General features: G+C 39.8%; 6 protein-coding genes and 3 long non-coding RNA genes across 33 annotated transcripts; 4 read left to right on the forward strand and 5 right to left on the reverse strand.

Annotated features, from left to right (window-relative positions):
* Positions 1 to 24,906: 24,906 nt before the first annotated feature.
* Positions 24,907 to 55,836, reverse strand: LOC112679100 (uncharacterized). The gene is made up of 4 exons (XR_003148110.3): positions 55,720 to 55,836; positions 26,811 to 27,026; positions 25,386 to 25,568; positions 24,907 to 25,170 (listed from the first exon to the last, which is right to left on the reverse strand). It is a non-coding gene; the product is annotated as an uncharacterized LOC112679100 (long non-coding RNA).
* LOC118354990 (uncharacterized) lies at positions 53,051 to 87,964 on the forward strand. Its single transcript, XR_004816559.2, has 4 exons — positions 53,051 to 53,144; positions 56,074 to 56,156; positions 82,600 to 82,727; positions 87,880 to 87,964. It is a non-coding gene; the product is annotated as an uncharacterized LOC118354990 (long non-coding RNA).
* Positions 84,911 to 108,483, reverse strand: VCAM1 (vascular cell adhesion molecule 1). Of its 3 annotated transcripts, none has more exons than XM_035717659.2 (9): positions 108,465 to 108,483; positions 102,073 to 102,348; positions 99,350 to 99,670; positions 97,816 to 98,082; positions 94,177 to 94,452; positions 91,945 to 92,265; positions 90,756 to 91,022; positions 89,039 to 89,305; positions 84,911 to 85,847 (listed from the first exon to the last, which is right to left on the reverse strand). In XM_035717659.2, the coding sequence occupies exons 2-9, from the start codon at positions 102,332 to 102,334 to the stop codon at positions 85,687 to 85,689; spliced, it is 2,142 nt and encodes a 713-aa protein (XP_035573552.1). In that variant the 5' UTR covers positions 102,335 to 102,348; positions 108,465 to 108,483; the 3' UTR covers positions 84,911 to 85,686. The 3 variants fall into 3 exon arrangements, with proteins under 3 accessions (XP_035573552.1, XP_025273269.1, XP_025273272.1); XM_025417484.3 differs by lacking the exon at positions 108,465 to 108,483 and adding an exon at positions 102,866 to 103,125; XM_025417487.3 differs by lacking the exons at positions 89,039 to 89,305; positions 108,465 to 108,483 and adding an exon at positions 102,866 to 103,079.
* LOC125755305 (uncharacterized) lies at positions 104,965 to 112,175 on the forward strand. The gene is made up of 2 exons (XR_007411412.1): positions 104,965 to 107,171; positions 111,936 to 112,175. It is a non-coding gene; the product is annotated as an uncharacterized LOC125755305 (long non-coding RNA).
* Positions 112,176 to 130,139: 17,964 nt separating this feature from the next.
* CDC14A (cell division cycle 14A) lies at positions 130,140 to 422,851 on the reverse strand. 12 transcript variants are annotated; one of them, XR_007411414.1, is made up of 18 exons: positions 416,828 to 417,074; positions 414,984 to 415,074; positions 393,639 to 393,714; positions 379,558 to 379,650; positions 350,785 to 350,864; positions 331,787 to 331,853; positions 328,522 to 328,584; positions 315,064 to 315,151; positions 306,134 to 306,364; positions 297,753 to 297,891; positions 275,458 to 275,617; positions 264,410 to 264,528; positions 262,577 to 262,624; positions 259,916 to 260,038; positions 258,877 to 259,210; positions 172,940 to 173,090; positions 170,317 to 170,443; positions 130,140 to 131,349 (listed from the first exon to the last, which is right to left on the reverse strand). XR_007411414.1 is itself a non-coding variant. In XM_025417493.3 (16 exons), the coding sequence occupies exons 1-16, from the start codon at positions 417,057 to 417,059 to the stop codon at positions 222,245 to 222,247; spliced, it is 1,959 nt and encodes a 652-aa protein (XP_025273278.3). In that variant the 5' UTR covers positions 417,060 to 417,074; the 3' UTR covers positions 221,650 to 222,244. The 12 variants fall into 12 exon arrangements, 9 of the variants coding, with proteins under 9 accessions (XP_025273278.3, XP_025273277.3, XP_035573554.2 ...); XR_007411413.1 differs by lacking the exon at positions 170,317 to 170,443; XR_007411415.1 differs by lacking the exons at positions 130,140 to 131,349; positions 170,317 to 170,443; positions 172,940 to 173,090 and adding exons at positions 221,648 to 222,259; positions 223,781 to 223,959.
* Positions 216,734 to 220,675, reverse strand: GPR88 (G protein-coupled receptor 88). The gene has a single exon (XM_049111624.1). It carries the CDS (start codon positions 220,101 to 220,103, stop codon positions 218,949 to 218,951), a length of 1,155 nt encoding a protein of 384 aa, XP_048967581.1. The 5' UTR covers positions 220,104 to 220,675; the 3' UTR covers positions 216,734 to 218,948.
* An 11,241-nt stretch (positions 422,852 to 434,092) lies between the features above and the next one.
* Positions 434,093 to 434,716, forward strand: LOC112679101 (cofilin-1-like). Its single transcript, XM_035717662.2, has one exon. It carries the CDS (start codon positions 434,189 to 434,191, stop codon positions 434,615 to 434,617), a length of 429 nt encoding a protein of 142 aa, XP_035573555.1. The 5' UTR covers positions 434,093 to 434,188; the 3' UTR covers positions 434,618 to 434,716.
* Positions 434,717 to 449,693: 14,977 nt separating this feature from the next.
* Positions 449,694 to 504,360, reverse strand: RTCA (RNA 3'-terminal phosphate cyclase). 6 transcript variants are annotated; one of them, XR_007411418.1, is made up of 15 exons: positions 504,190 to 504,360; positions 501,170 to 501,210; positions 491,673 to 491,801; positions 490,501 to 490,601; positions 488,376 to 488,519; positions 485,071 to 485,194; positions 481,805 to 481,863; positions 480,205 to 480,346; positions 479,479 to 479,603; positions 477,241 to 477,299; positions 469,410 to 469,504; positions 467,337 to 467,441; positions 457,076 to 457,184; positions 456,373 to 456,514; positions 449,694 to 450,003 (listed from the first exon to the last, which is right to left on the reverse strand). XR_007411418.1 is itself a non-coding variant. In XM_025417502.3 (11 exons), exons 1-11 carry the CDS (start codon positions 490,745 to 490,747, stop codon positions 462,998 to 463,000), a joined length of 1,101 nt encoding a protein of 366 aa, XP_025273287.1. In that variant the 5' UTR covers positions 490,748 to 490,891; the 3' UTR covers positions 462,678 to 462,997. The 6 variants fall into 6 exon arrangements, 2 of the variants coding, with proteins under 2 accessions (XP_025273287.1, XP_048967582.1); XR_007411417.1 differs by lacking the exons at positions 491,673 to 491,801; positions 501,170 to 501,210; positions 504,190 to 504,360 and adding an exon at positions 490,703 to 490,892 and having other exon boundaries at positions 449,694 to 449,913; XR_007411416.1 differs by lacking the exons at positions 491,673 to 491,801; positions 501,170 to 501,210; positions 504,190 to 504,360 and adding an exon at positions 490,703 to 490,892.
* On the forward strand, positions 497,615 to 551,476 carry DBT (dihydrolipoamide branched chain transacylase E2). Of its 7 annotated transcripts, none has more exons than XM_049111626.1 (11): positions 497,615 to 497,764; positions 503,698 to 503,821; positions 507,143 to 507,218; positions 521,299 to 521,504; positions 532,058 to 532,179; positions 537,477 to 537,693; positions 538,810 to 538,976; positions 543,371 to 543,448; positions 544,113 to 544,304; positions 544,478 to 544,549; positions 548,999 to 551,476. In XM_049111626.1, exons 1-11 carry the CDS (start codon positions 497,714 to 497,716, stop codon positions 549,164 to 549,166), a joined length of 1,473 nt encoding a protein of 490 aa, XP_048967583.1. In that variant the 5' UTR covers positions 497,615 to 497,713; the 3' UTR covers positions 549,167 to 551,476. The 7 variants fall into 7 exon arrangements, with proteins under 7 accessions (XP_048967583.1, XP_048967584.1, XP_025273291.1 ...); XM_025417506.3 differs by having other exon boundaries at positions 497,616 to 497,764; positions 521,323 to 521,504; XM_049111628.1 differs by lacking the exon at positions 497,615 to 497,764 and adding an exon at positions 501,538 to 501,624 and having other exon boundaries at positions 521,323 to 521,504.
* The last annotated feature ends 1,969 nt before the right edge of the window (positions 551,477 to 553,445 follow it).

Raw genomic sequence — 553,445 nt, forward strand, 5'->3', positions numbered from 1 at the left:
AGCGTCTACCTTGGGCTCAGGGCATGATCCTGGGGTCCAGGGATCTCCTTCTGCCTATGTCTCTACTTGTCTCTATCTGTCTCATGAATAAATAAATAAAATCTTTTAAAAAATCAAATAAAAAAATTAAGTCTAAATGAAATGATTAGATTCTATTGACATTTATGAAACACTATTTTTATGGAATTTACTGTGTGACCAGCAGATGTCAGTGCAACCTAATTAACATTTTTAGCAACTCAAATACCTGCCAGTATACTAAATGAAAAGTGTCTTAAAATAGCAAAGTTAGAAACCGACAGTCAATGTGTTTGATTGAGAGTATCTTCTTCAGTGGAGCTCTAGAATACTATCTGACCCTCAGAAGTTACTAAGCTAAGTGGGCCCTGGCCTAGGTAAATCATATTACATAAGTTGTAACAAATTGGTATTCTCATCATAATTTATGTGACAATAGCATTTCTCAGTGACCTATAAAAAACATGATTGTAATTTAGTACAAAATGCTAATCTGTGGTAAAGCATAAGAACAGTAGTTTTTAAACTCACACATCGTAGACGCTAGAGCCAAACGAGACTCATTTGTCTCTGTGTGACATATTTACAACCCCTGAAGAAACACATTAATTCCTAATGAATCCTAAAATATCTAGAGTGTGATACCATTTGTTTTGTAGAATGTAGACTTGAGCTTTTAGCAAAAGTTGTTAATCTAATGGCAGTAACAGCAGCACCTATCATGTGAGGAGCACTCACTTCCATTATCCCATGTAGTTTTTGTGACAATCCTACAGTGTAGACACCTGCCTCACCCGCATTTGAGGGTTTAGTAACTGACATTCAGGGAGGGTAGGTAATTTGCCTAATAAATAAAGGTTGCACAGCAAATCAAAGTGACAGACTGCAGCTAATTCCAAGGTTTTACTCTTCTCTTAAAGCAATACTCTTATCTCTAAAAATACTATTTCACAAGCCTCTTTAATACAGGCTCCTCTTTAATACAGGCTCCTCTTTAATACAGGCTCTAAATACACTGCTAAAAATACTGTTTCATGAGCTTGTATTGTTTCATGAGCTTGTATTAAAAAGACTCATGAAATAGCCTTTCATTGTTGCTTTCTCGTCATACTTGGAGTTAAAGCTATATTTTGCACAAAAGGGTTCTACAACAATGATATGGGACACAATTACAATTAGTCTAAAATAGGGATAGAATAAAGAAATATGTGTAAGCTTCTTTTACAAAAGCCAAAGCCAGTTTCTTATAAAGTTAAATATGCACTTACCATGTAAGCTAACAATTCCATGCCTGGGTATTTACCCAAGAGATATGAAAATTTATATCCACACAAAGGCCTGTAGACAAATGTGTACTGCAACTTTATTCATAACCATCAAAGGCAAAAAACAATTTAAATTTCCAACAACTAGTGAAAGAATAAACATAATTTGGTTTATCCATACATTAGAATGCTTTTCAGCAATAAAAAGGAACAGACTTCTGATACATGCAGCAACAAGACTGAATCTCAAAAAAAATAAAAATAAAAATAAAAAAAATAAAAAAATAAAAAAAGACTGAATCTCAAATCAGTTAAACCAAGTAAAAGAAGAGAGACACAAAAGATTCCATGTATATGACATTCTGGAAAAGGCAAAACCGTAGAAAAAAATTGACCAGTGCTTACTGAGGCCTGGGGGTAGGAGGGGGGATTTGACTGTACAAATGGCATGAAGGAAATTTGGGGCCTGATAGGAACATTCTAGATCTTGTGTGTGGTGGTGGTGGTGATGTGACTAAATATATCAAAATTCATTAAATCATACCCTTAAAATTGGTGAGTTTTATTTCATGTAAAGTTTGCCTCAATAAACCAGGCTTTTTTTTTTTTTTTCAAAAAAAGTAAACATTTGACAAAATTGAACATCCATTTATGATAAAAACTCTCAACAAAGTGCATATGTAGGGAGTGTACCTCAGCATGAAAAAGGACATAAATGACAAGGCCACAGCTAACATCATACTCATTGGTGAAAGGTTTATTATTAATTAATTAATTAATTAATTAATTTATTTATTTATTTATTTATTTATGTGAAAGGTTTAAAGCTTTTTCTCCAAGATCAGGAATAAGAAAAGGATGCCCACTCTCCTCACTTTTATTCAACGTAGTATTGGGAAGTCCTAATCACAGCAATTAGCCAAGAAGAAGAAATAAAAGACTCATACAAAATATTAGTAATGTCATTGGCAGTAAAACTTATGAAAAACGGAGTCCAATAATGAGAGATAGAAGAGAAGTTAACCTAAACCCTTGCCCTGGAATATCTTGACTATTCTGGGAATGGAGAACAGAAACAAGGGCTCTAGTATCAAATGGCCAATCCACTAGCATGTGACCTTGAGTGAGGCCTGACTTCTCTCCAAATCTTAGTTAACTCACTGTTAAAGAATTGCATTAAATATTTAAATTCTTTGAACTTCTTGATCTTTTTAAGCTAGATAAACAAAACAAGGACCACATTTACCATTCAGAAAAACCTCCCCCTTGCTGATCATTAAAGGAAAGCCTGAGTCTAATATGTAATTCCTTTGGTAGAGAAACAGAGTTAATTAAAATTAATTAGCTTTCTTACTCACCATTCCTTTGGAGAGAAAAATTATATAATTTGGCCAGCAGGTGTCATGCACTCATCTAGGAAAAACTGACAATTCTTCATATCAAAATGCTTTTCAAGTTAATGTTTCCCTAATATTTTCATCTGTGGTGATTATGAATATTATTTCTCTGTACAAATGCATAGAGGGAAGAAAATATCCTAAATATTCACTTCTTTCCTCAATTTTTGTTCTCAGCGCCGATCAAATATGGTTATCAAATCTATACACCAAGATGCAAATGTCTTTTACTCCATTATGTTTAATGGTCCAAGATTTTTAGAAAACTGAGTTAATGGCTCATGAACATTACTTATCCAGTCTCAGCAAATTCAGCCCTTTAATGGCATTTTCTTTACTTTCAATGTCACCTCCTGCATGAAGTCTTCCCCTGGCAACTCATGTACCATAAACCTCTATATATCCTAATGAAGCAACTTCCACATTGTCTAGTAACTCTTTGTACCTCAGTCTGCCTCTCCTCTTTTTTGACCACTCCCCAAACTATAAATTCCTATAAATTCCTATAAATACCTCTTGGAGGTACCTGCTGCACCCTCAAGTGGTAGCATAGTACCTTGTGCTCAGTAATGTTTGTCAATGGCAAGTGAACAAGTGAACACATACTTGAGCCAATTTTTTTTTAAAAGGTTTTATTAATGAGAGACACACACATAGAGAGGCAGAGACACAGGCAGAGAGAGAAGCAGCCTCCATGCAGGGAGCCCAACGTGGGACTCGATCCCAGGTCTCCAGGATCAGGCCCTGGGCTAAAGGCAGCACTAAACTGCTGAGCCACCCTGGCCGCCCGAACTAATTTTACCTTCTCCAAAACAAGAGGTTTTTTGATGACCAGGTGAAAAGACAAAAGACTGGCAGGTGATCAGATCTACAGAAAAGTGCAGAGAGACACATGGCTATCTTGCCTGGGGGAACATTTGGGATAATTGTAACGTATCAAACAAAATAAGAGCAGCACCACATAGAAACCAAAAGTTGGTGATGACGGAGTCAGTACATGACTACATAATGGACTAGCAGGAAGTCTTAACCTTTTTGTGCCAAAGACCCTTTTAACATCTAGGGAAGCCTAAGGACACCTTCTCAGAATCATGTTTATAAAAAACAAAGTAAAATACGTAAGATTACAAAGAAAACTAATTACATTTAAATACAGTTTTCAAAATATGTTTAAATGGTTTGTTAATGAGATCTAGCAGTAGATTTGATAACTACCATAATTTCATAAAAGTGATGAGTGTAAGTGATATTTTGAGAAATCTGTGACACCCGTAATATGATATGAAAATATGTTTTTGACAGTCACAGGTAGTGCTAATCTTTTGTAGTTTTTGCCTACATTCATAACTGATGAAAATGCTAAATTTCAGGCTAGCGAAATCAAAGTTGTACTTTTTCCTCCTATCTAAATACAGAGACCTCTTAAATTCTATTCATAAACCACCTGAAGCAGCCTATGGACCCAAGGCTAGGAACCCCTGGGTCAAAGGAAGTTAAAATGGCGGAAATTTCAGTTATGAAGTCTGAAGGAGTAAAAAGGTTTTCCTTTGACAGGTAGTCTTCTCTCTTTTCCTTCATGAAGTTCACAGTATTCACTTTTTCAGCTCTCATTTACTCTGCCCCATTACAGTAGGGTTGTACCCCTATTGCTCCATGAAACCATCCTTTCCCAAGTCCTGCCTGATGTCTAGACATTACCCACTCCTTAGGGTATGTCTTGATCCTTACCTCGCTTGATTTCTCTTTGGCTTTTGTACTGTTGACTGCAGGGACATTTCTGTTGACTGCTGTCTTTTCAAACTTCTTTTCTCTTTTGGCTTATCTCTATTTTTCTCATTTCCCTGGCTTTATTTCCAACCTCCAACCCTATCTCCTCTCCTGCCTGGGCTATGTCCTGGGTTCTACCTACCTTCTGCTCCTCTTCTCACTCTGCATACTTAGTCTGGATAGTCTCATTGATCTAGTCTACGTCTTTAGGCCACACCTCTTTCCTGAACCTAAGATCCTATATCCAACTATCTATGACACAACTCTTCTTAAATATACCAGGGATCCCTTGAACACTATGTATCCAAAATTAAAATTCATCCTCATTTCCTCCCTGCTTCATCTCCCTATGTTCCCTATTTGGGTGAATTGACATGGAAATACAAAGCCTCCCCAGTCAAAAGTCTGGAAACTCTTTTCGATTTCATCTTTTCCCTTACTCCCAGACATAAAATTAATTGCCAAAATTTCCAGATTATCTTATCTATCTTAAGATCTCTCAAACTTGTCCATTTTTTTCCAGGTCTACTATAACTGCCTTAGACATTTTAATAGCTACCAACCATTGCTTACCATGTATCAGGTACTATGCCAATTGTTTTACATATGCTGTTTTATTTAATCCTCAAATCACCCCATGGGGTAAAAATTATTATGCCTAAATTAACAAATGGGGAAGTAGAAGCTAAAGAGGGCAAGAACTAGCCCAAGGTCATCGGGCTTTTTTTTTTTTAAGATTTTTAAAAATTTATTTATGATAGAGAGAGAGAGAGAGAGAGGCAGAGACATAGGCAGAGGGAGCAGCAGGCTCCATGCTGGGAGCCCAACTCGGGACTCGATCCCAGGACTCCAGGACCGCGCCCTGGGCCAAAGGCAGGTGCTAAACTGCTGAGACACACAGGGATCCCCTCATTGGGCTTTTAAATAGCAGAGTCAGGATCAAAGCATTGGTCTGTTTGACTCCAAAGCTGTAGGCCTCTTTGTTTCCTTCAGGGTCTCTGGGATTGCCTTCCTGAAACCTATTCATGCTGGTGCCACTGAAGTTCTTTCTCTCACAGGCAAATCTGATCACCTTAGCCTCCCGCCTGTAGTTTTGCAACGTTCCTGAGACCCTTCACCACAGTGCTAAAACTCCTCTATAGGCTTCATGAGTTCACCCTTGCTTATCTCTCCAGCTTCTTCTCTTGCCACCACCCACCTTAGCACTCTACACTCAGCTGCCTTTCATTCCTTCAGCACACTTCCCTCTCCTACCCCACTGTGCTAGTCTGCTCAGGCTGCCTTAACAAACTACCATACACTGGGTGGCTTCAACAACAGAAACTTATTTTCTCACAGTTCCAGAAGCTAGAAGTCTGAGATTCAAGGTGTCAACAGGGTTGCTTCTTCTGAGGCTTCTCTCCTCAGCTTGCAGATGTCCGCCTCCTCTGTGCATCCCTCACATGGTCTCTCCGTGTGTCTAAACTTCTTCCCTATAACACTAGTCAGAGTGGATTCAGGCCACCCTAAAGGCCTCATTTTAACTTAATCACCTCTTCAAAGGCCCTATCTCCAAAATGAGTCACATTCTGAGGTACTGGGGGGTAGGACTTTACCACATGAATTGGGGAGGGGACACAATTCAGCCCCTAACACCTACTCACTCAGCTAACTCCAGCTTACCCCTCTTGACTCACTCATTCATGCCACGCTTACTAGGAAGTGTCTGGCTGCCCCAGGTCTGAGTTAGGGGCCTCTGCCCTCAATACTGTTACAGCCCCCAGGCTTCTCCATTATAGTGCTTACCATTTTGTATTGTTATTACGTTTTCCCTTCTCTGAAGCCTCGACTGGACCAAGCTCCTTGAGGGCAGAAGCCACATCTCATTATTCACGTTTCTAGCTGCAGCTCCAAAACCGGTAGGAAGATCACATACTCAGCCAATTAGCCAACCATTGTGAGTTAATAATTTCCAAAAGCTTATTCTGGACTTTTCAATAATTTGTTGAAAAGGATACAGTTGTGAACGAGACATAAATCCTCTCCTCTCGTGGAGTTGGCATTTTAGCAGGCAGACAATAAGTAAGTAAAAACCAAACAAAAAAATAAAAATAGAGTTTTAGTGCTGAAAAAGAAGATAGAGTAATTGATGGAGAGCAGCTTTAGGGGACTTCTTTGGCTGGGGGTTCAGGGAAAGCTGGAGGGAGACATTTGAGGTGCTGCTTGAATGATGAAATGTAACTTTGCATGATCTGTGGAAAGAGAAGAATTTCAAACAGAGGGAAACATTTGAAGCACAGACCCTGAAATGGGAAGAAGCCTGGCAAGTCTGAGACAGCAAGAATGCCAGAGTGAGTGTAAGGCAGTGACAGATGATGAGAGTAGAAGGAAAGAATGTCAGAAGCTTGAACTGTGCTCTAAGAGCAAAGGACGCCACTGAAATGTTTAAGCTGGGGCTGGAGATGTTATGATTTATGTCCTTAATAAGATCAATCTGGGGTGCAGATTTTAGAAGGGCGATGGTGAAGTGAGGAGACCAATGCAGAGATTGCTGGCAATGATCTAGACCAGTGGTTCTCAGTCGAGAGTGTTTTTGCACCCCTGGCTTCCCCAGGGGACACTTGTCACAGTTGGAAGAGATTTTTGGTTGTTACAACTATGGAGTGGGGCATGTAGTGGCTAGAGGTCAGAGATGCTATTAAAAGACCTACCGTGCACAGCCCCTCATGACAAAGAATTATCTGATCAAAGTGTCACCAGTGCCAAGGTTGAGAAACCCTGATCAAGAGAGAAATGATGGTGGTTTGATCACATGGTAGCAATGGAGGTTGCGAAAAGGTAACTAGCCTTAAGATGCATTTGGAGATTGCCAGTGAGCTGGACAGGGCTTGCGGACAGATTGGATGTGGGCTTCTGGGTTTGGGACCTGAGCAATAACATGGATATTGGCAATATGTACTGTGATGAGTCATTAAAGAACAGGTGATATTTAAAGGTCTGGGGCTGGGAGAAATCATTCAGGGGGATAATGTAACTAGAGAAGGACGGAGGGCCTGCCAGAGCCACGGGTCACAGCAGGATTGGAATCCTGTGAGAGAAGACATAGCCAACATACAAGACAAGAGTGAGGTCCTTGGGAAGACTAGAGAGAATGTGCGCCAAGCTTAGGGGATGGGGAGCCTGAGGAGCAGGGACATTTCTTCTACTGAAAAAGGAAGGAAGGCAAAGTCCATGAACAGGGATGTAGGCAAGTGAGTGGATTTCGTAGTGGGAAGGAGAGCAGTCCTCATCAATTGCCCTGTTGTCTCTATGATCTAAGGTCTGAGTATGAGTACCAGCTGGGTGTGAGTGTGTGTGTGTGTGTGTGTGTGTGAGAGAGAGAGAGAGAGAGAGAGACTAGAGATTTGAGAAGAGAGGATGTTATGAAATAGCTAACTTGGAAGGGGGTAGTGAATTTAGCATTAATTATGAGTTGGAAATGAGTTGGAATGGTCTGATAGTGTTTTAAACCATTTGAGATTTGTGGTCACAAATTTAGAGTACAATCAGTACAACTTCTGGATTAAAAATTAATAACCTCTAATTGAGTGAATAAAATGTCATAGTAACAATAATATTAGCATCTCCCATTTCTTGACCATTTACAATATAGCATGCATCACCTTCTACAGAACATTCTTTATATGTATCTTAATACTCTCAAACAACCCTACAAAATAGGCATTATTATCCTTAATTAACTGATAACGAAGCTAGGAACTCAGATTAAGAAATTTCTTCACACAGTAAAGGGACAACATTCAACGCTGGGTCAGTTGACTCCAAAGCTCATATTCTTAACTAGTGTTTCCTATCCTACTCAGATTCTGGTTAATGAAAAACATCGCCCTGCGTAGGGCTCTGTAATTTCCCTACTCTTTGCAGAAGGCCAAAGATGCCAGTAATTCCCAGAGGAGTCGTGGAAGTAAATGGAGGTAATGCTGGGGAAAAAAATCACCTGAGGTTCATTAAAATGCATATAATTGATTGCTATAATTTGCTCCATTGTAATTTTGCTCTTTCAAGATTCTCCTTGAGGCTTACTTAAACCCATTTAAAAAAAAAAAAAAAGATTTTCTTTTATTTATTTGAGAGAGAGGCAGAGATAGCAAGAGAGAGCCGGAACAGGGAGCAGTGGGAGGAGCAGGCTCCTCGCTGAGCAAGAAGCCTGATGCAGGACTTGATCCCATGACGACGACCTGAGCCAAAGGCAGACGCTTAACCGACTGAGCCACCCAGGTGCCCAAACCCAGTTTTACCTGTGTATCCAGGTGGGTTAGGGAGGACACGTGGAGAGGGACCAAGGTACTGCAAGGGGGGCATTGTACAGCTTGTGATTTGCCCTCAGCCTCCAACCCCCAGTGGGACAGTCTGGAGTTCTGAAAAGGGACGAAATGACTTCTAACAAGGAAACCTTCTACTTCTCCCCCACCCCACCCCACCCCACCCCGCTCTGGTTGCAATGGCGATGCGAGGGTTGAGAAAGAGGTTATTGGAGACGGCAAGACATTATCTGGAGAGAATGCAGATTTTTCTTTGTAATTTGACTCTGACTGTACATTCAGCTCACTACCATTCTGGCAGCAGTGTGGCTCACAACAGGACCGATTTACGGATTAAATGCTCCATTGAGTGTCCTTCATTTATTTTTTTTTAATTTTTATTTATTATTTATTTATTTATTTATTTATTTATTTATGATAGTCACACAGAGAGAGAGAGAGAGAGAGAGAGAGAGAGAGAGAGAGGCAGAGACACAGGCAGAGGGAGAAGCAGGCTCCATGCACCGGGAGCCCGACGTGGGATTCGATCCCGGGTTTCCAGGATCGCGCCCTGGGCCAAAGGCAGGCGCCAAACCGCTGCGCCACCCAGGGATCCCGAGTGTCCTTCATTTAAAATAGCTGTCAGCCATACTCTGGACTCCCCTCTCTCCAACAATTAAAAAAATTTTAGGGCCTGTCGATTTTCTTTCCCCTCCTCCTCTTCTCCTTCTTCTCCTTCTCTTTCTTCTTCCTCTCCTTCTCCTCCTCCTCCTTCTCCTTCTCCTCCTCTTCCTCCTCCTCTCCTCCTCTTCTCCTCCTCCTTCTCCTCCTCCTTCCCCTTCTCCTCCTCCTTCCCCTTCTCCTCCTCCTTCTCCTTCTTCTCCTCCTCCTCCTCTCCTCTTCTCCGCCTCTCCTCCTCCTCCTCCTCCTCCTCCTCCTCCTCCTCCTCCTCCCTCCTTCTTTTTTGCAGGGATACTAGATAGAAGGGAACAAGCACTGGACAATTGCTAGATCTGATAAATATCCATATAGCATTGCATATAACCATATATCATGTGGAAATTGGGGTTTGTTCCGGATCTGTTGCAGTAATATTTAACTACCACTTGCCATGAATCACCCTAATGCCACCCTATTATTAAAAAGCTATTTAAAAAAATAACTTCTAACTTTCTTGATACCTTTGTTTAAATACATATGAAAGACTGAGGCACCTGGGAGGCTCAGTCAGGTAAGATTCTGACTCTTGATTTTTGGCTCTCTCAGGGTCGTGAGATCAAGCCCCATGTAGGACTTTGCACTCAGTGGGGAGTGTGCCTGAAGAAGTTCTCCCTCTGCCCTTTCCCCCACTCACTTGGGATTTCTCTCTCTCTCTAATATAAATAAATAAATCTTTAAAATATACTCATGAAATACCAGTAAATATCAGCATTTTAGAGCCATTTATTTTTTTTCTCTGAGCCTTGTAATGAGTAACTGTATATTTTCACGTCATATTTTCTGTTTCTCAGTCATTATAAAATATGTTGACTAGGACAGACACACTCCACTGGACACTGGGTGAGTTAGGATCTCTCTTTTACATGCAGTAGGTTAAGCCCCTATGTATTTTGCTCTTCTTCCCTAGCAAAGTCTTTGAGCAATCATTTGGCATTCCACAAACATTAGGCCCCTTCTGTCTAGCACTGTGTTAGATGCTCAGGATACAAAAGGGGATAAGAAATGTCCACTGTTCTTAAGGGATGGAAAAAGACAAGAATATCAAGTGTGACAGAGTTCAGAGAGCTCTACCTGAGGGGTAGAATGGAACAAAAAGAAAAAACATACAATCCTTCAGGTGTTCCTAGAAGTCCCTAAATGATCTGGTCTTGCCCTCATTCCCTGACCTCATACTCTACCACTCTCTGCCTCAGTAACCCTGCTTCAGCCACACGGGATCTGGGACCTGTGCTGTTCTTTGAACCCACCAAGCAGACTGCTATCTCCTCCTCCCAGGAAGGCTCTTCTTCCCTTAGATATGAGCATGGCTGACATCCTCCAGGTGCTCAGGGCTCTGCTCACATGATTCCTTACCAGTGAGGCCATCCTCGTCCTGCTGTTCCCTTATTTTGCTTCACGTTTCTGCAAAGGACTCTCTTATCTAATATACCCTATATTTTACCTGTCTCTTTGTCTAGCTCTTGTCTTCCTTCACTAGAAGGTAAGGTAACTTTTGTAACTATTGATTTGCTGGATATACCTGCTTAGATATCTATCAACGATCATTTACAAAAACTAACTACCATCTAGGCCTTGAAGCAAAGGTTGACAAATTTCAAACTGTTTTCAAAATATGTTTACTAGATATAACTTAACTAAATTAAAAGTCAACAATAAATGACCAGCAAAAAAAAATCCTTATATATATACTTGGAAAGGAGAAATTAAGATGTGTATTATAAGTATTTATAACTATAAATAATAAAAATATTCCACATCAAAACATAAAAGACCAATAAAAGTATTTTTTAGAGAAAAAAAATATAGCTTTTAAATGTTCGCATTAAGAAATAACAAATAAAGCCTAAAAAGTTAGAAGAGGAACAGAAGAAAAACAAATATTTTAAGAAAGAATAAAGTCAGGAAAAGAATTAGTGGTTTAGAAAACACAAGATATAATGAATAGGATCTGCGAAGTCAAAAGTTGGATCGTTGAAAAGACTTAAAATAGACAAACCTCTAGAAAGGTTGATAAAGGAAACTAAAGTTGGCACAAATAAATAATGTCAACAATGGAAAAAGAAGACAACTTCATATCCAAGAAAATTTTTAAAAGATAAGAAAATGATACTTCAGTTGATTTATACTAATAAGTTTGAAAATTTAGAAAAATATGTGAACCTTAAGAAATAGTTCAATAACTATTTTTTTTTTTTTTTAGATAGTCACAGAGAGAGAGAGAGGCAGAGACACAGGCAGAGGGAGAAGCAGGCTCCATGCACCGGGAGCCCGACGTGGGATTCGATCCAGGGTCTACCAGGATTGCGCCCTGGGCCAAAGGCAGGCGCCAAACCGCTGCGCCACCCAGGGATCCCTTCAATAACTATTAAAAACACTAACAAAGTAATTGTATGTCTCCCTCAAGAAAACATCAATCTCAGATTATTTTACTGGAATATCATACCAAATTTTCAAGGCAAAGATTATTCTATCTTTTGCAAACTCTTTGAGAAAATAAAAAAAGAAGGAACATTCCATTCCCTACTGTATTGTGAGTTCAATATAACCTTGATAACAACCAGACAAGGATTGTATGAGAAAGGAAAATTACAGGTCAATTTAACTTATGAATGTAGATTTAAGAATTCTATGCAAAATCAGCGAACGAAAACTGGCAATGTACAATGTAAAAAATGATCATGATACATCATGTTCGAGTTAGATTATCTCAAGGATGCAAGGCTGATATAACCTTAGAAAAATTCTAGACTGTAATTCATCAGAAGAATTTATTAAGGTAGGTATATCCTATAAACTCTTTCTTGGAAATTTGAAATAATCCCAAGGAATATTTTGGGGGAAAAATGAATGGTTTGAATTTAAACCCGTGGTTTGCCGGGCTCTGGCTAAATGTTTCTTTATGACCTGGCAAAATGAAGCAGTTAAAAATTAAAGCAAATTAGGTTTTTCATATCCAAATTTTGTCCTTAAAACATCATATTTCTTTTTTTAAAAGATTTTATTTATTTATTCATGAGAGACACACACACACACAGAGAGAGAGAGAGAGAGGCAGAGACATATAGGCAGAGGGAGAAGCAGGCTCCATGCAGGGAGCCCGCCGCGGGACTGGATCCGGGGTCTCCAGGATCAGGTCCTGGGCCAAAGGCAGCGCTAAACCGATGAGCCACCCGGGCTGCCCAAAACATCATATTTTATATCATAAGCCTGCCACTGGATACAGCTTTCTTTTCTTTTATTGTGAGCTTTTTTATTCAAATTCATGCAAACTTTACAAGAAAACCTTTTGAGAGGCATTATTTTTTTTTAAATTTTTTTTTAATTTTTATTTATTTATGATAGTCACAGAGAGAGAGAGAGAGAGGCAGAGACACAGGCAGAGGGAGAAGCAGGCTCCATGCACCGGGAGCCTGACGTGGGATTCGATCCCGGGTCTCCAGGATCGCGCCCTGGGCCAAAGGCAGGCGCTAAACCACTGCGCCACCCAGGGATCCCAGGCATTATTTTTTAAGATTTTTTACATTCATTCATTCATTCATTCATTCACAAGAGACACACAGAGAGAGGCAGAGACATAGGCAGAGGGAGAAGAAGGCTCCTTGCAGAGAGTGTGATGAACGACCAGACCCTGGGATCACGACTTGAGCCAAAGGCAGACGCTCAACCAGCCAGGTGTCCTGAGAGGCATTATTTTATTACTATGTTTGGTAATCAACATCTACTCCATTCTTTTATTTTGCAATTTGTAATTTTAAAGTTTAAAAAGAAATTGTTAATTGTGTAACATGACCTGTGTTTTTAAAAATCACTAGTCTATAATCAAGTTTCTTTTGCTAGCTTAATGTAGGAATTTAGTAAAATATTTATTGAACCTAACATAGGACAGGCATTGGGTAAAGTGCTCTACAAACTGAATTGTACACTCTTAGAAGATTACTCCTGCTTGGAGAATTAAAGAAACTGGCCCACGGTCACTGTTGCCAAAATATCTGACTTTAAAGATTAGCCTTTTTCTGCTAGATCTGGAAAAAGAAGTAGCTCACTGAGACATTTATCTTGATAGTTAAAGAAATTCTCTGCTTCTTTTTGTACACAGAGTTTTGCTTTTCTCAGGTATTTTTGTTAGGGGACCTTAGCCAGACGACTTCTTCAATTTCACTGGACACTCTAATGATATACCAAAGTTTTCATTGAATTTGATGTAAATAAATTCTCATTTTGATAAGCTCACTTAGCATTCTTTACAAATTATAGTAATTTGTGGTAGGCATTTGGTTGGTATCAAGAAGCATTGGTGGTTTTTTTTTTGTGTAAGAGGGAATTTATATGACCTCTATGTTTCAACTGCGGAAAGGATGAAAGGGAAGAGAATTTGTGTTTGATTTCACAGAAACTTCCAGGTCTTTAAGACTACCCCTATTGTATTCTATTACCTCTTGACCTTTTATACTCAGCCTGGATTTTATTGTTAATTGTGTAAATAGTATTATCCTAATAGCTTATGCAACTCTTCTGCCTCTTTGCCAGGGACCCACCCTACCTGAGAAAGCCCCGACGCTGGAAACCCTAAAAAATACTTTTGCTGCTATTCTATCCAGACAGCTAAATTGTAAAGGAAAAAAATTTCCCAATCATACAATTGTCTCCTCTGTAATTTTATTATTTTTTTTAGTTTGCTGGGCCCTCAACACTGTTTACCAAACTATTCCTTATTGGAGCTAAGGTTAGCTATATTTCTCTTAACTTCTTTAGAAACTGTCCAGTAGCTTCATTTTTTTTTTTTCTGCTCAAGCCATTAGTTTATGTCTTCTCTACTCACTAACAGAAAAGAATTTCTCTTTCTCCCTTGTGGAAAATATTGAAGCCATGAGACCATCATTAGAGCAGGGCTTTAAAAGATTTACGCTCTGGGTCACCTGGGTGGCTCAGTCAGTTAGCCATCTGCCTTCAGCTCAGGTCATGATCCTGGGGTCCTGGGATCAAGTCCTGTATGGAGCTGGGCTCCCTGCTCTGTGGGGAGTTTGTTCTCCCTCTTCCATTGCCCCCCTATATCTCTTTCAAATCAATAAATCAATCTTTAAGAACATGAAATAAAAGATGTACTTTCTTATGTTGTTCGTTTCCTTTCTCAGTTAGCTGCTTATATTTGTTGTTTTAAATGACATATCCCAAATACTATATCATCCATAGAAGAAAAGCAGTTACCAAAGATGTTTTCTTTCTTTTTTTAGGAAGCTATACTACTGTTTTTAGTCACCTGGATTATCCTCAGTTCCCAGTGAATCTTCAAAACTCATGTTAAATAGATTAGAAAATATGTACACAAGTCTTGTGCTGGGACCTACACTGGTCTTATTTCATGAACACCATTCAGATGGCCTTAGATAATCACAAAAATGGAATTTGGGGAGGGGATCAGAATAATTACACACACACACACATTTCAAATGTAGACTAAACCAGATAGTTTAATGTATAAGCTGGGGCAGAGAATACATCTTGTGCTTTTCTCTGTGCCTCAGAGAGCATAATGCAGACAAATGGATACGGTAGACACACTGTTCTTGGATGAATGACCAAGAGGGATTGTGGGCATCAGTAATGCACCTTGGACTCTGAAACCAGTTGCTTGAGGTGATAGCCTGGCTCCATTACTTCCTAGCTATGTGATTTGAGCAAATGATGCAAACTTCTGAGCCCCAGGTTCTTGGTCATTAACTGTGCATTGAGAGGCATTATATAGAGGCCTATAATAATTATATCCCCCTCATGGGATTTTTATGAGCATTAAATGAATTCATACATAGAAGTATTCAAAATAGTACCTAACACATAATATGCATTCAATTAGTCTTAGCTCTTATTATTCAGAATAGATATGCTAAAGCCAAGCACTTCCTTCTTAATACTTTGCATATACATATTTCCTAAAACTATTATTGCAGAATGATCTGCACAGAATGGCTGGTCAATGAGATCCTGCCTGCTGTGAGGGTTAGATGAATATTATGACTCTAGTTCAGTTCCGGACCCATAGTAGACATCAATAAATACCAGCTTGCTTTCTCTCTTTTCTCCCCTATCTCTTATGTCCTTTGCTTCATGGTTCTTTCTGATAGCTTCTCTTAGTATTATCATATTGTGAATAACTTTTCGGCATTGATAATGTGGCAACTTTGATCTCAGGATGTGTATTATTCTTTGGATCTTTCATCTTTATTTACAAGAAAACCTTGGCTCCGTAATCAGATAAGCATGAATTTAAATCTTGGCTCTGCCACTGAGTCTCAGTCTTTTTTTTTTTTTTTTGTTCATCTGCAACAAGAGGATAATTTAATCTATTTTACAGGGTTGTTGAGAGGGTTAGGGTGATTACATGTTGTGTTCCTGTTACGAAGCCTGGCATATAGTGGGTGATCAAAATCTAAAATCTAAATCTAAATTCCTTCCCTCCATGAACTGATTTCCCTTATTTTGTATTTTTCTGCATTCATTTATTTCTCTAAAGGAGGAAGATAAAATTCTTAATTGACTTTGACCCATCTTTTTCACAAGCATTTCAAATTTTCATTTTGCAAAAACAACCTTGAGTTTTGGAATAGTTTTGACTCCTCTATCCTCTTTTAAGGAGTGTGCAAGGCCCAAATGAAATACAGAACTTTGTAAAACATCACTTCTTCCTTCAAAATAAACCTGTAATTTATTGGTAGCTGTAATTTTCACTTAAATTATTATTTGGGTGCATTAAGCATCAAATTCCTCCTACATATTGAGTACTGAGTGTGAAGTTTTCAGATCACAAATCTGAGAATTTAAGAAAATAATTTTATTTTCCTGTAACAACTTAGTTTCTATTGCAAAAATCCCCTCAGTAGGACCATCTTAGGCTGCAACTGTCTTCCTCCATTTATACAACCGCCCCTGCTAGATAGCCTGCCAAGAATTTGATGTCTTTATTTTCTGGTTGTGCTGCAACTCCTTCCCCTTGCCTTCTTCCTCGCTCTTCTTTTTGGGGGCAGTGGAACACTCCAATCTAGCAGCCTGGATAGAGGAGATGCAGGGTAAAGGTAATATGAGGGAAAACAATTAATACTCCACAATATGATCCCACTGCATAAGGATTTTATCTAAAGTTTTAAATATTTCAGTCTCCATTGGATTTAGGTTTTCTGCAAACCCAAAACATGTCTGAGACTGCAGTTTACATTGTTGTATTAAAAGATCTTCTACAAGGCTTTGTTTTCTGACAATAAACTTACCTACAACATTTTTGTGTTCAGATAGTGCATACTGGGCAAGTATCCTCAGGGAAGTAACTTAAGCCTCTTCTGTCTTCCACAATCTGATTAAAGTGTAACATCTGATGTTTCTGATTATATGTTGTTTACTCCTAAAGCCTTCTTTAACCCATCAAGAGGGAACGTTGTACTCCCAGAGTTCCAAGTATTACTTCTATGGTGGCATTCTATTTGCCATATCCCTTATTAGAGTATACACTGAAGCCCTGATCAGTGTCTGTTTCACTGTTGCATCCCTAGGGCCTAGCCCAGTGCCTGGCTCATGGGAAGAGTGCAGAAAATGGTTAGATGAATAAATGAACAAATTCACTGGTATTATTTAAACCTTTTCTCACCTACCCTCAATATGCGAGAGGAAGGGAATAAGTATAAAAAGTGTTGTAGAGGTCTTTTAGCTCAATCATCGACTCAAAGTAAAAATCCTATATATAGAATCTCTACAGAGAGTCAGGCTTTTGCTAAAATATTTCCAGAAGAGGGAATATAATTAGCTTTTTCCATTTATGGGTAGTTCACATTTTTAGAAAGTGCTTTTTTTTTTTTTATTGAATCAAAATCTGCCTCTGATTCTATCTGCCCTTTGGAGTTTTGTAGATTTGCAATTCTATAGTTTAATTCTCTAAATTTGTTCAAAAGACACATTATCAAAAAGATTCAAAAGGTGATAAAGACAGCTCATCTTCGATAGAAATCACCATCAGCTGGAAAATCTGCTTTTTTCCTCCGATAGAATATACAGGTCTTGCTTTTGAACTATTTAAAGAAATATCAGAAATGGAAAAGGACAGAAATATTGGTGCACAACTATCTTATTCAGGGAGGGGAAATTACTTTGAATTTTAGCCTTGTCTCACGATGTGAGAGAAGCATTGCTCAGGTGCTTTGTGATAGGTTATATAACGCAAGCTGTGGATTCCTCTCTGGTTGTTGTGTTATCTTAAACTAGAAAATGCTTACAAAAATCTCTCTACATGTCTGTCTTTGATCTGTCTCCAGATTGCTACTGCCTAGCTGTCATTCTCACTGCAAATTCTATGTTAGAAAGCCTAAAATTTCCTTCTCTTTTAACCAGCTACTTCCACCAACTACCACTGGCACCGTCATTTCCCTGGCCTTGTAAGATAGGACTTTAAGTTATCCTGCGTGTCCCCTCATCCTGTCAGCTGCCCAGGGGGCACGTTCCTCCCCTGCAGTGTTTCCCACATCTCCTTCCACCTCTCCAGCGAGACTGACAGGTGGCCCTCATCTTGGGAGTGATTCAACTTCCGCTTCCCTTCCTTACCCCAGCTTCTATCCCATTTTAATCCAAAAACCAGGGCGCAGCCATACTAAATGTTTCTTAAATTCTTTCTTCATCAGTCACCTCATTTAAACTCCACAACGTTTAGAGGTCTACTGCACAGAGGCTAACCTCCTCTGCCTCCATCTCCAAGTTCTCTCCTGTAGCCTTCTAACCCCCGACTCTCCCACTGCACAGCTTTATTTTAGTCACTGCATCTCCCAACCACCCCCGCCCCAGACTCCAGGTCCTCTCTGGTAGGTTCCCTCCCTCTCTGCAACCTACATGCACCCCACCCCCCCATGACCATGCTACACTTGCATTTGTATGATCTGCTCTCTCCTGTGGGCCAGTTCTAAAGCACACCCGAAGTCCTATTCTTCCACAGATTTTTGTCCCAGTGACCCCAGGCTCTATTCATCTCCTTCTCCTTCTCTCCTTTATCATTTTTATTGTGAATTATGAGCAAAAGTAAATAAAACTTATATGTACAGTTTAATAAATGATTGTAAAGAGAACACCCAGGTGACCACCACTGGGATGGGAACTAGACTATTACTGGAGCACTGAGAGCCTGCCCCCTGCTCCCACGTGTCTTTTCTCACCTAAATCGACAGTACTAATAATCTGTACCTCATAATTTAGCACTCATAGTAATTAAGTAGCATCTTGCTTTGCCTTGTGGCTTAAGTGTATTGGTTTAATTCCTCCCACTCAGTTTTAGGCTCTTGATGGGCAGGGCTTATATTGACTATTCTTTAGAATACCCAACCGTGTCTCAAGCAGTGCTAAGCAAATATGAGTATTCAAGAGACACTTGCTCATTGATTATAGACTAAGAAAAAGCAACAGTGAGAACAAACAATATGTATATTTATGTCCAAGAGCTAATATTGTTATATCTTTCAAACTCATGTGAACCTTTAGAAAATGTTCTAAAGTTCTACTTTGCTAGGTTCTTTTCCCTCATGTTATGCTCCCTGGTTTCAATTTGTTTTTTGTTTTTTTCTTGTTTTTTTTTTTTTTTTTTTCTCCTTTAGATAGCATTCAGCTTTCCTGGAGATTCCTCAGGGAATTTCCAGCTTTGTGAAGCCCAGTGTACCAGAATACCTTGCCAATGAATAGAAGTCCATGACAACACTATAAAACACCAGAGATTCTTCTCCTTATTTCAGTAAAAAGCAGAAACAAAAACAAAAATAATCCCTTCTCTAATCACAAAACAGCTTTTCTCCTACACTGCACAATTCTCTCATGAAACAACTTTGCATGGTATCCAAATGTCTTTAAAGTTAAATGCCTTAGCAAATGTTGGTAACATTCCATATGTGGAAGGTTTTATCACACAGGACTTCCAGCAAAGCTTCATGCCAGTAAAAAGAAGAAAAGATAAATGTATAATAAACAAATAAAGAAAATACATATTAACCAAAAAATCTCTGAAGATCTCTCTGTGTAAGCAAAAATGTGACTCTAGGAAATTATGCAGTATAAATTACATAAAAGATGCATAAAGTATGCCAATGATGGCACATCAGAAAATAGTATATATGTATTACAAGACCCTAATAATTCTAAAATTTGGTCACATCTCTGAACCACTGAGCTGTTGGGTTAAATAAGTCTTCTTTCATAAGAGAATCTGAGATTTAGCAGCAGAAGGGAGGAAATCCACATTGTTGTCTTATCCTGGAAACTTCAGTGACTATGGCAAAATTCATTGTACTGAAGAATTATTTCTGGCTTGGGCTAATTATAATGAAACAGCAGAGATAAGCAGGAAGAAAAATCACACTAATAGAAGTAGGTTTATTTACAACAACTTATTTCACACACAGGCCACTGAAACATCTATATTAGGGAGGATAGTAAGCTACTAAAAAGAGCATCTGACAATCGGCATCCAATCAGTTAAACAACTAAACTTAACTGTCAAACTTCAGATAGGAAGAGAAGAATAGAAATGATTCAGAAGAGTCAGATTTTCCTTTGTTCAGCTAACAAATATTTGTTGAATTCCTACCATTTGCCAGGCCCTGTTGTGTCCACTTGTGATATATCAGTGAACAAAACAGATGAATGTCCTTGTTCTCACAGAGCCTACATTCTAGTGAGGCCATGGTGATAGCAATTAGTACAGTGCGATACGTCACTTTTATGAACTTCAAAAACAAAAAATTTTGTGTGAGTGTGTGTGTGTGAACCAAAGAAAGACTACAAGTAAACCCAAGCCTCAAGACAGTAGCTAACTCTATCTAGACAAGAAAGAGACAAGGCAATAGGATCAGGAAAGAAAAAAAGTATCTTCAATGATATTGGTAATATCAAAATCCTGAGGGTGGATAACAGATTAACAGCTGTTTATTTTACTTTATTATTTTTAAAAAATTTTTATTTATTTATTCACGAGAGACAAAGAGAGAGAGAGGCAGAGATACAGACAGAGGGAGAAGCAGGCTCCATGCAGGGATCCCGATGTGGAACTCAATCCCAGGACCACAGGATCACATTCTGAGCCAAAGGCAGATGTTCAACCACTGAGCCACCCAGGCATCCCAATAGTTATTTATATTATTATTTTGCTTTACAATTTAAATACATGTTACGTAGTTTATTTTGTACACGCAAAATATTACATCATAAGTTTTTTTTTAATAAAAGGGTATTTTTTTTTTTTTAAAAGAGCAAGAGGACAGGGTAGGGGACAAGAGGTTAACCCATGTTATTATAAAATGGCTAAGAAAGACTTCTTTGTTACTTTAAATTGATATTTTATGACATATAAGGTATAATTACTTTTTCTACTATTTTTAATAGTTTATTCTACTTAGAAGAGCCAAGATTTATGATATCAAGTGGGTATATCCTAGATAGTGCTGTCTGAAAACAGACCTATATTAGTCATCTCGGGCTGCCATACCGAAATACCATAGACTCGGTGGCCTAAACAACAGAAATTTATTTTCTCACAGTTCTGGAGGCTGGAGATTTGGGATTAGGGTGACAGCACAATTGGGTTCTGGTGAGAGCTTTCTTCCTGGCTTGCAGATGGCTGCCTTCCCACTATGTCTTTTCATAGGGAAAGAGAAGGAAAGAGAGAGAGAGAGAGAGCACCCTTTCTGGTGTCTCACCTTATAAGGACACTAATCCCAGCATGAGGATTCCTCCTTCATGACTGCATCTAGATCTAATTACCTCCCAAAGACCCAATCTCCAGATACCATCACATTGGGGTTAAGCCTTCAACATACGAATTTTGGAAAAACACAAACATTCAGTCCATAACAGATGCTTTTTTGGGTTTTGGGAGGGGTGTTCTTAGGAGATATACTTACAAGTCAGAGAAAAAAATCAAGACTCGGCAGAAGGAAAAATTAACTAGGAATGTGGTTGAGCTGAGGCCTCAGTCAATCTTATGAGGAGCTGTGGAGCTGGGTAGCCCTTCAGAGATGGAGTGGATTAAGGCAAGGAGGTAGTCATTGGTCCTTGGCCACTCCCCGAGGGGAAGAACCCTGGGCGAGACAGTACCCAGAGAAAGAGGCAATTATGAGTGATCAGTAGCTGATTGCTCTAGCAGCTGGAGGATGAGTGTGTAAACCCTGAAGAAATGATCTGGAAAATCATCACCATGTCTCCTAAATTTTTAGAAGCTAGAACATCATGATGGTTAAAATAGACTGCAGTTAATATCTGAGGTCTGGGTGGCCTTAAGAAAGTTAGTTGAAATCTATTAAAAAATTTCTCATCTGTAAAAAAGTGGCTGTAATGATACTAAAACAAGATTAATATTTTTTTTGTGGTTTTCTTTTTTTTTTAACTTTTTATTGGTGTTCAATTTACTAACATCCAGAATAACCCCCAGTGCCCGTCACCCATTCACTCCCACCCCCCACCCTCCTCCCCTTCTACCACCCCTAGTTCTAAAACAAGATTATTATAAAGATTATATAAATTTTAAAATATGTAAAGAAACTTATATAGTGCCTGATCCATAATTTTGATAAATGGGAGCTTTTATTACTACTATATTAATATTTTACATTTTTTCAATGAGATTGGGCATATGCAAATAAAAATCAGTTATCTCTGATATCACATAATTTGAGAAGTTTTTAGTACCTATTGACGCCAGTGCCTAAGAAATATTCTGAGTTGTAGTCACAATTATAAGACAAGTGTCTGAGATAGCAAATGGATTTTATTTAAAGATTTTATTTATTTATTTATTTATGAGAGGCACTCAGAGAGACACAAAAACATACCAGAGGGAGAAGCAGGCTCCTTGTGGGGAGCCTGATGCAGGGACTCAATCCCAGGACCCCCAGATCACTACCTGAGCCAAAGGCAGATGCTCAACCACTGAGCCACCCAGATGCCCCCAATGGCAAATGGATTTAATTTCAAGTTCCAACTAAGAGACTTGGTAGTGCCTGCTGATGAGTGTGGTGTTAGGAAACTTTCTGAGGAGACATTCACTTGCAGTTAGGATGCAACTGGATGTGAAAGAATAAGTTAATAGAAATGATTTAAACCAAGGAAGACAGACAAAAGGGATTTTAGAAAATGAACAAAATATTAGGAATTGTGGTGTAATAGAGATGGTCTAACATACATGCAATTGGAGACCCAGAAGGGGAGAAGAAAGAAAAGGGGACGCACACAAACATGTTTGAACCAAAAGTGGTCTAAGGGGGGGCACCTTGGTGGCTCAGTCGGTCAAGTGCCTGCCTTTGGCTCAGGTCACGATCTCCAAGTCCTGGGATGGAACCCCACATCGGGGTTCCTGCTCAGTGGAGAGTCTACTTCTCACTCTCTCTCTCTCTCTCTGCTCTCCACCTCCTACTCATTCTCTATCTCCCAAATAAATAAATAACATCTTTAAAAAAAAAAAAGAGTGGTCTAAGATTTTTCAAAAACAATGAATTAGGGATCCCTGGGTGGCGCAGGGGTTTAGCTCCTGCCTTTGGCCCAGGGCGCGATCCTGGAGACCCGGGATCGAATCCCATATCGGGCTCCTGGTGCATGGAGCCTGCTTCTCCCTCTGCTTATGTCTCCGCCTCTCTCTCTCTCTCTCTCTGTGTGACTATCATAAATAAATAAAAATTTAAAAAAAAAGTTTAAAAAAAAAAACAATGAATTAATGCATGTTTGTTTTTGGTGTTTGTTATATCAATCTATATTTTTGCTTAATTTTTGAACTTTCAATATTGACAAGATGAATGTTTAAGAGAACAGGTTTTGAAAACAGACTACTTGTGTTTGAGTCTCTGTTCCATAATTATTATTATATTATATTATATTATAATTATATTATTATATTATATAATTATTATTATCTCACCTTAAGTAGGTTTCTGCAGCTGTCTAAGCTTTGCCTCCTCATCTGTAAACTGGATATAAATAATCACATAGATGCCTTGTAGAGAACATCACAGAATAATAAATGTCACATTTTTAGCATAGTTTCTGATGCCTAAAAAGAGCACAATGAATATAAAATTTCTCCTCTTTCTCCTCAACTCCCTCCTCATCTTCCTCCTCAACCTCCTCCTTTCTCTTCCTTCTCTTTCACCATCTAGAAAATTCTCAGCAGTGACCATACCTATGCCCAAAAACCAAATTTATATTTGATACAGAAAACTATTCTTGAGCCACCATAAATCAATGAAAATATGCTTCAAATACATTATAAATTAGGTACCATATAGGCACCATCATCAAGAGAGGGTGAGCCAGCATGTACATGGGAGACTGGAATAATCAGATCTGACCACATCTGAGGATATATCCTCTGGTCAAGCATAAGTCTCTGGTTCTACATACCTGCTGAATGTACCACAAGGTACCAGAATAATGCCAAACAGACCACGACTCCATGACTAAGCTTTTGTTCCAAAGAGAAAGCAAAACAATTCAAGTAGCTTACCAACAACATTACGGTTTCCAACTTCCTTCCTAAGTTTAGCATTGGGTTTGCCTTTCTCATAGAACAGTATGCTAGAATAATACATTGTTCACTGAATCTATACCAACTTTTGTTCCCTCTTTAATGGCCAGTGAACCTTTATGTTTGCAATGTTTTTCTCTGTTGTACTATCTGGCATTTGTCCATATGGAAAAATCGTGCTGATTTTCTTGCATATGCAGCATTAAAACTTTCATATTATTCATTTCCATTGGTTTTCAATTTCTGAGGAAGAGTTACATGTCTTCTGAGAATCCAGAAAATTGCTCTCTGTTCTCTGTTTCCAGATTGCTTCTAAAAATGTTAAGGAGGAACAGTTCCAGTTTTCCCTTGGAGAACCTCTGTATATAGTTGACCCTTGAATAACATGGGTTTGAACTTATACATGAATTTTTTTTACAATACAGTTCTATAAATGTATTTTCTCTTCCTTATTATTTTCTTCATAACTATTTTCTCTAGTTTACTTTCTTGTAAGAATACATTATATAATACATAAAACAGAAAATATGTTAATCAGCTGTCTATGTTATCAGGAAGGCTCTGGTCAAAAGTTGGCTATTAGTAGTTAAGTTTTGGGACAATCAAAAGTTTTGCATGGATTTTTGACTCGACCAGATCAGCATCCCTAACCCCTGCATTGTTCAGGGGTTGACTATATACCCTTTTTAAATTAGGGCATATTTCTGCCTCAAGTTGTGATCTTCAGACCAGTTTATCAATTCACACATTTTAAAGCATTTAGTTAACAAGTATTTATTTATCAGGCAGCTTTCTCAGTGGTGAAGATGCATTAATGAATATATCAAAAACATGGTGAAGATCTTGCCTTTGTTGAACTTACAGATTAATGAGGAAGAAAGACACAGTAAAATATTACCCCTGATAGGAGAATAACAGCCTTACAGCATCCATACGGTCAATTCCTTGTATAAGGTCAAATCCTTATAACAAATGGAAATGTCTATAAAACTTCCTGATGGTTCTCCTCTGATTGAACCCTGACTGATAGAAGAATTGAGCAGGTTTCCATAGGTGTTCCTACCTGAAGTTGGCAGAGAAACAAGGCAGGTAGTGAGAGGCACACAGGGAGAAAGTTTGCTCCTGCGCCGAACTGGCTGAAGCAGACCTTGGACAGGTGGCCATAGAGGTGGCTGGAATGAGAGGTGAGGCTGGAGGATCTGAAATAGTGCACAAAAGATGTCTGATACAGCATTCCATAAATAAGAGTGTTTATTGGATGCTCAGGAAATGCCAATGCAGTTAGGGGAGGAGAAAACAAGGGGGAAAATTTATGATTCTCTATCCCTACAGAACACTGTCCCCAAATAAATGGCATCACTCTTGCTATGGTAATTGTAACATTCCCTTTTTCTCATTAAAGCTTGTTTCTTACCTTGGTCTAGGATGATTTCAGCTTTCAATTGAATATCCACATTTGGTAAGGAGGCTGATGCTTCTGCTGCTGTAAAAAGTGCAACTTGCAGCCATAAAGTCAGAAAGAATTGTGAATGTTCTTCATTGGGTGGTGTGAAGCACTGAAGCCATAAAGTCAACATCATGTGTCCTTTGGGAGTCTCTAAAAATAGGACAGCATCTTCATGTTTGAACAGCTTCCTAGCACTTCTGTCCTAAATGCAAGTCTTGACATTGTTCTTATCTTACAACTTTTACCTCTTTCCCTTTCGTAACTCATCTTTATCAAGAGGAAGAAATTATTGCCACTGTAACAACAATGTGACAAAAAAAAAAAAAAGGTGGCCTAGGCTTAGTACATATTCACACCATATGTGCAATGTTTGCAAATTTCCTGCTACGTGTTGCCTGAATATAAATGTTTACAACATAAATCTATGCCTATTTTAAACAACTATTTTTTGTACTAATTAATAGAAACTAGGCAATTAGGGTTTTCATCAACTAACTTTGTGTCTTTGGATAAATAATGTAAACTCTCTGGGCTTCAGCTTCTTTTTTTTTTTTTTTACACATAAGGCATTCTGGTTAAATAAATTTTCTTCTCTTTAAAAAAGTTCATTCTTTAGGCTTTCATTTTGCAATGAAACTTCCAATCAAGAAAGTAGTTCAAAAAGTGTCAGGAAAAGTAACATTATATCACTATTATTATTACTCAGTTTCAAATTCCATTGATATTAACAGTTTAATTGAATGGCAGTTTGTGAATGGAGTTGTTTATTCTCTTAAAACAGGAAAAAGTAACACCCAAATCCTTATTATACTGGAACAAATTGCTTTTAGATTTTTATCACTTAAAAGTGGCAGAAAAAATTCCCCTTTGGATTGTCTAAATGAAATGAAACAATTCACCTTAATAGTAATAAGTCAACGAAGTGAAGCTTCCACACATCAAATTCCTTAAAGGGTATGTTGAAAGAAAGATCAAAATCTTTTTAAAATCCTTGTAGCCTCAAAAGCTCCCATTTTTCTTGGGAAGTTCCCCTGATTCATGGAATTCAAAAAAATCTAAAGATTCAGATATGATGAAAACTGAAAGAAAACGCCCTGATCTTGTGTTTATCAACATTTTAAAAGAACAAAGTTTAAAATCTTAGTGAGTGAGTTGGTCCGGATATGAGACATTCTGAGACCATCTTCTTTGACCTGATTCTTATCAGATATAAAAATAAATCCAACCTAGCAGCCAGGAAGAGCTACATTTTTCTGCAGAAAAATAAAATGAATCAAACTCCCTGACAATAATGAAACAAAAGAATGAGAAGTAAGGAAGGTAAGGAGGAGGAAAATGAGCTTCTAAATCTTGGAAATAAGAAAAAGAAATTTACTACCCAAGCTATATTACCTGTGACTGTCCGCACCACTGCCACATGGCCATTTCTTGTACGTCAATTCCTGGTGTTCCGATGGCTATTTTACACACATAACACTCTATGTGCGTGAGTGGATAGCTCAGCTTGAAACTAAGAGCATCCACTTATGTAGTGCAGCTGTTCTGAATAGATTCAGGCAAATCTATTTTCATGAAGGTGCTGAAGATCCTCCTGGAAAACAACTTATCCTAAGGAAAGACAGAGCCAGATGTTATGTGCTGAACCCAACACCAGGCTTGGTTATCAAAAACAGGAGAGGGGAGAGATTCTGAGTTTACTCACACCTCAAAAGACTTCTGTGTCACTTAGATTTCTGTCTTGCCCGTGGACCCTTTCTGGGTCAGGGGAGAGAGCCAGGTGAGAGTACAGTAGAGTATGCACAGAAAGAGCATTTCCACTAAAGCTCAGCAAAATGTTGGTAGTCCTCTGTACAGGGTAATGTGAATTGGGAAAAGAGGCATGCCCCTACTTAGCATAATCCAACGAATAGTTTTAGCACATCGAGGGAGAAATGCACAGCAAGTGACAATAGCCCTCTGGTGACATGTAGTAGATGCTTTAGAAGTAGCAGAGGGATCTGTTGGATGTCCCATGATAACTGACTGGATATGTTCATTAGCACTCTTAGAAATTCACTATTACTTCCAGAAAGTTTGTAGGCAAAAAGATGAGAGTATTAGGAGAAGTTAGGTGGTCATACCAAACATGTCATTTCTGCTCACAAGCCAATGGTCAGAGGAAGTTTGATATCCTTGCCTAGATGCAAGTGAACCAGGGAAGATAGAGGAGCAGATGGCACCCCTGCCACCATAAAGAACAGAGGCTGTAAAGAGCAAGCAGGTGGGGGCAAGAGCTAGTGAAATACACTCCTAATTTGACCTCATTCATTCCTACATACCAATGAGACCAAAGAAAGTGGTCTATACACATACTTTTACAAAATTCTCATGATAACCAAAGGAAAATTCAGAGAAGGTAAGTAACATACCAGAAATTACACAGCTGTTCAGTTCTCTTCGACTCTAAATATGTTCTTTTATTATTATTCTCTGTTTGCCACAAAGTGATATGCTTTAAATAACTCTAAACATTTACTGAGTTCTTATTCCATTTATTATCTCATTCAGTTTTTTTTCTCACAACAAACCAGTGAAGTAAGATTGATGTCATTCTCCACGGGCACAGAAAGTCTAAGCAACTTGATCTAAGTCACAAAGCCTGTACGTAGGAGGAAGAGATATGGCTGAGCCGCAACTCTGCCTTCAACTCTAGAGCTATTTCTAGTCACCATTTCAAACAGTTGTGCCCAGAAAGGTTAAGAATTTGCCCAAGGTCACACTAAGAAGCAGCAGACTGGAATTCCAAATCCAACTGCACAACTCCCAGTCTGGTGCTCTTCGCATTACAATGTTTCTCCTAGGGTGCCTGAGTAGCTCAGAGGGTTAGGCATCTGCCTTCTGCTCAAGCCATGATCTCGGGGTCCTGGGATGGAGTCCACATCAGGCTCTCTGCTCAGCAGGGAGTCTACTTCTCTCTCTCTCTCCCTCTCCCTCTGTGTTCTTCCTCTATCTCAAATACATAGATAAAATCTTTAAAACGAACAAACAAAATAAAACAATGTCTCTCCTAAATTGGTGACACACATACTTCAATTATACCCATTATCAATGTCATCAATTGCAAGCTGTATGCTTGGTTCCCTGCAAACCATTGGTTCATACGGTGACTGCTACTCTGGAGAATAATGGCTTCTCTCTAATTTACAACTTTATTTTTCACTTGAACAACTCTTTGAACATCTCTAAAGCATAGACTCCTTTGACCTTCACAAACTGAACACAAATAAGTTTTCAATGAATTGTTTTAGACATGAAGTATGTAGAACAGATGCTTAACTGTAATCCATAAGATGTTTTTAAGATGGAATCTATAAAGAAAAACACAAAAATGTCAATTGACAGAAGCTGAGAAAGAAGGCAGGTGAAAAACCTATCAGGAAAAAAGAGTTTAGGGAAAGTAAATATTGAATAATGGATAAAGATTGAACACAATAATTTTTTCTAATATAAAGGAAAATGTATGTCATGAAAAATGATAGGAAACAGAGCCTATGGTGAGAATTTATTAGGTATTGATAGAATCAAAGCAGGGAAGAGAAAACTAAGAAAGCCCAGAGTCATTTGAATATCAACTAATGTCCAGGTTACTTTTCATAGGCAAAATCTAGCCCATTTGCATATACGGTTTGAGACTTGTTGCAAAAAGATTAAACTTTGCTTATCTGCAAATAGACCGAGTTTCACAGACAGGCTCTATTTTAAAATAACCTTTATAACAGGACATGCTGGTAAGATGGGCCACAGTCTACATCTTCAAATTATTATGAAGAGAAGGCTGTCAGATTGAATTTTTACCATTTCCCCCAAAGGGCAAATGACTGGCTCCAATCACAGAGACCATCAAAATGACTGCCTTTAAATCCGAAGTCGATGCAGGGAGTCTACAGCATCATCTCAGACTCCTCATTAAACTCTGCCTTATGGGCCCACCCACAGTGATTCCAGCTAATTGGAGTAGAGGGATCCAAGCAATGATATTTTTAAAAATTCTTCCCATGTAATATGACATCTGTGGTATAGCTTTCCACGGTCACTCCTGTTCATGTGTACATTTCTTTGAATAATAGGCCAGCCCACTCAAGCAACCCAACAAACATCCTAACTCTTGGGAGATTAGCCTGTCAGGCTTTGGCCAGATGGAGCTATCAGTGTTATTTTTTTGTTTACTTTAGTTATTTAGTGTATTCTTAGCAAATGTGTATCACGAGTGGCTCTGCATCACATTTTTAATATGAGAAACAACGTAAGAAGTTCGTGAAAAGCTTTTGACTTTAATGAACATGGTAAAAGCCTTTCCCACAACTTATTGTTAAATTTAAAACTTTATCCTTAGCAATTCTCTCTGTTCACTTCTGTACCCTTCCTTGCATGTGGTGTGATGCTCAGCGTGTCTTCTGTCTTTGTTCTTATAGTCATCTATTCCTTTGTAATGTGGTAATTAGTTTTAAGTTGAAGCCAATCCCAACTGTGAGAGCTGAGCTATTATTACTGCTGGCTAATGTACCACTAGAAGATGAGGCACAGTAAGAAAAAAAGTTATTCTTATGTGCTTTCATTGGCTTGTTATTACCAATAATTAGGGAAATATTGTGCAAAATTTATCACTTAAGCATAAATGAGAATAGAGCTGGAAAAAAAGCAAAGATAATTAAAATGAGAAACAGTGAGTTTTCAGGGAGTAATCACTAAACCTAAGTCATTTTATGTCCCAGAAGAGCAGAAGTTCATTATCTAAACCCTGATCCACTGGTAGAAGGAGAGTCTCTGGAATTCTGGTTGTCCTCGAAATGACAAGCAAAATTGTGTGCGTGCATGTGTGTGTGTGTGTGTGTAGTTTTCTGGAGACAGATATATATCACTTTTACCAAAGGTTTATGAATGAGGTATCTACAAATTGGTTTGAAGGAGTATTACCTCCTCAAATCTTCTCTTTCTTAGCAGAACCAATACTGATTCTTCTGACTACAGTTGGCCTTTGAACAATACTGGTTTGAACTGTGCAGATCCCATTAAATGCAGATTTTTTTATCTGTTCCTTATGACTTTCTTTAGTAACAGTTTCTTTCTTCTAGCTTATTTTATTGTAAGAATAATAACATACAAAACATGTGTTAATCAACTATGTTATTGATAAGGCTTCTGGTCAACACAGGCTATTAGTAGTTAAGTTTTTGAGGATTCAAAAGCTATATTGATTGATACACAGAGCTTTGACTATGTGGGAGTCAGTGTTCTTAACTCCTACGTGGTTCAAGGGTCAACTAATAGTCTTCTTTTAGGATCTTTGCTGGTACAGGCCATAAGCACTTGATACATTTCTTCAGTGTATCCTTCCAAGGACTCCTAATTAACAGATGTTGGGATCAGGCTGGCTTCTTATGTACGAAGGCCACGAGGGTCGGGATCTTAATTTCCTAAACAATAATAGCCGCAACTTCTCTTCCTTTTCTGCTGATATTGCCTCTGATAATACCTTTTGCATCTTTTTTTCTCTTACTTTGACTTCCATGGCACCATCATCTTCTGATCTCTTCCTTTTCTTTTTTTTTATAAAGATTTTATTTATTTATTCATGAGAGACAGAGACAGAGAGAGAGAGAGAGAGAGGCAGAGACACAGGCAGAGGGAGAAGCAGACTCCTTGCAGGGAGCCCGACATGGGACTGGACCCAAGGTCTCCAGGATCAGGCCCTGGGCTGAAGGTGGCACTCAACCACTGAGCCACCTGGGCTGTCCCCTCTTCCTTTTCTGTTTACACATTTTCATCTTTTTTTTTTTTTATAACTCCTTATCTTCCAAATATCACTAAAATGTTGATCTTTCCTCCACATTTTATGCTGGGTCTCATCTCTCACTACTCCACAGGTAAGGCACACCACAGGTGAGGTAAGGCACCTTGGCTGCCTTACCTCATGTATCACTCCTCTTCCATTCTCTCTTTCTCTGATTATGATGTCTTCTGAGCTCTAGCATTTTGTGATTTTTTGGCATTTCTATTGTAAGTAGCTCGTAAATGCCTTAGACTTGTATTTCTGGAAACATGTTCTTCCTTTGTTTTCTCCACTTTGGTCAATGATACTCTTCTGCACATTTGTGTCTAACTTAGGTATATGAAATTCATTGCTGATTTCATTTTTCTGGCAGTTTCTATGGACGTTTTGTCTTTTCAAAAACAATCATCTTGTTTCCCCTATTTCCATTTGTCCCTCTGCAATAATACTGTAACTTCTTGGTTTGGGTCTTTTTTCCTCCTAAGTAGGCTTTTATCCGGTTACTCTGTCTTTGGCTTTCTCTCCAATCCATCCTTTACATTTCCTTCAGAAATATGTATCTGACCTTATTGTTCTACTGCTTAAAATTCTAGTGTTCTCTAAATGTATAGCATTCCCTTGCTGAACAGTTCTTTGAAGATTCTGTAGAAATGCAAGATGCCTTTTCCAATGTCAAAGTCTAAGGAAAAGGCTGGAACTGAGAAATATGGAAACATTCTTGGTTATTTGGCAAATTACTAAAAGATATCTCTTAAGCTTCATTATGTGCCCACCTATATCCATTTTATCTTAGGATCTGATATAAAAATTACCAAATGTCTCCTTACTTTTTTTTTAAAAAAAGTAATCTCTACACCCAGTGTGGGGCTTGAACTTAGGACCCTGAGGTCAAGAATCGCATGCTCACCTGACTGAGCCAGCCAGGTGCCTCTCCTTACTCTTTTATCCATAAACTATGTCTCCCATCTACCACCAGATTGCAAGCTTGATCTGTCATCAGTCATGATGAGCTACCAGGTGCTAACTTTTCCACTACTATTAATATTGTAATAATAACTCACTAATTTGAACATTCAATAATTTTTAAGTTTGCTTCTTTTTTCAGTGTGTGCCAGCCGCTATAGAAGATAGGAGGTAAAGACCTCATAGTTTTTCTTTCGCAAGTGAATGGCAAATTTTTTTGCCCTTGGAATATTTTCCAGAGACACCTGATAACCTAGTAAAATTCATTTCAGGAACTATGCTATTACTGACCAAAATAAAACATTTAGTTACCCAACATGCTTTACAATATCTAGAAAATCCTTATCTCTATTATCACTAATTGATAGAAAAGAGAAAAATGACTTTGAAGTCTAAGTGATATGAAAAGGTCATAAAGTAGTCTCTCAAGAAATCAAGGGGTTTGCCTTTCATATGAGTGACCTCGCTGATACATTAGTGCCCAACACCATTTCTTTGCTTGAAAAAAATCATGTTTTCTTCAAATATACAAATCCTATACATCTTTTTATGCTCTGTCCCATGCATAGGGAAATTAGAACAGAATCTCAGAGTCTTTGTAAAATAAGAAACTTCTTTTTATGTTGTGATTTTTAAGCTTTTCTATGTTCCTACTTTACTAGAAGAATCTTTTTTTTTTTTTTTTTTTTTTTTTTTTTAAGCTTACAATTCCTCTTCTCATTTCATCCTGTTAGAATCTTCCAGGAGCACTTAGGGATATCCTGACTATCCCACACAAACAGGGAGCCATCAGTACTGAATCGCTGGAATTCCATCAAATCGTACAAAACAACTCAGAAATTATCAGCCTAGAATAGAGCAATGGGTGCTCAGCCTTTTAGTGACAGACTGATTACTGCCTTCACATTTCAGGAATAGATTCACAGCCTATATTCCTACAAATACCCAACAATTTAAATAATTAAGCCTATGAGGGGTTTTTTGGTGAAAGTTTGCCCCATAAGGCCTTTTCATAAGCATCAGCAATCTGTTAAAAATCTATGATTTCTGCTCTTTGCTTTGTTGTTATAGCAACCATCAAACTAGACATATACCAAAAGAAAAAAGACCACCACCTAACCAGTAACATCAAATTGAAATGACAATTTCTATGTTAAATATAAAATGACAAATCAATTTCTAACTGCTGAAGCATAAATTCAAGATAAAACCAGACTTTTTAAATTTCTTTTAGCAAATTTGGTAATGCTGGTATTGGTGGTGGTGTTGGTAGGTGAAGAGATTGGAAAGGGGAGATTAGAAGAGAGAAAACAACATTAGACACTTATGAAACTGAGTTTAATTGTGCAAATATTAAAATTCAATGGTAAACCGACACTGTCCAAACATTGAAATATTGTTAATTGTAAAGTGGCTACATGCAAGTATAAAAGATCTTTGTTTTACTCATGAGCAGGGGAAATTGTATACCGTTCAGAAAAGAGCTCCAAGCATGTAACCAGGCATATTGAAGACAGAAGATCTGACCATGAGGTAATAGTAACAATGGGTCAGAGCTGCTCATCATAGGTTGCATTTTGTCAAACACATTAATTCATAAGATCAAGTGGGCCCAGCAACAATGCACTGTACAATAGAATATCTGGAAGCAGCCATGAAAATGGGCCAGAGGGCACAAATAAGTACATGACTAAGTGTCTCACACCCATATGTCACTAAACACTGTTGCATGGGTCTTAACCTTACCTTTTATCCACAGCCACAGTGGATAGAGAGATAAGATGCTGCCTTAATGGATACTTTGTCTCCAAGTGTGGACATGAGCTAAAAAAGGACTGCTCTAGCCCTACAGTCCTGTTGAGAGGGGGTCCCTAACATTTAGCAGCCAGGGGAAACCCTCCCACTGGGCAGACCTTTGTGGAGTGCACACCTTTCTTTGTGTAGAAGTGGCCCCAAATAAGAACACATATAGATGCGTGGATAATAATGACTAGCTTAGCTGAATACCTAAGGGCCTGGAAAAAGAAATACTTGAAAATGAGGAATAAGAAAGTCTAAAGGAGAGGCATGTGGATGACCTAAGGGAGTGAATATGAAATTTGAAGATCTTTTTATTACATATTAACACCTAACAGAGATCACCTGTCATAGAAGAGGCAGTAAACAACCAAAGAGACAGACCCAGCCAGTGGACATCATCTAGCCCCTGTCAACAGCCACTCCTGGGCTAGCACAGTGGAGTAGACATGTTGAACGGGGAGAAGGCTTATATGTAGGGTTTAGGTGGCTCCCATTCAATAGCTGATCTAGTTAACTGCTGCTGGCAAATATGCAACCTGCCATAGTCAGCCCCGTGCCTTGAAGAGACCAATCAGCCACTTGGAATCAACTTGGAAGCAAAGGCTCAATTGGAAGATCATAAAGTCTCCTTTAGAAACTCATCATAAGATCAAGCTATTACACTGGGTTTATACTTGGAAGTTTTGATTTCCACTTGATAAGCAGATGTTGGAGACATTTATTTTAATCTTCCCTATTAAAAATTAATATTTAGTCTGATAGTCTTCACCAAATAAAATGTTGCTGAGTCCCACTCACTAAAATGGAAACTGTCCAAATTGAAATCAGTCATCAATCAGTCCTCAGCATGACTAACCCATTTTGGTTAGATCTAGGTATTAATGAGACCAAAGTTGGAAGTCATTAACCTTTTTAAAAATTTTATTTTAAGAAGGCATATTTTATTCTTAGAATATCTATGCAGCAGAAGCTATCTGGTACAGGCCATCCATCTGCTGCTTGCCATTCAGTCAAATTGATATAGTAGGTAAAATGCTGTTGTACTTCCCCCTTCTAGTCCTAGGTTTGGTGATCCATATTTCTAATATGACTTCAAACTAGGTCAGTGGCTACTACTCTTAAAAAGGTTAGTTAATGTAATATGACCATGCTATGATAGAGCCATACCTTAGACACATCAAGCATTGAAAAGGTTTTGTTGAATAAATTAATATGAATGAATACTTTTATAAAACATAATTCTTCATTTTATAGGAGCCTCAGAAAATATTTTTATATCATTCATATCCCCTGTCTTCCGCACCCAATCAATTATTCTTTTTTGAGATCCTCTAGTCTCATCCTGTGTCCATCTCTCCAGCAATGGTGTTTCTAGAGTTCTATTATGAACAGTGACCTGGAAAGTGAGGCCAGATGACTTTTCTAGAAGATGAGATAAAGCAGCAGACACATTGCCTTTTCTATCTGTTTAAGGTAGCTTGGGGAGCTAATGGCAACCCTCAGGATGCCATTGTTTTCCAGCTTCACTTCTTCCCATTCCTCCTTGTTCTGAATTCCTTTTTGGCTGGCTTTCGTTAATTCCTTAGAAAGTCTCAAGCCTGTTCCAAATAAAAGGGGCCTTTTTATTTGTTGCTTTTCCTACCTAGAGACATATTGTTCTAAATGCTACTCATCATTTAGTTCTCAGCTTGAATGTCATTTTTTCAGGGAAAACTTCCTTGGACTAGAACAGTTCACTTACCCCCACCATTCCCCATCATAGGCTCTATTCTTCAAACATGGAGTCCAGTTCCTCCCATTAGACCATAAGCTTTGGGGATGCAGGAACAATGTTTGTCTTGTTCACTGAACTATTCCTAGTGCCCAGCTCAGGGCCTGATTCACTCCACCCATGCTTTTTTTTTTTAATATTAAATATCCAATATGTAAACATTACACATTACTGCACAAGCAACAGGACAAATAAACAATCAAAAGGCAAATTAAATATGTCTCAAAACAAGAAAATACAATATTCTAAAATGTAGGGGTTGTAGCAAAAGCAGATGTTAGAGTAAGATATATGCTATAAATGCTTATGTTAAGAAAAAAATTATACCTCCAAGAACTAGAAAAAGGAGAAACTTAGCTGAAATTTAGTAAGAAGGAATTAACAAAGAAAAAAATCAGAAATAAATAAAATCAAGACCGAATAAACAACATAACATTGAAAGTAATGACTAGTTTTTACAAAACAAAAACAAAAACAAAAACAAACCCACAAAAAAAAAAACAAAATTGGCAATGCTTTAACTACATTAACTAAGAAAATAAAAGAGAAGGGGCACCTAGGTGACTCAGTCAGTTAGGCATACAACTCGATTTCAGCTCAGGTCATGACCTTAGGGTCATGAGAGGAAGCCTTGAGTTAGGCTCCATACTTGGTGTGGAGCATGTTTGGGATTCTCTCTCAACCTCTGCCCCTCCCTCCACCACTTGTGCACTCTCTCTCTAAAAAAAAAATATAAGGAAAAAGGAAAAAAAAAAAAAACAAAGATAAAACTCAAAACCAAAATGGGAAATGGAAAACAATACAACAGATAACCATAGAAATACGTACTGTGATAATAGATTACTATAAACAATTGTATGCTAACAAATCAGATAACTTAGAAAAAAAAAAACCCAATAATTCCTAAAAAGCACAAGTTACTATGATTGAGTCACGAATCTTGATTCCAAAAAAATGGAAATCTTTTTAGACCAATAGCAAGAATGAAAGGTGAGTTGGGAATCACAAATCTCCCAACACAGAAAAACCCAAGACCACATGGTTTCATTGGTGAATTCTATCAAACATTCAAAAAAAAAAAATAATGACAATCTTTTTCAAAATCTTACAATGAAATAGAGGAAACACATTCAAAATCATTCCATGAAGTTAGTACTGCTCTGATACCAAAGCAGGATAAAAACAATACAAAAAAGCCTAGTTTGTCTGACATAAGGATTGGTACTCCAACTTTCTTTTGGCAACCATTTGCATGATAAATGTTTCTCCATCTCCTCACTTTCAATCTGCAGATGTCTTTAGGTCTAAAATGGATCATATAGATGGTCTTGTTCTTTTTATCCATTCTGACACCCTATGTCTTTTGATTAGAGTGTTTAGTCCATTTACATTCAAAGTAATGATTGATTGATATGTATTTATTGCCATTTTATTACTTATTTTGTTGTTTCTGGAGATTTTCTCTGATCCTTTCTTTTTGTCACTTTTGGTCTCCCCTCTGCATTCAAAGAATCCTCTTTAATATTTCCTGCAGGGCTGGTTTTGTGGTCACAAACTCCTCTAGTTTTTGTTTTTCTGGGAAATTCTTTATCTTTTCTTCAATCCTGAATGAGTAAAATATTCTTGGCTGCAGATTTTTCCTATTCAGCACTTTGAATCTATCATGCCACTCTGTTCTGGCTTGCCAAATTTCTGTTGAGAAATCTCCAGCTACCCTTATGGGTTTTCCCTTATAAGCTAAGGATTTTTTTTTCTTGCTCCTTTTAAGATTTTTCCTTTATGACTGTATTTTGCAAATTTAATTACAATATGTCTTAGAATTAGCCTGTTTTTGTTGATCTTGATGACAAGATCTCTATGCCTCTGGATTTGGATGCCTTTCCTTCCTCAGATTAAGGAACTTTTCCACTGTTATTTCTTGAAATACATTCTCAGCCCCCTTTTCTTTCTCTTCTTCTTCAGGGCCTCCTGTAATATGAATGTTATTACTTTGGATGGAGTCACTGAGTTGCCTGAGTCTATTCTCATGTTGCATAATTCTTTATTTCTTTTGTTCAGTTTCAATATTTTCCATTATTTTGTTTTCTGGATCACAAATTCATTCCTTTGCTTCTTCCAGCCTGCTCTTCAATGTATCAAGCCTATTTCTAATCTTGTTTATTGTATTCTTCTTCTCTGATTCTTTTTTTTTTATATTTTATTTACTTATTCATGAGAGACACAGAAAGAGAGGCAGAGACAGAGGCAGAGGGAGAAGCAGGCTCCATGCAGGGAGCCTGATGTGGGGCTCGATCCCAGGACCACGGAATCACACCCTGAGCCACAGGCAGATGCTCAACTGCTGAGCCACCCAGGCGTCCCACTCTGATTCTTTCTTAACTCTTATCTCTGTGGTGAAGGTCTCACTGATATCTTCTATTCTTTCCTCAAGCCCAGTGAATAATCTTATGATTGTTACTTCAAATTCTCCATCAGACGTATTACTTAACTTCTGTTTCACTTAGATCTCTGGCTGCAGGCAGGCGTATCTTGTTCCTACATGTGGGATAAATTCCTGTGTGTCTTGGCATTTTATCTGTCTCTGTGCCTTCTTCTGTGTATTAGAAAAGCCAGCTATGTCTCCTGCTCCTGAAAGTAATGGCCTAATAAAGCAGATGTCCTGTAGTGAACTGTGTTGGTCCCTGGCCAGAATGTGGCAAGTTTTAACTCCACAAATAAAGGAGAAAAGAAGCAACATTGAAGAAGGTAAGAAATATGGTGATATGGCTTGGGGGAGAAACCGATCACAGGTGCTGCAAAAAGGAGGGAGCCCTGGTAATGGAGAAAGGCAAGAGAAAGAAAAGCACACAGGGGAACACACAAGGAGAGTGTTTCCCCAAAACAAGAGGGACTGAGTTTCACGAGTTCTCACAGCTAAGGATGCTTAAAGCCTGGAGTTTCATAGGTCAGCGGGCTTGGTTGGGAAAGAGCCAGAGGGCACTGCACTGCTCCTGGAGAGAAGGCAGCCAACAACCTAGGAGGCAGATGGTATGGAAACAGTCACCTGAAAAATGCCTGGGACACACAGGGCAGAGATTATTTGCTGTACTAGGAGTGCTTCCCTGAGAGGCAGTGTTCAGGGAGATACCTCTTCCAGAATAAAGGAGCTGGCAGGCACCATTTCCCAGCCACACTTATTGAATGAATGAGTTGCATTGCAGTTGGAAGAGACTTTATCAATCATGAAATTGCATCACAGGATGATTGCTTGTATTGCTCGTGGTCTTGTAACTAATTAACAGCAATATCAGAACTGGAACACTATAAAGAACACTGATTCTGGACCTAGGGCCCTTTCCAACCACTTCTTCATCAATGGGTCAGGCCAAAGTTGTTATTTCAAGGCCTCAAGCAATTTTTGAAGTTTCATCTTTGTTTTCACTTCCTGCCAGTCTTGGGGTTGTTAATTGTTTTTCTGCTGGTCTGAGGATAGTACTGTCTCCCTCCTTTTCAGAATGACTATTCATTTGGATTTTCTGGTTGACTCCAGAATCTGGATGTGCCCCGCACATGTCCTTTAATGTCTTTTATCATACATTCTGACTCTTGAAATAGTCTGCCTCACTCCTCAGCCCATGCCTAGTTCCAGGTCCTTGCACAGATTCTGCTCCATGTCCTATCATGTAGTGATGTCTTAGTCTTGCTCACTGAATCCTGGTTACATGAGTCTACATTTGAACAATTCTATCCTAGTGCACAGACTTACCGTAGTATTAAAATCCCTAACATCCCACATCCCTAAGTTGGGATGTAACAATGAGTATATACAGGGGTCTTGCTTCCTATGTGCTGAGAATTGTTTTATAGATTTACACATATTAATTCATTTAATCCCCCTATAGCTATATGAAATAGGTGCCACTAGGTAACTTGCCTGAAGTCACTCAGTGCTAAGTGTGGAGTCAGGGCTTGAACCCATGAGTTTTGGCTCCGGAGTTCGTACTCTCAACCACTATGCTATACTGCCTTTAAGTGGAAATGAGCATTCAAATACACTAGTAGAAATTGAGAAAACAGACAAAAAGTGGCCTCTTCATAGGCAGAGAGAAAAGAAGTAGATAAAACAAGAAAGGTTAAGGATAGTGGTAAGAATTCAGGTGCAAACGATGCTGAATAGATTTTTTTAAAGCTACATGCATCTCTTGTGAAGTGGCCTGTGTTCAAATGTGTCCTGTTAATTTAGTAAGTACCACCTCTGCCCCACGGGTAAGGATGGGTACATATCGTGGCTGAGGAAGTTGAGGTATAGTGGTATTTCAGACGTGACAAGGACGTGTTTTGTGAGAGCTGCTGACGTTGAATGGTAGAAAACATTTGTGTTTCAGAGGAAAAGGGCAAGAAGGAAAGAGTGAGGAGAATAGGACAAAAGAACAGAAATAAGAAAGTGAGTGCTGAGGAGAGGTGAGGAGAGACAGGAATGAAGAACAGAATGCTGGGATAAGGCAGCTTTTGTGGAATGGGGTTCGATGCTTGCTCAAAGGAACTTGCTCATAGGTTTTATTAATTTACAATGTGGATACTAGGATTAATGGGTTTTGTCTTCATTAATATTTCTATTGCTGTTTCTAAATACACCACTTTCTAAAAACAGTAGTGACATATTTATATCATCATTGTCACTCTGTCTCCTTTAAATATATTGGTGAAAGTATAATATTTATGAAACTTTTTTTAATATTTATGAAAGGATTAGCTCCTTTTCTCTTAAAGACCCTGCAAGCCTCCTTCTGCTCTATGTTTATGTTGCCCCAACCTGAGGCCTCTTGGGTATCTAGGCCTTTGATACTCTGTGATTGCATAAAGGGTAGGGCTGGGATCATCAAATGATCTCATTACCACTTCTAGAAAACCCAATACTTAGCCCATTATAGACTTTATTTTTGCTTACTGAGGCAGCATGTGCTTATAAAAATGAACACTTATTCGTGATTTTGAGTATAAACTATGAAATGATTAGATTTCTCGATAACTCAATTTGAATAGACTCACACCAGAGAGGGGTGAGATTCTGATTCTAATAGAGAGAATGTAATGTGGCATCCACTAAGAAGTGAGAGAAGAAAGTAATGCTCATGATTAGAGAGTTGGTCCTTGTGTCATATGTAAATTGGGAGTTGTGATGTCTTCTCCTAAATCTCTTCTGCTAATATAGATGCCATGTGCAGTACAGCTGGTGTACTTCACAGAAGAATATTGTAATCCTGTAAAAACATGTTGAGACTGTAGGATGTGAGTCATGACAAAAATCTCAAGGATTATTATCTTTTTACTTCTACCCAGGAGGGTTCAGTTTTTGCATCTCTTCTATAGAAATATATTTTATGAAGAAATAATAAGATGACATAAAACTAAATATTGAAATTTAAAATTATGCATAGACCATAAAATGCTAATTTCTTCATTTAAATTATATTGTTCATTTTTAATAGAATGGGTAAAAGATATAAACTCTTGAAATCAACTTGGCAGCCTCAAAATTTGAATACTTTCTTCTTGGATTCTAAATTTCCTTCATAATGAACTGCATATTTGAAATCTATTTGGTCTATTTTGCCAGTTTATTTTGTATTGTCTTGATTTACTTAGTAGATCATTATTTTTTTGTTTATTTAACTAGTTTTCAATGTTACAAGGCAGGATATCCCCCAAAACAGATTTTGCTACAAATATGGCTTTTGCTTCTGTTTTATACAGAGGCCAGGTTTTTACCAAATTTATTCAATCCATTCATTTAAAAAGTTCATCTAATAAATACCAGTTATTGACATTCTAAACTTATTTATATGTGTAAAAATAGCCTACTCCTATTTTTAGTATGTATTAGTAAGCTTCTATGAGTTGTTTTCTTCATGCCAATTATATGTGGCTTCAATCTTACATATAAGGGTCAAAATTTCTTATTTTTCTATTTAGCTTCTTATTTTTTATTTCTTATTTTCTATTTTTCTGTTTTCTATTTTCCATCACGTAACAATGGTAATTCCTTTCTTAGGCATATTTCCTTCCTTCTGTTTCTTTTCCCTCATTTTATCTTCCTGTGTGGTCTATTTTTAATTGTTTTCTCCTGTTCATTTGAACTTTACAGACCTTGAACTTGGTTATATTTACCTCTCATATATATACTTTCAATTTGGAAAAGGAGTCTAGTTTCTAAAGATTGCATATGTTGGCATCTTTGTTTTCAAGCCTGCTATAAGCATGAGATGATTTTAAACACAAATTAGCTGATTATCACAAGTAACATAATTCTCACTAGTAACTACTTGGTCTTTATGATACTCAGGGGCTAATGTGCTTGTTCAGGAAAAAAAATTAAATCCATAAATAAAAATATGTTTAGATAAAAATACAATCAGACAAAGTAATTCACAAGAAGTGTGTTGTACTAGTTCCTGCATGAGGATCTGTGTCACACAATTATAATGTGAAGGACCAACAAATAGTGAAACTCCATAGCCATTCTGGCTCTGCAGTTTCTTTTGCATCTCCAGCAATTCAGTGGTTATTCAAATCTTCATTAGTTGAAAGGTGGGAGATGGTACAACATCCTTTTCATCTTCAGGAGTTGACCCCAAGATTTGTGCACCTGTCCTGCTATGGCGTCAAGTATGTAAGGATGACCTAGCTTCAAAATCCAGTTCATTTCAGTGCTGTTGATTTGACAACCATATCTTCTAAATTTCAGAACTTCTGCTTCTCTGCCCCATCTGATCATTCTCAATGTGTGTGTGTTAATATTAATTACTTTGTTAGTCCTGACCTTCTTTTTTTTTTTTAAGATTTTATTTATTCATGACAGACACACACAGAGAAAGAGGCAGAGACACAGGTAGAGGGAGAAGCAGGCAGAGGGAGAAGCAGGCTCCATTCAGGGAGCCTGACATGGGACTTGATCCTGGGTCTCCGGGATCAGGCCCTGGGCTGAAGGCAGTGCTAAACCGCTAAGCCACCCAGGCTGCCCTAGTCCTGACCTTCTTAACAATCATTTCCTTTAGTTCTTCCCTTGGGCAACTCATCATCTGAATATTCTGATAACTGTACATTCTCAACTTGCTTGATTCTTTAGGACCTTAAAAATCTGACTTCTATTTCTGAAAAAGCCATGGCTCCGGTTTGATATATTTTTTTTAAACAAATCATGCAGATAGTGTAAGTCATTTGGGAGGGAGAGGTAAAACTGTGCTTTGCTACACATGCCCTTCTTCTGCATCCATCTACCCCCCACATCCCTACTATGACTGGCTTTGCATTGCATCTCTCCTCTGGTCTCCCAGTTGCCAGAGCTAGTTGACCACTTTGAGGCAAAAGAGCTGAGTTTTCGTATTTCTGCACTGAGCAGTTATTGGCTACGGGCTGCTGGGAACTTTTTGTTTTCAGGGGAGCTGGACAAGGGATCCCAGTAGCCTAAGTGTAGCTCTCTGGAGAAGGGTTCATATGCCAGCTTTTAAGAGTAGAGCATGTGGAAACTGGGGGATGGATACCCAAAATTCATACAAGGGATCTGAAGGCATCTGAGTCAAGTAACAGTCACCATTATGCTGTCACAGTAGTTATGCCTGACTTGTCCCTATGTGTTATCTTTTGCATGAAAGAATCTACTCTCCCCTAGAAAACGAAGAAAAAAGTAACTGGCATTTCCTTATGCATTTGAACTTGTTCATTCTTTTTTTTTTTTTTTTTAAGATTTATTTACTTATTTTTACAGAGAGAGAACATGAGCACACAGTGGAGAAGGGCAGAGGGAGAGAGAAGGAGAGACTCTCAAGCAGGCTCCCCATTGAATGAGGAGCCCCACTTAGGGCAGATCTCACAACCCTGAGATGATAACCCAAGCCAAAACCAAGAGTCAGATGCTCAACCACCTGAGCCATCCAGGCACCCTAAATTTGTTCATTCTTTAAAGAGATATTTATGTTGCCTACTATGTGGTATTTATGAAATTTGTTTTCCTTTGAAATTGCCACTCATACATTTGCAGACATGTACTAATTCAGAATATTTAAATTATTTATTCAATAAAATAAGGAAATATTTACTGAAAAAAATTACTCTGTATATTGTAGAAAAGCCAAACTAATGTATATGATTGTCGAATGGTATGGTTGTTAATGATTGCCTGGGGCTGTTGGCCAATTTTGCATCAGTTTAACACCTTCATTTCAGCATTGTTGATTGCTTGTGTATGTGTCCACTCTGAATTCTTCAAACCATGTAACATCTCACTGGTTCTCTCACAAATCAATACAGGTGAATAAAATCTCTAATTTTTCTACAACTTCCCTTATTAATAAAGCAAAGTATATAAAAGAATAAGTTTCCCAAATGGCCCAAATGATTAAAAGTACAAATTTATTCTAATTCTAACCTGAAAAAGAAAACAAATGGCAGGTAAATGTTTGGGCCATAGAAACTTTAATCACGCAACAGTAGCAGCTGAACCACATTTGACTAATTCTTTGGTCTCTGTTATTGGAACAAAACATGCTAACTGCAGCTGATTAGGCTTCATCATAATACATAGTTTGAGGTCAGAACACATATTAAAAATAACCGTAAAATAAGAGGAATGTTTTAAAGTTATATAACAGAATCAAGGCAGACTTTTTTAAAAAGTCCTGAATATCTGATACTTAAATAATATATAATATATTTAAAATCATTATATATAACTTAGTAGCACATTTTGGTGAATTCTCTCTGTGTATGTGGTGACATACTCTTCACTCCCTCCCAACTCATCTGCTTTGCCCCCACCAAATCATGTGCTGTGTTGGTATAAAAAAATAAACAGTAGTGTCTAAGCACAGACATGGGTTTTTTAAAAAATTCACAAACACCACGATGAAAACATTGAACTTTGTCCCCTTTCAAAGGACAAAGGAGTTGCAAAGCATTCCATTCACAAATATTGCAGTTTGATATCACACACACACACACACACACACTCAAGAGTCTATACTGGATTAAGTCACTTTCCTAAATCATTAAAATAATAAAAATAATGAAAATATTATCATAATTCTTTTAAAGCAGTAAAGGTCAGAGGCACTCAGAAAAAGATGTTCATGTGCAAGTATAATATGTTAGTGACACCAAATTATCTTACAAGAAAGTCACCAATACTCAGTAACAAGGGACACTCTCCTGACATTGACTTTGGTTTGGTATGTCTTCACTGGCCCACTTACATTTGAACTGAACTACTGACAAGAGCATAGATATGGGGCAGTTCAGTTGGGCCATCCTCCACCTCCATCCTACACTGAGAATGTTCCTAAGGCCACCAACTCTCTCTACAAATGGCTGTTTCAGAAAATTTTGACAAAACTCTCGAGACTACAGCTAATAGGCATCCCAATGGCAAATATTCTGTTTCTAGTCTGCACTAAGAGAAGAATGGGGAAATATAACCCAATTTCATTGTCTTTACAAAGCTGAGCTGCAAGCACAGAGTTCCCAATTTTGGCATTTCTTCACTTTCTAGTACTTTTTCTAAACACAGTCTTCCTCTTCCTAGTGGAATACCAGCTTGCCTCTATGGTGCTGCCCATTCTCTCATATTTCTGGTACCAATGTGTGTTTTGTTTTACCGCTCAGTTGTTTGGTAGTTCTAAGAGGACCTACTTAAAGAATCTTGATGTTCACAGATTAAGTATTTAGGAATATGAAAAGTGGTGGAAACTATTGATAAGTCAGTGTAGGTGGCAATGGAAGTATTTTGAATTATCAAAGAGGTGGGGGTTTTTAATTTTATTTATTTATTTATTTTAGTGCATCATATTCAGTGAATGCACAGCAGACAGTATTTTATTTCCAGGCTTGTTATCTGAAGAATTGTTCCTCAGGGAGCTATTGGCAATTCTCTGAAACATATCACCTTTAATGGAGCATTAGCAGAGCGTGGCCAAATAGTCCCTGCTCTGCTCATCTAGGTGGCCCTCATTTCCCTCTGACTTACATTCAAAGTCTTTTGGAAATCTGTTCACTTAATCAATGTAAGGAATATATGGAACCATGCAAAGTAGTTTAAGAAACAGATTCTCAGAAGTGGCCAAACTCAGTTGTTCATTATTCCAAGGAAATTGATTCCATTTCAGGTTCAATGATAGTGACAGTCATCAATACTATTTACCAAATATTTCTGCTTTGGCCCCATTCTAAACGCATAGTAAGCTTACACTTCTATATTCTTTTATTAGCAGGTATGAAATCATGTGACCACTTTTACCCAGTGAATTATGACTAAAATGATATGTGTCATTATTAGAACACTTAGTTTCGGGAAGAGGAGGGGCAAGATGGCAGAAGAGTAGGGTCCTCAAATCACCTGTCCCCACCAAATTACCTAGAAAACCTTCAAATTATCCTGAAAATCTATGAATTCGGCCTGAGAATTAAAGAGAGAACACCTGGAATGCTACAGTGAGAAGAGTTTGCGCTTCTACCAAGGTAGGAAGACGGGGAAAAAGAAATAAAGAAACAAAGATCTCCAAGGGGGAGGGGCCCCGCGAGGAGCCGGGCTGAGGCCGGGGCGAGGGTCCCCAGGACAGGAGAGCCCCGTCCCGGAGACGCAGGAGCTGCACCGACCTTCCCGGCGGAAAGGGGCTCCAGGGAGGTGGAGCAGGACCCAGGAGGGCGGGGATGCCCTCGGGCTCCCGGGGACAGTAACAGACACCTGCGCCGCGGGAGATGCGCCGAGCTGCCTAAGGGCTGCAGCGCGCACGGCGGGACCCGGAGCAGCTCGGGGGGGCTCGGGCAGAGGAAGAGGCTCCGCGGAGGGGGCTGCGGGGCGGGAGCAGCTCGGGGGGCTCGGGGGGGGGCTCCGCGGAGGGGGCTGCGGGGCGGGAGCAGCTCGGAGGGGCTCCGGCAGAGGAAGAGGCTCCGTGCGGAGGGGGCTGCGCGGCCGGGAGCAGTTTGGAGGGGCTCGGGCGGCGGCTCCGCCGAGGGGGCTGCGGGGTGGGAGCGCGAATTCAACAGCGCAAGCGCCGGAGCACAGGGCGCCGGGACACAGCCCAGGATCCCGCCTCCCCCGGGACAGGCAGAGGCCGGGAGGGCCCAGGACAGCGAGGACGCTCCTGCCCCAGCTGAGCACATCAGCGGCCCCGCCCCGGAGCCTCCAGGCCCTGCAGACGGAGAGCTCCGGAGTTCCTGTGGGGGCTGACTCCAGGTTTCCAGAGCTGGCCCCGCCACTGGGGCTGTTCCTCCTGGGGCCTCACGGGGTAAACAACCCCCACTGAGCCCTGCACCAGGCGGGGGCAGAGCAGCTCCCCCAACTGCTAACACCTGAAAATCAGCACCACAGGCCCCTCCCCCAGAAGACCAGCTAGACGGACAAGTTCCAGGGGAAGTCAAGGGACTTAAAGTACACAGAATCAGAAGATACTCCCCCGTGGTTCTTTTTTTCTTTCTTTTTCTTTTTTTTTTTTTTTTGTTATTGTTTTGTTTTGCTTTTTGATTTGTTTCCTTCCCCCACCCCCTTTTTTTCCTTTCTTTCTTTTTCTTTCTCTTTTTCTTCTTTTTTTTCGTTTTTTTCTTCCTTTTTTTTTCCTCTTTCTCTTTTCTTTCCTTCTTTCTCTCCTCTCTTTTTCTCCTCTTCCCAATACAACTTGCTTTTGGCCACTCTGCACTGAGCAAAATGACTAGAAGGAAAACCTCACCTCAAAAGAAAGAATCAGAAACAGTCCTCTCTCCCACAGAGTTACAAAATCTGGATTACAATTCAACGTCAGAAAGCCAATTCAGAAGCACTATTATACAGCTACTGGTGGCTCTAGAAAAAAGCATAAAGGACTCAAGAGACTTCATGACTGCAGAATTTAGAGCTAATCAGGCAGAAATTAAAAATCAATTGAATGAGATGCAATCCAAACTAGAAGTGCTAACGACGAGGGTTAACGAGGTGGAAGAACGAGTGAGTGACATAGAAGACAAGTTGATAGCAAAGAGGGAAACTGAGGAAAAAAGAGACAAACAATTAAAAGACCATGAAGATAGATTAAGGGAAATAAACGACAGCCTGAGGAAGAAAAACCAAGTTTAATTGGTGTTCCCGAGGGCGCCGAAAGGGCCAGAGGGCCAGAATATGTATTTGAACAAATTCTAGCTGAAAACTTTCCTAATCTGGGAAGGGAAACAGGCATTCAGATCCAGGAAATAGAGAGATCCCCCCCTAAAATCAATAAAAACCGGTGTTGAACGGTTGCAAATTCCAAAGATAAAGAGAAGATCCTTAAAGCAGCAAGAGACAAGAAATCCCTGACTTTTATGGGGAGGAGTATTAGGGTAACAGCAGACCTCTCCACAGAGACCTGGCAGGCCAGAAAGGGCTGGCAGGATATACTCAGGGTCCTAAATGAGAAGAACATGCAACCAAGAATACTTTATCCAGCAAGGCTCTCATTCAAAATGGAAGGAGAGATAAAGAGCTTCCAAGACAGGCAGCAACTGAAAGAATATGTGACCTCCAAACCAGCTCTGCAAGAAATTTTAAGGGGGACTCTTAAAATTCCCCTTTAAGAAGAAGTTCAGTGGAACAGTCCACAAAAACAAGGACTGAATAGATATCATGATGACACTAAACTCATATCTCTCAATAGTAACTCTGAACATGAACGGGCTTAATGACCCCATCAAAAGGCGCAGGGTTTCAGACTGGATAAAAAAGCAGGACCCATCTATCGGCTGTCTACAAGAGACTCATTTTAGACAGAAGGACACCTCCAGCCTGAAAATAAAAGGTTGGAGAACCATTTACCATTCAAATGGTCCTCAAAAGAAAGCGGGATAGCCATCCTTATATCAGATAAGCTAAAATTTACCCCGAAGACTATAGTGAGAGATGAAGAGGGACACTATATCATACTTAAAGGATCTATCCAACAAGAGGACTTAACAATCCTCAATATATATGCTTCGAATGTGGGAGCTGCCAAATATATAAATCAATTAATAACCAAAGTGAAGAAATACTTAGATAATAATACACTTATACTTGGTGACTTCAATCTAGCTCTTTCTATACTCGATAGGTCTTCTAAACACAACATCTCCAAAGAAACGAGAGCTTTAAATGATACACTGGACCAGATGGATTTCACAGATATCTACAGAACTTTACATCCAAACTCTACTGAATACACATTCTTCTCAAGTTACATGGAACTTTCTCCAGAATAGACCACATACTGGGTCACAAATCGGGTCTGAACCGATACCAAAAGATTGGGATCGTCCCCTGCATATTCTCAGACCATAATGCCTTGAAATTAGAACTAAATCACAAAAAGAAGTTTGGAAGGACCTCAAACACGTGGAGGTTAAGGACCATCCTGCTAAAAGATGAAAGGGTCAACCAGGAAATTAAGGAAGAATTAAAAAGATTCATGGAAACTAATGAGAATGAAGATACAACCATTCAAAATCTTTGGGATGCAGCAAAAGCAGTCCTAAGGGGGAAATACATCGCAATACAAGCATCCATTCAAAAACTGGAAAGAACTCAAATACAAAAGCTAACCTTACACATAAAGGAGCTAGAGAAAAAACAGCAAATAGATCCTACACCCAGGAGAAGAAGAGAGTTAATAAAGATTCGAGCAGAACTCAACGAAATCGAGACCAGAAGAACTGTGGAACAGATCAACAGAACCAGGAGTTGGTTCTTTGAAAGAATTAATAAGATACATAAACCATTAGTGAACCTTATTAAAAAGTAGAGAGAGAAGACTCAAATTAATAAAATCATGAATGAGAAAGGAGAGATCACTACCAACACCAAGGAAATACAAACAATTTTAAAAAAATATTATGAACAGCCATACGCCAATAAATTAGGCAATCTAGAAGAAATGGACGCATTCCTGGAAAGCCACAAAATGCCAAAACTGGAACAGGAAGAAATAGAAAACTTGAACAGGCCAATAACCAGGGAGGAAATTGAAGCAGTCATCAAAAACTTCCCAAGACACAAGAGTCCAGGGCCAGATGGCTTCCCAGGGGAATTCTATCAAAAGTTTAAAGAAGAGACCATACCTATTCTCCTAAAGCTGTTTGGAAAGATAGAAAGAGATGGAGTACTTCCAAATTCGTTCTATGAGGCCAGCATCACCTTAATTCCAAAACCAGACAAAGACCCAACCAAAAAGGAGAATTACAGACCAATATCCCTGATGAACATGGATGCAAAAATTCTCAACAAGGTACTGGCCAATAGAATCCAACAGTACATTAAGAAAATTATTCACCATGACCAAGTAGGATTTATCCCCGGGACACAAGGCTGGTTCAACACCCGTAAAACAATCAATGTGATTCATCATATCAGCAAGAGAAAAACCAAGAACCATATGATCCTCTCATTAGATGCAGAGAAAGCATTTGACAAAATACAGCATGCATTCCTGATCAAAACTCTTCAGAGTGTAGGGATAGAGGGAACATTCCTCAACATCTTAAAAGCCATCTACGAAAAGCCCACAGCAAATATCATTCTCAGTGGGGAAGCACTGGGAGCCTTTCCCCTAAGATCAGGAACAAGACAGGGATGTCCACTCTCACCACTGCTATTCAACATAGTACTGGAAGTCCTAGCCTCAGCAATCAGACAACAAAAAGACATTAAAGGCATTCAAATTGGCAAAGAAGAAGTCAAACTCTCCCTCTTCGCCGATGACATGATACTCTACATAGAAAACCCAAAAGTCTCCACCCCAAGATTGCTAGAACTCATACAGCAATTTGGTAGCGTGGCAGGATACAAAATCAATGCCCAGAAATCAGTGGCATTTCTATACACTAACAATGAGACTGAAGAAAGAGAAATTAAGGAGTCAATCCCATTTACAATTGCACCCAAAAGCATAAGATACCTAGGAATAAACCTAACCAAAGAGGTAAAGGATCTATACCCTCAAAACTATAGAACACTTCTGAAAGAAATTGAGGAAGACACAAAGAGATGGAAAAATATTCCATGCTCATGGATTGGCAGAATTAATATTGTGAAAATGTCAATGTTATCCAGGGCAATATACACATTTAATGCAATCCCTATCAAAATACCATGGACTTTCTTCAGAGAGTTAAAACAAATTATTTTAAGATTTGTGTGGAATCAGAAAAGACCCCGAATAGCCAGGGGAATTTTAAAAAAGAAAACCATATCTGGGGGCATCACAATGCCAGATTTCAGGATGTACTACAAAGCTGTGGTCATCAAGACAGTGTGGTACTGGCACAAAAACAGACACATAGATCAGTGGAACAGAATAGAGAATCCAGAAGTGGACCCTGAACTTTATGGTCAACTAATATTTGATAAAGGAGGAAAGACTATCCATTGGAAGAAAGACAGTCTCTTCAATAAATGGTGCTGGGAAAATTGGGCATCCACATGCAGAAGAATGAAACTAGACCACTCTCTTCACCATACACAAAGATAAACTCAAAATGGATGAAAGATCTAAATGTGAGACAAGATTCCATCAAAATCCTAGAGGAGAACACAGGCAACACCCTTTTTGAACTTGGCCACAGTAACTTCTTGCAAGATACATCCACGAAGGCAAAAGAAACAAAAGCAAAAATGAACTATTGGGACTTCATCAAGATAAGAAGCTTTTGCACAGCAAAGGATACAGTCAACAAAACTAAAAGAAAACCTACAGAATGGGAGAAGATATTTGCAAATGATGTATCAGATAAAGGGCTAGTTTCCAAGATCTATAAAGAACTTATTAAACTCAACACCAAAAAAAAAAAAAAAAAAAAAAAAAAACTCAACACCAAAGAAACAAACAATCCAATCATGAAATGGGCAAAAGACATGAACAGAAATCTCACAGAGGAAGACATAGACATGGCCAACATGCACATGAGAAAATGCTCTGAATCACTTGCCATCAGGGAAATACAAATCAAAATCACAATGAGATCCCACCTCACACCAATGAGAATGGGGAAAATTAACAAGGCAGGAAACCACAAATGTTGGAGAGGATGCGGAGAAAAGGGAACCCTCTTACACTGTTGGTGGGAATGTGAACTGGTGCAGCCACTCTGGAAAACTGTGTGGAGGTTCCTCAAAGAGTTAAAAATAGACCTGCCCTACGACCCAGCAATTGCACTGTTGGGGATTTACCCCAAAGATACAGATGCAATGAAACGCAGGGACACCTGCACCCCGATGTTTCTAGCAGCAATGGCCACGATAGCCAAACTGTGGAAGGAGCCTCGGTGTCCATCGAAAGATGAGTGGATAAAGAAGATGTGGTTTATGTATACAGTGGAATATTACTCAGCCATTAGAAATGACAAATACCCACCATTTGCTTCAACGTGGAAGGAACTGGAGGGTATTATGCTGAGTGAAGTAAGTCAGTCGGAGAAGGACAAACATTATATGTTCTCATTCATTTGGGGAATATAAATAATAGTGAAAGGGAATATAAGGGAAGGGAGAAGAAATGTGTGGGAAATAACAGAAAGGGAGACAGAACATAAAGACTGCTAACTCTGGGAAACGAACTAGGGGTTGTGGAAGGGGAGGAGGGCGGGGGGTGGGAGTGAATGGGTGACAGGCACTGGGGGTTATTCTGTATGTAGGTAAATTGAACACCAATAAAAAATAAATTAAAAATAAATAAAAAAATAAAATAAATGTAAAATGTTTATGAACCAAAAAAAAAAAAAAAAAAAACACTTAGTTTCCATAAGAAGACCCTCAGATCTTTCTTTCCCTGTGCATGACGATGAGTAATTCTAAGATAAAGATAATGGCTGTTCCATCAACCTAAGTCCCCAAATGACTAGGATGAACTGAATCCCGTCACCCTGATCCCACTGTCCCCAGATGGATATGAAACACAAACTAGGAATAAATCTTTGTTATTTTAAGCCACTGAGCTTTTGGGGTTGATTGTTAATCCAAGTCATTCTAATCTACCTTCCCTGATGTCTATACTCACAAAGAAGTAGAGTTATAAATTACTAGTTGGATGTAACAAGAGAAAGAAAACACCTTGGGATGGAGGGCATATCTGACCACAGAGATTGCTGGAGTTCTCTTTCATAATCTTTACTTGGCTTAGACTGGCATTAAGATTCCTTTAATAGTGGCATACCTCAGCACTAAGTGCCACTAATAATGTGCTTTTCAGATAGCTTCCCACTAGGGCTCTATGCAAAAGATAACATAGTAAGGCCCCAAAATAGTGTGGTTAAAATATGTTGATGCCTTGAAGTGAACTCTCTGAAATTCTAAATTTAATTCAGCTCAACACACTCAGCACAGTGGTGGAGAAAAACATCATGTAAGACGTGTCTTTAAATTCAGGAGTTCAAACTTGTAAGTAAAAAACAAAATGCACTTAATTTTTAAGTATACTGTGCTGTAGACTTAAATACCCTTCTCAATGAATCTTTAAAACCTTTTGGGAAAGGCATTGTGATCTTGAACTCATAATGTTGACAATTTACTGTGCTTGTGTGCTTTATATATAATGACTTATTCGTTTACTGCAGCAAGTCCACGAAGAGGAGGCCGAGACTCAGGGGGTTTAAGGAGAATTTCCAAATACACACACTAGTAAGTGGCAGATATGGGATTCATATCTAGGTCTAATTTCAAAGTCTGCAATTGCTCAGCATCGAGGTGGGTGCTATGGAGGGGTTAGCATTAGGAATTTGGCATCTGTGGGGAAGATGACTAACATTTTTTAGTATGAAACTGAGAAAAGCTCCCAGCAAAGCCAAGCACATGTAGCCAGTAAGTTCTTTCTGTGAGAAATTATTCCTCTGAGATTTTCCCCATTGACTTTTTATTCCAACCATAGCATCGATTCAGTGGTCCCTCATGATTGTTGGGGATCTGTGTGATTTGGAACCTGGCTGGAATGTCTTCTCTTTGACTTTTCTATCTAGAAAACTTGTACTTACACTCCAAACTCAGTTCAAATATCAGCTCTCCGGAAAACCCTTTCCTAGCTACCCCAGGTAAGTTCATCAGTCTCTTCATGGGACCAGCAAAGCACGTTGCTCCGACTGATAGCATCAGCTTCGTTGTGTTATAACTTAGCTGTTCTCAGGTTTCTCTTTTCTACTAAACTGGGAGTGGACGCAAAATGTCTTCAGCCTGGTTCCTGGGACTTGCATAGTGCTTGGCACATGGCAAATGCTCCAAGATGTTTGCTGAGTAAAAGGAGAAAGTTTTGCTCCCTTTCACGCATAGATACTGCCGGTCGAAAACGATAACTCAATCATGAGACCCAGGCACAGCAGGCCCATCAGAATGACTTGTGCCTTTGATAACTGAATTTTAGCAAGTGTTCCACAGAAACAAAACAGGCAGTCCTCCAGCAGGATTTTGACACAAATACCTAGGTAAGCAGCGCTTCTATTTTGAGCATCCTGTCATCTCCCACTTGTCTCCAGAGCGATGTAGAATGAGCTCCGTGCTGGCACTGAGGATGATTTAGGAATTTCAGCTCTGGGAGGAACCACTGCTCTTTGCCTCTCTGTCCCTGCGCCCTCAGAGCAGGTCCTCCACACTGTCAGAAGCGTCCTGATTCAGAGCAAATCGAGACAGATGGCAGAGTCCTCATGCCAGATTTTGATAAATAAGCTTCATAGCTCTGGGGTAGCAGGACACTTTTCTCCATTGGTGTATAAATATTCATGAAGAACTCTCTCTCTCTCACGCACACATACACACACACACACAGAGTCTCTGCTCAGAAAAAGAAATATACAGCAAGAATAAGAAAAACACACGCACACATCTACAGTCATTTGCTTTGGACACATTCCTAGAAAATTTTGCTTCCATTTACTACCCTTTTCCCATCCAGAAAGGCCTGATTTATTTATTTGTTTGTTTATTTATTAAGCGTTTATTTATTTATTCATGAGAGACACAGAAAGAGGTGCAGAGACACAGGCAGGGGGAGAACCAGACTCCCTGCGGGGAGCCCCATGTGGGACTTGATCCCAGGACCCTGGGATCACGCCCTGAGCTGAAGGCAGATGCTCAACCACTGAGCCACCCAGGTGCCCCCAGAAAGGCCCAATGCAAAATCTGTCTAGTCCAGAGACCTTCCACTGCTCAACCACAGTTGCAGTATGAGGTAGACTCTGAGTCGCTCTTTCCAGGGGTTCCGTACTTAGCGTTGTCAATATTTTCCCCTGTGATTGCCAATTATGATAACATGACACTGCCAAAACTCATTTATCAGTCATCTGTGAGTTTTCCCCCTTGTAGACAAATCTGTTTATATATGCTCATATTCCAGGAACAGAGAACATATGGATTGTCTCATTCTGCTGTAGCAGTTCAGAATCAACAGTTTGCCTAAACTTAGCTAATTAAACCTTAAAATTAGATAGCTGATTATATTCTCTGAACACATGGCCAGAATATTTGGGAACAAAGTATTATCTCGATCCTAACAGCTATTATGGTTTATTTTTTGTTTATGGTTCTTCATTCCTACACTCGCAGCTTTGGATAGCAAGCATGATTTGGAGGTTATTTACCCAATTCAGCATTAAAAATGTGCCCCCAAACTGTGCTGACTTATCAGCATTTTAATGTTATGACACATATGTACATATTACCACAGCTCAAGTTCCCTCCTAATCCAAATTAGGAGAAGATGATATTTTGCACTTTTGACGAGTTGAGGTTTATATATTTGCAAATATATTTATGTGTTATATTTGTATACATAATGAAAAAGATGAAAGACATGGTTAGTGTCTTGTTGTCTACTAAAAACTCATACTAGATCTTACTATATAGTTTGGATTATCAAAGCTGCATTGCTGAAACAACTTTTATATTAAAAATAAGACAGCAGCAGACTAGGTGTGAATATATATTACGGGTCCAGGGGAATTCGACTGTGAGATTTTGGAAACTTTACCTTTCCAGAATTCTGTCTTCATAGCTTTAAGATGAGAGGATCGAACTCAAAATGCTACTTAAATAACTTCTCTTTTTCCTTCCTCTGCCCTCTTCTTCATTTTGCAGCTGAACCCTGTGAGAGACAGTAAAACTGTACACATCCACATGTAACTGGAGGAACAGAATTCTTCCCAATTCATTTCTGGGGGCATTGCATGTACAGAGCTCCTAAATGCATATTCCTTCAACTCACAGCATGTGAATATGCCTAGATATGTTATTTGGCCCAAAGTGGTAAAATCTGTTAACTGCAGTTCCTGCCAGGTCCTTGATAGGTGGATGGATTTGAAACAGGAGCTCATTTCTTTTTCAGATTCATCCCTGGACACAGCTTGGAAACCAGATGATGGCTAAAATGATGAGCAAATGGGTGTAGCTAACACCTTTGCTCATATGGTAAGGAGTATCCCATTCGTAGGCAGGGGTCTGCATGGATTCTGTTGCATGTAGGGGAAATATTTCTTTTTTAATGTATGGAACTAGTTTACCCTGTTTCCAAGAATAAATACATGTCTTTGGGAAGTTTTTTGCCCCCATACATGTATTTGATTCATTGACTTGGACTGGATGACCAGTGTGGCTTGTTCTTTTCTGGATCTCACACTATGGGGAGATTTCAAAGTGGTTCACACTCTTAGAGCCAAAGCCCCTCTACACCATCTTGTTAAAGCTCCAACAATGGGTTGAGCTACACTGAATAAATTAGTGTTCAGAAATGGCATTGCAGGGGATCTTATATCCCACAAATTGTCTCATAGGGAAAGGAGATGATGAGTTCCAGTACGACTAAATTTCTGTCTCCGAATCTCCATATATTTCTAGTGGCAGACAACTTGATTTTAGTTATTTCTGTATGTCTTCCTTTTCAAATCCCATAATCTCAGTTTTGTGCAGTGCTATCATGCCCACAGAGTATATGGGGGGAGGAGCCTCTGTGGTGTCTGCTTCTTTGTCCTCTCAAGTGATCACTGAGAACCCACCATCCTTTACTGTGTGGTCCCCTCAGATCTAACCTGATTCCGTGTCTCGGTTCCAGGAAATAAAATATTTTGATGAACTGCCACCACTTCCATTTCCTTCAGTGGGATTTGCCACCTTCCCACTGCTCTCTTCTCAGTGCTCTGAGAAACCAGGCCTTAGGTCATCCTGCCCCGGGACACCTAAAGTTCCCTCACTTGGGGTTTCTCTTGCTCCCCTTTTCTCTTTTTCTTTTGCTTGCCTCTCTTTCTCTTCTCTTCTCCCCTTTCTCACTCATCCAGGGGAGTCCGCTGGGATTGAACCGACTAGAACACACTTGATAGCTTCACACAGGAATTTAACAGACATCTCAAACTTCAAACATACAAATCAAGGCTTCTGAGTTCAGTTCCTCAAACTGCTACTTCTTCAATGTTCCCCATCTCAGACAATGACACTTGCTCACATTCAGAAGTAAGAAACTTGGAATCCTCCATGATTCCTTGCTTGTCCTAATTCTCCTCACACCAAGTCTTCACCTGTTTACTCTTAAATCCAATCCTTACCTATCCATTGCTTTGTCTTGTATCATGGATGGACTGACTCCAGAAGGCCGCACTTCCCAGGGTCCCCTAGCAGCCAGCTGTCAGCTGGACTTACCTGAGAGGCATTGTAGTAGATCATAGAACAGGAACAAGGAGAGAAGCCAGGGTCTCTCTCCATTCCCGCTGAGTGCGCTTCAGTAATGGCTGCTCCAGTCTCCCAGTGGAAAGACCCTCTACATTCCAGTCTCTGCTAGATGGCCGTGGCTTCTGGACTATGATAATACTTCATCCTTCCAGCAGAGAGACAATAGTGGCCTTCTGCTATACTAACCTATGGGATGCCTCATCACCCTATATTGGCTTCTTGGCTCTTCCATCCACTTGTGTAAATAACTTTCCTTAAATTTCCTCCCTTGCATCTTACTGGCCAGAGTTTATATCAAACACCCATTGCTTAAACATATTACTGGATAGGGGGATGGAATGGAACAATCTGCTTACATTAGTCCACTTTCATCTTCTGGCACCAGGAAAGCCATGAAACTCTTAGTAATTTCTCAATTTTGCTTATTTATTCCCAGCAGCTCTTTCTACTATTCCTTAATCAAGAGAGGAAAAAGATAAAGATATCCAACTCTATTTATTTCTCTAAATATTTGGAGGTATTAGTAAGTATTCTGAGATTAGAAACAGCTCTGCTTTTGTATTTGCTGAAGAATTTTATCTTCCCTTGGTTGTCATTTCCTGAAATACATTACATTAGGCTATGCCCTTATTTGTTGTGGGTGGAGGAAAAAAGCTATTTTTAAAACTACTTTCCTCATTTTGTTTTTTAAAAAAGATTTTATTTATTTATTTATTTATTTATTTATTTATTTATTTATTTAGAGACAGAGGGAGTAGGGAGAGGGGTAGAGGGGAAGGGAGAGAATTTCAAGCAGACTTCACACTGAGCACACGGAGTCCGATGTGGGGTCAATCTCACCGCCCTGAGATCATGATCTGAGATGAAATCAAGAGTTGGATGCTCAACTGACTGAACCTTTCAGGTACCCTAACTTTTCTCATTTTGTATAGGAAGAAGAAATACCTATGAGGAAATTTCTTTAAAAAAAATTTTTTTTAAAAGATTTTATTTTTTTAAAGTAATCTCTACATACAATGTCAGACTTGAACTCATAACGTGGAGATCAAGAGTTACATGCTCTACCAATTGAGCCAGATCAGCACCCCTCTGTGAAGAAGATTTTATTGACTTAATTCACAAGTGAAGTTATTTTATATAAAATTTAATGAGACACCATTAAACTACATTGCATAGGTAATTGCTTAGAGGTAAAACCATGAGGAAAATCAAGGAGATGGGGGCGCCTGGGTGGTTCAGTAGGTTAAGAATCTGCCTTTGGCTAAGGTCATGATCTCAGGTCTTGAGATCAAGCCCTACATCAGGCTCCCTGCTCAGCGAGGAGTCTGCTTCTCCATTTCCCTCTGCCACTCTCCTTGCTTGTTTTCTCCCTCACTCTCTCTCCCAAATAAATACAGAAACAAAATCAACAATAGCTGCAAACTGTAGAGCCTTGTTACTTAAAAGAAAATCAGATTACACTACTAACATGTTTAATAATCTCCCAATATTTCCAGAAGCAATTAGATTCTGATCCAAATGCCCCACTGTGGATGTCAAGGCTTTACAAAATCTGATGTTCACTCGCCTCTACAACTGCTCCCTTATCGCCCCTTCTTGTCTAAGCCCCACCCACACTAGCCTGAAATTCCTTGAATATGTCAAACACACACCCACCTTAAGGTTTTTGTACTTGCTGTTTTCTCTGCTTAGACTATTCCTTGCCAAGCTCTTCACAAAGCTGGTGCTACCTGAAAGGTCATATTCAGCTCCCGGTTTATCATCGCTCAGATGCCTTCCCTCAATGCCTGACCTACATTAGTACCCCTGCCCTATCATCCACCCCATCCTCTTCCATCACTGCACTCCTTTCCATCACCTTGCTTTGTTTCTTTCAAATATTTGTCACTACATGAAATTATGAAATATATCATCTCCTATACTTTTACTTCTTGAAATTATTTTGTTAATGAGTCTACTTGCCTCTCACCATCACCTACTAGAATAGAAATTCCATAAAAGCAGGAAACATTTCTATCGTGTTCATTGTTTTTAATCTTCACATGAAAAATTGTTCGGCACATATGTGCTTACTTATTGAATATTTGCTGAATACATGATGTTTCACCATAACCATCTCTACCTCTGAATAAAAATGATCTTTTCTTAAGTTGTCTCTCTTCTAGAGTATCACCTTAAAGGATTTAAACCAGGAGGCAAGCAATGCTGATGGGGGCAAGACATACTGACATAAGAGAGAGAAGGACAGTGGGAAGAGCTCTGCAGAAATGGAAAGTATGGGACTTATGTAAGACTATAGCTCTACGAGGTTCTAAGTGATTGTGGCCACATGAAAATAGTAGCCCAGTGTGGCTAGATCATCCAATTTTCAAGAGAAGTCAGAAATTCATATTTCTATGTGAAATATGTCTAGTTATTGAGGCACCTGGGTGGCTCAATGGTTGAGCATCTGCCTTTGGCTTAGGTCATGATCCCGAGGTCCTGGGTTTGAGTCCAACATGAGGCTCCCGGCGAGGAGCCCATTTCTCCCTCCATCTATGTCTCTGCCTCTCTCTGTGTGTCTCTCATGAATAAATAAATAAGATCTTTAAAAAAAAGAAATATGTCTAGTTATTACATGTTACCCCAGGTTTTAAAAAGTCCTATATGAACTCAATAAAATATATCTGTGAACCAAATTTAATTTTGGGGTTTCTGGTTTGAAATTTGGCTTAGGAAGTAAGAAAGAAATTCCCAGTCAAAAACCTCCTCTGGGGCAAAGAATGGAATCTGTTATCAGATTGAACAAAGGTGAAAAAAAAATGAACAAAGGCAAAGAAAAGGGAAAAATAAAGGTTAAAAAAGTCAGATTGGTATCTCAGTATTATCCTGCCACAGGGTTTCTCTGAGTGATAGTCTGTGTGAACCCTTGGCTACATCAAGGTGCTAAGATTGGTTTTAAAAGGAGCTACAATAGGGCAGTTTTGCTTAGGTTTAATGGATAAAATTTTTAAAAAAGGCAACTATGTTTTGAGGAAGAGAGGATAGATGGAAATAGAGGGACTCCTTCCTTATAAAACTCATCATGCTATATTTAAGGTAAAAGGAGCACCATGTGACGAGGAGCAAAAATCCATTAGAGACAATCTATCAAAGCTCTTAAAGCAGATAAGGCAAAGAAGGTAAGAATTGGGTTGACTTGGATGTGTATGCAAACATAGACTAGAGTAGCTATTATGGGAAAATCAGTCAAATAATGAAATCATTAAAGAACAAACTAGTTTTTTCAAACAAATGACTGTTTTGATTACTTAGGGAAGTCATGATGTATACCTTTAGGCACAAACTATGTCTATTTGATAATATCAAATATGATTCTACTTTTGTGTGTCATCAAACAGAACGAAACTAATCATCTGCTGGGGCTGTTGGTTCCCACGGGATGACCAGGCCTATTTCTCAGAACCAGAAGTTTCATAATTCTAAATAATCATCAGATCTTTCAGATGGTGAATGAAGGAAATTCAGCTCTGCCTATGGGACTGGCTCCTCAAATCGCTTTCCAGTTAATAGGAAAATGGTGAAAAATGCCTGCATCACCAAACCTACAATCCAACACAAACCTATGAGATTTGATTTTCGTGAGAGTTCAATCATATAAACACTGACAATAGAATTTGAATATTAGAGGAGGGAATTTATATGAAAAAGAGTGAGGATGATGGTGATGGGGACTTGATGGGTAAGAACCAGAATAAAAACAAGGCATGGAGAGAAAATCAGACAGAGAAGAATGACTTTGGGATAGAGGGCTAGAGAAAGAAGAAAAAGGAAGTTCCAATTTAAAAAACAAAACAAAGAAAAGTAGAGAGGAAGCTGTGGGAAGGGAAGGTAAAAGGCAAGAGAAGCAGGATACGAAGGGTTATAACAGTAACAGGAAAATGTTTGACCTCTGATCTGGGAAGTCTCATAAATTTTGCAATGAGGCATATGGTTGGAGAAACTGGAGGTCACTCTGCAGAATGTATAGTTGGCACAAGATTGTTTTTCTTATGTTCTAATGCTGACTTTCTGAGTTCTGTTTCCTCCTTTACTTTGATTTCTGCACTAGATAATAAACAGGTTGAGTTGGCAGGGGGCTTAGAAGCAATTAGACTTGGGTACCTTAATCCCAATTTCTTAAGTGTAGCTTGGGCAAAGGAGAAGACTTCTGCCAAGGAGGGTCTCCGTCTGTATGGCAAAGGACTCTCTGAGGTGCCTTTGAAACAATTGAAACCTTTCATTTCGGGAACACGGGCTCCCACAGTACTCTGGGGCCCTAAGGTCAACGGGAGCACCACCAACACGCATTAGTTACAATCACAAATGTCCATTTCTTGAAATCTTTTTCATTTTATCCTCTTTCCTAAAGAGCTTTTGAATACATTGCTTGACAGACCCCAGATGGTATTTTACTGCATTTTTTACCTTGCACCGGGCAGAAAGCAGCCCACATAAACGTAGATATACACTAACAATCTGATCAGTGGATAGGGAAAGCTTAAATACAAGGCAAGACATTGCAAAGAAAAATTTAAATACTGCATAAAAATCTTCTGTAAATAAAAAACAAGTTTAAAAAGACGACAAGAAGCTGGGGGAATACATTATTAAATTTACTATATACTTCTGAATTGACAAAGTAATAAATGCGTATTGTTGAAAAACATATTTGTATATATACATATATACAATGTATATATGTGCATATATATATATATATATATACACACACACACACACACAAGCAATGCAGAGATATCTATGGAAAAGTGAGAGTGACTTTCTCTTTGCCACCATGACCCACTTCTGTTAGTTTGCTAACAGTCCTGTGCACATGTAGAGGCTTTCTCTATCTGTATATGAACACACATGCCCCAAGTATCTCCACCAGCCCGCACTGCTCTCCCATCACTAAAAGTGACTTCTCACCAGCGTATGTAGGGAAAAGGGAGATATTCATCTTTTAAAAGATTTTATTTATTTATTTGTGTGTGAGGAAGAGCATAGAGGCAGAGGGAGGGGGAGAAGCAGACTCCCCACTGAGCAGAGGGCCCAATGCAAAGCTCCGTCCCAGGACTCTGGGATCATGACCTGAGCTGAGGCAGATGCTCAACCGACTGAGCCACCCAGGTGCCCCGAAGAGCTACTCATTAGTAAAGCTTTTTCTAGAGAAATATCTAGACAGCAAAATGTCTTAACGCCTGTGCTTCTCCTTGAGTCACATTCACGTTGCCACAGATCACTCTCTGACGCCCTTAAATAACCTTCAGCAGGATGCTACTTGCTTTTATAGGAGCAACAAAAGGACTAACCTGGAGTCTTGGAATCATGAAGTCAGCTGTATTTCCCTTTGCTGCCGCATCTCTTTGTCCTCCAAGGCACCCCCAGGGGGGGTATAGATTTTACTAAAGTGGTTAAGTTAAAAGGAAAGCCGGTGGCTGTGTGCTAAATATAGCTCATCCCAGGTTTAGGGAAAACACACACAAGGAGTTGAAACCTTCAGAGAGACTCTATCCATGGGCAAGACTCAGTGTCCCTTAGCTTCATAGTTTAGATCTCTTGAAAATACCTTCTAACTTCCCAATGGGATTTTTTTTTTGCGGGGGTGGGGGGACATAAACTGATATCCTTATGATTGTTTTATAATTGAGTTCTCCTAGGAGGCCCCAGCAGGACAGTCAGTGATAGGAGTTGACACACAAAGTCCTACACAACAAGCCAGGTAGACACCCTGAATTGAGCCCCTTCAAAATTTTCCCTCCCAATATGTTTATTTTCATGAATGTATACTAAATATCTATTTGGGAAAAATAGAAATATAGCCTTAACTGACTCAAAATTTGTGAGGTAGGGACACCTGGGTGGCTCAGTGGTTGAGCATCTGCCTTTGGCTCAGGGCATGATCCTGGAGTCCCAGGATCGAGTCCCGCATCGGGCTCCCTGCATGGGGCTTGCTTCTTCCCCCGTCTGTCTGTCTGTCTCTCTCTCTCTCTCTCTCTCATGAATAAGTAAATAAAATCTTTAAAAAAAGTTCAGTATTTAAAAAAAAATTGTGAGGTATGTATTTCTCTTTGAAGTTAGTATTTCACATTATTTTGCAGAATAGAGTTAAATTGCTTCTTTTCATTCTTAAGTCTCCCTCATCCTCAAACTCTTTCAAATTGGGCATCTTTGTATCTGTGTGGGAAAAGAAAGAGTTTCATTGAACAACAATGTCCCTGTTAATGGCTATACCCTTAGCTAACCAATTTAAAAATTAATCTGGCTTCTAATAACTCAGTTAAATTCTTTTCTTTCCTTCCTTCCTTTCTTCTTTCCTTCCTTCCTTTTTTTTTTTTTTTCAGAGAGAGAGAGAATGAGAGAAAGAGGAGAGACAGAGGAAGAGAGAGAATTCCAAGCAGGCTCCAAGCCCAGTGTGGAGCTTGAACCTGAGACCTTGACCTAAGCCAAAATCATGAGTCAGATGCTTAACTGACTGAGCCCTAAGGGACCTCTGTAGTTAAATTCTTTTTTTTTTTTTAATTTTTATTTATTTGTGATAGTCACAGAGAGAGAGGCAGAGACATAGGCAGAGGGAGAAGCAGGCTCCATGCACCGGGAGCCCGACGTGGGATTCGATCCCGGCTCTTCAGGATCGCGCCCTCGGCCAAAGGCAGGCGCTAAACCGCTGCGCCACCCAGGGATCCCTGTAGTTAAATTCTTAACTAAGAATTTTGCATATGGGTTGCTCAGGCAGTTAAGCATCTGCTCTGGCTTAGGTCCATGGTCTTAGGAAGGGAGCCCCACTTCTGGCTCCCTGCTCAGAGGAGAGTCTGCTTCTCCCTCTCCTCTGCTCCTCCCAGCCCCTCCCTCACTTGTGCTCTCTCTCTCTCAAATAAATAAATAAAATCTTTCAAAAAGAAGAATTTTGCATTTGAGAAGTATAAAGACTAACTTTATTTTTCGAATAACAACTACACTAATACATAGCGTTCTATTTTACTAAAGGGAGTGATATTGACACAGCCTAAAATTTATTGGGAAATACTTTGTAGAAAAAAAATGTAAAAGTGTTAATATCCTTAATAAAAAGAATTCTTGGGCAGCCTGGGTGGCTCCACGGTTTAGTGCCACATTTGGCCCAGGGCCTGATCCTGGACACCCGGGATGGAGTCCCATGTTGGGTTCCCTGTGTGGAGCCTGCTTCTCCCTCTGCCTGTGTCTCTGCCTCTCTCTCTGTGTGTGTCTCTCATGAATAAATAAATAAAAACTTAAAAAAAGATAAAAATAAAAATAAATAAAAAGAACTCTTATAAAATCCATAAGAAAAAAGTTTGTCATAACTAAATGGGCAAAAAACCAATACCATTTATAAATAATAAGAGTGTTTCTCTCTGTAAATATATAAATCAAAATATAGTTGCAATAAGACATTATTGCTGTCCATAACATTTACCAAAAAAGTATATTGAATGATAGTCTTGATGACAATGTGATGAGATGAGTTCACTCATCTAATCTTTATAAAATTACAATTTAGTAGAGCTTATCTGAAAAACAGTTTGGCAATAAGTATCAAGACATTTTCTCCTAGTACTTCTAATTTATTCATCTCTTTTATTTTTTTTTATTTTTTTTTTAATTTATGATAGTCGCACAGAGAGAGAGAGGTAGAGACACAGGCAGAGGGAGAAGCAGGCACCATGCATCGGGAGCCCGACGTGGGATTCGATCCCGGGTCTCCAGGATCGCGCCCTGGGCCAAAGGCAGGCGCTCAATCACTGCGCCACCCAGGGATCCCTATTAATCTCTTTTAAATAAGTAGGAACTTTTGATGAAAAATTTTATGCATAAATATTTCTTCTGATGTTAAAGTATTTATAATTTAGAAACAACCTAAGTGTCAAACATTAGGGGACAGTACAAGTATATTATGGTACACATATGCCACAGAATATTATATAACCTTTAAAAATGTTTACACAAAATGGGTGAAGAGGAGTGGGAGATACAGACTTCCAGTTATGGAATGAATAAATCACAAGAATAAAAGATACGCACAGGAAATATAGTCAATGATCAGTGATATTGTAATAGTGTTGTATGGTGACAGATAGGAGCTCTACTTGGGGTAAATATAGCATCATGTATAAACTTGTCAAATCACTAAGTCATACACCTGAAACCAATGTAACATCGTGTGTCAACTACACTCAAAAAACCCTTTTTTTTATGTGTATAGAACTTGTTTTTACCAGCAGAGGAAAAGACATATGATATAATGTTTAATGAAAACTCAGGTTGTAAAATTATTTTAACATCAATATGATGCTATATGGATTGATGATTGAATAAATAGTGGCTAATTTTAGTTATTTGGGGGTTGACAATTTAATACATTCTTCATCCTTTGTTATTTTTCCCAATATTTTCCATAATGACTCTTATTAAAAAAAATAACACTTTGTATCTAAAAATCATGAACAGTTAACATGGTAGCTATAGACAACATATCAATGACAGAAAAAAAGGTGGAAGTAGGATCTGACCCAAAGGCTTTCTGACTCAAGCCAGATAGTTTTCAAGACACACTCACATAAGCTTCAAAAGCTGCTGATCCATTGAAATATCCACCCATATTACTTTATAGTTTACTTAGAAAAGAGTATCATTTCCCCCAAATTTACAGTGGATTAGGCACTTATATTTAGAACGATATAACACTCCTACTACAAAAAACAAACAAACAAACAAAAAAACAAAAAACTCTAGTGCTTACCTTTATAATGTTCATTAACACTGACAAAAAGTAACTCACATCTTAGGAAATGTTTAAATTAAATATAAAACTATGTCAATGAAGTAAAATATATCTTTCTGGAAAGAGCCATATAATTATTTAGATTTAGATAAATTGATTACAGGTTACTTTGGGAAATTTTCACATGGAGTGAACTAGATAGCCCTATTTGATAAAATCTAGAAGTCTTGTAATAAATCCCCTGCTTAGGCAGTTAATCTACTAATGCTCAGTGAGCAGACTTCTGGATGAATTCAGCATTTCTGAAAACAGGAAGTCCAGTGTGAACTGAGGAAGCAAAAAATCCCTATATCCTTTCATTTGAAGGGCAAAAAGCCAAATAAGAAGTTCATGGAAGTTCTACTTGACATTAGCATTCTCTACAGTAACAAAAAGTTATTCACATAGTCATTCCTCAGCCTAAATGGGTTGCTTCTTCCAGATGTTTCCCAGTACTGTTTAGCAGTTGAAAATGTAAAATGTAACAAAACCCCATTTGGCAAAAGTGAAGAGAATTGAAAGTTCTTTTATTTTCTCATCTTAATTGTTCACTAGATATTTAAACCAAAAATGAAAGAACTATATTTAATATAGTCACATAATCAACAAATCTTTATTGAGCACTTGTTTTAGGGCCTGGAGATACAGCTGTAACACAAGACTGCACTCCTGTCCTCAAGGAGTGGACGATCTAGTGGCGAACATGTAAGTAAATACACACTGTAATTTCAGGGAGTAGTAAGTGCTGTGAAGAAAAGATAAAACAGGATAAAAGGTAAGAGTCATAGTACATGGTTTTGTGAAGACCCCCTGTGTATAGAGAGCATTGGAAAGGCCTCTTGGAGGGGGTCCAATTTAAGCAGAGTTCAGAAGGAAGTGAGAAAACAAACCACAACATGATCCAAAGGAAGGGTATTCCAGGTAGTGGGAAGAAGTGCAAAGATCCAAGGTGGAAACAAGCTTGACATACTTTAAGATGAGTAAGAATGGGTGAAATAGAGTGATCAGGGCAGGAAGAGATGGGTAAGCCCATATATCTCCCTGACTTCAAATACCATTTTGTGCAAATGACTTGCAGCTTATATTTTGAGCTCTGGTTTCTTTCCTAACTCTGCTCTATATATTCAATTGGGTATTGGATATCTTTATTTACATAATCCCTGTAATTAAATCCTGTTTAATTCCTATTTTAATGACTTGTCCCAATCTTTCCTTTGTCAAGCCCAAATCTGAGAACCTTGAATTTTCCTTTATTTTAACTTTTCTCTCATTTTTCACATTGAATCTATCACTATCTTCTATCAAATCTTCTTTCTAACGTTTCTTATATCCATCCTTCTGGCCCTGATAGGACACTGTACTAACTTCTGAATTTTATACCAAAATAACTTTTTAACTAGAATATCTGCTTTCAATCTTTTCTAAGATTCATCTTACTGATTCACTTATAATACCCTGAATGTGCCATTGAAATAGACATAAATGGAGATCCCTGCTCACGATTCCTTCAGAGACCAGAGACATTTCTCCCGGGAGTTGTGTATTGAATGAAAAGATTCTGCCTCTCTGTTTTAGGAGAGTAGTAAGGGAGGGCTGAATCTGGATTGATTAGGTTCCTTCCTAGGAATTTTCAAACTAACAGTAAAGGAAGACAGTGGGGGATTACTTGGTGGCTCAGAGGTTGGGCATCTGCCTTGGGCACAGGGTGTGATCTTGGAGACCCGGGATCGAGTCCCACGTCGGGCTCCCTGCATGGAGCCTGCTTCTCTCACTGCCTGTGTCTCTGCCTCTCTCTGTGTCTCTCATGAATAAATAAATAAAATCTTAAAAAAAAAAAAAAGGAAGAGAGTGCCTCTCCTCTCGAATCAGAAGACAATAAGCCACTGAGTCCAGAGCTTCCATCAACCAGGCTTCGTATTTTATGGAGAATCTTATCTGAGAGCAGACATTTGGCCCATAAAGAGAAGCAGAGATGAAAGGTGGGGAAAAGAGTCCTGAGCTGGTGGTTCCAATGATTTAGCCCTAACCTTTCCATCCATTTCTTTTAACTTCAACTCCTTCTTGAGGGGCTCCTCCTAGCCTCTTTCATTTGGTAACATTCAGCCATCTTTTAAGACCCAACCTATATCTCACCATCTCTGGGACACTTTCTCTAGAGTCTCTGGTATGCTTTGAGTGACTTAAGAAAAAAGACTCTTTTATTCCTTAACATCACACACAATATGTTTAATACAAGAGGAAATGAATGAATGAGTCTCACACTGCATTTACTTACTTATTATTCACTTTATACTCATCCAAATACTCTCCAAAATCCTTCTGCCGTTAAGTCCATGGATATCTACTCAGATGTGTATCTTCTTGACCAACTTTCCTTCCCTGTTAAGGGAGTGTCTTTTACAGTGCATAAAAATATCCTTCCTTTACTTCCTTTATTATATTCTAATCTTGGATTCCATCTGTCTAAATCTCAATAATGATTTTAGGACTTTATTTACCACCGTGGGTTAAAATGTTCACCTTATTTCCCATGATTTTAATATTAACAGATTAATTCATAGGCCCTGTGCCTTGATTTTAAATAATTGGCCATTTTTCAGTCCTTTATATTACCACTCTATAGCACCTGAAACTGGATCACTCTTGAAAAAATCGCTCTTTCTTTAGCTTCTGTAGGAACTTCTTTTTTTTTCCCTTACCTCTATTGTGGTTGGAACTTGATTGGCTCAGATTCAAGCAGAATTTTTAATTTAACTTTCTCTTTTATTTATTTTTTAATTTATTTATTTATGATAGAGAGAGAGAGGCAGAGACACAGGCAGAGGGAGAAGCAGGCTCCATGCACCGGGAGCCCAACGTGGGATTCGATCCCGGGTCTCCAGGATCGCGCCCTGGGCCAAAGGCAGGCACCAAACCGCTGAGCCACCCAGGGATCCCCTAACTTTCTCTTTTAATACATTTGAATGAAGAAAGAAGCCATGGAAAGAACCAAAGCTTGTGTTTCAGGTGCTCGAGATTTCAGTCGTTAAAGAGTCTCCCTTGGCTCAAGATCAGCTGGAGTGAGTAGTATTCTGGGGTTGATTATTCTCAATCTGCTTTGTCATATCCAAAATAAGGGTAACTATGTCATTATATATCTTTTTATTGATCATGTTGACCCCATACACAGCCAGCTCTGTGATTCAATGAGGCAGTGTGCTTTTAGATTTCCATCTTAAGCTGTTTCTTATATACCCTATTTCCAAACCACCACTTTGTAGTTAAGGCCATCATTACTCCTTTTTTTATTTGTTTTGGAAAAGGCTTAACTAATGTCTCTGCCTCCTTTCTTATAAAACCCTTCTACTCTTTGTAATGTTGAGCAAGAAATAGTCCTAAAGCACTTGCCAGTTCAAATAACTTTGTGTTTCTTTTTGCCTGTAGAATAACATGCATATTCCTTAGGGTGACCTTCCATGGTCAGGTCCTAATTTAGCCTGTCTCCATCATTTTGAATATCTGATTCCAACTCAACTGATCAGGACAAAGTGTCATATGATAACATCTCATGTTTGTTGAGTGTTTACTCTGTGCCAAACACAAGTCATCCTTGTCATGGTGATCACAAGATTTGACCTGAGGTCATCATAGTCCTAACCTGACTCTTGCTCTGTCACTCTATCACCCCACCCAACCACCACCTCCATTATTTTACTTTCCTTCTTCTTCAGTCCTTGTGATTATGACATCCTGATTTTTTGGCTTCTCTAGTTGCCACTTGCCACTTTTTTTTTTTTCCAGTTTTGTCTTCTCATCATCATCATATTTGCCCAGTCTTCCTGTTTGTTAACTAACCCTTTGGCTTGTCCTCTGGATGCCCTCATTAGAATTACCACTACAGGAAACCCTGCTGGCACTGACCCCAGCAATTTAGGCTCTACTCTATTCTTTGGCTTTGATATCAGAGGGGTGGGCCCAGGGTGTTCCGAACCTAGCCCTCCTAATTTATTATAAAATCTTACCTTAGATTTCCTAGAATCTAGGAGGTTTAAAGGAATTCTAAAGTCTTTAAGAGTATGACCCCTATCTGAGTTAAAAAGCCCTATATTCTTTCTATTATTTTGCCACTCTTTATAATAGGATTTCAAATCATTGATAGCAGATTTCATATCCCTAAATTTTTCTAATCTAAACATCTCAGTTCCTTTAGTCACTGTCTCCAGCCTGATTGATTTCCTTTTAATTAGCTGCATTTAGTTACTGCCTTTTTAAAATAAAGGATGATGGACAAAATTTTAAAACAATGTCCTAATTATGTTCTGACCAATTTGGACTAGAACCATGTTTTATATTATTTACAATCAGCTTTTACCTAGCCTTTTCCATGATGCAGATTGTGAATCAATGTACTAGCTACTTCCTGCTTCAATCACCCTGATCTCAGATCTGAGTCATGAACTTGGGATCAGAGTGTTATGCCTCTTACCCTGAGGGCAGCAGCTTTAACTAGTCTCTCTGCCCCAATGTACAGATATACAGCAGATTGTTGGGGGTACATCCAGACATGTTCTTGAGGTTCAAGGGTTCAAGGATTATGCACACTGCTCTCCTGCTAATTTTAATGTTCATTCCTCTCCTGTCTGAGTGCCCATGAATGAGAGAGATTATTCGAGGGGAAACCTCAAATCCATATCAATTTACTTTTCAATCTAGTAGCAAATTCCTTTTCACACATACTGATTAAGATACCCCAGTGTGTCCATCACAGATCAGATTCCCCCAGATATGAAACTTTCTGTAGGTAACTGAACCATTCACCCAGTACATGTTTTCTATAGTCATTCAATCAGTTTTCTCTAACTGTTCCACATCTGCCCCCAAATTTAAAAAAACAAAAACAAAAACAAAAAACTGTCAAACCCTTGCCAAAATTCTGATTTCCTCATATCTATTGCATCCTTATTTAGAAGCTTCATGAAAAATGAAAACTAATTTAGTTTGGCATAGCTTTCTTTCCCCTTTCAAATTCTAATTATTATTGGTCCATTTTTATTTTTAAAGCTTTAGGATCTTACCAACGTCCATGTCAAGCTCCCCATTCAATACTGTTTGACAATCTGCCTCCATTCACTAGAATTAGTCAAGAATTAGTGGCAATTAGTGATTTCGTTCTTTCTGTCTTTTTTTAGTAATTGGGATATGATTCTTTGCTCTATTTATCTTTGCTAACATTCCCCATCCCCAGAGCACATCCTGCCTTTTTTGCACAGCTCCCCGCCACTGCCTTTGCTTATGGGATCCTCTGTCTGAAATATTCTGTTTGGTGCTCTTGTGTAACTTATATGTCTATACGCCTTGGCGCTTCAGCTACAACCAGAGTTCTCTGATGGTGGAGGCCCTTTATTAAACTTCGTAGTGTCTAGTGCAGAAAAGAGTATGTAGCAGAACTTCAGTAAAGACACACTTTCTGAATGGATGAATGAGAATGTGCACAGGCATGTATATATATTGCTTTTTCCACCATGAATACAGTTGCAACAAATATCCAAACACATATGCCCTCATGGACCGATGCTTTTATTTTTGTGATAGCCCCAGAATGAAGTTAAATATTCTACTAAACATATCCTCTGTACTTATGAGTTTCTGTATTTGTATCTATTTCAACAAAATTATTTAATTCCTCTATGATTTTGTTCATTTTTTGTCTATTACAGATGACCAGTTCTGAGAGTGGTATATTCATGTCTTCCACTGTAATTGTATTTTTATCATATTCTCTTTGAATTTCTAATTTCTTCTTTTTAATTATTATATCATATCCCCTCTTGATGTTTTATAATTTTTCATCCCAGTTGATGGTCATTCAGTTTATTTTCAGTGTTTTGTTGCTATGAACACTGCTGCAATAAAAGATCTTTATTCACATGACTATGTATCCAGAGACTTTTATTTCTGTGGAATAGATTCCCAAGAATGGAATTGTTTAATTGAAGAACACATGTTTTTAAAATTTTAATAGATATTTCTAGTTCTCCATCTGAAGAGTTGTATAATATTTTGATCAGCAAAGGAAGAGTGTTTGTGTTGCTCCAACATCCTTTCCAACAATACCTTTATAGCGATTTTCAACCATTACCATCCAGTAGAAATGTTTGCTATCTCACTGTTATTTAATTAGTATTTCTCTGACTACCAGAGTCGGAGCATCTTTTCAAAAATGTTTGTCATCTTGCTTTGCTCTTCTGTAAACTGCCCTTCACATCCCTACCCACTCACCTCTTTGTTTTCTACCTCTTTACATCTCTGTTTTAAATTTGTTTTCTATAAATGGTATATTGCTACATATAGTTCATTTGGCTTAAGCAGTCTGGAACAGGTTAGAGTGATGAAAGATATAACTTTAACCCTTCCCTCTTATTTATGTTTATTTATTTTACAGAGCAATTTTTCATTCATTTTTTTTAATTTTTCCCCTTTTAACCTGGAATTCTATTGCATTTCACTCTTTCGTTAATGTTACATTTCTTTCCCTTATTCCCATTATCAGGCATGTGTTAATTCACAATTTATATGAAAAAAAGATTTCAATTTTTCTACCAAACAAGGATCCTTCTACCAGAGCACTATTTTCTATGTTACCACACTTTCTCCTTACCCATTAGGATGTTGGGATGACCAAGAAAGAGGAAAGCATTGCAGGCAGAGGTCAGAGTGTGAGCAGGCATGGAGGCAGAGTTAGTGGTGTCATAATGGGAAAGAGGGAGGGATAGAAGGTCTTGAGATGCCACTGTGAAGAGCTGGGGCCTTTTATCTATAGATAACATGGATCCAACCAAGTTGGGAAAAAGAACTTTATAAATGTTAGTCTGCTGATAGGTGTGGAGCACACTCCAATTACCCTAGAGGCAGTACGGGCAAGAATCAAGAAAACATTATCTGCAGTCCTTTGAGTATGAGGGATGGGGGTCAGCAGGGCTAGATGGTAAGGAGTAGTGCTCAGAAAGTGAGCAAGGGTGAGTGAGCTTTGGTGGTGGACTAGACAGGAGAGGTGATGCAGATGACTAAGGAGTTTGTAATCTTTTTCCCATTTTCCATTTCCTAAGAATTCTTTGAGTCATATACAGTAATTTCCTACTGGTACTGTACCAAATTATTATAAACTACATGGCTGAAAACTACAGACATTTGTTATTTTGTAGATCTGGAGGTGAGAAGTAGAAAACAGGTTTTACAGGCCTAAAATCAAGGCATCTGCTTGCTTCCAGGAGCTCCAGGGGCGGGGGGAAGTCATGTTCTTACCTTTTACAGCTTCTACAAGCCACCTGCATTCCTCAACTTGTGGCTCTTCCTTCCATGGCCCTCCCGTCTCCCTCTTATAAGGATCCTTATGACTGCATTGGATCCACTTCAGTAATCCAAAGTAATCTCCCTATCTCAAGATCCCTAATTTTATCAGAAAAATGCCTTTTACCACATAAGGTAACATAGTCACAGGTCCCAGGGATTAAGACATGGACATTTTTTGGGAGTGGAGGTGCCATTCTTTAGCCTACCACACAAAAAATTTGAGTCAAGCATCTTCTCCAAAATGATGTCTCAGCTAAACACAGTTTTAACTAAATATTTTTACTATCTGTACCTTACTGCATTTTTTGTCTATTTGGTGCCATATCACCAATTTGGTATCAGGCTGGGTCTCTTTGGGCAGCTTTAATTCTTTCTCTCTTACTCTTACTAGTATAGAACACCATGAAGCTCTCATTTTGCTTTTTTAAAAAACATTATTTTTGCTTTTTCATTTTCTTTCCTGCTACCTTTTTACCTCCTTATTTAAAAGTTTCCAAATTCAAAAAGTACAAATAGACATAAAGATCAAACATGTGCTGTACTTTAGGTCCAAAGCAATTTCCTCAAGAATTTGCTTATGATGGCAGATGGCCGTTTAAACATAGTAACCCATATGTTTCTTTTAAATTCAACAGAAAGAAAGTAACTGTCCAGTGAACAAAGCTGGATATTTAGCATAAGTAATCCAGGATTCTTATGCTCTTCAGACTAACACGCAGTAAAAATTTATCTGGACAATATTATCAGCCCTTCTTCCTTCCCATAACAAAAAAACCAAGGACCTAAGATAAATTTCTCTTTTTGGATTGCTTGCCATGTGTCCTTCAAAGATGTCTAAGCCTATGGAAGTCTATTTTATGTCCATGAATTAAAGGTAGCACAGCACAGAGAGTAACAGCGCAGGTTCTAGAATCAAACTGCAGTCAACCATAGCTTCATCTATTACTGACCTTGGGAAAATTACTTAAATTTTCTAGTTTGGTTCACCTGTTGGTCAGATAACAGTACTTAGCTGGACTATTGTATTAAATAAAATAATTCATGGAAAATACTTAATTCAGGACAGGCATGTAGCAAATTCCCAACAAATATTATCCATCAGTTCTTTTTATAAGTTCCCATTAAAAAATGTCCCATAGACATCAACCAGATTTGTTCTCCTGCTTTGTTCAGCCTGAAAAAGCAGATGTGCCCTGGAGCAATGTAGTGGGATCATTGACCAGGGTCCTTATTCCCTAATGCATTTCAGTAATGTTGGCCTCAACTTCATTTATTGACTAAGAAGAAACAAGTTGGTTTATGCTACCATTATCCTTAGATCCTGAGGATATAGTTCTTTAAAAGGAAACAGTGAAAAAAAACAAAACAAAAAACAAAAACCTAGTCCTTCAGATTTTCTGTTACTATTATTCATGCTTCTTTTTTTCTCTTCCCAGTAAAGCTATAAAAGTGCTTTTTTTTTTTTTTTTTTTTTTTTTTTTTTTAAGACTCCTAAAGTTTCTCTACCTTGTTTGGAAAGCCTGAAAAATTAGAACTACATTTATTCAGATAAATCCTGGGGGAGTTTATGCTCCTTTGCATGCTAGAAAGAAGGGCCAAAAAGCAGACTGTGGTAGCAAGGGTGAACCCAGAAGAGACAAAGGATAATTTTCTTATGTCAGATATATAGATAAAATTCCAGAGCTATTTGGCTGGAAACTTCTAAGCAAATCAACTGAATTAATGACCTAATTGCTCAAACACAGTAATTTAAAATAATGACATGACAGTTTTCCTCTTTTCTCCGGATTTCTGTAAGTCCTTCTTTTTCTGCTTATGCAAACTATCAGATGTCCACAGTAGTAAACTGGGCAAGACTGGGAAGAGCATGAACCAATGATTCTTGAGACAGAGAGGCAACATTTTCAGGAGGCCCCAGTGCTGGGTTGCAGAGCAAATCGTCCCCATACCTGGAGGTTTAAACCTCAATATTTCACTTCAGTATGGCATTTTACCACACAGTCAAGGCCCGGTTCTTCCTGACTCCAGCCCCATGATAGTGTGGAGTGATGGTGTACAGGCTCTTCATGTCATTCTCCCTTCACCCAAGGTCTCAGGGCCTTATTTAGAAATTCCAGAGGCGCTTAGTGGTGAAAGGCTGCTCAAGTACTTTCCTCTCCTTTTATTCTCTTCAGAACAAATATTCACATGCTCAGAAGGCCAAAGCAGCTGCCTCACCCCATGTCTGGATTTCAAAGGCCTGAATATTTATAGGTCTTTAGGAATTCCAAGTCTCAAGTTCAGGTAGAAGGCTATTTTTACTTGGTTGCTGTTTGGAGACTTAATTGCTATGGTTAACACACTAGACAATAACTACTCTGACGATTACTGTGATACCTTCTAATTTGGAAAATGGAGAATGGTACAAACAAGAAAATAAGAACAGCCATCATGCCACTATCCATGCTAGAACTTTCATTTCCTTTCCTCTCTATATGCATATGTGCATAGGAACACATAACGTTCAGGTTTTTATGATGCATCTGAATTTTATATACAATTTTTATTCTGATTTTATTAATCGGTCATTTTATTATTTTGTAATGAACATGATCTTTTATCCTCATGCTGATAAATATTTTTAGAAAATGTCATTTTACTAGCTAAATGATCTTTTTTGAAAATTTTATTTTAATAGCTAAATAATAGTGCGTTGCATGCATGCGTGGCATAAGAAAGGGGGCTCTTCTATTTCTCACTAATGCGGCAGGCCTGGAACTAAATCAGAAAGGAAATTACTACTACAGGCAGGAAGTTGGGAAGATAGTCTCCGGGAATAGTCAGGAGATAAAGGCATAGAGAGAAAATACCAGACAAACATGAGGTGCCAGCTTCCTGATCCCGTTAGTCCCTTTCATCGGCTCCTATCCTTGAACAAAGCTCAAACTCCCAAGTTTAGCATTCAAGGCCTTTCATGATTTATTACACCTCACTTCCCCAACCTTAGTGCTCACTGTACTCTTTTTCCCTCCTCCATACTTCTGCAAAATGGACCAATTTACTCTTCTCTACATGGAAGTCTCAGGCTTTTGCTTTCTCCATACCTATGCTCATTCTTTCTCCTTGAACATCTGCTTCTCCTCATAGCAACTTGTCTACATCTTGTGCAATGATTCATGGCACGGCTCAAATAGCACCATGGGGCCATGCCTGAATCCTTCAGTTTCTCCTGGCCAGAGCTAGTGTTCTCTTCCTCTCAGTTCTCATCTCTACCTATGCATTAAATTAATTTGAATTATGACTATGTGAATATACATATTATCACTCATCTTAGGTGATGGGTCAAAGTTTTTGGAGATTATTGTGTCACAGAATCCTTTTGAGCATCATAATTTCTCTGGGCACACACTAAGGAGTTAATAGTATCCACAGTTATACTATTCACTGTCACATTGCGTGTCCTTGTTAGAATAAAATTTCCCAGACTCATCTCACTCATTTTCCTCATAGAAATGTGGTTTTCTTGCAATAACTAGTCTCCAAAAAGATGGTCCGCAATATTTCCGCTTCACTCTATAGATACATATTCCCACACACATCACAAAATGGATCTCATCTCCAATCTCAGTAGCTGGGCTGGCTGGGCTCGCCCTGTGAATTGGTTTTGACAAATAGAATGCAGTGGAAATAATAGTCTGGGGCTTCCAAGTCCAGGTCATGTTGTGGAAAACCCATACTACAAAGGGAAGACCCAAAGTTCTGTGTTTGACAGTTACAGCTGAGCTTCCAGCTGACAGCGGCACTAACCACTAGCCATGTGGTGAATTAGTTTGAATATTCACATCTAGCTGAGCCCTTAGAAGACTGACCTGCTAGCAGAGGTGTCTCAAGCAGAAAAATCCAAATCCGTGAAACTTACCCAATCAGTCCAAGAATCAGAAGACATAACAAAACCATTATTGTTAAACCATAGAATTTTGCAGTATATTACCTAAAATATACTGAAATATATTCAGGTAATATATTACCTGAAATACTGAAATAAACCTAATAGCAATGTACAAGTTAAACCATATAAATTGCTCATATTGGACAGTTTTTGACTGACAAATTCATATAGTTCAACCTAATACAAATAATGCCTTGATATTACTCTATCCATCTTAGCTCTTACTCTGTGCAAGTTATAAACTTTCCTGTCTCAGGATCCACTCAGCAAAGAATGGTTGGAAGGCATCACCATAATAGTAAGTAATAATAAAAGTAAATAAAAATAAATAAATAAATAGAATATCTATTTATTTGATCAATAAATATTGATCAAAATCTAGTGGTCCAACAGAGAAGTGTGTGTTGTATATATTAGTGTTCCATATATAGTACTAAGGAAAATCATCCCCAAATTCAGTTTTTCCAAGCTAGTTCTTCACATACCATCTGCATGTCTTGTATGAAGATTACATCTTCATATTCAATGTATGATTATCATATTCATTTTAATAAAACATCATATCCCTCTCATAAGTGAAAAGCCACTATGCCTCCCCAAAGTAGAAGGTGAAAATAAGTCATGAACTATTTAAGCTTTTTAGAAATATTTTTTGTGTACCACATCCTGACTACAGACTTTAGAGAACCTAACTCAAGTTTTTAATTTTCTGAGTCCAGATTAGTGTCTGATTCAAGCTTTAATTCCCTATAGCACCTTAAATACAGCAGAATTACATATACAGATTATTAGAACTGATGAGATACTAGCTATTATCAGCAAGAACATATATTCAGGACTCTAACTCAGCACTGTGCACTTTCATCCACTCCACACCTTGTCATTTGCTAGCTATGTGATCTTGAGCAAGTTACTCAACTTATCTGTAAAATGAGAATAATAGTACTTATATAACAGTGTTCTGCTAATTAAATGAAGAAAATGCCTAAAACAGTGCTCAATAAGTGTTAGTTACTATTATTGTAAGGTATTGCTTTATTTTATTCATAGTATTAGCATTGCTAATGAGAAGTCTGAGGTCAGTCTACTGTCCATCTGATTTTTCTTCCCTTTTATAGATAACCTATGTTTTATCTGTGGCAACTCTGAGGATTTTCCCACTCTTGTAATGTCCTAATATTTTATTATAATCCATATAGATTTTTGGTTTTACACTTTTATCCTTATTGGCCTTGGTGTTTCCTTTCACCTTCTACAGCATAATTATAAGCACCCTAAATTATAGATCTTTCTCATAGATTTTTCTTTCAGAGGCCTCCCAAAATTTCCAATCTGCTAATCATTAACCTTCCTGTTTTTGATTGAGACTATGCATACATCTTCAAAAATATCCAGCTGTATGGGTACGGAAAATGTGGTATACACTGCAATATTACTCATATTAAAAATGAAGGAAATCCTTCAATAGGTGATGACATGGATGAGCCTTGACAACATTATACTAAGTGAAATAAGCCAATCACAGGAAAACATACTACATGGCTCCATTTATATGAGATATCTAAAATAGACTCATAGAAGCAGAGAACAGAACAGTTATTCTCGGGGGCAGGAGCAAGGGAAAAATGCTGAGTTGATAACCCATGGGTATAAAATGTGAATAATGAAAAATAAATAAGTTCTAGAGATCTGCTATACAACACTCTGCCTATAGTTAACAATATTGTATTGCGTACTTTACAGTCTGTTAAGAAGGCAGATTTGATGTTAAGAGTTCTTACTACAATAAAATTAAACTTAAAAAAACAGACAAGACACATCAAAAACAAAAGATAGAATGTTGGATTTAAAAGCATATCACTACACATATCACTAACAATAATACAAAGAGTCTCAACATTCCAATTAGAAGGAGATTGCCATGCTGGCAATAAAAGCAGAGCCAACCATATGCAATAAATGGACTCTAAATATAAATACACAAATAGGTTGACAGTAAATGGATAAAAAAATTGATAGAAAAAGTATAACATGCTAATTAATACTAGTTAAAACACACATGGAATAGCTAGGTTCATAGAGACAATTAGATTTCAGAGCAAAAAACTATTACAAGGGGAGAGAGCTTATACATAATAATTAAAAGATCAAGTCACCAAAAGGACATACTAATTCTAAACAATTTTACACCTAATGAGAGAGCTTAAAAGTATATGAAGCAAAATGGGTAGAACTGAGAAAATAAATAGACAAATCCAAAATCATAGTTGGAAATTTCAATACCCCTCTCCCAATAATAGAATAGGAAGACAGAAATATAAAGAACTATAAATGAAGGTGCTCCTGAGATATCACTGAAGATGCCCAATGGACCTCAGGAAACTCATTGTCTTGGAATGTATACTTGAAATCATGACCATATAAACCACAAAAAGGTTGAGGTCACTGGGGGAAAGTATCTAAAATGAGAAGGAAGTCACTATGGAATCCCTAGTACAACAACATGCAAAGGCCATGAGAGAGAAGATTGTGTAGGAAAAAATGCAAAGGGAGAGCCAGAGAAATAGGAGGAAAAGCAATACAATGTGCTGTAATGGAATCCAAAAGGGAGAGAGGCTTAAGAATTTAAAAAATGGTTAACTATCAATGCTGAAAAGAGATTGAATTGTTCTTTGCACTTAGTACTATAAAAAAGCTGAGATTTTCATACTATAATTCCTATGTACAAAAAAAGTTAACTTTATTATCTAATATTGATTTACTTTTGCCCTTGAGTCACCATTTCTGCTGATATCAGAAAAAAAATGTTTAATAATTGAAAGCATTCCCATTTCATTTAAATAGTTTCATATTTACTCAGTCTTATATACTGCTCTTTGTTCTCTTCTCAGAAGTCATATGAAGACAGTAGGAGTCTTGTGGTGCCCAAGCTGTTGGCTGTTGGCTGGTTCTTTCTGGCCAGAGGTCTGCTGGATGCCCTTGTCCTGCTCAGTGTAGTTGGTGTAGCTTGTCCTGTCTGTCTTTTTTAGGCATCATGTTATTAACTACTGAGACCTGTAGATCTGCTGTTGTGTCTGGTCCTAATGACCCCACACCTTATGTTTCCCCCATTCCAGTTCTAGGCCACTTCTGGTTCACTGATCTCCTCAGCCCTCTCTTCCAATGCTAGTCCTCTGCTCACATACCTCATGAGAGATTGCTGAACCCAAGTCTTCTCTGAGAAGCTTCAACCTCTAGGAAAGGGAGCTCATAGCCCTTATGCTTTCCTGGTTCCCCCAACCTATTTGAGTGATTCTGCAGTAGTGACCCTCCTATAATATCTGATCCCAAAGCAGAGAATGGCAAGGACATTCGTGTCTAATATCTCACCATTCCTTTATCTTTCTTGGCTTCTCCTCTCAATTCTATGACAGCTTTCTCCACAACTATATGTCTGGGACTTACCTTACATCCTCTGTCTTCTCCACACTATAACCTCTTGCTGTGTTAGGGGAATTTTTGGAATCCAGGGAAGGGCTTTACTTTCTCTACTTAATCTTCCTTCTAAAACCATGGTCTTCCTTTGGCTTCAGATGCACCTGGCTTGAAATTTGAAACTGAACCATGATTCTTTCTTTCTCACCTAGGTTCTCTCTGCCTTCACAGATAATGAATGAATGAGTGAGGAAGCCTTGAGACAATTAGGAATTAGAGATCATCAGAAATGAAAACATGCTGGTTTTATTTTTCAAAATTATGCCCATTTATATCAGTTAAGAGACTAGTACTGACTTTGATAGGGGCCTATTCAGAAGCTAGATAGGAGTTTGTTGCACAGGGACTGAGAAGCCATAAGCTCTATGATTATCCCTTCTAGAATTCTGCTGTGAAAGGAAAGATGAAATAAGGCTGTAACTACCAGGAAGTGCAGGAATTAAGAAAAAATTTTTGTTAGTTTTTTGGGTTTTGTTTGTTTGTTTGTTTTTTGTTTTTTGTTTTTTTAAGGTAGAAGAGAGTAGACTCTTATAAGAGCTAGTAAAGATAGGAGGCTGAAGACAGGAAAAGTATTTGAATAATAGAAGTTTCCAGAAAAGGTGAGAAGAGATGGTTTCAGACAACAGAAACCCTTCCAAAATTCAAGGCTCAGTCAATGCTTTCTGAGGATGAAAATCTACTGAATAGCTAAATAGTTTTATTGGGAAAATGTTTCCCAAATGCAGACCTAAGAATCACCACGGATATTTATTGAAATTTTAAATTTTTTCAATGAGAGATTCCTAACTATAGGAAACAAACTGAGGGTGGCCGAAGGAGAGGTGGGTGGAGGGATGGGGTAATTGGATGATGGACATTAAGGAGGGCACTTGATGTAATGAGCACTGGGTGTTGTATGCAATTAATGAATCACTAAATTCTAACTCTGAAACTAATAATACAGTATATATTAACTAAATTGAATTTAAATACATTTTTTTTAAATTGGATTTTTCGAGTCCCACCTTAGAGATTTTAGTTCAGTGGGCCTGGGCTAGAGTCCACAACTTTGTATTTTAAGAGTCCTTATGAAATTCCCATGATGAAGAGAGTTTGAGAAATGTGGCCAGGACACTGCCATGGGAAATCCAAGTGTGTAACATTAAGCGTTGACTCTAAGATAGCTAGACCACTTAAATAAGAGGAACTCAAACCAACAAGGAGAAGCAGGCCTTTATGAGATTGTCACAAGGGAAAATGAACTTGTTGGTTCAGTTTTTTGCCTGGGAAAATAATGTGATTTTCATGGCAATGTAGAAAATGTCCATAAACCTTGGCAAAGCACTGACAAAAGCTCCCATAAAAAGCCACTCCTTGAGTCTGCTGCTTTTTAAGTGGGTTTCATGTGACTATTCCTAAATTTCTAAGTAATAAATGTGAATTCCAGCAAATAATATTCATTTTTATTTCTTTTTTTAAATTTAAATTCAATTTGCCAACATGTAGTATAGCACCCAGTGCTCATCCCATCCAGGGGTTCGTTTTTCTAAGTTCTGTATTTAATACTACTTCTTTTGGGTTTTCAGCCTGATAGTATTCAACATCCTGGTAATTGAATAAATTTTAATTGCATGCAAGTTGGACTAAAGAAAGTAATGACATTCTTTTTTTTTTTTTTTAAGATTTTATTTATTCATGAGAGACACAGAGAAAGACATAGAGACCCAGGCAGAGGGAGAAGCAGGCGCCCTGTGATGAGCCTGATGCGGGACTCGATCCCAGGACCCCGGGATCAAGACCCGAGCGGAAGGTAGATGCTCAACCACTGAGCAACCCAGGCGTCCCAGTAATAACATTCTTAATTGCAAACTGATTTTAAACCTCCTTTTCGCAGACTGAAACTTTCATTTAAGAAAGTTGAAATTCTTCACAACGCAACTCAACGTAGGAGTGATTCACCTCCACCTTTTGCCCCCACAAAGTCAGCGTCTTCTGCTCATTCGTTTTCAGTACTGAACCATTGCTTTTTCAATCGCTGAATCAACTCTTTCTTTTCTTCACAAAACCCCCAAGAGTCCCTGCCAAATGACGAAAGAACCAAAAACAATTAACATACTATCTCCAGATAGCATTGTCCTTCACTAAAAACCCAGACATTTGATTCCATTCAATTCATTGTACTTTTCTCAAGTGAGTCTTACAGAGCAATCTTTTGAGAGAAACCATATTCCTCAATTGCAACAAAGCTTGAAAAGCCACTGCATACATTTTTTTTCCAGAAGTGAAATTTTCATCACCATTATGGCTAAAATAAAAGACATTTCAAAAGACATTGTAAATGCCCCTTTCCTCTGCAGGGAAGAGTGGCTATTATGAAATCTTTGCAGAAACTGCTCCCTGATGTTGGCATTAATTTAAACGTTTGATTTTTTGGTCTCCTGTTCTGTTAAAGTTGAGTAAGCAAAAGATAGAAAATCCCTAGGTCTTTGTTTGGCTTAACACAAAAAGCTTCTCTAAAATAAGTGACAAAAATTTATCTATTGCACATGTGTAAATTTTCAAAGAATATTGTGCTTGAGAGCTAAAAAGGACCTCAGAGTTTACCGGTAGAAACTCTTCATTTGTGTGCAAGGAAACTAAAACTCTTTAGTTGCATAAGGTGATTGACCTAACTATTACCTTCCCCAGAAATTCTCACAGTCCCTTTGTAATTTCCCAATACCATTCACCCGGAGTGGGAAAGATGTTGGTATGGTTATAAGATGTGAGACTGTCCAGACTTTTTTTCAACCTGTCAATTAGTCTTGGTTTGACTATCACAGTATCAGAGAGAGATGGCAAACTTACCAGTCTCAGAAATTCAAAAAATGTTCTGATAGCTGAGAACCAATACTACCAAAGATCTGAACCTATTTCTAAGACAATTAGACTACGAAACATTATGAGGGAAATGAAAGTTCACTAACACCCTGCACGTGCTTATGTACCTCCCCAAATCAACTTTTTGCTTCCTTCCCACTGGAATATTAGGCAAATGAGTCAGTTAATTTCATGTTCAGATTTATAGACAATATGAAGGATATCTACTTGAGCGGGGAAAGCCCTGGTAGGTGCCTTCTATGCTTCACCAGTCAGCCAGAAAAAAAGTTGGCAGTGTAGTGTCTAATACAAATCACACTCACTTCAGAGACTAGGAGTCAGGTAAAAATTTCTCTTCTTCCCAAAGATCTGGCACCTACTGTCAAGGTAGAAGACTCTTTCTTAACCTGTCTTCAATCTCATTTCTGTTACTTCCCTTTAAAAGTGCTTAAACAACATCAGGAAGACGAGGTGGGGACCTCTCTGCTTTCTAGGGGAGAATGAATCACTATTTTTCCTCACATCATTATTGAACTGCTGGAGTAAAGAATTCAACGCTTGCTAAAGGAATTTTATAAGTGGCCTGGGCTACTTTGATGAGGTGAGGGCTAAGGCTCAGTGAGGTCGCAGGTCATGGACAGGCATCCTTCTGGAAAATGAAAAAGGTTTACGGACAGCTGTCTATTAATTAGAGGGCCCTTTCTTGGCAGTGATGCAAACAGCTGACTTGACTTCTCTGCAAAGGTGATGAGATGAGTTCTGGTGGGAACAATAATGCTCTGTCTCCAAGTCCTACTGGGTATGTACATAGGTGTTTATTTGTTGCCCTCTGACATGTGCACATTCACCTGCATTCACTCTTTTTTGTGTATTCTATTTTTTTAATTTAATCGCAAAAAATTTAATTGCAGATTCCAAGGACACAAAACAAGATATCTAAATTCAATAGATTAGTATGGCCTAAAAAGTCTGAATTTTTATCAAGTTCTCAGGGTGATTCTGATAAAAGTACTCTGAGGATCGCACTTCAGGTATCTACTTGTTATTTCTATGGGTTTGACCTCTTTACTTTTGGAACTTGGAGTTTCAAACGCTGTGATGAAAGGAGGCAGTTTAAAATAAATAAACACACAATTCTTCTAATTCTGGATATTATCACTTTACTATACAAAAAGAACCCCTAAACATTTACAAAAGAAAATCAAAAGCAGTTGCATTTTAGACCACATTGGAAAAGTTACACAAAAGTCTGATAAACAACATCATAAAACATCTTCGTACCATGTAAGTACCATCCAGAGAAATCCAGTCAACCATTATACCATGGGTTGAAGTATTTAGTACCTGAAGGTGAACCTAGTGCCTTGTTGGTTTATCATTTACCCATAAAAAGATAAACCTTGGTATCTTCATAAAACATGAAATTATTGTCAATGAAATAAATTTTACCAAAATAAAATTTTGTTAAAGAAAACAAAATATTAAGAAGATGACATAGGTTAGCTGCCAGTCAATATTCATGTTAAATTTTCTTAAGATGCATTCCGTTACGACCAACCGAGGCAACACTGTTTAAATATTTTGAAGATCTAACTATAGAGTGCTGTTATTCCAAGTGATCCTCCTATGGCATAAATTTATTTTACATATGTACAGATCATGTTATTGTATATACACATCAAGGAGCTACTCCAGTCAATACATTTCAGTGGCAGTGCCTATTTTTCAGGCAGAAAGTTTTCTTTTAGCCTCTTGCTCACAGCATGGGGCACAGGAAGCCATTTCTTTCCAAGAATTCACTACATTCAGGGAAGTCTGGACTCTTAGTTTGTTTCCCTCATGGAATGATGAGCAGTATTAAGAATTTGGACTGATAAATAGTGTCTCTAGTTGACCATTGCAAACATTAGCTACACTTTTGATTTCTGTGCTTCTACAAGACTGTATGACCCCTTCATGTTGGCTCTTCTGGCAAAGTAAATGATCATCCCAATGGCTGGTATTATCAAGGAAGATGCACAATAAAGCACGAGTAGTTCTGGAGAAAAATAGTCCTTGTTATTTTCTCTTCCTGGAAAACAACAAAATGGATGCAGTCAACATCTATTACCAAAAAAATTTTTTGTAGTAATAGTTACATGTTTTATTTTAATAGTACAACTAGAGTTTCTAAGATTGGAATGAATCAAAGCCGTGATAAGGGCCAGCAGGACCTTAAATGTGTATTTCTCTGAATTATCCAAGTAATCAATTGGCAGTTGCTATGGTCATGATGAGTCTAAAGATGACAGCTGTTGACTTACGCAAAGTTGGATCCAAATGGAATTAGGTTCAATTGTAGAATGGAAGCAAGGGCACAACTTTCTAGAGCTCATTTAAAAAGTGAGAATTAAAGAAGAGTGTTTGCTTTGGAATATATAAAAATCCACTACAGAACTAGGACTCTGATAACTGTGAATTGAAATGACTAATTTATTTTCCAAGAACATCCTTGTGAAGTATAACCATTATGGTCAAATGCCATATATGATAGATATAGGATAATAAGAAAAAGAATTCTTGCTGACAGCTTTTTCAGAGGTACATCGAAAACTTTACATTTTGTATCTCTGAAGTAGGGTTTCTTCCTATGTTATTCCTCTTCAGCATTTATATCATCTCTTGATAAGCTGAAGTTCTTTGGATAGTATCATATTTTATTTAGAATGTTCCTTACTCAAAGGCATTTTCTGACCCACATTTTCCCCAGCTTAAATTAGGAACCCTCATATATTTTCATAACTCACTATACTTTTTCTCGTAGATTTTTCACCACTTGTAATTAAACATTTGTTTGTATGTTTATCTATTAACCTTGGTCTCCTTTTCCAGACTATAAATTACATTAGGCCACCTATCAATTTTCTTTTTGGTTCACCACTGAATAGCCAGTACTTGACTCATTGCTTAGACTAGTTGACACCCAATAAATTTTTTTTTACTACATTCCCTCTAGAATTTTCTAATCACTGGAGATCAACCAAATAGAAAAGGATCATGATGGTCAGATGATGGGAAGTCAATTTTTTCAAATTATTGAAATCAAAAAGCACTTAACCCTAAACATAATAACTGTCTCATTTTTCTACTTCCCCTTGCTAGAGTAGAACTACTCAAAGTATAAACATTATATTTTAATGATATATCCATTGTCATAACTATGGTTAGGCATCAATATTGACAACAAGCTGGACAATGATATTTCTACTCCTATTGTTTTCTTTTCAATTTAATAAATAATAAATCTTTTGCCTTCAGTTTTTCCTTCAGGCATCTGCAGTCAAACACAAATTTGCTGCTGAGTCAGTTACCAGGGCAACCTTCAAATACTATTTTCTATTAGCTGTATAAACAATGAAAATCCAAAAGACTCTCAACCATTCCTATCATTGGAATACATTCAAGCCAAAACAAAGCAAAACAAAATTAGTTTTAAAACTCAGCTAAATAGAAAGGTAAGCTAGTTCAAAATACCAAGGAAAAATGTTAAATTTTTGTCTCCATTCATTCGCAGTTACTTTACACCATAGTTTGGGAGCCTGAATTTCTTAGCTGAGTGTCTAAAATGCTTTGATAGTTCATGTAAGTAATGAGTGAAAAATAGCAAATATGTGTGTTACTTATTTAATAAAGCTATTAGAAGAGACAGTGTGCAAGAGAGAATTTAAAAAGTAAGTAGAGAAGCTTCGATATGTCTTTAAAAGAGAATCATTAACTACAAACTTCTAACTACAGAAATGTTAGAAGTCCAATTTCCTGGGCCTACGCTGAATTAAAAGTGGATTAGAAGCATCAAAGATTAAAAGAAATAGGAATAAATTAATTTCAACCTAGTCATAACTGAGATCTCCATCCAAACAGAATTACCCCCAACTTCATTAGAAGCACTAATTGCACACCCCCTAGTGTCCTTTTGAGTGGCATGATAAAAGGTAAGTGTTCCATTCTTTGGACACAGTAATTTCATTGGCCAGATCAACTCTTTTCAGGAAAATCAGTGCAGGTGGATGACTAAAAGTTTTACATGTAATCATGATACTTTCCCCCTTCTTTTATATTTCTAGGTAGATGTATTGATAATGCCATGTTTCAAGAAGATACTGTGAAGACACAACATATGGTAAGGCTTGCAATGTTGAGAAATTTGGCCAGATGAGTAAAACTTTTACTGGTTTTCTGACCTAAGTTCAAATTTTCTTTACCTGACAGGTGGTTGCAAATTCCAGTGGCCAAGGGCCACAGGTTCCAAGAGTTACATTTGTTTGCAGTCCTGTTTACTCCAAGTGTGACTTCCAACACACAGTGAGAGCTCATTAGCACCCAAGACATGGAGACTGGTTAGCAAAGGCTAACATATTCTGCTTACACCAATAAGATCAACAGATCCTACCGTATATTCACAAGAGGGGTCAGGAAGTTAAAGGGCCCCTGAATTTCTTTGCTGAGGCCACTGCTCACCCCACTCCCTACTCAGAATAGAGTAGGATGGACAAGGGGTTTGGATTTTTAAGAAGGCAATTTTGTAGTCTTATAGATCCTTTTATGTTGGTTGGCATCAAGATTGCCACTCCTAATTATTATCCTGAGAGGAATCAATCCAGAAAATAGGCAGTTATTCCATGTTTAGAGAATAGCATTCTCTTGTGATAGAAGGATAGAACCTTTCTTCTTCCATGTACCAATCCTACTTCTTTTTTTTTTTAATATTTTATTTATTTATTCATGAGAGACACAGAGAGAGACAGAGACACAGGCAGAGGGAGAAGCAGGCTCCACACAGGGAGCCTGATGTGGGACTTGATCCGGGGACTCTAGGATCACACCCTGGGCCAAAGGCAGTGCTAAACCGCTGAGCCATCTGGGCTGCCTGGCCAATCCTACTTCTTTAGTTTCCTTATAACCTCCAGGGAAAGGTTTTGAAAGTATGTTTAAATGCTTAGGAAATGCAAGACTTCAGAGACCAATGATGAATTGTCAATGTTGAAAAAAGCACATGGGAATCCTGAACTCACCAATGATTAATGTCAACTTCCTGGCTAACCTCCATAGGATAGGGCAGCTGTGCACAATTATTTTAGGAAACTTTGAGAAATAACCACAGTCAACGTGGAATTGAGCTCCATGTTGCCAACTTATTCACCTAATTCTAGAAACTCTTTACAATCCACCAAACCTCTGGCTATTGTAAAAATAATCAAAAACAAAACCAGAAAACTAACTAACCTTTAACATCGAGGGTTAAACTTCTTAATTGCAAGCCAGCCTCATTTTTAGATTCACATTCGTACACTCCCGCATCCTCTAACTGGACCTTGTGGATGGTATATGCACCATCTCTGGACTTTAGCACTGTGTCTCCCGTCTCTGCTTTTTTCTTCAGGATTATCCAAGTTTTTGGAACATTTCCACATGTACAGGAGATAATGACAGTGTCTCCTTCCTTGACACTCTCAGAAGGAAAAGCTATAAGCTGTATGTCTTTCGGAGCAACTGTAAAGAGAATTTAAAAGGCACCTCTGATTGGGTGAAATATAAACCAATTCCATATTAATTTAATGACAGCAACAGTCAGCTGTCAGGGAGCTATTTGTGCTTACTGTTTGCATCAAATTTTTACAGGGTTAAATACTGAAATCAAGGTTTGTTGTAAACGATCATGTTTTTAATGAGAGAAGACATGTCTATACTTCTCTCATGTCCCTTAATCTAAGTCTTTATCCAGACTAGCCCCCCAAAATGGTTTTTGACAAACAGCAATAGAATTCAAACATGGAAAAGAAAACATTTCTTTTTGTCGCAATGTTGTGCACAGTGTTTCTTTGAGGTACAAAGTTCTTTGTAGGCTTCTGAGTTTTGAGTTGGATTCCTGGATCAAGTGATGCATAGATGGTTTTCTTACTATTCTTAACAACCACAACTGCCATTGACTAAGTGGCAGGCACTGGGCTAAGTATTTAATGTGCAACATTTCTATTAATGCATAACCCATGAAAAAAAGTATCGTATTGCCATCATTCGTAAGTGAGATTCCCACTAAGTTCATCTATTTTTGTGACTCCATTTGAGATTCTTTCCCCAAACAGAGCTATAGAACCAGGACATCCATCCTAAAGGCTTTCTTTAAAGTCAAGCATTGCCCTTCTGAGGTTGTTTCTATGAAATACAAATTATCACTGAACTGGGGTAACAAGAAAGTCACTAATACCTTAGTGGAAATAATACCAAGGAGGTAAGAGAGGAAATGACAGCTCCAGTGGGAAAAAAAGGAACTTGAACCACCCCCAAAGGGAAGGAGTGGGGAGAAATCCCGACTGATTACTGCAAGCTTTCGCCCAAAACAGTCTGTGAATTCAACCTGTCAACTAGGAATTATTTTGTTCTTGGTCTTGGCTCTCCATCCTGGAGAGAGGGGGTCTGGATCTGATAACCAAAGCCATTTAGTGGTTCTATGGCATCAAGTTGATGACCCAGAGGCATGGTCACTTCTACTTTTAGCCTCAAAATTTACAAAAGGTGAAAGTGTCTTCTTAGGCTTCTAAGCAAATGCTAGCATGTGCCTTGTGAGAGTACCCCTCAGAGCCGGTTCAGCTGGATTAGGGGACTTTAATCCTAACTAATTTCCAGGTACATATATTTCACTTCCTATCCTTATTTCAATACCATAATCTTTGCCTCATAAGTACAACTGGAACTCTGGCACCATTCCTGCAGCTAGCATTCCACTCAAGGCTAAAGGAATTTTAGGATAAGAGACATGGAATGGTTTGTGAGGAAGTACCATTCCAGGAGCTTGCCAAGCATAGGAAATATCATGAGCTCTTCAAAACCCTCAATCGATGTTTTTGGCAAAAATTTTGGTTTCAGAGAGGATTTTGTTCAAAACCAGTAGCGACCAAAATAATACTAACAAATTATAACTCATTAATCACATTTTACTTACCTTGGATAATTAATTCTACTTCTTTTCTGCTTATTCCAGCCTGGTTAATCCCTTCACACACATAAATACCAGAATCTTCCATTTTTGCAGAAGTTAAGGTGAGAATTGGATCCTCAGAAAGAGACTGCAGGCGCCCATTACTTAGCCGCCTGCTCCACAGGATGTTCGGAGCTGGAAGGCCATCGCTAGAGCAGGTCATGTTCACAGGACTACCTTCCTCCACGATGGAGGAGGGGCTGACCACGACGGTTGTATCCCTGGGGGCAACTAAATAGGTAAGGACACTTGTTAGCTTGACCCTTTGTACCCTGAGTTCCAAAAAGTTTTAATAATGTTGCAAAATGGAGCTATGGATTCAATGGATCAGAATAGTTTACTAATGTTGATAACTTTACCAAAGGAAGGGCTTTTGTCCCCATTTACTTTAAGAGCAGATACAGAATGATAGAGAGTAGAGTAGGAATGCATCAAGGATGTTTTCTAATAGGAATAAGCTCCTATTAGCGAAGCATGGATGATTGTTGACCATGCCTATCAGCATTTATGGTATATTAGCTAGCACCAAAAAAGATTTGAATCCCCTATGAGAAGGTGGAGTTTATTTTTCTACCCCTCTCATCTTCGCTGGTCTGGTGACTTGCTTTGACCAGTATAACATGAAAGGAGTAATACTGTGGGACTCCCAAGCTTGAGCCTGCTTTCATTACCACCCCTTCGAAATGCCACACTCCAGTGCTCACTTCGGCAGCAAATACTTGAAGAGCTCCACTCTGGTGACTAAACCTATTCCACTTTCCTTCAAATCATAGCATGTGGAGAAAGAGAGCCTCAGACACTCCAGAGCTCCAGAGAAGGCTCTAGACATATGACTGAGCCCATCTGTGACAGCCATCCCCTACCTACCTGCCAATTGACTGAAAATGCATGAGTGAGTTCATTTGATACCACAGGCAGCAGAGAACTGCCCACCTGACCCCTTCTAGACTTGCCAACTCATACGATCATAACCTAATAAGTGATTATTGTTTCCTGTGTTGGGAGTGGGCTGTTATAATAATTACTTTAAAATTTCTTTCCCAGTTACTTTTTTTCCACAGAGGTTTTCTCTATTAACCCTGTGTTAACTATTGCCTGATAAACGTGAGAAGAAATCCATATTAAATTGTGGCTACATCACACGCGTACTTACCATTAACATAAAGTGTCTGTGTACTCTGCCTTTGTTTGGGTTCAAATTCCATTTCATCAATATGTAACTTAGCCAGACAAACAAGAACTTTTCCAGTATCTTCTGTGGTGGGGATGAAGGTCATTTCCAAACTCTTAGTTTCTAGAGATTTCTTGTCCATGTCCTCCAGAAAGCTTTTACTTTCTATGATAGTCTCCCCCTTAAATAATTCAATCTCCAGTCGGTCAGAAGGATACACATTAGGAACCTCGCAGCTCACAGTGACTGGGTTTCCATCCACTAGTAGACCACTCATCTCAACCTCTGGATCTCTAGGGAATGCTGCAAATATTATGTAAAAATGATGTTTATATGTGAACATCCAAAAGAAAAATGGAACTAATCTCTATTAAATACAAGGGTCTCAAAATGACAATTTTAACTCATTTGGGATAGAATCATCACCAACATATAAATCATGACATTAAGTATACATATTTATGATATTAAGTATAAATATGTATAAGTATAAATAATGTTATAAACAAAAAATACTTAATACATGAATCAATTAAGAAATAAATATACTTCCTACTTTTCTCTTCTTAGTGATGCAATCTTTCTGACAGCCATGGACTGGTCTTTTGAAAGGAACATGAGTTTCCACCATCTTATTTAGTAATTATATATTTTAAATGTTTTAAATATTTCCCCTGATGTATTGAATATTAACTGTCTGTTGGTCTCTTAGTATTCATTATCTCAGTCTTCAAAACAGTCTGATAAAATGGGTATCATTTAACCTAATTTACAAGTAGGAAAACTTATAAAGAACTTACAGTTAGGAAAACTTATAAACCTCATAGAAGCTCAGAGACTCTCCTTAGACATTGTATCTATTAAGCCACTGAGTTGAGATCAGAACCCATATTTCTCTGAGCTCAGAACTCAGGTCTGGTTTTACAGAGCTGTGAAGCCTTTAGGTATCAAAGAAGATCCACAGGGCAGTTCTCAATTTAGACATTTTAATTTCCAGGGGCCGGGTTTAGACAGTAAACTTTAAATATTTCTCAAACAATGCTTGTAGTTGACAAAAAAAAAAACTGTAGGATTTAGATTCTAAATAATTATAGGGTCTTAGGCAAACCAATAAAAATAAGACTAAAATAGATATCAAGAGTAAGAGTAATGCTAAAATTCTTTTTCCTTAGGCAAAATGTTGTTAAAGTGATACATTTTCAAATATTTCCATGTTGCAGTAAGAGTGTACCACTGGTTCTCATTTTTGTTGGGAATGTGCCTCCATCAGCAGATCCTGGACTCTGGGTAATATGATACCACAGTAAAATTTACCCTTATTTTGAGAGATTCAAATCCCTTTACAGACATACTCTAACTCATGCTGAACAAAATCCTGATGGGTAACACAAGTTTGGGCAGGTTTTCTGGTAGAAAATGTTCTATTTTTCTCTTGAGTTCTACTGAACAAAATAAGGCAGAGTAACCCTCTTAAAGGAATCCATTTTCAGGTCACTTTGCATATTTTGTCCTTCATTCATTTTAAACAGGAATTCCACCAATATCAAATTCATAGAGATTCCTAATGATTTTTATTAAGGTGACAGGAACAGCAAGAAAAAAGTGCAGTGGATGTATGCTGTGTATAATCAATTTAAGATCTAGTGCTAATTCCCGGTTCTGCTTTTCACCTGGGCAGCTCCCACTGGCCATCCCCGAGGGCCAATATAACTAGCTGTTTTCAGTTTTGGCTTTCTCCTGCTCCCCACTGCCTCGTTTTTTCCCATTCTGCCAACCAGCTTTCCAAATGTGCCTTCAAAACCATAGGCTCCAGCCTCCCCCGCTGTTCAAATACCTGAGCAGTAGTAACCCCTATCCAGTCACCTGAATGGGCATTGACCCCCACTCCTTTTTCATGACCACTTCTGAGCACCCTCTATGCACAGGGAGGGGATGGGAAGCAGTAAACATGTAATGCGTTCAAGTGCATGATGACAGAAGGATTAATGATCTACAAACCAAGGTCTGTGGACGCTGTGTGCATATGCAATATATACTTCAGACTTGGGCCAATTAAGTTTCATTAAAAATTCTGGTTCAGAGACTTAGGAACAGTTCACAGTGCTAAATTCCCTTTCTAAACACATGGATCTCATTGCATATCAGACCTGCATTCTGTTTCTTTCAATAAAATTGAGGGCACTAAAACAGCAAACAATTCTGAAAACCACTTACAGTAGAGGTCCACCTTAATTCCCTTTTCCAATTTCTTATGTCCACAGGTCACGGTGCACAGATAAGAATGTTCATTCTCCAAATTCACAGGGCTTAGGGTCAGCGTAGACTTGGCCCCTTCAACCTTCACCGTCCCACTCAGAGGACTATCTATCTGGGTTCTCCAAGAGAAAGATGGGGACTCGCAGTCTGTGACACCACATGTTAACACAACTGAATCACCGATCTGAGCGATAATCTGGGGTCCTGGGGAGATCTCAACAGTGAATGGTTTCTCTGGAGGAAAAAGAACAAGACAAAAAGAAGATAAGATTCTTTTCTTCCTTCCACATTCCAAACTGTGGTCTTTTTAGCTAACATTTGTGCCAAGAATAAATAATTCCTTTCCATCTTGGGACCATCCTGAAAGACATTTTTAAAGAATGAACGCACAAGAGTTCATTGTCTCATTCATTTAACAGAATGAACACGGATAAAAACTTGTCATGATAGAAGTTGGCATCTTTTTGTGACAATAAATCAGTCTCTCCTCAGCTGTAGTTTATCAAATCCCTGGTAATAGTGGACAACAGCTCAAATAATGTTAGAGGTTCCAGTGTAGAAGCATTGTGTAAAACACTTTGCATGTATTAATTATCTCATTTAATCCTCATGACTGAATTCTTCTCTTTTACTTTCTCCTGCTTCTTCTCTTTATCTTCCTCTTCCTCTTCCTTCTTCTCCCATCACCCTCCTTGTCCTATTTCTCCTTATGGAAATTTAGGCTCAGGAATACTAAATTAACTTTATCTAGTTTACAAGTAGTAAAATTAGGACTTGAAGCCAGGCAGATCTGATTCGAGATCCCAGCTTTTCAGTTGCTTGAAAAACTAAACCAAGTCATCTTCATGTGGAGATAAAGCAAGATCTAAGAGAGGTTGTGAAAAAAGCTACAAAACTATGTCTTCTGGTTAGATGCAATACCCATAGTGGACCTGCACTTAGAGTTTCTGTGCCAACAATATAAACTTATACCATTGAGAGCACACAGAATCAAATTGAAAGCAAAGTCAAAATCTAAACATGAAAATGATATGCAAGGCACCTTTAAAATTTGTTTGATGTAATACAAACATACTTTCAATTAATTTAAAGGTTGAAAACTGAGATAGGAGGGTAAACTGCTAAGTCTCAATATCCAGAGAAGCTTTTTGGCTGCCAGTGCTATGCCTGCTGGACACACAGGCTGCTTTGGGATGATTCCTGTCTTGAGGAAAAAGGGTATTTCAAATATCCATTCCTCATCCCCTGAAGAAACTGCCAGTGGTTGGGCAGCCCTGAAAGGGACAGATGAGACTCCAGAGAAAATCACTACAACTGTCCCCATAGATAGCATACTGAACAGAGGAAAGAAACCTCAACACCTAAGTAATCCAATTACACCACATTTTGCGGGTTTCTTCTCTGTGCCAGGAGAGGTTATTTTTCTTTTTGGTTTGTCTCGCTGTGACATTGTAGTATCTTCCAGAGAGGGCTTTCCTCAAATTACCTCAATGATCTGATACGCTATTAGACTTTGAAAAAGAGAGAGCATTCAGAACAATAACCAGAGTTTCCCAGTTCCTTATATGCTAGTGTGAGAATGGGGAACTTGAAAACAGACCCACTTCCTGCCTGGGAAGAGCTCTCAGATAATTTTTTCCAGTGGTTGCATATGTTACCAGGCAAATTTTGTGGCCCCTGTGGAGTAATTCTCAGGTAACTGGAGAGTTCTTTCAAGGTTCAATTCTCTCTTTAATACTTAAGGTTGTTAGTGTCCTATGATGCAAAATTCAAAACAGCCCTGCCTAAGCCCAGAGTGCATTTCCTTTTCACACTGAAATAGGATCTAGTCTATTATGGGGTAGACTTATTCCAGGATGGGTGATTAGTTTCCATGATTTTATTAGTCAAATAGTTTCCTGGTCTCTTGAGAATGGTAACCTAACACCCAACAGAGTTAATCTACTAATGCTGAGTTTCAATTTTATTGTTTTAACCAACCAAATTAAAACCGTATGTATTCATATTCTAAAATTTTGCGTTGCTCGTGTTTACAATTTATGCAATCAATAATTACTGGGCACCTATTTTGGGGTAGCACCCAAATATTAAAACACACGCACAATTCCTAACTTTAAGGAGCTTGCAGTTTAATGAAAAGACATATTTAAATAGATATATATATATATATTTTTTGGCTCTTACTAAAGTATATTTAAATTATTTACTTTCATGCTTGTCTTTTCTCCCTATAGGATAAGTTCTTCAAGGGTGGTTGCTAGCCATAGCTTTTTCGTGTCTGCCCCCTAGCACCAGGCACAATTCCTGGATTCTTGGACAAAAGCTCTTAATTAATATGTGTTGAAATAAACAGAAGTACATAAACTTTGGTAAGAAGTGTTGAGTGTAGACAAAGGGAGGAATGACCAGGTTTGCCTAACAACAAGCTGAAATTGGAAGGCTAATATGAGCTTTGTCTTGAAGGATGGCTAAGACTTTGCCTGGTAAAGGAAGGGCACTCCAGGCAGAAGGAACAACAAGGACAGAGGCACAGGGACACCAATGAAGCTACAAAAGTAGTTTCTGACCAGATTATGAAGAGTTTTATTTTAAGAAATGTGAATTTTAATTTACATGCAGTTAGGGTTTGGTTGAAGTAATATATAATGAGCCCCTTTTTTGTTTTAGGTATATACTCTGTTAGCATTACATAGGATTGACTATCTTGGGGACAGAATGATAGCAGGATGGCCATTTGGAGACAATTAGCTATTTATTTGAAAAGTCACAGAGTTTTAGATTAAAATGTGCCTGTGTTAAAGTAATAGTAAGTACCCTGGTGAGCAATTTGACTCAAAGCAAATTATGAACTGTGCTGAACTTGTGTTCTTATTCACTTCATAAGGTAGTGGTAAAGACTAACAAGACAACATATATAAAGTGGAAAGTAGAATTCCCAGCAAATATTAGGTATATTATCAATAGAAGCATTATTAATTTCCATGAGACAATATGCTGTCTTCTGTAAAATGAGTAAAAAATACTCTTATTAGTTTTTTCTTGAAGATTACAGCTAACATATATAAAGTGCCTGACATATAGCTGGTGTTCAGTGAATGCTGTTATCTAAAAACATCTTGCAAGAGTGCAAGTCAGAGATGATAAACTAAGGCAATGGCAAGAGAGATGAAAAACTGAGGACAAATTCTGAGGATCATTGTGAGGAAGAAATGACAGGTTTTGGTGATATGGAATGGGAACATGAATTTGAGAGTAAACAGCATATAGTGACCCAAATACTGGGAGTCCAGAGTGAGCAGAGATGAGAACAGATGTGATAACTTGAGAATGTGAATATTCAGGGGGTGGAAGGAAAAGAGAAGGTCGAAGCATGAGGCGGGGAAGAAATGGTAAGAGATGGCGAAGAGCCATGTGAGCTCTGGGAGGAAAGACTGCTGAGAAGTAGGAGTTAGTTGAATACTCAATTTGCTAAAGGACATGACATCAGATGGGTCATCAATAAAACTCAAGGAAGCCATGTTGGCATTGAAGTTGTTGTGCTATTGGGCAAACCCCACTTATAACACCTTTATCATTCCTTTCTCACAGTCTACTTACCTTGAACGATTAATTCCACCTCTTTTCCATCCTTCCCGACTTCATTGACACCTTCACAGACATATGTTCCAGAATCTTCCAGCCTCATAGCAATTAAAGTGAGAGTTGCATTCCCAGAGAGGAGCTGTAGATTCCCATTATCTAATTTTTTGCTCCAGAAAATCTGTGGAGGTGGTAGGCCTTCACTGGCACATGTCATTGTCACAGAACCGCCTTCTTGCAGCCTCATAGAGGGAGTCACAGAGATAAATGTGTTCCTGGGTGAGACTAAAAAGGCAGGAGAGCACAAGATTAGTAACTACTAGGCATCACCTTGATCCAACAAGGATAACGTAGTTCTCTCACAGGCTATATTCATATGTTTTCACAAATGTGACAAACTTACTCTGTCCAGTTAGGATCAAATCAGCATTGTGGGGTCATAAAACTCAGTCAATCCAATTTCTGACTAATCTGAGTGAGTTACTTTTTTGATGGTTGGTGTTTTCAGATGGCCACAGATACTCCGAAATTAAGAAAGACCCTTAGAATAATGTGGTTCAGTCTCCCAGATAAAGTAGAAGTCTTCTTGGTATCTTTGCCAAGTGCTCATTTAAGTTGGCTTCAACACTTCCGTTGAAGGAATTGCCGCTTTACAAAATAGTCCATTTGATTTGGGGACAGCTCTAATTATTAGAACGATTGAACTGAAACCTTCCTCTTTGTAAATAAATTTCACTCAATGGCCATAGTTCATCCTCTGCTGTTACAGAATAAATCAAATCCCTATTCCACATGCCTGTCTTTCAAATAGTAATGATAGCTCTCTCTTCCAAGTTTTATATTCTCTAGGAAAAATACCCCCTATCTTGACTGTGCTTTTCAAAATATTGATAAAAGCTTTTCCATCTCATTCTCTTTCAGCTAAACACACTATAGTTGGCAATACTCCTTTTAAATGTAGTGTCCAAACCAAAACACAGCGTTTCAGTCTAGAATGGAGTACAGTGAATCTACTCCTACATGATTCTGGGACTACAAGCCTGCCTCAAATCCCTGCCCTTCTCAGGAAATGTGGAGGCAATCAAACATCACCTCCACTTTCCCACCCAATGCACATGTGTACGTGTGAGCACATTCACATGTGTGCACATGCACGCATGCACACACAGAACAAATGCTCACCTTGTAAAATCTCTATAACTTGATATTTCAGGGCACAAGAGTTTGCAAAACACGATTAAAAACATTTTCTAATTTGAGCCTACTTCCTACTACCAAGTCAGTTTGGTATTAGCACTCCCCTCTGATAGGTCGGGAAATAGGGAAATTAAGTGACCAGAGTTCACACGGTTAATGGAGCCAGTAGTCCTCTCAATCCGAATCCAGTACTCTTTTCACTGAATAATGCTGTTGACAAATATTATGTTCTTGAATAAAAACGGAGTAAAAACGATAAACAAGTGCCTTCCTGACTTTAGTTGCTAAGTTTACTGCCGTATTCGTCCAAGACTCGATTACCACAAAGACTAGACTACACCACACAGGTACTTACTGTAGACTTGTAGCTCTTTGGTAGTCTCCCTTTCTTTGGGCTCAAAGTCAATTTCATCCATGTGTAATTGTGCTCGGCAAACAAGACCTTTCCCAATATCCTCATTGGTAGGAGTGAAGGTTACCTCCAAACTCTTGGTCTCCAGGGACTTCTTCTCCATAGGCTCTAGAAAGTCCTTACTCTGTAGGAGATCATTGCCATTCAGCAAATTCATCTCCAGCCTGTCAAATGGGTAAACATCACGGACCAAACACGTGACTGTGACTGGCTTCCCAACTTCTAGGGGGCCACTCAGTTGGATCTCTGGGTCCTTAGGGAAAGCTGCAAAGGTCAAGCAAATACATGTGAGTGGGCTTTCTGTTCATGTAATATAATTCAGTGCAATGCAATGTTTCTGTTATTACAGTCGTAATTCATTATTTGAATAGCCTTTTTGGGATGCCTGAGTTGAGTGTCCGCCTTTGGCTCAAGCTGGCTCCCATGTGGAGCCTACTTCTCCCTCTGCCTATGTCTCTGCCTCTCTCTGTGTGTCCCTCATGAATAAATAAATAAAATCTTTTTAAAAATAAAATAAAAAAGATACATAAATAAATAAATAGCCTTTTATGGGTTTGGGTGGGTTCACAAACCGGAATCAATCACCTTTTAGAGAGTTCTTCAGCACTGATCCCAGATGTACTAAGGGTTGCATATTATTCAAGTAAAGGAAAGGAGAAGAAATGAATGTTTATTGAAAACTTACACGTGCCCACTACTGTGCTATTCATTTAACATTAATAATTTTATTTTAATTCTAAGACATGGAAAACACATTTCACAGATATGAAAACATAGCACATTTACATAACTGGCCAAAGCTCACACAACTAGTAAATGGCAAGTCTGGGATTTCACTCAGGATTTCTATTATTCTGTACTGCTATTGAAGATTTACATTACATCACATTCCCTTATCTTAGGACAGAGATATGACCACTTTACAAATAAGGAAACTGAGGCTCGGAATGTCATTGCAAAGAACAGCTACTGTGCACCATATGCTAAGAAATGAAGAGAGCGATATTAAATAATTGGTTCTGGAAAATGATGCCCCTGATAGGAATTCATCCACCAGGAAGGTACGCCTGTGCAATCTTCAAATTCTAGAAGGGAGATTTGCCTCCTGCAATGCCCAACTCAGCATCCTAACCAGCACTCCACTTGAACCTTCCAGTGCCAAGGTGACAGGGAACATGCTATTTCAATCGCTTCCTTTGCAAGGGCTACCTTTTCATTACAAACTGTCATGAAGGTAACAATTGGCTGGATTCAGGACTCCGTGTAATAAGAACACAAAAGTCCCAGCTCTAAAGAATATTACAATCAAATGTGGAACGGAGACAGGATTGTTAAACATAATGAGAGACAGATATTCTTAAGCAAAAACTTCAGGAAAGACAATTAAAGCCAGAAGTGTCTTTATTCCTCTTTTTTAAATCTTCAACTATTTGATACTTGAGAGCAAAGGCAAGGGAACTGGAAATGCTTTACTCTGTGAAAAAACAGTATTTTTCATTTTTATAGCAATAATTTCTCGCTCTCATATTCTGTAAGAAATGTGCCCATAGTCCACATAGTTTGCTGTCAAGTAATATAAGAACTTGCTACTTTTCCCTGTATTTACATAAGGGGGCCTTTCAAGGCACTCAGGAGGCTGCGCAGACAAACTATGCATGGACAACGGGTATAATTGAAAGCAGCCGGCCAGGCACGGTTTCTTGGTACGCATTAGCAACACATGAGGCTTATTGAAGAATCAATTACAGATGCTGGGCAAAGCAGAGCTCCACCATAGCAGAAGGAAACCAAAATAATTATAATCAAATGAGGTCTTCGTGAAGAGATGGCCATAAAGAATTCCGGGGTTTTTTTTTTTTCAAATTTTAAAATTTAATTTTATTTTGTTTTTCTAAAAAGAAGTCATCAGTAAGCAAAGGCAAGATTTTTATTACAGGTTGGTTCTTTATTCCTCTTGCTAACTTTGTAAGCTTGGATCAAGATGGATTGGCATGCATTTTAGTAGAATGGCAAACTAGGGATGTTTATTAACATTCGTGAGGCAAATCTAATTCATTGGACCAATAACCTTGAGGTTGAGCATTAAGGCTTAATGACACCAAAAACAAAAACAACCTTCCTAAATGTATCTGTGCCGAAGTCAAACGAATGAAATGTTTGCAGATACTTTCCTTATGTCTAAGGAAAAACTCTTGTACAGAGCCCTATTACTAAATTATAGATCCCCTACTTAGGCTGATTTTAAGCACAAAATTGCGTAAGAATAAGTAAGTGGAAAATCCCTGAAGAATGGAATTCATAAATCATTTAGGCGTAGATGACCAAGTAAACATGTAAGGATAGAATCAAATAGAAATGTTTGAAAAAGAAGATTTAAAACTTCAGAAATCTTCATTTTACAGCTAAGGAAAGAAAAGCCCAGAGACATTGAGTCTTACCCTTGGTCACTATGTTTATGGCAGAGTCAGAAGTAAAAGCCAAGGTTTAGATTCCTTTTCTAGTGCTAGACTCAGCGGTCTTAACTTTCTGGGGGCAGTATGTCCTCTAACCAAGAATCTGGACATGAATATCCTTTAATTTTTTTTCCTTTAAAAATACGTTTTCTAAAAAAAACTTATTTTAATGCAAAACTGAAAAACAAATCAAAGAGCCTCTCCAGTACTCACAATAAATCTCCACTTGAATGCCTTTTTCCAGTTTCTTCGATCCACAAGTCGCTGTACACAAGTAAGCATGTTCATTGTTGAAGCTAACAGGGTCCATGGTCAACGTGGAATTGTTCCCCTCATTCTTCACTTTCCCATTCAGTGGACTGTCTATCTGGGTTCTCCAAGAGAAAGATGGGGTCTCACAGCCCGTCGTACTGCAAGTCAGAGAAATGACATCACCAATCTGAGCAGCGACTCTGGGTTCAAGGAAGATCTCCATTTTCGAAGCTTGAGCTGGAGAGGCAAAAAGAAGAGAGAACTTTGTTTAGCATTCCACTCCCTCTGCTCTATTCTAGTGTAATGTCCAAAATACAATCTGGATGATATTTCTTTCCTAAATTTTGAACTAACTGCAAGGCAGCCAAAAAGCACTGGAGTCACTGCCAGAGGTGTGGAATCATGGAGAACTCTGTCCTGACCCTCACGCCCCTTTATGAAAGTTGTTTCAGTATTTGCTCCATTTAAGCTCATTATCAAGTATAAGAAACTGAGGAGATAGACCTCCCTAGAGATAGAATCCAATTCTCTATTTGACACTGAAAAAAGATACCCAAAAAACATCAATTTGCAGCTCCAACTATGACAGCACAATGGTACATAGCAATACTCAATAGCCCATTACATGTTACTTTAAGTTTTCCCACGGCTTAAAAATCCAAGTGCCTGTCTTCACTACCATAGCACAACTGACTGCAGCCAAAATCAGCTGAAATGGAATGTGAGCATTTGGAACAGATCAAAGAGAACTTACAAACAGCAAACACCATCCAAAGTATATTTGAGGCTCCAAAGATCACGACCATCTTCCTAGGCATTTTTAGTTGCTGCCGTGATGAGAACATAGTGGTCCCCAAAACCCTTGTCCCACCTGAAAGTGCCCTGGAACAGGCTTTCGCCTGTAAAGCCAGTGAGGCTCGATGAGGAGTGAAATGGAAAGTCTGCTCTTTATAAAGGGTCTTGTTGCAGAGGCACAGGGCGGAGGGAAATCCCTTCAAGGGGAAACCCGGAGCAGAGCCAGAAAAAAAGCTTAACTGACACCCAGCCAAGTCCAGGATTAACCCCTTCATTTGCTCTCAGGACTCAAACTACTCTCTCTGCCCTGGAAAATGAAACACTTCTAAGGGATAAAAAGTTTTTCCTGATTTTAACTCCAAAAGGATATCTTTGCAAGAAAAAGTACAAGGTAATTCTCCTTTCAGAATAATGTTTATTTCAGGATAAATGAAAAGCGAGAGAGAGGGGAGAAAGAGACAAAGATAGAAAGGGGAAAGAGAGAGAGTGTGTGTGAGAGAATAATAAATTACACTCTGGATTTTGAAATGGCTAAATAGCCACTATGTAATATGAACTGGTTTTTCTCCATTAAGGCATATTTGCGAATTCTAAAATGGGGTCAAATTATTCACTTACAAAAAAAGAAAAGTTTTTATCTCTTGATGAGTTATTTTTTAAAAGGGAGATCATATAACTTCTTAGTTTTATTTTCTCTATTCATAAAGATACTAATAAAAATAACTCTTTTGACAACAAACATCAACTTGCTGAAATGATTTCTGGAGTGGAAAGTAAAAGGGTGTTAGTAAAACAAGAGAAATAATTTTTCCCTTTTGTTTCAGAAAAGTTACCAATCTTTTGGTTCAATTGCTTGGTAACTGAAAGTCTTTCGCAAACTTAAATATAAATGTATGGAATTCATCTGAAATGGTAAATCTCTTGGACTGGACCATAGACACAGCTGAAATATGAAAAATACTTTGGTATTGTTATATGAGAGGTGATGATAACCAATTTGATGCTGTTCCCACCCACCCTGCCAAGTGAAAGTATTTTTTTAAAGCTGTTTTAAAAATGACTGGTGTAGCCTTGCACACACAGAACTCAAGTCTTTGTAAAATGCTTGCTAATCAGAAAGAAACCAAATAGCCACTTCCTTGTATTATACACGTGCTGATCTACTTCCTTCATTGGATCATCAGGTTTTTTTTTTTTTTAACGACTGGACCAGTTCTTGTACATCATTGTATCTACCTCTGCCTTCCCAGTACCTAATGTATGGTTTTACACTTAGCAGATACAATAAAGGTACAGTCATAAATCCTGTAAATTAAAATTTAGAAAAGAGACTTTCAAAATGCTAGCAGTCATATGTAAATACTGCATGAGAAAAAGTTGGATTCTACAAGAAAATACCCAAGCTCATTGACTTGGGGGGATGTGTATAATAATAGCCAGTGCTGTGTAGCAAAGGCAGAACTAAGGTTTAGAAACTGCACCTGTCCTTACATGGCTGGAGAGATTTCCGGACATCCTCCTGGATACTGATGAAGATGGACTCATTAATGAACAAGGAAAGAAAAAGAAGTGCGAGAAGTGGGAGAAGTTATTCTCAGGCTCTGATATTGTGATTTCACCTACCAAATATGTAGAGATGAGAAAAGTGGCTTCAGGCAAAATTAGCTGGTAGGCCAGTAACCTAGTGGTCCTTACAAAGTTGGCATCATAGAAGATGATCTGAACCATTTATGTTGACTACTTAACTTCAGAAGAAATCTAAAGGGGATTAAGGAATTTTAATGCATTTTTCTAAAGTACAAAAACAAGTGACTAATAGGATCTAAAATGGGATCCCAAAGACCAAGTCATGGTAAATAAATTCAGTTCTCAGTTTGGATATGATTCCAAGTTTTGAACATTGAAGAAATACTTCATCTATTGAATTAGTTCATAGTGCTTCCAACAAAATATTCAATAAAGTCCCTCATTATATCGTCGAGTTGCACACCGTTTGAGGTCCCACCCACTTCTTTCAGGTTGAATTGATTGCTCTCTTCTATGGCCTCTCTACACTAATGTACACTGGTAGCAGAGCACTTGTCATGTTACATTTTTCTGTTAACATGCCTATCTTTCCCAACTTACAAACTGAAACAGTTTTTTTTTGTTTTTCATCTTTAGGCATTCATTAAATTTTGTGGAATGAATGAATAGAGTTGCAAGCGTAAGCATAACAGATTGGGACTAATCTGCCTGGATAGTGTTACTGTGTTTTGTCTTTGAAACTGTTCAGTTCAACATTTTTATCAGTAACACAGAAGACATGATTATCTAATTTATTCATGATAGAAGATTGGAAAAGATAGTTAACCTTAGAAAAGACAGAATTAAGATACAAGAAGACCTGAAAGGATGGTGAAACGAACTTTAATAGGAATACATAAAATCTAGTATTTAAATTAAGACATCAAATACTTGAGTACAGGATGGAGGAAAGTTGACTTGACCATAACCTGGAGGAAAAACTGGTGATTTCAATGATCCATAAAGTGAACACAAGCCAACGTTGCGACAAGAAACCAAAATAGATACAATAAGCTCATAGCATTCAACCTTCTTATCACCTGAGGCCATCCAGGACCATACTGAGAGCTGAAGTGTCTGATTCAGGACGCCATTTCTTACACGAGAAACAAAAGTAGAGACTATCCAGAGTAAAGTGATGAGGATGGTAGACAGCTCCAAAATCCTTGATCTGGTAGGAAGCCATTGAAGGAATAGTATGTTTTGTTTGGATAAGAGACACCTATGAAGTTAGGTGATGACTAAATGACTGATATGCAAAGGAACCGAATATACTTGTTACTTTATATCAGGGGCTAAAAGTGGCACACATTGGTATGTGGTTACTAGATTATTAACTGTAGGAAGGCCAGGAATATGTGTGTACTTCCATCACGAGAGCTTCAGCACTTAACAGTGACCAGTAGATAGTAGGGGCTAAGTAAATCAATATTGAATGGATAATTACAATTTGAAAGAGAATTTGACTCACAGCCCAATGGTCCTGAGCTCAAATCCAGCTACTCTGCTCAGGAATTGTTAAACCTTACGCAAGTATAGATAGCCTCTCTGCACTTGCTTACACATGCTCAAATAGGAGTAATGGTACCATCTGAAGTGATTCATATGATATTTATGACTATCAAACCAAAAGGGATCATGTGAAAACTCTTTAAATAAATACATAAAGTACTTTAAATAAATACATATATATATGGCGTGTAATAACATTAAAATACAGCTCCATTGAGCTCACTGGAAAAAAAGGACTTTCCAGTTATCAAATCTTTTCAACAATGAAATGGGTCACCACACGAATTCACCAACTCCTAGTCATTGGAAGTAGTCAAGCAAGGTTGGATGATGTCTCCTAACAATGTGGTAGAGGTCAAGTTTTGCCTTATGTAAGATATTCAATCAGATGGCCACAAAGGTGCCCCCACTGTTAGGATTTTTTAATTGTGGGCAGAGCTATCCATCCTTTCTAGCCTAATTTCATCAATCCCTTCATTGTCCATATGAAAATTGTAAGCATCTTCTGATGCTTCTCTTGTTGGACTCTGTGATGCTTCAGGCATACTTCTTTCAGCCTATTTTAATAATTACTGAGTTTGTAGAAACTCCAACTCTTCACGACTTTCAAATAAGTAATTTATTATGGGCCTCCCTGGAGCAGTTTCTTAACTTCTTTTCTTAGGTGACTTAACACATCTAAGGGAAGTGATGTTCCCAGTAGTAACAGTGGCTCATTGTGACAGCAGCTCTCACCCAGGTGAGAGAAAGAGCAATTCACTTTCAGGAAGGCATATCAGAATGGGATTGGGAAAGTGACAAACCACTTCAGTACATCCTATCATGTCAACTTCTCCCCACATTAAGAATCAAAGTATCTATGTTTAAGATTTCGTTAGGTTCTATGTAACAGAAATCTTTGACAGTGGCAAAACTCATGTGAGGTTCAAGGCAAAGCAGTTCAAGTCCAAATCAGCTACTTGAAAATATCAAAGACCAAGATTGATTCTAGTTGGTTCTGATTATCGGCATGTGGATAATTGTCATGAGCCTAAGATGGCTGCTCCCTCTCCAAACATTACATCTCTATTTCAAGCAGGAAAATAAGAAAAAAATGAAGGCAAGAGGACAAAGTCAGTGGAGTTTATCCCCTTTTAAAGGGCTTTCAGTAAGTTCCAGGCGGTGACCTCTTACAGCTCAATGAAAAGGTGAGAGATTGAATATTTTAACTGAATACATTGTTGCCCCCAAATAAATCAGGATGCTGTTCATAAGAAACAGGGAAGAATGGATGATGAGTAGGTGATTATCAGTGCCTGTCACAATTTCCTACTTCAATTTACAAAAGTTTATTGAGGAACTACTGCACAGACACTGTGCTAACACTGGGAACATATAAATGAAGCCACAGACTCAGTTCCTACATGAAAATGAAGAACTACACAGTATCTGTAAAGAACTTTCACATAGTTCAACTAGTGACACAAAAGAGGGGCCGTTTATTTACCTCTTCTCTGTAATTAGGAAATAAATTGTATTTTAGCAAGCTAATGGAAGTTTGAAATTTTCTGGAAAGCAAAGTATAGGAAGAATCACTGGTTAAAAGCCTACTTCACCACGGATTTATTGTGGCTTTCTGGAATTTTGAGAAAAATACTACTCATCATTAGGAGTAAAAAATGTCTATTTAATAATACATATGTACCTGATAGAGCGACTTAACTGAATGTTCAACCTACCACTGAATTATTACATAAAATAATAGAAAAAAGTCTGCCACTATAGGAATTATTATTCTTCCCCTTTTGTAAATTTATTTAGTAGAATTCAGAATTTTAACCATTTATCTTTGAGTGTCACATGTTTTCAAGTTCAGCACTTCATATGGACAAGGGTACCTTCGTATCTTCCAGTTCTCCTGTTTGGCATGACCTCCCCTACGCTGCTAATCCCCGTTTCTGGCCTTCTTAAACACCTGGCCTTGAAATTGTTCCCTTACTTATGATTTCCAGCATCAGCTTTGTTTTCTAAGCAAATTTTAACACTTTGGATGTCGAAGTCTTGCCTATTTTTACATATTACCTGGTCTGATCCTTTGGCTGCCCCAAGTGCCTATAACGAGATAAGAATAAATAAGAAGCACATGCTTTCTGGGCTGCTGGGTATTATCGTTTCCACAGATAATTAATTACCGAGGCAATAATTCAGGGCATTTCATTCCGATATATAATAGTACTTCCCATTCATGTAACTCTTTCCCTGAATAGTTTCCCTAAGTGTTTTGAGATTATTGTCTGTGAGCCTCCCAGCAACCCTATGAGAGGAGTGAGGTGGCTCTTTTGTCTTCACAGTGTTGATCAGAAAGCTGAGGCTCAGAGTTTAGTGACCAAGATCACATAGACAGTGGGCTGAGTCTTAAACCCGGCTCTCCTCACCCTCAGTGCTCTACTCGCTGCACCACACCAAGGCACCTCAGTCTTGCTGTTGGTTGAAAGACATACCTTCCCCTTGACATTGTCACTTAGAGGACCCAGAAGCTCCTGAGTTTAACTGCAGTTTGACACAATGAATATGACAGGTGATCCAGGAGACTGTGCCCACTTCTTCCCAAGCTGATGAGTATAAGCTTCTCAATACTACTTTCAGAGCCATTTTTGAAGTTTAAACACACCTTCTGCTGCAAGTGTACAAGAAGGAGGGGAATGAGTAGACATTCAGGACATACAGGAACACTTTATCCAGATTCTCTCCTAGAGGCCCAAGATCTAATGTTAAAAGAGGAATTCTCTTTGATGCTTGTCAGAACTTAGAAAAAAAATTAGGGGCACCTGGGTAGCTCAGTCGTTTTAGCTTCTGCCTTCAGCTCAGGTCATAATCCCAGGATTCTGGGATGGAACTCTACATTGGTTTCCCTGCTCAATGGGGAGCCTGCTTATCCCTCTCTCTCTGCCCCTCCCCCCACACATGTGCGTGCTCAGTCCCTCAAATCAATAAATAAAACCTTTAAAAAAATTAATGGAGCCCCTGAGCATCAAAACACAGTTCCCACCCATGTTCGTATGACTGCTTCCAGTCAGCCCTAAAGGGGATTTCCTTGGCAGCCAGCCTGTGAGACCAGCCCACCACATCTCCTGGCCCCAAATGAATCCAACTCCATTCTTCACTTGCAACATGGCCAACACTAAGGAATGAGGAGATGAAAATATTCAGGGTTCCTCTCATTCTGGAATGATTGCAAAACATCTGTTTACATTGTGAGAGGAGGCTTGGAGAGGACATTTTATGAGATTGTGGTAAATAGGGACAAATAAACACATGGGAAAGATAAAAGAGACAAATATAAGAGAGAAATAACTCTAAAATGTGTTAGATCTATTAACTATTTAATTTGGGGATGATCTCTTAACTTCCAATGATCAGAGTTTTGTATGGAAAACAAATAAAATTTTTTCTGCCATTTAACTAGAACATGAATACCTTTCCCCCAAAGCATAATACCTTTGGAAATCTCCCTTTGAAATATTTTAAATTTCTGTGCTAAATTAAAGTTCCAATATTCATAAATAACACATAAAATTTTCTTTTGGAACCCAGTGCCATTTCAAAAACTGTAGCCCAGCACTGCACTGTTGAACTGTTTGAAAGACATTTGGACATTTACAGAGTACTGTGAAGAAAAAAGTAGTCAGGAGGAGAGACAACTGGATTCTTGCTTCTCTTCTGTAAATAAAAAGGTAATCTAGGACCACAGTCTTAACTTTTAAGGTCCAAGTTTTTTCACCTGCAAAGAAGAATGGGGCAGGACAGGTAGTCTCAAAGTCCTTCCCTTTCATCATTATGATTTCTCAGCTAAGAATAACTAACTAAGGAACCACCGATAAATTGGCCAAATATCTGGTGGCCAAATATTGGTCAGGCTCTAGGCAGAATGACTCACAGCAAACCAACACTGGTCATCTTGCAAAGCACATATTCCTTTGCAGAAACTTCATAGAAATGTTACTTCATGGTTTTAGGTCATTGCTATTGCTTTTTTATGCTTTGGATAGACTTTCTGCTTTCGGCTGAGGCTCCAGGCTCTAGGATTTACTCATTTCCCTATGTTTGTATTTGTATCCCTGAACATGGGCATGTCTATTTCCCCTCCACAGCTAAGGTTGGTGACAAAATGAATATTTTTTCTTTTTCTACAAAATGAATATTTATTGAGTGTCTTATGTGCCAAGCACGGTTCTAGGTGCCAGGAATACAGTGGTGATGAAGCCAATGATATCCCTACTTTCATGGAGTTTCCATTCTAGAGTAAGGAGACAAAGAAACAATCAGCAGGGAAGGAAAGCAAACACCAAGTAGAAGTACAAACCATTTGAATAACAGTGAATTTCTTTCAGAAGTTTCTCTTCTTCTTTCCCCTTTCTTCAGTATACATATACACATATTTTTAAATATTGTTAGTAGCCTTAAATGTGGAAAATAGTGTGAAATAAATATCTTAAGAAGTCACACACCTAAATAAATATCTTAAGAAGTCACTGCTTTTGCCCCAGCCAGCTAAGCTAGAGCAGTGCAGGTTCTACAAAAGTATAATGCTGGTTAAACCAGTTGGGAGTTTGCCAGACGAGGACAATGGTGCAAAAGAGGGGCACAGGAGGTGAGGGTGAGTCTGGAACATCCTACGTAGGAACAATAAGACAGAGTCATATTGAGAGTTAAAGAACTGTTAAGCAAGTGGGAAAGGGGAACAGAGGGAGAAGCAGACTCTCTGCTGAGCAGGGAGCCTGACATGGGGCTCGATCCTAGGATCCCAAGATCATGACCTGAGCCAAAGGCAGCCACCTAACCGACTGAGCCACACAGGCAACCCCTATAATTTCTAAAATTCAATATACTTTGTCCCATGTGAGCCTCCTGACAATTCTAAACATGCAGGACAACTATTTTTTTTTCTCATTAGACGTAAAAGAAAACTGAGGGTCAGAGAAGTTAGCTGATCTGCTTGAAGGCACACAGCTAGGTAATAGGAAAACCAGGGCTGGCACTTAAGCTTCCTGATTTTATGTTTGGTGTTATTTTTACTCTAGCACAGTGCCTACTTTCAAAAGTTTCAATTCAACTCAACCCCAGCCCTTTTTTGGTCTTCCTGTACCAGTAGCTGTCCAGGGCAGCCTTGTAAATAACTTTGGCATCACCTTTTCCTGAGATTGGTATTGTCAGACGCACACTATTTTTACCACTTTTTCCTCTGATTTCATAAAACTTTCCATTTCCAAATCACACTGAAAATTCACAGCCCTGTTAAACAAATGTATCTGCAAAAAAGTAATGTGAAGTAAATCAGCTGAATTCAAAAATTCCCTGCTTTCAATTTCTCTATTTTTTTTGGCTCAGAACGTAAGCTGTGGAAATTCCAAGACTCCCATATAAAAAAATTAGAAAAGCTTGCTTGTGATTTGCCACATTATAGTTAAAATGGGACTTAAGGAGAATATCCTGTTTTTGAAGACTTTGTGCCAGGATAAATAGGGTAAATACTAAGTGATTAGAATGTTTAAAAGGGAAATTGTAACACAAATATTGCATTGTCCTTATGGAGATTAAAATGTTTTCTAAAAATTCCCTAGGCAGTCTTTAAGGAATCCCAAAGGGAAAATAAATGAATCCCAAAGCGCATAAATAAATAAGTGAGGAGAAACGCTGAATATAAAAGTAAAAGCAGACAGGTTGGACCTAAAAGATTTCCCATTGGGAGATTTGGGCACCTAAGGTCAGTGGGCTCCATTATTTCCTCTATTCCAGGGCTGAGGCCATGCGTCAGATGACAGGAATCTTCAGAAGCCAGCAGGCACCAGTCAACCTGACATTTTCCATGACTTTCAGGATTCTGCAGGAGAAGTGATTCAGGCAGCAATTTTATTTTCCTCTCAGGGCTGTCTTTTCAAGGAACTGCTACAACACCTTTTTTTTTCTTTCAGCAAACTGGACACAACTTAGAAGTAATTGTGCCATGTAACTCATCTTCAAAGCAGTGAATCCGGAAAGACCACTGTGAAGGTCTATTGGATAAAAGTTCCAAGACTATAAATGACATGTTTGTTTTGGAAGAGGTCTGAAAATCATCTAATCCCATGGTTCTCAACCAAAGAGATAGTGATCAGGTGTGAATTCTATCACCAATAATTGATCATTAATAATAATGTGTTGCCATGTGGAAATGATTTATTCTTTAAAAAATAGATTAGATTTCAGGTAATACATCATGCTTGCATTCCGACGTGCTTTCCTGATTAGGAGTAAAGAGGTGTGATTACCGTCAGCTTGCCTTAGATTGCTCATAACTTTTGGTCTATCTTATCTATGACAGGGTGAGTAAGATAACCAACATGGGCTAATTATTCTAGTTGTTGCAATTAGAAAACGAGTGTCTGCAACCGCGTTTGGTTTGCATCCTTGTGAAGCATTAACAGGTTTCACTCAAACCTGGGTCTGTGAATGTGAAAATCCACCATCCTACACTATGGTGAGCAAAACTCGAGTCCCTCTGATCAAACCCAACCCCATCAGACGTAAATGCAGGATTCAAAGACTGTCAGAATCACGGTGAGTAGCAGCAGAGCCCGGGCTGGAACTCAAATCCTAAGAGAGTTCTCTTTACGCCAATTGCTGATGGCACCAAAACATCTGCCTTTAAGGTCACACATGAGAAATAAAATAATTTTTGAGTAGTTTCTTTGAATGTCAGCAAGAGAAAGGGAATGCATGACCATTTTTAAAAAGATTTCATTTATTTATTTATTTATTTATTTATTTATTTATTTATTTATTAGAAATCTTGTGTGCGAGTTGGAGGAAGGGCCAAGGGAAAGAATCTCCAAGCCAACTCCTGCTGAGCAGGAACTCTATGCTAGCTCAATCCCACCACCCATGACATAGATCATGACCCAAGCAGAAATCAAGAGTCGGACACCTCACCCATGATGCCACCCAAGTGCCCCAAAATGCATGACCATTTTGAAGGAAAGGGCATAAAACTAATTCTTTAAGGACCAGACATGCCAAAAGAGTAAAACAGATAATAATAAACTTACTCAACATAGCATTTGATTTGTGTGGAAAAAGAAAGTAACATCTAAAATATTTCAAAAGTTAATATTTGGTAACCACATCCTTTCTCTGTTGCACTTAGTAAGTCTATTATGTTATTCATCTCCCCATTACCCCTGGGAGATAGGCCCATTTTACAGGACGTAAACAGCAAAGAATGTGTGTCATGGTTTTCCAGGATTCTACAGTTGGAGGCAGTAGAGTACAGCACACTAATTCCACCGCTTCTTTTTTGAGCAACCTCGGGTGAATCACTTTGCTTCTCCAAATGGTAGCTTCCCCATCTATAAAATGGAGATAAAAATATCACCTACCCAGTGGGATTATCTCAAGGGTTACATGAGCTATTACAGGAGAGTGAATAACAAATTTCATGGTAATCAGAAAATATCAGCTAAATAAATATATAAAATAAAATAAAATAAATATAAAATAATAATAATAAATAATAAAATAAATAAAATAAATAATAAAATAAATATAAAATAATAAAATAAATATCAGCTACTCCAGAGAGAAAGGGAAATCATATCTGAACTCTGGTGCTCTTTCTCTATTGGATTCTGCTGAAAAGTGATGGTGTATCATTCAAAATATATCAATCTTTTTATTATTTTAGACCAATTATGGGAACCAGACTGTCTACAGTTTGGGTCATGAAGTGAAGAAGAGAGAAATTGAGTGACCATATGTGTTTGCCCTGTTCTCCATTTTCTGTCTTGCTGGAGTGCGTGTGTGTGTGTCTGTGTGTGTGTGTGTGTGTGTGTGTGTGTGTGGTGATTATTGTTGGAAAACAGAATCTTCTAGAATCCAAAACAGAAGGTTGAGGCATCATCTCAACCCATAAAGGGTGAGGCTGACATGGAGAGATTCAGATCACTGCCTCAACACTGGACAAATGATGTTCTATAACAGTGGTTCTTCAAAGGTGGTCCCTGACCGGCAACGTCAGCTTCACCTTGGCGAGCTCTTGTTGGAAATGCATATTTTCAGACTCCATCCCAGATTTACTGAATCAGCAACTCTACAGGATGGAGGGAATAGCAATCTGTATAATTCTGATCTCTAATGCATGAAAACCGTTATTCTCCAAAGAGTCTTTCTCAAGGAGATTCCCTTTTCTGCTTAGGCTATCCAACAACAGGGCCAGAAGTACATATCCGTGCCTAGCCTGCTTCTTAGTGTAGAGCTTCCATATGTGTTAATAGTTTTGTTCTGGAGAAGATTAACCAGAAGAAAAATGTGTTAAGATGAAAGGAAACAGTACTTTCTGTTCTTGATTCAAAAAATTAGAAAATTAAGGCAAAAAGAGTCATACTATTCTAAATTCCCATTGTAGTTTGCTTTTTCTGTAGGTTTAGTAGTTCAATAATTTATGAACTGGACAAGATCTTGCCATTTCTCTAGTCCAACTAAAGCCTCAAAGAGTGATCATATTACTAATAAGACTGTATACACCACAGAGCACAGTTAAAACCCAGGCCTCTGGCCTAAAATTAGTTCAGTTTTTCCAGTGGACTATGCTATGGTCCAATATATTTTGCTACTTTTTGAAAAACAAAAATGTAATGGCAATAGAGGGAACCTCAGAGAATTTTTCTTCAAAAATTCTAATATGGCTTATCACTTAATCCAGTGTCCTAATGCCTGTCTTACAGGCAAAGGGCATTTGCTCAAGTGAACGATAACACTGTTACTGTCTATAAGGGGCTGATTGTCCAAAAAGTCATGGAGGAAATTGCCCTGAATGTTATGGGGTCATGTGGTAATTGTATGGATCAAAAATGGTGGGAGAGGGGATGAGAATCTCCCAGGTAAAGGCTTACAGTGTTCAAATCTTCCCACTTCCCAAACATGCACCTGCCTCCCAGCAGACTGTAAGAGGGATCTCCCTCTCCCTCACCCCAAGTTGAGATTCAATCACTGCTCTTGGTGGAGTAAATTTCCACTGTGAATTATAGAATACATTCTCTCTTCTAAGAGGACACTGATTTAGCATCAAAGTTCAAAGCCCCTGTAAAAGACAGAAATGTCTGTGTAAGAATGTCTGGAATGACTGTATCAGGCTTTCTTGGTGACTGAGAACTTCGCATTGATAGGAGAGGTATTGCAATGTGGTCACTGGGGCTGCCACGTGACAGTAACAGAAGAATTTGTGGGCATTGGGTGAAACAACATTAAAAACAAACAAAATGATATACGTATAATTGAGTGAGTTGCAAAATACCATTGTGTTAACACTCAGATTGTTTATCATTAAGTATTTATAAAATATTCTTGAGAAAGCAATTGCAAGGTAGTTTTGCAATATTTTCTTTTCCCAGCAGACTTAAACCCAGTTTCTCTTTCCACAAACCCATGGTATCAAGCTTTCCATGTTTCACATACAAGGGGCACTAATTCAAAGCTTCTCCATCCTTTCCTTAACAGATCTTCAAAAGTCTGTCATCTTAGAAATTCACCTCTAAGACCTCTGCCAGCAAGTTGCATGCATTTGATTGTCCCTGATTTTAACACAGAGGCACTATTTCTAGTACACCAGAAAACAGTTAAAGAAGATCACTAGCATTGCCATTAGCCAACAGGGAATTTGTTTTTTTGTTTGGTTTTGTTTAAGATTTGTATTTATTTATTCATGAGAAACACAGAGAGGCAGAGACATAGGCAGAGGGAGAAGCAGGCTCCCTGTGGGACTCGATTCCAGATCTGAAATCACATCCTGAGCTGAAGGCAGATGCTCAACCGCTGAGTCACCCAGGCGTCCCCAACAGGGAACTTGTATATCCCATAGCACCACCCTAGCTCTGTGGCTAGGTTGCCCACAGGAAATCTAACCCACTCTCTAGTGTCAAGATAGGACAACTTTGTGGATGGAATGAGATGTGGTGCAAAGAATAGAGAAAATCCCTGAGATCAGAAGAGAAAGGTTTACTTCTTATTAGTGACCTTGGGCATCTCCTTTAATGTTTGATCACCCCATTTATTCAACCTCACATGCAAGAAAAAGTTGTACCCCCCCCAAAAAAACAGGAGTGTTTCAAATATATTCTAACTTTAACACCAGCAATTCTACTGCTGGAATAGAATTATAGAATCTGAAAAGATTCTCACACAGGTCCTGTAGGGTCGTGACTTCAGTATCTCTGGGGTGACGTAACCAGAGGAAATCTGGTGCACATACCTGGGAGAGTGCATAGGGAAAATTATATATCATGAAGTAAATTTATCATAGGGAAAATGTACACATTGTGTGGTGGTTAGAATCTAGGCACTAATTTTTACAAAATGACATGGGTGAACCTTAAATATACAGCGCTGCATATAAAAAATAGAAATATAAAACATGATGTTATTTATTAACATACATTATTAAATGTACACAAAGCCATATCCATTTTGCAAGAACATATGGGGAAAAATACACACTCAATACACTAGAATGGTTACTGCGGGGAAGTGGAATGGGAATGAGGAATAGAAATAAAATGGAAAATTTTTTAAATAGAAGAGGCTTTTATTGCTTTAGCCAGTGATGATAATATGTTGTGAATTGAGGAAATCATCAACCCAATCTTCTGCATCCGATATCCAGAAAATGAAAAACAATGATTACACAAACAATATTTGTTAAGATAATTGCTGCCCTCCCGCTCCAAACTCATCTCTTTCTTTCAACTCTTCATTGAGGAATTTCCTTTCCTCCGATCCTCATTCATCAACAATAGCAGTTCTGCTCTTAGAAAACTGATATGAATAACTTTCGTACTATTTTTTTGTATTCCATTGTCTTATTCACCTTAGTACAATTATTTATCACTAGATAGAAATAATGCTTGAATAAAAGGCCTGTCCCTTTATGGTGGATTTAAGGACAGGCAAATGGGTGAACTATGTGGGAACATAGAGAATACTCCACTGTTGCCGGGTCACAGACATCAAAGGTCCTCAGAGATCTGTGACTGCAGACTGAAATTTTCAATCAGACCTCATGTGATTAAAAAAAAGAATATCGGGATCCCTGGGTGGCGCAGCGGTTTGGCGCCTGCCTTTGGCCCAGGGCGCGATCCTGGAGACCCGGGATCGAATCCCACGTCGGGCTCCCGGTGCATGGAGCCTGCTTCTCCCTCTGCCTGTGTCTCTGCCTCTCTCTCTCTCTGTGTGACTATCATAAATAAATAAAAATTAAAAAAAAAAAAAGAATATCACAAGTGACTGATTATTCTCTTCTCTCTTCAAATGTTAGTTCAGAGTAGTTTTCAGGTCCCCCATCATCCTTCCCCAACACATACATGGATCATTCAGTGAACATGTCTACTTTAATCCACTAATGCCTTTGAGACTTTGTGAGTAGAGCAATAAAGTTATCCCCAGGATTTGGGGATAACAAATAAAATACAGATTGCTGGATGCAAGGCCCAGACAGCTGCCCCCATAAGATCTTTCCCACCAGGTATGTCACGCTGCCTAGGCATCTGGATTCCCCCTACCAAGGAAGTGAAGGGGTTACAGCGAGAGGCTCTCTTTTATGTATTAACAAAAGGGCAGGTGTTTGTAGGTGTACTGCGGAGGAGTCTTCTGACGTTTCTTATTCTGTGGATTATGTTTAACTTGTCATCTTGTCATCTTTCTTTCGTGTTTCTTATATTCCCCCTTTAACATTTTCACCTTGTTTTACTGACTCCTTTGTTCCACAAGATGTTAAGGGTCATCAAGCTTTCATAGCCATTGTCAAGACACTGTCATTTTGTCAGGAAGATCAGTCACTGCATTTGTCCTCTCCTACCTGGCAACTTCTTGGTGAAGTTTAAGGTATTAAGATAGTTTTCTTGTTCTTTTCTCAATCTTGATTATTCAGTCTTCCAGGTGTCATAAGAGAATGAAGGAGCATAGTATCTGGCCTGCCCTCAATAGGTTTATCTTCCAAAAATAGTTCATAATAAGAGCATTTACAAATAAGAGTATTGACATCTCCTCTTCTCTCTCTCCTTTCTCTCTCTCTTTCTCCCCCTCTCGTTTTACTTGATTTAGGAGAATTTCTGTAATAATTATTTGACCAACATGCTCTGTGATTTCTGAGAAAGATCCAGATACTGAGTTGTCAGCTGCTCAAAAATTAAAAAAAAAAATTTAAGACACCATTAATCTTGGTATTCTGTGTTAAATAGTAGAATTTAATTTTGGTCATTTGTGGGAGTTTAAATTCTATTATGTCCAAATAAGAATAAAATTTCATCCATATTGTTTGTCTAAACTTCATGTGGCTTAGTAGTTCAGTGCACTGGAAAATCCATCTCAAAGACACACAGAAATGTGTTGGCCATACCAGATGCTGCCAGTTATTCTAACCAGTCATAAGACCAGATTAGAAACTAAAGATACAGGAAGGATTTATTTTTCTTTTGGCTTCTAAGGAAATACTGCTGCAATTTATGGACCCAAAGGGAACAACTGGATAGATGAATAATATTCCAGAATAATAAGAGCAGATGTTGGCCATGGTATAGCCTTCCCTTATTATCGTGAGGAGCAATTGAGACAAACACCTTTCCTTAAATACATTTCTACTCTGGAACCTGGGCCATAAATACACAGCTCTTTAAAAACCCTAATAATTCAAAGCAAGATCTCATTTGCCTCTTTCTCTTCAGAAAGATTTGTCAGAAAAGAATTATGACAAACAAATCTCCAGTAAAACTAAGCAATATGACCAACAAAGTCGATGATTTCTTTTATCATTTCTTTATATTACTTCAATAATTTTTGTAAGGAACTTCAAAATCTACATTTCATATGTAATTCTAGCTGATATAGCAAATACATGGGTTGCTAGCTTTTCCCCCACCAGCCTTGATGTCACCACACATGTGACAATGAGGATGGAGCCAAACACTAGTGTGAGAACTGGGCAAAGGCCCAGCTGGGAGGCAATTGTGTTGCAGGTAACGAAGATGATGAAGGTGGAGAGGGGCATGGAGGGGAGGGTAGAAAAGCATTATTCAAGGCTTGAAGAGAGCTGGAAAACATGGCTAAGAATAGAGCTGAGGACACAAATTGGAGTTGTCTTCTTTTCTCCCTTCCCTTGTTGCATTAGAAGGGCTACTTCAGTTTGCTGTATTGCCACTGCAGAGCAAAAAAATCAGCCAAATCATTGCATTACTGGCCAGAAACAATAGGGCAGTGCCAGAGCCCAGCTAGAGAAGAAGTGAGTAACAACAGATGCAGACAGAACAGAGACTCCTGAGAGTTCCCTCTACACTTTCCGTTCCTCCCTTTCCGTATGCTGAGGTTGTGGTGACTTTGCAATGTGTCAGCTTGGCTAGAATGAACCACATCTCCAAGAACTAATTTTCCCACATTTCCAATTAGACCTCCTGGGATAATGTTCCCACCCAACCCCTATTCCTAAAACTTACCACAAAGATCAAAGTTAACCTAGAATTTAGCCTTTCTATGAAAACTAATTAATACTCCCAGGAGAATATGAGCTCATGGGTACACTTGTAGGACATCTAATACCCACATTAAGAAACAAATTGAGCCCTTTCACGAAGATGGCGCCAAAGGCGAAGAAGGAAGCCCCTGCCCCTCCCAAAGCTGAAGCCAAAGCAAAGGCTCTGAAAGCTAAGAAAGTGGTGCTGAAAGGCGTGCACAGTCACAAAAGAAAGAAGATCCCTACGTCACCTACATTCCCACGACCCCAAGACCATACGTCTCCAAAGGCAGCCCAAATATCCTTGAAAGAATGCCCCCAGGAGAAACGAGCTTGATCACTATGCCATCATCAAGTTCCCCCTGACTACTGAGTCAGCCATGAAGAAATAGAAGACAACAACACACTCATGTTCATTGTGGATGTCAAGGCCAATAAGCACCAGATCAAACAGGCTGTGAAGAAGCTCTATGACATTGATATGGCCAAGGTCAACACCTTGATCAGGCCTGATGGAGAGAAGAAAGCATATGTTCGACTGGCTCCTGATTATGATGCTTTGGATGTTGCCAACAAAATTGGGATCACCTAAACTGAGTCCAACCCGCTATACATCTAAATATACATTTTTTGACCTTAAAAAAAAAGAAACAAATTGGAAGGTCTGTGTTTTGAAAATATAAGACCTGGGGCACCTGGGTGGCTCAGCGGTTTAGCACCACCTTCAGCCCAGGGCCTGATCCTGGAGTCCCGGGATCAAGTCCCACATCAGGCTCCCTGCATGGAGCCTGCTTCTCCCCTCTGCCTGTGTCTCTGCCTCTGTGTGTGTGTGTGTGTGTGTGTGTGTGTGTGTGTCTCATGAATAAATAAATAAAATCTTTTAAATAAATAAATAAATAAATAACCTAAATAGAGATAAAAGATTTAAGGAAAGTATTAGAATAATCTTCAAAACGATGAGAGAGATATTAATAACACAAAGAACAAGCAGTTATATGTTATAGCCACATGGAAATAGTGTAGTAGAAACATAAAATTTTAAATACTATAATAGAGATATAAGGTTCGAAATAAAGGCCTCAATACATGGTAAAATAAAGAACAAGTTAGTGAGCTGGAAGATGAGAAGAAATCTATGAGAGCACTGAGAAGAAGTAAAGTTGTGGAAAATAATTTTTAAAAATTTAGTAAGAGACATGATAGAATTAGAAGAATCAACATTTACATGAGAGTCACAGAGTAAGAGAGAAAGACAACAAAAAGTAAAACATTTGAGGGAATAAAGACAAGAATTCCTCAGAATTAGAGAAAGGCCTGAAATCTTGAAATGAAAGGGCTCAAAAAGTATAAAATGATATAAATAAGAAAAAGCCTGTACTTACATCCTATGTGAAAAATGTGAAAAAAAAAAGTGAAAAAATGAAAGAACAAAAAAATTCTCCAATATTGCTGACACAAACTACAGGTCACCCATAAAGAAATAGGTATAAAATTAATGTCAGATTTTACAACAGTAACCTGGGTGCAAGAAAACAATAGATCCTTTTAAGAAGAAAAAGAATTTTAGGTTTATACTTTCACAACCAACCAAGATATTATTTATTTATTTATTTTCTTTCTTTTTTTTTTTAAAGATTTATTTATTTATTCATGATAGACACATAGAGAGAGAAGTGGAGACACAGGCAGAGGGAGAAGCAGGCTCCATGCAAGGAGCCCGACGTGGGACTCGATCCCGCGACTCCAGGATCGCGCCCTGGGCGGAAGGCAGGCGCCAAACTTCTGAGCCACCGAGGAATCCCTATTTATTTATTTTCAAAGATTTTATTTATTTACTTGAGAAAGAGAGAGAGGAAGAGCACGAGAAAGAGGAGGAGCAGAGGGAGAAGCAGATTTCCCCCTGAGCAGGAAGCCAGATGCGGTCCTGGGATCATGAGCTGAGCCCAAGGCAGTTGCTTAACCAACTGAGCCACCTAGGCACCCCTCAGGGTGTTATTTAAAAGACAGAAAACCAAATATCCTTTCTGGAATATAAGACCTCAGAAATTTACTACACAAGAACCTCTTTAAACATCTTTCGGAAAAGCACACTATCCAGAAGAGCAAGAAGGATGCTATAAACAGTGATTTAGTTAACCAGCCTTACACAATAAATATCCCAAAATTCAGTGGTTTAAAATAACAACAGCATTTCTTGGTCCACTAATTTGCAAATTAGCCAGGGCTATGGGCACAACTCTACCTGCCTCATTTAGCTGTATGTCTCAAAGGCTGGTATACAGAATGATCTGAAGCCCTAGTTGCTCATGTGACTGGTACCTAGGCTAAGAAGACTCAGTGAGCTGGAGATTGGAACAGCTGGAGCCCCTTCAGGAACTCAAATGTAATGTAGACACTCCAGGTGATCTTTCCAGCTGAGTGGCTTCAAGGTAGCCAAACACAGAACATATTGACTTAGGACTCCCAAGGCATTTGCCTCAAGGGAGAAAGCAAGACAGAAGTTGGATTGCTTTTTAACCTAGCCTGTTCTATCTTATCTGTCAAGAGCTGTGAAGGGTAGGAGACTCTACATTGCTTGCAAGCTAATAAGTTGGCCTGCTACAGTTCCATGGATGCTAACAGAGGCACCAAAATCCTGGGTCAGAGACAAAAGACAGTTCATTACTTGTAGCAACAGCAGTAGACAGAGAAAAAGCATTTTTCTTTCACTGATTCCTTGAATTCCAATTCCCACAGGTGTTGCAAAGAAGGCCAGTGGCAACTTTTTACACACTAGGTTGTATTTCAGAAGAGCACTGAGCTTAGAAAACCCCAAATAGATTTTACTGGACAGGAAGCATGCTCGTCGTTTGTTCTGGAGAGAGACGCTATCGCGCTATCTCTATTTTCCAAGACCTTAAGCATACCTGCCCTTTCCTTCAGAAGGAGATACTCTTCTATCTTCTAAGACAGTTCATTATTCAAATATCCTTCAAAAGTTCATCTGGGGGGTGCCTGAGTGGCACAGTCAGTTCAGCGTCCTTCTTTTGATTTTGGCTCGGGTCCTGATTTCAGGGTCATGGGATTGAGCCTAACATTGGGTTCCATGCTCAGCATGGTGTTGACTTGAGATTCTCTCTCTCTCCTTTTCCCTCTTCCCCTCCCCTCCATAATCTCTCTATCTAAATTTCAAAAAAAAGTTAATCTAGGACAAATGTGGTCAGTGCTTCTGCTTAGAAGAAATAATGAAATGCAAGAGTCCCATGGAAAATTGTCTCTCAGGAAGTTCATTTCTACTGCATTCTATTTGTCTGAAGGATCAATATTTACTATGGAAGATTGAGTCACAGGGACTTGTGGTGCTTCCAACAAAGATGGAGTAACAAGGAACAGATTTACTCTCCTATTTAAAATAAACAAATTGGATAAAATGTAAGAAATAATGGTTTTCAAGACACTGGAATAAGATAGTGAATGATAGTAATCTTTGAGAAATGGCAAACAAAAGAGGACAAAGGAGAATTTTTTTAAAAGGTAGTGTGTGTGAAAATGTATTAAGATGCATGTCTGATTGCATGGGGAGGAAATATAAAGGTCAGTAAATTGATAGGAAAAAATATCTGCTTTGCCAAACTCACCAGGTTGGTAAAATAATAAATAAATAAATAATAAAAAAATAAAATATACAATGGAATATTACTCGGCCATCAAAAATAATGAACTCTTGCCATTTGCAATGATGTGGATGGAACTAGAGGGTCTTATGCTAAGTGAAATAAGTCAGAGAAAAGCAAAAACCATATGATATCACTCATATGTGGAATTTAATAAATAAAACAGCTGAACATAGGGGAAGGGAAAGAAAAATGAAATAAGATAAAAACAGAAAGGGAGGCAAACCATAAGAGACTCTTAACTCTAGGAAACAAACTGAAGGTTGCTGGAGGTGAGGGGGGTGGGATGGTAACTGAGTGATGGACATTAAGGAGGGCACGTGATGTGATGAGCACTGGTATTATATGCAACTGATGAATCACTAAGTTCTACTCCAGAAACTAATAATAACTAAATTGAATTTTTAAAAATTTTCTAAGAAAATAATTTAATTTAATTTAAAAAGTATGTAAAGTGGCAAAATGTAATGTTCCATACCTTATTATTGTTGTCTTTCTTATCCTTAGGGCAGCCATTTACTCACCATTTAGCTGTAGCATTTTAAAAATTAGAACATTCAGTGAAATAATACTGTCATGTATGTACACTAAGTACACATAGGTTCCCATTATTTTTCACCACCCAAAGAGTTAGGTATTGATGCTTCCATTGTAGAGACAATGGCACTCTAAGTCAGAGAGGCCATGAACTGGATGAGGGTCGTCCAGTTAAGAAATTACAGAAGCTACAGTTGAACTCGTATCTTCTGGACACCAACGTTAAGAAACAACACTACATTCACCCAACACCACCTAACCTAGAAAACCATTCACTATTCTAACCAAATAATGAATAACTCTGAAGTGAGTTAAAACTAGGAAAGGAAATGGTTCCTTAATCCTTGAAAAGGTGTGGAGGGCATAAGGAAGTAATTAGAGAAGCAGTCAGCTTTCATTGCACCTCAGGGCCTGAGAGAAACTGCAGTGGCCTAAAAGCAATGAGGCGTCCAGCTCCCTGAGTCCTTAGCCAATGGCAGCCAAGAATGGCCCAGAAAGCCGGCATGCTGTCAACCATTCCACACAATGCTCTATTTCAGAAGAAATGTATGGGATATTTTCCTGTCTTGGCTATGGAGTTTCCTCAGAAAGCAGAAAATGAACCTGCTGCTCAAAGGAATGGCCTTTCTGAGCAAAGGGTGGAACCAGCTGAATCACCCAGGCTCTGTTCTTTCCTGGTTTATCAAGAGCCTTCAGGAATCTGCTCCCTTTCTAGGCAGGAAAGAACAATCTGTATGCGATGGGGACAAGAAGATAACAAGAGGCTCAGTGTTGGAGTTGCTTGGAAGATACCCAAGGCATCTCCCTGCCAAGCGTCTTTTCTCGGCGTTAGTGAAAGACAAAACTGAGTGAACATAGTGAGGGAGCCGCAGAAGTTCTACCCCCACCCCGCCCTCCAGCCCCATCCCATCCGTATTCAGAATCTTCTTGCTGGGAAATCCCCATTTCCCCTTCTCCTCACTGGCCCACTTTCTCCTCATTGCTCTGCCTCCTGACTTCTTTTACACCTCAGAGTAAAAACAAAAGCTTTTATTCTGGGATCACTGGCTTCTCAAGCTTCATCTCTGATTATTTTTTTTTCTTTTCTTTTTTTTTTTTTTTATCTCTGATTGTTGACTGAGAAGCTCATCACCCTCATCAAAGCAACTGTAGTCAGATTTGGGCAGGAAGAGTGAAGGGCCCTCCCAGGCCTCTGAAATCTCAGAGCAGAGGCTCGCTGACTTCTACTTCCAGAACTGCAGGGCAAAAGACTGGACAAGTCCCTCTTCACTTGCCAGTTGTGCGCTCCAACTCACAACATTTACCAACTGAGGATTTTGAGGAAGGAAATTTTGTGGCTGCCTGTCAGTGTAAGTGTCAAGGGAAAAAAATCCCATGCGGGGCAGGTGGCCTATTTTACCAGCCACAAAGAGGAAATTTAAATCTTTTCCTACTGAAGCATGCAGCCCTACTATTTTTTTTTTTTTTAAGACCAGGAGTAATTAAACCAGAATTGGGAGAAAAACAAACACAAATTATGAGACTTTATAATTTAACACATTTCAATCTCAGACCTTTCAGCAGAGAGGGTTAAGACTTGAGAATATTAAAAAAGGGGTCTTAGCTTTTTTACCTTTCACCATAAAAGTAAAAGTTATCCACATTATATGGATTTCTCAAAAACAGGAAGTATGGGATGCCTGGGTGGCCCAGTGACTGAGCATCTGCCTTTGGCTCAAGTCGTGATCCCGGGGTCCTGGGATCAAGTCCCACATCGGGCTTCCCTCAGGGAGCCTGCTTCTGTCTCTGCCTCTCTTTCTGTATCTCTCATGAATAAACAAATAAAATCTTTAAAAACAACAACAACAACAAAATGCAGTAGAGGTAGGATGGAGGTAAGGGGCTATTAAATTTATTTTATCCACCACAGTGTAGTGACCTCGAATGAGAAGATTATGTGCTCTTCTCCTTTGTATATTCAGTGACTGGCATGTAGCCAGGAGCATGGATAGCACAAGGGTCTTAATTTGTTTCTTAAAAAATAAACAAGGGTTTTACTAGTTTTACTACTAGTCTACTGGTAGTTCCTGGGCTTTGTGTTGAGGATTCAGGGCTCAGAGAAAAAGAGTGCTATGATCCACTCAGCCATTTTTCAAGGGTATGAGTTAGGGGGAAGAGTCCAGATACCCTGGTGTATTTCCCATTCCCGTGGTAAAAATGTTCAGTATGTTGGTGAATTAACTTGCTGATGGTAGGAAAAGAGGTGAAGGAGATTTTGCAAATATAAGATTTTTCCTGCGAGGTCCCAAGGACTTCTCTGTAGAAATAAAGAACCATTTGGGAGGAGTTCCAGTTTCCAGTTCTGCATATAAGGAGCTTGAAAGTTGCCATTGTAACCTAACGACAAGTTAAAAGCTGAACAGACTGAAAAAAAAAAATCAACAAGTCTTCTTGGATCCATAAAAGAGGGGAGAACACAGGGCAAGCTATGGCCCTCACATTTGGAAGGACAGACCAGCAAACACAGGGGGTCCTGGCTTACCAGATCAAACTCACCAGTGCCAGGGTTGGAAAACCGGGCTGGTAAGTGACAAAGTGCTGAAGGCTCAGTGCAGACAGTGCCCGGAGTGATAAATGCCAGAGGGTCCTAATCATGCCCCACCGCCACCACTACTGCCCTGCAATATTGTAAGATTTAGCTCTAGCAGCTCCATCACCTTCCAAGACTAAAGATCCCCTTCTGCTTCAGGCAGGGATGTGAGAAAAGGAACAATTTTGAAATATGCCACAGCACTCGGTTCTTCTTAACAAGGCCTACACCCAGGCGAAACTAATTAACCAGAGCCTAACCTGCTGGGGTATTATCAGAACCTACCTGGCCTGAAGAAAGGGACATATCTAACTCCAGCTGGCTCTAGCCTTCCATGTGGTTGAAGGAAGATACCCAACCCCAGCCCACTCTACCCATCCTGTCCCACCTAAGGGGGGAGAGAAAATACTGAGGATCACTTGTGAAGTTCACAGTCCAGAGGCATAAGGTCACTGAAAAACTGAGGCCTGATCACAGGACGATAGGCTTCCCCTCGTCTTGCACTTCACCACCACATTACTAAAAACCCATTTATAGCAGCTCCTTTTCCCTGATACATCATGTCTGGCAATCGTGAAAAACTACAAGGCATACTAAAAGGCAAAACCAAAATTTAAAGAGACAGCTTCTGAGCCAGATTCAGATATGCGGGGAGGCTGGAATTTAAAAACAACTATGAGTATAATACAACTATGAGTATAATATGCTAAGGGTCTCACAGATAAAGTAGACAGAATGCAAAAACAGATGGGTAATGTAAGTAGAGAGATGGAAACCCTAAGAACCTTCCTTCCAATTTTACCGTAAACCGAAAACTGCTATTAAAAGAAGAAAGTTGTTTCTTGTTTTTTGTTTTTTTAAAGAAGAATCATTTGGCCATGCTATCTGTACTGACCACTTCCACCAAAAACCTCCCAAAAAGCAAACAAATCAGAAACCCTCAACTCAAGCAAGAGAGTAAACATCTTTTTTCAGTAGTGGGCCACAGGACCAGATCTGCATGCAAGCTGCACAGTTGTTTGTTTAATAAGAAAGGAGTATGGCTAGAGGGCAAAGGTAGTGGTGGAACCCAAAGTAAGCAGAGACCATGCACAGGCGTTATTCTAGCTATCTTCTTTGGTGAGAAATCCTCAAAAAAGCCACAATTTTAGAAGGACTGTTTAGTGGAATTAAACTCAGGCAACTCAAAATGATGCTAATAGTTGCATTCACCTTCCATCTCCAGAGCTCCTAGATCCAGGCCTGCTGGCCTGACACTTATTAAACATTAGCAAAGGCAGCAGATGGTGGGGGCTCTTCAAGTGTTCTGGCCCAAACTATCTTTTAAGTAACCATTTTGGCTACAAACTTCAGACCAACCACTTTCAGATCAGATAAGTCATTGGGTCACATTTTTAATGGCAAAGAGATTTCCTGTACAAGAATGATCTTCCTCTATTTTGCTCCAATTGCAAGGTAAACTCACTGTAAGACATTTAATTTATTTTTCCTTACCAAAGGATGATTGATAGCACCCCAATGAAGAAGGGGATTCAGGAAGAGGAAAAGATAAATGGGCATTCCTCTGCCCAAAGGAGACATTCAAACTCTTGTGTTTAGCCCACCAGACAGGCCTGTTGCCCATCCTCCACACCCCAGGGTCTCAGGGTCCAGGGGCAGCAATTATGAACAATGTCTCTGCTGCGTAAGGCGTGGAGCACCGTGCAGCTGCCAAGCACCCTCAGTGTCCAGAACATATGGCTTCCTTTAAAATGCCGCTGTTACAGTAACTATTCTCACGCTGTCATGGGACCCTGGTTAAAGAGGGAGAAACTTCTACCTCCCAACTACTGCCTGAATTTGGAGAGGGAGAGAAGACAGGAAGGAACAGATAGTGCGGGTTGAGGGGCTTGTCAGGAAAGATTTCATAGAAAAGATAACCCTCGAGCTGAGACTAGCAAGATGAGTGCATATTCTTCTGGAATTCTGGAAGAAGGGACAGTCTGAGCAAAAAAAGACACAGAGATGAGCTACAGCTAGGCATATCCGATTCAGGTCTTCCACGATAGCCTCGTTCTCTGTTGTGAGCTCATGATTTGGAATGGTGACATCACCGCCTGCAATGAATGGTTAAGTGATTTTTCTCTCCTGCTCTCTTCTTGGTGGCTGGGGGGCCAGCTCCATTGTGAAAACATCTACCCTCGGCAATGAGCAGCCTCAGAGCTTTACAGCAAAGATAACATGACCAGAGTCGTGCTTCAGAAAGATCACTCCAGCAGCAGTGAGGAGGATAAATGGCAGAAGGAACATTTGGAATCAAATGTAATAGTCCAGAAATAGCAAGAAAAGTTGGTGGCCTGAACTCAGAGCCAGACTCAGACATGTGGGAAATCTGAGTAGGATAATTATTTCCCTCTCCTACAAACTGATATTTTCTCATATTTGCTCAACATTTGCTTAGAGAAGAGGCTCAGTGCTAATCGCCACTCGGCAAATGCAAGGCCCTGTATTACCCAGAGCCCACCTGCTTCCTAAGGCAGTTTAGTGACCGTCTGCTGTCAAGGTCTCAGCCCTCATTCCAAAGGCTTTTCAACGTACTCCTTTCAACCCATGCCGAATTCTCCTGAGAATGGACTTTAAGCACTGCTGATAGATTAGCATCCTAGGCTCTCAACTGGCTTAACCTACCCCTCGGTCTGTCTTTGCTCAAACTAAATCATAACAGAGTATTTAGGAAGGAAAGTGTTGATAGAGACACCGTTCAAGAAGCAGAGTACATGTGACTCAGGACCTGAAAAGCAGGGGCAAAGGCAGAGGAAATAATCAGCAACGGATAGTGAGAAAGAAGAATTGGAAAGGGGGGAGAATCTTGAGTGAGATGGGACTTAGAATCTCTATTAGATGGGGTGGACAAACAGCCCCTAAATCTCAGTGGATTAAATATAAAACTCTCACTCATGCAAAATCCAGTGTAATTCCTAGTAGGGAGACCCTCCTGAAAGGGGAGACTCTGGGACCCAGGCTATTTCCACTGTGTGGCTCAGCCACCCATACATAGTTTCAAAGTTGCCCTGGTGCCAGGCTGCCAGCAGGTATTTAGAAGATCATGCCCCTCAGTTCAGAAATGATGAGCCACATTTTCTCCTATATTGTTGGCAATACCTAAGTCAGTGAGCCCACCCGGACATAAAGGGGATGGGGAAGTTGAGTTCCTGTCTTGGCGCTGTGGTCCAGCAACTCTGTACCACGGGAAGGGGCCCCCAAACAGTCATCACCGGCCAGGTCTGCCACAGATGCCGAAGGAAGAAAAAGTTCAAACATGAGTAATTGCTAAACTTAATTTTTTTATTCAGCAAATGAATGGATAAAATAAAATGCAGCCTACACATGATACGGAATATCATTCAGCCTTTAAAAAGGGAAATTCTGACATATACCAAGAATACCAAGACGCTGATGAACCTTGAAAACATTATGCTAAATGAAACATGCCAGTCCCATAAGGACCAATGCATGATTTCCCTTATACCTAGAGTAGTCAAATCATGAGAAAAAAAAGTAGACTGGGGGTTGCCAGGGCCGTGGAGAGAGAGAATGGGGAGTTGCTTTTTCTTGTACAGAGTTTGGGGGAAGATGAAAAGGTTCTAAAGATGGATAGTGTTGATGTTTGTACAACAGTGTAAATATGCTTAATGCTACAGATTGTACACTTAAAATGGTTAATAAATTCTGTTTTATATATATTGTTACATATATAACATATAAATATATTCATAATAAAAATACTTAAAATATTTCATGAAGATGCTTAATGATATGGATAATAATATTGAGTATCTAATATTTAACAAGCATAAACCTTTCCAAGATAAAGTTGCATATAAATAAAAAACACCAAACTTTTAAGTTTTTTAATATATGTCCTATTTATTTTAATTAAATGACTAGCCAATAGAATAATTTGTCTCGGTGGAAACTGAATCCCACAGGTTTTTAGGTCTAGATAAACACCAACTGGGTATCTTTAAGGCTTTGTCTTGTTCCCTGCAGGCCTGGAAATGTACCCCAAATTCTTGGCAACTTAATCTAGAACCAAAAAAAAGTGGACCAGATTGTCAGTGGAAGAAAAGCATGATAGCAAACCATATGCACACAATATGACACTTCTTTTTCACATAAATATGACATATATATATGACTTTAAAAATTAACGGTTATCCACTCTAAACAGTGTGATCCTAAGAACAGGTAACTTTCTTCTGGATATTTCTTTTTTTTCCAAGATCTATTTAATAAGCATGAATTACCTTCGAAATCTACTAGTCTAAAGAGGCAGATAATTCTTAGGCTTCAAAACCCGAGACACTCAGTTTCATTGAGAAAAAAACATCCAAAGCGTACGCCTTAGTGGATCTGTGAGATCGATTTCTTCCTTCTCCTTAGTTCAAGAGGAACATTTGACACCTTCTAATCTGAGTAGGCTTAAATGTCAGCTGCAATTTAACACTTTTCAGAGGACCACAATATGAATCTCTTGCCCAAGGAACATGCCACATAAACAGCTTCTTCAGTGATTCTAACCTTCCTCACAAATGCTTCTGTGGCAAAGGGCACAGAGGAAGTGACAGGATGTCCAAGTAAAACATGTAACAATGGCAAGAAATACATTGGTGAAACTGCCCCCAAAGATCTGAAAACATAATATTTGTATTCTTTTTTCCCTTTTTTGCCCTCCATTTTTCATATCCTTTTGTTTTGATTTTCTTATTTGCTTTGTTCTTTGTCAGTAGTCCCTGCAGCTTCCTTTAGGACAGTGACTGGGCAAAAGGGAACAGGAACCCAATGTTCATCTTATAAGAAAAAAGTGTCAACTGGTACAAAGTAAGCAGTTAACCTCTCCTTCTTCTCCTTCTTCTCCTCTCCTTCTCTTTCCCCTTCTTCTTCTTCCTCTTTTTTTTTTCATGGAGCCAAGATGGAAGACTGCAAAGGCAACCATTACACTTGCAAAGCAGGGTTTAGGTAGTGCTTCAATATGGTCCTGCTTTCAGTGAGGCTTCATGGGATCAAATTTGTAAACCCTTAGGAAGGAGCCGATAGAGCGATTCATTCTTATTGTCCTGAGAGTAAGAGAAAAATATTAAGTTCCACAGCACTTTTTGCTTTACACACTTTTACAGACATTAAGGTGCATATAATTTGAATGTAAAACTTCCTGTGCCTCTTCTAAGATTTAGCCACACCTTTTTCTTTAAAATGTTTTTTATATATGAGTATAGCTTATATCCTCCCAAGTGACCCAGGTTCTTCGGATGTCAGAATCATGTTTTATGACTTCTCTTAAAGAGCTAAACACTTTGCCAGACCCGTGGTAGTTGCTTAAGTCAAAGCAATAGAGGTACTTCCCAAACAACAATGATACAAATATTCTAAATGTATAAAATACTTTGACAGAAGCAGCAACAATATAGTTCCCTGTACAAACGCCCTATCTCCCACCCTACCTTGACTTAGGTGACTACTTTGAATTCCTACAGCCATTTCTACTGGTACTTTTTCCATATTATTTTCTGATATGTATAGTAACTTCTTTATTTATCAAGGTTATATCTTCCTTTTTGACATTTTGCATTGAAAGAGGATTTAACACCCTTACACCACCAAAGCCCACACACTCAGTTCTCCTCTCTTCTTGCTTCAATAAAGCCACATGACAATTTGTGGTAGAAGAAATAGTTAATGGCCATATTACAATGATGATGTAAATATTATTCACTACTGAGTCAAGGAGTACACAGAATTATATTTTCCTTTATCAACAACTTTCTATTTCACTTTCTTTTTTCATTTGCAAAGTTTTCTATGTGACTAATTGCTCCATCAAATCTGTCAAATGTTTGTCTATTTATTATTCAAGAGCTCTTTTTTTCTGTCTTTCCCCTAGAGCTCTCCCTTCTGGATTTCTGCATCCCTCAGCACAGAGTCATTGAAGGATTTCCTTTCTTGGCAGTTATTCCTTAGCTAGCTGTTTCCAAAGTCTTGTCTTCCTCTTTTTTTGTTTTACTCAACCCCAATAACTTTCTATGACAGGATGCATGGATTACATCTTTTGAGACCTTGTATGTATAAAAAGTGTCTTTCCACACTGATACCTGTGAATGAGCCAATAAAAGGGGACAGAAATAGCATGTGCAAAGGCCCAGAGGCAAGAAAGCATAGCACACTTATGGAGCTATTAAAGAGAAGAGTTCCAGGGTTGCACCAACAAGGTGAACAGTAAGAAGCCGGATTACAGCATTATTTTCCTAAGAAGGTAATTTCACATGAGAGCAAAAGAAATAACTTCAGCTGACTGTGGATTCACTGATTTATGAAAGTCAAGAATCATCCAGAAAAGCAACAGAAGAGCCTTATCTATACAAACAGAATTAGAGATAATACCATCGATGATTTCATATTCTCAACCAAAATTCTAACAGCAGCAAGATGTTATGAGGAAAGATGATTCAAAGAAACATTTGTCTTTTGCCTTTTAACAATATCTCCCACTTCCATGTGAGATCACTACTGCTGTTTATACATAGGGTGGTTCCCACACTTGACCATGTATGAGAATTATCAAGGAGAGCTTTTAAAAAAATCTAGTTCCAGTTCTCTCACTTTAGACCCACTGAATGAGAAACCCACTTGGCTAGAGTTTGAGAATAAGAACATGAGGTAAGGAGAAGAGAAACTGAGATTACTGTGGGATAGACAGTTAATGGAAACCCCCTTCTCTCCCCCCCCCCTCCTTCTCTTCTATGCTCACAGAGTGTCCAATTTCCCTTCTACTCAGGGAGCAAAGGCTATGCCTTGTATCTCACTATATCCCAATGTCTAGAACTCTCTCTGGCTAAAGACACACACTCAATAAACTTACATTGGATGATAGTCATCACCTTAAACTATACAGATATATATGGGAAAAAAAAGGCAAAAGGAAAAATAGCTTTCAGGGTTTGTTCAGCAGAAAGTCCTCCTAGAGGCTGCATTCACTCCTGGTAGCAAGAGTGGCGCCATCAAGTTCTCCAGGAACTACACTCAACATCTCAGCATCCAGCCACCAGAGCTTTGAAAGACGTCAGTGAGCATTTGTGCTTTTTCTCAATATTCTTCGTTTGATCATTAACAACATGTGACCTAAAGTATCAGAAAAGCCCAAGAGAGGTTATTTTGGAGTGTGAGAAGGCTCAACATTTTCTCCATAAAGTTAATGGCAATTGCTTCTTCACCTCTTGGCTTCAAAAACATTTGATGGGAACACTACTTTCAGATGGTGAAGGAAATCTTTAAATACTGATAATATATCTACCCCACAAGCCCCACGAAGCCTAACTAGATACTTGAGGGCCTGATATCCATTATATCAGCACATCTAAATAAAATCCCCAAACTGTAAACACATCAAACCATAGATATAACAAGAAGGAAGTTATTAAAATATAGAAGAAATATCATATATAAATTAAGTATCAATTTTAACTGGTTGTTTTCATTCTGATATCAAAGGTATAAGCCAAGCCATGTTATATTTTGTTGCTGATATATAAAGAATATGTAAACAAAATTATAATTTCAAGATTAGAGATGAGGCCATAGTGGCAGGGAGGAAAAGAAAAAGCCAAAGTCCTCTGGGAGATGCAGTTCCATTCTCAGACAGTATTGAATTGGACATAGGAGTACTACTGAAAAGAAATCTTGCGATGTTCTTATTACATAACTTAATTTGCAGGATAGAGTCTCTGTTGGATTTTTGGATAAATAAATATTTACATGATGCTAACTGTATCCGACTATTATTTGGAAGAGATAATAAAAAGCTGACTAACACTGTCTTCAGCGAGGACATTGAAAACTTCCTTATCCAGGAAGACAATGCTTAACAGGGTAAGTTTAACCAATGAGGTGCCAGTGTTTTTCAAAAGGGTCGAATAATAAGAATAACAAACTCCAAAACAGTGTGCCCCAAAATTTAAAATTCAAAGATCAAGACTTTTATGTCATCTAAATCTACCAAATCTTAAAATATTTTATCTTGTGCACCATGCCACACAAATACATAAAAGACCCCCATACATAATTTTTGCTGTGTAAGTCTCCTACAAGGACAAACTTCATGGTAAGCAAATTTCCTTCTCTTCCTTTGGGAAGAAATAGAAATTCTGTCAGAATATCCTGTGGTCATTTTTTTTTTCCTTTTGCTTTTAAATCTTTTTCTGGTTATTAAAATTACACACATTTTCTTTGTAAAGTACATGCAAGTGTAAAGGAACAGGAATAAAATCACCAATTAACATCTTAAGATATTTTATTATAACCATTTTTTCCTGAATTCTGACAATAGTAAGAATTTATAGTCTGTAAATTTAGAATCTTGACTTTTTTCCACTTATTATCCTTCATGAAAACATTTTTGCCTCTTTCTGATTACTGTCTTGTAAAACATGCCTAGAAGAATAAATAGGGTATGACCACTTTAAGAATTTTAATATATTCAGCCAAAATGCTTTTCAGAAATTTGTACCAATTTATCCATCAGCATTTGATGTGGGTACCCATTCTATCTCACTCAAAATAGATCTGGATTTTTAAGAATTTATTCTGTGCTAATCTGAAAGACAGAAATGTAGTTTCCATTGGCATTTATTTGAGTTCTGGTAAGGTTGTTTATATGTACTGGTTAGTAACATTTTTCTTAGGTGGATGGAAGATTCATGTCCTTTGCCCATTTATCTCTCAAGATTTTACTGTTTTTGTTATGTTATAATTTTTTATGAGTTCTTAATATGTTAAGATTATAAACCTGTCTGTCATGTTTCTTATAAATACCACATTTCCTTGATTCTAAGTTGCCATTGATGGGAAGACACACCATTATTTTAATAGCAGCTTTTAAGAAAAAAAAAATAGCTATACTTATCAGATGTTGCTTATAAAGACATCTTGATTTCAGAGATGTTAAAATGTAGGGAATGTTAAAATATTAAGATGTGGAGAATGTTAAAATGTAGAATTAGCTCTGAATCAATACAGTATGAACTTATTGTGGATTGTTAGAAATCGATCTTATCAACTGATGAGTAATGCTACTAGATAGAGTGATATGTCCCAATATCTAACAGTGTAATCAGTTTGAAGAAATAGATGTATTTTTTTTGAAAGAGAGAGAGAGAGAGCACAAGTGAGGGGAGGGGCAGAAGAGAGGGAGAGAGAGAATCTTAAGCAAGTTCCACGCTCAGCATGGAACCCAATGAGGGGCTCAATCTCACGACCCCAAGATCATGACTTGAGACAAAACCAAGAGTCAATCCCTTAACTAACTGGGTCACTCAGGTGCTCTGAAGAAATGCGTGGATTTCAATATATGTCATTAAAATATTGAATCAGTGGCAGTTGCCTGAATTTGAGTCATAAATTACTCAAAGCCATTTAGCTGATAAGGGCTTCTTGATGATGTAGAAATTGATGGGCAAGAACTCTGCTGTGAATGCTAATGTCATGTGTTGAGTCATAAGACTCAGGAAACTTATACACATTTATAGTTATACCTTTATTTCTGTATTTACATGCATATCTATCTACCTATCCTGTATATGTATATATGTGTGCTTGTGTGTGCAAAATGATCCACTAATGTTGAGTATTTAATATTTACAAAAGCTGCCCTGGGACCTGTTTCCAGAACTCTTTTCATGTCCATTGTCTATCAAGAATCATAGAAAGTCCTAGAAAATGTGTGGCTTTGAAATATGAGAGTTTATTGAAGTGGAGTTATTATACATGCAAAACTTGTTATAATGGCATAATCTAAACTGGGCTTCTTTTATTGTAGGAGAAGCTTGAATGTGGTACTGTCATTATCCTTCCCTTTGGGGGCAATTTGTAACCCCGCAATAACAATAATTACGGTTGTCATGTATTAAGTGTATGTTCTGTGCTAATCACCGTGATAGAATTTCTTGAAGACAAAGGAGTCCAGGCAGAACCAATAGATTGGCTCTAATGTATTCTTTCCAGCATTTATTGAGCACCTGCTGTGTGCCAGGCACTTTTCTCTGTGTGAAAGTACTGGGACAAACAAGAAAGACAAGGTCCCTGGTCTCCTCGTACAGCTCCTCCTCGACCTATAATGGGGTTATGGCCCAATAAACTCACTGCAAGTTGAGAATATCATAAGGTGCAAATGCATTTCATACTCCTAACCTACTGAGCAGCATAGCTTAGCCTAATGTACCTCAAACAAGCTCAGAACACTTACATTAGCCTCCAGTTGGACAAAATCACCCCACACAGAGCCTATTGTTTAATAAACTGTTGACTGTCTCATGTAATTCGCTAAATACTGTCCTGAAAATGAAAAACAGAACGGTTACATGGGTACAGAACGGTTTTAAGTGTGTTGGCTATTTACCCTCAGGATCAGGGGGCTGACCGGGAGCTGTGGTCGCCCCTACCCGGCATCGTGCGAGAGTATTACACCACATATCACTAGCCAAGGAAAAAATCAACAGTTAAAATTCCGAGTATAGTTTCTGCTGAGGGCACACCACTTAAGCACTATTATAACGTCAAAAACTCATTAAGTCCAACCCTAGTAAATCAGGGTCCATCTGTATTCACACGTGCTGGGTCTGCTGTGAGAACAGACGTAAAGGAGTTAACAACTAAGTAAGGAAATGTCAGAGTGTGAGAAGCAACATGAAGAAAATGAAATACAGTCACGTGGCCGTGGCTGGTGAGAGCACCTGTCTGGAGCAGCATACCCTCTCTTGAGGCCCACGCCCGCCGGCATATGCCACTTTACAACCAAGTTCTCTCTAGACCAGCAGACTGTGCTTCAAATGAATGGAAGTCTTTTGGTCCTGCATTAAAAGCCATTTGAGGCAACAGATCTGTAGTTTAAGAGTTTACATTTGGGTATAACTATTACCCGAAATGTAAGCTAATGATTGGTTCTTAGCAATATAATTTCAAATGGTTACTGAGTGATTTGTACATTGTCAGCCTCGTTGCTTTCCATGAAAAGAGTGACTACCTCACTTAGAGCCCTACACAAAAGGCTCTTTAGGGCTATTTTTTCAGGGCAGCCACCAACGGAGGCCAAGTAGAAGAGCTGTTGCTCCCAGTCTGAAGGGGCAAACCCAATTCCTTAGGATCTCAGAACTGCAGAAGCTGAGCTCACTGCAGTCTATAACCTTATGTTCTATCTCCATCTCTTGCCTGGACTGATGAGAAAATGCAATGTTGGCCTGACCCCCACCCCCTCACCCCCAGCTAACTGCTCTAGGGACCCTCTTTTTCCTTTACTATGAGTCTAGGCACAATGCATCCTTCTGTTTTGCTCACACCTATGAATCTACATTTTCTGAGTAAAAGTCACTTTACCTTTAGTTGGATTTTCATCTTCAGTTAGCCTGTGTGACTCAGCTCAATCCCCTCACCCTCATCCCAGCTCCGTTGGATTCTGTCTTAACTTAAAATTTTGATACTTTATCATGCATTTTTGCATTAATTTTTTTAAATATTGCATTAAAATATTATTTACAGTGATTTCCACATTTTTTTGCACACCCTTAAATTTTGCACCTGAGGCAAGTGCCCTCTTCACCTCACTCTAGTCCTGATCCTGCCTTGGATGGCTGTGTGGAGCAGAGCCTGCCCACTGACCACACTGCACCGAGAGGAATAAATGTTTGTTGTGCTAAGCCATTGAGATGTGGGAGCATTCGTTGTAACAGCTGAAGTCATCTATCATAACTAATACACTTCTTAATTGCTCCTGAATTAATTGCATCCTGTATCCTAGTAGACGTTTCTTAAGTTGATCCTTTATTTAGCAAAGACTTCTATTTCTCTATTATCCAAAATATCTCTTGTGACTAACTCAAGAGACATGCTGGAGATTAGCTTATTTTATCATTTTGGAATCCATTAAAAAATCTTACATCAGTGATTCTGCTCAAAACTGTCTCCCAGTTCTGATTGCATCCCACCTGGCTCTTAAGTGGGTATAGTATAGCGGTTATGTGCACAGACTATGGAGTCAGATATTCTAGATCTGAGCACCAATTTGGTACAAGGTGTAATCCTAGACTAGATACTAATTTCTCTGGGCCTCAATTTCTTCATTTATAAAATGGGGCATATAACAATATTGTGTGAGGAATTAAGACTTAGCATATGGTGAGCATATAATAACTCTTGGTAGTTATAATTCTACTTTTCTTTTGAGGTCACTTCTTACCTCTCCCATTCTGATATTTGATGTAAATCTAAATTGAGAAGATATTTCTCAACCAGTAGTACCTGATTCCACTTAGCAGAATGATTAATGTTAAACAGAAACTTGAACTGTACTACAAAGAAGTTCTGTGGCCGTCCTATTGCTGGGAAGGCAGTGGTACCTACAATGGTCCTGGTGCAGGCAGGGTCACAGGAGCCTTTGGGGCTGCCACATGCCAGAAGCTCAGGCACCAAGAGTGGCTCTAGAAAGTCTGGTTCCCACCCATAAGGGGAGCTGTCAGCACAAGAGTTATAAATAAGAATGGAATCTCCTCCGCCATTGGATTAAATTCAAAATATGCAATGGCAGTTAGAATCAAGATATCTTTGCCAAAAAGAATCCAGAAAAACAATGGACATTGGAATTTTCTTTTGAAGACAATTTCCCACAATGACTTCCTCCCCCCCATTCCTGTTACCTGTAAATGTCTCAATTCACAGAAAAGATTAGCCACAGAAAAAAAGAATATCAAAATATTTTCCAGTGTTTCAATGGCTATTTAAGAAGAGAAGATACTGAGTCACCTAAGAGAATTCACTTTCTGTTTCAATTTACTGAAAATATTTGCTTCCTAATTTATAGAATCCTAGAGCTTAAAGCCAAAGAGTGCCCTTGAAAGCACTCACCCAATTTCTTTTCCTACAAATGAAAAAACTAAGGCCTGGAAAGGAAATAGAAGCTAAGTTCTCTGTCTCCTGGTCTACTGCTTATACATTATGATCCTTCACCTGACTTAGGTTAGTGAGCCTTTCTTAAGAGTTCTGCGATCATACAAAAGCCCTGCAATGATTCATACTGTCCAAAGACTTCATAGCAGGACACAGATATCATGACAACATGTGTAAATTCCAAATTCTTCTTTTTTATCAAATTCTTATATTTAAAATATTTAAAATGGAAAGGGTCAAGCAATGATTTCAAAATTAATATCAATATCTATTTCTAAGGGACCAGCCATACATGTTAGCTACTTAAAGCTGAGACCCCAGACACACATCGGCTCTTGTTATTTAAAGCCTTGGGCCCTCTCAGTTAAGATTTGTGTTTTGGAAGAATACAGAGAGGTTGAGAATCAGCGATAGAGGGGCTGATGGCCACGGAAGTTATCTTTGAAGTCACTTATGACACCCTAAGTGGCATAACACTCAGAGAAATTATGCTGTCATCATTCATTAATCATGCATTAATTCAGTGAATAAATGGGCCACACACTGTGTAGGAACCAGAGAATCAAACGCTCCGCCTACAGGAGGGCAGACTGGGAAGACTCTGTAATGCCATCTGATAAGCACGGTAACCAGCTTGGATCTGAGGGGTCAGGCGGGGCTACTGGTGATGGGTACTGGTGACCCGAGTTCTGCAGGATGAGTAAGCATAGGTGGACAAGATAGGAAGGGTGTTCCTGGCAGAGGAAACACTTGATTGCAAGTGTTTTCCTCAGACGTGGTGACTTGTGGTTAAATTTTGAAGGATGATGAGTAAGAAGAGGTAGACGAGACAGGAAAGAGCAATCCTGGCAGAGAGAACAGAATAAATCCTGAAAGTTTACTTCCAGATTTAAGAGGCTTCTGAAGGTCAGAAGCCATGTGCTGCTCCACTTTACAACCCAAACTCTGGCACAGAGCCTGGTGGGATCGAGAATGTAGGATGAATGACGGTTGAGCAGATGAATGGATGCACGCAGAGAGCAGGTTGTCCTCACTGTTAGTCCTCAGAATTCAGCGCTCTATCTGTCCCAAAGGGGGCCTGGGAATCTACGTACTTTCGAAGATCCCCTAAACCTCTGTCATGAGACATGCATCAGACGGCTATGACCATGGGTCACATCTGGCAGCAGCTCTCTGGTAACCCAAGACACACCAATTTGAAGAGGAAGGCCCTGTTTTCTTAGCTCTGGGCTCTGCTGGGAAATGAAGTAAATCTTAATACAGAGATAAAAATCAGCTGCAGGAGAAATCAAGCTGTTCTTTAATATAAACATGGACTGGAGCTACGGGTGGAGGAGAGCAAACATATTAAATTCCCCCTTACAGAGCAGTCTTTGATGTTGCTTTTTAAATTGTGGATTGTCTTATAGCATCCAGATAAAGTTATCCATCCCTCTAGCTACACAGCTGAAAGAATTTAGGAGCAGACTGGCTAATGTTCCTTAGCCCAGGAAGCCTTCTCCTGGTTCAGGACTAAAGTTTGGACTAACAAGCCCGTGGTTGTGAGGGCACTGGGGCAAATCACTTTCATTATGTTAATTTTTTTAATGTAAAAATAATACATGCTAGTGGTAACTTTTTTTAAAATAGAACAAAGGGATAGCATAATCAAGTAACACTGCTAATTGTTGAACCTAGATGATCGGTAGATGGTGGGGGGGAGATCCACTGTACCATTTTTTACTTGTATATGTTTGAAATTTTCCATAACAAAATATATTTTGTCTTTTTAAAATATTCTATTTATTTATTCATGAGAGACAGAGAGAGAGAGGCAGAGACACAGGCAGAGGGAGAAGCAGGCTCCCTGCGGGGCCCCCGATGTGGGACTCGATCCCAGGAGCGGGATCACGACCTGAGCCGAAGGCAGAGGCTCAATCACTAAGCCACCGAGGTGCCCCTCTTGTTTCTTTTTAGCACCATCTTAGAGGAAGAACTTCAGGCTTAGGGCACTTCTGTAAACATCACGAGGCTAGAAGGTGCCTTGTACACACATGTATCACGATGCCTGGCACTTAGTGGGTGCTCAACACAAGTAGATACTGAATAAATTCATTCTAAACCACTAAATGGCTTGCCAAATTCTACATTACAACATTCAGAGCATTTTGTCCCAATGTCATGTTAATGTTCATAAACGCTCTGGAAGCTCACAACTATTGCTGACTGAAACATTTACCCACTAATCTTCACAACTAGCTGGTGCAAGGCGCCTTTCTTAGGAAGCAGTGAACAAGAGTGCACTTAAATTGTTGTGACACAGACCTCAGCCCCACATTCCTCCTGGGTCGCCATCCACCCGTCAAGCCTCAGGCTGGGACTTCTCCCCTAAAAGCACTGGCTTCCTGAATTTCCACAAGATGTTTTTTTTCAGTCTTGTTTTTGAGTTGTGATTTTTCCATGACCACCGCTGAGATTCATTTGACCTTTTGTCATAGTTTCAAAACAGCAGCCAAGAAACTTGGTTTTGAAATTGAATCAGAGACAAGGGTTATGAACCTGAGTACTCTCCCAGCCATTTGGTTGCACTGTGGACTGTTAGAGAACAGCTGTCAATAAAGTTTTATCCAGCAAAACTAGTGCCCCAAAGAAACGATATTCATTTGAGAATGAAAGTGTTCCCAACTGATTTTACTTCTTGGATTTTTTCAGCAATCAGACTAATGTCTAGGGCATCTTAGTGGGGCCTGCCTAGCAATGGCTTCCTCGGCGCTTTCTGTTGTTCCACTATGTATTGATTCCTTAAATGAGTTCAAAACTCCTAAATGGAAGAGAGCTTCTCCTCCTAGAAATGGAACCATGTGCTTCCTGTAGACATAAAAACAGTTAATTTGAACATCAGGAAAAATTAACCAAAGTAATGTAAAGGACTTGGAAAAGTCCATTGATTGTAAATTTGTTCTTTTTTTTTTTAATTATGTCTAATACTAAGTCTTGATTACCCCTGAAGATTAACTAGAATCAGAGGAGCAATTCTAACAGATAGAATGCACCATAAAATTGTGCACCACAAATGTGTTCGCAAAGAATTATTGGATACAGCCATCATTGCATCAACAGTGAGGAGCGAGTGTGTTAAGGATAAGCATAAATTTTGGATCTCTAAATATAAACTTTTGAAAAGGGCCGTTTTTTCTTTATTTTTTAAATGTTTTAAATGGGGGTATAATATACATATAGTAAAGTGTTTAAATCTTAAGTACAGCTCAATTACTTTTTACATGTGTGTGCATCCCTTGTGCATCCCTGGAAGTACCACACAAACAGGGTGCCTGGGTGGCTCCTGGTTGAGTGTCTGCCTTGGGCCCAGGGCATGATCCTGGAGTCCCGGGATCGAGTCCCATTTTGGGCTCCCTGCATGGAGCCTGCTTCTCCCTCTGCCTGTGTCTCTGCCTCTCTCACTCTAGGTGTTTCTCATGAATAAATAAATAAATGATCAAAAAAAAAAAAAAGAGGAAGTATCACACAAACAAGACATAAAACATTCCTGGCCTTCGAGTCTTTCTGGTGTCCACTCCAAAGATAACCACTATTCTTCTATTCTTCTATTACCATAAGTTAGTTTTATTTGTCCTTGAACTGTATATAAATGGAATCATAATTGTTTTCTTTTGTGCCTAGCTTCTTTCACACAACATTATGTCTGTGAGATTCATCCATGTTGTTGCTTATAATAATAGCTTGTTCTTTTTCATTATTTTATACTATTCTGCTATTGATGGACATTTGGATTTGAGTCTTTGGTTATTATGAATACGGTAACTATGAACATTCTTGTATATCTTTGAGGTAGACATATTTCTCTTGGGTATATACCTAGGTGGAAATTCTAGAATATAGAAGAGACTATGGAAGCTTTGTCTTTAATAATTTTTTTTAAAAAGTGGCAGTAAGGGGGGAAATTACCTTCTATTGGTATCTATTGTGTTAGCTGACATTCTTAGAGAATATTTTACAGCTGTAGTTGATCAAATTGAACATATGTACTTCTGGTTAAAACCTCATAGAGTGAGTGGGTAAAGCCAGAAGACACTTGAACTACCCCACTAGTACATTGTAGATGGGCCAATGAGAATTATTTACGCGACTTATTTGATCCTTTGGGAAATGCCAAAGTTTGAAATATTTGGTCATTAAAAATTTTTGGAAGTATGAGAGTGCTCCAATTAGACTCAGCGATAAGATCTTTGATATAACGCAAAGCTGTCTATGGACCCCAAGCAATCACAGAAGGAGATTTATTCACAAAGAAATAAACAATGCTCTCATTTACCTTTTCTATTGGCTACTGTGGGAGTTGGAACTTCCACTTGGAAGTCATCAGTGTGAATAAAAATATTTTCCTTCTTAATTCAACCACAGCACCCAACTTCAAATAAAATGTCTCCACTCTCTTAGGGTTTTTCCTAGGTTTGAGTTAAAGTCTTTGTGTGGGGAATAAATCTGGTGCCAAGTACAAGTTAATAATTAAATTATACTTATCCTCTGGGGAAGCCGAAGTCTGATCAACTTCCTCCACATTGTAGAACTGTTTCTTCTTCCCCTTAAAAGCGTCCCTGCCCTCCCCAGCTCTCCTCGCAACTCTTACACAAATAATTTGTGTTTATCTTTTACATCCTAGTCTGCTTTTGCGAATCACTTTATTTTCTGTAAAACCTCTTTGTTACAGTAGATCTCTTAACTACCTTCCTATACCCCATTGGCATTAGATTAATTGTAGAAAATTTATCTTGGGGTTTTGTCTGGACTTAAAAAAAAAAAAAAAAAGGAAAGAAAAAAGGCATCCCGGGAATAGTTCCAGGGTTTTTGATTAACTGGGCAGTTCTGGAAATTAAGTCTGCTTTTGCCATTCTTCATTTGAATTACGGTATTTGTCACTGGCCTTTATATCTGGGTGTGCTGGTAAGAACTTCTGCTAATACAGGATGTAACAGCTTGGATTCTCATGAAAGTGTTCATTCTAAAGTCACTTCACCTCCGTATATAAATCTTTATTTATATTTCTTAATAAAAGAGGGGGTCAATATTAGACCTTTTCTTTAAAAAATGCTACCAAGTCCTTATCATAGAGATTGGTGTGGCCTTCAAATCTTTTCCTTTGGATGGCATTAACATCTGTTGGTCCAATTTAACTTTGTTTCAAAAGAACTTGGATCAGCATGGATTATATTATTCACGATAGGCAACCACTCTTCAAGATTGTCAAATTTGTTCCTCTGTTGGAACCTATATGCACAATTCAGAAAACTATGATGACTATAATTTTATTCCAATTGATCAGTAGCATGTAGCTGCCTGAAAGACACCATTAAACTGAGAATAGTCAACATGTTGATTACAAAGCCAGATCATCTCTGGGGCTCCTGGATGGCTCAGTTGGTTGAGAGTTGGATTCTTGATTCCAGCTCAGGTCCTGATCTCAGGGTTGTGGGACTGAGCCCCAGGTCAGTCTGCTTAAGATTCTCTCTCCTTCTCCCTCTCCTCCACCCCACTAATGTGCTCTCTCTCAAAACAAACAAACAAACAAAAAATAAAGCCAGATTAGTTTCTCTAAAAATGGAGAATTTCTTTTTTTTTTTTTTTAAGATTTTATTTATTCATGAGAGACACAGAGACAGAGAGAGGCAGAGGGAGAAGCAGGCTCCATGCAGGGAGCCTGACGTAGGACTCAGTCCCGGGTATCCAGGATCCCTCCCCGGGCTGAAGACGGTGCTGAACCGCCGAGCCACCCCGGCTGCCCAAAATGGAGAAGTTCTTAACCATAGATCTTACAGATTTTATGGATTCTTGTCTAATCTGAAAGTTTCTTTGCAGATGAGTGGAAGGAGTTGAGCAGCTGAGCCTAAAGACTTTCCTGTCTTGAAAATTTATTGGTTCAACTCATTAATGTATTTTCTCAATTGTACATCTAGCCATACCCTGTCTCTCTTACTAGGTTTTTAAAGCAACTGTTAATAATTTACTTATCTGCTTCTATATTGCTGTTTACCTACTACCCTGGGAATGGACTTTCTCCTGGATTGCTGCTCAGTTCTTATGTTGGCTCTTGTCCTGCTTGGGCTGCTTGCTCTTCTCACTTTTCCAGAAACTCCTGGCACTGCTCCTGGTTGGCTCCCGGTGCTATACCTGCCAACTCTTGCTGATTCCTCCCACTTATCATTTCATGTCCCAATCTGTTCTGGACTTGTTCCACCTCAAACTGGTGCCACCTCATTTGTTTTCCTTTTCTCTGTAGCTCGATTCTAGATCTGTTGCATAGGACAGGACTGACCAAGGCACACACAATTTACCTACAATACCTCCTCACTGTTAAATTGAATGGATCACATTGACCAAAAGTTATGACCAGGATGATTCTGGAAATTATTCTTTGCACTGGTCTGTAAATCTAGTCTTACAGGTACAATTAAGGAGTACTCAAATGATTGATCTTGAAAACCTAACAGGGTTGCAGGAGATTCCAAATCTACTTATCCATTTTTTAAAGATTTTATTTATTTATTCATGAGAGACCCAGAGAGAGAGAGAGGCAGAGACATAGGCAGAGGGAGAAGCAGGCTCCCCACAAGGAGCCTGATGTGGGACTCAATCCCAGGATCCCGGGATCATGACCTGACCCAAAGCCAGATGCTCAACCACTGAGCCACCCAGGTGTCCCTGCTTGTCTTTTTTTTTTTTGAAGAGTAGCATCTAATGATTTGATAATATCTCTAAAGTCAGGAACTTTATGTGAGAATGATTTTCTGATGTTGGATAAATTTTATAAGATAGAAAATAATTGAAAATCTCTGATTTTCTTTCTTTCTTTCTTCTTTCTTTCTTTCTTTCTTTCTTTCTCTTAGATTTTATTTATTTATTGAGAGAGAGAGCAGGGGGAGGAGCAGAGAGAGAGAATCCCAAGCAGACTCCATGCCCAGCATGGAGCCCAACGTGAGGCTTCTCCTGACCATGAAAGCATGACTCAAGCTGAAATCAAGAGTCAGGTATTTAACCTACGGAGCTATCCAAGTACCCCTGGAAACCTCTAATTTTCTAACTATAGAATGGACTTAATATAGTACTAGTTACCAGATATTTCGTTTAGATTTATTTCCTGATCTACTTTTTTAAATAGTCTTTTATAAAAGGCTTGATAATTCCTCTGTGAGAGGAGAATGGTTACAAGCTGATTAAATGCTGAATAAATGTAGTTCGGCTCTTAAATTGATGTCATCAGTTCTTTCTCTCCTATGTGAATGCCACATCTCTATCTGAAAATGGAGTCTATTCCTCTGCCACCAGGAATCTGGGCTGACCTCTGAGAGCTTCAACCAATAGAATATGGTGGAAATAGCAAGGTGTCCATTTTGGGCGTGATCTTTGTGAGAGCCAAAAGCTTCTACTTTCTGCCTCTTAGAGCTCCGAGCTTCCATAACAGAAATCCAAGTTACTTTGCTAGAAAGAAAGACTACTCTAAGGATCACAGAAATAAATGCTATTCATGTAAATAAGAAGCAATCCTGGATACTTCCCCCAGTTGAGCCTTCACATGGCTCCAGTGTCAGCAACTGTATGACTGCAACTGTGTGAGAGATCCCAAGGGAAGTCTGCCCAGATGAACTCATTCAACTAACAAAACTAGAAGAGATAATAATAAGCTGTTGTTTAAGCCACTAAGCTTTGGTGTGGTTGATTATATAGCAGTAGATAACTGAGATAAATGAGTCCCAAGTTTCAGGATAAAGCAAGAATCCAAACCAAGTACTTTCCATCAAAAAATCCTCTCTGGATTTCTCTCTCCACATTCAATCTAGTTGGCTTTTCTCCAGTTGTTTTATCCATAATGTTAGTAATGAATGTGAATGATTACTGTTAAGCCTAAGCCTTCTATGTGTGGGTATGTATATATAAATCTTAAAGTTTGTTTGCAAATTTGTTATATAAATACAATTCACAAAAGCTATTGGCACATCACAAAATCGGGCATGTATAATTAATGGTGGGGAATCCCAATGGAGATCACCAAATTTTACATATCAGTGACTTATTGGGCAACAAGAATATACCATCTGATATGTGCTCTTATTCTTTTTTCCATAAGTGGGTACTAATAGAAGCCATTCTCTGGTCACTAAAAATATTCAACCTGATAATTTTCTCTCTGGCTTCCTAGAGAAAATATCCTGCATGATAATTTGTTATCTGGCTTCCAGAGGAAATTAATCCTCTCCCATTACCAAGAGGCAATTCCAGCCCCTAGAATCTAGAAATATAAAACTTCTAGAGCCACAGCTTGGCTTCTGAATAGCAAATCAGTCTCCTGCTTAAACTCTCTGACTCTATATCCTGATTTCAGCAACTGGACCTTTGATTTGCTCTTTGTGTCCAAAAATAGAGAGGAGATGGTAACTACGAAAAAGAAGAGCCAAAAATATATTTCACATTTACAACATATGAGGCATTTTTCTATGTGCTTCTAGGTTATCTTCTAATCCAGTGATACAGAGACTTCTCCTCTCCCTGGTTCTCTACATTTCAGCAAATGTTCCCCATCCCGTGTATACACAGTCACTTAATCCCCAATCCAAGACATGTCCTTGATGTCTCTCTTCATTTCATACTTTGAATCAACTCCATTATTACACTTTGGATACAAGTAAATGAAATTTTATGGTATGTGAATTAAATTTCAATAAAGCTATAATTGAAAAAATTAAAAATATATCTAGAATCTTTCCTCTCCTCATCACCACCACTATCATCTTTGTTCAAATCTGCACATTTTCCTGCCTGGTTTTCTGGTCACCTTGCTTCAAATCTTCCCCACTTATGGTCTATTTCCACATTGCACTCAGAATGATCCTCCAAAACCCAAATCCCTGACATGTTACTTTCTTGATCAAACCTCTTCAGTGATTTCCCATCACCCTGAGAATAAAAAAGGTTCATCAAGGTCCCCCATGATCTGGCCTTTCTTTTAAACATCAACTCTATTACTCTCCACTTGCTCCTTTCCTCCACCATACTGGCCTTCTTGCTCTACCTGAAATGTGCTAAGTTCACTCCCGTCTAAGAATGAATAGTCTTAGCATTGGTATTCTCTCCATCTGGGACATGCTTCCTTCAGATCTTACAGATCTCTGTTTAGTTCTTCTTATCAGAGACCTTCCAACGCCCTTCCCTATGATATCCTTTCCAAACCTCCCCATTATTAGCTCCTTAAACTGCTTTACCTTTTCTTTATAGCACTCATCATTATGACATCATATAACATTGCCATTGGTTCATAGCAATGTAGTCTCATGAATAGAGAGGCCTTATCTGTCTCCAGCGCTCAAAATAGTATCTGGCACATAGCAAGTGCTCAGTAAATACTGTGGAATGTTGAATGAATGTGATTGGCGAATTAAGAATGAAGGTATAAATATTACTAAACATCTATCTTTGCCTGGTTTACCACTTTTTCTGTTCAAGGACACTCTCTTCTTATCACAAACAGCAACTTTGCATAACATAATTGTGCTCTGGTTGGGTCTTACTCCCACCCACTCCCCAGAGCTTTGAGGGTTGCAAATATCCTAGCCACTTTGAAGAGATACTGGCAATCTCAAATGGTAGGAAGAAAAGATCTCTAATACACCCCCACAAAAGGCCTCCAGTGCTCTCCTCCCACCAGAAGGACTAGGGACCCATGAGCTCCATCAAAATCAGGAAAACATTTTCCTAAAATTATCAGTACTGAAGCCCAATTATATATTCTCCAATAACTGTTTATTATATGTGAATTTATGATAGGTCCTGGGCTGGACACTGAATATTTGAAACTAAGTACAGTAGAGTCACTTAGAAGGTCCCTTCAGTTTCCCTTGACGAAAACACATTGTTTAAAGAAGACACTAACCTAATTTTTCAATAACACATCATTGCTTTTTCAGTCCAAAGCACGAACATATTTCTTATTTTCTACGCTGGTAAGAGCGAGCTTAATATCACTCCTTCCCACGGACAATGTCTCTCTTAGTCCCCTTCCTTCTGCTCTCCTCTCACAGAATATGTCCATCTTCTCTTTAGATGTTAGCCCACTCACCATACTCTTGATTTCACCACTTCCAACTACCCCACCATCGTTCCATCTCTGTAATTTTTATCACCAAATATGTCAAAAGAACATCTTCATCCTATACTGAAGTTGTTTAGTATCACCAACGATCTCCTCTGAGCTCAGTGCACTTTCCACACTCTCTTCCTCCTGCCACTCTCTAAAGTGTTTGACCCTGTTGACCTTTCCCTCCTCCTCAGACTGTCCTCTGCCTCATTTGAGTTGATCCTACACTATTCTGTTCTTCCCTCCTCTCCTTCTATCAGTGATCCTCGGTCTCCCCCACAGGCTTATCTTCTTCCCGTACTCTGCAAATGTAGAGTCCCCAAGGCTCTGTCTTTCAGTCACTCTTCCCCTATGAGATTTGCATCTGCATTCATTACTTCAGCTGTCACCTCTTTAAGGGGCCCCACAGTCTACATCTTCAATTACATCCACAAGCCTAAATTCTATTCCCATGGATCCATATGTTTAATAACATTTCCATCTGAAATTCCTCAAATTCAGCGTAACTAAAATAAAACATCATATTCCCATTCTAAAAGTCAATTCTCTTTCTCATTTTTCTAATTTCATTTGAATAATACCAATATCATGGTATGATACCACCACTGTCTAATCATCTTCAGCTTCTCGCTCTGTGTGTCCCCTCTGTTCTCCAAACAGATGAGCTTTCCAGTTTTGTTGATGTCCTTTGCAGATTGCCTATTCATTTTCTGTCATGTTCATCACTGCTCTGGTTCTCCCTTTAGTATCTCCTCCCTGGACTCTTCAAGTAGCCCCATAAATGTCTTTAGCTTCTCTTCAATCCTTTCCTCAATTAGCTTCCAAAACCTCCTATGGTTTATCATTTCCTGCTAAACAGACTCTAAATTCCTTAGTCTGGAATTGAAGACACTATTATTTCTCTGTGTTGCACCTTACCCTTTACGAGAAGTGGACTTTTCACTTTTTTCCTGAGTACATCTTTTTTAATACTCTTATGTGCACCCAGATCACTTTCTCCCCATTTCCTTCTCATAAAATCTTACTTTATTTATGCCCAAACCAAAGGATACATCCTCTGTTAAGTTTTTTATGACTAAACCCAGTCAGAAGAAATCTCTCTATTTTAAACTTCCTGAGACCCAGTAATTACACTACTAGGTATTTACCCCAAAGATACAGATGTAGTGATCCAAAGGGGCACCTCACCCCAATGTTCATAGCAGCAATGTCCACTATAGCCAAGCTGTGGAAAGAGCCAGATGTCTATTGACAGATAAATGGATAAAGAAGATGTGGTTTATATATACAATGGACTACTACTCAGCCATCAGAAAGGATGAATAACCACCGCTTACATCGACATGGGTAGAACTAGAGGGTATTATGCTGAGCAAAATAAGTCAGTCAGAGAAAGACAATTACCATATGGTTTCACTTATATGTGGAATATAAGAAAGAGTGCAGAGGATCTGAGGGAAGGGAAGGAAAACGGAATAGGAAGTCATCAGAGAGAGAAACACCATAAGACTTAAAAAAAAAAAAAGACTTTACTTATTTATTTGAGAGAGAGAGAGAGGAAGCACACAAGCAGAGGGAGAACCAGGGGCAGACTCTCCTGCTGATCGAGCCCAACACAAGGCTTGATCCCAGGACCCAGGGATCAAGCCTGAGCAGAAGGCAGACGCTTAACCAACTGAGCTACTCAGGCGCCCAGCCATGAGAGACTCTTTACTATAGGAAACAAACAGAGGGTTGCTGGAAGGGAGATGGCGGGGGCGGGAAGATGGGGGTGGGGGAGTGGGGTAAGTGGGCAATGGGCATTAAAGAAGGCATGTGATGTGATGAGCACTGGATGTTATATGCAACTGATAAATTATTGAACTCTATATCTGAAATTAATGATGTACTGTATGTTGGCTAATTGAATTTAAATTTTTTAAAAACAGGAATCTCTCCTCTATCTTTACAACATACTGATTGCACCTCATTTAAAAAAATTATAGATATTTGTGTGTAGCTTCCTTTGGAACTGTATTTTAAACACCTTAAAAATAAGGATTTCTCTGGTAGATTATATTATTATTCCCAAGTATTCATTGCCTTCCTGGGGGAAGAATTATATGTGTCTGCCCTTCGTGGGAGGTTTCCCTGCATGACTAGCTTTGGCCAATTAAATTTGAGCACTTTAAATATGCTAATTCTGGTCCCTGGCATGTTTCTGCCATTTCTCTTGTCCCCCTGCACAAGATAGGCTTATCCCAATTAGTGGCTGCTCCTCCTGCCCGGATCCCAGAATGAAAAAGATGGGAAACTGAGCTATAACTAACTCATGGTGAACTTTAACATAGATGAGAAATAATCTATTGTGTTGTAAATTACTGAATTCTGGGGGTTGTTTTTTAAGGCAGCATAACTTAACCTAAACTGCATCAAACTCCTACCCAATTCAACAAATATTTAGTCATTCATTCCACAACACTGCGAATATATTCTACTCCAAGACTTCTTTAAGCGCCAAGGAACATACAAAAAATTTGTAGAGCATTGTCAGTCTTCCATTGCCTTAGTTCTGAATAGTAAGATAACATGTTCTCAAGTTGCTATAATACAATGCAAAATGTCATAAATCTATTTGGAGACTTGCAAACAAAGAGCTACTAGGTTTCGGAAAAGAAGAAAGTAACACTACACTGTAGGAATCAGAAAGAGTTGCATGAAAAAAACATTATTTGTCTCTTGCAGGACACCTGGCACACAGTAGGTTTTAAAGATGTGTTGAATTGAGAAATAAATGGACAGTTGTCATCAATAAAAGATGATATTTCTGTGTTAATGAAACCCCATCGGGGCAAATGAAATGTTCCAGGGTAAAAGATAATGGCACTTAAGAACTTGTGAGTGGGTGAATTTGCTTTAACTAGATCCTCTGATGAAAGAAATCTTACTCATCGACGCTGGCATCTTTTAAGCTCCAATTATTTCTAGTTAGTCATGTGGCTTTTCATATGATCTGCTGCTTTTGGCAGGCTGCTTAAGCAAGATTATCTCACAGTCAGCAACCAAAGGCTTCCTATTTTCAGTTTTATCCTTGATGGGAACCATCAAGCAGACCCTTCAGGGCTGGTACTTCTGAGTTCATCACAGCTGGGAGAATTCAGGGCAGGATCAGCAAGGCATGTACAGTATCCAAGGTAAACAAGGATGCTTACCTTAAATAGTCTAGAGTGGAGCTTCTGGAAGAAATCTTTCCCTCTCTAAGTCTCACACATGTTTCTAAAATGATTCAAATGATAAATGCCCTTTTCCTGGATTAATAAATTAAAAATTCAGGAATTGGCTAAATAGCTTAATCATGCACCCAGTGCCACAGACAAGAAAATGTTGCATGCAGGAGGACAGAGGGCGGGGTAGGGGGTGGGGGGATAAATGAACTCTTGTCCTATCTTTCCCCTTGCCCGACTGAGCTATAGGCAAAATCCCTAAATTCTTTTCAGCTCTGAAATTCTGTGAGTCTATGAGGCTCCATATTTGCCTCTGAGAAGTGGGTAGCCTACTCTCACTGAACATTTTTCCAAATGATATGGAATGAGGATCCTTACCCCCAACTCCCATGGTTTTCCTAACTGGGCAGATTTTGTGGAATGCCAGCTCCAGCCACATTTACCCCCGGGACGACAATGAAAACTTCACACATCTACACCTGAAGGCAAGTGCCCCATAATATCTTTGGATAATACTAACACCATGTCAGATATATGAAAGTGGACTCTCCCCTTTCCATGTAGAAATCATTCTGGAAAGATAAAATGATATAGCAAGGTGCTCAGTCTATGACAAAGTTTTTGAGAGAAAAATAACTCCATACCCTCCACAGTTGGTTACTCTCTCCGTGCCTCAGTTTTCAGATCTACACAACGGCGACCTTGTATGGCTACAGTGAGGTTATTTTGTAGATATGGAAGTCACCAGGGCCCAGCAGACATTCATATGAATGCAATGAGTATTAATGTTCTTCCTCTCAGGACTACCCCTTAGCCCATTTCAGTTTCCACATTGAATATTTTATTGATTTTCCTTTTCTTTAACTTTTAGTTAAATATTCTTTTCACTTCTGTTTAATGTGTTTTGCAATAAGCTGAGAAACCACATACACACAAAAATGTAGACAATCCAGGATGAAAAAAATGTGGCGAATCATCCAGTGTAGAATCATGACCTACTTTTAGGCTTACCAACAAAATTTAGTTTTAAAGTTCCTAATTCTAGGGGCACCCAGGTGCCTCAGTTGGTTGAGCATCTACTTTGGCTCAGATCATGATCTCAGAGTTCTGGGATTGAGCCTCATGTCTGGCTCCCCGCTTAGCACAGGGCCTGCTTGTTTCTCTCTTTCTCTCTTTCTCTCCATCCCTCTCCCCTCAAAAAATAAGTAAATCTTTTAAAAAATAAAAATAAAATAAAATTTTCTAAAATCTAGAGCAGAGTATCTCTCTGGTCTCATCAATAAACTGTTCTTCCCACTGCTGACTCCTAACTCCCAAGAGTGACACCCACCATCCTTTTTACACCTAAATGGAAAGGAGTTTCATACCCTTCCTTTTTTGGCTTTGTCTCTTTATTTCAGTATTTCCAGGCATCATAATAGCTGTGTACTTTGCAACTTAACCAACCTTCAGTTTACAGAGGAGGAAATTAAGGACAGGAAGATGAATGATTTACTCAATGCCAAGAAGTTACCAGCAAAGGTCAGTGTTAGAACTGAGCTCCCCGCCTTTTCTTGATCTCATCCTTTCAGTGTCCCTGGTGCAGGAAAAGCTCTTCACAGATTATTTTTATTATTGAGTAAGTGCTACATGAATGAATATTCAGCGTCCTCCACTGTAGATTGAGAGTGACACTAACTTTTTCCTGAATAGGTACAACCTATTGTTACCTTCAGCATAAAGTGTTAGACTACTTCTTAGGAGTCCAGATGTCTGTGTTGAGTTCTACTGTTTCAGCTTGTTGCCAGTTGATTGTGCACACACGATACATACACACAGTGACAGAACCTCCAGCTATTTCATAAGCAAAGATAGGAAACACACAAAATAGAAAGTTTGTTAGAGCCTCACTTAACAAGAAAACAGAGGAAGGAAAATGATTACATCATGGATCTCTGCAGTAGGATTATAATTTATTATGTGCTTTTATAAAATAGTTCGTTTAAGCCTTACGTCAACCTTATGGGAATGGTAGGGGAGATATCATCTCTGGCCTTTCAAACATTGAAGATTCAAAGAATTTATGGGAATTTTCCCAGGTTACAAACTTAGTAAGAAAACTAATAGCCAAAGCTAGAGTTCAAGTCTTCTTTTTCTGGGTAGAATTAGTTAGTCATTCTTGGGCTATCAGATATTAAACCCTAGATGTCTAGTATAGCTTTTGTTAAGTGAGTGTATTCCGTCTTCCTGCTTAACGCTCTCAAAGTCAAGGCTAACTCATATTCATATTTGATTCCCTATATCTAAGCGCAGTTTCCTTCACAAAGTAGAACCTCAAAGATATTTAATAACAATATTATTCTGATCGCTGAAAAATAACATTTTTAAGAAACAGGAGCTACTTTTAGCAAGTCTGCTTTTCCAGGATATTGACTGATTCTCTGTTGCATGACCCCAAGCAAAATGAAAAGTTTATTTCTTAATATATGTCCCGTGAACTTGGTCTGAGCAAAAATTTTTATGAAGGACATTTGTTCACTTTGAGAGAAACTGTTGTAAATCTTTCTGAATGTGCCTCCCTCTGGCATCTCTGAAAGATCTGTGATTTGTTTGCCAAATGATGAAGAATGAATTTTCTCCTAAACTCTAAGATTAGAAACATTGTTCTTTCCTCTTGTATGTTTTTTTTTCCTTATGTCCGTTTCCCTGTTATCATTCAAGAATTGGTTTTAACCAAAAAGCTGCTTCTCATGTTTAGAATGCAGGGCATATTTAAATAAGAATCTTCATCATTGATACAGATAATATCTATGGAGTGTTCAATGTGTGCCATGCTTCTTAGGCGTTGTCTCATTAACTCTCAAATGATTTGACTCCTTGAAAATCTCATTAACTCATGGGATTATCCCTCTTATCACATAAGGAATACTATTATCCTGATTATGTAGGTAAGGAGACTGAATCTTAGAGTTCACACAGCTAATAAGCAGCAGAGGTGAGATTTGATCCTAGGTCTCCCTTAATTTGGAATTTAGCACTATATTGTACAGTTTCTGCCACTATTGATGGTAGCAGATGGACCTCATATTAGTGGACGACAGTCTCAACTTTTTTAAAGATTCTATTTATTTATTTATTTGAGAAAGAGAGGGAGAGAAAACGAGAACAAGTAGCAGGCGGGGTAGAAGAAGAGGGAAACTCCCCACCTAGCAGGAAGCCCGATAGGTGGAGGGGAGGGGGAGCTCCACACCAGGACCCTGGGATCATGACCTAAGCTGAAGGCAGATACCTAACCAACTGAGCCACCCAGGTGCCCCTCAATTTCTTTTTGAATATCTGATAGACCACGATTTTGACCTTGGTAATAAAAAGGCTAAATCCTCCACACACTTAATATGAGATTATGTAAATAAAGGCATTTCACTTCAATATTCTTTGTAAGAGCACACAAAACTACAATGAGATTCCACCCTCCAGCCATCAGGATGACTATTGTAAAACACAGAACAAAATACAGCACAAGTGTTGGTGAGGACGCAGAGTAATTGGAAACCTTGTGCCCTATTGGTGGGAATGTAAATGGTACAGACACTGTGGAAAACAGTGTGGTGGTTCCTCAAAAAATTATAAATAGGATTACCGTATGGTCCAGTAATTCTACTTCTGAATTCATACCCAAGAGAATTGAAAGCAGCATCTCAAAGTACTATTTTTACACAATGTTTACAGCAGCATTATTCACAGTAGCTAAAATGTGGAAGCAACCCAAATGTCTATTGACAGATAAACAAAATATACATAAAACTGAATACTATTCAGCCTTAAAAAGGATGGAAATTCTCCACAGTTAAGAATTTCTTTTACTCCTGAAACCAATATTATACTGTATATTAACTAAAATGTAAACAAAATTTTATAAAAAAAAAGAGTGTTTCTTGGTTTGTCTGTCTCTCTCTTTTCTTTGTTTTGTTTCTTAAATTCCACATATGGCTGAAATGATATGGTATTTTTCTTTCTCTGGCTTATCTCACTTAGTATAATACTCTCTATGTCCATCCACGTTGTTGCAAATGACAAATTTCATTCTTTTTAATGGCTGAATATTATTCCATTGTCCATATATACTGGAATTAAAGTTAAAAACTTAATTTAAAAAGGAAAGAAAGAAGAAAGAAAGAAAGAAAGAAAGAAGAAAGAAAGAAAGAAAGAAAGAAAGAAGAAAGAAAGAAAGAAAGAAAGAAGAAAGAAAGAAAGAAAAAAGAAAGAAAGAAAGAAAGAAAGAAAGAAAGAAAGAAAGAAAGAAAGAAAGAAAGAAAGAAAAAAAATGCTTTTTAGTGCCTAAATGCTAAGGTTAATTTTTTTTGTAGAAATATCATTTTTCTCTTCTATTGATGTACTTGCTATTAAATCTGTGTTCTCACAGCTTGAATAAAAAAGAGGGAAATTCTGACACAGGCTTCAACATAGATGAATCTTGAGGATATTATGCTAAATGAAATAAGCCAGTCACAAAAAGATAGAAACTGTCTGATCCCACTTATATGAAATACTCAGAGTAGTCAAAATCCTAGAGACAGAAAGTAGAATGGTAGTTGCCAGGGACTAGGGGGACAGGAAAACACAGTGATTGTTAATGGGTATACAGTTTCAGTTTTACAAAACGAGAGTGTTCGGAAGACGGTGATGATTGCACAATATTATAAATGCATTTAATACCATTGAACTGTACACTTAAAAACAGTTAAGACAGTAACTTTTATATCATGCATCTTTTACTACAATAAAAACATTTGACAAAAATTACACCCAAGTTGAGTAATTGCCAACTTATGGTCAATTTGAACAACCAGTTCAAACGTGTTAGGTTAAAAAGGAGAGTCTTTTTCACACCATAAAAAATAATTGAGAACCACAAGAGAGTCATATTCACAGAGGGGTGGCTTGTTTCTTATTTACCTGCAACAAACAATATGGTTTGTAATTAAAAGGTAATCCAGAAGCATGGGGCCTCTGAGAAAACAATTGCTGTGTGGTGAGGCAGGGGGAGGTCTGAGAGTCCGGATGGCTCATTCATCACCTTACGGAAGGCACCTCTCAGGAACATGTAAACGAGGTGAAGAGCTCTCTGGGAAGGTTACAGCAAACGTGTGCCAACCTTCTGAGTTCTCTGCCTGGGGTCATTTCACTTAAAATGATTCGTCTTAATCTTTTAAGATTCAGATTAAGTGTAAGATACAGCAGGCAGTACCACGTCTCTAAGCGGCCAGTCTTTATTACAGAGCAGAAATCCTTTCTGGATGACCACACTCGAAGGTAGAAAACATGCAGTCCAGAGCTCTGCATGGATTGCTTACTCAAAAAATTCCTAATAATTTACAAGTCTTTAATTTATAAATCCACAAGAATTGTATAAATAATAAAATCCCAGAGCAAAAACTGGATTTAGGAAGCTAAATTCAAAACTTATTTTGGTGACCTTCAGAAAGGACATTTCGGCACAAAAATTTATCATAAATATTGCCCTGCTTTGCCCTTTGAAATGAAATTCATTTACTTCAAATTGAACATCGCTGGTTATTTTATCCACTTCTGCTGCATTTCTGGAATATATTCCCTATCCTTTCCACAGATTTTGGTCTTTCTTTCTTTTTTCCAGTGGGAAAGGAATTTGTCGGGTCATATGTTTCTAGAATTCTTTCCGTAGTTTGTTCTAAGTCATTCATATCCTCTCTCCTAGTCTGTCACTCACTTCTGAACCATTTGCCCACCATAATGGATGAACACGGCTAATCGAGATGCAGCTCACTTTAGGGCAGAGAGCTCCAGATGCAAAGCCAGGGATCAAGCCTATGATTTTCCTATCAGTAGCACCAAACCCTTCGGACTGCGACAAGCACTAAGTCTTACAAGTGAGGCATTTAATAAACACTGTATCTATGGAACAACTTTATAAGCCCATAGAAGTGAAAATCCATAAAATACCTAGAAAGTCATTGCACAAAGCAATTGAACAACAGATGATTTTACTCCGATGCTGCTTTTGCCATTCATTTATTCATTCATACATTCATGCATTCAGCAACTGTTTATTGAGGGGCTACTATTTGTAGCCACTAGAAATATGATGGTGAACAAGACAGATATGGTTCCAACAATCACGGAACTTACATTCTAGTGGGAGGAGGTATGGAGTGAAGTTGAGAGGAAACCACAAGTCCTTGTAATAAATGCTACTACGATGGGAGAACTGTAGTGTGCTATTGGGACCACAGAGGAGGGGCAACTAGCACAACTGTGTATGTGTATGTGCATGTGTTTATGTGTATAGAGGCTGATCACTAAGGGCCCCCATGATTAAATCCCAGTTGATATTTAAAATATGAATTTAGGGACTCCTGGGTGGCTCAGCGGTTGAGCATCCGCCTTCGGCTCAGGGTGTGATCCCAGGATCCGGGATCAAGTCCCACTTCGGGCTCCCTGCGTGGAGTCCTGCTTCTCCCTCTGCCTGTGTCTCTGCCTGTGTGTGTGTGTGTGTGTGTGTGTGTGTGTGTGTGTGTCATGAATAAATAAATAAAATCTTAAAAAATAAATAAATAAAATATGAGTTTAAGGGGCACCGGGGTGGCTCAGTTAGTGAAGTGTCTGACTTCAGCTCAGGTCATGATCTCCAGGTCCCAGGGTTGAGCCTCAAGCCGGGATCCCGACTGAGCGGGGAATCTTCTCCCTCTCCCTCTCCCTCTGCCCTTCCTCCCACTCATCCTTTCTCTTTCTCTCTCAAATAAAGTCTTTTTTAAATAAATAAAATAAGTTTAAGTTAGATAAACAGAAGAGTGGGGTGGGGAGATAAGGAAGAACCAGTATGTACAAAGGCCCAGAGGCTAAAAAGAAGATACCATTAATGCCATAATGTTTCGACAATCATCCCACATCCTCCTTCTCTTCTCTGTGACAAAAGGCAGTGTCATAGCCAAATACTTGGGCAAGACGGTGTCTGGAGTTGCAAGCTGTTGCCCATAAAAGTTATTTTCTCTGTTTATAATGGTTAAGCTGTTTGAATATGCCATTTATGGCATTCCCACTTAAAATATGACCAGCTTACAGACAGGGAGCGTAGCTCAGTGTATTTCCCAGAACCCAGCGCAGTATTCTGTAGACAACGGAGGCTTAAGAAATGCTAGGGCTAAACAAATAGATAAACAGCAGAGTGAGGTCAGCAACCAAGCTGGAACTTCCAGAATTTTCAAGGGAGCGGCAATGTTTATCCAACCAGATCTTTAAGCCAGCATTACTTGCTTAAGTTCCAACTGCAGGAGCTTAGCCACAAAGATCCCCACTACATAGCATCACGGCAACCCAAATAGTCACTGGCCCTCTGACGGGAGTTGGTCGACTCAGTTGATAACTGGAGGCCAAAATCAGGAGTTGTGAGTCCTAGGAGAGGATAATTAGCTTCAGGGAAGGAAAGAGGACGGGCTCCGGATCCCCACACCTCGCCACACGCTGCTCAGGCCAGGCTGAGGGAAAGAGCGTCTCGTTCAGCCTGCGGCCTGCAGTGAGCCAGGCCCTGTACCAGGTGCTGCAGACATACACGTAGAGAAGTAATTTCTACCAGTGAGGTACACCCGGCACACTCACTAAGCGCTCGAAAAATGTTTGCTGAGAGACAGAGTGAACACAGCCCCACGTATTTCAACAAAACACATCACAAAATATGTTACAGTTTTGTTTTGATAGTGGGACTTTCTCCTAGGCTGTGGAAATTCTTCTATCCCATGGACTCTTTGTAGTCCCTACAAAGGGACCTCCCCTGCGGTTCTGAAGGAACCCCTGCCATTGCTTTTGAAGATGGTAAGAGCTGCAGCTGCTGAGGGGGGCCCTGGTCCCCCCTTCATGGACACTGCAGCATGCCTCTGCTCCGGGGTCACCCTACCCCATGTGCAGCTGTTGGGCCTAAAGAGCTGCTCTGAGAGTCACAGCATGAGCAGCAGCCCTAAGTGCACTGGAGTCATCCTGAGGGAATGTTCTACAAAGAACGCACCGGGGACACCTGGGTGGCTCAGCGGGTGAGCGTCTGCCTTTGGCTCAGGGTGTGATCCCAGGGTCCTGGGATCAAGTCCCACATCAGGCTCCCTGTGAAGAGCCCCTCCCTCTGCCTGTGTCTCTACCTCTGTGTCTCTCATGAATGAATGAATGAATAAATAAATAAATAAATAAATAAATAAATAAATAAATAAATAAAATATTTTATTTTTTTAATAAAATATTTTAAAAAAAGAATGCACCATTTATAAGTAAGCAGCATTCCACTCTGCTCTGGGATCCCCTGACACCAGGGCTCCTGGCCACCAAGACCAGAGGGTCCTGACAGAAGGAATCAGTAACTTTATTTCCTGATGCAGAGGACAAACATACTCCTTTCCTCGAAGAGCTGGAAGATCATATTCATCAGTGTCATATTTATTCATAAACCTCCTCAAAATGAGGATGCTGTCTGCTAAGGTAAGGACAGTCTTAAATCTCGGAGTCAAGTTGTTCCCTTTTCCAGCCCCAGTAATCCTAGGCAGAAGCTCTGGGGTTTGAGTTCCTTGAGCCATATGAACAAGTCACTTCGCTTCCAGGGCACGTTCCTCAGGCTTCTTTGGCACAAATTGCCACTGGTCTTAGCTATTTCCTGGGTGAAGAAAGCTGCATGGTGTCCCATACTTTGGGATTAATGAGGATCATTGGGCATGCTGAGAAAATGAAGCAGGCCCTGTGACCCCTCGGTGAGGGTTGCCCTTTCCAGTGATGGGGCGGGCAGGCAAGATTAGCCAAATGGCCCAGGATGCAATTTTCATTAGTGTCTGTATAACTCGCACTGATTTGGGGAGGAAGGAAAATAATAATGAGCTGCGATATCTCACAATGGAGCCTCACGGACACAAAAACGTTCTTCATCAAACCCCAACCTCTTTCATTTGTTTCTTTCCCTAATTCTCATCTCCCCAAGCTAGCTGGGAATATTCTCTGCCCTGGTTTCTGTCATTGGGTCCTTTGATCATCCATCACTCACTCAGCAAGTCTGCGTTAAGTCCCTGTCGTGTATCAGGCACTGGGAGTAAGTTCCAGAGCTCCTGTCTAGTAATTAAGCATCTGAGGTATAGAGTGGTAAGTATGATAAAAAGGCATCTACAAGGCATGGGGCCTCCTCGTAAGAGTTTCTGAGCAGATCGGTGCAGGAGGAGGAGCAGGTGGCCAGAGACAGAATTCCAGGGAAGGAAGGAATACTAGCCCCCGCCAAAGCTTACTGATGTGTGAGTCACTGGTGTGTTTACAGCGTGCCAGGCACTGTTCTATGTTCTTTACAGGCATTAACCTTTTCAATCCTCACAAAACCTGCATGGGATAATCTCCACTAGTAGTGGGCGCCTGGGTGGCTCAGTGGTTGAGCATCTGCCTTTGGCTCAGGTTGTGATCCCAGGGTCCTGGGATCAAGTCCTGCATCGAGCTCCCCACAGGGAGCCTGCTTCTCCCTCTGCCTGTGTCTCTGCCTCTCTCTGTGTGTCTCTCATGAATAGATAAATAAAATCTTGAAGAAAAAAAGAATCTCCACTAGTAGTTCTGCTGTGGCAACTGCTATACAGAAAGACAAGTAAGTTGGCCAAAAGTCACACAACTAGAGAGTGATGAGTCTACAATAAGAATCAGAGCCTGAGCTCTTCACCAGAAGGATAGTGTACAGAAAGATACATGCACAGTTCCAGAAATTAGAAAACACGGCCAGTCAGGGGAAATGGGAGTCAATGTGAGGGGACTCAGTGGTCACAAGGGAGCATCAGAAGCAAATGAGAGTGAAGAGATAATGGTCAGGTTAGAGAAGGTCTGTGTAGCCTGCTGAAGTTTGTATTTAATCCTCAGAGCAACTGGCACCATGGAAGTTTCTGTGCCCAAGGTCACATCTACATTTCAGGAAGATGACTGACAACAGAATAGAGAGTGGATTGCAGAGGATCCCGGGAGCAGGGGCCAGTTGAGACAGTAATGTCACTGTACAGGTGATAACGGGTAAGGGGCCCGGGCAATGGGGAGGGGAAGGGAGAGCCACAGGGGCTATTTCAATGCTAGAGTTTCTAGAAGTAGGAGGCAAGCTGTTTGGAGTGGAAGTTGATCCAGAAGGAAAGGAGAGAAGGATGATTTCTAGGTTCAGGCTTGTGTAGAAGCAATACCATTAACCAGAACAGGGAATGCAAGAGAAGTACTTGGTTCAAGAGAGAGACACTTTGTTCCGTTTGGGAATACTGCATCTAAGATGCCTGTTCCAGTCATTATTGCTATGTCACCAACCGTCTTAACACTTAATAGTTTAAAATAATAATTTATGATTGTTGCTCATGGTTCTATGAGTCAAGTGGGTTCAGCTGGGTAATTCTTGCTTGGAATCTCTCAGATAATTACTGTCAGATGTTGGCTGGGCTGCAACTTTCTGAAGGCTCAGTTGGGCTGGTTGTCCAAAATGGCTCACTTGCATGGGTGGCAGCTGATGAGGGCTTTTGGATAGGAGTTCAGCTGGGCTTTTCCACCTACACATGGCCTCTCTGTGTGACTTGAGCTTCTCACAGCAGGATCGCTGGGTTACAAGAGATAGAGTCCAAAGAGAAAGCATTTGTAGATGCTTAGGCAGAAGCTGTAAGACTTCTAATAACCTAGCCTTGGAAATCATTTAGTAGTTAGGGGTGGATCACAGGGTCAGACCAGATTCAGAGAGGGAACTTCCTCGGGCTTGAAGACTGAGAAACGTATCTAATTGGGGCCCATCTTTGGAGACTAACACAGAGCCTTTGGGACATGCAATTAGAGAAGTTTAATAGGCAATTAAGTTATGGGTCTCCAGTTCAGAAAGAAATCTGGGCTGGGGAATCTCGCTGAGAAGATAATCAGTATGTAGGCAGTGATGGAAGCCGTGGATGTAGATGAGGTCGCCCAGAAGCATACGCAGAGCACAACAAAAATAACTCCAGAGGAAGAACTTTGAAATGCCAAGATCTAAACAGTAAGCAATGGAACAACGAGCTCTTAACAGAGACCAAGAGCTACAGAAGAGAAAACCATGCAAGAATATGCTTATACAAGCCAAACGTAACATGTCAAGAGTGTCAGATGCTGCAGAGAGGCAAAGTCAGGTGGGACCTGCAAACTATTCTTACCAGCTTTGACAATTAGGTGTTCATGGGTGACTTTAGTAGGAAGAGTTTCAGGGAATGGGAAAAGCAAAGAGAAAAATAAAACAGACTGAAGTGAAACAGACGATGACTGGTAGCTAAGAGAACAGGCAAGAAGCTATCACAAGACATAATTGAAGGCGGGCTTGTATTTTAAGATGGTTAGCGCAAGGGCTCTGGGGTCGGGTTGCCTATTTGCATAGATTTGCATATTGGCTCTGCAGGCTGTGTGATATTGATTGCTCTCCTAACTTAACCTTTCCAACCGTCACTTTTCTCCAAGGAAAGTGACATTTAAGCTGGCACTTGAAGGATGAACAAGAATCAGCCAGGCAATGGGTTAGGAGAATAAAGTTTTTGGCTGGGGTAACAGCAAGGATGTGAATTTGGAGCACACTTGGCTTATGCAAGAAAAAGACTGGAGTGGGACAGGCTGGCAGGAGAGACAGGTGGATGATATGGTTCCTGGAGTAGCAGGAGACTGGGGGAGGAAGGAGACAGGAATCTGATCTTTCTGGTTGTTATAGATGGGGGGAGAGGGGCATGGATTTTATTTTATTTTTTTTCTAAGTGCAATGGGAAGTCACTGGGAAATTATAAACAAATAAATGACATGATTTGACACATTTTAAAAAGATCACTCTGAGGCACCTGGGTGGCTCAGTCAGTTAAGCATCTGACTTCAACTCTAGTCATGATCCCAGGGTCCTAGGATCAAGCCCCAAATCGGGCTTCCTGCTTAGCAGGAGAGCCTGCTTCTTCCGGCTTGGGCACTCTCTCTTTCACTCTCTTCTCAAATAAATAAATCGCTGTTTTTAAACATATTTTAAAAATAAACATACACCTACCCAGCAATTCTACTTCTAGGTATTCACTCAAAACAAAGGAAAACGTGTTCACAAAAAGACTCATGCAAGATTACTCATAGCCATTTCATTCATAGTAGCCAAAAACTGGAAAAAGTCCACATATCCATCAATTTGAAAATTATAAAGACACTGCAATATATTCACAAATGGACTATTACTCAACAATAAAACAATGAATTACTGACACAGCTAATGCATGTTACATGATTCCATTCCCATGACACTACAACAGGCAAAGCCCATCTATCATGGAAAAAACTTAGAACAGTGGTTTCTTCTGGGGTGGGAATGGGGGCAAGGATTGCCTGCGAAAGGTATTAGGGGACTTTCTGAAGGCATAGTTAGTGTTCTGTACTTGGTAAGAGTTAGGTTTAACAGTTGCCATAACTCAGCAAATGTAATTTAGGAGTTAAATTTTACATTAAAACAAGCACAAAACCATCCAGTTGTTGAACTCTCATTAGTTGTATTTATGCTGAAGGGTTTTTACAGGGAAGGGTACTAATATCCGCCATTTCTTTGAAATATACCCAAATTAAGGTGGATTCATGATGAATAGGGGGATAGATGGATGGACAGAAAGGTAGTAAGTATACGTGTTATGGGCTGAAGTGTGTCATCTCAAAATTCGTATGTTGAAGTACTAAGCCCCAGTACTTGGGATGGAATGCTATTTGGTGATAGGAGCTTTAAGAGGTGATTAAGGGAATATAAGGTCATTTGGGTGGGTCCTAATCCAGTGAGTGGTGTCCTCACAGGAAAAAGAGGTGAGGATACAGATAACACAGACTGAGGAACAACCATGTGAGGACCCACAGAGAAAATGACCACCTGCAAGACAAGGACAGAGGTATCAGAAGAAACCAAACTGGGTGACATCTTGGTCTTCAGTCTCCAAAACTGTGAGAAAATAAATTTTTGTTATTTGAGCCAGCCACTCTGTGGTATTTTGTTATGGCAGCCCTAGCATACTAATACGTATGAGTAAAATGTTAATGGTAGAAATTAGGTAACAGGTATGAATATTCATTCACTACCAGATTATTTCAACTTTGCTGTATATTTCAAAGTTTTCATAGTAAAACACTGGGGAGGGAATCGCCTGATCTCTATGTTTAATGGATTTAAGGAACAACTGTGAAAATTGGGAGGAGGGGATCACAGTGACCAAAGTGAAGAGTGGCGGGAGCTCGTTCTAGGATGGTGAGAGTGGGTTTGGAGAGAAATGGGCAGATTCTACATTTATGTTAGAGATAGAAGTAACAGGACTGCCTGAGAGATTGGATACAGAATACAAGTGAAATGACAAAAATCAAAGATGACTGCTAATGTATTTCCACAACTGGGTGGCCAGTGGTATTTACTAAGATGGAAAATATAAGAGTCACTGGAGCAAATCCTAAGTCTTGTTTGGTCCTGCTAAGTTTGAAATGCCCTCGGGATATCCAACTGGCATCGTCAAGGAGTAAGTTAAATATAAAACGCAGAGCTTAGATGATGCAAAACATTCGAACAGCTTAGCACCATGCCTGATACATAGTAAACATCATAAATGTGTAGTATTACTTCAAATTATTTTCATAATTATAGGAGACGTGAATAAAGGTAGATCTATTAACACTGAATATCGGCTTATTGGTAAATCCTGCCTGAGAAAGGAGATAAGATGAAAAATACATAGTTAAATCTGAGAGCCTATTTGAAACGGCTAATAAAAAGCATTTGAACGTGAACCTGCACCGAATGACATCGGGCTGAGTGAGCTCAGGCTGGCCTGCTATCCACCCCTCAGGCTCAGGCAACGTCACTTCCAAATCAGAGAAACGAGAATTTATTCTCCATTAAATAACTCATCCTAATGTTTAATAACTACTACAGTCACTTGTGATTTTTTTGCAATTTGAATTTGTCTAAATATAGCGAGAGCTCAAATTATTGGCCCCAGAATGCTGCTTCTTAAAGTCCTAATATATGATATGATTTTGTTTCTGTTTATCTGCTAGGTCAGAGTCCCTGGATGGATTTGCAATGCAATATCCTTGCATGCAAAAATTTAATACGTTTTAGACATCTTTGTTAGAATCTTACATTCTTCATCAGATACGGCGCACAGATAGCACCCCTAGATTAACCATGTAGGCAGGAAAATTGGGGGGGAAATGAAAACCTGTCATCCATGTCATTATTTCGGCATTAAGCCTTTAGGGAGTAGGAGAAGTGTCACTCAGAGCATCTCTGCAATTGCCTGAGCTGCATCAGTGTCACCAGCTGCCTGACACAATCATGTCGAGCTTGCTGAAACTCTCCTGTTTTCTCCCCCACCTATGCATCCCCACCCTCTTCTCAGTGGAAACAGGACCAGTATTTGTTCATACTGAATGGAAAATAGTAGCACACACAGCCTTGATGTGGCTTCTCTTTTTAAAAGAACAGCCACCAGCTCACTTGAGTGCTTGACAACCTGCTAGGCACAGTGCTCATTTCATTCACCCTTCGTAGCAAAGGTCCTACGAGGTGGTGTCTATTGTTACCGCGTTTCACAGATGAGGGAGCTTATGCTCCAGGAGGTTAAGCAATCTCCCCAACTCGCAAGTAAGAGAATCGGAGTTCAAAATGAAGTCAGGCAATCAACAGAGAAAGATCTCCTACCTGCTGTATCCTCAGCATCACTGATGAGCATGACATCAGGAGGCCAGGGGCTTAGGGTTGGTTCATCCCCTGACTCTTCTGCAGCCATGAAGCTGCCAGCTTTCTGCTCTGCCTCTGCGGGAACAGCTGAATGTGCAGCTCCTACTCTGTATGAAGGTGAAGCTTCCCTGGCAGGCCATCCACCCCCCCCCCCACCCTACACAGGCCCCCAGGCCCTCTTATCTCCTACCCCATGCCTATAGTGTTTTTTCCAGGGCATAAACCTTCACATTTCCCAATGAAGATGAAGCCAAATGCAAATATCCCTTCGGAAAGTAGAGGTGGCTTAAACTCCCACTACACGAGACGTGACCTGTGTTCAGATCCATCTGGATTGAGGTTTAGCTACTAAAGATTGGGCGGAAAAGGAGAAAGGGCAGCTAGCTATAAAAGGACATAGAAAGACCAGGAAACTATTCAGAAACAAGTAGGTAGGCTCAAACTTCACCTACCAGGCTGCTGATTGCCAATCAGCGCATCCCAAAAAGAATTCAAGGGTAACGTCCACTTGCCCCCATCTACTCTTTCCACTTCGGAGCCCATACAGCCAGTGTACAGGACTTCACAGGGACCACAACCAAGCTCCCACCCTGCCTCTTGTCCCTCTTGCTGCAGTGTGTAGGCATTTATATTTAAAAAGCTGGTTATAAAAATAAATAAATAAATAAATAAATAAATAAATAAATAAATAAAATAAAAAGCTGGTTATTTGGAGAAATGAGTTCCTTTCTCTACACAAATCTGCAGCTGGTATAAATCAGTGCTTCATAGGGCTTTCGCCCCCTGCTGCTCTGCTGTGCGCTAGAGAATGGTGATCACAGGTGGGCTACTCTGCACCACTAGCCTCATCCAGGCCGTGTCTAAGGGGTCTCACCAGGGCATAAGCTGTTTATTCCCCCAGAGGCTTCAGGGATGGTCTGGGAGAAAAATGGTAAAGAGATTTGCCCGGAGTGCTGGCGGTAATTCTATTATTTAAGTCACAAAGCCAAGTTAATTCCAATGAAATATTTATGAGGTTTATTTACTATCTATCTTGCACATTAGACTAGGGCTGGATTAAGAAGCAACCCAGCGAAAGGAGAGAAAATGAGTGGGAAATATCAGAGAGGGAGACAGAACATGAGAGACTCCTAACTCTGGGAAACGAGCAAGGGGTGGTGGAAAGGGAGGTGAGCGGGGGGTTGGGGTAACTGGGTGACGGGCACTGAGGGGGGCACTTGATGGGATGAGCACTGGGTGTTATGTTGTATGTTGGCAAATTGAACACCAATAAAAAGAAATTAAAAACAAAACAAAACAAAACCAAAAGAAAAAAGAAGCAACCCAGCCAGCCAACTGTCCCAAACACCAATCTGAAAGGGGAGCCAAAACCACTTACTAGCCAGGATGTAATAGGGAGGAAGTATGTATTGGCCTCATCAGTCTCAGAGCACTAAATAGGAAGGGAAGAAACACTAAGTGCCTCCCTGCAAGAAGGAAAATATCAAAGGGACAAGTTAAACTTCCTTGTAAGGAGCTGGAAGGAATTAGCCTCGGGGCTTTGTCTTTGCTGCATGAGATTTACAAATTTGGGGACAGCTAAATGGCTCAGGACTAGAGAAAAGAGGCAGACCGCTCCCACTAAAAGGCACTCCAGTCCCTCTCCCTCAGTCCAAGGGATGCAAAATGATTCCCCTGCCCAGTCTTTCTCTAGGTGGGGCAGCCACTGTATACAGCCTCCCAGGTGGTGCACAACTGTTTGGGCTGCACCCAGAGAGCCCAAGATGTGTAGGTTGGCCTACTGAATGAGTAAGTAACATACGGTTGGAGAAAGATTTACTTTTTTTCCCCCACATCCATGTCATTGCCTTTAGTCTCCTGCTGTCCTAAGTTGTCTTGAGCAGGGCAGGAGGGCTCTTTCTTCTGCTTCTAACCTTCCAGTCCTAATTCATTCTCCTTCTTTGGCATGAGTCAGCCTCTAGAACAAGACCAGATCATGCCACTTCCATTCTTAAAAGCCTCCCATGGCCTCGCACTGCCATTATAAAGGACAAACTTCTTAGCGTGGAAATAAGACCCTCCGTGATTAGCCCCAAACTGACTTGTCCAGAATCATCTCTCACTACTCCCCATGTTTTTGCTCTGTGCTCCAGCCCTGCCCAGTGTCAAATTTACCACAGGCTTTCTCACTTGAGGCCACTGCCCATTCTATATCCTCTACCAGGGATAACCTTTTTTCCCTTTTTCAATAGTGTCATGGGTTTTCTACATTGAATATATCTTTAAAAACAAATATTTTGTCAAATCTTGTATTTTTTAAAAGATTTTATACATTTATTTGAGAGAGGGAGGGGGACAAACAGGGAGAGAGAGGGAGAGAATCTCAATCAGACTCCATACTGAGCATGGAGACCCACCAGGGGCTTGATCCCACGACCCTGAGATCATCACCTGAGCTGAAACCAAGAGTCGGAGCTCAACCAAATAAGCCACCCAGGCACCCCTGTCAAATTATATTTTTTAATAATTTTTTAATTTTAGAATAGTTCTAGATTTATAGAAAGGCTGCAAAGATAGTACAGAGAGCTCCCATAGATCACACACCTAGTTTCTCCTATTGTTAACATCTCGAATCAGCAATGATGCATTTGCCATAACTAATCAACCAATATTGATACCTTATTATTAACTGAAGTCCACACTTAACTCAGCGTATGAGCTAGAGTTCATACTTTATTTCCTTAGTTCTTATTTGATTTTTCTGTGGCAGGATCCTATCAGGATATCACTTTACATTTAATTTTGATGTCTCCTGAGGCTTCTCTTGATTATGGCAGTTTCATAAACTTCCCTTGCTTTTTGATGGCTCTATTTTGAGGTCTACTGGCCAGATATTTTGTAGGATGCCCACCTACTAGAATTCTGGTGGTTTTTTTCATGATTACACTGGGGTTATAGGCTCTGGGGAGGAAGACCACAAAGTGCCATTCTCATCACATGATATCAAGGATAAATGCTATCAACATGTCTTATCGCTATTAATGTCAACACTGCTCACCTGGCTGGGGTACTGTTTCCCAGGTGCCTTCTTCCCAGGTGTGGGTTACTCCCCACACCCTCTTTCTTCAGAAGGAAGTCACTGATGCAGCTCATACTTCAGAACTGGGAAGTCATGCTCCATTTCCCTGAGGAGGGAGCATCTACACAAATTATCAAACCAGATTTCTAAAAACATTTTGTTCTCTTGAATGTCTATTTTTACCCACAAGCTTCTAGTAACCAGTGTGGCTTATTCTGAATGGATTGTTTTGACTTTGGGTAGGCACAGAATTAGGGTAAAAGGTAGATATGTGGCTCAGTTTTCTAATTTCCTTTTAAGGCCTAGCTGCTAAACCAAAATTACTTGTTACGTCTTAAATGTATAATTTATAGTCTTTATTTAAACTTTACAAATAATAGAGAATGCCATTTATTCTTTGGGAAGAGGATAAATAGAAGACTTGAAATGTTAATAATTCAGATTAGCAGAAAGTGAAAATTATTAAGCCGCTAGACAGCTATTGTTTTATATATACCTGCCTAGAAAGAAATGGCAGAGGAATTCTGATCTGTAAAGGAAAAAAGAAATCATTTATTCTTAAAGTTGCACAAGTGCTTTCTGACCATCTGAGGACAATTCAGTGACCTTCAAGAGTCTGTCCTTACGCTCTTCCAGGCTCCACACCACTGTGTTAGTACTCGAGTGCCGTGATGCAGAACACAGGGAGGTGACTTTCCTTCATGGTTCCAGCACCATACGTTCTCCGGTTAATATACTTCCCCAAAATAAAGAATCCGCCACTTCCTATTATCAGATTCAGACCGATTGTCTTCTTTTTGAAATGGCAAGTAAATATCTCTTGGTAAAGCATACTGTGTTTGTAAAGCTTTTCTGTTTAAAAGGCAGAAAAACCCACCACCAAAAAAGAAATATCTTATTTTAGCTCTCCATAAAAATCAGCTTGAAAAAAGGCAGCATAGTGCTCCCTGCTAGCAACTAGCTCATCAATACCTGTTTCACTGAATTCCAATTATCTTTTTTCCCAAGCCAATTTATGTGTGGATAAAACCTAGATCTAGATCCTTTAAGATTTACGGTAAAGTTCTTATCCTTAAGTATTCCCAATAAGTAAACAGTTAAGACATGGTCCAAATGGCCTGAATTTGATCCCTGGAATCCCCCTAAAAGTGTTTTCCCTGGGGCAGAATTTCCCTGAGGAAAAAAAAAAAAAAGAACAAAAGAAATCAGACTTTATTTTGGAATATCTGCTTTGGTAAGGGAAGGGAGCTATTAATCACAGAAATGTGTCTTAAAGTTGAACTTTCTAAAGCAACATTGCATAGTACTTAGTAAAGGTAAAAATTTTAGTAAAGGTAAAATTTATTGAAATTAATAAGAAAGCAAGCAAGCCATGGGCAAAAGAATGAGTGATTCAGGACTTCCACATTAGTCATTTTATCTGAAGTGATCAACTATATGAGGCCTATCATGTCCACCCAATTTTTTCCCTGTATTCTGAATAGGTGACACTGGAGAATGTCTCAGGAGACACAACATGGAAGCCAACATTAGACTTAGGCAAGTGACTCTTCCAGCTGGAAAGCTACACACATCCATATATATGTTGCTATGAAGTGAGATCCACTACGTTTACCAACCACTACACTTACCAAAGAGTGTACAAAGTAATGGACACCTGGGTGGCTCAGTGGTTGAGCATCTGCCCTGGGCTCAGGGTGTGATCCCGGGATTGAGTTCCCCATCGGGCTCCCTGTGAGGAGCCTGCTTCTCTCTCTGCCTCTCCCTCTGTGTCTCTCATGAATAAATAAATAAAATCTTTTCTTTAAAAAAAAAGAGTGTACAAAGTAGGATCTAATTTTTGGCAAAATACAGATCTCTAATATGAATGTCCATATATGCAAAAAGGAAGTCTAAAAAGATATATGTACTAAAATGCTAACAGTGCTGAGTCATGAGAATATGAGTGATCTTTATTTTTCTCTTGTACTTCGTTATACTTTCTGATTGTTTCTAATAGTACTTTCTAGAAATTTAAATATATATATACATAAATATACTTTATCTCTTTCCTGCCAGAACTTTCTTTCTTTTCCTCAGTCAGATTTCTCTTAACACTCTGCAAGTGCAAAACTTACACTCATACCCTTCACTATTTGCAACTAACTGGGAGGAATTCAGACTTTCTGAAAAAAAAAAATGTATTGACAGTATGGTATTTGATGATGACTTGGATCAATTGAAGGCTACATAGAAAAAAACTAAAATTCCATATTTTTTCCTAGAAGAATTTTTAAAGCCTTTTAAAGGCTCATAAACAATCTGACAACATATATCCAATTTTTGTATGTACAGCATCTGTTATCCTTGGTAGTCATAAACATAACTTGACTTTTTTCCAAGAGGAAGAGAAGTATGCAGTTTCTCTGGCTAATTCACATACCTAAAAGCCTCAAAATCTCCCAGAACTGATAAAGTCTTTCAGAGTCCCTTTGGTAGGAATGAGGTTAAGTTTATGCATTAAACAGGACCAAGTTTTCATAGTCAAATGAATTTCCAATAGTTTGTGTGCAGTTTTTTAAAGTGCAAAATAGGAAGGTTTCTGGAAGCAAAACTCACGTACATTCGCTTTGATAGTGCATGAGCCTCAAGAAGGATACTGCAGCCACAACAGAGGAATATACTTTTCATGTGTCCTTGACCACTTCTTCTCTAGGCAAGGGCGCTTCTCTGGGGAAGGCGCCCAGCTGCAGGAGGGATGGGCGTACACAGAGCTGTGGGGGAGGAATGAGACAAGCACATAACCAACCAGAGTTAATTGAGCAATGTTCCAGACACTCTGAAACATTCACTGAATGCAGAAAATCATAATATAGGGATTGAAAATTCAGGTCCTAGGATAGTGTTTAAACTTTTAAGGCATACCAGAATCACCTGAAGAGATTGTCAAAATAGGTTCTTGGGCCTCACATCTAAAGGTTCAGGTTCATTCGGTCTGGAGTATGCCCAAAAACTTGCATTTTTTACAAGTTCCCAGATATTGTTGATACCACTGGTCTACAGATCACATTTTGAGGATAAATAGACTCTATCTGGCCTTAGATGCTCACCACTCACTGGCTACATGATGTTAAAAAAGTGAATGACCCCATCCCTCCCTAGCTCAGTCAACCCCTCTGTAAAATGAGGTAATAATAGCTCCTGCCTCCTAGTGCTATCGTGAGGATTACATGAAAGGAGCCATATAAGGCTTTTGGAAAACACTCAATAAATGTCAGCTATTATTATTAATATTGATATCATTTTGATATTGTATTGACTCTTCCTGATTTTGGTAGAGGAAAGTGAAGCCCCAGAGACTGAGTGACTGTCACATGGTCCCAAAGCTAATGAGCATGTGAACCTTGGCCTTCTAGACAGTCTCAAGACACCAGACAGAGAGTGCACCCTGGGACATCTCGTGGAGACGGAACATTGTCAGCTGGTCTCAAACCCATGGTCTTTATATAGGAGATAAATACTGAAACAAGCCTCCAAAGGATGCAAGCATCTAACAAAGCTGACAGACAACAGCCATGTGCTGCTTCTGCCAAATTGAAAGAGAACATACTATCCTGGGTTAACAATGGGAAACCAAGGTCATGCTGAAGAAGGAAGCTAATAAGTGAGATGTCAATATTCCTCCTCTTTCTGGAGAAAACGAGGCAGCTGGTTGACCTGAAACATATCCCTTGGGGACACCTGGGTGGGTCAGTCATTGAGCATCTACCTTTGGCTCAGATTGTGATCCTGAGGTAGCTGGAATCAGGTCCCGTATCAGGCTCCCCACCGGGACCCTGCTTCTCCCTCTGCCTGTGTCTCTGCCTCTCTTTCTCTCTGTGTCTCTCATGAATAAATAAATAAATAAAATCTTAAAAAAAAAATACAACCCTTGACCCCAGGAACATCAGGGCAATGATTCACAGTCACAATCTAAACTTCCAACAGGACACTTGGTATAACAGAAAGTTACCCCCAGACAGTTGCTTACCTTTGGCCTGCTGAAAAGGAATTCTTTAACTATGACTTTAATAAAATGCACAATGATGCATTTTTTAGAAGAACAGAACACACATACACACACACACACACACGCAAAGAACAGAACAAACATCCTTTCCCAGCCAATACAATGTAATGTGCTTTTCAATAAAGCTGCTGAGAAAAGCAGTAAATCCCAACCTTGCCATATTAATATGTCTGACCTAGAAATCAAGAAATAAGATGCTCTTCTCAAATCTCTGATCAGCTTTCTGCTTTGGGAAATTGGAACAGTAAGGAGAAACAGAGATCCCTGGAACATTATCTTCAAAGAAGAACTGAAAGGAATACTTCAGATTAAGAATAACTTCACAATATTTCAGAAGATTCCAGCAATCCTTACATGATATCTGAAAACGGCTTTGAATTTTCTTTTTAAAGATATTTTATTTATTTATTCATGAGAGACAGAGAGAGAAGCAGAGACACAGGCAGAGGGAGAAGCAGGCTCCATGCAGGGAGCCTGACATGGGACTCGATCCTGGGACTCCAGGATCATGCCCTGGACCAAAAGCAGGCACTAAACCGCTGAGCCACCCAGGGATCCCCCAGCTTTGAATTCTTTTTTTAAACTTTCATTATTTATTTACGATAGTCACAGAGAGAGAGAGAGAGAGAGAGAGAGAGAGAGAGAGAGATTGAGAGGCAGAGACATAGGCAGAGGGAGAAGCAGGCTCCATGCACCAGGAGCCCGACGTGGGACTCGATCCCAGGTCTCCAAGATCGCACCCTGAGCCAAAGGCAGGCGCCAAACCCCTGCGCCACCCAGGGATCCCCCAGCTTTGAATTTTTAATGAATCATCGCTTCTCAGCCTTTTGGCTAAGATCAAGTGTGAATTTTTAATGAATTGATAATTTACTTAACACAACAATGATGATGACTAATTTGATTAATGTATGTAAAGAGCCTAATAGGACCCTAGCACAGAGTAAATGCTCTGCAAGTGTCTGCTACTACGATGATGAGCTATGATGATGGGGGGCTGAGGTAGAGCCACAGTGTTTACAGGCTGGGTCGGATCTCTGTGACTTTCATGATTACATGAAGTAGATATTTGCTCCCTCAGTAGGATTCAATAGAGTGTAACTGAGGGAAAGAGAAATATTTTAACAATAAAAGCTAGTAAAATGAGGAAACAAGTCATTTTACAAACAGCTGAATTTGAGTTTGGTTCGTTTTTTAAAAATCAAATTGGTTTACATACTCTGTGAAGAAATATTTAGGACTTTGCAAAACCACAACTAGTCAATTTTAACCTAAATTAAACAGAGTATGCACACAGACACATGATGGGGAACATGCTGTGTCTTTTATTCTGACTTTCCAGTCACAGTCGGGTTCTTAAAAACCTGGTATCTCAATTTTTCTCCTTTCCCCTTTATTCTCTTTCACTATTTTTTATATTCCCCAAATGAATGAGACCATATAATGTTTGTCCTTCTCCGATTGAGTGGGAAATATCAGAAAGGGAGACAGAACATGAGAGACTCCTAACTCTGGAAAATGAACAAGGGATGGTAGAAGGGGAGGTGGGCAGGGGGTGGGGGTGACTGGGTGGCGGGCACTGAGGGGGGCACTTGATGGGATGAGCACTGGGTGTTATTCTATATGTTGGCAAATTGAACACCAATAAAATATAAAAATAAATAAATAAATAAAAAATAAAACTACACCTGGATGAACACATTAAAAAAAAACAAAAAAACCCTGGTATCTCACAGGATATTTGCCTACCATGTTTATTTCACTAACTGTAATTTTTTAATTTAAATTCAATTACCCAACATATAGTACATCAGTAGTTTCAGATGGACTTTTCAATAATTCATCAGTTGTGTGTAACACCCAGTGCTTATCCCATCACATGCCCCCTTAATGCCCGTCACCCAGTTACCCCTCCCCTCACCCACTTCCCCTCCAGCAACCCTCAGTTTGTTTCCCAGAGTTAAGAGTTTCTCATAGTTTGTCTCTGATTTTTCCCATTCAGTTTTCCCTCCCTTCCCTAATGGTGCTCCGCACTATTTCTTATATTCCACATATGAGTGAAACCATGTAATGATTGTCTTTCTCCAATTGACTTATTACACTAACTGTAATTCCTTTTAAAGATTTTATTTATTTATTCATGAGAGACACAGAGAGAGAGGCAGAGACATAGGCCGAGGGAGAAGCAGGCTCCCTGCGGGGAACCAGATGCGGGACTCAAGCTCAGAGCCTGGGGATTATGACCGGAGCCAAAGGCAGACGCTCAACCACTGAACCACCCAAGCGCCCCCTATCTTTAATTTTTTAGTGGTTTCTGACATTCCACTGAGTTCTGAATGGCCCTTTTTATCATTATTTTTGAACAGGACAGTCCCACCTACTCCTAGTACTAGGGCCCAAATGCATGTGTTTTAATACAACTTTGGAAATACAACCTATGCAATTATTTATGAGGGTGGTAAAACTATGATTCAGGGCAAGTCAAAAAGTATGCTGATTGCAATCATTTTTTTCACCTCCTTTAAGAAGAGAGTTTTGGTTCATTAACAGGGATTTAATTCCAGCTGTGTAAAAAAATACACCAGTATGTGACCAGCAAGGCAAAGAAAACAGAACATGGTTTTCCCAGTCAATCCTGTACCTTTCAGAGTCTCTACCCCTCACAGGCTCTCCTCTCTTGTCCTGTCTGGTTCCTACCTCAGTCCATGAGCACCCCCAGACTCTGGGCTCTATCTGTTACAAACCTATCCTGCCCTGTGAACTAGGATGGCATCCCATCTCCTGAGCTCCCCCACTTTCTGCTGCACTTCAAATCTTAGCTGAAAGTTAGTTGAATGCCCAGCCTCTCCACGTTGTATGGTCTTGGGGAGTTCCTATCTCACCCCAGCTTGCTCCTACTGACCCCAAACAAACTCCTCTGTGGCCAATAGTCCATGCGGTGCCTTGAGTTTCTGCAAGAGGTGACTCTAAAATCGATGCGTTCGGAAGGAATATGCTTAAATGTTCTGTTCAAACTTACTAACTTAGGCAACATGCATAATTTCATACAATAATAAGTGGAAGTCAAGTGAAAAATGGGGACGGGGGTCAAAGTCCTTGCAAAGGAAGTTCACTTTAGATAAACTTGCTTTATGTTCTGCACTGTATCCTTTGATAGCACATTTGTGTCCTAGACCAATGTGTTCTATTCGTGGAGGATGTCTAGACACCTTTCTAGTTTCACTCCGCCGCAAAGGCAAGCACCTTATTTTTTGCAGCCGGCTGACTGGCTACATCATCTATAAAGGGTTATTAAATTAATCTAGCTCATAGTGCTCCTTTCTCCAGAAAGGAAAACTTTGAGGAAATTAAAGCAGCAGCAGGTTATGCAGGCAAACACTCATTTAGCTGTCATTAGCCCTCGGTGAGGGATTCTAATTCGGCCATTAATGGCAAAAGAAGGCAGCTTTATTCCTCATCTTCGTCCGTTGAATTCTAAGGAACAAACAGGACATTTGTTTTCTCTTTAAAGCTTAGAAAGAGATAGTGGTATCTAGCTTTGATCACTTCCATGCTTTACTTGCAGGATATAATAAAGAATTTCTCAAATAGCAAAATACAGTGTGAGCTCCATCTGCAAAAAGAATTATGTCCCGCAGAGCAGAATTCAGGCATATCAGCTAGCTAATTCTGAGCCAAATAACAGTGATTCGTTACATAAAAAAAAAAAAAATTAACAAAAGAACAATTTTTCTTTCTCTATAAGGCTTCCAGGCCATCTATCTCAAAGCTCCACTAAATAGTTTTGCGTTCATCAGAACTTATTTAAAACTAAGGGTGCCCTCGGCTCTGAGAGATCAGTGGCTGGGCAGTAATCTAGTGCCACCTAGCTTCCCTCCTGGGGGATATTTGTCCATCACTGGACGTTGTCAAATGAAGAAATTAGGCTGGGTTCAACAATGGGCAAAGGCTTGATGAAACAGAAGCAAACAAAGAGAAAATGCCTCCGTTCATTTTCATGCAGACAACTGAACACGAGAGGTGGAATCTGGAGCTCCTGGGCAATCGCGGCCCACCACCCTAGCCAGCCTTTCCCCACCTCATCGCCTGCGACTCTGCAGGAAGAGAACGCGGTTTGTAACACTCGGGTGCTTGTGGTGGGGTCTACCCACATCGTGCATTTCTCCTGATGGCCTCAACACAGCCTCCAGTATTCCCATCTCGGTCACAGATGCTCTTCCCAGCCTAAAGACTCCCTCCACCCCCATGTTCCCCCACTCAGATCCTTCCAAATTCCAGCCCCACTTCCCATGGCAGCCTTCCCTGACCACACCAAACTCCACCAAGGGCCTCATCTCTGAGTTACATTGTGTTCGCAGTTCTTCATGGTGGTTTTCCTTACTCTGCATGTGCCCGCCTGCCTGCTCCATCCAGTCCTGGGCCTGGGGGCTCCTACTGGTCCTTCCATCCTTCCATCCTTCCAGGCTCAGCAGATCCCCACCCACACTCCCTCCTCCTATAAGACAAAAGGATGCATTGCCTCCTAGTGTGGATACCTCTAGGAGACAACTCATTCTTTCTCACCATATTAGACTCTAAGCAGGGGCTGTGTTTTTAGCCTTCCACTTTGCTCATCAGTAAGTTGTTGTTGAGTAAATGGTTGAAAGAATGAAACAAAAAAAAAAAAAAGAAAGAATGAAACATAGCCTTTGAATTATTTAACATTTCTTAGTGTTTCTCCAGCTAGTCTGTTTCTTGCAAACAGATTGTATCTTTTAATCCTCCCATTGCCGTAATCTTAAACACAGGGACTGATCCCAGCTTAATTCCTTCTGAACTTATTTTAAAAAACAAAAACAAGGACACCTGGGCAGCTCAGTGGTTGAGCATCTGCCTTTGGCTCAGGGCGTGACCCTGGAGTCCTGGGATCGAGTCCCACATTGGGCTCCCTGCAGGGAGCCTGCTTCTCCCTCTGCCTGTGTCTCTGCCTCTCCCTCTTTCTTTCTGTGTCTCTCATGAATAAATAAATAAAATCTTAAAAATAAATAAATAAATAAATAAATAATAAAAGACAAAGCAAATAAAACAAAAGCCCTACATTTCCCTAGAGGATTTACTCTCCACTCTAAAATAAGCAGTCTCATTTCTCCTCCCCTTCACACTCTCACTCTCATTTCCAACTGAAGGCTTTGCTTCTTATTTCACTGAAAAATAGATAGAATCTGGGTCCTGGCTGTTAAGTTGACCAGAAACTGAGATCTTCCTTCCACATCAAGTTGAAAAATGCTTAATAAAATATTTTTTAAAAAACGTTGGCAAATAGTGGGATGAAATGGCAAGAAAATTAGGAAAACGAGATGGCATCCAAAATGAGACCAGGAGACAAGGGAAGCACTGAAGCCTCCCACACACGCTGCTGACACATCCACCTTTGGCTTCATTGTTCAGAAGGGACTGGAGATAAAGCCTATGCTGGGTCCCGGCCCTGGAGCCAGGTAGGGGTCGGCCCACATCCAATACACACACTGTTCTCAACACATCATCCAGAGTGATCATTTTCGAATGTGTCTCAACTGCTCCCAATCGCCCAGTAACTCCTTATTTCCACAAATGAATCTCCCAGGCCTTTCAAGGCTCTCCATGATCAGAGGCTCCTTCCCACCTACTTGAACTCCTTCTTGCCTCTCTCCCACTCATTCACTCCACTCCCGCCATACTGGCCTCCTCGCTCTTCCTCATGTTGTTGCAATCCCTGATAGAGGCAGCCACACTACTTCCCACATCAGGTCCTTCACTTCCCATTCTCCTTTCTAGAATCCTCAACTTCATGTGGCTTATCCCACATCCCACCCAGCTCAGGACTCAGTATAACATCCTCAAAAGGCCTTCCCTGATTACATCATAAAATGGACCCCTCCCCTTCATTCTTCATTCCCTCCCCCAGATTCATCTTGCTTCACAGCACTATCACGGCCTGAAATTACACTTCAAGTTTTTGTTAAATATTTATTATCTGTCTTCCCAACTTGAATGTGAACTTTATGATAGGAGAAATTGTCTCTTTCCTATTTAGATCAATAAACCAAACCTAGCCTGGGCCTGAAGATAGGTGCTTTATTCACACTTAACTTTTTCCAAATGGTAGGGTCTTTGGAGAAAAGGGGGCATAAAAGGAGGTATATTATTTGCTGTGGGATAATGGCAATAACAACCCACAAGCTTTAGGGACTTCACAAAATAAAGGTTTCTTCCTTGCTCAGACTGGAGTCTTCACGGGTTTTCCTAGTCAGATGGTCTGACTGGTGAAAGGCTTGCTCAATCTCGTGGCTCCACTATCCCCAAGGACCTTGGATTCCTCCACTGAATCTTTTGCATCTCTCTGGAGATTAGAGACTCGTGAGACAATAGGGTATTATCCAGGAGATTTTAGGGGTCCAATTTCATCAGAACACAGTCATGATGCCATACCTAACTTTGGGGGAACCTGGGAAAGCATTTTAACCAATTCCAGAGGGAAAAGGAAGTAAGGTGTGGTGAGTCCACAGCATAGTAGGATCTGTCATGAGAGGTAACCAGCAGGCAGCTGGAAAAGTGTTTTAGGGGAAGGGAATAGCATATGCAAAGGCCAAGAAGTATAAAAAATAACAACATTATTTTAGGAACTTCAGGTTACAGATGTGGCTATATCTTTGTGAATGTATAGTGTGAAACAAAAGGCATAAGGTCGGAGAAACAGGCAGATTCCAGATGATGAAGGATGCTGTATGCCATGGCAAAGGGTTCAGACTTATTCTGAAGGTAATGGGGTGCTTTTGAAGGATATTAAGGGCATAGGCTGGAGAATAACATAATCAAATGTGTGTTAGTAAAAGATCACTCCAATGATCTGTATGGAAGACGAATTTGGAATAGAGGGAATGGAGGTAAGATAATTAGATAGGAAGCTATTGAAGAAGTATAACAAAAAATGTTGGGGGGGGCACCTGGGTGGCTCAGTGGTTGAGCATTTGCCTTTGGCTCAGGTCATGATCCCGGGGTCCTGGGATGGAGTCCAATATCAGGTTCCTTGCATGGAGCCTGCTTCTCCCTTTGCCTGTGTCTCTGCCTCTCTCTGTGTCTCTCATGAATAAATAAATAAAATCTTTTAAAAAAATAAAAAAGAAAAAAACGTTGAAGGATTGAAGTCAAACTAAGACAGTAGTTTATAGTAATTGTTAAATTATTTTTTCTTCTGGAAAGTCTTATGAGCATACTTATTGTCTTTGATGAGCTGAAGAGTCTAATATTATTCCTGAGGTTTAGAAATTCATCTCATAGAGGTTAGTAAAGTCACATTTTAATTAAATATCTAATTAGGTTTTGAATGTCTATCATTTAAAACTAAAGGTCAGTCTAAGTGGATAGTTATTTTTCAGTCAATGCTAAGGAGTTTTGGAGAGAAAAAGGCAAGGCGTAGAGTTATGGATATGAGTAAACTCTCACGTTGATAGTGTATATGGGGGGGAATTGATAAATATCTCCCCCAATATCCATTGTGACAAGGTATTCTAATCAGAAAACAAATAGAAAGGATAGATTGTTCATCATAACACTATTTATCTCCACCAGATAAATTAACATCATACTTCAATTAAGTTAAACTCTTAAGTGTTCCATAACCACCACTACCAACATGCTTACACTTTTCTCCATATAATGACAAACCTTTCCATTCATAACAATTCTCTTTTTTATCATCTTTTTATTTTTAAGCTTTTACAGCTTTACTGAAGTATAATTGACAAATAAAAATTATGTATGTAAGGTGTACTGTGTATTGTGTATTCATTGTAAAATGATTACCACAGTAAATTAACACATTCATAGCTACCATCTTTATTTATTTATTTTGACTTGGTGAAAGCACTTAAGATCTACCCTCAGCAAATTTCAAGTACACATAATAATATTTTTATCTATCTATCTATTTATTTTTGCGGGGGGGGAGAGAGAGAGAGCCCATACATACACAGTGAGGCAGGGAGGAGCAGAGGGAGACCGAGAGAGAGAATCCCAAGCGGGCTCCATGCCCAGCACAGACTGACGGGGGCTCAATCTCATGACACTGAGATCATGACCTGAGCCACAACCAAGAGTTCTATGCTTAACTGACTGTTCCCCTACATTACAATATTTTTAACAAGAGTCACCATGCTGTATTTTAGATCCTCAGAATTTATTCCTCTTATAATTAAAAGTTTGTGCCTTTTTTTTTTTTTACATATTTAGGGTAATTTTATTTTTTTAATGTTTCAAGTTTTATTTAAATTCTAGCTAGTTTACATACAGTATGATATTGGTTTCAGGAGTAGAATTTAGTAGAATTTAAATTTAGAATTTAGTTATATATAACACCCAGTGCTCATCACAAGCGCTCTCCTTAATACCCATCACCCAGTTAGTCCATCCCCCCACATACTGCCCCTCCAGGAACCCTCAGTTTGTTCTATATGGTTAACTATCTCTTTTATGGTTTGCCTCCCTCTTTTTTTCCCCCACTTCCCCCATGTTCATCTGTTTTGTTTCTTAAATTCCACATATGAGTGAAATCATATGGTATTTGTCTTTCTCTGACTTATTTCACTTAGCATAGTACAATTTAGCTCCAACTAATTCATTGCAAATGGCAAGATTTCATTCCTTTTGATGGCTGAGTAACATCTCATTGCATATATATGTACTACATCTTCTTTATCCATTCATCAGTTGATGGACTTTTGAGCTCTTGCCATAATTTGGCTATTGTTGATAATGCTGCTATAAGCCTTGGGTGTATGTGCCCTTTCAAATCAGTATTTTCATATCCTTTGGTTAAATACCTAGTATTGAAAAATCACTGAGTCACAGGGTAGTTCTACTTTTAACTTTTTGAGGAATCTCTATACAGTTTTCCAGAGTGGATGCACCAGTTTGCATTCCCACCAACAGTGCAAGAGGGTTGCCCTTTCTTCTACATCTTCACTAACATCTGTTGTTTATTGTGTTAATTTTAGCCATCCTGACAGGTGTGAGGTGGTATCTCATTGTAGTTTTGATTTGTATTTCCCTGATGATGAATAATATTGAATATCTTTTCATGGCTGACAGTAGCCATCTGTACATCTTTTTTGGAAAAATGTCTATTCATGTCTTCTCCCCATTTCTTAACTGGATTATTTGGTTTTTGGGTGAAAGTGTGTACCCTTTGACCAATGTGTACCAGTTTCTCCATCTGCTAGCCTCTGGTAACCACTATTCTACTCTCTAGTTCCATGACTTTCACATTTTTACATTCCACAGGTAAGTGAGATCATACAATTTTTTTCTTTCTCTGACTTATTACATTTAACATAATGTCTTTGAGTTTATCCACATTGTCACAAATGATAGGGTTTCCATCTTTTTGTGGTTGAATATTCCATTGAGTAAACATATACTACATTTTCTTCTTTGTTCATGAGCAGACACGTAGGTTGTAGGTTGTTTCCATACCTTGGCCATTGTATATAATACTGAAATGAACATGAAAGTGCAAGTATCTCTTTGAGATATACATGCACTTTCAATTGTTTGGATACATACACAGTAGTGGGATTGCTGGATTGTATAGCAGTTCCACTTTTAATTTTTTTAAGAATCTCCATACTGTTTTCCATAATGGCTGTATCAATTTACATTCCCACCAATAGTGTAGAAGGGTTCCTTTTTCTCCACCTCCTCACCGACATTTGCTATTCTCTTGTCCTTTTGATAATAGTCATCCTAACAGGTGTGAGGTGATATCTCATTGTGGTTTTGACTTCCATTTCTCTGATGATTAGTGATTTCAAACATCTTTTCATATATATGTTTGGAAAAATCTCTATATTCTTTGCCCATCTTTTAATGAAGTTATTTGGTTTTGATTATTGAGAAAGATGCATACACTAAAAACTGTAAGACATGAATGAAGAGTGCCTGAATGGCTTAGTCAGTTAAGTGTCTAACTCTTGATTTCAGCTCAAGTCATGATCTTAGGGTCATGGGATCAAGCCCCATATCAGGCTCTGTGTTCAGCAGGAAGTCTGCTTCTATCTCTCTCCCTCTACCCCTACCCCATGCACCCACATGCTCTCTCACTCTCTCTCAAATAAATGAATGAATCTTTAAGAAAAAAGAGACACGAATGAAAGAAATTGAAGTAGACACAAAGAAATGGAATGATACCTCAAACGGGTGAATTGGAAGAATTAATATTGTTAAAATGTCTATACTACTGAAACTGGTCTACAGATTTAATGTGATCCTTATCAAAATTCTGATAGCATTTTTCACAAAAACAGGACAAAAATACTAAAATTTGCATGAAATCACAAAATACCTCCATAGCCAAAGCAATCTGTAGAAAGAAGAAAGCATCACACTTCCTAATTTCAAACTATATTATAAAGTTATAGTAATCAAAACAATGCAGTATTGGCATAAAACTAGACTCATAGATCAGTGGAACAGATTGAGCCCAGAAATAAACCCGCACATATATAGTCAACCAATTCATGACAAGGGAACCAAGAATACATAATGGGTAAAGGATATTCTTTTCTATAAATTTTGTTGGGAAATTGGATATCCACACGCAAAAGAATGCAGTTGCACTTTTATCTTACATCATACACGAAAGAATCAACTTAAAATGGATTAAAGATTTAAACATAAGGCTTGAAACCATAAAATTCCTAGAAGAAGACATAAGGGGAAACCTCCTTGACATTATCTTGGCAATGGCTTTTTGGAGTTGACTCTAAAAGCTCAAGCAACAACAAAAAAAAAACAAATGGGACTATTTCAAACTAAAAAGCTTCTGCACAGCAAAGAAAACGATCAACAAATCAAAAGGCAACTTATAGGATGGGAAAAAATATTTGCAAACCATGTATTTGATAAAGGGTTGATATAAAATAATTCTTATTTAGAATGTTTAGATCTACAATCTAGATATTTTTAAGTTATTGCAAGAAGTGGGAAAAAACTGTTTTTTTCAAACTCAGTAGAAGGGTTCTAAAAAAGGGCAAATTAAAGCATCAGCAATACTTTTTAAAGCAACCTTTACAAATCTAAAATCATTTTGTGTGATAATACCTATTATATTGAAATAGTAGAATTATGGGTGAGTGACTTATTTTGCTCTATCAAATTCTCTGTGTAAGTACATTACTTGTATAACAGAAAATGAATAAAGACAGACTCATTTTGACAAGTTAATTTGCTCACAAAATTATCAGGGATTCCTGAGTTCAAATCCCACCACTTATGTGACATTGAGCAAATTGATATTATTATCATTATTATTATTATTAATATTATTATTACTATTAATATTATTAAGTAACATTCAGCATGTATTATGTGCCAGCCTTCTGTTAGGCACTTTATATACATTATCTCATGTTAGGAAATCTTTCAAAATACACTTCCTCAGCTTTTAAAAACATTGATAATAACACCTACTTTGTTATAAAGATTAGATGAGATTATAAATGAAAAGCATGTTGCAAACTGTATAATATGTGTTGATTTCAATCTCTCTAAATTTTAATTATAAAGAATATTCAGGTAACAAATCTAAATTCACAAATACTTTGTTTTTTAAAAAACAATGGTAAAATTGTCCTACTCATGAACTTCAAGGAATTAGCTTCTTTTAACTGGGACTAGTTTCTGAGAAGCAGAGATGATGTTAAGAACTGAAGCAAAAATCCAGTTATGGAATGAATAAGTCATGGGAACAAAAGGCATAGCATAGAGAACATAGTCAGTGATACTGTCATAGTGTTGTATGGTGAGAGATGGGAGCTACACTTGTGAGCACAGCCTGATGTATGGAGATGTTGAATCACTATGTTGTATGTTGCCTGATCACAGGGTCCTGGGCTCGAGTCCCGCGTTGGGCTCCCCCGCAGAGAGGCTGCTTCTCCCTTTGCCTATGTCTCTGCCTCTCTCTGTGTGTCTCTCATGAATAAATAAATAAAATATTTTTTAAAAATTAATGAAGAAGTAAAAAACAAAACAAAAAGATGCAGGAAGCACTTATTTCCAGAAAGTGCTAGGGAGGAGAGTGGGGGAAGGGAGAAAATTCTCAAAGTCCTTGAAATACAGACTAATGGGAATCATGTTTGAACTCTCCCCATTATCAGTCACTGTTGTTTCTGATGCTTCATTTTTATGCTCTTTACAGACTTACTAGAACAACTGTATTCACAGTGAGACAATCTTCTTTCCCTTTTCTTTGCTAGTTTAATCTACAAATATGCAAATTCTTTTTCAGACTGCAATAGACGAAGATTAGAAGAAAAGTTGCCTATGTCCAGCAACGGCTTTACCATGTGGTGCTGGAAGGATTGGCTTAGCAGAATATTAGACTATATTTGTGACTCAAATTTTGAGCTGTGTTCTATGTCGTATTCCATCCAAACAAGAACCTTTTGGTCATCAAATTGCTCAAGTCCAAAACTAAGAACTATGCCTCAGCCTTCCTCTTCTTGATCTTCCATATCGAACCTGCCAGCAAACCCCATGCTTCAAGCCCAAAGGCCTCCTGGGTCCTCCTCAGTACCTCCATTTCCATTGTTGCCTCACTGCTGAAGTCTCATCTTCTCTCACCTGAACTTCTACCATCACCTCTAACTCACCCTATCTCTTCTTCATTCCTAAGAGAATATGTATATCCCTTTTGGAGCATAACTTTTCTCTCATACTTCTTTTACTGTGTTCAGAGATAATGCTTTCAATTCAGCCTCCTGGATCTATTATTGTCCAATATGGTAACCACTAGTCACAAGTGGCTACCGAACACTTGAGATGTGGCTGGTCTGGATTGAGATGTGCTGTAAGTACAAAAGACACACCCGGTATTCAAACAATTAGAGGGAAAATGAAAGTTCTCTTACAGTAATCTGTAATTATTTCATTAATACCTCACAAATAATAAATATGTAAATATCTCATTAATGACTGTTTTCATTGATTACATGTGAATATGGTAATATTTTTAATGTATTGGGCTAAATAAAATATAATGTTATGTAATTATGTAAATTAATTCCCATTTGTTTCATTTTACTTTTGTGGATACCAGAAAATCAAATTATATACATAGCTTGAATGCCATTTCTTATTCTATCTTTTCTTTAAGTAAGCTCTATGATCAACATGGAGCTTGAACTCACAACCCCAAGAGCAAAAGTCACATCCCCTACCAACTGAGCCTGCTGGGCACCCCTTGCATGATATTTCTATTGGATAGACCTGTTTTCCATTGCTAATTCAGTTGTCAGCTGTTCCATTCAATCTTTTTACTGAGGGGAATGCTTTGGAAATCAAGTTTTAAATTTCCTAAAGCTCTTTATTGTTCTCTAATTGCTTCCTTTGCAACTACTCTAACTTTATGAGTTTAAAATCTTCTCAAATCTTTCTGGAGACACATAAATTGAATTTTATTAAATTCCTATTTCCTGTACTAATTTGAATTCCTCGGGATTTAGTTTCTCCATTTTTGTTTCTATTTTGGAGCCTCTCTTTTGTGCTGCTGGTTTCTCCTCCAATGGTTTTGATTCTTGGCTACCCATATCTAAAATGGGTATCTGGGCAGATCTGTTATTGGTGACTAAATTCTGTTTCCTCAGCCCAAGTGAATCCTTTAACAATGAATAAGGATATTAATTGATATAGTCCCAGATGTGAAGAGTGTGCAAAAATATGTGGCCTGGCTGGCTTCTTTATGGCACATGAAGAGCTTGTCTTTTTGGTACAGAGATGCTTGATAATACCTGGGCACTGCTCTAATTATCTCTCTAGGCCCAGTATTTACTTTGGAGCTCCTCAAAATACATCATCTGTCCTATTTAAAATGTTCACCCTCTCACAAGAAATCATTTTAACATAAGAAATGGAAACTTTATAGAACCATGTGGTAGCATAGTCAATAGAAGAAAAGAGAAAAGCGGAAAAGATAAAATATCATTATGGAAATAGCTTTCAGACTACTCAGGTAGTTAGAACCAGTTGCCTTCTTCATACCAACCCAAACCTTGCAAGAAGGCAAGATGAAGTAGAGATAAGGGGCATCAACTATTCAGACATCTGATGACCAACATCTAAATGAACTTATACAAAATTGAGCTTTCTTGGAGTTCTCACTGGAAAAACTTTGCACTCAGTAAAGAGAAGAAGAAATTAAAGTGTCTAAAAGGTTTAAAACTAATGATCTTTAAGGTTTAGTCTAGGGAATGTATCAAGAAGAAAATTCTGGGATGTATCATAAATAACATTGAACTGTTTTGTCATAAAGTTGCACTGTGAGTAACTGGCTGTATAACTCAGGAAATATTTTGCTGGACAAGAAGAAAAGGGTATAAAGCTTCAGGTTAAAGACATATGTGTACATAAGCGTGTGTGTGCACATATATTCTATAGAAACAACAACAAAAAAAAAAAGGACAGGAAAAAAGTTTTGCTTTCTGACAAGGTACAGTGAGCCTGACTCCAGGGAGCATGCGGTAGTCAACAAATAATAGTTGAATGGATGAATTCCCATCTATTTAAAATATTCTCAAAGAGACTCTGTGAAGCACCTGTTGATGATTCTTAGATTCTCCGAAAGCACAAGCATGTGATTTATCTCTTCCACAAAAAAATGAAATGGTATATTGATTTTATCTTCTCTGCATAGAAAATGTGGCAATCAAAACAGAATGTTTGTGCTTGAAGGAAAATAAAGGGTTTTTTATTCCAGTTACTCTCATTCTCCGATAGGATAGTGTGTTTTGAGATGTTCAGAGCCTGTTCAAGGTCACAGAGCTGCCTATCATCAGATCCTGGACCAAACCAGGGCTTCTAGTTCTGTGCCTAGGACCCTTTCTCCTTCACTAGCTGACAATTCTCCACTGTATTGCTAATTTCACTGAATGACAAAGCTGGTCAAGTTGCTAGTACCTGTTGGCATATTATCCAATCTATCCTGCAGAACTTGAATTCTGGCTTACACTTGAGTTCTACTGAAAGTCAAGGTTGGCTTAACAGTTGTTCATTTCATTTATTCAGTAAACGGGGAACACTTCCTATACGCCAGGTATTATTTTAAGCACTATTAATCCAACAATGAATATAACAGTCATGGTCCTGCCTTCACAGGGTTTCCATTTTGGTAGGGGTGGCAGGAAACAACAACAAATAAAATTACTAAATATTGTGCTAAGTGATACAAAGGAAGCAAACAAGATACCTGTGGCAGAGAATAAAAAGGGACTACTTTAAATAGGGTGGCCAGAAGAGATTGCTCAAAAGCGTGTCATTTAGGCTGAGTCTGAAGTACATAAAGGAGGCAAGCATTGCAAGAGCTTCTAGGCAGAGGGAACAGCAAATGAAAGTTTCTTGAGGCAACAAGGAGCTTGGCACGCCTGAGAACCTGAGATAAGACCTGTGCATCTGGATCACAGTGAGGGAAGGAGAGAGTAAACTAAAGTGAGGTCAGAATAGAAGATTGGGCCAGGCTACACTGGACATAGAGGCCCTGGTTTGGAGCTTGGATTTTATGTCAAGTACATAGGAAACCATTGAAGGATTGCAAGCATGGAGTGACATGATTTTATTACATACTAATAAGATCTCTCAAAAAAAAAAAAAAGATCTCTCTATGGTAGACACTGTTTTACTCACTTCAAGAAGAAAAAAAACTCATTTAATTATCATAGCCCTATAAGATAGGTGCTATTACAATTTATAAACTGAAGCAATTGCAACAAGGAAAGCTGAAATAAATTGCCTAAATTCATATTGTGAGTAAGTGGCAGAGTCACAACTCAAATCCAGGTCATATCACTCTAAAGTATGCATTCTTTTTTTTTTTTTTTTTTTTTTTTTGAGAAAGAGAGATGGGGGAGGGAGAGAGCACGAGCTAGGGGGAGAGGCAGAAGGAAAGGGAGAAGCAGACTCCCAACGGAGCAAGGAGCTGACAATGGGGAGGGGGCGCTTCATCCAAGAACCCTGTGATTATGACCTGAGCCAAAGGCAGACACTTAACTGACTGAGCCACCCAGGTGCCCCAGAGTGTGAACTCTTAACCACTACACTTGTGCTTTTAGATTAAGAATTTGGTGAAAGGGGACAAGGGAGGAGACAAAGGTCTGAGTTAGAGAGCTATCGCAGGGCTTAGAGAAGAGAGAATGGTGGCTTAAGTTAGAATGGTGGCCATGAAGATAGATAGGAGCTAGTGGACTTCAGATATATCCAGGTAGTAGAATTGACAGGATTTCATGATGCAATGGTTATGGGAGAAGAGAAAAAGAGAGAAATTACAGATGGCTCTTAGGTCTCAGGCATAAGCAATAAACCAGGCATCTGGTGGTGCCGTTTACTGAGATAAGAAAGACTGGTAGAGAAGCAAAACAAGTTTTAGAGAGAAAAGGCAAGCGTTTTGAGTTAGCTATCTTAAATTGGACATGTTCACTAGATATTTGAATGAATCTAGAACTCAGGGAGCTGGATATTAAAATGTACAGGTCATCCGCACAAAAGCCATGAGAATGGACAAGGTAACTTGGAGGGAGAGTTTAGAGAAAGAATGAAGGTCTGAGACTGACCTCTGCCAGGAGGCTGATTAAAGATGGATCCAGCAAAGGAATCTGAAATGCTTTGGATGGTGAATTGGGGGAGCCATAAAGTATGATAACAGAAAATCCAAGGTGGGAGAGAGTTTTATAAAAAGGGGAGTTGTCAATATGTCAGATGCTGCTGAGAAGTCAAACAACAAGGGTGAGTCAGCTGACCTATGCTACTTGATTTCAGGGATTCAAGGAAGCTCTCATCCCTTGTAGACCCTCCCACTCAATTCTCAGATGCATGAAAATCTGCATTTAAGTCTTTATTCTTTTTTTCCTTCTTTTTAGTACATTCCAGTCCCATGAGTGAAAAGTCAAATTGAGTCATTTCTACCCCCTGGAGGGAGTAGGTTTGGGGTCATTTCTGGATATTGGATATTTGACATAAAAGAGGAGAGAAAGAGAGATGAGTACAGGGTGGTGTGGGAAGAGAGGGTAAAGTGGGGGAGAGAGAAAAACAGAAATGATGGAAGACACCAGATAGCACCTTCAGCTACTTCACACTTCTGCCTGGGGCCTGTTCACTGCACTGAGTCACTTCTACTTCAAAATGGCATTCTGGCTGACATTTGATTTGATAAATGAATATAAAATCTCCCTTTCATCCCTCCAGGGTATAAGCAAATGCTCTCTTTATATATGATGCACCATAGATAATGAAGCTCTTCACCTACTCTCTTAAGAGTCTCTTTAACAACACCTTCCCTGAGGATGTATTAGGGACAGAATTAAGGAAAAAATCTCTTAACATACAAACAGTACATGATGCTACTCTTCGAATAATGAAGATGTGGAGAATGAGAAAGTCACACCCACATTAGACCCTTGCATCTTCAGACCAACGCACACCCAAACTAGACCCACCCACAACCCTCAGGAGTGTGAATTTGCCAGGAAGAGGGCTCCCTTCTTAATTGGGTGCTGGGTGGACTTGGCACACTTGAGCCTGAAACTGTTAGTTGTCTGCTTTATGCTCTCTTCATTCTTCTTTGATCTTTCACAGATCCTGAGGGAGGAGCAAAACTGGAAAACCGACCAGTTCAGACTTAGTGGTAAATGTTTCCAGTTAAATGGGTCCCAACTACCTTATAAGGGAGGGGGAGCAGAGAGTAAAAATATCATTCATCAAAGTACTTAATTCTTTAAAAACCCTGCTTCCACATGTCTTTAGAGGAAAAAAACAAAGGAAGTCAGCATCCTCTCCATGACTTGTGGTTAGAAAAACAATGATGTTATGTAACAGATGTTTCTTAATAATATAAAAATCTACTCGAATGAATGAATGAACGAACAAATGAATGAATGAATGAAAGAAAAAGGCACACCATATGCTGATTCTTGATAGATTATTCCAGGCATACTTCCAATGGCTTTGATTACCTTCCAGACACAGAACAGGGCATGAGATTGAGACAGATAGAATAAGAATGCAGGAAAAGCTACCAGGGGTAAAAACAAAAAGACCTTGGCCCCTGTAATGGAGGTGACTGTGTTCTGGACATTTGTCCTCGTGGAGTCTCTTAGGTAATCACAGCCAACTATTCTCAAATCCCTTATCTGAGGATGAAATTTCCCTGACTGAGCAAAAATGAGGCAGCTGATAGCCTCTCAACAGAGGTTTTTCTGAAAAGCAAGCATTTCCCCTCTTCAGAGCAACCCCCTTCGGAGAAGGTTAGCATTCCTGGAGTGACTCCAAACTGTCCAGGGAGACTTTCTGTTCCTGGAGTCTAAATAGGAACAATAAGGAGGAGAAAAGTCAATGAGATTCCTTAAAAAACAAAACATAACAAAACAAACAAACAAAAACTACTTTCATTTGGAGCCTAAAAGATTGCAAAGAAGTGGTGGCTGAGGCAGATGAGAACGAAAGTGGTTTCTGGGGCCATGGAGCCCCGGTAAGTCCATGTCAGAGCCAGATTGTGATTTGGCTCTCAGGTGACTACGGCAAGCAGAAGAGCTCTCATTTCTCTTTGTTGTTGTTGTTGTTGTTGTTGTTTTTTATTAACTAGTGGCATTTCCTATAAAAGCCCTAGGTTGTTTCTAGATTGTCCAAACATCCAGTTTGTTGATGGGGCTGCCTCATGGAGAGGGGAACTTGACAGGATTCCCTGACCAGAAGTGAGAATACATTGTCCTGTCCACAACTTTCTCCTTGCTCTTCTGTCACCTGCAAGAAAGGGAACCCTCTACTTTTCCACCAATGAAACATGGGCACTTTGTCTGGAATTATCATTTGTCCCTAATGCCTTAAAACAGAGTAGGGTATAGAAAAGAGCGAAAGTGCTAGGGTTTTATGCGGTGGGGTTTATACTTTCGGATTTTTTTTATTTCTCACACCAAACCTTTTTTAGACCCAATTAACAGAAAGGAAACTGATTCAGAAAGGTAAATAATTGCCCAGAGTTTCACAGATTATAATGGCATTCTAATCACCTAAATGAAACATCACTTCACAGTTAAAAGTGACTGAGAAAGAGATATGAGGTTGGGTTCTCTGCACTATGAGATAGTGTCTCTCTGCAGACACTCTCTGCAGTGACAATAAAAACTGAGAATCTGCAACAAATTGGTCAACTTATAAAAATTATCCATTTCTTTCCTAAAAAAAATTTTTTTAACTGAAAAAGCAACTCCTTGGCACCCACAAGCCTTCCCCATTTGCTAAGTTCAAAATCCCAGGGTTACCTTTTGTCTCATTCCAATATGCAAGGCCCTGCGCCCAGCCCAGAGATCCTTGTCCAGAGAGATGTTATTTTAAAGGCTGAGCTTTGCAGTCTCAGCAGTCTAACCCTAGAATTGGGAACAGTCTGTTCAGCAGAAGTCCCTGGAGCTTCATCATCCAAACAAACATGGGGCTCGGGATCACCTCCCCCATCTCAGAGGAATGGGTCCAGAGAACGACAGAAACACAGCAGTCTTCCTACTGTCTTTCTTTAACACAGGATTTCCTTCCAATGTTTCTGCACTTCACGTCTCTGATTCACTTAAAGGGAAACCTTACTTGGGCCCCATTTGTCTTTAGCATCTTGTCCACCCTGCTGGACAAGGGCGAACCTAGGTTCCATGAGACATGAGGCAGCAGTGGTAGCCAGAGCCCAGGAAGGGGTGGAGGTGAGGATGCAGGGGTGAGGTGAGAAGAGTGAAATATCAGGGAGTGAACATCTGAGATCATTGTGAAACACAGATCTAAAAGCCACAAACTGAGGTTCTCGGGTTACAAAGTCATGCTGTGTAGAAAACTTACACAGAGCTCAAGCCCTGTGCTTGATGGCAGAGCCACCCAGATTTCAGAATATTTACTTTCCATGATCTTCCATTCTCTCCTATGACCTGGACTTGTGGCCTGGTCCCCAGCTCTTCATATCCCTATAATCTTGGCCTATCTTCTGGGGACCCCCAGACCTCTCTCTCCTCTTCTCTTTCCCTTTCCCTTTTGGTGACTTTATTCAACACCATCCTTTTTTGGGAGAGAGAGAGAGAAAGCATGGGAGCAGGGGGTGGGGGATGATAGGTTGAGGCAGGGCAGACGGAGAGACTCTTAAGCAGGACTCAGCACCCAGCACAGAGTTTGACACAAGCCTTGATCTCATGACCCCAAGATCATGACCTGAGCCAAAATCAAGAGCTGGACACTTAACCAATTGAGCCATCCAGGCACCCCTATTCAACACCATCCTTATGTTTCTACCTCATGCCCCCTTTATTTGAGGTCCCTATTATACTATACCACTTGATCCTACCTGTGAGCCACATAAAAGTCACCCTACATCATTATACTCTCACTTTTGTATACATATTTGAATTTCAAACAAATACGTGATTTTACAAACTCAGCATTTCACACCTTGTCATTTCCCAGACCAGGAAAATCTGCCTAAAACATCAACTAAGTTTTTAAGGAGATGGTCCATATTTCTACAGATCACCTCTAAATTTGACCTCTGGGTCAATTAGCTGGTTTTCTAGATTAGAAAGTCTTCCATGAGAAAGTCTAACATGGAAAGATGATCCTAGCTTGGTATACTCAGGGAAGTAAAAGCCTAAGACTAGGGCAGGCCACCACCCTTTCATCTGTATTGTTGAGATGAGTTTTATAAGTGTACAATGGAAGCCACGCAGTAATTAGGTTCGGAAAGAGTGCAAATTAATTAACAAATAATAAATCCATAAAAGGGTATTCAATGAGACTCAGGGACATCAAGAATCATTGTTCAATGGCCAAGGGCAATTTCTGTGAACTGATGCCAAATATCCCTTGATGCTATTAGAAAAGACCTGTTCTTATAAAAGGATAAAAGGCTAAAGGGATAAGTGTGGTATCTCTCATTTCATATGAGATGAGAGGGTCCAAGGAAGGGGCAGATCAACTTGTCCCCACAGGAGTGACCAGGGTCACTAGAAAATGTTAGGGCTTCTTGCAAGAAACAGCAAAGAGGACCCATTTTTAAACACTTTTGTTTTCTCTGTTTGTAAAAGATGAGTGGTATTTTTCACTAATGCTTAGGTCCAGGAATTAAAACCATGGAACAAACTTGAAAGAGAGTTGGGTTGGAGACACAACCTCCACCTTTTAAGGGTGAGATGCCAAGAGCTTCCCGGAGCATAGTTGATTTTCAGAAGAGACAGGGCCTCTTAGGAACGGCCTTGGCTAAAGTCACATAGACACTCTGCTCCTGTCCTGGGAAAATTTGTGCAGGGTTAAAAAACAAACAAACAAACATAAAAAGACAGGAGCCCAGTAGCTTCAAGAAGCCCAAAACAGTGTGATACCGGTGCGGGAAGGATTTTCTCCAGACTTCTGGAGAGAAACTTCCTCACTAGGGATCACTGGTTGATTACGGTGGCCACGAGGGGTTGCAAGAGCAGCTTCCCAGGCCCAGGTGGTAGCACATGGCCAGTCAAGGCCATGAGGTAGGAGGAGCCGCAGTCAGAGCCGGTTAACCTCTAGGTGAAGCAAACTGCGTTAGGTCCAAATCATCTGCTTTTGTCCTCCCACAACCCCTGATTCCAGTTTTTAATAGATGTTATTTTTTAGTGAAGTTTTAGGTTTACAGAAAAATTGATTAGAGTGCACACAGAGTTCTCATATACCACGTCAATGCCCACCTCTAACTACACACTCACACACACACACACACACACGAAGTGTTCCCTATTATTAGCCTCTTGCCTGAGTACTGAGTATGGTAAATGTATTCCAACTGAACCAATATTAAGACATTATTATCAACTGAAGTCCATAATTCACAGTAGGGTTGACAGCTCTATAGTGTTTTGACAAGTGCATAATGACACGTGTCCATCATGACTATACCCTGCAAGATAGTTTCAGTGCCCTAAAATGTGCACTACTCCACCCACTCATTCCTTCCTTCCTTCTACAAACCCCTGGCAAACACTGCTCTTTTTATTGCCTCCATAGTTTTGCCTTTTCCGGCCTGCCTTAGAGTTTAAATCACAAGGTATGTAGCCTTTTCAGATGGACCTGTTTCACTTAGCAAAATGTATGTAAGATGCCTCCGGGTCTTTGCAGGGTTCGACAGCTCATTTCTATTTAGTGCTGAATAATGTTCCACTGTATGGACGTACCACCCTTTCTTTCTCCATCGAAGGACATGTTGGTTGCTTCCAGGTTTTGGCAATTATGAACAAGGCTGCTATATATATTCATATGCAAGTTTCTTAATGGATATAATATTCCATGTTATTTGAGTAAATACCAAGGAGCACAACTGCTGGACCGTCTGGTAAGAATATGTTTAGTTTTGTAAGAAATAGCCCAATTATCTTCCAAAGCGGCTGTACCACTTTGTATTCTCACCAGCAAGAAATCAGAGTTCCATTTGCTCCACATCCTCACCAGCATTTGGTATTATCAGTGTTTCAGATTATGGACATGCAATTAGGTATGTAGTGGTATTTCATTATTTTAATTTGTAATTTCTGAATGACATATGCTATTGAGCAGCTTTTCAGATGCTTATTTGTCATCTGCATATCTTCTGGTGAGGCATCTATTTGTATCTGTTTGTTTTTAAACTGGGTTGTTTGTTATGTTTTCATTGAGTTTTAAGGGTTCTTCATATATTTGGGACGCAAGTTCTTTGTCAGATATCTATTTTGCAAATATTGTCTCCCAGTCTGTGGCTTGTCTTCTCATTTTCTTCACAGTGTCTTTTGCAAAACAGTTTTTTCATTTTAATGAAGTCCCACTCAACAATTTTTTTTTCTTTCATGGCTTGTGATGTTCGTATTTATCTAAAAACTCATTGCCAAACCTAGGGCCACATAGAGTTTCTTCTATGTGATCTTCTGGAAGTTTTATAGTTTTATGCTTTACATTTAGGTGTATGATCCATTTTGAGTTAATTTTTGTGAAAGGAATAAGTCTTCTAATTTTTTTTGCATATAGATGTCCAGTTATTTCAGCACAATTTGTTGAAAATGCTATCCTATCAAAAAAAAAAAAAGAAGAAAAGAAAAGAAAAGAAAATGCTATCCTATCTCCATTGAATTGCCTTTGCTATTTTGTCAAGATCAGTTGACTATATTTGTATGGATCTATTCCTAGACTCTCTTTTCTGTTCTATTGATGTGTTTGTCTATTCTTTCACCAACATGAATTTTATCATAATTCTATAGCTTTATAGAAAGACTTGCATAGCGTCAGTCCTCCAACTTTGTTCTTCAATGCATTAGCTGTTCTTGGTCTTTCACCTTCCCATCTGAACTTCACAACCAGTTTGCCAATGTTCACAAAATAAATTGCTGGGATTTGGGGGTGTAGGGAGGTTGTACTGAATCTATAGAGCAAGCTGGAAAGAACTGACATCTTGACAATGGTGAGTCTTCCTACCCATGTATACGGAATATTTCTTTAGTTATTTAGATCTTTGATTTCCTTCAGTTTTGTTAGATTTATACCTAAGAATCTCATTTTTTAGTGCTAATATATATGGTCCTATGTTTTAATTTCAAATTTCAATGGTTTATTTTTACTTTATAGGAGAGCAGTTGGGTTTTTTTTTTTAAAGCTTTTATTTACTTATTCATTTGAGAGAGACAGAGAGAGAGAGCAGGGGAAGGGACAGTAGAAGTGGGAGAGAAAGAATCTCAAGCAGACCCCACACTCAGCATGGAGCCTAATACAGGGCTCAATCTCACAAGCCTGAGATCATGACCTGAGCCAGAACCAAGAGTTGGATGCTTAACTGACTGAGGCCCTGACATTTTGTATTTTAACCTTGTATCCTGTAACCTTGCTATAACCACTTGCTAGTTCCAGGAGTTTCTGGTTTTTGTTTTGTCAATTCTTTGGAAATTTGTTCAGATTTCTTGATACTTTTTGCTATTAGCTTTATGTAATATTTATTGAGCATCTTGACAAATATTTATTTTGTAAGTCTAAAAGTTATTCTTTGAAAGTTTAAAGAAACTTGACCAGAAGACAATACAAAAATACTGGTGCTTGAATGTCAAATATTACCATATGCATAAAATTACATATTTCAGGGTAGTATGAGTTTTCAATGTTAAGTCATACTAAACTCTTTGGTCAAAATAAGCACACCTGGCATTAGCAGTGTAGCCATAGCTTTCTGATGTCAATAAAAACAAAATTGGCAATTTGGGAGTAAATCATGACAAGGTTTTGATGCCTTCATTTTAAAATATTAATGAAACACTTCAAAACATTGAAGTGTCCAGATTCTCAGATATTTGATGCATTTGTGTTTTGTGTGAGTTTTGTTTAATTGTGTGTGGGTTTTTTCAATGAATGTTTGGTGGCATATTGCAATCCTCGAAAACATGGTCATCTTTATTGTATTGGTGATTTGTACATTTAGCACTAGCATTAGAACAAGTTCTATCAGCAAGCAATATTTTCAATTAGTAAATAAGATTTCAAAAATCATGTAAGAATGGGTTGAAGCTTGCTGAATATAAAAATTGAAATTCAAGTCACTGTAGTTCTTTTTGTGTGAGCCTAGATGCTAGCATTTTATTAAATGATTTTATTAATCAAATAAATGATTTTATTAAAATGTTAAATTGCAAAACAAATCATGTCATCTGCAAATAAAGATAGTTTTTTCTTTCCCAATCTGTATATATTTTATTTCCTTTTCTTGTCTTATTGCATATCATATTCATGCATGTTCATTTCCTTCTGAACATCTTTTTACTAGTCATAATCCTTTTTCTTTTAATGGCCACATCTTTATTATTATTTATTAGTTACTGTGAACAATTTGACTTAATTCAATATAATTTGATTTAATGTGTTTCATTTGTTTTAAGGTGTTTATAAAGCTACACTTACACTTCAATCACTGAGTTCCAGCAATTGTAGCAAACCAGCATCTCTGGGGTGAGTGATCCATCAGGGAAATGACAAACTGAAATGCTCATATTACTGTGGGATCTAATTGGTCTAAACAATGGCTGGGGAGGCACATTTGCAAGAGGGGTCCAGTTCTATAAGAAACATTTCAGGGATCCCTGGGTGGCGCAGCGGTTTAGCACCTGCCTTTGGCCCAGGGCGCGATCCTGGAGACCTGGGATCGAATCCCACGTCAGGGTCCCGGTGCATGGAGCCTGCTTCTCCCTCTGCCTGTGTCTCTGCCTCCCTCTCTCTGTGTGTGTGACTATCGTAGATTAAAAAAAAAAGAAACATTTCATATTCTATCAAGATAAATAATTACTTATTTATTCTAAATGGATATCTGATAATATTCACCTCCACTGATCTTGCAGACGAAAATCCCAAAACACAATGTTTCTGCTTTAAGAACAATTGGAAAAAAAACTTTCACTTATATGATAAATTTTGCCTAAATTGTATTCATTTGAATAAAATGTTACATGTCCACAGGAAACAATCAAAAGTCAGTATTTTTATAGTAGAGGAAGTGAGTGTTCTTGAGGTCTAACAAGGTATAGTATAGGCAATTTCTTAATTTGCTTTAACCTAGGACTGCCTCTGTGTGTGTGTGGGTGTGGGTGTGGGTGTGGGTGTGGCCATTTTATAACCTTCCCTATGAGGCTCTATCTTTACACAGAGAACTTGACTTTCTGCATCCTTCAACACTATAAGTTAATGCTTATTTTTATACACTAGTAAAATGCACAAACTCTCTTTTTCTGAAGTGTAATACTAATGAAGTTACTTTGCTGCTTAAGGTGATACACAAGACAGAACTTGTGATAAACAACACAGTTGGAAAAAATACATATAATTGTTAAGGAGAGTGTAGCTACTCTTGAATTCAGGAAAAGGGAAGTAAATTATGTTTCTTTCTCAAGGGGACAGATCTGGAAAGTCCTACTACCATCTCAAATAATCTGCTTGCAAATTTCAAAACAAAAGACAGGAGGAAATTACAGGCTGTCACTTTTATTTACAACTTTCTTCCAACCAGAGCCTGCTTTTACAGTGCTACATCTGAAACTAATCTGTGTGGGAAGGTCTCAGAGGGATGGCCAGCCAACTGGCACATTGTTGCCAGAGCTGCGGATGCCATAGCCACTATCAGGTATGGACTCCAATCAAGTAACCCAAAGCATCTACCTTAAAAAAAATCATTGTGCAGAAGACAAGCAGCAATGAGTGGAAGAGGGGGTGGGAGAAGGAGGAAATTATGAAAATACATTTTTACAATCCAAAATGCAATTGAAATTCCAGTCTTAATCAAAAACAGTAACAGGCTCTGCTAAATACCCACAAAAGCCTGCTAAAAATATGTGAAGTTCATCCAGAGTTCAAATCTCAAAATTATTTTTATTTCCCAGCTTAAGCCTATCAAAACTGCCATGAAGCCTTTAGTTGTTTTAGTGAGAAGATTGTGCAAATGGACTAATATATTATATCACAAAATGAAGCCAGAAGCTAAAGAAACTTGACAAACCTTTCCTTGCCATTCTACTGAAGGTCCAGAGCACTGAGTTTGGAGTCACCAATCACTAATTTAAGCTTACTGGCTTCCTGACAACTTCACAGAACTTTCCTTTCTGAACCTTTAAAATGAATTGTGCTCAGGCCACCACACTGCCTTGAATAGAATAAACGGAATAATTGCTTTCTTCTCACTGTTTTATGGCTGGTCTGGATCCTGCATAAGCCCTCTCCGTGGTCAGACTTACACTTTTTGTATTTACCCTAAGGAGATGGAAATGTATGTCCACAAAAACCTGCACACAGGTGTTTATAAGCAGTTTGACTCATAATTGCCAAAACCTGGAAGCAGCTAAGATGTCCTTCAGTGGTGAATGGATAAACTGAATAAACAACAGAATATTATTCAGCACTAAAAAGAAACGAGCTATTGAACTATAAAAACACCCAGAGGGGTCTTAAATGCATATTGCTAAGTGACAAACACCAATCTGAAAAGACTAAATGTTGCATGATTCCAATCATATGACGTTCTGGAAAAGGCAAAACAATGAAGACAGTAACAAAATCAGTGGTTGCCAGGGATTTGGGGATGGATTAGAGGGTTAAATAGGACTAGTACAGAGGATTTTTAGATATTTGTCCAAACTCGTAGAACACTCAACACCACAGTGAACTACATGTAATGTAGGGTATACGGGAAATCTCTGTACTTTCCCCTCAATTTTGCTGGGAACAAATGGAAGTACTAGTTTCAATTCTTTCAGACAATACTTATGGCTAAATTTGGCTAACCTGAAACTGAGAGGAATTGTCAAGCCTGAGGCTGGGATCCATTGTTGAATTATCCTTGAACGTGCATGCCATTTCATTTTGATATAGTAAATGTCTCATGATATTGTTACTAAGTATCTATCTTTCTAGTTTATAATAGCTACCCTTTATTTAGTGCTTATTATATGTCAGGTATTGGGCAAAATTATTATTCAGACACTACAAAAATCCTATGAATTACTGTTTTTATGCATTAGACAATGAAGCTCTGACATGTTATCTAACTTGCCCAAGGTCACACAGCTAATAAGTGGTGAAGCCAGTGACTATTGGACTTATAAGCCAGTGCTTTTAACCACTGTCCCACCTGTCTTTTTTTTATTTTTATTTTTTCAGGTATCAACTCATAGAAGAAAGAATAATGGCTTTCTCAAATCGTGTTTTAGTTTGCCTGCAATATGAAAACCAGTCTGTTAATTAGCTTCATTGTCAGAAATGTTATCTTTACGTGCTGAGGTAGTTTGTGCTAATTTGCTTCAAAGGGAATAAATAATAGCACCTTTACTCAATGAAATATTATTCTCTGGTCACCGGTGTTCAGAAGAACCCCTAGAGATTAGCAACCAAACACATGTACAGGAGTCATAAAGCTTCAGAAGAATTAGTAGACAAAAGAGATTATGTTTGAAATTTAACCCACTGTCTCAGGTTTGGAAAGTATATAAGACATTAACTCCACATTAATTCAAACTACAAATAAAGCACACCAAATCAGAATTTTGAATTCAATAATAGATATGAATGATAAATAAATGGGAGTAACTATAACTAAAGAAAGCCCTCCCATTTGGACTCCACTATGTAGTACTTGCTTATAATAGCCAGATGCCTCCAATCATCCTCATATTTAATTTTTAAGAAAAATTTATGCTGTACCATAAATAAGTGACTGTAATGTTTGCTTACTGAAGTGTGACCGGCTTGCTTACTCTCTTGGCACTCATTTTCCTGCTTCTCGGTCATTATTTTGCAGAGATGTTCTGGGAAAGGTGCAGAAAGTCAAGTATGGTCTCTGAGGATCATAGTCTACAGTGCCAAACACTGACCACGGACCAATGAAGATAAAGACAGTCAAGAGTCTATTTGATTAAAAAAAAAAAAGAGTCTATTTGATTATGTGTCAAGGAGGCCATTGGAAACTTTGACAAAGGGAATTCACAGAAATAGCGGAGGCCAGATTGGAAAGTGTTGGGAGTGGGGGAGGACTGAGAAAGCAGATTCAGGGAGTACAGACTACTCATTTAATAATTTTGGCTGTTAGGACAAAGATTTGAGCGTGTTAAAATTCTGTGGAACAGAAGCCAGTGAAGAAGAATCAAAGGTAAAGGAGGAAGAGAAAAAGAGCTGACAGTTCCTGGTGTCCAAGGTGATAGGAAGGACTGTTGCTTTTGGGGCTCTGGTAAAAAACCATTGCAGCTGGGGAAGATTATAGGAAAAACTCTCTACTCCAGGGCAGAGGGCAGGAAACCTGATGGAGCTAGAACTACAACTGGGAAAGAGGTAGGAGCACTGGAAAGGTGACATCCCCAAGACCCAGCAACAGAGTACCTGCTGAAAACTGAAGCTTCATCAGAACAGAAAACCCGCCTTACCTCCCACTCAAGATTAGCAAACACTGAGTAAAAAAACAGTGGAATACCATTGGGAGATTTGCAAGAGCATGGAGACAGGCCCACTGTGGGTTCAGTGCAAAAGGAGGACCTAAAGCTGAGGATGGAGCAAATATTGTGGATACCCACTGACAAAGCAGCACCCCCCCCTTGCCCCGCAGAAACACGAGGTAGCACCGCAGAGGCATTTGAGGCCTGCGGGTGCAGAGGGCAACTATAGGAACAGTAAGCCTCAACCTTACTTATTTAGTTAGGTCCTAACTAAATTAATTCAAATCCCCATACCAAAGGCCTAGCAGAAGGAAAGAGATGCCCCTTTCCAAGTATAAAACAATCTGCTTCAGAATCTCCTGTCTTATAGCTTTTAACAAAATATTAGGAAGCAGGGATGAGCTCAGTGGTTGAGCATCTGCCTTTGGCTCAGGGTGTGATCCCAGGGTTCTGGGGTCGAGTCCTGCATCGGGCTCCCCACAGGGAGCCTGCTTCTCCCTCTGCCTCTGTCTCTGCCTCTCTCTCTCTGTGTGTCTCTCATGAATAAATACAAATCTTAAAAAATATATTACAAAGCATAGGAAAACCACACACTGCCAAGAGACAAAGCAATGCTGAAACTGAAAGCTCAGTGGTTAAACTCTCTACTAGAAAAGATGGACAACATGCAAGAGCAGATGGATGATTTCACTGGAGATGGAAACCACAGGAAAGAAAAGAGATGATTCTGGGGTGAAAATACACAAATCTTGGGGATTGTTGGTGAGAAGGGGAGAAAGGACAGAGAATGAGGAGTTAAATAACTGCAATGCAATTTACCAAAGTAGAAAATGCACAAAATATAGTTTGGGAAGGAATTTTCATTATTTCAGATTTAGACAATTTGAATTTAAAGGTTGGTGGAACACCTAAGTGTATATATTCAATACCAGTGGTAAACAGAGGTTTTAAATTCCGGAGAGACATCTGGGCTAAGACCAGCAGGATATGGATGGTTGCTTGAATCACTGGTAGGGATAATATCGCTCAAAGACATAGAGGGCACTGAGAATATAAAAGTGCCAAGACTGAAAACACTGAGAGAACCAGCATTTAAGGGGTGGGTAGGTGAAGCGAAGTCACCAAGGAGACAAAAGAGGAGCAGAAAGAATGACAACAGGGTAAAATGCTTCCAAGAATTTAAGTGAGATAAGTGATCGCTATATTTGGCAACAAAGATGTCACTGGTAAGCAAGAGTCTGGTGAATCGAGAAAGTGGGTTGGGTGAACAAAAGAAAATTTTCTCTTCTTAGAGAAAATACCTCTTTCAGGAAGCTTGGCTACCAAGGTAAAAAGAGAAATAAAGCAGGAGCTAAATGGAGATACCTTACCAAGAAAGAATTTGTTTGCTGTAGAATCAGCTTGAACATATTGAAGTGCTGGTGTGAAGGATCCAGGCTGAAGACACAGGAGAGGGGGGGGGACTGACAAGATGGCTTCAGTGAAGAGATCAGTGTCCCAGTATCAACTGACTCTTTCATGCTTCCAGCATTTATCTAGTGTCTAGTATGTAGTAGGTGATGAGTCATTGGACAAGGCATTGCCCTTGCCTTCAAGGAATTTATGGCCTATAGCAGCATATGGAATGGTAAACAACGAAAAATAATGCTAAGTAGCAAGATAAAAGCTATAGCTTAATCCCAGGGAGCTAGGAGAGCATTTAGGGAGGGTGTCTGATTCAGTTTAAGGACGTCAGAAACAATTTCCTGAAGCCAGAAAATGTAGAGAAAGAGGAGCAATTGCCTGATTTCTAAATGAATGCTATAATTTGTGATGTTCAAGAGGCTAAGAAAAGCATCGATCATCCTAGGAATGAGTTCCATGGGACTGAGCCATGGTGAATAAGACGTGCGTTGAGGGGTGAGAAGATGATGTTGGAGAAAGGACCAGATCATGAAGAGCTATGTAAGCCATGCCAAGGTCAAGTAGCTAGTCATCAAAGTGTTTTGCCTGAGAAATGCAATGATCAGTGTTAAGTTTAGAAAACTCACTCTAGCTGCACAAGGAGAATTTGACAGAGAGCAAGAGTCCCCTTAAGATGACTTAGAATGAACAGGGAGGTGATGAGGTGGGAGCTCTGAAATAAGGCTGACACTGGAAAAATAAATTCCAAATCAGTTTGATAGTTGACTCAAACCTGAAGATGGTAGATTCACAATAGCATTCATCCTTGTGATTGTGTGATTCCCTTCATGAACATTTGTCAGCCTACATACAGGAAAGCCAACATTTGGATGGCATGACTGGGTTCAAGCCAGTGAGCACAAAGGAATACAATGGGTCAAGCTGAGATGAGGGCTTGTCAAGGGGGTTTGAAGTGACAGACCAGGTTGTCTAAGCCAGATCAGAAAGAAAGTGAAGGCAGAAGAGAGGGCTCTTGGGAAAATATGGAGAGTTTCAGGAATGGAGGAAAGTTTTCATAAAATCAAAGAACGTGTATAGACATAGTATTCAAGGAGAGATCTGGAAAGACATAAGATTGTGGCCAAAGACAAGCTTCTTTGAATGTTAAGATTTTGTTGCAGGTGATAACAAGTTTCAGGACACGGCCATTGGGCTGAGTGTAGTGTAGTATTGCAGGGTGAGCAATCACACCAGAGACTGGCCTGAAAATAAAAACAAAAAAAATATTTTAAATGTGACATGTTTATTGTAATAGAACACTTGATTTGAAACCTTAGCTCTGTACTTCTCCTCTCTTCAATTTTTTTTTTTGTTTGTTTATTTATGATAGTCACAGAGAGAGAGAGAGGCAGAGACACAGGCAGAGGGAGAAGCAGGCTCCATGCACCGGGAGCCCGATGTGGGATTCGATCCCGGGTCTCCAGGATCGCGCCCTGGGCCAAAGGCAGGCGCCAAGCTGCTGCGCCACCCAGGGATCCCTCATCTCTTCAAAGTGAAAACTATTCTTTGAAAAAATGGTGATGATGTAAGCAATCTTTTTAATGGTAATGTGTCTTTCTTTCTTTCTTTCTTTCTTTCTTTCTTTCTTTCTTTCTTTCTTTCTTTCTTTTTTCTTTCTTTCAAGATTTATTTAGTTATTGAAAGAGAGAGAGAGTGGGAAGGGGTAGAGGGAGAGACTATCCAAGCAGACTTCTGCTGAACATGGAGCCTAACATGGGGCTGGATCTCAGGAGCCATGAGATCAGGACCTGAGCCAAATCCAAGTTTCCAACACTCAACTGACTGAGCCATTCAGGTGCCCCTTGATGTAACCAATTTCACAGAGTGGCACAAGGGGTTGCTTGCTGCTTCTCCCAGGAAGCTTTCTGTGGAGGCAAGTGTGTTTTCACCTAGAACGACTCTTTGGAAGCTTCTGGGCCTCCCGTTTCCACGTCAAGGATAGAAGTAAAGTGAAAAGTGGAAATATGGCCATCAGCTCGGAGTTTGCAGACTGCTGCCTGGATGGCACCTGGAGTTCACTTCTCTCTCCTCCAGCTCCCCGCCCAGCATCGCTCGATTAACTTCTACTTATTATGCAGGACTTTTAAATGTCACTTTCTTAGGCCTTTACTGACACCCAAACCAATTTAGTTCTTCCATTAATGAATGTTCATGGCACTTCCCATTTTGTTTCTTGGCCCTTTTCCCAACTGTAACGAGAGAATGTGTAGTTATTTATCTCGTGTTTCTCTTCCCTTCCTGGACCTAAGTCCCCTGGAGGTAGGGACTGTGGCTGTATAGTTTGCATAGGTATACGTCGTCTCACAATAAATTACTGGAACCAAAAATGGAATAATTATGCCTCCCCTTATGTCTGTGGGGAGAGTCTAAAGAAGAAATCACTACAATGTGTTCCACTTGGAAGCAAAGCACATTAAAACCAACTGAAACTGATTCTTGACTGCTGGCTCTGACATCATCTCTTTGCAGATGAAGCCTGGACAGCCCTGCTAACAACCCACGTGACATAAATGCATCAAGGTGGGGTCTATTTTTAGCTACAGCAAATTACCATTCCTTTATGCTTTCAGGTTTTCATCTTTGCAAATGAGTTCTCTTGTTCTTAACATTTTTCAGAGTAAAGTAAGCCTGATTGCTTTTACGAAGAAAGAAAACAGTCTTTAAGGCAGAGAGCATTTCTCCTTTAATCTCCGCCCCAGCTCAGAGGTTCAAAGAGCCTTTACTGGGCTGCTTGATGCTATTCCTGAGAATAGGGATGGTCTTTCAGACTTTTTGTAAAGACACTGCAAACTCACACTCACAGGGGAAACTCGGCCCAAAGAGAACAAAACAAAAATTTGGCTCTGAGTCTGGGACATGATGTTCCACAATGACACAATTGATTAATAAGAAATTGGCATCATAGAACTATGGATTTTTAAACCATATTTGTAAATATGCTTGTATCATATAAAAATGAGCTATAGGCTCCCACCAAAGATGCGGTTTACCTAACGTCTTGAAAATGAGGGTGTGCTTTGTACAAGTCAGGTCACTTCCTGCTTTAACAAGTGATGTAGACAAGGTCAAAGTTACTGGCTACAACATGGCATCAGCACAAATGAGCTGTCGCACAGAGAGAATCCTATTTCCTGGTGTTGGGGAGTAGAAAGACAACGGAGGGCCTGTAGATCAAGTAGAGCGATGCAGGGAGGGCATGTGTAGCTTTTTAAGCATATTGAAACATTTGAAGTATAATTCTCTATTTTTAAAAATATCATTTTCTAACACACACACTAAAAATTGAAACCTGGTATACAGTTTTTGGTTTACAAGGATATGAAGAAAAAGTTTCAGAATCACTAAGGAGGCCCAAAATATTTATGTTCAGTCAAGGAAGGCATAGGCCTAAAAAGGCCAGTCATAAAGTTGGCCCAAAAGTAGGATAGGTAGAAGGAGTATGATCAGCTCAGTTCAATTTCACCTTTTACCTCTTTCTCCCTATTTTAGCTTTACTCTTTTCAATCAAACACACCGTGTACAGTCCTGTTTCCATGTATTTGGTGGGCAGAACTCCCCCCAAAGATGCCGCGTCCTAATTCCTGGAATACGTGAATATGTTCATTAACAAGACAAAGGTTACTCTGTATTAAGATTAAAGTTAAAGAATTTGAGGTGAGATTATCCTGGATTACCTGGGTGGGCCCAATCTAATCTCATGAGTCCTGAAAAAAGTGCCATGAAGGCAGAAAGATGGGTCAGAGATAGACAAAAGGATGAAACTCACCATCAATGGCTCTGAAGATGGAGGAAGGAGACCAGGAGCCAGGGAAAATGACAGCCTCTGGGAGCTGAAAATGGTCCTCAGTTTACAGCCAGCAACAAAACACAGACCTCATTCCTACAACTGCAAGGAGCTATATTCTGCCAACAACACAAATGAGCAGGAAATGGATTCTCCCTACAGTCTCCAGGAAGGAACGCAGCGTGCCAACACTTTGATTGTAAGTAACCTGGTGAGGCCGTACTGAACTTCTGAACTGCAGAACTGTAAAATAAGAAGCTTGAGTTATTGCAAGCCACAAAGCTTCTGGTAATTCTTATAGCAACAATAGAACACCAATACAATGCCTTTGCCACCTTTCTCCGTGTTTGCGATACCATTCCCTCACCCGCATTCTTCTAAATCCCACATTGTCAGTGAAGGAATCCTGACCTCGTGAATCGCTCCCTGCTCTGTTCTACTTTGTTGGCACATATTCTTAATGGAGCTAGTTATTTGTTCATACCTATGTTCTAGCTCCATAGGGAAATTTTTGAGACCCTTAAGAACAGGATGATGTATTAACTGTGGTCCATTGCAATAAAGGCCACAAATCCTTTCCCTGCTAGTATCTACACTCTTGCAATGTGGCTTGGAAGATAGTCCCACCAAAAGATGGATTATATTCCTCTACCCCTTGCATCTGAGTTGGTCCTATAACTTGCTTGGTCAGTGTACATTAGCAAATATAGCAGTAGCAGTCACATGACTCTGAGATTACCATCAGGTGAACAAGCTTGGGCTAGCCCAGCCAACGGTTAGCTAGTCGAATGTCAGACAGGTGTGTGGACCATGGACCACCAGCTGATGGCAGACTCAAGAGTGGGTTGAGCTGACCAGAAGAAGAACCAGTCGAATGACCCCATCCAGTTTTCTAACCCACAGAATCATGAGCCAATGAGTCACTGTTGTTTTAAGTCACTGGGGGTAGTCTGTTAAACAGAAAAAGCTAATTTATAGGTAATTCAATGTTCTGCATTGAGCTGTTGGTAAATAATTTTGCATGGTGCTCATGATGATGAGGATAGTGACAGCCATGACGACAATGACAATAACAATGACAAAGATAATAAAGAAAGCCATATTGGCTCCAAGTAAAACAGGAAGGTAAGTTGCATCATTTCCATATTCTCATACCAGGAAATGCCAGTGCTTATAAATTGAGAAGTTTCAAATTTTTTGTTCAAATAAGTTGGAAAGCACAGTGTCTAAAGATTTTAGGTTATATACACTACAGTCTATTATTAGTTTCCAACAATTCCAAAATAGCTCTGTACTAAGCTTTTGTATTGGCAACTTTTAGTATTTCAGTCTTTCTCTCTCATTGTGTCAAAACATTAAAAGGAGCCAGATTGTCAGTCTGCTGTGCCAGTTCTAAACATACAAGTAGACTTTGGTTAAAGTCTCTTGGGACTTTGTCACATGAGAAACTCAGCCAGGAATTTTCATCAAAGGTAGCTCTTTTTTATTAAGATTTTATTTATTTATTCATGAGAGACACACAGAGAGAGAAATGGGCAGAGGGAGAAGCAGGCTTCCTACAGGGAGCCCGATGCAGGACTTAATCCCAGGACCCTGGGATCACAACCTGACCCAAAGGCAGACATTCAACCACTGAGCCACACCGGTGCCCAGTAAAGGTACCTTTTACACAGGAGCCAATAGTAGTTCATCTCTCATCCAAATAATCTCTATCGTTCAACTCACAAAAACAGTCTTCGAGTGTCATACATAGTCGTAAGTGAACTGAGTAGCACATAAAGCCCTGATATGTAGCTTGAGTAGTTTCCAGTACAATGTACTTCTTCAGCCTACAGCCCATCAAAATGTTTGAGAACGAAGTAGGAACAAAGAGGAGACCAACAGAGAACAACAGGGCACAGTCACCCAAAATGTGGCATAGTCACATTCCAGTGCCCAAGGAGGGACATCCCTGGTCACCTAACCTTGCTTCTCTAGGGCTGTTGTGGGTAAAGTTTTTGCCAAACACATTCTTTCTGATTATCATTCGAAATATTGTAAGCCCAGGGCAACAAAGGTTTTGTCACCTCCAAGCAGAAGAAATATTATGTAATCCTAGAAAGTCTATTTGAAAGGCATCTCAGATTTGATCTGATAGAACTTCCCACATAATACAGACATCCTTTCCAGAGTTAGTCCTCCACACCCTACTTGAATTCCTCAAGTGTTAGGAAAATCACAATTTCCTGAGACAGCCCATACTATTTTGAGCACCTATAATTGAGATGAAGTTTTTTTTCTCATATTAAACTGAAATCTATCTCCCACCCACTGAGCCAAATTTTACTTCTCGAACTGCACACCATACCACCATACATGTTTTCTCCCTCCCCTGCCACCGGGTGCTGTGTTTACAAGCCCAGGCTTTGGAGTCAGCCGCCAGATTGGTGGTCAATCGTCAGCTCTTTCCCTCACCAGCTGGGCCAACCTGAGCCAGTCTTCCTCTCAAACAATCGGCATTTTCAACTATAAAACTGGAGTCGTAATACCCGCTTTGTAGGATTATTGTGAAAATCAGATAAGGTAACACATATAAAGTACATAGCACAGTTATCAGTATGGTATCAGTAAGTGGAAGCCGGCATGATTACTCTGAGAACCTTCCACATATTTAAAAAGAAACTTATTTTTCCATAATGTCTTCTCTTCTCCAAACTGAGCATCTCCTTCTTCAAGTATACTTTGGAACATGGCAAAAAATATTCTTTCCCTGATCTAGATACTGCACTTGTTTACAGCTTAGGTTCGCATTTAGTGTCCAACTTAAATGATACCTGGTTAACACTCCCTGCTGCAACTGGCCGTTTACCTATTGCCAGAAACCAGGGTGGATTTCCTCTAGTTGATAAAACTGGACAGAAAGCAGGTCCATGGTGCATCTGGGCAACTCCACCGTAAGTCTGCTTGTCCCTCCTGACGGCAGCCTGTTTCCATATCGTAAGGTATATGCTTTTGGAGGAGAATGCCTTCTTGTCGTTGTCTGGTCTCCAAGAGAAAACAGTTTTGCTGGTCCTGCTGCATCTCCTAGTCCACCTCTTGGGGGTAAAGTGAAGTAACTGATGAATAGGCAATAGCCACTAGCCAGGTTTCTCAATGGGGAGGAGCTAATTTAACATCATGAGCCCAAGAAATGTGATCTGCTTGGCCTTCCCTCTCCACAGGGACCAGTGAGAGCTAGTTAGCCTGCTTATTCCAAAGACTAGGTGGGCAAGGAGGAAGTCAGCGAGCTCATTGTGGCACTCACACGAACTTGCATTCTCCTACCTGGCCTTTATATTATAGGGATGACGTTGCCCTTCATCATTTGTACATTTCATGTTCTTATTTATTTCATGGTCAGTGAGTGAAGAGGGGTGCTATTTGCTGGCCACCTGCAGGCCCCAGTATGTTCTGACCATAATCTGGAACAATCCCACTGAATGAATGCTGACGGCTGAGGAGGTCGGGAGGTGGAGGGGGCTGCGCTAGCCTCCTGGCCTGCTCCTCCCCAGCAGCAGTTCTCTTTTCTACAGTCAGAAAACCACCACGAGAGGGATAGAAACAGAAAGAGGCCTGGGAGATTGCAGTTTTTAACATGCTCCATCTGTTCACTGTCTAAAAGCTAAGTAATAAGGGTCACAGAAGATCCTATTTCAGCCCAACAGACTTAAAATAAATGACTTCTAGACACTGGAAGTTGTTACTGATTTTAACCCGCAGTCAGCCAGAAGTTCTGAAAAAGAGGTAAGATCCACCAAGTGGGTAGAGAGCAGCATAAATGGCAAACCGTCAATCACGTACGTCAACGAGCACTGGATAGACTTCTCCTGATGAATTTTTTTTAATGCCAGATATTCACAGCTCAGCTTCCTTTAGGGGTGCCCATGTGACTACTTCTAGCCTCTTGAGGGAGAAGTCCCTTGTGGGAGCTTCTTGGAGTTTCCTTTCTAAAGAAAAAGAGAGACAAGCAAGAAGAGTCTTTTTCCCTCTCTTCTGTGCTATTATGTGATTACAACAGCCATGTTGGAGCCATAAAGCAACAAAGACTGAGGTCGACGGAGTAGAAGGATGCAGAGAACCCAGGCCCTTGAAGACTTCAGGTTGCTACTTAACAAATTATGGAGTTACCTACCTGTAGACGTCTCATTTATGATGATGAGATGCAATCATTGTTTAAGCCATTTTTAGCTAAGTAGTCTGTTACTTGTAGTGAAGATATTTTCTCCCCCCATCTTTTCTTTGGAGAGAGAGAGACCCTGGAGGCCGGGGGGAGAGACAGAGGGAGAGGGAGAGATAGAATGTCAACCAGAATCTCAAGCAGACTCCAGCCCCAGTGTGGAGCCCAATATGGGGCTTGATCTCATGACCCTGAGGTCATGACCTGAGCTGAATCTAAGAGTCATATGCTTAACCAACTGAGCCATCCAGGCACCCCATAGTGAAGATATTCTAATTGCTACAGGCATGAGTGGCAAATGTTATCTATCACTAGGCCCCTCTTTAAAACATCTTTCTCCTGCTTACACTTTTTAAATATAGTATATATACCACACACATAGATATATGTCAGTATGTATTTCTGGCTGTAATTATGCACAATTAAGTGTGCATAGGAAAAGAAATTTTAAAAAGAGTAGATAAGCACAATAAAATGTTAGGGTGGTAATCTTTGGTAAGTGAAACTTTGGAGAATATAATCTCTTCTATGTTTCTATATCTTACAAATTTTCTATGAATATAGACCTTTATCTTCATACAGAAAAAACTTATTTTCATAAAGTAAAACTTTCATAAGGGCAAATTTTTTAATTCAATCATGTTGGTTTTTCATAGAACTTTCATGTGGCTAAAAGAAGAATATCTGTACAAAGGAGGCGATGTAGTTTCCTACTACCTGAGAAGAGAAAAAGGAGAAATGGGTCTAATTTATACAAGAAAAGATAAAAAATTAAACACTTGCTGTTTAATAAAAATAGCACAGAGCTAGACTGGATAATCTCCAGGTCTACCATCCAGTGAACTGACAAAGAAAAGTAAAAACATTCCCACAGTTATTTCTCCAGGGATTCTAGCAAAATAGCATAGTCACTGATTAGCAATGTCTAAGGATTTTAGAAATCAAAAATACATAGTTTTTCTATGCAAGGCCCTGCAAAATAATTGTATGTATAATTACTGAGTATTTGTTCAGAATACCAAAAGAACTTGGATAACAAGAGTGTAAATCTCCCCCGAATGACAGCACTGACAGCTTGTGATTTATGCACATGGTTCACCCCTACATTGCTACTCTGGGATATCCTTTTGCAAGGGTATGTAATTTATTCTTGGGTCTGTTTCATTAAGAGAAAAATACACGTGCGAGGGAAAGAACCAGATCTTTTTTTTCTTTCAAAATTACTCTTTTTAACTATAAACATATATTAATTTTCTAACATATTTCAGGTAACTGCTTAGTAATAGATAAAAGGCAGTATATGTTCTAACAAAAAATCAAAGGAATGAAAAATAAACCAAAACCTAGTTTTTTGGGGGGGTGGTTAAAGATTTTATTTATTTATTCATGAGAGAGGCAGAGACACAGGCAAAAGGAGAAGCAGGCTCCATGCAGGGAGCCCGACGTGGGACTCAATCTCGGGTCTCCAAGATCGCGCCCTGAGCTGAAGGAGGCACTAAACCGCTGAGCCACCCGAGCTGCCCTAAAACCTAGTTTTGAAGACGACACACATCTTAAAACGAAGAGAAGAGACAGAGAATAAAGCAGCCCAGGAATTCTGTGGAGGCAGAGCTTATGGCTGGGGAATGGGGGTGGGCAGGGCTTTCATGAGGACCTAGAAACTAAGTGAACCTCTGGGAAGGAAGGATGAGGATTGGGTAAGTGAGGAGACTCCAAGACATTCCAGGAAGCGCTCTGAATGAACAAGGCTCAGACACAGACCATGGGGCACTTTTGACGTCAATGTATGGACCAACCAGGCTATGGCGAAGGATGCCAGGAGGAGCGAAAGTAATCGGGGAGATTAGGGAATAGTCACACCGTGGAGGGAATTGCACACCCCAATGAAAACTCCTGATTTCATCCTATAGCACAGTGCTGACTTCCCACGCTCTGGAGTCAGACAAAAGGTTTAAGCTCCAGCTTTTCTGTTTAATTGCTACATGACCTTAGGCACATTAGCTACTTTTCTTTCCTTACTTTTTCATTTCCTTCCTTCTTTTCAGCTTGCTTTCTTTTTTTCAGAATTTGGCTTTACTTTTTTCAACTTTCACTGCGAAAGTTTGCAAATATGCACACGAGTCACGACACCCGTGTAACACGCCCCATGTATGCATCATTGTTTCACCTCCACAGTTTCCACTCCCTCCTCAGCATCCCCCCCCCCCCAGGCCTGATAGGATTCCTGGGATAGGTCCCTGGGAGCACCTGGTTAAGGAATTCCTGCAGGTGGGAGAAGCCAGGAAAGGCTACCTGAGGAGGACCCCCGTGAAAGCAGTATCCACCTTCGACTTGAGACACGTGGGTCCCAACCTGGGTTTCACGCTTTAAAGGGCCTGTTCCCACCCACCTCTGGTCATTCTCCTTTCCGGAGGGAAAGAAATCCCAAGGAAAGGTCCTTGCCTGCAGCCTGTGCCTCCTCAACAAGTCCTGGTATGGTACCTGGAACCCTGGAATTTCCTGTCTAAATGTCTTGGGGCCATCTCTAGGACATGCTCTAGCAGGTGGCTGGTTGACAGGTGGATGCAGGCAGAGCTTAGACCTGTGGGGCTGAGGCTGCTCACATAGGTGTGAGGCCCCTAAGGTACCAAAGGAGAGAGTAGAGGAAGAGAGAAAGGGTCCCCCCACCCCCACCTTTGTTCCTACAGACCAAGAACTCCCATCTGGAGCTCCATTCTTGCCCCACAACCCACAAACGCCTCTGAAAGTAAGTGCCATCTACAATTGTTCTCAAACTTATGCAACTGATGTCTTTTGTCAAGTCAGCTCCCAGGACCGCCAAAGAGCCAGATGAGCATCGTCTGAGTGCCTGGAGGAATGGAATAAAGTTGACGCGTGAAAGAGCGAAGTTGATCGATATGGTTGTCATCAGAAGGACAGGGATGCATTGGACCAGGAGGCCCAAGCAGACCAACATTCTCTTGGTGAGCAGATCTTTTCCAGGGCTTTCTCTATCAGAAAGTTAGAGCCTTATAGTGTTTAAAACAAAAACCACCTGTGGATGCCTTTGTGTGACAGAGTTAATGTTTATGAACGTACTTCATTTTGGAGGGAAGAAGTGCTAGGAGTAACTAACACCTGTTACATCCTAGAATTTAACCATTAAAGTGCAAGGGGGAGGGAAGGGGGGGGTTAGACTGCGGGTGCTATATGTATTAACAGGCATATACCTAAAGCAGAAAAGTAGAAAAGGCAAAGTAGAGCAGCCCACAACAGCAATTAGGATATTTTATTCCTGAGTGGATAATATGTGGTTTCATTTAAATAAGAACACAATCTCCATTAACTTAATTCGTAAAAGCAATAACTCCAACACTCCAGCTATTGCCCTGGTAAGGCATTTTTAGACACATCATTGCTACTTCGAAATTAAAAGTGAATCAGTCCTGTGGAGTTAATTACCAGTAAATATAACCTAAAGGAGGTCTCCCAAATGGCACCGAGCCAGCCTAAGGTGGTTCTCAGTGTTCACCAGAAACGCTGGAAGATACCGGGTATTTGAAAAGCTAAGTTCATATGTGTCGCAAGTGCTTTGGGGAACAGCAGGAGCAATCATTTGCCGCATCCACAGTGAGAAACAAAAATAAAGGGCTGATTAAAAGAAGACCACTTCAATAGAGATTTAGAAAAAGTGTCCCCCCCCACCCCGCCCCACCGCCCCAAAGCAAGCTCTCTGTTGCTGTTGCAACCTATTCCCTAATTCAGTTATGTTTACAGAAAGCAAATCATATCCATTTCCTTTTAATGCTGGCATCCGACCCTATTTGATTATATAAGGTAGAAATAATTTGAGAAACTAGAAATAAAATTAAGCCAGAACGAAGAAGTTACCCTCATCACTACTGCTGTGGAATACAGTGTCCTCTGCTACAGTGTTCTCGAGGAGATATGCAAGAAGACCAGAGACAGAAGAAAAACACTCAGAGAGATAGTTGTCTGAACTTTAATTAAATATTTGAATCATAATTAAATCTTTGAATCAAGGAAAATGGGAATAGATGAAACCTTAGTGAGAGAGAAACGGTACATGCACAAAGGGGATAGATTAATAAAATGACTGCTGACCTGTTATTGGTAATGAACATAATCTGTTTCGTTTTACTACAAACATGTCTAAGTTTCCTGCACCTCCCATAATTATTCAAATGCCCTAGTAAGTGCAATTATTCAAATGCACGCATGTTCCCGCTGTCCTAACTTACACAATGTTCAAGAGTGCAACAGAGCAAGCTGTTCTTTGTTCTGAATCACACAGGCAGGTAATTGAGGTTGCTCGGCCCCAGATTTGATGTAGTTAGCAGTCATGATGCTAATAGATGATTATCTTAAATTACTTTTTTCCCCACCTTAATTTTATGAAGTGACTTCACATGATTTTGCATCTCAGCTATTTCTAAATAAATTTGGTAAACCAAAGACCAGCCTCGAACCATACATTTTAAGACAGATTCCCACTGGAACTGTTTGCTATATATAACGGAGTCTATTACACCTCTTTCAACAGACACAATATTAACGTCGAGTGTCGTGGTCATATGTATACGAACTACATAGAAAACAGTGTTGCTTTCTAATGTGTGGCTTGTCTAAACCCTAAAAGAGCACAGACCGCTTTACAGAGCCAAAACCATGATTATTGATCCATCTTGACTGTGGTTCCACTTGCAAGATAAAGTCCCAACTGGGAGTTTCTCATAAATTGGGTCAAGACAAGAAAGGTAGGTAGCCAGGGTGTCTCTGTGTCTCTTTTCCAAGAATTGAAGGCCACTTCTCCTGGTGTCTGGAAGAAGTAAAATGTCCTTGTCTAATGGGTATTGCTTTAGTAAACCACATGCCCAGTAAGTTCTAGCATCTAGGAGCATGCAATAGCAGCTAACGTTAGCTCTGCAGTCATGGCATTATTAGTGTTTAATTATAGCATGTGCATTGAGATATTTTAAATGTTAAAGAGAAAACAGAAGGATTCATTCTCCTTAGCAACCATTATAGTACAGAATGTTCAAAGCTGCGATCACACTCATAAGGCAAGTAAACTGATTACAAATGAAGGTAGCCACACGTGTGCATGCTATAGGAAACATGAAACTGGCACCTAAAACACCCCTTCTGTGTCTTCACAATTCCATGGCTGGCTCAGACCGTCAATGGGCACAATGGGAAATCCCCGCTTTAACCCGCTGTGCCCGTGTGGAGTCTTAGACGTGCGAACACGGGGCTCAAGTAATCGATCTGTTTTCTCTTTTCTCACTGGCTAACGGCCCGACTTTATAAAAACCCTTTTAAGAATAAAGGGCTTGAGGTCTTAGCGGCGGCTCCTGCTGGCGGGCACATCTGCGGCTTCGCTCCCCAGGGTAGTGCGGGCTGCGGAGGACGGAGGCTTCGTCCACGACCAGCTACTTCCCCAGCGGCTCCCGGAAGGCCGCTCGCTGCGGCGGTACCGGCCGCTCTGGCCCGCGCGCTGGTGCTGGTGCGGGAGGCGAGGGGCGCAATCCAGGCCTCGGAGGGGCGCAATCCAGGCCTCGCAGGGGGCGCAATCCAGGCCTCGCAGGGGGCGCAATCCAGGCCTCGCAGGGGGCGCAATCCAGGCCTCGGAGGGGGCGCAATCCAGGCCTCGGAGGGGCGCAATCCAGGCCTCGCAGGGGGCGCAATCCAGGCCTCGCAGGGGGCGCAATCCAGGCCTCGGAGGGGGCGCAATCCAGGCCTCGCAGGGGGCGCAATCCAGGCCTCGCAGGGGGCGGCAATCCAGGCCTTATCGCGGCGGGGGGGACCCCGCAATCTAGGCCTCGGAGGGGGCGCAATCCAGGCCTTATCGCGGCGGCGGGGCCCCGCAGTCCAGGCCTTATCACAGCTCCCTTCGCAGGACAGCGCGGAGATAAATGAACCTGTCCTTTTTTAAAAAATGTCAGTGTAGCAAGTCCTTGAAGTTTCCGGTGTTTCGACTTCAGGGTTTCTCTAAAACACAGAAACAGAGGCTAAAACTCGGGTGTCTGCGCACAGGGGCCTCGGGGAGCCCCTCGGGGGAGGCCTGGGGTCCCGGGCGCCGCCGTCGCCGCGGCTCAGGGCGGGGCCTGCCGGGGTCCTGGCGGGGTCCTGGCGGGGTCCTGGCGGGCGGGGGCGGGGGGCGCCCTCCGGGGCCCGGCCGGGTCACCAGTGCTGGCCGGCGGCGCGGGTGCCCAGCTGCGCCTGGGACACCGCGGGCACCGCCGTGGCGGCGGCGGCGGCGGCGGCCGCGTCCCCGACGCCGGGCAGGACGGAGCGCACGGAGCGGCGGAACTCCTCGTTCCTCCAGGTGTAGAGCAGCGGGTTGAGCGCCGACAGGGCGCAGCACAGCAGCCAGCTGGCCGCCTGCACGCCCCAGGGCACGGGCAGCGAGAAGCCGCTGGCCAGGCTCACCCAGGCCAGCGGCTGCGTGGCCAGCAGGAAGACGCAGCAGAGCAGCAGCACCGACAGGCCGCTGAGACGCCGCTGCGCCCGGCGGGGCTGCAGCGCGGGCGGCAGGGGCTGGGCCTGCGCCGGGTGCGCCGTGCCGCCGGGGCCCGGGGCGTGCGGGGCGCCCGGGAAGGCGGCGGCGGCGGCGGCGCAGCCGGGCAGCTGGTGCAGCAGGTGGAAGTTGAGGACGCTGACCCGCTTGACGCTGACGCGCACGCGGCGCACGATGCCCAGGTAGCAGTGCAGCAGCAGCGCCGTCTGCGCCAGCAGGGCGGCGGCCGCCAGCAGCGCGGGGTAGTGCAGGCGCGGGGGCGCGGCGCCGGGCCGCGGGGCCCAGGGCGGCAGCAGCAGCACGAGCGCCAGCGCCAGCGCCCAGGACAGCGCCAGCATGCCCGCCGTGTGGCGCCGCTGGTACAGCGCCTGGTAGGTGGCGGGCGCCCGGGTGATGAGCAGGTAGCGGTTCAGGGCCACCAGGCAGTGGGACAGGAGGGACACGGTGAGCCCCAGGCCCAGCAGCCCGCCCCGCAGCAGGCGGTAGCTGCCGCCCGCGCCGTCCCAGCCCGCGGGGGGCTCCGCCGCGCCGGCGGGCAGCAGCCCGAGCACCGCCTCCTGCGGCATCCAGAGGGCGCACACGCTCAGGTCGGCGGCGCAGCCGTTCACGATGAAGGCGTTGCTGGTGGTCTGCAGCTTTCGGAAGGACGACACGAGGTAGATGACCATGCCGTTGGCCAGCGTGCCCCCGATGGCCAGCCCCGAGTACAGGAGGGACACGGGGATGCGCCGGCCCGCCCACGACTCCTCTTCCTCGCAGAGCAGCAGCAGCGAGCCCCCGGTGGTGGAGGACGTGGACGCGGAGGAGGAGTTGGTCATGCTGGCCGGCTCTTCGCACCTCGCCGCCAGCCTCAGCTCCGCCCGGCGCGGCCCATCCCGACAGCCGCCCGCACGGAGGGCGCGCACGGCCCCCGGGCCCTGCGCCGGCGACGCGGGGGGCGGACTAGCGGCCTGCGGGAGCGGGGGCGGGGGGCGGGGGCCGCGTGGCCGAGGACGGGTGCCCCCTCGGGAGTGGCTCCGGCGCGCGGGGACAGGCCCCCCCGGGCGGGGCGGGCGGCGGGGGGCCCCGGGACGGGGCGCCGGCAGCAGGCTCCTGTCGTCCCCGAAGCACGCGCACACGCACGGAGTGGCGGCCGGACGGCGCCCGCGGTGTCCAGAAGGCAGACGCCGCCCAGCCGGGGGCAGCGCCGGGGCGCGGGGGGCGGGGGTACCTGACTCTGGGGCTGGTCCTCGGCGGGCGGTGGCGGAGGCAGGGGCGCCCGGAGACACCTCCTCACGGCCGCGTCCGTGGTCCCCGCATCGGCAGGAGACGCTGCGCCGGCGTCAGGGCCGGGAGCCGGGGCCCGCGCCTCCCCGGCGGCGGCCGCACGCTCGGCCCCGGGCAGAGGGCAGCAGCCCGCGGGCGCGGGGAGGCCTCCGGGCGGGCGGCGCGGCAGGAGCGCGGGCGGGCGCCGGGCTCGGGCGCGGCGGGAGCGGAGCTGCGGGGAGCGCCGGCGGCGCGCGGAGCCAGGGTGCTGGCCGCGGTGCTGAACCCACACGGAGCGCTCTGGTGCTCAGCTCTGCATCACCCAGGGAAAAAGGCAGCCTTGCCACGCTTGGCATGAATTATTCAATAGCTTCTATCTTGTGAAAGGGAAAAAAAAATACCTTGTTCAGAAAGTGCTGTAATTAACAAGTTTCTCTGCCTTGTCTTTTCTCTCTCTCGCCCAATCACCTTATTTTTCACCCTGCTTCATTTTTCTTCCCTTCATCCTCTTCCTCTCATCAGTGTTGGAATAAAACGTAATACGCTCCTGATCTATTTCGTCCTAGTCTCATGCGTTCCGTGGGCAAGATTTTTCTGAGGGATGACTATACTCCCATTCCCAGGACTGATCTCTTCCATCCCACACTTGCAGAGAGAATTACTTTATATTCCAAATGAAATTCTTTTTTTTTCCCCTCCCTTTGGTAAGGTGGGACATGGGTAATTATCCACAGAAAATCCCCGAGCCTCCACTTAAATCATAACTTTGATTTTATTCTCATCACCAAACTCCTTTTCAGAGTTTGGCTTGTGTTCAGGAATGAAATGGTTAGAGGGTAAAAATGAAATGGTCAGGTGAAAAGTAGGTGTCAGGGAGAAAAAAGAAAACCTGAATAATCCAGTGTCGATGACACAATGACTCTTTACTTGAGAACTTTTTTATTTTATGGCCTTAGATGGAGATTTGCAGTCAGATGTTGGAAACTTCTTTGATGCAACCACTTACTTAACCATTCCGCATGGGAAATTTTCCATAAAAGCCACCCTTCCCTCCCCTTGCCCCCCAGTAAATCCATTTTTGCTGTGAAAATCGTTTATTTGAAAACTTAAGTCAGTATGGAATATGGTAAGAGCGCATAATGGAAAAAATGAGCCGTGGAGTTTCGGGACACCTGAGTTCTAAGCTGAGCCTCCACCAACTGGCCTTGTGATGGATCGTTTTGTCATCTTGTCAAATAAGTTTTCACTCAGTGACTTCCAAGGCCCTTCCTTTTCAGACTTTCTGTGAATCCTCACACATAAATTTAACATTTCTCCTCCCTAGGTCTGACACTAGAAACGTTCCTCTCTATCTAACATGTGCCATAGCCCTGGATCCTATGGTAGGAGTCCTCTCCCGGCTGTCTGTAAGGTGACATTTCAGAATGGAGAGCAAGACGCACTTCCTCTGCTGTCCTCTCTCCCTTTCCATGAAATGGTATTAGTTAGTGACTGTTAACAACTCTAATGGGGTTAGAGCTAAGCATGACTTGATGGGTTAGTCCTTTTAGGCAGTAATTAAGTGGAATTAGTTGAGTTGGAGGATTAAAGAGATGAACCAGGGATTTGCTTTTCGAAGGACTGAAGGTTCAGATGTCAAGTTCATTGATGTTGAAGAGAATTTGCTATTGTCCTTCGCCTGGAGTCATTTGTCTTTCTTGTGTCTCTGAGTACATCAAGCACAGCACGCCTGCAAGAGATTCCTCTAATTATTTATAGTTAAAATCTGTGCTTGAAATAAAAATTTCCTCTCACATCAGGGGGGTATCTGATTTCCAGGTCCCTGGCCCCCTGCTGCTGCCTTACCTGTTGCCTGTGGGAACAAGCAAAATCCCTGCTGAGAGGCTCTGGTGCCTTTTAATCACTCACATTTCTGTCAAGTCTATGCCTTTCTTCTTTAGCCCATGCCTGGCAGGGGGCAAGTTTTTGTTTGTATTTGGTGTGGGTTTTGTTTTAATCTATAGAACAATAGTACAATCCATAGTACAATAGGGTGAAGGGTTTTTTCCTCTCATTCCCAAAACCAGGGCAATGCGTGGCATGTGGAAGGTTCTCAATAAATAAATAATCAGTGAGTGGATGGCTGTATAAATGATTTCTTTTTTCTTTTTCCTTTTTATTCCATGGTGAAACGGTGAGTGATTTTCACAACCCCCTCTTTCCTCCTACCCCTGGCAGGAACTTGGCAAGGGTCAACCACCCTTCTTATGTGCGTCCAGTCTCTCTCTACCCACCACTGGTGGCTTTCCTTTGGCTTCAAAAGTGCCAGCTTCACCACAACCTAATAAACACTTCCCCTGCGCTTCATCTCCTCAAGCTGCCTACACGAGCTCACTCCCTCTCCTGGCAGACACGCTCTGCTTTGACCTCCTTTTCTCCCACCGAATGCCCAGCCCACACCACTTGTGCTCTCACCCTGAGACACTTTCCACCTGGCTGAAGTTCTACTCATACACAAAATTGCCTACCGGACACTGCTACTTGGGTGCTCTGTGGGCATCTCAAAACCTCAAATGTCCAAAACAGGTCCCTTCATCTTCTTTCCAAACCAATCCCTACTTTTCCCGTATTCCAGTCCCTGTGCCCAGCATCACCATTATCCTGATGCCTAAGTCAGAATCCTAGCTATCATTTTTTATTACTTCTTTCCTCTCTTCCTCCCTATATCCATCAATCACCCAAGTGTCCTCATTCTACCATATTCATGTTTTGTAATCTGTTCACTGATCTCTATTCACTCTGCCACTACCTAATATCAGACAACCACAACTACCATCTCTTCTCTAGAATATCCCAACAAGCTCCTAACTGATGTCTACCTACCATCTTACCTCCCTCCAGGCAAAGTGATCTTTCTAAGACTAAAAGACACCGCTTCTCAAGTGTTAAATTTTTTTGTGTGTCCCTACCTTCCACTCCAATGTACATTCTTTGAAAATAGAGCTTTGCATTGATTACTAGTGTTATTGGATGCTCCCAGAACAATGCCAGACACATAGGATACTCTTAATCAATATTTGTTGGAAGAAATAGTGAGAAAGTGTCACTTTTGTGCTTAAGTTCTTTCACTAAGACCCTATTATCCTCAGAAGAATCATGAGCATCATCATTGCTAATGTTACTGAATACACACCACATGCACCAGGCATTCCTTTGGGGATTTTTCATCTATGGTTTCATTTGGCCCTCATGTCAGGCCTACAAGGCTTACCTCTAAACTTACAGGCTGGGGCAAGAGTCCTGGTCCAGGGCAGCCCGGGTGGCTCAGCGGTTTAGCACCGCCTTCAGCCCAGGGTGTGATCCTGAGACCTGGGATCAAGTTCCACGTCGGGCTCCCTGCGTGGAGCCTGCTTCTCCCTCTGCTGTGTCTCTGTCTCTGTCTCTCTCTCTCTGTCTCTCAAGAATAGATAGATATATGATAGATAGATAGATAGATAGATAGATAGATAGATAGATAGATAGATAGTTAGTCCTGGTCCACAGGCTATATATCTAAATATTTTAAATTCATGAATCAAGCCATCAAATTGTCAAATAATATTGTGTTCTCCTACCTTGACAAACTTACTTTCATGACAACTGAAAGCTGGGCTCAAATTTAGATCCTCAGATTCATAGATTATTGCATGCTACTGGAATGTGACAACTTGGCCACCTTACCTCTGTCCCACAGTCCATCCCCTTCTCTCCCTGTCCTCAGCTCTGTCATTGCCTGCCTGTTACATATAGGATGCTCCAACCTGCTCATCCAAGTCCCATCCGTACTCCTGTCACACAGCTCTCCCTTAGCACCATTTCAGACCTGTAATGATGCCTGGAAGGCAGAGTCAGCCAGCAGAAGGACAAAGTCAGAGCAGAGGTCCACACAGATCATGAAGGTGTGTTCATGGCCACTGGGCAAGGAATTCTGGGGTCCTTGCCAACGAACGTGGTCTCGAAAGGGCATGTGAGCTTTACATGAACTTGTTCCCCTTGGATCCACTTAATAGATGAGAAAGCTGAGTCACAAAAATAATTTGGTAAGTGAATTTCGTTAAGTAGGTAAATTAAACAACTTGCCCAAGATCACACAGTTAGAAAGTAGAATAACTGGGATTCAAACCCGTTGCTCCATACTTAACCCCCATCACACCATACTGCCGCCTTTGGTAAAGTTTAAATTCTTTAACATGGGTTAGCTGCTGTAAATAAAGCTGACACAACAAGGAGACCCAAAATTATGGAGGTTCAAAAAAGAAATAATTCATTTATCTCTCACAAAGGTGAATGAACAGTCCAGGTGGAAGGCAGATCAACTACACCAGGTCATCCAGAAACCCAGGGATCTCCTTATGGCTCCCCCACCCCTTAGGACAGGAGTATTCAAAGTGTGGTCCCTGACCAGAGACATCAACATCCCCTGGAAACATGTTAGAAATGACTGAGACCCACTGGATCAGATTTTCTGGTGATGGTGTCCAGCGATCTGTTTTAACGAGCCCTCCAAGTGACTCTGATGCTTGCTAAAGATCGACCACCACTGCCTCAGGATGCTATCCTTGTCTACTTGGATGACATCATTTCACCACTGTCACATCCACATGCCAGCTGGCAGAGATGAGGAAAGAAGAGAGAGGGGCAGCCAGCTTCCTTTTCAAGGATGTGAACTGAAAAGTTCACATATCACTTCTGCAAATACATACCCCAAACAGTGAAAACTTTAGTCACATGGCTGCTGCTTGCTGCAAGAGAAGCTGGGGCCACGCTAGCTGAGCGTTCACAGGCCCTGCGCAACTCCGGGAGGGTGGAGAAAGGAGAGGGCAGACAGTGGGCAGTAGAGGGAAGCCGGTTACCAGGTTTACCCAGGTTTAAACCTGCAAGTTTAGAATCAGGCCATTATCAGTTGGGCCCTTTAAGCATGGTGCCTTGGGCATACCAGCTTTTCAAGATCCTTTGACAATACTTAATATCTGAAAAAAAAAAAAAAGAATTCCTGGCTCTGAAATATAAAAAAGAAAAGTTTGAAACAGAAATTAATATGCGGGGTGCCTGGGTGGCTCAGTCAGTTGAGTATCTGCCCTTGGCTCAGGTCATGATACTGGGGTCCTGGCATCGAGCCCTGCATTGGGCTCCCTGATCACTGGGGAATCTGCTTCTCCTGCCCCTCCGGCCCTCTCCTGCCTCTCTCCCTGCTTGTGTGCTCTCTCTCTCTCTCTCTCTCTCTCACTCAAATAAATAAAATCTTTTTTTTTAATAAAATCTTAAAAAAAGAAATTAATATGCTATTAGTCAACTGCACATTATCAACAATAGCCAAACCATGGAGCGAGCCAAGTGGATAAAGAAGAGGTGGTACATACACACAATGGAACATTACCCAGCCATCAAAAAGAATGAAATCTTGCCATTTGCAATGACATGGATGGAGCTAGAGGGTATTATGCCAAGCAAAATAAGTCAGTCAGAGAAAGACAAATACCATATGATTTTACTCATATGTGGAATTTAAGAAACAAAACGGATGAACATAATAGGAAAGGGGGGGGAAGGAAAGAGGGAAACAAACCATAAGAGACTCTTTTTTTAAGGTTTTTTATTTATTTATGAGAAAGAGAGTGGAGGGAGAAGCAAAGAGAAGCAAAGAAAGAAGGAAAAGCAGACCCCTTGCAGAGCCCGATGCCCACCCTATCCCAGGACCCTGAGCTCATGACCTGAGCCAAAACCAAGCGTCAGACCCTAAACCAACTGTGCCACCCAGGCACCTCCATAACAACTCTTAACAATAGAGATCAAACTGAAGGTTGATGGAGGGAGGTGGGTAGGGGTGGGCTACATGGGTGATGGGGATTAGGTACTTGTTATGATGAGCACTGGGTGTTGTATGCAAGTGATGAATCACTTAATTCTACTCTGGAAACCAATATTGTAGTGTATGTTAACTAAAATTTAAATAAAAATTGTGAAAAAATAGTCAACTGCAAATCAATTCATTATTTATAAACTATTTTAGGTGGAAATCGGGATACATTGTCATATGTTTGATATGATGTGTGATGGGGCCTCCACAAGTGCTGAGGTCTGCACAGGTCTTAAAACTGCCCAGCGTAAGTCCCTCCTACAACCTCTTCCATCCTCACCTCTGCACCCCTTCTCTCCCCACCCCAGCCCTGCTCCAGCCAGACTGTGGACCTGCCTTCCTTGAGTGTGCCTCAGTTTCTCCTCTTGCTTCCAGCTAGCCATGTCTGTGTGTTCAGGGCATGCCATTCTCCTGGCTGCCTCTTTGCAATCCACTCCCATTTTGCCGTGCTAAGTCCTACTTATCTTCCAGGCCTGAGCTCAGACTTCCCCCTCCTGCAAGGAGTCTTTCTTGACCTCCACGATAGCTTGTCCAGCCTGTGTGCCCCCAAAGCACACGTGTGTGTTGCTGCCACAGCCGGGCTCCCCAAGGATTGGCTACTCCCTCTCCACCTGATAAACTACTCAAGGCCAAGGCTCTCTTTTTGGTCAGAGTGCCTGACACGCTGTAAATACTTAAACATTTGGTGACTGAATAGGTCCCTGGGGAACCTCTAGTAGGCAAGGTCAAGATTTCTAGCTCAGTTACTTTCTCAAGAGGTCAACTGGCAGTCAGAGTCACGCAGCAAGGCGTTGCTGTTACTGATCTTCCCAAACTGCTTTATAAGCTTCATGTAACCACATCCTCATGCTCGATGCCACCAAATTATTTTTAAATAGAGCTTTTGTTGATAACAAGGACCCGCTCATACCACTGCATAGCCACCCCTGACAGGGCCCAGGGTGTACTTTGCCCAGTACTCGATTTCAAAATCCACCAAAGCACATCTAGCACCTGGCTCCCCATGCTTTGGAAAGATCTGAGAAATTGCTCGTTTCCTGGGCCTTCCCTGGCTGCCAGGGGCCAGGCCACAGAGCAACCCCACCAAGCACAATGCCAAGACTGTGTAAAATCCTATTTCAAACCCCAGCTGCATTTCTTCAGATCTGGATCTTCTCAGAATGAACACAACTGAGAACCATGTTGGGATGAGCTTCTTCGGACCAGAAGAGAGGTTTTGCAAAGGAAGGGCAGCTCCATGCTGCTTTACAGAAGCCCAGCGTAGGAGTGATTCAACTGCAGGAGCCCATTTACCATTAGGAGAAAGCAAAACCCCCGTAGAGTTTTTAGAAATCACGCATTTGCAGAACCATGGGGCTGGAAATGACCCGCGGTCTGCTCCTTGCCGAGCTCTCACCTGGGGTGCCTGAGACCTTCCGCGCTGGCCTCCCACTTGCCTTCTGCTCTGTCAGACCCCAGAGCACCAACCCGAGCAACCGCAGCTCATGCAGGGGCAGACTCCCATCAGGCAAGTACCCCAGAGCCCGGCTCACAGTGGGGGGCCATTTGGCAAAGTCTGGGAGTACTTTTGGTTGTCACACATGGGGGCAGAGGGTGTCACTCTATCTAATGGGTAGAAAGCAGGGACACTAACCATTTCACAGGAGTCCCACAACGAAGAAGGATTATCCAGCTCAAAACGTCAGCAATGCCCACACTGAGAAACCCTGCCAAGGAGGTTAGGAGCTCAGGGTGGAAGCCAGAGCCTGTTTGTAGTTGCTGGCAAATTATTTCACCTTTACTGATCTCAGTTTTCTCCTTTGTAAAATGCAAATAATGTCACTTCCCTGTAAGGTGGGGAGGGTCTAAGATGATTAAATGTTTGCAAACAGCTTCAGGAAGTGGCCAGTGAGTGTGACAATGGTGATTCCCAACTAGGGAGTGGAGGGTGTAAAGGGACACATCTTCCCAAAGAAAAAACCTGGAGGAAATGTGGGATGGCTTATGAAACATAGATTTAGATAAACCAATTTTCAGCTCTGAGTCACTGCCCCAGGAAGTCCCTGTAAGCATTTTAAGAAAACTGTGATCCTCTCCATGTTTGTGTGCAAACATGGATGTGTGTATCTATGTGTTTTTCTGGAGATTAAATAATTATTTCAGCTTCTCAAAGGGGTCTGTAGTCTTAAAGGGTTAGGAATCATTGATGTCATTCAATCTCCTCACTTTACAAAAAACTCAACCCAAAACAGTATGTATGACTTACCCAAATCACACACATGGTGACGGGTCTACACCTCAAACCAGGTTGTCCCTGTGACACTCGTACAGGTGTCCCCACAGAAGTAGGCTATGAAATCAAGGCAATCTATAAACACACAACAAGATAACATAATAAACACAAACACAACTCCTCATTCTAGCACAATATACAAAGCTCTAAATTTGTCTTTTCAGAGTTAATTGAACTGTGATCCTCAAATCTCCAGTACCAAAATCACCTGGGTCTGGATCAGAGCCTCGGCCCAGGCCCAGGAATCTGATTTTAACAAGCTCCCCAGGCAACTGTCTTCTACATTAGTATTTGAGAATCACCGAAGCAGAGGATATGTAAACTGATCATGTTAGTTTTTGAGTGTTGATTTGTAAAGTTGCCAAAGCATTTCTTTTCTGAACTACATTTTCAGCTTTTTCCAGGAAAACCAATTTAAACTAAAATTGCTTTGGCTTGGTATTTGTCCAGAAGTGGCTTTTTTTCCAGTAAGGGTTTAATATAGTTTATTTTTTTAAATGTGCTTAAAAAATATTTCTGTCTAGTAGAGATAGGAACTGGATCGAGACCATTCAGTTTCATATTTTCAAGTATTTAAGAATTATTTTAGGTAATTGAAGTGAGAAGATCAAATTACTCTTAAGGAACACTGTGTGTGTGTGTGTGTGTGTGTGTGTGTGTGTGTGTGTGTGTGTGTGTGTGTTTTCTCCCATTATCACTGATGGGGGAAAAAATCACATACTTTTCGGTACTTGGCCACAATTATTATCATCCCTAATTGGAGTTAAGCAGGATTGACAGATAACAAATGAAATAAGCAGCGACACCAGGTGGTTCAGTGGTTGAGCATCTGCCTTCGGCCCAGGACATGATCCCAGGGTCCTGGGATCGAGTCCCACGTTGGCCTCCCTCTGCCTGGGCCTCTGCCACTCTCTCTGTGTCTCGTGAATAAATAAAGTCTTTAAAACAAAAACAAACCAAACAAACGAAATAAGCAAAATCTGAGAAACTGTTCGTGTAATTTTAAAGTCTAAATCAGATTGATCAGGAAACAGGACAACCAGGAGCTACTATGCTGTTTCTACTTGAGACAATCACTGGTTAGAAATACTAATATATACTATTTTCTTCATCTCAGAAATAAGGAGCCTGCTCCTAGCACTATCACTATCCAGCAGCTTTTTTTCAGCATATTTCTTTATTCTATAATCCTTTTGAAAAACTTCCCTGGATAGAGACAGCCTTTGGAGCCTCTGTGAAAGCACCTGCCAAATATGTGTTTGAAGCCTCTCTGTCATGGAATTTAAGAGTTAAGGATATCACAACATTTGGGGACTGCAGAGCCACACATCCACTTGGATGTCCTTCAAACACCATAGATAAAGCCCAAACTCTCCATGCTTGCCTCACATTGGGGTATGGGTAGGGGGTGACTGTGTGCTAAGCACCCAGTGAGCACTGCCTCATTTCTTCCTAACCACCCAACCCTGGGTGGGAACCACCCAACAACTGGTGGGAAAACTAAATGGGTGCACAGCCCCAGTCTGCAAACAGGCTGCTCCAAAGGTCCAGCTTTCTTCGAGTGGATACAGCAATACTCTCCACTGTCTTTTGGTTATTGTTGCTGGACCACATTGCTCTCCAGTGCTATCCTATAGCGTCTTTGTCTTGCTATAAAAGTGTAGTGGACATTTGTTTTGTGTTTATTTATTTAGAGAGAGAATGCAAGCAGGGGAGGAGCAGAGGGAGAGGGAAAGAGAGAATCTTAAACAGGCTCCATGCTGAGCTTGGAGCCCAAGATGGGGCTCTCAAGATCTCATGACCCTGAAATCATGACCTGAGCCAAAATCAAGAGTTAGACACGTAACTGATGTAGCTACCCAGATGCCCATAAAATTTTATTTTTTTTTTAAGATTTTATTTATTTATTCATGAGAGACACAGAGAGAGAGGCAGAAACATAGGCAGAAGGAGAAGCAGGCTCCCTGTGGGGATCACGACCTGGGATCACGACCTGAGCCAAAGGCAGATGCTCAACCACTGAGCCACCCTGGTGTCCCTAAAATCTTATTTTATTTTATTTTTTTTTTTAATTTTTATTTATTTATGATAGTCACACAGAGAGAGAGAGAGAGAGAGAGAGGCAGAGACACAGGCAGAGGGAGAAGCAGGCTCCATGCACCAGGAGCCTGACGTGGGATTCGATCCCGGGTCTCCAGGATCGCGCCCTGGGCCAAAGGCAGGCGCCAAACCGCTGCGCCACCCAGGGTTCCCTAAAATCTTATTTTAAAAAGGCAAGGTAAATGACTGGAAAGCTTGGCTTTCTTCTCCCAATTTCCTGACCCTGGTGTATACAAGGAATTACTGGAGAAGCTTTTAAAAAGGAAGGGAGGAGGGAAAGAAGGAAGGAAGGAAGGAAGGAAGGAAGGAAGGAAGGAAGGAAGGAAGGAAGGAAGGAAGGAAGGAAAGAAGGAAGGAAGGAAAGGAAGGAAGGGAGGGAGGGAAGAAGGAAGGGAGGGAGGAAGGAAGGAAGGAAGGAAGGAAGGAAGGAAGGAAGGAAGGAAGGAAGGAAGAAAGGGAGGGAAGGAAGGGAAGGAGGGAGGGAGGGAGGGAGGAAGGAAGGAAGGAAGGAAGGAAGGAAGGAAGGAAGGAAGGAAGGAAGGAAGGAAGAAGAAAGGGAGGGAAGGAAGGGAAGGAGGGAGGGAGGGAGGGAAGGAAGGAAGGAAGGAAGGAAGGAAGGAAGGAAGGAAGGAAGGAAGGAAGGAAGGAAGGAAGGAAGGAAGAACCACCAGCTGAACCACCGAGCTGGTCTGGGGTAGGGCCTTGGTGCCACTATTTTTAATATGCTCCCTAAGTGATTTTAATGCAGTCAGAATTAAGAATCATAGTTCCATAAGAAACTCACTTTACAACCGTTTTAGTGTTAAATTTATATACATCCTTTAAACACAACCAGTTGAGGAAATTGACAGTCTGGGAAGTTACACTCCAATAAAGTTAAAAGTTTTTCATCTCTTGATCAATGTGGTCAGTTTGTGGCAAAGCAGCATGGGTTCAGGAGGTAGTTCATTTTATCCTACAAACCATCTCTTCTCTTCGCACCACCTCAAAGTTTAGATGGCACAGACCATGCCAGGGTGGAGAGCTGGTGGGAGCCGCAACACCAGATGGCCCCACTGGTCTGGAGATTCCTGTTTCTTCTAATTCTTTGCCAGATGAACACATTCAGGTTTTTAATTAGAAAAAAAGATGCCAATATTTACTCCTACACCTCCTGCTGCCTTCAAAACCATCTCAACACATGCTCCTCCTCTCTAAAGTCTCCTCTGACCACACTTTCTTTTCAAGTTTTGTCCACACTCCCTCTCCTCCCTCAAGAACATCAGCATTTCCCAGGGAAAGGGTGTCATCAAAATGGATGGCCACCGTTCGGGTGTCTGTGTTCCTCAGAAGAACTGTGAATTGAGCCCAGCGGTTTTGACTTTGTATCTGTAGCTCCTCGGTAGCTGCTCAATAGATTTGGTTGGATGAGTGAATGAATAAAATCGCACAGTCAACGCTCCGATCTCTCTGGGTCAGTGTGACTCCTGTTCTTTGATTCCTCTCTCACTGTCTCAATTCTTTCTAGACCATCAAAGACACCAGAGGCAGCAGCCCATTAAACTTGCCCAAATCCTTTTTGATAAAGCCCCTTCAAAGGGTCGCACCTTATGGGAAGCTGTCTCAAGCAAGGCTTCACTCAAGATTTCTGCATCTAATGGCTTAGAGTCTACCCAAGAAAATGAGATCTACGTAGCGCTTATTTCTGAAGCCCTCAGAGAAAATATGAAAAAGGTACAAGTGAAATAAAAGGGTTCAATCTAAACCTATTATGAGTCAGGTACCTGGGATAGAGCAACAGAGGACAGATGTTAGTAGGGGAGGGGGATCACACTTCACCAAACACAACACATGACAAGGCTTCTTTCTGAAGGAGGAGGAAAGTAAGCCGACCTCTTAAAGGACTGACACTATGGGGCGAGGGAAATATGTAAGAAGAAGCCCAAAAAATGTAATTTGCAAGAGAGGACAGCGCCTATTTTTGTCCAGCACATCATTTGGAGCACTGGGCAAGTTTGTGTAGGAACAAGAAAACATCCCAGGTATTCAGACAGAGTCATTATTTGAGTACATAACATGCTTTCGGAAAAAAAAATCTGGAAATACAATCTGTTATCGTCATTCAGGTTAGCCAATTTGAGGGAGTGGAGGATTTAAATCTTTTACTCTTCTTAATCTCTGATTTAAAAAAAAAAGATTATTTATTTATTTATTCATGAGACACAGAGGGAGAGAGAGACACAGGTAGAGGGAGAAGCAGGCTCCATGCAGGGAGCCTGACATGGGACTTGATCCCGGGACTCCAGGGTCACGCCCTGGGCCGAAGGCGGCGCTAAACTGCTGAGCCACCCGGGCTGCCCAATTTCTGATTTTTTTTACAAGAATCATATTACATCTTAAAATAAAAGTAATATATCGAGTAAAACCGGAATACATGCTTTCAATAAAATGTTATAAAATAGAAATTCAATTATAATATAGTCGGGTATATCAGTGCATAGTGTTTAATAAACACCTATTTAACACCTATTAAAACCAAAAGAATGATACAACTTGGAAAAGAATTGCCCAGGGTTTATCATCATTAGGACAATGTTAAAAGTCATCTTAAGAATCCCTTAATGTCTTCAACCTGTTTATCAGATGTTGCTCATTGTTGTGTGAGCGCAGAAAGCAGCTTTCTGTTGTGTGAGCATTTCAAAAAGGTGCACAGGCAGGTTGCTGTGGAAACCTCACACCTGAACTTTCTGCCCTTTGGCCAACTAATCCTTTCCATTCTACCTTAAAACAACTTTTTTTTTTTTTTTACAATTTTAAGAATTTCATTTTCTTACATTAGGTCCCAGTGTTTGAATTCTTGTACTTTTTTAGACTCTTCAGGCTAGCTGAGAATCAGCAAGAGATTATTACTTTATATTTTCAAAGCCATAGCACGTTCTAACCAAACTCTCCCTGGGCCTCACCATGTGTACACCAGCCTGAAGCCTTAACATGCTGAGAACTGTCTTGCTGGAGATGTTTCTGCTTATTTTGTTTTGATGTGCCCTCTCAACACCAGTCAGACTGGCTACATGTAACACAGCAAAAAGGCCAGCAGTGAGGCTCTGCTCTTGAGGCCGAGCTTAAATCCGGGCTGGCCCACTTGCTGGCCATAGGTCCTAGGGCAAGTCATTCACTTCTTTACATCCCCTTCCTCCACCTGAAGCCTCTTGGTGCTGCTGTCTAGCAACGTAACTTATGGATTGACTTACAGACCTATGGCAGCTAGTGCATTGTCTGGCTTACATTAATCACTCCAAAAAATAACCGGTTACCGTTTCCCCCGGGCCTCCCTGCTTCTGCAGGGCTGCAGGTGCCAGGCTGGAAACGTAACTGGAATCATTGGAGCCGACAAAATATTTGCATCATAGGTCTTTTCCTAAGAATATTCTTGGGAATTTTGACTCGTACAAGGCCCGTCCAGGTGGTTCAACCTGGGGGTCAGGAGACATGGGAAGCCTGTGGGCACCTGTAACTTCCTCTGCACAGGCAGCCTGCTGCTTTACTGAAAGGGGTTTAAACCTCTTTGTGATTGCGGTTTTCTCTATTTTGAAAAATCCAGGCCTTTTTTATTTATTCTTACTTTATTTTAGATTATTCTAGCTCATCCTTTTAAATTTTCAATTCCTAAGTGTTTTATTTTTCAGTCTCCTTCTTTAGATTTGCCGTTTACCTCATTTTAAGCAGTTTCTCAATTTATATCACTATTTTATCATTTTAATTTCTATTTTTACTGTTTAAAGTGTACCTTTCTTAGAGCTTCAGTATTGTCTATTTTTTTTGTGGTCACTATTTTTTAGCTTTAACCTTTTTCAATTATTCTTTTACTCCAATATTTTTGAAATTGTCATATTGTTAAAGCTGTCTTCACCTATATTTTTTATTTTCTTTCACTTATTAAATAACAGGTAAATACTAGAAGCAAAATCTTGAGACTAGTTTACTTCTTAAAACAAAGATGATTTAGGGCATTTTTCCTACTCTAGTTTATCCCAAAATAAAACCACTTCTGAATGTATCCGTTTAAAAGCAAAACAGAGGAGAGCCTGGGTGGCTCAGCTGGTTAAGCACTGGATTCTTGATTTCTGCTCAGGTCATGATCTCAGGGTTGTGAGGTGGAGCCCAAGAGGCAGGCCCCACACTCAGCCAGGAGCTTGCTTAAAATTCTCTCCCTCTCCCTCCCCCCCCCCACTCTCTTTCTCTCTCTCTCAAAACAAAAACAAAAACAAAAACAAAAACAAAAACCAGAAAAGAGAACTGTGGCCCATATGGAGCACTAGAGACCCAAAAGGGTAGCATTCCTTTCTACTAGACCACAACTCTCCCCTCCACAAAGAAGTCTCCGGAAATAGGGACTGTGGGGCAACCTCATAAAGTAAAATTACATATCCATTTCAATGGGCTTTGGTTACTACAAAATTAGCTAAAAAAAAATAGGGTGCAAAATACATTTCCAGGGCACCTGGGTGGCTCTGTCAGTTGGGCATCTGCTTTCAGCCCCGGTCATGACCTCAGGGTCCTACTCAGCAGGGAGTCTGCTTCTCCCTCTCTCTGCCTCTCTCTCTCAAATAAATGAATAAAATCTAAAACAAGATAAAACAAAAATATGTTTACATAGCAAAAATGAGACTGATGTCTTTTCAAGGTTGGCTTTGGCTTCTATCTGGAAACAGCTTCCTGCACGGACATCAGACTTCCCCTAATGATAATGGTGGTTCGCTTTGCCCAGATCGTGCAAACGCTAAGGTTTATGCGCAACACCTGCTATCCTTCTAGAAGTCTGGAATTTTGGTTCATGCTAATCAGAGGGTACTTACATGACCAGTTCCCAATAAAAACCTTTGGTGCTTGGTCTCTAATGAGCTTCCCTGGTAGACAACACTTCACTTGTGCAGTCACCACTGGTTGCTGAAGAATGAAGCACATCCTATGTGGTCTCACTGGGAGGGGACCCTTGGACGCTTGCACCTGGTGTCCTCCAGACCTTACTCCACGCGTGTCTTCCCTCTGCCAATTTTGCTATTTCCTTTCACTGTAGTAAGTCTTAGCTGTGAGTACAACCATATGCTGAGTCATGTGAGTCCTTCAACAAATCATAGAACCCGAGGGGTGACCTGGGGGGTGCCGACAAACAGGGCTTCTCCTAGCTCCAGAATGGCTGCTAATTAGTTTCTGACTTAGTCATTGATGGTTAGCTCTCTTCCAGACCAAATGAGTGAACTTTTCCTCTTTTGGATTACCCTAGAAATTAACAGCCCCAACCACTTGTCTCTTCATTAGGAATCCTTAATGAAGGATCATTTCCCCCAACAGATTGAACTTTAAAATAGATCAAACCATTGTAAAGTCTCAGTTTGCTTGGTGGAGTGTCAGGGTCTCTCTTGGCATTCTCACCTCTTGTCACACAGGACAGCCATCTCGGTACCAGGTCCCCTCACTCAGCCTTTGGTGCAGTGTCTGAGGAGAACCCCAAGGCTGGTGCTCCGTGCTGATGGGACTGGAGATTCTCTGAGGCAAGGGTCTCTGCTCTGTTTTGTGTTTCTTGCATTGACATGGCCTCTGGCCATTACTCCATTATCCTTGAAGGCACGTGATCTAAGTGATAAAGTAAGGTACTAACTCGGCCTCAAGCAGCAGGAAAATCTCAGGCTACCTGGTGTACTTGTGAAGGAAATTGGTGTAAAGAATGGCCAAGGGAGAGAAGTGAATAGTATATCTTCTTAAATCAGGAAAAACTTGCCCTATCCATCCCCGCTGGTCACAGTCAACAGATGTCATGTTATTTACAACCCAAGCTATAGGAGAAGCTAATTGATTACATCTTTCTAGAATTGACAAAACTGCCTGGACCTTGCCTCCTAGGACATGGTATCTCTCTCAGAATGTGTAGTGTGAAGTCTCTCTGCTGGCAAGAAACCTAGATTTTTAAAAATGATGTCATTTCCTCCAGTCTTACTTTTTTTTTTTTTTTTTTAGACAAAAAAATGGATTGGTTTCTTTAATCAATCTCAAATCTTTCGGACCCCCATATCTTCCAAGGTTTTCTCAGTACAAAAAGGCATATATTTCACAGTTTCATCTCCATTAGCTCTCTGCAAAGGCCAGATGTACACTAGATAAATGATAGGTAGGTAGATAGATAGATAGATAGATAGATAGATAGATAGATAGATAAATGGATAGATGATAGATACTTATATAGACTATCATTACACTATTCTGATCTCTGATTTCAATTTGTTTTTTCAATTTTCTATTCTATGTACCTGACAATCATTTTTGGAGATCTGGGTGTCAAGATTGACAATCTCACTTGGAGAAAATCTCTTCTTTAAAAACATTTTAAACCACTTTATTGGGGCATGATTGACATCCAAAAAGCTGTGCATATTTAATGTATATAACCTGATGGGTTTGGAGGTAAGCACACATACATGAAACCACTACCATGATCTATGCCATTATCCATCACCTCCAAAAGTTTCCTCTCATCCTCTTATAATAATTGTCATTATTATTATTTTGTGGCAAAAGCACTTAAGCTAAGATCTACCCTCTTAGCAAATTAGAGTTCAAAGTCTCAGTTATGTAAGATGAAAAAGTCCTAGAGATCTACTGTACAGCATAGAGCTTATAGTTAATAGTCACGCATTATACTATTCTTAAAATTTTGAGGGAAATAAATCCCAATAAGAAGTCCTGGAGCTGACTGAAGGTGAGCATTTAGCATAAATTTGCCCAGCCTAGGAAGAGAGGACAATATCCTGTAACATCTGAGAGGGCTATTCATCTCAGCTTCAGCCCAGCATCAGTTGCCTCAAAATTTAGTGTCAGAAGAAGCCCCTTCTTGCTCCTTTGTGGTACACTTGGTCCATTCTTTGAAGCCAGCTTAAATCCTTTTGTTAGAGAGTCATAATGTAAAAAAACAAAATACATTTGATAGATCAGTACCCTTGAAACTGAAGTTTCATGTCAATGTAAACATTTGCAGATGGAGTCATTTCTACAGTTACTACCTTGACTCCTAATTTTCACTTGCAGACCAACCTCTCAAAACAGCTTTGGTCAACTTGATTTGAACCAAAGGAGAAAAAGCAAGTGGTGATGTGAATCACGTCTATTTCGGTGATATGCCAGCTAAAGGAAGGTGTGGTGACTGCAAAGGTCAGTTAACTTATGTTTGTCCATTTAAAACCATTTCCAAATAACCGTATGTTGCATCAGAAGTAGTCTTCCAATAGAAGTTTCTACTTGCACTCACTCAAAAAGTTTAAAATTCCCTAGAAAAGCTGTTTTTCTCTTTCTTGATATGATTATCATAATTCAATCCATAGAGAAGGAACTGGGTGGGAATATATTAACATTTCAATCCAGCTCAAAATAACTTAATACAATTATTTTCTACTTTCCATTCCAGGGGTGCCACTACTGTGCAACCTATGTGTAAATAAAAGCGTTTTATCTTAGGATATAAATTACGTCTTGTTGTAATTGGAAATTTCCCTAATTAATCTTCAGAGGAGACTGAATTCTTGCTTTGCTGTGTGTTATAGAGAGGACTGCAAGGCTTTTGCAGAACCATGAACTCTGCCTTACAAGGGCACTTGGGGAAAGATCACAGGCTTTGTAGAGAACCTGAAACACCAGAGTGCTGTTCAGCTTGCATTCTAACAATTGGTTTAAACAGAAACTTTTAACATATTGATGGCTTAACAAATGTCACAAAGGAGAGCTTACAAAAGTGCGAACGATTTTGAAAATACATTTCTGTGAAAAAAAAAAATACATTTCTGTGGCTCAGTGTTGGTAAACTCACGTTCCTGCCTTAGGTGCACCCCAGCTGAATATATATATATTGGGTAGCCTCTCAGGTGTGTCTTGAGATTTATAAATTATTTGGCATCCACAGATGTTCACAAAACCATGTGAACTCAACGACGGCTAGGTGAGATATTTGTGGGACTAATTAACTAATTAGTTTTACTATTTTTTTCATAAGAACTGAATCCGAAGAAAAAGATTTTCTGTCCTTCTACACAGGTTCATGAATTCGTAAGAACTCTCCTTCTCTAAGATGTGGTCCCATGACAACCTCCGTATCCCAACTGTCTCATGCAGTGTTGTGAGAACTGCTAATTGGCAGATTCTCAACTCAAGAAGTGAAACCTTCCCACTCACACCCTTTCCTCTGTGTTCTGAAAAAAAAAAAAAAAAACACTTTAAAGACAAAAGAGAAGGGCACAACCTCAGAAACATCACAACCCGGAGAGATCCAGTTTAATGCAAAGGACATCTTCAACAAATAGTGCAGTTCTTCCTCTCGAGCTGGCTCTTCTGGACATAGATCCAAGTGGGAGGTTTGTTCCATCTGATTTATTTCTGTAATTTCTCCTTTAAGAAAAATGGCCATTCTTCTCCAAAGCCACCGATCACCAGTCTATCATCCAGTAGTCGTAAATAACCAAGCAGGACCCAAAACTCTGATCACAATCAGTGTTTTATTAACAGAAAGGAAAATTATATAGAAAAAGACAGCAAGAGCCTGACATCATCTGCCTTTTGTGAAAAGCGAAGTATAAGATTTCTTTGTGCTCACTGTCATATACTTCAAAAAATGGCCACAACCTGGAGAGTTAATAAAAGATAAACTAAAAATCCAGAAGGAAGAGCCTGTGAAACTTGAAAGGCACCAACCAGATTGGATCAAGTATAAAATTATAAAGAGACTTCAGTACATTGATAACTCAAAATCCAAATTATAAAAGTCAGGGAAAACAGATTGCATAAAACTTTTATTATTTATTAGCAGTGCATTCTTCTACACTTTAAGATAGAACAAAATATCTTTTGGAAGGTAAACTATTTGTAACAAAATACATGTCAGCAATTTTTATTTCTGGAGTAGAATTACTTTGCTATATACTTTCTATATTATATACATATACTTCTTGGTTTGTCTAAGTATCTCCATGTGTACAAATAACTTTAAGACATACACATGTAGATACATGACTAATATACCACACATAATTATGGAAAATTTATAGTAGTCAATTTTACAATCATTTTAATAGCTGCACACAAGTTAGTGTTCACAGAACAAAAACTGTCAATATGATTCCCTTTTCCCCCACTTCAAGCATCATCTGAATTACTTTTCACTGATAATTTTTAAAAAATACTATCATCTTTCTATACAACTAACCAATCCATTTTTTACAGGAACTCATAATAAAATATTTTACTATTTCAGCTTTAGAAAAGGTAGACAATTTAATTCCACTTCCTTTAATTTTTGACTCCTAAGACCTACAATTCATTTTTTTCCGTCAGCTTAGTGCAATTACTTGGTACTGCAGTTACTGAAGTTTAAGTAATGAACCTGAGCCAAACAGTCATTCAAATGCCTTTTTGAAATGTAAAACACGAACAAGATGTTTTGTTGAAGCATGTATAACAGCCTCAAGGTACCCTCTCCTAATAAATAGATTATAAATAACTCAGTGGTTGAGAGTGAAGCACTTCATACGGATCCATTGACTGTGTGAGTAGTCCACTCTGACAATCAGGCACTGAAGCCTCCAGGCTTCTCAGGGCTACACTAAGATTACACTTCTCGCAAAAGGGCTGTGAGTACCTGCAAGGAGTCCCTTCGTTTTCACTGTCAGGTTTCTGATATGCTGGCTTGTGTGTTAGGTATTTATAATCTGTTTCAAACACATCTCCTTTGATCCAGAGAACTACTTAGCAGCATCTTTTTTCGGTTTTCTCTCTTCATTGATTTAAAAAACTGGTGCCAGACCATATGTGGTTACAGACAACAACCTCGTACCAAAAGCAGAATGTCCTAACTGTGTTAAGGGCTCTTGTGAGAGGAGGAAAGAAATAAAAGCATGTGGAATGTTGAGTCATTGCATAGAGCAAAACCGTGTTTTCAGCGCATCAGGAGAAAGATTCAATGAATTCGGATCTCCAACTGGATGTTAAATTTCGTGAAAGCCCCACAAGGATGCAAAACTAAATGGCTCAGTGACAAAAACAAAGGGAAAGGAAATGGTCTAACAAAGCCATATCAAATGATCGATCGTCCTCCTCTTGCCACAGATCAGCTTGGAAAAACTCATTATATTAGATTGACTTCTCAAAGGAATGAACTGATCTGCCATATTTATAGTGGGAACATAAAAATCACTTTCCAAAAACTTTCTCCCTTACTTTCTGTTAATAAAGAGGAATTATATATTCATTGTAGACAAAGCCATACTAAACAAATTCAAAATACAAATTTTTGGTAGCAAACAACAAGAAATCTAAGTCAAAATATAGTCTAGTTTTTACATAATTTTATATATTTATAAATTTATCAAAATAGTCTTTTAAAGTTCACCATACATACATAATAATGTAACACTGTACATGTAAGTGTAATAACAAATGTATTACCGAAATACATTAAAAATAGTCTTTCAAAATACCAAATTCAACATTACAACTGTCTTAAAAAGTGTGGACATCGCCATACACATAGTTTCAGTGCATTTGTAGTAGTCATTAGCCAGAGTTTTCTGGTTTCAAGTCTCTTGAAGGTCTTATGTTAGCGCTCTCCTGAATTTAAGGTGAGAAGGCAGAAAGACTCCTCCGACAAGCAGCTGCTTTCTCTCTACATTGCTCGTCCAGGTGAAGACACTGTGTGTAAGAGAGGGACGGCTTTCACCGGAGTGGCGGGGCCTTAGTAATGAACATATTCAGACTGAAGGGACTGTGTGGGGAGAGACATAAACCCGGGTTAAAGTCCATCACATACAAAACTGGTAACATATCCTGCTGCTTCCTCCTTCCACACACAAGGCAGTTTGGGTCTATTATATAAAAGATAAATGAAATAAACTAAGAAGACAATAGAAAGGGATGAAGACAATAGAAAGGGATGAAAAGAAGCATTTGCTAAAAATAAGATACTCAATTATGTGACATGATTGCAAGAAAACTGTATTTTAAAAGGCTGACGGTTTATTCAAAGCAGTTAAAAATTAAGTATTATTTGCAAATTGGTAGGTGGCACCAAACTCACTTCTAAGCTTTATGCAATAATCTTGAGTTTGATTTCAAAAATATGAAATGACATTTGTAACTAAATTGAAGTTTATTAGAATATGCTTTAAAATTATACACTTTTTAATTGAATCCAATGCATATCAAATGTTAATGTTTCTAATGCAGTAGAATTAGCAGTCAGTTAAATAAATTCCTTATGAAGGCTTGAACTTAATAAATGGCTTACAAATTCTTTCCATTTAGGGGGAGAGCATTACTAGCTTTGCAATTGAAGCTTAAGACCCAAAAGCATTTGTGCAGAAGAATCTTGCAGTCATAACATAAGAAATAGTGGACAGCTTTCAAGAAAAGTAAACACTGCAAATCCCTCCCACGTCATATTAAATATCACATGTAAAAGGAACATGATTGGGATATGTAATCAAGAATGCATTAATAATAGATATTAACCAAGAAAAGATAAAGAAAGGTCAAAAAATTCCCAAATACTTCTTTTTGAGCAAACAGCAGTAAAAAGAAGAAACACAAATTAGTCTGAACATTACCAAATTCTTTTGCACAATTCTTCTAATCAAATACCTTCCAACAACAGTTACTCTATTTGCTGCTACATGTCCTTTTCTCCTCCCCCAATATTTCTTTTTCAAATTGACCTGCAGCATGGTATTAATAGGTCTTCTCGATTCTGAGACTAGTCCTTTTTGTTGATGGTAGACATTTCAGTAAAAACAATCTCTCTGTTGTGCAAATAATCTACAAAAGGATTCAAACTATCTTTGTTCAGCTTCCAATCCCAATCCCAGTGAATTTTATATCCTACGGACAGCCATTTTCTAAGTATCTATCAACATTGTGAGTCAAAAAGTTACCAGCTTGCCCTCAAAGGGTAAAAGCCCACGCTGTCATACAAACATAAAATGAAAAGACAAAGGTGTCAGCATTCAATAATGTGCATAGGGTGAGAGTAGCACTGTAGAGAAGCAAAGCATGAGGCAAAGAGTGGGAAGGGAAGGCTTGGGGAGGGGAGTGGTTCCTGATGATGCAAGTTTCAAGGAAGAATAAAAATCTTAAGAAGGAGAATAGTATTAGGAGGAATGAGAAAAGTTGTCAAGTTGACTTTGTCACTACAGAATGTGGTTTATGCCACAGCTTCAGAACAGGGGAGATGATCAAGAAGGAACGCACTAGAATACAAGCATACCGGAGCTCACAGAGAGCCTAAGGGGTAAGACTGAGAAAGTCCAGCAAAACTGGTCTAATGCCTCGAAGCCCACATACATATAATGTGTAGGACCATCAGTTGCCATCCTAACGACAGAACTTAGAAGTGGCCTATCATTTTTCCAGCTGCTTTTTCCCAGTTTCTAAGTCTAGCAAGTAGACAGAGAGTGCAGGGTCATTATGATCTCCTCCGCTGAAAGACTGCCAAGCCTGTATGCTACACATTGGCCAATGCTTTCCTAGGAATATTTAAATGTTGCTTTTGTTCCAATTAGAAAAGTTATCTGTGTTACCACTAACAGAAATTATGTAGTTCCTCAGACTGCCGTAAATTTAGGACAAAGTTGCTTTTGCAAGCATCCCTAAAGTTCCATTCAACTCTCAATAGACAGATATAGCAAAAGAAAAGATACTAGGCAAGTGACTTTTGTTAAACTAACCTTCTCCCAGGATATTTTACATATGCAGCAATATATAGGGGGTAAATATGTATGTACCTATCTTTATTTATTTTATAGAATTACAATGTCCACTGAACTGGAAAACAGAAATAGTCTAGAATGATTTTAAGGATTTTTATCATTCATATGAAGTATATACTCATATTTGCCCTCTGGCAGAAGCCTTTCCCTACTCACAGCAGAGGTCATAAACTCTGGCTGCTGTATAATCCAACCTACAGATATAGTTTAGCACGATCCCCACTGTTTCCCACCCAGTGTGCTCACTTAATGTTGCCTAACTGGCTCTGAGTCCTCCACAAACAAATAGACATGATTTGGCTGAGGAATGGACCTTCTGTCATGCTGATTAATTCATTCAACAAGTAATTATTAAACATCAATAACGCATCTGGCAGTAGGGGATGATTAAAAATAAGATACCAAAGCCCTTCCATGGTTTCTTTAATGTGGTGTAAAGAAAGTGAAAAGAAATAATAGATCAGTAAAAAAGGGCTTAACAAATTATTCTGACATTAGCATTTCGTAGCAAATTAACTTCTTTTCAATTTCAATCTAAAACAAAAATCTTAATGGAAGTGGAGTTAGGGAAGAAAGAATTGTTAAAGTCTAGGAGACATGTTCACTTGAAAAAAACCATAACTAGTATTGCAAGGCCTTTTCACCTGAGAAGCAATCATGCGGGAGGACAGTAACATTTAGATTTCACATGCTTCCATGATGCAGTTGTACAAGGGCCTCTGGCTCATCTGTTACCTGTATCCTACAGTTACTAACAAATACCCCAGAAAACACAATAAACAGTTATTAGCACTGCTAATTTTTATAGCAAAGATGCAAATGTATTTTGTACTCCATAAACAGTATCATTACTGCTACTGATTTCATTATTCAGAAAATAGGTTAAGGTACAACTGTCTGAATTCTTAACAAACCGGATAGATTACTGAAGAGGTCGATTATTCTGGGAAGATACTTCTTGAGTATGTCCTATATCCAGGCACAGTTCTAAACTTTTTGTATGTATTAATTCATTAAACACTCCAGACAATGCATTTTACAGATGAGGACAGGGAGGCCCAGAGTGGTGAAGTACTCTGCCCACGGTCACACAAGGAGCAGTAGAGCTTGAATCTGAGCCCCCACAGCCCAGTCTAGTTTAAAGCCCGAACACGTAGCTGCCACAGCGTAACACCACAAGACACTTCTAGCTTTTGTCCTGTGATCATGTGCATAGTCAAGTGGACATTCTCTACCTCCCTAACACGGACAAGTAATGACCAGAAGCAGGGTATGATCCTAAGTGAGGAAAGAAATATGAAATTACAAAAAGAGAAAGCAAGCAATATTCATGATACTGTAAAGGAGATATAGGCATTTTAAAATGAAAAATCCTTTAAGGACCAAATCCAAAGTAAATTTCAGGAATATTCTAAAAATAAGTTTTCTTTATAAAAACACCCATGCTTAAGTATTCAGTTTAAAGTTTTAATTCTACTTGACCAATGCTTATTTATCATTGTCATCAGAATTAATACCTAATACCTAATGCATCTTAAATTTAAAAAATTTTAAAATTCAGGAATGACAATGGATATGGTTATGAAGGAAGTGGCACCTGAGGTGTAAATATTATTTTACAAGGTAGTGCTTATTTATATAATTCAGAGATTTTAATTTCTCAAGAAGAATATCCAAGTTCCTGAGCCAGTAAGTTTAACGGGTTATAGTGAGTTAAGACCAGATGAAGTTCATCATGAATATATGGTGTTTTTATAGTGTGAATACCATAAAACTAATAATACAGCAATATTCAGCCTGCAAAATAAGGATAAAATTACCTTACACTTGCAGCCCCCAAAATTTTTATGTCAAAATATAAGCTTCCATCAAGAAGTCTTGTTCCCTGAAAGCAGTTAGATTTGACATAAAACAAAGTGTTAGGTAAGGAGATCAAGACAATTTGTTCTGTTCTGGAAATTTGCTACTAATCTGTTTTGGCAGATGTAGGTAGTGACTTTAAAAATTTAGCTATTCTGGAGGTGTTTCTTTTTTAAACAGCCCAGTTACCTAATCATGGTAGAAAAATGTCTAATAATTATAGATATAAATACTGTGAGATGATTAATAAATACAACTATTGGACTATCCAAAACAGGAAACGGTAAAGAATAATGAAAAATTTAGGTCTTTGCCCAGCAAATGAATGAAATGACGTCTTAATGTTCAAATAACTTAGACCAAAGGCCCCATGACCTGGAATGTTAGTTTCCTACTAGGTCAAAATCCTGATTCACAATCGCCATGCGCTTTTAATTTTTCTCTCCTGCATTTCTCCATCTTGCCTAGTCCCTTAAGGAAGAAAAAGTAGTTTATGTAACTACCATGGGTTTGAGTCATAACTACAGAAGCAAAAAGCACCTTAAAAAGTGGTTTGTTTTCATGGCAAAGATAATTAAAAGAAAAAATATATTTGGTAATGTGGTATCTTATTTTATATATAACTCCAGTGTTGAATTTTAATGAACAAATGGGGAAAAATAAACACTGAGGAATAATAAGTTGATCTATAACTGCCTCTGTACTCTGGGGTCTTTTATGTCTTTGCAATGAAGAGTTTCCAGTTTTTGTATTGCTCGTAAGTTACCAACACACAATGTGTGTGCATCAGTACCCATTTCCACAAATGTGGTTTCAAAATACTGAAAGTTTTTGTCTTTGCTAACAAAATAATACTTTTCAAATAACACTAGTAGAGAAACATAGCTAGATAAGGTTTCACTGGCATCATATTAAGACAAAAAGGCTAAAGTTTTTTATAAAGTCAGCTCTGAAAGAGGTGCAAACGTTTTTCTATAGCGTTCTCTAAGCATTTCAGGGACTCCCAAGATTTAACAAGCCAATTTTGGTTAATTAAAATGCTACATAAAATACTCTTTCACCTTCTTACCTAACTTTTAATAGATTCTTTTCTTTTTTTTGAGTGAACTTAATCTCTGCTTTTCAACAATCATTTAAAAAGCTCAATTGTTGGATGACAGATTGTTGTTGACACTCTACTTGACTCAGCCAACCATTCTTGAGTTTTTTCAGTTCATTTGAACATCAAAATTATATCAATGCAAGCCCAGTTAAAAATGCATTGTCTCTTATTTTAGTAAAGCCACATTGCTAGAAGAAAAAAAAAACACCTCTCAGATGACTCTATATTAAAGCTAAATCTGAAAATCTGCTTTCTGTTTTGTTACTGCTTCCTGTGCTAACGGTAATAAGGGGCTCCTAAGCACCCTAGCTCTTTGCTTCCCATTCATAGTCCTAGATATAGGATCCAATTTTTAGTTCAAATAAATAGTTATTAGGCACTCACTACACTTTGGAACCTGAGACAACAAAGATGCCTCCAAGAAGCTTAAAAACCAGCAGAGGGAAGAGAGAATTACATACAGCTTAACTAGAATATGAGAGCAACAAGAAGGTGGGGGCAGGAGGGGGCAGTGAACAAAGTCCCACAGGAGTCAAGAAGGATGGGTCAAAAGTGCTTTATCCAAAAGATAACTGTGGAGCCAGGCCAAGAATTATAAAACCAAGCAGAGATAAGGAAAAGCAGAGTGAACCACGTGTGCTAGGGTTTGGGTACGAGGCAGGATGTGGCGCTCTTGCACAGTGCCAGTCAGTATGCCGGACAGAGAGACAGCTGGAGCTATATACAGCTGGAAAGAGATACAGCTGGAGAGACATGGGTGGGGAGGCACACGGTCAGAGAAGGGCCCCGAGCGGCAAGCCAAGGGATCCTGACTGGACCCCACGGGCAAAGTAGAGCCAACAATTCAGAACACAGCAATGGTTTAATCGGCTATGTCTTAGAAATCTAGCACTGGTAGCAGTACAGAGAAAATATTAAAGATGAGAGATACTTAAGGCAAGAAGAAAATTTAACGGGCTATTCCAATAGTCCACAAAGACCTCAATTAGGGCAACAGTGATGAGAACAGAAGAACAAACAACAACAACAACAAAAAATCAGATATCTCTGAGGGATGGCTAATAGGACTAAGTGGCTGGATGTGCAGAGGGAAAAGTAGTGGCAGTGTCACAGAAGATTCCAGATTTGTAGCTTGAATGATAATTACTAAGCCAGGAAACAAAAGGAAGAATAGGCAATTGAAGGAATGTGTTTTCTGTCCCAGGTAATGTCCATAGGAAGTCAGAAATGTAGATCCGACACCAAGGAGGTGATTACCCAGAGAAGTAGGCCAAGGTCAGAGCCTTGGGAAAAATCACAGAGGGGTGGGCAGAAGAAGACAAACAGGTAATGATTTAAGGGGAAGGGAGGAAAAGAAATGGGAAAATAGCATTCTAAAACTCAAAAGAGATGAAAAATAATAGACAAAAAAGGTGGTTGACGTTGTCAAGTACTACAGAAAGACTAAGAAGGAGGAGACCATCTGACCTGGCCTTACAGAAGTCAAAGGCAGCCTCTGGGAGAGACTCTAACCAGAATGGGAGGCCACCTCGCTTGCCCCAAGTTTGGCCACAAAGGAAACATTGTGAGAGGTGACAGGATGGAGGGAAGTGATTGGCGAGACCACTCTGACCAATTCGGATGCACCTGTTTGCAGGTGAGCAGTCAAATGGACGGTAAGAGACTGAAGACATAAAGGAGGAAGGACGTGGATGGAGCAACTCTCTAGAACAGTCCAGAAAGAATAGTACAGGTGGGTAGTGTTGTCATGGGAAAATAGTAAAGATTCTTGTCACCTAAAAGAGAAGGAATAAAGCAGATACACTTTGTGGTAGAGAAGAGGACAGTTAAGGGAAATCACTCCTGATAAATTCTATGTTCTTGGTAGGACTCAAGGCAAAGTCAACAAAGGGTGGCTGTGTTGACAGAGAATGTTAAGAAGTTTTGGAATAGCCGGTGTGAGGAAGAGCAAGGGAGCCAAAATGAGATAATTAATTAAAGTACTATGATGAACACTGAAGGGCCAGGCAAATGAGAAATTCATTTGAAATGGAGTTAACTGGCAGCAAGGTAATGGCATTTTCGCCAAAAGTGCTTAGAAAGAGAGAGACTTGAAACAGACATGAAATGGTTGGATTGATCTTATTTTAGAGGCTGGCAGTGAAGTGGCTACAGAAAGAAGACCCAAGTGTAATGGAGAATGTCAGAAAGAGAAAGCAGAAAGGACTATGTGGGTCAGAGAGGACTGGGGAAGCAGGCAGGGAGCATGGGGAACGGTTAGTATGTGGAGTAAATGTCTAAGAGGAACCTTACCAGATTAAGGATACCAGAAGCAATGCTCTGAGCAATAAAAAGGTCAATGAGATGGATTTCCAAATAAAGAAAAATAAAGATCACTGGAGGAGTTAAGGAAGTTTAAAAGAGTAGCTGTGAGACTTTGACCAAGTCACTGCCTCTCTGAATCTTGATATTTTCATCTGTAAATTGTGGACTAAATAAATAAGGTAATGTATATATGAAGCACCTAGTCCAATGCCCAGCACATTGGAGCTGCTCACTAAGTCACTGATGATGAATGATGACAATAACGATTAGAAAAGTAGCACAGTCATTGAGAATGTTGGCAATAGCCTGGTAGCTACAAAGGAAAGCCAAAGCCCTCAAGGAATGAAGATGAGTAAATGGTAGTGATGAGGACACCAAAGGAGTAGCAGATCACTGGGTGGGGTTTTCAAAGGAAAGGAGAGTCTAAAAACTGTCTAAGTCATCAGAACACAGCATTTTTTTACCTCTTACCCATAAAGATTTGGGAGTCACCAGAGAGAAAGCAATTTGCACTTAAGTGGTGAATAAGGGGAATTAGGTTGGAATAGGTCAACCTTATTTTGCTCACTTTCGGACGGACATGTTTTAATTTTCTCTTTTAGTTTAGTTTACTGCTTGCAGTGGTCTTAATGTCTGTGTTCCCCACTACCTCCAAATTCATGTGTTGAAATTCTAACCTTCAGTATGATGATATTAGGAGGGAGCCTTTGGGAAGCAATGAGGTCATAAGAGTGGGGACTCTACAAATAGGATTAGTTTTCCTATAAATGTGGTCCAGAGAGCTCTCTCATCCTCACAGAGCCATGCAAGGATTAAATGTCCATATATAGGTATATTATGGTGGAATTGTAGAACTTCGAGGAAAGAGAGACAAAGCTTATAGTGATTGGTTTTGCTCTTCAACCACAGAAGCTTCTTAAGCAAAGGATGACATCAGGAAACTAGTATCTTAAGATGATTCTGGCAGCAGCACAAAGACAGAGGGAAGGGACCAGAAAAATTAGGGCAGGTAGGTGATCAATTAAGCTGGAAGATGCCCTCATGGAGCTTTCAGTCTAGTGGGAGACAATGGCCTACCTTCTTCCACTAAAACAATACTGTGCTCATAGTAAATGCTCATATACATATTAGATCATTTTTTTAATTGGACAAATCTTTACACATATATAAAAAGCTCTCTCTTTTGCTCCTGGCCAAATAAATAAATAAAGCAAGATTACAATAAGACTGTTTTCTATTGACTTAGCAGTATTATTGGTATCATGTGAAAAAGAAGGTATCAAACTAAGTTGAACAACCAAGGTAATTAGTAACTCTGATGTCATTGAGATTAAGGCAAGTTCTGTATTTGAAAGAGTCCTTTCAAATGGAGAGTCAAATACAGCTGATAGGCTTGTACAGTAAATTAATGTAAACCACTATTTAACCCTGGAAACTGAAATTACCGTTAGCTCTATCTGCAAACACTGTGCGTACCTAACAGCTGACACGTAAATTTAAAGGCACCATCCAAACCACGCTGACCTCAAAACAATCTGATGCTTTGTCAAGAAACATTCTCTAGTCCCCTTGGAAAGGAGACAAAATACCAATGCTGAATAAATATCAAAGACGCGGTTCAAAGACGGAGCTCACGTTCTTGATATTATTAACATCTCTTAGCTGAAAATTCCATCAAATTTAAAGGAGTGCAACAACAAAGAGAGGAGAGGGGGGAAACCACAGCAACTTAAACATACAGGGTTACACAGATAGTACTAATCCTTGGTATTAAATAGAATACTTGATTAATCTTTGTGATTCAATATATTTAAAATCAGGACAGGATGACAGTTTTTAAAATGGAGAACAGGCAGAGGGGAAAGATATCAAGTTTAAATCAAGAAAAGCTATTAACATCCCATTGGAAATGGAAGCATTTTATTGGGAATGGATGTTCAAACAATCAATAAGTAGATCATCACTGTCACACAAACATTACTCCAAGGTAAAAATGTAGCAAGTTTAATGCACATGCCAATGACTCAGATTTTCACCTCACTAGGGATTTTACCAAGCTGGATCTAATATTTTGATCTTATTCCAAATCATACTTTAAGAATCAGTAATTCCATAAATAGATAAATACACACACACAGAGACATATATATATATATATATATATATATATATATATATATATATATATATTTTTTTTTTTTTTTTTTTTTCCCCTAATGCCAGAACACAGAACTTAACTTATTCATTAGGCTACCAAGGTTGTTCTGGCTGGCACTGGTCAAATTTGAGATAAAGAAAGAGAACAAACTGGTGTTTGCCAGAGTACATGGAGTGGGGGGTGGGCAAAATGGGTAAAGCTGAGTGGGAGATACAGGCTTCCAGTTACAGAATGAGTAAGTCACAGGGATGAAAAGGACAGCATAGAAGGCACCCGGGTGCCTCAGTGGTTGAGCATCTGCCTTCGGCTCAGGGTGATTCCGGGGTCCTGGGATCAAGTCCTGCATTGGGCTCCCCTCGGAAGTCTTGCCTCTCCCTATGCCTGCGTCTCTGCCTCTCTCTGTGTCTCTCATGAATAAATAAATAAAATCTTTTTTTTTTTTTAAAGCACAGCATAGGAATAGAGTTGATGGTGCTGTAATAGCATCGTATGGTGACAGATGGTAGCTACACTTGTGGCGAACACAGAAGAACACAGTAGAACGTATAGAGATGTTGAATCACTGTTGTATAACTGAAACTAATATAACATTGTATGTCAACTACACTTCGGTAAAGAAGAACTAGAGCCAACAATAATGTAAGTGTAAAGGGACAGAAATAATATTGGAGACAAAAATAAAACTGCCTTATGATTACCAAAAAAATAAATAAATTTACAATGAAGAACTCATCTACAGTCTTCACAACCAAAGAGCACACTAACCAGCTGAGTGTAAACACGGCTGCACCCCATCACACAGGGAACTGCATTCAAGGCAGTTTCAACTGTGGCATAAGAACGCTAGGGTAAAACAGCACATATACACACTACTTCATTTCAATTTTCCTCTCAACTGTAAACCAAAGGAACATTTTAAATTCCTTTCTGTCAGGCAGCCCCGGTGACTCAGTGGTTTAGCGCCGCCTTCAGCCCAGGGTGTGATCCCGGAGTCCCCATATCGAGTCCCACATCGGGCTCCCTGCACGGAGCCTGCTTCTCCCTCTGCCTGTGTCTCTCCCTTTCTCTCCCTCTCTGTGTCTGTCATGAATGAATGAATGAATGAATGAATGAATGAATGAATGAATAAATAAATAAATAAATAAATAAATAAATAAATAAATAAATAAAATTCCTTTCTGTCTAGTACTATGTTAGAAACCATAAAATAGGGCAGCCTGGGTGGCTCAGTGGTTGAGCATCTGCCTTTGGCCCAGGGCATGATCCTGCGGTCCTGGGATTGAGTCCCACATGGGGCTCCCTGCATGGAGCCTGCTTCTCCCTCTGCCTGTGTCTCTGCCTCTCCCTCTCTGTGTCTCTCATGAATAAATAAATACAATGTTAAAAAAAAAATAGAAAGAAACCTAGAACTCTATGAAACTTTGTAGGCTGACACACAAAGAAAGTTTAAAAGTTGGAGACCAGTCTCATATATATAGACAACATGTAAGTAACAAATACAGATGCTCAGGTATATAATAGTAACAGTACATAAAGTGCTAACTATGCATCATGCCTAGGAATAGAGGTTAAAAAGGAAAACATTCCATGGGTTCAATTTCTTGAGGAAAGCTTCAGAGAGTAGATGGAAGGTAGCATATCTCTTTTAAAATGAGATATTGGTGAAGAGGGCAGGGGGCTTTCAAGAAAGGGCTTTCCAGGGGTGCCTGGGTGGCTCAGTCGATTTCTGCCTTTGGCTCAAGTCATGATCCCACAGTCCTGGGATCGAGTCCCACATTGGACTCCCCTGCTCAAGGGAGTCTGTTTCTCCCTTTCCAAAGGCCAAGAGGTGGGCTGTAATGAGAACAATCTGGGGAAAGAGGACAAGGGAATGGAAGTCCAGGAGCAAGCAAGGTCAATGAGGTACAAAGATACAATAAGGGGACCGCTGATAGACAGCTGAAAGCTCAACAGAGGCATTCAGGATTAACATTCTAGCACTAGGGGATCCTGGTCACTTTTGAACAGGTGAGTAACATGCTGAGATTGGTATATCTTAGCTGGCCAGGCTTTTTTTTTTTTTTTTTTTTTTTGCTGGCCAGGCTTTAAAGTGGACTTAGCAAACCACAGCCCAGGGGTCAAATCCAGCCCACCACCTGCTTCTGTCAATAAAGTTTCACTGAAACACAACCACACCATTTGTTTATGTATCGAGTTGAAGAATTCGGACTACAAAGCCAAAAGATTAACTATGAGGCCCTTTACAGATAGACCTTGTGCCCCTACTTACAGTATGAATTAATTAAGAGACTGAGTTATAGGAAGATCAATGAGGCTACAACAATAACAAATATGAGAAAGCAGCAGAATAGAGGGAAATGGGAAAATTCTAAGAGACAATGAATGGCCTCACCAACATAACCGGCAACATCACCGTGAGAATATCTCTGGAAATGTCTGGAGACCAATACGTAAGAGTGAGTAACAAAGCTTAACAGAAGTTACTGCTTAGTAGCATAGTAATAAAATCACCAAAAAGATTTTAATAGGTGATGCCCAAAGCAGCTTTCAGAAGAACCTCATTATAGAGCAGCTTATTTATTTGTATATACCCTACAGATCAATACAACAAAAGCTTATTCTAAAAGGCTACTCCATATAGCAAAGATTAATGTGACCTGTGACACTGAAGTGACAAAAAATTATTTGTAACCAATCTGACTCTATATATACATATATAATATATATGTATATATATTTTATATATATATATTATATATATTAATATATTTATTTTATGGCAAAGCACATTATTTTTACAACTCCTCAAAAAGCTCAATTGTTGTAAAAAAAGATGTTTACTAAGGACTATAATTTTTCTTTGGGTAGTTAAGTTTCCATTTGCAAAAATAAATACATCATTTAAAAATTAATAATAGGGCGCCTGGGTGGCTCAGTGGTCGAGCATCTGCCTTTGGCTCGGGTAGTGATCCTAGAGTCCCAGGACTGAATCACACATCAGGCTCCCCTCAGGGAGCCTGCTTCTAGAACCCTCTAAGGAGCCTGCTTCTAGAACCCTCTAACTCTCTCTGTTGTGTCTCTCATGAATAAGTAAATAAAATTTTTAAAAATAAAAATTAATAAATATATAGTGGATCTGTTGGTCATTCATGATTACTTAATAGCATCAATACTACTATGGGTAGTAAAACATGAAATAATTGATAAAATAAGCATAGCGTTTAACCAAGGACACCTGCTGAGAGGTAGAGACGGAGGACGCAGATAGGGCTCAGACTAGTCTCCATGCCTTCAGGGTTTTTACCAAGAGCTGTCATGCACAGACTGCTAGGATTATCTTCATCAAAACAGATCTGATCAAGTCACTCTGCTGACAAGATTCCGAGTTTGGAATCTGAACTGCACCTCCCAGTTTGGCTTCAGCTTAACTTTATAGCCTCATCTACAGTAACCTCCCCTGTCTTTAGCTACACTGGAACACTCACTGCTCTTAAAAACAATAATAGCTAACAATTATTCAGCACCATCTGTATGCAACTGTGTAAACTACTTCATCTGATCTCAGTTAATCATCACAACCACCCTATTACAAAGATATTGGGATCATTACCACATAAGCTCCAAGGCCCCAGAGTAACACTAACTCCTTTCAAAGTACACAGCTCTATATCAAATTTATATAAAATGTAATATTTTGCATTATTTATCTCTCATGGGCCCCATCAAATTGTATTAAGCTGCAGAGTGCACATAACCTAGATCTGCCCCCTAATTATTATTATTATTCTCATTTTACTGAGGTTCAGAGAGATTAAATAATTTTCCAAAGTAGTCACTACAAGGAATTAGATAAAATTTGAACCTAGGTCTATCTGTCTTCAGTACATAAAAGTTTGCCTATAGCACAAGGCTGCGCTTCTGTTCTTATGGTTCCCATTGCCTGCAATGACTATTTCTCCACTTCCTACTATTTTCATCACTAGACTCCCAGCAGGCTCCCATTCACCCTCCAAAGCCCGACTAAAGTGTTACCCCTTCCTCACATCCTTCCTTGACCCCTTCTGCAAAGATGAGATATACCTTAGCTATCCTGGTATTTTAAACACCTACCACAATATATGAATGACATAATATAATCAAAAGCGTATGTTTTTTTGGAGTCAAATGGACGCAGGTGCAAATTATGCCTCTGCTACTTATTTGTGGTACAATCTAGGCCTAGGCCAAAATATTTAACCACTCAAACCCTTAAGTTCTTCATCTTTAAAATAGGGGCAATAGCTCTTATCCCATCCAGTCATTTAAACACCCAACCATTCATGTACCCATTCAAGAGATACTTAATGAGTGCCTACTGTATGCTAGTCACAGAGTATATGACTGTGGCGCAGAAAACAGGTATAGTCCCTACCTTTAGGGAGCTGACAATCTGGTGAGGGATACAGGTAAGTGAACAGATGATTAAAGTGCAGAGTGAGAAGACTACTGATTAAGACCACGGCAGGGCATAGAAGAGTTTATGGGAAAGGCATCACGACCAACCCCAGACTTCAGAGGTCAGGTAAGGACAGTGGAGATGAATAGCAATTCAATGGTAAGTCTCTTAAAAATAAAACAGAGCAAATATTCAAGACAGATACCTCAGGTAATTTGAACTTAATAAAATACTTCCACCCCACCCACACCATAATCACACGTCCCTCATTTCTTAAGCATTTGAAAACTCCTCTAGAATGTCAGGGAGGGAAAACTGACTTTTTTTTCTAACAATAAGTGGGTTAATAAAAATGAAACCCTATGCGCTGGCCTGGGCAATAGAAACCCCGAGACTCACAGAAGTGGCCATATAAATAAAAATAAAATCTGATTCTTTCTCCGCATTCTGTCACAACCCTAAGAACTCCTTAACATTTGCTCTTGTTTTCTGTGTTAAAGCGTTTAATGACAGAACAAGGAAATCATTTTTACATTTTTCTGGGGGCTGAACTGCTGCATAAAGTGAGAGAGCAATTGCAGCTTTCAAAAGAGATGCTAATTGCAGCTTCTAAAATATTAGACTCCCTCTAAACACACGTCACCCTCAGTCCCTAGGAGTTTCTGGGTCTTTCTTAAAGGTGCTGGGAGGATATTGCCACACAGACTTCATTTCCTACCCAAGGATTTGAAACCATTTCTGTTGAGCGATTTATTCCTAGTTCTTGAGGGGCCTTCCCCCTCACATCTTAGGAAGCTCTGGAAAGACCACCACCATTATTTAGACCAGAGACCCACAGTTAGAAAAGCTGTATTGGACCCACCAAGGAAAACAATTCCCCACCTCCTGCTTTCTTCCACATAAAATGGGAATCTCCATCTTAATTTAGACTTTCTACCAGCAAGCTAGCAGGGGCAGGACTTGGGAGCCATCCTTCCCACAGAGGTTTTCTAGGTAAAGACAAAGGAGCGAGAGTCAGCTCTAAGAGACCTGCTACTTCTTACTTCCCGGGAGGGTGAGAAGGAGGAAAATGTTGTCGTGCTGGCAATTCTATTTATAAATGCTCCTCTTTACAATAAGATGACAAATTTAAGAGACAAAGAGGGGAACAGCAGCAGCTGCCCACATAGACTATTACTTTAAATTTAATTATTGGAAAATCACTCCATTCAGGCCAGGAGAGGGATGAGGAGAAGGAGGAGATTTGAAGACAAATAACAAAATATGGAATGACACCAAAAACTAAGTTATATAAATATGGGGAGATCAACAATCACCTAACGAATACCCCCATATTTGAACCAGCCAAGAGGAAAACTGAGATCCAGAAAAAGTAGAATGTTATTCTCTATTAAGTTCCTAACACCTCTGGTACTCAGCTGCAAGTGTAGATTATACTAACTCTTTAGCCATGAAATCAGCGAGATATTTATATAATTATCTATATACCTATATGTGTAACACTTTTTTTGAAAACGAACAGATTTCATACTCTGGTCTAAAAATGGGCTGACCCACGATGTGACAATTCAACTCCTGGTAGGAAGCACAGGACTTTAAACCTTGTTATGAAAAGGTAAATTCTATTATTTTCCATCTAACCCCCTGGTTACTGAGATTTAAGTTTACTGATACACCTATACCCATAATATAGTGGGATCAGAGGCACTAAGGGGTGGAGTTCACTGGCCATTGCTTGGGGCCCTGATCTATACAGGAATCTAAAATAATGTTGAAAAACATCAAGGGCAATAAAATCTTATGGGGAAAATTATACAAGTGAGCCTTGAACAATGCATGGGTTGGGGGTGCCCATAAGATTTAACTGCGTGGGGCCACGCAGTTAAAAATCTGCATATAACTTTTGACTCCCCCCAAAACTTAACTACTAATAGCCCACTGGTGGCCTTAGCAAGGACATCAACAGTCAATTAACATGTTATACGTATTATATACTGTATTCTTACAATAAAGTAAAGTAGAAAAAATGAAATATTATTTGGAAAATCATTTGGAAGAGGAAACACACTGTACTGCATTTATTGAAAGAAATCAGTGTATAAGTGGACTCATGCGGTTCAAATCTGCGTTGCTCAAGGGCCAACTACATGTGCCAGAAAGGACACTGTGTGGATAGAAGAGCGGGGAAAAAAAACTTTGAAAAGAGTCTGGGGTAGGGATGGGTATGGTGATGAGTCCTAGCAACACACACACAGGGGCATGCGCACACACAGGCACTGCATCCTCCCATTAGAAGAGGTGGTCCCTAACTACCATCTAAGGAAAGTGGGTCTCCTTAACTATTCCCATGGGGCTATTGTTCCCCAAGAAAGGCACACTGCCACCAGCAGTTCTCCTCCCCTTTCTCCCCTGCAGAAATCAGACTCTTCCTGGACATCAGCTGAGATGTTTGAAGAGTATCAGGCATGAAGAAGTCCCAGGTCCCAGCCTTCCCAGGACACTGGAGCTGGCTTGCACCCTGACTGGAATCACTCCAATTCACGTTTCTTTGACCTATGAGATTGATTTCTCCTTCCTATTTTGTCCCTGTTCTCTCACATCAAGACTCACATTCTCAGAGATCTCAGTTCCCTTTGAGGCAATCAAAATATGTGATTAAAGTGATTCATAGCAGGGGGTGAACCAACAGATTTTACCTAACAGGGATTTCTGTTTAAAAGTGGGGCTTGGCAACACTAAATACTGAGCTCAAGGGTAAAATGTGTTTTGCGCTCTTTCATCCTGTCTCTAGAAGAGTGATGGCTAATTCTAAACATCTTCCTGATACTCTGCCTTCCTCTGCCCCTCCAGCCCAGACCCCGCCCTAGAAGCCTTCCTTATCAACACCTTCGGTTTGCCATTTTGTTAATTCTGGGGCAGTTCCCTGCAGGGGTGACGTACCCAGGGGCCTAATGGTTACTTCTAAGAAGATCCTGTTCATTCAGCACCTTCCACATTTAAATACTCCAAATTTTGTTCAATCCTGTATGAAGTGGAAGAGCGGTGGTTCCTCACACCACAACAACCAAGCATAGACTGTCTCTCGTATGAATCAGCTCCTGGCTTTGCACCAGATATTCAAAGGGATTTGAAAACTTAACTGAAAAGTAACTGGAGTCAACAGTGTCCATGATGAAGGGAATGAAAGCTGTTTCCCTTCGAAGAGAAATCACCTAAAAAGGAGTGGGAGGAGGAGGAGAAAAGAAGGAAGGAAGAAACCCCCAAGTTGAAACTTGGCATTTACTTGAAGAGGAGCCCGCAGAATGTACGTGCATAGACAGTTTCACAGCACAGAGGGAAGGCATCGCTCAGAAGGCTTCCTTGGCGCTATTAAATTTCTTTGGTGGCAGCCTTGGCTGGGAAGGCAAGGCACAGAAGTTGCGTTCAGGGTTCTGAGGACCAAGAGGTGGTGTCTGCGAACTTACGGGGATTGAACGGCTCAGGAATCTCGCTGAGGAAGAAGAGAGGCCGGTGTAGGAGGGTCGGAGGATGGTGGGGTGCTCCTCCGTCTTGATGCTCTGGGGGTTCGGCTGGCTGCTCAGGGAGCTCCCACTGCTGCTGTTGCTTCTGCTGTACTGGTTGTTGTTGAGCTCAGGGTAATTTCTGGCAGGTGTTTGGGAGCTGCCGTTCAAGAGGTTGGTGAACGGGCTGGCTATGAAACCCGTCTTAGAGGACGAGGAGGCCTTTTTGTTCTCTGGCTCCTCTGTTGCAGCGTTCAAGTTCCCTAGAGAACTGGCTAGCCGGGAGTTTATGGAAAAGCTGAATGGAAAACACAGGTTGGGGGGAGGGGGACATAGACAACAATGTATACTCATGCAGAGTTCATGTTTCGAAAACACATAATTAGGACATGAGGGGAATGGGATGCAGACAATCTGATCAATGCAAATGGCGACAGAATGGTTTCTTTATCGCTCTTGGTGATATAATATGTGGCCTTGAGTTACACATGTTAACCTCCCTTCTAAGCAGTTAATTAAGACCCAAGAAGCTAGCTTAACCACTCTGACCAGAGATGCTGAGATAGAACATCTGGGGGCTCTATGTGCCCTGAGGTAGAGAGTAAATGAAAATGGGAGAGTAAAAAGTAGACCTGTGTGTAAGATTTAACTTACACATACTCATTCAAACATCCTTACCCATCTTAGTTCTGCCCATACGCATCCAAGGAGAAATGATAATACCACCTGTCATCAGCGTGTGCCATGGAACTCCAATTTCTTGATCACGTTAGGCAAGCTGGACCTTTGCTATAGAAAGGGATGCCATACAGCATTCCCTCCACGACCTTGCCCCCCACAATGTGAGACAGTAACAAAAGCTCCAGAGGGTCACAGAGCCCTCTGTGATTTCTCCTCCTCTCCCTAACCCCCTCCTCTGACAAACTTCAGCCAAACTCATCGTCTGCTCCAGATGCCCTTTACACCCCCTGCCCCAGTATCTGAGAAGTAGGGTAAAAATTACCTTCTGACACTGGCACCTGAGGACAAAGAGCTTCTGTTTATCCTCTTGGCCGTTGCTGAAGGAGACAAAGCCACTTTTGAGGTCTTCAAAGTAGATACAGATCCTTGAGGGGACGAAGTCACTCTTTGTGGAGAAAAAGGAGCAAAATGTCACACGAAAGCTCTGTCATCTTAACATTCAGCAGTCTGCTAACACGGTGAACTAAGTAAAGAGATCATAGCAGGTCATGATAACAGTGATGGTAGCAGCGGTCAACAGTGACAGAGCACTTGCTCGGTACCAGACGCTCTTCTAAGAACCTCATCGATGGTCATTCAGCTCATCCTCACAGCAACCCTATGAGGTAGCTAGGACTGCAATCCCCACTTTGCAAGTAATGAAATGAAGCCACGAGGGGGAAACTCCCCATCCAAAGTCACTCAGGGAGCTGGTGACAGAGCTGGGATTCAAATCCAGGCTCCAGAGTCCTGTCTTAACCATGATCTTGCCATGCTCGGTCACTTCCCTTCTTGATGGCATCATTCATTCTTTGCAAGACCTAAGATTCCACTTCTTTATATTTTAAATCTGTCCTCTTCTTCCCACTCTGAAACTGCCCTGGGTGAGGCCATCACTACTCCCTACTCTTGATTACTAGCAACATCTTTTCATCTTATTCCTTAATATTCAAATTCTGAATAGTCTCTGCTGGAATCTAAAATATTTAATTATGTCGCTCCACTGTTTAATCCATTTAATCTTTCCTCAGTGCCCAGAAAGCCTAAGTTCCTTGGCTTTATTTATGAAACTCTCCAAAGTCTGGCATTCGCCTTTGTGAGCAGGTCCTTTCTATCCATGCCTTCCCACTAGACACCTCTACATGAAATGTTCTGAATTCCTTGAATGGACTGCGTTCACACCTATGTCCAGCTTGCATATGCCGTTTTTCCTGCCAGGGCATCTTCTCTCTCTACTTCTCTTCCACCTCCATCTGCCTCATTCCTATTGTTTATCCTTTGATGATCCAACCAGCTGGTCCCCTATACAGCAAGCCTTTACTGAATTCCCAGGCAGGGTAAGCATCCTGTTCTATCACACATTCTCATAGTCCTTACGCATCATATTTCATTGTCTGGTATTTGTCTATTTCCCTTGATATAAGCTCCACTGGGGGCAAAGAACTATCTCTCATTTCAATTCCTGATGGTTAGTCCAGTGCCAGACTCAGACAGGATGTTCAATAAATGTCTGCTGAGTGGACAGAGAAAACTGACTCAAATCTGGACAGCCAGGGCCCAGGCATGCTTTTAATATCAAACCTATTTTAACTTGAACAAACCATTTAATGTACTAGGACCTTGTTTTCTTTCTTTTCCCCCTTTTTAAAAAAAGATTTTATTTATTTGAGAGATAAAGAAAGAGAGAAAGCATGAGTGGGGGAAGGGGCATAGGGAGAGGGAGAAGAAGACTCCCTGCTGAGTAGGGAACCCGATGCAGGACTTGATCCCGGGACCCCCAGATCATGACCTGAGCTGAAGGCAGCTGCTTAACCGACTGAACCACCCAGGTGCATGGACCTTGTTTTCCTATCTGCTCTAGAAAAGCTTATTTACCTGTAGACTTTTTCCTTCACCTTCCTCCCCTCAAACAACATCTTAAATACATGGTTTACCTCTAAAACAAGAATGGGAAAAATAGTACAAGGAAACAGCAAGTTTCTGGAGTTCTGTCAAAACCACCCACACCAAACAACCCTAGATTCTTGGGCTGAATGAGAACCAGAGGTGAGGGGTGAATCAGCTTTTCACCTTTATCTCATCAACAGTCTTTTTATTTTTAAAGATTTTTTTGAAATTTATTTATTCATGATAGACACACAAAGAGAGAGAGAGAGGCAGAGACACAGGCAGAGGAAGAAGCAGGCTCCACGCAGGGAGCCCGACATGGGATTCGATCCGAGGTGTCCAGGATCAGGCCCTGGGTTGAAGGCAGTGCTAAACCACTGAACCACCCGGGCTGCCTCCCTCTCATCAACAGTCTTGGCAAACATGTCCAAGGCTCTCACCAAGCCCTACAATGCACTCTGGTACCACTGGTACCTTGAAACCACCCTGGGACTATGTGGGGGACATTTTTCCTCTTCAAATGTTTCCTCTTCAAATGGAGGATGTGGGGGGGGGAAGGAAATAAAACTCAAAAGTAAAGAAGAAGTACATGTAAACCTAGGGGAAAAGAGGACTAACAGAAATGTTAAAAACTCAAAGCAAAATCTGTCACTGGATTGAAAGACATGTTGCAGGGCAAGTTGCTTAGAGACCCTGCACCATGCTGAAAGCACAGACTACATTGACATCCCTACTGCAGCCAAATCTATGGGTGCCTCAAGAACACAAAAATCCCCTTCATGGTGAGCATTAAAAATACAGTGTTTTGGATGAGCACTGGGTATTATACTATATGGTGGCAAACTGAATTTAAATTTAAAAAAATACAGTGCATTGTAACAAGCAGACAGACAGACAAAAACAAGCAGACAAAAAACAAGCAGACAAACAGAAAGGAAGGGACTTTTTAAAAGGGAAAAGTTATGTGCAATTTGTCTTCACTAGTAAAGGTTGGGAAATATATCTAAAGGGTAGCATTTATTTACTAGCTACTGGAAATTCACCACATTAACAGTACCTGAAAGGCTGGGACACTGCTCTTGGGTGCCCTTTCATATCATCCAACCTAAGGAAATCAAAGACAAATGCTCAGGCATCACCAGGTTCACACATTTAAGCAAAGACCAAAAGTGGCTCTTACGGAATCAGTAAAAATATTAAATTGGCAAAAGAGAGAACCCTCCCAAATGCGTATTAGTACTCATTTAGTTTCTAAAATAAATCCTAGAACCAACAAGAAACCCATGTTAGTCATTTTGTTTCATCTTGAATTTCATTTACAGCAAATTGCTTTAAATCAGAAGGTGGTGCTACATCCACTCAGGGTCAAAAAATGTTTGATGATGATACCATGATGCCATTAGGGGAAACTGAATTCCAAAATATGAGAATATTTCTAAGCATTAAAAAAAAACCCACAAAAATCATATTGGAATAGCCTTCTAAAATGTGTAATGGAGATTCTCTCACTTTTTTTGCCTATTTATGTGCAAAATATATGCCAACTTATTCCTCCTGCCCCTTATGATTTCTTAAGAATCATATATAAATCTGTTTGAAATTAATTTTAAGCAATATAAAGCCATTTCTTAAGAGTTTCAAGGGAAACAATAGTGAATAAAAGATTAGAAATCTTGAAGAATCTTCCACTGAGTTATTAGAGGATATCCACAGTAAGCAGAGCACAGACTGAATAGCACTGGTTGTATCAGCTCTGTTCTAACTCATCCCCCTGGGGAGAGATTTAACCTCTCTAACCTCAAGCAACCAACCCAAACATGGGTAAAGATGCACACTTTTTGTGTTAATTCCATTAATCATCATATCCAAACTAAGCACCTAACAAGGCTCCTGACCATAGTAGCTGCTCAGTGAATGATATGCCTCTTCAATTTTGGTAGTTGGTGGTTACTACCAAGCACCAGACCTGCTATCCCATCTTCTCATGTTACTACCACTGTGAATTGGAGCTACATAAACCTTCATTCCTCAGGCCAGGGACCCATACTCAAAGCATAGGTAACGATGTGCTCAGACCTAATCTGACTTGTGTTATAATCCCCCTAAATAACACATGAAAACTAAACTCTCTGTGAATCTGTTTGACATGTATCATGCTGGCAAAACACCCCTCTTACTGTGCATGTCTCTCACTTAAAAGGCAAAGAAAAGTAGCCATTTCCCATTATAATCATTTGTGAACTTGTCATCCCATACATCACAGTAAAGAATCTGGAAAATATTCACAGATTGTTGCACCTACGTTGATCCTGAAGACTTTCTAACTCATCTGAACCATTAGCAGGTTCTAAATGTTGTGATCACAAGTTAGGTTCCATCAATTGATTCTGATTAGTAATTTTAGACTTCAAGCTTGGGATGGTTATAACTTTACAGACACAGGTAAGAATTGTTTATTCAATTCTCAAATATAGAACATAAATCTAAGGAGTTAGGATATACTCAAGCTTGGCATTCAATACTTTTCTGCACACTCTAGATTCAAAACAAAAGCCTTAGCACACATGTGAGGATTTGCCACAAGATAGGACACCCACTCATGGGGGAAGAATACAATTCCAAAAGGAATTTTGAGCACAGTCCCAGAGATACCTAACCGCATAGCAGTTTAAGGTGGCATTCAGAGACTGAGATTATAGGAGATGCTTTCTGTAAGCTTCTAGAATTTAGCTGCTCCCTATAGTGACAAAATAATAAACAACACAAAATAGTAATAAACCAAAAAATAAGAGGTAAACATGGCACTTGTAGAGTGATATTCAAGAGAAATTAAATATTCTATCCACAAATGGAGGCACGATGTAAATTTAAAAGTTTAAAAAGGATCTACCTAAATGCACAGGATGGTGAGGAGCGTGGCGGCTGTCTCTGACTTTTTAAGGCACGTAGTTTGTCTCCTTGGGTTATACTATTTTTCATTTCCACATCTTCATCCTCTTCTAAGTTATTCTGGAAAAAAATGCATGTTTCATAGAAAAGTTATTATGAAGAATTTTGCTTTCTATAGATTTAATAGACTGTAAACTATATATTTCATATAGATTGACTTAACATAGATCACCTTAAGTAGCTTTAATGCACTACGAATTCTAAATACTAAATACATAATTCTATACACTAAAGAACGTTCAACTGTTCATCAGTTAAATATATGGGTCAAATTCCACGTCAGAGAAGCACGGGAATGGATGTAGTAAAGGGTAAAAGGAGCACTTTGTTACAATGGACCCCAACCAAAAAGTCTCTTATGCAAACAAAAATCATGCTTTGGAATATAGCTCAGATACAGACCGTCTCAATAGATACATTACAAATATGTTTCCAGGGACTACTAGGATCCATCACTACAAATTTTCTGTCTGTTTACAAAAATGAAAGATAAAACAATTTAGGATATCTACACGATAACTTACTAAGGTCAATTAACACTAGTAAAAGCACTCAAGACCTTTCCAGGAGTTAAAGCTTACTAATTGGGAAAGTGTATTTCCTTCTGAAATAAGTCTTATTTCAGAAGTAACACACAAGGTCTTTTCACATGCCAGTTCACATTTAATTCTTATAACTCAGGGCAGGGAGGACACTGTTGTCCATAAAGATGGAAAAAAAGAAGTGCTCATAGAAGTTAAGAATATTGCCCAAGCTCCCCTAAGCTCTTTCTGATAGCTATGATTCTGAAAGCAGATTTCTTGACCCCACATACAACATTCTTTCTAAAATATATGCCACAGCACACTAACACTGCACCAGCAAAGATTTTATTTTGCCATTTCCTCCCCTGAATATTTCTTATGCCTTGAATTTGCTAAGATTCTTTGCAGCCATAAAAGTCTCCTCCCCTCTTTAAAGACAGAACTCTTATTTGATGAAGGATGTATGATAATATACTTCCCTCAGTCACAGTCTAGTCATATCTGATAGCCATTCTTGGCTCAAAACACTTCTTTGCTCCCTGCCACCTAGGTTGGGTTGCATCGATATACCTGGGATCAGTAGGCACATCCTGGGTAAAAAGACCATACCTTATTACTATAACTCCGAGTGTAAAAAAGAAAATAGAAATACAAAGCACAAAAAAAAAAAAAAAAAAAAAAAAAAAAAAAAAAAAGAAATACAAAGCACATAGCCAGTGGGAAAGAGGAAATGCAGATGAAAGCTTCCTAGAGGAAGCTTTAATCCTTTAACTGAGTCTTAAAGAATGAGTATAGAGTGAAATGGTCCTAGATCACAGGAAGGGTCATCCTGGCAAAGAATACCATCAGTTCAACAGTTACAGGATCATGGAACCTTAAAGTCAGACTTTCTCTTAAAGTCTTAAGTTGCCCATCTATAAAGTCTCCAGGAATCAGTTATATCATTCATCTCTGTCCATACAACCCCAGTTGCAGGAATCCATTACCACCCAAGGAAGCCTACAGAAATAGAAATAAGGCAGGCCTGAAGCGTAGGTTTGTGTGTGGGATGGTACACCTGAGGAGGTGGGCTTAGCTTCACCCAGTAATCAACATGGGTGTTGTGACCAGTTACTTGTACCTAACAGAAGGACGAGCACACAGCCAGTCTCTAGAATATGAGTGGGGTCCAGAAATATATTAAACCTTCATTGGACTGGCTTCTGGAAGGACCTGACAGGATCTTCACCTTCATCAGTCGGGTTCATTGTCTATTGGGCACCTTTGTGGGAAAGCCAAGAAAGCTTGTCTGTCCTTCCAACCAGGAGGATCAGAGTTATGTTCCCAAGTCTGAAACACCTTCAAAATTCTAAGGAAAAGCGAGTCTTCACCTGGCATTCCAAAATTCAACCTATCACTCTAATGTTAAAGATAGAACAAATTTACAAAATTTCACCTTCCACACAATCTTTCTGAGAAAACTTACAGGATGTATGTACATCAGGGAATAGTTAAGACAACAGGAAATCCAGGAAAATTAGGAATCCAATTGAAAAGTATGAAAAGAAGGCCTCAGGTCACAAGTGTATAGTACAGCTAGAGAAAACTAGTCCAGGGTAGGAAGGAGAAGTGTCTTCGGAAAAAGAATGAACTTGGTAAAACTTTTTTGCTGTGTTAAGACTGAAAAAAATGTGGGTGCCTAGGTAGCTCAGTTGGTTAAGTGTCTGCCTTCAGCTCAGGTCATGATCCCGGGTCCTGGGATCGGGTTTCTGTAGGGAGCCCACTTCTCCCTCTGCCTCTGCTTCTCTGTCTCTCATGAATGAATAAATAAAATCATAAATTAAATTCATTCATGAGAGACACAGAGAGAGAGAGTTGAGAGAGAGAGAGAGAGAGAGAGAGAGAGACTCAGAGACACAGGCAGAAGGAGAAGCAGGCTCCACGCAGGGAGCCCAACGTGGGACTCAATCCTGGGTCTCCAGGATCACACCCTGAGCCGAAGACAGCACTAAACCGCTGAGCCACCCAGGCTGCCCAATAAAAAGATTTTTACAAAATTTTAAATTAGCTTGGCACAATTTTGGCAGGGGGAGGGAGTAGCCTTGTTTTTTCCCAAGTACACAGAAACTATGCAAATAAAAAGACAATTAACTTACATCTGAACTCATGTAACATCGTGTCAACTGTACTTCAATAAAAAAAAATAAATAGGAAGCACTAAAAAAAAATAGGTAACTAACTCTGGGAAAAACAAAGAAAGGTTCAACAAAGAAAACAGAGTATTCTACTGATACAGGAGAGCTTGGTTCTTGTCTCATGGAGTCAGAAGGATGAATCTCGTGGACACAGGAGAGTGAGTAAAGGGATAGAAATTTATTAAGTAAAGATACAGAGAAAGCACTCAGGAGTGAGAGGGGTCCCGGCAGGGTTGCCACTGAGGGCTTGTCCAGTTGGTCTTTTATTGAGAACCTAATCAAGGAACCTAAATCCTTTTAACATTATTTACTGATATCACCATTGAGTAAGGACTAGTGATAACATCTTTAATGGCTTACTTCTTCTTTGGGGTCTGGTTATTCTTTGGTGGTCACAGATGATGGTCATAAAAAAGACACCCTCCCACCCACACCTAGGGCAGGGTGGTCTGGCTTGTCCTTTATCTCTGGTTTCCTTACACCTCAGCATTTTTGGGATTTTTGTGAGCCTGCTTCCGTGGCCCTCTACCTCGTCCTCCCTAGCCCTGTTTGTCCCTAACTCACTACACCAAGCTCAGGAGTGAACAATCCTTACATGGTAATAATTTACATATTATAGTGGTTTTTTAAAGATTTTATTTATTCACTCATGAAAGGCATAGAGAAAGAAAGAGGCAAAGACACAGGCAGAGGGAGAAGCAGGCTCCATGCCGGGAGCCCGATATGGGACTCGATCCTGACACTCTGGGATTATGCCCTGAGCTGAAGGCAGATGCTCAACCGCTGAGCCACCCAGGCATCCCCATATTATTGGGTTCAACCAAAAATGATGATATAGCCATATTGGGAAGAACAGTGGAGTGGGAATAATACTGTTCTAAAATTCTGTCTACCACAACCAGGAGGCAATCAAAAAGTGTCCAAAACTCAAATTATTTTAAATAGCATTATAAGCAAGACATATGTGTTTAGAATATGGTAGTGAAAATGCTGATGTAATTTGCTTAGAGGATCGCTGTTTTGGGAGTTGGTGTAGGAGTGGGGGTAGGAGTACAGAAAGGTGAGAGAGGGAACGGATATTTTTTATTAGAATTCAGTACTTTTTAACACCTAAAAGTGAGGTCACATATTACTTGAAAAAATAAACACTAATTTAAAAAGATGCACAGTTAACCAAAAAAAATTAAGTGTTTTACATTATAGTTATGTCACATGTGTTTTCTCTCCCACTTTATTATGTATCTTAAAGGTGAAATCTTTTTTTAAATAATTTCAAATGTAGAAAACAACAAAAACACTGCAACAGACAGCCATGCACCTAACGAGCCAGATTCAATATATTTTCTACTTTAGCTCCTTTTCTTAAGGAGTTTACTTAAATACCCTAGCTCTCAAAGAAAAAGAAACCATTGCATATAAACTCCCAGCTCTCAATCTCTGGAGAAGGAAATCATGTCTCTTCTAAAGAAAAATATATATAATATTATTTTACCCTATGATATGTGTTTATGATAAAATACAGATGAGAGTGAAAAAAATATTAAAGTCACCTACATATTTACCATCAGAAGCAAAACACATTAGCACTCTGGCATATAGTCTTCCAGATTTTTCCCTGTGCTATACATACCATCTCCCAACATACTTCCTCCTACAAAAAGAGGTTGAGTTACATATATGCTGCTCTGTAATTTACTTTTTCGCCTAAAAGATAAACTGCCAGAAGTATTTCAGGATAAATTTTAAAGAGCAAAACCAAAAAAAAAACCTCTGCCATATTATTCTATAAATAAAATTCCATAAAATTCCGTCATCTAAGATATACCAAATTTTATTGATTTCACCCTGGTTCAGGCAGTTTTCTATCTTTCATCACTATAAACAGCTCCAACAAACACCCTCCTTTATACATACGGCTTTTAAACACTGTTCTTTTATTGCCTTAAGATAGATTCATAGAAGTGGAATTGCTAAATACATTGTAAAGTCTTTTGCCATGTATCATCAAATTGCCCTCCATTTGACACTCCAACTGGCAATCTTTAGGGGTTTTTATTCTCCAAATCCTTGCTAATACTGCATACATTCTTTAATCTCACACAATTTGAGAGGCAGAAATAGCATCTTGTCATTTAAATTTGTGTTTCTTTCATTTCTAGGGAAGTAAAATGTTTTTAATGTTTACCAGCCATGAGGATTCCCATTTTGTTTTACTTGTGTATGTGGCATTTCACACTGATTTTTAAGAGTTCTTTACATTAAAAAAAAAAAAAAAAACCCTAATTTGAATATGTTGCAAACATTTCCTCCTAGAGGATGACTGTGAGGAGAATGAACTGAAGAAGGTGAAGTCTGCAGGGGGGCGGGAAGGAGGGGGATGGAGGTAAGTGGCTCCTGCAGGGTTCTGGTGAGAGGTGACAGACTGGATTAGGGCATGAGAAAAACGTGTGTGTTGTTCCCCCCACCCCCACCCCGACCTGGGGACGGGGGAAGCAAGAGGGAGGGGAAGAGACCCAGACATGCAGTACAGGTCTGAAGAACTCTGCTGAAATACAAATCATATTACTTTTTATCTCACCGTATCATCCCTATTTTATTTCTGTGGCTACTGTACAAAGCTTCAGGCATTTTTAGGACTAAGGAGTTGCAAAGCATATAAGCCATAAAATTCTCAGCAAGTGTTTAAAAGCCTTCAAACTCTTAACAAAAAGTTAATGTTGTTCAAAACACATTTAAATTAAATTACAGAATTAAGAAACTAGAAAGCTGTAAGAAAGAGGACTCTGGCTTTCTAGAATCCTGAGTAGGCCACAAGGACATGAACATAACTAAGCTCTGTATCTATCAGAGCACCTAGAACACAAACACCTGTGAGGGGAAAATATACTAGAAAACACAGTTCCTTTTATCATGAGGCATAAATCAATCCCAAGAATTGGTGGACCTGGGGCAATCTGAAGGTTTTTCTCAGCAGATGCTGGTAAGTCTCATTCTTTCTACCAAATTCATTCCTTATAATAACTATGAATAGTCACAACTGATGAATGCAGAGAACCTAACCTGAGCCTCAGTTGTGCTCTTGGGCTCCAGACCCTCTCCCCATAGAGCCCTAGTGCAGACTCTCCCTGGCCCTGAGCTACTTAGATCCCCTAGACTCTGCTGAAAAGAAACAAAGTCACATGGTTGCTGCTGACCAAAGTGAGGAAGCCTAGTCCAGGGAAGACCCTCATATTGTTGCTCAAGGAGAAGGGTCACTCCCCATTGACTCTGGAGGGTCTGAGCACCAGCTCTTTCTTTTGGATACCAGTCTGCCCTATATAAAGGCAGGAAAATGAGAGTAAACTAAAATACATAAAGAAGGATCATTTTGAAAAATATACTTATTTACAGATGATGATCTAGCTAAAGAACAAATAATAGTGCAAAGTATAAAGATTTATTTTATGCCATCAGTTGTTCTCTAAATATAGACAAGATGAAAATGAAAATAAAACACATTCATAGGTTTCAGTTGGATAAAGTAATCACTGACCAACACATTAATTAAATGGTGACAGAGTAAGCTACCGGGGAGGCCGTGGTGTGTGCCATTAAGGAAAAAAAATCTATTAGATAAAATATAGCACACTAGGGAAAAAAGACGGAAGAGTTAAAACAGAAAAATGACATAAAAAGAGAGTTTGAAATAGAAATGAGTAAAAATAGAAGTGAAAGGACTGGAAGAGAAAGAGGATAATGGATTTTTAGCAGGTTTAAGTGATTTGCCTAGGAAAGGTGGCTGGGTCATCTCCAAAATTCTTTCAGCTCTCAGATGTTGAAATTGTTAAGATGTAAAAGCTGGGGAAATGCAAAGATGTCATCTTCATAAGTTGCTTCTGATTATAAAAAGTTTGGGTTTATCAGAGCCCCCTAATCTGTCTTCTCACCTTCCTCGCTGCCACTGGTTGAGACCTTTATCATCTGGGACCACTCCCCTATCACCCGGCCTTTCATCCCTAGCCACACACAGACCCCAACACCCCTTCCACCTCACAGCCAGAGCAGTCTCCCCGTGGCTCTGTGGTGTACTGTCACTCTCCTGTCCAAGAGCTTCTCCTGGATCCCTGTGGCATTCAGACTGGAACTGAAATGCCATAGTGGTCCTAAGAGTGGAAAGAACAGTGCTTTGAAAGTAAGGTCTTAATTTTTCACTTAATGGATTTTTTTCTAAGATGTACCCTGTAATGAGCGTTTGATGTAAAAGAGCAAAGGATTTTATAAATCACAGTATCTCAATAATGTAATTAAAACACTACATTCTTGGGGCACCTAGCTGGCTCAGTTGGTGGAGTGTGTGACTCTTGATCTCTGGGTTGTGGGTTCAAACCCCACGTTGGGTGTGGAGATTGCTTAAAAATAAAGTCTTTAAAAATAAATAAAACACTACATTCTTATTTACCAGATGTCAATTATGTGAACTTGGCTGAACAAGAGCAGCACCTGCACCTAATTAACATCTCCAAGTCAAGAGCATCTGATTGATTAGTGTGCTAATTTTGGATTATGACCTCGGAGCAGGAAAAGTTAAGAACAATCACAATGCCAGGAGAAATTATTAGGACAGGCTGGCTACGGTTATGTTCAAAATTACTGATGTAATATGCTAAAGCCACACTCAGGACCTCATGGAGAGAGGCCTCAAGGTGAGTGGCTGAGTACAGCCTCAGCCAGAGTGTCTGTGTTTAAATGTTAGCTCCACTGCATACTTTGTGATCTTGGGCAGACAGTTCAACTTTCTCTACCTCAGTTAATGTCATCTGTTCAAAAGGACCTAGTTACAGTGCCTATTTCACACAACTATTATAGGAATTAAGAGTTCATCCATGTAAAGTGCCTAGAACAGAGCCTGGCACATAGTAAGTGCTATTTAGGTGGTTGTTACATTCTAAGCTCCTCACTTCACTCCTTACTGATCTGCCCCTTAAAGTGTTTTCAATTCCATCTTCTTAAAATTCTTTATGACCTCAGTGCACGATGGACCCTTAGGCTCTGGCATGTCTAAATGAGCACGTACTGCTGGTACTACTTTGTATGTGAGCACAGATTACCCTTGGATGGCTTGGATTATTACCAATTTCATGTACTCTTGTTTGTTTTCTAAGAAACTGTAAGCCTTCTTCATTCTTTCAAGCAATATTTACCAAGGCCCTTGGGCTGGGAACAGGCTCACAAAGAGGGCAGACGGAAGCCTCAATCTCCACAGTGTCTATTGCCAGGCAGGGAAGAAAAAAGGAAGAAAAGTACAGTGCAAGGCAGAAGCACCAAGCCGGGAACCTTTGCCAGACCCACAGGATGGGCCATGTGTATTTCATAATCCCTAGCCCTACACTGAGGACCAGGTTCAGTCAAGGTAAAGCCTCTATTTTTAAAAGATTTCTCATAACTCGAAGTAGGCGAAGAGAATTCATCACAGCTGCAGCCTAGTCCCCTTACTGTGGCCTGAATCATTCTGGTTGATCTTTTTGCCTATTCACCTGCCTCTTGAGCACTGAAAAACTGTATATTCAAACCTTCCCAATCAGGTAATCACAGAGCTCCCTAATAATAACCAACCACAGAAAAAATCCCTGTAGGCCTAGAAATCAGAAAAATAATTTAGTATCTCATTTTCAATCTGACATTACTTTTAAAAAGGAAAAAAAGAAGCAACTTCTAGAAGAATAGTGCCTTTTTGTACTTTGTTTATGTACAAACTAAATAAATCCAGAATTTCCATGGGTTTCTATCTCGAACATTGGTATGGAACTTGAAACTTAAAATCCTTGCAGCATTCTCAACTTATTTTCCCACTTGGAATTCACAAGAACGACAAAGATATCACCAACTCTATAACATTCACTTCTGAGTAAACTAACTCCTCATATTCATGCAATGTTCTGGAGCCAGGACCATAAGCATGGCAAGGAAAGCACTTTAAAGTGTTATTTACACAAGACATCACCTAACTGCAAAGTGATTCAAAACGTATATGCATATCACTGTCTGAAATCTTAACCACACCATCATTCTGTGGCATTTCTGAATTATTTTCATTTCTGTGCTCTGACTTCAAAAATAATACCACTTCTGAATGGCTAGAGCTAAAATAATTAATTTAGAGGTACAGGGAATAAGAAACAGAGAAATAGCCCAATACCTGAATACACACTCATATATAAAACTTATTTTAAATTTCATATTTCATTCTTCACCCTTTCAGTGATAAATAAATGTTAATTATTCTTAAGTTCAACAAACTGAGATCTAAAAAAGTATGAGAACAAAATGCTCCACCAGATGTTAGTTTAATATGGATTATGATATAGAAAACATTATATTCCTACAAGATAAATTATGTTTCCCAGATAGATGGATAAATTGTATGTGTCTCTTTTCAGAGGTCATCATGCAAAGCTCTATTTACTTTAACAAAACCTGAGAAGGAAATGCTGACCAGAGCAAGAAAAGTATTCTTGCTTAGCTATATTATAACATTAAAATGCCAGTTCAGATCCTTTTGTTTGCTTTGAATAGGACAGACTACAACACAGAGACAAGAAAATATCAACAAAGGCTCTGAACATCAACATGACCTTGGCTAACATTTACATTTTGTCAGGACAGATGATTCATACAAGTAAACATAGCCACTTCATCAGTGGCTTCCTGGAGACCACAGGGTTGAAAAATTGGTTCTCCTGGCAGTCTCCATCCTGTGTTGTTGAAGGAAGCCCATTCTTCTGATTGCCAAGCACTCTGGTTATGTTCCTTGGTGAACATAACTGGTTCTATATGACATTTGTTGACTTAAAATAGCTATGATGCATTCCTTCCACTTGGGGTTCCCTGAGGGCCAAACTTGAACCACAGCATTTTGCATAAGACCCTCATCCAGGTCCAACGGGTCACTGGCTAGTAGAATGTAAATCCACACTTGCTGCCTAAATATATTTTTTTAAGATTTATTATTTATTTGAGGGGGAGAGGGTAAAGGGAGAGGAAGAGAATCTTAAGCAAACTCCCCACTGAGCAAGGAGCATGACATGGGGCTTGATCCCATGACCCCTAGATCATGATGAGCCAAAACCAGGAGTTGGACACTTAACCAACTGAGCTACCCAGGCGCTCCACTGTTTAAATATTTTTAACAGCTTTTTTTTTTTTTGCTCCTTCAGAGCTATAAAAATATAACTACAATCAAGTGCTTAGCTTCACCTCAGGCATACTGTGGTAGAAAGAACTAAACCAGGAGGAAGACTCTCAGTCTCAAGGCAGTCCCACCACTAAACACCATGACCCTCAAGTCATGGGATTTGGTGGGACCTCAGCTTCTGATCTGCACAAGAGGGTAAGTAGAACAAATGATTTCCAGGTTGCTTCTAACTCCAAAAATGCCCATGATCCTACCTGTTTTAAGTCATTTCCATTTTTAGGTAGCAGGGTATAACACAAACACACAGATTCAGAATCAGATAGATGTGGATGGGAATCACTAAGGTTAGAACTTCTCTGACATTCCATTTCCTAACTGTAGAGATAATACTGCTGATATTACCTATCACCAGCTAGTTGTAAAGATTAAATGAGTCCACCGATGTCAACTGTTGAAAAATGGTTTGTTTATAACAGAGCCTCAATTAAAGAAAAAAGTTATCTCTAATTGTGTTTTCAACTCTGCATTTTAGAAATCAATATGAATTTGAGACTTTCACAAAAAACCACTTGTGGCATATACTGTTTTTTCAATTGTCACATTAATTCTTTCTTCTTTATATCCACTTCCATACAAATAGAAAGTTTCCTTTTTATTCCCTTTTTGTGCATAGTCTCTACCCCAGAGTAGCCTCCTTTATAATTGTGCTCCTTAAATTACAGCTTTTTTTTTTTAATTTATTTATTTATTCATGAGAGACAGAGAGAGAGAGAGAGGCAGAGACACAGGCAGAGGGAGAAGCAGGCTCCATTCAGGGAGCTGGATGTGGGACTCAGTCCCCGGTCTCCAGGATCACACCCTGGGCGGAAGGTGGCGCTAAACCACTGAGCCACCCGGGCTGCCCAAATTACAGCTTTTTCATTTCTCAGGATAATTGCTGTCTTTGCTTTGATTCTTGTTTTACAAGTAGATGATTCTACATTCTACATCTAAGAAATATTGGTACTTTCAGCACCTCAGAAAAGAGATATTGCTATGTTATATATGTTCAGCTGGAAAACAAAGAAATGCAGAACGTTAGTCTTAAGGAGACACGAAAACCTTCCTAAGGAACACTCACCTCTCCAAATCTTTCCACATTTTGTATTTTAGATAAGTTTCCACCAATAGACATATCATCCAAGCCAGAAAGAATTTTATTAATACTTCCTTCACTGGACGGTCTATTTTTCAGTTTGGATCGGAAAATGTCTCCTTGGACCCATAACGATGCCTGTTTTCTGTAAAAAGGAGAGAAAACGGAATAATTTATCTGTAAAATAAGTTACTATCATCTCCTCAGAAGTATAATGTCTTACAGATAAAAAGATTAGCAGATAAACCCTTATAATTCAAACTAGAAAGATTATGAAATCTTAGAAATTTTTAAGTCATTTTCTGAAAGTCAGAATTGTTATATGAAATAAATTAATTATATTGAAGTTCCATATGAGACACAAATACCTATCTTCCAATATATGTCTACATAACCATACATGAGTTGCCCTATTAAGGTTCTCAGATGCTTACAACAACAACAAAGACTATAAAGCCCATTTGCCTTTTACATATAAATTTGAAATCTGTATGACATTTCTCAAATAGCAATTTGATATGTCTATTAAAACAGCTGGAGTGAACTGGACTCAAAAATACAGGTGAAGAAACTTGAATCAAACAGATAGTACTAAAAGACTACTAAATCCCTAATTGTATGTGGCACCCTGAAAAGCCCTGAACACACAACTTTAGAAACCCACTCTTACTACCTAAAAGCAAGGTAGTAGAGTATCAATTAGATCATCCTTTAAGAAAATATAATTCATCTGTAAGGTTTTTTTATTCAATAAGGCACAATTGTAACTGTTCTCCAGGTTACAAGAAAAAAAAAAACTTAAAACATGTAAACAAAATGACACTCTGGGTTTTAAATTTTTATTGATAGAGTCACCTTTCTGCATTTCTTTTAAAATAAATTATCCATCAGATAGCTTTCATTCTACTCTATGTCATACTCTACAGAATAGAATTAAACTGAAATTGTGGTTCATTACAAGGAATATTAACATCCAGGGAAATAACAGCATTATCAAGGAGATGCTACCCATAAGAACATAGATTTATTTTTTGAGGCAACAGAAAAGACCAAGCAGTACTTTCTCCCAAAGATTCCAAATAAAATTCAGGTTAAAACATGAGGAGAAAAACAATGACAAAAAAATCCTCCCTGAGGATTTGGAATCCACCTTTCCTTTTTAAAAGAGTTTACTTTCGGGGTGCCTGGGTGGTTCAGTGGGTTAAGCGTCTGCCTTAGGCTCTAGTCATGGCCCCAGGGTCCTGAAATCGAGGCCCACGGTTGGCTCCCTGTTCAGCAGGGAGTCTGCTTCTCCCTCTCTGCCTCTCCCCCTTACTCCTACTCTCTCTCACATACAAATAAATAAAATCTTTAAAAAATAAAGAGTTTACTCTCAAATCAGAACTTTTGTTTATGATTAAATACTGTTGAAAGTCTTGAAGAAAAGATTAACTTTTAAATTATACAGCAAAATTTTACATGAGTAATGCCTCCAACCCAACATATCCACATGCAGGTATCACCCTACAGAGATACATACTTGTATACAAGATGTGAAAATGCTTAGCGCAGCATTATTGTAACTTAAAAAAATACTGGAGCTATCTAATGGACAACCAGCTTATTAACAGTAGATCCATTCTGGAAATAGTATACAGCCAGTAAAAAGCCTGGGATGGACCTCCATGTAGTAATGAAGAAGAGCAGCTATGAAATAAAATGTTAGTGAATGAAAAATGTGACAGAGTAGAAAGTGTGATCTCATTTTTTGTATTAAAAAAAGTTATAATTTAACCAAAAGTTCAGTTATCTAGAAGAACATATAGCTACATATTGACTAGTAACTCTCAAAAACAAAATAAAACTTTCACTTTCTATTGCATGCCTACTGTTTGACTTTTTTAAAACAATGTGCCTCATGTTCTTTTGTAAAAAAATAAGTGATAAGCAGAACAAAGCTAGAGTTAGAATGGAAAGGAATCTTCAAAGCTACTATCATAAAAGCAGACAGCACATCACTACATTGTGTCCAAAGGTTAACAGCATGGGATAGGACTGGATAATTGGGAAGCTTTATTTTTTTTAAGTATAACATCTTACTCCACTTTCAAATAAAAAGGTGTTTTTTTTCTTTTAATTTTTGCTCACTTTTCAGCATTTTCCAAATAAAGCAAAGGAAAAAGGAACACCTTTAGATTCTATTTTTGAGACAGGCACTATAGAGGCTCTAGATATAAAATACGTTATCCACATACAAGACTAACAACATTTCTAGCATTGTTCTAAAATTGGAATTCATTTAATTATCTTAAGAAATTCCCAGCACGTTTTTAAACAGATTAAATTTTAAAACAAAACCCTAGTGAAGTTTTAAGTATATGAATAAAATAAAAACTCCAGAAATCTACACACAACAGTTTACTAGGGAGTTTGGCAGTGTCTGCCTTCTATTATGGCAGAAGGCAGCTTTTGGAAGCAAACTACTGAGGAATACTTTCTGAGCTTAAAATATATAAATTGATGGGGTTACCCTAATGACTGAGTCACATTCAATTTTTTCTATACCGACTGTAAAAATATGTATATTAAAAAAAAAACCTTAAAGTTTGCTTCCTTTGTGAAAATCATCATAAAACCATGGTATAGCCTCCTTTCTAATTTGCACTTTAAGAAATCCTTGCTTTTAATTTTTTATGCCTCCAGATTTTTTCCACTTAATGCTATATCTAGTATAACTCTTTATCTGATGGTTGACTCTTATATCTTTCCAAAATAGTAGTAAACAAACAGCATAGTACCTGAAACAGTATGAACAATTCAAAAGATAACTGTTAAATTCATAAATGAGTACCTTGAGTCTCTGGTCAAAACTCTCAAGATTAAAGAACTACTATTTCAAAGAGAGAGAAGATTCAGCTCTGCCACAGATAGTGAGAAATTCAGATAAATGAAACATACAGAGAGGTTAGGAATATACAAAGAAGAGACAGAATTCCTGTCTCTCAAATGCTTCCAGTTAAGTATAAGAAAAACAACTGAAATTCAGTATTAAAGCCCTATGACCAAGATTTGCCCTTAACTCAGTCTGAAAGAATCAGAGAGAAGATCCCTGAGAATTCAGAAGTATCTAGAGAGATTAGCAGAACTTAACCAACAAAGAGGTTTCCCAAAGCAAAGAAACAATATGGCTTTGAAGAAATAGTGATATTAAATAACCCAGCACATTTGGTAAACTGGGCTGTTTGATTTGGCTGAAGTAGAGGTTACGACGGAAGTAAGCAGCAACCAGTCCATGATGGACCCTGCACGCCACTCTAAGGAATTTAGGTTAGAAAATTGAAAAAATTCCAATTCCAAAATGTTACAAAATGAAAACTCTGATGCTGCTGCCAACCTAAAGATGGAAATTATAAAGTGACACCTTTCACTTGCTTGGTTTCAAAGATTTTATCTGTCCCATCACTGGAAAGACTTGATTTGAACCTGAATATTAAAGATGAATAAGGTGTCAAAGCTGATTTGCGTGTTGCTAAGTGATGCTCTACGCAAGTGCTTCTTATGAAAAAGCAGCACTTCGCGCAAATCCCTTTTTTATTGACAAGAGGAACCGTGCTGGCTTTTATTGTGGTGTCTATTACTCCTTAAAAGCCTCATCTCAAACAGAAGAAGTAAAACGTGTATTTTTAAGTATTTAGCATTTAAAAATCAAATCCTATGAAGCTAACACATCAGCTTAAAGTAAATCCTCCAGCAACGTAATGGATTTTGTAAGACAGCATGAGATTACTACCCCTTCTGCAAAAAGAACATGTGCTTTGAAATAACAGGAAGAGAGCTGTCATGATTTAAACAGAGCCTTTTGAGAGAGGTAGCCAGTGCTGGGGGTCAAGTGCTTTTGGCCAAGTCCTGGACCTGGGTTAGTCAGTCCTGAGACATAAGAAAATAATTAATTTGGCTTCATTACAAGCTAAGTCATGCCTTCACAAGTCTTTTTAAAAATCTGCTTTTAGGGGCACCTGGGTGGCTAAGCACCCAACTCTTGATTTGGGCTCAGGTCACAGTTTCAGGATTGGGAGATGGAGCCCTGGTATGGGCTCCGTGCTCAGCAGGGAGTCAACTTGAGATTCTCTCTCCCTCTCCCTCTGCTCCTCCCCCTGCTCAGTTGCATCTTTACAGGTGTTTCTGGGTTTGGAATCAGAACACAATGATAGTCATGTGCAGCTTCTTCTGTTTGTAGCCAACCTCTTCTCCCTCACACCCTTGAGTCCAAACTATGCTGATCTCCCCACCATCTTAACTCTTCATTTCTTCCATCGTGGACACATATTTGTCCAGTACCCTGACCTCAGAGTCCATCCAAAGCCACCATTTGGCGATTCTATATAGAAACCCAGCTCATGTTCTAACTCAAGTTAGGCCTAATCTAGCTGTATCTGAGGCACCAGTCTGCTGTACATGCCTCCTACTCCACTGGCCCAGGGCTATTATAGTAACAGAGGTAGTTCCTGCTTTAAAGAACTGGACTAACAAAATGGATCAAACTTGACATTAAAGGAAGACAGACCAGAAAGCAATACCCAAGACTCAGAAGGTGGGAAGGAGACAGGTATTCAAGTTCTACTCATACTTCAGTATAAACAGATTTACTAGCAAGATGTTTAGACAGAGAATCTGAGGGTAGAGGGAAAGGTTCTTGAGTCTGAAACACACAAGAAAATGTAGCTGAAAGAGAAAAATATTAATTAGAGAACTCCCAAAGCTAATTCTAATTTAGGTAGAGACCCCCACAGTCAAAAGCTGGTTCAGTGGTATCATGCCAAAATACAAAGTTTACAACTAAACTTAATGCATTATAGCTTACAAGACCTTCTTTTTCCACCTCTCTTTTCATGCAAGAAACAAAACAAAAACCATTCAATCTCCTATCTTTAGTAATTGACATGAGTATTTCAGAACAAATTTCTGATGTCGCCATTGCCCACAATTCTTATATATATCTTATCCTTAATACTGGAATCCACATTAGGATTTCATTTTTACTTAGCCAATAGATCCGATATAATTGATGGTTAATAAATGAATAAAATGATGCAATACTAAATACTGAAGAGCAATTCAGAGGTTTATAAATGGGTGTTACTGCAAAACTGTGACTGTCAAATAGTGCAAACCCAAACCTATACAATGTGCTTGTAATCCTTAAAAGTAAACCATGATATTGTCCATGGTTATTTTAAATTCTGGCTTATAATAATTCAGGTTTTAAGTTTATATTTCAGGAAAAATAAATTATTAAATCTTTAAAATAGTTTATAAAAAATGTTAATATGTATTCCCTGAACTACTACATGTATCTAAAAAAATTTCAAAAAGAAATAGTAGGAACCAATTATAATTAAAAATCCGCATAAGATACCTAGGAATAAACCTAACCAAAGAGGTAAAGGATCTATACCCTAAAAACTATAGAACACTTCTGAAAGAAATTGAGGAAGACACAAAGAGATGGAAAAATATTCCATGCTCATGGATTGGCAGAATTAATATTGTGAAAATGTCAATGTTACCCAGGGTGATTTACACGTTTAATGAAATCCCTATCAAAATACCATGGACTTTCTTCAGGGAGTTAGAACAAATTATTTTAAGATTTGTGTGGAATCAGAAAAGACCCCGAATAGCCAGGGGAATTTTGAAAAAGAAAACCATATCTGGGGGCATCACAATGCCAGATTTCAGGTTGTACTACAAAGCAGTGGTCATCAAGACAGTATGGTACTGGCACAAAAACAGACACATAGATCAATGGAACAGAATAGAGAACCCAGAAGTGGACCCTGAACTTTATGGTCAACTAACATTCGATAAAGGAGGAAAGACTATCCACTGGAAGAAAGACAGTCTCTTCAATAAATGGTGCTGGGAAAATTGGACCTCCACATGCAGAAGAATGAAACTAGACCACTCTCACCATACACAAAGATAAACTCAAAATGGATGAAAGATCTAAATGTGAGACAAGATTCCATCAAAATCCTAGAGGAGAACACAGGCAACACCCTTTTTGAACTCAGCCACAGTAACTTCTTGCAAGATACATCCATGAAGGCAAAAGAAACAAAAGCAAAAATGAACTATTGGGACTTCATCAAGATAAGAAGCTTTTGCACAGCAAAGGATACAGTCAACAAAACTAAAAGACAACCTACAGAATGGGAGAAGATATTTGCAAATGACGTATCAGATAAAGGGCTAGTTTCCAAGATCTATAAAGAACTTATTAAACTCAACACCAAAGAAACAAACAATCCAATCATGAAATGGGCAAAAGACATGAACAGAAATCTCACAGAGGAAGACATAGACATGGCCAACATGCACATGAGAAAATGCTCTGCATCACTTGCCATCAGGGAAATACAAATCAAAACCACAATGAGATACCACCTCACACCATGAGAATGGGGAAAATTAACAAGGCAGGAAGCCACAAATGTTGGAGAGGATGCAGAGAAAAGGGAACCCTCTTACACTGTTGGTGGGAATGTGAACTGGTGCAGCCACTCTGGAAAACTGTGTGGAGGTTCCTCAGAGAGTTAAAAATAGACCTGCCCTACGACCCAGCAATTGCTCTGTTGGGGATTTACCCCAAAGATTCAGATGCAATGAAACGCCGAGACACCTGCACCCCGATGTTTATAGCAGCAATGGCCACAATAGCCAAACTGTGGAAGGAGCCTCGGTGTCCATCAAAAGATGAATGGATAAAGAAGATGTGGTTTATGTATACAATGGAATATTACTCAGCCATTAGAAATGACAAATACCCACCATTTGCTTCAACGTGGAAGGAACTGGAGGGTATTATGCTGAGTGAAGTCAGTCAATCGGAGAAGGACAAACATTGTATGTTCTCATTCATTTGGGGAATATAAATAATAGTGAAAGGGAATATAAGGGAAGGGAGAAGAAATGTGTGGGAAATATCAGAAAGGGAGACAGAACATAAAGACTCCTAACTCTGGGATACGAACTAGGGGTGTTGGAAGGGGAGGAGGGCGGGGGGTGGGGGTGAATGGGTGACGGCACTGAGGGGGGCACTTGACGGGATGAGCACTGGGTGTTATTCTGTATGTTGGCAAATTGAACACCAATAAAAAATAAATTTATTATAAAAAAATTATAATTAAAAATCCAAGCCATTATTGTTAGACATTTTCAAGAATTCTTCCATTTCCTTGAACAAGTTTTATCCTACTTTTGTAATTTCCTAAAATAAAAAGTGATGGTTTAACTACTAATTTTTTTTAATAGTATTTATTTATTTATTCATGAGAGACACAGAGAGAGAGGAAGAGTCATGGGCAGAGGGAGAAGGAGGCTCCCTGCAAGGAGTCAGATGCAGAATTCGATCCCAGGACTCTGGGACCATAACCTGAACCAAAAGCCAACACTCAACCACCGAGCCATCCAGGTGCCCCTAACTACTAATTTCTGATGTTGCTCATTCTAGTTGTGAAACTTACCAAATACTATAAGCACCAAATTGAACGTAGCATAAGTGACATTTAGAGAGTAAGAAACACCTAACGACCCTTGTTATACAATGTGGTTAGGGGACCAACAACATTATATCACCTGGGAGCTTATGAGAAATGTAGAATCTCAAGTCCCACCCCAGACCTAGTAAACCAGAAACTGCATTTAATAAGACCCCCAAGTGATTCTTACACATTTTAGTATTTAAGAAGCACTACAGACAACTGGAAGAGTTACAACTAAATTAAAATGTTGACAGATATCCAACTGACTGGAAGTTGATGAAAATATCTATGATAATAAAGCAGAAAGGGGGAGCTTCTGATTTATGGATTTAGAAATAGAGAGAATCCAACCACAAAATTGTTGCTCCCTTAAAGATAACTTTATTCAAAACGGAAGCTCTACTTTGCAAAGACAAAACTTGCTGTCGGGTCCAGATGTAGACTTTATGTGAATTATCTCTGTGTTAGGAGGAAACTTAAAAGTAAAAAACTTCCATGTTCCTGAATTGGAAGAATTACTATTGTAATATCAATATGACCCAAAGCAATCTACAAATTCAGGGCAATCCCCATCAAGATTCCAATGACATCTTTCACAGAAATAAAACAAACAATACTAACATTTGCATAGAACCCACAAAAGAGGGCAGCCCTGGTGGCCCAGCAATTTAGTGCCACCTTCAGCCCAGGGTGTGATCCTGGAGACCCAGGATTGAGTCCCACGTCAGGCTCCCTGCATGGAGCCTGTTTCTCCCTCTGCCTGGGTCTCTGCCTCTGTGTGTGTGTGTGTCTGTCATGAATAAATAAATATTTTTTTTTAAAAAAAGGAACCCACAAAAGACCCCAAATAGCCAGAGCAATTCTGAGAAAGAACAAATCTGGAAGTATCACACTTTCTGATATCAAACTATATCATAAAGCTAAAATAATCATGACAGTATAGTAAGGGCATAAAAACAGACATAGATCAGTGAAACAAAATAGCCCAGAAATAAACCCACATATATAAGACAAATTAATTTATGACAAAGGAGCCAAGAATACACAATGGGGAAAGGACAGTATCTTCAATAAATGGTATTAGGAACACTGGGCAGCCATATGCAAAAGAATAAAACTGGACCACTATCTTACACCATACACACAAAAGTCAACTCAAAATGAATTAAGGAATTAAACATAAAACCTACAACCATAAACACTTAGAAGAAAACATAGGCAATAAGCTCCTTGACCTGAGCTTGGCAGTGAGTTTTTGGATCTGATGTCCAAACCAAAGGCAACAAAAAAGTAAACAGGTGGAACTTTATCAAACTTAAAAAGCTTCCGCATTGGGACTCCTGGGTGGCTCAGTGGTTGAGCGTCTGCCTTTGGCTGAGGTTGTGATCCCAGAGTTCTGGGATCAAGTTCCACATGGGGCTCCCCACAGGGAGTCTGCTTCTCCCTCTGCCTATGTCTCTGCTTCTCTCTCTGTGTCTCTCATGAATAAATAAAATCTTTAAAAAAAATTTTTTTAAACCCTTCAGCATAGCAAAGTAAGCTTTCCACAAAATGAAAAGGTAGCCTACCAAATGGGAGAAAATATTTGCAAATCATAGGTCTGAAAGAGGTTAATATCCATAATATATAAAGAATTCACACAACTCAATAGCAAAAAAACAATCAGTTTAAAAAATAGGCAGAGGATCTGAATAGACATTTTCCCAAAGACATACAGATGGCCAACAAGTACATGAAAAGGTGCTCACCATCACTAATTATCAGGGAAATAAATGTAAATCAAAACCACAATAAGATATGACTTCACACCTGTCAGAACAGCTATTCTCAAAACAAACAAATAAACAAGAAATAACACATGTTGGAGAGATTGCAGAGAAAAGGAAACATTCAACCTGGAGGTAGGAATGTAAATTGGTGCAGCCATTATGGAAAACAGTACTGAAGTTTCTCAAAGAATTTTATTTTATTTTATTTTTTTATTTTTAAAGATTTTATTTATTCATTCATGAGAGACAGAGACACAGACAGAGAGAGAAGCAGCCCGATGCAGGACACAATCCCGGGACTCCAGGATTATGCCCCAGGCCGAAAGCAGGCTCTCAACCACTGAGCCACCCAGGTGTCCCACTCAAAGAATTTTATTTTTTTTTTATTTTTATTTTTTTATTTTTTTTCCACTCAAAGAATTTTAAAAAGGATTACCATATGATCTAGCAATTCCACTTCTGCATGGAATGAAAACACTAATTTGAAAAGATATATACACTGCTGTATTCACTGCAGCATTATTCACAGCAGCAGACATGTTAGCAACCCAAGTGTCCATTAATAGATGAAGAAATGTGAAGACATAAAGACTTACATAGACACATTCTGATATCAGAATATTACTCAGCCATAAAAGAAAAAAGAAGGAAATCTTGCCATTAGCAACAACACGGATAGACCTTGAGGACACTGTGCTAAGTGAAGTAAGCCAGAAAGAGAAAGACAAACACCATGGGATCTCACTTATATGTGAATTCTAAAGAAAAAGAATTTGTAGATGCAGAGGACAGATTGGTGGTTAACAGAAATGAGGGATAAGAGGCAGGCAAAGTGGTGAAGGGGATCAAAAGGTAAAAACTTCCAATTATAAGTAAGTCCTAGGGATGTAATGTATAGCATGGTGACAGACTATAGTTAATAATACCATACTGTATAACTAGAAGTTGTTAAGAGAATAAATCTTATAAGTTCTCATCATAAGAAAAAGAAATTCATAACTACATTGTGATGGATATTAACTAGACTCATGGTGGTGATTATTATTTCAACGTAATATCAAATATTACGTTGTATACCTGAAACTAATATAATGTAATATGTCAGCTACATCTCAATAAAAAATTTTAAATTAAGGGCAGCCCAGGTGGCTCAGCGGTTTAGCACTTGCCTTCAGCCCAGGGCATGATCCTGGAGTCCCGGGATCGAGTCCCACATCAGGCTCCATGCAGGGAGCCTGCTTCTATTTCTGCCTGTGTCTCTGCGCCTCTCTCTCTCTCTCTCTCTCTCTCTCTGTGTGTGTGTCTCATGAATAGATAAATAAAATCTTTAAAAAAATTTTTAATTAAAAATAAATACATAAGATAAAACAACATCATTATATCACACTTCATTGTAAAGAATCTCCTAGGGCTGAAGTTCCCCTTGGGAACCCAATACTGGCCCCTAAAGGCTTCCCTTCTAATGAATGAAAGTTTTAACAGATCATGATCCAAAGGTTAGCATAGTGCCACAAACTGAACATTCAATAAACGGAGTCAAACAAGCCATAAAAGCAGCCTGATCCCACTTCTGTACTTCCTTCTACACGCCGTCCCTGAGAAGAATGAGTTGGCTCAAAAATAAAAGAGACATGTTTGTGCCTCATTTTAAAAACTTAAAAGATGTTTGGTAGAACACATATTATGGGTTCAGAATGGAATTTTTAGTTTAAGAACAACAGTTTTAAGTAGAAGAAAAACACCTGATGGTTGTTTTGCGAACAATTTTATTCGTAGCCTAGAAAAAAATTTAAACATAATATTTCAGACCATAACAAAGAAGTCTTGATCTGCCCATACATAAATTCATCAACTCACAAGGATGCTAGTAAACATCCCTCTTACTGCTGGTGAGACAAGAGGAAGTGTTCTTCAAGATGCAGAACTCAGACACCTGGACATATTTCAGGCTTCAAGGACTAGCAGGATGTGCTTCCCTAAAGTCACAGTTAGAATTAATATTACCTAAAAGGCAATGATTGGATTTTTCACCTCTGAAAGAATACAACCCCTCTAATTTGTGCAGTCATTTTTGACAGATGAAAACCTGTCAGAAAACTTTTTAATCCTCTCACCTCCCTCCTAATGAATGTGTTACTTATTCATGCTTTTGCGTCATTGATGGTGTCATTCTCTTCATCCCTCATACCATTACTCAGGCTTCAAAGCCTGAGACCGACTTCCCTGAGATGTCCCTGGTACCCATCTGTCTCTAACTCCTCAATCTAACTTCTGGCCTCTTCAACAAGAGCCATCCCCTTTAGATGACAATAGGCTCTCTTCAATCTCCCTCCACTTTGTTGCAAACCAGTATTCCTTAAATAACATGTGCATCTCAGGACTCTCCTACTTAAACCAGCCTAAAGTAGACATTTAAGGAATAAGAGAAGTTCAGAATGCCCATGTTCATAGGGGATCTGTGTATCTGACTGTACCTAGTTACTGACTATCCACACCAGGCTACACTATCTACGCAGATATATGAGTTTCCTATCTACACAAAGCTGCTATAACAAATTACCACACACCTAGTGGCTCAGGAGAATACATATTTACTCCCCCCGATTCTGGAAGTCAGAAGGCCAACATCAGTTTCACTGAGCTAAAGTCAAGATGTTGGCAGGGTTGCTTCTTTCTGGAGGCTCTACAGGGAGAATCTGTTTTCTTGCTTTCTTAGCTGCCAGTGGCTGCCCATATTTCTGGGTTTACAGCCCCTTCCTCAGCTTCAAAGTGCACCAATTCAATCTGTTTCTATCATCACATTTCTTCTAAATAACCCCTCCTGTGTCCCTGGGATTAGATTGAACCTACCAGAATAATCCAGGACAATCATTCCACTTCAAGATCCTTAACTTGACCACATTTGCAAGATCCCCATTTATAATATATTGAGTGGAGTTTATTTCTGGGATGCAAGGCTTATTCAATATGTTTTTTCTTAAATCAATGAAATCCACCATATTAACAAGCTAATGAAGAAAATGGCATGATCCTATCAATCAATGCAGAAAAAGCATGACAAAATTCCATACTCATTCATCATAAACCTCTCTGGAAAAGAGAGAGGAATTTCTTCCACTTGATAAAGTATATCTACAGCAAACCTCTAATTGACATTATACTTAATGGTGAATGCTTCCCCCTAACCCCAAGATTAGGAACAAATGAAGAATATCTGCTCTCACCACTCTTACTCATCAATGTGCTAGAAGTTCAGACTAGGCACCAAGGGAAGAAAAGAAAAGACATGTAGGTTGGAAAGGAAATAAAACTATCTCTATTTGTAGATGACACAATTATCTTTGCAGAAATCCCCAGGAATTTATGTGAGTACGTGCACACACACCCCTAAGTTTCAGGATATAAAATAAACATACATAGAAAGACAACTGCAGGGATGCCTAGATGGCTCGGTGGTTGAGCATCTGCCTTTGGTTCAGGTCGTGATCCCAGGGTCCTAGGATCAAGTCCCGCATCAGGCTCCCCACAGGGAGCCTGCTTCTCCCTTTGCCTGTGTCTCTTATGAATAAATAAATAAAATCTTTAAAAAAATCAATTGTATTCCTACATACTAGTGATGAACATATAGACTCGGAAATTTAAAATACAATACTATTTATAATCATTCAGAAAAAGTAAAATGCTTAGGTGTAAATCTAACAAAACAGGACTTATCAGCTAAAAGCTGATACTGATGAAAGAAGTCAAAGGAGATCTAAATAAATGAAGAGACATTGAAGACAGTACCAAAGATGTCAATTCACCCCAAATCAATATAGAGGTTTAACACATCCTACCAAAATGGCAGCATGATTTTTTGTAGATATGGACAAGATTACCCTAAAATTCACATAGAAAAGAAAAGGATCTGGCATTGATAAGACAATTTTGCTAAAGAAGGAGAAAGTAGGAGGAACCACTCTTCCAACGTTAAGGCTCATAATACAGGTAGAGTATCAAGACAGTATGGTATTAGAAGAAGGACATACACATCAATGGAACAAACAGAATAAAGAACAAAGAAGCAGATCCATACATATGCCCATCTAATTTTTAACAAAGCTGTCAAAGCAATTCAATGGAGAAAAGATAACCTTTTTCTACAAATACTGCTAAAGCAAGTGGACATCGATGGGCCCAAAAGGAAAAAAAAAAAGAATCTTAACTAAGTCTCACGCCTCATCTAAAAATCAACTCAAAATGAATCACTGACTTAAATGAAAACACATAACTATAAACCTTTTAGAAAAAAACATGAGAAATTATGGAGGTCTAGAGCTAAGCAGAGAGATCTTAGATCTGATACTAAAGGATGATCTAAAAAAGGGGGAAAATGATAAATGGGACTTCATCAAAATTTAAAATTTTTCCTCTGTGAAAGATCCTATTAAGAGAATGAAAGACAAGTAAAAGACTCAGAGAAAATATTTATCAGACAAAAAACTAGTACCTAGAACATATAAAGAACTCTCAAGGGGCGCCTGGGTGGCTCAGTTGTTTAGGTGTCTGCCTTCAGCTCAGTCATGATCTCAGGGTCTTGGGATCGAGCCCCACATCAGGCCTCCTGCTCAGCGGGGAGCCTGCTTCTCCCTCTCCCTTTGCCTCTCCCCACCACTCATGCTCTCTCTCTCACTCTGCTCTCTGTCTCTCAAATAAATAAACAAAATCCTTAAAAAAAAGAACTACCAAAACTCAGTAATAAGAAAACAAACAGCTCAATAAAGAATAGCCAAAAGATTTAAACAGACACTTTACCAAAAAGATACATGGATGGCAAATAAGTACATAAGAAGCTGCTTATTGTTACTTACTAGGGAAGTAAAATTAAAGCCATAATGATATATCATTACACTCCTATCAGAGTGGCTAAAACAAAAACAGTAACACCACCAAATGCTGACAAATATAAAGAAAAATTCAATCATTCATGCTTTGCTAGTGAGAATGTAAAATGAAACAGCCACTCTAGAAAACAGTTGACAGTTTCTTAAAAAACTAAACATGTACCATACAACTCACCAACTGCAGTCTTGGGCATTTATCCCAGAGAAATGAAAATTTATGTTCACACAAAAACCTATATACAAACATTTATAGCATCTTTATTCATAATAGCCAAAAACTGTAAACAGCCCAGCTATCCTTCATGGTTAAAAAACAATATGCTGAACATGCACACCCTGGAATATTACTCAGCCATAAAAAGGAACAAGTGAGGGGTGCCTGGGTAACTCAATCGGTTGAGTGCCTAATTCTTGATTTCAGCTCAGGTCATGATCTCAGTGTTGTGAGATCGAGTCCAATGCCGGCTCCATGCTCAGTGTGAAGTCTGGGATTCTCTCTCTCTCTCTTTCTCTCTCTCTCTCTCTGCCCCTCCTCCCACTCATGGGTACGCTCTCTCTCTCAAATCAATCAACCAATCTTTAAAGAAAAAAAGAACAAGTTACTGCCATGTGCAACAGCCTGGATGAATCTCCAGAGAATTACACTGAATGAAAAATTCCAAGCCTAAAAGGTTGCTGCATAATCTATGATTCCATATGTAACATTCTCAAAATGACAAAATATATAAATGGAAAATGGATCAGCAGTTGTCAGAAGGTAACAAGGGGATAAGGGTAGGAAAAATGAGTGCGGCTATACAAAGGCAATGTGAGAAACTCTTTGCAATGACAGAGAGATACTTGTATCTTAACTCTATCAATGTCAATATCTTGATTGTGATATTATATATATATAATATATATTATATTTTGCAAGATGTTAGCATTCGGGGAAAGCGGGTAAATACAAAGGAGTCCTCTCTATTATTTCTTACAAATGTATATTAACCTAATTACCTCAAAATACAAATTTTAATCAACAGTGTATGTGTTTGAGTGTGTGTGTGAGTGTGTGTGTGTTTGTGTATGTAGATAGATAGGCAGATAGATAGTAGCTTAGGAGAAGGGTTGAGGTTTAGAATGGTTAGAGAAAGGCATGTAAAATGTGAAATAAACTTTCCAGACAGGATGCTTAAAAATAGTCAGGGGGCACCTGGGTGGCTCAGTTGGTTAAGCCTCTGACTCTTGGTTTCCGCTCTGGTCATGATCTCACAGAGTCATGGGACCGAGCCCTGAGATGGGCCCCATGCTCAGCACAGAGTCTGTTTGATATTCTCTCTCTCTCCCTCTCCCCTCCCCCTACTTGTTCACATTCACTCTAAATAAATAAATATATATATATATTTTAAAAAGTCAAGGAAGGAAGTGAACAAAAGTGTGTAAGCACCATGACACCTCAGGCTCCCTATGACACAGCACCTGCCCCCAGTGAGCCATAGTGCCACCCTGCAGTGTAGCAGAGATGATGTGGGTACCCCACACTCCCCTTGTAGACAACTAAGTAAGCGGTCCCAGTGGGGATCTTCACTCATCCCCACCCCCTTGGCCACCATATCCCTAGGAACTGTTAAATAGAAAGTTATCTAATGCTCCATACCTTATGGCCTGTACTAATGACCCATGGGTTTCTCAAAGACTTTCAAAACCAAACCTATCATGGCACATGCCCTGGTTTACCCGTCATATAACAAGACCAACCCTTCCAGATCATCTAACATCAACTAGATCCTTATCTCCAAATGATACTTGCATCTCCTAATTTCCCATCCCACCCCTCAAATCCAATACTATCTTAAAATATTCTTTTCTGAAAATAAAGATGGAAATGCTTCACAACTCATGAAGTCCACATAACCCTGATACTGACACTTAGAAGTATTACAAGAAAAGAAAATCACACATCATTACCTTTCACGAACATGGACACAAAAATCCCTAAGAAAATATTAGCATATCAAATCCAGTCATATGAAAACATAAAAGCACATCATGACCATTATGGCTCCACATTCAAAAAGCAATATAATTCACATTACCAGAATAAAGGAGAAAATATTATATGATTATCTTGATAGATGTAGAAAAAACTGACAAAATTCAATACCTATTATTAATAGAAACTCTCAATAAACTAGAAACGGAAGGAAATTTCCTCATTCATATAAAGGTCATCTGTGAAAACCCCACAGCTAACATCACATTTAGTGGTGAAAGGCTGAATGCTGCCCTTTAATATCAAGAGCAAGACGAGGATGTGCACTTTTACCACCTCTAACTAACATTGTACTGGAAATCTCAGCAATAAGAAAAAAAAAGAAACTATCAAAATTAATAAGTGAAATTTCTATGGTTGCAAGATATCTGGTTAATTTTCAAAAATCAGCTTCAGCAAAACTTTAAATTCTGTTCATTAGAAGACATACAGCACAATTATATCTGACAAATGACTTGTATCTAAAATATATATACAAATATCAAATCATTATTTTGTAAACCTGAAATTAATATAATGTTATATGACAATTACATCTCAATTAAGAAAAAAATCTCACTGGGCACCTAGATGGCTCAATTGGTTAAGCATCTGCCTTTAGCTCAGGTCATGATCTCAGGACCCTGGGACAGAGTGCCAAGTCCAGCTCCCTGTTCATTGGGTAGTCTGCTTCTCCCTCTCTCTCTACTCCTAAACCCCACCCCCTGTCCCCTGCTCTCTTCTCTCTCTCTCCAATAAATAAATACAATAGTTTTTTTTTAAATCTCACTGAAAAGCAGAAATGCCTGTTGTAAAGCTGCAACACACAACTTTAACTGCTCTTCCTAATGTTAAATCATCCGTAGAAAACCAATATATTTTCCATCAACTCTGTATATAGTACTGTGAAAAATAATGGTTTAATAGGATCTTCAACACATATTTTTAAAATAAAATAATATCTTGGAAATTCTGCAAAAAATATATAGGAAAGAAAATATATTTTGAAAATAAAAATAAAATAGTAACAAAAAATATATAAAGAACTATTACAATCAACAAAAAGAAAAAATTTAAATAGGCAAAGACCTGGCCAAACATCTCTCAAAAGATATATATATGAAAAAATGTTCAACATCATTAGTCATCAGGAAATTGAGACACTATTTCACACCAAACAAAATGACTCCACTCCTGCCCAAAAAACAAGTTTACAAAACAAAATGTTAGCAAAGATGTGAAGTAATTAGAACTCATATTCATACAAGTAGTATATAAAATGATTTAACCACCTTGGAAAATCTTTCCTCATAAAGTTAAAATATATCTAATCCTATGACCCAGTGACCTTCATTCCTGGGTATTTAAATAAAGGAAATGAAGAAAGATGTCCACAAAAAGACTTGTAGAGAAATATTCACAGCAGTTTCATTCATAACAACCAAAAACTAAACATCCATCATCAGTTGTATGGGTCAATACATCATGATATATTCATTCAACGGAATACTAAGTAATAAAAAGAAACAAACTACTGACATACTTAACATGAATGTATCTCAAAAACAACATTCTGAGAAGAAAATAAAGACCAAGAACACTCCCAGCTATAAGACTCATTTTAAAACTACAGAAATTGTGATACTAGTGTCAAGACAGACAAACATAGAATGGAATATAAGGTCAAGAAACAAACTCACACATGTACAGACCCTTGGTTTATAATAAAGGTGACACTTTAGAGCAATGTGACCAGGGTCATCTTTTTGATAAATTACGCCAGGTTAATTAGGTATCCATTTGGGAGGGAGGGGAAGAGCCTTGGCTCCTATCTCATTTTTTTAAAAGCAATTCCTGATCAATTGTCAATCTAAATATGGTAGAGAAATCAACAGAACTTGTAGGAAACAACATAAAAGAATATGCTATGCTCTATATTGACAAAAACGTCTTAAAAGGAATATAAAAAGCATTACCTATAAAGAAAATGATTAATGACACTGGACTGCACTGAAATTAAAACATTCCATTCAAAAGACACTATGGTATAAAAAAGCAAACCCCAAGAGAAGCAGAACATATCTTTATATTACATAGAAGGGACAGTGTGCATGCAGCCAGAATATTGAGACTTCTACAAATCGACAAGAAAAAGACAATCTGATAGAAAGACGGGTAAGAGACATGAATATACATTTCATAAAAGGGAATATACAAATGGCCGACAGATACATGAAACGTTCAACCACATTTGTTATCAGTGAACAGCAAATTCAAACTACAAAGCAAATTATCACTACAAGCAGAGTATAATGACTTAAAAGACTGACAATATCAGGGCACCTGGGTGGCTCAGTGGTTGAGCATCTGCCTTTGGCTCAGGTTGTGATCCCAGGGTCCAAGGATCGAGTCCAGTATCAGACTCCCTACAGGGAGCCTGCTTCTCCCTCTGCCTGTGTCTCTGCCTGTATATCTGTGTCTCGAATGAATGAATGAATGAATGAATGAAAGAAAGAAAGAAAGAAAGAAAGAAAGAAAGAAAGAAAGAAAGAAAGAAAAGAAAAGAAAAGAAAAGAAAAGAAAAGAAAGAAAGACTGGTAATATTCAGTATTAATAAGTATGTGAAGAGTGGAACTCCCACCCACTATTGATAGGAATATAAGGTGGCATATCTACTTTGGAAAAGTCTTTAGTGATACCTGCTAGGACTGAATGTTCCAATCATAGGTATTCATCCAACAGACAAATGTACCAAAGATATTAATGAAATAACCCCAATCTGGATACAACTTAAATATCCACTAACAGAACAGCTAAAATATGATATATTCAAACAATGGAATTTCATCCAGCAATGAAAATGAACACACTATTTTTACACATAATAAAAAAAAATGCTGACTGAAAGAAGCCAGACATACATACTGATTCCATCTGTATAAGGTTAAAATCAGGTAAAACTCATCTACGGTGTTAGAAGTAAGCAAACGGTTGCACAGGTAGTGAATGGAAGGAGCACAAGGTGGGCTTCCAGATGCTGGTAATTGTTCTGTTTCCTGATCTAAGAGTGGTTACGTGAGTATGTTCACTTTGTGAAAATTTACTGAGCCAACCTCTCAAACTGCCCACTCCTAGCTCCTTGCATTCTACCCACACTAGCCTTCTTTCAAAAATGGTACACTTGTTCCCCTCTCAGGACATCTGCATGCCTGCTGCCCAGGACAAATTCAGGAGCACTGGCTCCTTCTCACCCTCCAGGTTCTGGCTCTTTCAAGAAGCCTTCCTTGACCAAAGGCCTCAGCCGTCCCCTATAATCACTCCCCTCCCCTACTGCTAGTCTCAACTGTCATACTGCTGTCAGAAATTAATCTCGTATATAAACTTACACACCTGTTTATTATATGCTCCTTCCCCTAGAGATTTTTGCACCTGGGAGTTACACACCTTGTCTGTTATGTTCAGTGCTGCAACCCCAGGCCTGAGAGCACTGCCTGACGGACAGTGCACATCTAACAACTATCTGTTGGGTGAGTGAACGTCATGAATGCACTAAGCAATATTTTCTGCTGTGGGATACCTCAAGACACAGGCTTGGAAAGGAAAAAAATGAGAGGGGAAGAGAACAAGAAAAATATACAGATTCAAGCAAAGCATAATACTACCTCTGGTGCCACTCAAAGCATAAAGCAGATTAGACTCCTACCTTGATGGAGGTGATCTAATAAAGCCTGGGAAAGCCTGGGAGCGATCCAGGCATTTCCCCATGCCAGTTCTATAAGAAACACTGCAAAACATGGAAGGTCTAGTGCCTCAAACAAAGAACCTGCCTTCAGGAAGGTACTGACCTAAGCATTAATGACTTATTTTAGGACTGATTTTAATTTAATGACTTCAATTAATGACTGATTTTTTTAAAAAAGATTGTATTTATTTATTCATGAGAGACAAAGAGAGAGAGAGGCAGAGACACAGGCAGAGGGAGAAGCAGGCTCCATGCAGGAGCTAATGCGGAACTCAATCCGGGGACTGCAGGATCACAGCCCTGGGCCGAAGGCAGACACTTAACCACTGAGCCACCCAGGTGTCCCAATTAATGACTGATTTTAATGCTTCAGTTATATAAGGAAGTCATTCTTACACCTCAGTTCTTACAGAAAAATACTTTAAAAATTATAATATGGACTCATATTCAAAGAAATATCCTGAATTTTCTAGCTTAAGTATCTATAAATGAAAAAAAAAAAAGAGGCACTTTTCTTCAATCTAGAGTACCTTTGCCTCATAACCTAATTTCTTCTGTTATTTTGAGATGTGGCAGAGAGAGGAGGCATAGTAGAGAAGGAGGAGGGAGGAGTGTGCAGGCATGTTGTGGGAGGGCTGTGGTAACTGACCCCCTTGGAAAATGAGGTGCAATTCTCAGCTACTTCTCCTCACCTTGTGAGCTGCACCTAGCAGAGTGCCCAGTGCAAGGTGAGTATTCAATAGGTACCTAATAGATGAACATTCTTCCCAATAACGGTTTTAAGAGATTGATGGAACATATTAAAGAACTAGGCTTAGTAGTGTCTTGGTTACTGTTTCCTAATCCTTAAGGCCATTTATTTAACTTTAGTGAGCAATTAGTACAAGTGGCTGGCATATACACTGCACCAAGCTCCATGCTATAGGCACACATAAAGCAAAACAGAAGAAACCACTGACTGAGAATCTGACAAAGAATAAATCTCTAAAGGAACAGAATTACTTTATTTGTATCTCATAGGCCAACCCTAGGAACCTCTGTCTTCTTAATGATCCTGTTCTTGGGTATTTTTTTCCTGTGAATTCATTATACTTGTGTTTCAGTCTTTGAAGTGAAGGTATAAATTCACATTTCCAGCACTGTTTTCTTATTTCCTCCCCCACCAAAGTTCCCCCCAGGCCGGGAACTAAAGTAATTCCTCAGCAGGATTCCTCAAATCCTTTTAACCATTTCAGATGCTTACGGCTTACTTAAAGTTCCTTTCTGTGGAAGTCACAATCATTTGTTTCTCACCAACAGAAAATTATTTCAATGGGAAAAGAATTATATATAAAAGAATGCTATTCAAAATACAGCCATTGCAGGCAGCCCGGGTGGCTCAGCGGTTTAGCGCCGCCTTCAGCCCAGGGCGTGATCCTGGAGACTCGGGATCGAGTCCCACGTCGGGCTCCCTGCATGGAGCCTGCTTCTCCCTCTGCCTGTGTCTCTGCCTCTCTCTCTCTGTCTCATGAATAAATCATGAATAAATAATAAAAATATTAAAACAAAACAAAAAAAATACTGCCATTGCAGCATAAAAGGAAAAGAAAGAAAATTTCTGAGTAAGATATAATTGATAACATTTTAGAGCTGGACCTAAATCAGCTAGTGTTAATTTCGTCTCCTCATTTTATTAATGGATAAACCAATTGTAATTTCTAAAATTTTATAGGGAAATCAGAAAGGTTTGTTCTTTTATGATTTTAATCTCCACCTTATGGGCTTGGAAGGAAGGAAGGAAGGAAGGAAGGAAGGAAGGAAGGAAGGAAGGAAGGAAGGAATTAATTTATAAGTAGTCTTCCAAATAAAGGTCATAAAGCCATTCAGTGGCATGGCCAGGACTAAAACCCAGTTCTTTTTTTCTTCCTTGGTAACTCATAAGCTGCAGCTACTTGAGCAGTTTAGTTAGTTGTCAGGAAAGCAGCAATGTCCCCAAAATCACTGACTGACCTTAGTTGTGGTTTCTTTTCATTCTGCTTTTAGACACGCAAACAAAAGAAAAGAATGAAAAGTGTCAAGTAGGATGACATAAGAAAATTGCACTGTAGCCAGATCACACATAGAAGATGACAGAAAAAAGGTAGGCAGAGATGGCTCTGTGATTTTCTTCTCTCACCTGATCTAAGAGATAAAAAAGGTACAAAGTTAGAATGCATTAGCTGTCAAATCAACAATATTCCATTAGAGGCACAGACTTCTCTCACAATGCAGCCATTTTATAACCACAGGCCTGACACAGTCCACAACCAGAGAACAAGAGGTAGAAATGATCAGAAGGCGGATGTAATACAGTAACGGAGACCATATACTTACTCTTCCAAGAAGTGCTGCTGGGGTCCTATAATGGAGCCTGGTCGGCATATTCTGATCCAAGCAATTATTTCAGCATGTGTAAACCTGTAGTGTTTCATGACATAACAGGCAATCAACGTCCCTGTTCTTCCAAGACCAGCTGCAAGAAAAGGAAATAGACCAAGAAATACAAAATATAGCAAATGCACCCACAAAAATAGTGAAATCCAACCCTGCCCAGAAACTGCAATGGTTTCAAGTATAATGCAAATGTTTTAAACCCAGAAAATAGGGACCCCTGGGGGGCTCAGCAGTTGAGCATCTGCTTTGGCTCAGGTCATGATCCCGGGGTCTTGGGATGGAGTTCCACATCAGGCTCCCCACAGGGAGCCTGCTTCTCCCTCTGCCTATGGCTCTGCCTCTCTCTCTCTCTGTGTGCTCATGAATAAATAAATATTTTGTAAAATAAACAAACAAACAAACAAACCCAGGCAATAATGCAATGCTTTTTACATAATGTGGGATTAAAAGATGATTCTAACTCAATAAATCTTCTAAAAACAGATCATAAAATTAAAATAAGACTATATAAGAAAATATAAAAATCACAGCAAGGGTCTTGAAAAATTACTAAGTTCAACCCGTGGGGGCCTTTGGGAATGCCTGTCATTATAAATGTTGTCAGGACAATGCGGGTTCCATGACAATCACTTACAAAATATCACCTGTCAGGTGTCTCCACCCTCTCCAACCTTGACCCCAGCCGAGGCTGAGATGAATCCACAGTTAACAGTTTGTCTGTGTGACCCCTAAGAAGTCAGCAGTATAACTGATTTTATTATATGGCCAATTTTTTAGTTTATTTAAATGGCTCAGGTTTTTTTCCTAACTTATTTTAGAATAAGGAATCATAGAATCAAAGTTTGAAGATGCCATAGATGTCATCAAGCCTCATCAACTACCTCAAGTGTGTCAATACTATCTGTGTCAGATGGTCATCCCAACCTCCATTTCACTCCCTCAGAGACCAGGATTTCAGGATTTCCTCAGTTAGGAGGTATTGATGGAGCACCTACGACCTGCCAGGTACTGTGCTAGGAGGTGGAGGCACAGTGACAAATAAAAGAAACATTGTCCCTGCCCTTGGGAGAGCACACAGTCCACTGAGAAAGAACAAAGCAAACAGAAGTGCTCAAATTTCATTTCTCTGGGCTCCTGCATTTTCTAATAACTTCTGTGTTAGCTTATTTTCCTTCTGTTGAATGCACTGTGTGTTGCATAAGATTAAGTAATACAATTAGAAATGACTTTCAAAACAAATGACTTTCAATGAAATACTGGTTATTATTGTGAACTCTGATTTCTTCAAAGTGCTTTTTACCAGTTGCTGTACTTTTTCCTCTCTCCAAAGAAATAAAAGTGATAGAACTTGATTTACATTTTAGCTAATCTTTTTTAAAAAATACATGCTGACTTCCTCCTTTTGCAAAAATATTCAAACACTTCATCAAGCTACAGGCTCTCAACAATAGTGGTTGTTCATACATCAGAACAACTGAGGCCCAAAGATACCAGCCAATTGACTCATATAACAAGAGAGTAGGGAATTCAGGACTAAAACTCCCCTATGATCTTGATTCTCATCCCAGAATTCTTTCCACTCTTGGCTCACATCCTGTCACTCATCTTATAGGTACCGACTTGTGTAGAAGGCACCATGAAAGATCTGGAAACAGAAACATGAAGACAAGCAGGATGCCTGCCCTCATGATATATATAAGACTGACTGAAACAATAGTGCTCATTTACAAGCATTTTCTAAGTCTTTCCATATCTAGCTTCTTGGAATTATATTCAATACTGTAAATTTTTATTTAAGTATCATCCATAACCAAGGCAGTATGCAGAGTTATTTTTCCACTACTAAAAATCTGTTTGTATCATATACACTTTTTCTAATAGAAGAATAAAGTGGCTCTGGGGATGCCTGGATGGCTCAGTCAGTTGAGTGTACAAGCTTTTGGTTTCAGCTCAGGTCGTGATCTCATGTGTCATGGGACTGAGCCCCATCTTAGGCTCTGTGCTCAGCAGGAGTCTGCTTGAAGATTCTCTCCCTCTGCCCCTCTGCCCACTCACACTCACTCTCTCTCAAGTAAATAAATAAATCTTAAAAAAAAAAAAAGAAATAAAAAGAAAGCTCTAATTGTTTTTAAACATTAAATTTAGGCAGTCAAATGTTTATTCAAGATGCCCAGGACAAGGTTCTGCTCATAGAATAAGGATATAAGCAAGTATAGGATATAATTTTTGACCAGGATGAGTATCAGAGTAGTTGCTGACTATCAAGCAAGAAACAATAAGAAAGAAATGAAGTTTGAACTGAAACTGGGTTTTCAGATAAAGGGGGAGGGGAGTACTCTGTGAGCTGCTAGTGTCTTCAAAGAATAGGTCATTGTTGACACAGACTTTAACAGACTCTAAAGAATAGGAAGGTCACAATATTTTCAGCATAGGGTGTGATGGGTAAAAGCCTGGCTGGAGAATGTATCAGTGTGTGTCAAGTGCCCTGTGTATATAATATGAATTACTATCTCCTATGTATATAATATGTATTATTACTCCTCAAATATTTGTAGATGATGCTTTGATGAACAAAATTCAACTCATGTTAAAAGTATTACAGAATTCAAGGGGCGCCTGGGTGGTTCAGGGCTTGAGCGTCTGCCTTCGGGTCAGGGCATGATCCCAGGGTCCTCTACCTGCCTGGTTCTCCCTCTGCCTATGTCTCTGCCTCTATGTCTCTCTTGAATAAATAAATAAATAAAATCTTTAAAAAAATAGTATTACAGAATTCATGATATTATCAACAGCTAATAAAAATACAACTGCTATCATGTAAAAAAAAAAATCTGTATTTTTGCCTTTAACCAATGGAAAGGACAAAATAAAGCTGCCATGTATTTGGGGGCAAGAAAGTGCAGTGATAAAAGCAGATGGATCTAGCAGCAGCACATGGACTATGCTGGAAAGCACAGAGGCAGGAGCTAGGAAGCTGCTGGGAGGCTGGGGCCAGAGGGTGAGGCGGGCTGGATGGATGGTGGTGATAAAAAGGAGGAGCTGAGTAAGAAAGACATTTGGACTGGGTCACAGAGAGAGTCAAAGATGACTGATATTTCTGGCCGGGAAAACTGGTACAAGGTCAATTTCATCTGTGAAAACATTTAGTTAGAAAAGGAAACGGGAAAGTTGACAGTACTGTTTTTAATATGTTTAAGAATCTTTCCCCCCCCCAAAAAAAAAGAATCTTTCCCCCAAAAGGCGGAGCCCCTTTGTCAACTTTCCCTGGTCAAATAATAAGGAGTATCTGCTCCAATCTCTCCAGTACTTTGAAATACAGTGCCTCAGCAAATCTAAGATACCATCAAGTCACCTAACGGTGTGAAATGCACCATTATTTAAGCTCCACCTAAGTAAGAAAAAATTAAACTATGACATTCTACCAATTTTCAGATCCACCCTAGATCCATAAATGTGAAAGTGTGAAAAAGCTGTCTCTAAATCAGTGTTTCTCAATCTTTTTTTCATTATTGCCTCCTCCAAGAGTCTAAGACATTTTTCCTGATCGTCTCCCATGTAATTTTACTGCCACAGTATACTGCATACCTCTACATACTGTATGTAAATCTGTGCTTTATACAGAAAAAGAATGGTTCCTCCTCCTCCTCCCTTCCAAAAAACAATTCTTCCTCCTTGGAGGCAATAATGCCAGATTGAAAATACATATCAAAAATGCAAGTGAGGGGCACCTGGCTGGCTCCATCAGAGGAATATGTGACTCTTGATGTCGGGATTATGAGTTCGAGCCCCACACTAGGTATACCTCTATAGATTAGTATAGAAGTATACCACTACCTCTATAGAGATTACTTAAAACCTTTGTTTAAAAAAAATGCAAATAAAATTACACACAAGCTCATGTTTACAGATGCTTTATATTCCCTTCCCATTGAGCCTTCTTTTTAAAAAATTATATTTACAATGTTTTATTAAATGAGGGGTATGTGTATGTGTGTATGTAGCCTGATTTCATCTGAAGTACCTTTTGTCCCAAACCAAACGTCAACATTCCCTAGAAAAGAGTAAATTTTAATTATGGTCTCAATGGGGCTCTTCCTTTAATATTAGAGTTTAAGAGTAATTAGCCTTTCTGTTACTGTCCAGAGCAGATATTCTCTGCCTCTGCAGAGTTGTTAACTCTCAGACATCTGACAAGACTACAGGTAATCATATGGATAAAACACAGCGGGAAAGCGGGAAATGGGAATCCTTCTAGGAACCAGGGCACGGTGAGTTTCCAAAGTCCCTCCAAGAAGTCACCAATGTGGGTGTCTGTCTGGAGAGGAGATAGTCTTTCTGGAGGCAACATTACCTATCACTGTTCCCTCCCTGTGCAAGGAAGGGGCTGTCCCATTCCCTCGGTTGGGCACCTACTCACACACACTCACAACCAAAAAAGGTGGTGCAGAAAATTTTCAAATTTCTCTGAAACTAAAGTTGCTTCCCCCTTTTATAAAGAGTCTATAATTTAGATCTATAAAAAGAACGTACTTAGCACTCAATAGTTAGGAGCTCTTACCACAATTCAACAGAATAAGAACATTTCACTAAGTTTCTATAAAAACTTTAACAAATTTCTTAAAGCATTCATAATTAAAGGGCTCCCTGACACAGCAAGACAAGATGTTGAAAAGTATTCTATTTATACCAAGTTAAATGCTGATTCCCTTATAGTTCGGGGCATTTTCTGAAATTCTATAGAATATCAACGGTCACATACCAGAACATCATAGTGCTCCCATTTTTTAAAAATTATTATTTGTGCTAGGAAATTTTCAAAAGCTCATAGCCATCCATTTTATCAACCAGAAGGTGGATATAGGTACTGGATCATTGGTAAGATTTCACACATTCCCAGTAAATCAATTTCTAGTTTGTCTCTCTATATAATAGCACTTTATGTGGAGGCATGACATATTCATTCCCTTTCTAGCAGCTACTGAAGTTCATGTGACATAGAATAAGATTCTCTCTCCCTCCTCCTTCTACTTCAGTTAAAATGCTCAGTGCTGCTTCAATACCCAGAAAACTAAACTGACTTAATTAGGGCAGATGTCAAAATAATTAACAGGCCTATAGTAGATAAGTATGCTATTAAAAGCAATACAGCTGTAATTAAACCAAAGGTGTAATCTTTAGAAAGGAGTCCTACATGTGTGTACAAGTGGAAGCAAATGAAATAACATTATCCAAAAGATGTCACCACATGTAAATGTGACCTTCCCATACAAGAACGCACCTCAGTGCTAAGAGTTCTGATTTTATTTTTTTTATTTTTTTTTTTTAAATTTTTTTTTTAATTTTTATTTATTTATGATAGTCACAGAGAGAGAGAGAGAGAGAGAGAGAGAGGCAGAGACACAGGCAGAGGGAGAAGCAGGCTCCATGCACCAGGAGCCCGATGTGGGATTCGATCCCGGATCTCCAGGATCGCGCCCTGGGCCAAAGGCAGGCGCCAAACCGCTGCGCCACCCAGGGATCCCGAGTTCTGATTTTAAATTAAAATATATAAACCTCTGCAGCATAAAATACACACACATACACAACACACACATATACACAACTTACACACCCATACTGTATTTTTTTAAATGTTAACATTCACAAATCTAGGATATAATACAGAGAATACCTGTAATAAGAATGTTGAACATCAAAGAGTTTCATTTTTATAATTTTAGATGAGAAATGTTATCAAGAGAGATGCTGATACCCAAAGGAAAATGAAAACACTAATTCAAAAAGATATATGCACTTCTGTTTCTTGTAGCATTATTTACAATAGCCAAGACATGGAAGCAGCCTAAACATCATCGATAGGTGAATGGATAAGGAAGATGTCTCTCTCTCTCTAGATATATATATATGATATATATATATGATATATATATATATATCATATATATACACATATATATCTACATATATACACACAGGCAATGTAATATTACTCAGCCATTAAAAAGAATGAGGTTTTGCCATTTGCAACAGTATGGATGGACCTGGAGAGTATTATGCTAAGTGAAATAAGTCAGATGGAAAGACAAATAACGTACAATTTCAATTATATGTGGAATCCAAATACAAAACAAACAAAAAAGCAGAAACAGATCTGCAAATGCAGAAGCAAAGGGGAATGAAGGGAGGGGCAAAGTGGGTGAAGGGGAGTGGGAGGCACAAGCTTCCAGTTATGGAATGAATAAGTCACAGGGATGAAAGGTCCAGCACATGGAATATAGTCAATGGTATTGTAATAGTGTTGTGTGGTAAGAGATGGTAGCTACACGTATGGTGAGCACAGCATAATGTATAAACTGTCCAATCACTATATTGTATGCCTGAAACTAATATAACACTGAATCAACTATACTTCAATTTAAAAAGTAGAGAAAGATACTGAGTTTTAAAGACAGTTTTGCATTTTTTCTTCCATGACTTTGTCAGTCCAAGACATGGCACACAGATAAAAAGCTCTATGACTTGGTAATCATAAAATTAATTGACTAGGAAATAAGGCCAAATTCATCTGAGGAAAAGTGCTAAATTTTATGACACAAAAATAAACTTTGAGAAAGAACACATAAATATCTCCTACTAAATGTTGGTAGCTGCTCTATTCCCATTAGCTCTCAAGTTCCACTGATATTTGAAACGTGTGAAATGCAGGCTTTTTCTCGGGCCTGGGCAATCTTTAACAGAATGAGCTGGAAAGGCAAAGTTAGAGTGCAAGTGGACCACATCCAGGGCGAGCGGGCTCTCCACTCCCCCACTGTGACCCGATTAGAACTGAAAGCACTCTGCCATGATGAGTGAACAAGACACCTTCCTAGCAGACCCCCCATCCCCACCCATCGGAGAGATGGGACGTCCTGCAGGTCAGCGCCCCATCCTGCTAAGAAGTGGGAAGAGGAGGGGCAGAGGCTCTGTGGATGTGGGTGAGAAGCCTGACTCAAGGAGCCCTCATCCAAAAGGGGGCCGCATGCACATTTCCATCTCTCCGGGTCTCTGGCAAAACACAGCTTCCCGTTGCTGCTCACATGTCAGCCAAGTACCTCCACCTACTCAAATCTTAAACATAGAAACAAAGGCCTACAAAATGGTATTTTAATTTCTGTCAGAACCAAAGCCATGCTTGTCTGAATAAGTCAGTTACAGCAGCACTAGGCACTTGAAAAGAACAGCACAATCCCCAACACCTACTAGACAATTAGCATAAACGCCACACAAACTGGTTCTCAGGCTCACAGTCGTGAGAGCAGCACCACCCAGCGGCCTTCTGAACCGCTGCATGTGAGGAACTAGACTCTATCCCAGGGTGGCCAAAGCGCTGTCCCCTGTCACTGGAATCAGAGACCCCGGTATAATACCTCCCACCACGCTGGAAAATCTAAAATGCAGTATGATCCTCCTCAAGTCTAACAACCAGGCTCCGAGAAAATGTTATTTCACATTTTCTGAGTAGCCAACACAAGGCTGCCGGATAAAATGCAGGATGTATGTTCTGTGACATCTCTAAAACGTACTCAGAAAGTATTCATCGTTTCTCAAAAATTCAAATTTAACTAGGCATCCTGTATTTTCGTTTGCTGAATCTGGCAACCTTAGTGCTCCTATAACCTGAAAGAACCTTGCCCCAGAAAGTACCCACCCCTAGAGAGCAGAGATTTATTTACATAACCAAATCTTTACATAACCAAGATCCCTCAAAAGAAGCAGTAACAGCATCTGCAGTGAGCTAGCTACTAGCCGATGACCCAAAGATGCTGCTGTCCACTGGCAATGGGCAGGGAAGACACTGGTTCATCATGCAAAAGACTAGGAAGGGGAAAGGGGGAGCAGAGAGCAAAATGGGACTCCAGACAGCTGGGTCGTATAATGGGAGCATCAAATATGAGAAGGGTGGAGGAGGGTAGAAAGGAGGTAGGCAATTCTAGAAGAAAAAGAAAGAAAAAACAATCAATCAAACACTAACAACCCTTGCCTCTTGTCAAGGGCACGTAGGCACTGTGACTTCCCTCACCGTGGGGCCTGCTGGTGGTGAGCAGGAGCGTGGTCACATAAGGCCAGGAAAACCATACCTCCACCAATTATCCATATCTAAGCAAACTTTTCCTTAGGAAAGGGGTTATTTAAATGGGTTTGTGTTCTGGTTTTCCCAAGCAAACAAAAACAAAAACAAAAACAAACAAACAAAAAAACACTAACTGGTTTTGTCTTGCATGCCTGACTGCTTGCAGCCCCCACCTCCCCTTGTGGAGGCGCAGGGGCCACCAGGCCAGACGCACCTTTGCAGTGGACAGCGATCGCCCCGTCCGTGTTCTCACAGATGTTCAGGAACCTGCGCACGATGTTGTCGCTGGGCGTGCTGCCGTCTATGAAGAAGAGGTCATAGTGCTCAAAGCCGGCATCTATGAAGCGCTTGGCCTCGTAAATCTTTTTGTTCAGTCTCACAACTGCAGTCACGTTATGCTTTTTGAAATAAGGAAAGTAGGCTTCAGGGGCGTGAAGAGGATAGCCTGTAGGGAAAACAGAGCTGTGAGCCAAAGGAACGCATTCCACCTTACACACCCAGAAACACGAAAACCTGTCACTCTGAAGTTTATGAATCTCAGCAGAGCTTAGGAGGAAAGTGCATCTGCTGAGAGAGTAAGAGGAGGAAGCACATTTCTAAAGCAGCGGTCTGTAGAACTGTGACACACACGCACACGCACACACACACCCCACAGGAGGGGTAAAAAAACCTTCTCCGAGTATTGGAAATTGCTAAGGAAAATTCGAAACCTTGGGGGCACCTGGGTGGCTCTGCAGTTGAGCATCTGCCTTTGGCTCAGGGCGTGATCGTGGAGTCCTGAGATCAAGTCCCACATCGGGCTCCCTGCAGGGAGGCTGCTTCTCCCTCTGCCTGTGTCTCTGCCTCTCTCTGTCTCTCATGAATAAATGAATGAATGAATGAATGAATGAATGAATGAATGAAAGAAAGAAAGAAAGAAAGAAAGAGAGAGGGAGGGAGGGAGGAAGAAAGAAAAGAAAGAAAAGAAAAGAAAAGAAAAGAAAAGAAAAGAAAAGAAAAGAAAAGAAAAGAAAAGGAAAAGAAAAAAAGAAAAGGAAAGAAAAGAAAAGGAAAGGAAAGGAAAGGAAGGAGAAAAGATAGAAAGGAAAAGAAAGAAAAAAAGAAGAAAGGGAAGGGAAGGGAAGGGAAGGGAAGGGAAGGGAAGGGAAGGGAAGGGAAGGGAAGGGAAAAGAAAGAGAGAGAGAGAAACTTCAACCCATAGGATTCAAATTCCGGAAGAAACTCCTCCCAAGCCAAAACAAAGGCACTCAGGAGGCACTCAAAAAGGTGCCCAGGAGGCCTGGCATGACTCTTTGTGCTTTTTCTTCCACTTGACAAATAACTTTTCAACTACAGTTAAAGCCTTTTTGCCAGGTGATTAGTTTCAATCTATAGTGCAATCCCCCATGAAACAGAGTAAGAATTTTTAAGCACCTACCATGTGAAGTCACCATTGTTTATCATTTAATTCCCAACACAGCCTGTGAAGGTAATAATAGCAAACCCCACCCATTTAACAGATCGAGAAACTAAAAAAAGTTGAATAATTTTTTAGACCTTTCTTTTTTGTGGGGGGCAGGGGTACAGGTGGTCAGCCCCTAAAAATCCCTTCTCTTTCAGGTGGATCCAGCACCCTGTGAGCATTCCCTGGATACCACAGGGTCAGCTGGGTTACAGACATGTGACCTGGACTTTGCCAATCAACAGAAGTGACCACCAGAGGCTTTGACCACTGTAGACCTTGTCCACAGCCCCGGGGATTAAGAGGGGACCCTGACTGCCACATCTGTACCTTGTGCAGGGTTCATGGACTCTGGCATCCCACATGAGACAATCTCATTCACAACTCTTTCGTGATGGTGGGTCCTATGCGTATGGGCGGTGGTGGCCAGCAAAGTAAACCAGCAAGTTCTGCACTGTGTCTTTGGCTGTATTTCCTGCTGCCTCAGACCCTGCACATGCGAGTCATTTCCTACTTTCTCTCTGCAGCAAGTCAACCCTCTCGTGCTGGGGCCAGGGTCTGCAGAGGACATTTGCAGCTGGTGCTCGCTGTCCGTTCAAAACATAGGAGGCACAGAACACAACCAGAGTGACCAGAGGAGGCCAGAGGAAGGAAAAGGGGCTTCTGTGTGGGGGCCAGCAAAGCTTCAGCAGCAGAAGACAGGAGCCGCCCAGCCGCCTGGTCTTGACTCCACAGCCCCCAAGTGCACACACCAGCTGGGCAGCATTCCCTTCAGATCCAATACCAGCCTGGCTCCCTGTGTTCCAGGCCCCAGATTCTGATAACCTCACTTTCTACCTTTCCTAAAGGCAGGCGCTTGTTTCCTCCATAATATTCTGGTTTCTTCAGTGTTGCTGTCTTCCTTTTTGGCCATCTCTGTAACAAATCCCTTGTATTGAATTCCCTCTGTTGGAAGTGGTGTGGCTGCATTTCACTGCCTGGACTCTGCCAAGATATCATCTCCTCTGGATCCTGTTCATTTTTTAGGCCTCCTTCTCCAGACTTCTCTAGGAGGCTGAGATTCCCAGCATAATTCCAATCAATGCCTTTTTGGTTTAATCTCCCTGAGCTGGTTCTGCTGCCTGCAACCAAGAGCCCTAACTGGTATACTGGGCCACGGCCACACAATGAATGGAAGAAGAAGTGGACGGCAGATCAAAATGCCCCACAGCCCAGACAAGATCTTCACGGACCATGCTGCTTCCAGGCAAACAGGTAACACAGAGCCTATTTTCAATCTTCTGTGGAGACACAGTAACTTATACACACAGACACACACACACAGACATACACACGCATTTAGAGAAAATGGATGCTTTTCTACTTGGAAAAAACAAATGTGTTTTCCCTTTTAGCTCATATTATTTTCCAGCAACAGATTTACAATCTAAAGGAGAAAAGAGTTATGGTTGGTGATATGGGGAACAATGGAAGAAAGAAATGTAGGTAAAATCAAGTTTATTTATAACCTGAAGCCCATAGACTCAGATACCTGAGACCGACAGAGTAAGACAGTCCTCCAGGAACTCCCAACTGTCTCAGTACTTTGCTAGAGGGAAAAACAACCTGAGCTCCACAATAACTAGGCCTCTAGCATCCTATAAGTCTTTAGCATATAAAAAATCCTCTTGGAAACTTCCTTTAGAGAAAAAATGAGTGGGAAATATCAGAAAGGGAGAGAGAACATGAAAGACTCCTAACTCTGGGAAATGAACAAGGGGTGGTGGAAGGGGAGGTGGGCGGGGGGGTGGCGGTGACTGGGTGACAGGCACTGAGATGGGCACTTGACGGGATGAGCACTGGGTGTTATTCTATATGTTGGCAAATTGAACACCGATAAAAAATAAATTTATTTTAAAAAAAGAGAGACTTCCTTTATCTTTATATCTCCCAATTCCAAAGTATCTAATCAATCAATCATTCCTCAGGGGGTGGGGAGGGGGGTGGAGGGGGTGGGCAGATCTTTCTGCCCAGGGGTCCTGTCCTCATGCTATAATAAAAACACTTTTTGCACTGAAAATGTCTCAAGAATTCCTTCTTGACTGGTGGCTTATGGACTCTGCTCCAAACCACATCAGTTGGCATAAGGAAACAGAGTTTTTCTATCATGTAAGAATGGGAAAGAGAGGACTCCTAAATACATGGGAAGTCTTCCCCTGGTGTGGCAGGCTGATGAGCACCTTCTGACCCTGGGTTCCTAGCATACCTGGCACCTCTGTGATGGCTCCTGTTTTCAGATGTGCTAATGGTTGGTGTGGCATCTATCCCTCCCACCCCCTCTCTACCAAGAAGAGGAGGAGGAAGAAACTTTCTTCTTATATATTAATTTCTATCAGGACTAAATGGCATTATAGATAATATACCTAATTTAACTATTAAAAGAAACTATGTGTATATCTAGATTTTAAAAACCAATAACAACACTGGACAGTTATCCAAATATGACAATAGGACACCGAAATAATAACAAGAATAATAATGATCCTGGCTAACATTGACTAAGCACTTACCATGTGCCAAGGCACTAAACTAAATGCTTCATATGGATCATCTCGTTAAACCTTGCAATTACCCAGTTATTGCTGTCTAGAAAAGTAAACTAGCCCAGGCGTACACAGCTAGTGAGAGATGGAGGCAGCATGTGAACCCTAGTAATCAGATTCCAGAGCCTGTGCTGGGGTGGATTTCAGTAAGATCCAGCTTGACTCCATCTGTTAGGTCTCCAAATAAAGGAACATTATGTGAACATTATGGGCTACACTTCCAAGAGATAGTGAGAATTCTTTAAAATCCTCAAAACTGTCTCAAGTGAGTTATAACCAACGAGAATAACAATATCCTATGACCTCTGAATAACTGGATGTTATCAATGCATTTGGGACTGGTTTTAGCAACGTACAGAGCTTAGCATTCATCAGCCCCTTCCTCCATTTGGCCACTAGAATGCGCCCTAGCATCAGTAATCCCGGGCGAAGCCCAAGACCTGACCTAACCAGAGACAGAATTTCAGAGCCCAGAGATTTAAAATTCCTCTCTTCCCAACCCCTCATTTAAAGTTAGGACACTGAAAAAAAATAATAACAATGTTATTATTTAGGACACTGAAAAACACCAGTGAAATGACTAGTCACCCAGTCATTATTAAGAGTAAAAACTTGGGGCGCCTGGGTGGCTCCCTCGGTTAAGCATCTGCCTTCAGCTCAGCTCACCGTCCCAGAGTCCTAGGAGAGAGCCCCAAGTTGGCATCCCTACTCAGTGGGGAGTCCGCTTCTGCCCTTCCCGCCTCATTCCTGCTAGCTCCAGCTGGCTGGCTCGCTCTCTCTCTCTCTCAAATAAATAAACACAATCTTTCTAAAAAGAAAAGTAAAAACTTCAAAATGGGCAGGTAAATGTAGGAAGCAAGAAAATATATTTAGGCTCATTAATGAGAAAAATGTTATCAGGTTATCTGCTATCTAAGAAGCACCTATTATTATGTGCCTGACACTGTGCAAGACACTTCATAGCATCTCTAATCTTCACTAGATGCCTGCATTGTACATCCTACTTCCCCAGCTCCCATCCCTGTTGACATACAAAGAAACTCATGCTCAGAGAAGTTGTGGAGCCCTAGGAAGTTCACACGACCAATAAGGGGCGGAGTCAGGTTCCACTGCCCAAGCTCAGCACACCAGCTTCTCTTAACAGGCTTCAAACTGTTGCCATTCCTTATCTCCAGCCATCTTTTTGGTGTTTTCTTTCTCTCTTTCTTTCTTATTTTTTTTTTAAAGAGAGAAGGACATTGCCATCTCTGAGTTTGTGGGATTTTTTGGAAAACTGGAAATCCAAAATATGTTTCATTCTACTATTTTATTATTTATGTATCAATTCAAACTTATTTAACCAAAAAAAAGTGGGGTTCTTCTCTTCTCCACCATCAAAACAATGTGAACCAAGATAATTGTAACAAGCAACTTGCTCGGTGTTGATATATCACACACCTAAGACTCTTAAAATGCATTCTGCCTAAGATTTCCCGACTTCTTTTGCTACATCCTTGCAACAGCTTTTTGAGTGTTAATTTCTGTAAAATCTACCTTTTCTATTAACAAACCCCTAACACAATTTTCGGCCTCCTCAGAAAACAGTTTCTCAATTTAAAAAAAAAAAAAAGCGCCTAGATTTCACTGTAATTGGATCAAGTTTATTAATTCCATCACACAATTATTTTCTTAAGCTCAAAAAAGATGTACAAAGTTAAAGCCCTTTTACAAAAAATATGATGAAGCTTCTAGTGACTATCAGATCTTAAAACAGGGAGTCCAATAAAAGATCAATATTTACTAATGACAGCCTTAAGTGAGATTGTTCTAGACATCATAAAAACCAACAAATACTAGGTAAGTTGCCCTTTCAGACTTTTTTTTCCCTCAATGTAAGAAGGCACAATAGATGCATAGGGACCAAAAAAAAAAAAGATGCATTTGGAGCAGTATCTTAAGTGTTCATTTCTAGATTATGTAATTATAGGGTGGCTTTTTCTCTATATTGCTTAAGTTTTCTATAGTGAACATGTACTTCCTCTGTATTAAGATGAAAAGTAATACAGAATTTGGAATCAGAGAGACCTGTGTTTGAATCCATGTACTGCCATTTTCTAGCCGTGTAAATCTGGGCAAGTGAGGTAATTCCTCTGAACCTCTTACCTTGTCTTCCATAAAATAACTATCACCTCCCCTAGAGAGTGGTTCTGATTCTTAAAGAAATGATATGTGCACAAAAGGCTTATTATTATTAGCCCCATTCCTGGCATATAGGCAAATGTAGCTATAGTTATTTCCCAATATTGTAATTTTTAAAGATTTTTGACAATTAAGAAGTTACAATCTTCCCACTATAAAATAAACAAGACACTGATATGTAATTATACAATATAGGGAATAAGTCAATAATATTGAAATAACTACACATGACAGATGGTAACTAGATTGAATGTGGTGACCATGTTCTAATGTACAGAAATATCCAATCACTATGTTGTACACCTAAAATTAATACAATATTAAAGGCAACTGTTCTTCAATTAAAAAAAAAGAATTGTCACACAAAATATTCGAGCCTTTTATCCAATGATTCTACTACTTAAGAATTTAGAGAAGAAAGGAGAACTACAAAAAAATGTGAACATTTGCCAACCATGAAAAATGAAAAACTGTAAACAATGTAGATCTCATTCAGAAAGTAACAGCATTATAGCACATCACAGAATAATATATAATGCAGTCATGGAAAAATATAATGAAAACCTACATTTACTACCATGGAAAGAAGTCTGTGACATGTTAGGTGAAAAAAGCTGATATAAGACAGTAATCATGGGGTGCCTGGTGGCTCAGTCAATTAAGCGGTCAACTCTTGATTTGGGGTCAGGTCATGATCTCAGGGACCTGGGAGCAAGCCTCACATCAGGATCTGTGCTCAGCAGAGAGTCTGCATGAGATTCTCTCCCTCCCTCTCCTTCTGTCCCTCTCCTTGCTCGCCCTCTCTCTCTCTCTCTCTAAAATAACAGTAAATAAATCTTTTTAAAATAAAAAGATAGGGCAGCCCCGGTGGCACAGCGGTTTAGCGCCACCTGCAGCCCAGGGCGTGATCCTGGAGACCCTGGATCGAGTCACACGTCAGGCTCTCTGCATGGAGCCTGTTTCTCCCTCTGCCTGTGTCTCTGCCTTTCTCTCTCTCTGCATCTCTATGAATAAATAAATAAAAAATCTTTAAAAAAATAAAATAAAATAAAATAAAATAAAATAAAATAAAATAAAATAAAATAAAATAATAAAATAGATAGTAATCATGATGCTATGCTTATAAAAAAAGAAAGGTTTGTATGTGTGTGTATGTGTGTGTGTGTTCACTGGAAAAGGAAAAAAAAAAAAACGTGTACACACAAATACAAAGAAGCGGATGGAAAGAAAATTAAATCCCCCTATAATCCCACCACCAACCACTACCTAGAAAACTTGGGTAGAATTATAGGTAATTTTTATGTGCTTTGTATTAATTCATCTGTATTTTTAATATAATCATGTATTACCTCTCTAAAAATACTTTAAATGATTCTTTAAATTACACCTCTCATCTTCTCTTTAAGAAAATGTCATAAAACACAGGAACCCTAAATGGCAAAATTCTTTCAACTTCATCAAATGAACACCCACCAACAAAGCCACTACTGAAACTACACACCCACTGAGATTTCCTAGGTCTGAGTCAGATCACTTTGCATAGAAGGCCAAAGGTAAATTTAATCAATCCTGTCTTGAAAGACCAACTGCCAGAAAGCAGTTTCCTTGGGCACTTAACATGGTACTCCTGACAACCCAACATGGGAGAGGTTAATCAATGGAGCAAAAGAGATTCATTAACAATTTCATGAATGAGAAGATGTAATTCTGGCTTCAGTACAGAGGACTCCTATTTGGTAGCTTAACTCTCTAGACTTGCATTACCCATTACAGGGAAACCATGCTTGAAGCAGAGTTCCCTAGAACATATGCTGTACGCATGAACTGACACACACATTTGTGGAAGCTCAAACAAATCAGTAAATCTGAATGTATGATTAACAATATACAATGAAACTAGATTTTCAAACTAATACTTAGGATGATGATGGTGATAAAAGGAGAATAACCCTAAACTCTGGGTTTCAGATGTTTCCTCAAAAGACTGATGTTCCAGTTCTATGACTAGATAAAGAGCAATAAAAAGAAACTATTATATTCATAGGTAAAATTTTTTAATTTTATGTGCTGCTCCCATAAATTATACTTAAATCTTGGTGCCTATCATTACTTGTCTTCTAGGAATGTTGGCAGGTGAAAATAAATAAATAGAGAAAATAAATATTACTGTGAAAACTCACATAGCTGAATATGTTTCATTCAAGAGGCTTTTTTTGTTTTGTTTTGCTTTTTTTTTTTTTTTTTTTTTTTTTTTTTTGTCTTCCTGAGTACGTATGCCCCTGGCTATACACATACTGCAAATGAGTAATTTAATCACTGTCAGCTAGAAAGGTATTCTAGTCATAATGGAACTAAATAGGTCAGTATGGTAGCAAAGTGTAGGAGCTCAGGTCTGGGATGGAGTACCAGTTCCCCCTATTACTCTGGGTAAATTTCCTACTCATAAAAGCCTCAGTTTCTTCTTCTGCAAAATGGAGATAACTATATCTAAATCTCATAGAGGTGCATATTAAATGAGATACTGTAGTGCTTAGGTAGTAACTATGTCATCACCATCATTATTGTTATTGTTCCACATGATGTTCCCCAAAGAATACTCTGATACAGCACTTTGCCACCAAATAAATCTCAGAACCACTGACAGAATTCAACAATCTGCTTATGAGGTTGACCAGTTGCTTCTCAGATTCTTCTTTGATAACTGGGTCAGGTAAAGTGCCTATTTATGCATTTTAAAATTTAAATTTTTTCTAGTTTTAAAACAGGATTATAACTTCACCTACTAAACTATATTTAACACTCTAATTACTACTGTTCAATTTTTTAATTAATAAATATTCTCTGGAGACTATTACCAAAAGAAAGGATTATCTGAGGAAATTAAGAAATTAAAGAAGATGAACTGAAATAAATTTTTGGATGGTAAAGTAAAGAAAAACCTACCATTTTCAATTTTGCTTTTTGGATGTGGTCCACTAAATGCTAAAAATTTTCCTGGAACAATCCAGTTGAAGTCACCATTTTCAACTCGCTGGTAGAATTTTGTGAGAAAAGAGAAGAAAAATATTTTATAATTCTTATACAATTTCGGAAACCCTTACAAATAAAACTGCTTTTCACTCTGTTAGTACTATTGAATGTATGTGACGACAAAGTAATATAGCTTAAAATAAAAACATGCATCTGATTCTCAAACTGATATTTCAATCTGTTTCAGAAAATGTTTTATTATCTACGAAAAGTTTAGAAAACTTTATTTAAAGTAGAGGTACTTTGCTTAAAATAATTTTGTCTCCTGGCTACTCTGCAATGCAATGAAATGAAAACAAATATTACTTGTCTCTGCAATAAATAAAGGGAGAGAAGATAAAAGAAAATATAAGCACTTTTCATGAACATGGTAAACATATTTTAAAGGATGAAAAAAATCTATAAATGTCAGGGTCTTAATGAACACACTTCCATTTTTTTTTTCCTGTTTGTATAGGTTACTACTATTGGCAGTGTTGATTTTAGACTGGGTATGAAGGAGGAAGGAGTGAGGAACAAAGTTATCAAACCCTCGAGGTACCCCACAAACTTGAGTCAGCCAAAGTCTCCCACAGGGGTTGCAAACCCAAACAGCTACACTAGTCAGAAGAGAGACATAAACGCAGGCAGGTGACTCTTCAGCTCTGGTTAGAGTCACCCTGCAGGAAAGGATAACTGAATGTGGCTGACCTTCTGAATTGGTTTTCACATGAATCTCTCTATATTTGATGTTGACTAGTTTTTAAATAAGATGAAACCAAATAAAACACACCAGTTGTCAGCCTCTGGTCTACAGTCCCTAAAGGATCCTCAGAAAACCTCTGAAGACCAGGGAAGGGGCCTAGCATCCTCCTACTGCTCCATTATCCTCTTCCTTGCTTTCCTTCCTTATGTGCCTCTAAACCCATGGAACACTGGGGCAGGGCTGAAGGTACCCAAGATTTGCAGAGAGTTGGAACACATCTGTGCAATGCATCATAAAATATGTGTCACTTCTTCACATAAGCATTCTTTAGCCCACTCACAACCCACCCCTATCCTACCATGAGGCCCAGCTTCTAGACTCTATTTCTACCCTCAAGGCTCTCTAGCACTGTACAGATACCTCCTCAAGCTGGGAAGAAAGGCAGTTCTCTACTGGATCAAGAATATCCATTAAAAAGGCTTTCTTCTCCACCACTACATGGCACAGACCCCAAAGGTAGGAATATGTATCAAATACAGATTGCATCCTACTGTTAAGAGCACTAAAGTAGTTGTTAAATTAATTGGAGTAACGCCATCAAGGAAATTAGAGCCTTTAATTACTTATACTACAATTATCATTTCTAATTTTCATGAAAATCAAAACTTAGCTGTACAATTTCTATGTTTAAAATGAGATGTTTCTTTCCACTTATAATAAGTTATAAGTGAAACCTTACATGACACATTATAAATGCCTGAATTGCATTAATCTAACTATAATAAATATAATATCCCCATAATGCCAGAAATAAAATCTTAGAGCTACTGAATGTTATGATTACACATGCCAAATTATATCTCAGGCATAACTATTCATAACAATCTGATTAAAGAATGTAATATATAACTCTTTGTGACACTTAAGCTTTTTCTTGTTGAAAGAAAGCAGTCTCTAATGGTCCAATGTCCCTCTTAAGTAATTAATAAGCTTAAAACATCATTTAAAAATTCAAAAATAAAGGTATCCTCTCATCAGCAAAAGGCTAAAGGCAATTCTTTCTGAACAATAAAAGAAAGCAGGTTTCTATGTTCACTCTTTCTGTATCCTTGACCACTAAGTAAGCCTAGATAAATTTATCGTACTATGTCTGTTTATTTGGATTACTGACATCCATTTGGTTAAATAGTAACCTTTTATAATCAATCATATGGAGAAAGGCAGTGAATTCACTAAGATACATTCACTCACAAAACCAAAAAGAATATGTTTGCAAATCTGTCTACACAAAAAGATAAACAGCAGATCACACTGGACTATATTCAGTAGCTTAGATAAGCTTGATGGAGTAAACAATGACATTTGGGTCTTAAATCTAAACCTGAAAAAAATTAGTAAGAAAGCTATAGCTTTCAACTGACTAATATAACATAAGCTTATTTCAGTTAAGTTTCCCAAATTAATGTGTGCCTTCTTTCACAGTGAATTAAACAAACGTCAATATTTATCAATAATAAAATATTTAAGATGATACAAATTGGTTTTCTAATTAAATACACAAACACACTTCACAGAAATCTAGATAGGACAGAAACCAAAGGTACTCCCCAACCCTACCACACTTTACAAACAAATGTCTCAGCAAACATGAGGCAAGAAGATGGTTTTACCCCTTACATTCCAAAGCCTACTGTACTGCCTATCAAATGCTACGTAGGAAAACTGTACATGTTCTTCACTGTAAGAAAAAAATAATAAAACCTGAATCCTTGGGTGCCTAGATGGCTCAGCTAGTTAAGCATCTGCCTTCAGCTCAGGTCATGGTCCCAGGGTCCTGGGATCAAGCCCAGTGTCAGGCTCTCACTCAGCAGGGAGTCTGCTTCTCCCTCTCCACCATTTGTGTTCCCTCTCCCTATCTCTGTCACTCTCTCTCTCAGATAAATAAGCTTTAAAAATCTTTAAAACTTTTTTGAATTCCTGAAACGAATATATTTAAGTGTTAATACTCACTTTACTATAGAATTCTTCAGTCTAGAGAGACTCCTAACTCTGGGAAACAAACAACGGGCTGCGGAAGGGGAGGAGATTAGGGGGATTGGGGAACTGAGTGATGGGCACTAAGGAGGGCACGGGAAGGGATGAGCACTGGATGTTATACTACATGTTGGCAAATTGAATTTAAATACAATATTTTTTAAAAAAAGAATTCTTTAGTCTACAAAAGATTCACCAGATTTCTTTGAAATAGCTAAAGAAATCAAAGTTGCTTACAAAGTAAATAACAGTATTAAAACTGAAAAAAAAAGTAAACACAATCTGACTTGAAAACAAATTTTTACAACTTCTAAGAGAAACATCTATGCCAATGAAGTATGCTTGTGTTGTAATGGTCACAAATGGTCACAAATGCCTGTGATGTAATGGGACTGTAATGGTTTTTCAGTTCCAATATTGAAAAACATTTGGCTTTTTTACCATTGTAATAAACAGACAGTAACACAGAAAAGACAGACCTTGAGGTTAACAATTACAGGACTGATTCCCTTTATCAAGAGATACGTTTTCTAAGACAATACAGACAGTGTTTAAATACAATTCGACATTCCTTAAAACATTTGCTGAGCCTTTATTATAAATCAAGGACTATAACTTAGGTGTCACACAAAAAATAATTAAAAATATTTTCTCTGTGCTCTTAAGGAATATGAAAGCAAGTTGGAGTGATGACTAACAGTAATAATAATAGATGCAAATACATATAGAACACTGACTCTATGCGAGGCACTACTCTGTTACACGCAACTCATTTCATGCTTATGGCAACCCTATGAGGTGGGTCCTATTAGCTCCATTTTATACCCATTGCTATAGACAGAATTTGTGTCCTCTCAAAATTCATATGTCAAAACCTAATCCCCAGTATGATCATATTTGGAGGTCGCCTTTGGGAGGCGACAAGGTCATAAGGATGGAACCCTCATAAAGGGATAGTATCCTTAAAAAAAGACCCCCAGAGCTCCTTGCCCTTCTACAATATGAAGACAAGGGAAGTATACGGCTATGGAACAGGGCTACCAACGACCAAATCTGCTGGTTCCTTGACCTTGGATTTCTCAGTCTCCAGAACTATGAGAAATAAATGTTTGTTGTTTAAGCCACACAGTCTCTGGTATTGTTACAGCAGCCCAAACTAAGATATCCATTTAAAGAAAAAAAAAAAAGTTGCATTACACTTTGAAAAGGGCTATAATAGGGCAGCCCTGGTGGCTCAGCGGTTTAGCGCCACCTTTAGTCCAGGTCCTGATCCTGGAGATGGGGGATCAAGTCCCACATCAGGCTCCCTGCATAGAGCCTGCTTCTCCCTCTGCCTGTGTCCCTGCCTCTCTCTCTCTCTCTGTGTCTCTCATGAGTAAATAAATAAAATCTTTAAAAAAAGAAAGAAAGAGAAAGAAAGAAAGAAAGAAAGAAAGAAAGAAAGAAAGAAAGAAAGAACGAACGAACGAACTACAATAGAAGTATATAAGAGGTTTAACTATTTGAGAAATCAAAATGAATCACAAAATCTTTTTATTCATTAAAAAGTATCTTCCCTTTATTTCCCTCATTTCTAAAACAATAAAATAGTGTTGATGGTATAGTTGTATTATATAAATGCAAATATGCTGCAGTGATTGGCACTTTGTGTATTTAAAGCAGAGTAAATATTTGAGTTACTTGGCTTAAATTAAAATGCCATGCCATCTGGCTTTAAATAATCAAACTCTAGATTATTAATTCAGATTTGCTTTTGAGAGCAAGTGTGGTGGAGGGAGAAAGGAGGTCCCCATGTGGATGATTGGTTTACCTCTGCTAGCTCCAGCTGGGGTGGGGATATTTGGGTGGTAGAAAACACTTAGGAGACTGCTCCAGCAGCTCAGAGCAGCGCAGCCTCTGCTAATGCAACTCCAGAGACCCAGGGTATGTTTGCAGGTGCCACTGCTCAAGATATGACAATTTGAGACCACAAACACATGTATAATTGTTGAAACTTGGAAGCAGATGCCCTCACTCATGGAGAGAGCCCTAGAGAAGAGCGGGCTTCAGGTGCACAAAAGAGAGAAAATGCTCGCAAAGGAGACTGAGAAAGAAGGCCAGAGAGCAAGGAAGAGAAAAGCATGAGATAGAACCTTAGGAATTAGGGAAAGAAAGCAAGCATCCAGAACTAGAGTGGCCACAGAACAAATCAAGTAAGAAGAGGGTCAAACACAACCATGTGGTTTGCTGGCTCTTCTGTAAGCACAGAGAGTTTCATAAAACTTATAGAGGTAAAGGCCAGCCCAGAACCAACTGACTGTAACAGAGTCTAGACTGCTCTCTTAAGAAGCTTGGAGGTAGGGTATCTGGGTGGCTCAGAGGTTGAGTGTCTGCCTTTTGTTCAGGTCGTGATCCCAGAGTCCTGGGATCAAGTCCCACATCAGTCTCCCCACAGGGAGCCTGCTTCTCCCTCTGCCTGTGACTCTGCCTCTCTCTTTGTGTGTCTTTCATGAATAAAATCTTTAAAAAAAAAAAGCTTCAAGGTAAAAGAGAACACAGAAAGCAAACTAAAGAGGAAGAAAAAACCATGGGAAATTTCTTAGGACAAGGTAGACCTCAAAACATTTTATAGGGGATCCCATTTTATAGGGGATCCCTCAGCGGTTTGGCACCTGCCTTTGGCCCAGGGCACGATCCTGGAGTCCTGGGATCAAGTCCCGTGTCGGGATCCCGGCATGGAGCCTGCTTCTCCCTCTGCCTGTGTCTCTGCCTCTCTATCTCTCTCTCTCTCTCTCTCTCTCTCTCTCGAATAAATAAATAAAAATCTTTAAAAAAAAAAAAAAACATTTTATAGATTTAAGCAACATGACCTTTGAACCAGCAATGGGTATAGTGGATTAGCAGATATGGCAATGCTGGGTCATTCCACCTTATTAGTCACAGTGTCCAGGAAGGAATTTTGCTTCCTTAAACTTGTAGCTTTTAAGTGGTATACTCAGGACTATAGGAGAGCTCCAGGGAAATGCTTCTAATAGTTAGTTCTTTGAGTAGTCAAATCCCTGTGGGAGGCATACCTCCATAGTTCCTCCAGGTGGTAAGGGTGTGCTCACCTACCTGCATTCTGGAGCTTGCTTGACTCTAGTCTTACAGCAAGAATTCACATTTTTCTAGTTCCATAATCCATGAACAAGAGGGCAGAGCAAGCAAGCAGCACCCAGATTACTTACATTCTAGTTTGGTATACAAACTGTAATCCAAAGCAAAGCCCTGAAACATCATACCTTGGGTGTTCAATAGCAATAACTCCTGCTGTTGACCTAAGGTAGTATATTGAGCAATAGGAGACCTAACAAACACTATTCATTCTCAAGGTACATACATATGGGCACCCTCAGGAATGCACACTACCTAGTCAGGTGACAATTTACTTATTATCTGCAATGAAGGATGAGATAGTCAACCTGGACACTATCTCTGCTCATATATTAAGCTAAATTGAGGTTACATGGACAGCCTGGTTGAAGAAGACACCTCGCAATTTGTGTTGGACATAACTGGTTTTAAAAAAAAACTCACAGAGCACCGGAGTGGCTCAGTCAGTTAAGCATCTGCTTTTGGCTCAGGTCATGCTCCTGGGGTCCTAGGATCAAGTCATGCATCAGGCTCTCCGCTCAGCACAGAGTCAGCTTCTCCCTTTCCCTTTGCCTCTCCACCCCACTTGTGCTCACTCTCTCTCAAATAAATAAATAAATAAAATCTTTTTTAAAAACTCACTTCTGAAACATAGATTGGTTGGTAATGAAAGAAAGAAACATCATTTAAAGATGTTGACTACCACAGTCAATATATTTTGCCCCTGGAGAATCAGAAAATCAGAATTCTTAATTAATAAGTCCTGGTCACTTTCCAAGGTGCTACATCCCTGATTTTAGTATTCAATCATTTATTTATTCTTTCATCTGACCAATATGTAATGAGTGCCCACTATGAGTATACTATCCTGCTGGGTTACTTACTCATACAAAGATGAAAAAGGCACGGTTCCTGACCTCGAGCAGCCAGAGTGCAGGGATGTGTACAGAGTACCATGCAGCACCACGTGAGAAGAGCTCCCACGGAGCTGAGAATGACTTAGACATACTGACGTACATGTGATGGGCAGGAAAGAAGAGATCACAGGAAGAGGGGGAACAAGAGTGTGTTGCAAGGCACAAAAACATCAAGAAGCACTGCCGTCCAGGAAGCTATGTGGATTTGGGTCTGAGAGGGAAGAGGAAGAGACAAGAGTGGAGAGGAAGGAAAACCCATGTCAAGAGGGCCTTTTGTGCCACAGTAAGGAGTCCGTATTTCCTCCATACTTTTAGTCAGTGTGGAGCCATGAAGGACTTAATGCAGAAGACTGGTATAATCAGACTCAATTTCTAAAACACACACTCTGATAGGAATATGGAAAAGGCCTAAGAGTCAAGACATCCAAAATTGAGCAACACTCTTGCAAACAGTTCCCACATAGGCTAGCTACACTGTAATGTGGCTAAGATCATGTGCAATCGCATTCTACGACGACAGCAGTGCTCTTTTCCCAAATGAATACCCTGTAAGTGAAGATAGTAATAATAATGACTTACACAATGCTAGAACATCTCAGGAGCAAAATTTTCCACATTCAGCCTGTCATGGATGAAGGCAAAATTCTGTGTAAACAATTAATCTAATAAGCTTGAAGATGGGGTTTGTGACAAAGGTTGGACATGATAACTTCTGCAAGAATATAAGGATTCTATGGTAGCAGATGATAAGAATAAAGGCTCTAACCCCACACATGGAGAGGAAATTGCAGGCAGCCTCTTCAGGGAAAAAAAAAAAAAGTACCAGACCTAGCAAATATACTGAGAAAACAGGAGGTACTTAAATAAACATCTGTTCAATAAACGAACTGAAAAGTTATCAGCTCAAGGCCATAAAGAGTGTAATGCAGCTTCTTGACTCTCACAGAACCAGGGTTTATCTGTACACCATTATTTCTGTTGAACAAAGCTTCCTAATCAGTGAAACAGAATGGAGTTGCCTTGGCAGGGACCAGGCCAGACAGAGTGCCCAGGTCAGTTGCCAACAGCTATGAGCTATAATCACAGGGTACTGAGCAAATATTATCCTTTTCCACATGTGCCTTGATGAGAGAAGCAAAAGAAGGCCCTATGCAGTGACTCCACACTCAAGTGGGCAGTAACCAGTCAGTCACCAGGCCTGCAGGAGCCAGGTGCGACTCTAACCACGCCCATCAAGTAACCTCTGGTAAAGTGGCCCTGGTTTGGCAGCATGTAAAAGCAAAGGGTCACCGTCAGTAATTCTGGGAAATATCCTCACACTGACCATGTTACTTCACCCACCAAAAGCACGTTGTTGTTGTTGTTTTCCTCAAAAAAAGGAATGATTTATGGGAGGGAAAAAAAGATAGTGGAAGATATAAAATAACTCAAAGAATGAAGACAAATTAATTTCTTAGTTTTTGAAGTAGGCTTTATGTAAACTTTAAGCTCCATTTAATCCCAAAAGAAGTATTTAAGGAAACTCCTAGCAATTGCATAGGCCAAATTCTGGATGGGGTAATAAACACAAGCCACGCCAATGAGGCATCTCCACAAGCTTCCCCAGGGTTTGTTTCTTTGCCCTTCTCTTCTCCTCCCCTCTCCTGGGGAAATGATGCTGCTCTGAGAGTTTATCTGTGTATGGCCAACACAGAGACATCATCAAAAATGGCAAGCCTTCTGGTAAACAGTAGAAAGCCCCTTGGAGACAACCAAATGACAAACAAAAGACACAACTTCAAGTTCTCTTTGATGAATAATGACTTAAGATAATGCCTAAAAGCACCACCATCAATTTTAGGCGGGGCCCTATTTAGTAAGGATGGTTCCCCAAAGAAGAACTTTTAAAAGGCTGACTGAAGGCAGACTCTATGTATGGGTGCTCCTTCAGGGTCTCACAAGCAGAATACTATCCTACGTGAGCAGTAACCATACAGAGGTATGTGAGGGTACAGCTCCTCACATACCCAAAGGAACATAATTTGAATACTCAAAGCTCTTTCATCTTCACTACTATTCCCGAGGGGAAAAGGTCTCTTTTCATTTTTCAAGTGAAACCATGAATGGCTACGTTTCAAAGGAGTGGCTGCTCTCTTAGTTCTTTGAAAATACCTTAAGAAACCTGATGGAAAAGTATGAACATTTGGATACTGATTCTTAGGAGAAGTTTTGGGACCATTTTCTTGCAGTTACTTTCTGGGATCTTCATGGCATAGCTGCCAGGATTATACCTGTATGATCAGTGCAAAAGTGAAGAATGCATGGTTCAACAGCTTGGTAAAGGACCTGAGAGATCACATTCTGGAAGATACTTTTGTTCACCAATAATTAATGGGCCATTTTGGAAGTCACATGGAAATAAAGCAAGAGCCTGAGATACCTTATCCCAAGCCTTTTAAATGTGACAGGGCTTAACTCTTATGTGAATAATTAGATCACCTGAAGCAAGGCAGCATAACCTGTTCTGCTAATCTCAGGCTTCACATCATTCCAAGGGACCTCAACAGTTCATGGCCAAGCCTGACCCTGCAGAATCTGCCCTCTACCTACATGCATCTATGGAGCACTTGAAATGTGACCAGTCCAGGGGCACCTGGGGGCTCAGTCGGTTAAAGCATCTAACTCTGATTTCAAGTCAGGTCTTCATTTCAGCGTCAAGAGTTCAAGCCCCACACTGGGCTCCATGCTGGATATGAAGCCTACTTAAAAAAAAAAAAAAAAAAAGTGACTAGTCCAAACTGAGATGTGCCATAGAGCAAACTACATGCTGAGATTTGAAGACTTAGTTCAAAAATAGGAATGTAAAATACTTCAATAATAATTTTTGTATTTTTTTAATATTTATTTATTTTTTATTTATGATAGACATAGAGAGAGAGAGAGAGAGGCAGAGACACAGGCAGAGGGAGAAGCAGGCTCCATGCCAGGAGCCCGATGCAGGACTCGATCCCAGGACTCCAGGATCGCGCCCTGGGCCAATGGCAGGCACCAAACCGCTGAGCCACCTAGGGATCCCCAATAATTTTTGTATTGATTACATGATGAAATGATAGTTTGGGTATATTGGATTAGGTAAAATATATTAAAATTAATCTCATCATTTCATTTTACTTTTTCTAAATGTGGCTACTAGAATGTTTAAAATATATATAATTCTCATTATTAAATATATTATAAATTATTAAATATATTATATATATTTCTATGGACAGCAACGCTCTAGACCCATGAATTACAGAAGGAAAATAGGTATAACCTTTTTCAGAATGAGCAAAAGTTTATCTGAAGATTTTGTAAAATGAGTATTTTCCATGTTCTGCTGGCCTTGTCACTAACAACATTTATAAGTGGCATTCTATCATAAAATTGCCCTTCAATCTCACACAGAGATGCGATCTCATTAATTTAGGCTTTTTCTTGATCAAATTATGTATTAAATGTAGTTCACTCAAGAAGTTCCTTTGAGGGGCAGCCCAGGTGGCTCAGTTTAGCACCCCCAGGGCGTGATCCTGGAGACCCGGAATGGAGTCCCACGTCGGGCTCCCTGCATGGAGCCTGCTTCTCCCTCTGCCTGCATCTGTGCCCCTCTTTCTGTGTCTCTCATGAGTAAATAAATAAAATCTTTAAAAAAAAAAAAAAAAGAAGTGCCTTTGAAAAGCTTCATCCTGAATATCCCCCACTAATCTAAGACTTACATTCTCCTAATTTGCTATCAATGATAAAATCTTACTAGGAAAACCACATCTTCACTGGAATGCCTACTTTGTTGGAACACACTAAATATGTGTATCTAGCTATCCTACGAGATCATCCAATGTCCAAACTCACTAAAGCAGGTGAGAGAATGAAAAGTGAGAGAAATTATGGCAAGAAAGGATCAGGTCCACAGAGTGTCGGGAGGAGAGTTCCTTCATATATTCATTGAGCAGCTGCATTTATGAAACGCTCACTCCTTGAAAAGCGTCCTTTGTGATTTTCTTTTCCTGGGCTTTATGACAGAATGTGTGTGTGTGTTTGTGTGTGTGTGTGTGTGTGTGTGTGTGTGTGTATCACTCCCAGAAAGGAAGTAATTTGACAGAAAACTTTTAAAACGTTCACCAACTGCCTCCTGCCTCCCATTATTATCTGTGTTGTTATTGTTATTGTTGTTGTTGTTTATTCAGGTGACGGTATGACCACATTCTTAACAGACTTTTTTGTTTGGCTGGCTGGCTGGTTGGTTTGCAAGAACGATACTGTACTGTCTATTTCAGGTTTTGCAACAGCTTTTCCAACTACCTCTCAACATAAACATTAAAGTTTTCAAAAAAATATGAAGGAATGAGTAAAATGTCAAATAGTTTTTTTCTAGTTATTGTGGTATTTGTTCCTTCCTCTTCCTGAGTCCCCACACCATCTCCTTTAATGGAAATGGCATTAGCATTTTGACATATAATTTTCTCCATGCTAATACACATGGAGTGTGAAGCTTATTTGATTTGGAAGCCCACTTGAAGAAAAGAATACAGGGGCACCTGCATGGCTCAGTGGTTAAGCATCTGCCTTTGGTCATGATCCCAAGGTCCTAGAATCGAATCCCATATGGGGCTCGCCAGAGGGAGCCTGCTTCTCCCTCTGCCTATGCTTCTGCCTCTCTCTCTCGTCTCTCATGAATAAACAAATAAAATCTTTAAAAAAAAATACAGAATTATAAATATACAATTAGGTATATAGGACCTTAAAGGGTACCCATGGAAGTGGAGGTCTCTAAATTTTAAGCTTTATTAGCTCCACAGGAAATCAGCTCTGCTCTTCTAATACAGATATACATATATAGGTGAAATGGGATCTCATTATTGTTTATTAAAGGAGGGGATTACATTATGAGCGCTTATCTGTATCTTTTCTTCCAAAGAATATGTTAGAGAAATCATTCGAAGACACGCAATATAGCTCAAATTCCCTTTTTCACATCACTACAACCATTCCATGGTGTCTGTGTGTACTACAAGGATTCAATCTTCCCTTCTTATAAGTGGACAGTCCCTTTGTTTCTAGTTGGGGGACGGGGTTTGCGGGGATGAATTTTTTTTTTTTTTTGCCACTAATAAAAATGCCATGAGAACAATGCTTTTTTGGCAAGAAAGAAAGCAAGCTAGCTCAAGATTTTTAATAAATTACACTAAATTTATTAATTTGAGGAGAAATAGCAGTTTTATGATGCGAAATCCTTCTATCCAAGAACTAGATATAAATTTTTCCATTTAGCCATGTCCTACCTCACAAGGAATTTGTGATCCAATAAGAAAAATAAAGCTGTACACAATCAGCCATGATAGAGAAATGGAAAGTGCAAATTGTAACATATGAAACTGAAGGGAGAAAGTACCCAAGAGAGTAATGATCTGTGTAGATCTGACACACACGAAATGGAGGAGGGGAAATGTTAAAGAGGGTGGGCACGGGGCAGAAAGGAAGGCTGAGCAGTTTGGGGTCAAGAATGATGAGAGCTCTGTTTTACGATCACTCAGTCACGTGGATGAAAGACCAACAAGAGAAGAAGGGCCAGGGCTCATTAGAGAGTGCTTATAATAGTCCACAAGGAAAGGCATGGCACCTGAGCCAAAGGGAAGAAAGGGAGAACAGAAAGGACAGGAAAGATGAAACACATCCCCAGAGTTCAAATGCTGCTTAGATTAGGGAGGGAAAGAGAAGCGCTTCTGTTCTTGACCTGGGAACTGCAGGATGGTGGTGCCATTGATACAAAGGAATGAGGCTTCAGAAGACCATGTTTGAGTGACAAGATGGCCAGTTTCTTTTCAGACATGTTAAGTTTAACATGTAAGCAGGATTTCCAAACAGAAATCCTGAACTAGAGCCCAAAGTGGGAGGGCTGCCCTCTGTTGCTAAGGATAGTGATACATTTCACAGGTCCTCTGGAGAACCCCAACAGATGAGCTCACTTGCATAGAATGTTGGGGTTTCTCATCTTCCAGAAAAGCTAACTGCTTCTAGACTCCTCCTCCTCCTATTCAGAAAGTGCTCTTCTTCACTGCCTCCTTAAACCACAACCTGGCTGGGACAGCCCTTGCCTAAACTGCATCGTTGAGCAGGCAAGATATTATTCGAAAGCCTCATGATGACAAGGGGAAAAAAACTCAGCCAACTCGTAGAACTAGGCAAATTCAGCCACATTTCAAAATAAAATTTATCCAGTCAAAAATATTATAAAATGCAAGTCTAGTTTTGTTTTAAACAGAAACTGAATTTTAAATTAATAGTAACTCAGAATCACTAGCAAACTATACTTTGAAATTATTTTTTCTTATAAACTAAACATGTAAAACAACTGTCAACAGAGGTTTGGTGGAAGAACATTATAGATATGATGTTTTTCCCAAACTAAAATTTTGGTGATTCCTGGTTCAAAGGCAATAAGCAAGCTGAAAGGACAAAACTGACAACTACAGAAAACTCCAGGATGCTTTTATTTTAGCAGCCATTCAATTTGCAATACCTGAGTGTTGGAGGGTGAGGAAGAGTGAGGAGGTAGGGGATTTTAATTAACATGAAATTATATCTTGCAAAATATTAAAATGTACAAACCTCATAATGTTCATATTCATCCACATCAAATGTCTCAAAGTCAAAAAATCCATGTTGTAATCCCTAGAAGCAGAATTTGAGTTAGTTTTTTCACGAAAAATTGGTAAGTCCTCTAGTCATTCCTAGAATTCCTGTTCACAGATGATCCTCATTAACCTGAAGGAAAAGCTTGAAATCTTTCATTTATAATGCATATCTAGAAATCACCTTCCAACATTAGTAATTTTGCACTGAAACTTTCTCACAAGTGGGACTTAACACTTAGAAAAGCTTGAAAATATGTCCCACAAAATGTATCTAGAGTCCTAATTTACATTAGTTTTGTATAAAAATCAATTATGTATATAAAATGGAATATGCTAGCAAAAGTAGAGTTAAAACCTGTTGGGGGGGGATCCCTGGGTGGCGCAGAGGTTTAGCGCCTGCGTTTGGCCCAGGGCGCGATCCTGGAGACCCGGGATCGAATCCCACATCGGGCTCCCGGTGCATGGAGCCTGCTTCTCCCTCTGCCTGTGTCTCTGCCTCTCTCTCCCTCTCTCTGTGTGTGACTATCATAAATAAATAAAAATTAAAAAAAAAAAAAAAACCTGTTGGGGGGATGTCTGGGTGGCTCAGTGGTTGAGGTCTGCCTTGGGCTCAGGACCTGATTCTGGAGTTCCAGGATCGAGTCCCACATCGGGCTCTCAGGAAGCCTGCTTCTCCCTCTGCCTGTGTCTCTGCCTCTTTCTCGGTGTCTCAAATAAATAAATAAATAAATAAATAAATAAATAAATAAATAAATAAAATCTTAAAAAAAAAACCTATTGGGAACTATGCAATTAATTCACATCTAACAGTGATTAACTTTTCAGATAGGAGAAGAAAAATCAATTATTCCTGAGGTTTTGTTTCTCTTTTATCACTAATGAGCCACTTAGCAAAAGGGGCATTTTTACTTAATAGGCCCTTAATTGTTCCTAAAACTCTTTGAGATAATTTGTTTTATGGTAATAGCTACTGACAGAGTAAAAGCGTACTTGACTGCTCTTACAATTTAGAGGAAGAGCTGATATTTTTAACAGCACAAAGAAAACATTCATTACTCCTTTTTATAACTAATGACTTAGAACTTTGAAAACTATCCAGCTTGCTAAGATACAAAATTTTGAAGAGGACAGTCTTTTATAAGTCATGAAGCTATTCAGATTATAATAGAATACAAAACCACTGTTACTTTTAAAAGTTACATATTCAAGTCTTTAAAAATAGAAGAAACTATTAAGTCAAGTTCTCGTACATCTATCTTTGAAAATACTTTAGAGACCAATGTTTTCCAAAATGCAGAACACGGATCACCTACAACAGAAGCACTTTAAAATACAAATTCCTAAACCCCATCCCAGAACTATTAAATGTGATTCTTTGGGGGTAGGATCAGCATTTTAACATGCCTTCTAGGTGTTTCTTATAAATGATAAATTCTGACAACACTGGTTTAGTCAACACTTGTTTTACAAGCAAAACAAATTTTTTAAATCCTTTCACCTTTAAACAAAGCAATTTAGTGGATCCAGATGCACCAATCCAGTGAAAGCAGAAAAATATACTGAGGACCTACAACCTTCCTTCCTTTCTCTTCATTCAAAGTGTGTGTTTGTACATGTTTCTGTGTGTAGTTCACACACATGTGAACTATGCTTATGATAATGCCAATACAACAAAATCAGAAAGCTATGCTTCCTAAAAAGGCAAAAATGCAGCCACACTCTGTCTACATTCTTAGGAGTATGATACTCTTTGTCACAGCAATTGCCCAGAACACAGTGGCTTATTATGTAAGAGAGAGTATGGGGAAGGGTAATGTGTCTCAAAGACATGTTGAACACTGCCAAATCTTCTAAAATCTCATCTACATTTGGGTAAAATAAACCCCAGCACTTGATGGAACAAGAAATTCACAGAAGACTTTATCCATGAACAAAGTCACACCTTTCCTCTATAGCAGGAAGGATGTCATAAATTTCTATATCAAGTTACCAAGTTACCACAACAGGCGGGGATATTCCAGTGTGAACTCTTTCTGAACTTCATAAATTTATAAAGAAACAGCCTGTACCAGACGTTAGAACAGGCAAAACAATAACAACAATAACGATAAGTAAGTTACTTTTTTCCCCTCGGGCATACTTTTTAAATGCTATCACAGTGAATTACATATTGAATAATATCTCCATAAGGGTTCTTAACTTGTGTTACTAGAAGTCTGGGTTTGTGACATTATTTGCGGGATGTTCTAGAGCATTTTGACAGTTTTTAAGTGAAAAGAAAAATATTTGAAACTATTTTAAACTTTTACAGAGCTTAAATTCATTTATAAACGATATATTAAAGTCAAAAATAAACCCACAAGACTAGTATACATAACCAATTTTCTCAACTCAAAATGTAACAAAATCAGTTTTGTATTACATCAGAGAAAAACTGGAACAAGAGTCACTGCTGATAGTGTGTGTATAATCCGTAATGACCCTTGCCAATGGGTTATGCAATATGTACATTCCTGACTGATGATAAATCATGGCTATACATTCAAGATGGAATCATGTACTCTGAACCTTCATTAGAATTCACAGTATAGCATGCACTGTGCATGACTTCCCAGTAGATCGATGTTTCTAGAACAACCTTTGATTTATAAGACACCCTGATATATTAGAAAGCTCCAAATTGATAAGGAAATGTGAGTTAGAATTAGCCCTCCTAATAACTCCCTATGGCCCTAAGAATAACTTACCTTCTCTAGGATTGTTTCCTCATCTATAAAAATGAAATAATAATATCTGGCCTACTTACTCCTTCATAGGCATGTAATAATATCCAGATAGGAAACCAACATGGAAATATTCTCCCCCACAGTAAAAGAGGTGTGCAGTGGCTTCCTATCTCTCCCACACTAAACTCTAGCTTGATAAGGAAGCCGCATCAGTGACAAAGCAATGTCACAGGCAGAGCAGCAGATAGAAATGATACATCTGCCCCAGAACAGGATTAATTTAAATAAGAAAGAGAAAGCCCTTCTACTGCAATAAGGAGTTAGAGTTACTCCCAGACACTCCTCAATTTGCCCGACAGTCTATATTTTACAGATCATTCCATCAAGAAGTGAAAGCCTTCTGCTCACTGCCTGTCCTTTCTTCTCTGCAATGACAAACAAGGATGTTGACATTATTCTTTTTTCATATTTTGAAACTTCTATGTCAACTACAGCAAGGAGAATTATTATTACCTTTCTGATTCCCTGCAAACAGTCGAGGATGGTGAGATTATAAGTGCAATTTCCAAAGGAAGCATCCCTATAAATACAAAAAACAAAACAAAACACTAAAAACGCACATTCAGAACATTCAAATAATAAAATACCAAAGTCAACTGACGATATGCTTGTTTGGCTTCACAGCTATCAACACGATAAATTAATGTAACCCATCAGATCCTATTAGTTAACTACTATTAGAGCTTTACTGAATCATTTCTGAAACTGCTTTAATGAAATAGGCAGAATTAACCAGAAAAGCAGATCTAAGAGCCTGAGTTCTGAAGTCAGACTGCCTTCATTCAAATTCCAGCTCTGCCACATATGGCTGGGACCATGAGCAAGTTATTTTACCTCTATAAGTCTTGGTTTCCCATCTCTGAAATGATGTTACTGATAGTATCTGCCATGCACAGGATTGTTGTCAGATTACATCTAATAAATATAAAGTCCTTCATATAAGACCCTAGGATATAGGAAGCACCTAATAAATACTATGACTATTCTTTATATTATTAACAGTGAACTAGACTGTTTCATTAAGTAAAAGATTCATAATCACTAAAGGTATTCTGACAGAGGAACAACCACCCGTCAGGAATATGATAAATACAAGCATAAAAATGTAAGGAGGACAATGTAGGCAAGTCATCAGAAGCTAGCTGTTATTATCATGGATTAAATGCGGCCCCATCCATCTACCCACCCTCCTCAGCGCCACCAAAAAAAAAAAAAAGAAAGAAAGAAAAACTATGGAAGAGGCAGTCACACTTCCGAATAATCTCCTGTCGGATCCATGAGAGCTTCTAATGCACCATGAAGTGTTGTTATCAAAAGGAGTGGGAATCTACTGCACCGAAAATTGAGTACTTCATACTTTATTTAAATTTTTAGAGTAACTTAGCAGACTTGCTTCAGGCAACATAAAACTGAAGTATCAAGTTCAGGTGAAGCAAGAACTGGCACTAGAGTTTTAACACTAGCAGTGTTCCAAGGTGTCCAAGGCAAGAAACTTGACCTCAAAGTTCTCAGTCTCTCTCCCTAGGCCCCACAGCTGACCCAAAGGAACAGAGCTGTCCGGCACCTGCCAATAACAAAAGTCAAATGCAGCACAGAAAGTCAGTCCAAGGGCAGCAGTGGGGAAGGTGCCAGATGATGCTCCATGGGGAGAAAATTACCTGTAAGGGCTTTAACATATAATTAACATATCACAACCATCCAAGGCAACTTGAACCTATGGCTGCCACGCCATAAGTTAAAATGGAACTTTAACGTCACTGGGTTTCAGCACCCTGATAACCTAATATAAAAACAGTAAGTCAGGGCAGCCCGGGTGGCTAAGTGGTTGAGCGCCGCCTTCAGCCCAGGGTGTGATCCTGGGGACCCGGGATCGAATCCCACGTCAGGCTCCCTGCATGGAGCCTGCTTCTCCCTCTGCCTGTGTCTCTGCCTCTCAATCTCTCTCTGTGTCTCTCATGAATAAACAAATAAAATCTTAAAAAAAAAAAAAAAAAACCAGTAAGTTAGCCAAGCAACTTAACAGAAATGTTTAAGTCCTAAAACTTCAAAGTTAACCTATGTAAATAGGAAGGGATATTCTAGATATGTAAGTCTGATTTCAAGACTTCTTTTTTAGTGCCATCTGAATTCATGGGTCAGTGAAAACCAAAATAGCTCCTCTTCCAAATATCTTGTAAAGACATAGGCCATACATTAAAAAACATATTTTAATGGATTAAGCCAGAGAAAGGTGTAGCTGGGGATCCAAGATAAAATAGTGGTTTATATCACATATTCTTTTGTAGGCACTTGTCTCTTTGGGACAAGAATTCAGAATTTATTGTGTGTCATGGACCTCTTAGCAATCTGATGAAACTTGTGAACTCCTTTTCTCGGTTCAGAATCTCTTGTGTGTCATGAACCTCTCAGCAATCAGATGAAGCTTGTGAACGCCTTTTCTCAGAATGCTTTTAAATGTATAAAATATAAATGAATAACAAAAGAATAATTCAAATTTATCAAAATACAAAAAACTTACAATACCATAATATTTACCAAACTTACTGTTTATTAGTATGTGACAAGATCTAGTAGGTTTAACAATAACTATAATTTTGAAGAAGGAATGAACATAAATAATAAGATATATGAAATATATAAGATGCATGCCAAAACTATAATGGGATACAAAAATGTCTGTAATTTCTATTGTGACATTCATATTGCTAATACTACTAGAGTTTATTTCCAACATTTATAATTGAAGGTAATCTTATCAGTTACCTGATTAGTGAAAACAAAGACATTTTTCTTGTCATTCAGATTCAACAACTCTTGAACTATCTCCACAGACCCTAGATTAAAAATTACTGATTAAGTGAAGAAAAGGGAAAAAGAAAACTTTATTTATTTTTTTTTAATTTTTTTTTTATTTTTATTTATTTATGATAGTCACAGAGAGAGAGAGAGGCGCAGAGACACAGGCAGAGGGAGAAGCAGGCTCCATGCACCGGGAGCCCGATGTGGGATTCGATCCCGGGTCTCCAGGATCGCGCCCTGGGCCAAAGGCAGGCGCCAAACCGCTGCGCCACCCAGGGATCCCAGAAAACTTTATTTAAAAGAGTAAAATAATTTTAAGAAATTGGAAGTACTCCTTATTCTCTGAAGTATGTCTTCCCATGGCTAGAGTCACCTAAACAAATTCACACAGGTAAGTCATCAGAAAAGCTCCAGACCCCATCTTTCTGGCTGTCTGCAAAGTTTGATGAGACGATCATGTTATCTCTTGTCCTATCATAGCCACAGGTTTTCCTGGTGCCTGAAAGAGCGCTCTGGTGACCTGATGATCAAATCTGCAGACCTGAGAGAGGAGGGCGAGTTAACATGCTATGGGACAGAATTAGGATACAAAGCAGTCACAGCAGGCTAGAAAGACAAGAAGTTTACAGCTAGAAAAATAATAAGGGATGCAATAAAATTAGGTCCCATCCTCAGAACTGGGGAAAGGAGATGACATACCCACCAAGGAGACTATACCCATCACTCTGGGGGTAATTAATCCTCATGACAGCTGCACAGAGACGATAGGTTCCCAAAACCTGCCCCCATACCAACTGAGAAAAATGGCTTAATAGTGGAACCCGGCTCCTACTTTGTCAAAGAGAATAACCATAAAAGTGAAGGGATACAAAAATGTATTACATATTCTCTCACGGGAAAAAGAGAGAAAGAAAAGGAAGAGGTGGCAGATTGGACACACAGTCTGCCAAAACCACACTAAAAAGAGAATTTTGAAAGGCTTTTTAAAAATGGATTCCAACAACTTCAGGGAGAATAAGAGAGCAGAAAATAGCAATAAAATCCCGAAAGCTGGAAATCAGACAGATGAGGGGTAGTAAATTACAAAACCAAGAAAACTGAACATTAATTAAGATGCCAGTGAGAAAGTTAGAGAATCGGGCGCCTGGTTGGCTCAGTGGTTGTGGGTCTGCCTTTGGCTGAGGTCATGATCCTGGAGTCCTGGGATCAAGCTCCATATCAGGCTTCCTGAAGGGAGCCAGCTTCTCCCTCTGCCTTTGTCTCTGCCTCTCTGTGTGTCTCTCATGAATATGTAAATAAAATCTTAAAAAAAAAAAAAAAGAATCAACCCAACTAATACTAGAAATTTCCCCAAAGGTTCAGGATTTGGCAGCACTGGGCCCTTTGGGAAGTGAGAATGAAGGAAATGACTGAAATAAGATTGAAAGTCCATTCAAGAAGCAGAGAGATTTTATTCTATAAAAGAAATATTATTTCCCATATTATAAATCAGTCTTCCCTGATGATTTCCCTCAACCCCTCAGGGCAGTCAGAACCATCTGAAAATAGAATGGTTGGCCCTGGAAGACATCAAGATACCTGCCCCATGAAACATTCAAGATTGAATCAGAGGATTGCTTCAGGATGATTTTTCACCTACTTTGTTGTAAAAAATGGAGATCCAGGTTAGGAAAACACAGTTAACCATGGAAGTCCCTTCAACTCTGAAACTGTATCATTATTCAACACAACTGATGATCACTTTCTTCTCCAGATCTCTACCTGGGGTCCTTCCCAACAGAATTTAAACATTTTCAGGTCTCTACCATCTTCAAAAGAAGAAAAACCATTCCAAACTTTCTTGACTGAGTATCTCCCCTCAACCACCACCCCTCTCCTTACAGCCTCCCCTTTAAAAGGAATCACAAGACTTCTCTGAAGAATTGTGAATTTAGCCTTTTTGAAGTGGATAGTTCAGTGATTTATTTTAGCATAATCACAATGCCGTGGCTTTTGGTATATCACAACTCATATCACCACTAATTCCAAAACAGTTGTGCGCCCCCCAAAAAAGAAACTCTTCACCCATTTACAGTAAACTGCTCACTCTCCCTCCCCACCCTTGGCAATCAATAACCTACTTTGTATTTCTCTGTATCTACTTCTTCTATGCCCAGGGAATATTTCCCAAGTACCATTTTATTGAATTTGTCAGCAAAAGCATCGCACTCCTTTGAATACTCTCTTCACTAGCTTCCTGGATTTTTCTTCTACCTCTCCAAATATCACTCCTGCCCAATCTTCTTGGCAAAGCCATCCTTTGCCTCCCAATCCTTAACAATTAGAGATTCTCAAGGTTCAATACCAGACTCAAATTCTTGTCATTTACTGCTCTCTCCCTAGCCTAGGACTAGTTGGGAAAACATCTGCATCACCTGGATGGTTCCTTAAATACAAAATGCTGGGCCCCACCCAAGGTCCTAATCTAATAGGTCTGGGGCAGAGCCTGAGAATCTGCATTTCTAACAGGTTTCCAGGGGGTATTAATGCACTGGTAGAAAGGAGCACATTTTGAAAACTGCCCTACACTATTTCATCCATATAAATTGCTCTAACACAAACTCCTTAAGACTGCACAAGAGTATAGCCAACCATATACCATTTGGGTGACTTAAGGCTTCTCACATTCACTGCGTAAGAAGACCTTCTTGCAGCTGCCCCACCCCAAAACAACAATAATAATCCAGTCCTCTAGCACTGCCTATCTCCTAAAAGACTTGGCTTCCACAATCATTCGTTAGAACTCAGATGTCCCTCCAGCTTTCATTCCCCTCATCCTGTCGACCACCATGTCCCATTGCTTTTTCTGTCTTAACTGCCCCTGGGCTACATGGACTTCTCTCCAACTCCCCCACTACCTCTCAGATGGACTCTTGCAACAGCCTTCCCACACCCATGCCTCACCTTCCTGATCAGTCTTCTCACAGCAGCCAGAATGATATTTTTTTTAAAGGTAATCCAATCTAGTCACTCTTTGACTAACACGACTAACACCCTTCACTGAATTCTGTTGCTTTCACGGGAAATTTCAAATCAACGAACATAAGGCCTGGTGGTATCTGACTCTGCCTGCCTAGGCCTCCTCATATCATGCTCCCTTATGATCTGCCCATCACAAGGCCTTGCCTAAGCCCGTTGGATAGGGCCCTCTGCTCTCACCACAGGATCTTTGCTCCTGCTGGTCACATTTTCTCCCACTCCCTTTTGACTAGGTTACCCTTCGGATCACAGCTCATAGGTCAAAGTCACCAGGGAAAAAAGCCTCAAGGCCACCCTGGCTGTAGTGGGTCCCCAACTTTTTTTTATTGGACTTAACTGTAGTTTGACATGATATTGTGGCATGCTTATTTGGCTCGGCCTCTCTCTCTATAACAGTCTCAAAGAAGGTAGGATCTATATATTTTTTACTCACCCTTCTCTCCGTAGTACCTAATATACTACCTGGCACAAAATAGATATTGAATAAACATTTAAATTAAGTAAAGGAATTTGTCAAGTGGTATTAAACACACACTTTTATTTTCACCCACATACTTTAGAAAGACTATACAGAGCTTTTAGAACTTAAGTTGCAATACTAATATGATAGAAAGTTTTAAAAGTCCCACAGTTTTTTATTGCAATTACAATTCCCAATTGTTTACTTAATTCCTGGTTTGCTTTTTCACTCATATTTATCCATGTATTCATTACTCACTCACTCATACTTACTGAGACAGATATTTTCTAGATTAAATAAGAGGACATGTTGTATTGCTACCTCCCCCATAAAGGACAAATGAAATCCACAGACTTCAGCTGCAGGAGAAAGTACGCACACTCCATGCTGCCTGGGGAAACCAAAGCAGTTACCTTTATCTGTCATGATAGTTTTGCCATGCATTGATTTAACTCTCTTAAACAGATAAATGTAAGGCTACTCTTCATTCAGAGATAAGTTAATACCCCAAACACCCAGGGTTTCTAATCATTCACCTCTGCTGAAGAATAAATCATACATCTCTAGCCCCAATATAGAAGACTAACGTTACAGCCAACAGCTGTCTACACATATCCAGATACAAATTTAACCCAACCTCATGCCTGACCATCTAAACTCCATCTATCCTGACAACTCATTTTATATGTGACATCTAGCATAATAGTCACCTGAACCATAAAGCTATTATAAAGTGATTATAAAAATCTAGTAACCATGACCTTGGGAGCAGCTGGCAATCAATATGAATTTGTTGAATGAAAAACTAAATGAATGAATATTTGAAAAGATGAAGCAATTGGGATTTTTTTTATGTTTTTGCATTTATTTTGCAAAGAAACAATAGAAGAAAAAAATCTTTTAAGGTTTTATTTATTTGAGATAGAGCATGAGCGTGGAGGAGAGAGGGAGAGAGATGGGGAGAAGCAGCCTCTCCACTGAGCAGGGAGCTCAATACAAGGTTCGATCCCAGGACCCTGAGATCATGACCTGAGCCAAAAGCAGACACTTAACAGACTGAGCACCCACATACCCAGAGAATAATTGAAGAAAATAAGAACTACCATGCACAATTAGATTCAAAGAGAAAGGGCTTAATCCACTTTTGTCAGAGAACTGTTTCCTAGAAGCTCCCAAGGAGTGATTATTGAATATTCAGGAAATTTGAGAAGCCAAATCAGCATTAGTGGGTGTATTTATATCACATAAATCAACAAAGGTTTTTTACTTACAGAGCCAGTTTACCAACAGACGACTGCTTGTAACTTAAGAATCTAGACATCACTCAGAAAGAAGCAACCTTGTAAATGTTAACAATGAGAAGACGAAACCGGAGATGAAAGAATATATTCACACAAAGCAATACGAAGACATTTCTGGTAATGTAGTTATTTGAAATGAAAGAATCAAGAACAGAGGCACAGCGTTTAAAATATACAGACTACAATGAAGAATAAAATAGAGCTGACAGTAAATGGATGAAGAAATACTGGGGGACAGCTCTGCTCTACGTATGTTTTGATCTCATGATTCTCTGTAAGTTCTCTGTATAACAAGTAGTTAGGAGGTATGCAGATATCTGCAGAGCAATGGGTTGGAAAAGATCTCAAAGGTCACATAAACATCCTCCTAAGCACTGACCTGAATCCCATCTACACAACTGCCACAAGATCATTAGCTCCTTAAGGACCGAGAATGTGTTCTTTATGTCTGCATGCCCAGAGTCCAGCACAGGGCTACATACATTAATATGTTGCAGATGTTGAATGAATGGATAAATGATCATTACCAGGAGATCACTCAACCGAGATCAACCGAACAACTCAAGTGGTGGGGAACTACTGACCTTTCAAAGCAAAAACTATATAAAACAATCTTTAATGAACGTAATTATAAAGACGATACTTTATTCTTTGTATACTAAATCTTTAAAATCCAATATATATCTTTAACTTACAGTCTATCTCAGTTTGGACTAAACAAATTTCAAGTGCTCAAAAGTACACGTAGCTAGTAGTTACTATACTGGATAGTTCAGTTCTACACTATATTGTAAGGATACCTGGCAAGTAGACAATGACCCAAAATATTTCACATAATTATCCAAATTATACTTGACTTCCAATCTCTGGACAAATCCATGACACATATATTTCAGGTCCAGGGAAAAAAAAGAGCTGATTTTCATCTAGGCCTACAAGATGAAAAGGTATTTGATGAGAACTTGTCGAAAGAACAAAGGCATCTCCCATTCAAAAAGCAAAAGCAAATGGCTTCACAGGGCGTGCCCAAAAGCTGAGCATGACTAGTAACTAACAAAAACAGAACACAGAATCTCCCACTTTTCAGATTTAACATAAGGCTGGCTACACATCACTTTGTTCATCCAAATATACAGATATGTAAAAACTCATCTCTAAATCATGGCTTAAAAGGTCACATAAGTCAACAGAAATGAATTGGTCAAGAATTAGCAATAACAGGCACCAAAAAAAAAAACAGACTAAAAACTATGTTATGAGCCTTTCAGCAAGAAGTGAGTGCCATTCATTTAACTATGCTAATTTTGCTTTACAGATAAAAATAATAGTAAATTGGGGATGTCTGGATGGCTCAGTCATTTAAGAAGCTGTCTCTTGATTTTGGCTCAGGTCATGACTTCAGGGTTCTGGGATCAAGCCCTGCATCAGGCTCTGCACGCAGAGGGGAATCTGCTTGAGGATTCTTTTTCTCTTCCTCTCCCTCTACCCTTCCCCATGTTCATGCTCTTTCTCATATAAATAAATAAACCTTTTTAAAAAATAATAAATAATAGTAAATAGTCTTTAGTTTGAGTATTGAAAAGATATTCAACAAGACATTCAACAAAATAACTATATTCATCAATGGAAATGATTGCAATCTTTTTCTAAACTATACTTATCAACTAAGACTGGCCATCAGAAGCATACTATAAATAGGACAAAAAGTTTCACACTAAAAAAAAAAAGTTTCACACTGACTTCTGTAGAAACTTGGTAACAGAGATCCCTGGGTGGCGCAGCAGTTTGGCGCCTGCCTTTGGCCCAGGGCACGATCCTGGAGACCCGGAATCGAATCCCACGTCGGGCTCCCGGTGCATGGAGCCTGCTTCTCCCTCTGCCTATGTCTCTGCCTCTCTCTCTCTCTCTCTCTCTCTGTATGACTATCACAAATAAATAAAAAATAAAATAAAAAATAAAAAAAAAGAAACTTGGTAACACAGATACCTGACCATCAAATAGAAATAACAAAAAAAAGTAATCTGAACCAACTTTCACAACTCAAACCACCGAAGTATCGCACCATGTTTCAAAAAAATAGAATAGATGTAATTTACCTCCTTACACGTATTTAGTGAGTCATAGAGACCCTGACAGTTGTTTCTGTTCTCTGATGCTGTCTATGGCACTTATTTACTAAATTAACAAGAAAAATCTGATAAAGAGTCTGCTTTTCATGGTAGCCAAAGTTACTCAAAGTTACTGTTGAGAATGGACTGAACAGTTTGTAATGCATAAGCCATCTACCCCCATCTATTTTCAACACTCAGGAAACTAGCACATCCTCACTATTCAAAACTAATGCAGATCTTTCTCATTATGCCAAGCATTGAAAGCAAAGGTTTATTAAAGATCTAAGGGGTTATTAAAGATCTAAAGAAAGAACCCCAAAGATCAACACTGAGAAGCAAAAGGGTAGCCATCATAAGGATACATTGAAAATGAAAGTAAAGCATAAAATAAATTTTGTTTCTACATTTTTGGTACTTAAAAGAAAACCATAATAAGGAAAACTTTCCTTTGTAATACAAAGCTAATTGCTAAATAAACTTTGACAAAAATCACAGTATCATCACATTTAAGCTAACAAATATCTGGTTCAACATTTTCTTTTTTTTTTTTTTTTTTTTAAATTTTTTTTTTCATTTATTTATGATAGTCACACAGAGAGAGAGAGAGGCAGAGACATAGGCAGAGGGAGAAGCAGGCTCCATGCACCGGGAGCCTGACGTGGGATTCGATCCCGGGTCTCCAGGATCGTGCCCTGGGCCAAAGGCAGGCGCTAAACCGCTGCGCCACCCAGGGATCCCTGGTTCAACATTTTCTGTGAAGAGATAAATTTTATAAATACATCTAACATATACAAGCACATGTTCACTTTGCTTTAGAAGAAGGCAGTCTAACGCCAAGTTCTAAGTGGCTGACCCCTTTGAGCCTTTGTTAAGAGACCTACAAGTTCCAGCATGCCCAGATGATCTAGAGTAATTGCTTCAGAGATTTCCCACTAAGACTCAGCTACATTAATACATAGCTCAGCAACAGGGATATCACTAGGGGTCATCCCCAAAACACAACAAACCTCTCCCTTAATACAAACAGTACGGATTCATTTTAATGAAAAATGTCTTTAAAGGGTTGCCAGTGCGAAGTTTGTGGGTCCTCTGGTAAGGAAGTTTTCTGGCCTCACAACAGTTCTAAGAGAAAAGTCCTGTGTTCTTGCTCATATTAGATAAAATACCATTATTTGATAAGCCATCTATTTTCAAGACTCTCAGGAAATAGTACAAAAACAGTTCCATAAATGGTAGCATATTATTCTAATCTCAAGAGATTTTGTTCCACACAGGTGTGGATCAGGAAATGTGTCCTAAGTGGTTCAGAACACTGGTGCTGCCAGATATTAAGAGAAACTGGGGGCAGTGGAAACAGATTCAGGATGAAGTACTTTGGAAAAGTCTGAGTTAAATGAAGTTAAATAGGTTTCTTTATTACTCAGAAGCATTCAGAATCTTTAAAATGAGAATATGTTTTTAAATCTGCAAGATGGAGAATTCTAAACTTAATTGTTTTTTTAATCTTTTTACCTGTTTATTTTGATTTTGCCATGGTAGATCATACTTGCCAGCATACTGGAAGTTTTTGAAAATCCCAATACCTAAACCCAATACTCCAAAACAATTATGTCAACATTTCCAGGAGTAGAACCCAGGCACCAGTATTTTTTGAAGCCTCTCAGACTTTTAAAAACCAAATATGAGAACCAACATAACTTTGGGAAATACTACCTATAAGTTCTGGCCTCTTCTCCAACCTAAGATAAAATAGCCACACAAAAATGCATTCCTGGACCTATCCAGAAAGAGATCTGCAAAAAAACAAAACCAAAAAGAAAAACAAAACTAACAGCTGGAGACAGAACATTTAACATCCATCCAGCTTTATTTCACTGGTGTCAGCACAGCACCCTACCTCAATCTCTCCTCTGCACCTAGTCAATGTTTCTCATATCATGCTTTCTATATTTGTCTTCAAAACTGGGAGCCTAGGGGCGCCTGCGTGGCTCAGGTGGCTGGGTGTCTGCCTTCGGCTCAGGTCATTATCTCAGGGTCCTAGGATGGAGCCCTGCATCCAGCTCCCTGCTCAGTGGGGACTCTGCTTCTTCCTCTCCCCCTGACCCTTCCCACTGCTTATGCTTTCTCTCATTCTCCCTCTCTCTGAGAGAGAAAGATAGTACAAGTCTCTCTCTCCCTCTCTCTCTCTCTCTCAAGTAAATAAAATCTTGAAAAAAAAAAAAAACTGGGATCCTGGATGTTATGGTCTGTATAGTTTTATTCTCCCTTTCATATTATGTCATAAAAAAGCTGACTTCAGCAGATTTATGAATCATCAATACCAAAAAAACTTAACAAGTTGACATATATGGGCCAATAAACAAAGAAGTTTCATAAAATGAACTTAAAAGCACAAAAGAAATCAAAAAGAAGAGTGCAATTTTCCATATTTTACGAGGCTGAGAGTTTCTACAAACGCTGTTTTATGAACATCAGAGAATGTAGATCTGAACACCATGGCCACTGACCTGCCAAGAAAACAATCTAAGAATTCCACTAAGAGTTGGTAGTCTCATGAGACCTTAGACAAATACAAGTAATATGAGTTCACAGAACGGCTGGTCAATAGTACAGACTATAAATTTTGTAATACACTGAAAGGAAAAATACCTAAAAAGATTCACGTCAGGCTTGCCAATTCAAACTCTGCTGACTCTGACCCCCGAACTGAAAGCCCCTTGTTCCCTTGAAGGCCAACTGCCAAGACAACATTAAAGATGGAAGGACTCCATCAATTGAATTAGGTGAAAAATACCTTTTTCCTCTAGTTTTCAGCTAACATCACTGTTGACAAACACATTGGCTATCCTTAATACAAGCAAAAGTACATTTTTAGACACAGCTCTTTTACAAGTAAATGGGACTTAATTCCATTAACTTAATGGAACTAATACTGACTTGCAAACAGTAGTGTCACAACAAACACTCCTTGAGGGTCACATCAAGCCAGAAGCTGAACTATCTCTAAAGTCTAATATAATTAATGTAATCAATAACATGCAATACATTGGGGGATTGGGTGAAAGCAGTCAAAAGGTTCAAACCTTCAGTTGTAAAATAAGTCCTGAAGATGTAATGCACAACATGATGACTAGAGTTAACACTGCTGTATGGCAGATTTGAAAATTGCTAAGAGAACAGATCCTAAAAGTTGTCATCAAAAGGGAAAAAAAAAAATTTTGTAACTATACGAGGTGATAAATGTTAACTAAATTTGTCATGATAATCACTTCACAATATATGTATGCCAAGCACTAGGCTGTACACATTAAATTTATAAAGTGTGGATGTCAATTACATCTCAATAAAGTTGGAAGAAAAAAAGAATAAGGAGTAAAGTTATCCAACTCTTTATTTCCTTCATTTTTAGAGAATTTTTACCTAGGTTAATATAAATCTCTAAATTTTTTAGGATAAAATCCAAATAAAAAACTCAGCCCTTTCAGTTATGATAATGTACCTACACTGAAAACATCATACTGTACAGTATCCTACCTTAACCTTAGAAAAGACAACCTATGCCATCCGAATGAAAAAATCAGCACCTGGATTATTATTTTCCAGCTTCATCCTAGCATGAAAGGCAATCATGAGGCCTATCCCTAATACCCCCTCCAATCCCCAGTTCCAGGGTTAAACCTCCTCCATCAGTATCACTATAGCACCCATCTCCTGACTCTAATAAAGCACAACAATTGTTTTACAGACCTACACATTTACAAATTATGCACTGAGTTCCCTAGAACAAGTACCTAGCTGTCCTAATCATCCTACAATCCACAAGACTATCTCAGTGACTAGTACAGAAAAAGCAGTAAATAAATTAATGTACGTATTCCCTGGCAAGCAAGTAAGAGCCCCAAAAAAAGAGTCAGCCATATTTGGTAGAGAGTCAGCCATGCAAGTAAATAAACACAAGACATTTGCTTTAATCATGTATGTGGCAAATGTAAGGGGGCGTGAACAAAATGCCATACACAAAACATGATAGAGAATTACCGGCAAAGGATCTGCCAAGCCTCTCTAGGAAAATGAGGAAGGGCTCTACAGAAGAGACTATTCAAACCTCCATTAAGTGAACAAATCTGGAAGAACAATGTTATTTACACTCACAGTAGCCTTAAAACTCCTTTATCAGAAAGACGTTAAAAATCTAGAGAACAGGAAACAGGCACTTTGGTGAAGAGGCCACATAAAGACAACGAACCACACTTTGACAAGCCTTCAAACTGATCTTCGTTCTTAAAAAATGTTCAACAATAAAATAATTACATTTTAAATGGAAGTCCCTTTAAGGCTTCTTGTTTTTTAAACAAAAGTATTAATGCAAAAGCATAATGAAAAAAAAAATACAGGGGGCCTGGGTGGTTCATTCGGTCAAGTGTCTGCCTTCAGCTGGGTCATGATCTCAAGGTCCTGGGATCGAGCCCCACATCAGGCTCTGTGCTCAGCAGAGAGTCTGCTTCCCCCTCTCCCTCTGCTTCTACCCCTGCTTGTACTTTCTCTCCCTCTCTCTCTCAAATAAATAAATAAAATCTTGAAAAAAAAAATCCAGACAATGTAGATAAACGTATAACTTAAATGGTGTCAAAAACCTAGTGGATGACACAATCCAGATTACAAATAAAAGCCAAGGCAAGGATGGCTGACCAGAATTGTCAGATGATTCTTGTTACTATTATATTAGCCTTAGCTGGTCTGGGCTGGAGACTAAAATCAACTCATACCTTAGCATTAGGAAAAAAGCTTCTTTAGTCAAATTCCAGGAAACCAGGAATATTCTTTCAACTAAATTTTTTTTACTAAATTATAAATGCACTACTTTCTGGTATTTTCTGCTTCAAATGTATGGTTTATGAAGAGTCTGGATTCAGAAATGCAGCTTAATGTAAACATAACTCTCGATGTCTTGGGTTATCAGAAAGACAAACTTAGAACTACATTAAAGTTACATTCAAACTTCTAGTAGGACATAGGGGCCTAAACCAAGGAACAAATGCCTCATCTTTGCATTATACATTCTTTTTTTTTTTTTTCACATTAATGAGTCCCTTTATGCAAACAGATTACTAAAATCCTTGTCTGTCTAACCATACCATTATAACTGTCTCCATAGTACTATCTCAGTTTCTTTCTTCTAAAATACATTTCAGACTACATGAGTTGAAAAGCTACAGCTGAAATGATTGGAAGCAAACTAAATGTCTAAGGTCAGACTGGTTACATGCATTCTTGTACATTACACAGAAATAATACAGAATAGAGAAGGAAGTTCTCTGTGCGTTGATATGAAAAGATATCCAAAGCAAGTTAGGTGAAAAAAAAAAATCAAGGTATAGAATAGTATATGCAATGTGCTATATTTTGTGATAAAAATGAAAAATAAGAATATATATCTAAACTATTAAAAAAGAATGCAATCTTGCCTTTTGCAACAAACGGATGCATATGGAGGGTATAATGCTAAGTGAAGTAAAGTCAGTCAGGGAAAAACAAGTATCACATGATTTCACTCGTGGAATTTAGGAAACAAAGAATTGAGAGACAAAAAAGCATACTTTAGGGAACAAACTGATGATTACCAGAGGGGAGGTAGGTGAGAGGATGAGTGAAAGAGATGAAAGGGGTTAAGAGTACATGTAGGGTGATGAGCACTGAGTAATGTACAGAATTGTTAATCACTATATTGTACACCTGAAACTAATATAACACCATATGTTAATTATACCAGAATTTTTTTAAATATACATGTATCTTTATTTGCTTACATATGCATAAAGAAATAGGATATTAAATAAATACCAGAAGTTATCCAGAAAAAAACTAGAGACATAAGATCAAGAATGGGAGAGAGTCTTCACTATAATATTCTTACAAACTTTTTAAATTTCTGAACCCTATTAATGTATTTCTATTTTCAAATATTTAAAAACAATTTGGAAAAATAGCTACAATTGTAATAATTAATACTTTATTTTATGTCAAGGAGTAATAATTTTTTTCCTATCCTTTCTTCCATTCTGATCTTAATTAGTCAAAAATTCTAGTTCTCGGGAAACAAATTAATTACCTAGCACATGTAAGCTAAACATATAATTATGCTTCAAAGAAGACTTTATTCTTTCCTCCTCACCCATCTAAATTGACAATTAAGGATAGCAAGGGTCATCCAGCTAGTAAAACAAATACATTACCCTTGACTTCTGATGGATAATATCATCAGCATAAATGTTAATTTCCATTTTCCACTTAAATTTTTATTTTTATTTTATTTTTTTAAAGGAAACTCAGGGGCACTTTCCCAAGCCTCCTGGGCCACAGGCAGGATGGGGTGTGTGGTCTCCAGCTAGACTTGCCTGGTTTTGCCCATTTCTTTATTTTAAGATTTTATTTATTTATTCATGAGAGACACAGAAAGAGAGAGGCAGAGACATAGACAAAAGGAGAAGCAAGCTCCCTTCGGGGAGCCTGATGCAGGAGTCAATCCCAGATCCCAGGATCATGCCCTGAGCCGAAGGCAGACACTCAACTGCTGAGCTACCCAAACGTCCCTCCACTTAAAAATTTTAAATTGCTACATTGTCCAGCAGGCCTACTGACTGGCATTACAATTTTACAAATATTACAGCATTATAATTTCCAAATGTGTGAATTATTTTTTTAAGCCTTTATTTATTTGACAGAGAGAGAGAGCGTGCACACAGGCAGGGGGAGTGGCAGGCAGAGGGAGAAAGAGAAACAAGCTCTCCGCAGAGCAGGGAGCCCGATGCAGGACTCAATCCCAGGATCCTGGGATTATGACCGGAACCGTAGGCAGACACTTAACCTACTGAATCACCCAGATGGCTGAGTTATTTTTCAAAATAACAACCAAAAAATTACAAACATTTTTCTGATTTAGCAAACAAACTGAATGGGCCCTCACTGTCCCCAAGAAAAGAACCTCAGTAATCTCTGCACAGACCTGGCCCCTCACCAAAGACACTGTGTTCTTCCCACAGAGAACTTCTGAGGTCAACTCAGAAACCCATCTCTAGGGTTTTTCCACAGGGTACATTTGTGCCTAATTTGGCCCCTTCCACTCTCCAAACCCTTATCGATGTTTAAAAGCTCAGCTTAGAGGTGCCTGGGTGGCTCAGTCCGTTATGCATCTGCCTTTGGCTCTGGTCACAATCTCAGGGTCCTGGGATCGAACCCTGCGTTGGGTTCCCTGCTTAGTGGAGCACCTGCTTCTCCCTCTGTCCCTGCTCATGCTCATTCTCTCAAATAAATAAAATCTTTAAAATAGAAAATAATAAGTAAAAGCTCAGCTTAAATGGTCTGATACTTTCCCAAATCTCTGTCAGAATTAATCTTATTGTGAGGCCTGGGTGGCTCAGCAGTTGAGCATCTGCCTTCGATTCACAGTGTGATCCCAAGGTCTAGGATCAAGTCCTGTATCAGGCTCCTTGCCGGAGCCTGCTTCTCCCTCTGCCTATGTATGTGTCTCTCATGAATCAATAAAAAAAATCTTTTTAAAAAAATCTTATCTTCTATTTTTATACAACCTAACTATTTTACAGTTAATTATGTGTCTAGACATCTCCCCGTCCCAACGAGAAGGTGGAATCATTAGAAGAAATAGTTCCTATTCATATTTATATCCTTATGGAAATCTTTATTTCTTATTAATAACAGTAACAGTACTAACAACAAGGAGAAAATCAAAAGCCAGGTATTGTGCCAGGCATAATGACAAACGCATTACTTCATTTAATTCCCATGATAGCCCTGAAGCCATTTTACAGAAAAGGAAACTGAGGCTCAGAGAGGAGAAGTAACTTGCTCAAGTTGCTTATACCCAGTACAGGTAGTAAAAAGCAGAATGAGCCTTCAAGCCCACTGTCTCTGCCTCCAAGGCATTTATTCTTAACCACTATGCTTAGAACTTAGTAGACTGATTAATATTATCATCATTACTACAATGGACTGAGTGTTGGTGTCCCCTCCAAAAGCACATGTTGAAATTTGAACCCCTAAGGTGATGGCATTAGGAGGTAAGACCTTTGGGAGGTGATTAGGTCATGAGGGTGAGGCCCTCATGAATGGGATTAGTGCCCTTTTAAAGGCACCCAAGAGAGCTTTCTTGCCTTCATTCTATCATGTGAGGATACAAGTTAGCAGTCTGCATCCCTGAAGAGACCCCCTCACCAGAACTGACCTCCCTGATCTGGTCTCCAGAACTGAGAAATACATTTCTGTTGTTTATAAGCCACCCAGTCTATGGTACTTTGTTACAGTGCCCCAAACTGACTAAAATAATTACCCTTTTCCAAAACTTAGAATTGCATTTTACAAAGGGCTTTCATATCACAGAAGCCGTTAGAAGGAAAAAACAAGCTTTGTCTCCATGTTAAAACACTCCTATACCTAATCTGTCATTTTTATCTGCCCTTCAACAACTGATTTGTTCATACCTTAGACTGCTGGATGGTATTTTCATCTCACTACTTTCCTCTGACTTCACTGAGACTATCAAGATGATCAAGCATAGTAGGCATATTTGCCCCATTCCTCCTCCCCACCTTAACACCCACCCTGTGCCTGAGTAACACCCCCTTCCACGGCCTGAGAAACAGAAATGGGAACCCCTTGGATCTGAAGGAATTTAGTCTCGATTTATTCATTCAAATATTTACTAAAAGCACTTTACGTGTCAGGCACCAGGACCTGCCTCTATGAGTTTACAGGAGGGTAGGGAAGGCAGACAAAGAGGCCTCCTCAATCTTTGCTCTTCCTTTCTTTCATTATTGTCAGTGATTATGAGATCAGCAACAACAAAAAGAAATACATATGCTGGGACACTTGGCTGGCTCAGTCAGGTAAGTTTCTGCCTTCAGCTCAAGTCATGATCTCAGAGTCCTGAGACAGAGCCCCACATTGGACTCGCTGCTCAGCGGGAGCCTACTACTCCCTTTCCCTCTGCCCCTCCCCACTCTTGTGCTCTCTCTCACTCACTCTCTCTCTTAATAAATAAAATCTTTAAAAAAAATACATATGCTTGTAGATCTGGACATACAAATAAGCAAAAAGGTAAAACTGTCAGAATCATTCACAATTCCACCAGAAATGACAAATGTAGGAGTTTGGCTATATGTTCCCTTCCATTTTTTCCAAGTTTACCTGAAATTTTCAAAAGATCTTCTTCAGCTGATACTTAAAAAATATTTTCCAAAACTGTAATGGGAGACAGCCTCCCTCATGATATAAGCTAGATTACTGTGGTAAACAGGTAATTTTGGGTCCCCACTGAACATGTGGCTTCTGGGAAGGTACTTTGAGGGTCTTACTCTCCATCCCCAGGCCCTGACATTCAGTTGGAGCTCACTCATGCTCATGAAACAAAAGACTAAATGGATGAATCAATGATGTAGAGTACTGAAATGTAACAAATCAAATCTTGACATAGTTAAGTTCGTAAATCAGGCACTCTTTGTGCTGAACGGTCCAGATACAGAAAGAATTCAAGGAGAAAATTAATCCCTAAAAGGAAAAAATATATTTTATTCTTACTAGATAGGGGAAAAAGAACTCTACAAAAATAGAATAATAAAAACTACCATCTCATTTCATTCTGTATGACATCATGGTTACAGTCTTAAAACAATTAAAAACACAATAATCCAGTTTTATGGTGGCAGCTGTATAGCCCCGTGCTATCCACCCAAGTCTCACAAGTTATACCTGAACGGAAGATAGGGGGGGTTTGAGCCAGATAGGAGTGCTCTGTAGGCTTCTTCTGGTGTCTTCTTTAAATAGATTACCTAAGACAGATAAATAGCAACATTTAGAACACCACCAAAGAATGACACAAAACTAACTTAATTACCCACCAAATTTGCATTTCCCGTTTTCCACTCTGACAACTGTCAGTATCGGTGATAACGCTAACCTTTAAGAGACAGCAACCGAGCTGCCAAAATTTCCTTTCAGCTTGAAGCTGGGCTGCAGCCTTTGGCTTAGAAATGGGTAAGAGCTTAGAGACAGAGGGCAGATCCACAAAGAGGCCATCCAAGGCTGTTTACAAGGCACACTGAACAGATACAATGGCAGAATTTTCCCTTTGGAGAGAACAATTCTACTTCCATTATTATACTGTCCACTCGTAATACAATAAAGCACAATAAAATCACAATGAAATGGGTGAAAATGAATGCAGGTAAGAGCACTAGAGGGGCACCTGAATGGCTCAGTTGGTTAAGCATTTGACTCTTGGTTTCAGCTGGGGTCGTGGTCTTGGGGTCATGAGATCGAGCCCCACATCAAGGCTCCATTCTCAATGTGGAGTCTGCTTGGGTTTCTCCTCTCTCTCTCAAATAAATAAATAAAAATATTCAAAAATAATTTTTTTTTAAAAATAAAGGGCACTAGAAAACACACTGGCTTGACTGTTGATATCAAGGATACTTAAATGCCTCTGGCCCAGCAATGATAAACTAATCTTAAAGAAACATAAAGGCAAAAAAGAAAAAAGAAAAAAAGAAACATAAAGGAGCTCTTAAAATCAGCAAACACTTTAATCAACGTATTGACTATATCATATGTGCCAGGCACTGTATCAGGTACTAATACCTCTCTTAAGAGAATTTACATTCTTATGGGGTAAAGACAATAGTTAACAAAAATAAACACAGTCTGAGATAGGTGCTAAAAAGAAAGTAAACAGATTCTGGAAAGAGAACAAAAAGAGGCTGCTTGAGGAAAGGCACAGAGAGGGCTCCCTGGGAGACATGTAGGGTAAAATCTGCAGGGTACAAGCCACGGGAAAACTAGGGAAAGGAGAAAGGGCTTCCCAGGCAGTAGGAATAACACAGGCACCATCCTTGCCAAAGGAAAGAGCTTGGTGATTGGAAAGAGAGATCACTGGTATGGCTGGAACATGGGAAGGAGAACCAAGCAGTGGTTCAGAGCAATACAAACCACAGGCAGATTCTAATTTTATTATTCTAAGTATAATTTAATATCTTAATTTTGAGCTGAGGATATTGGTCCTTTCCCTCTATAGTTTGAATCAAATCTTATTCCTAAAAATCCTCTCTACCTAGAATTAATGGCATTATTTCAAAATCCTGTGCATTTCAGCAAGAGTGGCAGAGTCTCAGTTCCTAAAAAGCAGGGCTTTCCTCTTTACTTACAAATTTCCTTTGAGTTTTAAGCTATCCCACTGGCAATACATTACATGTATTTAATTATTAATATTTTCAGCACTAGAAGACACCTTAATTCTGTCTTCTCTAAAGAAAAGAAAACTGAAATAAATAAATAAAAGATACTTCCAGCTTTTAAAAGAAAGCTCTATACTCATTTGACAAGTAAACCTGAAGGTCTGTAGGGCACACACCAACCAAACCAAGTTGAACATGAAACAAAAACAACACAGAAAATGAAACCACCGTAAAAGAATGTTCCAGACATGAGTCACTGATTCTAAAGGGAGAATCACAACTCCAGTTGCAGCTCAAATAATTATAAAAATCCACTTAAACCAACCCTAGCTTTAAAGGCTGTTTTCAGTAACCAACATTAAAAAACAGGATTTTGCTGTTGCCTAATGGGTAGGTTATACCCTATAAACAGAGTCGATTATTATGCAGTGATTTCACAAGCCTAAAGATGCAGCAGTCCTGGAAAGTTGACTACCTCTGCTAAAAGGGAAAGCTGCTGCAAAGGGCTTCTGTGTTCTGATTACATAATTAAAGCTCATACAACAACCTCTGAAAAGCAAAAATGTATTTCCCTCCTCAGGAACAATTACGTTAATTCCCTTTAATTTTGAGGCAGCCATCCTGCAGGCGAGGCATCAGCGCACATGAAATACTTCTTTAGACTGGATACCCCCACAGGATTTGCTACTCATCTCACCTGCATGACTTAGCACACATGACCCATGTTCTCACACTGTAAGATGAGAGTCTGTTTTTATTTTTATCCCAGTGCTAAATTATTAATAAGTGTAAAGTGAAACCCAGCAGAGGCCATCTAAATTCCAGGAAGAGTCTAGGGGCAGGTAAATACAATGACCTTTTACAACCTAATGATAGGTAAAATGTAACAAATGAGTCCTTTACTGAATGCATGCATGCTAGGGTCATCAAAATACCCAATTTATTTTTAAAAAGACTATGTCATGGATTCTTAATGCCAGATCTTCTGAGATAGGTCTCCTATTAAAAGAGAAAAACAGAGAGACAAACGAGGCCTGATTAAAGCCTGGAATAAAGGCAACATTAATTAAGCCTTCTGCTGAAAAATCTGACGCACACAAAGGCAAGGAACTTTCCAAACTCTCACTGCTGCTCTGCGACAGAGTTAGAACACAGATACAACTCCAAAGCCCACAGTAATTCCATACACTTCATCTACTTGAAAATATACACACAAGCAATAGCACCACAAATTGGGGAAAAAAGATTCCTACTCTTCCAAATTCCTAAATGCCGTAACACTTGACTTCTTAAAGCTGGGTGACTTCAAACTGGTAAACAGTAGTTGTGCCTGAGGAACAGAGCAGGGAGCTGGACTAGAAGGAGAAAGGAATACTTTCTACTTGACATTTTCTGCTATCTCCACATCTTATATTTTGTACAGACATGGACTGATTCATTTTTCAAATGTAGAGTAACTAAATCAGTTAAATAATAAACATCTACTCTTTTTAAAATAAAACCAGAGGCGCCTGGGTGGCTCAGCTGGTTAAGCATCTGTCTTTGGCTCAGGTCATGATCCCAGGGTCCTAGGGATCAAGTCCTGCATCGGGTTCCCTCCTCAGCAGGGAACCTGCTTCTCCTTCTCCCTCTGCTGCTCCCCCAATGCTCATGCTCTCTGGCTCATGTGGTCTCTCTCTCAAATGAGTAAATTTAAAGACCCTTAAAAATAAAATAAAAATAAAACCAAATTTAATACCAAGAATTGGTTGCAAGATATTCTAATATTTCTTAAGATATTTTCTGAAAAAATTAATCTCAAAGCATCTTCTAAATGTTTTTATTTTCCTTTTCTGCTTCCCAGGGATAAATATAATAGGCTATCTATTCTCCTCAAAAGATATTAGCATATATAAACACAAACTGACAGGATCTTCCCAAACTTTTGATTGATAAAACTTAACAAAAGCCCTCTGCATAGTGCTTGGCACACCATGCTAAGTTACCCTTGGAAGAGCGAGGACATACATTACTTTTATCAAAGTGGACTGCTCTTGCCAGGAAGTCCTAGAAGCCTCTCAATAGAATAACACTGGACATACGCTTTCTTATTTTTGACTTACTAAAAGTCAACCAATTAAAGTGATTATGTTTTTGCTTAATAACTTTGATACCAGGTGTCAAGGGCCCAAATAACTCTCTCGATTTCTTTACTAAGAGATTCTTAAAGAGCAGGATCCTTAAATAAATAAATAAATAAATAAATAATAAATAAATAAATAAATAACCAGCTGTGAGGTTTTTATTTAACACCATCACTAAAATTATGGTATTATAAGACAGCATAATTTTATATGGTTTACCAATAAGCCAATGTTTCCCACACTTTAATCATGCAACAACTTCCCCAATTTCTGCCACCACACATAGCACCACGTATTACTATCTCTCTAAACAGACACACTTTTTTAAATCCATTTACTTGAAAGTGTTTTATATCACTGTTTTAATGAAAAAAACAGTATCATTGGCCATAGAGAGTCTAGACGTAAATGAATATTAAAATACATAACAAAATTTTTAAAGGTTTGTGCGCACCACACGTTGAGAAACAATGCTTCAAAATACCAAGTTTAGGGGATCCCTGGGTGGCTCAGCAGTTTAGCACCTGCCTTCAGCCCAGGGCGTGATCCTGGAGTCCTGGGATCGAGTCCCACATCAGGCTCCCTGCATGGAGCCTGCCTCTCCCTCTACCTGTATCTCTGCCTCTCTCCCTCTCTCTCTCTCTCTCTCTGTGTCTCTCATGAGTAAATAAATAAAATCTTTAAAAAAAAATACCGCCCTCAGTCAGAAAAAAAAAGAAAAAAACATACCAAGTTTGGGCTAATTTTATAGAACAGCAAACCAACCTGGGATATTAAATAAAATCCTCTTTAAATTAATCCAAAAATACTTCTAACTCATTTCTCTTTATTAAATCCTATGATCATTAAATCTTTAAAGCTTGTTAAAAATAATATACATGAATTTCAGAGGCATTTTGGAATTTACAATGATATTTCTCTACTCGGATCATTTCATCTCTCTGATACGTAAAGTGATTCTTCAAACAACAAATGGCTTAATATAGAAGAGCTAAACCAGAATTTAATCACAAATTGGCTGGTGGTCTTTCTCTAGGGACACTTACCTCGGTTCTTACTATGTTTTTAGCTTTAAGTGCTATTATTTCCCCCAAAAAGACTTACTATAAACTGCAACACACACATATATCCCTTATATATTTTTAAATGATACGATTTAATAAAGAGAAATGAGTTAGAAGTATTTTGGGATTAAAGAGGATTTTCTTTAATATCCCAGGTTGGTCTGCTGTTCTATAAATTATACTTATATTCTGTGATCTGTAAAGTGGAAATACTCTTGAGGATTTGATTTGGCCATCTGAGAGAGTATTCTTTAATTCTGGCATTTGATTTCCTGTTATTAGTTTAATATTCTACTTGTTTATAAAAGAGGAAACAAATACTGAGAACAGCCTTACCAGTTAGGTACTGCCACCAGAACACTGACAGGATAGCTGTGAAATTAGCATTCTGACCATTTCTGAGTCAATTAAATTTCTTCAATTGAGAAGTTTCCAGAAAACAGATGTGTGTGACAACTTGAACAGTCTAGAAGTCCTAAAATTTACCAAATATGAAAGCCCTAAACCAAAGTAGAAATTCTCTTTAAATGTTTCAGACAACCAGGTTTAGCCTATACAGAGTGCTAAATGAGGACATGTCCCTATGTAGGATATGTGTTTTGCGTTCTAGTCCACTAATTAAGTCATGCTTGGGCCCCTTCCCAATCCCCATATAACTTAAAATTATCACACTTGCAAGACAACAACTGAGGAGGGGGATGGTCAGAGTTAAAAAGACAACGTCTCTGTCCTTTGTGAAGCTAACGAGGGCTCGTTCTTGTGAAGCAGGTAGAGCACCTGCTTGGTTTGAAAGCACTGCTCCCTCACTGGCTTCTCCCATCTCCCTGTGTCTGTCATCTGGGGTTCCTCCCTGTCAGCCAAACTCAACCTCAAAAGTCACCTTTGACTCTGGCCTCTCCTTCATGGTATCCACCACCCTCATCCAATCAATACCCAAACTGATTCTTTCTCTATAGCCTCTACAGCTGGGGGCACTGAAATTTGGGGAGAGACAGAAAAGTATACAAATGTTGTTTAAAAAAAAAAAATGTTGTTTCAAATTTTATAAAACCACCAGTAGGGTCCCCCCAACAACCTCGAGAGAGAGGCCCAAGCATGTTAAGGATCCTGAATCTTAAACCTCATTAGTTTTCCAGTGAATCTGCATTTGACCTTTCTTCCATAACTATTCATCACCACACTCTATCTAGGGCTAACATAGTTTCTCTCTGCCTCCACTCCTGCTGACTCTAGCAATTCTGGAACAGGACTCTGAGAGTCTCAAAACTGCTCAGAAACCCTGACCAAACTGCCCACCCTACACCAAGATAAAGTACTAACTGATCTTTCCAGGTGAACTTCTCATTGTTGCTTAAATGAACCGCATCTGCTAGTCTGGATCCTCATCATTCGCTAAGCATACTTGACACTTTCATCTGAGGTTTCTTCTGGAAGACTCTCCATGCCATCTCTGCCTATTAAAATTCTATTTTGGGGTGCCTGGGTGGCTCAGTCGATTAAGTGTCTGCCTTCAGCTCAGGTCATGATCCCAGGGTCCTATATCAGGCTCCCTGCTCAGTGGAGAGTCTGCTTTTCCCTCTCTTCCTTGCTTGTGCTCTATCTCTCTCACTCTCAAATAAGTAAATAAAATTCTTCCTATTTCCTTGGACTTAACTTGAATACCACCTCCACCATGCATTTTTTTTTCTTAAGCTCAGAAACCCTTCCTCTACTCCTTAGACTCAACTATAAGAATGATAATGACCATGATAATAATAATAAAAACAAAAAAGCTAAAGGGTGCATACTATGTGCTAGGTGCTATTCTAAGCACTTTATATAATTTCGCTCATTAATCCTCATAATCACCCTGAGGTAGGTTCCATTATTAACTCATTTGCACTTATACACGAAACACTGAACATCAGTTGCTCAAGGTCACCCAGCAAGGGTGTGGTGGAGTCAGGCAGTCTGGCTCCCCATAGCACTCCTAACCACTTCCTGATGGGCTCCTGACAGCTGTGTTGTAATTATTTTCCTTTATACTTAAGTATAAAGCTCCTTAAATGCAGTAAACATGTTTTTATACCTTTATAAGCCTTACAATGCCTCTTATCAGATAGATGCTCTGTAAATATATGTTTAATGGATAACTGATTTCAACTTGTAAGGTACTACAAGTGCATTCACCCTAGAGAGTTAATTTAGCTTAAATAATAATTAAGTGAATAAGACTTTCTAAATGTGTCAGTACAATTTTAGTGATAATGCTCAGGGGAGCTAGTGAAATTAACTTTCAGAGCCCAGTTATTTGAAAGCATCAAACATGGTGTAGTCAATTCTTCAGTGATGTGCTAAAAGAAAAAGTAAGATAGAGACTGATTTTACAAATGACAGCTCTAGCTCAGATGACTTCTATTATTAGCTTATATAGAGTAGTTCAAGAGTCAAGGCATATTACCTGACCCAGACATTGACTGTCCCACTTCCTCTGTGTCTGTTCAGAACCTAGACTCTGCATTCCCAACACCTGATAAAAGGCAGGAAAAGCAGGAGGTGACAAGAACACAAGTCACCAAAGATCAATGTGTATGTATTTAACACAGTTTTTGTGTGGGAACCTGCATACACACCAGGACACAGGGAAAGTCCACAACCTCGTTAAGGAGCATAACTTGGCAACAATAAGTGCTCTAAAGAGGGCTGGGGAGCAGACCATGAAGGAACCAGACCCAACTCAAGTCTTCCTTGCATCATGGTCCCGTTTAGATGGCTACCTCCTCCCTTCCTGGGACCACAACTCTAAACCACTTTGGTAGGGCAGCCTTCTTAGCAACTTGATGAGATCAGGCCCTTTCCTATGTTCTCAAAGCTCCCTCCCTGGCTAGATTGTAAGTCTGAGCAGGATTTTTGCCTCTTTTCTATCTGCAGGACTCCACACTTCCTGGCACATGGCACATACTCAAAAAATGCTTGATGGGTACAAACACTGGATCTGCAGCCAAGCTGCCTGGATTCAAATCCAGGCTCTTTCATTTATGAGCCGTATTACCTTAACTCTTTGTGCTTCCATTTCCTTACCTGGGGAATAGGGATAAGAACTGTAACTGCCTCAGGTAGCCCAGGTGGCTCATCGGTTGAGCACTGCCTTCGGCCCAGGGCGTGGTCCTGGAGACCCGAGATCCAGTCCGGCATCAGGCTCCCTGCATGGAGCCTGCTTCTCCCTCTCCCTCTCCCTCTCCCTCTGAGGCTTTTCTCTCTCTCTCTCTCATAAATAAAATCTTTAAAAAAAAAAAAAAAAAAACTGTAACTGCCTCATAAGACTGTTGGGAAGATTTAATGATTGAATATTGTATGTAAAGTGCTCAGATTTCTATCAAGCACACAGCTCTTCTATAGCAAGGGACCACAGAAAGGAGATAAACTTTGGTCCCCAAATATTTTTCTCCTTTTTTACCACCTGTATCCCTGTGAATCAAGAGCCACAATGGTTATTTCTGACACCTGAGTCCTAAAGCCAGTCTGTGTATAGACATCAACACATGAGATTGTAAACCCTCGCGACTGCTATATACCAAAACTGTAACATACTATCATTTAATTCAACCCTCTCACTGGCAAGTACAGATGTTGATCCTACCCATTTCTGCATCTTCAAATGGCCTCCTGAGTCTCCTGGTGCCTTAGAATCAACAACCATAAAATAAATGCTGTGGCCGGTTTTATCAAATTCATTGTCAAAACAGCAGAAGATCCGTGAAGTGGCCCATATCTTTCCCCAACAAAGTACATGTAACCAAGAGAAAATTGATGCTGTACTCACTTTTCCTTACATGAACTTCTCATGAACAAAAGAATAAGAATACCAGGCTAGGTTTGTTTTTAGGAAAGTAATTACCAGTTACCAGCAAAGAATGAGCCACCAAAGTCCATGGAATGATAATCTACAAAAACACACTAAGAAGTGAGAAACTCTGCAACAAGTTGAAGGATAAAATTTTTAAAGTCTCTTCCTTGGCTCCCAAGACTTTGGTTCTCAGACTTCTTAAGTGTCCAGGCACTTAATTTATAAACTGCTTCTTCCTGAAGACAGCATTGAGTCTTAATTGTCATATGTAAGCACAAACAAATGTTTAATTTTACTCTTCATAGCAACACTTCTTATTCATTTCCTTTTATTATAACCAGTGACTGAGAAAACAATATCTACATTCAACGTTAAAACTAAAAAAAAAAAAAAAAAGGAAAAAAAGGCAAACATGTCTCAAATCCACACTGATTCTACTTTTCTTTTATAGAAATATTCAGTGTTGAACAATCACTTACAAATTAGATAGTTAAGTCTGACTGCAAACCAGAAATACAACTGAATATTTAAAACAGTTGTATTTTATTCAATCTATTTTAAATCTGTTGTACTGAATAGTCTAATTAAAAGAATGAATGCACCTTGTCTTTAACACATCACAAAGTAAGTCGTTCTCCCTGTTTTTCCAGTTCTGAGTCTATTATAAACCACAGATTATGAGGCCTGCAAAGACAATGCATCTGAACAAATACGGAGGCCAAACTAAGTGGAGAAGTAAGATAGAACCTGATGCCAGGCTCTATCCTCATAGCTTACTTCCATCCTAACAATACTTGACACTCATCTGGTATCCTTCTGAGAACAAGGTCTAGGAATGACTGTGCTCCCGGCTGTGGTGATGTTTGCTCTGAAATACTCTCAAGTGACATCTCTTTACATTTTAATTTGAATTTGAGATTTGATACACAGTGGATTTATTTATGTGAGAACTCATTTAGAATAGAAATACTATCTCTGCCTCTCATGGGCGTGAAGAGAATAAAACCAGGGGCAGCTCTCCGAGGGGCAGTTAAGGAAAACTGCAGACACATTAGCCCTGTGTGTCTTCCCGTCTTAATTTGACGGGAACCAGAATTTTAGCAGCCTGAAAAGATAGTTCTTCTAGAACTGACAGCTATAGCCGGAACGAATACACATCTCTTGGTAGCTGCATCTCAGTAACACTTCAGGCTTTTCGTGCCTGAAGAGAGCTCATGTTCCAACACAGACACTGCTGAGCTGCTTGTATCTCACTGAACTAGCACAGCCCCCTATGAAAGCAAACCAAGGAAACACTAAGCCAATGTTCTCAGCACACAGAAGTCTAAAGAGACCCTTTTAAGGAGGAAAAAGAAAAACTATTTGGTCCCAAGAAAACCTGAGTCCCTAGTCTCACATAAGCTGAGTACAAGGCTATTATGCTACGGCACACAGGTAAACACAACTCTGTACCTCAACCATCATTCAATGTCAGAAGGCAATCTATATGAAATATAAAAACAGACTCCAGAACATTACTTGAATAATTCATACTCTCAAATGGAATGGTTTCATGTCAAAAATTCACTGCTTACTTATGAGTTTCACTGCTTACTTATGGATATAGTATGAATTTTATTTTATAAAACCTTCAAATTAAAAAAAAAAGTTTAAAAAAGTGGAGTATGCTCTTTAAATCAAGGACTGAATTTGACCAAGCTTAGAAGGCAAAGAACCATAACTTCATTTATGATAAAGATGCAGATTACAGACCCACAACACACCAAGCATCAGTGTTTGAATTCTCTTAACACCTATAACCAATTACAGAATGTCTTTAACTTGCAGATAAATTCTATTCTAAAAGCATATTTGTAAAGGCTAATATTTAGATCTCTGGAAATAATTACCCAAAGATAAAAATCTTATGGTTGTCAGTCTCTTAGGCTAGTCCAAAAATGATTCATATAGTCCATGTTATCATTAAAATCATATTTCTAAAATAAAATGTGGTGGAAAACATTTCAAAAACATAAAACTAAAACAAAATAATTAGGTTAAAGAGGCACGTTTGCTTTTTAAATTCTCTTCCCTCAGTGCTAATACTTGAGGAAAGTCTAGATTAGAAAAATAAAACATGAGGAAACCAATACCCATGTTTAGAATGACTTTAAAAGTGAACTTTGAATTATTTCAAATGGTGGGATTGGTACTTTAATATATCTAGCTCTACTTCAAAATGCAAAGCTTTCCTCAATATTTGGCATTGTGATTAAGACTGCTTCCGGGATGCCTGGGTGGCTCAGCAGTTGAGCATCTGCCTTTGGCTCAGGTCGTGGTCCCGGGGTTCAGGATCGAGTCCCGCATCAGGCTCTCTACAAGGAGCCTGCTTCTCCCTCTGCCTGTGTCTCTGCCTCTCTCTGTGTCTCTCATGAATAAATAAATAAAATCTTGAAAAAAAAAAAAAGACTGCTACCAAATCTGAGGCAACAGGAGGTGTAGCAAATAAATACGAGAGGAGAAAGATTTTCCTGCTGTAAACAGAGGCAGATAATTGGGAAGAAAAGTGGACAAGAAAGGTAAAAAAATTGCTGGACAAACACAGGGGGATGACTGCCAAACTCACCAGGAATAGAACACAAATGGGGTGGAAAAGCAATAGGACCAAAGTATGGCTTACTTCCTCTGAACTTATGGCAATTTACAGCAGCGTAAGCAGAGGGAAGGAGGTTGACCAGACAAACAAATGTATTCATTTTCTTAACTAGAGCGAGCACCTGAAGGACAAAAAAAAAAAGCAGCTTTCTCAAATATAGTCACTTATCCTTTTCCAAATTGAAGAAGTTTGCAGGTGAGATGTTATCCAAACTTCTAAGACAGAATCCACATAGGATGTGAACTAAATCTCAGTTCTAGAATCTCATAGTAACTTGTAAGCTACTGTTCTTTGAATTGACTCAAGAATAGAAAATCAACAATGAACACAAACAAGGAACTGGTTGTTCTCCTCCAGTATTTACAAAGATTTGTTGCTTAGAGAAAGCAGGAGAAACAAGAGCTTTGCCCATCAGGCAGGTGTTTGCAGAAAGGATTCCAGAGCCATTTTATTGTGTATTAGCCCAAACTGCTCAAATATATGCCACATGACAGAACTGTCTTTCAAGAAAATAACAGAATTTATCATTCTGAAATGTGTGTAGACTTTTTAAAGAAGTAACCATGTTCCCTACAAGTTTATTAATTCCACAAACAGTAAAACTGAAACAAGTGAAGACAATTCCAAATTAAATAAAAGTAACTTAAATCCAACCAATAGATCTACTTCCAAATTAAATGAAAGTAACTTAAATCCAACCAACAGATCTACTGCATGCATAGCCAGTATATACAAGATACAGGAAGTCCGTCCATCCTTCCTGGAGCTACTGCAAATTTCCTTCCCGCTCCAGCTCACCTCACTACTTCCAGAAAGCACTCCCCCTTCACCCTGGTCAGCGTTTTCTCATCCTGTCTTTTGATCAGCAGCAAGACTCGAGGACAGATTTACTCATAGTAAGAAAAATAAGGAAAGAGAAGAAAGAAAGAGAATTTGCCACAGTTTTACACACAGGTGATTCATTTCTTCAGTAAAGAATTACTGGTACCAGGCACCAGTAATAGATAACACCAAGAATGAGGCAAATGCGTTCCTAACCTCAATGAGCATCCCTTGTATGTTACTTCAAACCTTCCAATAAAAGCCAGGGGATCCCCAACTTCGAACATGCCTCAGAAAAACCTTCAAAGCCATTTTAAGATCTAGATATTCTGATTTCTACCCCCTGAGATTCTGATTCACCAGATATGAGAGGTCTGGCCAGTGAATATTTCTGAAACAAAGTTATAGTTGAGAACCCTTGTTATAATAAGCATTACAGGGGCACCCAGGTGGCTCAGTGTTTGAACATCTGCCTTTGGCTCAGGGTGTGATCTCAGGATCCTGGGATCGAATCCTGCATCAGGCTCCCCACAGGAAGCCTGCTTCTCTCTCTGCCTGTGTCTCTGCATCTCTCATAATAAATAAAATCTTTAAAAATAATAACAATCATTACAGAAGTCAGAAGGCTAAACACCTGAATTATATCACAGAACTACAAATATGTATTATTTCATTAGCTTTAAGTAATAATGATAAGGGGGCCATGGAAGTCCATAAAATTCCAAGGGCACAACAAAAGGCTTTGTCTGTGTCCTTGACAACCCATCGGTCAAATCTACCTCTTCATGTGTCTAGTAGGGACTGAGTTATATCTTAGGGATACAAAAATGAAGACGGTAGGGAAAGCAGACAAATAATCAGACCATATTGCATGGTAGCATCAGAGAAATCTGAAACACAGGGATAATGGCACCATGGAGAGCTTTAAGTAGATACCTAAAAGTAGAGTTCTTTTTCAGGGCAAAACAGATCATTTCAACTTTATAACAACTTCCTACATCATGGAGAATAAAATCCAGACTCTTCTAGATACGAACCCTGGCGGAGACCTGAGACCTCATCACCTGCATCAGCCCCTTCACCCTCTGTGTTCTGGCCACATCAGCTTTCTCATAGATCCTCAATCATATCAAGTTCATTCCCACCTTGAAAGGCTTTCTACATTCTATTCCCTCTGCCTAAAATGTTCTTCCTCATTATCAGCTTAACGGTCATCACCTCAGAGAAGGTTTCTGTCAACTTCTAATCTGAAGCAGCCAGCCAGTCACTATCGTATTACCACACAGTCATTGTCACTGACCTTTGGTTTGTGCCCCACAGCAGAATACAAGCTCTATGAGGACAGGGAGTTTATCCCTCTTGACCACTGCTATCTCCTTCAGAGCCTAGAAGAACATCTGGCACAGCTGCTCAATAATTACTTGTTCAAACAACAGAAAGAAAGAAAGGAGCCAGACAGAAGAGGAGAGGGAAAGACCTTCCCATTAGATGAATAAAGAATTTTTATTAAACAATGAAGACTACAAGGAGCCCTGTACTTTCCTCTTTTGACTAAGTTACCAGGAAATTCATAAAAATTCAAGTTTTAAGCTTGAGCAAGTTGGAGTCTGTGACATGTGACCAAAAAACTCAAAAAACAATATTGCTATTCTACATAGGAGCCAATTAAGAAAGGAGCAGGGAAAGAAAGAAAACAAAGCAACAGGAGAGAAGTGATCAGGAACGGAGGGAAAAGAAAGAGGTGGGAGTAGCAGGGAAAGAACAAAGATGAAGGAGAGCCACAGAGAGATAACAAGGAGTGGTAGGTGACTAACAGCCATAAATGAAAGCCAAGGGCAAAGTATGAGAAAACGGGTGAAAACAGGTAACTGGTTATTTCACACAGTGGCGTTAACTGAGCCTCTGGTACCTAAATAAGCTGGGGGCTGCTAACCAACAGGGGAAGGACTAGAATGCCAAAAGTAGAGGGTTTCTTGTCCCTCCCTGCTCTGCCTCTTGGGCCAAGTTCCTTAATTTCTCTGGGTTTCCTAGCGCAGTAAGGAGGAGGAGGAGTGAAGGGTCCTCAAGGCAGGGCAAAGAGAGGACCTCTTTCTAGAATCTGTCTGTTTCTGCAACTTAGGGAAGAATCACTCTCCCGGATCAATTCTTCAGAGGAGAAATTATTCTCTGAATTGCTATAGTAGGTAAAGTAAAAGCCAGAATCCTGGAGTCTTTGTATTTAACTTCAGATCTAGGTCAACCAATATGCCTTTAAAAAAGTAAAATAGGGTTTATAGAAAGAGTCTAGTGGCCCACATTCTGGGTAAAACCCAAAATTCTTTATTGTAATAAGAGGATTTTAATCAACAACTTAAATCTGACTTCCTCTTCCATGAATTCAGAAGTAAAATATTGTCATCAGTGAGTACACATGTATAAAATGTAATATCTAACATATTTTTTTTAACTCTGTGCTAATAATGGCATAGCCCAATGCCAGGATATCCTAAAAATGGCCCTGGTTGTTTTTTAATTCATTATCCTAACTTGGAAACAAGAAAACAAAATGATTTTAGAAACTGTTTTAAAATGTTAATCCTGTTTTGTCACTCTTTCCATTATTTCACAGATGTGTTTCCAGAAAAAGAGTAAAACTTAAAATGTGGCTCCAGGTAAAAGATGTAGGTTGCTGCCAAAAGTTCTACCCAAATGCAGACAACTGAGAATTTTCTCAAAATTTCAGACACTTCTGAAGGGAACATAAATATTTTATCACACAACAAGTAGGATTTAAAGTGTCCCAATTCCAAGACAGACAATACCCTGCGATGCTGTTAGAAGAGTTACAGCATACCCAACAATTCTTTGTAGAGAATGGATCCATTCCCATAGCTTTTAACAAGCAGTTGATTTCAAATTAAAACATTGCAGCCGAGGGACATCTGAGTGGCTCAGTGGTTGAGCATCTGCCTTTGGCTCAGGTCATAATCCTGGTGCCTGGTCTCTGCCTCTCTCTGTGTCTCTCAAGAATAAATAAATTAAATCTTAAAAAAAAAAAAAAAAAAGCATTGCAGCCAAGACCCTGGTGACAGAAATCAAGGCCAGGACCTGGGGGTAGGAGTGGCGTGATGTAGACCTCACCTATGGAGTTCATCTGCATCATTTCATACAAGCTATTAACATGAGATCAGTCATCTTGGAAATTTGAAGCCCCTCCAGGGCTGTCTCATACCTCATTCATTCCTCTATTCCTTAAAACAAGAGGTAGGCTCTATGCTAGACACTGGAGATACAAACATGAGGAAGGGTCATCCTTTCCCTCAAGGAACTCACCCTAGGGGCACCTGGGTGGCTCAGTCGGTTAAGCGTTGCCTTCAGCTTGGGTCATGATCTCAGGGTCCTGGGATCGAGTGCCAGGAAGCCTGCTTCTCCCTCTCCCTCTGCCTACCACTCCTCCTGCTTGTTCTTTCTCTCTCTCTCTCTCCCTCTCTCTCTGTCAAATAAACAAAATCTTAAAAAAGGAGCTCACTCTAGTAGGAGAGAGATGGCAAAGCAAGTGATTGCAAGGAGCTTACTCTAGTAGCTGCTATTGCACATAATCAATTATAAGACAAGGTAAGGAGAGCTATAATTAAGCCATGGTCTGGGTCAGATAATAAGAAATGACAAAATAAACAAATGGGGGGTAGGGGAAGAGTAGGCAAACAAATTATGGAGAAAACATCAGGCAAGGTTTCCCTGAGAAGGGAATTATGGCTTTATTACTTAGAAATTTCTCAAAGCAAGCCCCACTAAATGACTCACACACCACCTTTCAACAAAGTGTAAAGTCTGATTCACCCACAGTATCTTCACATGGAAAAGCTTGTCTGTCTACTCATTAATTTGAAACTATGAACCACAAATGTTAACTCCCCTACTCAGTAATTCTCTAAAGTACTACGGCAGCTCCAAATAGTTCTTTCAGGCTGAGGTAACGCTTTCCTAGTCCCACTATTCACCCCGATTAACTGTGAATTTGCTAACTACACCCCTGGCTTTGGGTCCTCATCATAAAAGCTTGGTTTCCCATAATAAAAACTCAGGAACCCTATAAGCATTTGTCATGGGGTGGGGGCGGTGAGAGGAGGTGGGTACAGGGGACCCAGGGCTGAGGCAGAGAAGCAATAAAGAGAACAAAGAAAGACACACGGGTCAGGATGGCGCTGACATAGGAACCTAATAGCTGACATGTGCGCGGCTAAATTTACCCATGCGGTCGCCAGGATTTGGGCCTTAGAATCACTCCACACACCGCAACCCCAACAGGAGCTCCTCCTTTATTTAAAACTTCAGAAAATACATGTGGAGAGGGCTTTTTAATTTCATTTCACTGTCCATTATGGGGGAAAGGCTACTGTTTTACTCACTAGGTCAAGTAGAAGAGATTTCTTGAAATGAAACTTACATAGATTAAAATTATGCATTCCAAAACTCTTATAAACCTAAGGTTTAGATTAGATATCACCAAGTGCCTAAGGCATCACATACCATCAACACAAATATAGAAACTATGCGGGATGAGACACTTCATAACAGGCCCGGAGACCGGCTAGGCGCTGGCTCCTTGGGACCCCCAGGGCTGACCCAAATTCAGGCTTCTCTCACTCAAGGTTGTCACAAGTGAATAAACACACATTTTGGCTGCCAGGAAGAAAGGGATGCGTAGGAGCTTGAGGGAAACATAGTGATTCAAATGAAAGTGAGATAAGAAAAGACAGATTGCATTATTCGAGGTCTTAAAACAAACTCCGCTCTTCCCAACCATCAAGTATCAACTGAATCAGCAGCATGTGAAAGCCAGCTGGACATCTTGATATTTAGACAGTGGAGGCTTCTGAGAAGTTCAGAACACTTTCCATTTTCCCGAGGCTGTTCATGCTTAATCGTGGGCTAACCCACACAGTCACCTGTGTACTCAGTGCCAAAAACTAATATTCTAAAAAACATGCAAATACATTTCAGATCTCAGCCTAGTAAGCAGATTCTGCAATGGCTGTGTTTTGCAAACTGCAGGTAACAGCAACATCAATTTAATGGGGTAAAGATTTTTTTTAAGATTTTTTTTTTTAAATAAAACAGGACAGAATATAAAATGTCAGTATAACTCACTCATTGTAAAGGAAGAATTGCTTCCTGAACATTTTGTCACAGTTATACATGTGAATGGTGTGTGTATACTAAGAAGCAGTATAAAATATGATTCTTACTCTGGTTTATAGTGAAAAAAGCTTTGGAAAGCCCTGTCCTGAGATCCAGTCTCAACTACTTCATGTCACTCCTTGGTTCTCCTATTCTCCTGTCACTCCTGACATTCAGACGTAACCTAAGCTACCCATGGGCATCACCAAAAAAAGTGGGTGAAGAACTGCCACTGAATCTGGCTGGTACCCAAAGGTATTTGGGGTGTTAGCCCCATTAGCCAGAATAAAGCTCAGATGCCACCTGGAAGAGAAACTGCATGGCCGAAGGCTTTGTAACTGGAAATTTCTGCCCTTCCATACCACATGCTATTCTGAATCTTCTGCAGAGTATTATGGTTTTGACGTAGCATTATTCTCAGACTAGCCCTGCTCAATTACATGCTGTGGATCAATAAAACTCCAACTAGAAACTTGAGGATCTGGGTTCCAGTCTCTCACTTACTAGATTTGACCTTGGGCAGATACTGGATCACTCTGGGCTCAGATTCTCCAAATGAAACCTGAGAAAGCACGACTGGAGCAGAGAGACTTACCTCTAAGGTTCTGCAAAAGTGAGTATACTTTTCCAGATTCACATACATTTACTTTAAACTCGAGAAAACCATAAACACAATCAAATGGATTCAGTATCTACGGTGGTTGTTTAGTAGCCAGCTAACGTCATCTGGTATAGAATTTGGAAGCACAATCTCCGGTTTCTATATGCATGTTCCAGTAAATGTTTCATTGCGTAGGAAGCCTACGGCGCCGCGCCTCACCGGGGACACGGTCCATGAGCTCACCGCCCTGCGCAGGGTGGGGGCTCAATGTCCCCCGAGCAGCTGCGGAGGCGGTGCTCGCGGCTCCAGCGCCGGCACAAGGTCAAGAAGGAGGCGCCCAGAAGGAGCGGGGCCCCCAACAGAGCGCACCTGGATGGAGCGCCCCCCCCGACGGAGCGCACCTGGACAGAGCAGGTCCCCCCCCACCCTCCGACGGAGCGCACCTGGAGCGCACCTGGACAGAGCAGGTCCCCCCGATGGAGCGGGCCCCGGACGTAGCGGGCCCCCCAGACGGAGGGCACCTGGACAGAGCAGGTCCCCCCCCCCATGGAGTGGGCCCCGGACGGAGCGGGCCCCCCAGACGGAAGACACCTGGATGGAGCGGGTCCCCCCGGACGGAGCGCACCTGGACAGAGCAGGTCCCCCCGATGGAGCGGGCCCCCCAGACGGAGGGCACCTGGATGAAGCGGGTCCCCCCCGACGGAGCAGGCCCCCCGATGGAGTGGGTTCCAGACGGAGCAGGCCCCCGGACCGAGCACACCCGTGGACAGAGCGGCCCGAGGCGGTGAAGACGCACCTGCGGGGAATCATCCTGCCCGACAGGTTGGAAAACGGCAAGACCTTCACCCAGGTGGAAATCAAGCCCGAGATGATGGGCCACGACCTGGCGACCTCTCCATCACGTGCGAGCCCGTGAGGCTCGGCAGCCCCGGCGTCCCGGCCACGCGCTCCTCCCACTTCGCCCCCTCAAGTAGCCGGTCCGGCCAATAAAGGCACCGACTCGTGCAAAAAAAAAAAAAAAAAAGTAAGTGACTCTGTTCTGTCCAGATGTTTGTATAAAATTGAACGGCGATGGCTCCGACTCCTGTGACTGCCAGGTGAGGCCCAGGCAGACATGCATAGGACACGCGGATAGTAGACGCCCGGGAGGGGCCCATCACGGCCCTCGCATCACACAGCGCAGACACATTTCACGTGACACTCTGATAAGTCTCTTCGAGGCTTCAGGTACCTCTTTTCAAAATTTTTCCATAAAAAATACATACAGTTGAAATTTTTAAAGATTCAACTCTTGGGGCAGCCCAAGTGGCTCAGCAGTTTAGCGCTGCCTTCGGCCCAGGGCCTGATCGTGGGGTCCTGGGATCGAGTCCCACGTCGGGCTCCCTGCATGGGGCCTGCTTCTCCCTCTGCCTGTGTCTCTGCCTCTCTCTCTCTCTCTCTCTCGGTCTCTCTGTCTCTCATTAATAAATAAATAAAATCTTAAAAAAAAAAAAAGGATTTTCCTCTATGGGAAAAAACTAAAACTCTGAGGCTAAAATTAAGACTCTCATTCATGATACTAATTTCAAATGGTTGTACATGTGAACAAAGCCCATTTCAGTTCTAAAATTCGAGAAAGTTATATAAAACATTTTGCCTTACTCAGTAACTTTAAAAGTATAAATTAATACCTGAAGACACTATGATTCTTGCTATTATTTTTATAATTAATCCTGAGTTCATAATTTAAGTACTACAGCTTTTAAATTACTCCATATTAAACTTTGAAGAATTGTGGAAGATTAACTTTCATTTATCAATGTTTTTATCAACATTATACATTCAGCCATTCACGCCACAAGTTTTTACTGAGCGCTTTTTATATGTCCTACACTGTTTTAGATGCTGAGGCTGTTGTGAGGAACAAAACACAATCCCTTCCCTTTAAAGGAAAAATAATAAACAAGTAAACACACAATTCCAAGCAGTGAAAAAGTACATCCCCTTAATTCAGTATATAAATGAAACAGACATAAGCTTTGGCATAGAGAACGTGTATACATGTCTTTTCAAGTTTCCTAAAATTCAAAAATTTGTGGATAAACTGCAAGCATAGTGTATCAGCACTTAAATACAGTGTGTGCATGTGTGTGTATGCATGTTGTGTACATACATATGTAGGTGTATATAAATTTGTGAGCTTATTTACAGCATAGGAGAAGTTTGTTATCAGGATGCCAAAAGGAGAATAGAAAAAAAAACTGAAAAGATTTATTCAGTTAAACTTGAGAAACATACCTTTCACAAATGAAAAGCAAACAGCTGATTTTCCTAACCCACAGCTAAACATCACATGCAAGGAGGGTCAAATAAAAAATAGTATTGTTCCTCCTTTATGCTGAGGACTAACAGAATTTCCAAATTCAAAGAGTTTAAAATTGAAAGTGCTCTATTATCTTAGGAAGCCTCACCTGCTTTTGAAACCACCAAAAATATAAGCCTACGAGGATAAAAGCCTGTCTGGCCCATTTACAGGCAATATCACAAAAGTGTTCTTGCCTATCAAGCTATAAAAGGAAGGAACTTGAAAACAGGAAATTGCCCTGCCTCAGCCTGATGCCACACCTCCCTTCCTCTCCACAATTTCCATAAGCAGAAGAAGCAAATGCTATCTGTGAGATGTAATGAGAAGCCACAGAGGTTGACAGTACACTAGTAGCTAACATCAACTTTATTACTGTTTTAATAAATATTTAAGGTAAACGCTTTTATTATTTTGAACCAATATTTTTCTTGATGATTTCACCTATGTTTTTTAGATAACATGTGCTTAACCTATAGCTTTTTTTTTTAAGATTTTATTTATTTACTCATAAGAGACACAAGAGAGAGAGGCAGAAACATAGGCAGAGGGAAAAGCAGGCTCCATGCAGGGAGCCCGATGTGGAACTAGATCCCAGGACCCCAGGATCACAACCTGAGCCGAAAGCAGGCACTCAGCCACTGAGCCACCCAGGTGCCCCTAACCTATAGATTTCCCCCCCACACCCTTCTCAGGGATCTCCCAGGAGGACTCAGCTCTCCCCTAACCTATAGATTTTTAATGATAAACATTTCTGAAATTGCAATTTACAGATGAACTGTGAATTAGAGATTAAGGAAACTAACATACTTGTCCCAACCAATAAAAACAAAAACAAATTCAGAGTTAGTTTGCCTAGATTACCATTTTTCAATGGTTTAAGAGCATATTCATGAACCATTTTTAAATAATACTATCCTGAATATATTTTTTTATATATTCGGTAGACCACTAGGTGTTGAATAATCATTAGATCCGTTATCAGCACTTCCTACGTATTCAGACATATGTTAGTACTTACTAACGTAGTACTTTGAAAAGTAACAGAATTTAAGGTATATGGACTTCCTAATTTCTCACAGAAACTTGGACTGATGGGTGTGATTTCTAGGGGTCTACATCTATTGATACAAATTGATTCACGGAAAGGACTTCTTTTTTATTTTTAAAGATGTATTTATTTAAGAGAGAGCGTACATGGGATAGGAGGGGCAGTGAGAGAGGGAAGGAATCTCAAGCAGACTCCCTGCTGAGCACAAAGGCCAACCCAGGGTTGGATCTCACTACCCTGAGATCATGACCTGAGCCAAAATCAAGGGTTAGATGCTTAACTGACTGAGTCACTCAGGAGCCCCAAAATGACTTCTTCTCTTAAAGAAAAGAAGAGACTGATACTTTTCAACTTTTAATGGCCCAAAAACAAGAAACAGGTTTTCAAAACACCAACTATTCAAAAGTTAATAAACCTACAAATAAATACAGTAAAAATAAATCTCATTAGTCAAAAAATGATTAGTAAAACAATGAGGTATCATTTTCACCAATTAGATTTCTATATCTTTAATGTCTATACCCAATATGCAAAGACACTGGAGACATCGTATAGTGCCAAATTTAGTACAGACTTACTTTAATATGGTAATATGCTCCAAGAACCTAAAAAATGGTTAGGGGCACCTGGGAGGCTCAATGGGCTCAATCCACAAAAAGAAACACTCATAATACCAAACGATATTCGTCACATTATAAGAAAATACTGCAAAGGAATCTAAAATGTTAAAAAAAAATTAAAAAAAACAATGGTATGCCCTCTAAATGGAATATTATTTGGTCATCTAAGTAGCAAAAAAGGCAAAACATATGCAGGCCAAATGAAAAAAGGTTCACAAAACTACACTGCAATTTATACTTAAGTGAATATTCAGGTTTAGAATGATGTTATTGCAGGAGAATTTTTCTACTTCTACAATGTGGTTATGCCACTTTTTAAATTAAAAAAAAAAACTAGTTTCAAATAAATTCACCGAATTACCCCCTTTTCAAACTAGATATTTAAAATATATTAATCATTTCCCAACCTCTCCACCCCCCCCCCCCAAGAAAACATCTTCTCCTCCATGCACCTCCACTTACCCTCTCAATATCCCTTCACCAAATTAGCCTACTGGGGTTGGCCATCACTGATCCCTCCCTCTCCTCAGGTTTGACCCTGGTCCCCAAACACCCTCCCCAGAAGAATAACAAGAGTTATTCACCTTAGCATCCTCAACTCCCAGAACAAGGCCTCATGTATAAGGGCTAGAAAAACACTTGTTGATTTATATATTTATCCAATTTGGCTCCTATTGCACATTTTTCTCAATTATTTATTACTCATCTGTCCCCCATTTTAAGCCAGGCATTCATTCTTTTCTCTATGTTTCATTTTTTTTGTATTCCCCAGAGCCCACTACAGTGCTGGGTCAAGCTCATCTGAGCTAAATAAATATTTACTGAACTAAAGAATGCCTGAATACACAACTCAAAAATGAGAAATTTGCTTAGTTCAGACAGTTTCTACCTTTAAAATGCAAATAACATCCTAAAAGAAAATCTCACACCACACCTTCCAGTGATTTAAGCAATCAAAAGATTAACAACCATCTGAGTATCACTGAGCCAAGGAAGGATGTAAATGTAAAATAGGGTGGAAAGAAAGGCACAGGCTTCAGCTCTTGGGGAAGTCAGACAATAGCTCAGAAAACTTTCTGGAAGGACACACAACTTTTCTGCCTAGACCCACCAGCCATTCCTAAATGCTTAAAATGCCAAGGCACTGCCCCGGGACACCTTCATGATCATGACCTCCCCTTCAGTCCTCACCACAACTATGTTAGGTGGGGTGTTATTATCTCTATTTTAAAAATGGAAAAAACAGGAATTTGTATGAGTTAAATAGCTTGCTCAAGACATAAAACTAACAAGTGAATTCGAGGGTGAACCCGTGGCTCTGCTCAAGCCGCTGCTCTCAACCACTGTGCCAGGTGGAGAATGGCTTCTTTGCAATTAGTAGTAGACTTAGAGATAGAATATAACTACTAAGGCGTTAAGTGTAGTCTACAGAATAAATAGCAGACACAGACATGATTACAAAGTCTACAAACCCTCGCCTTGTCATCTCTAATTCAGACATGACATCTGGCTCAGCCCAGTTCCAGTTAATCCATAATTAGACCCCTTATTAGCAATGTGAGGACTTAACAAGTGGGTTAAAGAAAACACATTGCAGTTACAGCCTCTGCTTAAGCACCCTCTGCATATCTGGGGGCGGGGGGAGAAATCTTAATTCTTTAACTCTGAACTTCATTTTCTAAGCTAAACCATCATACGTATTGTAACATCTCACACATATTATTTTTCCAATCCTCCAGTCATCATGGGCCTGATACAAATCCTCCTTGACCTCTTTATCATAGTTCTGTGAACTGAAAGCAAGATAGTAACTTGTGAGGATTTGGTCTTTAAGCATGTAGCAAGAAGCTAATTAATTCATGCTTATAATATCTTAGGGCCTATTTTCTTCAAACTCACGTGAGAGTACTGTAGTTGCCACTAAGATCCCAGCATCCTGACCCCTAACGCCAACAATGCACTGAGTATTATCCTAGAAGGGAAACACCTTCCCAACAAAGTTAATCACTTCTTAAAATCTGTGCCCTTCATCTCAAGAAGTATAATGTCACAGCTTAGGTATAAAGTGATACTTCATCAGTAGGGACTTCCCTGAAATGGTGCCTGTCATCTATCTGTTCAGTGTCACGGTGATCTCCAGTGGCTACATCATTCTAGCAACCCCAGCTTTAGAATCACCCACAGAGAAGGGTTTGTGGATTTCCTACTGAACATGATGTTCTATATTTTATCACCTTCTTAATACTCATGACAGTTCAATGAGATAAAATGTATAAAGGCTCTTCCCTACTTAGAGATAAGAAAATAGAAACACAAGCTTGTGTGACATACTTAAAGTCCTGATCTAATGGAGAAAACACAGGCAAAGCCCTGACTCTGTAAGTGCATGTTTGGCACAAGATGTCAAACTCAAAAGCAAAATATGATAGCTGCAGAATAATATGAATGTACCTAATACTACTGAGCTGTACACTTAAAAAAGTTAAGACTCATCCCAAGAAAAAAAAATGTTTTTGCCACTATGTACGGTGACAAATGTTAACTGAACTTATCATGGTGATCATTTTTCAATACATACACATATTAAATCATTACATTGTACACCTGAAAATAATATCAGTTAAACTTCAATTTAAAAAATAATTAAAAAGAAAGAAGTGGCTAAGACAGTAAATTTTATATGCGTGTATTTTACCACAATTTTTTTAATTGGGAGGGAAAAAGGTTTATCCAAAAAAAAAAAAAAAAGGCAAAGTAATGATGTGACTTTGGGTAGCAGGTACCGCCCTTGGACTCTGATCCCTGCTTTAATTCTGCATCTTTAAAGGCCATAGTTGGCTTGGTCAAAATTACAACATTCTGGTAATGAGGAAGAAACCATGTTACAGTTTATGTCCAATTTGATCACTTTCAGTTTCCCTCTAAAGTTACCTAAAGGAAGTCACCTTCCTTCCTTCTGCATTCATTGCGTAGATACTTATGGAGCACCTACTATGTGCAGGGCATGGTTCAAAGCTGATGTTCAGCATCCAAAAACCAAAATAGTTGCATTATCAGTTGCTAAGTAGCTGTGGCCTGCAGCATCCCATGCCCCTCCACGCTGGCCACCTCATCTCTTCCCTGGGACACCCCCGTCCCTGGACTTCCCCATGACTCAGCATAACAGGAAGGCTCCATGGTGGCGAGCTTCCAATTCAACTGGTGAATGCCTGGGCCTAACCCCTTGTTAAGGGTTTTATCACCTCCCAGACACAGCAACGAACAGAATAGACAGGGTTCCTACCCTCTAGTCTAGAAAAGAGATAATAAACAACTAAATACATAAACGAATCAGATCATTTCAAAGAGTAGAGTGCTGTAAAGAAAACAAAATGACAATGGACTAGAGGGTGACTGGGCTGAGGGGAGCAGAGCAAAACTTGAGAGGAAGTCTCTCTGAGGAAGTGACATTACAAAGAATCAGGAATGCAAAGGTCTCAGGTAAAAACACTCCAGGGAGAACAGAAATGTCAAGGCCTTCTGGTGGGAATAAGCTTGAGATTCTCATGGTTAGAAGGCCAGTGTGATAGGGGCATCTTGAGCAAGGAGAATACAGAGGTAGACAGGGCCAGATCAGGGAGGATCTTACTGGCATTGGTAAGGAGGTTGAATTCAATGCCAAGAACAGTGAGCAAGCACTAGACAAATTTGAAACAGGGCCATGAATGATCTAATTTATATTTTTAAAAGATCACTCTGACAATTGTGTGGCAACTCTGATTAAACAAAAGCAAGAGTGAAAAAGGAAACAAGTGTACGATGCTCCGGTGGTAACCCAGGTGGACAGCCACAGTGGCTGGAGCTATTGGACAACAAGAGATGGAAAGAAGTATTCTGACTCAATATATGTTTTAGAGGCAGAGCTGACCACACCTACTGACAAGTCTAATGTGGGATGGCGAAACAGGAAGAATGAAAATGACTGCTATCCTTGTTTGTTTCAGCAAGCCACTGATGGTGGTCCACTTACTAAACAGGCAATGACTGTGGCAATAAACAGGTTCAAGGAGAGAAGGAATAAAAGCCTGTATTGTCACAATAAGCATGAGATATCATTTAGATTATATAATGTGGAGATACAAACATGTAGTTGGATATTTGACCTTAATAACAGGAAGTTTCCCCCAGAAAATTATGGCTTATCCAAACAGCAACATTTAATACATGTATAACTTCAAATGCAAATGACTGACTCTCTTCTTACAAAACTTGTGCCGACAATTAAGTGCATATACACAACACGAAGTAAGACACACAATTCTCTTTAAGGAAAGAATACAATTCTTGGCTTTCATTTTTATTAAGTATTATGTCAAAAAGCCTCCTGGGGAATGCATTTCCAAAATTGGGAAAAAAATCAATTTGGAAATGAATAATACAAGAATAATTACTTTACATCGCTTCTCTGGACTGTAATGAGCGTGTAAGGCAAGCTCGTGCTGCCCTCAGCACTTCTTCAACCCTGCTGAGACTGCTTTCCCGTCATTTGGTTGCATTAAAGTGGTGGAAACTTCTGTACTAGATGTATTTTATCCCAAGCTCAATGCGTCTATTGTGACCTAACTTCGTTTTAAAACTCTAGAGGTGTCATGATGAAATTAAGGATGAAACCAGAAACGGAAAGAACAAGCATTAAGAAGGAAAGAAGAGAGGGGAGGCAAGAGGGCAGGGAAGGAGGGAAGGAGAGGCGAGAGCAGCAGATGACCTCTTCCTGACGGCAATGCCTCATGACCGAGGACTCCCGGAGACGATGCTCATGCAACATCACAAAACCCCTCAGGAAAGACACGCCTGGTAAATGGCTGGAATCCAGAGGTTATTACCAGCTCTCCATATTCTAAATAGTGTCAATTATCAGTTTCAAATGAGTAATAATTAGTGCAAAGTGAAAACTAAGCACTTCAGCTTACCAGCGCTTCACCGAACCTTCCTGCCAACAGCCAGCTTTTCGTGGATGCTTTTCAAATACAAGCAACAGTCTGGCTGGCACTACAAATAATCCTCGTGTCCTCCGGATTGGAAGGAAACTTAGAGGTCATTATATCCAACCCTATCGTTTTACAGATAAGGAAACTAAATAAAGCAAAGAGAGATAAAGTGGCTTACCCATCATCCCAGAGCCACTTCGGGATGAAAAAATGTTTTTCTGATTCTTAGTCAGGATCCTTGATCATGATCATACCATGCTGCTTACAGAGTGAGAAAGACAAGTGCCACCAGGGATGGCCCCAGGCTTTACCAGAGCTACATCAGAGGGGGAAAAGACGGGCAGAGCTGGACATTTCAGCCCTGGAAACAAGGCCCCAGCCTGCAGGGAGGCTGTCCACCACCTGCCACCATGCTCAGCCTACACCCTACAACAGCTGACAGTCTTTCCAATGCCACCCCTGGGCTTTTTCTCCCAGAGCTATTGGTTTTATGTGGCAGACTGGGATGTACAGTCAAGATCTTCAGAGGAAGGCCCTTGAAAGGTCACACAGCAGTGTGCTGCCAAGCCTCAGAGCAGCATAGACCCTCCCCAAGGACGACGAGAAAGGACACCTCTCTCCCCTGCCTTCAGACCGGCATATTCCTAAGTAGATCCCACACGTCCCTAAAAAGCTATTAGAGGTTACAAATGAGTTTGAGTCCTGATGGCTTCTGCCTTCCAAGTTTTTGCCCAATCCCAGTATATATAGAAAATTCTAAAAATAGTCACACCAAAACTCTGTACCACATTCACATGGAACTCACACTTACATCTTAGTACTTACAGAGAACAAAAGTTCCAATCAAGATTATTTTAGGAAAGTCTTGTCCATCATTAGGAAGTTGTAATATATGCAGCATTTATATTTGGTTTGCCTACTGCAAACACATGTATACATTAATAAATGGGTTGATAAAAAAATAATAATAACCCTCCCTCCATGCAATCTATGATTTCCTCTTTTGCAAAAAAGAAACACCTTAACAGTCTTTAAAAGTCTTACACTAGGGGCACCTGGGTGGCTCAATGGTTGAGCATCTGCCTTTGGCTCAGGGTATGATCCTGGGGTCCTGGGATGGAATCCCGCATCAGGCTCCCCACAGGGAGCCTACTACTCCCTCTGCTTATGTCTCTGCCTTTCTCTCTGTCTCTCTCATAAATAAATAAATATAAACTTAAAAAAATTTTTTTCCACTCTACTGGGGCACCTGGGTGGTTCAGTGGGTTAAGTATCCATCTCTTGATTTTGGCTCAGGTCATGATCATAGGGTTGTGGGGCTGGGCCTAGCATGGAACCTGCTTAAGATTCTCTCTCTCCTCATCCCTCTGCCCTCCTTTCACCCCTCTCTCTTGAAAAAAAAATGAATCTTCCCCTATAGAGGTGACCTGGTGGCTCAGTCCATTATGTGTCCAACTCTTGATCTCAGCTTAAGTCTTGATCTCAGGGTTGTAAATTCAAGCTCCATGCTGGGCATGGAGCCTACTTAACAACTAAATAAATAAAAATAAAAATATTCCACTATGTATCTTTTCTCTAGAAATATTCTTTCTGGATAGTCTCTTTTAAAAAAACATCTATACAGGGATGCCTGGGTGGCTCAGCAGTTAAGCATCTACCTTCAGCTCAGGTCATGATCCCAAAGTCCCAGGATTGAGTCCCACAATGGGCTCCCTGCATGGAACCTGCTTCTCCCTCTGCCTATGCCTCTGCCTCTGTGTGTGTGTGTGTCTCTCATGAATAAATGAGTAAAATCTTTTTAAAATATTAATTAATTAATTAATTAATTAATTAATTAATTAATTAAACACCCATACAACTGTGGAATCCAAGCTACCCATTGCAGTTCTAAGATTCTCTCATAACCTGGGGGTTAAACAGCCCATGGATAGTAGTTCACACTTTCGGTCCCACATCCATTCCCAGGGTGCTAGGAATTTTCCCAGTCTCTCAAATCCCCTAAAAGAGTGGCCTGGATTTTATTTGACAGTGTTAGTACTCCATTGGCCTGATTATAGAAAATAATCATGAAAAAGTACTTACGGCATAAGCACCTATCAAAAATGCTGCATTTGCCCTTTTCCGTTGATCAAAACAGGTGTAGTGCACTATTTTCTTTCTTGATAAACTGTATGACTAAAAAGAGGGAATAAAAAGAGTGTAACCATAGAGACAATGCTAAAACATGCAGAAGATAAACATCATCAACTTCCAAGATGTGTCACAATCAGTGGAATCTACCAAATTTCATTTCTACAGCATTTGTTCATGAGCTTGTAAAGGGTGGAGGGTTCCTTTTCACAGCCCAATCATGATGCAGATTTGACAATAGAACAAATATTTCTCTCCAAGAAGGGAGACATACAATGGGAAATAGTTAAATTATTGCCATCTTTATTAGTGGGAACATTTTTGAAGATTTACTCTAAATCTTTTATGTAAAGTCTATTCATCTTTTTTCTTTTTAATTTTTATTATAAAGTATAGTTGACATACGATGTTTTATTAGTTTCAGGTGTACAACATAGTATTCCACAATACTATAGATTAGTCATTGTTCACCATGGTAAGTATAGTCACCATACAACATTATTACAACTTCATTGATTATGTTTCCTATGCTATACTTTTCATCTCCGTGACTTATTTTATAACTGAAAGTCTGCACCTCTTTATCCACTTCATCTATTTCACTCATCCTCCCACATCCCTCCTCCCTGGCAGTCACCAGTTTATTCTCTGTATTTGTAAGTCTGAGGGCTTTTTGTTATTTGTTTGTTCATTTGTTTTGTTTTTTAGATTCCACATGTAAGTGAAATCATATGGTATTTGTCTTTCTCTAACTTATTTTACTTAGCACAATACTCTCTAAGTTTATCCATGTTGACACAAATGGCAAGTCCTTTTTTAAAGACTGAGTAATAATTTATCCTTGCTCTTTTCCTATGCTATATCCACTCCCAGAATAGTCATCTGTACTTTTGATATTTTAGTTTATTTTTAAGTGTGTCAATCAATCTATTGATCATATTATACTAATATTAACAGAGCATCAATACTTAATATTTTCTTTCTAGAATGTTCTATTAAAAAAATCCCTTTCACTTATCTGAAAATAAATAGTTAATGGGAAAAGATGAATCATCAAAAGGCCAGAAACAGCAAACATCTTAATACAATAACCATATATTACATTCATGGATTCAAACAGTTATTAAGCACCTGCTATATGCCATGCAATATGCTGCATGCTCAAGTATTAACTAAATCGAAAAATTAGCAACTTGGTATGCTGTATACATGCTGAACATGAAAAAAAAATACATAAGTAAAAAGATCTAAGATGAAATCAAAGTATCAATCAAACTCAAATATACATAAAACAATGAGAACACTGATGCAACTATATGAAATCTGCTCAACTTCCTCATATTTCAAAAGTTACAGCATTTTGACAAATGTTTTTCAAAATACAGAAACATAGCTACCTTTTAACATTTGTCTATAAATTCAAACAGACTGTAAAAGTAGTTTTTATGCCTTACACATTGAGACCACAACCCACAGGACACCTGCTTTTATAGCACATTTACAAATGTAAGAAACCTCAACTACCTACCCTTCTTCATTAACTCTATTTTCTACAAGGAAAAGAAACTCTTTCAACTCTGATGGCTATTCTACATGAAACTGCAACACTCTGGCTTTAATGTAACCACAGAAAAGTAGCTATAGGTATTCCAGCAATGAACCTGGAAACTCTCACCATCCCTTTAGGCATTTCTTTCCTAAGCAAGAATCACATATTCTGGAGTGCCTGGGTAGCTCAGTTGGTTAAGCATCTGCCTTCAGCTTGGTCATGATCCCAAGGTCCTGGGATAGAGCCCCAATATCAGGCTCCTTGCTCAGCAGGGAGTCTGCTTCTTCTTCTCCCTCTCCTTCTGCCCCTCTCCCCACCCCCACTCCTGCTCTCTTTTTCTCTCTCAAATAGATCTTTATTTTTCTTCAAGATTTATTTATTTATTTATACATGAGAGACACAGAGAGAGAGGCAGAGAGACAGGGAGAGGGAGAAACAGGCTCTCACAGGGAGCCCGATATGGGATTCGATTCCGGATCCTGAGATCACACCCTGAGTCAAAGGCAGACGCTCAACCGCTGAGCCACCCAGACATCCCTAAATAAAATATTAATTTTAAAAAAAATCACGTGTTCTGAAAATGGCATTGCTCTCTTAAACTGAATTTTATTTGTTTTTTAAAGATTTTATTTATTCATGAGAGACACAGAGGCAGAGACCCAGGCAGAGGGAGAAGCAGGCTCCATGCAGGGAGCCCGATATGGGACTCGATCTGGGGTCCCCAGGATCACACCCTGGGCTGAAGGCGGTGCTAAACCGTTGGGCCACCGGGGCTGCCCTAAACTGAACTTAAAGAGTTTGCCTCAAAGTGGGTCTCATTACCAAAGTCCTTATTTCCAGACTGGCTTATGAAAATATCCCTATGAAATAAAGCTTTAAAAATACATTTTATTCTGGAAAGCTCCTGGGTAGCTCAGCGGTTGAGCTGCTGCCTTCGGTTTAGGGCATGGTCCAAGTCCTGGAATCAAGTCCCACATCAAAAATAAAGAGCCTGATTCTCCCTCTGCCTATGTCTCTGCCTCTCTCTGTGAAGGATAAATAAATAAAATCTTTTAAAAAAAATACATTTTATTCAATTCAGTTCAGTCAATGCACTAAAGTTATCTAAAGACTTCAGGATCACTATCAATGGTACTGTCAACTGTCTCCTTTTTTTCTCAATTTGTTGTTTGTTTTTTTAAGATTGATTGATTGATTGATTGATTTTTGAGAGAAAGAGCACACAAGCACAGGTGGGAGGGAGAAAAGAAGAGAGGCAGACTCCCCATTGAGCATGGAGCCCCCTGTGGGGCTCCACCTCATGACCCTGAGATGCTCAGTGGAGAATTGGCTTGAGATTCTCTTCCTCTGCCCCTCCCCTGCTCATTCCCTTTCTCTAATAAATAAATAAATAAGTCTTAAAAAAAAAAAAATAGAGTCGGATGTAAAACTGACTGAGCCACCCAGATGCCCCGGCTTCTTCAATTTGAAACCATTGTCTCCTAGACATTTCCTTTTGTTATTTTATTATTTGTTTGTTGGTCTGTTAGTTTATTTTTGTCACTTATTGTTCTCCATCAATAAGTTAGGCTTGATTTACTGAAAGGAGAGTCAAGGCCTTTAAAGCCTAAGCATATTTTGTGGTATAAGACTGCCTTACACAGGCCAGCCCCCACAAACATGAGTCATGCTGAGCATAAGGACCCAGCTCTTCTGGCTCCCAGCCTCTCAATAATTACATTTCCCTGCTCCCTAAAACACCTATGGAGAAGAAAATATCCACAACTGATTCAGAAGTTTGGATTGTCTGTTTTGATGCCCTTTTCCACTAAGAATTTAGATTTCACAACAAACTGTTGCTATCATTTAATGATGTGGAATTAAACTTATTTTATAAATCCACTGGGACAAACTCATAATGCTGTGCTTTTGTCACCAAGAGTCTTTTGGGTTGTTTTCAAACATTTTGCATTTGCTTGGTTTTTGTTTTTCTTACTCTTATTCTAAAGTATATGGAGGGGATCCCTGGGTGGCTCAGTGGTTTGGCACCTGCCTTTGGCCCAGGGCGTGATCCTGGAGCCCCCGGATCGAGTCCCGCATCGGACTTCCTGCGTGGAGCCTGCTTCTCCCTTTGCCTGTGTCTGTGCCTCTCTCTCTCTCTCTCTCTCTCTCTCTCTCTGTCTATCATGAATAAATAAAATCTTTAAAAAATATATTTAAAAAAATAAAGTATATGGAATATTCTTTAGTATATGTTGCAGAGACCATCCTGCAACAGAAACTGTGAAGCTACAGGATGAAATTCTAAAGGAAACTTTCTTTTCACTATAAATCTACAAATTTGGGGGGATCCCAGGGTGGCTCAGCGGTTGGTTTAACACCGCCTTCAGCCCAGGGCCTGATCCTGGAGACCCAGGATCGAGTCCCATGTCAAGCTCCCTATGTGGAGCCTGCTTCTCTCTCTGCCTGTGTCTCTGCCTCTCTCTCTCTGTCTCTCATGAATAAATAAAACCTTTTAAAAATAAATAAATTTTAAGTAAATATAGTACAAATTAAACTTTTAAGGACTTTAGAAGAATTTTTAAACCTTACAAGCTTTCAGAATGACATCAGATAAAGAATATTCTCACAAAATACACCTACAAATCTTAACTATTTTAGAATATCTATTAGAAGCTGCCTATAGGATAGAAACCATTTTTTTTAACATTCATCACCATGTATAATTATAAAATCTTTTTCTTGTGACGAGAACCTTTAAGCAACTTTCTCTTAGCAACTTTCAGATATACAATGTAGTATTATTAACTATGACCATAATGCTGTACATTATAATAACTGGCTTTTTAACTACAGCTTTCTGATTTTTAGGAAATTTTTAAGCTCCTAGTATTTACCTCACTTAGATGTTTTGGGACTTCAATTGTTTTTCTCAATTACATCTCAAAAACATTACAGTAAAGCAACGATCTGCTTAGTGAAGCTTGGCCAATATCTCCCAGGTCAGAACACATAGGTTAAGTTATCACTCAAGTAATCAACACTAATTCACAATAAACGATCATAGAGAAAAATCTTATGTCTCACTGGCCTTTGTCCTAATTTCCTTCCTGGCCACAGCCAAGCTTCCCTCTTATAGATCATCTTGCCCCAGTCTTATACCAGCAATGCTTTTGGAACATAGCAGATATTCTGATACTGGAATGAAAACTTTCAAGAAGGGGCACTTGGGTGGCTCAGTGGTTGAGCAGCTGCCTTTGGCTCAAGTAGTGATCCCAGGGTCCTGGGATCAAGTCCCGCATCAGACTCCCTGCAGGGTGCCTGCTTTTCCCTCTGCTTATGTCTCTGCCTCTCTCTGTGTGTCTCTCATCAATAAATAAATAAAATCTCAAAAAAAAAAAAAAAATCCCAAGGATGGGGTGTGTGGCTGCCTCAGTCGGTAAAGCATGAAACTCTCGATCTCAGGATTGTGAGTTTAAACCCCACGTTGGGTGTAGAGATTACTTACAAATAAAAAAAATGTTTTAAAAAATGACCTACTACATATTAAAGCACTCCAAGAGAAACAATACTATCCATTGGCTAGTATTGTTGACTCAAGTACCTTTAGAGAAACATCCTTGAAGAAAGATCTTCAAGATCTTTCCCGGAGGAACTTCCACAGAGGAAGAGAAAAGCACAGTTGTCTACAGACAAGAGGACTCTATTTTATGAAGAAGCCCAGTAGATATTTTCTCAGATTTGCCCTAACACCAAGAGCCTCCAAACTGAACTGCATCTTCCTTACTTTGGCCCAATTCCTCTGTGGTTGGGTGTGCTGACTAGACCCTTCAAGGAGACCACTTGCAGAGGCACCTGGGTGGCTAAGTCAGTGAAGTGTCAGCCTTCACTCCAGTCATGATCTCAGGGTTCTCAGGGTTCTGGGATTGAGCCCTGAATCCAGCTCCTTGCTGATACAGGCCTTGCCTCTGCCTCTCTCCCTGCTTGTTCTCTCTCTCTCTAATAAATAAATAAAATTGTTTAAATTTAAAAAAAAAAAAGGAGAGCAAAAAAAAAGGAGAGCACTTGCAAAGTTAGACCATCAACTCTGGCTTCAGTGAGCTATCTGCTCTATTCCAGATACTTTTTGCTATACATGAGAAGTTCAGAGATTACAAAAACACTGTGTACAATAGCAAAGTAAAGTTAGAAACTGGTAAAACAAATTAACATAGACTTAAATATAAAGCGGAGGATATCACAGAAGGAATACTAAGACCTCTGGACTACTTGCATGCTCTGCAGCACGCTTGCATATGACCAATTACAAATGATAACCTGTAGCCCCTATCCACATATATTTTAGATTTCTATCTAGAAACTAGTCCTAGCCTTCAGAACCTTCTAAGCCTAAGTGGACATAGCCAGCCCTCTATAATAACCACAGCTAACATTTATTACTACATTCCATCATTTCCTAAAGCATAGAAACATACCAGAGGGGTCCAATTTGACCTGACACAGTGTGACTCCCAAACCAGAAGTCCTGGGCAAGGCTTAAGTACCATGAGAATTCTGTGTCTCTCTTTTACCAACAGAACAAGAGCCAGGACCCAGAGAGGGCCTGGCTTATCACATTAGGCCAATATTTCCTATATCAGATCACAGAGTTGAGTTCTTTCAGCAAGTATGGTAGATGGAAGAAATCCAGAACTCTCTCACTGAGTTTGATAGTTTGTGTAAATCGCAATTATAAGGACACAAGTTTCATGGTTCAAAATTTAAATAATTCTCAGGCCAATACGGGTGCCTGGCTGGCTCAGTCAGTGGAGCATGTGACTCTTGGTATCGGGGTTGTGGGTTTATGCCCTGTGGTGGGTATAAAGATTACTTAAAAATAGAAATCTTCCTTAAAAAAAAAAGAAAGAAATGAACATGAATTTTAAAAAATAATTGGCCGAATTAGTTAATACTACTAAAACTTTTCAGAAATAAAAAACAATTATCAATCTAAATTATATTGTTATTCTATTTCATCCTGTTAATAGAGTGGTTGAGCGTAACCTAGAGGGCTTATTAAAATACAGATTGCTGGGCCTGAGATTTTTATTTCTAACAAGTTCCTCAATGATGTTCATGTTGCTGGTCCAGGGACAGAACACTGTTACCTGCTATGCCACTGCACAAAAATGTAACTGGGTCACCCCTGGAAATGTTTTATATGGCTCCTAAAACACGTCCATTTGGTTAGGTAGCCCCCAAAGACATATTTAAATTATCTTAGGAACTCCAAATCATGCCATATGCCTTTTAAAAGCATGTTATAAAAAACACATTTCCCCAGATTCCTCAGAAAACTGTTATCACAATTTGGAAATACTTGCATTCCACCTTAGGAAAAGTTCCTTTAATGATTCAGTAACTAAACTCCCTTAAATGGCATTATTCCAGAGGTTCCAAGTTCAGATGCCTTCAGGGGCCAAGAATTTGAAGTGGGTCAGTTGGTAAACTAGAGAAGCATGCTGCATGCCGCATCTCAAGCAGATTTAGCTCCAACCTCCTACTCCCATGTAGGAATCTGGGCCCATAAACAGGTATTTTAATATTTAAGATAAGTCAAAAATCCAGAATTAAACGAAAATTTTCATGAATTACAGATGCAAACCGTAAACTCAAAATCTTTGAACAGCATTTATCCCTAAGAAAACAATACTGAACTAAATCCAACCCACAGGCAACCAGTTTGCCGGAATACTGTGGCTGAAGAAACTTCTATTGGTTCTATCGGCATGAATTGAGCAGCTGCTGTGTGTCAAACACAGTGCTGAACAATGTAGTAACAAGGGGAGCAGAAACTCAGTCTCTAGCCTCATAAACATTCACAGTCTAATGAATATTTGATGCTAACCAAGGGAGAAATATTGGCCAAGGCTTATTACAAACAAAAGAGAACAGCTACCTAGGGATGCATTCATAACAGAGCAAGGACCAATGGAATGATCTTAATTACAGGTACAGTAATTATTTCCTTTAACAAGGTAAAAAATAGTAGATAAAAGGTAAAATGTATTAAATATCTACCAATTAATATAATCAAATCTATAGAAATTTCCAAATCTGGACTGCTTACCTGATAGTCAGAGTTTTACCACTGTTATGTAAATCATGACAAGTGTGCAATCTAGCATATAAACGTTTAACGGTACTTGTAATAAACCAAAGTACGACGACCACTATGAGAGAGCAATACAAATTAAGATGAGGGTATTGACCCCAGTGAGACATTTCCTATCTCATAAAAGAAAGCTATGTGAAAGGTTGCATTCTGGAGGGCTCACTCCTGGAGAAAAACAAGCCACGGCAACTCAGAGAAAATGTTGACATGCTACACGAATCACAAATAGCCCAGGCTATCCTTGAATGGTGGTGACATATACAAATCATGCACTTCTTCAGCTTAGGACAGGAGACCACCAACTACTCAACCATTCAAAAACAAAAGGTGGTGCAAGGTGGTGTAATTAAGCTCAAAGACAACACATACACACACAAAAGAGTTAAGCATAATTTAGAAAAATGGGTTTTTAAGCAGCCTTTTGGTAAAGTTGTTTGCCATGCTTAAGAGTAAAATCTTCAAGTCATTTGGCTAGAACACCATGTTTAGTTAACCTGTGTGAACCAGCCTGATAGAGCTAAGGAAGACATTAGTGCAGCCCAGACAATATGCTCTTTAATAAAATATAGAGCCCATGCACTGCCCTAAACAAGCAAGCTCTGCCAGTGATGGCACTCAGATTAAGTAGATTATAGCATGGGGGCCATGGTGACCAAGGCATCATTCTCTTACAGGTGACTAGGCTAGCCCAGTAAGGGCCGCAGCAATCAGCGTCTCCAAAGCAATCAGTTGTCATCTCATTGCAAAAGCGATAAAATGAACAGGTCTTCCTGTCAGCAGCCATGACCTCTACATGTTTTACCTCCAACTTTCCCAGGAAAGGGATATTCTTGAAAATTTTCTTTGGCTGTACAAAACAAAATATGGTTTTTATTTTATTTATTTTTTTTTTAGCTAAAACAAAATAGGCTGAGCAGTTTTTTAAAAAAGAAAAAGGTATCTCTGTACGGTCTGTACAAACCCCATATGTTTCATTAATGAAATGGCACACTTGATCAGAGTAGAAGTCAAATTATCAAAGAAAAGTTGCTCATAAAGATTATTTGACCACGATGATAATTTAGTGGATGGCATTCGGGGATTCTCCATTAAACGAGGTCTTCTTGCCTGTGGATTTCTGAATGGGCATCGAGAAAGACTCCATGCTTGGCAAACTCTAAGTATGCTCACTCTCATGTGGATTAACAGTCTTAGAACCCCTGATGCCTCTTTAAACTACCTGAACTGTCTCCAGAATGTAACTTGCTTTTCTTCCCCCAAAAGCCCATGAACCTGAAACAGAAGATAACTTCATGAAGAAATCTCAACAGGTTTTTATAGTTAGAATTAGAGGGTGGTCCGATCATTATATCAAAAGAGTTCTTGTGTACAACCACCTGATACCATGGCAGGTGCCTGGTTAGCAGATAGGATTACTGCACTGATTCATTCAGCAACAAGGACATTCCCTGAGCCCCCACCATCTGCCAGGTACTTTCAGCACTTTAGTACAATCGTCCATTTCACCAGGCCCATGGCCCCCCCTTCTCCTTTTACCCTGAAAGGGTTGTATGGGATGTTTTGTACATTTAAAATTACACTTCTGTCAATATTCTTTTAAACCTTTTAAAAGCAGTCCTCAAGATTACTGTAATTGTCCTGTTGATTCGAAAGAGCAGTATTAAAAAAAAAAAAAATCACTGCCCTAGAAAATGCCCCTTTTTTCCAGTGATGCTCTTAGATTTTTTTTTCATGGACTGAGGTTTTAGTTTTCTCAGAGGAAAAATGAAATCAACAGTTAAAACTGTATTGACCATTTTAGGAAAAGCTAGCTCAATCATATGTTTATAAAACCTTCCTATTATTGTTTCAGTCACTGAAAGATTTGCTTATATGACTAAGTTTGAAGGCATTATTTTTTAAAATATCACTATGTTGCTAGAACGGTCTTCCCTTTTAGAAGCCTGTATATTCTAGCCGAGTGTTGCTACCATTGTCTGTGCAAAGAATCCCTTTAAGAACTCGTTAAAAAATTATGAATCTTCTTAGAGGAAAATGTAAATACATAAAATTTTATATATAATTTCATGGGTTAATGGACCTCTTAAAATACCAAATTAATAAGTTCTGGTCTAGCCTATCAATCACTGATGGTATTTTACATCAAATAATACATACAGTTTTATCAATTGTTCTCACTTCAATAAATCTTCCTTCTTTGGATTGCTTCCCTCATTATAGTAACTATTGACCAGAAATTGCAAACTACAACCTACCACTGTACAACTCTTAGTGTTTACACTTCTTTTTTAAAATTTTATTTATTTGAGAAAGCATGAAAGAGAGGAAGCACAAGCAGAGGGGAGGGGTAGAGGGTGAGGGAGAAGCAGACCCCTGCTGAACAGGGAGCCCTTGATCCCAAGACCCCAGGATCATGATCTGAGCTGAAGGCAGATGCTTAACATACTGAGCCACACAGGTGCCTCATACACTTTTTAAAATATAGTTTAAAACTTAAAAAACAGGGCTTTTTTTGTTGATGGTAGTGATGTCTGCTTTTGGTTTTTGAATCTCAGTAGATATTTGATGGGTAATTTTCCATTCTATTCAACATAATTAAAATGAAAGTCACTAGGAATAGAACCCATACCGACACACACACAAAAAAAGCAATAAATCATCACTTCAAATCATCAACTTGAAAAAATACCTTTTGATAATATAAAAATTAAAAATATAGGTTTGGAATAAAATGCATTGCAAAATATTACCTATCTATATAGGTTATCAAATAAAGGAGAAAAAAATTAGAGCTTTGTTGGAAGAAATAAAAATTGTCCAAGTAGCTAATAAGACATGCATAAAAGAGCTAGGAAACCACACAGGAGAAATATTCTAAGAAGTTGTAATCAGTTAAAATAGTGCCAAAATATTCAGAGAAGTAGAGTTTGAGGACCAAGTAAACATCATTGTATCTGGTGTTTAAGATGTCACCAGAGCAGGGCGCTTGGGTGGCTCAGTCAGTTAAGCATCTACCTCGGCTCAGGTTGTGGTCTTGGGGTCTTGGGACCGAGCCCCATGGGCTCCCTGATCAGTGGGGGGTCTGCTTCTCCCTCTCCCTCTGTCCTTCCCCCTGCCTCATGCACTCTCCCTCTCTCAAATAAATAATATATTTTAAAAAAAATGTCACCAGAGCAGTTTTACCAGGGTGAGGAAGGCAAGTGAGACAGCAAAGGATGATTTCTTAATCGGTGGATAGTGAAGATGTAAACAGTGAGGGCACAATATTCTGAAACCTCCGGAGGCAAAAAGATAAAAGAGGACCTGTAAGTCAAGGGGATCGTGATAACATTGACAGAAGTTTCTTTGTGTCTGGTGACCCTGTGCGAGGCACTGTAGACACAGAATTATATGTCATGTCTCCATCTCCTAGGTGCATATAGTCTAGTGAGAGCAAGCAATGCTAACAGGTAATTATAACTCTTTAGTAATAGAGATCTGCACAGAGAATTCTGGGAAAACAGGAGGCACCTCCAACCTTGTTGAGAAGGACATGGAGATGCCTCCTAGAAGCCGTGGTGCCTGAACAAGGTCATAAAGAACAAAGAGCGATTCAACTAAGGAAAAGGGTCATTCAACTAAGAGAGGACTACACAAGCCATTGAGTGGAGCGAATGGTGTGGTTTGGGGTAAAGTGCACAGCTGGGAGTGGCGGGGGTACCGCATTCTTCAGTAAATCAGTAAGTTAGTGCAGGAAATCATCCACTGGGAAAGATGCCAAGGGTGGGAGCTGCCAAGGCAAGCAAGACAAAAGGCATGGAAGCAAGGTGCCCCGAGGTCTTAGCAAAATGAGCAAACAAGGGGCTGCAGGTGAGAAACACCGACAGGGAGCGATAGACTGAGAAAACAGGGAGCCCGAGGGCCTGGAGATTACATGAAGGTGAGAGAGACAGAATGTGAGAGGTACCTACTGAGCAGGGCACATTCAAAGCAGGAAAGCCTGGAGTCTGGGTTTCTGGAAGAAAGGCAGCTGGGGTGGCAGTCAGTCGGTGGAGCAAAGGGGGCAGAAGAGCCTTGAGACCACTACGGGACAACAAGGTGAAGTCAGCTGCGGCAGCGCTGTGAGCCAGCACAGAGAGATCACAAACCACAGAGGCTCGGCCACCAAGGAAGGTGGCGAGGAGCACGAGTAAGTCGTGAGCCTTGAGATCGAGCTCCCACTTTACTTTGCAGCCTTGGGCAAGTCACCTGCCTCTCCTGTGCCTCCCTTCCTGCACCTACAAAATTAATTGGCTGGACTAAATGGTTATTTCAGTTCCTAAAATTATATCGGACATGATGGAAATGATAGCTAGGGGGCTGAGGGAGTGTTATTGTTATATCTTACCCAAAGTCATAAATGTTCCATTAGTAACTTTCTTAAGCATGAGGCATCAAAATGTGCAAAGCCTTTTTACATATATTCCTAATATAATCCTAACCTAACCCCTCTGTGGGAGATCCATAATCCCTATCTTATAGCCAAAGAAACAGATTCTATAAGGCTGAAGCGACTGTAGTGTTGGATTGGTAAAGTCAGTCTTTTTCTTCTAATATAGAGATTCTACATGGATGCTTCAGGATAACTCGGGACTTATTAACATTTGGGTTTTGAAAACTCATCCCTTCAGCAAGTAACAGGGTGCCCACTAGCTGCACTAAAGCTAAAAATGTCCTCATAGGCATTCATCAGATTACCTGATTGCTGAAATGAACCAAGGGACTGTTGAACTCTATTAAACTTTCATGTAATGGTGAAAGAAAAGAAAGCTTTGTAAATGAAAACAAATCGAAACAAGTCCATGTATACACTTACCTATACTATTTGGTATCAAACATGGTAGAAAAATTGCCTTATTCAAGCCATCTACTCTTAAGTAGAACACTGAGTCAGACCAAAAAATTTTATTTTCAAAACAATGATTCTTTCTCTTCAATCTTTCAAATAATATCAGATCCCAAACCTTTCATTATAATACCCAGTTCATACCAACTACATACTAACAGGACTAATCAAGAACGCCAAAAAATTCCTAGGTCCTCAAAAGGAAGAATTAAGCTTCAATTATTTATGAACTATCCTTTCCTTGTTAATTCACCCACTAACAGTCCATTTTATATTTTTATATCCAATCCTTTTTAGGATATTTGCTTCCTTGGTGAATACAAAAGTTTTGACTTTATTTTCTAAACTACTGGCAGTAACTTCTTTTCTGAAAAATGTAGATCAGTTTAGTCAAAGGAATTTACATACATCTTTTCAAGTCAGATAATACTTTACAAGTTAATTCTTTAAACAGTCGATTGCAACAGATCTTATGTTATACGATGATTGACAAAAAAAATTTCTCTCTGGTATTCATTCCACCACCATTTAGCTTTTTCAGATCAATGGCAAAAATCTGCGAATTCATAAATACACATTTTACAGTAAATTATTCACCAGAGACTGACTTTTATATGTAAGTTCAATAAAAATCAATTAAATCAAAAGATGATCACCAAGCAGCTAATATGTATAAGGCACTGTACTATGTCATACCAGTAACATTCTAACCAACAGAAATAAACGACCTGAGCATTATAATTTAGCAGTCATCTTTAACAGCATGCTGTACAGTAGCTGACTTTTCAAATGGAAACATTACATTTAAGAACCTCATTTAGAAAACTGGAAGAAAAAGATAAATATTTCATTCTATGTGATGAAATAAATTTACCAAAACCAGGAGTATACATATCACTTTTCATTATTATATATGTGTAGAGTTTAAGAGAAAAAAAAAAAACATGTAAAATCAAAAATACAGATGAATGCTAAATGTATGACCCACATTCTACTCTAACAGGTAAAGTCCTTGCTGTATCACAACTAATTCATCAATCTCACTTGGTGGTTAACTCCACAAAGATGACCCTCAAGACATTATGTCAAAATTGCAATGCTGACCAGACAAAAAAAGCTCCAGAGCTCCTGCCATGCACTGATGAGCCCCTTCATTGCCTGGTTTCAGAAAAATCATCCTGGGAAGGAATTTGATAGACTCATTAAACAATGACCTGAAAGGATTTTTGCTTTCTTTCTTAGGTCCCTATTCCAATGACTTCATTCAGCTCACATTTCAATTCATCCTGAAAAATGAAAGAGGTTAACATGTCCTTTATGGAAGACTCAGGTGGATCAATTTCAATTTCTGGGTGAACCACACATATAAATATCCAAAGATCAAGATTACCTAACTAAGTGGTGTGTGCACAGCAATCCCAGTCAGTGGTCAGATTTCAAAGTTCCAATTTTTAATACCACAATATAAACATCACCATAATACTCACTTTCAGTTTCTTGTTTAGTTTACAGCAGTATCTGTACACCATTGCCAAGTTCAGAGGTCCAAAATCTGCATAAAAACTGAGATTAAAAAAAACAAGTAGTATTTAGTAGAAATATAATTTTCAGTAACATCAATCCTCATTTTTTATTTTCATTAAAATGGCAATCAAATTTCAGTTATTATCGGGAGTAAGGATAAATATGTAATTGATTCATATCAACCAAATGAGAGAATCCCTGGGTGGCTTGGCAATTTAGCACCTGCCTTTGGCCCAAGGCATGATCCTGGAGTCCCAGGATCAAGTCCCACATCAGGCTCCCTACATGGAGCCTGCTTCTCCCTTTGCCTGTGTCTCTGCCTCTCTCTCTCTCTCCTCTGTGTCTTTCATAAATAAATAAATAAAATCTTAAAAAAATATATATCATCCAAATGACTAATGGTTTTACTCTACTGTTGATCACCAATTATTGTAAGCAGTCTTTTAACAGGGAACTATTTGGACAGTTTTGAGTACTACCCCCTTTTATCTCCCTGCCAGGACATTCAGTAAAAGGACAGAAGAGCAGGCGACAAAAGAAGCAACATGAACGTGACATGTATGTTTACTTCTTAGTTTTATTTACCACCTATTCAGTCACCAATTTTAACCATTCCACTCAAACACTGCTCTCAATTCTCAAGTATCTTCAATCTAGTGGTCTTTTTTCGGTTTTCTGCTCCTTGAACTTTCTGCCTTATATGACACACTGGCCATCTATTTCCCTTTCCCCACCTCAGACATCTCCAGGCTCCAATCTTCAGTCCACAGCTCTCTCGCACTCACTATCATGAATTTCTGATGATCCTAAGAAAGAGAGATAGATGGCTTCTACACTTGAGACCCAGCATCAGTCTTTTCATCTTCAACTACCTCTGAACCTCTTATCTACAGGCTCTTCCATCACCCGGAACTCAGAACATCTCAAACTCAACCCACCCTTCCTTCAAATCAGCTCACCAGACTCAAACATCTGCTTCTCCTAGTTACTCAGGCATGAAACCTTTCAATCGCAACAAGGCAACAAATAAATATCAATTTAAGTGTCATATGACACTTATGATACCAGAATGATACCAGAAAAGCTACTACTCTTAAGGCATCCCTTGCTTTTCCATTCCTTTTTTTTTTATTTAAATTCAATTTGCCAAGTGCTTTTCCATTCCTATGTTAGCAACAAAAGGGCAGAGCCTCTTCATCTTACATCCTTACTGTTTAAATTTTCCTTCTCCTATGCCCAGTCATCCTGTATTCCATTCCAAAAATTAATCTTCATAATATCTCACTTCTCACATATCTTCCGACCATTCAAAAATGTTTAACAGCCCCTTACTTCCTTCAGCATAATTCCTTGGCCCAGCAACCAAAGCCCTACACATTGCGCCCCTAGCTTCCAGAATGACCTTATCCCCTAAAGGTCCCTTATGGAATCTGCATTCCTACAATGTCCATTCCTTATTCCCAAATATTCCATGCATATTCTTAATCTAAGCCTCAGCTCACACTGGTCTCCTTGGCTGGAATGCCCTCCTTTTTCTATTTCTACTCCTCTTTAGCTTCCTCAAAATCCAGTTCAAATCCTACCCTACCAGTCACCCTTAGGAAACACTACCTGTATTCTCTCAAAGTTCCCAAAACTTACTATCGAGGCACTATCACATACGGTGAAGCATCTTCTTTTTAAGTATAGATCCTACTTGCCCAACTACAGAGTAAGCCTCTCACTCTGGAGCTGATCTTTTGTTTTGTTTTGTTTTTTAATATTTATTTATTCATGAGAGACCCACAGAGAGAGGCAGAGACATAGGCAGAGGAAGAAACAGGTTCCCTGCGGGGAGCTTGATGGCAGACTCAGACCCCAGGATCACGACCTGAGCCAAAAGCAGGCACTCAACCACTGAGCCACCCAGGCACGCCTCTAGGGGTGATCTTATACCTTATATGCTTAGAATAATATTCTACTCATAGGATAAAACTTCAACGAATGAAAAAAAAAAACACTTCAATGAATGAGTCCTCATTATGAATATTTTACTCATTAATGCTCAGATTCAATTTAGCGTAGAACATAAAATTACTAAATATCAGCAAGTTAAAAAAACCAAACCATCCCCAAAAGACCTTTATTTTAAGAGAGTCATTTACTTTTTTTCTGCTACCTAAATTACAGTATGATAGATATATCATTACACTACACCAAATCTTTCAGGAGCCACTTGCCCTACGTAGGAACACCAAACTTGTATATTTTATCTCCATTAAGCAAGTTGGTAATATGTTGGAATTAATATTCTAGGTAACACCAAAATTAGCTGTCTCTATATACAGGCTTCATGAAAGTAAAAACATAAAGTTGCCTAAAAGGAAACTTGCAACAATTTGAAATAAAAAGTTTGATGAAAAAGTTATTGATATATCTCTATAAAGCTCCCAGTGTGATGCTGTGTTGTAAATATAAACAAAATACCCATGAATCCAAAGTGAACTATGTTTACTATACCTAATTACTGGCTAGTCTTGGATGGTCAACAGGAATACAGTCAGAAGAATCAAAATGGAAAGAATATAAGAATAAGCACCTACCAGGATGATTAAGAGAATCCTGTTTGTCACAGAGATATCCTTGTCCTTGAGTTATTGGAAGTAACATTCTTAGCTAATATACCTTGTTTTTTCCTACTTGAACATGAATGCTGACCTCTGTAGAATGTTATAGTAAATCCAGAATTTTTAGTTACGGTTTTGTCAGCTTTTTAGATTCACTTTGAACAAATTTCAGGAAAGCACAAAGAATTCTAAGCATCTTATTCCAGTTTTGTACTAACCATCAGAAGCCAACTTCAGTTTCAAATTCAAAGCTGTGTAGTTTCTAACTCTACAGCCAGCTTAGCCATGTGTACTTTTGGAAGCAACATGGTTAACAAACACAGTTGTTTCACCAAACATCAGATAAGTAAATTGGTATACTCCAATAACACAGAACAAAGTAAATCAAATAGAGACCACATCATAAGGTTGATCTGTACTCTCCAACACAGTAGTTATTAGGCACCTGAGGCTATTAAATTTAAATTAATTGAAATTAAGTACCCTATTTCTATTGCAGCATTATTTACAATAGCTAAGACATGGGAGCCATCCCAGTGTACACACATAGGTGAATGACTAAAGAAGGCGTGGAGTATTTGTACATACACACACACACAGTGGATTACTCAGCCATAAGAAAGGATGAGATCAGGTCATTTGTGACAACATGGATGGACCTGGGGGGTATAACGGAAAGTAGAGTAAGTCAGCCTGAGAAAGACAAATACCATATGATTTCACTCATTTGTGGAATCTAAAATAACAAATGAATAAACAAATAAAAAGCAGAACCAGATCTATAAATACAAAAACCAAACTGCTGGTTGTCAGAGGGGAGACAAGTGAGGGAGAGACAAAATGGGTGAAGAAGAGTAGGAGATACAGGCTTCCAGTTATGGAATGAATAAGTCATGGGGATATAAGATACAGCATAGGGAATATGGTCACTAGTATTGTAAAAGTGTTGTTTGGTGACAGACAGTAGCAAGTTTGTGGTGAATGTAGCATCATAATGCATAGCGACACTTAATCACTATATTATACACCTAAAACTAATGTAACATTGTGTCAACTATATTCAAACTAAAAAAAAATTAATCAACTAATATTAAAGTTAAATAAATTAAAAATTCAGTTCTCCCATCATATTAATTAGCCCATTTCAAGCACTCAAAAGCTATATGTAGCTAATGGCTACTGATTTGGACAATGAAAATATAGAACATTTTCATCATTGAAGAAAATGTTCTGCACTGATAGAAAACACTGATCAAGATGAAAAGACAGGATGTGCAAAAATAACTATAAAACACTACAGAAATTGACCAGTAACCTGAGTGAGGTACAGATTAAATGCTTGAGGGCAATTGATGTCCTTCCCCTTCAGAGGCCCACATAGTTCCCAATAGTGAAATTAGGCTTTGGGAATTCCTATCCACTTTTGTTCAAGAGGGTCGTATTTCCAAAAAAAGACAATTTGAAACCTAGAGCAGGGGAAGATAGAAAAATAGAAGAGGATCCTGTCTCCACTCTCCTCTACTGTCTCTCAAACAAACAGGTTGCTGTAAGAGCATTAGACAGCTACAATAAAGAAGGCATACCTCTATCTTGGCCACAGCACCAGCTTAAGGGTCAATAAAAAGCAACCTGAACCCAGAGTTTCCCACCTCACAAAATCTTGAAGCTCAATGCACCAGCTTTCATATTTCACAAAAGGAGGGATGAACTTTAAGTCATACTAAGAAATGAAATCAAAACCTTTGCACAGGGGCACCTGGGTGGCTCAGTGGTTGAGCGTCTGCCTTTGGCTCAGGTCATGATCCCCGGGTCCTGGGATTGAGTCTTGCATCAGTTTCCCCATGGGGAGGCTGCTTCTCCCTCTGCCTATGTCTCTGACTCTTTGTGTGAATAAATACCTCATGAATAAATAAAATCTTTAAAACAAACAAAGAAAGAAACAAATCTTTGCACAGCCAAGAGCAATTTAGAACGGGTCTTCAAAATCAGAATTGTCACAGGCAAATACAAAACCAACAAACTCTATCTTAAAGCCATTTTATATATTGTTTCCTCATAATGTTCACATTTCTAAGAACATATATGTATTTATAATAATGTAGTTTTATATTTTTATATTGTTTTCTAACTAGTTAAATCCATTCTGAAAATGTCAAGATTACTGGGCAAAAAATGGTCCTAGTTGCTCACAGTATTCTGGGTTATCTCCAACTCTGATATAATAATAAAATGCCACGAGTAAAGAAGACACCTACCAACAACAGGGTTTTTTTTCCTTAGGCTTTTATTTAAATTCCAGTTAGTTAACATACAGTGTAATATTAGTTTGAGGTATGCAATATAGTGATTCAACACTTCCATACAACACCCACAGCTCATCACAAGTGCCTTCCTTAATCCCCATCACCTATTTCACCCATGCCCCCTGGACCCTGACCTACCTCCCCTCTGGTAACCATCAGTTTGTTCTCTATAGTTAAGAGTCTGTTTCTTGTTTTGCCTTTCTCTCTTTTTTCCCTTTGCTCACTTGTTTTGTTTCTTAAATTCTACATATGAGTGAAATTATATGGTATTTGTCTTTCTCTGATTGACTCATTTCACTTAGCTTTATACTCTCTAGCTCCATCCATGCCATTGCAAATGGTATGATTTCATTCTTTTTTATTGCTGAGTAATATTCCACTTTTGTATTTTGGCAATAAATACTTAGCAACAATATGCTTCTTTATAAGAATCCACCCTCATCAGAGATGGAGGAAAATGGAAACACATTTATAAGCCAGACCATTACTAGAGAGAAATATTAAAATACAAAAATCACCTGGGTGGCTCAGTTGGTTAAGCACCTGCCTTCAGCTCAGGTCATGCTCTCAGGATCCTGAGATTGAGCCCTGCATCAGACTCCCTGCTCAGCTAGGAGTCTGCTTCTCCCTCTTCCTCGGCTCCTCCCCCCCTGCCTATGCACTCGCTCTCTCCCAAATAAATAAATAAAATCTTTTTAAAATATATTTTAAAAAAATATAAAAAACCAACTGGTATCAGTTGAAATAAGTCAAGTGTGCTAGAAAGTATAAAATATGTACTTGGGCAACTTGCAACCGAGGCAGGAGAATGAAAGAGTTGGACTCCGGTTAAAAGAGATAAAATGGAAGTCATCAACCCGGGGACAGTGAAAGAGGAGGAGAAATGGCAGAGATAAACCCTGCAGAGACACAAGAAAGAAACCTGAGGGCTGAGTGTGTTCCTAAGCCTGAAGTTAATGACACCAGATAAAGTCTTTTCCATTCTGGCAATTCCCAGGAAGAGCCCTCCAGAGTCACAGCCAAGCAACGGTCACCAACTTTTCTTGGTGGGGGGGGAGGGGTAATCTGGGCTCATTTGGGCATGGAAAACCATGGATATATTATTTGATATTTCAGAGTACCTTTAGCTTTCCCTCCAAATGAATAATGAATGAATGAACAAACAAATGTATCTCTCATCTCTTTGTAAACTCCCCCTTACAGGTTGGCAAATTATGGGTCACTAACCAGAATGAAATTCATGAATTATTCAGTAAAAATCAGTTAATCTGTCTTTTATTCAGGAAGTATAATTAATCAGCTAAAATCAAACTCTTTCTTGTTTTGAAAGGAAAGAAGTTAAAAGAAATGGAGTCTGCAAGTGGGGAGAGGAGAGAAAGGAGAGTCATCTCCTTCCAGGGAGGACAAAAAAATGGGAGCCCAAAGATCAGAGCAAACATTTACCAGGGTCATCCACTACCCACAGGGTCACCCACTACCCACAGGGTCACCTAATACCCACAGTGCTGGTCCGACAGATTTGAAGTGAAATATAAATTGGGCCTAGAAGCCTTTTTGTTATATCCAAGACGTCTAATTCTTCTCATAAGATTTATGAAGTTTATGACATATTATTTTATGTTTGGTTTTGAAACAAACTTTTTTTTTTAAACAAACTCTAATTTAAGTGAATTCATTCTCAGAGAAATCGTTGCCTAAAGCACTAGGGTACCTTATTCTACATATCAGAAGTTTCATCTAAAAATATTCAACTCCTCAGCAAAAAGAGAAGCTATATTCCAAGCAGTACTCATTCATTCAACAAAATTTATGACCACCTACTCGGGGCAAAGCACTGTAAGTTAGTATATTTAATCAGAGTGCTGACAATACAAAAAAAATTTTTTTATTTATTTGGGAGAAAGGCGAAAAGGGAAGAAGAGGGAGAGAATCTTGAGCAGACTCTGCACTATACACAGAGCCCGACACAGGGCTCGATCTCACAACCCTGAGATCATGACCTGAGCTGAAACCAAGAATGGGATGCTAACTGAGCCACCCAGTCACCTCTAAAAAAATATTTTTAACTGCTTTATAAATACGATGGAAAAATTCTGTAAGATTATCATAAGGCATACCAACTCTTCAATTTTTTACCAGCACCACTGACATTTTTTGTCTATTCATTCACTCACTCAAATATTTACGGAAAGGCTGCTGACTGCTCTTCCCTACTCAAAAGGAGCTTACCACCTAATGAGAAGACAAGTAAACATTATCACAATGTGATAATGCTGAGTAGCAAATACCCTCCAAAGCATAGTGAGATTATATATATGTGTGTGCAAACATAGAATTTTTATGAAATTAATCAGTGCAGCCCTCTGGGCTCCATACACCACTTAATATTTTCCCTATCACTGGAGTATTATCCACACCACTCCAGTCAGATGATAAAGTTCTTGTACGTGGCTGAAACTCATAATTATCAAATTTCAAAAAGGCTTCAATTGCTCAGGAAACACTAATCAAAGATCAAAGTACAGTATGAAGCCCCTACAGCTCAAGGCTTATGCTCCAGCCTTTGTGGCACAACAAACCACAGTCACATTGATGTTGACTTCCAGGAAAGAGAGATAACACATCAAAGAAGCATCCCAGCTCCATGTCAGTCACATACAGTCTGATGGAAAACTAAAGACCACTGGAAAGCAAGGGGTTCTAGTCCCAACTTGATCACTCTGTCCCTGGGCCAGCACCTTAACCTCTCTGGGCCTCCATATCCTCATCTATCAGATGAAGCTGCTGAATTAAGGTTCTAGAGTTCTTTCCTGATATTATATCAAATATCGCATTTCTAGCCATTATTTACACTTTAGACTGTTATATATAATATATACTATGCGTATACATACACATGTATACTTAATAGAGTCTAAAAAGTCTAGGACTCTAGTTATCTAGAAAAGTCTAGGACTCTAGTTATCTAGTTATCTAGAAAAGTCTAGGACTTTTTATCTAGTTATCTAGAAAAGTCTAGGACTCTAGTTATCTAGTTATGGACAAACCCATTCAATAGTTCCCATGTTTCCAAGGGCAACTGGCCCTGTTTGATGCATTCTGCTCTCTCAACGTTTCGAGTCTGGGTATGAAGGCATTTCCCTCAGATCTCCTCCAGGAAGGGAAAGAACCTCACACCATTCTCCCTGAATTCACTATGCTTTCTGCATAGCTGGAGAACAAACTCACAGACCAAAAAGTGGCTTCATAAGGCAGGAAGCTTGATCTCATTACCATCTACTTACCTGCATGAAGTCTGACGTTGGTTGAGATCACAAAGGAAGGAGAAAACCCCAATATCAACTTTGACTCCTGGTCTTTGGGACATTATTCTACGTTTTTAGGGAAGTCCAAGTACACAATACCAGAAGTATGAGGAAGCTTTCTCCACTTAGTATGTTTTTAACCTGGGGCAAATAGCAAGGTTCTGCTGCTGCTGTAAAATGGGTTAGTGTTGCCACTTTACCTTAAAGCAAAACAACAGACTAGATGATATCAAGGAACCTTTCAGCATCACAGTCTGACATTCTATGACTTCTCTCTTTGGAGCAAGTCAATTAATAAAAACCCCCTTTGAGACTCACAGTAATGAAAACAATAGGAGATTTCTTCAGGAATGCACTGGTAAGATTAAAATTCACTCCCACAGAAACATTCTCAAGCAGTATAAGTTAACCCCTTTATTCAATGGCAGATATTGAAAACAAGAGGACTATGCAGACAGTAGACTCATGGCTTTGATAGAAAACAGAATGATGACTGATGCCCTGTACATAAAAGACTAACCCTCCTCACATTTCCTTGGAAAGGAAAATAATGACTCTAAAACCCAGTGATGATCATATTACCTCTCTAAGCTCCTGGAATTAAAAGCAAAACCCTCATACTTGTGAGGGCCAGCTCCTACCCATATCTCTTTGGGGCTTCATTTCCCTGTTTTGTTTTGTTTTTTTTAAGATTTTATTTATTCATGAGAGACGGGGGGGGGGGGGGTACAGAAACACAGGCAGGGGGAGAAGCAGGCTCCATGCAGGGAACCTGACATGGGACTCGATCCCAGGTCTCCAGGATCAGGCCCTGGGCTGAAGGCGGCACTAAACCGCTGAGCCACCCGGGCTGCCCCATTTCCCTGTTTTTAATACTAGGAAGCTCCAGCCAAGCTATTCCTTTTAGTTCCTGCCTCAGTTCCTTAGTACATCACCCTCCCAGGCCTAGTTAACTCCTATCTACCCTTTAGATCTCAGCTGTAGTCACACTTCCTCAGGGACTTCTTCCCGGATCCCTCTCCAATGCTGGCCTCTGCCTTCACCCCACTTCACACATACCCCCCACACTCCCAACCCCACCCCTACAGGCCAGGCTCCATTATTATGTGTTTTTAGTAGATCTTTCCTTCTGAGTACTTACAAATAATCCTATGTTTGAATATTTGATTAATAACTTCCCTTCTGCCCACCAGACTATATAAGTTCCATGAACATAGGGTTGGGTTCAAATGTGCTCACTGTAATAGCCCTAGTACCTGGCACAGAGAAGACTGCGTAATGAGTGAAGATTAAGATATGGTTGGTTCATCCGGAAAAATATTGCCTGTTTCCATTTAATCCTTCTAAACTATATACCAGATTAATGTGGGAGAAATACCAGATATCACATTTTATTAGCTTTGGGCACATAATTAGACAAAATTCACAAAATGACCTAAGAAGTAAAGGCAGTAAAGGGGATAGAAAATAGCAGGATTAACCCACCTCTGTATTGCAAGGAAAGGTCTAGAGGGCAGCCTCATCAGCCACCCTTTAGCCTGACCGGTTTGCTCCCAGAAGTAACCCCTACTCTAAAAAGACTCATCCAGACTATACATCACCCCAAATCTTTTTGTCCTAGGAGCCCCTTCAGTTCTGAGAGTTTTGCCACATTAAAATCATCCTAAGCCTTTAATTTTGGGTTTTGTAGAGCTGCAGGCAATCTGTTGCAGGGCTTATAAAACAAAGCACAATGTCTGACCCTAGTGAGGGTCAATCAGAACAGGGGGTGCCTGGGTGGCTCAGTCTGTTAAGCGTCTGCCTTCAGCTCAAGTCCTGATCTCAGGGTCCTGGGATCAAGCCTCACATCAAGCCCCACATCGAGCCCCACATCCAGTTCCCTGCTCAGCGGGGAGTCTGCTTCTCCCTCTTCCTGCCACTCTCCCTGCTTATACTCTCTGGCTCGCTCTGTCAAATAAATAAAATCTTAAAAAAAAAGAAGAAAATAAAAGAAAAGAAAAGAAAGAAAAGAAAAGAAAAGAAAAGAAAAGAAAAGAAAAGAAAAGAAAAGAACTATTTTACAAGCCCACCACTCACAGCTTCCTAAAAAAGACCTTTTTATCTCACATTTAGAAAAAAAAAATGTTTTTTTAAGATTTCAGATTAATTCAGCTGCAGAGAATCAATAATTGATACTAGGACTAATGTAAATGCTGTATTAATACTGTACCCTCTTAAAAGAAAAATATGTATAAAATAAGAAATTAGTTATTTGGGGTGCCTGGGTGGCACTCAATTAAACAATTGAGCTCAATTAAACATCTGATTCTTGATTTTGGCTCAGGTCATGATCTCAGGATTGTGAGACCAAGCCCCATGCATAGAGCCTGCTTAAGATGCTCTCATTCCCTCTCCCTCTGCCCCTAACCCTCTCTCTCCCTCTGAAAGAAATAAGAGAATGAAAGAAAAGAAGGAAGTAGGAAGGAAGAAAAAAGAAAGAAAGAGCAGTTATTCAAGGATCCCCAATTCAGAAATCTCAATCTCAATCTCAATCTGGAATAAAAATAAGAATTACAAGTAAACCAAAAAACAAAGTCATAAGTTTCTTCTAAAGCCTGCTACAAACTCATGCCCTTTAGCTATGTTTGTGAGAGAGTCCCACTCTCTCAGGGCAGAGTCTATTTAGTCTTATTTTGTACCAAAGGCTAATAAGGTATGATGTCTGGTTTCTAAACCCATAGTATAAAAAATAATAATAATAAAATAATTAATAAATAAATAAATAAATAAATAAATAAATAAATAAAATAAACCCATAGTATGTTAGACCTATCAGACAGACTGTAGGGAGGAGGCAGCTATTAGGGGCTGCTTTACCAAAAGAAATGTAAAAAACTAACCCAACAGCAAGCAGCACCTAAAACATACTCAACTCCTAGTAGATAGCCACTGACAAAAACTGACTAAATCACCACCACTAAAAGTTGACAACAAGATGTTTAACTAACAGGAACCATCTGCTACATAAGCAGAGAGCCCCTCATTCCTTAGGAGCAGCTAAAACCATCCCTGAATTACAGTGAAACTGTACAACCAATGAACTTATAATAATAGAGTCTGAGTATTACAGAAAAAAAAAAAGCAAATCGTAAGCAGTAAACTCTTCAAGGAGGCAGAAATGTAGATTCCTCCTAGAAAGGTTCCACAAATTCTAAAACTGCTTTCATATTTCAAGATGTGACGTCCCAACTCTTTGTAAGAGCTGCCCCACTGGAATGCCACATTCCCAGTCACAACCAGATAAATGTATTACAAGAGTGTATCCATCAAGAACAAACGTAAAATAAACCATCTTTTCTGGTTCTCTAAAAGAAAATTCAATTTTATAGCAAAAGAACAAGTCCAAACTAGAAAATTCTTCAATTCATCAATAGGATGTAAACACCTTTAAGACCAAAATGTTAAATGTATAAATTAATAAGTGAAACATTTTATTCAGGGGTGACTGGGTGGCTCAGTTGGTTAAGCGTCTGCCTTCAGCTCAGGTCACGATCTCAGGGTCCTGGGATGGAGGCCCACATCCCTGCTGAGCAGGGAGTCTGCTTCTTCCTCTCCCTCTCCCTCTGCCCCTGCCCACTGCTCTTTGTCTCTCTCTCTCTCTCTCAAATAACTATAATCTTTAAGAAAAATTTATTCAAAAACCTATAGTTCACACAACTATTTCCTATTAAGGAATTCACTGTTGATTACAAATAAACTATAATCATTTACTCAATGTTTCCAAGTTGTGAGGACTGGGAATAATACATACTTTCTATAAATAAGGTGATTTTTTGATGGTTCTCATTCAACATCTGATTCTTTGGTAGTCCTGAAAGTATTTAGATGCTTAACAAAACCAAAGGATTTTTTTAGGTAAGTTAAAACTAAAGCTCAAAAAAAAAAGGTTTTTAAAGAAACAATGAATTTGACACTTAAGCTTAGAAAGTCCAGTTCAAATCAGGGAGTCAGAAAGGAACTTAAGATCAACACCCCAGCCACCTTCAAAGATTTAAACAAGTAAATATCTAAAAATCCTGGGCAGGGGCAGCCCCAGTGGCTCAGCAGTTTAGCGCTACCTTTGGTCCGGGGCAGATCCTGGAGATGGGGGGGATCGAGTCCCACGTCGGGCTCCCTGCATGGAGTCTGCTTCTCCCTCTGCCTGTGTGTGTCTCTGCCTCTCTCTCTCTCTCTCTCTCTGTCTGTCTCTCATGAATAAATAAATAAAATCTTTAAAAAATAAAAATAAATAAATAAATAAGTAAAAAATAAAAATCCTAGGCAGGCACTCTGTTTTCTCCTCAAAGATCACAAAAGACAAAGACTCCTCTTTTACTTTCATTATAAACCTCCCTTTTTACTTCCTTTCCCCATCCCCAAAATAAAACCAGGCAATAGAAAGGCAAGCCCTCCTGATTTACACACATTGCCCACTTTACATTGTCACTTTGTCCCAGTCACCCAGGCCGAAAACCTTGAATTTACCTTCAATTCCTCACCCCCCTCTCCCCAATCTGATCAATCCCAAATACAATCAATCCATCCCTTCTAGCTTCTCTGCCCCACCCCCACCCCATCTAGCCTTTCTGTTCCCACTGCTACAACCCTAGTCCAGTCCTGCACAGCCCAGACCCCCACCTCCCAGCCTAACCCAGAGCTCTGACCAGCCTCTATGCCCTTCTAAACCAGCTCAACCTGGGTCGAAACAACTTGCCACAATCCAGTGCCCAACTGTATATCCACACTCCCCTGGGACCTCTCTGCATTCAAATATTTTGCCTCACCTAACAGAATCCTGCCAAACCCAAACACTGAAATCTCTATTTTCTTTCCTTCCTCTTTCATTCACTCACTCAATTCATTCACTCAGCTAAAATTTCTTGAGCACCAGCTCTACGTCAGGTAGCACGCTGGGTTAGAGGGATACAATGGCAAGCAAAAACAGGTAGTACTTGTCCTCACAGAGATGATAAAATACACTTTGCTCTTCCACCACCTTTCAAAAGTTAGTTCAAACATCACTCTATGAAGTCTTTATCACCTTGGGCAGGAATAACCTCTGTGTTTCTTGGATTCCTAACACATACCTTTGCAACTTTTGTCACATATTGCCCTTCACTGTATTGTATCCACTGCCATCTTTATGTATCTGTGCACACCCCACCCCTACCCCCCCGGCAAGGCTTTAGCACAGAGCTGCACACCAAAATCTATCCCACCTAAATGGTAGTTTCTTCTCCAGCAATTTTCAACCACTTCTAAGGTTTAAGTTTTGCTCTTTTCACTTCCTATGAACATGTGTCAAGGGTCTTTTTTTTTTTTTTTTAAGTACAAAGGTGTATTAAGCTGTGGGTAAGCAAAAGTCATTTGCTTTGGCCTTTGGAATGTGTTTATGAACTTACAAATGAGAACATCTGATGTCTTAGGAATCTACTTCAAACAAAATAACGAAGCCGCCCCATGGTGACTTGGCACAGAAAGACTTGGACGGCAGACAGCTCCCCACTGGACACTCCTACAACCCATTTGGATCTGTCTGTCAGGCTGCCTGATTAAGACCAGCACAGTTAGTTTTAACTGAGTCCTTAGCACCTTGGTTAAATTTTATGTTTTTGTGAGGCTCATCTCAAGCAAACTGAAAGAACTGAATAATAATTTGTCCTTATGATGGTTAGAGACAGACTACCCACTATGAATGCCTAAATAGGTCAATATAGTTTTGTTTTGTTTTTTTAGATTTTATTTATTTATTCATGAGAGAAGACAGAGAGAGAGAGAGGCAGAGACACAGGCAGAAGGAGAAGCAGGCTCCATGCAGGGAGCCCAAAGTGGGACTCGATCCCGGGACTCCAGTATCACACCCTGGGCCAAAGGCAGGCGCTAAACCGCTGAGCCACCCAGGCGTCCCCAAAATAGTATTTTTTTAATGATTTATTTATTTATTCTAGAGAGAAAGAAAGCAATGAGGAGGAGCACAGGGAAAAAGACGACTCAAGCAGACTCCACATTGAGTATGGATCGCAACACAGGGCTCGATCCTACGACCCTGAGATCACAACCTGAGCTGAAACCAAAAGTCAGCCACCCAACTAACTATGCCACCGAGGTGCCTTAAAACAGCAAGGATTTAAATAAATCAATACCTAGAAAGTAAAATTTGACTCTAGTAGGTCACTGAATTTAGAATTGGCTGGTTAGTATATACACAGAAATCTGTATTTCCTCATCACATATAATATGCAGTACTGTTAGTTACATATACATACATATTTACACCTAAAACTCATGTATTCAAAACAGAGGATAAAAAAAAAAGTGGCCCTGAATAATGCTGGGTTATTTTTGCAAGGTTAGGATGGAAAAAAGAAAGGGAGAAGTGTAAACATATCATCTTTTAAAGCTAAAAAGGTTTCTGAGTTTTTAGAAGAATTCTATGCAGAAACTATCATATCTTAAGTTATACCAGTTAAGAAGCAAGAACATTTCCCTAGACAGCCTGCAAAAGTTTTCCCAAGCTGGGCTTCTTTTGTTTTCAACCATCCTATTAATATATAATGAGAATTAATTCAATATCTTTTCTTTTTCTTTCTTTTTTCAGTAGTCCACTGAAAAGATTAAAAAAAAAAAATTACACCCACAAAGTGGAAAAAAACATTTTCATTCCCATATAGGGCCTAGATATAAAGTTGGTGCACACACCATCAGAGGCACATTTCTTACCAAAGCCATCACCATCCAACTTAGAAGAGCCAAGCATGCCAGGGAGGGATGAAGCTGTTGTGCACCCTCCCCACCAGCCTCCAGCTCAAAACAATGGGAACTTGCTGGAAGCATAAAAGCATGAACTCTAGGACCAATACCCATGACTTGAATCCCAGCTCAACAACTTAACTCCTAGCTCAATGACCTTGGGTTCTGCTTTCCCTCTGAGCCTTAGCTTCCTCATCTGTAAAGTGGTAATGATAATGGCACCTAACTCCTAAGGTTGTTCTGAAGACTTGAGCTAATGTGTACAAAGCTATAAATGTACACTGTTTTTATGATTTGACTTTTATTCCCATGGGGAAGTTTTTCTCCAAATTCAACTATATCTCCTCTTATGTCATTATCATTGCAATTTATGGGAGCTGGAATACCAAATGATAGCCCTAAGACTCTCTAAGATCATATATTTGTCTATGTGTCCACGTCCATAAATGGCATTAGGCTTTCCATTAAATAAACCTACTTGCCAGATATTAAAAATTTTTGAGAGAGAGAGAGAGAGCAAGCTGGAGGGGCAGAGGAAGAGGAGAGAAACTCAAACTGAGTCCCTGCTGAGCCCGGAGCCTGATTCGGGGCTCCATCTCATGACCCTGAGATCACAACATGAGCTGAAATCAAGAGTCAGCCGCCCAACAGACTGTACCACCCAGGCGGCCCTACCAAATATTAACTTGAAAACAAAAAATTGAATAAAAAGGCTTTCTTCTCACTCAAATACTCCATTCCCACAAATATTTCCAGGCAAGGGAAGTTTTTTTCTGTATTTCTCTCAAAGATGTCCTAGGTTCACATTCTGACTCACATCTATCCTATAGACTATAAAGGAAATCATCCTTTTATATACTATTTTCCAAGAATTTCTGTTTGTATTGATGTCAGGGTGCTTTAATAAAGTTTAAGTGAAAATTGAACATTTGTTTAAATTATTTAAATCTTTAATTTAGCTAATTAGTCCTCATTAAGGCTGCTCCTTCTTTTATGCTAAAACATTTGGTGAAATGCTTTGAGTCACTTCAGAAACTGCTTAATATTCAGTCCCCAGAGTATGTCCGTGAAAAGTTCTCTCCTGCATTCTCAATACCTTCCCTTTGCAAACATAAGGAGAGGAGCGATGAATATGGACAAGGCTGAAAATGAAGACCCTCTACACTCTTCACAGCAAACTGCCTCTCCATGCATTAATGTCCAACCCTATTCCCATCATCATAGTCAAGAGGAGCACACAAAGGTTATAACAAATAACATATTTCATTTTGCTAACTTTTGAGCCAAAAAACTTGAGCCAAGTTATAAAAAAAAGTAAGCCTCTATTTGAATTACAGGGCCCAATTCCAAAACCAAAGAATTAGCCTTTCTGGAGAGTTGCGCGTAATTTGTAGCTTAATCAAATACAGATAAATCTTTGAAAGGCTCTCTTTCTATGGGGCTGTTTTTGTCCTACCAGTGTGTTAGCCTATACTCTGATTTTAATTCTGGTCTGTGAAATCATAACCCAAAGACAAATGTATGGCTTTCTTATCAACCACATTTTACTAAAACTGTTCAGCCCTTTATATTAATGTGACAAATTCTGTTTGAAAATCAAACAGAAAATTCAGACTTTCATTTCTAATAAATAGCCTCACCTCATGGGGCCATGTTGCTAAGTTTTCTCCACTGGCTTCTCAGAAGGTTGCCATTTCAATCATGGTACACGCTATCATCCTCTTAGAACTAACTAAACAACTGCACAAAACAGCTGCGTCCAGAGTACCCACAGCCTAATATTTAAAGAGTCTACTTCCTGATTCAAAAATAATAGTTGCATTTCCAAGGTGATAATTTAGCCAGACAGGCAGCATTTCATTTATATGTTTAGCGAGTAAGTACACAGTCACAAGGCTGTACAAGGCCTGTGTGATAATACATGTAAACATACTCCTTTCCTTAGAGATGTGTACATTATGATTTGACAGTCAAGATTTTTCTCGCCACAAGACACCCTTCAAAGGTTGAACACAGGGGCTTCCAGGGGCTCTGCAGAACCTCTCATCCTACACTGCCCAAAGAAGTAGGGCTGACAAGATGGATTCCTCCCCCTTTCTTCTCTCTCTCCACCCATTTGTCCACCTCTCTGTTTCTTCCTCCTTCTCTTGTTCCTCTCTTCCTAGCCCTGCCTGTGAAATACAGACCTTTATAGCTTCTCTTTCTTCCCCCAATCACATCATTCTCACAGCTTTCTCAACCCTTTGTTGAAAACCCTCCAAATTTAAGAACTTCAAGTCTAAGTGGTGTCCCTTAAATTCCCTAAACTCAACCTGACCAAAATAGAATGGCTGATGTCTCTACTAATGCCACTTCTTCCGCCCAACCTACTTCTTGTTCAATTAACGGGCCCAGCAGGCTCACTAGGACCCAGGCAGGCTGTCTTAAGGACTTCTTTGTGTCCTCTTTTTCCTCATCACCCCCCAACCCACCCACCTGATCTGCTGCCAATCACATGGATCCATATCTCTTCTTTCCACCACCATTGCCACCAAGCCTAATCTAGGTACCTATTTCTTCCCCTTGAATATTCCAGAATTTTTCTAAGTGGGAGGCTATTTCCACCATAACCCATCTTAAACAATGCTATCGTATTAACTTTTTAAGCGAAGGTGTACGTACTCCAGAACTAGCGGGCCCGGTTTCAAATTCCAGCTCTGCTATGTCTTCATTGTGTGACCTTGGGCAAGTTACCTAACCTCTCTGTACCCTAACTCTCATCATCTCTGTACACTAAGGATGGTAAGAGTACTGGCCTCATAGAATTGTTGCAAAAAATAAAATGAATTAATGATTAATAGTAGTGGGGCACCTAGAACAGAACCTAGCTTACATTTAAACACTCAACAGGGATCCCTGGGTGGCGCAGCGGTTTGGCGCCTGCCTTTGGCCTAGGGCGCGATCCTGGAGACCTAGGATCGATTCCCACGTCGGGCTCCCGGTGCATGGAGCCTGCTTCTCTCTGCCTGTGTCTCTGCCTCTCTTTCTCTCTCTGTGACTATCATAAATAAATAAAAATTTATTAAAAAATAAAAAATAAAAAATAAACACTCAACAAATGTTTCGCATTACTTCCAGTTAGCCCAAATTCAGCCATACCATGGACTGCCCCAAAACCCACAGAAGAGGGGATCCCTGGGTGGCTCAGCAGTTGAGCACCTGCCTTTGGCCCAGGGCATGATCCTGGAGACCCAGGATTGAGTCCCGCGTTGGGCTCCCTGCTTGGAGCCTGCTTCTCCCTATACCTGTGTCTCTGCCTCTCTTTGTCTCTCTGTGTGTGTCTCTCATGAATAAATAAATAAAATCTTTAAAAAAAAAAAAAACCCGCAGAAGAGTCCAACAGCAGACAATGAAACTGCGGATCCCCACCCTAGCATTCAATCTGCATCCCAACTGACATTTCAACTTCATATTGCACATCCCTCAGAGACCTGCAAACATACCAGGCAAACTGGGGGACGTACTATTATTCCCTGAAGCCACTCTGGAGCCTCCTTCCTCTTCCTTGCTGTTCTTGCTTCTGGGATTTCTCCTCTCATCTCTCTGCCTAAAAACGTTAACCATCCTTCAAACCAACTATAACTCCTCTATGAAGCCTTTTCTGAACACTTCAACCAAATGTGCTCCCAACTGCCTGGGACTCCTCTTAGCACAGGAGCTCTGTTAACCTGAAGACAGTTCTCCTTCTGTACCTCTCTGTGCCCTGCTGTCATTCTCCCTACAGGTTTGCAGCTTCTTGAAGGTATTACATGCATTCATTGTCATCGTATTCTCCAGCACCTAGCCATGTGGAATATGCTGGTGTCACAAAAAAGATGGAATGATGGCTAATCAGAAGCACAGCCACTGCTGTGGGATGGTAGCTGGGCAAGTCCTAACCAAAAGAAGCATATGTTCTGCCCAGACTGGAGTCCTCTCCATAGTTTCAAATGATGTCAAAACTCACAGTAGAAATGGGATGGTCTCTCCAGCAAGTCTCTCTTTATAAGACACCAGAAATACAGTAGAGTCAATATAAGAGGAATGTGATTTTTTTTTAATATTTTTTTCTTTATTTATTTATGATAGTCACAGAGAGAGAGAGAGAGAGGCAGAGACACAGGCAGAGAGAGAAGCAGGCTCCATGCACCGGGAGCCCGACATGGGATTCGATCCCGGGTCTCCAGGATCGCGCCCTGGGCCAAAGGCAGGCGCCAAACCGCTGCGCCACCCAGGGATCCCGAGGAATGTGATTTTTGTCACGTTTGGTCACCCTATCCTAAAACATCAACATTAAAATACACAGAAACTGTTGCTCACATATCAATACTACAATCAGAAAACCATTGAGCAACTGTATTTAGTGGCTAAATGTAATTTCCTGCTAGATCTACTATTTAGCCAACCCTGAAGAAGCAACTTAGACTTCAATGACGGAAGCTTGTTCCGTGACATATTAACAGCCTCTGGCATGTCCGTCACTGCCGAATGGGACATAATGACACGTACACAGTCCCTCCCCTCAGACTCACAAGAGGTCCCCAAGCCCTAACCTCACAAAAAGAGAGCCACAACAATGCCCATTGCCAACAAGAGAGTGAACACTCAATAAACACTGCTAGCAGTGACATCATCCAGGTACAGGGGGGTCAGGGAGCAGGCCTCCCATTCTTCCATTCGGTCTAGGGGCAGAGCTGTAATCTGACACCAGGGATTTAGACCTCAGTGCCACAGCAACTCTGGGCATTCATAAGCAGCAGCAAAGGGTTCTTTCATTCCCACTTTGACTTTAGCCATTCAAGAAGCATCCTGCCTCCAGTACCACTAAGAGAAACGTCCTGAAGACATCAGTTTCAAGAATCCCTATGATGAAGTGACAGTTAAAGATGATTTGCCCTCAAAAGATACACTTTTAAAAATCGAGAATACTCTCACTCTTTAAATGCCTTGGCGGTACCCACAAATCCTTAGGCAGATCGGCCAAAATCCCTTTTAATGGGACAAGTCCTAGGAAGCTTACTAGAGTCACTACGGTTCACTTTACTATGTTCATTTAATTGCATGTTTGGTTAAACAACAAGAAAGTCAAATTAAATGTTTGAGTTAAAATATACTGGACTACTCTGAAACACCAGGTCTTTTAACAAGAACACAATCAAGTCAATTCAGCCTTCTTATTCCTTATTATCTGCCCCTTTTATTGAGTAGATTTATCTCTCTTTAATTAAATTTTTATTGCCCTTAAAGTATTAAGATATCTTTTTCCTGTAAACTAATTGCCTTTCACAGAAAGCAGTTCCCTATTCTTGATTTGACACTCTCAAATCCTAATCCCACAGAGGTAAAGTAACCAAAGGCCATCAGCACTCCCATACCACTTCCTCCAAGACAAAGAAAGTAAGTCTCTAAAGCCTGGGGCACCCAAATGGAACAACTCAATTTCTCACACAGGTAAAACCTTACTCATACATATGACTTGGGTACAGCTACCTCCAGCTAAGCATGTCCCACTTTCCAAAAACGAGCTGCAGACACAAAAACATCCTGTGAGACAACAGAAGCCTTGTGAACTGTAAAGCTGAAGCACCTGTAACACGCACACTTCCCTGTACTCTGTGGGTGCTCCGTAAATACTCGCAGGCTGATTCACAGGCCAATTACAGAGTCTAGCAAGGAGTCTCCCTGGTCCTACTCTGGGGAGTGTTGGGTATCTAGGGTTGCATCTGGTGGTGGAGGCAGGAAGAGCTAATAGAGACAAAGGTCTAAAAGGACTGGGATGCTGACAGGTTCACATTATGTTGACTTCCCCCCAACCCTCCCCAGGTATCTAAATCTTCTAAAAAAAAAAGAGTAGCTGAAGGGGAGGGGGGGTGGTTAACTGGGTGACAGCCACTGAGGGGAGCACTTGATGGGATGAGCACGGGGTGTTATACTATATGTTGGCAAATCCAACTTCAATAAAAACAAATGGATAAAGGGCAGCCTGGGTGGCTCAGCGGTGTAGCGCCGCCTTGGGCCCAGGGCGTGACCCTGGAGACCCGGGATAGAGTCCCACGGCGGGCTCCTGATATGGAGCCTGCTTCTCCCTCAGCCTGTGTCTCTGTCTCTGCCTCTCTCTCTCTCTCTCTGTGTGTGTGTGTGTGTGTGTGTGTCTCAAATAAATAAATAAAATCTTAAAAACAAAAAAAAAGGTATTGTTACTTGCACCAATGGGGGGAAGTGAATAAAACTGCCATAAAGGTGCACAGAGTTCCCTCACCAGAGAGCCAACAAACTGAAAGGTCGAGAAAAAAAAAATAGAAACTTACTTTTCATAGACCAGCTCCTCATCGATGGAGAAATAGTGGGTATTTACTGTGCTTTTTGGTCTATTCCTTAAAGTAGCAAAATATAACCGATCTGAAAGAGAAGTTTAAAAGACGGGAGAAACATGAGACGCAGGGAAGCTGAACGGGGAGAGTGGTGAGAACACACGAAAGGTCAAAATAATGACTGCTTCCCCATTATTTAAAGCCCCCCATTAGCACGTGGAATTCCTGCGGAGACCTGGTCGCTCGCAGAGACCAGGGACCCAAGAGCAGGACAGGGGGGCAAGATCGGGACTAGGCGAGGCGCCCGGCGGGGCGGGGGCGGGGGCGGGGGCGAGGGGGGGGGCGCCGGGCTCCCACCTCTCCGGGCCCAGGCCAGCCGGACCCGCCGGAGCTGGGGGCACCCGGGGAACTGGGGGTGCAAGTCCGGCTCGGAAATCTCCAGACCTCAGCAGCTACAAAAGGGGAAGAGAGAGGGGAGCCTGCAGCTCCGAAGACCTCAAGAAGAGGAAGGGGCGGGGGGGGGGAGGGAGAGACAGGGCGGGGGACTGGGGGGGGAGGGCGCCCCGAAAGGCGAGGCGAGAGCTGGCCCAAGAAGACCGAAAAAGCGAGCGGGAGCAGGACCCCAGCGGCTGCGGGCGACTGAGCCCGGGACGGCGCCGTCCCACCCCCGGCGGGAGCCCCCTGCGGAGCCGCGGCGGGAGCCGGGCGCGCGGGCAGCGCGGCAGGGAGGCGGGGGTCCCGGGGCGGGACCGGGGCGGCGGGGCCGGGCGGCGCGGCGGGGCTCACCTTTCATGAACTCGCAAGCCCCGATTAGTTCCCCTGAGTCCGCTGCCATCTTAAGCGAGATGCGCGCGGCAGGGCTGGGTCGCGGCCGGCTGCGCTCCCCCGCCCCCGGGGGCTCCCCCGCTGCCCGGGCGCCGGGGGGCTCGCAGTGCCGAGCGCCGAGCCCGCCCGCCCGAGGCGGCGGAGGCGGCCGGGGGCTCAGCGCGCCGGGCGCCCCGGGGACATTCCGCGGGGAGCCCGCGCCCGCTCGGCTCCGGGCGCACAAGCCCCGGGCTGTGGCCGCTCCGCCGCGGCCCCGGCTGCTGAGGCTGCTCCGCCGCCGCCGCCGCGCCAGGGGAACGCAGACCGGCTCTTCCCCGCGCTGCCAGCGCGCTCATGGAGGAGGAGACGGCCGGCCCCGAGCGCGCCCGCGGCGACCCGTGCGGCAGCGGGCAGGACCCGGCGCCCGCGGGCCGGCAGCAGCGGCTCGGGCTCCTCCTCCTCCGCCGCCTCCGCGCGGCAGCGACTCTTCCTCCTCCTCCTCCTCCTCCTCCTGCCCCCCCAGGTCCGCCCTCAGACCTTCCTCCCCGCCCTCCCTCGGCCCCCTCCACTTTCACGGCTCCGCGGCCATCCCTTAAAGGGACAGCCCCGCTCGGTCCGCCAGCTGGCCCCGCGCCCCGGTTACCAGGCGCCCGGCGGGTCACCGGGAGCCGGTTGCTAAGGCTTTGTTGCCGTCCACCAATTGCCGTGCAGGAGACGGGGCCCTGGGCCCAGGGGGGCCGGGCGGGGCCTCCGGGCCAGAAACTTATGAATGAGCCCGCGGAGCTGGGAGTGGAGGTGCGCCGGCGCCCCCGCCTGGGCCGCGGTCCGCTCCCCCTGCCTCTCTTTGGGCCCCTCACCCGCCTTCTCCCAAACTCTTGCGCGTGCACCCGCGCACACCCGCGCACACGCGCGCACACTTGCAGACCGCCGACCCCCGGGCCCTGCCTCCCGCAGCAGATCTTTCAAGCACCCCCACCCCGCCACCGCCGGCACGTCCCCGGCTTTCTGAAAACGAAGAGTAAAGAAAGAAGCGCCACCTCCGAGCCCAAACGAACATGCACCGGTTTCCTCTACACGTACTGGACTTTGGTATAACTTGTGCTTTGTTCTCTTGGGGCGAAAGGTTCCCATCCGGCCCCTCGCGTCCTCTCGGGGGACCGCCACTCTGGGCGCAAAATCATCACAAATGGGCCGCCCGGGGGGGCCCGCGGCTGAGCGCCGCCTTCGGCCCAGGGCGCGATCGCGGAGCCCCGGGATCGAGTCCCGCATCGGGCTGCCCGCAGGGAGCAGGGAGCCTGCTTCCCCCTCTCTCTGCTCCTCTCTCTGGGTCTCTCTGGGTCTCAGGAATAAATAAAATCTTTTTTAAAAAACCATCACAAATGCCTGACCTTTATTTATATCGCTGGGCGCAGGAGGGGGGCGGGGGAGCGAGGCCCGGTGGGGAGGGGAGGGGAGGGGAGGGGAGGGGCAGGGACCCGGCGACACCGGGAAATCCCTCGGCGGAATCGCCCTGCGTGGTCTGAGCTCCAGCGCCGCAGGGAGCGGCTCGTCTCCAAAGAAAGGGCCCCGTCTCGTTTCGGTGAAGCCGCCCGCTCTGTTGGAACAACTTTAACGCCGGGCGCCCCGCGGCCGTGCCCAGCTGCAGGACAGTCCCTCCGATATGAAAATGGCGCTACGGCTCCAGCAGCCGAAGAGCATGCGCTGCGAGGGTGTCTCCAGACCCGGACGGGGATTGGCGCCCGCCCTGGGGAGGAAGGGGGCGCCGCGGAGGGCCGCGGGGGGGCGGGGGGGGGGCGGCCGCGGTCGGCGCGGCCCTGCCAGGGGCTCCCGGCAGCACACAACAAAGGCAAAGGTGCTTTGGGAAACCTGAGTGGCCGGGGCTGTTTAGGTCTCCCGTAAGAAAAAAAAATATATGTGTATTCTTTTAGGTACTCGGGGAAAAAAACAGTACATCTCCATTCTAATCAAACATGTTCCTGTTAAGAGTCAAAAGTAAAACCTAACATCCAAATCTTTAGGCCATATAAATTTAAAGCTGGAAGAATCATTAAGGAGCACTTCCTAGACCCTGTGCTCGCACAGCACCGTCTATATCTTCACATGAAACAAAAAAAAATCTGGAGATACGTAGATATAGGTATATAGATAAATATATCCAGAGTTTTTAAAACTGTAAAAGTCTTAAAGAATAAAAAAATAAAAATAAAACTGTAAAAGTCTTCAAAGATGAATGGTAACGAGTGTCCTGTGTTGAGATGCAGTCCATGTTTAACAGGCCACTGGCCATGGCTATGGAATTCTAAAGGAGGAAACATCTCAGATATGTTGTCCACATTCACACAACTTCTTGAATTTTGCCTGGTATTCCCCCGGTCTGGGGTCAACCGTCATGTTGGCCAAATCAAATTACTTTATTGAAAATTTCTAACAGATTTTACACGTGAAAGATGGAAAAGCAAAGTGAAAGAATGTCTCAACAAAGTTAACCCCTTTGTTTAGAAGCCTGCATTCATTGAGGGTAATGTTTCCAAATTTGCAGATTTAACATTCGTGTAGAATCTAAATTCATTTGCAAATTTCCTAACAACTTTCATCCCGGTACTGTATTAGAAAAATTGCGTGAAAAAAGAAGTCCTGGTTCTCATTCAACACTTAAACTTTTAATTTTACAAAGTAAATAATTAATGAAATTAACTCTAAATCTGCATTTTCAGAAAAAGCAGCTTTAATTGAACACCCTCTTGTTATTTTCTAAAACAGATTTACAAAAAGATTTCTTTCATATAATTCTCTGGCTTAGAAATTTTGATCATGAAGAGTGAACTGTGACCTGAACAAATAGAAATTCTTAAAAAAAAATTTTAAGATTTTATTTATTTATTCATGAGAGACACAGAGAAAGGCAGAGACATGGAGGAAGAAGCAGGCCCCCTGCAGGGAGCCCAATGCGGGGGGGGGGGGGGGGGGGGGGGGGGGGGGGGGGGGGGGGGGGGACGGGGGGGACGGGACTCATCCCTGGATCCCAGAATCACCACCCGAGTCTAAGGCAAATGCTCAACCACTGAGCCACTGAGGTGTCCCAAAATTCTTAGAATTAAGAACTCAAAATTTTTTTAAAAGTTTATTTTTCTTAACATATTTACAATATGGATATTATAATGAAATTTTAAAGACTCTAATTTTTTAATGTTGCATGAAAGAAAAATAAGTGATTATCAGTATGATCAAATCTAACCCAAAATCTGCACAATCTAAATGATATGGAAAATTCTACAAGAAAAATTGTAAACAAGCTAGTGCACACACAGCACATATCCATGTCAAGGTTCTAATGAGATCATAAAACACTTTATTCTCTCAATTATCATGAAGTCAGTGTTCCTATTGGCTGTAGTTTCATAATAAAGGCATGATTTCAGTCTATGGAGGAAGGTAACAGAAGATACTTCTTTCCAATCATCCAACTTAATAGAAGTGTTAGGAAATGACTTTTACTTTAAACAATTATAAGGAAAGATGTTTCACACATAAAGAAAATACAAAGAGAATGAAGGAAGGTAATATTATACATAGAAATTTAACAGTTACATGTAAAAGTGTCTTAACTAAAGCAGTAACTCCTTGAATACTACTTGAATCCTGTCTCTGATGCAGGAAGAGGCAGTCTGCAGACTGAGTGTGCACCTGCAGAGCCGGAAGCTCACTGCAGGAGGCAGCTCCAAAATGTGTCACCAAAATATATCTGGTTTTAATTCAGCCCCTGGAGGCTGCACTGGACACCCTTAGTCATTCTTGAACATGACACCTCTTCAAAACTGCAAAGGCAACTCCCCTGGACCACTTCTTCCTCTCAGTCTTCCCTAGGTCAAAATCCTCACTTCTTTCAACTTTTTCATAAACTACATGGCTTCAAGTCCAGTCACTTTCTTCTCCAATTTGTCTATAAAGTGTGTCCCAGAACTGAGTGCCTGATGACCTAGTATGACTAGTTCTGAGATTGGGAAACAGCACTGATAGAAGATTCAGATGAGAACAAAGGCGATGAAAAACATAAAAGAATTAAATTCTATCATTTAGCTGCAAAAAGAAGGAAAATAGTCTCTCCTGTTGGAGAAGGGCAAGGAAAAAGTTGCTTAGGCTAATCAAAGACCTTATAACTGTGATATTTATATATTCCATTCAAAGTTCCAGTTGTTAAAATATATGATTAGAACATGCTCTTTCAGTTGCTTGTTCAGTCATGATGATGTAAAATGGGCAAATAAAAAATATATATAATACATACTTTGAATTCTTTCTAAAAATTAATTTTCAGTTTAACTGTGAAACAAGGAGCCATAGAAACCTGTCCTTCTGAGTAATTTGAAATTTAAAGTAATTCGAATTGTATAAATATTTTGGTAATTCCTTGCCTGGTGCCAAAAATAATTTAAAGCAATATATATGAATATCAAAAATATGGAGATAATGTGACTCATGACATAGCTGCCCACAGATGCTAAAATCTTGGCCTAACCCAGCGATATTCTGCATCACAGTGATCACCAATGCCTGTTTAAGAACTCTAAACCAGAATGAAAGATGATAAGAACCAGGAAGGACCTGGGAGGTCAGCTAGTTCCAGTTTTCAAACAGGCTCCACAGAGCCTAAGGTAATAGAGGCCCCACCTGGGGGATGGAAGTGAAGAGTGATAGTTGAGGACGCAGGGCTCCTACAAAATATTTCACTTGTAAAAATGCTGTGGCAGATAGAGGGGGAAAAAAGAGAAGAAGAAACTGTGGTCCACAGTGACTTTCTGAAGTCACATAGCTGATTGGTGGTAGAAACAAAACCAGTATTCATTATTTGCTCTAACACCAATAATCTTTTCTCAATTTTCTCCTAACTTAGTTCATCTCACATTGTTCAGCTCATGGGTTCTTAAACTTTTAAGCTGATAAAATGTCAAGCAATGATAATGTATATGCCTAATATCTTTTCTTCAAATTTTTAGAGACAATATTGAAATAATTTAAGCTCAGAATGGGAAAATAAATGTTGCATTAGGAGACACCTGGGTGACTCAATGGTTGAGCATCTGCCTTTGGCTCAGGTCATGATCCCAGGATCCTGGGATCAGGTCCTGGGATTGAGTCGTGGAATCAGGTCCCGCATCAAGCTCCCTGCATGGAGACTACTTCTCCCTCTGCCTGTGTCTCTGCGCCTCTCTGTGTCTCTCATGAATAAATAAATAAAATCTTAAAAAGAGAGAGAGCTATTGCATTATCTGCCATTGCTCTTGTTATCTTATTGTCATATGGCTTCTATAAAAATCTGAATTATTTTTCCACTATTTATTAATAGTATAACCAATATTCTACAGAGCATAGTTTGAGAAATTTAGCGAACACTAAATATAAGAATTCAATAATAATCTTATCCTTGACTGATGCAGCCAGTAAAAACTGACATAGTTTTAGAAAGTGAAAGTTCCACGGCTAGGTCAATATACTTAACATGCTCAATTTATTGTCCAATTTGTTACATTTTTCAAATAGGCTAACAACTCAATACAGTTTTAAAACTTACTGTGCTTGGGGCATCTGGGTAGCACAGTTGGTTAAAGGCTTGACTCTTGGCTGGTTAAAGGTCTGACTCAGCTCAGGTCCTGATCTCAGAATCTTGATCTCAGGGTCTTAAGATCAAGCCCCATGTGGGGTTCTACACTCAGCACAGGGTCTGCTTGGACCCTGTCTTCATCTGAATTCCACACACACACACACACACACACACTCACTCACTCTCTCTCTCATAAGTAAATAAATCTCTTTTTATTTTATTTTTTATTTTTTTTTTTATGGGGCTCGATCCTGGACTCCAGGATCACACCTTTTTTTTTTTTTTAATTTTATTTATTTATTATAGTCACAGAGAGAGAGAGAGGCAGAGACACAGGCAGAGGGAGAAGCAGGCTCCATGCACCGGGAGCCCGATGTGGGATTTGATCCCGGGTCTCCAGGATCGCGCCCTGGGCCAAAGGCAGGCGCCAAACCGCTGCACCACCCAGGGATCCCCAATAAATCTCTTTTTAAAATGTACATAATTTATTCATCTCATTTATTTGTCATTTCTACTCTTTTTGGAGAGGAAATAAAGAAGTGAATGTTTTTTCTCCAAAAATATATAAAATAATATTCCATGTACCACTTCTCACCCCCCTCACCACCATCTCAACTAGTACCACCCTCATCACCATCACTTTAGTGACACGTTTTGAGCTCAAGTTTACAATATTCCCTCACATGTCCATTTAATATATGTCCCTACTATACTCCGTACATGTTTCTATCAGGAAAATAATAAAAGTTAATAGTTAAGTTTCATTGAAAAATGCTGCACAGCAATTTATACCTCAGTTCTCACATCAATTGCCTGTAAGATATTATCATTATTATTCCCATTTTATGGATGAGGAAACTGCCAAAAATAGATGCTCAACAAATCTGTGAAACATGAATAGATAAATGAATAATTAAAATGTTGGGAAATGAACTCACCTGAATCACTTGAAAATGTAAAGCAGTTCCTTTGCAGCCTGGAGTCATGGAAAAAATACTGAGTTTATAATCAGAAGCTGGGTTTCAGGCTTCACTCTGTCACCAACTGTGCGTATTATCTTAGACTGTTTCCTCTAGCATTAAAAAGGGATTATAATAATTTCTAACTCATAGGAATAATAGTAGAATTAAATAAGAGTGCCATGCTGTGATGCTATTGTATAAATATTTGTTATTAATGCTAAAGCTTATTTTAAATACAAAATTATTTCCCAAATTGGATATTCACAAGCCTCAAACTATTATATTTCTTTGGATCTACATATTTTTACTTAATTTACTCCTAGCTAATAACATAAGCAAAATAGACACTCACAGAGAAGTTCTTTTTATCAACTGAGGACATCCCTACAAGGTACAACTTAACTTTGTCTTTCATTTCTGACTGCCTGTAGACATGATATTATTTCTCGAATGTGATGGGGGCCGAGGACCCCATTCAGGCATCATCAGTGAATTCCTGAATTATCCTTGCTCTGGCTCACATTCTTTTAATCATTCTGTTCCAGAAGCCTGGAACACAAATGTTATTCCCTGCGGTTCCCATGGGGACTCTAGAGGCCCTTTTGGAACTCTAGGTTTCTAGTGCCCACTCCTGGGCAGAAACTCCAGGAGAAAATAATCATTTCAGGGATCCCTGGGTGGCTCAGCGCTTTGGCGCCTGCCTTTGGCCCAGGGCGCGATCCTGGAGACCCGGGATCGAATCCCACATCGGGCTCCCAGTGCATGGAGCCTGCTTCTCCCTCTGCCTGTGTCTCTGCGCCTCTCTCTCTCTCTCTGTGACTATCATAAATAAATAAAAATTAAAAAAAAGAAAATAATCATTTCAAAAAATGAACAGACGACCCTTGGTTTCCATTTTTCTAATCACAAAATGCTGTATAATTACTGAACTGATGGTTATTTTGCTGTTGTTGTTCACACCTATACTTGTATTGATTCCCATGAGGAAAAAAACACCCTATGTATCGTCTAGGGACCAAAACTTCTACATTAGGATCTACGTCAGAGTATAGCTGAAGTATAATTCCGATTTACAAATGTGGGATAATCACAATATAAGTAATCTGACACGCACACAAACAAAAATAATTTTTGCTTATCCTAAAATATATTAGCATATTTTTATTATATTTCTCTTCATAACTATGTTTTCTTTCTCATGGCATCAAAAACATTTTTATATTTATGCATCCATTAACTTAGCAAATATTAACTGTGTACCATGTGCCTGGCATTGTGTCAAGTGCTAGGATCGACTTCTTGTTCTTAAGGAAGCAACATTCTAGAGAGGGATATAGGTAAGCAAAGAGGCTCCATAAGCAGGATACATGACAGGTTGAAATATGTGCAGAGCACTAGGAAACCTTTGAAGAGGGTCCAAGCTGAGAAGCAAGGGAAGAGTTCCCTAAAGAATCCTAGACTTGGGATGCCTGGCTGGCTCAGTCAGTGGAGCATGCAATTCCTTTTTATTTTTTTTAAGATTTATTTATTTATCAGAGAGGGAGAGGAAGAGAGCAAGCAAGCAGGGGGAGAGGCAAAGGGGGAGAATCTTTAAGTAGACTCCCCATGAAGCCAGAAGGCCAGCACAGGGCTCTATCCCATGACCCATGAAATCATGACCTGATCCAAACCAAGAGTCTGATGCCCAACCAACTGAGCCACCCAGGCACCCCAAGTGTGCAACTCTTGACCTCAGGACTGGATGTTCAGCCTCCAAGGTCAGCATAAAGCTTACTTAAAAAAACAAACCACCTGAAAATCCTAGACTTGAAGGCTGAATAGGAGCTAGCCAGGTGGGAGAAGCCAGACTATAAAGGGGACAACTTGGCAGGGAGGTGGAAAGGAGAAAGACACAAGGAGAAAATCTCAGACTGAAGGAACTATATGTGCCAAGGCTGGGTTACAATAGAGAAAAGACTAGTTCAAAATTCCATTTGGCTCTAGCATAGAGAATGAAGTGAGAGGAAAGAGAAAAGAATCTTGGTAGAAAAGGTTAAAAATCTGTACTTTATCCAGAGGGTAATGAGGCCCCAAAATAATCCTATTAAGTAGGCTTTGCCTACTTAATAGGCAAAGCCTAGTCAGGTAGGGATTTTTAAAATGCCAGAAATAATTTGCAAAATATTTAAACTAATTGTAAATAGATTGGAGCTTATTCCATTAAACCCCAAAGAAACAAAATTATAACAAGAATATAGACTTAGGCTCAATTAATAGGATCTTCCATTGTTTCCTTCCTTCTTTTTTTTTTTTTCTCTCACTATTAAAAAGATAAACTAGAACTTGCCCATTGTTTTATAGAACATAAATAGGTACATAAAGGGAAGAGTTGTCTGAGATTCCTGAAATTTAATTTGCATATATTGGCTATAAATGTGGATAAGACAATATATATATTTTTTCTATACTGTGAGTATGGACGATCCTAAGCAAATGTAAAAAATAGAATATACAAGAATTACACTGGATCAAAATATTTTAATTTAATAAAAGTAACAGTAATAAAAGTAATCAATTTGTAAGAACTTGATTTCTAAAAAATTTTTTAAAAAAACTTCTAGAAATAAGAATTAACATAAATGATTTGATTACTTGACTTCTTAGATGGCATGTTAATTGTCCCTAACTACTTTGACTATAAAATAATGTGTACTTCGGATTCTAGGTTGAATAACCTTCTAAAGTGTTCCAAAAGGAAAATCTCATAAAAGCACTGAGTGTTATTATCTAATTAATAATTTCCTAGATTTTACATGATTAGAAACCACAGATACACAACGAATATGTCTGGTATGAAATCAGATCTTTGCTTTTATCCCTGTAGCAGGCAATGCTCATAGTGTGCAAATGCCTTCAAAATGCAGGAAACATACCCTTTAAAAAGAATTTAGATTTTGGTAGTTCTCTACTGTTTCTACCCACCATACTTCTCACACCAAATATGTGGTTGCTTTCCAAACCAACCAATTCTCCAATTCTCCACAGACACCAGCTAAATGTCCTACAATTCACTTCAGTTCTGACACTTCCTACCTGGAGTTGGCCCAGACCCCACAGGTGAAGGGCTCAGTTCCACAAGGCTGCCCTACTTCAGATGCCAATCACTAGTTCAAGACTATCACCTGCACTGACCAACTGGCTATGAGTCAGGGGTCCCCACGACCCATTCCTCAAGTTCAATAGTTTGCTAGAATAGCTGACAGGCCTTAGGAAAATATTCTACTTCCTATTACCAGTTTATTACAAATGATACAAATCAGGAACAGCCAAATGGTGCATAAGGGAAAGTATAGGGAGAGAGGATCAAAGCTTTCATGCCCTTTCTGGGCATGTCACCTTGCCAGCACCTCGATGTGTTCACCAATTCAGAAGCTCTGTGATTCCCACCTTTAATCATTGGCTGTTAGTGACCGAACTCCAGCCTCTATCCCCTCCCCTGATGTCTAGGGGAGAGACCTCCCCCTGGTTCCTCTGGTAACCAGTCCCATCCTGAAGCAATCTAGGAGCTCACCAGGAATCACCTCAGAGTATAAACCCAGGTATGACTTGTTAGGAATAACCAAAGATGCTCCTGTCATCCCCATCATTCAGGAAATTCCAAGGTCTTAGAAACTCTGTATCAGAAATGGAAAGAAGGGGGGCACCTGGATTGACCATCTGCCTTCGGCTGAGTTCGTGATCCCGGGGTCCTGGGATAGGGTCCCCGCAGGGAGCCTGCTTCTTTCTCTGCCTATGTCTTTGCCTCTCTCTCTCTGTGTCTCTCGTGAATAAATAAATAAAATCTTAAAAAAAAAAGAAAAGAAAAGAAAAAGAAATGGGAAGAAGACCAGAAGACCCTGGTGCCTCATTGGTTAAGTCTTGATCTTGATTTCACCTCAGGTCATGATCTCAGGGTTGTGAGATCGAGCCCTGGTACAGCTTCTGCGCTCTGCTCGGAGTCTGCTTGAGATTCTATCCATTTCCCTCTGTCCCTCCTCCAACTCACATGCGCTCTCTCTATCTCAATCAATCAATCAATCAATAAAATATTTAAAATAAAAAGAAATGGGAAGAAGACCAAACATATATTTCTTATTTTCACACGTAGAAAAAGAAAAGCCTATGGATTATTTGGGAAAGGAAGCTTCCTCGATCTTTCCATTTTATAATTGCCCAAAACTATTTAGTAAGAGAGGGCTTTTAACTGCAAATATGTGAACTATAAACAGAAAGTCAGTATTCATTGGGTAACACGGGTCCATTGAAGCTTTATTAAGTTTTAGATTATTTCTGACTATGCAGTGTCTTAGGTCTCCTAAGAAGCAGATTCTGAAACAAGATTCCAAGTGCAAGTCATCTATTTGGGAGGTGCAGAGAATACCAAATGAGGAGTGAGGAAATGGGGCAGGAAAGGAAGGCAATCAGTGGAAGGTGTGCCTTCAGGCCCAGCTGCCACTGCAGGCAACTGGAGCTGATTCCCCAGGGTGTACTGGGTCATGGTGTAAAACTACCTGCCTCCCAATTCACCCAAGGGCAAAGGAGCTCTGATATTTATCTACTACCTACCAGTTGAGCACTTCTCCTGGGGAGGTTATTTCTCTCATAGCCAGAGGAGGTGTGAGTACATAGTGTCAAAAACAACAGATACACAAAATTAGAAGTGACATGTCTTTGTATTTGCCTATTGGAGGTTATTTCACTGCTGCCTCTCATGGCAAAACTCCTCAAAATATTTCTGTCCTCTCTGTCTCCAATTCTCTCATTCTCTCCTGAGCACACTCCAGTCAGGCTTCTGTACCCACCATTCCACTAAAACTACTCTTTTCAAGGTCAACAGTGACCCACAGAATGTTAAATTCAACAGTCAATTCTAGCATCCTCCTTAACTTATTAGCAACACTGAACCCCATTGTTTGCTTCCTTCTCCTTGAATCACCTTCCTCACTTGGATCCCATGGCACCATATTCCTGGTGTCCCCGCTGTCGCATCCACTGCTGCTTCTTTAGACTCTCTTCCTCCTCATTTTCTCAAGCTCTTGAAACCAAAGGATCCCAAGTCTATTATACTTCTTGTCTCTATCTTAGCCTTTCCTGCTATGATTTCATCTCGTCGTGTGGCTTTAACTCTGATCTGGATGCTGACTTCACATTTTTATCTCCAACCCTGACCTCTCCACTGGTCTCCTGACTCGTATATATATATCCAACTGCGCACTAGACGTTTTCACTTGAATATTTAAAAGGAACCTCAAACGGTGTGCCCCCAAACAAACTCTTCATCTTTCCCCTAAATTTTGCTCCAAATACAAACTTTCTCATCTCAGGCAATTCTACCTTTCTCAGTGGCTCAGGTCAAAAACTTAGGATTTATCCTTGGTTCCTCTCTTTATTTCATATACCACATCTAATCTGTAGCACCTCTACTTTCAAAATATATTCAGAACTGGAATAGTTCTTCACTATCAAACCACATCCAAGCCATCGTCATCTAAGAATAACTGCAATGATCTCCTAACTAGCTTCCCTCATTCTGCCCTTGTCAACTATGGCCTAGTCTCAACAGAGCAGCCAAACGATCCTTTCAAAATGCTAAGTCAGGGACTCTTGGGTGGTTCAGTCAGTTAAGCATCCAACTCTTGATTTCAGTTCAGGTCATGATTTCAGGGTCTTGAGATCAAGCCCGTGTGGGGCTCCATGCTCTGCATGGAGCCTGCTTAAAATTCTCTCTCCCTCTCCTTTTGCCTCACCCCTTCCCCACCACACTCTCTCAATTAATGAATTAATGAATTAATGAATAATAAACAAACAAACAAATAAATAAATAAATAAAAATAGTAAGATACTAACTGAGCCAGCCAGGCACCCTCAATAAAAATAGTAAAATACTAAGTCAGATCCTATCACTTCTTGGCTCAAAATCTCTAATGTAGTCCCAAACCATTTAGAGTAAAAGCCAAACCCTTAAAACAAAATGAGAAAGTCTCTAAGGGACACAGCCCCTTATTACTCCTCCAACTGCACCTTCTATCATTTTGCCCCTTATTCCTATTCACTCCAGCCACACTGGTCCTTGCCATTTCTTGAACATCCCATACACATTCCCACTTCAGGGCTCTTGCCTTTGTTGTTCCCTCTGCAAGGGACTTACTCTCATCTCCCTTCGGTCTTTGCTCAAATATCATTTTCTCAGTGAATCCTTTCATAACCACTTTTAAAATCTGAACCTCTCATCTTCCACCAGCACTCCCTGTCTCCTTCCTTGATTGATTTGTCTCCACAGCACTTACTACTTTCTAACATACTGGATTTTTTTTTTAAGATTTTATTCATTTATTCATGAGAGACACACACAGAGAGCAGAGACACAGGCAGCAGGAGAAGGAGGCTCCATGCAGGGAGCCCAATGCAGGACTGCATCCTGGTACTCCAGGATCACACCCTGGGCTGAAGGCAGGCACCAAACCACTGAGCCACCCAGGGATCCCCTAACATACTGATATTTTACTTATTTTGTTCCATGTCTATGACCCCCACTCTAGATTATAAGTCTCATGTGGCAAGAATTTCTGCCAGTTGGGTTCACCACTGTGTCCTCAGAGTCTCAGAGTCTAGTAGAAAACCTGGCACATGGTGGTACCCCAACCAATATTTTAATTAATTCACTAAATGTGTAATTAATTTAATTGATTAATTAACTAACAACTGGTGAGAACAAAAGTTTAAGACTGAAGTGGTTTGAAAAGTGACTAAAAGATTCAGAGTATGAGACTGATCATTAAAGCAACACTTTTAAGAAGCTTAGGTCAGAAGGAAGATGAGAGATAAGGCAGGGATGTGAGAGCATTGAAGGACAAAGGGAATGTTTTGTTCTGTTTTATTGTTTTAAGGCTGGTATCTTTGAGCACACTGACAGATCGAGGGAAACAGGACAGTGAAGTTGGAAAGACCAAGGCCAGAGGGAAAGTCTAACTCATCTGAAGAAATGGAAGGGACAAGATTAAGAATGAGCAAGATTAGCCCTGATTGTGTGAGGATCACCCCCTCTTCCAGGACGGAACAGCTAACTTTTTAAAGGGCCAGGTAACAAGTATTTTAGGCTTTTTAGTCCTTTAGGTCTCTTACAAGTACTCAACTCTGCCTTTGGATTGCAAAGGGAGCCATAGACAATTCATAAAGAAATGAGCATAGCTGTCTTCCAATACAATTTTATTTACAAATCATATGGCAGGCCCCCAGACTGTAGGTTGCCAACCCCAACTCTAAGATTATAAGGAAGGCAGTATGAATGAGAGCAAATGTACTTACATTTATGAATTGGATGGGCAAGGGATGGAAATAGTATACTTGCCTCTTATGACCTCTATTTTCTTTATGAATTAGAAGCTGGGGAGAGGATTTTGACTAGGTTGGGGTTTTGTGGAGGATGGTGAGTATCTAAAATATTTGAAATACAGAAAGGAAGGGGGGGTGAATATTGCCAAACAGAGACTAGAAACCAATCCACACCATTCTGTGTGTGTGGTTTTTTTTAAAGATTGATTTACTTATTCATGGGAGACACAGACTGAGAGAGAGAGGGGCAGAGACACAGGCAGAGGGAGAAGCAGGCACCTCGCAGGGAGCCTGATGCGGGACTCCATCCTGGATCACGGGATCATGGCCTGAGCCAAAGGCAGGCGCCCAACCGCTGAGCTACCCAGGTGTCCCCCCACACCATTGTGTTTTATCAAAACCAGTCTTGGGAACAGTGAAGGTCAATTATCTGACAGAGAAAGACTTCATGAAGCTAGTCTTACGTTGGCTGCCTTCCTTCCCCTTCTTCCTCCAACAGCACTCTCATTTGCTTTTGAAACATTTACCCCTCAGTCTCTGCCAAATATATGGTTGTGGCAGCATTAACCTCAGACTTCCCCCTCAGCTCTAGACCTGGGTTGTGGCTACCTCCCATGGTGGTCACAATGACTATGTTGGGGATGAAGAAAGAACATAGTTTGGGCCTGTGTGAACCAGTCTAACACAATTTTGGACAAATCTGCCATGATGATCATTCTGTGACCTGAAGCCTTCTTGAGCATAGCACCCTCCACATTCTTTTTGTTTAACCACACCCTTAAGCATACCCTTGGGGCATAACATCCTTGATCTGCTCTTGAGATAAGACTATGATTCTCAAGCATTTGCTTCCAAGTGATCTCCTAGCACATAATACCCAGCCTCTAGGGGTATAAAAGCAGGTCTTTCAGAGTGGGGTGATAGAGACCTACTCATCTTGCAGCTAGCTACCCAAGACATGCTTCTGTCCCAAAGTCCCTTTAATAGGGCAGCTCGGGTGGCCCAGCGGTTTAGCGCTGCCTTCGGCCTGGGGCGTGATCCTAGAAATCCGGGATTGAGTCCCACGCCGGGCTCCCTGCATGGAGCCTGCTTCTCCCTCTGCCTCTCTCCCTCTGCCTGTGTCTCTGCCTCTCTCTCTCTCTCTCTCTCTCTCTCTCTCTCTGTCTCTCATGAATAAATAAATAAAATCTTTAAAAAAAAAAAGTCCCCTTAATAAACCATTTATCAAGCTGGACTTGTCAGCCCCCTTCTTCCTCCTTATGGCTCCTTAGGCCTTTGAAGGTTGTTTTGTATATATCTTCCTTTTGAAGAACAGGGCCAAAGAGAGAAAATGAATTCCAAATTCTGTCCAGAGAAACTTCCAAAAAGCTAAGTGATGAATGATGTGGGGAGAAAAGTTAACATCTAGAACGGTAGCCACCTTTTTGCCACCAAGTAGAATCCAAGAATAAAGGCAGCCCATGGAAGGCAGGCCAGAGAGAATAGAAACAGGACTTGATGACATCATTAGATTACCCATGACAGAAGAAACTACACATGATATTTTTTATTTTGGAGCCACTAAAATCTCCTTTTGAGTTTGAGTTTTATTGTCTGTGACTAGCTACATGAGAGTCTGAAATAACACAGACCTTACTTTTTAAACATGTGATTTGGGATTATTAGCATGGTTATAAATGGGGTTAAGTACAAGGAATCTGCATTTTTAAATAATTATTCCAGGTGATGCTTTGACACATGGCCTTAAAATAAAAGAAAAAGTTGAAAATAATAAAAGGTTAAAAAAAAGATAAAAGGTGAGCACTCTAAGAAGCTTCAGAGGCTGAAAACTCACATTTTAACTAATCTGTTAATTGAATAAATACATATTGAGCATCTTCTTTGTACTAGGCATTGTTCTTGATGCTGGAGATAGAACAGTGAACAGAAGACCAAAAAAATCCTCCTTTTAAAGAGGTTACATTTTAGGTGGGGGGGAGATAAGTAGAGGAGAGAAGAACAGTAAAAAAATAATATGTCACGGATGCCTAGGTGGCTCAGTGGTTGAGCATCTGCCTTTGGCTCAGGGCGCGATCCCAGGATTCTGGGATGGAGGAGCCTGTTTCTCCCTCTGCCTATGTCTCTGCCTCTCTCTGTGTGTCTCTCATGAATAAATAAATAAAATCTTTTAAAAAATATGTCAGATGGTGATGAGGATTATAAAAAAGAATAAAACTGGGTTCAGGGATACATGGTAAGGGGATGCTATTTTACATAGGTTGTGCAAAATGGAATAAAAGAAGCCTCATTTAAAATGGAGTTGGGAGGCGAGAAGGGGGACCTCTCACACACTACTGCTCATTGTCAATTGCAGACCCCAATGGGAAGAGATTTACTTACATTCCCAACAGAAAGAAGTCTACTTTACTACTCCAGCAGGAGGAAGAATTTCTTTTTGTGTGGCAACAAGCTCAGCCAATAAGAAAATACCACAACTTGGGGCACTTGGGTGGCTCAGTTGGATAAACATCCTGACTCTTGATTTCAGCTCAGGACATGATCTCAGGGTGGTGAGATGGAGCTCTGCATTGGGCTCCACACTCAGGGCAGAGTCTGCTTAAGATTCTCTCCCTCTCCCTCTGCCCCTCCTCCCCGCCCTGTGTGCACAAGCTCTCTTGATTCCTCACTCTCTCTGAAAGAGGAAGGAAGGAAGGAAGGAAGGAAGGAAGGAAGGAAGGAAGGAAGGAAGGAAGGAAGGGAGGGAGGGAGGGAGGAGGAAGGGAGGAAGGGAGGAGAGGAGGGGAGGAGGGAGGGGAAGAGAAGAGAAGAGAGCAAAATAAAACACAACTCAGCCAATGAGAAACTGTCACCACCCTGAACTCTTGCTTTCCTTCAATGGACTGTCATTCAAAGCAGCAACCTTCCAATGTTCTTTTCTCTATAAAATTTCTCTACTTTGATCTCCAGACATGACTATGCTTTGCCATAGCATGCAGGTCCTGAACTGCAATTCCTCTGCTATTCATGAATAAACCCATTTGGATGGTAAAATAATCATCTGTTTTACTTTTTTTATGATTATTTATTTTAGAGAGACTCAACATGTATGCATGAGCGAGGGAAGGGACAGAGGGGAAAGGAGAGAGAAAGAGAACCTGAAGGAGACTTCAGCCCCGAGTGTGGAGCCCCGCCTGGGGCTCTATCCTGTGACTGTGAGATCGCCACCTGAACCAACACCAAGAGTCTGAGCCACCCAGGCACCCCTGGCTGTTTTACTTTTTAAGGTCAACAGTAGTCAGAGGAATCTCTCTGATGAAGTGTTATTTGAGCAAAGACCTAAAAGAAAAAAAGAGGAGTGTGCTATGCAGATATTTAGGGAATAATTTTACCGCGTAGAGAAAACATCAAGTGCTAACCAGTGAGCCCTGGGCATTTTGGAAGCAGTCAAGGAAAATCGGGTTGATGGAGCTGAGTGAATGAAAGGGAGAGGGGTAGGGAATGAGAGCAGAAGGGAAGTAGGGAGGTTGGGTGCAGCACATCTGTAGATCTTGAGAAGCTCCTTGGATTTTTTTTAAGATTATTTATTTATTTATTCATTCATTCATTCATTCATTCATTCATTCATGAGAGAGAGAGAGAGAGAGAGGCAGGGACACAGGAAGAGGGAGAAGCAGGCTCCATACAGGGAGCCCGATGTGGGACTTGATCCCGGGACCCCAGGACCACACTCTGAGCTGAAGGTGGCACTAAACCACTGAGCCACCCCCACCCCCCAGCCCCGGGCTGCCCAGCTCCTTGGATTTTAATGATGTCTATGCCTATAGAACTAAATCCCCATTCATTATCAGGACCTTGAGGCCCTTGGCCGTCTGTCCCCCTGCACTTTGCAAGCTTGTCTTTAGCCATGTCTGATTTCATACTTGTCCTCTTCCAGGCCATGAAGGTGTCTCTTCCCTAGACGTGCCATGCCCCGTATAGTTGGTGCCCTCCATGATACCCTTTCTACCATCTCTGTCTGCCAAAAGCCTGTTGGCCAAAAACCAGCTCCAATGCTACTTAGAAGACTTAGAAGCGGAGGACTTAGACTTAGTTATTCCCTCTCCTGTGCTCCCACAGAAATATATCTGTACCTCTTTTGGGGATGCTTATCATTTGAAAATCTACAATAAAGGCATCTCACTGGATGACTACTATTCCCACCAGATTGTGGACTGTTTATTCTCCTTTAAATTTCCCCAAATTTAAGGGGTGCCTCGTATCTATTAAATCTTCAATAAATTTGTTACATAAAAAGGTGAAGTGTGTCTGGGTATGATTAGCGATCCAGTGTGACCAGAGCAAAGGGCCCATGAAAGAAAGTTCAGGGATATAAAACTAAGGAACTAATGGAGAGTCGGGTCCCGGCAGCAGCTGCAGCGGCTCTCCTCTCTTCTGACCCTTTTTGCTATCTCCCTTTCGCTTCTGGAAACATAGCCTCTGGAGTGGCGGTTTCTGACTGTGTCATCAAAATGTTCAATGACATGAAGGTGCGTAAATCCTCAACACCAGAGGAGGTGAAGAAGCGCAAGAAGTCAGTACTTCTCTGCCTGGGCGAGGACAAGAAGAACATCCTCGAGGAGGCCAAGGAGATCCTGGTAGGTGATGTGGGCCAGACTGTGCACGACCCACACGCCACCTTTGTCAAGATGCTACCAGACAAGGACTGCCGCTATGCCCTCTATGACACAACCTATGAGAGCAAGAAGGAGGACCTGGTGTTTACCTTCTGGGCACCTGAGTCTGCACCCCTTAAGAGCAAAATGATTTATGCCAGTTCCAAGGATGCCATCAAGAAGAAGCTGACCAGGATCAAGCATGAATTACAAGCAAACTGCTACAAGGAGGTCAAGAAATTGGGGGGCAGTGCCGTCATCTCTCTGGAGGGCAAGCCTTTATGAGCCCCCTCCAGCCCCCTGCCTGGAGCATCTGGCAGCTCCAGACCTGCCCTTGGGGGTTGCAGGCTGCCCCCTTCCAGCCAGACCGGAGGGGCTGGGGGGATCCCAACTGGGGGAGGGCAATCCCTTCACCTCAGTTGCCAAACAGCCCTCTCACCCCCTGGACATTCCTCCTCCCTGTATCCCTGATGGTTCTGGCTTTCCCAAACCGCTTTTGATCTTCTGATTCCTCTTGGGCTGAAGCAGACCAAGTTCCCCCCAGGCACCCCAGTTTGGGGGGGCCTGTATTTTTTAACGACACCCCAGTTTCCTCACCTGTTCCTCCCTTTTCCCATGCTGCCAACTTCTAACCACAATAGTGACTCTGTGCTTGTCTGTTTAGTTCTGTGTATCAATGGAATGTTGTGGAGATGACCCTTCCTTGTGCTGCCTGGTTACCCTCCCCCTTTTCCCCCTGGTCTTGGCACTCATGGAAAAAGGACCAGTAAGGGACCTTCAATTAATCACACACAAACACACACAACAATTTAAAAGAAAAAAAAAAAAAAGAACTAATGGAGACTTTCTAACACCAGGCTGAGCATTTGAACTGTTGCATCACACCTCTGCCTCTTGATTCCCCAATCTTCCATTTGCAGTAAAGAAGGCTGATGGTGTTTTGTTTTGTTTTGTTTTGTTTTAAGCTGTAAGTCTGTGTCAGGGTTAAAAAAGCATTCAGATTTTTAGCAGAGACTAAAGGAAAAAAATGCTGTCATACATTTCACCCTCATTAGTCTGAAGCCCAGACACTACTGAGACAAATTTGAACATACTTACTTTGGAGACTGACCCATGATAGAGTCTAAACTGTCATTGTGTGATTTGAGCTAGCTTCCAAATCTTTCTACGCATCCCTTTTATCATCTGTAAAGTGGGGATGGAACCTACATACTACGTTGTGAGGATGAATGACGTAATGCGATGTAAGCCACCTAGCCTTCACACAGGCCGAGATACTTGAGTGTTCAACAAACATTAGCTTGTATTATAAATTAAAGTAAATCACCAACTTATTGACCTACCAACTCTACAACCTCCTTTGTAGATAAATCAGGTAAAAACTCTGCAGGTTTAACAGCTGAGTCAAAAGCAGGTAAGAGTCAAGAAGTATGAGGAGAACATTCAAGAATCTACATTTCCTATTTCTTCCTAACATTTTATGGTCTATGTAAAGACCACAAAGCCTAAGTATCATGAAATGTCCTTCTAAAGGCATACAGAATTTTGCATAGAAATCATAACTCAATATATTACATACAACTCAATATATCTCTGATCAAATGACCACTTCACTAGGAGTAATTAAGCCTCTTAATTAAGAGTCTTCATTAAGTTTCTATTTGCCTCTTAGTGGGAAAAGGACAGGGTAGGAAATTCTATCTGAAGTAAATCTGAGAACTGTAACACTAGGAAAATGTTTTAAGTGTCTGCTTTTAAAAATGAAGTTCATGAGATGTCTGGGTGGCTCAGTGGTTGAGCATCTGCCTTCGGCTCAGGGAGTGATCCTGGAGTCCTGGGATTGAGTCCTGCACTGGGCTCCCCTCAAGGAGCCTGCTTCTGTCTCTGCCTCTCTCTGTGTGTCCCTCATGAATAAATAAATAAAATCTTTAAAAATAATGAGATCCACAAATACTGTATTATCTATCTGGAAAGTGACATCCATGTTCCTGGAGCAATTTGCCACTTTTAGAATTGTTGTGAAATATAGAAGCAGAACCTGGCTGAGAAAAATTAGAAACAAATTGATATCCAGTCAGTCTTCTGGAAGAAAGTTCCACTTCTTTACTGTGACTCTATTCTTTCACTTCTTATTCCATTGTCTCCATGTTCCACATTCCTTCAGCTAAGCTCCAAGCCTAAGAAGGGAGTCCAGTGTTGGAGAGGGGTTGGTTAATCAACATGAACCCTGCAGTCGGCCTGCGTTCAGATCACAGTCTAGTTGCTTTCTAATCAGCTATGTGACTTCATCCAACCTGGTATTACTTAATACAACTTCACTTTTCTCTTCTGTAAAAGAAGAATAAACAGGGGCACCTGGGTGGCTCAGTCGGTTAAGTGCCTGCGTTTGGCTCAGGTCATGATCCCTGGTTCCTGGAATCAAGCTCGGTATTGGGCTCCCTACTCAGTGGGGAGCCTGCTTCTCCCTCTCCCTCCCCCTCCCATTTGTGTTCTCTCTCTCTCAAATAAATAAATAAAATCTTTTATAAAAAAGGAGAATAAAGGGGATCCCTGGGCAGCTCAGGGGTTTGGTGCCTGCCTTTGGCCCAGGGCATGATCCTGGAGTCCTGGGCTCAAGTCCCACATCAGGCTCCTGCATGGAGCCTGCTTCTCCCTCTGCCTGTGTCTCTCTCTGCCTCTGTGTGTGTGTGTGTGTGTCTTTCATGAATAAATAAATAAAAATAAATAAAAATAAATAGGTAAGTAAATATATAAGTAAATAGATAGATAAATAAATGAATACATTCATACATACATACATACATACTTCGCCTGTCCTGCAGGTGAAGTGAAAAGGCACATGTAAGGCAGTCGGTACCAAGCCTGGTACACTACAGTCTATAAATGGTGGCCACTGGCATCACTATGTTATTGTTCAGTCTAACATATTTAACCTCTCTGTAACTTTTTTTTTAAAGATTTTATTTACTTATTCATGAGAGACAGAGAGAGGCAGAGACATAGGCAGAGGCAGAAGCAGGATCACACCCGGAGCCAAAGGCAGACGCTTGACCACTGAGCCACTCAGGTCCTCTCTATAATTTTTAAAGGACAAAAGAAAAATCAAAATGAACAAAAAAACACCAGGCAGCCACACCCCAGAAATTCAAAGGTGATCAGTGCAATTGGGTCTATTAGGTCTAATGCAATTAGGTCTAATAGAGACCTATTGAATTATATGGGACAAAGATAATACACCAGTCTTGATAACAAGCAAGGAAAAAGACCCCTCCCCACAAAAACTCTTCACCTGCCAACCTCCCTCTTACATAACAGTTCATACTACAGAGATAATAATAATAATAATAATAATAATAATAATAATAATAATAATAAAAGAAAATCCAACGTTCTTGACATATAATCCCCTACTGGCCCTGAGTACAAGGATGTTTTCACGGTCAGCTCACCAGAGACCAATTCTAGGGAAGTGACTCTTTCTAAAAACACCTAGGATGCGTTAAAGACACCCATGCCCATACACAGCTTCAGGACCTCAAGGTGAAACAGCCAGATCCATGGGTCCCCACATACACACTTCTCAGAGCAAGTTATTTCAGAAACCTACTGGGACCAAGACCACACTCACTCACACTGACCTGCAATTTGCGGGGCCCATCCTCCCTCTTCTTCATAAGGATATCCGCTTGGGCTATAAGGACCCCACATATTCCGAGTTACCTTTTCATTCTTCTGGGTGGCACAAGCCAGTTGTACTCAGGTGAGAAGACAGAAGAACCCTGCCCTATCACGTGGGCAGACACAGTGTTCGATTACATTCTATCAGTTAGATTCTAGGGTCGAGGAACTAGATCAGATTACAGTGTAGGAGTCATCCCGCCCTGTAATGCAAGTAAAGGTATGGGGGACGCTGCTTTGCCTTCGGAAAACACCGACTGACAAAAACAGTGTGATCTGATCCTAAAATTTTACTAAACACTGCCCAGAGGCTCTTGGTAAAGCAGAAGTGTAAAAATAATGAAAAGTAAAGCCAAAGTGTAAGATGATGAGAGCTGACGGCATCAAAGCCTGTTAGCTCCATTCTGCTATTTATAGCATTGTGGTTTATTCTGTGTCAACACAATCATAGTTGAATTTGATATTACTCACAGTCTTGGTTGATGCTCTTTAATTGGATCAGATTCATGTGCCAGCTGCACGCCCATGTGGGAGGACCATCAATCATAAACTAAATGTTGATGTTTAAAGGTAATGTTAAATTCTCTTTTCCAAATTGGTTGAATTATACGCTGTCATGTCAACTTCTCTTTTTCCTCTGGCTTCCAGTAGGAGCCTATAAACAACAGAGGGCTGAGCCAGCTCAGTCTGTCACTAAAGCAATTTCTAATGAGCTAGGAAACAGCTGAAGGGACGGCTTGACCTCTAAGTTAGGGACGCTAACTATTTGTGGTAGTGAAGAGTGAAGAGCCAGACTTCATGGGTTCACAGCTCCGTGCTCTGGCCCTTGTTAGCAATGCGATCTTGGGCAAGTTTCTTAGTTTCTTAGCCCCACTAAACCTGTCTCTCCATTTGTAAAATAGAGCTATTAATAATTAATAATTAAGAGTTTTTGATGATTAAATTAGATCATCCATTGAAAGCGTTTACCATAATGCCTGGCATATAGTAAGGGCTTAATAAATGTCAGCCGTTCGTAATGATAACAAATACCAGGCTAAATGAAGCTTTCCTAGTAGTTACTCTCTCAAAGACATTCCAATTGACACATACCCTAGCCAGGGATTCTCAATTTCAGGACTGTTGACAGTTTGGACTAGATAATTCTCTGTTATGGGTGACTGTCTGATATGCATTGTAGGATGTTTAGCAGCATTCCTGGCTTCTAACCACCAGGTAACACCATCCTAATAGTGACATCCGAAGGGGTCTCCACACGTCGCCAAAGGTCTCTGGGGCGTGGCGGGGGGAGCAGGGTGAGGCAAAATCAGCCCAGTCTGAAGACCACTGTGCTAGATCAATTTTTGTGCTAGTGAGATTATAAATTTTTATGAATTAACAGAAAATTTATGAAAGGTTTAGCTATAAACTAGCAACGATATTACTTGCTTTTCTTTTTTAAAGATTTTTTTTTTTTTAATTTGAGAGAGAGAGAGCAGGCAGGGAGCTAGCTTCTATTAAAGACACAGCATCTTTGTCAGATCACTCTCGACTAAATCAACTATGTCCACCAGGTAACTAAATAGTAAATAAACCACAACACGCAAAAAGCCTGCCTTGTCATGATCCCCAACCTTGCCATTCATTCAAGTCTGTGAAGACAGACAGCGGTGGTCATCCTTACCTCCGTGTTCTCAGTGCCCAGCACACAGTGGACGATGAACGAATGAACGGTGAATGAATGAATATACGTGTGCGCTTCGTGGCTGTGTTCAACGAGTCTGGGTGGCATTTAGGTTTCCTCATTCTTTAGCTCAGTCGGCACACAGAGGACACGACCCCGGATCGCACCCCACTCGCCCGCACACCGTGGGGAACCCGGCGGGCCCAGAGCCCAGGGAGGGAGCACCTTCCCCGCAGAGCCTCGGGGCCCGGGGCCCAGGGCTGGAGGCCGAACAGCGGATCATCTGCAGGAAAGAGCACCAGGGGCGAAGCTGGAGAAGTGGATCCAAACAGGTCAGTCAGCAAGCAGACCTGCAGCGGACTGCGGGGAGGACAGGGCCTGGGCGGCCGGCTGGAGGCAGAAGCTCCCAACAGGGAGTGCCGTAGAAGGATCCCCCGGGCAGGCAGAGATGCCTTTGGCTGGATTTGAATTTGTCTCAGACAACATGTGACATGGTCCAGGCCCAGGGCGGAGCGAGCCCTGGCCTGTGTCCTCCACGGTTTGAGTGCACCAGCTTGGTGCCCATGACCGTTTGGGTCAACACCGCTCTGTCTTCACCCAGATCCATGATACACACGCTGAGCGAAACTTTCCCTTAGAAACTGGGATTGTAAAAAAAAAAAAAGAAAGAAAGAAACTGGGATTGTTTCCCCAGTGGCCCATTAAATGAAGGCGTTTAATTATGCAGAGGACAACTTAAATATGCTATAAAATGACACATAAATCACAAAGTTCAGCAAGCAGGATTTTCAGGTGAACATCACTTCACCTATTTTCATGTGAACCCCCGCCCCCAAAATGATGCAACTGTAATGGGTGATTGCAGGATGTTTCCGAAGCACGCAAATGAGGATTCTTAAATCCCTGGTTATTTGCTACTGAGATGTAAATGGGTAAACAAATACACAGCTCTCTCAAGTCAGCTCAGCGACGTCTACTGTTTGCTGCATTGCCCAATGCACAAGTTAACCATGTGCACAATTTTAGTTGAGTTAAAATGTATTTTTTTCTTATCTTTTCACCCTTTATTATTATGCAGAGGTAGGAACTCAGAGGTGATCATGAAACCTTACAACCCTCATATGAGAAGTTTCTTCTTGGGTGGTGTGTTAGGAAAAGCTACATACTTCCTTTAAGGAAAAAGTGGGCTTTGGAAGAATGACAGAGGAAGGGAAAGCAAATAACTAACAAGCTATCATGCCTCCCTTTTTTCTTTTGCCAGGAATCCTAGACCAAGCCTGAAACTCAATTCTAGTGGTTCACTTGTGTTCTACTTTTATGCCTAGACGTGACTTTCTCTTCTAGTTTCTATTTCTCTGGGCCTGATTTTTAATTCCTTACTTGAAACTCACCATTTGGGGCACCTGGGTGGCTCAGCTGGTTGGGCGTCTGCCTTTGGCTCAGGCCATAATCCCAGGGTCCTGGGATGGAGCCCCACATCAGGCTCCCTGCTCAGCAGAGTCTGCCTCTCTCTCCATCTGCCACCCATCCCTGCTCATGCTTTCTCTCTCTCTTGCTCTCTCTTCTCTCTCTCTCAGGTAGATAAATATAACATTTTTAAAAACAAAACTCACCTTTTTATGGTATGAGCATATCATAAGTCACTTCAATATTTTGTGAAATGAGGTGAGGTATAAATAAAAATTAAACAAAACAATGATAAAAATGTTTGTTATGTAAATTACATTGTAAAGTGAGAGGTGAGATCAGCCTTAGTAATTAGTCAAGTAGTACAATGGAAAAGACATAAATGTTAGAAAACTCACAATAACATTTAGATTTTTTTTTAGTTTTGTGGGGTTTTTATGACAGGATTTTTGACCACACTTGGAGTATTAATTCCTTGGAGGGTTAATACCTTAAGGCTTTATCAGTCAGCAGGTTACTGAGGACTAGGTAACAGGCATGTAGGATTACATGTAGGAGGGGATCCTGATAGGAAAAACACAGAAAGGGCAGGGAAGATAACATCAAGGACCAGCCTAACAGCCTGTACTCCTAATCTTTAAATGGTGCCGTTGCAGCCACAAGGAATGCCTTGGGGGTACTATACAGTTTCTCTGTGATGCTAAACCAGACATGTCAATCATGGTGACTGCCCCACCCATAGCCCTGCTGAAGGGGCAACCCTGGCACCCAAGTTTTACCTCAGCAAGATTCAGCCCTTGGCCAGAGAGTGGTCAGCTCTCACTCCTATCCTGACCTAAGGTACATACAAAAGATTTGCTATTTACCCTAATTCCGCAGTGGGTCACAGAACACCGGTGGGGTTATTTCCATAATCATACTGCTACTACCGAACAAGCAATACATGAATGTGTTTTAGAATTCAAGAGAGACAGTTAAAGTACATTTCCCTCCCTCCCCACCTGGAACCATTCACTTTTCCAATGAAATTAAGATTGTTATTGGGGCGCCTGGGTGGCTCAGCAGTTGAGCGTCTACCTTTGACTCAGGTCGTGATCCTGGAGTCCCGGGATCAAGTCCTGCATTGGGCTTCCTGCATGGAGCCTGCTTCTCCCTCTGCCTGTGTCTCTGCCTCTCTCTCTGTGTCTCTCGTGAATAAATAAATAAATCTTAAAAAAAAAAAAAAAAAAAAGACCTGAAATGAGATTAAGAGTCAGACAGTTGAGGCATCTGGGTAGCTCAGTTGGTTAAGCATCTGCCTTCAGCTCAGGTCATGATCCCAGGGTCCTGGGATTGAGGATTGAGCCCCGCGTTGAGCTCCCTGCTCCCTCTCCTCCCCATTTGTGCTCTCTCTCGCTATCTCTGTCTCTCTCTCAAATAAATAAATAAAAGCTTTAAAAAAAAAAAAGTGAGACACTTAACTGACAGAGCCACCCAGGTGCCCCCTCCCATAAACATTCTTGTATATATACTCTGATGCACATGATATAAGAGTACATCAGTTATATATCTAAGAGAGAACTGTGGGTTGTAGGATGTGTGTATCTTCAAGTTTACTGAGTAATATCAACGTCTATTCCAAAGCAGTGAACTAATTATACTCCCACCAGCAGCAAATGAGAGATCTATTGTTACACATCCTTGCTAATACTTCAGATTTTAAAATTTTGCCAACTTCTCGAGTGTGCTATATGGTACCTCATTATTTTCACTTGCATTCCTATGAAGATAATGCAACCAAGCATTTTCTTGTCTCTTTCAACTAGTGCTCTGGGTGCCTCCTACAAGTGTTTACTTATACAATCTTTATTATTATTCAGTTATCAGTATTTTCTAATTATTGCTATGATTTCTCTTTAACTCATGGATTAATTTCCAAACACATATGATTTATAAGTTTTGTTACTGATTTCTGACTTAAATGCATTGATGTCCATGAATGTATTATATTTGATATTCGTTCTTTGCAAACTTTTAAGAATTTGTTCTATGGACAAGTACATGATCAATTTTCATATTTACTCATGTTTCCTTGAAAAAAAATGTGTATTCTCCAGTAATTGGGTGAAATCAGTTGAATAAACATATATCAGGGATATCTGAGTGGCTCAGTGTTTGAGCGTCTGCCTTTGGCTCAGGGCGTGATCACAGGGTCCTGGGGTCGAGTCCCACATCGGGCTCCCTATGAGGAACCTGCTTCTCCCTCTGCCTATGTCTCTGCCTCTCATGAATAAATAAATAAAATCTCTAAAATAAACAAAACAAACAAACAAACAAACAAACATATCTCAAGTTTCACCATCATGTAGGTCATTCCTAGAGTCAATCAGGCAGTTTGAACCTCAGAAACACAAAGATGAGGGTTGCTGCTAAACTTACCATTTTGACTGACATCTACCTTCAAGTAAAATCTCTGGGGAAAAGCATCAAAAGTCACTTCTGAAGAAAAAGTAAAGTGGGGTTAAGGAAAATTCAACATACAATAAGGGTGTTGAATGAGGAAATGAGGAAGAAAATTAACCTCTATTTCACAATTTTGTCTAGGGACAGCCTCTAGCCTTCCTGTTTTCTTATGCTTTCTAAGGTGGTGGCTAATTATTCTGAAAACTGATCAATGCCAGAGCGCCTTGGTAGCTCAGTCGGTTGGGTGTCTGCTTTCAGCTCAGGTCATGTATGATCTCAGGGAGTCCTGGGATCAAGCCCCATGTTGGGCTTCTTGCACAGCAGCCCAGAAGTCTGCTTCTCCCTCTTCCTCTTCCCACTGCTTGTGGTCTCTATATCTCAAATAAATAAATAAATAAAATCTCTAAAAAAAATTGATCGATGTCAAAATGACCAGTGATTATCTATGCTAATTGGCCAATATGACTCCCCTCCAAGGCAGTATTTGTATTTTAAGCAATCTTTCTGAAGACTCAATGCCAGAATCCAAATGTCGTGACTTTTTTTTCTTTTTTTGAGAGTGTAAGCACATAAGTGTGCATGTGCATGGGAGGGGGGACAGATGTTGTGCAGAGGGAAAGGGAGAGAGAGAAAGAATCTTAAGCAAACTCCATGTCCAATATGGTGCCCATCGCGGGGCTGACCTCACAACCCAGAGATCATGACCTGGGCTGAAATCAAGAGTGAGTCACTTAACCAACTGAACCACTCAAGTGCCCCTGTTGTCATTAATTTTTGTCCAGTGACCTCAATGTTTCCCTGTATCTCTAACTACCATTTATTTATTCCCACAAATTTGAGAGAAAGAAATATCCCTCCTTTATCCAAAGGCTTTGTTCCTTGATTCGATCATCTCCCTCTGCTAGTGTAAGACCTTGCATGCACTGAATCCAACATTCCAAGAAAGGTCTCCCTTGATGATTCTAATCCATGGGAGCTATCTCACAGAAACTCTCCAGTGATTCCAAAGTAAACCCCCACCCCCACCTCCTAACCTTCTAGTAGTGGGGGTGGGGGTAGAGGATATTTCTTCTCAGTTCCAAGGCATTTCTACTGTAACTTTTCTACTTAACTTTAATTTTCTACTTAACTTTTGACAGAGCCTCCTGACAATCCTCCACCAGCTTTTTGGTATTTCGTGGAATTGTGAAATAACAAAGAAGAATCGAAATCACTAGAATGTTAGAAATATACTTGATGACATCTCTGTTGTAAAGGCAAAAATTACTGAAATACTCTTTCTCACTAGAAGATCAGTTCTGATATATGAAAGGAATCAAGTGCTGAGAAGTCCCATGACCACCTTCCTACTGCTCCAGCTTGGCTCTTTCTTGAACCCAGAGCATTTCGCCATGCTTACCACGTTTATCCCTACACTGGACCCAGGCTGCAGACATTCTGTCTACTGTTTCTTGGGATCATATCACATGGCATAAAATTTGGAGTTAATTGTGGTCTCTCCACCTACCCCTATCTTCCTGCCCTCAAAGAAAAACATAAAAACTCTCTACTTATAAGGATTTTACTCTTAACAGTAAAGAAATGAAAGGAATGGGATGCCTAGGTGGCTCAGTGGTTGGGTGTTTGCCTTCGGCTCAGGGAGTGGTCCCAGGATCCGGGATCGAGTCCCACATCAGGCTCCCTGTGAAGAGCCTGCTTCTTCTCCCTCTGCCTGTGTCTCTGCTACTCTTTCTCTGTGTCTCTCGTACATGAATAAATAAATACTTAAAAAAAAAAAGAAAAATGCCAAAAAACAAAAACAAACCCCAAGAAATCCAAAAAGTCCTCAAACCCATGGTCCTCTCATATTACTTCTAGGATGGAAACTAGGACAGAACTTCGTGAGATAACCTGCTGTTTGTTCTTTTCTTTAGAGTTGAATCTATCAAACTTCTCGACTCCTTTGTGTTCCCACCTAAGGAGAAAGGTGTGCTGATCCTTACCACAAATTGCTCTTTTTCAAAATATTCTTGTCAAGGCAGAATAATAGGTGGCACTACCTTATACTGAGACTTCATACCATTCAAGAATAATTGTCAGGAGCACCTGGCTGGCTCAGTCGGTGGAGCATGGGACTCCTGATTTCAGGCTCATGAGTTCAAGCCCATGTTGGGTGTAAGAGCTTACATTTAAAATAAAAAGAATTGTCTGACACTAGTGTCCCATAGCCTGGCACTGATTTGGGAGCAAAGGTCATGGGTCTGCTAAACTTACCATTTTGACTGACATCTACCTTCAAGTAAAATCTCTGGGGAAAAGCATCAAAAGTCACTTCTGAAGAAAAAGTAAAGTGGGGTTAAGGAAAATTCAACATACAATAAGGGTGTTGAATGAGGAAATGAGAAGAGGAAGAAAATTAACTTCTATTTCACAATTTTGTCTAGGGACAGCCTCTAGCCTTCCTGTTTTCTTATGCTTTCTAAGGTAGTGGCTAATTATTCTGAAAACTGATCAATGCCAGAGCGCCTTGGTAGCTTGTCACTGACATTGTCGAAAGCTGTGTCCAAGACTATTTGGCAGTGGTGCTAGGTTAGATTGAGGAGAAGAAGGAGGGGAGCATCTAAGCAAAATCTCTTTTTACAACGTTGCCTAAGTCAGCCCCATAAGTCACTTCTGTTCAGTTTTTCCATGGGCTCTTGGCCAACTTCTTTCAACTCTATCCAAGGTAGTAGTTAGTCATGCAAAACAATAAAAAAGCTCTAAATGTACACCTGAGCATGAAAAGCTTAGGGAGCTTGAACTTGCTCCTGAAATCCTAGGGCTTCATTGACCAAGAACACTATGATTAATATATAGGCCATGCCTTGAGAGGATCAAAGAAATATGGGGAGGTGAATTGAATCTTAGCAGTATAGTGAAGTCTTCAAGAGCCTTGCCTATGGAGCCATATGGATCATGGCCTGTGGTATGGATCATGGCTACTTACTAGCTGTATGGCCTTGGACAAGTTAATTTGTTTCTTCATTTCTTACAATGGCTTGTTGTGTGAATTAAACAAGTTAATATATGTAAAACACTAAGAAAGTTTCCTGGCATACAGTAAGCACTATTTCAGTATTTATTTGTTCATTTGTTTGTTTATAAATAATCTCTACACCCAATGTGAGATTTGAATTCACAATTCCAAGATCGAGAGTCACATGCTCTACTGACCACGCCAGCCAGGCACTCCTAAGTGTTTTATAGTTTTTATTACTGACATTAGTATTAACTTTATCTTATAGCTACATTTTCTGAAAGCCATTTTTAATCACAAGAAGTTTGGCCCCAAATTGGGTATATTATATGTGATAAGAAGAAGAGAAACGTTTTCATTTAAAAGGTCCTCTGAGTTTTGTACTGAATATAGTGTTCATTATCAATTAGGGTAGATTTTCTTTACCTGCAAAAATACACTCATCACCATGTACAATGAGTAGAATCAAATGTGCAACTTCTGGCATTGGTTACCTAAAGCGTCAATAAATCTACATTAGGAATGACCACAACACTTAACAACTTTCCTCCTTATTTCACAGTAAAAATTCCTAGTACAGTTTACTACATGTGCATCTCTTTCTTGAGCTATCACTGTTCTTAAACACTTGTTTAATGGCTTTTGGTCCAATCATTATAAAGATATTTTACTTTGGGAAGTTACCAATCATTTCCTAGCTGCAAAATCCAATGGCTTCATCTCAATTGTCATTCTTCTTGGTAAATCTTCAGTATCATTTTCTAAGGGCATAGACAATATCACACCAAAAAGACAGAAAGTCCTGGGCTGGCCTTGATAAAGCTAAGTCACAAGGCTCTCAAGCGGGGGGCACCTGGGTGGCAGAGTGGTTAAGCATCTGTCTTCAGCTCAGGTGGTCCTGGTATCGAGTCATGCATCAGCCTCCCTTCATGAAGCCTGCTTTTCCCCTCTGCCTATGTCTCTGCCTCTCTCTCTTTATCTCTCATGAATAAATAAATAAAATCAGGAAGTCTGGGTGGCTCAGTGGTTGAGCGCCTGCCTTCGGCCTAGGGCGTAATCCTGGAGTTCTGGGATCGAGTCCCACATCAGGCTCCCTGCGTGGAGCCTGCTTCTCCCTCTGCCTGTGTCTCTGCCTCTCTCTCTGTGTGTGTCTCTCATGAATAAATAAATAAAATCTTTAAAAAAATTAAACATTAAAAAATAATAATAAATAAAATTTTTAACAACAACAAGGCTTTCAAGCAAGAGCTTGTCACTGACATTGTCGAAAGCTGTGTCCAAGACTAGTTGGCAGTGGTGCTAGGTTAGATTGAGGAGAAAACTCAGAAAGAGAGACACCATCATAAAAGTCATGTTGTTATCCAGGCCTAAGTGTCCAGGGCTCAGATCAGGCCATGAGTGAGAAATGGAGAAGGAGTTAATTAGTTGATTATATTTGGAATTTAAGGATAATTTCTGGTCCCACAGCATAATTACACTTCAGTGGATGGACTTGTAAGGTGTCTCCCCAGTCACCCTCCATGCCCTCACCAACTGGCTATAAATCCTGAGCCCAGAGAGGCTTCTCCTTAGCCTGTACCTAACATAGCATCTTAGCCACAGCATAGATACATAATACATGTCTTATTAAGTGAAAAAAATATTAAATGTAAAAAATAGGGAAAATAAACTTGAGACAATGACAGAGGTAGGGCAATGAGTTTGATTTTATTCAAATTGAATTAGAGGTAAAATAGTAAAATGAAAATAGAGAGTTAATGACTGAAAAGATAGGGTTGTTGTTTTGTTGTTTTTTTTTTTTTTTTTTTTAAGATTTTATTTATTCATGAGAGACACAGAGAGAGGCAGAGACACAGGCAGAGGGAGAAGCAGGCTCCATGCAGGAGCCCCATGTGGGACCTGATCCCGGGACCCAGGATCACGCCCTGGGCCAAAGGCAGACACTCAACCACTGAGCCACCCAGGCATCCCAAGATAGGGTTGTTCCTGTAGAAAGGAGGCAGAGTTGGATATGAGAATCATTAGTTGACATTATCACTCAATGACCTTACGTGCCTCCCATTTACAAGAAGTAAAGCTGACTTTTATTGTTCAAGTTTCTAGGAGAGACTCTTAACAAAGTCAGAACTAGCAAAATCACCTAGTTTTCCAGTGGTCATGAAGATTCTTATTGTCACCTGTTTTTCTTACAACAAACAAGAAAATAAGCAAAAATTATGCAGGGGAGGCTTCACTGTCTCTTTGAAGTTTGTTCTTTCCTTACTTCTCTTTCTCTTACATTCTTTTCCTCATTTATCAGATTCCTTGTTTTTTCTTTCCTTACTTGAAAAGCTGTGTCTTTGTCTCAGGTCTAGGACTTTCTTTCAGGGAAGAGTAAATCCGGAGCACAGACAAGGGCACAAAGTCTTCTTTCAAGGAGTGGCTGCATTTTCTCACAGCATCTTGGGGTGGGGCCTGGGAAGACTCCATGTCCACTGGAGAACAATACAGCCTTCATCCCTGCTACTCTGGTATCTTTTCTCATCTTGCTTGCCCTGAGGGAATTAGACTCTTCCGTGGCCTAGATGTCACATTGGTCTTGCTTGGTGAACTCTGCTTTTGTTCTGGATTTTTGGATTTGAATATAACATTTTTTTAAAAGATTTTATTTATTTATTCATGAGAGATACAGAAAGAGGCAGAGACACAGGCAGAGGGAGAAGCAGCCTTGCTGCAGGGATCCTGATGTGGGACTTGATCTTGGGACTCCGAGATCACGCCCTGAGCCAAAGGCAGCCGCTCAACCACTGAGCCACCCAGGCGCCCCTAATATAACATTTTTATTTGTTTATTTAATACAACATTTTTAAATAATGTATACTTACGTGAGAAAATGTTTAAGTTTATATAAATGGGGGAAGCTAGACACAACTTTTTTTTTTTTTTTAAAGATTCTATTTATTTATTCATGAGAGACACAGAAAGAGAGAGAGGCAGAGACACAGGCAGAGGGAGAGGCAGGCTTTCTGCAGGGAGCCTGATGAGGGACTCATCCTGGGACTCCAGGAACAAGCCCTTTGCCTCTCCCTCTGTCTCTCATGAATAAATAAATAAAATCTTAAAATAAATAGATTAATTAATTAAAAGTGTTTACTTTAATCCCTACTTTAATGCTCGTATAAAAATGTAAGTCACAGTGGTGGTTGGATGACTTTATTTTTGTATTTTTTTATACTTTGCTGTGTTCCCCAAGTTTAATGTTTTACAAAAAAGTAAGCATCCTCACTGTTTGCTTTCTCTCCATCTTTACCACAACTCAGAGTTGCTTTCCAGCTATGCTTCCCCGCTTCTCTTTACCTGCCTCTTCCTGGCTGATACAGGCAGCCCCTCAATTGGTACAGTCACAGCACTGGAGTCCTGCTTAATGGGGAGAAGATACCTTTATAAGTCAAAATATTCACTTAGCCTACGAAAGGCTAGAGGCTCAGGCTCTGCTTCAGCAGCCACCTGGGAATAAAGAAAACAGAAACATCAATAAACCATATCTTTAAGACTTTGGTCCCTATTTATAAAGACTTCTGGGGCATTGGAGTAGTTCAGTTGGTTAAGCATCTGACTCCTGATTTCAGCTCAGGTCATAATTGCAGAGTTGTGAGATGGAGCCTTGGCTGGACTCTGAGCTCAGTGTAGAGTCTGTTTGAGATTCTCTCACTTTCTCTCTCCGCCCCTGCCCCCAACCCATGTGCATGTGTGCACGTTCTCTCTCTCTCTCTCTCAAAATAAAAAAAAAATAAAAAATAAAAAATAAAAAATAAATAAATAAATATTAGGCTCTGCTTCTCTTTGATGGGGAATGTGTTTGTTATTCCTGCTGTTAGTTTGCCTTCACAACATCAAAGAGACTTTGCAGAGTCAGAACTTACAGTCTTGGAGAATCTTAATTATTAAAGAACCTCTTTGGCTACAAGTTCATGACCATTCATGATCTCCATCTTGGTAGATGTGAGCAATGAAAACAATTGTCTACATTGATGGAGTCTTATGACAGAAGTCTTGAATTCTTTATTATTCATATTATAGCCAGATTCCTTCATGCTAATCCTCTTTTTCAACAGATAATTGCTTAAAACATAATGGTAAGAAAGATTAGGAAGGAGAAACTTCCAAGACTTACAGACAATAGAAGACACTAAACAATCTACAGACACATTATCAGAACTAGTAATGGCATAGATCTGTATCACAAACAGGATGGAATAAATTCTCTCAGAGGAGGCAAGGTAAATTTTTCAGCCTTGCATTGGATCAACCTGTCTGGGAAAGTGTATGAACCGGGCCCCTCCTTCAATTAGAATTCTACAAGGTAACAAAAAGAAAACACTATATGGTGCTGTCTTCCTGCAGTGGACTTTGGCTCTGTTGCCAGGTCTTCTTGTCTGTGCCCTCTGTACTGAGTATCTTTGTATCTGCTGAGTGCTCTCCTGGTTTAACCCATAACTGCTCCATGACCCCTGACTCTCACAAACTTTTTCCCACCCTGTGACTTGAGCGTAGCTCTTCCATTTTCTACTGTGCTTCCTTCCTGGTCTTTTCTTGAACCTGGCTTTCTTAACTCCTCTCTGTTTCTCCTTAATTCAATGATTCGATCTCTGCTACCTCTCAGGGTGAGAAGTCCTCCCCTGACCGAAAGGCCCATAATATGGAAAAGGGGAAAGGGTCATCAGCATAACTATACTCTCAAGGGTGGGGTCCTTGTAGAGACCACTCCCGCTAAGTGGAATGCCAAAAGGACTATCTGTTTAATACTTTAAACCTGCAGGTCTGTTTGGGCAAGCATGCATAACTGGGAGATTTAGTAAGTATACAAAGCCAACTGAATGATATGAAGTGCACTTGAGAAAAAAATCTCAACTATGGAGTGTTTGTGCCTCAGAATCCCTACTATGCAATAAATATCAGCTGTCTACGTAAACCAAAACAATGTATGTTGGAGTGGACAGGGCAGGTGCCAGAAAAGTAAGGGAAAGTGGGAAAAGGCAGGATTCCAGGTCCCTGCTCTTGGATAGGAAAATCTTTCCCCTTTGTATTCTCTGGTGGTGACTGCAACAAGGGGAAATCTGAGACATATCAGGAGTGAGATGAGATGCCATGCCCTATTTTAGCTCAAAGGCTCCTTAGGAATTTAGCGTCACCTACTCTTCATACACCCCACTTCGGAGCCGTTCACTTCAGGGTCACTGTGACAGAACTCTAGTCTCTCATCACTGGACACTCTTTTTCCACGACAGAAAGTCCACTGAGGACACTCACAGGATTCATCTGATAGGCAGCCCTCAAGGGGCAGGCCCGAAATATTGCCTTCAGTGCAGGGAAACCCTGCGTCTTTACCATGAAGTCTCATTTCACCTGAAGTAATCATCGCCTTATCCATCATTATTCAATTAAGGAATACACCGGTTATTTTAAATTTTTCTGCCCAAGGAAACAATTATTTTCATGACTTTTATCTCAACATTGTGATTTTATGTTTTCTGCAAGTATTATCTAAATGTTTTCACTTAGTTTATAATAGAAACAGGATCCTAGTAAAATATACAAAGAATTTTATTTTATTTTATTTTTTATATATATATACAAAGAATTTTAAAGCTGAAGAGAATATTGGAGATTCTAGTCTTCTTTATTCTATTAAAATAACCTAGGTCTAGAATGATTACATATTTCAACTTAAGTCCTACTTCTGTAAAGGCTCAAAAATATTTCTCCCATGAAAAAGCCAAGGCTCTGAGGGCTTAGTCATTTCACCTAAAACGGACAACTAATAATGATGAAGCTAGTGCTCTAGCTCAGATCCATTTGTCTCCACAGGTTTTGGAGGGAGCTGTGATATGGTCGTGAAAGAGCAATTGATACCAGCACCCATTCTGTTGTGTAGCTTTTCTCATGCAGATAGAGACCTGTTCTGTATACCTAGATTGGTAATGTGAGTGCAGTGACGTGCTACATTTTGAATCAATCCTAAAGAAAGGCAAAAAGGATTTTGGGTTGTCTTTCTATTTGTGTTTCTGGAATCTGATCCTATTGACAACAGAATAACAACTTGCACCTGTGTTTCCCCTCAGTCTTACTTGAATTCTTCCTAGATTTTCCTCTGCCTTGGAGCCTCCCATAGAGGGGAAGGGAGAAGAAATGGGTAGGAAATATCAGAAAGGGAGATGACTGGGTGGCGGGCACTGAGGGGGGCACTTGACGGGATGAGCACTGGGTGTTATTCTGTATGTTGGCAAATTGAACACCAATAAAAAATAAATTTATTATTAAAAAAATTCAAAGCAGTGTTCTTTAAACCATGTCATGTGGACCACCTAAACAAGGATCACTCACTTGGGGGCGCTTTTAAAACTACAGTTAACGGGCTGCCCGGGGGACTCAGCAGTTTAGCACCACCTTTGGCCCAGGGTGTGATCCTGGAGACCCAGGATCGAGTTCCGCATCGGGCTCCCTGCATAGAGCCTGCTTGTGTCTCTGCCTCTCTCTCTCTCTCTCTCTCTCTCTCTCTCTCGAGTTCCGCATCGGGCTCCCTGCATAGAGCCTGCTTGTGTCTCTGCCTCTCTCTCTCTCTCTCTCTCTCTCTCTGTGTCTCTCGTGGATAAATAAATAAAATCTTTATAAAGAAAAAAAAAACTACAGTCAACTTTTGGGGCACCTGGATGGCACAGTTGGTTGAGTATCCGACTCTTGGATTAGGCTCAGGTCATGATCTTGCAGTCATGGAATCGAGCCCCAAGTCAGGGTAGAATCTGCTTCAGATTCTTTCTTTCCCTCTCCTTCCTGCTCATTCTTTCTCTCAAATAAATAAAATCTTTTTTTTTTTTTTTTTTTAAGTTAGCTTTTGAACTGTTAACATGGCGGGGGTGAGGTTACGGACACCGGCTCCCTGCTATGCAAAGATCCATATAGAACTTTGACTCCCCTCAAATTTTTTTTCAAGATTTTATTTATTTATTCATGAGAGACATAGAGAGAGGCAGAGACATAGGCAGAGGGAGAAGCAGGCTCCACACAGGGAGCCCAATGTGGGACTCGATCCCGGATCTCCAGGCTCACACCCTGGGCCAAAGGCAGATGCTCAACCGCTGAGCTCCCAGGCGTCCAAGACTCTCCCAAAATTTAACTAATAGCCTACTGTTGACTAGAAGCCTTACTGATAACAGAAACAATCAACAAATATTTTGTACGTTTTATGTATTATATATTTTATTCTTACAATAAAGCTAGAGAAAAGAAAATGGTATTAAGAAAGTAATAAGGAGGGACACCTGGGGGGCTCAGTGGTTGAGCGTCTGCCTTCGGCTCAGGGTCATGATCCCAGGGTTCTAGGATCAAGTCCCGCATCGGGCTCCCCTCGAGGAAGCTGCTTCTCCCTCTGCCTATGTCTCTGCCTTTCTCTGTGCGTCTCTCATGAATAAATAAAATCTTAAAAAAAAAAAGTAATAAGGAAAACAAAATACATTTACAGTACTGTATTTATTGAAAAATATCTGAGTATAAGTGGACCTGTGCAGTTCAAACCCAAATTGTTCAAGGGTCAACGTATACAGATTCCTAGGTCCCTCCCAGAATTACCCAGTCAGAATTTCCAGGGTGGAGGCATGGACTGGGAGTTTGCATTTTATGTCTCCCTGAAGATGCTTATGTTCACAAAAGTTTGAGAATCACTCAGATTATAGAGAAATATCATTGGCTGAGACTGCAGGAGTCTGTGCCTAAGTGGTTTGAAAATAGAAGAACTGAAATCATGATTAAAATAGAGTAGCCTCAGGGGGGATCCCTGGCTGGCTCAGCGGTTTAGTGCCTGCCTTTGGCCCAGGGCATGATGCTGGAGACCCGGGATCGAGTCCCACATCAGGCTCCTGCATGGAGCCTGCTTCTCCCTCTGCCTGTGTCTCTGCCCCTCTCTCTCTCCGTGTGTGTCTGTCATGATAAATAAATAAATAAAATAGAGTAGCCTCCAATCAATCCTCTTAGCAAACTACAATCTTTCAGGAATACAGTTTAAGAACTATCTTCAATGGCCTTTTTTATTTTTTTAAGATTTTATTTATTTATTCATGAGAGATTTTATTTATTTATTCATGAGTCTCCATGCAGGGAGCCCGACTTGGGATTCCATCCTGGGTCTCCATGATAACACCCTGGTCTGAAGGTGGCACTAAACCGCTGAGCCACCTGGGCTGCCCTTCAATGGCCTTTATGTTATATTTCAATATATTAGTCCAGATACATAACTTGGAAAATAAAAAGCTGAAACAAACTGCAATATATATACATATTCCCATTAGTGACTTATTACATTCTGACATATTACTTTCCTAGGTGTTTTTTTTTCTTCCTTCCTTCCTTCCTTCCTTCCTTCCTTCCTTCCTTCCTTCCTTCCTTCCATCCTTCCTTCTTTAAAGAAACTGCCAGGATGCCTGGGTGGCTCAGTGGTTGAGTATCTGCCTTCAGCTCAGGGTATGAGCCCGGGAACCCTGGGACACAGGAGCCTGCTTTTCTCTCTACCTATGTCTCTGCCTCACTCTCTCTGTGTCTGTCATGGATAAATAAAATCTTAAAAAAAAAAAAAAAGGAAAGAGAAAAGAAAAAGAAAGAAAGCTGCCTTTTCCTAACATAAGGATGACTTAGAAATGAGCTTCTTGATCAGAAGCAATATTGTATCAGACTTCCATTAGTATAAGGATAGTTATATTGGCAGAGCATTGTGGTCAGGGAAGGCAAATCCATACCCTTAAGTTCTTTCCGGTGAGAACAAATTGCTGCCTTCATTGTGATCAACCTGCCATGAGGTGGTTTTCTGGTCTTTCTTGGGGAAAGGTGCTGTATAGAGGGCTCAGTGTCAGTTGCTGCTACTGGCAAGTTAAGCTCTTAGCAGTGAGGACAGCCAGCCCACCCCTGACGCGGGAAGCTCATGATGTTGGGCCCACGTGTAACCTCAGCCCCACCATTGTGGCTGCTGGGCAAGCACTAAGTAACTGCAGAAAAAGGCTGTCATACACAGACCAGTTTATTCTGTCCACCTGGTTATTGAGTCTCCTCTCTGGATGCTCTCTTGCTTAGTATTCAGTTGGGGCACATATTTTCACACCTTAAGCTCATTGTGGAAGTTTCATCCACATGCCTCTTCTCCTCTGTTCTTTGTTACCAATTGTCAAATCTTTGTTTTCTGAGTTCCCAACATTTCAGCCAAACTGTCAATCACTGTCCACAAACGGCCAGAAGTTTATTTATACTTCTGGCCATCTCTCAATTCAGACAGAGTAGTCAATTGAATGTATTGCTCAGGGGGAATCCCTGGGTGGCTCAGCAGTTTAGCGCCTGCCTTTGGCCCAGGGTGTGATCCTGGAGTCCCGGGATCGAGTTCCACATCGGGCTCCCGGCACGGAGCCTGCTTCTCCCTCTGTCTCTGCCTCCTCTCTCTCTCTCTGTCTATCATGAATGAATAAATAAATAAAATCTTTAAAAAAATTTTTTTTTAAAAGAATGTATTGCTCATTTCTGTGCACAGGGAAGGTCTCCCATCATTACTGCCTCACTGGACCACTCCAGAATGGGGCTGCAATGCTGCTTCAAGTTGATGTCAACACATTGTCCAAAACTACCTGTAAACTAGGCCTTAGCTTTTTCTTCCTCAGTAAACTGTCATCCCCCATAAGGTCATAGGTTGGTAAAGAGGCAGCAATGTAGCAGGAATAGCTGGCTACCATGAGCCATCTCTTATGCAACATGCTTAGATCTTCAGGAGCTTACTTCACTCTGCATCTAATCTCATTTATACCATCTCCACTTGATGTTGGATTGCGGATGACTTTAACCAACCTTGTATCTTGGTGGGTCAGAAAACATCGAATTCAGCTCAGGTCATGATCTCAGGATCTTGGGATGGAGCCCCACATCAAGCTCTCTGCTCAGCAGGGAACTGGCTTCTCCTTCTTCCTGCTGCTCCCACTGCTTGTGCTTTCTATCAAATAAATAAAATCTTTATTTAAAAAAAAAGAAAGAAAGAAAACATCCAATTCATCTTGGGAAGCTCGGGTCATATGGTCTCCAAATGTCCCAGATCAGAAATTCGGTCTCTACCATGGCCTAGTAGCAAACCAAGAGTAGTTTCTGAAAAAATAGTTATCTATTCCAAAACGCTAAAGGCCTGTGTTCTACTAGTATGACTTTTGTCATGGCCATACCAAAATAGCATCCAATGATCCCTGTCTCCTTGAGTAATCCCATCCACTTCAGTAGAAGCTGGACTAGTGGGTTGCTTCTAATAGAATATGGCAGAAATGAACTATCACTTCTAAGACTATGTTATAAAGACTTTGGTTTCCATTTTGGGGGCTTTCTCCTGCTTTCTCTCCCTCACTTCCCCTCTCTCTCCACTCACATTGAGAAAACAAGCTGCCTTGTGAGAAGTCCTGTGGGAAGTCCTATGTGGCATGGCAAGGAACTGAAGCCCTGTTTATCTGCCTGGGAGGAACTGAAGCCTGCCCACAATCATGAGTGAGGTTGAAAGTGGATACTTAACTCCGTTCAAGTCTTGAGATGACTGTAGCTCCACCCAGTGGTTGGCGTGATTGCAAACTCAAGACACCAGGAGCCAGAACCACACACCTAAGCTGGTCCCATATTCCTGACTGACAAAAAATTATGAAATAATGTTTATTGTTTTAAGCTGCTAAGGTTTGAAGCAATCTGTTATGCAGCAACAGATAAATATAATGACTATCTGTGGACTTACGGATGTTTTACACAATATTCTCTTCTGATCAGGGAACTCATTTCTCAGCTAAAAAAGTATACCAATAAGGTCATTCCCATTGAGTGTGCTGGTCTTGCCATATGACATCCCTCAGAAGCAGCAGAGCTGAAAACAGCCTAGTGGAGATTCAGTTACAGTGCCAGTTGGGAAACAACACTCTGAAAGGTTAGAGCACTTAATCCTACAGGATGTGGGCTATTCTTGGGACCAGAGACTAATACAGGGCATCCTTTCTCCCATAGCAAGAATACATGGAGAAAAGGGTAGAAGTGAGAGTGGCTCTTCCACTACTACAGTTCGTTACAGTCTCCCAAATTTCATTTCCCATCCCCAAAACTCTGTTGCTGGCTTAGAGGTTTTAATTCCCAAAGGAGAAATACTTTCTGTCAGAGGTCATGACAATGGCTCCAAAGAACTGGAAGATGAGACTTCCACTGGCCATGGAGAGCTTCAAGTGTTATGGAAATAACAAAGGAGGGAGCACTGTTTTTGCTGGGGCGATTGCTCCCAACTAAGGGTAAACTGAGTGACTGCTCTAACACTGGAGACAGAGAAGGACTATGTCTGGAGCCCAAGACCTTCTCTGAGGCACCTCTGAGTACTGTCAAATCCGGTAGTGAAACTTATGGCAAAGCTATAGCAACATTTTAGACCACAAAGGTTTAGAGCTTTTGGGAATGGGGGGTTGGATTACCTCCAACAGGAAAAGAACCCCGACTGGCTGCAGTGCCTGATGAGGGTAAAGGGAACATAATGTGTATAGCAGATATGACCGTAGTAGTTATGAAAATGTTCTTCCGGGTACCCCTGGGTGGCTCAGCGGTTTGGCGCCTGCCTTCAGCCCGAGGCACGGTCCTGGAGACCCAGGATCGGGTCCCGCCTCAGGCTCCTGCATGGAGCCTGCTTCTCCCTCTGCCTGTGTCTCTGCCTTTCTCTCTACGTCTATCATGAATAAATAAATACAATCTTTTAAAAAAATGTTCATCCTTGCTTGTTGTGTATCTATTGACATATATTTACTTCCTTTTCTCTACCCCCTCATCATCCTGCTTCATTTTGAATGAGGACCATTATTGGTGATTAACTTTACGATTTACTCTGTATGTTATAGAATATCCAGATGGGATTCAATAAAAGAGACCCAGAGATGGCTATGGGGACTGGTGGGACTTTGGGCCTTTTTTTTGAGGAAGATGATAGAAATTTCATTGTAAAAGGGATGGTTATATCCTGCTAGGCAAAAGCAAAGAGACATTAGTGTTGTTGTAAGACACGTAAATGGATAATGAATGACCAAAATGATAGGTCCTGCTATTTAGGATCTCTCAGCTCCAACTGCACCTTTCAAAACTCTGTCCAACTGTTTCCATATGTAAATTATGATTTCCAGACTGCCATGCCCAGTGGCTTCTGGTTAGGTTCTGCAAAAGGAAAACCAGGTGGACTGTGGAAGACAGGACAAAGAAAAAAGACTCTCCTAATTCCCATCAGGATTGCTCCAGCAACAGCGGCAGCAAACCATGGCCTCAGGCCTCATTCCACTTGCCCTGCCACATGCTCTGTGGTGCTTTCTTGGCAATAGCAACATTAGCCCCACTGTACTCCCTCACCTGCGGCGCCAAGCCGTGTGCACCTGTCTGGATGCACCCCTCTCCCGAGAGTCTGAGTACCAGCTGCAATGCTCCTGCAGTCTCATCACCAGCTAAAATGTACCCCTTCTTGAGAGATCTGATCATCAGTCCCAAGAGAACACCTCCTTCAAATTCACAGGCTCTGGTGACTCCAGTTATAATTGTCAGGGTTCTCCAGAGAAACACATACATGAACAAAGGAGAGAACAAGAGACAGAGATTTATAGGGGCGCAGAAGTCCCACAATCTGCCATCTGCACGCTGGGGACCCAGGAAAGCCAGTGGCGTAGTGTTTTGGTTTTTTTTTTTTTTTTTTTTTTTTTAATATTTACTCATGAGAGACACAGAGAGAGAGGCAGAGACACAGGCAGAGGGAGAAGCAGGGAGCCCAATGCAGGACTCGATCCCAGGTCTCCAGGATCACGCCCTGGGCTGAAGGCCGGTGCTAAACCGCTGAGCCACCCGGGCTGCCCCAGTGGCGTTGTTTAAAGGCCTGAGAGCTGAAGAGCCAGAGGTGTAGATTCCAGTGAGAAGAGCTAAGAACTGAGAACACTCAGACTGATGCCTTGGGACCAACATTTAGGCACGGAGGGAATTCAACCTTCCTTTGCCTTGTTGTTCTACTCAGGTGTTCAGCAGATTGGACAAGGCCTACCACATTGGAAGGACCAGACTCAGTTCACAAATTCAGATGCTAATTTCTTCTGGAAATCCCCTCACAGATATACAGAGAAATGCTCTCTTACCAGTTATCTGGCATCAAAATTTTTCATCACAAGTTTCTTTTTAAAAAAAACAAAAGATTTTGCTTATTCACAAGAGACAGAGAGAAGAGAGAGAGGCAGACGCAGAGGGAGAAGTAGGCTCCCTGCAACCCAATATGGGATGGACTCTATCCCGGACCCTGGGATCACGACCTGAGCTAAAGGCAGATGCTCAACCGCTGAGCCACCCAGGTTCCTAAGTTTCAATTGTTAGAGCAAAGAATCTCATTTCATTTTATAAATATGGCCATTTTCAAATAAAAATATTCCACCACTCTCAAATTTGTCCACTGGACTCTAAATGCTATAACTATTTGATATCCACTATCTCCATGAAAAGAAATACATTCCACTTCCCTCATAATTTTATGTTTTTATGCTTAAAAGTCTACTTTGTCCTATTTTTCTGTAATGAAAATATACATATTAATTTGCATTGTTTTAAAACATTCAGGAAACACAAGACTCTTAAAAATGTTAAAAATTTCAGGACACCTGGACGGCTCAGTAGTTGAACGTCTGCCTTCATTTGGCTCAGGGCATGCTCCCGGAGTCTTGGGATCGAGTCCCACATCGGGTTCCCTGCAGGGAGCCTGCTTCTCCCTCTGCCTATGTCTCTGCCTCTCTGTCTCTCATGAATAAATAAAATCTTAAGAAAAAAATGTTTTAAATTTCTCTTGGCTTAATTACAATTAGTATTACTATAGAGTTGAGCATAACAAATACATGTTTTCATGAGAGACTCCTAACTCTGAGAAACGAACAAGGGGAGGTGGGGGGGGTATGGGGGGACTGGGTGACGGGCACTGAGGGGGGCACTTGACAGGATGAGCACTGGGTGTTATTGTATGCTGGAGAATTGAACTCCAATTAAAAATATTAAAAAAACAAAAAACAAATACATGTTTTGAAATATTAAATATAAAAGTAAAATCTTATGGATATAGATCTCTTAATGATAATGCTTTTTTTTTTAAGTTTTTTTTTTTTTTTTTTGAGACAAGAAAGAAAGAGAAAGAGAGGAGAGGGGGCAGAGGGAGAGAGAATCCCAAGCAGGTTTGACACTCAGCGCAGAGTCCAACTCAGGGATCGATCTCACAATGCTGAGATTATGACCTGAGCTGAAATCCAGAGTCAGATGCTCAATCAACTGAGTCACCCAAATGCCTCACATTGATGATCTGCTTTTAAAAATTAGATCATGGGAGCACCTGAGTGGCTCAGCAGTTAAGCGTCTGCCTTTGGCTCAGGTCTGATCCCAGGGTCCTGGGATCTATTCCCACATCAAGCTTTTCATGAGGAGACTCTTCTCCCTCTGCTTAGGTCTCTACCTCTCTGTAAATATATAAATAAAATCTTTAAAAATAAAAAGATAAAAAATTAGATCATGTATATCTATGGTACTGGGACGACTTAGAGCTCACTGGAAATCAATTGCAAAAAAAGGTTATCAAGCAAATATGAGGCTTAAAATATACATATTAATAATTATGTGCATATTTATAGAATATTAAAAATATATAGATGCTAAAACACACACCATATGGTAGGAATGAATAGAAAGTGAAGAATTCACAAATCCTAAGCAACAAACTCTCAAAGTTTAGAAAACAGATTTAAACTTTCTGTAGCCTTTGGCAAAGCTAATGAAAATATTTCTCCTAATAATCAGAAAAATGTTTAATTTAAAGATATAAGATTGACCTGTGGAAAGTAAACACTGATGTTTTCATTTCCTTACTTATAATCATGCAAATATATAAAATAAGATGCAAGTTTGTATCTTTTTAGAGACTAATATTTCAAGTTGTCCCTTTATATACTCTGGGGAAGGCACTGCTGTAAAAAATAGGATGGATAAAAAATACACTTTCCTTTTGTAAAGAGGAAGAACAGCAGTTGTGAGAAAGAAGCTAAAAAGGAGAACCTGCAAAGAACTACCTTGACAGCAGGCAACACAGTTTTAGGAGAAAGTACATATTTTAGCAGAGAAATTTAGAAACAAATTTCCAAAAAAAATGTATTTTTTTTTACAGTAAAAAAATTACAGTAAAAAACTACTGTAATGTGCAAACTTGGAATTCATGGAAAGGCTTTATGAAACTCAAGTGCTATGAATACCCATTTGAAGGCTACTGGTTTAAAGAATATTCTTAACAACTACTGTACATATAGCATCAAATCAACAGAATTATTTGTATTCAGAAGTCTTATACAGATGAACTTATAAAATGTATCTACTTAGAACATAAATAGCAAGCCAATACTATTATCACATCTTTAGAACAAATGGAACCCAACTGTCTGAGGCCACAAAAAAATCACTGATAACATAATGATGATCATGTACATGGGAGTTAATTTCATTCTATACAGACTAATTCAGCACTTTCTGAATGTATTATAATACCATCCCCTAGATCTAGATCTTAGATTATGTTTTAATCATCACTGGATAAAGTCCAAAACAAAACCAAGTTTCAAAAACTTCTTCACTGTATGTATATTACAGGACAGCATATTTAGCTGATACACCAAACCAGTTTCATTTGAGTCACAACCTCAGCTGCCTACAGGGACCAGGAAGTAATCTAAATGTGGAAGTAGACTAGGTATAAGATAATAGAGACTGATGAAAAGCACATTCTGTTCTAAAGGTGCTCAATTATTTTTTAATTAGATTTTTAATCTGTTCAATGTTTTGAAAGCCAAACAAAAACATACGGCTGAATTTAGACAAATATACTAGGGTGCAAATTTTGCAATCCTCATTGTTTGGATTTCAAAACATTCCACAGATTCAAAATCAATATTTACCAAGTCCCCACAAGAAAGAAGGTACATATAATTGGAATGAGAAAATGCTTATTAAGTGTTATTGTTCCAAGTACCTGTGCAAAAAGTTGTTTCATTATACTTTACATGAAGCTTCAGTAAAGTGATTAGAACCAGACACAAATTACAGACCAAATCTACATCCTTGACTTAATTTATTATATAAAAAAGAAAAACACACTTAGGGTGGAAAGAACACTCCATCTCAATACTTTAATATTGAAATCAGCCATCATACATACTCATCAACTCTTATATTTCATTGTCCTTATCTTAGGAGATAGTCAAAGTGAGATTAATTTGATGAAGCATTCTCCGCAAATCTACAACACTCTATATTTCATCTCCATATTTATGTCAGGTCCTTTAATAAGTTACTTCTTCTTCGTTGTTTTCTAGTATTTATGAAATGAATTAGTGCAATACATCATTGAAGTATTATTTAAAAGGCAAATATCCTATAGATAGGGATTTGTCATCCCAATTCCTTGGCACTCAATAATATAAGCATCTTTAGCTGCATCTTCTTCATCTTCTGATTTCTTCACAGAGAATTTAGCCTGAAACCAGAAAAGTACTTAGTACATAAACAATATGAGGAGAGATGGAGGGAGAGCCCATAAATCCAACTTAAAAAGGCAGATAATTAATATCAAACTCATTTTTTTTCTTTCTTTTTTTTTTTTAAAGATTTCATTTATTTATTCATGAGAGACACAGAGAGAGAGAGAGATGCAGAGACATAGGCAGAGGGAGAAGCAAGCTCCATGCAGGGAGCCTGACATGGGACTCAATCCCAGGTCTCCAGGATCAGGCCCAGGGTTGAAGGCAGCGCTAAACCGCTGAGCCACCCTGGCTGCCCAAACTCATTTTTCTGAAGCAGCTAGAGGCACAAAGATCAAATGATTCATGAGAAATTCAGTAGCCTGGATATAAAATATTTTCCTCCAGAACCAGGATTCTCGTTCAGAAATAATACGTACTTGTGCAGTTCTGTCAGAATATACAGCCTCAGCCCCACTCCATATCCACTGAATCAAAATCCCCAGGACATTTACAAGCTAGGCAATTATCATCTTTAAAATCTTAACTGTTGGGGACGCCTGGGTGGCTCAGCGGTTGAGGGCTTCCCTTCTGCCCAGGGCATGATCTTGGAGTACCGAGATCAACTCCCACGTCGGGCTCCCTGCATGGAGCCTGCCTCTCTCTCTCTGTGTCTCTCATGAATGAATGAATGAATGAATGAACAAATGAATAAATTAATTAATTAATTAATTAATTAATTAAAATAAAATCTTAACTGTTAACTGTAACATACCTTCACTACCTTCTTCCTAAATTTTTTTCTAAAACATGGCACTAAAGCGTTTATACTTCTACTTTGTCAAGTATCAAGTTTTTAATTTCCCTCAAATTTTTCTTGCCAATTGAATTCCCTAAATATGCTATTAAAAAAAAAATCTAGTTCAAATAGAAAGGTGAGGGGAGGCCCTTCATCTTTATTGGGCTTAACACTGTATTTTTTACTGGTTAACTAATTCAAGTTTGGCTTTGAAATATATGATCTCTGGGGATCCCTGGGTGCCTCAGCGGTTTAGAGCCTGCCTTTGGCCCAGGGAATGATCCTGGAGTCCCAGGATAGAGACCTGCATAGGGCTCCCTGCATGGAGCCTGCTTCTCTCTCTGCCTGTGTCTCTTCCTCTCTCTCTCTCTGTGTCCCTATATGATCTCTATCATTATATTCTGGAAACATGATTTGTCTTAAAAAGCTACTATGTTCATTCTAACAAAACAATTAAAATAAAAACAACTGAGTATGTTGAATTTGTAGCAAAGGGAATTCAAATATGCCTAAAACCTTAGGATTCTATGAAACACAGTTTGAAAACCATTGTTCTGGGGCCCTGTTGAATAGTAATATTCACAAATTACTCCAGTTTCAGTATTATGTGGCAGTGTACTGATATACACTAGACACTGAAAATTATCGTTGAATGAATAAACATTGAATCCTAAGCTATATATTCAAATTATTTATGTAATTATATATGTGCATATATATATATATTTCACATTGTAAGCATTACATAAATAGCCAAGGAAATCATTTCTAACCTATATATAAACATACTGTAAACTACAAAAATTTAAAGTTGGAAGGAGGGGATTCCTGGGTGGCGCAGCGGTTTGGCACCTGCCTTCGGCCCAGGGTGCGATCCTGGAGACCCAGGATCGAATCCCACGTCGGGCTCCCTGCATGGAGCCTGCTTCTCCCTCTGCCTGTGTCTCTGCCCTTCTCTCTCTCTCTCTCTCTCTCTCTCTCTCTCTGTGACTATCATAAATAAATAAAAATTAAAAAAAAAAGATTTTAAAGTTGGAAGGAGTTTTAAGGGACTATGTATCAGTCTCTGATTTTATAGATCAGTTATCTGCAGAGGCACAGAAAGATCAAGCAGCTTGCCCCAAGTCACTCAGTTAAAATACAACAAAGCTGAACAAGAAACCAGAACTATAAATGCCAATTCACAGCACTTTTCACTGTGTATTCATTTCAAATAACATGTGTCTACTATATGTGAAGTACTGTAAAAAGACTATATGAATACAACTTGGTCCCTACTATCGAGGAGATCATAGTCTACAAAGACAGACAACAGTTACAAATACAGCACTAATGGAAAAATAAAAAATACAGTCAACTATCTCTCGACATCAAATATAATTTGCCTTTAATTCCTATTAGCCTTTTCCTACAATTGAGCCAAAATTTACCTATGCTTTTTTTGTTTTAGACTTATTTATTTTATTTTAATTTTTTTAAAAGATTTTATTTACCCATTCATAGAGACAGAGAGAGGCAGAGACACAGGCAGGGGGAGAAACAGGCTCCATGCAGGGAGCCCGATATGGGACTCGATCCCAGGTCTCCAGGATCATGCCAAGGGCTGCAAGCGGCACTAAACTGCTGCGCCACCAGGGCTGCCCTTACTTATTTATTTTAGAAAGAGAGAGAGGAGAAGCAGGAGGGGGAGAAAAAGAGGGAAAGAGAATTTCAAGTAGACTCTGCAATAAGCTCAGAGCCTCATGTAGGACTTGATCTCATGACCATGAAATCATGACCTGAGCCAAAACCAAGAGTTGGACACCACAGTGCTTTCTAATAATATGAAAAAAGATACATATTCTTAAAAATCATACAAATAAACTGCTGGGAGTAAGGCAAAGTGACTTTGTGCTTAGTATACTTCTATAATTTTTTTTTTAATTTTAGAATTTTAGATTTTCTTTAATAGTATTACTTTTAGAATTTAAAAAATACTTAAGGTCAGCACCTTCATAAAATTCTGAGTTGTAAATTTTATATCACTTTATGAAATTACAAAGATTACAGCAAATTGGAAATATGCAGCGTTACTGAAAAAGGCAAGAAGTGAAGCTGTATGCATTCAGTAAAAAAAAAATTATAAAGAGAAACACTTTTAAGAGGATAATACCTAAATGTCAACAGTGCTTTTATTGGCAAAAGGGAATTATGACAAGTTTTTTCCCCTTGTTTTCCAAATTTTCTCTAAGGAAACTGTATTAGTTACAGATGAAATATACATATTAGTCATTTTTAAAAATTGAAATGCTATAGAAAGGGTACAAATATGAGCTTATACAATACTAAACCCTATTTCACTAAAAATTGTCAATCTACTCATAAAAGTTAAGAGGGCTGGTGTTAAAATTTCAGCAAATATTCCATTCTACCATAGAATCACAAGAAAATAAAACATTTAAATGTTATATTAATATTTAAGTTTATGGGCAACTACAAATTCCTTATGATTTAATTTCATAGTTCTCATCAAAACTTATCTTTATCTTTTTGTTTTTTTATATTTTTAAAGATTTTATTTATTTATTCATGAGAGACACAGAGAGAGAGAGAGCCAGAGACATAGGCAGAGGGAGAAGCAGGCTCCCTGAAGGGAGCAGACATGGAACTCAATCCCAGGTCTTCAGGATCAGGCCCTGGGCTGAAGGCGGCGCTAAACCGCTGAGCCACCCGAGCTGCCCAAAGCATCTTTATCCTGCAGGCAGTACCACACGTGAGCTCTGATGTATGCTTTCCTGAATTTGCTCAAAGTCCAACTCTGCCCCTAAGAAACTATATGGTCTTGAGTAATTAATTTAATTCCTCTACCTCATTTTATTCACATGCAAAATGAGAATAATAAAGAACTATCTAGGCAGCCCAGGTGGCTCATCAGTTTAGTGCCGCCTTCAGCCCAGGGGCCTGATCCTGGAGACCAGGGATGGAGTCTCACGTCAGGCTCCCTGCATGGAGCTTGCATCTCCTTCTGCCTATGTCACTGCCTCTCTCTCTGTGTCTCATGAATAAAAAACAATAAAAAAAAAAGGTTATGCAGAAGGGCACCTGGTGGCTCCATCAGTAAAGCATCTGATTCTTAGTTTTGGCTCAGGTTGTGATCTTGGGGTCATAGGACTGAGCTCCTTATTAGGCTCCATGCTCAGCAGGGAGTCTGTTTGAGTTCCTCCCTCTCCTTCTGCCCATCTCCTAGCTCTTGTGCTTTCTCTCAAATAAATGAATCTTTAAAAATAAATAAACAAATAATAAAATGGTAATGCAGAATAAGATGATGCAGGTAACTTGCTGAATTAGCTCAATGTCAGCCACACAGGAATTACTAGGCGAGGGATAGCAATTATGATTAAGTTTTTTGTTTATTACAATCTGACCCAAAATTGGCTACAATAAAAATCAATTACTCTTTCTAATGGAATACTCACCTTTGCTAATTGTTCAGCAAAATGTATAGCTGTTTGTGTATGGAGTGTAACTGGTCCTGTTTTTATTCTGGAAACTCCACAAGCTAATGCCATGAAAATGATCAACTATTAAAAAAAAAAGAACAAAGAAGAAAAATTTCATACATTTACTAACATTTGGAGTTAAACTCTACTGCTTACCACATGAAAATACCATTAGAAATCAAAACAGCTAAGAGAATTTCTACTTTAGGTTTCCAGAAGTCCTAAGATAATAGAAAATCTGTGTCAGCCAAAGTCTGTGGTGTGGTACAGAAATGCTTAGTAGCAGTTGTCAACATAGATTTTCTAAAATCGGGACGCCTGGGTGGCTTAGTGGTTGAGCATCTGCCTTCAGCTCAGGGCATGATCCCGGAGTCCCAGGATCAAGTCCTGCATTGGGTTCCCTGCAGGGAGCCTGCTTCTCCCTCTGCCTATATCTCTGCCTCTCTGTCTCTCTCATGAATAAATAAAATCTTTAAAAAAAAAATCAATGTTTAAGAAAAAAATATAGAGTTAAAAGTTAATATATTTAATCAGACTGCCTCAGCAAGCTGGAATATATGACAAACTTTTTCCAGTCTCTAAAATTACAACATTTTAACAGGTAAATAAATACACTAATACAGAATTACTTGGAGTATAGAGTACACCTAAGAAGGAAGAGACTAGAAATAAGGAACTAGTTAAGGGGTCGATGGGAGGAAGGGTGCCTAGTTAGCTCAGACAGAGGAGCACATAACTCTTTATCTTAGGGTTGTGAATTCAAGCCCCACATTGGGCTGTAGAGATTACTTAAAAATAAAATCTTAAAAAAAAAAGAAAAGAAAGAAACTGGTTAAGAAATCCTGGAGAGAGGGGATCCCTGAGTAGCTCAGCAGTTTAGCACCTGTCTTAGGCCCAGGGCGTGGTCCTGGAGTTCCGGGATCAAGTCCCACATCGGGCTCCCTGCGTGGAGCCTACTTCTCCCTCTGCCTATGTCTCTGCCTCTCTCTCTCTCTGTGTCTCTCATGAATAAATAAATAAAATCTTTAAAAAAAAATCCTGGAGAGAATATTTCTTAATGTAGATTGCTGGTCTGAGATTAAGGAGAGAAAAGTGTGGTAGAAAAAACAGGAAATCTATCAAGACAGTGGACCATAAGAAGATCTCACTTGGAAATATTCACTAGCATGTGGTAGATGTGTTAAGTTTGAGAGGTCTACGACATGTCCAAGTGGAAATGCTTACAGTCACGAGAGATATGAATATGGAGTTAAGGAGAAAGGCCTGAGCTAGTGATATAAATTTGAGTTGTTTGTACAACAATGCTTCTATTTTTACAGATGGTATGTAAGCTGTGAGACTGGACAAAACAACTGAGGGAGTGAACACAGATAAAGAGGCATGAGACTCAGCCTACGGATTCTCCAAAATTTAGAAGTTGATGAGTTGAAAACAATAGTAATATCAAACTAGCAAAGAGACTAGAATACACGCCCAAGGGAAAAGAAAGATAATAATGTTTCAGAAAGCAAGTGAGAGGGGTGCCTGGGTGGCTCAGTGGGTTAAGCATACAATTCTTGATTTCTGCTCATGTCATGATCTCAGGGTTATGACACTGAACCCCATATCAGGCTCCATCTTGGGCATATGGTCTGCTTAAGGTTCTCTCTCCTTTTCCCTCTGTATCCTCCCCACTCCACAAAATTTAAAAATTAAAAAAAGAAAGCAAGTGAGGAAAGTATTTCAAGAAAAAAGAGTGATCACGTGGGCCAAATGCTGTAGCCAGGTCAAGATGAACACTGAAATCTGAGAAATGTAATTCCAAAATATTTAAAAACTGGCTGAACTAAGCCAATCAATGATTAAAATTTATATTCGTTCATTCTCCTAGCTGGCTCAGCTGGAGAAGCATGTGACTCTGGATTGCAGGGTCTTGAGTTCAAGCCCCACATGGGGTAGAGAGATTACTTAAATAAATAAAAAAACTTAAGATAAAAAATTTATAGTCAATCTAATTACCAAATATTCAAATCTAATGTTCAAAGGTTTTTATACCAAAAGTGTCATTACCTGGTCTTGCAAATACTCATCAACAGCACCACCATGTCTAAGATTTGCTAATAGCATTTCAGCAGCTTCAATTCCAACCTTGTCTGCATTTACACCTATAACAGACATAATGCAAAAAAACTAAGTTAATTATGAAGAGACAAAAAGTTGAAATAATATGTCCCAGTTAGCACCAGTATAACATTTTTTAGGCCTCTGAACTCACCCAACAGAACAGAACTTTTAGATCTTAAAGTATATTCAATCTTCGAGAGCTTAGCACATACAAATAATTTATATCTTTAAATGAACCCAGTAGAGGAAAAAACAGGCTGCTTTGGCCCTGTTTTAAAAATACCAGTTATGAGGGGCACCTGGGTGGGTACAGTTGGTTAAGTGTCTGACTTTTAGTTTTGCTCAGGTCCTGGGATTGAGCCCTGCATGGGGCTCTGCACTCAGCATGGAGTCTGCTTGAGATTCTCATTCTCTCTCTCTCTCTCTCTCTCTCTCTCCCTCCGCCCTTTCTGCTTGTGTGCTCTCTCACTTTCAAAACAAATAAATCTTAAAAAAATAAAAGTACTAATTATGAAACCAATTTATAACTAAGTGATGACCCCATAATACTATGCCTCAACTTCAAAATTTTAAATTTGCAATTTATACATGTTATAATTAGTCTGTAGGTAATTCCATTAGAATTGATTTTTTTTTTTAAAGATTTATTTATTCATGACAGACAGAGAGGGAGAGAGAGAGACAGAGACACAGGCAGAGGGAGAAGCAGGCTCCATGCAGGGAACCTGACGTGAGACTCAATGCCGGGTCTCCAGGATCACGCCCGGGCTGAAGGTGGCACTAAACCGCTGGGCCACTGGGGCTGCCCTAAAGGATTTTTTTTTTAAGTTAAAGAATTAAGTTTCATCTAAGAGCAGATAAAATTCTCATATCAGGGGTGCCTGGGTGGCTCAGTGGTTGAGTGTCTGCCTTCGGCTCAGGTCATGATTCCTGAGTCCTGGGACTGAACCCCACATCAGGCTCCCTAAGCTTTTCCCTCTGCCTGCAGCTCCCCTTGTGTTCTCTGTCAAATAAATAATAAAAAAAAATCTAAAAAAAATCCTCACATCAAATATTATATATATTTTTTAATTCATTCATGACAGAGAGAGAGAGAGAGAGAAAGAGGCAGAGACACAGGCAGGCAGAGGGAGAAGCAGGCTCCATGCAGGGAGCCCGACGCAGGATTCGATCCCGGGTCTCCAGGATCACACCATGGGCGGAAGGCGGCGCCAAATCGCTGGGCCACTGGGGCTGCCCAAAATTTTATTTCTTTAGATTTAAACAGGCATTATCTTATTTTGAAAATAAGAATATTAATCCCCATGCCTACTCCTTGCCTCTCCACACATACACCCCAAATCTTCATATAATACTGATTACAAAAGAAGTCTGTCAAAAGTAGTGGAATGTCAAATGTTTGTTTTTTTTTTCCTTTTAAAGATTTTATTTATCTATTCATGAGAGACACAGAGAGAAAGAAAGGCAGAAACATAGGCAGAGGGAGAAGCAGGATCCATGCTGGGAGCCCGATGTGGGAATTGATCCCAGGACCCCAGGACCCCACCCTGGGCCGAAGGGAGATGCTAAACTGCTGAGCCATCCAAGGATCCCCCAAATGCTTCTATTTTTTAAAGATTTATTTATTTGTGAGAGGGTGAAGGAGGAGGGGCGGAGGGACAGGAGAGGGAGAGAGAATCCTCAAGCAGGCTCCCTACTAAGCACAGACCCTGACATGGGCTGGATCCCAGAACCCTGATATCATGACCTGACCTGAAATCAAGAGTCAGCCACTTAATCGACTGAGCCACCCAGGCGCCCCTCAAATGATTCTTTTGAATTATTTACTTTAAACTAAAAGAAGTTCCCTGGCTACAAATAAAAATGTCTTTTAAGGTATGAGACTGTGGTTAGTTTTTATTTCTATTTTATATGTGGAAATCCATTTGATTATATATATGCCTTGGTAAGATTTCCTAGAAAAGGGGGATTTTCAAAATTTTAATGGTTTTTCCTTACAGCAGTTATTATAATTATCTTTACAACATCAGTCAGTCAAGTACATGACTAAATGAGGCGGTTTGGAACATGTGGTATGAATCTCAACTACTCAGCCTCTTCTGTTTCCTCTTCCAAGTGGAGATGGAAATGGAGATAATACATAAGCTGCAAAGTTGTTAAAGAAATTAGAGATAATATTTATAAAACATATATTACCATGACTGGTTCATAATAAGCTAGTAATAATAGTTAATACTGTGTATCTAGTATGTGTGTCTCACACTAAGTAACAGGAACTGGTTCCTTGGGATGCCTGGGTGGCTCAGTGGTTGAGTGTCTGTCGTCGGCTCAGGTTGTGATCCCAGGGTCCTGGGATCGAATCCTGCATCAGGCACCCCATAGGGAGCCTGTTTCTCCCTCTGTCTATGTCTCTGCCTCTCTCTCTGTGTCTCTTCATGAATAAATAAATAAAATCTTAAAAAAAAAGGAACTGGTTTCTTTGCTAAGATGATATAAAGAAATACTCATAAAAAAAAAAAAAAAGAAATACTCATATATTGGAGAATCAAAGGATAAGCAGGTAAGCTCTATGGTATAAATTATATCACCAGTGAAAGTTCACAAAGAAAAACATTATAGGGATCCCTGGGTGGTGCAGCGGTTTAGCACCTGCTTTTGGCCCAGGGCGGGATCCTGGAGACCCGGGATCGAATCCCACATCGGGCTCCTGGTGCATGGAGCCTGCTTCTCCCTCTGCCTCTGTCTCTGCCTCTCTCTCTCTCTCTCTGTGCCTATCATAAATAAATAAAAATTTAAAAAAAAAAAAAAAAAAGGAAAAACATTATAGGTCCTAGAACAATGAAGGTCCCATGAACAAGAAGGTTTCATGGAGCATAAAGGACTCAAGTGAGTGCTAGAAAATGGCTAAAATTTGATGCAGTATGAGGTAGAAGGAAAGAATTCCTGGCTTGGCAGTATTAGAGAAGAGGAAATGTACTAAGGTTTCTCTGCCAAATGACAAAGTGTTTTCCAGAGCCACTCACATTCCCTCTGACCCAGTGGCCCTGATAGTGAATAATGGTATGAATGGATCTATATCATTACCAGTTATTAGTAAAGGTCTGTGGCAACTGAACAAAATGAAGTATATATGAGAAATCTGCTTATTGGTACTATGTTCTAAACAAAAGAGCAAAATCCTAACTTCCTCTGAAATTTTCATGCTTTTCTAACGGACAAATAATCTTCTGGTATTTTGGATATTTCTTAAAAAGATCTCAATACTGATGGTTTATAATCCAGCAAATTAAAATGAATATTCAATGATTTGGGTACCTTCTAGCTTATTGAAAGGACAATACTATAAAAAAGGTTATTAGATTAAGAAGAGAAGGCCAAAGGATTGACTCTAGGACATCAGAGAGATGCCATGAATTAGCGCATATATATATATATATATATATATGGTATATATGCATATACATATATGTATACACATACCATAGATGCTATATATGTAGCATATACCTACATATACCGAAGGAGGGAAGTAAAGTGCTTGTTCTAACCTAGGCAATTTCCACACACTGATAACAGGGACTGATTAATCAGAGTGTACCTTAGCTGACTGTTTTGCTACCACAGTAAAGAAACTAACTAACTGAGGGGCCTCTGGTGGGCTCAGTTGGTAGACAAGTCTTAATTTCAGTTCAGGTTATGATCTCAGAGTCTTGAGATAGGAGCCTCATGTTGGAGCCCAGCATGGAGCCTGCTTAAGATTCTCTCTCTCCCTCTCCCCCCATGCTTAAACAGTCTATTAAAAAAAAAAAAAAGTTAAAAAAATGTTTAAAGAACACAACTAACTGAAAGACAAGAGTGGGCAAAGAATACATAACAATGTAAAGACAAAATATATCCTGTCCATACTGCAATCATATAAAGTTGGAAGGGATCTTTATACACAGACAGTGGTCTGATCTCATGTATCAGAAAAGGAAAGCCCCCAGCTGCCATGCAGGATACTGGCAGACATGGGACTATACTGCCTCCATCTAAAGTCCCAGGACTCTCAAACAGAACAAAACCTCGCCTTTGTTACAAGATCAAAAAATGTTATAGCTGGAAGGACTTGAGAGATTCTCTAGGCTAATTCTCTTACTCAACAGATAAAGAAACTAAGATCAAAATGGTTTTAGTGACTGTAACAGTGACAAACATGACTAGTTCCAGGTTATTGCTTCCACCACAAATGACGGCATGAACAAACAGCTAATGTTGCTTCTTGTAGTAACTCTTAGACATTAGGATTCAGGGTCTGGTAATTTTCCAGTTAATTTCAATCAGAAATGAAAGGGGACCTCTTCCCCAGCAGAAATGAAGGGGGACAATGGAAGCTACAACATTCTCTCTGATATCCTTAATATATTCTAACTAGATGGAGAGATAAGACCCCATGCTGCCTTGACATTTGCTAATGACATCTCATTTGACATCTGTGCCAACAGGAAACAAGGGAGAGCACCAGCAGGAGCCACTCTGAGTAAGAATGTTGCCCTAGGGATCCCTGGGTAGCGCAGCGGTTTGGCGCCTGCCTTTGGCCTGGGGCGTGATCCTGGAGACCCGGGATCGAATCCCACGTCGGGCTCCCGGTGCATGGAGCCTGCTTCTCCCTCTGCCTGTGTCTCTGCCTCTCTCTCTCTCTCTGTGTGACTATCATAAAAAAAAAAAAAAAAAAAAAAAAGAATGTTGCCCTATCATCTATTCCCTCCTACTATACTAACTCTAAAGATAAGTTTTATGTACCCTGAAACCATGTTATCCAAAGGCAACTTCAAAGTAAAAATGGTCTCACATGACAAAGTAAGAAAAAAAGTGTTGATGGAATACTAGAAATTTTTTCAGAGCTGGCCAGCAACGTAAATCCTAGGTATTGCTAGCAGTAACAGAGTACTGGTTGCTTTATACAATCTCAATGCAACATATCTAAAACTATCATCTACTCTGGCAAATGAGTTCAACCTCCTATATCACAAGTTGTTAATGTTTCTAGTTACCAGAACTAGAAATCTAGGTCATTCTTCCCATTGCCATTCTAACTTTCTATATGCAACTGGTCACCACATACTTGCTCTCCCTCCTAATATCCTTGCTATTGGTACTCTCCACTCTAACTCGAGTCACTGCTTTCGTTTGTATAGGCCCTTACCACTTCTGACCTGAACAGCTACAAAAGTCTTGTCCTCCTGCCTCCAATACGGTTTTCCTCTAATCCTCCATTTATCTATCAGAATTACCTTTCGAAAGATCTGACATGATATTCCTCCTTAAAATCTTTATTTTCGTGATGAAACCCTTTACATGGCCTATGAAGTCTTTCAAAATCTCGCATCTGTCTACCTCTCTAACTTCATCTGCACTTTCCCACTCCAGATCCTACACACATCACAGAGTTGTAGCTGCCCAAAGAACACACTACTCTTTTTTTTTTTTTTTTTTAAGATTTTATTTATTTATTCATGACAGACACAGAGGGAGAGAGAGAGAGGCAGAGACACAGGCAGGGGGAGAAGCAGGCTCCATGTAGGGAGCCCGACATGGGACTCAATTCCAGATCTCCAGGATCACACCCTGGGCTGAAGGCAACGCTAAATCGCTGAGCCACCTGGGCTGCCCCACACTACTCTGTTATGTCAGCACTATCCTGTGTCCTTCCTCCTTAGCTCACTGTGACATCTGGCTAATTTCTACCTTTTTTTTTTTTTTTTTTTTTTAAGATTTTATTTATTCATGAGAGACACAGAGAGGAAGAGAAAGAAGCAGGCTCCCTTTAGGGAGCCTGATTCAGGACTCAATGCCAGGACCCTGGGATCATGACCTGAGCCAAAGGCAGATGCTCAACCGCTGAGCCACCCAGGTGTCCCTGGCTAATTTGTACTAATCTACAGAACCCACTGGAGGATTGCTGAATGGCAGAAGCCAGATTTGGGGTCAACTGGCCCCCAAAGGAGAATTAGTTGTTCTTCCCCTGTGTTCCTATGATACCCTGGGAATACCAAAATCATTGCCTCTTCTGTCTCCTCTGCCAGACTAAACCAGGAAACACAAGTGGCTCTCACATCTGTGACCCTAGTATATACTACCTGGCACATGGTGGTACCCAATAAACTCATTCTACTCAATGTCTGCATGTCTGCCCAGCACTCATTACTTACATGGGCTCCTGGTCTCTATTTTATATTTTGCATTACCTTTGCTTTCTCTAGACTGTTAGGCTCACTATCACTATCCACATTGATGCTTCACTAGACCTAACAAGTAATCAGTGTACTCTAAATGTTTATTTTTGGTCATTACTTCTTGAACTTCATTATACCTCACAAGTATCCAGTGAGCTTATTAAAACAGATCTTTGGGTCCACTTCCAGAGATTCTAATTTGGGAGGTATGAAATGAACCCCCAAACTTGTATTTAAAACAAACTCCCTGATGATGCTGATACGTTGGCTATCCAAACAAGAAGTCCAACTAGAAGTCACCTCAATGGCAAAAGTAACTTCAAATATTAACAATCAGATGTACACACATACCTCCTCTCCTAAATATATTAAATCTTAACTACATTTCCCTTTCATATCTGGGACACTTAGGTGGCTCAGCAGCTGAGTATCTGCCTTTGGCTCAAGCATGATCCCGGGATCCAGGATTGAGTCCCACATTGGGCTCCTTGCAGGGAGCCTGCTTCTCTTCTGCCTGTGTCTCTGCCTCTCTCTGTGTGTGTCTCTCATGAATAAATAAAACCTTTAAAAAAATTCAGTTTTCTGAAACCACCAATATAATGACTGATGCAGGGAAGAGTCACCAAGAGACGCTAAAACCATTGGATGAAAGTTGTATAGGAATAAGATAATCAGATGGTCTCAAAGTACTAACCCAGATGACTTATTACTTATACAAAAGGAAAGGATTTATAGGGGACAGACCTGGAGGACACTACTTTAACCAAGTGATCACAGTTAGCTTTACCAATAAAGGACAAACTGACATTATCATCAACCCTGCTGTGGTAAAATGGAATGTACACAGTCACCTATTCCTACTAAAAATGTTTCACCAGAAGATATCTAATCATGAGACAACCAGACAAATCCAAATTGTAGGAAATCCTATGAGAAAATGACTGGACTTTTCAAAATGTCAGTATCATGAGAGAAAAAGAATGGTGAAACTATTCTGTAGCAGGAAAGAAACTGAACAGACATGACCAACTTCTGTCAGTGCTCAAAAAACAACAACAACCCACAAACAAGCCCCACTGCTCTAAAAAATATTTTAGAGGGAATTGGTTATATCAGAATATAAGAGACAAATTCTTTGGGTGTAAAATGGTACTGTGATTACATAGGTATTGCTCTTTGGACATCCATGCTGCAGTATTCAGGGGTGAGATGTCCTATCTGCAACTTATATTGAAATAGTTCAGAAACACACAAACTTGTAGCTAAAAGTTCACTACTGGTAAACCTTAGAGAACAGTATATGGATGTTCATTGGTCATTCAACTTTTTCATAAGTTTGAGATTTTTTCAAAGTATAAAGTCAGGAGAAAGGCTGAAATTTTAACTGACTATATTTTTTTACTTTTAATTTTTTATTTATTTTTTAATTAATTCATTAACTGACTATAAAACAGAATCAGTTAATCATATTCTTTTACACTTGCTACACTCTACGCCTGACAGATAATTAAAAAATTTTACGTTACCACTAGAAATTGTGGACCCCCTTCATTTATCTGTACCTCGTTTACCAAGCGATGATCCAGCAAACAAACAGCCAGTGGATGTCTCAGCAATAATGCTATATAAGAAAAAAAGAAGTATTACTATCTATGCTATAAATATTCTAAAATTATATGCAAATGCAAGACAGTGGAATAGTGACTATTAAGTACATAGGATTAGATCTAGTATATTGCAAAAGTGAAATTCTTTATACAAAGAACAGCATGATTAGCATTCTCCAGCTTCATGAGGGCATTAGTATTCTTCAGCACTTCCAACAAGAAGTCACACTAGATTCTAATCCATTCACAGGTAAGGGAATGGCTCTTCTAGAAGTTTTGTCATCCACACTAAATGATACCATTTCTACTTTACCATAAATATTCTATGAGGGGCACTTGAATGGCTCAGCCGGTTGAGTATCCAACTCTTGATTTTGGCTCAGGTCATAATCTCAGGGTTGTGAGATAGAGCCCCGCATGGGGCTCTGCCCTCAGGTCAGAGTCTGCTTGGGATCTCTCTCTCCCTCCGCCCCTCCCTCCACTCACACTCTCTCTCCCTCTTCCTCTCTCTCTAAAATAAATAATTTTTAAAAATCTTTAATAAAAATTAAAAATATGAAGGGTTTTATAATTATCTAAAATGAAAAGATCTTTTTATGTGTTCAAACTTAAGTGACCAACTTAATATAGACTGCTATATACTTAGGATGTTATCCACAAACCTCAAGGAAACCACAAAACTAAAACTTTGACACACAGAAAATAAAACACCAAGAGAAAGAACATTACCAAAAGTCATCAATCACAAGGGGAGCAAAAAAAAAAAAAAAAAAAAAAAAATCACAAGGGGAGCAAGAGAAGAAGAAACAGAGGACTACAAAAACACCCAGAAAACAATTAACAAAATGGTACTAAGTACATATCTATCAATAATTGCAATAGCCAATAGCAACTCAAGTGTCCATAACAGATGAATGGGTAAAGATGTGGTACATATACACACAATAGAGTATTTCTCAGCCATAAAAAAGAATGAGGTTTTACCATTTGTGATAACATGGGTGGACCTAGAAAGCAACAGACTAAGTGCCAGACAGAGAAAGACAAATACCACACAATTCTACTTATACATGAAATCTAAAAAACAAAACAAACACACAAACAGACACACAGATATAGAACAAAATGATGGTTGCCAGAGGGGAAGGGATGGGAGATGGGCAAGATAAGTGAAGAGAATGGGAGATTCAGTTAAGAACACTTAACTGGAGATTCAGGCTTCCAGTTTTGTAGAGTAAGTCTACAAGGATGAAAGGTACAGATAGGGAATATAGTCAGTGGTATTGTAATGGCATTGTAAGGTGACAGATGGAAAATACACTTGTGATAAGCAAAACATAACATTGTCAATTCACTATACCACACACCTGAAATTAATCTAACAGTGTATGTCAACTATACTTCAATAAAAAAAGAAAAAAATCTTTCTACAGAAATGTTTGGTTTTGTTTTACAGTTTTTAGATAGTATTAGCAAATGAACATGCATTTAAACCCTTTAATAGAAACTCTGAAAACGAGGCTTTTTATCCATAAGAGATACTCTCATCCTTCAAAAGATCAATTGAAGCATTTTATATTTTTTTAGCTTTTTTTCTTTTTAATTTATTTATTTGAGAGAGAGAGAGCATGGGTGAAGAGCATGAGCAGGAGGAGAGGCAGAGGGAGAAAGAGAAGCAGACTCCCCATTGAGCATGGAGCTTGACATGGGATTCAATTTCAGGACCTCAAGATCAAGACCTGAGCTGAAGGCAGATGCTTAACTGATTGAGCCACCCAGGCACCCCAAGCATTTTTATATTTAAATCAGTAATTCCTAATTAAATTAATGTAATTCTTTTCTAAATAGACCTTTGCCTATCTAATATTTACATGTAAATGGACTTCACAGTTGAGGTATAGAAAAACAACTGGAAATATTTCTCTCAGGATCAGTTTCAAAGGCTAACTTCTGATTAGCTTAAGACTGAAAAGACTCTTACAATGTAAGAAAAAGCAAACCATCCTTAGGAAAAAAATTCAGAATAAAATAATCATTTTAATTCATCATACTGTTGTTTTTTAGGTAGGAATGTCCTTAAAAATATGCATTTTTAGAACTGTAATACTTAAAAAAACCACAAATCTTTAATTCAAACAGAATAATTATTTCAGAGCTCTCAATCAGTATCCAGGAAAAAGTGTATTGTCTCACATTATTCCATTCCCATTGCCAAAGGCTTGGTCTTTAGGTTCCTGAACAGGCTGGATGTTAACATACAGATCCCTAATCTCCTTTCTGATGCATCTTACAGCTGCCGCTGCCATATCTTTTGCTACCTATTTTGACAAGACAGAAAAATAAGAATAAAATAAGTTAATAATTATTTTGAAAAAAAAAAATAATAATTATTTTGACAATTGTTTTCAAGCCTTCAAAGAAACATAATTAGTAACTTTTACATGCATTATATAAAAACTAGATTTTCAAGAGTAAAGAGCATAAATGTTTACAAAAAAAATTTTTAATGAAAATATTAAAAATTTAAGTGCTTTAGGAGTACCTAGCTGGCTCAGTTGGTAGAGCATGCAACTCTTTTTTTTTCTTTTTAAGATTTTATTTATTTACTTGAGAGAGAAAGAACAGATGGAGAAGGAGAAGCAGATTTCCCTCTGAGCAGAGAACCTGATGCTACAGGGCTTAATCCCAAGATGCTGAGATCAAGACCTGAGCCAAAGGCAGATGTTTAACCAATTGAGTCACCCAGGCATCCCATGGAGTGGAGCATGCAACTCTTGATCTCGGGGTTTTAAGTTCTAGCTCCATATTGAGCACAGAGCAAACTTAAAAATAAGATCTTAAAAAAATTAAGTGCTTTTAATAATTTCAAAATTTTGATGACATAATACCAAGACCCACATAAACTTCTAGACAACTTACTTTAAATGGTAAAACACCAGCAACAAAAGCTCTTCCATATATCTTAGTCACAGAACCACGGTCAGTTAAATTGATTGGGTTCAACTGTTTAACTGGTGACATTCGGACAATCACTTCACCACCCCCTTTTGGGTAGTAGCCTCTATAAAAAGTATGACAAATACTCACATAAACTGATTGTAACAAAAATAAAGCTAAACATTTACAATAAAATAACCTGTGAATGATATCCAAACATATAATTCACGTTCCAAATTTCTAAGTAATAGTGTCCAATATAGTAATCACAAACTACATGTGACTATTTAAATTTAAATTTAATTTAAAACTCAGCTCCCCAGTCACACTGGCCACATTTCAAATGCTCAGTAGTCATGTGTGGCTAGTGACTACTATATTGGACAGACAGAGAGCATTTCCCTCAATGCAGAAAGTTCTTTTTGACAGTGCTGTTTTTGAATTTAAGCTCCTTGATAGCAGAACTTTGTCTATTTTGTTCCTGCTATTGCAGTGCCCTAAAACAATGTCTGGTAAGTAGGAGGTACTCAGTAAATATATGATGAATATTTAAGTAACTGGACACTAACAAAAAATTTTTTTTCTAACAAAATTTTAACTCCAATATTGTCATTTGTTTTATGGAAGATGCTGGGAACATAAAGATGAGAGTAACAGTGCTCCTATCCACAAGGAGCTCCCTATCCAATCAAGAGATGGCTCTATAAGTAACCTACTAGAAGACATCAGACTGTAAAAAGACTACAAGAGAGATGCAAATATGAATTTCAATTGAGATATACCCATGGACAATTCACACAAGAAATTATAAGTCACAAAAAAAATTTTTTTAATTAAAAAATAAATTTAAAATTTAATTAAAAAATAAAATAAAAATTAAAAATCTTTCTTAAAAAAAATTAAAAAATAAAATTACTAGTTACATTTTGAAAAAAATATAGGATTTCCAGTTTTTAAGAAAGCAGGGGAGGAAAAACATAAAGAAATGAAAGCCCAGAGGCACAAAGTACAGTTAAAGAGCAAGTAAACACGTTAGAATGCATGGGGGCAAGGGCAGGGACTGATGCTAGAAAGGTAAACTGGAACAGGATTGCAGCACACTTAAATGCCACACCAAGAAATCTGGCCTTGTTATCATGTGACAGAAGGGAAGGCTTGAAGAGAAATCATCTGAATGTCCAATGTGTTTCTTAGGAAAATAATTCTGCATGCACTGTAGAGGAGAATCCCTTTTATGACACTGTAGTGCCTAGTCCAGTTGTTTGCACAGAGAAAGTACTCCATCTGTGCTGAGCATGGATAACACTCGATATGAAGGTCCCCTCAGTGTAGCAATTCCCTTAAAAATATTTCTCCCTAAAAACAAGCAAATAGCATATCTATCTGCTTTTAAGATCCCATGCCCCTGCCACTTACTGTTTTTAAGCACAAAGCATAATTATTTCCTATAAATTGTATTTCCTACAATTATTTTCTAATTATTACAAGAAGTAGTAGGTTCCAGAATAATTCTCTAAGGTCTAATTCCCCACTATTTTAAGTACAAATAGTGGGCCAAAGGGTTAACAAATAAGTAACTTACCTCATCTTAATGTCACAATTAAATTGGAAACCAAATTTTTCCACAATTGGCTTGAAAACCTGAAACATCAGTTTATTGTTACTTTAACCATAAATATTCAGTGATTCAACAAGCATATTTATTAAACAAAAGTGCTCTGCACTGAGCTAGTACGTAAAAATGTGTAGGCTAGTTCTGTTTTTCAAATAAAATAACTGATATGTAAACTAAAAGTTTAACATTTAATTAATCAGGGCTGTCTAATAAAAAAAAATGTCAGAACTCAGGATACTTGATCTTAGTGGTTATTTTACTCCACACAATAATATATCCTAACCTTTCAGTAATATAACGCATAAGAAATTAGAGGATATTAGTGAACAGCATTCCATTCTGCCTTCTCAATTTTTTAAAGTTTTATTTACTTATTTGAGAGAGAGAAAAAGAGAGAGAGAGAGAGAGAGAGAGAGAGAACATCAGTAGGGAAAGGACAGAAGGAGAGGGAGAGAGAGAATCCCAAGCAGGCTCCATGCACAGCATGGAGCCTAACATGGGGCTCAATCCCATGATCCTGAAATCATGATCTGAGCCAAAATCAAGATTTAGACTTTCAACTAACTGAGCCAACTAGGCATCTCTGCCTTCTCAATTCTTTTATACATTGAACTCTCACTGCACATACAATGTTTACCCTCATTTTTTCCATCTAATGTTATAAACAGAAGCATTTTTCCTGACATCCTAAAAGTCTTTCTAAACTATATTTAAATAACTGCATGACATTCTAGCATAATAACTTATTCAACCATTCTCTAAGTTTTCATTTTTATGTAATTATATATTATGTAATGATTACTATATAAATGCTCTGCTCAAATACCTTTAACATTTATCTTTTGCTGCAGTCTGTAATATTTAATTAGGTTCATTTCCTGAAACTAAGTTTCATTACAAATCCTATCAAAGTAGATTTTAAAAGACTGTACCATCCAGGGGCGCCTGGGTGGCTCAGTTGTTTGAGCATCCAACTCTTGATTTTGGATCAGGTCACGTTCTCAAGGTTGTGAGATCAAGCCATCTGTTAAGCTCCATGCTGGGTGTGAGGTGTGAACATGCTTAAGATTCTCTCTCCCTCTCCTTCTGCCCCTCCCCACCCCCACCAAGCTCTCCCTCTAAAAAAAATTTTTTTTAAAGATTATACTATGTATTAAAATGGTAAAAAATTAAATATCAAGTGCTGGAGAGATGCAGAATAGCTAAAACTATATACAGTGCTAGTGAAAATGCAAAACAATGCAGCCACATTGGATACCAAAACAATCTGGCAGTATGCCATAATGTTAGATATATACTTACTATTACCAGCAATCCCTCTCCTTGAACTTATCCAAAAGAAATGAAAACTTATGTTCACGTAAAAAACCTGTAAATAAATGTTAATAGTGACATTTCCATATTGCCAAAAACTGGAAACAGCCCAAATGTCCTTCAAACAGATGAATGGCTTAACACACTGGGACATCCATATAATAGAATACTACTTAGCTTTTATTGCTAAAACAAGTCACAAAGATGAATCTCAAACATATTATGGTAAGTGGAAAAAAAAAAGACACAGAAAGCTGCATACAATATTATTCCTTTATGTGGCATTCAGAGAAAAAAGGCAAGAACTATTATACAAGACAGAGCAGTAGTTGCCGAGGGCCAGGGCATGGGACTGACTACACAGAGTACAAGGGGAATTTTTTTACAGTAATTCTGTATCTTGATGGTGGTGGCTGGCTTGCAACTATGTGTCAAAAATCATGGGACTGTACACTAAAAAGATGAATTTTGCTATAATTAAACCATAAAAAACTTGGGAGGAAAAAAAAAGACACCATTTTTCTCTCCTACTAACTGTATAAGCACACTTAATCATTTTCAAAATTTACAGTCAAAATATGGTACTTAAATTTTTTAAATTTTATCTCTGTTGAGAAAAGAACACTTGGGTAGCCCCAGTGGCGCAGCGGTTTAGCGCCGCCTACAGCCCCAGGGCGTGATCCTGGAGACCTGGGATCGAGTCCCACATCGGGCTCCCTGCATGGAGCCTGCTTCTCCCTCTGCCTGTGTCTTTGCCTCTCCCTCTCTCTCTGTGTTGCTCATGAATAAATAAATAAAATCTTTAAAAAAAAAAAAAAGAACACTTAACATGAGCTCTACCTTTTTAACAAAATTTTAAGTGCATAATATACTGTTGACTATATGTAAATGTTGTACAGACCTCTACAGCTTACTCATCTTGCCTAACTGAAATTTTATGCCTGTTGATTAATAACTCTTTATTCTCCCTTCCCTCTACCCCATCCTACTCTTTGAGTCTATGGATTTGATTACTTTAAATATCTCATAAAAGTGGAATTACACTAGTACTTGTCTTCATGTGACTGGTTATTTCACTTAGCATAATGTCCTCAAGGTTCATTCATATTGTCAAATATTCTAGAATGTCTTTTTTTTAAGTATGTATTTATGTATGTATGTATGATGTATGTATGTATTTATTTATGACATAGGCAGAGGGAGAAGCAGGACCCCAGGATCACGACCTGAGTCTAACGCAGACGCTTAATCAGAGACACTCTGGCACCCTACAATGTCTTTTTTAAGGCTGAATAGTATTCCACTGTATGTATATGCTCCATTTTCTTTATCCATTCATCAACAGACATTTAGATTGTTTTCCCACCTTGATTATTATGAATAGTACTGCAATGAACATGGGAATGCTAATATCTCTTCAAGACCCTGATTTCAATCCTTTTGGGTAAATACTCAAAAGAGGATTTCTGGATTATATGGTAGTTTTATTTTTAATTTTTTGAGGAATCTTCAGTCTTCCTTAGTGGCTGCACCATTTTGCATTTCTACTAACAGTATACAAGGGTTCCAATTTCTTAACATCCTCACCAACTCTTATCAAACACAGTGTTTAATTCTCTAATTTTTTCTTCCAAGTCATAATTCTGATATTTATAAATTACTGATTTATGGAAGTAATATAATTTCTGTAACAATTATACTTGAGGTTTTAAAATAATTCACTATAAACACTGTTCAAAATATAACACAAAATCTAAAAGTAAACACAATCCCTTACCCTCTCCCACAACAGAACTAGACACCAAAAAGAAATAAACAGGTATGTACACAAACAACTCAGGGTATATTAAATAAAGAATGGAGATTCAGAAGAATATATGAGGTCATCTTAGTTCATCAACAACAACAAAAGCCCTTACCATGGCTGTGTAATCAATTTGTGGTGCCATTTCAGCATTCGTTCCACCTTTTAAACGTAGTTCTGATGGAGAAGCAGCAAAGAGAACACAGGGCATTGAGACCTGCATCAAGAGGCACACACTCCTAAGGAGAAGGCAAAACAGGGTTAGCTGCATTTTCTTTTTAAAGTCTCAAGAACATGGTATTACTACACATCACCATCAGCTGAGGCATAGACAACTGGGAAAACAGGTATATATCCTAAAGTTTATATAACAGGTATATAAGTCTAAAGTTTAAAAACACCCCATTAAAAAGGGGGGCCACACCTGACTAGCTCTGTTAGTAGAGCATGCAACTCTTGATCTGGGGGTCATGAGGTTGAGCCCCACACTGGAAGAAGTGCTTACTTTAAGAAAAAAAAAAAACCCACCCCACCTAATTAAGAAAATCCAGAAACTTAAAGACAGAATTTCCATAATAGAAGGAACTAGCCTTAAATGATCAGCAAATCTAAGTTTGAATTCAATACATTAGTTCTGTGATCTTTAACTTACAAAGAAGTAAAAAAAAAGAATTTTTTAAAAATAAAATTATTCTTAAGTTTTTATAAAAGGATTTCTGAGAGTGCAATTTATGAAAATGTATTTAATACTGTCAAAGTCTAAAAATATAGCATAGGAAATAGAATCAATTAAACTGTATTAACTTTTTGTACAATAACAGATAGTTATACACACAGAAGTCAAAGTCTAGAAATACTTAAATAATTACATCTGAATCTTTACCAGGCACAGGCATTGTTCAAGGCATTGTATCAAGTTAAGATACAGTGCTTACTATCATGGAGTTTATGATCTGATAAAATAGTATTTTACAAAGACTGATAGCTGAATATTTTACTTGGAAATAATCTGTAACTTATCTCTGTTTGGTCATTAGAGTAAAATAATGTGAGAAACTATGAGAAATAATTCTAGAATATGAAGTATTTTATAAAATGAAACACTTGGTCAGATTTTCTAAGTAAGCTGTCGCATTCATATACAGATTGTAATACAGATTTGACATAGCCTATAATACCAAGACAGACCTTCACTTAACATTCTCATGGTAGCAATGTATATGTGTTGAAATAAACAGTCTATCACTGATAATGCATTTCATTAATTTACTAAACATTTACAGACTGCATAAAGTGTTAGGTAGTATAAGAGAAAACATACAATATAATCCCTGTTCTTAAGGAATCAAGCAAGTGAGGAGCAAGTGAAAAAACTCGGAAATGTTCAGTTTACAGTAAACCATAAAGTAAAAACTACTAAACTTCTCAGTGTTTATTTCCTCTGAGGAACCCAACATTTAAAGTGTTCTCCCACTGCCCCAAATAAAATCAGACTGTAAGAACAGTAAAAAAGACCTTAGGGGCACCTGGATGGTTCAACTGGTTAAGCATCTACCTTTGGCTCAGATCATGATCCCAGGGTCCTGGGATGGAGCCCTGAGTTGGGCTCCCTGCTCACTGGGGAGCCTGCCTCTCCCTCTCCCCCTGCCCCTCCCCACTGCTCACTTGTGTGCTCTCTCTGAATCTCTCATAAATTAAATAAATAAACAAACAAACAAACTTTAAAAAAAAAAAAAAAGAAAAGAGGGGTGCTTGGGTGGCTCAGTCAGTCTGTCTTCAGCTCAGGTCATGATCCCAGGGTTCTGGGATCGAGCCCCATGTTGTGCTCTGTGCTCAGAGGGGAGCCTGCCTCTCCCTCCCTCTGCCTGCCACTTCCCTGTTTGTGCTCTCTCTTTCTGTCAAATAAATTAAATCTTAAAAAAAAAAAAAAAAAGAAAATCTTAATTTTAGTAGAGTAAGAAATTGCAAAAACAAAGGTAGACATCTAAGAAAACACATGGTACTATAATCATAGTTAAGGATACAAATGTTAGAATGTGAATAAGTAAGGTATGTTCTCTTGCTGGGAAAAAGCTTGGCTTAGTCTCCTGAATAGAGCTGCATTCTTAATTTTAAATTCATTTCCCATACAGTCTAGTGGATTAGAAGCCATAAACCCTACATTCTAATCTAATTCTGTCCTTGACTCCATTATATTAGGCAAATCACTTGACCCAGGATGTTAGGTCTTTATTCTCTCATTCACAAAGTGGAGGAAGGATTGGAAATACATGGTTTCTATTTTCTCTCTTGCAACTTCAAAATTCTATTGTTTCAATTTTTAGATAGTTGGTTAATTATAACCTCCCCCCTTTTAGTACAGAAGAATACTCCAAATAATGTACTGACTACAAAGATACCTCAAAATTCTTTAATCCCCTCGAAAGTTCTCACTTGGCAAACCTCACTTTAGGCCTAGTAGCAAGCCCCTTTTCAGAGGTCTACTCACAGCATCACTCAAGTCTCAATTACCACTAAACATTACCTTTAAAAAAAAAAAAAAAAGATTTTATTTATTTGAGAGAGAGAGCAAGAGAGCAAGAGCAGGGGGGAGGGGCAGAGGGAGAAGGTGAATCAGACTCCCTGCTGAGCAGGCTGGATCCCAGGACCCCAGGACCATGACCTGAGGGAACGGCAGACACTTAACCAACTGAGACATCCAGCACCCCACTCAACATTTTCATAAACTAAAATAATCAAAATCTATTTAAAAAGTTTCTGAAACAAACTGGCACCAGATTTACATTACTAGGTTATTTTATCAAATTTCCTAGTAAATGGATAAGATTTTGGTAAAAACAATATGGTTTACAATAGCAATCAGCCAAATAACCCAGAAAACACAAAAAGTACTCACATGTGTTATCAACAAAAGGAAGAATTCTTGGAAAAGGATAAAGTTTCAATTTAATTGTTAAATATCCATTTTCCAAAGGGAGGAAAAGCCCCAAGATCATATCTAACCATTTCTAAACAGGATAGCATAATCATCTATTAAAAGACAACAAAATACCTAGACTAAAAGTAGAATATGGCCCACAATCAGCTGCAAGCTAAGAATTAAATATGCTACATACAATGCAAAAACTACCTACTCTTACTAGAGTGTAGATTTCATCATTTCCAATACTGTTTTCATATAATAAAAAGAAACAAATGCACTGTACTATACACAAAATTCTAGATAGCTATAATTGATAAGCAATTAGATCCCCAAAACTACATAATCTCTATCCCAGAAAGATTAGTGTTTCATTTCCATTTTAAAAGTGAGGAAACTAAAGCCCAAAGAGGTTAAGCAACTTGTCTAGTAATGACAGTACCAGTACCCGAACCCTTAGTCTAAAGCCCATACTTACATGGAACATAAGTGATACATACCCTGCTGTCTTGGTATCTGCTGTGTGGATTCCACCTTTAATCTTCTCTGGTGTAAATATTATTTCCGTTGAGCCGATTTCTGCCCCCTCCAGTTGCCCATCACACAAATCTCGAATCATTTCCAGTCCAGATAAATGTTGAGGCCTTCAGGTCATAATACTGCATCAAAACGTGTGCATTCAGACTGCCTATATCCCCATTACTTTATGACCCATTTATAAAACTGCAATGGCAAGAAAAGAGCAAGGTCCAACCACAACAAGTGCTATATCTTCAGTATCAGAGCTTCTTTTGGGTTTTTATGTACCTTGACTACCTGCTTAGAGGTACTACTTTGAGGGTTCTTTCCAAACCACTTACTTTAGCTAAAAACACCTACAATGATGCATTGTTGCAAATGAGAAGTATGCAAAGAGGAAAACTGAAAAAACTATCCCAATGCTACCAATCTCACTTACATGTCATTGAATGATGTATAGTACCTGTTATGGGCTGATTGCATTCCTCTAAAATTCTTATGTTGAAGCCCTAACCCCTAGTACCTCAGAATGTGACTGTATTTAGAGTTAGGGCTTTTAAAGAGGTGATTAAGTTAAAAAGAGACAGGGGACAGCTGGCTGCCTCTACCAGTAGAACTTGGGACTCATGATCTTGGGGTTGTAAATTCAATCCCCATGGTGGGTATAGATTCCTTAAAAATAGAATATTAAAAAAAAAAAAAGAGAGAGAGAGAGAGGCAGTTAGAGTAAGCCCTAATCCATTCTCTGTGGTGTCTTTACAAAAAGCGGAAATTCGGACATACAGAGACATCAGGGGTACACATGCACAGAAGGATGACCATGTGAAGTGGCAGCAAGAGAGAGGCCATCTCCAAGCCAAGGAGAAACCCGGAAAGAATTTTCCCGAATGGCACTAAGAGGAAACCAACCCTGCTAGCACCTTGATCTTGGACCTGCAGGCTTCAGAACAATGAGAAAATAAATTTGTTGCTTAGGCCACCCAGTCTATGGCATTTTGTTATGGCAGCTCTGGCAAACTACTGAAGTACCTAAAACAGCCTTAATGAACTGGATTTTCCTATTGGTGAAACTGCTGCAAAAAACTGCTGTGACTAAGGTAATTAATGTTCACAAACATCAATAATTGCCTTTTAATGACTCAAAAATGGGATGTGGATAAAATAAAAGATGAAGAGATTGCTGATCTATTACAATGTCCAAAGGAATCAGTTTGGCTTCAACCTGGGTCCCCTGATAACAGGCACAGATACCTGGACCTTAGCCAGTGACACACCTAGCTTCCCAGACAGAAGAAACAAGGTCAAGTGTCAACGTCTTTACCCGTCCACAACTGGTAATTCTGATTGTACTCCTAACATCTTAGAGGTCTGAATGAAAGCTAGAATAACACCTCTCAGGATCCCTTCTTTTTTTTTTTTTTTTTTTTTTTTTTTTTCAGGATCCCTCTTGAGCTATGATTCTAAAAGGCGCAGCGGCAGAGAATACACTGGTTAAAAAAGCGGCGTTTTGCCCGGATCCATCTCACTCGCTGCCGCAACCTCTCCAGGTACTTGGAATGCCCAATGACGTGAGAAAACATTTTAGGTAACAGCTCCTCAGGAAGCTAGAGAACTCTAAGAAACTCTAGAAAAAACGTGGGTCTTGGCAGCACAGGTAGCTCAGCGGTTTAGCGCCGCCTTTGGCCCAAGGCGTGATCCTGGAGACGCAGGATCGAGTCCCACGTCGGGCTCCCTGCATGGAGCCTGCTTCTCCCTCTGCCTGTGTCTCTGCCTCTCTCTGTGTGTCTCTCATGAATAAATAAATGAAATCTTAAAAAAAAAAAAAAAAAACACGTAGGTCTGTTTTCTCAACTTGCCCCTCGAGGCCTTCAAGGCCGCACAGCCCCGACTACCTCTAACGGCCAGGGCAGGAGCTTGGTCCCCCGGGGCCCTGGGCCCGGCTTCAGATCCCTCAACCTTGGGGCCGAGATCCTGCAAGCATCACCACCCCGGCTCTCAATGCCGCCGCCACACAGCGCGACCCCAACCGCAGGCCCCAAGCACGCAGCCGGTCCCCGCCTTCAGTGAGCCCCACCCCCGTCCCCCACCCCCAGCGCCCCGATTCACCTCAGGCCCGGCGTGCTGCGGCCGGCTCGGATCTTCTGCACCCTCAAGGGGAGGCCCAGGAGGCAGCTCAGGGCTGTAGACACCCTCAGGATCTGGCCGCCCTGCCAAGGGTGCGGGTGCGAGAAGAGGGAGAAGACAGCGTCAGACAGGGACGCACGCCTCCCTAGCAGAGTCCTGCAGCGCCACCGGGGCACTCACTCACCCCTTCCATGATCCCGCCGTCCACCTCCACCCGCTGCCCCGCCATCGGGGGCGCCCTGGGGCCCGGCCCGCAGCGACAAGGCCTCGGCCGGAGTGGAAGGAAGAGACGCTCGCCGCGGCCCCACAGCTCCGACGCGTCCGTCCCCGCTGGGGGCCGCCGGATGCGGCGGAAACTCAGAGGCCGCGCCGGCGCCCGGAAAACCGGAAGCAGCGGAAACCAACCCGGACGCTCAGCGCTGGGAACCGGGATCGCCTGGGCCGGCGGCAGTGCGCGTGCGCGGGCGGACCCAGCTGTGCTTAAAGACGCGGTGCCCGGAAAATTGCGTCCAATCCGACGCTCGCGGGAGATGGGGGGAGGCCTGGGGAAGGGGGCTCGCCGGGGCACGTAAGGGAACGTGTCGCTGGAAAACATGCGGCGTGGAGAAACCCTACGTTCCAACTCTAAGTGGACTCTCCAGCTGTCTCGCAGGCTTCTGCAAACGTGTGTTTCTGTTTTCTCAAGGATCCTGCCGTGTCCAGAGCTGCAGGTGCAAGAAAGGTCTGGATCCTGCAATAAACCGACCACCATCTCTCTGGTCGGGCTTGCTTTCTCTGCAGGCTGCCCCTCCGTACCCGTGAGCCTCTCATTGCTCACAAGGGTGTGTGTGTGTATAGTAATAGTAGCAGTAGAACTAATAGTATTCTTTTTCTCTTGTGAAACACAATTTATTTGGGGATGGGTGGGAAAGGGCAGATCAGAATCAGTAATATAATGTTCTAAAAAGCCAAAAACCGGGACATCTGGGGGATTCAGCGGTTGAGCGTCTGCCTTTGGCCCAGGGCTGATCCTGGAGTCCCGGGATCGAGTCCCACGTCGGACTACTTGCATGGAGCCTACTTCTCCCTCTGCCTGTGTCTCTGCCTCTCTCTGTGTGTCTCTGTCTAATGGATGAATAAATAAAATCTTTTTTAAAAAATCAAAGTTATTTTACCTTGTCCAAAGTGAGGGCGAGTTCATGATAATGCGACCACCATCTTTCACCTAAGACCATGGCAGGCTTCTGGATTCTGCTTGCGGCTCAATTGCTACCATAATGGAGTATCGCATAACATGCAAGCCTCTAGGTAAGCAAAGAAGAGTAAGGCAGCTTCTACCATGAACTTACTGAAGGGGTATTTGAGACACTGAGAAGTAATCAATTACAATGTTATCCTGAATAGCAATACAAACAATATTTAACATATACTAATCTAAGTCGAAGGGCACAGAAATAGCATATGATAAACCACAACAGTAACAGACCATATCTATTGAGCATCTACTTGGGTGCCATGCACTGCATGCATTCACAACCCGTTGAAGTGCTTAACAATTTTTACCTCCATTTACAGCTGCATATGTTAAACAATTTGCTACAAATCCACACAGTTAACTAGAAGACCAGGACATGAACCTGGATGATCTGATGTAAATACCATTGTTTCCTAATCCTAAGTGGTTGTTTTACCACAACTAATACTAAGAGACTGTTCTACCACTTTTGTGACAAGATACATTCTGGGAACACATACTCTATATATTTAACCAAATCTGGGACATTGCAATATGAAGGATGAGCTGCGAGATTAATTAATCAAGAAAGTGGTCATATTTGCATTTTAGGATGTTGGCTTTGACAATATGTGGAGGGTAAATAGGGCTAAGAGCCTGAAGAGAAAAATGGAAATGGTGCAATAATCTATGCTAGAGATAACCAAAAAAAATTTTTTTTAAGATTTGAGAGTGTGTGTGCTTGCATGCACATGAGCAGGGGAAGTGAGAGAATCCCAAGCAGACTCCCTGCTGAGTGCGAACCCTGTTATGGGGTCTCAACTGATAGATCACTCAACCCTGAGATCATGACCCGAGCCAAATCAAGGGTCGGACGCTTAACAACGGAGACACCTCAGCACCCCAAAAGATAATAAGAATTTGAAGGAAGGAAGCGGCAGTGGGGATGGAATAGTAAAGCTCTACTTCTGTTTTATATCTTAGTCCTATTGTAGAAACTTAACCTTCTCAGGAAACTTGGCTTTCATTTCTAAATTTGCTATGAAATCCTGCCTCTGATCAGTTCACCTCATTCTAACTACTTCCAGTGGGAGGGGGAAGTGAGCAAAATGGTAAGACCATGGAGAGATTAGCTATGCAAGAGTAAATAATAAGCACTTATATAATGCTTTCATAGACATTTTCTGTGTTAATGTTCACCACAAAGCTGTGAGGTCGGGGTTATTGTATCCATTTAACCAATGAGGAGGAATTGAGACCTAGGGAATCAAAGTGACATGCTAAGGTGACATAATAAGTGGTAGAGTTGGGTTAGATGCTAGGTCTTTGCAATTACCTACAAAGAAAAGACATTTAGGCTGACAACAAATTCTTCAACAGAACAATGGAAGTAAAAACAATGGATTGGGATGCCTGGCTTGCTCAATGGGTAGAGCATGGGACTCTTGATCTCAGGGTCATGAGTTCAAGCCCCATGTTGGGCATAGAACTTACATTTAAAAAAAAAGGACAACAGGGGCACCTGGGTGGCTCAGTGGTTGAGTGTCTGTCTGCCTTTGGCTCAGGGCCTGATCCCAGGGTCCTGACTCCCTCCCCACAGGGAGCCTGCTTCTCCCTCTGCCTAAGTCTCTACCTCTTTCTGTGTGTCTCTCATGAATAAAGAAGTAAAATCTTTTTCTTTTTTAAAAAGGGGGGTCCTGAGTGGCTCATTGGTTGAGGATGTGCCTTCCACCTAGCTGGTGATTGCAGAGTTCCAGGATGGAGTCATGCATCCAGCTCCCTGTTTGGTGGGAAGCCTGCTTCTCCCTCTCCCTCTGCCTGCCACTCCCCCTGCTTGTGCTCTCCTCTCTCTGCCAAATAAATAAATAAAATCTTAGAAAAAAAAAAAGATTCAAAGATTCAGAATGCTGACAGAAAATAACCATCAATACAGAATTAGGTCCCCAGCAAAGTTATCTTTAAAAAATGAGAATGAAATAAAGATACACAGAAACTGAGTTTAAGATACTTTGTAGAGGGGCAGTCCAGTGGCTCAGTGGTTTAGAGCCACCTTCAGCCCAGGGTGTGATCCTGGATGAATAAATATAAAAAATCTTTTTTTTTTTTTAAAGATACTTTGTAGAGGATGTACTTCAGAAAGAAAAATTACCTCAGAGGGAAAGTCTAATATGTAAGAAGAAAAAAGAAACAAATAAATTGTTAACATGTCAGTTTATCTAAAATAACATTCTGTAAAATAACACTAGACAACAAAAGAGTGTAAGTAAAGAGGTGGATGACTAAAGTTAAAGAATTCTCAGGTGTCCTTTGGGCATAGGGTTAAAACATAAATTGATTTAAGACTTTAAAATAAGTATGCAAGTGGGGTGCCTGGGTGCCTCAGTCAATTAAGCATCTTGCCTTAGGTTCAAGTCATGATTTCAGGGTCCTGGGACTGGCTCCCTGCCTGCTTGGTGAGGAGTTTGCTTGTCCCTCTCCCTCTGTCCTTCTCCCATTCTCCCCCTCGTGCACTCCAGTGCTCTCTCTCTCAAATAAATAAATAAAATCTTAAAAAAAAAAAAAAGATAAGCATGCAAGCTAAAATCTCAAGAGTAACCAATAAAGTAACAATTGTGTATAACTTCTAAACCAGCTTAAAGGGAAAATGAACTAAGGGGAAAATATACTTCAATTTTTAAAAAAGTGGGATCCCTGGGTCGCACAGTGGTTTAGCGCCTGCCTTTGGCCCAGGGCACGATCCTGGAGACTCGGGATCGAATCCCAAGTCGGGCTCCCGGGGCACAGCCTCCCTCTGCCTGTGTCTCTGCCTCTCTCTCTCTGTGTGACTATCATAAATAAATAAAAATTTTAAAAAAATTTTTAAAAAGAAAAATTGGGTTGGCATAAAAAAGCAGGATAAAGAACGCACTAAAGCAAGAAAGTAGAGATAAGCTCACAAATACAACTGATAAAAGTGAAACTATAAAGTAATTTTCTGGTTGAAAGCCAGAGATTGGTTCTTTTAAAGAATATTCTATTTACAAGAGCTGCACTTAGGGATCCCTGGGTGGCGCAGTGGTTTGGCACCTGCCTTTGGCCCAGGGCGCGATCCTGGAGATCCGGGATCGAATCCCACATCAGGCTCCCGGTGCATGGAGCCTGCTTCTCCCTCTGCCTGTGCCTCTGCCTCTCTCTCTCTCTCTCTCTGTGACTATCATAAATAAATAAAAATTAAAAAAAAAGCTGCACTTAAAATATGAAAGATCATGAGAAGCTGAAAATAAAAAGATGGAAAAGAGGCACCAATTAAACACCAACTTTCAAAAGAAAGCTGATATAGCTATCTCAACGATAAATTATACTTTAATACAAAAAGCATTATCGGGGAATCCCTGGGTGGCGCAGCGGTTTAGCGCCTGCCTTTGACCCAGGGCGCGATCCTGGAGACCCGGGATCGAGTCCCACGTCGGGCTCCCGGTGCATGGAGCCTGTTTCTCCCTCTGCCTGTGTCTCTGCCTCTCTCTCTCTCTCTCTGACTATCATAAATAAATAAATTAATTAAAAAACAAACAAACAAACAAAAAAAACAAAAAGCATTATCATTGTCAAAAACAGTCACTATAAAAAGTTGAATTCACCAGGAAAATCTAACTATTCAAAACTTTGTATGCCCTAGATTCAGCAGGAGAAAATTTAGTTAAGATAAGGATGATTTTTAAAAAATTGTACTTACTTATTTATTCATGAGAGAGAGAGAGAGAGGCAGAGACACAGGCAGAGGGATAAGCAGGCTCCACGCAGGGAGCCCCACATGGGATTCGATCCCGGGTCTCCAGGATCAGCCCTGGGCTGCAGGCAGGCACTAAACCACTGAGCCACCCATGCTGCCCAATAGGATGATTTGCACAAAACAACAAATAAGATTGATTTAATGGCAATGATATATTATGTACATATTATTTCCATATATAGATATTCTTCAACCAGTTGTTATAGATTACATATTTTCTTAAAGGACTCATGAAACATTTATAAAAAATGACTAAGTTATAAAGCAAATCTAAACAATGTCCAAAGAATATGTATCATACAGGTGGCATTCTCTAACCAAAATGGTTTGGGGGCAGCCCGGGTGGCTTAGCGGTTTAGCTCCGCCTTCAGCCCGGGGTGTGGTCCTGGGGACCTGGGATCGAGTCCCACATCGGGCTCCCTGCATGGAGCCTGCTTCTCCCTCTGCCTGTGTCTCTGCCTCTCTCTCTGTGTCTCTCATGAATAAATAAATAAAATCTTTTTAAAAAATGCAATTTTGTTAGAAATTCATTCCAAAAAGAGAAGCAAAACAAGCAGAAAACATATGTATTTGGAAATTTACAAACACCTGTAAATAAACCATAGGTAAAAGAAGAAATGCTAATAGAAAATTGTTTAAGTACCCAAAATGAAAGCTCTACTTATCAGAATCTAGGGAATGCAATGAAACCAGTACTTCAAAAGAAGTTGTTTTCATTGAATATCACTATTGGAGGCGGGCCGCCTGAGTGGCTAAGTCAGTTAAGAGCCCGCCTTGGCCTCGGGGGTCCTGGGACTGAGCTCCTGCACTGCACTCCCTGCTCCGGGGGGAGCCTGCTTTCCCCTCTCCCTCTGCCCTTTCCCCTGCTTGGGCTCACTCCCTCTCTGAAATAAATAAATAAAATCTTTAAATGAAAAAAATAATAATACTATTAAAAAAGAATAAAGGCTGATTTTTAAGAGTTATTTATTTATTCATGAGAGACACAGAGAGAGAGAGAGGCAGAGGGAGAAAGAAGCAGGCTCCATGCAGGGACCCTGATGTGGGACTCGATCCCGGGTCTCCAGGATCAGGCCCTAGGCCAAACGTGGGGCTAAACCCCTGAGCCACCCAGGGATCCCTAATTCTTTAGACATCTGTTCAGATTTTAATTCCCATGTAGAAGGCAAGAACCAGGCAAATGTCATCCTGGAAGTTTCTAGAAATTGGTGTCCTAGTTGCTCTGAGAAAGATTAACTATTAAAGCTCTGATCTTTTATTCCCCCTTATCAGCTTGACCTCAATTTGACGTTCTGCAACAGCCAAGTCAAGGTATACCAATCAAGGGTATAGATCTGTAACACATATTGTATGTGTGGGCAGCTGCATCTGACAACATTCTTTAAGAAGGAAGATAATGTTGGTATCCTTATTTCAGACATTAGGTAACCTTCTTTATCTTCTGTGAAAAAAATTTTTTTTGTAAAGGCAATTTTGGTCACCAAGAAACTCAATGGGAGTAAGAAATACCCGCCATTGGGTGGTATTCCAGCGCAGACTTTTTTTTTTTTTTAATTTATTCACGAGAGATACACAGAGACAGGCAGAGACACAGGCAGAGGGAGAAGCAGGCCTCATGCAGGGAGCCCGACGTGGGACTCGATCCAGGGTCTCCAGGGTCACGCCCTGGGCTGCAGGCGGCGCTAAACTCCAGCGCAGACTTGTAACTCACTTGGTGCTCAGCCTTGCTACAAAGCATAGAAATGTCGCGTTTTCTGTGACCAAGGCGGTTACCAGACCAGCAGAAAGGGGATATTTTCCCAGTCATCCCTCAGGTCTTCACCATCACTCTCCAGGTAGGGGCCCTTCCTTTGTGTTCCCTTAACAGTGTCCTTAACAGTGTCCGTTTCCACTTCCCGGAGGAGAACGAAGAGGCTTGGCTGTAAGCAAGTCCTGCCCGACCTCGTCCGCGATGTCACCTTGGAGCCGCCTCCGGCCCCGCCCCTCCGGCCCCGCCCCTCCGGCCCCGCCCCTCCGGCCCCGCCCCTCCAGCCCCGCCCCTCCAGCCCCAGCTCGCTCTTTCACCTCCGCGAGCGCGGCTCAGGCCCCGCCCCTCCCCCTGATTGGCTGTCGAGGGGGGAGGCTCGTTCCTGTCCTCGCCATTGGCCGCTCGGGGGGCGGCGCGTTCCCCGGCTCCCGGTTGGTGGTCCGCGCGCTTGTCATTTCCGGGTAAGATGGCCGCAGTGCGTGTGCTCGGGACGTGGAGCCGGAATGCTGGGCGGCTGGTGAGTGGTTGGGGGCTTACTTGAGGCTTGAGGTCGGGGGGGTGGGGGGGAGTGAGTAGTCGCCGGGGTTCCCGGGGAGGCGTGCGACGTTGTCTGCGAGTATCGGGCGGACGGGGCACGTGGAAGGATGCATGCTAGGCGAAGGGCGGCGAGGCTGGCGAGCCCTCCGTACCTGTCGCGACTCCGTCGTCTTCCAGCTCGACCTGCACCCAGGCCCGTCTATTTAGCCTTTCACCCGGTAGCCCTTTATCGGGCACCCTTGGGTGCTGGGCATTGTGATGGGCGCTCGGGATACGGAGATACACATTCATTCAGCATTTATTGAGCACCCACTGTGTGCCGAACACCGACAACACGACCCCTGTCTCGGGGAACTTAGTCTAGAGGAAGAGACCGGTAAAGCAAGGAAGAGCGCCACGGGCCCTTGCCCCCGAGGAGCAGAGAGACTCGCGCTTCGTCCTGAGGACCTGTACTCCTCTCCTGTGTCTGCGCCACGTATCCTTCCGACCCTTTTATCCCCAGAGCTACGACCTACCACCATCTCTGAAGTTCCTTCCTCTGAACCACCTTTTAAACATCCCAGTAATCTTAGTGTTTCATCCTATTTGTATAACGTTTTTCTTTCTGGGATCCCTCCTCCCTAAGCTATGACGGTGGTCGGCCCCTGATCTGCCAAGAGCCTGTGTGTACCAGGTACTGTGCGAGGCTAGGCATTGGGGATGCAAATATGAGCAAGACTCCTGCTGTCTCAAGTGAAGACACCACCTTGTGGTGGCGGGCAGGGGAGAAAGAGCTGGAGGAGTGCTATAATGGGACATTACAAAGGTACAGGAACACATAGGAGGAGTCTCGGGGGCCAGGGAGGAGTTCTCAGCAGACACTGTGTACTTGAGATGTGCACCCTTGTAGGTGTTGGCTTCTCTTTTGAAACTTCTCCTTCCTTAGCTTCTGTGACACCAGCTTCTCAATATTCTTCTTCCTACATCTTTGGCCACTCCATCCCAATCTCCTATTTTCCTGCCCTACTTTTAAATATATATTGGTGTTTATAAGGGCTCTGACTTTGGCCCTCCGCGCTCCCTGGACTACTCCACTTCTTTGAATTTAGTTTCATCTATATGCTGATGATTCCTAAAGTTCCCCAGTCTTCAAGCCAGTTCTACTCCAGACCCATATATATCCTACTGTCCTGGAAATCTCCAATTGCATGCATATTAGGTATTTTTCAGCTGCAGCTAATTAAAACCGAACCAATAAATGGGAAATTTATCTATGCATCCCAAAGCTAGATGGCAGCTGGTTAGGATTGTCATTTCAACAATTCATCTGGCCTTTGCCTCCTTGTTAGGAGAGGGCTGCTACAACCTCATATTCAAGGCAGTGAAGGAAGAAGAGGTGGGACCAGTCAGACTCATTGGCCAGAACTGTTACATGGCACAGCTAGCACAAGGGGTCTTGAAGGAGCTAGCATTTATCCATCATGTCTGCCCCCAATGCCCCCGAGGCACATCAGATTCTGGGTTCCACAACTAAACCTTCCGACTTGTTTCTCTTTTGATTCTAGTCTATAAATACCCCCAATTTTTTAAAAAGATTTTATTTATTTATTCATGAGAGACACAGGGAGAGAGAGAGAGATGCAGAGACACAGACAGAGGAAGAAGCAGGCTCCATGCAGGGAGCCCCATGTGGGACTCAGTCCCGGGTCTCCAGGATCTGAAGGGCTGAAGGCAGTGCTAAACCGCTGAGCCACCCCGGGATCCCCAAATCCCCCAAATTTAGTCATTATTCTCCACCTTGCCCCCCAACTGCCGCTATCCTGGTCCTTTCTAATTGGACTTTCTGCCTCCAGTCTGGTGCCTCTCCAACCCATTCTCTAACCAGCGTGCTCTTATAAAGTAAGACAAATTTGAGAATGTCATTCCTCGCTTAATACTGCCATAAGCAAAATGTCTAAAATTAAAAGAATTATGAAGCAACTTATGATTTGGACCTTTCCACATTCTCTCAGGCTTCATTTCTTGCTGAAACCTACCCACCCAACCCCCACTCTGACATGTCCCTCACTCTTACCCCACATTGATCTACAGTGAAAGTGTATTGAGCTTCAGTTAATTGAACACACTGCTCTCTTTGGATTCCAGGCTCCAGACCTTTGCACATGTATTTCCTCTGCTTTAAAGACTCTTGCCTTCTTTCCCTCTGGCCTCATCTGCAATATACCTTATCCTCTGGATTACTCCTACTCATCCCTTAGACCTTCCTTCCAAGTTTACTTTCTTGAAGTAGGTTGGTTCCCTCTTGTATGTTTGTTTATAATACTCTGTTTCTCCCATTACAACACTATGTAATCACCTCTTTAGTTGTCTTTCTTTGAAGGTATGGACTGTACATTGCATGAGAGAAGGAATTCATCTATTTTGTTCTCTAATTCCACGTGCCTGACTAAACATTTGCTGAACAACTCAGTAAAAAGTCTATTTTTTCCATCTGTTAGAAAGTCATAAACAACAACAGGTCTTAATACTTATAATAAATTATTAAAAGCCCTTACTGTGTTGTGTTTTATACTCTATTGCATCAAGCTTTTGACTCTGGATTAACTTACCATATTGAACTGACAGTGAATTTCTGTTTTGTCTGTCTTCCTGTAATGAAGTGTAAGCAACTTGATTTTAAGGACTATATTCTGTAGCTTCTTTAGCTTTGAATTCCCAAGCCCAGCACAATCCCTGTCTTCAGGAGCGCTCAACAACTGCCTGTTTAATTATTATTTATTTCCTTATTTGAATCTGCTAAACCTTTTTTTCTTTTTCTTTTTTTTTTTTTTTTTACCTTTGTTTCATCTCTCCTTTTTTTGGTATTCTGTTTCTAGAAAAAAATGTCTTTTTGAGCTTGACAGATTATTTTTCCTCATTCTCCCTTCTGTTGCTTTATCATCTTTCCATTCAGCAGTATCACTGTTTTTTAGCCTTCTCTTAATCCATTTAGTCACATAATGCCTGTTGTATTTAATGTTGCTTTCTCCTTTTCCACTGTAAATCACTTCAGGAACCTGTTGTTTCATGCCTTAAATACTATAAGTTTCTTAACATTTTCCTCTCTTACTTGGCTTTACCTGTTATAATCTAGTCAATAAACTGCAACTAGATTAATTTCTTAGTCCTTTTCTTCAATTATCTATAGTGTAGTCGTTCAAACTTTTTATCCTGACATTTATAGTCATCAATATAATTTGGTCCTTGAGTCACTTACGCTGCTTCCTTTTATAAATTTGATCAAGTCAAATTAAGCAACTCACTGCCTGAGGAGACATGTTCTGGCAGCAATTCTTTATGCTGTTCCCTCCACCTTAAAAGTGCATTTCTGTTCTTTAATTATTAATACTTTTTATGCAAGGCCCACCTCAATTCTTCCTCCTGGAAGCCTTTTCAGGTCAAGCCAACCTGAAAAAACAAAACACAAAAAACTCTACTTAAACTCCTTTAACACAATACTTTTTTTTTTCCTACTGCGTATACTTACTACAAGAAACTAGAGCGTACATTCCATGCATGAGTGTGTGTTTGTGAGTGTGTGTATATTTATTGTCTCAACTAGGTTATGTTGAAAGCAGGGATTATTTCTCCTACATATAACAATGTGATGTGAAAGAGCCTCAGGTTTACTTGGTTTCAGAGCTGAATTTTGCCATTTGTTTGCTTTGTGACCTTGGACAAAGCACTTCTCTGATCATTTGTTTCTCCTGTGTTAAAGAGTGCTAATGTGCCTATTATTCCGGAGGGTAATTGTGAGATAAAAAGATGATGCATTTCAAGACCTTTATAGTACCCAGAACATAGGGATTCAATAAATGTTTGGTAAGTTCATGCCTCTCTTGCCAGTTTAGTAGTTCTTTCATAAAAGCTGCTGTTAAAGATAAGACCTTATAGTAGTTTAATTTTCTTTCAAATGTTTTCTAAAAACTATTTTTTAAAAAGATTTTATTTATTTATTCATGAGACAGAGAGAGAGGCAGAGACACAGGCAGAGGGAGCCTGACCCAGGACTCCATCCTGGGTCTCCAGGATCATGGCCTGGACTGCAGGCGGTGCTAAACTGCTGAGCCACTCGGGCTCCCCAAAAACTAATTTTTTAAAATAAAAATGAATCCATATAATTCCACTTACTGCTCTCGAAATTAAAATTTATGAATGTCTGATAAAGTGGAGGTTGATTTATGCCTTTGATTCTATTGTTGACTAAGAACCAGGGCTGTGGGAGTTGAAGGAGAAAGAAAGGACACAGAAAATGGGAGTTTGAGAAAGAGCATTCTTTCACTATCTGTTAAATTTTAAGCTATCAACTTTAGTTAGGTTTTATGTTTCTTGAATATTAATAAGATATATATTGTAAAGATTAGTTACTTTAGAATTATCTCTTAAAGTAAAACTAAGATGCATAATTTAAAAATTTGTGTTTTAGGGAAGGGATATTTGGTTTTTCTTTGCCTTTATTTATTTTTATTTTATTTTATTTATTTATTTATGAGAGACAGAGACACAGGCAGAGGGAGAAGCAGGCTCCATGCCCGGAGCCTGATGTGGGACTCGATCCCTGGTCTCCAGAATCAGGCCCCAGGCTGAAGGCGGTGCTAAACCACTGAGCCACCAGGGCTGCCCAACTTTTAAATTTTAAGGGCTAATCACTAAATGATAATGTACATGATAATAAAATAACTTTTTAAATTAAAAGTAACTCTTACATTAATAAAAAAATTTTAAATACCACTATTCTCAAATACATTCAGGGAGCTAGAATTTTTTTTTTTTTTTTAGTTTTTTTTATTATTTATTTATTCATAGAGACACAGAGAGAGAGAGAGAGAGAGAGAGGCAGAGAGAGAAGCGGGCTCCATGCAGGGAGCCTGACGTGGGACTCGATCCCCGGTCTCCAGGATCATGCCCCAGGCTGCAGGTGGCGCTAAACCACTGCGCCACTGGGGCTGCCCTAGAATTTTTTATATGTTACATTTAAAAGGGTGATATAGGTAATCAGGTATTAATAACATTGAAATATTAATTTTAGGGACGCCTGTGTGGCTCAGTGGTTGAGCGCCTGCCTTTGGCTCAGAGCATGATCTCGTGATCCCGAGGTCCAGGGATTGAGTCCCACATCGGGCTACCTGCATGGAGGTTGCTTCTCCCTCTGCCTATGTCTCTGCCTCTTTCTCTTTCATGAAAAAAAAATAAAAGAATCTTTTTAAAAAATGTAATATTAATTTTCAAAATAAAATAGTCTACCTTTCAGACACATAGGTTTTAATATATCAAGTTGAATATATTTAGGCCTACTTATTTCTATTACATATTGTCTTGCATTACACTAAGATATTATACAAAACAGTTACATCTAAAGAGTCATCTGTAAATTATAGTAAGAAAACCTTTCCCTACAGCACTACATATATTTTTCAGTTTTTAGATGCCAACAGTCAGTTTTGAATTCTTTAGTAATAGTTTTGTCTTAGGAAGCCTTTAACGATTTGACTGCATCTGTAAAGTGTTGTGTTTGTACAGAATACATCGTTAAAATTTCTTCACTTTCGTAAGAAATTTTAGGCAAGACTCATAAGCATATAAACAAATCTGACTCCAAGGATATAGTTTTACTAAATAAAAGAACAAAATAATGTTTTCTGGATGCTAAGGTTTAAGTTCCTTTAATTTCTTTAACAGAAATACTTAAGAAATAACCAATCTTCATAAACTTGAGTGTCACTGATGCCAGGTTTTGACCAGTTCAGATTTTGACCTGGGTAATTTCATATTGTTTGTATGGTGATAATGACTGTTCTACTTTTAGAATAGACTTGAAATTCAATATGTACTTACAGAGATAAGCCATCAAGAATATTCACAAAAGCTTTTACTTTTTTGTTTTCTCATCTTTAGATTTGTGTTCGCTACTTTCAAACATGTAATAATGTTCATATTTTGAAGCCAAAGTATGTGTGTTTCTTTGGTTATCCTTCATTCAAATATAGTCATCCACATCAGTTGCTGCAAACAAGTGCTGGTAAGTATGATCTCAAAATAGCCTTTATAAAAAAAATATTTTGTATTGTATTCAGAACTTTTTAAAAAGTAATTGAAGAGTTATCAAAGTAAAAAAAGTTAACCGTTTCTTTCTAGCCCAGCCCTCCTTGCTCTCCTTGATCTATCCTTTTCTTATTTTGTTTTCTGTGCCTACTTCCCATCCCCCCCACCCCCATCCCTTTCACATCTTCCCATAAATGCTTGTGTCTTCTTAATGTTGGGAATGAGTTGTCTTGGGTCATGTGTTCTTTATCATCTGACTCATCTAAGTGCAATAGTTAGATAAATTATTGACTTAGATTGTATCCTTGTACTGTCACTGTATTGTTGGTTGGATGAAACACTTACCTCAGTCTATTGTGTTAAGATTGTGTGATGAAATCATCCAAAGGTGTTCCTAAACAGAAAGTTTTCTGACTTTACCATTTAATTACCTTTCTCCCATCTTTTTCTACCCTTAGTAAAGAACTTGAAGCCTCAAGTTAAGTGTTAGCTTTGGCAAGGGCACTAAATTATTTTTTTTCTGATGGTCCATTTAGAACTCTGATACAGAACCCTAGACTTTTGTTACATCACTAAGTTTTTGATAGTTATCTGGTGCCTTACTCTGTGCTAGCAAAGAAAAATGGGAGAATTCCAGGCAGATCCAACCCCTGACATCAGTCTTTCCCACCCCCCCTTTTTCCCCCTTTTTATATAGGCCATCTTCCACAACACCCCAAGATATGTAAACTCTACCTTCACCATTTTTAAGATTATTATTTTTAAAAGTGGATATTTTCCTTTTACTTCTCAGAAAAAATAGAGGCCATTCAAGCAGGAACTCCAACTTCCTGTTCTAGTCTCTAAACACTTACCTTGAGCTTTGGGTTCTTGGTCTATCAACTACTAGCTGTGTAACTTTAAGCAGGTTAATTAATTCCTTTCTATTTCATAATCTATAAAACAGGAGTAATGATAGAATCTAACTCATTGTATTGTTGTGAGAATTCATTTAGTACAAATATTTATTGATCACCTGCTATCTGCCAAGGCACTGTTCTAGGTGCTTGGGATCCATTCTCTTCCTATACTCTCTACCTCAGTGAATATGTAAGCTAGAAACCTTGGGGCTTCCTGATTCCTGTTTCACATCAAATTGGTTACTGAGATCTATTAATTTGACATCTTACATGATTCTTAAATCTGTCTTCTCTTTTTTCAGACAGCTTTGAAAATATATAAATATATTAAGTTCCATACTTCAGTTTTGTACCTGTAGTAGCCTCTTAACTGCTTTCTCTGTCATCTATTCCCCAACCCCATTCACCACATTCCTGCCAGGGAGATTTCTTTCTAAAATTATGGACCCAAAGTTACAGCTCTGAAATTGCAGATGGTACTCCCTACTGGTTAATTAATACTGAATAACAATCCTGCCCACAACTTAGTGGCATAAAACAACAATGATTTATTATTTCTCAGGATTCTGGGGGTTCCCTGGATCAGCAGTTCCCTCTGCTGGTTTCATTTGCATATGACTATTCAGCTAGAGGATCTTCTGGGCTGGAAGGTCAAAAACAGTCTCACACACATGTCTAATCATTGATGCTGGGTTTTGGGTGAGGCATCTCATTTCCCCTCCACCTGGTCTTTCATCTTACAGTAGACTAAATCAGCTTTTTAACTTGGGGATCTAAGGCAATATTCCAAGAGGGAGAAGATAGAAGAAGCTGCAAGGCCCTTTGAGGTCTGGGGTCCAGAATTTGTACAACTTCTCTTCTATTATATTCTCTTGTCCAAGCAAGTGATAGGCCACTATAGATTTAAGTAGTGGCAAATTAGACTCTATGTCTATGAGAGCAGCTGCAAAAAAAAAAAAATATGACCATATTTACTTACCACTGGCTCCTGATTACCTTCAGGATAAATTCCAAACACTTCACCTTGGCACAGGTGAAGCAGAATTGCTTTTGAGTCAAAGTTACAGACTTTTGGTTTAAGGCTTTTGATATTTAATACTAGATTATTTTTCAGAAATGTTCCAGTTTTACTATGAGCAGCAGGCTATAAGAAGACCCAACTTACTAGAGAGGAAATAAGAGGTGCCTATACCTCCATATCAAAAATGCAATTGTATTTTTTTTTAAGATTTTATTTATTTATTTGACAGAGAGAGTGAGCAAGCAAGCAGGGGCAGAGGTGGGCAGAGGGAGAGAGAAGCAGGCTCCCCCTGAACAGGGAGCCTGATGTGGGGCTCAATTCCAGGACCCTGGGATCATTGACCCGAGCCAAAGGAAGATGCTTAAGCAACTGAATTACCCAGGCGCCCCCCAAAAATGCAACTGTATTTCTTTTCTTTTCTTTTTTTTTTTTTAAGATTTTATTTATTCATAGAGACAGAGAGAGAGAGAGAGGTAGAGACACAGGCAGAGGGAGAAGCAGGCTCCATACAGGATGCCTGACATGGGACTCAATCCCGGGTCTCCAGGATCACACCCCAGGGTGCAGGCTGTGCTAAACCGCTGTACCGCCAGGGCTGCCCGCAATTGTATTTCTTAACCATTAACTTAACTCCTTGTATTTATTTAAAAAATCTTACAACCTAAATCCACTTGTTGTGTGTTTTGTAACCAATTTTGATGAACAGCAGTCTGAAGATAGAGGAGCACTCTTGAATCAGTTCAGAGTGGCTTGTTACCCTGGAAAAGAGAGGATCCATACCTACTTTCTGTTGACCAGAAGTACTTTCTCTTGGGAAAAATTACCATAAAGTATCACTTGCATCTAATTGTTATAAGAGTGGGGTAGAAATTCCAAAAGGGATGAAAACTGGAAAGAGGAAAGAGAGGGACTAAGATTTAATGGTAAGTCAACAGAACATGGTTTGGACAGATGAAAATTTTTCATCAGGTTTTCTAGATATGGACCTGTCCAATCATTAGCCACTAAGAATGAGAACAGTTACATGAAGTCAAAAGAGAACTAAGAGCAGGTCACTAATGGTTATTACAGAGTAATAACAGAAAACAAGGAGATCCAGCTAACTGGGCCTTCAGTACCCTTGTAAAGAACATTATTTGGAAGTTGGAAAATAGAAGTGCTGTGGCAGTATCAGTAGGTCCGTAACACTAAATGGTTTATTTAAATCTTTGATGTTTATGAATAATGGTTATGCTTTTAAAATTATAAAATACTTTTTTATCTGTAAAATAAATAGTTTCTGTCTCTGCTTGGGAATGTTTTCTAATTTTAGCTGTGAAAGCATCTATTAGGAATACATTACATAATTAATGAGATCATTTCTCATTTGTCTTTGAAGCTCTGCAGGGACAGATTGTTCAATTCAAACTATCAGACATCGGAGAAGGGATTAGAGAAGTAACTATTAAAGAATGGTAAGTTGGGGCACTTAGCTGGCTTAGTCAGTAGAGTATGTAATCTTGATCTTGGGATTGTAAGTTTGAGCCCCCATGCTGGGTGTTGAGATTACTTAAAAATAAAATCTTAAAAAAAAAAAGGCATGGTAAATTATTCTGAAAAAGATTTTAAGTCAGTGTAAAAATAATTTGTAAAAATAAGTTGAGAAACTTCTTTCTATAACAGTGCTTTTTTTAAAACAATAAAGTAGCTTGTGTTGCTGATGTGTTAATACAATTCATCATATATCATAACATTTTATTTGATGGAATTTATTAAGGATTATATTTTCTTAAAATTTTTTTTTCACTGCCCACCCCTCACTTCAGCTAAAAAAGAGAAATCAGCCTGTAAAAGTTAACTTGATATGACCATGTGTTTGATGGCATTTGTATATGAACTTACTGTTTATTTCCAAATTATATTAAAATCATGTTACAGTCTAAGCTTTCTTTACTGTACTGAAAATGACCTCAGGAGGAATACCAGTACATTTGACTCACCATTCCCTGACAGTTTGCCTATATTTTTAGGATGGGTTAAAATATAATACCAAAAGGTATTAATCAAAAAGAATTTTTGGAAAGGTTAAAAAAATATCTTAAAAATCTTGAAACAGAAATAAAAAACCTCATACTACCTTCATCATCCTTCTACCTCTTTTCCTTTTCCTTTTTGGAAAAAAAATACCTCTGGGTAGTGAATAAATTTTTAAAGGTGTCTAGAAGTAGCAGTGAAGATGAATAAATGGATTCTCTTTCACCATAGTTTTATGCTGTTGAAGATCCTTTTAAGAATCTGATTCAGGGGGACGCCTGGGTGGCTCTGCAGTTAAGTGTCTGCCTTCAGTTCAGGGCGTGATCCTGGAGTCCCAGGATCGAGTCCCACATTGGGCTCCCAGGATGGAGCCTGCTTCTTCTCCCTCTGCCTGTGTCTCTGCCTCTGTCTCTGTGTCTTTCATGAATAAATAGATAAAATCTTAAAAAAAAAGAAAAATATATATGCAATATTATATTGTGTGTGTATATATAGTGCATATGTGTATGTTTATATGCACTATATATACAGTAATGCAGTTGGTAAAATGTTAAAAAGCAGAATTATGTGCTACACACTGAGAATAGAAATATGTAAGGATACATGATTTAACAGAAGGTGATGTGTTTATGTAAGTGGCAGTAAAAACTTATTTATCCTTAGAATTAATAAGAGCAAATATATGTATAAAGAAGAAAAATACTTCAATTTCAAAAAACCTTTGACAGACTTCTAAAACAAAAGTTTGCATTATATATGTGCTTTTGTCTTAAAGTCAGCTTCATCTGATGTTAATATAGCCACTTCCGCTCTTTTTTGTTAATGTTTGCATGATTCTTTTGGTGTGTGTGTTGTATATGTGTTCTGTGTGTGTTATGAATATATGCTGTTATTGTGTGGTGTGTATGTGCTAAATGTGTGATTTTTATGTGACAATATGGTATATGTCTTGAGTTTGTGATACATGTGTTTTGTGAATGTTGTGTGTGGAATATATGTTAGTGTGTGTTTGGTATGTGTGATGTGTGTTTGGGTATATGCTGTTTCTTTTTTTTAATATTTAAAAATTTTAATCCAAGTTAACATTCAGTTTTTGTTTTTTTTTTAAGATTTATTTATTTATTTATTTATGATAGACATAGAGAGAGAGAGAAAGAGAGAGGCAGAGAAACAGGAGGGGGGAGAAGCAGGCTCCACACCAGGAGCCTGACGCGGGACTCAATCCTGGGACTCCAGGATTGCGCCCTGGGCCAAAGGCAGGCGCTAAACCCCTGAGCCACCCAGGGATCCCAACATTCAGTGTTATATTAGTTTCACATATACAAAATAGTGATTCAACAATTATATATATTACCTGGTGCTCAGTATTACAAGCGCACTCCTTATTCCCTATTCCCTATTTAACCCATCCTCCCACCTACCTCCCCTTTGGTATCTATCAGATTATTCTCTGTAATTAAGAGTCTCTCGGTTTTATATCTCTCTTTCTCCTCCCACCTTTGCTCATTTGCTTTGTTTCTTAAATTCCATATAGGAGTGAAATCATGTGGTATTTGACTTTCTCTGACTGACTGACTTCACTGAGCATCACATTCTGTAGCTCCATCCATGTTTCAAGTGGCAAGATTTCATTCTTTTTTATGGCTGAATAATATTTCATTGTATGTATATACCACCCATTTTCAGTGGACACTTGGGCTGCTTCTGTATCTTGATTATTGTAAATAACTGCTATAAACAGAAGGGTGTATGTATCCCTTTGAATTAGTGTTTTTGTATTCTTTGGGTAAGTACCTAGTAGTATGATTGCTGGATTATAGGGTAGGTCTATTTTTGACGTTTTGAGGCACCTCCATTCTGTTTTCCACATTGGCTGAACCAGTTTGCACTCCCACCAATAGTGCATGAAGGTTCCTTTTTCTCCAGATTTTCACCAAGGCATGTTTTTCTTACATTGTTGATTTTAGCCATTCTGACAGGTGTGGGGTGATATTGCATTATAGTTTTGATTTGTGTGTCCCTGATGGTAAGTGATGATAAGCCTCTTTTCATGAGTCTGGTGGCTGTCTAGATGTCTTTGGAGAAATGTCTGTTCATGTTTTCTGCCCATATTTTAATTGTATTATTTGTTTTTTGGATGTTGAGGTTTTTTTTTTTTTTAAGATTTTATTTATTAATTAGAGTGAGCCAGAGTGAGAGAGAGTATGAGCTGAAGGAGGGGCAAGAAAAGAGGGAGAAGCAGGTCCTTCGCTGAGCAGGAAGCCCTATACAGGGCTTGAACCTGGGACTCCAGGATCATGACGTGAGCTGAAGGCAGACGCTGAACCGACTGAGCCACCCAGGTGCCCCTGGGTGTTGAGTTTTTTTTATTTTTTTCTCAAAGATTTTATTTATTTATGAGAGACAGAGAGAGAGAGGCAGAGACACAGGCAGAGGGAGAAGCAGGCTCCATGCAGGGAGCCTGATGTGGGACTCGATCCTGGGACTCTAGGATCATGCCCTGGGCCGAAGGCAGGCGCTAAACTACTGAGCCACCCAGGGATCCCAACTTCTTTATGTATTTTGGTTACTAACCCTTTATCACATATGTCATTTGCAAATATCTTCTTTTTTAAAAAAAAAAAAAGATTTTATTTATTTATTCAGGAAAGACACAGAGGAGAGAGAGAGGCACAGACACAGGCAGAGGGAGAAGCAGGCTCCATGCAGAGAGCCCGATATGGGATTCGATCCTGGGATTCCAGGATCACACCCTGGGCCAAAGGCAGGCGCTAAACCGCTGAGCCACCCAGGGATTCCCTGCAAATATCTTCTATTCACAAGGTTGTCTTTTAGTATTGTTGGTTGTTTCCTTTCTGTACAGAGCTTTTTATTTTGATGTAATCCCAATAGTTTATTTTTGCTTTTATTTCCCTTGCCTCAGAAGACATCAGAAAGACATTGCTATGGCCTATGTTAAAGAAGTTACCGCCTGTATTCTCGTCCAGGATTTTTATGGTTTCAGGTCTCACATTTAGGTCTTTAATCCATTTTGAGTTTATTTTTGTGTATGGTGTAAGAAAGTGATTTAGGTTCCTTCTCTTGCATGTACCTGTCCAGTGTTCCCATCACCACTTGTTGAAGAAACTCTTTTTCCCATTGGATGTTCTTTCCTGCTTTGTTAGAGATTAATTAACCAATGAATTGTGAGTTCATTTCTGGGTTTTCTATTCTGTTCTCTTGATCTGTGTGTTTATTTTTGTGCCAATACCATACTTTTTTGATCATTACAGCTTTGTAATGTAACTTGAAGTCTGGAATTTTGATACCTCCAGCTTTACTTTTCTTTCTCAAGATTGCTTTTGCTATTTGGGGTCTTGTGGTTCCATACAAATTTTAGAATTGTTTGTTTTAGTTCTGTGAAAAATGCTGTTGGTATTTTGATAGATAATTGCATTAAGTGTGTAGATTAGGGGCACCTGGGTAGCTCAGGTCCTGAACATGGGGTCCTGGGATCGAGCCCCACATTGGACTCCCTGCCCATTAGGGAGTCTGATTCTCTTTCCCCTCTCCTCCTGCCCCTCTCCCTGCTTGTGCTCTCTCTCTCTCAAATAAATAAATAAATTCTTAAAAAAAAATAAATGTGTAGGTTGCTTTGAGTAGTATAGACATTTTAATCATATTTGTTCTTCCATTCCATGAGCATGGAATGTCTATTTCTTTGTATCATCTTCAATTTCTTTCATCAGTGTTTTATAGTTTTCTTTCTTTCTTTTTTTTTTTAATTCATGAGAGACACAGAGACAGAGAGAGAGAGGGAGGCAGAGACACAGAGACCCAGGCAGAGGGAGAAGCAGACTACATGCAGGGAGCCTGATGTGGGACTCGATCCCAGGCCCCCAGGATCATATCCTGGGCCCAAGACAGGCTCTAAACCGCTGAGCCATCCAGATGTCCCAAGTTTTATAGTTTTCAGAGTACAGGTCTTTCACCTGTTTGGTTCGATTTATTCCTAGATATCTTCTTATTTGTGGTGCAATTGCAAATGAGATTGTTTGCTTAATTTCTCTTTCTGCTTCTTCTTTAGTGGTGTATAGAAATGCAACAGGTTTCTGTACATTGATTTTGTATCCACAACTTAATTGAATTCGTTTATCAGTTTTAGTAGTTTTTGGTAGAGTCTTTCGGGTTTCCTGGATATACTATCATGTCATCTACAAATAGTGAAAATTTTATATATCCCTTACCAATTTGGATGCCTTTTATTTTAGTTGTTGTTTATTTGCTGTGGCTAGTACTTCTAGTATTATGTTGAATAAAAGTGAAGGAAGTGGACATCCATATCTTGTTCCTGACCTGAGGGGAGAGGCTCTCAGTTTTTCCCCATTCAGGATGATGTTAGTTGTGGGTTTTTCATATATGGCCTTTATTATGTTGCCTTAATGTTCTCTCTAAACCACTCTGTTGAGGGTTTTTTTTATCATGAATAGATTTGTATTTTGTAAAATGCCTTTTCTGTGTCTGTTGAAATGATCAGATAATTTGGATCCTTTCTCTTATTGATGTATCGCATTGATTGATTTGTGAATATTGAACCACCCTTGCAACCCAGAGATAAATCCTCTTGATCATAGTGAATGATTTTTCTTAATGTATTGTTGGATTTTGTTTGCTAGTATCTTGTTGAGGATTTTTGCATCTATATTCATCAGGGATATTGGCCTATACTTTTGCTTTTTAGTGATGTGTTTATCTGGTTTTGGTATCAGGGTAATAATACTGGCCTCCTAGAATGAATTTGGAAGTTTACGTTCCTTTCCATTTCTTGGAACAATTTAAGAAAGAGAGGCATAAACTCTTCTTTAAATGTTTGGGGATCCCTGGGTGGCGCAGCGGTTTGGTGCCTGCCTTTGGCCCAGGGCGCGATCCTGGAGACCCGGGATCGAATCCCACGTCGGGCTTCCAGTGCATGGAGCCTGCTTCTCCCTGTGTCTCTGCCCCTCTCTCTCTCTGTGTGACTATCATAAATAAATAAAAATTAAATGTTTGGTAGAATTGTGTGAAGCCATTTGATCCTGGACTTTTGTTTGTTGGGAGTTTTTTCACTACTGATTTAATTTCTTTGCTAGTTGTCTATTTCAAATTTTCTTTTTTTTCCTGATTCAATCTTGGTAGTTCACACGTTTCTAGGAATTTATCCATTACTTCCAGGTTGTCCAATTTGTTGGCAAATAGTTTTTTATAACATTCTCTTAAAATTGTTTGTATTTTTGTGATAGTGTTTTTTTTCCTCTTTCATTTGTGATTTTATCTATTTGAGTCCTTTCTCTTTTTTTCTTGTTAAGTCTGACTAGAGGTTTATCAATTTTATTGATATTTTCCAAAGAACCAGGTCCTTGTTTCATTGATTTTTTTTCTATTTTTAAAAATTTCTATATTTATTTTGCCCTAATCTTTTTTTTATTTCATTCCTGCTGGTTTTAGGTTTTGTTTGTTCTTATTGTTCTAGCTCCTTTGGATGTAAGATTAGGTGGTTTACTTGAGATTTTTCTTGCTTCTTGAGGTAGGCCTATATGGCTATAAACTTACCTCTTAGAACTGCTTTTGTTGCATCCCAAAGGCTTTGGACCTTGTATTTTCATTTTCCTTTGTTTCTATATACTTTTAAAATTTCTTCTTTGATTTCCTGTTTGATCTAGTCATTGCTTAGTAGCATGTTATTTAACCTCCATGTATTTGTGATCCTTCCAGATTTTTTCTTGTGGTTGACTTCTAGTTTAATAGTGTTGTGATTAGGAAAGATGAATTGTATGACTTAAGTCTTAAATTTGTCAAGGATTGTTTTGTGGCTGAATATGTGATCTATTCTGTAGATGCCTGGGTGGTTCAGTCAGTTAAGCATCTGCCTCCAGCTCAGGTCTTGATCCTGGAGTCCGGAGATTGAGCCCTGTGTCAGGCTCCCTGCTGAGCTTCTCCCTTTCCCTGTGCTCCTCCCTGCTTGTGTTCTCTCACTTGCTCACTCTTGCTTTCAAATAAATAAATACAAAATTTAAAACTATGTGATCTGTTCGGGAGGATGTTCCATATGTACCTGAAAAGAATGTGTATTCTCCTGTTTTAGGCTGGAATGTTCTGCATATAGCTGTTAAATTCATCTGATCCAGAGTGTTGTTCAAAGTCATTGTTTCCTTATTGATTTTCTCTAGATGAAATGTCTATTGATGTAAGTGGGGTGGTAAAGTCCCGTACTATTACTGTATTACTATTGATTAGTTCCTTTATTTTTGTTATTAACTGTTTTATGTATTTGGGTCCTCCCATGTTGGGTGCATAAATATTTACAATTACATCTTGTTGGATTGTCCCCTTATTATATAATATCTCTTATTATAGCCTTTGTTTTAAAGACTATCTCTTCTGATGGAAGTATTGCTACTCTGGGTTTTTCTTTTCTTTCTTTAAAGATTTTATTTATTTATTTATTTATTTATTTATTTATTTATTTATTTGAGAGAGAGAGAGAAAGTGTGAGCATAGGCAAAGGGAGGAATAGAGGTGGTGGGAGAAAGAATCTCAAACAGACTCTACACTGAGCATGGAGCCTGATGCAGGACTGAATCTCATGACCTTGAGATTATAACCCAAGCTGAAATCAAGAGTCAGATGCTCGGCAGACTGAACCACCCAGGAGCCCCATACTCCAGCTTTCTTTTGACATCTATTTGCGTGATAGATGTTTCTCCATCGCCAGTTTCAATCTGCAGGTGTCCTTAGGTCTAAAATGAGTCTCTTGTAGGCAGCATATAGATGGATCTTGTTTTGTTTTGTTATTTACCCATTCTGTCACCCTATGTCTTTTGATTGGCATGTTTAGTCCATTTATATTCCAAGTAATTATTGATAGATACATATTTTTCATCATTTTATTACTTGTTTTGTGGTTGTTTCTAAAGATATTTTTCTGAACTTGTCATTCTCTCTTTCATGGTTTACTGGTTTACCTTAGTGATATATTTGGGTTTCTTTCTCTTTATTTTTGGTGTATTTATTAGTGGTATTTATTAGTATATTTGTTGTTACCATTAGGTTTGTTTATAACATTCTGCACATAACAGTGTAGATTAAGTTGGTGGTCACTTAAGTTTAAAAACATTCTTCTTTCCTCTCCATGTTTTAGGTACATGGTGTCATATTTTACATCCTTCTATTTTGTGAGTTCCTTGACTGATTTTTTTACAGAAATATTCATTTTTTAAAAAAGATTTTATTTATTTATTCATGAGAGACACAGATTGAGAGAGGCAGAGACATAGGCAGAGGGAGAAGCAGGCTTCCCACAGGGAGCCTGATGCGGAACTCGATCCCAGAACTCAAGGATCACACCCTGAGCCGAAGGCAGATGCCCAACTGCTGAGCCATCCAGGCGTCCCAGAAATATTCATTTTTACTGCTTTTGTGTTTCTTACCTCTGTACTCTCACTCTCAGTCTCTCCTAGAAAGATTCAGAGTCTTTATTTTTTTATTTTTTATTTTTATTTTTTTAAGATTTTATTTATTTATTAGAGACAGAGAGAGAGAGAGGCAGAGACACAGGCAGAGGGAGAAGCAGGCTCCATGCAGGGACCCCGACGTGGGACTCAATCCCGGGTCTTCAGGATTCTGCCCTGGGCCAAAGGCAGTGCCAAACCGCTGAGCCACCCGGGCTGCCCCCAGAGTCTTTAATAGAAAAACTAATAAAAGAGACTCAGAGTCTCTTCTAATATTTCTTGCAAGGCTGGTTTAGTGGTCATGAACTCCTTTAGTTCCTGTTTGGGAAACTCCTAATCTCTCCTTCTAATCTGAATGATAGACTTGATGGCTAGGGTATTCTTGGCTGCAAATTTTTTTCATTCAGTACTTTGAATATATCATGCCAATCTCTTCTGACTTAGGAAGATTCTGCTGAAAAACCCCTGATATCCATATGTGGTTTCCCTTGTATGTCTTGTTTTGTCTTTCTGCTATGTCTTGTGTGGATCTGCTTTTGTCAATTTTGGTGGGGATTCTCTGTGGCTCCTGGATCTGGATATCTGTTTCCTTCTCTGGTTCAGAGAAGTTTTCGAGTATTCTTCAAATTTTCTGCCCCCTTTTTTCTCTTTCTTTTGGGACTCTTATAATATAAATGTTATTATGTTTGATGGAGTCACTGAGTTCCTTTAAGTCTATTCTCATTTTGCATAATTCTTTTTTTCTCTTTTGTTCAACTTGATTACTTTCCATTACTGTGTCTTCTAGGTCATTAATTTGTTCCACTACTTCTCCCAACTGCTGTTCATTGCATCAAGTGTGTTTCTAATCTTGTTTATTGTACTCCTCATCTCTGATTGGTTCTTTTTTATCTCTGTGTTAAGGGGCTTAGTGATGTCTTCCACTCTCTTCTCAAGTCCAAGGAGTATTTTTTTTAGTTTGTTTGTTTGTTTGTTTGTTTGTTTATTTATTTATTTATTTATGACAGACACAGAGAGAGAAAGAGGCAGAGACACAGGCAGAGAGAGAAGCAGGCTCCATGCAGGGAGTCTGACGTGGGACTCGATCCCGGATCTCCAAGATCACACCCTGGGCTGAAGGCGGCACTAAACCGCTGGGCCACCAGGGCTGGCCCCAAAGAGTTTTTTTTTTTTTTTTTAATTTTTATTTATTTATGATAGTCACAGAGAGAGAGAGAGAGGCAGAGACACAGGCAGAGGGAGAAGCAGGCTCCATGCACCGGGAGCCCGATGTGGGATTTGATCCCAGGTCTCCAGTATCGCGCCCTGGGCCAAAGGCAGGCGCCAAACCACTGCGCCACCCAGGGATCCCCCCAAAGAGTATTTTTATGATTATTGCTTGAAATACTCCACCAGGCATGTTACTGTTATCTCTTTTGCTTAGATCTCCAGTCATGGCCTTCTCCTGTTCTTTCATTTGGGTAAAATTTCTCTGTCTTCTCCTTTTATTTAAGTTCCATTTCTTTGTGTTAGGAAAGTCAGCTACCTGTCCTGTTCTTGAGGGTAATGACCTTATGAAGAAGAGGTCCTCTAGTGTTCTGCAGTGTAGTGTCCCCTGTTCTCCAGGGCCTGGTGCTTCTGAGACTGTCTCCAATGTGTGTTGCATGTGCTCTACTGTTTTATCTTGAACAGTTTATCCCTTAGGCCAGTTGTCTACAGAGGCTGCCTTTGCCTGTTGTGGGCAGTATTTGGTCCCTGGTCTGTGGTGCATTTTAATTGGATCTGCTCATGAAATGAGACCTGTTGCCACCACTGTCAGTACCAAGGCTCTGCAAAACTCCCAAAGGAGTTTGGGCCAGTGTTCTGGGGGAGGGAGCTCACCATGCTGGGACTGAGGCCAGTGTGACCAGGAAGGGTGGTTCTGGAGCATGAGTGGAGGGGGTAGTGGGACTTGGTGTAAACATGCTAAGTTTCGAGTGTCAGCATTGTGTTGACTCCCGCAGGTAGTCCTGTAGTTTTGCTGAGGGTTGGGGAGGAAAATGGAACCTGCCAGTTCCTTTGTTCCTGGAGATTTCTCTCTGTGAATGCTGGTTCTCTGGGATGTGCTCTGAGATGAGCAAATAGCCTCCCCACCTTATGATAGGTGTTCTTGAGGTCACTGTTTCCATGCTATACATGGAAGGCTGTTTGCTCTGCCTTCTCTCCCAAGAGCAGCCTCAATGCCTTCAGACTCTATCTGAGCTAAGCCCACTGACCTTTACAATTCCAGGCTTTAAGCCATGCTGGTTGCAAGAACTCCCAAAATTTGGCCCCTTGCTTTCCAAGGCAACTGCTATGGGAATTGGTTTTCCCCATGCACTCCCCTGTGTGCTACTCTGACTCTCACCCTTCTCTGCCACTGCAGCTACTTCCCAACTACAGCAGCCAATCTGTTTCTCTCCCAAACGAGATCTCTGTACATCCTACCTTCATTGATGTGGCCTCTTCTCTACCTTTAGTTGTGAAGTTTGTTCTGCCAGTCTTAAGATTGATTTCTGGAGTATGTAGGATGATTTTAGAGTTATCTAGTTGTATTTGTGGGATAAGGTGAGCCTCAGGTCCTCCTTCTCTGCCACCATGTTCCCTAGCTGCATGATACATATTTTTTGCATCCTTTTACTTTCAACCTATTTGTGTCTCTTGTAGATAGCATATAGTAGGATTGTTTTTTGAAGTCCCATTTTTGGAATCATTTTTTGAAGTCCATTTTTCCATTGTATGCCTTTTATCGGCCTGTTTAAGCCATTTACATTTAATGTAATTATGGATAAGGTAAGATTCATCTCTGCCATTTTGCTATTTGTTCTGTATATGCTTTATGTGGTTTTTGTTCATGTATTTCTCCATTAGTGCCTCCTCTTGTCTACTGTACTATTTTAATTTCCTTGTTTCTTTTACTCTCTATATATTTTTAGTTACTTTCTTAGTAGCTGCCATGTGGTTTAAAACACAATGTAAAAAAAAAAAAAAAAAACACACAATGTAGTTTAGATTAATACCAACTTAGTTTCAGTAGTATGTTAAAAATGTTGCTCCAATGGATCCCTGGGTGGCGCAGTGGTTTGGCGCCTGCCTTTGGCCCAGGGCACGATCCTGGAGACCCGGGATCGAATCCCACATCTGGCTCCCGGTGCATGGAGCCTGCTTCTCCCTCTGCCTGTGTCTCTGCCTCTCTCTCTCTCTCTGTGACTATCATAAATAAATAAAATAAAATAAAATAAATTAAAAAAAAATGTTGCTCCAAGGTAGGTCCTTCTCTTCTCCCTCTTTTTTTGCTATTAGTGTCATATGTATTGCATGTTTATTTTTTTTTAAGATTTTATTTATTTATTCATGAGAGACACAGAGAGAGAGAGGCAGAGACATAGGCAGAGGGAGAAGCAGGCTCCATGCAGGAAGCCTGATGTGAGACTCGATCCTGGGACTCCAGGATCACGCCTTGAGCCAAAGGCAGACGTTCAACCTCTGAGCTACCCAGGCGTCCCTGTATTACATGTTTAAACATTATAAGCCCATCAACAGTTTTAAAGTATTGCTTTATGCTTTTGTCTTATAAACCAGATAGAAGTAAAAAGGGGTACAAACAAAATATAGTGTTTTGTATATTTACTTATGTGGTTCTCTTTATTAGTATTCTTTATTTCTTCATGTGAATTTGGGTTGCTGTCTATTGTCTTTTTATTGCAGCCTGAAGGACTCCTTTTAGTATTTCTTATAAGGCAGATTGCTAGCAAAAATTGTTTTAATTTATTTAGGAATGTATTCATTTCTCCTTCATTTTTGAAGCGTAGTTTTGCTAGATATAAGATCTTTGACTTTTTTTCTTTCAGCACATTGAATGTATCATTCAATTGCCTTTTGGCTTCCTTACTTCCTGACAAAAACCATCTGTTAGTGTTATAAGGGTTCCTGAGCTTATCCTACTTGGACTTTGTTGAGCTTCTTATATATGTACATTAATGTTTGCATCAAGTTTAGAAAGTTTTTAGCCATTATTTTTTCAAAGATTCTATCTCTTTATTGGTATTCTTTATTTGGTGAGACATCATTTTCTCCTCTAATTGTTTAGATATGGTTTCCTTTAGTTCTTTGAATATTTAATTGTTGATTTAATTTAACTTTTATTAAAGTTAATTAACAACATTAATTATTAATTAACATCTGGGCATCCTCAGGGATTGTTTTTTTTTTCTTTTTTTTTCTTTTTTCAGGGATTGTTTCTATCGATTGCTTTTTTTCTCTGTACATGGGCCATACTTTTCTATTTCTTTACATGTCTTGTAATCTTTTGTTGAAAACTAGATATGTGGTAAGATGTATGAACGTCTCATTACCCAGATCTTCCTTTTAGGAACCTCTTGGTCGCCCTGACTTTTATCATTGCCTCAGGCAGCCATGATTTTAAACAATTCCAGAGTTTCTGTGGACTGTTTTCAGCAAACACCCTGAGGGAGCAAGTCAGGCGAAATATGAATAAACTCTGTGACTGGTATTTTTCCAGAGAATGGAACATGTCAAATAGTGACAGTTCTCTGGGAGTGTAGGTTTTTTGTGGAACTTCAAACTGGGGTCTGCCCTTACTTACTATGGCTGTAAGGCTGCCGATTTTCAAGACCAATACTGACCTGAGGAAAGGAGAATGAGAATAAAACAAGTTAAAATAATAAAACTAGCTGTTTTTAATGAGGTTCAGCCAGTTTTCCTGAATAAGTCTTTCATGATTGTTGCAAGCCTTATTGTAATTTCTAGAATTCTGTAAAAGTCCGTTTTTTGTTTTTTTTGTTTTTTTTAAAGATCACGGCATTTATTTTCTTTTTTTAAAAGTTTATTTATTTATTCATGAGAGACACAGAGAGAGAGGCAGAGACATAGGCAGAGGGAGAAGCAGGCTCCATGGAGGGAGTCCCATGTGGGGCTCGATCCCAGGTCTCCAGGATCATGCCCTGGGCCAAAGGCAGGCACTAAACCGCTGAGCCACTCAGGAATCCCCTAAAAGTCCGTTTTTAACAACTTTTGCCAGTATACTTGCATTTATAGAGGAGCAGAATTCCAGAGGTCCTTAGTCCACAATTCTAAAAGTGTAAGTCTTCTATCTGTGCTTTTAAATCTAGTTTCTATGTCATGGTGATGTTTTATTATACACTGAGAACTAATTAAGACATGAAGACAAGGAATAAGAATGACTGAACAAATATTTTGATGAAGAATTGGTGGTAATAAGAGATGTGCCAGATACATCAAGCATGGTGTTAGAATCAAAATTGTATGTTTTATTTCAGATTTCATCCTATTCCTCCTGTTCTGTTTGCTAAGAATATCTAGAAGAACCTTATAAAGCTTACCTATGATGATTAAGGAGAGAGAAACTCATATACAAGGATACATTAGAGGGCAGCCTGGGTGGCTTAGTGGTTTAAGTGCCTGCCTTCCACCCAGGGTGTGATCCTGGAGTCCCAGGATCGAGTCCCATGTCAGACTCCCTACATGGAGCCTGCTCCTCCCTCTGCTTGTGTCGCTGCCTCTCTCTCTCTCTCTTTCTGTGTCTATCATGAATAAATAAATAAAATAAAATAAAAAAAACCAAGGATACATTAGAATAATTCTAGAAGGAAAGACTGAGAGAATTCAATCAAAAATTCATAAAATTACAAAGAATATGCTTTAGGAATATTAACTTTTGGACTAATTATAGAATAATAGGCATCCCTTAAAGTTTGATGAAGCCTAATAAAAAACAATAAAGGGAAATAACATTTTAAAAACATATTTTTAGAATTTCTTCCAAGAAATGGAAGAGGCTTAACACCTGAAAGTGTAATTAAATTATTGGGTTATAGATCTATGAATGGTTTTTAAAGTTTTAGTATTTCTTGGGGATACATCAAAGAAACTTTGGAAGCCTTTATAATCTTTTCTGAAACATTCTTTGGTGCACCATCTGGAACTAAGTGATGTACTAGATGGATATTGATCTAATTCAGTGTAGCATGTGCATTGTTAGAATGATTACTATTATATACTTATTATTCATGTAAAGGTGTTTTGTGTCTTTTTCTTTTAGGTATGTAAAAGAAGGAGATACAGTGTCTCAGTTTGATAGCATCTGTGAAGTTCAAAGTGATAAAGCTTCTGTTACTATCACTAGTCGTTATGATGGAGTCATTAAAAAACTGTATTATAATCTAGACGATATTGCCTATGTGGGAAAGCCATTAGTAGACATAGAAACGGAAGCTTTAAAAGGTATTGTAAATGTGTTCATCTATTTTGCCAAATTGATTACTGCTGTCCTTTTGTTATTAGGTACTAATTAAAAGAGATATTTATTTTTAATAATATACAGGATTTAATTTGGTAATTATCTTTTGACCAGTTACCATGTTAGAAACATATATTAGCACTTAATTTATCTGGAGACCTGCCTTCTGGAAACCTTAGTGTTCAAAAAATCAACAGGCTTTCTCAGGAATTAAAGATTCAGGCCCTGAACCCTAGTCACTAATAACAAAAACTGAAGTATGTAAAAGATTAAATCTAACAGTGGGATCATTCTTTTTGCCACTGATTCAAAAACAAAAACAGTTCCTTGGGGTGCCTGGCTAAGTCAGTCAGTAGGGCATGTAACTCTTGATCTTGGGATCATGAGTTGGAGCCCCACATTGGGGGTAGAAATTACTTTTAAAAGTTTTTAAATTAAATATTTAAAAATCACACACTTTCATTGATAATAGTTATGAAAGCAAACTTCTTGAAGAGAACTGGAAGAGAAAAGAAGGAAAGTCATAATGAAAAGTGAAGAGAGTAGCATTCAGAAGAAGCAGCCACCATGCAACTTATAAGCAGTAGATGTCCTGACAAAAGTGAATCCCTTGTAAAAATGTTGCAGAGGAAAACTAAAACATTGGGCTCTCCCAGTGGCAGCAAACAGCTAACTGTCTACCTCAGAAGTTCCTTAATGCATTGTTATGATACACTAAAGTTATGCATGTAGGAAACAGCTTTGACATCAGGGATGGAGGGGTGTGTGTTTTAATAAGTTTTGTGATGCAACCCTAAGCCAGCAATCTCCCTGGGCTGAAATAGACATTTTAGTAGTGTAATTCAGAAGTCCAGAAGAAGTCTGCATTACAGTGGCTGGTTGACTCATAGTTCTGCAGACTATATCATTAATAACAATAATAACTAGTATCACAGTCACACTTCACAGTCGTAAAAAGTTTTGTATTATTTTATTTATCCTTACTTGTGAAATATTTCAGCTTAACAGATGAAGAAATTAAAACAACCTTTAAAGGTTGGGCGATTTGCCCCATGGTCAATGACAGAGCTAAATTTGGAACTCGATGGCCTGTGTTTGTCCAGAATATTTTACACTATGGCATGTTGCCTCCAAAAGTTGGAAGATGGCTTATTGAAGCCTTCTTACTATTTATTTAATTTCTACTATAAAAGCAGGATATGTGCATTGTAGCAAGTTATAAAATACAGAAAACCAAAATAAAATGAAAACATTCCTGCTACTCAGAAATCACTACTCTTAACACATTAGTATATATCATTCCAGACATTTTTCTAAGCGCACACATATGGATTAAGTAGCGTTTACCAAAGTAATATATTGTGCTTGCTGTATTCTAATCTGTTTGCTTAATTAAGTACATGTATTTGTGACAGTACATTTCCATTTTATCTGATAATCAGACTGTATTTAAATTTTCTCAGTTGCCCCAAAATGTCCTTGAAATTTCAATTTATTTGTTCAAACTAGAGTGAATATGGGACTATACATTGCCCATGGTCTCTTTTCATTTGACTCCTACTCTTTCACATTTTGTTTCATGACATTGATTTGTGGACAGGACTGTGCCATTTGTTTTGCAAAATGTCAACATCTTTGGGATTTATCTTGTTGCTCCTTCATAGTAGTGTTGGCTTGTTCCTACCATTCCTATGGTTCCTACAAACTGGAAGCAAGTTTTTTTATTTAAAGATTTTATTTATTTATTATTTTTTTAAAAGATTTTATTTATTTATTCATTCCTACCATTCCTATGGTTCCTACAAACTGGAAGCAAGTTTTTTTATTTAAAGATTTTATTTATTTATTATTTTTTTAAAAGATTTTATTTATTTATTCATGAGAGACAGAGAGAGAGAGAGAGAGGCAGAGACACAGGCAGAGGGAGAAGCAGGCTCCATGCAAGGAGCCCGACATGGGACTTGATCCCCGGACTCCAGGATCACGCCCTGGGCTAAAGGCATGCACTAAACCGCTGAGCCACCCAGGGATCCCCTATTTATTAATTATTTATTAATGAGAAACAGAGAGAGAGACAGAGACAGAGACAGAGAGAGGCAGAGACACAGGCAGAGGGAGAAGCAGGCTCCATGCAGGGAGCCTGATGTGGGATTCGATCCCGGGTGTCCAGGATCAGGCCCTGGGCTGAAGGCGGTGCTAAACCGCTGAGCCACCCGGGCCTACCCTGGAAGCAAGTTTTAAAGGCAGTTCAAGTCAAATATTTGGCTAGAATACATCATGGATAATATGGTGTACTTCAAATCTGCTTCACATCAAGACACACATGACATCTGGATGACCTGCTGTAGTGACACTAAGTTTAAACAGTGAATTAGGATGATAACCTTGCCCCTCCATTGTAGTTATGTTTTACGTTCTGTAACCTGAAAATTATCTATGTGGTGTTACTTTGGCACTATATAAATCATTTATAATCATTTGAGAATCCTTGCCTAAATCAATAAGGGTTGTGGAATGATGATTTTTTGATTCTGTCATTCCTTATACATTATTATTAACTGGCATCATTCTGTAAAGTGGAGCTTTGCTCTCATCAGTTGGGTCTCATACAGTTCATACTGGAAAGGGTAAATAAATGCTTACTTCTTTTCCCTTACCAAAGAGTTGCCTTTTTTTTTTTTTTCTCAAGGAGTTGCTTTTAATAGTGATATTAAATTTCCAACTTTCTCTTTGTGTGTATTCAGTTGACTTGCTGTTTTTAATCTATTATTATTGTTCTGTTGAATGCTGAAATTGTTAATAGGAGTGACCCTTTCAGGGTGGCTCCTGTGTTTTCTTTTAACGTGACCCTATTAATTTTCAAAAACTTCCTTGCTTTTGGCACAAGAACATGATTGGGACTCACCTTGTATATTCCAGCCCCAGGTCTGGAATTATCCATTTCTTTAGGGTTCTTGTTCCTTTTAATGTGGAATGGACAAGTGACCATAATCTAGATTTTAGGGGTGCTTCCTATTACCTTGATTCCAAATTTCTATTGAAAGGCATAATTTGAGATCCCTGGGTGGCTCAGCGGTTTAGCGCCTGCCTTTGGCCCAGGGTGTGATCCTGGAGTCCTAGGATCAAATCCCACATCAGGCTCCCTGCATGGAGCCTGCTTTTCTCTCTGCCTGTGTCTCTGCCTCTCTCTCTCTGTGTCTCTCGTGAATAAATAAATAAAATCTTAAAAAAAAAAAAAAAAGAAAGGCATAATTTAGGAATATTAAAAACAAAAAAAGAATTCACCTTTTATTTTTTTTAAGAATTCACCTTTTAAAATTACCTGAAACTTAAAATTATTTTGATATATCAATGTCCATTATTGTTATTATTATTATTATTATTATTATTATTATTATTATTATTCAATTAGGACCTAAAAGGGAAAAGAGGGTTATATTCTTGGCACAAACTGAGAGTGCTGAATCCTAATCACTGGACCACCAGGGAGCATCAGTCTGGGCACAAACTGAGACAGGCAAAGATGCTAAACACTATTATGGATGTCAGTAAATTAGAATATTTAGTCAGGTGCTGTAGACCAGATTAGATACTAATATAGGGCATCCAAAAAAAATGAATTATTTATATGAACAAGTAAACAATTGAGAATTATGGGATTTTTATTGTTTGATTTTATTTTAGAGTTTATTTTGGCATTTCCAATGAGAGTCAATAAGTCTTGATGTATAGCAAAATACGAAATCACAGAACTATTTCAGAATGGGGTGTTATTTCTGGAGAATTGTTTCACAAAAATGAATCTCTTATATAGCATGAATGAATCTCAAAAAATTATGCTGAGCGAAAGAAACCAGACAAGAAAGAGAACATTCTATATTATCTATGTATATAAAATTTTAGGGGATCCCTGGGTGGCGCAGCGGTTTAGCGCCTGCCTTTGGCCCAGGGCGCGATCCTGGAGACCTGGGATCGAATCCCACGTCGGGCTCCCGGTGCATGGAGCCTGCTTCTCCCTCTGCCTATGTCTCTGCCTCTCTCTCTCTCTCTCTGTGTGTGACTATCATAAATAAATAAAAATTAAAAAAAAAATTTAGGACATGCAAACTAATCTATAAAGACAGAAAACTGATTAGTGGTTGCCTGGGTACAAGAAATTGTTTGGGAGGGGTGGATATGTTCCTTATCTTGATTATGGTGATGGTTTATGGGTATATATATATATTTCAAGTTTATCAAATTTTATATTTTGTGCAGTTTACTGTATGTTAAAAAGTGAGATTGCATAGGTTATGTTCAGACAAAAAAAGAGTCTGATAATATTCCTCATTGAGAACTGATCATTCGCTAGCTATTCTGTTTTGTTTGCCAATCAGAATATAATCTCAACAGTTACTTTGCATTGTCATTCTATTTTGCATGTATACCTTTTTGCTTTTATATTGTTTTATTGTATTTTTTTCCTGTAAGAGTAAACTATGAATCCTAGTCTATATATAAGCAAACCTATAGAATAGTAGATTCAATTTAATGAGGCGTTTACAGATGCCTCTTTAATTTTAGAAATGGGAAGCGTTTCTAAATATTTTGTGTACCTTTTCTTAAGGAAGAATTTGTAATAATACTGAATTGTTTATGTTGCTTTTTGCTTTAATGCTAGTAAAACCAATTATACTGTAAATAGAAAATTACCAAACAAAAAGTCTTTTAGAACTATAAAATAGTCCTATTTCCATTTTACAGATGGAAAATAATTATAGTATAGAAGTATTATGGGTATAAGAGATCAAAACTAGACATCTTAATAGTAGTATTAGAAGTTAATCCTGTCTTCTAATGCTTGTTTAAAGGATATTCTATGGTATTGTCTTTTGTTATATGGTGGTGGTTGTTTTTCAAGGCCAGAGTGTCAGGATAATTTTGAGAAGGAAAACTCTATTTGTGATGTTCAAGTTCTATCTATGAGTGCTTTGACTGTCGGCAGACCTCTATTTGAAAAGAGCTTACTGGTCTCACTTATGCTACCTTGTATGTGTGACATTTAGAAGGCATATACTGTTGGCACTTGTTTGAGTGGCACATACACTGTTCAAAAATATGTATTACAAGTTGAAATCCAGTTAATTAATATTATCAAGATTATATCAAAGCTGTTCCATGTCTCAGTGCATTGTACACTGTAAACTCAGTTTTAAGTATATTGCCATGTGTTCTTTTTACAGCTAACCTGGCTTTCTATAGTTTCTATTTAACAAAGTAAGATGGCTCCTCACTTTTTTAAATAACTGAAGTTTTTGGTACCAAACTTCTCAAAATCATTTATTTGAGGGGAATTGTTAGTTTTATTTCTTTTAACTTTATATATTTTACTCCTTAAAGTGAGGGTATTGAATAGAGCCTAGAATCATTTTTTATTATGCAAAAATATGTTAATGAACATTTATTATTTTGGAAACTGTACAATTCTGCATCTGGCTATTGGATTTTCAGCCTACTTTTTAGCATTGTCATTGTCCCTGGCCATAATTCTCCTTCCTAACTTTCTGGGAACACCAATAACTAAGTTTAAGAAGTAGGTACTGAGAAGAGAAAATAAGATCTGGTTGAGAGTCTAAATTCCTTTTTTTCTGGAGCAAGGGCATGGTTTTATTTTTTTTATTTATTTACTTACTTATTTAAAAACGATTTTATTTATTTATTCATGAGACACACAGAGAGAGAGAGGCAGAGACACAGGCAGAGCAGAGGGAGAAGCAGGCTCCATGCAGGGAACCTGGGTGGGACTCGACCCTGGGTCTTCAGGATCACGCCCTGAAGGCGGTACTAAACCGCTGAGCCACCCACGCTGCCCAAGGGCATGGTTTTAATGCTGAGGCTGTGTGGCAGCTCTTTTAGGTATTCTGATACTAAAGCTATGTGCAGAATTAAGTTGCCAGAACGTCTGACCACCACCACTATCCCTAATTAATCCTAAATCAGGGGTCTTACCATGGTAGAGAAGTATTAAGGAAAGAGAGGGAGGAACATAAGCTATAGCAGATTTCTTTATAAAACTAATGTTATTCTTCTGTTATATTGTATTTATCTTTTAACATCACTGCCTGTCATTGAATGCTTTCTCTGTGCTAATGCTATATATACATTATTTCATATAATCACATAGATTAAATTATCTAGATTATTTTTTTTAAAGATTTATTTATTTATTTATTCAGAGAGAACGAAAGAGAGGCAGAGACACAGGCAGAGAGAGAAGCAGGCTCCATGCAGGGAGCCTGACGTGGGACTCTATCCCGGGTCTCCAGGATCACACCCCGGGCTGCAGGCAGCGCTAAACCGCTGCGCCACTGGGGCTGCCCAATTATCTAAATTATCATTTGCATTGGACACGTGCATCATTGAGACCCAGAGGTTTAATATCTTGCCTGTGGTCACATATCTAGTAACTAGTGGTACTGTGATTTGACCCCAGCTCTGTTTAATTCTAAAGCTTGTATTCCTAATCACTTTGCTACACTGAAAATTCTATTCAGAGTCTATGAGTATCAGCTCATTCTGTATCTAGAGCAGTGGGACTGAATTTCTAGCACTGTTCATATGCATATTTATGAAATTCTATAATGACAAATTAGGTGTCCCACAGAGTTTATAATATTTTTATTTTTATTTTTTAAAAATATTTTATTTATTCATGAGAGACACAGAGAGAGGCAGAGACATAGGCAGAGGGAGAAGCAGGATCCCCGTGAGGAGCCCGATGTGGGACTACTGGATCCTAGAACCCTAGGATCAAGACCTGAGCCAAAGGCAGATGTTCAACTGCTGAGTCACCCAGGTGCCCTATAATATTTATTTTTAAAGAATTACTTATTTAGCTAGAAAGAGCATGAGCAGGAAGGGCAAAGGAGAGAGAGAGAAAATCTGAAGTAGACTGTGTTGAGCCCAACATGGGGCTTGGTTTCACTCAGTTCATGACCTAAGTCAAAACCAAGAGTCAGACGTCTAACTAACTGGACCAAGTAGACACCACCCCCCAAAGAGTTTATAATAGTAAAATGTTTACTGGGGGATCCCTGGGTGGCGCAGCGGTTTGGCGCCTGCCTTTGGCCCAGGGCGCGATCCTGGAGATCCGGGATCGAATCCCACGTCGGGCTCCCAGTGCATGGAGCCTGCTTCTCCCTCTGCCTGTGTCTCTGCCTCTCTCTCTCTCTGTGTGTGACTATCATAAATAATAAATAGAAAAATTAAAAAAAAATGTTTACTGGGATTAATACAGTGTTCTGAGTTAAGAAAGCTCTTTGAGGGGTGCCTGAGTGGCTCAGTCAGTTGAGTGTCTGACTCATGATTTTGGCTCAGGTCATGATCTCAGGGTCGTGAGACTGAGCCCCACATAGGGCTCTGTGCTCAGCATGGAGTGTGCTTGTCCCTCTCCCTCTGCTCCCCCCACCCCTCTGCTCACACTCTCCCTCTCTCTCAAATAGATAAATAAAATCTTAAACTCCCAAAACTCTGACATAAAACCATTCCAAGAATATAGCATGTCATTTAATTAAATTATGCTCAATGACGTAAATTGCAGAATATAATGCTGGGGCATAATGAATGGTAGCTATAACTTAGTTTTGTTCAGCCAGTTATAGATTGGTTGAATGAGTTGTTTTCAATAATTTGATGTGAAAAAGAAAATGCAATGGGATCTCACTGGTTTGAGTATCATCAATTCTCAATTTATGATCATTTATATAGGAAATAAACTAAAGTTTACATTTGTTGTTCGAGGAAAGGTCTTTCTAAGCAGTTTTGCAGAGAGAAAAGTTTAAAACTTTTTATGAAAACATAGTTTCAAACACCCTTGAGTGCTTTAGTATTTCAAAGCAATTTCTTCTAAAAGAATTAACCCAATTAAGTGAATTAACTACTTAATGTAGTTTTTAGAAATAGTTCTTAAAATATCTAAGAATATTGCAATTTCAGTTTTAGTATTTTTACTTATTCGAATTACCTTTTTATTTAATCTGAAATAGTTCAGTTACAAATTTGCATCACATGAGGAATTCTGACAACACTCAATTGATATTCTTCATGACAAAAAGTGCTTATTTACCAGAGTTCTTTTGTTGTTCTTTTTAAAAATTTAAGTAAGGCTTTTAAAACTGTGTATTCTAAACCTGCTACTGAAAAAATAAAATCCCACATATTATAGTGCTAGAACCATGAAAATCACATCACTTGGGGGAGAGTTAGGACATTTTAGTTTAGGCTTAACTCTGTCGCCCCTGAGAGTCTTTTTCCACTTTGATAAAATTAAGAAATATGCCCTGTATTTCTGTAACAGTGTTGTGATCCTAAAAGGAGAAAATGTGTATAAAAAAGTTAGAAATAGATTTAAAGTCCTAGGTAGGAAGATGGTGCTGAAGAGAGCTTTCTTCCAACAACTACCTGACTACTACAAATATATATAATGTGATTGACTTCTCACCAATGAATTTGTTTTGTTACTCCTATTTATACCCAAATTATTCTAAAAGGTGGTACTACTTGGTCATATATCAGAATGTTTTCCAGAAAGGTGAGTAGCAATAAATTCAGTGACCCTTTGGAAGTATATAACTTTTATATATATATATCTGGGCATTTATACATTTCTCCTACTCTAGCAAATACACATTAATGCAGGTTATATTTGGAATTCCTACAATTGAATCTCCTTGGTTTCCCTTTGCCTCTTAATCCCTAATGCTCATTTCTTACTAGTTTCTCCAATAACTTTAACAGATATGGACAATACTACAGGATTTCTCAGATTGCAACACAACTATGTCGTTAGCAATAGGAGCTGTATTCTGGCTTCTTTGACCACACAGAAAATTTACTAGGGTCATGAACTAACGGAAAGAGTATAGGGTGAGGCCGTCCTAAGAATGAATCCCAGCCCTTCAGTTTCTTGGCTGTGTGAACTTAAGCCAGTTCCTTTGTCTTTCAAGTATCAATTTCTTTTTTCTCTCTAGAATGGGATAATAATCTGTTTTACACAGTTGAAGTGAAGATTAAATTATGATATTGCATATGTAGTGCAACATTTGACATATAAGAGGTGCTTGTCGAGGAGGAAAAAGTAATTCTCCCACTAACCTGAGTTCTTAGCTGAGGCTGCCTGTAATAAAAGAATACCAAGAGAAAAAAACAAGTATATTACCATTTATACCTCATCTATTTTCCCTGGAGACACCCAGGGAAAGATGAGTAACTCAAAGATGTGGCTTTAGAGTTTAGGCTTAAATGTCACTCTGATAGGGAAAGAGGAAGTGGAATGTTGGCCTCTTAGGGGAGAGTAAGTTTTTGGGAAGGTGAATGGGCCCTTAGAGAACAGATGAGAAGTGGGAGGTACAACAATTTGGGCCAAAGTTTGAGAGTGGTGCTGACTTCTAATCTCTCCTATGATGAGAGTCAATCTTCCCTGGTGGATGAAACTCCTGGGGTGGAGATTTATGACAGTTGAGTTCCTCCTGGAAGATCTGTCTTTAGGCACATGAGAGTTTAGGGAATGCCTTTTCCTGCATTTGCTGTGAAATGCTTTGCATTTCAAGTGCCACAGCGCAAAATAATCAGTATACAAAAGTGGTGTATTTGAGGTGGCATATTCCGCTATCCTTCATGCTCAATACAAGTTGTGTTTTGCCTTCCTTACCTTTAGGGGAACTTTGAGAGCTCCACTGGGCCAGTTCCTAGACCAGTGAGGAGGAATGAAGAGATTGTCTTTCCATAGGTACAGCAGTGGAGAATTATTTGCTTTGAATGGAATGTCAGAGCAAATTCAGTTGCCTGCTTTCCGAGGCCTAGTCTCTAATTCACTCATCCCCACAGAGACTTCTGCTATACAGCATTGATTTCAAGCTTCAGACTTTGACAATTAAATGCTCTCAAAAACTTGCTCATTTTTGGTTGCAGAAATATATGCTAATATCCTGGGGTAGTTTTTTATATGTCAGTACTCTAGATTTAGAGACTAGACCAACCAAATTAGCATCAGCCATGAAAATAAAATCTTCTGCAGAATTCCTTAAGCCATATTCAAAGCGGAGACAAATTTTAAATGCTTTGTTATTTTAGGAAAGATTTTATATATTTAAGATTTTATATGATTCTTTCATGTAATTTGCCTCACATTTTATTCTTATTTTATACTACTTGTAAATATAAATGAGAAATTTATGAAGAAAGTATTTAAAATAGAGAACATTTAAAAATTTATTGAAGAAGCTCTCATTTTTTAACTTATAGCTGCTGCATGATTCTAACAGAAATGAAGTAAACACCAGGTAATAACAAACATTAAACAGTACTAGGTGCCAGTACACCCTCCTCCCTCCCCCACTGTTTGTTTCCCATTGTGAAGTTGTGTTTTCCCACTCTGAAGTAGCCTGAATAGTATGCTTTTGATTATACATTTTAAGTTGAATTTATTTATATAAGTCACTAAGCTTGTTTTTGTTTTGTAGTATTTTCAACTAAAGAGCAAATTTTACCTTGTTACCAGATTCAGAAGAAGATGTTGTTGAAACTCCTGCTGTGTCCCATGATGAACACACACACCAAGAGATAAAGGGCCAGAAAACACTGGCAACTCCTGCAGTTCGCCGCCTAGCAATGGAAAACAATGTAAGTTTTCTTAATATTTAAATGTGAGATTACATAGAAAATAGACATTTGTATTGATGAGAGATTAGCCAACTATTCCACGAAGAGATAGGTCAAGTTGAGATTAAAGGAAAATGATAGCATGTATTACTGAAAAGTGATTGTTGCAGAAAAGCACCAGTGAGAAAGGAGAGATTGCAAGCTTATTTACTTATAATAATTGAGCTGAGTGGTTTTATTATTTTTCCTTAGAGTCTAATAATAAGTCTACCATCTATTGAACACTTGTAAATACTAGTGTCTTAGATCCCTAGAAGCCAGCTTGAGACAGGGATTTGGATGTGTGTGATGGATTGATTGAGGGAGGGAACACCTTTTCTGGGAATGAGGGAAGCAGATAGGGAAGGGAAGAGAAGAAAAATGGGTCACGCAAGGGTGTGGTCTTAAGGATCTGATCCAGTGGGGTTGAGGAAAACCATTGAATTATCCTGATTTGAGACAAAGAGCAGCGTTTTGTATTCCCTCTTATCAGCCAGTCATTGGTGCTTACCCCCAGGGCAAAGTGGCTTCCAGGTTTTGGAATCAGTCTGTATGCATCATCTCAAGTAATCTTTAAAATAACTCTGTTGGGGCAGCCCCGGTGGCAGTGGCTCAGCGGTTTAGTGCCGCCTTCGGCCCAGGGCTTGATCCTGGAGACCGGGCTCCCTGCATGGAGCCTGCTTCTGTCTCTGCCTGTGTCTCTCCCTCTCTCTCAATCTCTGTCTCTCATGAATAAATAAATAAAATTTTTAAAAAATAAATAAATAACACTGTTAAGATATGGGGGCTATTTAGAAACTTGGACAGGTAAAGTAAGGTCCAGGGTCACACAGCTAAAGCAGTGGTAAAGCCAGGATTCTGAAGGAGGTCTCTGTGACTCCAAATCCAGTACCCTTAATCATTATATACTGCCTCAACAATTATTGCCTCCATTATGTGAGCTCTTATGAGTCAGACACTGTGTGCACACATATTCTCTCCAATCCTCACAACCATCCTGCAGGGTAGTTTGGATTACCGGTTTTCAGCTGAGAAAGGGCAGAGAAGTTGTTTAAATTGCCTAAAATCAAGTAAGTAGCTGAACTGGAGATTTGAATGCATCTTCGTTTTCCAAACTTGGGTTCTTTGCACTATGCCCCATAATGCAGGGTTTTTATCTGTTTTTGAGAAAGGTAGTTAAGTTACAGTGAGAAAAAACAAAAGCTTATATTTTAGAAATATGTAGTATGTCATTAAAATGTTCATATCCTTTCAGACAATTATCCTATCATTGTGAGATTATCCCAAAGAAATAATCTAGGATACATTCTTCCAAGTGTTTTATATAACCAAAAGTGAGGGGATCCCTGGGTGGCTCAGTGGTTTAGGGCCTGCCTTTGGCCCAGGGCGTGATCTTGGAGTCCCGGGATCGAGTCCCACGTCGGGCTCCCTCCATGGAGCTTACTTCTCCCTCTGCCTGTGTCTCTGCCTCTCTCTCTCTCTGTGTCTCTCATGAATAAGTAAATAAAATCTTTAAAAAAAAAAAAAGTGAGAAGGCACATGTGTTCAAAATGAGGGATATGCTTGAGTAAATTATGTTATTTTTATGAATTGAGTTTGTTTTAAAATTAAAAACCAAAAAAAAATAAAATAAAATTGAAAACCAATGGCATTCAAAAAATAAAAACCAATGGCATTTACAGTTATTTGAAATTACCTAAAAATTATTTAAATTGGGCAGCCTGGGTGACTCAGAGGTTTAGCGCCGCCTTCCGCCTGGAGTGTGATCCTGGAGACCCGGTCGGGACCTCTGCGTGGAGCCTGCTTTTCCCTCTGCCTGTGTCTCTGCCTCTCTCTCTCTATGTGGGTCTCTCATGAATAAATAAATAAATCTTAAAAAAAAAATTTATTTAGATTCCCAGAATTCTTTGTTATTTTTAGTATATGTGCTGCCGGAGCAAGCACCCAGAATTCTTTGTTATAAACTAAATGTTTGACATGAGAAAGTCCTTTATTCTTCTGAAGTCATCCTTAGAGAAGCAATAATACAAATGATGCAGGACTTAAATTGAGAAATTAATTAATACACAGTAAGTATGAGGTTATCACCTAAGCTTATGTCTTTTTATATAACAGAATTAAATTTAACGAAGATATTTTATCTCTGTAACTAAACATAGAAGGGGATTAAACAAAGTCAGATCACAGTGTTTACAGAGAGAGCCCTTTTAAGGTTCCTGGACCCAATTCCAATATATATATTGGGGGTAGGGAAGGTTCCCACAAAAACAAGCAATTTTCTGGATAACCAACTGGGTATCCTACACTTCAGGTCCATTCTGACAGTGTCTGTTGATAGTGTCAGAGTTGACGGGTTAATGATTCCATCCTGCAAGACTGCCCACCCTACCCCCAACACTCCTGATGCCCTCAAGCCATGTTATCAGGTATGCTTCTGACCTATTGGCTATGCATGAGAGGTCCCCACAATCCCCTCTTTGGGTTTGATTAATTTGCTAGAGCAGCTCACAGAATTTAGGAAACACATTTACTCACTAGGTTATCGGTTTATTTTAAAAGAATACAACTCCAGAACTGCCAGATGGAGGGACACAAAGCAAGGTATGTTGAAAGAGGTGAAGAGTTTCCATGCCCTCTTGAGGGTGTGCCACTCTTTCCAAATCTCCATATGCTCAGCAACCTGGAGATTCTCTAAACCCAGTCCTTTTTTTTGGGTTTTCTTTGAAGGCTTCATTACATAGGCATCAGTTGTCCATTTGCAACTGATTCAGCCTCCTGCCCAGCTCTCTTCCCCTGACTTTGGAGTAGGGATAGTGAAAGTTTTAAACCTCTAATCACAGGATTGGTTCCCCGGGCAACCAGCCTCCATTTTTAGGTTCCCAAAGGGCTTTCCCAAAGTTCATTAATATAGCAAAAGACACCTCTTATCACAGGTCCTTTAATGTATTTTAACAGTTCTATGCCAGAAATGGGGAGGAAGACCAAAACCATACTTTTTTTTTTTAAAGATTGTATTTCTTTCTTTATTCATGAGAGAGAGAGAGAGAGGCAGACATAGGCAGGGGAGAAGCAGGTTCCCTGTGGGGACCCCGGGGATCACGCCCTAAGCTGAAGGCAGACTTTCAACCACTGGGCCACCCAGGCGTTCCAAACATACTTACTATAAATCACAGTCTCACAATGAGTGTCTAGGGGAAAATGGAATTATGTCATTTCTGTAAAAAGCAACAATAAAACATATTTGACACTTAACTTGAAACTCATACTCTAAATATGGCTCAGTAAAGTGAATTTCAGTGTTTTTACAACTATCAGAAAAAAAACTAAGAGAGCTTTTATATGATGATTATTTTAACTGTTACTAGTTTACCAATGGCCAAGTTGTCTGGAATATGCTATAAGGGCGACTTTCCAAAGTGTCAGCTTTATACAGTCATAACGCAAAGTTAACAATTCTAAAGCAGGTTCAAGATTCCAAACTCAATGACATTTTCACTAATTTAACTTGGCTTCATACATGTCACACAGCAAACAAGATAAAGGGTAAGAAGTTAACAAATCACACTCCAAGTCAGTCCCTGAGTGCACAGTTGAGGTGAAAGGTTCTCTCTGTCTGGTCTGGGTCAGCTCTTGGCACATGCTGGTTACTGTGTTCAGCCAGTGGAGGATCTCTCATGTTTAGAAATCAGTCGCGTGAACCTTCGGTGGCAGTTGCGGTTTTAATGCAGTCAGATGTGAAAGGGTCAGCATCTGGAGAGTCAGTTTGCCCTAGGGGTCTAACCTTTTTAAAGTTTAATTAGTCTTAGGTCTTGGCAGGCCTCTTCCGCTTCTAACGACTGTTAGTTCCTGGTTCTTCCAGGTTCACATGACCTTACTGATTATTCGTCCTTAGTATTTTGCTGTTTTTGGTGATGTCTGGTCTTAGCTGCAATGCCTTTGGCTGCTTATGTCACTGCTTGACATGAGCGAATCCATCTTGCTCTCTACAAAAGGTCAGAAACATTGCTCTACATTTGCAATAGTGTTTGACTCTTATATAGTCTCAAAAAAAACTAATAAGAACTATGCAAGAGGGCAGCCCAGGTGGCTCAGCGGTTTAGCACCACGTTCAGCCCAGGGCCTGATCCTGGGGTCCCAGGATCGAGTCCTGCGTCAGGCTCCCTGCATGGAGCCTGCTTCTCCCTCTGCTTGTGTCTCTACGCCTCTCTCTCTCTGTCTCTCATGAATAAATAAATAAAATCTTTAAAAAATACTATGCAAGAAGTTTAAAAGTAGTTGACTGTTTATAAAATGTAACAAATGATTACTTTTGGAGGGTAGCTGTATAGTTTACAGCATTCTGTTAAGATAAAATGTTATTTCCTTATACAAATTCATATCGGGCAGAGATTACTTTTACCTTCAATTGATTAAATTCCATTTAGAGACCTTAATGATAGATATGTTTCTAGATAGTTTTTGATGTAGGAAAGTGTTGGGGTTGGGAATAAACAGTCAAGAAAGAATTCTTGAGATGGCTTTGGTGCAAAAAGGTGGTTTTATTAGAGCATAGGGACAGGACCCATGGGCAGAAGGAGCTGCTTTGGGGTCACGAGGAGTGGCTCATTTATATATTTTCAAGTTCAGAGGTTAGGGATCAAGTAAATCTTTGAGGGATTTGGGAAGGAAGTTTTCCAGGACCTTGAGGGAGCTAGCTATTGTTGGGAAAAGGTGACTTATTACTTACTGCCTAATAAAACCCTAGTCATGGGACCCTTCAGATGTGTATCAGTGGGCCATATGCTTGGGGGATGATTGCCAAAATATATCTTGAGGGGTAGAAATAAAGGAAGTTTCCAAAGGAATTTTTATACATTAAAGAAGACTTACAGAATCTGGGGAGTCAGGATAGTGTGAAGTAATTTAGCCTTTTGCCCTTAGCAAAGTATTAACATTGAGGCAGCTGAGTTCTTAGAGGAAGGTCACTCTGCTTTCAAGGACTTGTCAATGGGCTGTAAGTAGTGAGGATATTTGCGAGGCCTGGGTGACTCTGGGGTTGGGCGTCTGCCTTTGGCTCAGGGCGTGATTTGTCCCACGTGGGGCTGGAGCCTGCTTCTCCCTCTGGAGCCTGCTTTTCCCCCCGCCTGTGTCTCTGCCTCTCTCTCTGTGTGTCTCATGAATAAATACATAAAATCTTTAAAAAGAAAAGTAGTAAAGACACTTAATTTTTCTTTTGCCGTCATTTCCTACATTGGTTTTATTTTTACCATTAAAATGTGCTCTCCCCACCCTTTTATTAGATTAAGCTGAGTGAAGTTGTCGGCTCAGGAAAAGACGGCCGAATACTCAAAGAAGACATCCTCAACTATTTGGAAAAGCAGACTGGAGCTATATTACCTCCTTCGCCCAAAGCTGAACTAGTGCCACCTCCACCAACACCGAAAGGCAAAGTTACTCCTATGCCAGCATCAAAACCTCCAGCATTCACAGGCAGAGACAGAACGGAGCCCATAAAAGGTAACGGCGGTAATAGAAGACCGTGCTGAAAGTTACTGGGGAAATTTGCATCAGTACATCTGGGCACCTGACATGTGTGTTCAGTTCTTGCTGAGTGGAAAATTCCAAGTCATCATACGTTTTTTTGTTGGTGACGTAATTTTCCCAGGAAGAGTTTCAGTCTCCACTGTTAGTTTCTGAAGAGTAATATGTTAGCGGGTTTCTTTCCTGGAATGTAAACTTGTAAGTTCTGATAATTGTTCTGAATTGTCCTGAAGACTCAGGATGTTTGTTGTAAACATAATTTTTAGTTAGCTTCAAAATGACTAGATCTGATTTGTCATTTATAAACTCGGGATGTGTGTTTGCAGGAAAGCCAGTAGGTAAATATATGGTTTGCATCCTTTTATTTTATTTTATTTTTTTGTTTGTTTGGTTGTTTGCATCCTTTTATTTATTTGTTTGTTTATTAAAGATTTTATTTATTCATGAAAGACCGAGAGAGGCAGGGACACAGACAGAGGGAGAAGCAGACTCCATGCAGGGAGTCTGACGTGGGACTTGATCCCCGGACTCCAGGATCAGGCCCTGGGCCAAAGGCAGGTGTTAAACCACTGAGCCACCCAGGGTTTCCCTGTTTGCATCCTTTTAGGAGATTTTTTTTATATACCACAGCCTTAAAGGCAGTTACTTCTTAATATTATTATACCTGACACTGGGTACTCTGCTACAGTCCGTAGCTTCAGTGTTGGAATGAGTGAGTGTCTTTCAATTACGTAATGAAGACGGTAGCCTCAAGAGGGAGAGTTTAGTTGAAAAAGTAAATGACATTAGAAAACCCTCAATTTTAGTAAAAAGGTTTAAAGGATTTAAGAATTTAAAAATAAAGGGACACCTGGGTGGCTCAGTCGGTTAAGCTTCTGACTCTTGGTTTCAGCTTAGGTCATGATCTCAGGGTCATGAGATTGAGAGCTCCTTGGGCTCTGTGCTCAGCACTGAGTCTGCTCAGAGTTTCTCCCTCCCTCCCTGACCATGCACACACTTGTGCTCTCTCTTTCTAAAATATTTAAATATATATTTATTATTATTGTGTATATTATTAAATATATATATGTGTATGTATTTTATGTTTTCTAGGCTTTCACAAAGCAATGGTCAAGACCATGTCTGCAGCTCTGAAGATACCTCATTTTGGATATTGTGATGAGGTTGACCTTACTGAATTGGTTAAGTTAAGAGAAGAATTAAAACCCATTGCTTTTGCTCGTGGAATTAAACTCTCCTTTATGCCCTTCTTCTTAAAGGTAAGATTTCATTAATTTCAAACAGGGTTTGAAGAGGACAATAAAATTTTGTTTTGCAAATATGCAGTATGTTAACTATCTATTCAGATAAAAATATTACTTCTCACCATATCATATAGTTTTTAAAATGTACAAGTGCACTATTTCTTTCTTAGGAATTTATAAAATTGAAATGTGTGTCATATTTTTATCAGCTCATCTCTTTGAGCTAGATAATAGATAGTCTTGCCAGTTAAGTAAAGCCTTTAATTCTGAAAGGATCACTCCAGCAAAATCCTGATTTGAACAAAAACAAGACTTGGTATTGATCTTGTTTATCACTGACACATACTCATTTTCATTTATTCAACAAACTTATATTGAGAGTCCTGGGAATCATTTCTAGTCCTAGGCCTTGGGACCAGCGTAAAACAAGACCATCAGCTGACTGTAAGCAGCTCAGTGTCTAGTTCATATTAACAACCATGTATGAAGCAGGTACTGTGTGGCAGGCTATATGAGCATACAATGTGCATTATCTCTTTTAATTCTCAGAATAACCGACATGCAGCTATTGCTAATTTCACTTTCCATTTAAGGAAATGAGGGCTTAGGGACACCTGTGTGGCTCAGTCGGTTAAGCGTCTGCCTTTGGCTTGGGTTGTGATCCTGGGGTCCTGGGATTGAGCCCCACATCGGGCTCCCTGCTGAGTAGGGAGCCTGCTTTTCCCTCCCCTCCCTACTTGTGAAATCTCTGTTGCTGTCTCTTTCTCTCAAATAAATAAAATATTAAAAAAAAAATAGGGCTTAGAGAAATTGAGAAATCTGTCAAGGATATTTAGCTAATAAGTGGAGAAGCTAAGTTTTAGCTTCTGGTCTACTTTACTCAAAATGCATATTTGTGTCTCTAACTCCAGTGTGTCTTCCCTCCATCCCTTTCTCCATACCACACCAAGACGAATCTTCTGTAAATAAAATTACCATATTATTCCCTGATTCTTTCCAGTGGTCTCTTTCACTGTCTTCAGGTTTGTTTCTAAACTCCTTAATTTGGGATATAAATATGATTACAAGTCTCTGCTTCCTATCTTTCCAGCTTTATCTCTCAGGCACTCCTTCTGGTCAGAGTAATAAGCCTGCATAGTTGGTGGAATATGTGACTTCACATGAAATGCCCCCTCTTCATTTGATCAAATACGTGCACATCTGAAAAGCCAAATTCTGTCCAGGAATAGCCTCCTCCAGAAGCCTTCTGTGGCTGTTCACAGTTTTGAGTTAAATACTTCTGTTCCCTGTTGCAGTTTATCTCAGTGCAATACAAGTGTTTGCTCAGTTTTCTCTTCACTGCGTGCTGAGCCTTGAGGAACAGAAACTGTTCTTTACCTTCATTATTTTAGCAGCTACCCAAACAACCAACTGAATGGTCTGCGAACATGAGATGTAATAGTTGTCTCTATAAATGAGTCCTATGGGCTATATGTTAGCTATAGAGTCATTTTTTAAGAGATATAGTAATTGAATCAGGTGGATGAAATCACCCAAATTGTGTGCAAATGAGAAAAGAAGGCTAAGGATTTTACAATAGTATTTAAGGGATAGATAGAAGTTGAGTTGAAAAAGAGAGTGAGTGAGGTCAGCAGTATGACAACTGAAAAACCAGGAAAGTGTCTCTTAGAAGCCAAAGCGTACACTCTTGCTGTATAACAGACCAGTCCTAAATTCACTGGTTTAAAACAACAGTCATTTATTATTTCTCATGAGTCCACAGGTAAGCAAGGCCAGTCTGCAGATGTTGGCAGAGCTTACTTCTGTGTCCACAAACAGCTAGTAGGTTGGCTAGGGGTGGGCTAGGGTAAGACAGCCTGGGTAGGGATGACTCGTTTCTCTCCTTTATGTTTTTCTTAAAAGATTTTTATTTATTTATTTGACAGAGAGAGAGAGAGAGCATAAGCACAGGGAGCCAGGGGGAGCAGCAGAGGGAGAGGGAGAAGCAGGCTCCCCGCTGAGTAGGAAGCCTGATGTGGGGCTCCATGCCAGGACTCTGGGATCATGACTTGAGCCAAAGGCAGCCGCTTAACCAACTGAGCCACCCAGGTGCCCCTCCCTTATGTTTTTCTCAGCTACCCAGCATGCTAGCCTGCATGTAGTCTTGTAGTACTGGCAGGGATGAAGGAGAAATGCTCAAGCACTTTTTCCAAGCTCTGCTGTATCAAGTTTGTTCTTATCTCATTGACCTAAGCAGCTCACATGACTGAGCTCGGTCTGGTGGAAAGCACCACCAAAGGGCTTGTATACAAGGAGGCATGAACCACTGGGGCCATTTATTCACCCTCTCACACCAAGAGAGAAGAAAAAAGTTGTGATGGGGGACACCTGGCTGGCTCAGTCAATTGAGCATGTGACTCTCTTGATCTCAGGGTACTGACTTTGAGCCCAATGTTGGGTGTGGAGATGACTTAAAAATGAATTACAAAGCCCTTTAAGAAAAGAGATAGGATGGGAACAGGCTTTTGGATTGCTAATTAAGAGGTCACAAGTGTTGGACAGCCCTGTGGCTCAGTGGTTTAGGGCTGCCTTCAGCCTAGAGCATGATCCTGGAGTCCCAGGATGGGTCCCAAATCGGGCTCCCTGCATGGAGCCTGATTCTCCCTCTGCCTGTGTCTCTGCCTCTCTTTCTCTCTCTGTGTGTCTCTCATGAATAAATAAATAAAATCTTAAAAAATAATAATAATAATAAAATATATCTGGTAGAAAGCAGATAGACCATAGGCACAGAAGGCAGGTATGGTGGTGGTTCTGGGTAGATTAAGGAAAGTTCCACCTGCCCTCCTCTCCTTCTGGGAAAACTGGAGCAGGTTTTTAGGCTGAGAGAAAGAGCTGGAAAATTGAGAATTAAAAATATGTGGGTGACAAGTGACAAAAACATGTGAGTGACACTGGTGATGTCTGTTTTGAAACAAGGAGAGACCAGCTTTTTAATATACTGAATTTATTTTATTATTGTTTGTCTTCATTCTTCCAGTCTAAGTGAAATACCTGATCTTTATTTTGAAAATAAAATTTAGTACGCTTCATTTTAAAATGACACTTTTTTCCTGCCTATATAAGTTTCAGAACTTTTGGAAAATACTACAATGTATTGTATAGGGGCAAAAATGACCTTTTATCTAGGAACATACACCTTATTTTTTCTTTTACAAAATTTGGATTGCACTCAAAATATTGTTTTTATGTGTAACACTTTAACCTTAATTATGGATTTTTATATAAAGAAGATTAAAGTTGCAGTTGTCAAATGCTTTGTAAAACTTGCCTTAACTCTCTAGTACAAGGAAAAAAATGTGTTTTTTTTTTTGACCACTGGCCAACAGACAAAAATAACACTTTAACACAGTGCATATAGAGAACTCTTAAGTGGACTAAATGAAGGCCAGGGTCAGGGGTAGATTTTAAGTACAATCTTAAGTATTTTTATTTACCTATTTTGTAAGTGTAATTAATCCAAGGCATGACAATCAAATGCAATGTGTAAACTTTGATTAGATCCTGCATGGGCAGGGATCCCTGGGTGGCTCAGCAGTTTAGTGCCTGCCTTCGGCCCAGGGCATAATCCTGAAGACCCGGGATCGAGTCCCACATCGGGCTCCCCATGGGGAGCCTGCTTCTCCCTCTGCCGGTGTCTCTGCCTCTCTCTTTGGGTCACTCATGAATGAATGAATAAAATCTTTAAAAAAAAAAAAAAGATCCTGGATGGGCAGAAAAACAGGTATAAAGAACATTCAGGGGACAGTAAGGAGACTCTGAATATGGACAGAAGAGGAATGGTACTAAGTAAGAAGGAAAAAAGACGAAGGGGGAAGAAAGCAGAGAAATGTCATGCCATCAATTCAGGGAGGTGGACAATAAGTAGAGATGTTCACACCAGCTCTGCCCTTCACTTGGCCAAGGTCACCAAGTGGAACACTAACCTCTAATGGTCAGTGCCCTTGGAAACCCTTATTGCTTGTTCTTTTCTACATAGGGAAACAGCTAACTACCTTTTTGTTTTAATTCAGTGTGTCTTTGAACTTCCAAGTTTGCCTCTCATGTAAGATTCTATGTGGAAAATTCTTCTCATGTAGAATTTACACATTTTGTTTGGTACTTTGGTCAGTCTCTACAGTTGCTTGGAAAAATCTCTTTGATGCTTACAAGCTGCCTGACAACTTTATCTTTTATTAATAAGTGATTAGGATGACCTAGTTCCACATTGTTTGAAGGTGACATTGGAAGTAATATGCCTAGGTACATAAAGACTAGAAATTAAGCTCAGTGTAAATAAGGTTCTCTCTCTCCCTCCTTCAACACCTGTTACTGCTTCCAATTCCCTTTCTGAATTAAGAGTGCTAATGTTGCGTTCTCTTTCTGTTAAACAGGCTGCATCCTTGGGACTGCTACAGTTTCCCATCCTTAATGCTTCTGTGGATGAAAACTGCCAGCACATAACTTATAAGGTTGGCTCTGTGTTGTAGAACAGTTCTTGTTATAAATAGAAAATGGTGCAATGTGCTTATAGGTTAGAAAAGCTTCTTTTCTCACTTGAATAGTGAGTTAAGACTAGAATTAAAGGTATGGGATAAAATAATAAACTATAATTTGTTACTGTTATTGGTTTTACTGGTTAGTAATGATACTGTTCAGATATATTGAGTACCATTTTTAAACCTCTTTGGTTTATTGCTTAAAATGGCTGTCAGGCAATGGATTATGGTTAATGGATATTAACCATCCTGCATATCCTCCCCTGAAAGATAACCTTTCCCAAAATGGAGTTCCTGCAGTTTTTAAAACAAGAATAATTTAAATGGAAATAGGAAAAGTAATGAAAGTACTTTGGATTTATCTCTTGAACACAAAGTTTTATAAATGTTGGTACATACTGATAAATATTGCCCAGAAAGTCTTATATATCCACTAATAGTGAATGGAAATAGCCTGTTGCCCAGTATGCTTACCAAAAAAAAATTATCTCTTTCCAAAAATTTTTTTAAAAATTATTTAAATCATCACCAGTCTGGTAGAAATAGTTTTTGGTGATTTTTTTATAAGACAGTGAGGATTGATCCTTTCTTTTCTGTTAACCTTTGAAAAGGCCTACTGTATAATCTTTTTTTTTAGGCTTCTCACAACATTGGGGTAGCAATGGATACTGAGCAGGGGCTAATTGTCCCTAATGTGAAAAATGTTCAGATCTGCTCCATATTTGAGATCGCCACTGAGTTGAACCGCCTTCAGAAATTGGGCTCTATAGGCCAGCTCAGTACCACTGATCTGGCCGGAGGAACATTTACTCTTTCCAACATTGGATCAGTGAGTAACAGAAATGTTCAAATTCATAAACCATAACTTAAAGTTTCTAATCACATGTTCAATTAAAAATATAATATGTCAAAAATATATATATAATATTTCATTTGCCATTTATTCCTCAAAAGCTTAATTTTTCTATTCTTCCTTTTTACTTTCATTTATTTTTTTTTTAGATTGGTGGTACCTATACCAAACCAGTGATACTGCCACCTGAAGTAGCAATTGGGGCTCTCGGATCAATTAAGGTGTGTTTATTAAATAATTGACAAAAGAGTTTTAGCTAATTGGGAGAGTAAACACAAAAGAGTGACCATTTCTGGGGATCCCTGGGTGGCTCAGCGGTTTGGCGCCTGCCTTTGGCCCAGGGCACGATCCTGGAGTCCCGGGATCGAGTCCCACCGGGCTCCCAGCATGGAGCCTGCTTCTCCCCTCTGTGTCTCTGCCTCTCTCTCTCTCTCTGTTTATCATAAATAAATAAATAAATCTTTAAAAAAGAAAAAAAGAGTGACCATTTCTGAGGTTTTGCCCTTGCTTTGTAGGTTTGACTGTAATATTTGGCTCTGTAAGCCAATTTTTTATTCCTAAAAGGTAGGCCTGCAATTCCAGTGACTGCCTTTACGTATAATAAATGATAGTGATCTGGATTGTTCTGTATGGATTTACTACTGTGGTTCATGCCAGGCACAGATGTGAGTCTTTATGGATAATCACAAATACAGCCAATCTGCTCCTATCAAAATATCTTTATTTCTGAATACCAAAGATAATGGTAAGCTAGTCCAAATTATTATTTGTAACAAAGGGAGACACCATTTAGAGCATTTTTCTCAAACTTCACTCTGTTCAAGACTCATTGGGAGTACTAGTTAAAAATGTAGTATTCTTGGGATGCCTGGATGGCTCAGTTGGTTAAGTGTTCAACTCTTAATTTTGGCTCAGGTCACGATCTCAGGGTTGTGAGATGGAGCCCTCTGCATTGGGCTCCATGCTGGGCATAGAGCCTCCTTAAGATTCTCCCTCTCCCTCTGTCCTTCTCCCCCTCTCTCTTTTTAAAAAAAAGAAAAGAAAAAAAACTGCATCCTTGCCCTTGGGGACAGAGCCCCCAGAACTTTTTTATTTTATTTTATTTTATTTTATTTTATTTTATTTTATTTTATTTTATTTTATTTTATTTTATTTTTATTTATTTATTTTATTTATTTATTTTATTTTTTATTATTTTTTTACAATTTTTAAAAAAGATTTTATTTATTTATTCATGAGAGAGAGAGAGAGGCAGAGGGAGAAGCAGGCTCCATGCAGGGAGCCCACCTGGGACTCTACCCCGAGTCTCCTGGATCACAACCCGGGCCAAAGGTGGTATTAAACCGCTGGGCCACAGGGGCTGCCCCAGAACTTATATTTTAAACAAGAACCCAGGACATCTGGATGGCTCAATGGTTGAACTCTGCTTTTGGCTCAGGGCATGATCCTGGAGTTCAGAGATTGAGTCCCACATCGGGTTTCCTGCATGGAGCCTGCTTCTCCCTCTGCCTATGTCTCTGCCTCTCTCTTTGTGTCTGTCATGAATAAATAAATAAAAATATTTTTTAAAAATTTTAAAAAATAAATAAACAAGAACCCAGGTGGTTCCAACATGAGTGATCTGTGGCCATGTTTTAGGAGACACTGACTTAGAATAGGGGTTGCAATGATTCTTAATCTTGGCTACACATTAGACTCATCCAGGGAGCTTGAAAAAAATGCCTGAGCTCACCCTATACCAACTGAGTCAGAACTGGGGGGTTGTGGATAGGGCTTGGACATCTCTATTAACTCAAGACTGAGAACCACCAGAATCAAAGAGATAAGCTCTTGAATTACATTTCAGTACTGCCATTATTAAATGTCATCACCATATTGACTTTGGTTTTGGTCTTCATGTTTTCAGAAGAATCTTTCTTTTTTGTATTTATGATGCTTCCACACTGAGCATCTGAGACTGTCTTTCATGAGCTTTTGCTTTTGTATTGGCATCCAAAACTTCCACAGATACCTTCATTCAGCCTTTTTTTTTTTTTTAAAGTATTTTATTTATTTATTCATGAGACACAGAGAGATGCAGAGACATAGGCAGAGGGAGAAGCAGACTCCATGCAGGGAGCCTGATGCGGGACTCAATTACAGGATCCCGAATTCAGGACCTGAGCCAAAGGCAGAAGCTCAACCACTGAGTCACCCAGGTGCCCCTCATTCAGCCTTTGATTTGCTTTCTTCCTGATAGTACTTTAACTGTTATGTTAGATGCTCCTTTGTAGCATCTACTTTCCCTTCTGGCACATAGAGGAGATAGGGATAAAAACCCAAAAACATATAGTGGGCTCTGTTCTTTGCAAATCAGGAGTTTCTCTGAATATAACTTCCCTGTCACCCATTTTCCACCCAGCAGGAATTCAGCGTTTGAATCTCAGAATTCTGACTTTCTGTAGATGCTAAGCTTTCATACCTATTTGACAATGTTTTGTTTTTTCTTTTCCTTAAAGAGATATATTTTCCTCTGGATTTTATATATATATAAGTGTGGTAAAATATACATAACATAAATTGCCATTTTAATATGTACAGTTCAGTAGCATTAACTACATTCACATGTTTATAACCATCACCACCATCCCCCACCGGAACTTTGTCACTGTCCCAACCTGAAACTCTGTGTGTATATACCACATTTTGTCTGTTCAGCTGGGTTTCCTTTCTTTGGTACTTGTGCATAGTGCTGCTATGAACAGTGGTATGCAGATATCTTCAATAAACGTGTTTTTACCAAATCATTTTACCCATGATTTCATCAAGCTATGAAGAATAGTTCTTGAAGTATAAATCTTCTCATATTTATTGGGTAGGAACAAATAGTGCATATTTAATTATTTTCTCTCATTTTATCATCTCTCCTTTGCTATTTTCTGCTTTCACTGTAAATTTTGAACTTGTTGATAAATGGTCTAAGTCACTAACATCTCCACACAACTCAGTTCTCAGTCCTTATCTTCCTTGACCTATTAGCTGCACTGGAGTCAGTTGACCAACACCACTTGCTTGGAAAACATTTCACCGTGACTTGCAGAATACCTTACTGTTATGGCTTCCTTCCTGTCTACCGCTTGTTCCCTCTGAGGCTCCTTTGCCCAGATCTCTTTATCTCCTAATCACTAAGTATTGGAGTACCCCAGGACTCAGTTCTGGCCCTTTTCTTTATTTGATCCCATCTTAGGATGGTAAGTGCCATTTTTATGCTGTTAACACCCAAGTTTGTATCTCCAGACCTGACCTCTGCTTTGATCTACAAATTCATATTATCCTGGTTGGATATCTAATGAGGCATCTTGAATTTTCCATTCCTTTCCTTACCACCACCACCCTCAAACTTGCTCTGTCTGGAGTTTTCCCCTTTTGGTAAATGGCTCAGAAACCTCCAGTAGCTTCTCATCTCACTCAGATTCAAAGCCAAAGTAGCTGCAGTGGCCTACATGGCCCTGCACTGGTGCTACTCATTGTAATTGGGGACCTATGTAGGCCATGACTGTTGTATCCAGACTGTGAGATCAGTACAGAAACGGGTCTTAGATACTTTCACAGCAATTTGACAGGTGACATAGGTCTATTGAATTTAATAGGAAGTTAGGGCTTGTGGTTTTATATCTTTTTAATTTTTTTTTTAAGATTTATTTATTTGAGAGAGGGAGAATGTGTGCAAGTGGGAGAGGAGCAGAGGGAGAGAATCTTCAAACAGACTCCTCTCTGAGCATGGAGTCCCATGCAGGGCTCAATCCCAGGATCCTGAAGTCATGACCTGAGCTGAAATCGAGAGTTGCTTAACCAACTGAGCCACCCATGCACCCCTTTAATAATTTACTTTTAATGTTATTTAAAAGTAGCCTGCAATGGAATAGAAATTTTTAAAAAATAACAATAGTTCCTTTACCAAAGACAGATTGAGAAGCATTGCTCTTGACAGTATGCCCTGCCTTCCCCCCTTGCTCTATGACCATGTCTCGTACCTCTGACCTCCCCTCCACTGCAGCCATCCTGTCTACCTTGCTGTTCCTCCAACTGTCCAGTCACGCTTCCCCTCTGTATCTCTCGGAGTATCCATCTGACTTTTTTCCTCACTGCCTTCAGTGAGGAAACCTTGGTGAGGCTTTCCCTGCCCACCCTATCAAACAAAAAATGCCACTTGTATTTAGCCCCTGCCTACTCTCTCTCCCCTTTCCACATTGGCTTTATTTTTTCCTTCGTACTTTTCACTACCTAACATGCTACGTATTTTATTTATTTATCTTGTCTCCCTCTACATTATAATGTTAGCTCCAAGAAGGCAAGGGTTGTTATTTGTTTTGTCACTGGTTTAGCCCTACAGATGAGACGAGTGAGTACCTGGTACATAGTAGGTGCTCAATAAATACATGTTAAATAATTGAAATCTGAGATGAGATTTACTGTATCTATGGTAATTGTACAGGGGACAGGAAGTACTTTGGAAAAACTGAAAGCTCGGGGCAAATATAAAAATGAGGAAAATTTTCAAGTCATTTGGGATGCCCATTTCTTCCCTGTTACAGGGAGGGGGGCGGTTATTTAATCTTTCACCATTGCTGTTGCTATAGCTTGCACTTCAAGCAAGTGAAGGCTGACTCTGTTCTTTGCCTTATTTCTAGGCCCTTCCCCGATTTAACCACAAAGGAGAAGTATATAAAGCACAGATAATGAATGTGAGCTGGTCAGCTGATCACAGAATTATTGATGGTGCTACAATGTCACGCTTCTCTAATTTGTGGAAATCCTACTTAGAAAACCCAGCTTTTATGCTACTAGATCTGAAATGAAGATTGATGGGACGTCAATGAACTTTCTGATCTTCCAAAGAATATGTAGCGCCTAACTGTGCAGCACATGTTCTTCATCACAATTTGTATTATAAATGATTTGTATTGTATGATTAAGGTTCCAAGGCACAATATTTACACTGTTCTGTTAGACTTTTTACTGAAAGTGAATAATGATGTAAGAGTTCTCCTAGGGCTGTCACATTGTATAGGTCATGGTGTGACTTCTTAATATGGTGCTGAGGTCTTTGTGTCCATGAATTGAAAACTAGCAAGAAAAACAAAATTAATGTTACTAAAAGACAGACTGCCATATCCAGTGTGGATATCTATTTTTTTCCTTTCATTTTTTATTTTAGACTGACCTTAATGAAACATGTCAGTTACACTTAGTTGGGAAAAGGAATTTACATACAGAAGTATCTTCCATTTCCCCACAATAACGCTAACTATTGTATAAAATAAGTGCAATTACTTAACCTTTTAAGATACCCACGATTATGTTGCTCTGTAGAAATTAACTGTAAATGTCTTGTTTATATGAATTAATATCTTTTAAAAGGGAAAATTATAAGCTGATCTTAAAAATGCCCAATTATAGGGATGCGTGGCTGGCCCAGTCTGAAGAGCATGTGACTCTTGATCTCAGGGTCATGAGTTCAAGCCCCATATTGGGTATAGAGCCTACTTAAAAAAAAAGGTAGGGGGGATGCCTGGGTGGCTCAGCGGTTTGGGCATCTGCCTTCGGTTCAGGCCGTGATCCCTGAATGCCTGGATCGAGTCCCACATCAGGCTTCCTGCATGGAGCCTGCTTCTCCCTCTGCCTATGTTTCTGCCTCTCTTTCTGTGTGTCTCTTAGAATAAATAAATAAAATCTTAAAAAAAAAAAAAAGCCCAATTATAGTTTTATGACTAGTAAGGATATTAAAAGTGTTTGTTTAAAATGAATATACTTTTAGAATTTTGTTAATGTTTTCGTGTTAGGAAAAAACTGCACTTTTGCAAACTTGCCTCATATCAAGAAAGTGCTTTAAATGTAACAGCTGCTGACATTGTCTTACACTTAGAAGTCCATTGCCTTTTAACTATTTTTTACCTTTCTCGTCTTCAGCTTAAACATAGGAGAGGATAATGTATTCCATTCTCCATATCCTGAGAAGGAATGTGAATAAGAGAGGAGAGAAGAGTCTAATGGGTAATTATAGACATTAAAACAATATATATTATACAGAAGTGAAGGTATCATAATGATTTTGTAAGAGGCCCACTTTAATCAGAAATAGCATCAAGGTGAATGTAATCCAATGTTTTTTTTTGTTTTTTTTTTTTTTTTTTTATTTATTTTTTTTTTTTTATTTTTTTTTATGTAATCCAATGTTTTGATTTGCCTTCAGAAATCCAGGTTGCTTCTAATTTTGTCTGACTGCTGTACCTTCAAGTGAAATTTTGTAACAAAAAAGAAAAGATTGTTTTAAATCTACTTGATTTTTTTTTTCAAAATGAGAATCGTATGTAAATTAGAAAATAATGAATTAAATTAATGTTGTTTTTAAAATTTAGGTAGTACAAAGAGTTACAAAGAAAATAAAATCATCCATAATCATACCACTATTAACATTTTGATCAAGGTATCCATATACATAGCTATTCTTTTTATAAAAATGAAATCCTGCTTTATCTACTATTTTATAATTTGATTTTTTTAAATTTAACATTATATTATGAGTAACTTTACATGTCAATAAACAGTTCTACATTATCGTATTTTAAATGGCTGCATAATAGTCTATTGTGTATGTTTGTTATACATTTGATATTAAACTTTTGCTGTATACCAAGCATGATGCAAAGCACTGGGCACCTAATGCCCACCCTAACTATCCCTGTTGTCTTTTTTTTTTTTTTTTTAAGATTTTATTTATTCATGAGAGATACACACACAGAAAGAGAGAGGCAGAGACACAGGCAGAGGGAGAAGCAGGCTCCATGCAGGGAACCTGATGCGGGACTCGATCCCAGGTCCAGGATCACGCCCTGGGCTGAAGGCGGCGGTAAACGTCTGAGCCACCCAGGCTGCCCTGTCCCTGTCTTCATTGGGTTTACAGTCTAGTGGAGGAGGCAGATACTAAGTAACCATAAAAAGTAAAATATCATTACATGTGTACCTAAGAAAAAACAGGGTGTGCTGTGAGAGCATCTAATAAAGGTTGCTACTCCTGTCTGAACGGGTTAAGAAAGTACCATATTATAATTTAACCTATTCCCTATTGATGGCATTTGCAGAATTTTAAATGAAGAATGATATGATCAGTTGTGTGTGTCTCTCTTTTTTTTTAATAAAGGAAATAGAAGTTTGTTGAATACACTGCAAGAGAGTGGCGGGCAAGACAGCAGAGCCTGTCTGCCTGATTAGTTGTCTCCTAAGGAAGAGTCCCCAAAGCCACTCTGGATACAGCCCCTTACATCCCACTGACTATAACTGTAATTTAGTCATAACAGCCACACCTAGCTGCAAAGGAGGCTGGGAAATGAGAGGGCATGTGCTCAGCTAAATATTTTGTTACTATGGGTAAAGGAGAGAATGGCTATTGGAATAACTGCCATCTCTGCCATAGAAAATATTTTATCCATTTAGGTTAGAAAAGACTATAATGTATGAAGCAATTTCTTCATGTCACATAGCCACCAAAGTGCAAACTGAGGATCAGTCCAAGTAAAATCACTTTCTACTCTATCGCATTACATCTTAAACAACACAACTCTGAGCAACTTCTTTAACTTAAGCTAATAAGCAATAGGGAGTATTAATAGATGGAGGTACTATCAAGTGAAATGCCTAATGAAGCCCAGAATTTACTTCATCCTTTTTTTAGGTTCTCCCTAAGACCTCTCAGCAATTCGGAAGGCTGAGTTTCATTTCTGTTTTTTTCTTTTCTACTCTTGTTCCCTGGGACATATCATGAGTACCACTATCAGGTCAAAATTTTGAGGGAGATAAAAATGCAGGGACTACCTGTTGCATTCCATTGTTCAAATTTCTCTCCTCTTCAGCCTGAACCTGTACTTTTAAAGTGTAACAGTCAGAGCTTTTTCCATTCCAAGTGACAAAAGCCTAATTCTTCCTGGGTTATATTACAAAGGATACCTGATTCATATTAACTGAAATTCTCAGGGGTCTCATTTTCAAGTATGGTTGGATCCAGGGACTTAATAAATTTGAGACAGTCTCTGTTTGTCTCTGTCTCTATATTTCTGTCTCTTCACTCCGTATCTCTTGGATCTTTTTTGCTTTGTCTTGACTTCATTCTTAAGACAAGCTGTCCCAATATGTTGACAAAGATGCCTAAGAGTACCCAGACTTAGATTCATCAGAATTCATGTTCTGTTTCCACTTAAAATTCCATGCAGGGAATTTTGCAGTTTTGCAGTTTTGATTGTTCTGTCTTGGTTCATGCCCATCAGTGTGGGCAGGGGAATACAACATTCTGGTCGTCCAGGCTTAAATCTTAATGGTCATCTTTGGAGCCTGGAAGTCAGTCAGCCCCATTCAACCACAGGGACTAAGAAAGAATATCTGGGCAGATAAAAAAAAAAAAAAAAAAGTCAACTACATAAAATGAGATACTGCCTCCCATCCCACCTTATATTAAATAATGTTTTTCTGAGAGCTCTTTAAGAACATGGGTAGAGAGGAAGATGAAGAGGTGAAATAAGGAGTTGGAGGTAAATACAGAAGCTAATATTAAACTGTTTGGTTATTGGCTGTGATTCCAAGATTTTACAATATCTCTAACAATGAATATTTGTATTTTCTTACCACTTTTAGTTCACTGTTAATGAGAAGTGATTTTATTCTCAAACTTCAAATGATGCAGTGTTGATAATTCAACTGATGTCAAAGTACGAGTTACCTGGCAGCCCTGGTGGCTCAGCGGTTTAGCGCCGCCTTCAGCCCAGGACGTGATCCTGCAGACCCAGGATCGAGTCCCATGTCAGGCTCCCTGCATGGAGCCTGCTTCTCCCTCTGCCTGTGTCTCTGCCTCTCTCTCTTTGTTTCTCATGAATAAATAAATAAAATCTTTAAAGAAAAATGAGTTACCAGCTTCAATATTTTCTATTCACCTGATCTTTCTTAAAATTCATGCATGCTAATCTATTCACTAGCTTTAATGTTTTACACTTATACTGCTGTATTAATTATGGCAGTAGGAAAAAGTCTAAGTTATATTTTCAAAGACCATTTCTATGAAAAAACAGATTAACGGGACCTTATGGCTTC

The sequence above is a fragment of the Canis lupus genome, chromosome 6 (genome assembly GCF_003254725.2).
Source record: "Canis lupus dingo isolate Sandy chromosome 6, ASM325472v2, whole genome shotgun sequence".
NCBI classification, from domain to species: Eukaryota; Metazoa; Chordata; class Mammalia; order Carnivora; family Canidae; genus Canis; species Canis lupus.

Excerpts from the sequence above, each read along its gene's own strand:
- VCAM1 (XM_025417484.3), bottom strand. The coding sequence starts at position 102,956 with ATGTTCTCATCACGGCAGCAACTAAAAATGCCTAGGAAGATGGTCGTG. Across the intron at positions 102,349-102,865 it reads TTGGATGGTGTTTGCTGTTT|CTCAAGCTTCGAAAATGGAG; the intron begins GTAAGTTCTCTT and ends TTGCCTCTCCAG. Across the intron at positions 89,306-90,755 it reads AGTAGAATTAATTATCCAAG|TTGCTCCGAAAGACATACAG; the intron begins GTAAGTAAAATG and ends TTCTCTTTACAG.
- GPR88 (XM_049111624.1), bottom strand. The coding sequence starts at position 220,103 with ATGACCAACTCCTCCTCCGCGTCCACGTCCTCCACCACCGGGGGCTCG.
- CDC14A (XM_025417488.3), bottom strand. The coding sequence starts at position 417,059 with ATGCGGGACTCGATCCCGGGGCTCCGCGATCGCGCCCTGGGCCGAAGG. Across the intron at positions 331,854-350,784 it reads CCCCCCTATCTTCCGTTCAG|GGATGCTTCCTTTGGAAATT; the intron begins GTATAACTTGTG and ends TTGTATTTATAG. Across the intron at positions 275,618-297,752 it reads CAGCAGCACTTCTTGGAAGA|AAAACAGGCATCGTTATGGG; the intron begins GTAAGTATATGG and ends TCCTTTTTACAG.
- LOC112679101 (XM_035717662.2), top strand. The coding sequence starts at position 434,189 with ATGTTCAATGACATGAAGGTGCGTAAATCCTCAACACCAGAGGAGGTG.
- RTCA (XM_025417502.3), bottom strand. The coding sequence starts at position 490,747 with ATGGCGGGGCAGCGGGTGGAGGTGGACGGCGGGATCATGGAAGGG. Across the intron at positions 488,520-490,500 it reads CGCAGCACGCCGGGCCTGAG|GCCTCAACATTTATCTGGAC; the intron begins GTGAATCGGGGC and ends TATGACCTGAAG. Across the intron at positions 463,100-467,336 it reads TTGCTGAACAATTAGCAAAG|GCTAAATTCTCTGTGAAGAA; the intron begins GTGAGTATTCCA and ends TTCTGGTTTCAG.
- DBT (XM_049111626.1), top strand. The coding sequence starts at position 497,714 with ATGGCCGCAGTGCGTGTGCTCGGGACGTGGAGCCGGAATGCTGGGCGG. Across the intron at positions 521,505-532,057 it reads AGAAACGGAAGCTTTAAAAG|ATTCAGAAGAAGATGTTGTT; the intron begins GTATTGTAAATG and ends CCTTGTTACCAG. Across the intron at positions 543,449-544,112 it reads GCCAGCACATAACTTATAAG|GCTTCTCACAACATTGGGGT; the intron begins GTTGGCTCTGTG and ends CTTTTTTTTTAG.